The sequence below is a fragment of the Oncorhynchus clarkii genome, chromosome 30 (genome assembly GCF_045791955.1).
Source record: "Oncorhynchus clarkii lewisi isolate Uvic-CL-2024 chromosome 30, UVic_Ocla_1.0, whole genome shotgun sequence".
Lineage (NCBI taxonomy): Eukaryota > Metazoa > Chordata > Actinopteri > Salmoniformes > Salmonidae > Oncorhynchus > Oncorhynchus clarkii.
The window spans coordinates 14,885,804-15,460,919 of NC_092176.1; the positions used below are offsets into that span (position 1 = coordinate 14,885,804).

Sequence of the window (575,116 nt, forward strand, 5' to 3'; positions counted from 1 at the left end):
TCCAGATTGTGTAGCCCAGCTGATTTGAAGGGGTCCAGGTTTTGCAGCTCTTTCAGAACATCTGCTATCCGGATTTCGGTGAAGGAGAAGCTGGGGAGGCTTGGGCAAGTAGCTGTGGGGGGTGCGGATCTGTTGGCCAGGTTTGGGGTAGCAAGGAGGAAAGCATGGCCAGCCGTAGAGAAATGCTTATTGAAATTCTCAATTATCGTGTGAGTATTCTATAGAATACTTTAATGATATTATGAATAGAAACAGAAGTTATGTCACATATTCAGTTATCGATAATATATGGGAATATCTTCTCAATTCAAACTTAGAACCAACCGATTGCAGCACTACCACAAAAATGGAGGAGGCAAGTGGAAAAGGGAGAAGGTAGGGAACTTGTTTGACTGCCATATATTAAAGATATAAATTGGCTGAAAGGTACTGGCGTAAATAGAAAAATATACCAGTTTCATCTGAGGACAAAATGTTGACAGCTGTGCCATACAGGTTGCAAAATAAATGGGAGGAGATTTTCGATATACCAATTCCATAGCATATGGTTTATGAACTGGTACAAAAAACTACACTTGATTCAACACTTAGAGTTTTTCAATATAAAATATTAAATAAAGATTTTGCCACCAAAAGAATGCTATATATATGGGTCATAAAACAATATCAGCTCTGCAGATTTTGCTGCGAAGAGACAGAATCAACAGATCATTTATTCTGGTATTGCCCCTGTGTAGCTTGTTTCTGGTCATAGCTTCAGGAATGGTTAAAAATCATAACATGCACTTAAAATGAACCTACAAATAGCAGTGTTGGGAGATTTGGAAAGCCATAGTCAGTCAATAAATAATATAATAATACTTGCAGGAAAGGTTTTCATCTTTAGATCACAATCTGAGGATAATATACGATTAGATAGATTCAAAAATGTTGTTAAAAATCACAGCACAATTGAAAAATATATGGCACATGGAAACCAAACGAGGGTGGTCTGTGGTGATAAGTGGGATGTGCTGAGTGTGGCTGAGGGGTGGGATTAAAGAGTCTGCTTGGTAATGTATTATTGTTATGTGACTGCTTTATATAAAAATACCAAAATATATATGTAAAATGCATGTATATGTAGCAAAAAAGCTGTAAAAAAAAACAAGATATTTGTCCTCCAAAGAGGGGGGTGGTGGAGGGGTTAATAATAAAAAAAATATATAGAGTTGAAGTCAGAAGTTTACATACACTTAGGTTGGAGTCATTAAAACTCGTTTTTCAACCACTCCACACATTTTTTGTTAACAAACTATAGTTTTGGCAAGTCGGTTAGGACATCTACTTTGTGCATGACACAAGTCATTTTTCCAACAATTGTTTACAGACAGATTATTTCATTTCTAATTCACTGTATTACTATTCCAGTGGGTTAGAAGTGTACATACACTAAGTTGACTGTGCCTTTAAACAGCTTGCAAAATTCCAGAAAATTATGTCATGGCTTTAGAAGCTTCTGATATTCTAATTTACATCATTTCAGTCAATTGGAGGTGTATCTGTGGATGTATTTCAAGTCCTACCTTCAAACTCAGTGCCTCTTTGCTTGACATCATGGGAAAATCAAAAGAAATCAGCCAAGACCGCAGAAAAAAAATTGTAGACCTCCACAAGTCTGTTTCATCCTTGGGAGCAATTTCCGAACACCTGAAGGAACCATGTTAATCTGTACAAACAATAGTACGCAAGTATAAACACTATGGGACCATGCAGCCGCCATACCGCTCAGGAAGGAGAAGCGTTCTGTCTCCTAGAGATGAACGTACTTTGGTGCGAAAAGTGCAAATCATTCACAGAACAACAGCAAAGGACCTTGTAAAGATGCTGGACGAAACCGGTACAAAAGTATCTATATCTACAGTTAAACAAGTCCTATATCGATATAACCTGAAAGACCGTTTAGCAAGGAAGAAGTCACTGCTCGAAAACCGCCATAAAAATGCCAGACTATGGTTTGCAACTGCACATGGGGACAAAGATCGTACTTTTTGGAGAAATGTCCTCTGGTCTGATGAAACAAAATAATGAACTGTTTGGCCATAATGACCATCGTTATGTTTGCAGAATAAAGGGGGATGCTTGCAAGCCGAAGAACACCATCCCAACCGTGAAGCACGGGGTTGGCGGCATCGTGTTGTGGGGGTGCTTTGCTGCAGGAGGGACTGGTGCGCATCACAAAATAAATGGCATAATGAGGAAGAATAATTCAAATCAAATCAAATGTATTTATAAAGCCCTTCTTACATCAGCTGATATCTCAAAGTGCTGTACAGAAACCCAGCCTAAAACCCCAAACAGAAAGCAATGCAGGTGTAGAAGCATGGTGGCTAGGAAAAACTCCCTAGAAAGGCCAAAACCTAGGAAGAAACCTAACCTTATAACAGAACATGGCCAAGATGTTCAAATGTTCATAAATAATAGAGGAAGAGAGCGAGAACGAGAATGAGAAAGAGAGATATTCCACAGCAGCAGACAAGTGCAGTGATAAAATGGGAACAATTATACTGTCACAAAAGTACAGATAATGGATGAACTGTTCCAACAGTCCAACCTCATGAAATAATCAACATATTATCAGATCAGATCGACCCCTCCCACTCAAAGGATCGATCCACAGTACAGGCACAGCAGGTAGATTCAGGACCATGGTCAGTGTATCGGCCGGACACCAGCTTGGCACTGGATTGCAATATGCACAAACAAACAGCTTATTGCAATACTGCACAAAGAAGCAAGGAAGAATAGAAAGCCCTGAAAGTGTTTTCATTATGAAGACAGCCACATACAATACAATGGAAACACTTTAGGCCTATATCTTGAACTGTATGAAATGAATAGCTTACTTTGAATAAGTAAACACTACTGTATAGGCATTCAGGCATGAAAACATGAAATCATTATACATAATAGCTCACTTGAATCATAAACCTGGCCTACCAAGCAGGCATGAAAAGAGGAAATCCTCATGCATAACCTAATAAAACGGTGGGTAGCTCACTTTGAATCGAACACAATAGGCCTGGCCTACCAAGGCAGGCATGAAATCATGAATAAACAGTATTCAGGCTTACTTGGCTTACTTTCTTGTGTGTTTCATGTTTTACAGCACAAAGCGTAGATGCCTAGGTTTAGTGTCTAAAATGGAGCTTATTTCATAGTCCAAGAGTCACCGAGTTCCCTTTCAAAGGACAACAGAGCTAAATTGTTGAGACTTGCAGTCAACATGCAAGATCTGACAGATGTTTTGAAACGAACTGTTGTGGAGAAGAGTTTCTCAACAGTCCATGAAGTAATAGGAAGGTTGATGATGACCCTAGTAGTCTATTGATGTTTGGGAAATGTCAGGGCTGCAGCTGTCCAAAACTTTAATAAGGGATGGGAATTGTTGGTTGTGTGGGTGGTTCATCAATTGCAGAGTCCGTAGGTGGACTCGTGATGAGATGCTCACCATGACAAGGCGGGGCTGGGCGATGGTGAGCTAGCTGGGCTGTGGAAGTCGAAGCAGTAGCCATGCGAACCTCCTCATGGAGAAATTTAGATTTTTTTTTCTTCAACATTATTTTGCTTTGTTCAACACTTTTTTGGCTACTACATGATTCCATTTGTGTTATTTCATAGTTTTCAATGTCTTCACTATTATTCTACAACGTAGAAAATAGTAAAAATAAAGAAACACCTTTGAATGAGTAGGTGTTCTAAAACCTTGGAGTGTTCTAGTAAGTGTTCTAAAACCAGTAGTGTATATATATAAACTGAAGTTTGAGAAACAGGTAATATAATGTATTTTTCTATAACTCTAATCCCCTTGGAACGAGCTCAACCAAAACAATACTCAAAATGGCAAAACGGAAGTCCAAACTTTAAAAATAATTTCACCAGGGCCTTAACAATACTGGAAGCAGTGATTTTCCTCAGTGGAATGGCCTCAGGAAAACGACTGGCAGCATACATTATGGTTAAGAGAAACTGGTTTCCACACTTGGCTTTGGGCAAAGAACCACCACAGTCCACCAGAAGCCTGCTGAAAGGTACAACCAATACAGCTTTGTTTGGTTTACCCAACCTCTGCCAAACGCGACAGGATTTACAGTAGGCCAAAATATCCTGTTTCAGACCAGGCCAGACAAAGTTACGCAAGATACGGTTATATGTCTTGTTGACCCCAAGATGGCCTGCCATACTATCATCATGAGCCAACCTCAGTATCTCTTGTCGAAGAGTAACTGGAACGACAATTTGAGATACACTGGGCCAATCGTCTTGCCTAGAAGTGGCGAGAGAATGCCATTTCCTCATTGGAACACCATTTCTTTCAAAGTAACCCACATGAACTTCAAACTCCTTCACTGGACGTATCTCATAAAAAAGGAAAGAAGGAAACATCTTTACTCTGTTCCACAATCAGCTGTTTCCTAGACATCGAAGTGTCAAGTGTAGGGACCCTCTCTTCCTTCAGCGGTCCTACAAACTCGCTCACCTTCGGGGTTTTCAAAGGAGAGATCAACTTAGGTTTAGCGAAATCAGGATCACCCATAACCATCTTGGACAGATCGACCATGGTGGGATCACTGACATTCTCCTCAACACTAGACTTTCTTAGACACAGCACATTTAATGGCACACACTGGGAACACTCCAGGCTACTTTTCTGATAGCCCATCAGGTTCCTTTACTCTGGGTTCCTTACAAACGACAGGATTTGGCACAACCTTCCCTCTAGCCAAATCTTTACCCAAAATGAATGAGACACCCTTCACCGGTATGCTAGGCATTACTCCAACGACAGAACCAGAAATAAGATCAGACTCGAGTTACACATTATACAAAGGAACTTCCATGCAACCCATCTTTACGCTTTGTAAAGACTAACAAGACTAACAAACTGTAACCAGTTGCTGAAGTGTCAGACAAAGGCAAAATACCCTCCAAAATGAAGGACTGGGCTGCCCTAGTGTTTCGCAGTGTCTTCACTGGCTCTTTAACATCATTGCCACTCTGCAGATGGCAGACCCATCTGAAACAAAGGGTACATACACATCTGATCCAAAATCTTGTTTAGGAGATTCACCAGTCCCAACCAGAGACTTAATGGGCTGGAGTGCTCCCACAAGAAATCAAATCGAATTTCAAATCAAATCAAATTTATATCTTACATCAGCTGATATCTCAAAGTGCTATACAGAAACCCAGCCTAAAACCCCAAACAGCAAGCAATGCAGGTGTAGAAGCACGGTGGCTAGGAAAAACTCCCTAGAAAGGCCAAAACCTAGGAAGAAACCTAGAGAGGAATCAGGCTATGAGGGGTGGCCAGTCCTCTTCTGGTTGTGCCGGGTGCAGATTATAACAGAACATGGCCAAGATGTTAAAATGTTCATAAATGACCAGCATGGTCAAATAATAATAATCACAGTGGTTGTCGAGGGTGCATCAAGTCAGCACCTCAAGAGTAAATGTCAGCTGGCTTTTCATAGCCGATCATTGAGAGTATCTCTACCGCTCCTGCTGTCTCTAGAGAGTTGAAAGCAGTAGGTCTGGGGACAGGTAGCACGTCCGGTGAACAGGTCAGGGTTCCATAGCTGCAGGCAGAACAGTTGAAACTGGAGCAGCAGCACGGCCAGGTGGACTGGGGACAGCAAGGAGTCATCATGCCAGGTAGTCCTGAGGCATGGTCCTAGGGCTCAGGTCCTCCTCCTCCGAGAGAGAGAAAGAAAGAAAGAAAGAAAGAAAGAAAGAAAGAAAGAATTAGAGAGAGCATACTTAAATTCACACAGGACAGGAGAAATACTCCAGATATAACAGACTGACTCTAGCCCCCCGACACATAAACAACTGCAACATAAATACTGGAGGTTGAGACAGGAGGGGTCAGGAGACACTGTGGCCCCATCCGATGATACCCCCGGACAGGGCCAAACAGGCAGGATATAACCCCACCCACTTTGCCAAAGCACAGCCCCCACACCACTAGAGGGATATCTCTAGTGAAGAAAGGGCTTTTTCTCTCTCCCATTTTTCTGTTTCAACTTAGGACACTGAGAGACAATGTGTCCTTTCTCATGGCAGTAATGCTAAACTGGCGGATACGAAAACCCAGTTTTCTGCCGATCTTTTGGCACTGTAGAAATGGACTGAAACCGCGCAGTAGGAGGTGATTCCTGTGGATTGCTTTTTTTGTGTAAGGATAACTACTGGGTGCTTTGTTTGTAAAGGTAGTTTTATGTGTAAACACAAACTAATCTGCAAGAACAGCAGCTTTCTCAAGAGTGAGATCCTTGTGCTCAATGTAGGTCGCAACCCTTTCGTGAAGGCAATCCTTGAACTGCTCGAGAAGTATGAGTGCCTTTAAATCCTCAAGGTCCTTGACCTCTTGAGAACCACACCACTGATCAAAAAGACATGCTTGTTTCCTTGCGAACTCAACATGGCTTTGTGATTCTGTCTATCGTCATTGACGGAACTGTTGTCTGTATGCCTCTGGGACCAACTCATAAGCCTGGATAACAGCTTTAACAGTGTCATAATTTGAGCTCTGGTCAAGAGATAAAGTAGCGTACTCTTTCTGAGCTTTTCCCACCAGAACACTTTGTAGGAGCAGTGACCCAATGTCTCGCGTTTTAGGGATGTGGCAATCCGCTCAAACAGAGTGGACATTCCTGCAGTCAGCATGCCAATTGCACGCTCCCTTACAACTTGAGACATCTGTGGCATTGTGTTGTGTGACAAAACTGCACATTTTAGACTGGCCTTTTATTGTCCCTGGCACAAGGTGCACCTCTAATGATTATGCTGTTTAATCAGCTTCTTGATTTGCCACACCAGTCAGATGTATGGATTATCTTGGCAAATGAGAAATGCTCAGTGACAGGGATGTAAACAAATTTGTGTTAAATTTAAGAGAAATAAGCTTTTTGTATGTATGGAGAATTTCAGCTCATGAAAACATGGGACCAACACTTTACATGTTGCGTTTATATTTTTGTTACGTACAGATCCCGGACAAGCCCCCATTTTGTTACGTTCCCCAGCAAGAAAACCAGACATGTCGCTCAAACAGAAGGAACTAATAAAGAGTCACTGACCAACAACCAAAACGAAACAGGTGGGGTTTTAGGAGCGGTTCTGAAAGACACTCATTGGGGTGTCAACTGAAAGTTGACTAGCAACAACAACTGGAACCTGAAAAATACCCACCATGAGCGCCCACTAAATTTGCCCAAGAAGAGGCAAACAAAATAAAAACTCACATCAAACTTAAAGATAGGAAGCAAACCAAAAAGGTGGAGCAAAACGAAATCAGGGAAATCCAATAAAAAATGGTTTGTCTAGAAATCAAACGAGGTGACACCAATCGGTGCGGCCTATGTGCTAACGAGCTTATCGTGCTTACCTCAAAAAGTCTAACCTCAAAACATAAACGGAAAAACCAAATCCTGTAACATCACCAATGTAAACATGGTCCCATGACTGTAAGGTTGCATATCTCTCTAACCCTGCTATACCCTACAGTGTTGAGACAATCTGACAGTACAATCTAGAACAGTATTACACAATTTTTTTTAATGGAATGTTCAACAGTAATTATTGGTCTCTCTCTCTCTGCCATCCTCACGTCACTCACTCAGATCGGTACGGCCTATGTGCAGGCTGGTTGATGACACCTACAGGCCTGTTTGAGGGACAACTGGACAGAACATATCATAATTATTGGACCTCAGCTGAGACCCTTGTCTCCTTCTTTTCAAGGAAAGCCCTTCTTTACACTTCCTGTTAAGCATGATGCTCTCAAGGTGTGTCTCCTTCTCGTGTTGTGTAGTATTAGATGCCCCCGAACAAGGCAGTTAACCCACTATTCCTAGACCGTCATTGAAAATAAGAATTTGTTCTTATCTGACTTGCCTTGCCTAAAGGTATAAATAAAATAATAAATTAGGGGAAGTTACTTTGCTGTTGGCACCAATCCCACGCTGCCAGACAACATTAATGACTTTATCCCCCTCATCCTAAACTTTGCTCAACTGCTCTTTTGATCAAATCGGTTTCATTAAATGTTTAAAATAGCTTCAAGTGTTTTTTAACTGAAAGTTGACAGATTACACTTTTATAGAGTTCGACATTTCAAAAGGTAACGAAGAATAAAGCTCCTTTTCCAATTGGTTTTGGCTCAGTAAAACCTACCAATCTGTAGTCACCTTCACCCCAATCCCTTTTCCAATTGGTTTTGGCTCAGTAAAACCTACCAATCTGTAGCCACCTTCACCCCAATCCCTTTTCCAATTGGTTTTGGCTCAGTAAAACCTAACAATCTCTGTCGTAATTTCAACAATGTGTACCAATATAGTATTTTTTTGTAGTAAATTTTGCTCCTTAGTCTGGAAACGCATTCATATTTTTTGTCATAACTTCAGTATCCAACATGTTTTTTCTGCTCCCATAGATATAGTAATTACAAAAGTGTACAACGTTGAAAGTAGGGCTTAGGTATAAAAGCTCTTGTATGGTGTTTGTCATTAGAATTTTGGTGGGCACTATGCTGGCCCAAAGGTTCCATGGCCACAATAAAGCTAGATTATGAATCAGAATGTCACGTAAATATTCTACCAGAATTAATTTGACCAGGATAACAGAGGTCCTACTGCCTGATGCATCTGTTTAAAGGTACAGTCAACTTAGTGTATGTAAACTTCTGACCCACTGGAATTGTGATACAGTGAATTATAAGTAAAATAATCTGTCTGTAAACAATTGTTGGAAAAATTACTTGTATCATGCACAAAGTAGATGTCCTAACCGACTTGCCAAAACTATAGTTTGTTAACAAGAAATTTGTGGTGTGGTTGAAAAACTAGTTTTAATGACTGCAACCTAAGTGTATGTAAACTTCCGACTTCAACTGTATATTGATAAGTCATTTATTAATCATTACCTCATATCAGTCTTGTAATTCTGAAAGTCGCATACTCCTTGTATCTGTACAAACCCCAGCTTTACTGATCCTTCCGTACCACACAAATTGATTCAATTGTTTATTTACTATCTAACTAAATGATGACAGAGGACATACATGGTATAGGTTATTAATTAGAATCTTAATACGATGGAAACAGGTCCGGCAACATGACTGCTTGTTTATCAAAAGAGGGAGGAGTAGAGAGGAAAAGGGTTCCATTGGGCCTTCTCCCTAGCTCAAGTGTAAAGCTCTGATTGCCCACAAGAGGTCACAATGTCTTTCTTCTTAGTTGTCCGTGGCTTCAATGCCTTGTCCTTTAGTCTTAGGCAGAACTAACAGGATCCTTCTCCCATTCTGGAAGAGTGGTCCTCTGAAGACAGCTAATCAGTCGTGTCGATGATCCCCAGTGGGGTGATGAGAGCAATGTAGTTAACAATGTTTTGAAGATAGCAACAGGATGGTCCTAATTAAATTCATTTTCTGAGACACAGTACTTAGAACAGCTACTCAGCCATAACATTGATTGTTAGAGAGGCTACTTTGTAATCTTCACCTCATGTTGATTTTCCCGGTCATAACCAATGGAGACCTGAGCTGCAGCTTGAGTTCTTCTGGTCTGATATGTTAATTCTCAACTCATCCTTTATACACTCTGTGTCACGCCCTGGCCTTAGTTATCTTTGTTTTCTTTATTATTTTGCTTAGGTCAGGGTGTGACATGGGGGATTTATGTGTTTTGTCTGGTCTAGGGGTTTTGTATGTTTATGGGGTGTGTCCTTTCTAGGTGTTTATGTAAGTCTATGGTTGCCTAGATTGGTTCTCAATTAGAGGCAGGTGCTTATCGTTGCCTCTGATTGGGAACCATATTTAGGCAGCCATGTTCTTTGGGTATTTTGTGTGTGATTGTCTTCTGTCTTTGTGTCATTGCACCAGATAGGACTGTTTCGGTTTTCACATTTGTTGTTTTGTATTTTGTAGTGTTCTCGGTTATCGTCTATATTAAACATGTTGAACACTAACCACGCTGCATTTTGGTCCTCCTCTTCTTCAACGGAAGAAAACCGTTACACTCTGGTAAAAAGGGGGCGTTTCCGTCATCCTAACCCTAACCCTTGGGCATGGTTACTTACTGGGCAAAGTATCATCAAAACTATAATCCCGTTAGAAAGCTAAAATCACCTTCCTATCTTAACAGAAATGTTCACTTCATCCCTGGTTTTTCCTACACAACGCAAAGGATGAAAACCTGACATACACAATGTGAAAACTCTTCAAGTTACAATATTTTTGTTTAACATTTTTAGAGCATTTTTAAAGACATCACAAAACAGACATTAATTTCCCATATTCCATCGCTCATCATTCCACACATTCGGATGTTAAAAATATTGTCCCAATGTTCACTGTTGGGCAGAAAACTGTCTCTGTAACTAAGAGCTTGATATCACCACTGCTGAAGACCTAAAAGAGTCCCATCAGAGGAGAGTCACGACACAGCCTTATTCTAAAATTAATTCAATTGTTTTTTCTACACATAATACCCCATAATGAAAAAGCGAAAAATGATTTTTAGATTTTTATTTTAATTTATAATTGAAAAAAAACTGAAATATTACATTTACATAAGTATTCAGACCCTTTACTCAGTACTTTGTTGAAGCATCTTTGGCAGCAATTACAGCCTCGAGTCTTCTTGGAATTTGGGGATTTTCTCCCATTCTTGTCTGCAGATCTCCAAAAGCTCTGCCAGGTTGGATGGGGAGCGTCGCTGCACAGTGATTTCAGGTCTCTCCAGAGATGTTAGATCAGATTTAAGTCCGGGCTCTGGCTGGGCCACTCAAGGACATTCAGAGACCTGTCCCCACAGATCTGTGCCTCGACACACTGGATTAATTTTTTAGAAAAATGTTAAGGTAGGAGATTGTTCATCACTGCTAGGGCTTCCCCCAGACCGACCACCCACTGAGTTACTGGTGGACCCTCGCCTGTGGGGAGAGTCCTGGGGCCAGGTTCTTTGCTTCTCATCAGGGTGTTGTAGGAGGAAGTAGGGTAGGCCCAAGCTTCTGGACTGTGTGACTGACTGGACTGTGTGAATGGTCCTGTGTGAGAGAGAGTGTGGGGGAAATCAGTAATCAAGTAATATCAAACATTCTCTTTATCATTGATCATCAGCTCCTCTGAAAGGTAGTAAACATACATTAAGAAAAGTTTTATTTTACAGTTATTTACTTATGTACAAAAGTAATTGTATTGGAATTCACGTGATGGAAATTGAGAGAACCTGCTCAAGAGCAGATTTGGAAGGAGGGATCTTGTGATTCGTGCTCACATGTCAAAGCTCCTGAATCTCACTCCTGTGAAAAAATCCTCCGACATAAATGCATTGAGGCAGCTATATGATAAATGTGAAATTCAGTTTAGGAGCTTGAAATTACGGGAAACCTACTGAAGCTTACTATACACAATCTTACTGCAGATTATTCTATAGGGCATAGCTCAACTATAGTTGTCAGAGGGGAGTAGAATGAATTGAAAGTGTCTACAGAAGGAGGTTCAGAGCAGGGAGAGAGCACTACAAATGACAAGACCATGCAACCAACAGAAAGAGAGCAAACCATTGAACAAGTCATGATCCTCCAAAGGAATGAAAACAAAAAAAAGACCCAAAATGCCATCTGCTGCGGCACTGCACACAGCCAGCGAGAAGGAACAAAACAGTCTATTCTGTGACAGTGCAGACCACAAATCAGGAAACTGCCCAGACCACAATGTCGCTGCACGCAAAGAGAAACTAAAGAAGGTGCGAATATGCTTTGTATATTTAGGACAGAAACACATAGCAAAATTCTGTAAAGTCAAATACGTGTTATGTACAACATGTGGAAGCAGACATCACATTGCTGTGTGTACCGGTAAGAGGAGTAAGGTGCAACCCGCTACTGTTTCGGCAGATGCTGTTGTTTCCTCAGTTATTCTCCATTCAGTGAAGATGAAACCAGACGGACAGAACACTGAGTTGCTACAAACGGCAAAGGCAAGGGTAGAAGGCCCATCGGGCAGGAAGATAGCTCGTTGCTTATTAGATGGAGGCAGTCAGAGAAGCTTCCTACATGAAAACCTTGTGAAGGTCCTCAAGCTAGTCACTTACTCTTCACACATTTTTCTCCTCTGCTCCAGCAACGTCCCAACGCAACACAGTGAAAGTCATCTTAGAGAATGTCTGGGACAAACAACAGATAATTGAAATAGAGGCAATTGAAACCCCACAAGTATGCACAACTGTGATGATTCAGATTCAACATGAGCTCAATAGAAAGGGACTGCAGCTTGCATACTTTCCAGGAGATGACAACGATCTGAACTCTCTGCCCTGATAGGTACAGACTATTACTGGCAGATAGTATCAGGCCGAGTGGAGCGACTGACAGACGCTGGCTGCTTTAGAGAGCACCTTTGGATGGTCAGTGCAGGGACCAGTGTCCATGTCAAGTGTCGAAGAGACAGCATTCATGCTCATCCCACTTGATGAAGACACATTAGTCTCCAAGCAACTGCATGCATTTTGTGAGCTTGAGTCTCTGGGTATCACAAGTGGGAAAACACAGAACCCAGAGGAAGAGGGGGCTCTACATAAGTTTGCGAAAACAACCACCTTAAAAAGATGGACGATACCACGTGGCATTGCCATGTAAACAAGAAATGCCAGAATTCCACGACATCTATAGAATCTGAAAGAAACGGTTTGAAGGTCTAAAGAAAATAATGAAGAAGGATGTGACGTTGTATAGCAGATACAATGAAAAAGTGGAGGACTACTTACAACAGAATATGGCAGAGGACATGTCCAAGGACAACGCATCAAGAGCAGACAATGTGAAATACTTACCTCACCATGCAGTACTCCGAGAGGACAAGGTGACGACAAAACTGAGTGGCGTTTGATGCCTCATCCAATGAAGATGTCTGTCCTTCCCTCAATGGCTGTGTACTCACAGGACCAAACCTGAATCCGGATCTGCTCAGCATTCTGATAAAGTTCTGACTACATGAGATCGCATTCATGGCAGACATCAAGAAGGCTTTCCTGCAGATATACCTAGCAGAGAGAGACCGAGACGACATGAGATTCCTGTGGCTCACAGGCTCACAGAGCTTCCCAAAGTCTATTCTTGTTCGCAGCTACAATCAGGAAGCACCTGAAACAATATGAAACAGAACAACCAGAAGTTGTAAAGAGTCACTCTACATAGATGACTTCATTGCAAGTTCATGCGATGTTGAAGAGGCTTACTTTGTGACAACAACTGCAAAGCAAATTCTATCGACTGCAGGCAGGGACATCTGCAAGTGGATGACACACTCTCCTGAACGGAAAAAAAATTGGGAGGAGAGTACGACATCTGACCACACGTTGGCGCTAGAAACACAAGGAGTAGTGCTGAAAGCCTTCTAAAGCAAAAGGAAAACAAAGAGAATTGTTCTGCAGTCATCAGCACGCATCTTCGACCCTGTTGACTTCCTAGGGAAGAGTTGCCATTCTCATGTCAGATCAGGTGGTAACAGTGGTGCTCAGAACTACCCCAGCTACACCAGCTCGCCATACCAAGGTGGTACAGAACAGACATGCAGCCACAGAACAGCCACACACTGAAACTACACATGTTCTGTGATGCAAGTGAAAGTGCTTACAGTGCACTAGCTTACCTGCAAAGTGAAACACAAGACGGGAAACAACGACAAGTCTAGACTCCTCCAAGTCCAGGGTAGCTCCACTCAAGAACATTATGCTGCCACACCTGTGATTGGAGCGAGACTAGCAAACAACCTGATGATCACACTGAAAATGGAAAAAAATATATCAGAATGTGGACAGACCCGATTATCGTGCTGCATTGGATTTGCAACTCAGCACAGAAATGGAATCAGTTTGTCGCAAACAGAGTGACAGAGATACAGTCCTTGACCAATCCAGAGCCACGGTCACATATTGAAGGGAAAACAAATCCAGCCGACATCTCTACAAGAGAACAAATTGTTTGAAATTTGACAAAAAGCCTGCTATGGTAGAACGGACCCAGCATTCTGACATCACACAATCAGGTGGAGGAGACTGATGATGACAAGGTTCAAGAAGAAGTGAAATACAGAACTTAAGTCCAGTCGCCAGGTCACTGTACAGCTCACAGCAAACAGCACAGACATTACTGAACCTGTGTTGGAGCTTGAAAGGTACAGCAAACTGAAAAGAGTGTTCAGAGTGACCACCTGTATAAAGAGCTTCATAGCCTTTGCTTGTACAAACACAAAGATGCAGGATGAAATGACTGCTGACAAACTTTCAGTCAGGAGATCAAACTACTGAAGGCAGGAAAAAGCGTAAACAATGACTGAAAATCAGATAACTGAAAACATTCCTGGATGAACACGAACTACTCAGTGTAGAAGGAAGTCCAACTTCACATTCAGAGAGCAGCACCCATGGGTTCACAGATACTCAAATGTTGATACAGTTCCATCATGAGAAGGTGATGCATTTGGGAGGAAGAGACATTAGTACAAATTAGAGAGAAATCCTGGATCTTGCATGCTAGGCAGCTAGAGCACAGTAGCAGGATGTATAGTCTGCAAGAGATTCAAGGCAAGGGCCGGACAGAATAACTGAATCCCCACCACGACAACATAAATGAATCCCCACCATTCAAAGTCACAGGTGTGGATTTTGCAGGACCTCTCTACGTGAAAGAAAATGGTTCTGTGATGAAGTCACACTGTTCACTCGTGCTGTAACCAGAGCAGTGCATTTGGAACTGGTTTCAGATCAGTCAACAGAGATATTCCTGAAGAGATTCATCTGAAGAAGAGGATTATGCAAAGTAATGTATTTGGACAATGCAAAAACATTAAAGAGAGCTGATCAGGAAGGAAGGCAATCAAAGAACCCCAACTCTTGGCATTCTTCTCAGAAAGGGGCATCACCTGCAGGTTCATCCCCAAGCGAGCAGCCTGGTAGGTCAGATTCTGGGAAAGACTTGTCAGGTCAGTGAAAACATTCCTGAGAAAGCTCTCCCAAGAACCTTTGCTCAACTTTTAAGAGATGTGCACAGTCCTGACAGAGGTTGAAGCTATCCTACATTCTAGGCCTCTGACTTTCGTGCACAATGAAGTGGATGAACCACAACCGCTGACACCAGCACACTTCCTGGTGGGTAAAAGACTAACCTCTTTGCCGCCAAAGCCATTTCTGTCTGACACTCAGCACCCAACGCTTAACAAGGAGGAAATGACAAGCAGATGGAAGTACAGGCAAAGACGTGTGACAAGCTTCTGGAACAGCTGGGGAAGAGACTACTTGCTGGATCTAAAGTCAGCACACCACTGTGACACACCACAGCCCAACCCACTTAAAGTGGGTGACGTTGAACTCATCAGAGAAGATAACACACCCAGACGAACCTGGCAACTAGGGAAGATGGAGGAACTGTTTCCAGGCCAAGATGACCTAGTTAGTTGGTACAGCCTCTCTCAGCCTATTGACAGTCTGAGCACTGATGGAGGGATTGTGCATTCCTGGTGTAAATCGGGCAGTTGTTGTTGCCATCCGGTACTTGTCCCGCAGGTGTGATGTTCGGATGTACCGATCCTGTGTGCAGGTGTTGTTACACGTGGTCTGCCACTGCGAGGACAACCAGCTCTCCGTCCTGTCTCCCTGTAGCTCTGCCTTAGGCGTCTTACAGTACGGACATTGCAATTTATTGCCCTGGCCACATCTGAAGTCCTCATGCCTCCTTGCAGCATGCCTAAGGCACATTCACACAGATTAGCAGGACCCTGGGCATATTTCTTTTGGTGTTTTTCAGAGTCAGTAGAAAGGCCTCTTTAGTGTCCTTAAATTGTGTCTTAACGACCGTTCCACAGGTGCATGTTCATTAATTGTTTATGGTTCATTGAACAAGCATGGGAAACAGTGTTTAAACCCTCTACAATGAAGATCTGTGAAGTTATTTGGATTTATCTTTGAAAGACAGGGTCCTGAAAAAGGGACGTTTGTTTTTTTGCTGAGTTTATTTGTTTTATTGGTTAGTATTGGATTACACTACTGACTGCAAGTACCAGAATGCCTTGTGACAGGAAGTAAGAAAAAACTAACGAGAAAGCTCCAGTCTTGTGATTATCCTGGCTTTCGCTTTAAACTTTATTTTATTGTTTTGCAGAATCTAAAGTGATAAAATGTAACGAACCAATATTATTACTAAAAAGATGCTTTCATCTTATAACCGATGTTCCGAGTCATTACTTTGAAGATAGTTATTCTATATTCAGTAAGCAGTAATGATGGCTTGTGAATTATACCCACAACAATAAAAATGCTGATTTTAACTTACAGTATTAGCTGATTTAACTGGATGAAGTTCTGCCATTATGTGTCCTCCTGCGGGCACATTCTGAACCCCCCCACCCACACACACACACTATATCAACATTGACTGTAGTTATTGTTGTATTTAATGTGTAAGAAATAGCAATGCAAAGGGACAGACCGGTAACCAGTTTGCACTAACTGGACTTCATTATTAGCCTACTCAGTCAATAAACACAAGCCAGAAGGAAGATCTAGTTAAATTAGCTACAGAAAGTACAGTAGAAAACTCACATTTCCGCAGCAGGTACCTCTTGCCGGGCCACTTAATTTTATAACAGGTTGAGGGACTAACGTTAACTTACTTCCGCTAGCTACTACTAGCTAGCATGAGGGACTAACTTACTTCCAGTAGCTAGCATGACTGTAGTCAGGTAGGGCTCGCTAGCAAGCAGTAACGTTAGCTGGCTAATGCTAACTAGCCAGGTAGTGCAAGCCAAGTTTGTTTGGTTGTTGTTGAATTCTTTCTGTTGACATGCTAACTTCGTGATAAATTAAAGTATTGTCACACAAATCGACCTGGCCCGGGTATCCTGGAAGGATATTGACCTCATCCCGTCAGTAGAGGATGCCTGGTTGTTCTTTAAAAGTGCTTTCCTCACCATTCTAAATAAGCATGCCCCTTTCAAAAAACTGCATTGAGACTAGGAAACACTGTCACCACTGACATATCCATGATAATCGAGAATTTCAATAAGAGAATTCTCTACGGCTGGCCATGCTTCCACCTGGCTACCCAAACCCCGGCAAACAGCTCTGCACCACCCGCAATAACTGGCCCAAGCCCTCCCGCTTCTCCTTCACCCAAATCCAGACAGCTGATGTTCTGAAAGAGCTGCAAAATCTGGATCCCTACTAATCAGCTGGGCTAGACAATCTGGACCCTCTCTTCCAAGGCTTTCGACAGTATTCTTATCTGCAGACTCAACTGCCTTACCTGGTTCACTAACTACTTCTCAGATAGAGTTCAGTGTGTCAAATCGGAGGGCCTGTTGTCCGGACATCTGGCAGTCTCTATGGGGGTGCCACAGGGTTAAATTCTAGGCCGACTCTTTTCTCTGTATATATCAATGATGTTACTCTTGCTGCGGGTCATTATTTGATCCACCTCTACGCAGACGACACCATTCTGTATACATCTGGCCCTTCTTTAGACAATGTGTTAACAAACCTCCAAACGAGCTTCAACGCCATAGAACACTCCTTCAGTTGCCTCCAACTGCTCTTAAATGCTAGTAAAACTAAATGCATGCTCTTCAACCAATCGCTGCTCGCACCCGCCTGCCCGACTAGCATCACTATTCTGGATAGATCTGACTTAGAATATGTGGACAACTATAAATACCTAGGTGTCTGGCTAGACTGTTAACTCTCCTTCCAGACTCACTTTAAACATCTCCAATCCAAAGTTAAATCTAGAATCGGCTTCCTATTTCGCAACAAAGCCTTCTTCACTCATGCTGCCAAACATACCCTCGTAAAACTGACTATCCTACCGATCCTTGACTTTGACGATGTAATTTACAAAATAGCCTCCAACACTCTACTCAGCAAATTGGATGCAGTCTATCACCATCTGTTTTGTCACCAAAGCCCCATATGCTACCCTCCACTGCAACCTGTATGCTCTCGTTGGCTGGTCGTCGCTACATATTCGTCGCCAAACCATCTATAAGTCTTTGCTAGGTAAAGCTCTGCCTTATCTCAGGTCACTGGACACCATAGCAACACCCACCCGTAGCACGCTCCCCAGTAGGTATTTTTCACTGGTCATCCCCAAAGCCAACACCTGCTTTGACCGCCTTTCCTTCCAGTTCTCTGCTGCCAATGACTGGAACGAATTGCAAAAATCACTGAAGTTGAAGACTTATATCTCCCTCACTAACTTTAAGCGTCAGCTGTCAGAGCAGCTTACCGATCTCTCCAGTGTAAATTGCTAAATTGTAATTACTTCGCAATTTACTGCAGCTTAACCCAGACTGTAAACACACCCTCTATGCATCATGGATATTATATTAGGGGGAGTGTACTTCCAGGTACTATATTAACAAACATACAATTGGATACATTTTGTAATACTTTTTTTCTGTTACTCAAGGCCAAAATTGTGAAACCATAATTGAGAAAACGAGTTGATATGCAATTTTCTTTTTGACTTTCAACTAGAAAAATTATATAACGATTAATTTCCTCTTGTTTGGCCTTGGTGATATGAATTAATTTACGAATTATCCATAAGCACAAGGACCCTTTTCCATACTATGTGTGGTTTGACTATAAAAATTCAAATGATCAATCAAATTCGATAAATCAATCGCTATTTTGTTTCCCTTTGTGTTTTCGTTGGGTTAGACCTGTCAATCAAACACTGTGGGCGGGGTTTTGGTAACGTGAGGAGGAAGAGGTTACCTGTGCTTGCTGGTCGCATTTCATATAAATAAGGATAGTTTTAGGAGTATTCAGATACAAGACAAAGAGATAAAATGTTCACAATTGGCTGACAACACCAACGTTTTTGGGGAAAGATCATAATGAAGTCAGGAAAGCTATTAGGTGTATTAATGCCTTCTCACATGTATCTGGTTTATCTCTGAATATTAGGAAATGTGAATAATTTGCATTGAAAAGATGTGACTTAAACTCAGTATGTAATATCCCTGTAAAAGATGTGATCACAAATCTTGGTATTAAAGTTAGCAAAGATCAGAACGAAAGGGCCAAATTAAATGTCTCTCCTATTGTAGAGAAAATTGGAAAGAGATTTAACTCCTGGTTATTAAATCTTGGTATTAAAGTTAGCAAAGATCAGAACGAAAGGGCCAAATTAAATGTCTCTCCTATTGGAGAGAAAATTGGAAAGAGATTTAACTCCTGGTTATTAAGAGATCTTTCATTAACTGGACGTGTACTTTCATCAAAATCCGAAGGTCTGTCCAGATTAGTTTATACCTCTGAAACGGCGGACCAAAATGCAGGGTGGTTAGAGTTCATGTTATTTTAATAAGGTAACTCAACATGAACAGAATACAAAACAATAAACGTGGCAAAACCGAAACAGTCCTAACTGGTGCAGAAAACACAAAGACAGGAAACAATCACCCACAAATCCCAACACAAAACAGGCTACCTAAATATGGTTCCCAATCAGAGACAAGAGCCCCTCAGTCCACACCTGCCTCTGATTGAGAACCATATCAGGCCAAACATAGAAATAGACAAACCAGACACACAACATAGAATGCCCACCCAGCTCACGTCCTGACCAACCCTAAAACAAGGAAAACACACAAGAACTATGGTCAGAACGTGACAACCTCCCTTACCTTGGATGTTCCTCTGTCAGTAACTAAAATGGTTGATGCTAAATTATTTAACTTCATACGGAGGAATAAACCTAATTATTTAAGAAAAAGGGGTAATATGTAGCACCCAAAGTGAGGGAGGGTTGAATGCTCTGGATTTTAAAACATCTAATATAATATTTAAGATCAAATGGATACAGAACTATTTAAGAAATAAGGATTGCATTTGGAATATAATCCCTAATTTAATATTCCAACAGATTGGTGGTCTAGAATGATTACTCAAATGCAACTTTGATATGGGTAAAATCCCTATTAAGCTTGCTAACTTTCATAAACAAGTACCTCTAACTTGGAACCTCATGTACAGACAATAGAAAAACAAGTCTTTATTTTTCCAGAACTGGTTTGACAACAACATTATTTGGGTTAAACATGTATTGAGTAATGATGGCCAACTATATGATTATCAAGAATTTATGAAAACACACAATGTAACATTGTGGTGGTTAATTTCTTTAATATCAAATGAGGACAGACAAACTTATCACACAAGTCAGAGTTATAATGAAACTAAATCTTTAACAATAAAAGCTTTGCAATAGCAATGACTTGTCAATGATTCACCATTTTCTAATGATCCGTTGAGAGTGATAAAACAAAAGTACAAAGGTATTTTATAGCCAAGATACACCCCTTTCAACCTACATGACAAACAACAGATACATAGAATGGTCACAAGGTTACGACTCCAAACTAGAACCATCTCTCCCTGGTACGGTTATAGCGCAGAAACATTAACTCTTATTCTCTGGAATGCTCTTTAGGTTTTATCCCTCAAAGGCATTGTAAATCTCCTCTGTCGGTGTTATCTCATAGAGGCCCATCCTCAGTAGACACACAATAGTTAACAGAATACTCTATTCTGTCGAATAAAACAACCATTATAATGCAATACAAGCATTATAACATAATCTTGCAATTTCTCTGACAACATTCACTCCTGTCCTGAGGAGTATCAAATTGTTGTTAGAGCTGTCCCTAAAAGGTGCTATTCTTCTTTTAGGAGAATATAACAATACTCCAAGTGCAACTGTTGAGGATTTTGTAGCCTCAATACAATTAGAAGGAATTTACATTTTAAACTATAAATGTAATAACATGTCTATAAGGAAACTATGTCAATATGTTACTATTCCCTCTGCTAAAATGTACTGGAATGCAGCCATAGGACAAGTGAACTGGAACAAAGTTTTGTTGTTGTTTGGCAAATTTTGTATATCTAATAAGATGAAAGAAGTGTCATACGAACTCATTCATAGAATCAACCCTGTAAAGACCTTTATTATACACAGATTTAAAATAGCTATTGATAACAAATGTGTATTTTGTGGTTGTGACCCAGAAACTCTTGACCATTTATTGTGGGACTGTTCTTATGTCAGAAGATTTTGGAGTGAGTTAGATTTTATTTTAAAAGAAATTACTATTAATGTTAATCTGAGAGACTCTGATATTATGTTTTATTTTGAACCGAATTATATGGACCCTGATTTAACTTTCATTGTTAATTTGTTAATCTTTCATGGAAGATTCTTTATCCATAAAATGAAGTGGGCAGAGAACAAACCCCTCTTCACATTATTTAAGATAAAATTTAAATATTATTTTGAAACCTGGGTTTGCTGGCTTTGCTCAGACAGAAATACAGGTAACTTAATTTCTGGATCAGAGAAAAAGATGCAAAACTGCTACATACTGATTAACTTTGATAGATAATCTTCAATATGCTGGCTAGGACAGCCGGTGAGCAAGGATTCGCGGGAGACAGAACGGTCATAGTGTTTGCTGCAAGCTACTAGCAATGATCGCTATAGCACACTTGAAAATGTCAAAGATGTGTATAAACCAAGATAGACCACAGCCTGTCGTTTCCATGGGAAACATAGTCATAGGCAGATAAAGGAGGTGGGCAGAGCCAAGCACGAGCTAGCGATATCCTATTGGCGTGTTCTAGCATCCTCTGCATATTTCCGTTAGGGAACGCCTCCTATGAAGTGCGCGTGTGCAATAAATAAATTCTCCTTTCCAATCCTAAACAACGCGATTAAAAAAAAAGTATACAAAGGATACAGTCTAGAAAACTTAGTCCCCTATGTTCATAACAGATTATAGTTTTGGGAACAGAAAACTGTATTGGGATCAAATCTTTAATCAATAAGAAAATGTGCAGAATGTCGGCTCAAACCCATATTGTTATTGTCTTCTCCCAACGCCGGACAGTGGGCTTCCAGATTGGTAGTGAGTGGAAACGCCGAACGGTCGCTTCATATTTATACATCCGGTGACATATCTGTCTCATGGTTCTATCAGTTTTACTGTTCTTCTGTGGGATTTCATACTGTCTTTTAACAAATATTTTTATTAACAAATATCAACAAACAAAAGAGGCATGGTCACGTGCAAACAAGCATTCAAACAAACTATTTACATTGCCAGGAATCCTAAACAAACAAATCATATTCATTAATAATAAAACAAGTTTTAATTGCCTTTTTGTTTTTCATTTTAGTTAAAGTGGTGCCATATTGTTTAAGCTCATTTATAAAATGAAAAAAGTTAGGTTTTGAATTAGACCATTTGCATTTGTGAATATGAAATTGACCTAGTATTATTAGCAGTTGAATTAAATATACTACATCTTTATCTATGTCAGAATTTCTGAAATAAATCATTATATCAAAACCATTAAATAGTACAACCGGTCCTATTTCTTTTGAAACAAAATTCTGTATGTCAATCCAAAACATTCTACTATAAATACAGGCAAAAACAAAAGCAAAATTGTCTCCATCTCCATTCCTCAGAAATCAGATATATTTAATATTCAGCTTGAATCTTTCCAAAAACATGTTTCACAGGATAAATCTACGTAACATTTTAAATGAAACTTACTTTACTTTGTTACTGATACAATATTTGTTAGCAATTTTCCATGCTTTCCCCCATTTTATATCACCATAGATATTTGACCAAAAGAATCTTGCTGAGGGAATTGTAGTATCACAAACAATATTCCCAATCTGTTTATTTCTATATTTATCTTTGATGTTAATATTGCCAATGAATATATTTTCATGTAAATCTATGTTACTTACATCAACCAGAGAGGAATTTAAAAGATATTACAACCATCCTTGGAATCGCATCAAAAACAATTGCATATTCTTTCGGGGTATTGGAATTCTACACTTACAGTGGGGCAAAAAAGTATTTAGTCAGTTGTGCAAGTTCTCGCACTTAAAACGATGAGAGGCCTGTAATTTTCATCATAGGTACACTTCAACTATGACAGACAAAATGAGAAAAAAAATCCAGAAAATCACATTGTAGGATTTTTTATGAATTTATTTTCAAATTATGGTGGAAAATAAGTATACAAATGGTATATCTTTGTTGTTCCATAAAAAGTATCTGTGAGGGCGAAAATTGTGTTTATACAGTGCCTTGCGAAAGTATTCGGCCCCCTTGAACTTTGCGACCTTTTGCCACATTTCAGGCTTCAAACATAAAGATATAAAACTGTATTTTTTTGTGAAGAATCAACAACAAGTGGGACACAATCATGAAGTGGAACGACATTTATTGGATATTTCAAACTTTTTTAACAAATCAAAAACTGAAAAATTGGGCGTGCAAAATTATTCAGCCCCCTTAAGTTAATACTTTGTAGCGCCACCTTTTGCTGCGATTACAGCTGTAAGTCGCTTGGGGTATGTCTCTATCAGTTTTGCACATCGAGAGACTGAAATTTTTTCCCATTCCTCCTTGCAAAACAGCTTGAGCTCAGTGAGGTTGGATGGAGAGCATTTGTGAACAGCAGTTTTCAGTTCTTTCCACAGATTCTCGATTGGATTCAGGTCTGGACTTTGACTTGGCCATTGTAACACCTGGATATGTTTATTTTTGAACCATTCCATTGTAGATTTTGCTTTATGTTTTGGATCATTGTCTTGTTGGAAGACAAATCTCCGTCCCAGTCTCAGGTCTTTTGCAGACTCCATCAGGTTTTCTTCCAGAATGGTCCTGTATTTGGCTCCATCCATCTTCCCATCAATTTTAACCATCTTCCCTGTCCCTGCTGAAGAAAAGCAGGCCCAAACCATGATGCTGCCACCACCATGTTTGACAGTGGGGATGGTGTGTTCAGTGTGATGAGCTGTGTTGCTTTTACGCCAAACATAACGTTTTGCATTGTTGCCAAAAAGTTCAATTTTGGTTTCATCTGACCAGAGCACCTTCTTCCACATGTTTGGTGTGTCTCCCAGGTGGCTTGTGGCAAACTTTAAACAACACTTTTTATGGATATCTTTAAGAAATGGCTTTCTTCTTGCCACTCTTCCATAAAGGCCAGATTTGTGCAATATACGACTGATTGTTGTCCTATGGACAGAGTCTCCCACCTCAGCTGTAGATATCTGCAGTTCATCCAGAGTGATCATGGGCTTCTTGGCTGCATCTCTGATCAGTCTTCTCCTTGTATGAGCTGAAAGTTTAGAGGGACGGCCAGGTCTTGGTAGATTTGCAGTGGTCTGATACTCCTTCCATTTCAATATTATCGCTTGCACAGTGCTCCTTGGGATGTTTAAAGCTTGGGAAATCTTTTTGTATCCAAATCCGGCTTTAAACTTCTTCACAACAGTATCTCGGACCTGCCTGGTGTGTTCCTTGTTCTTCATGATGCTCTCTGTGCTTTTAACGGACCTCTGAGACTATCACAGTGCAGGTGCATTTATACGGAGACTTGATTACACACAGGTGGATTGTATTTATCATCATTAGTCATTTAGGTCAACATTGGATCATTCAGAGATCCTCACTGAACTTCTGGAGAGAGTTTGCTGCACTGAAAGTAAAGGGGCTGAATAATTTTGCACGCCCAATTTTTCAGTTTTTGATTTGTTAAAAAAGTTTGAAATATCCAATAAATGTCGTTCCACTTCATGATTGTGTCCCACTTGTTGTTGATTCTTCACAAAAAAATACAGTTTTATATCTTTATGTTTGAAGCCTGAAATGTGGCAAAAGGTCGCAAAGTTCAAGGGGGCCGAATACTTTCGCAAGGCACTGTACACTAACATCCAAGCTAAAATTGCCTGCTTATGGATTTTGGCCAACTTTATTGGGATTTTATCAATATCAAAATTACATTGAAGCAAAAAAATTCTTAACCACCAACAGAGTCAAATAAATACTTAGGGAAGACATTCCAAATACTGTTCCCCATACTTCAGAATCCAGTTTATTTTAAAAGTATTATTTAGAGTATTGAAATCTAAAACCTCAAGACCTCCTTGTTCTTGGGTATTAGTGAGAGTATATTTTCGTAGATAGTGAGGCTTGTTCCTCTAAATAAAATCATAAAGAATCTTATCTAAGTCCTTTACAATTTTAGGGGGTCAAGTGATAACAAGACATAAACCGATCTGGATAACCCTTCAGCTTTGGATAATAAAACACAACCGTATAACGAAATATCTCTCATCAACCAGAGGTTCAATTTCTTCTTTGTTTTCTCAATAATGGGGTTAAAGTTCAATTCACTCCTTTGTTTTTCATCCTTGCATATAACAATTCCAAGATAAGTAACCTTATCTTTAATTGGGATACCATATACTTCCTGTAAAACACAATCCTTGAGTGGAAATAAGACTGACATTGATATTAATTTTCAAACCTGAAACTAAGGAAAAGTCTTCAATACAGGATACTGCTTTAGAAACCTCATTCCTGTCTCTTAAAAATATGGTGGTATCATCAGCCAGTTGACATAGTTTAAATTCCGTGCCAAGTGCTGAAACACCTTGAAAATTCCCTTTCTTGATATGAAGAGCCATAATTTGAGTAACCAATAAAAATAAAAACGGATTAATTGGGCAGCCCTGCCTAATGCCACGGCCAATTTCAAATCTTTGGGATGTCCCATGAGCTAGTTTTACAGAGCTAGTACAACCACTATATAAAGTTTGGACTGCTTTAAAAAAAAAAGTCACCAAACCCCAAAAAACGTATTGCTTTGAACATACACTCATGTTCTACAGTGTCAAAAGCTTTATAAAAATCAACAAACATAAGAAAACCATCATCAAGGATGAGGTCATTATAGTCAATCATATCTAAGATCAACCTGATGTTATTACTAATGTGTCGACCATGCATAAAACCACATTGTTCTTCATCAATTGTATGATGCAAGCTTTGTTTCAACCTCTTAGCAAATACAAAGTCAAATCATTTCCCATCATTATTCAACAGGCTAATGGGTCCCCAGTGGTCTATATAAAGATTATCCTTATTAGGTTTGGGAATCAAAGTAATTACACCTTGCTTTAAGGAAGCCGGTAACTCCCCTTTTTCTATTGATTCTTGAAACATGGCAAGAATGAAAGGAATCAATTTATCATGCTTTATAAAACTCGCTTATTAAACCATGATTTCCAGGGGACCTATTGTCCGTAAGGCTTTTAATACAGTCTTTTATCTCAATTTCAGATAACTCATCATCACAAAAATCATTATCTATCTTCTTAGCAATGTTTGCTACATTGTCTAAGAAAAGATCCATATTGGAAGTTGGCTGGGCTGATGTATACAGCAACATGCTGAGAGATTTATTTTAGATTTTCATTGGGAGTATTATTAATCATTAATTTACATATGGAAGTCTTTTCGCCTACCCTTTTTTCTTAATTAAAGAAATATGTTGTATTTCTCTCCCTCATCCATCCATTTTCGTCTTGATCTTACAAACGCTCCCCGGGCCTTTTCCTCGTAGATACAGTCTAACTGCATTTGCAATGACGATAGCTCCAGTAATTCCTGATTAGTTAGTTCAGTTTTTTTAATATAATCCATTATTCCCTTTATGATGTCATATTCTTTTCTCTCTTGGCACGAGCAATTTCTTTCCCCATTGAAATAGCCAAAAGCCTTATATCAAATTTCATTAGCTCCCAGTAACTTCCAAACGTATTCATAACACAGGCACAATTCCAGTATTTATAAATAATTCCTGCTACTTCCTTCGTCAATACTTCATTCTCTAGTAATGTCTTGTTCATTTTCCAGTAACCTTTACTATGTTTTTGTTGTTGACAAACCATGCATGTGTATCTTTATTCAGATCCCTTTGTGGTCTGTTAAAATCAATGGTTCAATCGAGACTGTATCAACCCTGTCAGCCATATCTTCAGATATCATGAAAATAAGAATTTGTTCTTAACTGACTTGCCTAGTTAAATAAAGATTAAAAAAATATATATATAACAAATCATCCAGAAATCAATATGGGATTGTATAGATAAATCGTTGGTACTCCATGTAAACATAATCTTATCTGGGTTCTTATGTCTACAAATATCTAGAACACCTAACCTTAAACATATATTCCTTATCTCACAAACATAACTGCTATCCTTAGGAGGCCATCTACCTAGATTATCATGTAATACTGTATTAAAATCTCCATCCCATATTACTTTGGCCAATGGAAATGTAGACATAATTTTACTTATTTTCCTCTCAATGTCTCTAAATAAAATACAGTTACTTGACGTGTTATTGGAATCCTAAGTATTTACAACAATGAATTGAACGTAGTTGACATCTACCAATAGTATAATCCATCTCCCTGTATTATCTGCTTCATGACTCAATATATGACCCTTAAAGTTGCCATTTAAAATAGCGACACCTGCTGACCGATTAGTACCAAATGAAAACCAAATATCATTCCCCCATTGACACTTGCCTAAACGCAGTATCTGTGGAACAAGCATGAGTTTCTTGAATAAATTAAAAGTCGGCACTCTTACCCTTACAATACAAAAATAAAGATTTCCTTTTCAAAATATTACGGATTCCCCTGGCATTAATAGAAAAAAAAAGAAATGGACATTTACTATCAGTGACTATATGAAGAATATTAAACTTGTATACGTTCACATGAATCGGGTTCTCACAAAAAGAAAAGTTCTTGCTAGTTGCAAATAAAAACAGTCCTTTGTATTGTATAAAAACAATATATATATATATATATATATATATATATATATATATATATATATATATATATTGTTTTTATACAATTGCAAATAACATTGTACCATATATTGGCAAAAACGAATAGCCATCAAGCTAACATTAAGTGTCAGTGCGAATTTCCCTGCCATAATATATATATATTTATATTTATATATATATATATAGAGAGAGAGAGAGAGAGAGAGAGAGTTTGGCTCACACAAACAATGCTCATTCCTCAATAAATATAACGTTTTATCAGATGCAAATAAAACCCAGTCCTGCACAACTCACTTGATAAGTCCAGCAGTCAACAAGCTAGGCGTCAGCGTGAATTTCCCTTCGATTATCAAAAGCCTTGACTCCCGCAAAGTATGCACTTTTCCCTACCTTCCTTGCTCTCTAAATCATCGACCACAGACGATTCCGAGCTTATTTGTCAAATGCTGTCAGATCATCCTTGAACTTCAGGTTGTTCTTCTTTTAAATAGTAATTTTTCTTTGCACTTTTCCATGTCATATCCCTCGCTGTCCTGGAGATGAATCTCGTGATCACTGGTCGTTTTCCCCATCTCTCAGCCTACCCAGGCGGTGCACTACATCTAGAGAACCTGCAACATTATTGCCCTGCAAATGTCCTTCACTCTTGCTTTCAATGTTCTTGTCAGATTTTTCTGCTATTCCATAAATTCAAAGATTCAATCTTCGACTATCCGGTCATTCTCCTTTACCTTTGACTCCATTTCAGTGAGCTTCTCCTGCTTTTCAACCTGAATTTCCAATGTTGCGTTCTGCTGCTTCCGAGTTTTTACTTCCTCAGCATTGAAATCAATCGAAAAGTGTTATTTTTCACCAAATTCATGTCACCTGCGCTCTCTTTGATTTTACGCTTCGAACACACCGACTGCGTCAGGGGCATCACTGCTGCATAACATTTTGCGCAGCTAGGCAACTATACTGATGCAGGTACCTTTTGCAAATGGTCGCATGCGGTTGGACACATGGAGGAGATCGCAGTATCCTCAAAACCGTGTCCTTTTGACACAACTGATGACAGCTACAGGGACATAAACACAAAAAATGCTGCTTGGAGACAAGTGTCCACGATAGTAGGATTGCCAGGTCAATTTAGTAGTGAGCTTGTGCTAGATGTGGCTAGTTAGCGTTAGCTAGCTAGCTAACCTAGCCAATGAGGTGTGTGTGAAAGAAATAGTCAAATAAATTATGCTAGTTACTACCCCTGATAACGTTACCAAATAATAATGTTTGAAAGAGTGGGAGTGTGTATGCTATATAAATAGTAATAGAAATGGTAGATACTACTGTACCCCTGATAATTTGGTCAGATAACCGTGTGTGTGTGTCTATGTGTACAGTAGGTGACATGTCCATGATAGCTATCTAATAACTATAGTTATGCTAGGTAATGGTTTGGCTTATCATGTTCATGTCTATGTAGAATAAGAATGTATGAGGAAGTGGAGAGGACTCAGGGACAGGTATCAGAGAGAGGGAAGGCCAGAGAAAAAGAAGAAGAGGTCTGGGTCAGCAGCTTCAGGCCAGCAGGAACTCAGCAGCGATGGCCCTCCAGTCTTCCTCCTTTGGGACAGGCATGTTTTCACCAACCAGACAGTCCCAAATGGCTTGTGCCACAGAGGGGACAATGCCTGCCACCGTGGACCATCCAACTCGGAAGCTGAATCCTATGGTCCTGTAGGAGTCCCCTGTCGCCAAGAATCTAAAATATAATTCAAAATAATGATCAATATAGTGTATAACTTGAATTCCACCCGCATATTATATCTACTCATATAGCTACCTCATTACTGTTTATTATGCTTTACTAATTATATTGTAATACTCATCAACCATCATTAACAATGCCTTGAAACAGTACAATTCAGTCTATGACTATATCAATAAACTGTAGTCCAGGCCAACTCTACTCTTAGAAAGAATGGTACTATCTACTTAAAAGGGTTATCTGGCTGTCCCCATAGGAGATCCCTTTTAGGTTCCAGGTAGTACCCCTTTAGGTTCCAAGTAGAACCCTATTGGGTTCCATGTATTAAGTATTATACCTGGAACCAAAAATGGTTATCCTATGGGGAAAGCAGAAGGACACTTTTGGAACCTTTATCTCTAAGAGTGTATGTGAGTCCAATAAGAATGTAATGAATGACTGTAACTGTCTTGAACAACAATGGGTCCTGGAGAAGACTAGCCTACCTTCATCAGGGCAGAAGGCACATTTCTTTTCATTTGGTAACATAATTTTTAAAAATTATTATAAACCAATTTTGGGAAAAGTTATAGTCCCAATTAACTTTATGTAAAAGTACATCTGATGTCAAATAGGGATTATTAACTAGAGCCCTTTAGCTAGCTAGTTTGCACATAAAAACAATGTATCAAATATCAATCAATTATGGTATCAAAGGCTTTAAAACTGTACTAGAATGTAGCTTACCAGAGACAAATCGCCAGGCGTTCAACTGGGCTGATCGACTCCCGGTAGTTGTTATTCATCCGGGTGATCCTGGCTCCAACCATCTGGAGCAGGTGATCGAACTGGCTTCGGTCCAGATGAAAGTAATTTCGCAATTCCTCTCCAAACAGTCGAAGCTCTTGAATTAGACGGTGGAACTCCCCTGCCTGCTTTCGGGACTTTAACCACCTGGGGACCCACACAGACCTGCGCTTTCGGCGGGGCTGGTCCCGGCCCAACAGTGCGATCAAGACCACCTTCCTCAACGTTGGTCTCATTGTTGAAAGAGCCTACTCTGCTATCTTGACTATTTATTATTGCATTTCGCTCCAAAACTGCATTTTGGAGGCAAATTAAATTATAGGCTCTCACAATTAATTTGTGGATGTCATCGAATAAATAATATACTTGGCAAATAAATTAATACAAAATGTGAAGAAATGATGCAATCAAACTTTTTATGTAATCGCACATTTTTACTGAATATGTGTGCAAAAAAATCTACATGTATATTTTGCTACTTTCTGTCAAGTCTACGCATACAATTTTTCATACTGTCTGTTGTTGCCCGGACAGCTAAAACACGCCACATCCATGCAGCTTCTACCGAAAGAGTCTGCTGCCTGCAGGTCTTATTATTCCCCTTCCGCCTCATGTTACCTAACAGGTCTAACACGTCGAAAACGCAAGGGTGCAATGAGGAAACGAAATAGCAAAATGGAGCATCGTGATAGATTTATTGAATTTGATTGATCATTTGAAAGTTGACAGTTTTAAACCACACACAGTAATTGCCGATTATTTTTTCTTTCTTTCACAATTATTGCTATTACAACAAGTTAATCATTAGCATTTTATATATATATATTTTTACCGTCATTTAACTAGGCAAGTCAGTTAAGAACAAATTCTTATTTACAATGACAGTTTACCGGGGAACAGTTGCTTAACTGCCTTGTTCAGGGGCAGAACAACATATTTTTACTTTGTCAGCTCAGGGATTCAATCCAGCAACCTTTCAGTTACTGGCCCAAAACTCTAACCACTAGGCTACCTGCCACCCCAAATGTAACAAGGCTACCTGCAACCCCAGAAATGTAATAAGCTTTTATATTTAAATGTGTCAGTGTTGTACTGGATAGTAGCATGGAAATTAATGGATCATACTCAATCATGAAAATGCAATATATTTTTTTGCATTTCAATTTGAATTTTGTCACAAAGGAATTGCAAACATATTGATTTAACATTTGCATTACCAATTGAGTTTCAGCAGCTAAATGCTTCCATAGGCTATAAAGTATGTTCTTAACTAAATTGGCCACAGATTTTACTTTTCCAAACCAATGTTTTTATTAACAATTAAAGTGAATAGACTCAGCCATTGATATTACAGTTAAAACATATTTGGAGTCATATAAAAAAAAGAATACAGTAAAAATATGAATATTCCATGCTGTTGATTTTCAGAAATAATATTCAGTTACATAAAAAAATGACCTACAGTCATTTTAGTTTCTTCATAAGAACATCCCAATCCATTCCCACACCCTGCATATATTGTACTTATACTATAGTTTAACTGTTGTTCCACTGTTGGAGATCGAGACAGTATCATATTTGTCATCTTATTAATAATCATCTTCTTCTTCTTCGTCTTCATCTTCTTCATCTTCTTCATATACATCATCTACATCATCTACATCATCTACATCATCTTCAGGGTCTGCACATTCATCGTATTCCTCCTCAAATTCATCAATGTCCTCATCGAACATATCATAATCATTGTGGGTGTTCACTGTTAAGCCTCTGACACTTGTGTCCTGTAAGAAGGTCTCATTGGGCTTTTCCACTGTCACACAGGCCTTCACTGGTAAAATCCTCACAGGGTGGAGTTTACAGCCATTAAGGCAAAAAGGAAAGACTTTCTCAGTGAAAGTGTGTGTGAATGTGTGTAGAACTGTCTTATTATCAGGGTCAGAGAATGACAGCTTACCTCCATCCCAGTCCAGCTGCACTCTGATCCTCAGGGGTTTCTGTCTCACAGTAAGGAGAGTGTCTGACCCTGATGGAGAATGTGTATCATATTTACCACCAGTGAATCGGATTTGCCAGTATCCATTCTTTACTTCTCCCTTCCGCTGGACAGATTCTGTAATCACACCCAGTGACCAGTGAGTATTGTCCCCAACCTCAATGTCCCAGTTGTGTGTCCCTGAATTAAAGCCTTCGGAGCCTAGGACCATTCTAAAGGTATCAAACCTCTCTGGGTTGTCAGGAAGCTGCCGTGTTTCATCACTGTCATTGATACTGTCTTCATCACGGTGTCTCACACTGGTCAGATCATCAGACAGGATGAGATGTGGTTGGGAAGTATTGGGGTTCAGAATCACAGGAGTGTATTTCACAATCTCATGCATCTTCTCCCAGACTCTAAATTGCAGGTTGCCCAAGTATTTAGCCACGTCTATCAGCACTCCTGAGATAAGCATTGGATCTGGCAGTTTGCATTGGGCTCTTTCCTTTGTGGACTCATAGTTCTGCAAAAATGAGAGGTCTTCAGCTTTCAGCTCCTCCTCTAAGAATCTGATTGTGTTTGCAAGTGATGATATCTCTCTGCTAATTTCTTCAATATTTTCTTTCATCACTCGATTCTTGTGCTCTTCTTCCTCTTTTAGTTCAGCTATCCTGGCTGCCTCTTCCTCTCGTAGAAACTGGTGAAGCTTCTCAAACTGCCCCTTAATTTGACCCTCTGTGTGCTGGGCCTGGCTCAAGATGTGTTCAGCACAGGTTTGGCTAATTTTACTAAAGGCCGCAAGCTTCTCCTTTAAGGAATTCAGTGCTGTCTGGAGTTCTTCCTTCTGATCCTGTGCAGCTTCATCTATGGGGCTACAGTTATGGTTTTTGTGGTTTTTTGAAGTCTGACATACCACACAGATTGGCTTTTTATCCTCCAGGCAGAAGAGTTTGAATTTCTCACTGTGCAAACTGCAGAGCACCTCAGACCTTGCTGTATCCATTAAGATCCTCTTCTTGCACACAGGGCATTGCCGAGAATCTTTCTGGTTCCAGCATTCATGTAGACAGACTGTGCAGACTTTGTGGTGGCATGACAGTATAACAGTATCCCTGAGGATGTCGTGGCACACAGGACAGGATATTTGGCTGTCTCTCTGTAGTTTCTCAGCGAGATTGTTGTGGTTCATCTTCCTCAGGATCTCTAGTGACACCTTCACAGCTCCCTCATAGCTTGAGGTCTTGATCATCTTATCCACAGTGGTTAGCCTGTCCGTGTTCTCCAGCTTGCTCTTAGGGAAGGGAGGAAAATCGCTGAGCACAACCTGAGTCAGGTACCACTGGAATGTTTTAAGGTCTTCAGTGATTAGCTCATTTAAAATGGCTAACAGCAGCTCAGGAACAGGAATGGGTGTTTGCATCATCGATCTGCAGATACAGGACTACAGAATGATTTACTTGCCTTTTTAATAACCTTCCCTTCTAACAGTCCGTTATTGGCGTTTCCAATTTTCTATCTGTTTCTACTAAAAATGTAAATCCCAGTCTTGTGTTGTGTGTCAGAAAGAGTGAGAGAGTGAACAACCGCAACGAAACCTGACGCCTGTGAGAGACGAGCTTGTCTTCCTGTATTCGGATAACAAGTCAAGGGGTGGAGCTTAGAGAAACTAGGTCACATAAAAATGGTGTACAGTTTTCTTCCCCATTCTGAATGACAGATAAATAAGAGGTGGGACATTGGCATGCCAAGGCTGTAATCAGCATGGCACACATTGGTGAATGTTGACATAAATATATTGTGTATAACAGACTGGAACTGTATATACATACAGTTGAAGTCGTAAGTTTACATACACTTAGGTTGGAGTCATTAAAACTTGTTTTTCAACCACAAATTTCTTGTTAACAAACTATAGTTTTGGCAAGTCGGTTAGGACATCTACTTTGTGAATGACACAAGTCATTTTTCCAACAATTGTTTACAGGCAGATTATTTCACTTTTAATTCACTGTATCACAATTCCAGTGGGTCAGAAGTTTACATACACTAAGTTGACTGTGCCTTTAAACAGCTTGGACAATTCCAGAAAATGATGTCATGGCTTTAGAAGCTTCTGGTAGGCTAATTGACATAATTTAAGTCAATTGGAGGTGTACCTGTGGATGTATTTTAAGGCTTACCTTCAAACTAAATCAGCCAAGACCTCAGAAATAAATTGTAGACCTCCACAAGTCTGGTTCATCCTTGGGAGAAAAAATTCCAAATGCCTAAAGATACCACGTTCATCTGTACAAACAATATTCCGCAAGTTTAAACACTGTGGGACCAAGCAGCCGTCATACCGCTCAGGAAGGAGACGCATTCTCCTAGTCTCCTAGAGATGAACGTACTTTGGTGCGAAAAGTGCAACTTAATCCCAGAACAACAGCAAAGGCATGAAGATGCTGGAGGAAACAGGTACAAAAGTATCTATATCCACAGGAAAACGAGTCCTATATCGACATAACCTGAAAGGCCGCTCAGCCATAAAAAAAAGACAGAGTAAGGTTTGCATCTGCACATGGGGACAAAGATTGTACTTTTTGGAAAAATGTCCTCTGGTTTGATGAAGCAAAAATAGAACTGTTTGGCCATAATGACCATCATTATGTTTGGAGGAAAAAGGGGGAGGGTTGCAAGCCGAAGAACAACATCCCAACCTTGAAGCATGGGGGTGGCAGCATCATGTTGTGGGGGTGCTTTGCTGCAAGAGGGACTGGAACACTTCAGAAAATAGATGGCATCATGAGTGAAGAAAATTACGTCAATATATTGAAGCAACATCTCAAGACATCAGTCAGGAAGTTAAAGCTTGGTCGCAAATGGATCTTCCAAATGGACAATGACCCCAAGCATTCTTCCAAAGTTGTGGCAAAATGGCTTAAGGACAACAAAGTCAAGGTATTGGAGTGGTCATCACAAAGCCCTGACCTCAATCCCATAGACAATTTGTGGGCAGAACTGAAAAAGTGTGTGCGAGCAAGGAGGCCTACAAACCTGACTCGGTTGCACCAGCTATGTCAGGAGGAATGGGCCAAAATTCACCCAACTTATTGTGGGAAGCTTGTGGAAGGCTATCCGGATTGAATTGTTTGACCCAAGATAAACAATTTAAAGGCAATGCTACCAAATCCTATTGAGTGTATGTAAGCTTCTGACCTGCTGGGAATGTGATGAAAGAAATAAAAGCTGAAGTAAATCATTCTCTCAACTACAGTATTATTCTGACATTTCACATTCTTAAAATATAGTGGTGATCCTAACTGACCTAAGACAGGGAATTTTTACTTGGATTAAATGTCAGGAATTGAGAAACTGGGTTTAAATGTATTTGGCTAAGGTGTATGTAATCTTCTGACTTCAACACCTGTTCAATACACATATTGATTGGTACATTAAATGTGTCTCATTTCACAGTGGTTTCAGAGTCCCGCAATATGAGCTACAAGGCTAATATTTGTGTAATCTCTTAGCAGTTGTGTTCTGTGGGTGTCCCTGAGTACCCCATTTCATTGATCCACAATCCATAGGTAAGGCTATATATTGCAATATGAATGTCAAAACACACAATAGGCTGACTGGGGAGGTGATTTCCAACAGTCAAAGTCACGCAATAAGAGCTATGATGCTAATATGTGTGTAAACTCTTCACACTGTTCTGTAGGTGTCATGAAGAAGACTGATACCCCATGTCATTGATCCACAATTCATAGGTAAGGCTGTACAGTGAAATAAGTTAGCCCCCAATTCAATTCTAAAGTGTGATACATTTTTGTCAAATTAACAACTTATTGTCTTTTGTTTAATTTATATAACAGCATTCCAAATTTGTTTAGCATTATATATTCCATTATGTCACTATTTGTATTACTTTGCATAACTTTCAATGAGGAACATTTACTTTGAAGGTGAACCACAAATACCACTTGCTAGCTAACTTTTTTTCTGACCAGCGCTGTCCCAGAGCTCATGCGGCAGCTGCAGGTGCGCTAAACAAAACTTTACCAGCATCAGCATACTTATGGGTGAATCACTGTGACATATGAAATACGAGTGATAGTGTAATCAATGTGTAAAAACTACGTAAAAAAGTAATGAACGTGTTCAATTATTATGTGGCATGCAGTCATATCCTGGTCCTGATTAGTCAACAAGCTTATTTGACGCTTATAATAGTGTTATTTTACATGTATCCTTTTTGTCATGCAAAGATCAAAATGGCATTCCATACATAAGGAAATGTACATGAACACAGCATACAATAAGTGTACTGGACAATTTCTTGGTGCCTCTGCATTATCAGTATAAATGACAATATGTTCAGAATTGTATGTATTGATCATTTACAACAGGCCAGCATAGCTGAAATATGGATCAACATGAACACTCATGTGAAATAAAGAGAATAAATAATGGTGTTCTTTGGTAATATTTATCATATATTCATATTATATACAAGAGTCAAGAGTTTAGAACACCTACTCATTCAAGGGTTTGCCAACCGTTTTGAAGGAGTACCGACATATGCTGAGCACTTGTTGGCTGCTTTTCCTTCACTCTGCGGTCCGAATCATCCCAAACATCTAAATTTGGTTGAGGTCGGGGGAGTGTGGAGGCTAGGTCATCTGATGCAGCCCCCCATCACTCTCCTTCTTGGTAAAATAGCCCTTACACAGCCTGTAGGTGTGTTGGGTCATTGTCCTGTTGAAAAACAAATGATAGTCACACTAAACCAAAACCAGATGGAATGGCGTATCCGTGCAGAATGCGGTGGTAGTCATGCTGGTTAAGTGTGCCTTGAATTCTAAATAAATCACTGACAGTGTCACCAGCAAAGCACCCACACTCCATCACACCACCTCCTCCATGCTTCACTGTGGAAACTACACATGAAAGATAATCCATTCACCTACTCTGCATCTCACAAAGACAAGGCGCTTGGAACCAAAAATCTCAAATTTGGACTCATCAGACCAAAGGACAGATTTACACCAGTTTAATGTCCATTGCTCATGTTTCTTGCCCCAAGCAAGTCTCTTCTTCTTATTGGTGTCCTTTAGTAGTGGTTTCTTTGCAGCAATTCGACCATGAAGGCCTGATTCACGCAGTCTCCTCTGAACAGTTGATGTTGAGATGTGTCTGTTACCTGAAATCTGTGAAGCATTCATTTGGGCTGCAATTTTTGAGGCCGGTAACTCTAATGAACTTATCCTCTGCAGCAGAAGTAACTCTGGGTCTTCCTTTCCTGTGCAGGTCCACATGAGAGTCAGTTTCATCATAGCACTCAATGGTTTTGCGACTGCACTGACATTTTCTGGATTGACTAACCTTCATGTCTTAAAGTAATGATGGACTGTCATTTCCCTTTGCTTATTTGACCTGTTCTTGGTCTTTTACCAAATAGGGCTATCTTCTGTATACCACTCTTACCTTGTCACAACACAACTTATTGGCTCAAACGCTTTAAGAAGGAAATAAATTCCACAAATGAACTTTTAACAAGGCACACCTGTTAATTGAAATGCATTCCTCATGAAGCTGGTTGAAAGAATGCCAAGAGTGTGCAAAAGCTGTCATGAAGGCAAAGGGTGGCTACTTTGAAGAATCTCAAATATATTTTAATTTGCTTAACACTTTTTTGGTTACTACATGATTCCATATGTGCTTTTCATAGTTTTGACGTGTTCACTATTATTCTAAAACGTAGAAGATAGTAAACAAAGAAAAACCCTGGAATGAGTAGATGTGTCCAAACTTTTGACTGGTACTTTATATATACACATCTGGAGTTGGGTAGGTTACTTTCTAAATGTAATCTGTTACAGTTACAAGTTACCTGTCCAAAATGGTAATTTGTTACGTAATTTTTGGATTACCCAAATTGAGCCGCATACTGGTAAATCAACTTTGCTTTCAAACTTTGTAATCATCTGTAAAGTTGTTTTTCATGCAAACTAGATAACGTAAACTCACGCAAACTCGTCCATCGCCTTGGTCCGTACAATTGCCCGTATTACAATTGTGCCCCAAAAACGTAATACTTCCAGATCAACTGTAATGTCAATACCATTGTAAAGCACAATTTCTCCCCTTTCCAACAGAATCAATTACATGACCTCCACGCTGCCCGTTTCTGCATAATTCAAGCAGGCAATGAGCCCCGTCGGGTCTTTTTTTTAAATGGCGGGTGGGGAAGCGAAACTAATGCGTGATAGTGAAAAGGAGAGATCCAACTTATCACCTTATCGCCTCTAAAATGTAAATAAAACACTATAAAGAGTTTATATAATGTGTCATTACATACCTATTTGAAGGTTTGTATCGAATTTGAATCGGGTTTTTAAGGGCGGTTGTGCTGCCATCCTGTTAGAAGGTAACAAATTATTTTATTACAATGGTTAAAATGTATTTTCATTGTGTTCCGTGGTGTTATTCGCCTCCTAGTGGAGCTTTCTGGTACTTAGAAAGACTACGCAAACAGGAAGTAGAGAATTTGTTCTGCACGCATAGAAGCAGCTAAAAACAACGCTACGGTGCAGGTATTTCAGTGTAGTTATTTCTTGTCACGCTTCAGCCTAGGAAAATATTTGTTTTAAGTTCGATTCAAGCATTTAGCCAATGATGATAATCTTGTTATTGATAGAGTTGCCTACATATCAATGTTGGTTGCATTTACTCACACAAATTCTAATGCCTTTCATGTGTGTCGTTAGCTGTATTACTTTGCTCGTGCGTCATGCAAACGAATTGTAAAATATACAATAGTGTAGTTTTGTTACTGTTTCTATTGTAATATGCTTTGTTATTCTACATAGATGGTTGTACATTATTAGAGTAATGAAAGGCGTTAACCAATTACCATATGAGTAACAATTAGCTATATGGTTTGGCATCATGCCAGATGCATGGTACCTTAGCACGTGCTTTGTATTTATGCAACTTCAAATGTATAATGTACAGCTACAGTATGTCGGTGTGAATTGAATAAATACTAAAGTATATTATTTTCTGTATTTTGCAGTTTTCAATATATTCATTCAAGAAAAGTCACGCCTTGGGAGTTTTATTGAAGACTTAGTTGTTAGCTATCTGTCTTGATGACATACCTGTACTTCTTTGACAGAAGCCCTCCACAGTGGGACCCCAAAGTATCACCTACAGAATGGGAACATCTCTTCCCTAAAATTGACACCCTTCCAAATGGAAGCCCAGTCCGGCCTGAGGAGGGAGCCTCAGGGGAAGAAAGAGGAGGAGAGGCCTCATAAGGAACAGAAGGAGAGACCCCACAAAGAGGAGGAAAAGTCCAGCAAGCTGAAGAAAATGGGGATTTCCCCACAATTGACTTTTCAGCTCTAGAATGGTCTCCTTAACAGACACTTGAAGTTAGAACCACAGAAGATCAATGACATTGACATAACAGAAGTAATAGTGAACGCTAGTATAGCAACAACAGACTCACGCACAATCAAGATGTAGGGTGGAAACAGGAAGAGAAGAGAGGAACCAGCCAAACAATCTAAAAAGACTGACAAGGTTAGAATCTCTGTTCCACCTCAACACATAACTGAAACAGGAGAACAGAAAACAATCTCAATCAAAAGGATCAAGCCTCTACCTGAGATTGCATTCTGTGGATGGACACTTCATCACACAAAGGGAGAAGTAATTTGAGACCCAAAAGGATGTGACCTGACGTTAACCAAAGAAGTAGACGAGTGGGTGCTCACCATGAATCAGATTGAACCAGTTGAAGGTGAAGAATTAATAGTTGAAATAACGAGAACAAGATTGACCGAAGGGAGTAGCACCTCACTCATTAGAATTGGTCCTACGCCAATACCTAAACAGGAAGAGCTAGAACGACAAAGAGAAACTAAAGCATCAGAACCAGGAGGGTTCTTTACTGACATTTGGAACTTTTTGACAAACTCTAATGATATACCTCAAGACAAAAACATTGTAAAAGCGACATATACAGTGGGGCAAAAAAGTATTTAGTCATCCACCAATCCAATTGTGCAAGTTCTCCCACTTGAAAAGATGAGAGAGGCCTGTAATTTTCATCATAGGTACACTTCAACTATGACAGACAAAATGAGGAAAAAAAATCCAGAAAATCACATTGTAGGATTTTGAATGAATTTATTTGCAAATGATGGTGGAAAATAAGTATTTGGTCACCTACAAACAAGCAAGATTTCTGGCTCTCACAGACCTGTAACTTCTTCTTTAAGAGGCTCCTCTGTCCTCCACTCGTTACCTGTATTAATGGCACCTGTTTAAACTTGTTATCAGTATAAAAGACACCTGTCCACAACCTCAAACAGTCACACTCCAAACTCCACTATGGCCAAGACCAAAGAGCTGTCAAAGGACACCAGAAACAAAATTGTAGACCTGCACCAGGCTGGGAAGACTGAATCTGCAATAGGTAAGCAGCTTGGTTTGAATAAATCAAATGTGGGAGCAAGTATTAGGAAATGGAAGACATACAAGACCACTGATAATCTCCCTCGATCTGGGGCTCCACGCAAGATCTCACCCCGTGGGGTCAAAATGATCACAAGAACGGTGAGCAAAAATCCCAGAACCACACGGGGGGACCTAGTGAATGACGTGAATGACCTGCAGAGAGCTGGGACCAAAGTAACAAAGCCTACCATCAGTAACACACTACACCGCCAGGGACTCAAATCCTGCAGTGCCAGACGTGTCCCCCTGCTTAAGCCAGTACATGTCCAGGCCCGTCTGAAGTTTGCTAGAGAGCATTTGGATGATCCAGAAGAAGATTGGGAGAATGTCATATGGTCAGATGAAACCAAAATATAACTTTTTGGTAAAAACTCAACTCGTTGTGTTTGGAGGACAAAGAATACTGAGTTGCATCCAAAGAACACCATACCTACTGTGAAGCATGAGGGTGGAAACATCATGCTTTGGGGCTGTTTTTCTGCGAAGGGACCAGGACGACTGATCCGTGTAAAGGAAATAATGAATGGGGCCATGTATCGTGAGATTTTGAGTGAAAACCTCCTTCCATCAGCAAGGGCATTGAATATGAAACGTGGCTGGGTCTTTCAGCATGACAATGATCCCAAACACACCGCCCGGGCAACGAAGGAGTGGCTTCGTAAGAAGCATTTCAAGGTCCTGGAGTGGCCTAGCCAGTCTCCAGATCTCAACCCCATAGAAAATCTTTGGAAGGAGTTGAAAGTCCGTGTTGCCCAGCAACAGCCCCAAAACATCACTGCTCTAGAGGAGATCTGCATGGAGGAATGGGCCAAAATACCAGCAACAGTGTGTGAAAACCTGTGAAGACTTACAGAAAACGTTTGACCTCTGTCATTGCCAACAACGGGTATATAACAAAGTATTGAGATAAACTTTTGTTATTGACCAAATACTTATTTTCCACCAAAATTTGCAAATAAATTCATTAAAAATCCTACAATGTGATTTTCTGGATTTTTTTTCTCATTTTGTCTGTCATAGTTGAAGTGTACCTATGATGAAAATTACAGGCCTCTCTCATCTTTTTAAGTGGGAGAACTTGCACAATTGGTGGCTGACTAAATACTTTTTTGCCCCACTGTATCTCAGAATCAGAACCACTCAAGGACGCCACACGAGAAGAAGTAGTGAAGAATGAGTGGTATGAATGGGCTAAGTATACATCAAAAACAAACATAGGATGGACAATTGTATTTTGTGTAGAAATTCACCTTTGTCTGATCTTTTGATAGTACCTGAACTTGCATCATTTGAAGAATGTGTTAAATGTAAAATGTTCAATGTATTCAGAGAAAATATTACATTCCTTTGTGTAACATAGAATGCAGTTTGGCACTAGGTAACACTAAAGGCAGAAGTGAATTAAATAAAAATATATTGGGAGAACATGAATGTGCAACATAAGAACTGAATTGAATGATCCTCATAATGATGGGTTTACTATTGTAAAAAGGAAAGAAAAGTGAAAAAAATGAATGTTTCTACAACTATGGAGATAATGGGATGGATGTGGGAAACACTATAGTTAATTGAATAAACTATTTGGGTAATAGAAACTGCAGGAGTTAGTCAATTTGATAAAGTAATGATTGTAAAAAACAAAGGTAAAATGTGGTAATATAACTCAAGTAACATTATATCTTGAAATGTTAAAGAATCAGGATTAAGGAATAGCTGATTGTTTCTGGATGTGTGGGCATACTACATGCTCATTGCTTCTTCACAATATAATGATTGATTAAGTGTTTTATTCTTTACAGACTAGATCTTTTACTTCTATCTATGTTATTTTTTGGAGATGTTTGGTCTAGTTGGGTTTTGTAAGTGTTTTATGTTTCAAATAGGATCTGGAGATGTTTGGTCCAGGTGATTTGTAAGCTTTATTTTTGTTAATGTTTTTGTCAACTGTTGGTATTGGCCTCCACCCTATATGTCCTTTTAGTGTAGTTTTTGGTGCTAAATAAGCACCAGAGGAGGGTTTTGTGGGAGCGAGATGTACATATAGGGAGAAACATAATACTGTACCACAAGAGAAAGACACACTTGAGGTGCATTTGCCATTCTGGTAAAATGCATTGTCTATTGTATAGGACAGGAAGCCAAAATAAGGCCATGAGAGCATAGAACAGCTGGGCAGAGGGGTCAGAGGGGCAAGGTCAGAGGGACATACAAAGGAGGGGGTCAGCCAAATGATCAACTGATGGACTATAGACATAGGGCATATATTTTTAGGACATGAAGAGAAGAGACACATAGTCTACTAGTCCTAATAAGGACAGACATACCAAAGACCACACCAAGCTGAACATAAGATGGGCATGTATTATTTTTGGGACATGAAGAGGTCCTGTCATCATTATAACTTGACTGAAAGCAGATATGGGCCATTATAACTTGTCTGAAAGCAGATATGGGCGTTATTGGGCGTGATCAAGCAGGAAGCACAGATTGAAAGATAACGGTGGCAGATGGACTGAGGGAAGTAACTTCATTTGCATGTGGGATGGACTCATATGTTGTATGTGTATAAATCAGAGCCAGTGCTCTGGAAAAGGGTGTGTTCCGCGGACCATATGTTTGTATTAAAAGCCTATATTGAATTCACAAGTTCTTGTAAGTGTTACATTCGGTTACGATTCTCCATGACAACTTTTCCAAACCAATGTTTTTATTAACAATTAAAGTGAAAAGACTCAGCCATTGATTTTACAGTTAAAACATATTTGGAGTCATATAAAAAAAGAATATAGTCAAAATATGATTTTTCCATTCTGCTGATTTTCAGAAATAATATTCAGTTACATAAAAAAATTACCTACAGTCATTTTAGTTTCTTCATAAGAACATCCAAATCCATTCCCACACCCTGCATATATTGTACTTATACTATAGTTTAACTGTTGTTCCACTGTTGGAGATCGAGACAGTATCATATTTGTCATCTTATTAATAATCATCTTCTTCTTCTTCGTCTTCATCTTCTTCATATACATCATCTACATCATCTACATCATCTTCATCTTCAGGGTCTGCACATTCATCGTATTCCTCCTCAAATTCATCAATGTCCTCATCGAACATATCATAATCATTGTGGGTGTTCACTGTTAAGCCTCTGACACTTGTGTCCTGTAAGAAGGTCTCATTGGGCTTTTCCACTGTCACACAGGCCTTCACTGGTAAAATCCTCACAGGGTGGAGTTTACAGCCATTAAGGCAAAAAGGAAAGACTTTCTCAGTGAAAGTGTGTGTGAATGTGTGTAGAACTGTCTTATTATCAGGGTCAGAGAATGACAGCTTACCTCCATCCCAGTCCAGCTGCACTCTGATCCTCAGGGGTTTCTGTCTCACAGTAAGGAGAGTGTCTGACCCTGATGGAGAATGTGTATCATATTTACCACCAGTGAATCGGATTTGCCAGTATCCATTCTTTACTTCTTCCTTCCTCTGGAAAGATTCTGTAATCACACCCAGTGACCAGTGAGTATTGTCCCCAACCTCAATGTCCCAGTTGTGTGTCCCTGAATTAAAGCCTTCGGAGCCTAGGACCATTCTAAAGGTATCAAACCTCTCTGGGTTGTCAGGAAGCTGCCGTGTTTCATCACTGTCATTGATGCTGTCTTCATCACGGTGTCTCACACTGGTCAGATCATCAGACAGGATGAGATGTGGTTGGGAAGTATTGGGGTTCAGAATCACAGGAGTGTATTTCACAATCTCATGCATCTTCTCCCAGACTCTAAATTGCAGGTTGCCCAAGTATTTAGCCACATCTATCAGCACTCCTGAGACCAGCATTGGATCTGGCAGTTTGCATTGGGCTCTTTCCTTTGTGGACTCATAGTTCTGCAGAAATGAGAGGTCTTCAGCTTTCAGCTCCTCCTCTAAGAATCTGATTGTGTTTGCAAGTGATGATATCTCTCTGCTCATTTCTTCAATATTTTCTTTCATCACTCGATTCTTGTGCTCTTCTTCCTCTTTTAGTTCAGCTATCCTGGCTGCCTCTTCCTCTCGTAGAAACTGGTGAAGCTTCTCAAACTGCCCCTTAATTTGACCCTCTGTGTGCTGGGCCTGGCTCAAGATGTGTTCAGCACAGGTTTGGCTAATTTTACTAAAGACCGCAAGCTTCTCCTTTAAGGAATTCAGTGCTGTCTGGAGTTCTTCCTTCTGATCCTGTGCAGCTTCATCTATGGGGCTACAGTTATGGTTTTTGTGGTTTTTTGAAGTCTGACATACCACACAGATTGGCTTTTTATCCTCCAGGCAGAAGAGTTTGAATTTCTCACTGTGCAAACTGCAGAGCACCTCAGACCTTGCTGTATCCATTAAGATCCTCTTCTTGCACACAGGGCATTGCCGAGAATCTTTCTGGTTCCAGAATTCATGTAGACAGACTGTGCAGACTTTGTGGTGGCATGACAGTATAACAGGATCCCTGAGGATGTCGTGGCACACAGGACAGGATATTTGGCTGTCTCTCTGTAGTTTCTCAGCGAGATTGTTGTGGTTCATCTTCCTCAGGATCTCTAGTGACACCTTCACAGCTCCCTCATAGCTTGAGGTCTTGATCATCTTATCCACAGTGGTTAGCCTGTCCGTGTTCTCCAGCTTGCTCTTAGGGAAGGGAGGAAAATCGCCGAGCACAACCTGAGTCAGGTACCACTGGAATGTTTTAAGGTCTTCAGTGATTAGCTCATTTAAAATGGCTAACAGCAGTTCAGGAACAGGAATGGGTGTTTCCATCATCGATCTGCAGATACAGGACTACAGAATGATTTACTTGCCTTTTTAATAACCTTCCCTTCTAACTGTCCGTTATTGGCGTTTCCAATTTTCTATCTGTTTCTACTAAAAATGTAAATCCCAGTCTTGTGTTGTGTGTCAGAAAGAGTGAGAGAGTGAACAACCGCAACGAAACCTGATGCCTGTGAGAGGCGAGCTTGTCTTCCTGTATTCGGATAACAAGTCAAGGGGTGGAGCTTAGAGAAACTAGGTCACATAAAAATGGTGTACAGTTTTCTTCCCCATTCTGAATGACAGATAAATAGGAGGTGGGACATTGGCATGCCAAGGCTGTAATCAGCATGGCACACATTGGTGAATGTTGACATAAATATATTGTGTATAACAGACTGGAACTGTATATACATACAGTTGAAGTCGTAAGTTTACATACACTTAGGTTGGAGTCATTAAAACTTGTTTTTCAACCACAAATTTCTTGTTAACAAACTATAGTTTTGGCAAGTCGGTTAGGACATCTACTTTGTGAATGACACAAGTCATTTTTCCAACAATTGTTTACAGGCAGATTATTTCACTTTTAATTCACTGTATCACAATTCCAGTGGGTCAGAAGTTTACATACACTAAGTTGACTGTGCCTTTAAACAGCTTGGACAATTCCAGAAAATGATGTCATGGCTTTAGAAGCTTCTGGTAGGCTAATTGACATAATTTGAGTCAATTGGAGGTGTACCTGTGGATGTATTTTAAGGCTTACCTTCAAACTAAATCAGCCAAGACCTCAGAAATAAATTGTAGACCTCCACAAGTCTGGTTCATCCTTGGGAAAAAAAATCAAAATGCCTAAAGGTACCACGTTCATCTGTACAAACAATATTCCGCAAGTTTAAACACTGTGGGACCAAGCAGCCGTCATACCGCTCAGGAAGGAGACGCATTCTGTCTCCTAGAGATGAACGTACTTTGGTGCGAAAAGTGCAACTTAATCCCAGAACAACAGCAAAGAACCCTGTGAAGATGCTGGAGGAAACAGGTACAAAAGTATCTATATCCACAGGAAAACGAGTCCTATATCGACATAACCTGAAAGGCCGCTCAGCCATAAAAAAAGGACAGAGTACGGTTTGCATCTGCACATGGGGACAAAGATTGTACTTTTTGGAAAAATGTCCTCTGGTTTGATGAAGCAAAAATAGAACTGTTTGGCCATAATGACCATCGTTATGTTTAGAGGAAAAAGGGGGAGGGTTGCAAGCCGAAGAACAACATCCCAACCTTGAAGCATGGGGGTGGCAGCATCATGTTGTGGGGGTGCTTTGCTGCAAGAGGGACTGGAACACTTCAGAAAATAGATGGCATCATGAGTGAGGAAAATTACGTGAATATATTGAAGCAACATCTCAAGACATCAGGTTAAAGCTTGGTCGCAAATTGGTCTTCCAAATGGGCAATGACCCCAAGTATACTTCCAATGTTGCAAAATGGCTTAAGGACATCAAAGTCAAGGTATTGGAGTGGCCATCACAAAGCTCTGACCTCATTCCTGTAGAACATTTGTGGGCAGAACTGAAAAAGCGTGTGCGAGTAACCTGTCAGGAGGAATGGGCCAAAATTTACCCAACTTATTGTGGGAAGCTTGTGGAAGGCTACCTGAAATGTTTGACCCAAGTTAAACAATTTAAAGGCAATGCTACCAAATACTAATTGAGTGTATGTAAACTTCTGACCCACTGGGAATGTGATGAAAGAAATATAAGCTGAAATAAATCATTCTCTCAACTATTATTCTGACATTTCACCTTCTTAAAATAAAGTGGTTATCCTAACTGACCTAAGGCAGGGAGGCATTTTTTACTAGGATTAAATGTCAGGAATTGTGAAAAACTGAGTTTAAATGTATTTGGTTAAGGTGTATGTCAACTTCAGACTTTAACTGTACATATGATATGAGCAATGTAAGATATGTAAACATTATTAAAGTGGCATTATTTAAAGTGGCATTGTTTAAAGTGACAAGTGATCCATTTATTGAAGTGGACAGTGATTGGGTCTCAATGTAGGCAGCAGCCTCTCTGAGTTAGTGATTGCCGTTTAGCAGTCTGATGGCCTGGAGATAGAAGCTGTTTTTCAGTCTCTCGGTCCCTGCTTTGATGCACCTGTACTGACCTCGCCTTCTGGATGGTAGCGGTGTGAGCAGGCAGTGGCTCGGGTGGTTGTCCTTGATGATCTTTTTGGCCTTCCTGTGACATCGGATGCTGTATGTGTCATGGAGGGCAGGTAGCTTGCCCCCGGTGATGCGTTGGGAAGACTACATCACCCTCTGGAGAGCCTTGCGGTTAAGGGCGGTGCAGTTGCCATACCAGGCTGTGATACAGCCCGACAGGATGCTCTCGATTGTGCATCTGTAAAAGTTTGTCAGGATTTTGGGTGACAAGACAAATTTCTTCAGCCTCCTGAGGTTAAAGATGCACTGTTGCGCCTTCTTCACCACACCGTCTGTGTGGGTGGACCATTTCAGTTTGTCTGTGATGTGTACACCCAGGAACTTAAAACTTTCCACATTCTCCACTGCTGTCCCTTCGATGTGGATAGGGGGGTGCTACCTCTGCTGTTTCCTGAAGTCCATGATCATCTCCTTTTGTTTCGTTAACGTTGAGTGAGAGGTTGTTTTCCTGACACCACCTCCCTTTAGGCTGTCTCGTTGTTGTTGGTAATCAAGCCCACTACTGTTGTCGTCTGCAAACTTGATGACTGAGTTGGAGGCGTGCATGGCTACGCAGTTGTGGGTGAACAGGGAGTACAGGAGAGGGCTGAGCACGTACTCTTGTGGGGCCCCAGTGTTGAGGGTCAGCGAAGTGGAGATGTTGTTTCCTACCTTCACCACCTGGGGGCGACCCGTCAAAGTCCAGGACCCAATTGCACAGGGCGGGGTTGAGACCCAGGGCCTCCAGCTTGATGATGAGCTTGGAGGGTACTATGGTGTTGAATGCTGAGCTGTAGTCAATGAAAAGCATTCTTACATAGGTATTCCTCTTGTCCAAATGGGATAGGGCAGTGTGCAGTGTGACGGCGAATGCATCTGTGGAACTGTTGGGGGGTATGCAAACTGAAGTGGGTCTAGGGTGGCCGGTAAGGTGGAGGTGATATGATTGGCACTCGGAGCAGTTGTTGTTGAACAGCATTCTTACATAGGTATTCCTCTTGTCCAGATGGGATAGAGCAGGGTGCAGTGAGATGGTAATTGCCTCATCCATGGATCTGTTGGGGCGGTATGCAAATTGTAATGGGTCAAGGGAGTTTTGTGCGGTGGAGGTGATATGATCCTTAACTAGCCTCTCAAAGCACTTCATGATGATTGAAGTGAGTGCTACTGGGCGGTAGTCATTTGGTTCAGTTAATTTTGCCTTCTTGGGTACGGGAACAATGGTGGCCATCTTGAAGCATGTGGGGACAGCAGACTGTGATAGGGAGCGATTGAATATGTCAGTAAACACACCAGTCAGCTGGTCTGCGCATGCTCTGAGGACGCGGCTGGGGATGCCGTCTGGGCCAGCAGCCTTGCAAGAGTTAACACGTTTAAATGTTTTAATCACATCGGCCACAGAGAAGGAAAGGTGTATTATCCTCAAAGCGGTCAAAGAATGTGTTTAGTTTGTCTGCAAGCGTGACATCGGTGTCTGTGATGTGGCTGGTTATCTTTTTGTAGTCCTTGATTTCCTGTAGACCCTGCCACATACGTCTTGTGTCTGAGCCGTTGAATTGCGATTCCACTTTGTCCCTGTACCAGAATTTCACTTGTTTGATTGCCTTGCTGAGGGATTAACTTCACTGTTTATATTCAGCCATTCCCAGACCTCTTTCCATGGTTAATTGCGGTGGTTCACGCTTTCAGTTTTGCGAGAATGCCGCCATCCATCCACGGTTTCTGGTGACGGTAGGTTTTAATAGTCACAGTGGGTACAACATCTCCAATACACTTCCTTATAAACTCACTCACCGAGTCAGCTTATAGATTGATGTTGTTCTCTGAGGCTGACCGGAACATACCCCAGTCCGCATGATCAAAACAATCTTGAAGCGTTGATCCGTTTGGTCAGACCAGCGTTGAATGTTTCTATTCACTGGTACATCTTGTTTGAGTTTCTGCCTATAAGACAGTATGAGCAAGATGGCGTCATGGTCGGATTTGCCGAAGGGAGGTCGGAGGAGGGCTTTGTATGCATCACGGAAGTTAGAGTAGCAGTGATCGAGTGTATTACCCCCGCACTTCGTGCAATCAATATGCTGATAGAATTTAGGTCACCTTGTTCTCAAATTTGCTTTGTTAAAATCCCCAGCTACAATAAATGCAGCCTCAGGATATATGGTTTCCAGTTTACATAGAGTCCAGTGAAGTTCCTTGAGGGCCATCTTGGTGTCTGTTTGAGGAAGAATGTACACATCTGTCACGATAACTGCCGAGAATTCTCTTGAGAGGTACTATGGCAGGCATTTTCTTGTAAGGAATTCTGGGTTGAGCAGAGTTGAATAAAATACTGCATAGTTTCCTAAGGACTCGAAGCGAGGCGACCATCTCTGTCGGCTCCATCTTGCAGAATAATACATAATAGAGTCACCAATAGTCACTGTATTAGAGGTCGACCGATTAATCGGAATGGCTGATTCATTAGGGCTGATTTCAAGTTTTCATAACAATCGGAAATCGGTATTTTTGGACACCAATTTGTCAGATTATTATTTATTTTTTATACACCTTTATTTAATATTTATTTAACTAGGCAAGTCAGTTAAGAACACATTCTTATTTTCAATGACGGCCTAGGAACGGTGGGTTAACTGCCTTGTTCAGGGGCAGAACGACAGATATTTACCTTGTCAGCTCGGGGATTCAATCTTACAACCTTACAGTTAACTAGTCCAACGCTCTAATCACCTGCCTCTCATTGCACTCCACGAGGAGCCTGCCTGTTACGCGAATGCAGTAAGCCAAGGTAAGTTGCTAGCTAGCATTAAACTTATCTTATAAAAAAACAAACAATCAATCAATCATAATCACTAGTTAACTACACATGGTTTATCTATCTATTACTAGTTTATCTAGCGTCTCCTGCGTTGCATATAATCAATGCGGTGCGTATTCGCGAAAAAGGACTGTCCTTGCTCCAATGTGTACCTAACCATGAACAGCAATGCCTTTCTTAAAATCAATACACAGAAGTATATATTTTTAAACCTGAATATTTAGCTAAAAGAAATCCAGTTTAGCAGGCAATATTAACCAGGTGAAATTGTCACTTCTCTTGCGTTCATTGCACGCAGAGTCAGTGTATATGCAACAGTTTGAGTCGCCTAATTTGTCCGAATTTTACGTAATTATGACATAACTTTGAAGGTTGTGCAATGTAACAGGAATATTTAGACTTATGGATGCCACCCGTTAAATGAAATACGGAATGGTTCCGTATTTCACTTAAAAAATTAAACGTCTCGTTTTCGAGATGATAGTTTCCGGATTCGACCATATTAATGACCTAATGCTTGTATTTCTGTGTGTTATTACGTTATAATTAAGTCTATGATTTGATAGAGCAGTCTGACTGAGCGATGGTAGGCAGCAGCAGGCTCGTAAGCATTTATTCAAACAGCACTTTTGTGCGTTTTGCCAGCAGCTCTTCGTTGTGCTTCAGGCATTGGGCTGTTTATGACTTCAAGCCCATCAACTCCCGAGATTAGGCTGGTGTAACCGATGTGAAATGGCTAGCTAGTTAGTGGGGTGCATGCTAATAGCGTTTCAAACATCACTCGCTCTGAGACTTGGAGTAGTTATTCCCCTTGCTCTGCATGGGTAACGCTGCTTCGAGGGTGGCTGTTGTCGATGTGTTCCTGGTTCGAGCCCAGTTAGGGGCGAGGAGAGGGATGGAAGCTATACTCGTACACTGGCAATAATAAAGTGCCTATAAGAACATCCAATTGTCAAAGGTATATGAAATACAAATAGTATAGAGAGAAATAGTCCTATAATTCCTATAATAGCTACAACCTAAAACTTCTTACCTGGGAATATTGAAGACTCATGTTAAAAGGAACCACCAGCTTTCATATGTTCTCATGTTCTGAGCAAGGAACTTAAACGTTAGCTTTCTTACATGGCACATATTACACTTTTACTTTCTTCTCCAACACTTTGTTTTTGCATTATTTAAACGAAATTGAACATGTTTCATTATTTATTTGAGGCTAAATTGATTTTATTGATGTATTATACAGTATTAAGTTAAAATAAGTGTTCATTCAGTATTGTTGTAATTGTCATTATTACAAATAAATAATAAAATTGGCTGATTAAATGTTATCTGCTTTTTTTGGTCCTCCAATAATCGGTATCGGCTTTGAAAAATCATATTCGGTCGACCTCTAGACTGTATTGTGATTGTTTAGTGTTTTATTTACTCAACAAGTAGTGCCCCAAGGAGGGATCGAACCCTGTCTCAAAAGCAGCAGAAAAAGTCAAAGCAGGTTCCCAACATTTCCGATACAGCTATACACGACTGGCCCCTACCGACTCCTCTTTTAAATCTGCGCATTCCTTCAAAGCTCAGTAGTCCTGAGTCTACACAACTCTGCCAGGACCTAGGATCAAGAGAGACACTCACATGTTTTAGTACTATATCTCTTGACACAATGATGAAAATAATCATGGCCTCTAAACCTTCAAGCTGCATACTGGACCCTATTCAAACTAAACTCCTGAAAGAGCTGCTTCCTGTGCTTGGCCCTCCTATGTTGAACATAATAAACGGCTCTCTATCCACCGGATGTGTACCAAACTCACTAAAAGTGGCGGTAATAAAGCCTCTCTTGAAAAAGCCAAACCTTCAACCAGAAAATATAAAAAACTATCGGCCTATATCGAATCTTCCATTCCTCTCAATTTCTTTTGAAAAGGCTGTTGCGCAGCAACTCACTGCCTTCCTGAAGACGAACAATGTATACGAAATGCTTCAGTCTGGTTTTAGACCCCATCATAGCACTGAGACTGCACTTGTGAAGGTTGTAAATGACCTTTTAATGGCATCAGACCGAGGCTCTGCGTCTGTCCTCTCCTAGACCCTAGTGCTGCTTTTGATACCATCGATCACCACATTCTTTTTGAGAGATTAGAAACCCAAATTGGTCTACATGGACAAGTTCTGGCCTGGTTTAGATCTTATCTGTCGGAAAGATATCAGTTTGTCTCTGTGAATGGTTTGTCCTCTGACAAATCAACTGTAAATTTCGATGATCCTCAAGCTTCCGTTTTAGGACCACTATTGTTTTCACTATATATTTTACCTCTTGGGGATGTCATTCGAAAACATAATGTTAACTTTCACTGCTATGCGGATGACGCACAGCTGTACATTTCAATGAAACATGGTGAAGCCCCAGAATTGCCCTCGCTAGAAGCCTGTGTTTCAGACATAAGGAAGTGGATGGCTGCAAACATTCTACTTTTAAACTCTGACAAAACAGAGATGCTTGTTGTAGGTCCCAAGAAACAAAGAGATCTTCTGTTGAATCTGACAATTAATCTTAATGGTTGTACAGTCGTCTCAAATAAAACTGTGAAGGACCTCGGCGTTACTCTGGACCCTGATCAATCTTTTGACAAACATATCAAGACTGTTTCAAGGACAGCTTTTTTCCATCTACGTAACATTGCAAAAATCAGAAACTTTCTGTCCAAAAATGATGCAGAAAAATTAATCCATGCTTTTGTTACTTCTAGGTTAGACTACTGCAATGCTCTACTTTCCGGCTACCCGGATAAAGCACTAAATAAACTTCAGTTAGTGCTAAATACGGCTGCTAGAATCCTGACTAGAACCAAAAAAATAGATCATATTACTCCAGTGCTAGCCTCCCTACACTGGCTTCCTGACAAGGCAAGGGCTGATTTCAAGGTTTTACTGCTAACCTACAAAGCATTACATGGGCTTGCTCCTACCTATCTCTCTGATTTGGTCCTGCCGTACATACCTACACATACGCTACGGTCACAAGACGCCGGCCTCCTAATTGTCCCTAGAATTTCTAAGCAAACAGCTGGAGGCAGGGCTTTCTCCTATAGAGCTCCATTTTTATGGAATGGTCTGCCTACCCATGTGAGAGACGCAAACTCGGTCTCAACCTTTAAGTCTTTACTGAAGACTCATCTCTTCGGTGGGTCATATGATTGAGTGTAGTCTGGCCCAGGAGTGTGAAGGTGAACAGAAAGGAAGGCTCTGGAGAAACGAACCGCCCTTGCTGTCTCTGCGTGGCCGGTTCCCCTCTTTCCACAGGGATTCTCTGCCTCTAACCTTATTACAGGGGCTGAGTCACTGGCTTACTGGTGCTCTTTCATGCCGTCCCTAGGAGGGGTGCGTCACTTGAGTGGGTTGAGTCACTGATGTGATCTTCCTGTCTGGGTTGGCGCCCCCCTTTGGGTTGTGCCGTGGCGGAGATCTTTGTGGGCTATACTCGGCCTTGTCTCAGGATGGTAAGTTGGTGGTTGAAGATATCCCTCTAGTGGTGTGGGGGCTGTGCTTTGGCAAAGTGGGTGGGGTTATATCCTTCCTGTTTGGCCCTGTCCGGGGGTATCATCGGATGGGGCCCACAGTGTCTCCTGACACGCTCAGCCTCCAGTATTTATGCTGCAGTTGTTTGTGTCGGGGGCTTGGGTCAGTTTGATATATCTGGAATACTTCTGTCCTATCCGGTGTCCTGTGTGAATTTAAGTATGCTCTCTCTAATTCTCTCTTTCTCTCTTTCTTTCTCTCTCTCGGAGGACCTGAGCCCTAGGACCATGTCTCAGGACTACCTGGCATGATGACTCCTTGCTGTCCCCAGTCCACCTGGCCGTGCTGCTGCTCCAGTTTCAACTGTTCTGCCTGTGATTATTATTATTTGACCATGCTGGTCATTTATGAACATTTGAACATCTTGGGCATGTTCTGTTATAATATCTACCCGGCACAGCCAGAAGAGGACTGGCCACCCCACATAGCCTGGTTCCTCTCTAGGTTTCTTCCTAGGTTTTGGCCTTTCTAGGGAGTTTTTCCTAGCCACCGTGCCACTGCTATCGGGTGTCTTCTCTTCGGAAAATAAAATATACACTATGGTATCCGGTCATAACAGTGTGCTTTCTCCTGCATGCAGATAAGTTGCTTGCTAGCTAACAGTCACACCACAGACCTAAGATTACTAGTAGCCTATCTTTGGTTGTACATATGTTCTGCTTGAGCTGGCTAGTTTACGGTTCGTAAACAAAGCCAAAGAAGGCATAGGTGCATATTGTTGAATGGCACCAAAGGATCATGGTGAAAGGGGCCGTAACTAGCAAAAGATTATTGTTGATGTAGTCGTTTTCATCCTGTCTCAGACAGTCAAATCAAATATACTTATAAAGCCTGTTTTACATCAGCAGTGCTTATACAAACCCAGTGGTTATACAGAACCCCAGCCTAAAACACCAAACAGCAAGCAATGCAGATGTAGAAGCACAGTGGTTAGGACAAACTACCTAGAGAAGCAGGAACCTATGAAGAAACCTAGAGAGGAACCAGGCTCTGAGGAGTCCGTCCTCTTCTGGCTATACCAGGTGGAGATTAGAAGAGTAACGTAAACTCACTCACTTTTGTACATCGCCTTGGTCCGTACAATTGACCTTATTTTTGAGACCTAAAAAACGTAATACTTCCAGATCAACTGTAATATCAATACCAATGTAAAGCACAATTTCTCCCCTTTCCAACAAAATTAATGACGAGACCTTCATGATGCCCATCTCTGCATAATTCAACAAGGCAATGTGCTCCATCGGATCTTTTTAAAAATGGCGGGAAAGCTACAAAGTGAAGTTTTTTTCACCCGATTTGTCCAACTGATCAACTTTAAAATGTAAATTAAACATAAAGAGTTTATGTAATGTCTCATCACATACCTTTTTGAAGGTTTGTGGCGAATTTGAAGAGGGGTTTAGGGCTGTGCTAACGTTAGCCTGACAAGTGAACTGCAGCTGTTCCGGCTTTTGAGTGTCATGATGGCTCGCAGTAATGACGCGCAAAAAAATGTAATTGGCACCCTAGTCATGAAATATTAGTTTAATATTAACAATAATTATATTAATTTAGACAACTTAATTATTCATGATTTTTTTTCTTACAGTGTATATGGTTAAGCATGATTTTAATCTCAGAGAGAAGGGCTACCCCTGGTGGAAAGATGCTGTACTGCACAAAATGAGTTGCAAATGCGCGCTGTACGTCACGTAGTGTGACACGTCACGATGTAACATACAGCGTCGGAGGGGTCCGTTTTTTTCATATTTTCTCAAATACTGTTCATTAGTCCATTACCAAGTCAATCAACGCTGAATCGAAACGTAGTTCACACCCCGGATTTTGATGCCAACACAGTCCCATTCGTTTTCATTGCAGCCTCGTTTGAATGTCACGGTTATGCACATTTGTACGGAATGGGGCGAGTTTACGTTACATGGCCATTAAGGCCAGATAAAAAATACAAAAATTAACTAGATGTAGTCTAGTTGTAATGAGTGTAAGAGATGTTGACAAATGAGTAGATTTGGTTGTAAATGAACATTTAAGAACACAATACTATGCTTTCTTAAATATATTCACAGATGGATCTAAGGACCCTAAAACAGGGAGGGCAGGTGCAGCTTTTAGTTTAAGGGGGCAGTGATTAAAAGAGCAACAGATGATTTGTTGGACATACTGCTGCAGAGTGGGTTGGACATACGGCTGCAGAGTGGGTGGAGGTGGTGAGGCCAGACAGTAGTAATCTGCTCTGACTCCTGTGCAGCACTGGTGAGCATAAATTAACGTGTGTCTCAGAGCAGAAAATATGTATTGTATGATATTTTGCAGTGCTTGTATCAGGTGAAATAGATGGGGGTATTTGTGCTGTTCCTCTGGGTACCAGCTCATTTGGGAGTATACGGGAATGAGGTGGTGAATGTTATCACCAAGCAGGCTCTTAAACATCCTAATGTTGAAATTGGATTTTCAATCAGTAAAGCAGACGCCAAGGGGTTAATAAGAACAATGGTTAAAAACAAATGGCAATAGTTGTGGAGCAGGGAGAGAAAGGGTAGACACCTGAATAAGATCCAGGAAAAGGTGGAGGCAGGGAGGTCCTCAGGCCGAGAGAGAAGGGAGGAAACTGTAATCACAAGGCTGAGACTGGGACACACCAGGCTCAATAGTACAATGAAATTGGTGGGGAAACATCCAACTAGGTGTGATCATTGTCAGGAGGAGATGGAGACAGTGGAACATATTATCTTTCAGTGCCAGAAATATGTGAGGGAAATGCAGCAATTGTTATTAGATTTGAGGAGTAATGGGGTTGAAGAGCCAGGATTAAGTGAACTTCTGGGGAAATCTTCAGGGGATGTAGTATTTAATTATGTATTTCGTTTCCTTAGGGAGACGAGATTTTTCGGTAGGATTTAGACCTTCACTGCCTCTGGTCCACACTCCAATCCAGTTGGTGGCGGTAATGCACCTTAACGTTGGTTGCCAACCACCATATAAAATCCAAAGAAGGACAGGGCTGAATTCCAAACACTTAAAAGACACACCCTCTCCCCTCAGATTAAGTGGACACTTCTGAGAATGTTTGACGAGTTTAAATTTGCAGGGCAAGGGAGGAATTAATTCATTTTAAAATGGACCACCCTTTTCCGGAAATTCGTCACTCATTAGGTCGGAGCTCGGGGCGGCAGGTAGCCTAGTGGTTAAAGCGTTGGGCCAGTAATGGAAAGGTTGCTGGATCGAATACCCAAACTGCTTTTAACTGACTTGCCTGGTTAAATAAAAATAAAAAACAAAATAATTTGGCCCACGGGTGTGTTTTCATGTGCCACAGTCAATTATGATTGCATTTCTAATTAAATTAACTATATCAATATTAATATATATACACTTACTGTATGACAGCTAACTAATGAATGGAACTAGATGGAACTTTGAATAAATACGTTTTATTTCTACAATTTCCAAAAGCTAACCAAACAAACACATCATTACTTTGACGAGATGTTTGTGCATTTGTAGCACAATTTCTAATTTATGTACATTCGTTTTTACTTGTATGTTGACTTTTTTTGTGGATGTACAATCATCGCGAATTGAATTATGGGGCGTTTCAGGCGCCGAGTGAACAGAATTGTACACTGCAAACTCTATCAATAACGAGGGCTGAGGGGTTTACGTTGCGAAGTTCCCTTGTTTGGTTAATAATTTCAACCAACGGCAACGTCATAAACCCAAAGTCATAAAGCGAGGGTAAGTGGAGCCCAGATCAACCCTAATGGCCTCATAGACTGCGGGTCCGTGATTGGTCTGTGTCAGCACGTAGTCTTGTGTGACGACAAACTTAGTCCGAATGGATCACTATTTAATAAAATATCTCGATTTGTAGCGAACTTTAAAAAAATTCACCATGAAGATCGAACTTGATCATAGTAAACACATTTTAGAGCCCAAAACAGGCGTCAATTTTTTTTTGCAGGGGGAGGGGGGGGGGGTAATTTACATAGGCTTTCTATGGCAGATATGGCTTTTGGTACGGCTATTGTAGGGTAGCTAAGCAGTTGCCAACCAGCAGAGCTCGTGACTTCACGCTACAGACCGGACACTGGGGCTTGAGTCAAACATAATACCTGTACGCCCCCGAGCACACTGTTGAGTTCATCCTCAGTTTGAAACTCTTGCGAAAGTGTTAGAAGGGGAATATGAACATTTACTGTTGTTGATACAAATGTTTAAATTCCATGCATTATGGCAACGACATTTTCTTACTCTTGACAACTTTTCATTCTAATGATATGAGAACCCTTTTCACAATGAGGTACAGACACTGATAATTTATTATTTAACTTGCTGCAAGAAATATATGGATGTTAAAAGACTCCAAATCCACCAACATACACTAGAGTTCTTATAATTCCTTATCTTTAGCCACCAGGGGGCACTAGAATTCCACCCCTTTAACTTTAACAGTAGGTGTTCATAACAACAAGGGTTCAGCCTCATTTACCTAATGCTAATTTATAGTTGCGCCAATCACAGATGGAGAGCATCATATCCACCATGCCCATCATATTATTTTTGCTGTCACTTACAAAATCATGCACCTTTGATATCCCGCTCATGAGTATCCCTGTATTCATGAATAAACAGAATATTCAACATTTAAATTAATATGGGTTAATAGGAATAGTAACTGAAATGTGGACACTGACTGTAGGCCTATCACTTCTGACATGTAGCGTAATTTAATATTAACTCCTGCAGAATTATGCGTTTCTTGCAGTGAAATTATACAACAAATGTCAATTTTTTTTCGGGAACAGGAGTGGAGAGATATGATTTCTTTCTTTCAGCATCTCTTGTCAAAATGCAATGCTTGTGTTATGTGTTATCTTTTACACTTTTATGCAAGCAGACAGTATTTCAACCACACAAAATATGCACCCAAGACGAATTGAAGTGTTATCATAAACATGTTTTCTCAGCTTTTAATTTCCTTAAAATCGGTCAAACTGATGACATTTAGATATTTTGCACTGGACCAAACATAATCACACAACACCCATGATATGCGAAACTGAGCTTGCACAGACTGTAAATAAGATAAGATATTTACATGTATCCTGTCTTAGATCACCATAACCCAGGCATCTGATCTGGGTTTATTATATCCGGGACACAAGCTTTTTCGTGTTATTGTAAACTGGATATGATGTTTATATGTGTCAACTCAAACAGAATAATTGCGTATCTAGAATAATAACGGGATATTGGTGTTCATGTCAATGTGGTCATTGGTGGCATAATGGGTGCGAGTGTACCCATAGAGCAAAGTAAAAGCAGGAAGAGTAACCATCAATATGTGCTGTGATTTGATTAAACTCAACTGACATTACAAAAAATACATTCCATTGCATGAGCCACAATAACTGGAGAAAAGTTACATTCGTGAGCATATTTAAATTAACGAGTACACTACCCTAAACACTTTTAAAATGCCCCATGTACATTGTGAGAGCCTCAAATAAATTACGTATGTTCTGGAATAACACAAACTATAGCCAACTAATCACTATAATTAGCAGCATGTACAGTAGTGGCTGTTTGTTTACACCATCCTCTTATCATCTCTTTCTTACGCTGGATTTAGAATCGCATGAAATCGTGATGGTCTCCTGCTTAATTTACTGGACGAGACGTGCTCTGGCCGGATTGAGTTGTGACAGATGATTACTTTAGTGCCCCAAGGGGTTACGCACAAGGCAGTCGGTGATCTGTGAACACACATGGAACATTTCAGTTCAGTCAGTCCCAACGATGGTCAAAGTTGGGTAAATGTCTGAGAGCTGATGCAAGGACTTCAAAATGAATCAGATGGAGTTGCTGTATCAAATAATCGTATTCGGTATGGCGGTATAAGGAATAAAAGAAAAAAGAAAAGCACATCGAAACTTGGCTGATTGTTATCTGATTAACGGGACGGGACGTCTCCAAGTTCGTTAAGCAAAACCTTTCCACCATCGAGACAGTTTCTGATAGCTCAATGTATAGTTTATGTGACGCACGGAGTGCACAAGACAAGGCTGTATTCGTACAGGTGCGATGTTGTAGCCTACACTAGTCAAGCTACTCTTCTTGGGTTGTTGAAACTCACGAAACTCTGAGACTGGAAGTTACATGGAATAAAGTGACAGCCAAAATGAGCATTTACTCTCATATCTGGAGGTTTTTACAGATATTCCTAGCGACGATTGTCACAGTTGTCACCCAAGGTATGTGCCTTTTATTGTAAGTGAAAACTAGCCTGAGTGATTGTCTGCATATACCTATATTAATTTAGATTCTATTTTGCTCTATTCCATGGATGTTTTTAATTATATACTCTTTATGGTGTTGTTCGAGTAGTCTAGACGTGTATTCTAGTTTATTTCCTATAAAATTATATCAAACTAGTAGCCTCTTAAATGTTTGTGTTGTCTCTTTATAATATAATTATGGTCGAGATGTTGATGACACAACATAGACCAGCGTTTCCCAAACTCGGTCCTGGGGACCCCAAGGAGTTCACGTTTTGGTTTTTGCCACAGCACTACACAGCTGATTCAAATAATCAAAGCTTGATGATGAGTTGATTATTTGAATCAGCTGTGTAGTAGTGCTGTGGCAAAAACCAAAACGTGCACCCTTTTGGGTCCCCTGGACCGAGTTTGTGAAACGTTGAAATAACCACTGTTACCCTTGTGGTTCAAAATGTATTTAACTTATAGTTTCCTTAAATTATATACCGTACTTTTATGACTACAATTGACATGCATACTGACCAAGCCATCAGTCAAGTGGCCTACCAAGTTACAGTAGGTCCACTTTAGCCTAATTAGCCTACTCCAAAGAGCATGGTAAACAAAGTTTTTTATTTTATTTGGGGTTGATCTTATTGATTTGTGCTGATGTAACATTGCTGATGTGAATTTTGTTTTTTGCAAACCTCAATTTCTGTCTGGCGTTATGGCAGCGCCAAATGCATGCTCTGGCAATTTCGTCTTGTAAAAGCCAGCACTCTGCTATTTTCCAATGGTGGCGCCAGGGTCGGTAATTTGCCTGTTTAATATAAACTCAATTGCGCTAGGTTGGAAAGGTGTGTCCTTAAAAACATGCGCCAATGTGCCAATTTCAAGCAGCGCTACTGGTGATATTTAAACTGGTCTTAGCAGTAATGCAATTAGTTATGACATCGATTTTGCCAGCAGAGGAGCACAATAGCCTAATCAGTAGCATATAACCAATGTTTTATTCAAATATAATTAGCAGCAAAACAGTCAACAGACATTCCTGTGTTTTCTTTATGCTGAACGTAATTATTTGTCCATGCAGCTTCTGTGCAAAGTATGGACTCATTAGGCCTATCTGTGATGCACATTGAATGAAAGGTGTCAGTGACTGTAGGAAGGCTTTTTAGGAACATAAACTTATAACAATAGACTGCTTATTGTTTGTCCTTTTATCATTTACAAAAAATGCATTTTCTGCGTTCATCTGTTGCACCCAACTGTAAAATCGCGGGAATTCCGATCCCTGGCCTTGGTGCTGAATCCTCTTGTAGTTTAGGCTATTTGCCTGTTCATTTGTTTATCTTTCACGTGGCAAAGTCCAAAGTCAGATAATAGATAGATAATAGATAATAGATAGATAATAAGCAGTAGCAGCACATGTGATAAGTCAAACGAGTTAGTGCAAGGGAGTGGCAATGCAGATAGTCCATGTAACTATTTGATTAACTATTTAGCAAGTTCCACTCATGAAACGGACACACATTAAACATTTAAATTGCTTTCATTCCCTAAGTGTAGTGACAGTGTCCAGCAGAGCTAGTCCAGAACTCATCATTGTGCTCATTCACATCACCTCAGTAAGGAAATGGACAAGACCCTGTGGACTTTAATTACAAACCCAGCAATATTCCACATCACAAAGGCATTTGCTAAAAAGCTTTTAACTGCCTCAAAGACTGCTATTTCCAGGCGATGTGGCCCTCCTGAATTATAATAAACAGACTGGATAAAGAGATAATAAAAAGGGAGAAATCCTGATAAAACAGATTTTTAAAAGCAGCTTTAAGAGTCTCATTGGATATAGCAATCTCTACCAATCCCCACACAGGCCTAAGCATCTCCCTCCCTCCCTCCCCTCCCTTTCTGTACAAATCTGATCAGTGCTCTATCTCGTTTGTATGTTTATGTAGCAGTTGCAGGGACATAGGGTCTTTTCAAGAGTAAACCACCATTTCTATTAGGAGAGCTTTGTCCCTGAAATGCTTAGGTCATGCCTGACCTTTGCCCTGGGGAGAGGACACTGCCATTATGGAAGTAAACAACATCTTGACCTAAACACAGGCTCTCTTCACCACTTGGAATAAGTGAGATATCTGTGTCATGGCTCCGTCAAGTCATTGGAAATCAGATCACTTACAGGCTGTTCTGCATATATGGAAATGGCAGGTAGCCTAGCGGTTAAGAGTGTTGGACCAGTAACCGAAAGGTTGCTGGTTCAAATCCCCAAACTGACTAGATTAAAAACCTGTTTGTGCTCTTGAGCATGGCACTTAACAATAATTGCTACTGTAAGTTACTTTGGATAAGAGTGTCTGCTAAATTACTGAATTGTATTTTAGCACATTAGAATGCATGGGGGTTGCACACACAATGTACTTAGTGATGGAGGAACAGACACTTATCTGCATACAAACATGATGTTATTGCAGAAGAAAAGGAACAGGCAAACTGTTACTGGTCATTCAAACACCATGCATCATAGGCCAGGTTTGTTTGGTGTGTGGTCAACCCAAATCAGTGGGTTTCATCAAGACAAACTCAAGTTGAATAGCTTGTCAGAGCGTGATTTGTAATTCTGTATTAAAAGAGACAATGTATTGTATGCTAGTTGGTCTCAATATAATGTTGACAATAGCATACAATGACAGCATGGGTAATGTTTTGTTTCCTAGTAACAACCAATAGCCTACTGTAATAGTACTGTAAGTACTGAGCAGTACTGTGCTGTCCAGAAATTGGTCAGCTGACAGCTTTACCTCTACTGAGAACAATGCCAAGACCTAAAGACACTTATAGCCATGTCATTAATTAGCTTTTGCCTTAGTCTCCTCACTTTTTTTGAATCAACCTTATATGTTTCATTGTGTCCAGTGATGCTAATGGTACTGTGGTACTGTTTTTACCCCCAACATTAGAACACAGGACCATATGTAGTCCTGTCGGGCTCCCTGTTCCTAGCGTTCTGATGCCCTTATTATTTGCTTTATCTAACAGGCTCACAAGTAGTGACTTATTCTGAGAAAAGAGACTCATTATGTTTAAAGGTTGCCTTAGTCTTATTTCATCAGTTCTGAAAATCTCTCTCTGCTTTTTCATATCTAATATATTATTATTAAATTGTTATTACTATTGCTTAATGAAAGTGCTTATTCCCTAAAGATAGACTCACACTGTACACATCTACCTATTCACAGATATTTTCATTTGGAATCACCTAGAGAATTTGGAAAATAGATTTGATTAACAGCATATCATTTTGCGCTCGGTATATGGATTCAGTTGTGCATTATTTTCCCTTTTGCATTTGAAGAGCAAAGCAGTTGATCCTTGTAAGAACGAAAACAACAATGTCAATGGAGACATTAGAGAAGTGCATTTCTGTAGGCCAGAATAGATATTGTTTAGGTGGACAGGGAAATAGAAAAGTGAAAGGTCTGTCTCCAAGTTGAGGGATTGGCGCAGCTCTGTGCTAAAACAGCTGGTGGAGGGATTTGGCATTGTGTTTATCAGCTGGATGCAATGCTTTCATCATGGGTAGTGAGGATGGATATACAGTATAGGCGCAGCATATACACTATATATACAGAAGTATGTGGACACCACTTCAAATTAGTGGATTCGTCTATTTCAGCCACACCCGTTGCTGACAGGTGTATACTGTAAAATCGAGCAAACAGCCATGCAATCTCCATAGACAAACATTGGCAGTAGAATGAAGTGCTCCGTGACTTTCAACATGCACCATCATAGGATGCCAGCTTTTAAATTTCTGCTCTGTTAGAGCTTCCCCGGTCAACTGTAAGTGCTGTTATTGTGAACTGGAAATGTCTAGGAGCAACAATGGCTCAGCCACGAAGTGTTAAGCCACACAAACTCACAGAATGGGATCGACTAGTGCAGAAGCGCGTAGCACATAAAAAACGTCTGTCCTCGGTTGCAACACTCACTACCGAGTTCCAAACTGCGTCTGGAAGCAACGTCAGCACAATAACTGTTTGTCTGGAGTGATGAATCACACTTCACCGTCTGGCAGTCTTACGGACGAATATGGGTTTGGCGGATACCAGGAGAATGCTACCTGCTAGAATGCAAACTGTAAAGTTTGGTGGAGGAGGAATAATGGTCTGGACTGTTTTTCATGGTTTGGGCCAGGCCCCTTAGTTCCAGTGAAGGGAAATCTTAATGCCACAGCATACAATGCCATTCTAGAAGATTCTGTGCTTCCAACTTTGTGGCAACAGTTTGGGGAAGGCTCTTTCATGTTTCAAATGTTTTATTTAACTAGGCAAGTCAGTTAAGAACAAATTCTTATTTACAATGACGGCCTACCCTGGCCAAACCCTCATGACGCTGGGCCAATTGTGCTCCGCCCTATGGGACTCCCAATTACGTCCGGTTGTGATACAGCCTGGAATCGAACCAGGGTCTGTAGTGACGCCTCTAGCACTGAGATGCAGTGCCTTAGAACACAGTGCCACTCGGGAGCTCTGGAGCATGACAATGCCCCAGTGCGCTAAGCGATGTTCATACATAAATGGTTTGTCGAGATCGGTGTGGAAGAGCAGTTGCAGCACATCTCCCTCCTGCAAAGATGCAGAAGCAGAAAAGGCCCTGTGAGTGTTTATTCACAGCGGTGGGAGATGTTGCCAGCTCTAGTATTAAACAGCACATCTGTCTGTCAGTGGCCACTGGTGGAGACAGCCCAAGCCCAGGCCCCAGACCCAGCCTTCTCCTACAGAAAATGATTGAGACACATGTCTGTGGGAGAGAAAAAAAAACTACATTTGTGTTTCTCTTTGAATTGTCGCTACGTAGACATGGCTCCGTTGTGTTTCCCTGACCTTGTAAAGCTTTCCAACGAGTCCACAGCCTCAGTACGATGGCTGCTCAGTGATAAAAGCAGGTGAAGGAGGGATGATGTCACACGCCACAGACCATGAGGGACAAGACTCAGTTAAGTTTACGAAAAGCTCAACAGAAGCGAAGGTACAGGACGGCAGGCAGGCTCAGGGTCAGGGGCAGGCAGAGTGGTCAGGCGGGTGGGTTCAGGGTCAGGACAGGCAAGGGTCAAAAACCAGGAGGGCGAGAAAAACAGAGGCTTGGAAAAGACAGGCGCTGACAGGACAAACGCTGGTAAACTTGACAAACAAGACGAACTGGTAACATACAAACGGAGAACACGGGTATAAATACACATGGGATAATGGGGAAGATGGGCGACACCTGGAGGGGGATGGAAACAATCAAAAAGACTGGTGAAACAGATCAGGGCGTGACACTCCTCCTCCTCAGGAAAAAAGTATTCAACAATCCAGTGACAGATGTGCCGTTCTCTCTGTCATCTTTTGTCATGATTTGACAAATGGAACTAAAACATATGTGTCTCTACAGATGCAGATAATTATGTCTGTAATCTTAGTCAACTCTGTGGTTAGCACAAGTTTATGACAGTTATGGGATCAAGAATAGTTGTCAAGAGGGACATTGTTGATGATATCTACAAATAGTTGACTTGTCACAGTGGTATGTGATGCATGCATTGTGTATTCTTAGTTTGTCATAGTTCATGATAAATAGAATCACATTACATTGCAGGGCTCATAGGCTAGTCTTTGGATGAGGTTGTCCTCTTGGCAGAACCGAATGTGCCCATTTTTCATGAACAAGCATCTGACTTTATTCTGCAATGCAAGCTATAGGCCTACCCTTAAGAGGATAATAGACTTGGTTTCATTATTTTTGAACAGACAGTTAATTATTAACTGACAGTTTGTGAGATAATTTCCGGTAATGAGCACATACCAGGCAGTTGGTGCTTTTCTCTCGCTCACTCTCTCACTCTCTCACTCACACACACACACCAAGTAGGCCAATTAGCCTCCCATTGACAGTGCAGCCTCAGGTCAGCTGCCATAATCTGTGTAATCTATCAAAATGGCCGCAAAATGAGAGTGGATGCTGGCCTGCGGACCTGTGCCCAGTTCACTTCCAGAGGGACAGACATGCCGCAACCCTCATGCTTTTAGGCCGGATCAAAGGGCTCTCATGCTGTTGTCTCTTTCGACATCCTCACGCTACTCCAAACACCCCAAATTACAATTCTGCCCTGTGTGGGAAACAAAGGCAATAACATACAGAAAACAAAGCAGTAACTGTACTGAACAAAAATAGAAACACAACATGTAAAGTGTTGGTCCCATGTTTCATGATCTGAAATACAATATTGCCAAATTTGTTTACATCCCTGTTAGTGAACATTTCACCTTTGCCATCCACCTGACAGGTGTGGCATATCAACAAGCTGATTAAACAGCATGATCATTACATAGGTGCACATTGTGCTGGGAACAATAAAAGGCCACTATAAAATGTGCAGTTTTGTTACACAACACAATGCCACAGTTGTCTCCAATGTCATTTTAGAGAATTTGGCAGTACATCCAACCAGCCTCACATCCGCAGATCACTTGTAACCACGCCAGCCCAGGAGCCCTACATCCCGCTTTTATACCTATGGGATTGTTTGAGACCAGCCACCTGGACAGCAGATGAAACTGAGGAGTATTTCTGTCTGTAATAAAACCCATTCTGATTGGCTGGGCTGGGCTCCCACGTGGGTGGGGCTATGCCTTCCCAGTCCCACCCATGGCTGCTCCCCTGCCCAGTCATGTGAAATACATAGATTTGGACTTTATTTATTTATTTAAATTGACTGATTTCCTTATATGAACTGTAACTCAGTAAAATCGTTGAAGTTGTTACATATTGCATTTGTATTTTTGTTCAGTATAATTTGTTCTGTTTTCACGTCCTCATATCATGTAGATGTTATCGCTTGCTACTTTGCCATTTTGTTTTACGTTAATGGTTTGAGCTGAAATCACATTGATAATGGGATTGACTTGATCTAGATGATGGATGATATGATGGCTATGGAGTCTGTTCTGATGCTGTCCCACCAGTGTGCCGGGCCACTGCATCACACTGTAATAACCTTAAGCTGCTCCTGCTATAATTTGTAATATAAAGGCCCTATTGTCTACTGTGTCATGGGAATTCGAAGATTAAGTAAAAGGTCAGTGCTAGCCCTTTCACTTTAATGACGAGGTCACATCCAGTTGATCAGCTTGCCTCAAGTCTAGTTCCTGGACTTTTCTGCATGGTTTCTTTTTAGTATTTCCTGTTGAACCACTATTTTTATAGGATATTTTTGTGTTCAGATTAATAATGATAAAGGCCATGAATTATTCCTGACCTCTTGATATAACCAAGAAACAATGGACCATGTTGTAGAACTCCTGACCCTGATCATGAAGGGGTGTTAGATAGAGTTTAGAGAAGCAGGAGAGTAGCCAGAAGGTTGTAAATTCCAAGGCGTAGGCTATTAGGAGAGGCTAAGGGTCTAGTGACTCACTAGTCCATCCAAAATGATAAACATTCATTTCCTCTACATGTCTTCAAAACAACAATGTCTGTTAACCTGGGGTAATGTTTTGTCTCTTGCTTTCCCACAGAGTTGGACAGTCAGGAGATGTCAGAAAACACCAAGAGCTCTCTGCCATTCCCTGTGTTCCTTCCAGTCAACTACCAGGTACGAGATGCAGACTGCTTCTTCCTGAAGGAGACCGGTCAGGACATCATGAGAAACTCCAGCCTGCAGACACAGACACAGCCATTTGTCATCCTGAGAGCCAGCCGGCCGCCTATTGTCAACGCCAGCTATGGGCCCCTGTCCAAAGAGCAGCCTGTCCCTCTAGACCTGATCCAGTCTATGCAGCTGTTCCGGGCCCCGGGGGTATTCACCTATAACTGGAAGGTCCAGTTCTTTGTGCTGACCCGCCGGGTCTACTCCTCCATGCCCAAGGTGCAGGTGTTGTTCTATGTGGCTGGGAGGGACTGGGACAGGGGAGCAGAGGGGTTAAATGATGAGTTGCCCTGTGTGATGTTGTTTGCCTTCTGGCAGACCCAGGAGGTAAGGGGCTCCTGTGCCCTTGGAGGTCAGAGGGGCACCTGCATGGCTGAGCTGGAGCCTGTAGCCAGCTGGTTTAGTCCCGCAGCTGAGAGCTCTAGCCGGGAGAGGCTGTACCTAACAGAGGGCAACACAGTAGAGCTGTACTACCAGGCCCGGCCCAGTGCCTACGGGAAGTGCAGGGAGTGGGATGGGGGCCGCTGGGGTAGCTCAGAGCAGCAGCAGCAGGCTGAGTACGTCCCTGTTACTCCAATGCAGAGAATCGGCAGTGTACGCCTCCTTCAGGTGCCCAAGGGAGCTGCATCTCTGTCTCAACTCAAGCTGGGAAAGGTCGTTGTCATTCAGACCTCCTCCAAACCCCTGAAGAAAGATATCGCCACTTTCAACATCCTCACGGCCAGCTCCTCCTCCCAGGAGAACTTCACTCTGCGGTGAGTCTCATATGACATGATTGATGTTTTCACTCATACTTAACCTACTTTACTTTTTATTATGTCAAGTTACGTATTCTAAAACAATAAGTTATCTTAAAAATGCATATTTACAAATGCCACAATTTCCCTATGACATATAGGAAACAACTATAGTGAAGTGCTTTATCAGACCAATAACTGTCCTGTAGCACTGTCCTGTGGTTATAATTGGTTAACAACTAACCCTATGTTCTGATGTATTGCACAGTAGCCCAACTTATCTTCTACATTTAGCGTTCCCAAACTGTCCATTAGAAATAAGGGAATATTGGAGGAAATTAGATTTGATGTGGATTAAAGCATTTCTCAGAAAATATCATAGATGTTAGCAGTCTTACTGGGAATTGAGGCAGATTATTAATGTTAAATTGAAAAATACATGTCTTTGCTAGTGGAGAGTAATGATATTCAGAGCTATTTCAACTTTCCTTGCAGTCATCAAGTGACTATTGCTTTTGCATTAACCTACTATATTCCAGTATTTTCATCATTCAGTTAATCATAACTAAGGTGAGTTTTCCTCTCTCTGCGATTTTTCTAGGCCCAATGGCTATTTCCTCTTCTCCTCACTCACTCGGGCTATTTTCAGGTTCGGGCTTAACTTCTGTAATGTCGTACCAGGCCACTCTTTCCCTTGATGACAGCTTTGCACACTCTTGGCATTCTCTCAACCAGCTTCATGAGGTAGTCACCTGGAATGAATTTAAAATAACAGATGTGTTAATTAAAAGTGTTAGTTAAAAGTTAATTTGTGGAATTTCTTTCCTCCTCAAGGCAATCAGGAAGGGTGGTATACAGAAGCTAGCCCTATTTGGTAAAAGACCAAGTCCATATGTGAAAATTTGATATTGTGTTTTTTTTACATTGGATAAAAGCAGAGACAGATTGACAAAATGGTATATCACACACTGCATTTGAGGAACAATTGGAAAGTAATTCTGCTTTGAAAGTTGATAAACTTGTAACTTCACTTTTGAGAAAATGGCCTTTGAATGTTTTAGTACAGTACCTACCGAAGAGCTCTTCTTTGTCTACACCCATTCAGCATCGTTCACACCCTCTTATGCTTTAGTCCCACCCATTTCTTCAAGGGTTGATCTGAGCGTTCTGTCCTAACAACAACAGTCAAGCACTCAAGCTAACTGCCTAACGTGAGAGAACAGTTCACTGACCATTTTACTCGCCCTAGCAGAGCTGGTTAGGTTGTTAATATGTTATCCAGAGCGTTGGTGACTGCAACTGTGCTGCTGGCAACAATTTAAGCTTTTTTGGCAATGTTTACCGACACTGGCCATATTCAACAGGTGTTGAGTGTTTGTAAATTTGCCATTTATTCTGCACTCTGGCACACTCAAGACGACTACTCTGAAATCAGAGTAAACAAATCCAATTCTATTAGTCACATTATTCGTCACATGAGCCGAATACAACAGGTGTACCAACAGGTTCACCTTACAGTGAAATGCTTACTTACGAGCCCCTAATCAACAATGCAGTAAAAAAAAAAATACAGATAAGAAGTAAAAGTAACAAGTAATTAAAGAGCAGCAGTAAAATAACAATAGCAAGACTATATACAGGGGGGTAGCGGTACAGAGTCAATGTGCGGGGGCACCGGTTAGTTAATATGCACATGTCGGTAGAGTTATTAAAGGAACTATGCATAGATGATAACAACAGAGAGTAGCAATGCAAATAGTCTGGGTAGCCATTTGATTAGGTGTTCAGGAGTCTTATGCCTTGTGGGAAGAAGCTGTTTAGAAACCTCTTCGACTTAGACTTGGCGCTCCGTTGGTGTTCCTTTTGTCCCGGTGGGAAAGGCCAGTGTGGAGTGCAATAGAGATTGCATCATCTGTGGATCTGTTGGTGCGGTATGCAAATTGGAGTGGGTCTAGGGTTTCTGGGATAATGCTGTTGATGTGAGCCATGACCAACCTTTCAAAGCATTTCATGGCTACAGACATGACCAGCCTTTCAAAGCATTTCATGGCTAGAGACGTGAGTGCTACAGGTCATTTAGGCAGGTTACATTCGTTTTCTAGGGCACAGGGATTATGATGGTCTGCTTAAAACATGTTGGTATTACAGACTCAGACAGGGACAGGTTGATAATATCAGTGAAGACACTTGCCAGTTGGTCAGTGCATGCTCGGAGTACACGTCCTGGTAATCCGTCTGGCCCAGCAGCCTTGTGAATATTGACCTGTTTAAAGGTCTTACTCACATCGGCTGAGGAGAGTGTGATCACACAGTCGTCCGGAGCAGCTGGCGCTCTCATGCATGTTTCAGTGTTCTTTGCCTCTGAGCGTCAGAGCTGGTGTAGTACGATTCGATCTTAGTCCTGTATTGACGCTTGCCTGTTTGATGGTTCGTCTGAGGGCATAGCGGGATTTCTTATAAGCTTCCGGGTTAGAGTTCCGCTCCTTGAAAGTGTCATCTCTAGCCTTTAGCTCAGTGCGTATGTTGCCTGTTATCCATGGCTTCTGGTTGGGGTATGTACATACAGTCACTGTGGGGACGACGTCATCGATGCACTTATTGACGAAGCCAAAGACTGATGTGGAGTAGTCCTCAATGCCATCGGAGGAATCCCGGAACATATCCCAGTCTGTGCTAGCAAAACAGTCCTGTAGTTTAGCATCTGCTTCATCTGACCACTTTTTTATCGACCCAGTCATTGGTGCTTCCTGCTTTAATTTTTGATGTAAGCAGGAATCTGGAGGATAGAGTTATGGTCAGATTTGCCAAATGGAGGGCGAGGGAGAGCTTTGTATGAGTCTTTGTGTATGGAGTAAAGGTGGTCGAGAATTATTTTCCCTCTTGTTGCACATTTAACATGCTGATAGAAATTTGGTAGATCTGATTTCAGTTTCCCTGCATTAAAGACATCTGCCGCTAGCGTTTTCCTGTTTGCTTATGGCGTAATACAGCTCATTGAGTGTGGTTTTAGTGCCAACCTCGCTCTGTGTTGGTATGTAGACCACTACAAAAATTACAGATGAAAACTCTCTTGGTAGATAATGTGGTCTACAGCTTATCATGAGACGCTCTTCGTCAGGTTAGCAAAACGTTGAGACTTCCTTAGATATTGTGCACCAGCTGTTGTTTACATAAATGCATAGGCCCCAGCCCCGTGTCTTACCAGAGGCTGCTGTTCTGTCTTGCAGATAGAGTGTATAACCCGCCAGCTGTACTGTATGTTCTTAATGTCGTCGTTCAGCCACGACTCAGTGAAATATAACGTATTACAGTTTTTAATGTCCCGTTGGTAGAATATATGTGCTTTCAGTTTGCCCCATTTATTTTCCAACGATTGAATGTTAGCTAGCAGAACGGAGGGTAAGGGCAGATTAGCCACTCGTCGCCTGATTTTGCCTCAATCTATTTTTCCTTCTCCAGCGAATCATGGGGATTGGGCCTGGTCGGGTGTCTGCAGTATATCCATCGAGTCTGACTCATTGAAGAGCAACTCCTCATCCAATTTGAGGTGAATAATCCCAGTTCTGATGTCCAGAAGCTCTTTTCGGTCATAAGAGACGGTAGCAGCAACATTATGTACAAAACAAGTTACGAACAACGCAAAAAAAGTAGCATGGTTGGTTGAGAGCCAATAAGATGGTAGCCCTACCCTCCAGCCCTACCCTCACTCAATTTACGGTTAAAGTTAAGGTTATGACTTAGGTTCAAGGGTTAATGTTAGGGTTATGGGAAGGGTTAGCTAACATGCTAAGTAGTTGCAAAGTAGCTAAAAAGTAGTAAGTAGTTTCAAAGTTCCTGCAATGCTAAAGTTGTCTTTGATGAGATTTGAACACACAACCTTTGGGTACTAGACGTTCATGTTATATACCTATCCATTCACCCCAACCAACCACCCTCCTTTCATGTTTGCCTTAAGTAACCTTCTATCTTATGTAACAATACCAAACGTAACATATCATACTAATTTGAGAGTCGTAGATTTATGTTTACTGTGTTATGTCTAGTCTATGAGATCAGTCTATTATACCAGATCTGACTTATTTGTTTGTGTTCAAAATCTATTTTTGACCAATCCACAAACCAAACCAAAGATAGATAAACTAAGATATCCAATCATATCAAACCAGAAAACATCCTCTTGGAAGGGGGTCACATCAATGTGTGATGGCCTTAGGGGGTTGGCTGGGTAGGACAATTAGTTGGCTGGGTGTCATCAGAGTTCACTCTGAACAACTACAAGTAACCACAGAGTTCATATATCCATATAGATAGCGTCGGAGTTCTATTCAGAGGACAAGTTTTATTCTATCACACATTTAACAGTCAGTCCTCTGCAAACTGTAGAGAGATAGATACATGTTGACCCCTTGATGGGGGAAGGGCTGACTGGTCCTTGGGTATATTCTTGGGCCATTTGTCATGCTGCCGGAGGTGACACATCAAGAGCACATCAATTAGGGCTGAACCAACAGGAGTATAGGGAGGTTAAAGGGTGTGCGTGTGCGTGTGCGTGTGTGTGTGTGTGTGTGTGTGTGTGTCAGTCACCAGATCTCAACCTAATTTAACACTTATAGGAGATTCTAGAGCGGCGCCTGAAACCGCTTTTTCCACCTCCATCAACAAAACACCAAATTATGGAATTTCTTGTGTAAGAATAGTGTCACATTCCTCCAATAGAGATCCAGACACTTTTATAATCCATGCCAAGGAGCATTGAAGCAGTTCTTGCAGCTCGTCATGGCCCAATGCCCTATTAAGAAACTTTATGTTGGTGTTTCCTTTGCCTTCAACATAGACAGGTGGAGATTTATGTTGTCTTGCTTAGAGATAATACTTGTTCTACTGCTACTATATTTCCTCCAAACTACTGTATGTGGTGAATGATTGTCCTGTCTGGGGTTCCAGAATCAATTTTCTCTATATGCCGCAATTATTTATTTGGCTTGCATGTATTCTGTTATCCATTTGATGGTATCAGGAAGAAATGTATATCAAATTGCCTATCGTTTTTATGACATACTGTACATCTCTTACCTAGAGATCTTATTCCCCCTGAAGTTGAAAGGTAAACTCTGCAAACACAGGTGCCACAGTCACAGGGGCTTTGTCTATTCTGTAGGTGGGCTTCAATAGGCTAAAAAGGGGATGACCCAAAAAGCAGGACAGCCGGAATGCATTATTCAGCATGTCCTTTGTTCAGCCATTCGTATACCCAGTATACCCAAATGAGAATGGTACCTGGAGGAGACCAATATTAAGTCAGTCAGTGGTGAGCGTTGCATGGATGCACCTCACCTCCTTTTTTGAGAATATCAAATTAAGTGAAGATGGAAGGTCTAGCTGAAGGAGCTGGTCTCTCCCTCAACCTCAATAGGTCCATCTGCGCTTACAGTGCTGCTATTCCCAGAGCACACTGGCAGGCACATGCACTGTTCTGATTTAATGCTTTAGCTGGGATTTCTCACCGTCAACAGGCTATACAGTAGCTTCTCATCCCACAGTGTTTGCTGTGTGTCTTAGTAATGTAAATGTTTTCATGTTTTCAATAAAATTTCGATAAAGTACAAGAATATGTAGCAACTTATTTGAATGAGATTGATTTAAATCAAGTTGGCAGCCTTCTCTCTTCATGTTCCACTCCCCTGTGTTGGAATCTATGTTTACTTAAGCAGTGGGGCTGAAAATAAGCCTTTCCCCTTGGCTCTCTTCATCTGTCACCCCAGTGCCCATGTATCTTAATCGCTGTTGCTTTAAATCCATTTGAAATTGCCTCTCACTCACAGTCTCTCCTCAGTCGCTCTGCCTCATGGGGTCAATGGCCACATAACAACAGCAAGGAGAGCAAAGGAAGAGGATTGATGGCAGGATCTCCTCTCCTCAAGAAGTTATTACCTTGCCTCTCATAAACAGAGGAGTACATCTGTGTGTATGTTCAGTATCTGTGTACTGTTCACCTCCCTGCCCACAAACACAGCCGGTGTTCTAGCCCTCCTCTTCCCCACCATGCGGCCAGTTAATTAAGGGGTCCTGTGTGTCTCTTCTGGTCTGGGCCTCAGCAGCTGTCTGGCTGTTTTATCACTGTTCAAGTGTACCATTAAGTTAGGCTTAACGCTTAGTCGTCAACATAATGAGCCAAGTGGTGGTGATCGCTAGTGACCAGGGGACCAGGGATCCAGTCAGAGTGTGATAACATGGTCAAACCACACCTGATAGTTTCATTAGCTTTCCATTAGATTGTTTTTGCAGGTTTCATTCTCTAATACAGATGTATTACTGCTCATATTGACAATGTAGTGCCATCACCTCCGTATGCTGCATGGTAAATTACATGAAGGGGAATCAGATTGCTGTAGAAAATGTGTTTAGTCTGTGCACCATTAGCTGGCTAGTGTTACAGATTGAGTTAGCAAAACCCCAGATCACAGCCTCAGTTTTTAAGCAACCATTAAATTATTAAATCGTGATGATATCTGATCAAACACCATTTGTAGTTAATTCAATTCTCTCTGATAACATTTGTTTTAATCACAGACAGTATCATGAATAAAACCAATAAGCTTTGCTATATGCCGGATACTGTGTCAGTGGGCTACTGCCAAGAAGTCATTCATCCATGTGACAAGCACAACTTTTTCATCCCATTTGATGTGTTTTTAGTCCTGTTCTGCAAACAATGAGTTGTAAGGATGTCCCCGGAACGTCGCGAAATGGTCACCTGTAGTCATCAGGACGTTGTGGAAGTTTTGTCTAGTTCCTGGTAGGTCCCGAGGATGTCCCTGGGGACGTTTTTAGGACGTTCTTGGGGCGTTATGTCATGGTCCCCTGGAGGTTTTGTCTAGTTCCCGGGGATGTCCCCAAGGACGTTTTTAGGACTTTCTTGAGATGTTGTGTTATGCTGCACTGGAGGTATTTGTCTAATTCTGGTTTGTCACAGGGACGTCACCTGATGGTCGCAAAAAAAGGGATGTGCACCCTAGTTTCATTACACATCATCCCTTTTTACTGTTGCTAAGTCCATCAAGGCACTGATAGGTGAACCACTGATCCAATCACAGCTCTTTGTGTTTTGGTAATGCTAGGGACATCCACACACACAAACAGTGCTTTCAACTTAAATAAAACAGTTTGTTCTAGCAAAACAGTCCTGTAGTCAGTTGTACTTCCTGCTTTAATTTTTGCTTGTAAGCCGGAATCAGTAGGATGGAATTATGGACAGATTTGCCAAATGGACGGCGAGGTAGAGCTTTGTATGAGTTTTTGTGTGTGGAGTAAAGGTGGTCTAGAGTTTTTATTTTCCTCTGGTTGCACATGCTGGTAGAAATTAGGTAAAACATATTTAAGTTTGCCAGCATTAAAGTCCCCGGTGCCGCTTCTGGATGAGCATTTCTTGTTTGCTTATGACCTTATACAGCTTGTTGAGTTCGGTCTCAGTGGTAAATAGACGGCTATGAAAAATATAGATAAACTCTCTTGGTAGATAGTGTGGTCTACAGCTTATCATGAGGTACTCCACCTCGGGTGAGCAGTTCCTCAAGAATTCCTTAGTATTAGACATCGCGCACCAGCTGTTATTGACAAATAGACACATACCACCACCCCTCGTCTTACCGGACGTAGCTGTTCTGTCCTACCGATGCACGGATAACCCAGCCAACTTTATATTATCTGTGTCATCGTTCAGCCACGACTCTGTGAAACATAAGATATTACAGTTTTTAATGTCTCAGTGGTTGGATAGTCTCAAACGGAGCTCATCCAGTTTATTCTCCAGGGATTGCATGTTGGTCAATAGAACAGATGGTACGAATTCTCGCAAGGCACCCGGATCTCCGCTGTATCTTCATCTATTCTTCATGCCAATGATGGGGATTTGGGCCTGGTCCGCGAGAAACAGTATATCCTTCACGTCAGTCTCATTAAAGAAAAAATCTTCATACAGTTCGAGGTGAGTAATCGCTGTTCTGCTATCCAGAAGCTATTTTCGGTCATTAGAGACAGTAGCAGCAACATTATGTACAAAATAAGTTACAAACAATAGACAATTGGTTAGGAGCCCGTAAAACAGCAGCCATCCCATCCGGCACCATTATTTCAATACAAGGCATGTATCAAATCCTCGCTTATACCGAAACTCCCAAAGTCATATCCAATCGCTATACTAATTTAAAGCAATAGTTGTGTGTGGTCACCTAGATGATCATTTCAGCACAGTTTTGATTGGGACAGCTCCATTGTGCTACTTTGAGACAAGCGTGGGGGACTCGTCTATCAATGTCAGATATTTGTTTTCACTGAATCTCCATTTGGATATTTGGCAAAAATTAGTCTGGGGAAATGTTAGCTAAGTTGAGGTGAGTGCTAATGACCATTTTTATTTTAGTTTGCTTATACATTAGCTGATAAGAACATTTTGCTAGTATGTTATACAAGTGGAATTTTCTCTTCAGCCTGTCCTACTTCCGACCAAAAACCTTTGACTTGGCTGATAATCAATCAATGTGATTTTGTTTCACTGAATCTCTGTCTGTATATTTGTTTAATTGATCTCTAGCTGGACAAGTGGAAGTGGTAGCTCATTTATTCATTCGCTCGTCTATCACTGATCAGAAACATTTAGCGTGCAATAATTGAGCCTAAATCAAGTGTATTCTTTGTTCTATTGACTCATGTAGTAGCTTTATATAGAGCCTAGGCTATTTTCATAATGTCCCAATCCCACTGAAACTCCAAATCCTGACTCACGAAAATTCCTAACTTTATTATGTAATCTATTGGTAGCATTATCAAAGACCCAGATACAGACCACGTCAAATAAACAATAGTTTAATATCTCAACAGGGGCAGGCAATAGACAGTTCCAAGCAGGCAGGGGTCAGCAAACCAGGTGGGCCAATGGTACTGGACGGCAGGCAGGCTCAGTGTCAGTGTAAGGCAGAGGTCGGTAATCCAGAGAGGGGGCAAAGATACAGGTCGGCAGGCAGGCAAGCTCAGGGGCAGGTAGGTGGGCTCGGAGTCAGGACTGGCAAAGGTCAAAATCAGGAGGGAGAGAGACTGGAAAAAGCAGGAGCTGAGACACAAAACACTGGTTGACTCGAACAAACAAGATGAACTGGCAACAGACAAACAGAGAACCCAGGTATAAATACACAGGGGATATTAGGGAAGAGGGGCAACACCTGGAGGGGGGTGGAGACCATCACAAAGACAGGTGAAACAGATCTGGGTGTGACGTCAACAAACGATATGAGAGTAGATATATGGACATTGTTTTTTTATACAGGGTTGGCCCAGTTAAGATACCTTGATATTTAAACAATTTCCTCTCTTCAACTCCCCATTATTCATGAGCTGATCTGCTATCTGTATAATCAGTCACTCAACTTTGCCAAATAGGATATTCGGCAAGTATTTAGACCCCTAGACTTTTTCCACATTTTCATACGTCACAGTCTTATTCTAAAATGGATTAAATTATATTTTCCTCATCAATCTCTACATGCAATACCACATAATGACAAAGCGGAAACAGAAATACCTTATTTACATAAGTATTCAGACCCTTCACTATGAGACTCAAAATTGAGCTCAGGTGCCTCCTGTTTCCATTGACCATCCTTGATGTTTCTACAACTAGACTGGAGTCCAACTGTGGTAAATTCAATTAATTGGAAATGATTTGGAAAGGCATACACCTGTCTATATAAGGTCCCACGGTTGCCAGTACATGTCAGAGCAAAAACCAAGCCATGGGGTCAAAGGAAATATCCGTAGAGCTCCGAGACAGGATTGTGATCGAGGCACAGATCGAGGCACAGATCTGGAGAAGGGTACCAAAAAATGTCTGCAGCATTGAAGGTCCTCCATCATTCTTAAATGAAAGAAATTTGGAACCCCCAAGACTCTTCCTAGAGCTGGCCGCCCAGCCAAATGGAGCAATCTGCGGAGAAGGGCCTTGGTCAGGGAGGTGACCAAGAACCAGATGATCACTATGACCGAGCTCCAGAGTTCCTCAGTGGAGATGGAAGAACCTTCCAGAAGAACAACATTCTCTGCAGCACTTTTATGGTAGAGTGGCCAGACGGAAGCCACCCCTCAGTAAAAGGCTCATGACAGCCCACTTGGAGTTTGCCAAAAGGAAAAAGGCACCTAAAGGATTCTCAGACCATGAAAAACAAGATAGATTCTCTGGTCTGATGAAGCAAAGATTGTACTCTTTGGCCTGAATGCCAAGCGTCATGTCTGGAGGAAACCAGGCACCATCTCTCTGATGAAGCGTGGTGGTGGCAGTATCATGCTGTGGGGATGTTTTTCAGTGATCAGGATCTAGGGAAAGATGAACGGAGCAAAGTACTGAGAGATCCTTGATGAAAGCTGCTTAAATTCACACAGGACAAAGCCTCACATTTCAACGGGACAACGACCCTAAGCACACAGCCAAGACAACACAGAACTTGTATACAGGTCTTGGAATGTCCTTGAGTGGCCCAACCAGTGCCCGGACTTGAAACCGATCTCTGGGGAGACCTGAAAATAGCTGTGTAGCAAAGAAGACTGAAGGATTTAATCGCTGCCAAAGGTGCTTAAACAAAGTGCTGAGTAAAGTGTCTGAATACTTGTGAAAGCAATTTTAGCAATTTTAGAATAAGGCTGTAACGTAACAAAATGTGGAAAAAAGTCAAGCGGTCTGAATACTTACCAGTAAAAGTGACGGTTTTAGCCAGCCGGCTACTTTTCAACCGCAGTCCTGGGGCAGGCTATTAAAAACAATTGCAATACAGATAATTAATGAGCAGGGAGTGTAACCGATGTGAAATATCTAACTAGTCAGCGGTGGTGCGCGCTAATAGCATTTCAATCAGTGACATCACTTGCTCTGAGACCTTGAAGTAGTGGTTCCCCTTGCTCTGCAAGGGCCGCGGCTTTTGTGGAGCGATGGGTAACGATGCTTCGTGGGTGACTGTTGTCTGTAACAAAGCATCGTTACCCACTTTCCAAAAAGCCACAGCCCCCACACCACTAGAGGGATATCTTCAACCACCAACTGACGTCCCTGATTGAAATGCTATTAGCGCGCACCACCGCTGACTAGTTAGACATTTCACATCGGTTACATGAGCACACGCAGAGCAACATAGGACAAGCAAGACATAGCATTCAGACAGAGCAACATATAGCACAAAAAGCAACAAGACAAAATCCATAAAAGCAACAAAGTGTTTCCACACCTCACAAGCTACAAATCAAATCAAATGTATTTATATAGCCCTTCGTACATCAGCTGATATCTCAAAGTGCTGTACAGAAACCCAGCCTAAAACCCAAAACAGCAAGCAATGCAGGTGTAGAAGCACGGTGGCTAGGAAAAACTCCCTAGAAAGGCCAAAACCTAGGAAGAAACCTAGAGAGGAACCAGGCTATGTGGGGTGGCCAGTCCTCTTCTGGCTGTGCCGGGTGGAGATTATAACAGAACATGGCCAACCCAGACAGGAAGATCACATCAGTGACTCAACCCACTCAAGTGACGCACCCCTCCCAGGGACGGTATGAAAGAGCCCCAGTAAGCCAGTGACTCAGCCCCTGTAATAGGGTTAGAGGCAGAGAATCCCAGTAGAAAGAGGGGAACAGGCAGGTCAGGCAGAGACAGCAAGGGCGGTTCGTTGCTCCAGAGCCTTTCCGTTCACCCTCCCACTCCTGGGCCAGACTACACTCAATCATATGACCCACTGAAGAGATGAGTCTTCAGAAAGACTTAAAGGTTGAGACCGAGTTTGCGTCTCTTACATGGGTAGGCAGACCATTCCATAAAAATGGAGGTCTATAGGAGAAAGCCCTGCCTCCAGCTGTTTGCTTAGAAATTCTAGGGACAATTAGGAGGCCGGCGTCTTGTGACCGTAGCGTACGTGTAGGTATGTATGGCAGGACCAAATCAGAGAGATAGGTAGGAGCAAGCCCATGTAATGCTTTGTAGGTTAGCAGTAAAACCTTGAAATCAGCCCTTGCCTTGTCAGGAAGCCAGTGTAGGGAGGCTAGCACTGGAGTAATATGATCACATTTTTTTGGTTCTAGTCAGGATTCTAGCAGCCGTATTTAGCACTAACTGAAGTTATTTAGTGCTTTATCCAGGTAGCCGGAAAGTAGAGCATTGCAGTAGTCTAACCTAGAAGTGACAAAAGCATGGATTAATTTTTCTGCATCATTTTTGGACAGAAAGTTTCTGATTTTTGCAATGTTATGTAGATGGATAAAAGCTGTCCTTGAAATGGTCTTGATATGTTATTCAAAAGAGAGATCAGGGTCCAGAGTAATGCAGAGGTCCTTCACAGTTTTATTTGAGACGACTGTACAACCATTAAGATTAATTGTCAGATTCAACAGAAGATCTCTTTGTTTTTTGGGACCTAGACCAAGTATCTCTGTTTTGTCCGAGTTTAAAAGTAGAACGTTTGCAGCCATCCACTTCCTTATGTCTGAAACACATGCTTCTAGCGAGGGCAATTTTGGGGCTTCACCATGTTTCATTGAAATGTACAGCTGTGTGTCATCCGCATAGCAGTGAAAGTTAACATTATGTTTTCGAATGACATCCCCAAGAGGTAAAATATATAGTGAAAACAATAGTAGTCCTAAAACGGAACCTTGAGGAACACCGACATTTACAGTTGATTTGTCAGAGGACAAACCATTCACAGAGACAAACTGATATCTTTCCGACAGATAAGATCTAAACCAAGCCAGAACTTGTCTGTGTAGACCAATTTGGGTTTCCAATCTTTCCAAAAGAATGTGGTGATCGATGGTATCAAAAGCAGCACTAAGGCACTAAGGTCTAGGAGCACGAGGACAGATGCAGAGCCTCGGTCTGATGCCATTAAAAGGTAATTTACCACCTTCACAAGTGCAGTCTCAGTGCTATGATGGGGTCTAAAACCAGACTGAAGCATTTCGTAAACATTGTTTGTCTTCAGGAAGGCAGTGAATTGCTGCGCAACAGCCTTTTCTAAAAATGTTGAGAGGAATGGAAGATTCGATATAGGCCGATTTAGTTTTTTATATTTTCTGTGTCAAGGTTTGGCTTTTTCAAGAGAGGCTTTATTACTGCCACTTTTAGTGAGTTTGGTACACATCCGGTGGATAGAGAGCCATTTATTATGTTCAACATAGGAGGGCCAAGCACAGGAAGCAGCTCTTTCAGTAGTTTAGTTGGAATAGGGTCCAGTATGCAGCTTGAAGGTTTAGAGGCCATGATTATTTTCATCATTGTGTCAAGAGATATAGTACTAAAACACTTGAGCGTCTCTCTTGATCCTAGGTCCTGGCAGAGTTGTGCAGACTCAGGACAACTGAGCTTTGAAGGAATACGCAGATTTAAAGAGGAGTCCGTAATTTGCTTTCTAATAATCATGATCTTTTCCTCAAAGAAGTTCATGAATTTATCACTGCTGAAGTGAAAGACCTCCTCTCTTGGGGAATGCTGCTTTTTAGTTAGCTTTGCGACAGTATCAAAAATGAATTTCGGATTGTTCTTATTTTCCTCAATTAAGTTAGAAAAATAGGATGAACGAGCAGCAGTAAGGGCTCTTCGGTACTGCACGGTACTGTCTATCCAAGCTAGTCGGAAGACTTCCAGTTTGGTGTGGCGCCATTTCCGTTCCACTTTTCTGGAAGCTTGCTTCAGAGCTCGGGTATTTTCTGTGTACCAGGGAGCTAGTTTCTTATGAGAAATGTTTTTAGCTTTTCCTACAGACAACAGACAACATTGGAAAGCAGCAATACACAGCTAGGGATTATGTTCACAAATCTGATTGACCTTTAGCCATGTGTTCATGTGAAAGTGTGATAGGTGGTGCAGTTATGTGTGTCTGATGTCAGTGTTTTCCACACATGGGAAGCTCTCACAGATAAAGCAGATTGACTAAAGGTGTTTTTCCTTATAGGAACTATACAGCCACCTCTCATGGCAGACCTTGTGGATCTGCTGCCATATGTTTGGGTTTTCTGTTTAACAAAAGTACTGAGCGGAGGGGTAGCCAGGCCATTTAGGATCTTGAATACAAGACATGCATCAGTGTATTGCACAAGATTTTCCAAACTCAGGAGCTCATGCTTTCTGAGGATGTAACAGTGATGATGGCTATTGGTCTTCCTATCAAGCACTTTAAGAGCCTGTTTGTAAGACAGACTGAATAGGTTTTAATGTTGTACAGCAAGCTTGGGCCCAACTAGTCAAGCAGTATGTTAAGTGGGGGAGTATCATAGATTTGAAGTATAGTTTTGCTACCTCTGTAGTCAAACAATTTCGTATAAATTGGAAATTAGCTAGGTTGAATTTGGTTATTTGAATTACCCTTTTCACCTGCTTTTTAAAAGAGAGGTTGGAATCAAGTATGATACCAAGTACCAAGGTACTTAAAATCAGATACCACCTGGAGCTTCTCCCCTGACACATAGACATCTGGCTCAGTAGCATCTGACACGCAGACAGTTTTTTTCACATTGAGATGCAAGGACGAGTCACTGAGCCACTTTGTAACTATGGACCATTACAGTAGTGAGTTCTAGTGCAGCTTGTTGTTTGCTCTTGCATTCACATACTGTATATCACTGTGTCATCCCCATACATTTGAACTTCAGACCCAGTACAGACAGAAGGCAGATCATTAATGTTCAGGCTGAACAGGAGGGGCCCCAGTATTGACCCTTGGGACACGCCCACATCATAGCTAAGAGTAGGTGACAGCTCATTGCTCACTCTGACACACTGAGTTCTGCCTTCAAGATATGATTTCATCCATCTCAAGGCATCGGGGGAAAAGTTGAACTTGGGCAATTTTGTGCTGATAACCTCATGGTTACCAGTATCAAAAGCCTTCCTTAGGTCCAGAAACACAGCCCCAACAACGCCCCTCCTGTCATTACTAAATATCAGTTTCACATGCTGTGAAATCTTTACATAGTAGCACAGACAAACAGGCAATGTGGGGCAGCGTCAATCTTATTTTGGGAGAACCCTGGCATAGTGACCTTGGTTTTAAACGCTTTAAATGGGCACTTCCGAATTTTGTATTTCCCGGGACTCTCTGGATAATTCTGAATCATTCCCACTATGGAAACTTGGTAGATTTTCTGGAAAATATGAATCTCTACCTGACATGGTCCTCAGTGGCATCCTGGGAATGTACAGGGAACAAGACAAAGGTCCCCTAGAGAACGTTCCCTTGGGACAATCACGCAGCCTTCTTAGAATGTTCTCAGAAATTCAGTGGGATAACGTTGCGCAAAAACCCTTAAGAGACCTAATGGGAACGTCACTGAATGTCCTCATGATATCTCCTGTTTGCTGGGCGGACATCTGGCGTTAACATTGCCCTAAAGAACTCCCTAAACTGACACATAAGTATGACAAGCATGTCATTGATGAATGGCGGAACATCAGACTGGCTGAACGATGGTTATTAGCTTACATAATGAAAGATTGCATCTGTTTGAGATTGCATTTATGGTATTACAGTTTTCAGTATTTGTGCCATGTCTCTGCAGTGATTCGTCTGTACGGAGCCAGAGATGTGAAGTAAAAGTGGATCAGGGGCCTGATTGTAACCCCTGAACAGGTGGGCCTGCCTGTGGAGTGGGTCTTACTGGGAATAGGGCACTGGGTTGCCCTCAAAACCAGGTCAAATTAGGATGGGGAGCCTCATGACAATGCCGACGGCTGTATTATCAAATCAAATACAATTTTATTTGTCGCGTACACATAGCTTGCAGATGTTATCGCGAGTGTAGCGAAAATCTTATCTTCCTTGCTCCAACAGTGCAGTAATACCTAACAATTCACGCAAATCCGCCAAATAAAAAGAATACAGTTACACTTTACTTGACACCTGGTCATAACCATGTCATAATATGTTGTAACAGCTGACATAACTTGTCCTAACCTGTCATAATATTGTCATAACACTGTCATGATCTATATACTTACACCTGTTGTAACATATATTGCTCTAATTTATGGCTGGTTATGACATCTACATAAGAGTGTCAAAACCCACATTTATTCAAAATTGCCAAGAAATGTCCTTTTGTTTGAAAGTTTGTCTCTTAAATCCTTTGTATTTTCAGCATATTTTAAATAACTCGTAGAAAATACTCTTTATGACACTGTCATGAAGCATTATGACCATCCTGTGTCACTTTACTTGGACTAAGAAAATACACTTTATGACACTGTCAATAAGCATTATGACCACCATAATCATATAAGCCAGATAGGCCTATCACGTAATGCACTTATATCAGTCATCAGTCACAAAGAGGGTGTCTTGTCCCGCTCCTAAAATCTGCTCCCAGTCATCAGCAACAGAGCATTGGGGTAGGACAATGTCTGACATCAATGTGTGCACAATTACAATGATGCTTTAACATGGTCAATAAAATAATCTATTTCATAAACGTACTGTTGACACATAGACTATGGTATAATGGAATGTTTAGCCTTGTGTAATAGGTTTTGTGTGTTTTGACACTCTGGTGTCATAACCAGCCATAAAATAACACAGTATACTATGTCACAACATGTCTCAACAAATGTGTCATGACAGTGTTATGACCATAAATTATTAACACTTATTTGAACTCTTATGACATGGTATGATGCTGGGTGTCAAGTAAAGTGTTACTGTCGATACTATATGTATGTGTGTGTGTGTGTGTGTATATATATATATATATATATATATATATATTAGAGGTCGACCGATTATGATTTTTTAACGCCGATACCGATACCAATTATTGGAGGACCAAAAAAGCCGATGCCGATTAATCGGCCGATTTAAAAAATAAATAATAATAATATAAAACATTTAAAAAATTGTAATAATGACAATTACAACAATACTGAATTAACACTTTAACTTAATATAAAACTTAATATAAAACATCAATAAAATCAATTTAGCCTCAAATAAATAATGAAACATGTTCAATTTGGTTTCAATAATGCAAAAACAAAGTGTTGGAGAAGAATGTAAAAGAGTTTTCTTACATGGCACATATTGCAAACGTTTAAGTTCCTTGCTCAGAACATGAGAGCATATGAAAGCTGGTGGTTCCTTTTAACACAAGTCTTCAATATTCCCAGGTAAGAAGTTGTAGGTTGTAGTTATTATATACAAATACAATTTGTATTTCATATATAGTGGGGCAAAAAAGTATTTAGTCGGCCACCAATTGTGCAAGTTCTCCCACTTAAAAAGATGAGAGAGGCCTGTCATTTTCATCATAGGTACACTATGACAGACAAAATGAGGAAAAAAATCCAGAAAATCACATTGTAGGATTTTTTCTGAATTTATTTGCAAATTATGGTGGAAAATAGGTATTTGGTCAATAACAAAAGTTTATCTCAATACTTTGTTATATACCCTCTGTTGGAAATGACAGAGGTCAAACGTTTTCTGTAAGTCTTCACAAGGTTTTCACACACTGTTGCTGGTATTTTGGCCCATTCCTCCATGCAGATCCCCTCTAGAGCAGTGATGTTTTGGAAGATTTTCTATGGGGTTGAGATCTGGAGACTGGCTAGGCCACTCCAGGACCTTGAAATGCTTCTTACGAAGCCACTCCTTCATTGCCCGGGTGGTGTGTTTGGGATCATTGTCATGCTGAAAGACCCAGCCACGTTTAATCTTCAATGCCCTTGCTGATGGAAGGAAGTTTTCACTCAAAATCTCACGATACATGGCCCCATTCATTCTTTCCTTTACACAGATTAGTCGTCCTGGTCCCTTTGCAGAAAAACAGCCCCAAAGCATGATGTTTCCACCCCCATGCTTCACAGTAGGTATGGTGTTCTTTGGATGCAACTCAGCATTCTCTGTCCTCCAAACACGACGAGTTGAGTTTTTACCAAAAAGTTATATTTTGGTTTCATTTGACCATATGACATTCTCTCAATCTTCTTCTGGATCATCCAAATGCTCTCTAGCAAACTTCAGACGGGCCTGGACATGTACTGGCTTAAGCAGGGGGACACGTCTGGCACTGCAGGATTTGAGTCCCTGGCGGCGTAGTGTGTTACTGATGGTAGGCTTTGTTACTTTGGTCCCAGCTCTCTGCAGGTCATTCATTAGGTCCCCCCGTGTGGTTCTGGGTTTTTTTTTTTCTTGTGATAATTTTGACCCCCTGGGGTGAGATCTTGCGTGGAGCCCCAGATCGAGGGAGATTATCAGTGGTCTTGTATGTCTTCCATTTCCTAATAATTGCTCCCACAGTTGATTTCTTCAAACCAAGCTGCTTACCTTTTGCAGATTCCGTCTTCCCAGCCTGGTCCAGGTCTACAATTTTGTTTCTGGTGTCCTTTGACAGCTCTTTGGTCTTGGCCATAGTGGAGTTTGGAGTGTGACTGTTTGAGGTTGTGGACAGGTGTCTTTTATACTGATAACAAGTTCAAACAGGTGCCATTAATACAGGTGAGTGGAGGAGTGGAGGACAGAGGAGCCTCTTAAAGAAGAAGTTACAGGTCTGTGAGAGCCAGAAATGTTGCTTGTTTACTTATTTTCCACCATAATTTGCAAATAAATTCATTAAAAATCCTACAATGTGATTTTCTGGATTTTCATAGTTGAAGTGTACCTATGATGAAAATTACAGGCCTCTCTCATCTTTTTAAGTGGGAGAACTTGCACAATTGGTGGCTGACTAAATACTTTTTTGCCCCACTGTACCTTTGACTATTGGATGTTCTTATAGGCACATTAGTATTGCCAGTGTAACAGTATAGCTTCCGTCCCTCTCCTCGCTCCTACCTGGGCTCGAACCAGGAACATATTGACAACAGCCACCCTGGAAGCATCGTTACCCATCGCTCCACAAAAGCCGCGGCTTTTCTGCAAGGGGAACAACTACTCCAAGTCTCAGAGCGAGTGACGTCACCGATTGAAACGCTATTAGCGTGCACCCCGCTAACTAGCTAGCCATTTCACATCGTGATAGTCTTGAAGTCATAAACAGCTCAATACTTGAAGCATTGCGAAGAGCTGCTGGCAAAACGCACGAATGGTAACGAGCCTGCTGCTGCCTACATTGCTCAGTCAGACTGCTCTATCAAATATGGTCGAATCCGGAAACGTATCATTTCGAAAACAAAACGTTTATTCTTTCAGTGAAATGCGGAATCGTTCTGTATTTTATCTAACGGGTGGTATCCCTAAGTCTAAATATTGCTGTTACATTATACAACCTTAAGTGTTATGTCATAATTATGTACAATTCTGGCAAATTAATTACGGTCTTTGTTAGGAATAAATGGACTTCAGACAGTTCGCAACGAGCCAGACGGCCCAAACTGCTGCATATACCCCGATTGCTTGCACGGAACTCAAGAGAAGTGACACAATTTCCCCAATTCTAAGAAATTCATGTTAGCAGGCAATATTAACTAAATTATCAGGTTTAAAAAATATGTACTTGTGTATTGGTTTTAAAGAAAGGCATTGATGTTTATGGTTAGGTTTGGTGCAACGACAGTGCTAAATCATCACCCATTTGGCGAAGTAGGCTGTGATTCGATGAGAAATTAACGGGCACCGCATCGATTATATGCAACGCAGGACACGCTAGATAAACTAGTAATATCATCAACCATGTGTAGTTAACTAGTGATCATGTGAAGATTGCTTGTTTTTTATAAGTTTAATGCTAGCTAGCAACTTACCTTGGCTTCTTGCTGCCCTCGCGTAACAGGTAGTCAGCCTGCCACGCAGGCTCCTCGTGGAGTGCAATGTAAGGCAGGTGGTTAGTGTGTTGGACTAGTAACCGTAAGGTTGCAAAAACGAATCCCCGAGCTGACAAGGTAAAAATATGTCGTTCTGGTCCTGAACAAGGCAATTAACCCACCGTTCCTAGGCCGTCATTGAAAATAAGAATGTGTTCTTAACTGACTTGCCTAGTTAAATAAAGGTGAAAAAAAATGGCCAAATTGGTGTCCAAAAATACCGATTTCAGATTGTTATGAAAACTTGAAATCGGCCCTAATTAATCGACCATTACGATTAATCGGTCGATCTCTACTCTAAGGACACGGTTAGGGATGCCATCTGGGCCAGCAGCCTTGTGAGGGTTAACACACTTAAATGTCTTACTCATGTCGGCCCGGGAGAATGAGAGGTCAGTTCTCGTGAGCTGCGGTGGCCCGCGTCGGCGGCGCTATGTTTTCTTCGAAGTGGACGAAGAAGGTGTTTAGCTTGTCCGGGAGCAAGGTGTTGGTGTCCTCGATGTGGCTGGTTTTCACTTTATAATCTGGGTCCATGACATGGCTGGTTTTTCCTTTATTATCCGTGTAATTATGTTTAATCTTCATACAATCATCGATACAATCATTCACTTTACATTGGATGATTTTTTAAATGTATTTTAACAACCATAGTGGTACTTGTCCACAAATAGTATTTTATTATCACAGAAAATGCACTAATATGGTGAATTAAAGGCAGGCTAATCTACATTTAACACTGTTTACTTGATTTTTAGGGTCTGCCATTATTCACTCACTCAGTTATGACTGAAAAAATAAGGCTTAGAGAGAAGATCAAACAAGCACAGGGGAGGGGGTTGCTGACTGGAGCGGGCCAGGGGGCAAGGGCTGCCATGAGTGTGTGTGACAAAAGTAAGAGAGGCCATGGCTTCCTGTGGCAGTGTGGGGTGGAGGTGGTCAGGTGGTGGGGCATTGGTATGCAAAATACACGTTAGTTCGACACTCAAACCTTGCCTGGAGAGAAGTGAGATGGATGGCAGGTGCAGCACCTGAGAGCTGCTTTTCTCACACACTGTCAGCTCCAGTCTCTGGGCCAATCCATCTTCCCTGCCCTGGTGCCTCGATACCTCCTCCTCCTGCCTCCCCAGCCAGCACTGCCTAAGCACAGTCACTGACCGCTATGGTTCTTGCTCTGAACCACTGTTAAGAAAAATCCCTCCTCCTTCTCATCACCGTGGGGTTTCCCCTTAGATCCCAGAGGGCCTGGGGAGAAAAGGCAGATAGGTACTCTTGTAACAGTTAGTTTTGATTAGGTAAACCCCACACCACCAGGCTCAACACTAGCATGAGTGGGTATATTTAGAATGCCATTACCAGATGAACTGTTCTCAGATATTTTCTCATTACTTATTACAAGAAGCGTGTCATCAGGGTTACACCTTTTTTCATTATAGATGCCAATTCATTGATGGCAAATAATAGCATTGTTCTGTTTACCACTATGACCCCAGCAAATCCTTATGAGTCAGAATAAGGATTATGCTGTGACCTGCCCCTATAGTAACTGCTAAACTAATGGAAGTTCATGTGAAGACAGGATGTTATAGTTTTTATAACATCTCCTGGTACTGTTGGTATATTACTATACCTTTATCCCAGAGGTTGTAGAGGCCTCAAGGTTACCTGACATCCTGGCTCTAGGAGTGTTGTTGTGGTCAGGAGAGATGGGTGGTGACAGGCATGTCCCCTTCTACTCAGTCACCTTCACCCCCACTCACAGTCCCTGTCCCCCTGTTAATCTGTGGCTGCTGCTCCACTCCCGCTCTCCGACCCTGTCAGTCCTGCTCCCCTCAGAGCCTGTCCGTCTCCTGTGCATTTGCTCCTGCTTTCCCCCTGGGAACCTGCTGGTTGTTGCTAACAATATAGTGAGGGCCCCTCCCTGTCCCCTCTGTGCCACTTACTCTAATGGATGAACAGTACAGAGAGAGGCAGGTCACCTTCACACAAACACACACACACACACACACACACACACACACACACACACACACACACACACACACACACACACACACACACACACACACACACACACACACACACACACACACACACACACACACACACACACAAACACACACACACACACAACAGGTGTTAGTTACTCCACTATCAGCCTGTACTACTGTACTGCCCGGAATTGACATTTCTACTGCTTGCAACTCTTTTTAGATTATCCCAAGATATTTCATGATTTACATCCATCCAGCCCCTTTGGGGATGTGTAATTCTCCTGTGATCGCCAAACTTTCCTTTGCCAGTCTAGTAAGTACTGTTAGCACTTTTGTCGGATAGAGATTGTAGCAGTAACATGGCAGGATCAGTGAAATCTTACTGAAATGTCTGAGTCCCTGTCTCACACGTGACACAAGTATGTCCCCTCATGTTGACAGAGAGGAGGGAGAGGAGACAGAGGGAGAGGAGGGAGAAGGAGAGGAGGGAGAGGGAGAGGAGGGAGAGGGAGAGGAGACAGAGGGAGAGCCGAAGGCATTGGGTAATTTCTGTGCGCCATGTGGCAGCATCACAGGACGATTTCAGCAACCTCCATGCCAAGATTAGTGCTCCCTTGAGCCTTCAAACCAGTACTCCTGATTACATCTTGGAAGAGCTGTATGTGCAGATGTTCAAGCACACATATACAAACACACACCACACATGCACACTTACAAAACACCCACAACTACACACATAGGCAAATAACATTAACTAAAATAAATGTGTTTTTAAACGGGATGAGTACATACGCATGGCAGTAGCATGAGTATAGCATCTGTCCATATGACCTTGAATGTCCCACAGGAGGGGGAGTAGAGAGGATCAGATGGATGCTCATATCATAGATTACCTCTCCCCAGAGACACATAATGTGCTCACTGTTGTTTTACTGCCAGAATGTATGTCTGAAAGAGTCAAGGATAAACCCATGAAGCAGCATTAGGCTACACATGACATGCATGCACATGATAATACTACACGGACGATGTTACGCACTATTAGGAATATTTTTATGAAGAAACAACTTGGTGGTGCTCCGTTTATATAGATCATTAAGCTGGAAGAATTGAATTTGAAAAATACTTTGAGTGGCTCTAAAGAAAGACCAGATCAACGAGTGCAGTGTTGTTATCCTGTACATTGGTAGAGGATGGAAAGTAGGATGCCTCTCCGGTACAACACTATGGATGTTATCATGTATATATCTGACCTCTTCCACTCATACGCTACGCTAACTTCCGGTAGGACATTTTACACTAGCCATTAATACCAGGGTAATATTTTCAATTAGCATTAGGCTCTCTGTTGTTGTACTCTGTGTTCAGCTGCATTAGATAATGCTTATCATTTACAAATGAGAGGCCAGCAGGCCAACAAGCCATTAGTACACTACGAATAATTTGTGTGCAAGACAGGACCAAAGATGCCCATAGTATATGAGGAATACTAAACACTCAAAATGCATATTTCCTCTGGCTATTGAAACCTATCCTATGGGGTTTGCTCAAGCCTCTTAAATGATAGGGATTTGCTACGAGCAAAGTGGTCTTTGATTGACCGAAGGGCTTAGGAATGAATCATTTCATGGCCCCAAGCTATGGGAGGCCAACGTCATACTAGCTAGGTCCAGTGGAGATGGACTTACTGCTAGGTGTACAATTTAGAGTTGTCGGTATTTGTCTTAAAACATTTTCTTGTCTTCATTCACAGAGCGATTGTAAAGAAGGGAGTGTCGTTTCGCACAGCAACACCTAGTAACTCGTTGCTGTGGGACATCACTCTGGACGCTGGAGCAGATGGCACCATCGCTGTTGTTTGTCAGAGGAAATCTGCCATACCGGGAAAAAGGCAAGTCTGCTGAAAATACACAACAATCCCCCAATTTACTATCAGTGAACTCCATTAAACTCACCGTGTTCAACCACTGGATCATGGATGGACCATTCACGTCTGGGTTTGGCTGCTCATAGACAACTTTAAACACACTTCTGAATGTTAAGAAGTGATATTATGTCATGGGTTGTTAGATAATGTGTCATAATAGATAGATAATGTGTTGTTAGATAATATGTCATGGGTTGTTAGATAATGTATTGTAATAATAGTGTACATGCTACTGGGACTGATTTCAATTTTGCCTGAGGGAGTGAAAAATATTCTGCAAAGTAGTATGAGTAGGATAATGCCTCAGAATAAATACCACCCACACACGATGCCATTTTGACCGAGGCTTAGCCTATCTGACCTGACAAGACACCGTATGCTATCCAAGCACAACACTGCTGCTGGGAAAAGCTTAAGTAAATCTGCTTTTAAAAATGCCACTGTCCTCACACCTTATTAAGTAGAGCTACCTCTTAACCTTTTATGCAGTAGGCTAAATCAGGGTCACGCAGAGTGTTTCTTGGTAGTCTTAAACAAATCTACTTTGAAACAAAAGTATACACCTCACACACATGGTTATGGGCTTAGAAAAAAGAAGACACCTGTACCATGTCAGATACAGAGTTGAAGTGTATTCCATTTTGAGTTTGCATCTCAATATGAGACTTTATATAAATCACAGAAGACTGAAATATAACAAAACCATTTGACATAGGAACACCGTTGTTAAAAAAAAATGTATCATGTTTATTAATTATGAAATTATGAAAAATATTAACATTCCACCAATGAGGCCACCAGAGGGCAATTTGGTAATTTGACTGCAGGAAAGGGCTACGTCAATCTCTGGAAATTTCTAATTGCTTATCTATAGTTCACATGAAATCATTGAAAAGTATTTCTGTCCCCTATTTAGAATATTAAAGTTTTTTTTGTATCCCTTACATTATGTTAGTGCTTTTGGAAAACAATTAAACAATGATTAACATTAAACATTAGCTAGCCCCAGTCAATGTGAAGATGTGGCTTTGTTGATAATACCCCTTTCGTTCCTAGAAGCTAAACTTGTATGTCCTTTTAAGTCTGTGGGATATTATTCTGGTACCATTGCTGCTGTCACAAATATATCTAGAGTCATGGTCCTCTTCCTGAAGTGTAACCTTTTCCTTGCTTGAGGACAATACCCCAGATGTAGGAACCTGTCCATGCTGGAACAGGACCTTCAATTGACATTCCATGTAACTGGCCAACTCTGTGGCTAGGATGACCTTTAGATGATCTGGTGTGGCTCCAGGTATTTATAGTCTATGAGAAGTTCCCATGAAATCAAATGTGGCACTTCATTTGTCGTTTGTAATTTTAATTGAAGCATTTTGGTGTCCATGATTGAATTGAGCTGGGTTGACCTCATTTTCTTGTTTTCCCTATGTGATGGTATTAGTTCATTGTTTATCAAACCCGTTTTGGGGAACATATTTGTGGATGCAAAATCGTTTGTTAGGGCTAATCCATCTTAAAATGTCATAATTTACTAGACCCCCTGTAGGGGCTGTCTAATGTCACACCACTTTGGGGATTTCATGGACTTTGTCTCTCAGTTTCCTATAGTGGCAGTAAGTACCGTGAGTGTTTATGCAGCTATCTGGATATTAAGACATTTTTTGCCTCTGTTTGACAATAGACTGCAATGGATCTTCCGACTTAAAACAGCTGCTTAGTGAGAGTGCTGTCCCTTTAATAATCTGCGGGCTGGAGTACTTCACTGCTTCACCCACAAGAATGGCAGAAGGCTACAATGGTGTCCCCCATTTCAATGTAATGCCAGATTAAACCGGCAAAATCTGTTTTAATGTGGGATAGAGACCCTCTTTTAATCGGGCACATCTTGTTTTGATACTTGACTAAAACATTTATGGTTTGTTTGTGTTTCAGTGTTTTTGTGCAATATACTAAGATTATTTAATTTAAAGTAAATATCTCTTTTTTTGTGCTTTTACATATGGTGTGCAGAATTAAAGAAGATCTCAAAGAATAAATGAGAACTCATCAGATTAGCTTTGTGTTTGCATTTGACCTTGTGTGCTTAGTCCCCTCCTGTACTCCCTGTTTACCCACAACTGCGTGGCTACGCACGACTACAACACCATCTTGAAGTTTGCTGACAACACGACGGTGGTAGGCCGGATCACCGATGCCGATGACTCAGCCTACAGGGAGGAGGTCAGAGACTTAGCAGTGTGGTGCCAGGACAATAACCTCTCCCTCAACGTCAGTAAGACCCAAGGAGCTGATCATGGACTATAGGAGAAAGAGGGGAGAGCACACCCCCATCCACAACGATAGGGTTGTCGTGGAGCGGGTCGAGACCTTCAAGTTCCTCAGGAGGCTGTAAAGATTTGACATGGGCCCTCGGATCCTCAAAAAGTTCTGCAGCTACATTGTCAAGAGCATCTTGACTGGCTACAGCACCGCTTGGTATGGCAAATGCACCACTCTTGACCGCAAAGCGTTACAGGGGGTTGTGCGGACAGCCCAGTACATCACACAGGCCGAGCTCCCTGCTATCCAGGATCTCTATATCAAGCAGTATCAGAGGAAGGCCCGAAAAATAGCCAAAGACTCCACCCACCCAAGCCATAGACTGTTCACTCTGCTATACTCTGGCAAACCCCTAAAATGGGTTCCACCTGAAACAAAAAAAGGTTATCTATGGAGACAGCTGAAGATCCCTTTTTTCAAAGAGTCTATCAAACTATCTGCACTGACCCTACGCACACTCACTAGACCAACTTTTTATAGTCCCATACCCCTTCAAACATTTAACCTCCAGCTGCGTACCCCCTCTAGCACCAGGGTCAGCACACTCTCAAATGTTACTTTTTGTCATCATTGGAAGCCTGCACACACTATACAATACATATATTAAACATAGGAATGAGTGTGAGTTTTTGTCACGACCCGGCTCGTGGGAAGTGACAAAGAGCTCTTATAGGACCAGTGCACAAATAATAATAGAATAATAATCAATAATAATCAATAATTTTGCTCTTTATTTAACCATCTTACATATAAAATGCTATTTGAAAAATGAATATCTCACCACAGGTTAATGAGATGGGTGTGCTTGAAAGGATGCACATACCTCTATTGGAGAAAGTCTCGGTCTTAAATAATTTTCCACAAACGGTCTGTGCCTGTATTTAGTTTTCATGCTAGTGAGGGCCGTGAATCCACTCTCACATAGGTACGTGGTTGCAAAGGGCATCAGTGTCTTAACAGCGCGATTTGCCCAAGCAGGATACTCTGAGCGCAGCACAATCCAGAAATCTGGCAGTGGCTTCTGATTAAATTCAATTTTCCCAGAACCGCTTGTTGCGATTTCGATGAGGCTCTCTTGTTCAGATATCGGTAAGTGGACTGGAGGAAGGACATGAAAGGGATAAGAATCCAGTTGTTTGTGTCGTCCGTTTCGGGAAAGTACCTACGTAATTGCGCACCCAACTCACTCAGGTGCTTCGCTATATCACATTTGACATTGTCCGTAAGCTTGAGTTAATTTGCACACAAAAAAAATCATACAATGATGGAAAGACCTGTTTGTTGTCCAACTTCTTAATCATAGCCTCAATTTTGTCCCGCACATTGTATATTGTTGCGGAGAGTTACTGTAATCCTAGATTCAGATCATTCAAGCGAGAAAAAACATCACCCAGATAGGCCAGTCAGGTGAGAAACTCGTCATTATGCAAGCGGTCAGACAAGTGAAAATGATGGTCAGTAAAGAACGTTAAGCTCGTATCTCAATTTTTTTTTAAACGTGTCAATACTTTGCCCGTTGATAACCAACTCCCTTATGTATGTTGTAAAAGCGTTACATGGTCACTGCCCATATCATTGCATAGTGCAGAAAATACACAAGAGATCAGGGGCTTGCTTTTAACAAAGTTAACCATTTTCACTGTAGTGTCCAAAACGCCTTTCATGCTGTCAGGCATTCCCTTGGTAGCAAAAGCCTCTTAGTGGATGCTGCAGTGTACCCAAGTGGCGTCGGGAGCAACTGCTTGCACGCGCGTTACCATCCCACTATGTCTCCCTGTCATGGCTTTTGCGCCATCAGTACAGATACCAACATCAGCAGCAGCTACGTTTGGCTACATAAACTTTTGTTATTGACCAAATACTTATTTTCCACCATAATTTGCAAATAAATTCATTAAAAATCCTACAATGTGATTTTTTTCTAATTTTGTCTGTCATAGTTGAAGTGTACCTATGATGAAACTTACAGGCCTCTCTCATCTTTTTAAGTGGGAGAACTTGCACAATTGGTGGCTGACTAAATACTTTTTATTCCACCTGTTTTTGTGTTACATCCTGAATTAAAAACACTTTAAAAATATTTTTGTGTAAAATGTAGAAAAATTATTGAAAATGAAATACAGAAATATCTAATTTGCATAAATATTCACACCCATGTTAGAATCACCTTTGGCAGCGCTTACAGCTGTGAGTCTTTCTGGGTAAGTCTCTAAGAGCTCTGCACACCTGGATTGCACATTATTATTTTTATAATTCTTTAAGCTCTGTCAAGTTGGTTGTTGAACATGGCTAGACAGCTGTTTTCAAGTCTTGCCATAGATTTTAAAGCCGATTTAAGCCAAAACTGTAACTAGGCCACTCAGGAACATTCAATGTTATCTTGGTAAGCAACTCCTGTGTATGCTGGGAATTGTGTTTTAGGTTCTTGCCATGCTGAAAGGTGAATTTGTCTCCCAGTGTCTGTTAGAAAGCAGACTAAAGGACGTTTCCCTCTAGGATTTTGCTCGTGCTTAGCTCTATTCAGTTTCTTTTTATCCTAAAAGACTCCCTAGTCCTTGCCAATGAAAAGCATACCAATAACATGATGCATCCTACAGCCTGCTTAGAAATATGAAGAGTGGTACTCAGTGATGTATTAGATTTGGCCCAAACATAACACTTTGTATTCAGGGCATAAAGTACATTTCTTTGCCACATTTTTTGAAGTTTTACTAAAGTGGCTTATTGCAAATCGGGTGCATGTTTTAGAACATTTTATTCTGTACAGGCTTCCTTCTTTTCACTCTGTCATTGAGGTTAGTATTGTGGAGTATTTGTATTTATTAAGGATCCCCATTAAATGCTGCCAGGGCAGCAGCTACTCTTCCTGGGGTCCAGCAACATTAAGGCAGAATTAAAAATATTACATGACATTACATTTCATATTACTTTTCACAACACATGAATTTGTGTCCTCAGGCCACTACTCTGCTACCACATATCTACAATACAAAATCCATGTGTACATGTGTGTAGAGTGCATGTCTTATCATGTGTCTGTGCCTGTGTGTGTTTCTTCACAGTCCCCGTTGTTCCATAAGGTGTCTTTTTTTTCTTCTGATTTTACTGCTTGCATCAGTTTCCTGATGTGGAATAGAGTTCCATGTAGCCATGGCGCTATATAGTACTTTACGCCTCCCATAGTCTGTTCTATACTTTGGGATTGTGAAGAGACCTCTGGTGGCATGTCTTATGGGATATGTATGGGTGTCCGAGCTGTGTTAGTAGTTTAAAGACAACTCGGTGCATTCAGCATGCCAATACCTCTTACAAAAAAAGTACTGAGACAGTTCGGGCCAGCCGTGCTGCCCTGTTCTGAGGTAATTGGGAATTTTCCTAAGTCCCTCTTTGTGGCACCTGACCACACAAAAGGACAGTAGTCCAAGTGCAACCAAACTAGGGCCTGTAGGACCTGCCTTGTTGATAGTGTTGTTAAAAAGGCAGAGTAGCGCTTTATTATGGACAGACCTCTCCCCATCTTAGCAACTGTGGTTTTCATGTTTTGACCATGACAGTTTACAATCCAGGGTTACTCCAAGCAGTTTAGTCTCCTCAACTTGCTCAAATTCCACATGATTCATTACAAGATTTAGTTGAGGTTTAGGGTTTAGTGAATAGTGTGTCCCAAATACACTGCTTTTAGTTTTAGAAATACTTACTTCTTGCCACTCATTCTGAAACTGACTGCAGCACATTGTTAAGTGTTGCAGTGATTTCACTCACTGTAGTAGCTGACATGTATAGTGTTGAGTCATCCGCATACAAGTAAGGGGCCTAGACAGCTGCCCTGGGGATTTCCTGATTTTAGCTGGATTATGTTGGAGAGGCTTCCATTAAAGAATACCCTCTGTGTTCTGTTAGACAGGTAACTCTTTAGCCAAAATATAGCATGGGGTGTAAAGCCATAACACATACATTTTTCCAGCAGCAGACTGTGATCGATAATGTTAAAAGCCTAACAAAACAGCTCCCATAATATTTTTATCATCAATTTTTCTGTAATTTGTGTAAGTGCCGTGGGTATGTTGAATGTCCGTCCCTATAAGCGTGCTGAAAGTCTGTTACAATTCAATTTTACAGTAAACAAATTGATATCTGGCTTATTAAGGGTTAATAAGCTGGTTGGTCGGCTATTTGAGCGAGTAAAGGGGGGTTTACTATTCTTGGTTAGCGGAATTACTTTGCTTCCCTCCAGGTCTGAGAGCACAAACTTTCTTGTAGGCTTAGATTGAAGATATGGCAAATAAGAGTGGCAATAACGTCTGCTATTATCCTCAGTAGTTTTCTATCCAAGTTGTCAGACCCAGGTGGCTTGTCATTGTTGATAGACAACAATAATGTTTTCACCTCTTCCACACTCACATTTCGGAAATCCAAATTACAATGCTTGTCTTTCAGAATTTGGTCAGTTATACTTGGATGTGTAGTGTCGGCATTTGTTGCTGGCATGTCATGCCTAAGTTTGCTAGTCTTGCCCAAGTTTGCTAGTCTTGCTCATGAAAAAATCATTAAATTAGTTGCCAATATCAGTGGGATTTGGAATGAATGAGCCATATGATTCACGGAATGATGGAGCTGAGTTTGTCTTTTTCCCCAAAGGTGCTCAAAAGCTTTTTACTATCATTCTTTATATCATTTATCTTTGTTTCATAGTATAGTTTCTTATTTTTATTCAGTTTAGTCACATGATTTCTCAGTTTGCAGTACGTTTGCCAATCAGTCATGCAGCCAGACTTATTTGCCATTCCTTTAGGCCTCATCCTTCTCAACCATACCATTGTTTATTTCCTCATCAATCCTCGGGGATTTAACAGTTTTTACAGTAATTTTCTTAATTAATTTAATTCATAAATGTGTCAAGTGCAGTGTCTGGCTGCTTATTTTATTTTCAAATGCTCCTCAATACACACCACCGCCTAGCAAATTTTCTTTATATCATCAACTTAGGAATCACTACAAAACATATTGTATGACCTCTTCTACACTATATTAGGCCCAGCCTTTGGAACTTTGGTTATCCTGTAAATGGCTACTATATTGTGATCACTACATTCGATGGATTTGGATACAGCTTTAAAGAAGATTTCGACACGGTCGCAAGTTATACGTTGTTTCCTCCGACACATTGGTGCGGCTGGCTTCCGGGTTAAGCCAGCAGTGTGTCAAGAAGCAATGTGGCTTGACAATAGAGATCGACCGATTATGATTTTTCAACGCCGATACCGATTATTGGAGGACAAAAAAAGCCGATACCGATTAATCGGCCGATTTTTAACATGTGTATATATATACACACATTTTTGTAATAATGACAATTGCAACAATACTGAATGAACAATGAACATTTTTATTTTAACTTAATATAATACATATGGGCTTTTGGATGGGTGTTCTTAAGGTGATTCCACAGGTTGGTGGTATTTTTTGATTTAGCCGTTGCTGACCCCATGCTTACATCTTTATCACAAATAAGACGCCTTGCTTTCCCTGGTGCCAATTCCATGTAATATTCCCACACTGGTGCTCTGCTTTTCTCTGCCATCTGTAAAACACACACACCGCTCTGAAGTAACAATGATACCGAGGGGTCTGCTTAGGAGACAAATACTCTCAACTGTTTGAATAAAAATAGAGTTAAAGTTACCTGTGATGAATGTTGAAAACAAAAACTGTAATTTCTATATGCAGGAATATCCTATTTTAATAATGGACATGGTAAGAATTGACTACCAAAGTGCCAGTCATAATTCCCATGACACCTTCTAGCAAAATCTGAAAAGCGGTTCCTTCATTCATTTATTCCATAGGATATTTTTAGATTCACTTAAAATAAGGTCTGTGTTTCGTGTAGGCTTACACCACCTTGCCAATTTTATAACTGTGTTAGATATCCATAGGACAAGGTAACTCTGATCAATATTGGCTAAATATAAGCGAAGATCATTTTTTTTGTAGAGTGGATTTATGAAAATATTTTGACAAACGTTACCTTATCCTAGTGACATTTACACGGGTATCAAAACGCTGAGGCGGTTTAAGCACGAAACACAGACCTTATTTGAAGTAGATCAAGACATTCTCTATGGAAGACATGAACAGAGGTGGTTTAAGCCTGTACGAAACACAGACCTTATTTGAAGTAGATCAAGACATTCTGAATGGAAGACATGAACGGTAAAATAACGAAGGAACCCCTTTCAAGTTCAGCCGCAAGCTATTACAGGAATTATAACGCGTCGACTATTTCTCTCTAAACCATATACCTTTGACTATTACGAGCCTGCCACCCCTCAGTCAGACTGCTCTATCAAATATCAAATCATAGACGTAACTATAATAAACACACAGAAATACGAGCCTTAGGTCAAATCCGGAAACTATCACCTCGAAAACAAAACGTTTATTCCGTTCCGTATTTTATCTAACGGGTGGCATCCATGAGTCTAAATATTCATGTTACATTGCACAACCTTCAATGTTATGTCATAATTACGTAGAATTCTGGCAAATTAGTTCGCAAAGAGCAAGGCGGTCAAAACTGTTGCATATACCCTGACTGTGCGTGCAATGAACGCAAGAGAAGTGACACAATTTCACCTGGTTAATATTGCCTGCTAATCTGGATTTCTTTTAGCTAAATATGCAGGTTTAAAAATATATACTTGTGTATTGATTTTAAGAAAGGCATTGATGTTTATGGTTAAGTACACATTGGTGCAACGACAGTCGTTGATTGATTGTTTTTATAAGATAAGTTTAATGCTAGCTAGCAACTTACCTTGGCTTACCGCATTCGCGTAACAGGCGGGCTCCTCATGAGGCAGGTGGTTAGAGCGTTGGACTAGTTAACTGTAAGGTTGCAAGATTGGATCCCCCAAGCTGAGTTCTGCCTCGTTCCTAGGCCGTCATTGAAAATAAGAATGTGTTCTTAACTGACTTGCCTAGTTAAATAAAGATTAAATAAAGGTGTAAAAAAAAATCTGCGCCCAAAAATACCAATTTCCGATTGTTATGAAAACTTGAAATTGGCCCTAATTAATCGGCCATTCCGATTAATCGGTCGACCTCGACTTGACAGGGTCGTGTTTCGGAGGACACATGGCTCTCGACCTTCCCGTCTCCCGAGTCCATACGGGAGTTGCAGCGATGGGACAAGACTGTAACTACCAATTGGATATCATGAAATTGGGGAGGAAAAAGGGGTACATTTTTTAAAATAATAATAAATAATATTTCTGCAGCATTAGTAAAGATGTGATCAATACATGCTGATGATTTCATTCCTGTGCAGTTTGTAAATACCCCGCTAGGTTGACTGATAACCTGACCCAGGTTGCAGGCACTGGTTACAGTTTCAAGCTTTTTCTTGAGTGGGCAGCTTGATGAAAGCCAGTCAATATTAAGGTCACCCAGAAAATATACCGTTCTGTTAATATCACATACAGTGCCTTTGGAAAGTATTCAGAACGCTTGACTTTTTCTACATTTTGTTACGTTACAGTCTTCTAAAAATGGATTTGAAAAAATCTACACATAATACCCCATACGTTTTTGCAAAAACAGAAAACCTAATTTACCTAAGTATTCAGACCCTTTGCTATGAGACTCAAAATTGAGCTCAGGTGCATCCTGTTTCCCCTGATCATCCTTGTTATGTTTCTGCAAACCCCTCGAGGACCGAAGGGCAGTGGGGTTCAATGGATCCAAGCTAGCTGTAGTATCCATCATGGATGATGAATGGGCCAGAGTCTTAGATAGCCTTATGGTCCAATGAGGGGGAGTTCTGAGGATCTGAACCCAAGGTAGGAACCATCGGAGAGGGAGACGGAACAGAAGACGACGGTGCAGATACATCCAGGGAAGAAGTCGCCGGAACCTCTGGATCCAGGGCGACAAAGTTGTTTCTAGTCTGAGTCTTGTCTTACCTTCGCCAAGGAGGCCCCCGTTGCCAGAGGTTGCTCTTTTTGACTTCCATGGCGAGTGACATATCTCCATGGCTGGTTGGTTAGGTTGAGATCAAGAACATCCACCAAGTCATCCAGGAGCATCCTCATAACTCCATTATCCGGGGAAGGGGGTAACACCTTCGGGAAGGGATCCCTGCAGAGTACCGGCCAGTCGGCTGTGGAGAGCCAACACGGCTGAACACTTCTACCAGGCCAGAGCGATGTCCGGCTACAGTGGTTGAAGAGGAAGAAAAAGTAGGTGGGCATGGATTCCCCAGTAGCTTATGTAAGTTCACTACTTGTTTGCTAAGAGTAGTCACTTAGCTCCTGTAGTCCTCTGCAAGCAAACATTGATTGTCTGGGTGGTCCACATTGTCCGGGAATAAAGCAAAAATAAACACAGCTCTTGCAGCATTAAAAAAGTTTGTTAGTGTCCTCCATTTTATTTTAGTCCTCCTTTAAACTCTGTTGTTGGGAAGGGCTCATAAGAAAGCATTTCACGGTAAACTCTACACCAGTTGTATTTGGCGCATGTATCAAATACTATTGGTATGATTTAAATTCACCTTTCAGAAAAACAATAACATAAAACACAAAGCCAAATATACACTGAGTATACATAACATTAGGAACACTTGCTCTTTCCATGACGTAGAATGACCGACCAGATTAATCCAGGTGAAAGCTATGATCCCTTATTGATGTCACCTAATGTGCGTTACACTCATTTGCTTACCAAGATGACATTGAATGTTCCTGAGTGGCCTAGTTACAGTTTTTACTTAATTTGGCAAAACTTGAAAATGGCTGTCTAGTAATGATAAACAACTTGACAGAGCTTGAAGAATTAAAATAATAATAATGCAAATATTGTACAATCCAGGTGTGCAAAGATCTTAAAGACTTACCCAGAATGACTCACAGCTGTAATTGCAGCCAAAGATGATTTTAACATGTATTGATAGAGGGGGTTATATACTTACAGTATCTAATCAAGATTCACTGCATTTGGAAAGTATTCAGACCCCTTTACTTGTTCCACATTTTGTTACGTTATAGCCTTATTCTAAACTTGATTTAAATATGACTTTTTCCTCAACAATCTTCACACAATACCCCATAATGACAAAGCAATAACTGGTTTGTAGGATCTCTCTGTACTTTGCTCAGTTCATCTTTCCCTCGATCCTGACTAGTCTCCCAGCCCCTGCCACTTAAAAATATCCTCACAGCATGATGCTGCCACCAGGAGTGGCTTCCGTCTGGTCACTCTACCATAAAGGCCTGATTGGTGGAGTGCTGCAGAGATGGTTGTCCTTCTGGAAGGTTCTCCCATCTCCACAGAGGAACTGGAGCTCTGTCAGAGTGACCATTGGGTTCTTGGTCACCTCCCTGACCAAGGCCCTTCTCTCCCAATTGCTCCGTTTGGCCAGGCGGCCAGCTCTCTTAATTTTAGTCCCACTTTGTCACACAACAAAATGTGGAAAAAGTCAAGGGGTGTGAATACTTTCTGAAGGTCCTGTGAGTGCTTGATGTGTGAAAGGGAGGGTGTGTGCCAGATAAAGATGTCAGATCTTAATTTGACCCCTTTCATAGCAGCAGGAAAATAATCCTAGAACAGGAGGATTTTAAGAATATTGAACAGTTAGAATCACTGTCAGGGGGCAACTGGAAGCGGTGTTTGTAGGCTATAATTACAGGTCCTTTGGTTGTCAGTTCAAATAGGCTATGGAGGCTACATGCAAGCTATGGCACGTCTCATGTGAATTCTTATATTTGTATGCATTAGATATTTTTTGTTAGGGAAAATCAGTGTTTTTGATATATTGTTGCATTATATGTTCAAGTCAGGGAATAGGTCGATTTAAATCTCAGTGCTTGTGTGGTTCAGTGGTTACAGCTGCTGACCCCGAAAGACATATGCCAGACACTGCCCTTTGAATTTTTGGAGGAACTAGTACTTTTTTAGTTACTCTCCGTGGGCTGTACTTGTATGCATACTGACACCGTAGCCAAACCGGTCACGCGCCATCGTGCACAAATTAATTTTGTCCCCCCACACCAAATGCGATCAAATGATTAAAATATCAAAACAAACTCTGAACCAATTAGATTAATTTGGGGACAGGTCGAAAAGCATTAACCATTTATGGCAATTTAGCTAGCTAGCTTGCAGTTGCTAGCTAATTTGGCCTATTTAGCTAGCTTGCAGTTGCTAGCTAATTTGGCCTATTTAGATAGCTTGCTGTTGCTAGCTAATTTGTTCTGGGATTTAAACGTTGAGTTGTTATTTTACCTGAAATGCACAAGGTCCTCTACTCTGACAATTAGTCCACACACAAAACGGTCAACCGAATCGTTTCTTGTCATCTCTCCTCCTTCCAGGCATTTTCTTCTTTGGACTTTATATGGCGATTGGCATCTAACTTTCATAGTTACCACGACGACTGAATGAACTCAGTTTATCTTTCAATCACTCATGTGGGTATAACCAATGGGGAGATGGCACGTGGGTATCTGCTTCTATGAACCAATGAGGAGCTGGGAGAGGCAGGACTTGCACCGCGTTCAGCGTCACAAGTAGAACTGACTTCTATTTTAGTGCTTGGCAACGCAGACGCTCATTGGCGCGCGCGAGGAGTTTATTTTGCAACGCTCACGGCACGAGCAGTTTGGTCAGCAAGTTACTCAAGTAATTTCTGAAGGAACTGACTTACATTTTACCAATCACTTCAGTTACATAAATTTATATCATATCATCGCTGTTGGATTATTTCATTTTTGAACATGGATCGATATTATTGGTTCCCCTTCACGTCTCTATAAATGTTTCATGACCCCTTGACCAATGAAATGTGTTCGAACCCTGTATCTCCACCACCGCTCTTGAAGTGAAGCGCACGTCTTCACTCCTGACAATAATTTTGTTTGGTGTTCGTAGTCAGATGCGATCAGAGGTAAGTTACACTTTAATGGCTGTCTGCCTTTGTAATAGTATATACAGTTGAAGTCTGAAGTTTACATAAACAGTTTACATATACACACATAATTTTTCCAACAATTGTTTACAGACAGAGTATTTCACTTTTATAATTCACTGAATCACAATTCCAGTGGGTCAGAAGATTACATACACTAAGTTGACTCTGCCTTTAAACAGCTTGGAACATTTCAGAAAATGATGTCATGGCTTTAGAAGCTTCTGATGGGCTAATTGACATCATTTGAGTCAATTGGAGGTGTACCTGTGGATGTAATTCAAGGCCTACCTTCAAACTCAGTGCCTCTTTGCTTGACATCATAGGAAAATCAAAAGAAATCAGCCAAGATCTCAGAAAAAAATTGTAGACCTCCACAAGTCTGGTTCATCCTTGGGAGCAATTTTGAAATGCCTGAAGGTACCACATTCATCTGTACAAACAATAGTACGCAAGTATAAACACTATGGGACCACGCAGCCGTCATACCGCTCAGAGATGAACGTACTTTGGTACGAAAAGTGGAAATCAAGCCTAGAACAACAGGAAACAGGTACAAAAGTATCTATATCCACAGTAAAACGAGTCCTATATTGACATAACCTGAAAGGCCGCTCAGCAAGGAAGATGCCACTGCTCCAAAACCACCATTAAAAAATCCAGACTATGGTTTGCAACTGCACATGGGGACAAAGATCGTACTTTTGAAGAAATGTCCTCTTCTCTGATGAAACAAAAATAGAACTGTTTGGCCATAATGACCGTTATGTTTGGAGGAAAAAGAGGGAGGCTTGCAAGCCGAAGAACACCATCCCAACCGTGAAACACGGGGGTGGCAGCATCATGCTGTGGGGGTGCTTTGCTGCAGGAGGGACTGATGCACTTCACAAAATAGATGGCATCATGAGGCAGGAAAATTATGTGGATATATTGAAGCAACATCTCAAGACATCAGTCAGGAAGTTAAAGCTTGGTCGCAAATGGGTCTTCCAAATGGACAATGACCCCAAGCATACTTCCAAAGTTGTGGCAAAATGGCTTAAAGACAACAAAGTCAAGCTATTGGAGTGGCCATCACAAAGCCCTGACCTCAATCCCATAGAACATTTGTGGGCAGAACTGAAAAGCATGTGCGAGCAAGGAGGCCTACAAATCTGACTCCGTTACACCAGCTCTGTCAGAAGGAATGCGCCAAAATTCACACAACTTATTGTGGGGAGCTTGTGGAAGGCTACCCGAAACGTTTGACCCAAGTTCAACAATTTAAAGGCAATGCTACCAAATACTAATTGAGTATGTAAACTTCTGACCCACTGGGAATGTGATGAAAGAAATAAAAGCTGAAATAAATAATTATCTCTACTATTATTCTGACATTTCACATTCTTAAATGTAAATCTAGGCCTAGCTTTTGAGAGAGCGAGAGAGAACATTATTTTGATATCAGGCCTGATCCCAATGTCTTGACTGCCCCCGCATTGAGAGAAAGAGAACTGCTCATTCGTGAGACTCATTTGAATTTTCTGATGCAACAGGAAAATTCTCTGTGACAAGAGTGATCAAGTTAAGATCCAACATCTCTACTGGACTGCCTTACTTGAAAGTAAGTGGGCCTGTTCCTATTCAGTAGTGTGTTTCACAGGGAGTTGCAATGACAAAGAATAAAATTGAGACTTTGTATTGTCGAAGTTCCAGCAGCACAATATTCCAGCTGGGCAATATTATGAGTTTAGGGAGATCTCATGAGTTCATGACAGCTCGCTGGACTCTTGAGTTCAAAGTCCATAGTTAAAAGCTATCTTAACACCATCACTGCACTTACCCATTCTTGTCAATCCCTGTTAATGATAATAATCTAACATACTTTCAGTTAAAACAGGCCTAACACAGATGTTTCACTTTAGAGACTTTGGACAGATTCATCAGATTAGAGGGGATCCTATCCTAGTCCTATTCAAGGCATTCTAGTGTACATTGAGAGGATCAGGCTATCAGAAAAATGTTCTGCTATGAGCTGTCCTATTTAGCCCATGCGTACATCCACCTTTAGCCTTGCGCCTGCAGTGGCACGTGTGTCTGTTTAGAGTTAATAGGTTTCAGTGGAGGGAGATTGCTCATCTCATTAATCTGTTGTCTCACACAATCAAATCCCCGATGCTCAATTGCCATGCTCGACTGGTCATACCTTACATGTGCACAAACAAAGTGATTACTTTAGAGTAGCAGGACATTTATGTTAGAGCATTAATTGACACCCTTGGTGTGGATAATCTTGTTTCATGCTACCAATGGCTTTGGAAGGAAAATCCCATCTTTTGTTGTTATTTGGATGAAGGACAAAAGACCAAGGAATTAAGTCATTATTATTATTGCATGACGAACGAGACAACAATTAAATTAGTGTTTTCTTATCCATATTGTTAAGGAATATGTAGTTTAGACAGCACACTACAGCTCACAACCACTTCCACACTTCATTCCCCCAGGGGGCAGCTCCAACCTTGTCCAGGTGGTGAGCCTGGTTGATAAGCACATCAGGTGCTGCCAAATAGGTGATCGTCAGTCAGTGTCCCAGCTTACAAGCCGTGAGCCTGCTAGGGCTGTTGCGGTGACGGTATTACCACCACATTGGCGGTCATGAGTCATGAAGGCACTCAAATTCCATGTGACCGTTTAGTCACTGTAATTAGGCATCTCCAAGCTTTGATGCTGCTGATGGTCATTAGTAGCCTACCAAACTTGATAACTGCCTGGTACTCAGCACTCTATTGTCCCTCTTATCACTATGACATCAATGAAAATGTATTTGAAAATCTAATCAAACACTTCATGAGAACCCATGAGCTCATGTTGTGCTACATTTCTATAGGCTATGCTATTGCAGGAGAAAACAGTGATGGCCTCTACTAAAAAGAGAAGGATCAGCTTTCTATAGGCTAGGTCTACTATATTTATTTCTCAACTTTCCTAATATTAATCACATTGCTTGTCTTTACAACAGGAGTATAGCCTACCTGGCTGGCAGGAAAATAAACCACGGGAAAAGCGTACTCTATTAGCTATTTAAGTGCAGAAATGACACGCATGTTTCGATACAGGTGCATGTTAATGGTCCATTCTAAATCAAACAAATTTTAAACATATATTATTTAGTATATGTAAAGACAAGATTAAATCAAGAATAGTCTGATGGGTGAAAATATTAGCCTATCACTTCTGAATGATATATTATCACTTGTGAATGATGCCCGTCATAAGAAACAATGCCTTTTTTTGTGCAACTTTTTCGAATCATAGTCACACACCTCATGTAGCCTAGCCCATAGGCCCATATGTTTTAATAAGGTTTGTATCACAACTAAAAGTGGCCAAATAACTTCTTAAAAATAAGCACATTAATCGGCTTTAGAAGGGGTGTTGAGCCTAACTGGCATACATAAGCAGCGTGTGAGGTTCAAGTTTAGGAAGATAATTTTCACTGTAAAAATGCACCTTTATATTGGAAGCATTACATGCATAATTGCATTTGCTTTCACTTTTGATAATGGTGTTTTCTGCTAATGAAACAATCACGCTTATAGCCTACTACTTACTATGTGTTCATTGCTGCCCTTATAATGTGAAGAAATAACTGAATAGTTTATCAACATTTGAATCTAAACGTTCTGATCTGTTGCCTCAGCCACATTGCATAAAAAAGTTTTTTTGATGTTAGTGGTTGTATTCATTTGGGATCCATCGCATCCCACAGCCTCAGGCTGCTCGTTTGTTTGTTTTTTAGTTTGTGCATGCTTTTGATATTTTTCATTTTTGTACATACAGTATTTATGTTTTGTCACCAGCTGAACAAATAATAATCAGCTTGGACTGACCGACCAAGAGATCAACAGAGACAGGGCTGGCCCTGGACCAATGTAAGGTTGCTGTTTCCCTGGGAACATGTACATTGAACACCTAGACACATACGCTGATTTCCCCCATAGCTGCACATCTTAAATCAGGTTACAGAGCAGTTAAATAGGACAAAGACCTCTAGACTTTGCGAGTGCAACCATATGAACAGGATAGTTAATGGTTTCTTAACAATATGTATGAAAACATTTTGACAATGCTGATCTTTTTTCTGTAATTGGTACAATTATTGTAATGTGTACAATTCAATGTAATCCATTTTAATGTATACTTTAGAGGGGGGGGGGGGGGGGTAAAGTGCTTTCAGAAAGTATTCATACCTATTGACTTATTCCACATTTTGTGTTACAGCCCTAATTCAAAATTGATTAAACACAATCCTCCATGGTGACAGAGTGAAAATATGTTTTTAGGAATTGTAGCAAATGTATTGAAAATGAAATAAAGAAATATCTCATTTACATAAAGTATTCACATTAAAATAATGTTGTAGTTTGTGTCTCTATTTTTGTTTAATTTGCTAAGATTATTTAATTACAGTAAATCTATTTTTTTTTATGTCTTTACATATGGTGTGTAGAATTTTTTAAAAGCTCTTAGAGAACTCATTAGAAGGTGCTTTGTGCTTGCATTCGACTTTGAAGGCAACACGCACGGTACATTTGAAAATATTTGTCAGTTGGTTGTGTGCAAATGTAAGGGCTTGAGGTGGGGAAGAAGGGGGTGTGCTGGATACAGGACTGCCTTGAGAGTGAGTGGAGCAGGTTCTATTCAGTAGTGTGTTTTCATAGGGAGTTGCAAAGGAATAGAAATTATACTTTGTATTGTCAAAGTTCCAGCTGCGCAATATTATGAGTCAAGTGGGATCTCATGAGTTCATGACACCTTACTTGACTGTGTTCAAAGTCCATAGTTAAAAGCTGTTTAAACCCATTCACTGCACTCACCCATTACTGTCAATCCCCATGTTAATGATGATGATCTAACATACTTTCAGTTAAAACAGGCCTAACACTCTCTCTGTAATGCTTTACAGATGTTTCACTTTAGAGACTTTGGACAGATTCATCAGATTAGAGGGGATCCTATCCTAGTCCTATTCAAGGCATTCTAGTGTACATTGCGAGCATCAGGCTATCAGAGAACTTTACAGGTATGAGCTGAGTATCTATCCTATTTAGCTCATGCGTCCATCCTCCCTCTGCCTGGCGCCTGCAGTGGCACATGTGTCTTTTTAGAGGTAATAGGTTTCAGGGGAGGAGGATTGTTCATCTCATTAATCTGGTGTCTCACACACAATCAAATCCCTGATGCTCATTTGTCATGCTCCGCTGGTCATGCCCTACAGGAAATGAATGTGGGAAAGAACATTAAATGACCCCCTTGTGTGGATAATCTTGTTTTATGCTTCTGACGACTTTGGAAGGAAGATACGTTTTTGTTGTTATTTTGATGAAGGGCAAAATACCAAGGAATTAAATCATTATTATTGCATGATGAAACAGACATTAATCAAATGAGTATTTCCTTATTTCTCTTGAGTGTAAACAATGCTATCCATACACTAATGATAACAGCCTCCTAGTGTCCCAGGGCATATTTGATTGAGGAACCCAGATCCTCCCACCCTCTATCAATTCTTTATTGCTTTTCTTGTCTCTGTTTACACTGTGGCTGCTGTGTCAGGATCACTGCTGTGTCATCTTGATTACTTTAGGCTTTGCTGTCCTACCTTGACTGTTTATGGTAGCACCATTCTTCTCCTTTCTTTTAAAAATGTTTACTTCCCGGCCATGAATAATGTTTATCTCCGCTTACCGAAACAACCACATATAATAGCTTGAGTTAAGACGCGCTGAATGAGTTCCTCTGGCAGTGACAGTCCCAGTCTGATCCTGTTTCTTCTATATTCTCTCAGGCTGGACAGCAGTCTACTGGAGGTCCTACAGATGGACTTTGAGGTGGAGGAGCAGAGCAGCCAATCAGACAGCCAGGTCATCACATGGCGCCTGGAGTTGCCCGCAGACACCAGGGATGGGGGGAAGGAGGGTTCCATGGAGATCTACACCACCCAGAGAGACTTTGTGGGCCTGGCCACACTCGTCATGGTGAGCACCGACTGACAACTCATCTCTAGCATCTACAGTCAGGCCAAAAAATTATTGACACCATTGATAAAGATTTGCAAAAAAGACTGTATAAAATAAATTATTCAAATAGTAAGGTATAATGTGTGCAAAACAATTGAAGAAATTATATTATTTAATACTAATACAATTGCTCAGAGAAATATATTTTGTTTAACAAGTAACACAAATCTAAAAAAGATAGGGTTCCGAATTATTGGCACCCCTGTTCTCAATACGCTATTGAGACTTTTTTCTAAAAGGTTTTATGAGATTGGAGAACACATTGGGAGGGACATTAAACCATTCCTTCATACATCTTTCCAGATCCTTGATATCCTTCATCTGTGCTTATGGACTGCCCTTTCAAAGGTTTTCAAAGTCCGGAGACTGAAAAGGACATTGCAAAACATTTTGCTTTGACCATCTCAGTCTCTGGACTTAAACCCCATTGAAAACCTGTGGTTTCATTTGAAGAGGGTAGTCTGTAAGTGCAGACGAAAGATATGTATGATTCTGTATGAAGGAATGGTCTAAGATCCCTCCCAATTAGCCTGGGCAGACTCGAGTGGGCTTCATGGATCTCAACTATCGTCTGGGCTTGATTTGGCCAGCCAATAATACACTTGTTAGCCCCGGCGACCAGTTCGTACTTAAAATAATCTCCATTCAGGCTGCAAAGGCTTTGATATCCTCCTTAACTTTATTTAATTTTATTTTTGTATTTTTTTATTTCACCTTTATTTAACCAGGTAGGCTAGTTGAGAACAAGTTGTCATTTGCAACTGCGACCTGGCCAAGATAAAGCATAGCAGTGTGAACAGACAACAACACAGAGTTACACATGGAGTAAACAATTAACAATAAACAAGTCAATAACATAGTAGAAAAAAAAGAATCTATATACATTGTGTGCAAAAGGCATGAGGAGGTAGGCAATAAATAGGCCATAGGAGTGAATAATTACAATTTAGCAGATTAACACTGGAGTGATAAATGATCAGATGAACATGTGCAGGTAGAGATACTGGTGTGCAAAAGAGCAGAAAAGTAAATAAAATAAAAACAGTATGGGGATGAGGTAGGTAAATTGGGTGGGCTATATACCGATGGACTATGTACAACTGCAGCGAGAAGACAGAAAAGAAGACAAGACAAGGCGAGAAGAAAATATGCATACCTTTTTTATGAAACACCATTTTCCACCACCATGCTAGAGTGGCTAAATGCTAATCCTTGATGTATTTAGCGTTTAGCCACTCTAGCATGGTGGTAGAAAATGGTGTTTCATAAAAAAGGTGCAGATATTTTCCACTTTCTCACCATTAAATAGGGTTAAGGAGAAACTCAAAGCCTTAGCGTACAATAAAGCTCAGTATTTGTATAATTTTATACTGTTTTTTTTCTTCTCATCTTTATCAAGCATGCCAATGATTTTACACCTGATTTGAATATGCATGTATTATTTTCACCTGTGAAATGTGCTATTGTAAATTATGTTTGCCTTGAATGAGGCCACCAACAACAATTGTATCTATGAGATCTATTGTTGGTAACGGGACCTAATTCACTGTGCACTCATGACATTGATGCCTCTGTGTCATAATGATGTACAAGGAGGTTGCCAGTCTCTGACCGATGCTTCACTATTGTTGTTTTTTGTGTGTGTTTTCTTTCTCTTAATATAGGATCTCTGCAATTAATACATCATATAATCTCTATACCGTAACTAAATAAGTAATGTTATGAGCAGTTGTCATTACAATACTCTATCTGCTCTTAGCCCTTTGTGCTACTGCAATCAAGAGGCCCTGCTGACCTCTTAAACCACTATTGTTTGTTGTCATGGGAGATTTAGCATTTCTGTGTAGTAATACTTTTTTCAAAACCATATCTTCCAAAAAAAAAATCTTATTTTGTGATACATCTTTTGGCCATTTTGTTCATAAATGTATTTAATGGCTTCATGTAAATTAATGTTTGTGAACAGGAAAAACCCTGATTGTCTTTCAATAAATCTTGTCGTATCATACAATAAACAGTATCTGAAAATATAATACAGATAAAAGGCACTGAAATATGAAGGCACTGGTACTGTGATTTTTTTTCAGGACTTTGACTTCCTTCATTTCAATCACGGATTAGATGGTGACCTCAGGCTGAGAGCCTAACATGAGGATAATAGATGTTTGGCAAGAGGGCCATTAGGTCTGTACTGATCTAGCACTCAGCACTATGAGCTGCTGAAAATGGTTAAATATTGGTTGGAGCTACAATTATATTGCCAATAAAATAATAATTATATATGTTTACAGTACCAGTCAAAAGTTTGGACACACCTACTCATTCAAGGGGTTTTCCCTTTATTTGTACTATTTTATACATTGTAGAATAATAGTGAAGACATCACAACTATGAAATAATACATATGGAATCATGTAGTAACCAAAAACGTGTTAAAACAAATCAAAATATATTTTATATTTGAGATTCTTAAAAGTAGCAACCCTTTGCCTTGATGACAGCTTTGCACACCTTATTCTCTCAACCAGCATCATGAGGTAGTCACCTGTGTTATTTCATAGTTTTGATGTCTTCACTATTATTCTACAATGTAGAAAATAGTAATAATAAAGAAAAACCCTTGAATGAGTAGGTGTGTCCAAACTTTTGACTGGTACTGTACATATCTACCTAAATTACCTCGTACCCCTGCACATTACCCGGTACTTGTACCTCATGTATATAGCCAAGTTATCATTACTCACTGTGTATTGATTATTGCTTCTATTATTTCTCTATTTTCTTTCTCTCCGCATTGTTGGGAAATGCATTTCACTGTTAATCCACACCTGTTGTTTACGAAGCATGTGACTAATAGCATTTAATTTGACAGTTTAATAAATCAAATATGTATTTGTACTAGCGATGGGAATTTCTCCCCTGCTCCCCCTGCCTACAACAAGTTTATATCTTAACCATGAGTGGTTACATCTTATTAAACCTATTTCCAGACTGATGATGTCTTCCCTTTAGGACACAGAGATCCTGAACACGGCGGTGCTGACTGGGAAGAAGGTGGTGTTGCCTGTCAGGACTGTGGCTGTGGAGGAGGACGGGTCAGTCACTGACGTCTCAGACTTCACCAACTGCAGCTCCACTGATGAGGACATCCTGAAGGTACTGCTGGCCGCCTGCCGGTTGATGCCACATTGTCCCCTGGAATTTATCCTTGGGTAAAGGGTGTATGTGTGCTAAAACCATGGCTTAGTGTGGAGGTACTTAGGACTTTAACACAGAAATAAGGTGAGTGTGTTTCTCTAAGGTGTTGCTATGAAGCTGTCAGACTCAGTTGCTAAACACAGAGCAACACCGAGATTATGGGGCTACTCTAACATTCACCTTCACTTCTTTTACTGAAAGCTTCCTTACTTTACACAGGTGTCACTGCCAGGATACTTTGCAGATCTGTGGTGTGAATAAACATGTCCAACAACCAAGGAGAAGATTTCTAGTCATGTGGTTACCAGCCTGTTTTGACTGTGGTTAGAGTGCCGTGTGTGTCCTGTCTAGCTGCCCCAAGACTATGAGACAGGAGGAGGGCAATTTAGTGTGGGTGTAAGAGGGGGGGGGGGGGGGGGGGGGGGGGGGTGATTGCTAAAGGCAAAGAAGTTGTACCAAAGTCACCTCTGCACATGCTCTCTTCCACATCACAAAACAAACAGTGAGTGACGTCCTCCATCATGCCCATCAGCTGCTGAACTGAAATGAACACAACAGGACATGACAGGGAAACAAAGGAAGAACAAACACTTCACAGTGCGTGTTGTTGTCGTTGCACAATATCCCTTTATTACAGCCATTAATCTACATTCGGTCAATGTAAGTGTAATTATGCACCTTGCTCTGTGTACTAACATAAGTTAACATAAACAACGGCTTATCCACCCATTTGTCTGTTGTTTTGTATTTGAAGAAATCCATTAGTACATGACCACAGGAAATAAGTGATGTCTGTTTTGTAAAGTAATGGAATAGATATGAGATCATTGGGATTATGATAGTGACAACAAAATGTAAATCACTATTCATGCATTTAAAAGATGAATGACCCTTTATAGTTGGCCCAAGCTTAGACTTAAAGCTTATAGTGTTTGTTTGCTGATCAGATGTATAAGTAAGCTTTAGTAGCAAAAATTCTCCCTAAGCTTCTTAGTTTAGCAGCTCCACTCAGATATCTTTGCTCTTATGACGCATGTGAAAAGAGTATGAAATCTGCCGATGATAAATGGCAAGGCTTTATTCCGTTTTATTTTCTCTGGTCTGAAATGCTAAAACAAAGTCAAATCTGCCATGATGAAAAGGCTTTTCAGAGGTATAGAAACATTTGCTTTGTCAGTTGTGAGTAATGGACACTTGAGTACTTGTGTGAAATGCCTTGAGATTAAGATGAATCTGGCACGTCAAATATTTAAAAAACAGTTATCTTTAAAATGGGTATTAATAGAAGTATATTCTCTGTCAATTTGTAGCTTCTTGTGTAATGAATACAGTATACTCACTGCAACCTTAGATTTTTGGGGGTGGAGATCACTTATCCATGCAGTTGGTATTCACTCTGTCAGCACAGTTACTGATAAATGTTTGTGAGTCAAGAGAAAGATGCAAATGAAATGAATCTTGTTGACCTGAAAGAGAGATTTTCTCACTCTGCCTTGATACTGCATGAAGTGATGAAAGACAAATGGCATAGATCAAATGAAACGTACATTTCAGACATGGTTTCATGGTAGAACACTGAGTGATATTATGTGCTCCATGCTGAGATTATGTCTTGGGAGACTTGCAAGAGACTTGGATCAGCACTTCAAAACACCTTTTGAAGTAAATATCTTTGGAAAATGATTTGGTAATGTTGCCATGTAAACATGGAAGAGCTTGAGGCTGTCAGTGAGATTGAACTAATATGGAGTAGCTTGGAGATGGGAGGAAGAGAGCTCTTACCTAAGAAAGTAACTGGGCTCTTAGATTAGGGATGATTGTCTGACCTTGTCTACTGTCTCTGGATGAAAACTATTCATGAAAACTCTTCATGACCTCATTGGAAAAAGATCAGTGCATACTGGCACGGGCAATTAAGTGATAATGCCTGGAAAGACGGTGTCTGGAGTATATATCAGCACAGGTGTTGTTACGCCCAAAACTAAGTGACCATCATATTCAAATAATGATTGACATATTTTCATACAAAATGTTATTTTGATGAATTTATTTCATCCTTCCACAAGATATAGTCCCGACACAAATCTAAGAATGCTACCCAAGCTGGCTGGTCGTTCGTTCTATCGGTTCGGTTGCCAGAAATGCGACCTGTCGTTCAGTCTTTTTGTTCGGTATCTATGGACACAAACCAGTCGTTCAGTCTTTTTGTTCTGTATCTATGGACACAAATCAGTCGTTCAGTTTTTTGTTCTGTATCTATGTACGCAAACCAGTCGTTCAGTCTTTTTGTTCTGTATCTATGGACGCAAACCAGTCGTTCAGTCTTTTTGTTTTGTATCTATGGACGTGACCCAGTCATTCGTTCTAAATGTTCGATTGCCATACTGGCTGGCAACGTTCCTATCCCTTGCTTGCTAGCTAGCCAACAATGGCTAACTTACTGTCACATCAAACAGTGCTGCCAGAATAACAACAGTAGCTGCCTTTGTATTTGTTGAAGCTGTTTTCTAGAGACATTTATTTGGATACATCCATAACAATGAGCTAATGAGGCGCGATTTTGCCTGGCATAGAAAATGTGCTCTCTCGTCAGGACACTGTTGTTCAGAAGAGCTAGCCAACAACACATAATTACTTCAAACTGAAGATGGAAAGACTGCAAACTAGCTGCACTTTGTTTCGTTTGACCCTTTTTCAATTGACATTTCTTTGTATATATATCCTTAAAAATTATGGCAATTGATTGATGATGATTTCGACTGGCCGAGAAACGCTGTCTGTCTCGTCCCGACACGTTCATTACTATGTGACAGCTGGAGATCGAATTTGAATATTGAAACAATGTTGCTAATGTCAGAGAGACAGACAGCAAGGTTTATGCAAATCTACACTGTTGAAAACTAAATGCTAGTCTTAAAGAAATGTGAGATTATGTCTAGATGCTTTTTATAGTGGAGATCAAGTTGATAAATTGCTTGGCTGGGCTGATGAGACAGTGGATTGCTCCGTCAGATGGAACAGAGTAAATAGACATTTTAACATCATAGATTTAGCCGGTGGTAACTTGTGTAATAGACACCTGCTGGATTATGGTTTTAACCAATCAGCATTCAGGATTAGAACCACCCGTTGTACAATTGTTCATACATTTGCTTGGATGAGAAACTGCAGCAACACACTTTTACTCCCCTTCCAACTCAATTTGCCATGTGGAACATTCGATAGTCTTTTAACCAAAACAGAGTTTTAGTTAGTGTGCAAGGTAATTTTTGTCAGCTACTTGCTGACTATAAAATATCACAGGATCCCCCACAACAAACAGGACATTACTCTGACGATGCATCTTCTAACTGCTGAGTGCATGGATAGGTAGAGTAGGAATCTCTTCTATTTGCATTCCTCCCTTGAGTCTGTCAAAGTCAAGGCCATTTTTCTTTACCCCCCTGAGCACTTACGGGAGGGAGCCAATGATAACGGAATTTCAATGCTCCATAAAGGATCCAATTCCTTTAAGCAAGGAACTTTGATAGAACCGGGCTGAACCTGCAGTATGTTTTCCATGGTTTAAAAAAATGCATGAAATTTCTCAATGGGCTGACAGAAACTGCTAACCAAGGTTACATAAGAAATTAAAATGTAATGACTGTGTTCTTGGATAAGGTTGTGAAGGATTTCTGTCCAATATAGCACAGTGTGTTATTGGATTAACATACATTTCAATGTTATATCTTATTATGGCCTTCGCCTTGTGTTCAGTGTAGCAGTTTCTTACAGCTGTTTGACTGTATTACCATAGTGGGGCATGCACTGCTAAGATACGGCAGAACCATTTGTTGAGTTCATTAAAGCTCTGGGAACTATTTGTCCTCGGTTAAGGATAACTTAATGTCTGGTTTCATTATCTCTCCTTTTCATTGGTGTAATTTAGCATCATATAAGATCTCTCTATCATTTAAAGACCAAGAGAGTTCCACTTTCACACCACTGATTTACAAATAAATGCTATATTTAATGTTTAATAGAACAAATCTGTACATACAGTAGTTTAATTTAGAAGCTGGTAACATGCTTAATCTGAATATATAGTATAACATATTCACCCATAAATAGCATAAATGACAGGGAATGTATGTTTTGGTAAGGCCTGTTTTGATGTTTAACTATTGCTGTTATTTGTGCTCGTCCCCTGTCCAGGTGTCAGACAGGTGTGACTACGTGTTTGTGAATGGGAAGGAGATGAAGGGCAAGGTGAGGATGATGGTGAACTTCACCTACAGCTACCTGAGTGCCCAGCTGGAGATGAATGTGTGGATCCCACGGCTGCCCCTCCAGATCGAGGTGTCTGACACAGAGCTCAGCCAAATCAAGGGATGGAGGGTGCCCATCATGACCAGCAAGAGGTACAGTAGAGCCCACCCACCAGCCACCCCCATTCCTGGCACACAGTGAAGTCTAGTGGCTTAAAAGGAAGCCCTAACTCTAAAATTAGTGTATGTTTTTATCACAAATAATATTTCTCAACGAGATCAGGCTTGTGTTTTAATACCATTACATAATGTATTAAAATAACTCAATGTGATCCAATCTACAGAGTGAGAGAATTAAAATGGGAAACAGTGATTAGGGACAGGGCACAGGATATGTGTGTGCATGCTTGCGTGTGTGTTTTGTGACAGGTGTGACGTGTGCTGTAGCCTAATTCAGAGTGTTTCTATTAATTCCCTAGGCTCAGCTGGAACAGTGATGAGGAGGAGGATAAGAAGGGTAAAGGCTGCATGTTGCAGTTCCAGCATGCCCTTGTGCGTGTGATCACACACTTCATAGCCGAGCAGTCGGACCCCCGGGAGCCCCAGGTCTACTTTCTGGGCTCAGACTGGCAGGTGGACGTCACCAGGCTTGTGCGCCATTTCCTCAAGGTGGAGGACCCTCGTATCGCCAGACTGCAGGCAGGCAGGGTGCTGTCAGGACAAGACATGGGGACCACCTCCATCCAGGTAACCATCAGGCCTGGTGGGAAGCCTGACTGACTGCATGTTTAAATGGGCCTTTAACTATAGAGGCGACATTTTTTATTTTTTTTATTTTACCTTTATTTAACCAGGCAAGTCAGTTAAGAACAAATTCTTATTTTCAATGACGGCCTGGGAACAGTGGGTTAACTGCCTGTTCACAGAACGACAGATTTGTACCTTGTCAGCTCGGGGGTTTGAACTTTAAGTTCGCTCTAACCACTAGGCTACCCTGCCGCCCCATATTATCATGACGTGATATTTACATTGTGATATTTAATTCACTCTGTTTTTTGTGCCCGCGAAGGTGTTCTCCCCCCTCTCAGACTCCATCTTGGCAGAGAAGACCGTGACAGTAGGGAATGACAAAGTGACCATCACAGAGCTGGGGGTGCAACTGGTCACCGGCCTGGCTCTGTCCCTGCAGCTCAGCCCAGGAAGCAACAGGGCCATCCTCGCCACGGCAACCATACAGGAAGTGCTGCAGAGCCCCAAACAGGTGCTGTTTATGATCTTCTTGAATGACAATCAGATCAGACACAGGTATACTTTTTGAGTTTAATGATATTAAATATTGTTTGTTATTATACAGAAGGCTGTGGTTAGTTCCTGGGTCCAGTTCAGCGATGGCTCCCTGACCCCTTTGGACATTTATGACCCGGCCTACTACCGCGTGACACTGACCTCTCTGGACCAGGGCGTGGTGTCGGTGCAGGGCTCCCCGCCTGCAGTGGTGGCAGAGGGCGAGGGACAGGGTGTGCTGGTCAGGGTGGAGATGGCCATCTGTGAGGCTTGCCAGAAGTCCAAACGGAAGAGCTCGCTGGCCGTGGGCAGCGGCAGCCTCAAGGTCAAGTTCCAGGTCAACAGCCGGCGCTTTTCCAGCAATAGTAGCAGCAACAGTAGCAGCAGTAGTGGAGGTGGGGTTGGCAGTGGCAGTAGTAAGGACAGCAGCAGTGACTATGGGAATGATGGGGAGGAGGTGGACAGTGAGAGGAAGCAACAGCAGCCACAGCAGCCCCTGCCCAGCAGCTCAGCCTCAGAGCGGGAGGAGAGCGCCATGCGCAAGGTCACCACAACAGCCAAATCCAGTGAGCCAGACGCCACTCCGGGGAGCATGTCCAGCGGTGGCAGCAGCCACGGCGGAATGGGGAGGGCGAGTGAATCAGGAAGTTTCTTAAATGCTGCAACCATCAACAGTCCTGCCAGCCCCATCAATGACAGTGATGTTAGCAGCCCTAGTGACTATGGCACAGCTGAGGGGACAGACAATGGGCTAATTGGAGGTATAGGTAGTGTTGCAGTCAGTAGCACTGTGAAGACACTTGGTAACCTGATCAACTACAATAACTTCCCCTCTCAGGTGGAGGTGCCTGACCAGGAGCGAGTCGAGGTGGACATGGGCAATGAGGACATGCTGTCTAACCGGCCTCTCTCAGACTTGGAGATCGGCATGTACGCTCTGCTGGGGGTCTTCTGCCTGGCCATCCTGGTCTTCTTGGTGAACTGCATCTCTTACGTAGTAAAGTTCAGGCACAAACATCCCTCCTCTCATGGCCAGGAGCCCACAGGGCACAGGCACGACTGGGTGTGGCTGGGCACTGATGCAGAGCTGGTGATGAATGTGCCTGGCACTCCCCTCCAGCAAGATGACCACAGCACCACAACAGTCATAGACATTGGGCCTGATAAGACTGCCTCTCTGCCCAGGCAGCCCAGCTGCCTAGCCTCCTCTAGACCCTCCTCTCCTTTGGTCTGTGGGGGCTCCCTCGGGGCCAAGCCCATGAACCGCACTGAGTCCCTCCACTCCCCCACCACCAAGAGGAAGAGGGTCCAGTTCACCACCTTTGCCTCTCTGGATCGTGAGCACTCCCCACACCTCCCCAGAGAGAACGGCCATGGCATCCACTGGGTGGGGAAGGAGGAGAACTATGTTGAACCCCAAGTGCCCATCACAGAACCTGTGGACCATTTATAATACATAAAGGGACCGTTTCACCCCAACTGTGGGTGTGTATGTGGCTTTGATTGCCTCAATGCCTTTATTTATGGATAAAAGCAGACAACATAAGGAGCATCACCGCAAGTGGTTATACTTATTCATTATTTGTGGTTAGTTTTAAATATCTGTCAAGGCGTCTTACATGTCAAGGCGTCTTACATGTAAATATCTTAAATGCTTTGTGAGAGACATTTTTTGTATTAGATATTAGAGAAAACACTGTGAATACGTGTGAGGATGCTTCTCATCAACCGACTAATGGCACTTTGTGTGGTGGAGAGGATAAAACGTTACTCAGGCCAGTTGAAATATCTTTTTTTTTTTACAAAAAAACAGAGGGTCTTGTTGCATGTGAAAAATGTAATTACAGTGCCTTGCGAAAGTATTCGGCCCCCTTGAACTTTGCGACCTTTTGCCACATTTCAGGCTTCAAACATAAAGATATAAAACTGTATTTTTTTGTGAAGAATCAACAACAAGTGGGACACAATCATGAAGTGGAACAACATTTATTGGATATTTCAAACTTTTTTAACAAATCAAAAACGGAAAAATTGGGCGTGCAAAATTATTCAGCCCCCTTAAGTTAATACTTTGTAGCGCCACCTTTTGCTGCGATTACAGCTGTAAGTCGCTTGGGGTATGTCTCTATCAGTTTTGCACATCGAGAGACTGAAATGTTTTCCCATTCCTCCTTGCAAAACAGCTCGAGCTCAGTGAGGTTGGATGGAGAGCATTTGTGAACAGCAGTTTTCAGTTCTTTCCACAGATTCTCGATTGGATTCAGGTCTGGACTTTGACTTGGCCATTCTAACACCTGGATATGTTTATTTTTGAACCATTCCATTGTAGATTTTGCTTTATGTTTTGGATCATTGTCTTGTTGGAAGACAAATCTCCGTCCCAGTCTCAGGTCTTTTGCAGACTCCATCAGGTTTTCTTCCAGAATGGTCCTGTATTTGGCTCCATCCATCTTCCCATCAATTTTAACCATCTTCCCTGTCCCTGCTGAAGAAAAGCAGGCCCAAACCATGATGCTGCCACCACCATGTTTGACAGTGGGGATGGTGTGTTCAGCTGTGTTGCTTTTACGCCAAACATAACGTTTTGCATTGTTGCCAAAAAGTTCAATTTTGGTTTCATCTGACCAGAGCACCTTCTTCCACATGTTTGGTGTGTCTCCCAGGTGGCTTGTGGCAAACTTTAAACAACACTTTTTATGGATATCTTTAAGAAATGGCTTTCTTCTTGCCACTCTTCCATAAAGGCCAGATTTGTGCAATATACGACTGATTGTTGTCCTATGGACAGAGTCTCCCACCTCAGCTGTAGATCTCTGCAGTTCATCCAGAGTGATCATGGACCTCTTGGCTGCATCTCTGATCAGTCTTCTCCATGTATGAGCTGAAAGTTTAGAGGGACGGCCAGGTCTTGGTAGATTTGCAGTGGTCTGATACTCCTTCCATTTCAATATTATCGCTTGCACAGTGCTCCTTGGGATGTTTAAAGCTTGGGAAATCTTTTTGTATCCAAATCCGGCTTTAAACTTCTTCACAACAGTATCTCGGACCTGCCTGGTGTGTTCCTTGTTCTTCATGATGCTCTCTGCGCTTTTGACAGACCTCTGAGACTATCACAGTGCAGGTGCATTTATACGGAGACTTGATTACACACAGGTGGATTGTATTTATCATCATTAGTCATTTAGGTCAACATTGGATCATTCAGAGATCCTCACTGAACTTCTGGAGAGAGTTGGCTGCACTGAAAGTAAAGGGGCTGAATAATTTTGCACGCCCAATTTTTCAGTTTTTGATTTGTTAAAAAAGTTTCAAATATCCAATAAATGTCGTTCCACTTCATGATTGTGTCCCACTTGTTGTTGATTCTTCACAAAAAAATACAGTTTTATATCTTTATGTTTGAAGCCTGAAATGTGGCAAAAGGTCACAAAGTTCAAGGGGGCCAAATACTTTCGCAAGGCACTGTATCTTACCTTTTACATTCACATGGTGGTACCCCCTAAAGCAGGGATCTTCAACTAGATTCAGCCACCGGCCAATTATTTTCTTTGTAGAATGCAAATTGACTTCAAGAAGCCGAAACAGATATAATTTTTGACTATAGCATAATCATTTCAAACCTTGCTTACATTTGTACACAATCACATAAACTACATGACCACTCGTTGAACATCTCATTCTAAAATCATGGGAATTAATATGGAGTTGGTCCCCTTTTGCTGCTATAACAACCTCCACTCTTCTGGGAAGGCTTTCCACTTGATGTTGGAACATTGCTGTGGGGTCTTGCTTCCATTCAGCCACAACAACATTAGTGAGGTCAGGCACTGATGTTGGGCAATTACGCATGGCTCGCAGTCTGCGTTCCAATTCATTATCATGCTGAAACAGGAAAGGGCCTTCCCCAAACTGTTGCCACAAAATTGGAAGAAGCACAGAATCGTCTATAACGTATGCTGTAGTGTTAAGATTTACCTTCATTGGAACCAAGGGGCCTAGCCCAAATCATGAAAAACAGCCCCAGACCACCTCTATCAAACGTTATAGTTGGCACTATGCATTGGGGCTGGTAGCGTTCTCCTGGCATCCGCCAAACCCAGATTCGTCCATCAGACTGCAAGATGGTGAAGCGTGATTCATCACTCCAAAGAACGTGTTTTCACTGCTCCAGAGTCCAATGGCGGCGAGCTTTACACCACTCCAGCTTGGCATTGTACATGGTGATCTTAGGCTTGTGTGCAGCTGCTCGGTCATGGAAACCCATTTCATGAAGATCCCAACAAACAGTTTGTGTGCTGACGTTGCTTCCAGAGGCAGTTTGGAACTTGGTAGTGAGTGTTTCAACTGAGGACAGACCATTTTTATTCGCTTCAGCAATCGGTGGGCCCGTTCTGTTAGCTTGTGTGGCCTACCACTTCGCAGCTGAGTCATTCCTGCTCCTAGACGTTTCCACTTCACAATAACTGCACTTACCGTTGACCGCGGCAGCTCTAGCAGGGCAGAAAAAAGACGAACTGACTTGTTGGAAAGGTGGCATCCTATGACGGTGCCACTTTGAAATTCACTGAGCTCTTCAGTAAGGCCATTCTACTGCCAATGTTAATCTATGGAGATTGCATGGCTGTGTGCTCAATTTTATGCACTTGTCAGCAATGGGTGTGGCTGAAATAGCCAAATCCACTCATTTTAAGGGGTGTCCACATACCTTTGTGTATATATATAGTGTCAATCTATAATGCGTGGGAGTACTTTGGAAGTAAAAATCAGCTGCGGGCCGCCAGTAAACAAACATAACAGCGCTGTCTGATGAAAACCTCATAACTCAATTTGACATGTATTGAAAGCAGTACTCCCTTCAATGTATTCTGAAAATACTCTAGGAACAATAAAATGTATTCAAAACAGCCTCTATCATTTCATAACTGTATGTTTGTTAATGGGACAATATTACTTTTTTCAATTTCCTGAAACATTTCTGTTGGATATGAGAGAGATTCATCTGACAGCGAAGCAACCCAACAAGGAATTTTTGTATATGCACTGTTGTCTTTATATTGTGTACATTTGTTTGATTTGATTTTTGATAATGTCGGATATGATTTTTCATTAAACATACAGTACCAGGACTCATTCAAGGGTTTTTCTTATTTATTTAATACTATTTTCTACATTGTAGAATAATAGTGAAGACATCAAAACTATGAAATAACACATGGAGTCATGCAGTAACCGAAAAGGGTTAAACAAATAAATATATTTTATATTTGAGATTCTTCAAAGAAGCCACACTTCACCTTGATGACAGCTTTGCACACTCTGCATTCTCTCAACCAGCTTCATAAGGAATGCTTTTCCAACAGTTGAAGGAGTCTCCACATATGCTGAGAACTTGTTGGCTACTTTCCCTTCACCCATCAGTCCAACTCATCCCAAACCATCTCAATTGGATTGAGATCGGGTGATTGTGGAGGCCAGGTCATCTGATGCAGCACTCCACTCTCCTTCTTGGTAAAATAGCACTTACACAGCCTGGAGGTGTGTTGGGTCATTGTACTGTTGAAAAACAAATGATAATCCCACTAAGCGAAAACCAGATGGGATGTCATATCGCTGCAGAATGCTGTGGTAGCCATGCTGGTTAAGTGTGCCTTGAATTCTAAATAGATTACTGACAGTGTCACCAGCAAAGCACCACCACACCATTTTTTTTATTTAACAAGGCAAGTCAGTTAACAAATTCTTATTTACAATGACGGCCTACCAAAAGGCCTCCTGCAGGGACGGGGGATTAAAAGTAAAAATAAATCAAATATAGGACAAAACACACATCACGACAAGAGAGAACACAACACGACATGAAGAGAGACCTAAGACAACAACATAGCATGGCAGCAACACATGACAACACAGCATGGTAGCAACACAACATGACAACACAGCATGGTAGCAACACAACATGACAACAACATGGTAGGAACATTACATGGCAGCAGCACAACATAGTAGCAGCACAAAACAGGGTACAAACATTTTTGGGCACAGACAACAGCACAAAGGGCAAGAACATAGAGACAACAATACATCACGCAAAGCAGCCACAACTGTCAGTAAGAGTGTCCATGGTTGAGTCTTTGAATGAAGAGATTGAGATAAAACTGTCCAGTTTCAGTGTTTTTTGCTGCTAGTTCCAGTCGCTAGCTGCAATTGAACTGAAAAGACGAACGACCCAGGGATGTATGTGCTTTGGGGACCTTTAACAGAATGTGACTGGCAGAACGGTGTTGTATATGGAGGATGAGGGCTGCAGTAGATATCTCAGATAGGGGGGAGTGAGGCCTAAGAGGGGTTGAATAAATAAGCATCAACCACACCTCCTCCTCCATGCTTCAATTTGGGAACCATACATTCAGAGATCATCTGTTCACCTACTCTGCGTCTCACAAAGACACAGCGGTTGGAACCAAGAATCTAAAATTGACAGATTTCCATCGGTCTAATGTCCATTGCTCGTGTTCCTTGGCCCAAGCAAGTATCTTCTTCTTATTGGTGTCCTTTAGTAGTGGTTTCTTTACATAAATTCGACCATGAAGGCCTGGCTTCAGTTGATGGTGAGATGTGTCTGTTACTTGAACTCTGTGGAGCATTTATTTGGGCTGCAATCGGAGGTGCAGTTAACTCTAATGAACTTACCCTCTGCAGCAGAGGTAACTCTGGGTCTTCCTTTCCTGTGGCGGTCCTCTTGAGATCCAGTTTCATCATAGCGCTTGATGGTTTTTGCAACTGCATTTAAAGAAACTTTCAAAGTTCTAGCAATGTTTTGTTGTGACTGACCTTCATGTCTTAAAGTAATGATGGACTCTCGTTTCCGTTTGCTTATTTGAGTTGTTGCAATAATATGGACTTGGTCTTTTACCAAATAGGGCTATCTTCTGTTTACCACCCCTATCTTGTCACCATACAACTGATTGGCTCAAATGCATTAAGAAGGAAAGAAATTCCCCAAAATAATTTAAATGCATCCCAGGTGGCTACCTCATGAAGCTGGTTGAGAGAATGCCAAGAGTGTGCAAAGCTGTCATCAAGGGAAAGGGTGTGTCATGACGTTGCACTCTTTGGGTACAGAAAGCCCCACCCCCCTCTCCCTGTCTCCTACACCCAGGCTGCTGTGGTCAGAGAAAGGTCATACATTCCTGGAGGAGATTATCTCCTCATGGCCACAGTATAGAGAGAGAGTCAAGTTTTCATAGAAGAGAACAAAGGAATGTATTCCACCTCACAGAACTTGAGGTCCTAACAACATTTATGTTCTGGAGAAGGTATAAAAGATCGGTGAAGAATCCAACTACGAACTGGTCCGTTTGGTAAAATTTTGTGAAACTCATGGGAGACAATACGGCCACATTACCATAACGCTGTTTATGTAGCCTCAGATATGAGATTTACATCTAATTGTTGTATAACATGAATGAGTGAAGATGATACTGTTTGTAAAATTGTGTAATGTGATTTTGGACTGTTTAATGAAGGAAACTCCAATTCCCTTTGAGTTTAACTAAATCAGAGGACCACCCATGGGCACAGTTAGGACCTGGCATCATGAGACAGCCTTTTTCTGCTCTCCAGAATAAAAACCCCACTTTGAGAATTTCTCAACAGACCATGTTGCTCTCAATTACGAGAGGACAAAGGTTGCAGACCAGCTTACCTCGATAACGAGAGGGCCAAGGTTTGAGACCAGACTGCTGATTCTTCTAACCATGCCATGTGGTTAAACTCTTAGACTATCGATACCGACAGAATAAGAACAAGTCTTTGATATTAATTACTAATCTGCAGCTAGGAATTCGGTATCATTGAACGCGAAGACCGACAACCGCCGAAACATCTATTCTATAACGACATGAATGAATGTCACTCTGAAGGATCCATTCTAACCACGACATGGAGAGAAACAAACTTTTCAGATCCCGAAGACACACAGAGCATAAATATATATATTGCTTGCAATTGTTTCCGAATGAGTGAGCGTTCATGTGCAAAGGATTAGCATTTCAATTGTTATAATTATCAACTCTGTAGTGACTTCTCAGCTGACCCCCACTCCCCTTTTGTCTAACAAGCCGCCATGCCGGTTTAGCCCACTAGGGCACATTCCCCTATCATTTCTTGTAACCACATTTACTTTGTTTGTTTGTGTGTGCACTTCTGTGATTAGTTAGTTAGTAAATCAATTATTTAAGACAATTGATGTATGGATGACTCATAGTGAAGACTGGATTCGTGCAGATAACCAACAATTTACGATGTTTGGAATGAGACTAATGTGAGGTAAAGAATAATTCATTAATCAGAAGACTATTGATCAGATATAAAAATATCTGAAAAATTATATTAGGAACATTTTGAAAATTGAGGAAAATGTGTAATCTGAATATTTTCCTTGGTGCCCCGACTTCCTAGTTAATTACAGTTACGTGATTAATCAGTTTAATCGCGTAATAATAATTAGAGTTATTTTATAAAGATTCATCTTCAGTTTAATGATGCCAAAGACACGACAGATGGCTACATTAAAGAATCTCAAATATAAAATATATTTTGATTTGTTCAACACTTTTTTTGGTTACTACATGATTCCATATGTGTTAGATGTCTTCACTTTTATTCTACAATGTAGAAAATAGTAAAAATAAAGAAAAACCTTTGAATAAGTAGGGGTGTCCAAACTTTTGACTGGTACTGTCATCTGAATGATATTTGTATTCAATAGTTCCACTGTTGCATATGTAGTTATATGGTACTGATCATGTGAAATGTTTGATTCTAGACTAGACATTTTGACTAATCTGTTATAGAGCTCTGCTACGCAACCGGAGACGACAGGCCCCAAACTTATACATCGGGTGAGGGATGGGTAGGGCCTATTTTTTAAATTAATAACTGTAAGGGCAGGGCTCTGTTATTGCTAACTTGATTTACATTTTGAAGCTGAGCCTGTGTTCTGCTGCGCAGTTCAGTCATATCTGACTAAGATCATAACATGGTGTCAGAAGTGTTCCTTAAGTTTTGTTTGAGTTTACAGTTATATAGTTAGCTAACTACTCTCATGTCTCTTCATTGAGCCGAGTAGCCCAAGTGGAGCCGTTGCTATGGATACTCAGACTCAGAGCGCCATGAGCAGAGCGCATGCAGAGCTCTTTTTTCAGAGCTGATCTATTTGGTCAAAACACCAAAAAAAAGTCAGAATTGGGGAGCCTAGGGGGCCTCCCGGGTGGCGCAGTGGCTAAGGACGCTGTACTGCAGCGCCAGCTGTAACACCAGAGACTCTGGATTCGCGCCCAGGCTCTGTCGTAACCGGCCCTGACCGATAGGTCCGTGGGGCGACACACAATTGGCCTAGCGTAGTCCAGGTTAGGGAGGGTTTGGCCGGTAGGGATATCCTTGTCTCATTGCGCACCAGCGACTCCTGTGGCGGGCAGGGCACCATGTGCACCAACCAAGGTCGCCAGGTGCACGATTGGCTTCCGGGTTGGATGCGCGCTGTGTTAAGAAGCAGTGCGGCTTGTATACTTTCTGTTTGATGATTCATTTTGAAGGAAACCTTAACAGAAGCAAAACACCATTTAACCATATTTTATTGAAAATGATACATAAGTAAACAGCATTGATCAACTTTCATTACAAAAATGTAATTAATCAATTTCAAAAAGGTTTTCTGTAGGCTGTTTGGAAATAATAAATAATAAGTAGAGTAAACATGACGGAGTCACAGCACTTCTTTTATTGGACACCAATTCACCATTCATTCAATTAGACTACATATGTGCTTTAAATTAAAGTAACCTCCACCTCTAGCACTTAAAAGTACATTTCGCTAATCAAGTTCAATTGTGCTGCGTAGATTGGTCCGCATAGAATTAAAGGTAGACTCAGCGATATGACATACACGCCGAAAGTAAACAGCATAGTGGGTCAATTTCCTCAACAACTAAGAGCGTCGAAGCGCGAGGCTCAACTTCTCCGCTGTTTTGGAGCCCTGGCTACCAAGGTGCAACAGCGTGAAGCGCACCCATGCAGATACTGTGTCGCACTGGGCACAGACGTCAATTCAACATATATTCCACGTTTGTATAACGTAATTTAATTTAAATTAAGTGGAAACAACGTTGATTCAACCAGTGTGTGCCCAGTGGGGTGTGACTGTGTGAGAGCGAGGTCTTGCATCGCTCATCTCAATATCTGCGGTGTTTTCGTGGCAACATAATTTCGCTGAGTCTGCCTTTAAAGCTTGAGAGCTTGAAAAGACTTGTAAAAAATTCAGAAATGATACCTGATCATTAAAGCTAGTTATCCCTTTATGGATGCAAGCACCTCTTTAGGCCTTTCCCACTGGGCACAAACTGGTTGCATCAATGATGTTTCAAGGTAATGTGTATTGTGACATGGAATCTATGTGGAAAATACATAGATTTGAAAAAAGTCATATGTAAACAGTTGTTTTGAGGGTGGAATTTCAACCACAGGATTATGTCATCATTGTGACCAATTTTCAATATCCAAAAACCATGTATAAAATATGTTGAATTTGTAACTTTTGAAACAACGTCAGATCTTCAACATTATATCAACTATCAGAAAAATAACTATAGGCTGGGCAGCACCTCTTACTGGAGAGTTGATCTATCTATAGCTATTCATTTGGTCTCCAATCCAGGGTTTTAACCAAGCTCAGCCCTGCTTAGCTTTGATATATCACTGACTACTACCAATATGCTATCGTGAGAATGATTGTTGAGATCTCTTAATAATTAAATATATCCACTGTTGTTATCAAAGTCCTTCCAAAGGGTAGGTTTAACAGAGTACATTAAATGCATCAATGATACTATTTGGGCCAATACGTACAGCAGTCATCAACAGATATTGTTTCAATTCAACCAGAAATAGACAAAACATAAAGGCCTAGAGTTTCAAGCTTTGGTTGATTTCAAATGTAATCTTCAAGTTAATCATTGACATTTTGGATTCACGCCTCCATCTCAACCAAAAATACTAAAAAGTTTTAATGTTTTCCTTTTTAACATTTTTAAAGTAGCACTTATTTTGCTGATAGCTACTTTATTGAGCAAAAATCGACTTACTATGACTGAGAAATATGGTTGTCCCACCTAGCTATCTTACGATGAATGCACGAACTAAGTCACTCTGGATTAAGAGCATCTGCTAAATGACTGAAATGTAAAGGACTAAATCAAATCAAACTTAGTTTAAAGTGCATTTCAAGTTTGATTAGATTTAATAGTATTCTTTAAACATAGATTTTTTTGTTGATGTCTAGACGTGAAGCCAACATATCAATTATTAATTTGTAGACAAACTGGATGGTCTTTGCTATCCGGGATCTTTGGAACATCCCAACCCCATTGAAGTTGAAATGTAAAATGGTTAAAGAGCGACTGCCTTTAAAAAGCAACAAATCCCTTTAAAAACATGGCATTGATATGAGTCAGAAACAGTTATTCTAGTGTCAAAATCAAATAAAAAAAATATTGGATCATTTTGGCCATTAAGTCAGTCTTGTCTAAAACAAAGTCTGGAATATCCGCGCGTCAAAACGGTTGGAGGTTGGGTTTTGATTTGACGATGCCCATTTTTCCATTAATACGGGGTGAACAGCTGCGGTGATCGCTCTCTATCCAATGGCATAGATAGTGAGGCAGACCTGCCCAGCGGCTCCGACTTTGTTTGCATGAGACAACACAGTACCCATTTTATTTTTGATTTAAGACTGCACCAAACACCTTAGTTAAATGTAAAATTGCACAACTAAAACTTCCTCTGCAAAAACATCAAAATGAATGAAAGATTTATAGAGTTATCTTAGATTCATTCTGGGGATTTTGAGGAACTGTCTCATGAGGGACGAGGATCATTATCCAAACTGGTTAAATCGGTCAGAAAACATACCTCCAAGACTGAAATCTTGTTTTTCTAATGAGCAACAGAAAAACATGTGCCAATCAGCGTGTTCAGTGGCTCTTTAAGGTAAGGGTTAAGGTTAGGGTAAATGTTATGGCTAGGTAACGGTTAAAGTTAGGGTAGGTACAGTGGGGCAAAAAAGTATTTAGTCAGCCACCAATTGTGCAAGTTCTCCCACTTAAAAATATGAGAGAAGCCTGTAATTTTCATCATAGGTACACTTCAACTATGACAGACAAAATGAGGGAAAAAAATCCAGAAAATCACATTGTAGGATGTTTAATGAATTTATTTGCAAGTTATGGTCGAAAATAAGTATTTGGTCAATAACAAAAGTTTATCTCAATACTTTGTTATATACCCTTTGTTGGCAATGACAAAGGTCAAATGTTTTCTGTCTTCACAAGGTTTTCACACACTGTTGCTGGTATTTTGGCCCATTCCTCCATGCAGATCTCCTCTACAGCAATTATGTTTTGGGGCTGTTGCTGTGCAACATGGACTTTCAACTCCCTCCAAAGATTTTCTATGGGGTTGAGATCTGGAGACTGGCTAGGCCACTCCAGGACCTAGAAATGCTTCTTACGAAGCCACTCCTTCGTTGCCCGGGCAGTGTGTTTGGGATCATTGTCATGCTGAAAGACCCAGACACGTTTCATCTTCAATGCCCTTGCTGATGGAAGGAGGTTTTCCCTCAAAATCTCACGATACATGGCCCCATTCATTCTTTACGCGGATCAGTCGTCCTGGTCCCTTTGCAGAAAAACAGCCCCAAAGCATGATGTTTCCACCCCCATGCTTCACAGTAGGTATGGTGTTCTTTGGATGCAACTCAGCATTCTTTGTCCTCCAAACACGACAAGTTGAGTTTTTACCAAAAAGTTATATTTTGGTTTCATCTGACAATATGACATTCTCTCAATCTTCTTCTGGATCATCCAAATGCTCTCTAGTAAACTTCAGACGTGCCTGGACATGTACTGGCTTAAGCAGGGGGACACGTCTGGCACTGCAGGATTTGAGTCCCTGGCGGTGTAGTGTGTTACTGATGGTAGGCTTTGTTACTTTGGTCCCTGCTCTCTGCAGGTCATTCACTAGGTCCACCCGTGTGGTTCTGGGATTTTTGCTCACTGTTCTTGTGATCATTTTTACCCCACGGGTTGAGATCTTGCGTGGAGCCCCAGATCGAGGGAGATTATCAGTGGTCTTGTATGTCTTCCATTTCCTAATAATTGCTCCCACAGTTGATTTCTTCAAACCAAGCTGCTTACCTTTTGCAGATTCCGTCTTCCCAGCCTGGTCCAGGTCTACAATTTTGTTTCTGGTGTCCTTTGACAGCTCTTTGGTCTTGGCCATAGTGGAGTTTGGAGTGTGACTCTTTGAGGTTGTGGACAGGTGTCTTTTATACTGATAACAAGTTCAAACAGGTGCCATTAATACAGGTAACGAGTGGAGGACAGAGGAGCCTCTTAAATAAGAAGTTACAGGTCTGTGAGAGCCAGAAATCTTGCTTGTTTGTAGGTGACCAAATACTTATTTTTCACCATAATTTGCAAATAAATTCATTCAAAATCCTACAATGTGATTTTCTGGATTTTTTTTCCTCCTTTTGTCTGTCATAGTTGAAGTGTACCTATGATGAAAATTACAGGCCTCTCTCATCTTTTTAAGTGGGAGAACTTGCACAATTGGTGGCTGACTAAATACTTTTTTGCCCCACTGTATGTCCCAAGGAGCCAGGATAGCACTAACCCAAACTGGATATGGATTTGTATCTTCTGCTTGTGTAGTTCCGCCTGTGTCACTAACTTAGGGCTCTATTCAATCTGTATCGATGAATCGTATACAGATTGAATAGAGCCCTTGGAGTTGTTCCTGAGAGAAAGTAAGGTTGAGACAGAGGACCTGGTTATTCTGTGCAGCCTTAGTGTAGCGTGTCCACCAGCCTCTGGTAGGCCTCCCTCTCATGGTCCAGGCTGTGGTGCTTCTCAACGTAGCGCTTCCCGTTCGCCACCACACGCTCCCGCAGCTCTCCGTCTACCAGCAGCCTCTGAGATACACGCACAAATTCCTGGAAGAGGTGGGGCAAGGACAATCAATGCTTCAGAAGTTACTGAATGAAGCATACATCTGTACTAGTATTTTACCCCAAAAGAACAATACTACTTGTTAACATTTTTTTATACATTTAACAAGCCTCTAAGAACCCATTAAAGCAGTGAGTTAATGAGGTGTAACCAACCACAGCAGTGAATGACATGAGGGAGTGTTGCTATTCTGACTTGTAAACACTCATTGAATGTGCTCTGCCTTGCTAATTGATGGAGACATCTGTGACCGGTTTCAAATAGGCAGGTGCAATGGCCCTTTCCAACCTACTCTGATGGCTGCTGCTTCCTATTTGCTTATGAAGGGAGTGGAACACAAACAGTGTCTGTCTGCTGCTATTTAATGGCCCTGCCACACCAGCTGTCAGGATGAGATGGGGAGAAATATATCAAGCAATTACAAAATGAGTAATGACATTCTCCCTGAGCGCCGGTGGAAATGTTTGGAGCCCATAAGGTCCTTCTTGAATTCTGGCAGTTTTTTTAGTGGCCTGGGAGGCTGTGACCAAGGGCTGTAATAACACAGAATCACACAGCCTTTCAGTGAGGGCTCCATCATAGCATCCAAGATCTCCTGGAGCAGAGCCTTGTGGGTAAACAGAGCTGCAGCCAATGCCAGAGCATCAGGCCGTTTCACTTCACTCAAGTGATGTGACCATGTTTGGAGTGCCTCTTAATTTGAGATTAAGCCATATGAGAGAGCCATGAAGTCCCAGCAAAACCACTAAAAGTCAAGTTATTCTATAATCAATGGACTCCATAAAAAATATACTACAGTCGTTCTGAAAATGCCATACTGTTTATAGTGCTACAGGCATTCAAGTGCTTGATCTTTTGACAGCCTTTGCATTACATTTTCAATACTCTTGAGGAGTTATGTACAGTATCAAATGAACAAGTCACCACCACAAACAGATCAATGGCCAATAACACATTATCATCCCTGGGAAAGGCTTGTGCAACATGTACATTATCATGTGTGAAAAAGTTGTGTCAGCCAGAGAGAGTTTCAGTTGAAACAGCTGAAGCTGTTAGCTAGAAGCCATGGTTTAGCTAACCCTCGTCTCTTCAGCCTACTGTGTGAGGTTCCCCCTTGGAGGGATTTTTCCACGGCTCAGCTGAGCACACGTGACACGACCTCCCCTGGAGAGAAAAGGACTGACTTATCTCTTGGCATCATAGCAGCATTATGCTAATGTCACCCTCCTGCCTGCCACGTACCATGCCGAGGACGTACCCCCTGCCGGCAAACACCTACCGCTGCTCTCACATAAAACCTCTCTGAGCAGTTAGTTAAAGTGACCCTCCAAGGACCTCTCGCTTTCTCCACATGCCTGGTTGCTGCCGTGTACCATTATACAGTTCACTGGATACTGTTGTATCTTGACTCCTTCCCCTGAGGTCTACATTCTCACTAAAGTATAGGCCCCTAGGACATGTTGAATCCCTTTTACCGACTTACGCACCTCCAAACTATTATGTCATTCTCAGTTGTTATTTTAAGCCTTACAAAAAAACAATAGCATAAAGAGTGTGTCTAGCACAGTAGGTTAATACTCAGAAACAGCAGACTGTGTCAGGGGAAAGACAGTCATATTCCGTGGTCCTTTGTATCTCAGTTGGTAGAGTATGGTGCTTCAATGGCGCCTTCAGTGCCAGGGTAGTGGGTTTGATCCCCGGGACCACCCATACGTAAAATGTATGCACGCACGACTAAGTTGCTTTAGATAAAAGTGTCTGCTAAATGGCATATTATTATATTATTTTAAGTGGGTCTAATACACCTCAGTTGTAGGCTCAGTTATATTGCTACTGCTGGTGGCTGTCTTCCCTCTGCATCAGCCTCTTACACAGTGGATATGAAAGCCATTTTACAGCTTAACCACAGGAAGGGTTCTTACCTGAGGGGACGAGTAGAGCAGACCAGTGACCTCATGTTGCACCACCGCTGTGTTGCCTGGGATGTCACGAGCCACCACCGGTACCTCCAGGTCCATTGCCTGAACACAATACATGACACAGAAATAGCTACATCAAACTCCACACACACATGTGACTAGCTGGCATCTTCTAGCCCTTAATTTACTTTACTTGTTGGTATCCCCTTGGGACTTTATTGTCATTCATTCAGGTAATACGTTATCAGCAGGTTGTGGAAGTGAAACATGCTAATCAGTGTTTAAGCCTTCTGTGGATTGTTTTAATCTGCAGTGTTTAAAACAGATTAACAGGATTACACCCAATTCTGGAAAGATAGTATGACAAGCTAGTCATTCTCATAATTGCTCTAGTACAAATAATAAAAAGGTTCATAGGGTGGAATATTGGTGCCTTGAAAGAGCTGCATGTGACACCAACATACTATATTCTGAGCTGAATTAAAAATGTACATTGTGATATATTTTGTGGGCAGGGCATGCCAGTGGAATTAATGACAATGATGACTGTAATGATCAAAAGATGATTGCGGACTTTGCCCAGATTTAGTGATCCCTCACCCCTCACCTCTAAAATGGCAGCGGACATCCCCTCGGAGACTGAACTGTTCACCAGGGCAGCTGACCTCCTCATAGCAGCATGGAGCTCCTCTTGGCTTCTCTCCTGGGCCAGGTAAACCCCTGCTGACCTTGAGAAACACAGCAGTAGCAGCACTCTGCGTGACACAGGGCTCACCACAAGGCGCACACAGCTGTGAATGACGGGCAGGAGTGACAGGTGCAGGGCATGATGCACAGACCGCTGGCGCCACGATGCAGTATGATTGACATGCCATGCTCTGAAAGTACATGAAGTCTTAACCAGAGAGAGTCAGGGCTGTTTCCTGACTGTCTGAAAACACATTGACCAGGAGGTGAATCCCTTTGGTTATTATCTCTCAGATCTGAGCCATGCCTCTATCTGGGGGTGGAAAGATAACACGCTAGACTACATATTTTTTATTTACATTCTGCTAACTCTACTGAAGATATAAGCACAGTTGGTTTACATGCTCTCTTGGGCCACATGGGATAAAGCGTTAGATAAGCTGGGTGTCTTTTGAATTTCTCACAAGAGCGACAGGGTCCAGATCAGCTTGACAGAGCTTTAATTAGCAATAACGCAGGGTCCAGATCTGTTTGGCAGATCTTTAGTCAGCGATAACTCAGGGTCCAGATCAGTTTGGCAGATCTTTAGTCAGCAATAACGCAGGGTCCAGATCAGTTTGGCAGATCTTTAGTCAGCGATAACGCAGGGTCCAGATCAGTTTGGCAGATCTTTAGTCAGAGATAACGCAGGGTCCAGATCAGTTTGGCAGATCTTTAGACAGCGATAACGCAGGGTCCAGATCAAGATCGCAGGCAGGGTCCAGATCAGTTTGGCAGATCTTTAGACAGCGATAACGCAGGGTCCAGATCAGTTTGGTAGATCTGTAGTCAGCGATAATGTTCTACTAAACTGATAACCATGAAAGAAAAGTTTGAAGGGTTTTACCTTTTACTGATTGCTTCTACTTCTTCAGTAAACACAGGATCAATCTAAGAGAAAAATCAGTGAAAACAACTACTTTAAAATATACACATACAGTTGAAGTCAGAAGTTTACATACACCTTAGCCAAATACATTTAAACTCAGTTTTTCACAATTCCTGACATTTAATCCAAGTAAATATTCCCTGTTTTAGATCAGTTAGGATCACCACTTTATTTTAATAATGTGAAATGCTAGAATAATAGTAGAATAAATGATTTATTTCAGTTTTTATTACTTTCATCACATTCCCAGTGGGTCAGAAGTTTACAAACACTCAATTAGTATTTGGTAGCATTGCCTTTAAATTGTTTAACTTGGGTCAAACGTTTCAGGTAGCTTTCCACAAGCTTCCCACAATAAGTTGGGTGAATTTTGTCCCATTCCTCCAGACAGAGCTGGTGTAACTGAGTCAGGTTTGTAGGCAACCTTGCTCGCACACGCTTTTTCAGTTCTGCCCACACATTTTTTTTATAGGGTCAGGGCGTTGTGATGGCCACTTCAATACCTTGACTTTGTTGTCCTTAAGCCATTTTGCCACAACTTTGGAAGTATGCTTTGGGTCATTGTCCATTTGGAAGACCTATTTGCATCCAAGCTTTAACTTCCTGACTGATGTCTTGAGATGTAGCTTCAATATATCCAATTGCTTTTCCTGCCTCATGATGCCATCTATTTTGTGAAGTGCACCAGTCCCTCCTGCAGCAAACCACCCCCATAACATGATGCTGCCACCCCCGTGCTTCACGGTTGGGATGGTGTTCTTCGGCTTGCAAGCATCCCCCGTTTTCCTCCAAACATAACGATGGTCATTATGGCCAAACAGTTCTATTTTTGTTTCATCAGACAAGAGGACATTTCTCCAAAAAGTACGATCTTTGTCCCTAAAAACCGTAGTCTGGCTTTTTAATGGCGGTTTTGGAGCAGTGGCTTCTTCCTTGCTGAGCGGCCTTTCAGGTTATGTTGATTTAGGACTCATTTTACTGTGGATAAATACTTTTGTGGCTGTTTCCTCCAGCCTCTTCACAAGGTCCTTTGCTGTTTTCTGGGATTGAGTTGCACTTAATGCACCAAAGTACGTTCATCTCTAGGAGACAGAAAGCGTCTCCTTCCTGAGCGGTATGACGGCTGCGTGGTCCCATGGTGTTTATACTTGCGTACTATTGTTTGTACAGATTAACGTGGTACCTTCAGGTGTTTGGAAATTGCTCCCAAGGATGAACCAGACTTGTGGAGGTCTACAATTTTTTTTCTGAGGTCTTGGCTGATTTATTTTGATTTTCCCATTATATCAAGCCACAAGGCACTGAGTTTGAAGGTAGGCCTTGAAATACATCCACAGATACACCTCCAATTGACTCAAATTATGTCAGTTAGCCTATTAGAAGCTTCTAAAGCCATGACAAAATTTTCTGGAATTTTTCAAGCTGTTTAAAGGCACAGTCAACTTAGCGTATGTAAACTTCTGACCCACTGGAATTGTGATATAGTAAATTATAAGTGAAATAATCTGTCTGTAAACAACTTTTGGAAAAATTACTTTTGTCATGCACAAAGTAGATGTCCTAACCGATTTGCCAAAACTATAGTTTATCAGGAAATTTGTGGAGTGGTTGAAAAACGAGTTTTAATGACTCCAACCTAAGTGTATGTAACTTTCCGAGTTCAACTGTATACATATATAATATCAATATATACACAAATATATATACATATATAAAATATATACATCTGTTGATAAAAACTGTATGTTCAACTCAAAGCACATTAGACTTTATGCTGTTTAACTACACTGAACAAAAATATGAACGCAACATGCAACAATTTCAAAGATTTTACTGAGTTCATAAGGTCAATTGAAGAAGAAGAAAAATAGAGGTGTGGATCAGAACCAGTCAGCATTTGGTGTGACCACCATTTGTCTCATGCAGCACGACATCTCCTTCGCATAGAGTTGACCAGGCTGTTGATTGTGGCCTATGGAAGGGTGTCCCACTCCTCTTCAATGGCTGTGCGAAGTTGTTGGATATTGGTGAGAACTGGAACAATGTCGTACACGTCGATCCAGAGAATCCCAAACATGCTCAATGGGTGACATGTCTGGTGAGTTTACAGGCCATTAAAGAACTGGGAAATGTTCAGCTTCCAGAAATTGTGTACAGATCCTTGCGGCATAGGGCCGTGTATTGTGGGCCGTGTATTTGCAAACTACCTGCCCTCCAGGACCCCTACACCACCTGATGTCACAGGAAGGCCATAAAGATCATCAAGGACAACAACCACCCGAGCCACTGCCTGTTCACCCCACTATCATCCAGAAGGCGAGGTCAGTACAGGTGCATCAAAGCAGGGACCGAGAGACTGAAAAACAGCTTCTATCTCAAGGCCATCAGACTGTTAAACAGCCACCACTAACATTGACTGGCTGCTGCCAACACACTGACTCAACTCCAGCCACTTTAATAATGGGAATTGATGGAAATTGATGTAAAATATATCACTAGCCACTTTAAACAATGCTACTTAATATGTTTACATACCCTACATTATTCATCTCATATGTATACGTATATACTGTACTCTATATCATCTACTGCATCTTTATGTAATACATGTATCACTAGCCACTTTAAACTATGCCACTTTGTTTACATACCCTACATTACTCATCTCATATGTATATACTGTACTCGATACCATCTACTGCATCTTGCCTATGCTGTTCTGTACCATCACTCATTCATATATCTTTAAGTACATATTCTTTATCCCTTTACACTTGTGTGTATAAGGTAGTAGTTTTGGAATTGTTAGGTTAGATTACTCGTTGGTTATTACTGCATTGTCGGAACTAGAAGCACAAGCATTTCGCTACACTCACATTAACATCTGCTAACCATGTGCATGTGACAAATAAATTTGATTTGATTATCATCCTGAAGCATGAGGTGATGGCAGAGGATGAATGGCACGACAATGGGCCTCAGGATCTCATCACGGTATCTCTTGCTATCGATAAAATGCAATTGCGTTCATTGTCCATAGCTTATGCCTGTCCATACCATAACCCTACCGCCACCATTGGGCACTCTGTTCACAATGTTGACATCAGCAAACCGCTCACCCACACGACACCATAGACGCTGTCTTCCATCTGCCCGGTACAGTTTAAACCGGGATTCATCTGTTATGAGCACACTTCTCCAACGTGCCAGTGGCCATTGAAGGTGAGCATTTAACCATTGAAGTTGGTGATGATGCTGAACTGCAGTTAGGTCAAGACCCTGGTACGACGAACATGGAGATGGGCTTCCCTGAGACGGTTCTTCGATTGTGCAAACCCACAGCTTCATCAGCAGTCCGGGTGGCTGGTCTCAGCTGATCCAGCAGGTGAAGAAGCCGGGTGTAGAGGTCCTGTACTGGCATGGTTACACGTGGTCTGCGGTTGTGAGACCGGTTGGACATACTGCCAAATTCCTGCAGTCAGCATGTCAATTGCACGCTCCCTCTGTGGCTTTGTTTTGTGTGACAAAACGTCACATTTTAGAGTGGCCTTTTATTGTCCCCAGCTCAAGGTGCACCTGTTTAATGATCATGCTTCTTGATATGCCACAACTTTCAGGTGGATGGATTATCTTGGCAAAGGAGAAATGCTCACTAACGGGGATGTAAGGAAATTGGTGCACAACATTTTAGAGAAATAAGCTTTTTGTGCATATGGACAATTTCTGTGATCTTTTATTTCAGCTCATGAAACATGGGACCAACACTTTACATGTTGCGTTTATATTTTTGTTCAGTATATTTAATGAGCTTGAGCATTCGTTTCTATTTCAAGAATGTATTGAAATATACAATGCCTTCAGAAAGTATTCACACCCCTTGACTTTTTCCAGATTGTGTTGTGTTACAGCCTGAATTGGCCAACACACGATACTCCATAATGTCAAAGTAGAAATGTTACAAATGAATAAATAATGAAAAGCTGAAATAAGTATTCAACCCATTTGTCACTGCAAGCCTAAATATGTCCAGGATTAAAAAGGTGTTTAACAAGTCACATAAGTTGCATGGACTCACTCTGAGTGCAATAGTAGTGTTTAACATGATTTTGAATGACTACCTCATCTCTTTACCCCACACATACAATTATCTGTAAGGTCACTCAGTCGAGCAGTACATTTCAACCACAAAGACCAGGGAGGTTTTGGCTCGGTTACTGGATCGAATCCCAAAGCTGACAAGGTAAAAATCTGTCGTTCTGCACCTGAGCAAGACAGTTAACCCACGGGTCCCGAAGACATGGCTGTCGATTAAGGCAGCACCCCCCACCTCTCTGATTCAGAGGGGTTGGGTTAAATGTGGAATATACATTTCAGTTGAAGGCATTCAGTTGTACAACTGACTAGGTATCCCCTTTCCCTTTTCGAATGCCTCACAAAGAAGGGTACCTACTGGGAGATGGGTAAAAACAAATAAAGCAGACACTGAATATCCCTTTGAGCATGGTGAAGTTATTAATTACACTATAGATGGTGTATCAATACACCCAGTCACTACAAAGATAGTCACCTTCCTAACTCAGTTGCCGGAGAGGAAGGAAACTGCCCTGGGATTTCACCATGAGGCCAATGGTGATTTTAAAACAGTACCTGAGTTTGATGGCTGTGATAGATCTGAAGATGGATCAACAACATTGTACTGTAGTTACTCCACAATACTAACTTAACTGACAAACTGAAAATAAGAAAGCATGTACAGAATAAAAATATTCCAAAACATGCATCCTGTTTGCAACAAGGCAATAAAATAATACTGCAAAAAAAAATCTGAATATGAAAGGGTTATGTTAAGGGCATTACTGAGTACCACTTTTCATATATTCAAGCAGAGTTGTGGCTGCACCATGTTATGGGTATGCTTGTAATTGATATGGTCTGGGGAATTTCAGGGTAAAAATAAACAGAATGGTGCTAAGAACAAGCAAAATCCTAGAGGGAAAACATGGTTCAGTCTGCTTCACCTTCACCTTTCAGCAGGACAATGACCCAAAACACAAGACCAAATTAACCACTGGAGTTGTTCCCAAGTGGCCAAGTTACAGTTTACTTAAATATGTTTGAAAATCTATAGCAATGATTAACAACCAATTCGACAGAGCTTGAATAATTATTTAAAGAATAAAATGGGCAAATATTGTACAATATAGGTGTGCAAAGCTCTTGGATACTTACCCAGAAAGACTCATAGACTCACTACCAAAGGTGTTTGTAACATGTCATGACATGGTTTTTATTCTGTACATGATTGTAAAATGTATTGACTCCTGAATTTATTTGAGCTTGCCATAACAAAGGGGTTGAACACTCATTGACTCTTGATTTTTTTTTACAAATTTGTAAACATTTCTGAAAACATTATTCCACTTTGACATTAAGTGGTATTGTGTGTAGGCCAGTGACTAAATATTTTAAATATTCAGGCTGTAAGGGAGTGAACATTATTTACAATAAGGGTTACATGAAGTAGGCAGTCATTGTAAATTCTTAACTGATTTCAGACCTTTCTGAAATGAAAATATATTGGACCTAAACCTCCCCTGAACACCCCCCCCCCCCTTCAAAAAAGTGACCCTCCCCTATACCCAAAATAATCATTAAAACAAAATGGATAGCAGAGAACATGTCTACCGTTTACCCTCAATTATTGGACAGACCAGAGCTTTAGATATGCAGTTCTAGAAACTGTTTTTCATCCTGTAAGCATTACATGGCAACGCAGGAAGGGCTGCGGGCCAGGTTGTGGGTTCGCAGACCATTGTGGACAAGAGTAGGGGTGGAAAGATCTCCTTCATAGTAAACACAATGCATGAACCTATCATCATATTTGGAAGTCCGAGAAAATAAAATAATTTAAAACATTTCATGCAATTCTACACATTAGCAGAATATTTTTTTATACCACACAAATGACCGAAATGACAAGCTAGGAATGGACAGAGAGATAGGCCTGTGTTAATCTTATATTGTTCCAATGCCTAATACGCTTCTTGTTTGCAACAACACTGTCCCTGTTTGCAAATACTTAGGAATTTGAGCATGGTATTTTCAAAAGTTGGACCTATCTTCCACCACCCCCAGACATAGTAGGCCTACAGATGCAGAAAAATGTCAGCTTTAACTGCTGGCTACTCTTCTTCTGTTGCTTAACCCAAGTGTTTCCCTAAAAGCTGTCTGGGTTTAAACATATTCTATTGTGCCAAAAGTGAACAGCTTATTCAATTGATAGAATTTATTTACTTCCCAGGCAAAGTATCCTCAGCTATAGAAGGTTGTAGCTTCTGAATGTCAAAGAAGAAAAACAAGGATCTCCTCATATGCATTGGAGTCACATTTTCCTGGGTATTTTCCAGCTTGTTTCTAGCATCGCTGACCAAAGCGCTGGTATACTGTAGATCACTTTATACAATTGGATCCATTTAATTTTCTTTCAAATCTTAAGGTAACAAGGGGCAGACCTGTGCTTTTTGCAATTTTCTTCAATAAAAAGGTAGGCCTATGGCATACCCTCTCATACTCCCTCAATTTGAGCCTTGGTTTTTAACTTAACAGACATTCACTGAAAAGATGCATTGTGGGTGCATTGCTGCTGCTTCAAGTTTCAGCATGACATTTTAAGTTACTCGAATCTGGCTTATTGTCAATAACTCTGATATATATACACATCCTGGGCAAGAAACATTGTTTGTAATCAAATCAATTATAGTAATAGCAAGCTATCCAAGTTGACCTCCGGTCCTCCTTTTCATCTGCGCTCTCCTTCTCAAACTGAACAGAACATAGGCTATAGGCTCGTCCGCGTGCAAGATAGTGAATTTTTGGGACTAAGCCTAATCAAAATACAATTCGGAAGAAGCATTTGACTCTCCTTCTGAAAATGCCACTGTAGGCCTACACAGCATTGGTTAGGCAACAAACGTTTTTGATCAGCAAGAGCAGAGCAGGCTGGGCTCAGTATTCGAATATCCATTGCAGTGTTTAATGCAATCTAATTTTATTTACACCATCCCAGCAGCCATCTTAAAAATATAACTTTACTGTGTGCTTCTCCGAGCATAGCATATAGTCTATAGTGCATTTGATTGAGACCACACTACAGAGGCAAGAAATGTGAACCCTTTGGAATTACCTTGTTTTCTGCATAAACTGGTCATACAATTTGATCTTATCTTCATCTAAGTCATAACAATAGACAAACACAGTCTGCTTAAACTAATAACACAAACAATTATACGTTTTCATGTCTTTATTGAACACACCGTGTAAACATTCACAGTGTAGGGTGTTAAAAGTATGTGAACCCTTGGATTTAATAACTCATTGACCCTCCTTTGGCATCAATAACTTCAACCAAATGTTTTCTGTAGTTTGGATCAGACCTGCACAACGGTCAGCAGGAATTTTGGACCAGCAGTGGCTTCTTCCGTGGTGTCCTCCCATGAACAACATTCTTGTTTAGTGTTTTACGTATCGTAGACTCGTCAACAGAGATGTTAGCATGTTCCAGAGATTTCTGTAAGTCTTTAGCTGATACTCTAGGATTCTTCTTAACCTCATTGAGCATTCTGCGCTGTGCTCTTGCAGTCATTGTTGCAGGACAGTCACTCCTAGGGAGAGTAGCAACAGTGCTGAACTTTCTCCATTTATAGACAAGTTGGATAACCGTGGCCTGATGAACACTAAGGCTTTTAGAGATACTTTTGTAACCCTTTCCAGCTTTAGGCAAGTCAACAATTCTTAATCTTAAGTCTTCTGAGATCTCTTGCTCAAGGCATGGTTCACATCAGGCAATGCTTCTTGTGAATAGCAAACTCAAATTTGGTGAGTGTTTTTTATGGGGCAAGGCAGCTCTAACCAACATCTCCAATCTCGTCTCATTGATTGGACTCCAGATTAGCTGACTCCTGACTCCAATTAGCATTTGGAGAAGTAGTCTAGGGGTTCATTAGCCTAGGGGTTCACATACTTTTTCCAACCTACACTGTGAATATGTAAATGATGTATTCAATATAGACAAGAAAAATACAATAATTTGTGTGTTATTAGTTTAACCACACTATGTTTGTTTATTGTTGTGACTTAGATGCAGATCAGATCAAATTTGATGACCAATTTATGCAGACATCCAGGTAATTCCAAAGGGTTCACATACTTTTGCTTGCCACGGTGCACTTGATATTGCACCCCCAGCAGAGCATCAGAGATGAGGGGTGGCATCGGGCACACATCGATATATAGCCTAAAACAGAGAAATATAGACATATCATCAATTACAAATTACATGACCTTCCACTGAACTAGATTTAAAATAAATAAATAAATACTAAACCCTCCACTTGACTGAAATTGAAAAAGCATGACCCTCCCCCATTTCCCTCCAGGTAACCATTCTGTACATTTCGATCCATCCCTAACAACAAAATGTGGAAAAAGTCAAGGGTTGTGAACACTTTCTGAAGGCACTGTCTGTATGTTAATGAGATATTTATGTATTTCAATATCTTTGTCAAAATGTCTAAAAACACGTTTTCACTTTGTCATTATAGTGTGTGTGTAGATGGGTGAGAGAGAACATATATTTAATCCATTTTGAATTCAGGCTGTAACACAACAAAATGTGGGATAATTCTCAAGTGGTGTGAACATTTTCTGACGGCTCTGTACCTCTACCCTCCATGACACACGGCAGCCATACCTTAATCATGACCATAAGAGATACAACAATGTCACAGCTTATCATTTCTAACATGCCCAAATCATTATCTGAAAATCCTGTATTTTCAGAGATTGGGGTCAGGGTGGGGTGGGTGCCCAATCTGATTAATTGCGCTGTGGGATTTGCGTGCATTAGCTGGCCCACCGCAAAGTCCTAGCATCATAGCAATTTAGGTCAAAGATGCTGCACGCAAGTTGCGGTTTCATTTTTGGGGGTTTTATTGTCATGCTTATCGCTTTTCAGAATTTAAATGTGATATTTAATGCGCATTTGTGTTTCACATGCAAATAATCTTACTTGAGAATACTCAACATCCAGAAACAAAGCTAGGATTTACAAAGATAAAAAAAAGGGTCAGGGAGACAATATAAGTATGACATCAGTGATTGCTAGTCCTTGATATAGTACTTATACAGAGATCAATATATGAATGGATTACTGGTAATATATTCCATTTAACAACCTAGACAGAATAACAGAACCTGTGTGAATTTGTTTGGAGAGAGACATCATACCTTCCCCGATCGACCTTAAACAACTACATTATCTTGCATTTAATAATTAGCAATACATCATCATTTAACATAGGAAGGATGGATATTTTGTTGCCTTCATATCTTAGCGAACACAAATACATTTGAGCACAGGCACCACTGTTTCCTTTGATGTCGTCTACATTAAAATCACTAAAAAGGCTCTGCTTTCACTGAATCTTCTTATCAAACAACACAAACCATAGCAGAGCAGGAAGTACATGTAAAACATCAGCCGAGACAGTATGCCCCTGGCCAATTCTACTCAAAAACACAACATACCTTTTTATGATACTGCTGTTTGAGAGACAGTTAATCATTTAAAAAAAAACATTTGAGTAGGAGAAAAAAATATATAAAAAATATATTATTTGATGGCGTGATTAAAGCGGTCTGTGGGAGGAGGCCCACACAGAATCAATAGGAAAATGCCAATGGCAGAGAACACACAGGAAAAGAGAGCAGGAGTAAAAGCAACAAGGTGGCCATTGACAGCTAAGATACAGCCTTTCTTTGGCAGCCCTTCTCAGAAGATCAATACTCATCCACGGAAAGTAGACTGCAATCAAATCAGTGGAAAATGTTTGTGTTTTAGTGCTAGAGGTGACACCTCCTGCTACTATGCAGTAATGGTGATGTCATCGGGCATTCTGGCACTACTCTTTTTGACCAGGTTTTTATCAACTATCATGTCAATGCAACACAGAGACTTGAAAAATAGCAATGAAAGAATCACGACAGTGAAAGTGCATTTTGAAATCAATGCTATTTCATAAGCTGGTCATAATAATTGTAAATAAAATATAGAAATTAATAATTGTTTTGAAATCAAGCTAACCACTGCCCTCTGCTAACACACAATATGTGACAGAGAGAGAGACATCAGTAGCCTGATCCCATGCTGCCCTCCATGACACCGGGGCCCAGTGGAGTGTGACCGTACACCTGGCAGGGTGGAAACCCCTGGGTGGCCCAGACTAGCCCAGCAGATGTCTTGGTGCTGGGGCTCGTCCAGCGTCTGCACTGCAGCAGCACAGTGGGCTGGCTGCTCTGAGAGAACAGGAAGGCAGAGAGTCAGGCGGGTGGGGCCAGCTCAGCACTGAAACTGTAACTCCCCCTGGCTCCTAAGGCTGTGGCTCGCGAGCCGCTCGTTATTCCAGCTTATGCCAGCTAATGCTGTTATCTCTGCTACATCCAATTAGAGGAACCTTTGACCTACCTCAAGAGGCAGGTTGCGGGCCATGCACTGATCTGCTTTAACAGACCAACACAGACAGTAAAGGAGGTAAAGAAGGCTTGACCTCTCAGCTGTACAATCACCCTGATCCTATTATGGTCACTCACCTTAGGCCCGATGATGATGAGCACTACCAGGGGATTCTCAGTGTGCCACTCTGAAAGACATAAAACCAGAAACAGTGACTGACAGTCAACCAGCATTTAATTTACTTTCCAAGTGCTTCTGTGTGGCAATACAAATGTAAAATTAGCTCAAATACAAGATCAGAGCATGTAATTGTAGCAGGGCTTGTGTCCAGTGAAAGTGATGGCAGAGGATGTAATCCCTGTACCTGAGAATGCCTCCAGCAGATAGAGAGGATCCTTCACTCTCCTCAGGCCACAGACTAGTAGGAACACATGCAGGTCCTCCACATCCTCCCCACTCACACCTGGGAACAGACAGATAGGTAGCTAGAGCAGTGCATCACAACCCATTATACTGAACAGGGAAACTACCACAGCAGATAATGACAGCCATTCATCAGCCAATGGGAATGAGGAAGAGACAGCAGTGACTAATGCTCTAACAAATCTTTCACATCACAGCAGAAACATTGACGGAGAACAGAAGCGGTGGTTTATTGAAAAGCATTGGGAAGTTGTCATACAGACAGATCAGTTTCATAGAAATGTGCTATACAGCAGCTGGGAGTCACATGGGTGCATTCCTAAATTGAAATTGACTGACTCAATATCAGACTAACCACATCGGTGCTTTTATACTGTAGAAGCAACATTAATTGAGAGACAGACAAACTAAATATGTTATTTTCTCAGATCATCCACCTTCCATGCCCCCCCCTCCCCCAGATCAGTGAGGAACTGGCTGGCTGCAGTGGGCCTGGACCTCATTGCCAGCAACAACTACACCTGCCCTGCCAAGCAGATCAAAACACATTCTCCCCAGCTAACCCTGCCCCTAATAACACACTTTGGCCTACTAGGCACAGCAGTGTGACTCACTGTCAACAGTATGACACTCCTAGTAGCATCAACCACCTGTCACTCAACGTAATAAAAGGGACCAGCAGAGGTGGAAATACTGCTACAGTAAGTATGATCTGCAGGATAGTGGAAGGTTGCAGGGGTGTAGTTAGGGAGTTACAGCTCTGTCAAGGTGCAAGTAGGGAGTTATAGCTCTGTCAAGGTGTAAGTAGGGAGTTACAGCTCTGTCAAGGTGTAAGTAGGGAGTTACAGCTCTGTCAAGGTGTAAGTAGGGAGTTACAGCTCTGTCAAGGTGTAAGTAGGGAGTTACAGCTCTGTCAAGGTGTAAGTAGGGAGTTACAGCTCTGTCAATGTGTAAGTAGGGAGTTACAGCTCTGTCAAGGTGTAAGTAGGGAGTTACAGCTCTGTCAAGGTGTAAGTAGGGAGTTACAGCTCTGTCAAGGTGTAAGTAGGGAGTTACAGCGGTGTCAAGGTGGATTACAGCTGTGTCAAGGTGGATTACAGCTGTGTCAAGGTGTAAGTAGGGAGTTACAGCTGTGTCAAGGTGGATTACAGCTGTGTCAAGGTGTAGGTAGGGAGTTACAGCTGTGTCAAGGTGGATTACAGCTGTGTCAAGGTGTAAGTAGGGAGTTACAGCTGTGTCAAGGTGTAAGTAGGGAGTTACAGCTGTGTCAAGGTGGGTTACAGCTGTGTGTAGGTAGGGGGTTACAGCTGTGTCAAGGTGTAAGTAGGGGGTTACAGCTGTGTCAAGGTGTAAGTAGGGAGTTACAGCTGTGTCAAGGTGGATTACAGCTGTGTCAAGGTGTAGGTAGGGAGTTACAGCTGTGTCAAGGTGTAAGTATGGAGTTACAGCTGTGTCAAGGTGGGTTACAGCTGTGTGTAGGTAGGGGGTTACAGCTGTGTCAAGGTGTAGGTAGGGAGTTACAGCTGTGTCAAGGTGGGTTACATCTGTGTGTAGGTAGGGGGTTACAGCTGTGTCAAGGTGTAGGTAGGGGGTTACAGCTGTGTCAAGGTGTAGGTAGGGGGTTACAGCTGTGTCAAGGTGTAGGTAGGGAGTTACAGCTGTGTCAAGGTGGGTTACAGCTGTGTCAAGGTGTAGGTAGGGGGTTACAGCTGTGTCAAGGAGTGGGTAGGGGGTTATAGCTGTGTGTAGGTAGGGGGTTACAGCTGTGTCAAGGTGTAGGTAGGGAGTTACAGCTCTGTCAAGGTGGGTTACATCTGTGTGTAGGTAGGGGGTTACAGCTGTGTCAAGGTGTAGGTAGGGGGTTACAGCTGTGTCAAGGTGTAGGTAGGGGGTTACAGCTGTGTCAAGGTGTAGGTAGGGAGTTACAGCTGTGTCAAGGTGGGTTACAGCTCTGTCAAGGTGGGTTACATCTGTGTGTAGGTAGGGGGTTACAGCTGTGTCAAGGTGTAGGTAGGGGGTTACAGCTGTGTCAAGGTGTAGGTAGGGGGTTACAGCTGTGTCAAGGTGTAGGTAGGGAGTTACAGCTGTGTCAAGGTGGGTTACAGCTGTGTCAAGGTGTAGGTAGGGGGTTACAGCTGTGTCAAGGAGTGGGTAGGGGGTTATAGCTGTGTGTAGGTAGGGGGTTACAGCTGTGTCAAGGTGTAGGTAGGGAGTTACAGCTCTGTCAAGGTGTAAGTAAGGAGTTACAGCAGTGTCAAGGTGGGTTACAGCTGTGTCAAGGTGTAGGTAGGGGGTTACAGCTGTGTCAAGGTGTAGGTTGGGGGTTACAGCTGTGTCAAGGTGTAGGTTGGGGGTTACAACTGTGTCAAGGTGTAGGTAGGGAGTTACAGCTCTGTCAAGGTGTAAGTAAGGAGTTACAGCAGTGTCAAGGTGGGTTACAGCTGTGTCAAGGTGTAGGTTGGGGGTTACAGCTGTGTCAAGGTGTAGGTTGGGGGTTACAACTGTGTCAAGGTGTAGGTAGGGAGTTACAGCTCTGTCAAGGTGTAAGTAAGGAGTTACAGCTGTGTCAAGGTGTAGGTTGGGGGTTACAACTGTGTCAAGGTGTAGGTTGGGGGTTACAACTGTGTCAAGGTGTGAACGAATATGGAGGCATGTGGAAAGATTATACCACTATCTATTGTTGCAGGCACTCAGGATACGACTGAGAGTGCCTTTACCGGAGACAACACATAGAAATTCACAGAATTCCATGTCTGTGTCAAAGTATTCTCAAATTCTTGAACTCCTTCCAACCTCTAAGAAGAATAGGAGGCTTAATAATGACCCTTACCTTAGCTGATGGTTCATGTGCTGTGCACCATAGATTTAAACTCATCCTATGATGGCTGCTTAATATAAGAGCTCAAGTAAACAATAACATATACAGACAGCTTTTGGAATGAAACAGGGGTGACACAATTACTTTAAAAAGGCCTACAATTATGAGATGTGTTAGCAATCTGGCCAACCAGCAATTAAATGACATACTTTCGTAAACTGACAACTACAGCAACTAAAAAGGGCTGACCATAGGGAAGAAATACGACAGGTTGTCAACAAACCAGGACTATGTTAGACCAACATGCAGCTGATGCATTAAAGTAACCAGAGCCTTCTCACATTAGGTCGGCCAGCAATTCTAACTTAAGCGTCTGTAAATCCACATTAGTCTCTGACATTGTGAAATTGTCATTGACCTAACAGGTATGGTCAGCACACCCAGAAGAATCAGACCGACAGCCATTACACACTGGAGGATAATATTATGTACTATTATTACCTATGTCTAATTGTCTACAATTGCATGATTGGCATGGTCAGTAAATAAGACTTCAAATCATGTATACTTGTCTATATTTTGTCATTTAGAAAATAATAATAATATGGATATTAGATAATAATAGCTACCAATCAATTCGGAACAAATCTCTACCTCAATTACACATACTATACATACCCACCCCTGACGTGGACTCACTAGAAAATATAATCCCACTCACAAGCAAATAAAATTGCTTGCACACACACAGAGCCTGTAAACATGTGACTGTGCTACAGTGACAGACAGTGAAATCCCTTCCTGCCAGATAAGGCCAGCTCAGGAGGATAAGGCAGCCCTTTAATACTATTACAGAGCATCTTAAAATGACAGCGCACAGAGTGTGTGACAGTCAGGCCACTGACCCTAGGTCTGCTGGAGTGTAGGGAGGAAGCAAGCACTGTTGAATCCCAGCCTAAACCAATACAAAATAAAATACAAAAACACTGCACTGTTCACAAAGGGATGATTAAAGACATAAGCAGCACCAGGTGGGGTAGGGAACAGGGCCCTACTGTATCACAGCTTCTATTAATATAAAACAAACCAGTAAAAAAGATGTGGAGCCCTTTGGGGTATTGGTTACTTTTGTGAGATCAGCTAAATCTCCCATCCACCCCATACAGTCTATGCAGCATAAGACTCTGCAGCGCGGACTTGGAAACCTGATACTTCAGCATTCCCTGATTTCCCCTTCCGTCCTCTCTTTACCAAGAGCCCAATGGGACCTGGAGGAACACCCCAACTAGGAACCTGTTTTTGTGACTTCCTTACCTTTCTTGTGAAATGTCCGCATGTCTATGATGTAATAGAGAAATAATACAATTATGTTTAATTTAAACTGAATTTCCTCGCACCAATTCAGGGGCGGACAAAGGGTGTCAGTTAGGACACAACCTCACGACTTCAGATCTAAATGGAGACAGAATGGAGGAGTGCTGGAAAAATTGTTCACAGGCCTGTCAAAGTGGGCAAAAGAATCCAATACAAATAGAGAAAATAAAACCCTCTGGAGACTTAGAAACAATTCATCTTTCTTGAGGGGAGAAACTGAATTGGACAAATTGTCTGTTTTGCCAGCAGCATTTGTTTTTTGCCTGTCTCCTGTCCCTTATATTGCAGAAACACTTTTTTGTTCTTCTGCCTTTGATGTTGAGGGGCACATTGCATAGCTCCCTGTCATTGTTGTGTGTGTGTGTTCCGTGGCTCCTGTCAGTACGTCTGGAGACTGCCACAGTGTAAAACATACTGAACACAGAGGCTAAATAAGAGCTTCTGAAACACTGCAGCTTTCTAACTTAATTTAAACGGAATTTAGGGAAAACCATAGGGAGTTAGACTTGGGACTGCCATTGCCACTAAGAATATTCCTAACGACTGCATTGAAATCTACTATTCCTACACACTTTGGCAGCACTAGAGAAAATAAACACAATATTGTTTATAATTGTGGCCTCTTTCAGCTTAACTAATGCCGCACACCCCATGCCGTTCTAGAAGAGACGGTGTAGTTTAGTTATGCCTCTAGAGGAGGTTGGTGCCAGCGTATTCCCCCTGGACAGACTCAGAAACCCCCTTCCCTACAGTGTAAAACCTGCCCTACCTCAGAAGACCCCAGCCTTTACCCGGCCCCCACCCCCCCTCTGTGATCCCCCAGGACTGTCTGTCACTCACCAGCCTGCTGTCATTTGCCCTGCACCTGCCTACACCCTCAACCCCACAGCGCACACAGCAGTGGGGCAACACTCTACTGATACTCTGCCTTTGATGGAGCTGCAGCCTCAGGATCTTCCTAACACTACACTCTCTGCCCTTGGCTGTTTCACCACAACCAAAGGGTTATACAGAGAGAGAAGCAACTTCAATCAGGCAGCTGGGTTTCCTGGGCCTCATGTTCTACTGAGGAGGTACACTACATGACCAAAAGTCATGCTCGGCGAACATCTCATTCTAATATCATGGGCATTAATATGGAGTTGGTCCCCCCTTTGCTGCTATAACAGGCTCCACTCTTCTGGAAATGCTTTCCACTAGATGTTGGAACATTGCTGTGGGGACTTGCTTCCATTCAGCCACAAAAGCATTAGTGATGTTGGGCGATTAGGCCTGGCTCACAGTCGGTGTTCCAATTCATCCCAAAGGTGTTCGATGGAGTTGAGGTCAGGGCTCTGTGCAGACCAGTCAAGTTCTTCCACACCTATCTCGATAAACCATTTCTGTATGGACCATGCTTTGGGCACGGGGGCATTGTCATGCTGAAACAGGAAAGGGCCTTCCCCAAACTGTTGGTGGAAGCACAGGATGGTCTAGAATGTCATTGTATGCTGTAGCGTTAAGATTTCCGTAGCCCGAACCATGAAAAACAGCTCCAGACCAATATTCCTCCTCCACCAAAATGTACAATTGGCAGTATGCATTGGGGCAGGTAGCGTTCTCCTGGCATCCCCCAAATCCAGATAAGTCCGTCAGGCTGCCAGATGTAGAAAAGTGATTAATCACTCCAGAGAACGAGTTTTCAACGGTGATGAGCTTTACACCACTCCAGCCGATACTTGGCATGGCATTGCGCATGGTGATCTTAGGCTTGTGTGCGGCTGCTCAGTCAACAAAACATTTTGTGAAGCTTCCAACGAACAGTTCTTGTACGGACATTTCTTCCAGAGGCAGTTTAGAACTCGGTAGTGAGTGTTGCAACCGAGGACAAACGATTTTTACATGCTACACACTTCAGCATTCGGCGGGCCCGTTCTGTGAGTTTGTGTGGCCTACCACTTTGTGGCTGAGCTATTGTTGCGCCTAGACATTTCCATTTCACAACAACAGCACTTACAGTTGACCGGGGAAGCTCTAGCAGGGCAGACATTTCACGAACTGACTTGCTGGAAAGGTGGCATCCTTTGACGGTGCCACGTTGAAAGTCAGAGCTCCTCAGTAAGGCCATTCTTCTGCCAATGTTTGTCTATGGAGATTGCATGGCTGTGTGCTCGATTTTATACACTGGTCAACAACGGATGTCGCTGAAATAGCCAAATCCACTAATTTGAAGGGGTGTCCACATACACTATATATACAAAAGTATCTTGGAGTGCACTCGCTGGGCCATGACTCTCCCTTCGATTAACATTCTACCCTCAAAGCCCCACACACACATTTTGAGCTGAAAATGGCCTACTCTAACCTACATACAAGAGGAGAGTTTTAGTTATCTGCCATTCTCACTGTGTGTCATGGTGTAATTGCATGGGAGGGCACAACAAGCCTTGTTTGGCAGAACAAACATGTTCTGATTTACTTTGAGACAAAACAAAAGGAAAGAAAAAAAGTGTGATATTGAAAAGGAAAACAGGCAGATGAGAAAGAGTCCCCCACTGTGCCGGAGTGTGTGTGAAGACATGGAGGGGACAAGTGTTGACAGGAAAGGCTAAAGGATTGATCTCTTTCTGACGCTGGAGGCGTTGATTCTGCCAGCGCGTTTTGTTGTGTCTGAGAAGAGCCGAGAATTAAAGTTATGAAGATTGAATAATTATTATTCTGGGAGTAGAAATAGGGCCTGTGTCAAAGTACAAAAGAGGGAATATAACAACTAATCTGGTAAACAACATGGAAACAAAGGCATCCAACAAGAATCTATTAACCGTAAGACTGCATGAAAATGATTACATTATTTTTCTAAAATGCTAAAAAAGGAGCCTACAATTTGTAACTGTTAATTAATTCTGGTTTCCATGTTACAAGTTAGTTGAAGTTGTACTAGATGGATGTACAGGATACACATAGTATACACCGTCCAACATCCAGATAGCCAGGCTATTGTATGCTTTCTCACACCCAGACATGCAGAGAAAAACAGCACAGGCAGTCTTTATATTAGAAAGTAGTAAACTACAAAGAATCATACAGAAGCTATATTACATAGAAAACACAACAGCTGAGCAGTCACTCTTATCTCATGTATACTGAATGGGGAAGTGAATGTTGGCAATCAGTATTACTGGCACCAGTGTAGAAACATGGTTAGGAATGGCCCTGTATGGGAGAGCTATTAATCATAGGGTTGCATCCCTGAACTGCCCTGAGCTCTGATGTACCTGGGATGGAAATCGCCCTACAATGTTCCATTTCAAGTCAGGGCTTTGTGTGGGGAAGCTACTTTGAGTAATGACATACATTTAATATGGAGGTGGTGGGATAGGGACAGAGGAGTAGATCAAGCAAGCGAGGAGAGAGGGAAGAGGGTGAGAGCAAGAGAGAGAAAAGGGCTAATGTGCATGTCCTCCAGGTCTTCTTCAGTTTGTTGCTTAAAAACCTGTCATCTCTGGTTTATTTCCTTTATTTCTTTCCATGTTAACTTTTGTGAAAAAAAGTACCTGAGCGCCTTAGAAATTCACTCCAGCAGAAACCCTGAGCCGCCTCAGTCTTGATCCCTTCAGAGCCAAAGAAAATAAACAGTGTGTCTGTGAGATCGGTCATTGTATTTTCCAAGAAAGAGTTGAGTCATATTAATGGTCCAATGCAGCCATTTTTATCTCAATATCAAATCATTTCTGGGTAACAATTAAGTACCTTACTGTGAGTATTTTGAATGTAAGCAGAGGGCTAAACTCACTTTTTTACACCATTTCACAGTAAGGTCTACACCTGTTTTATTTGGTGCATGTGACAAATACAATTTGATTTGATCACAGTTCAAAATCCCCACCCAGCAAAACAAGATGAAATCTCACACAATTATTTCAAACAGCTCAGAAACTAAAAGTACATTATAATCATTTTCACAATTTCACAGTATTATTCCAACCTCATGGTGTAGAAACATAAAACAGAAAAATCATATTTTTTGACTGCACTGCACTGAATACGTACATACAGTAAGTCATCTGTAGGAGGTAAGGGCGGGGGTCATAGGATTAATGATCATTTACTGACAACCCTGACTTTCTTAAAGGTCATATCTATAATTAAGCTGGCCTCCTCCATATGAACACGCTAATGTGCTCTGCATCTCCGTGCAACTTATCACACATACTCCACATTGGGTGATGTCAATGAGCCACTACTGTGTAACATATGAGGTAAGATTACACATCTGGGAATGCTACATGTTGACATGTTACATCTTTCACATGCATCATTACTGTACTTCTCCAGGGGGGGTTTTGTCACCGACATGTTTAGTGGGTAATACAGTTGGTTAGCACATCTCTCTGTAACCAGGCTTTGCTGAGGACACTGGCAGCAGTCTGGTCTGTTTTGCTGGGGCTGGGCACTATTGGCTCAGCAGACATGCGGCTTGGAGACCTACAGTACACCTCTCTGTGCTGCTTTGTGCTGACCCATGTGGTGTGACAGATAGCCAATGGCAAGAGCGACTCAAAATACTCTACTGCAGCATGTTGTGGTGGGAGAACTGCCAAAGCTGCTTATTGCAACAGAAAATACTGCCACAGACACACAGGGAAGCACAACTACGGGCAGTGAATATTTCATCCTACAGAGCTTACCTTGAGGCTGGACGTAGATTTTGCTGCTTTGGGACAGCTGGGGGAATGAAAACAGAGAATATGATATTGGAAAAAATCCAGAAAGTTTAATGCAGCAGTTTAAACATACAAAATTATTTGCATGGTAAGACACACCCCATTAAGGAGAACTAACAAGTATGGTGACAGGCAGTTTCATAACAGAATATTTTTTCTCCCACAGATAACTGTAAGCAATAATGTGTTAACATAAAGTGTACGTTATCTTTATTTTTATTTTTTTGCGGTCAATTTGCAGTGTACAAATTATGTGCTGTATGTTCTGGTCAGGTGGCCGGAATATACAGCAGTTATTAATAATTTATACACTGAAAATTGAACGCAATAATCACAAACAGATATAGTATTTGACAAAAACAGAATAATTTCAAACCTTGATTATATTAGGATACGATCACACATACCTCTCTATGCGTGGGAATATTTGGGAACAGATTTCCTAAATTGTTGTTGATCATTGCTGGGCAGCCTTTTAACTCTTGCCATAGATTTTCAAGCCGATTTAAGTCAAAACTGTAACTAGGCCACTCAGGAACATTCAATGAATGTTATCTTGGTAAGCAACTCCAGTGTATATTTGTCCTTTTTTATGTTATTGTGCTGCTGAAAGGTGAATTTCTACTCAGTGATGTTTTTGTTGTTTTCAATTTGCCCCAAACATAATGCTTTGTATTCAGGACATAAAGTTAATTTATTTGCCACATTTTTTGCAGGTTTACTTTAGTGACCTATTGCAAACAGGATGCATGATTTTGAATATCTTTATTCTGTACAGACTTCCTTCTTTTCACTCTGTCAATTAGGTTAGTATTGTGGAGTAACTACAATGTTATTGATCCATCCTCAGGTTTCTCCTATCACAGTCTTCAAACTGTAACTGTTTTAAAGTCACCATTGGCCTCATGGTGAAATCCCTGAGCGGTTTCTTTCCTCTCCGGAAACTGAGTTAGTCAGGACGCGTTTATCTTTGTAGTGACTGGGTGTATTGATACACCATCCAAAAGTGTAATGAATAACTTCAACATGCTCAAAGGGATATTCAATGTCTGCTTTATTTTTAATTTTTTTACCCATCTACCAACATGTGCCCTGACTTGTTAAGCAAATGTTTACTCCTGTACTTAGGCTTGCCATAAAAAAGGGGTTGAATACTTATTGACTCAAGATACTGAAGCTTTTCATTTGTAATTAATTAGTAAACATGTCTAAACATTGACATTATGGGGTATTAAAAGGCCAGTGACACAAAATATCAATTTAATAAATGTTAAAATCAGGTTGTAACACAAAATATGGAATAAGTCAAGAGGTGTGAAAACTTTCTGAAGGCACTGTGCATTACCACCGCAAAATAAGCATAAACAGTCATCACCAAGTGAAAGGGGTGAGCCCAAGCCAATAATTCACAGTTGATGGAAAGGTAATTGACTGGATGCTATCACACAGTTAGACTTGATCTATCCCCCATGTGTGTTTTCTGTCTCAATAAAAAGCGTAGCACAGTCTCACTGCGCCTGCCCTGATTGCATGCTGTCACTGATAGATGACAGCGATAAAGCGTGCCATTCCGCTTAATCTGGAAATAAAACATGGTGATATTGTTATATTGCCACACTATTATGGGACGGGCCAGGATATTGTGTTTTGGTTAGTAAAACCATTCTGTTTTATTTACTGTGGCTGTCAGGTGCCTGCTGTCTCTTGATGTGCTGTAAATTGGAAGTGAAAAATATTTCACTCGCTTCTACAATGACCTCTGAGATGGCTTGCCCCTTTAGACTGCCATCATTACACATATCACACTTATCATTTGGCACAATATTAGCAGAAATGTCCTTTACGACTGCCATGTTCTCAATACGGATTCATATGAACATTTAATTGAACCAGTTACTATATAACTTAGAGACATACTATAATTAAACACTATGGTAGACATAAAACACACCTGGCCATGTACTTGAATGAGGCATCTTTGAACCCCCACTTTACAGTAAGTGTGCTTGCTCGGTTTAAAATGGTCATATGTGAGCACTACTACAAGCAGAGTTAAAACTGATGAATGAATCATAGCTACCAGAAATACTTCAGCCTCTGCTTTCAGTTTGTCAGTAAATGCAACAGCAAATCTGTAAAAAAAAAAAAAGATAAAAGAAAACCCATTACTTCAGTTAATGGTCATGGACAGTATGATAACACAATAGTCTTTCAGGGTTAGCATCTGTCACTCCTTTCCAAACAATAACAGTTGAGAAAATATCAGAGCAGAAATCAAAGGCATATGACAGGAACTCCTAACTGACACAAACCTCCTAACTGAGGATGCGTAGGTAAGGGTGGAGAAGTTGCTGCTGCTGGTTTGAGGAAGGATTTGTGCGTGAATCAACATGTTCTTTTGGGTGGGTCTGATAACAATTCAAATTTTTGGGGCAGACAAACCTAACTGATACCGATATATCTGCCGATATACTGTTTTACAGCAGGGACATGAAAAAGTGACATTTACCACACAGCATTTCAAAGGAGCAATTGTCCAATATGAGAATGGCCACAAGTGTTCAGAGAAGCATGACATTCCCTTTTCTCACCCTACTTAATGTATGTTGTGGAATAGGATTTTAAAAAGGCCAATATCGGCTGATAACATCGGTGAAACAATATATCGGTCGGGCCCTACTAAGAATACAAAGGAAATGTTGAACAAAAAGGCAGTGATGTGCTATATTTCGTAAGGATTGTGAAATGGGCCAACAGGCCGAGTTATGGGTGACATTAATTTCATGATCAAGATTTGTGAGGAGAGGCGGTAACAGCAGGAGGTGCCATGACTGAGACGTTTGAAGTCATGTGACCCAGATTACACCAGTGTTCCCCAGAAGCAATTATCCCTTAGACTCATACTAGATGGGTGTCTTACGGGCTGTAAAATCAAAACAACACCCTTGAAAATAAAGACACAAAGTTCTCTGTGAAATAAGACGTATAGCCTAGGCTCAGATACTGAGCCAATGCACCACTAGCCAGCAGCATTAGAGGCAGGGCAGGATCCCACGAAGATAGAACACATAACCAGCCCAGCTGGGGTTAGCTTCACTGGTAAGACAGTTCAACCTCACTGTTTCATGCCAGTAATACAGACCCAGAAGTTCTCCTAGTGGTAGCTCATAGTAATCCTGTCTTTATTTTCCCACACATTCTCACTGAACTTCAGCCAAACCTCTATGGTGCACTATCCACTACTGAGACAATATAAATAAACATAGTGCAGTCAAGGCAGCAATTATACAATTGTTATGCGTGGTCTTAAAATGTGATACTGTAAATTATAACGTATTCATTCAATAGCAAGTTTATTGGAATTATATTTTTCAGATCAACTGCATGGGCTTTTTGGTAATGTGTTCAGGGGTAGACATTTAAAATGGCAAAAAAGCAAGGGAACTGTCCAGAGTACAGTAGTTGAAAATTGTTAGCATGTATTCTGTATGCATGGTCAAGTCCTGGCCTGGTTTAGATCTTATCTGTCGGAAAGATATCAGTTTGTCTCTGTGGATGGTTTGTCCTCTGACAAATCAACTGTAAATTGCAGTGTTCCTCAAGGTTCCGTTTTAGGACCACTATTGTTTTCACTATATATTTTACCTCTTGGTGATGTCATTCGGAAACATAATGTTAAGTTTCACTGCTATTCGGATGACACACAGCTGTACATTTCGATGAAACTTGGTGAAGCCCCAAAATTGCCCTCCCTGGAAGCCTGTGTTTCAGACATAAGGAAGTGGATGGCTGCACATGTTCTACTTTTAAACTCGGACAAAACAGAGATGCTTGTTCTAGGTCCCAAGAAACAAAAGAGATCTTCTGTTGAATCTGACAATTAATCTAGATGGTTGTACAGTCGTCTCAAAGAAAACTATGAAGGACCTTGGCGTTACTCTGGACCCTGATCTCTCTTTTGACAAACATATCAAGACTGTTTCAAGGACAGCTTTTTTTCCATCTACGTAACATTGCAAAAATCAGAAACTTTCCGTCTAAAAATTATGCAGAAAAATTAATCCACGCTTTTGTCACTTCTAGGTTAGATTACTGCAATGCTCTACTTTCCGGCTACCCGGATAAAGCACTAATTAAACTTCAGTTAGTGCTAAACACAGCTGCTAGAATCTTGACTAGAACCAAAAGATTTGATCATATTACTCCAGTGCTAGTCTCTCTACACTGGCTTCCTGCTAAGGCAAGGGCTGATTTCAAGGTTTTACTGCTAACCTACAAAGCATTACATGGGCTTGCTCCTACCTACCTTTCCGATTTGGTCCTGCCATACATATCTACACGTACGCTACGGTCACAAGACACAGGCCTACTTACTGTCCCAAACAGCTGGAGGCAGGGCTTTCTCCTATAGAGCTTCATTTTTATGGAATGGTCTGCCTACCCATGTGAGAGATGCAGACTCGGTCTCAGCCTTTAAGTCTTTATTGAAGACTCATCTCTTCAGTATGTCCTATGATTGAGTGTAGTCTGGCCCAGGAGTGTATTGGTGAACGGAATTGCACTGGAGCAACGAACCGCCCTTGCTGTCTCTGCCTGGCTGGTTCCCCTCTCTCCACTAGGATTCTCTGCCTCTAACCCTATTACAGGGGCTGAGTCACTGGCTTACTGGTGCTCTTCCATGCCGTCCCTAGGAGGGGTGCATCACTTGAGTGGGTTGAGTCACTGACGTGATCTTCCTGTCCGGGTTCGCGGCCCCCCTTGGGTTGTGCCGTGGCGGAGATCTTTGTGGGCTATACTCGGCCTTGTCTCTTGTTGGTGGTTGAAGATATCCCTCTAGTGGTGTGGGGGCTGTGCTTTGGCAAAGTGGGTGGGGTTATATCCTTCCTGTTTGTCCCTGTCCGGAGGTATCGTCAGATGGGGTCACAGTGTCTCCTGACCCCTGTCTCAGCCTCCCGTGTTTATGCTGCAGTAGTTTGTGTCAGGGGGCTAGGGTCAGTCTGTTATATCTGAAGTATTTATCCTGTCTTATCCGGTGTCCAGTGTGAATTTAAGTATGCTCTCTCTAATTCTATCTTTCTCTTTTTTTCTCTGAGGACCTTAGCCCTAGGACCATGTCTCAGGACTACCTGGCATGATGACTCCTTGCTGTCCCCAGTCCACCTGGCCGTGCTGCTGCTCCAGTTTCAACTGTTCTGCCTGCGGCTATGGAACCCTGACCTGTTCACCAGACGTGCTACCTGTCCCAGACCTGCTGTTTTCAACTCTCTAGAGACAACAGGAGCGGTAGAGATACTCTGAATGATCGGCTATGAAAAGCAAACTGACATTTACCCCTGAGGTGCTGACCTGCTGCACCCTCGACAACCACTGTGATTATTATTATTTGACCCTGCTGGTCCTCTATGAACACTTGAAAATCTTGGCCATGTTCTGTTATAATCTCCACCCGGCACAGCCAGAAGGGGACTGGCCACCCCTCATAGCCTGGTTCCTCCCTAGGTTTCTTCCTAGGTTCTGGCCTTTCTAGTGAGTTTTTCCTCTCCACTGTGCTTCTACACCTGCATTGCTTTCCGTTTGGGGTTTTAGGCTGGGTTTCTGTACAGCACTTTGTGACATCAGCTGATGTAAGAAGGGCTTTATAAATACATTTGATTTGATTGGAGTCTGTGGTTCAACTGGACATTAATGGTTTCCAAATCTAGAGTCTGAGAGGCTTGACTTCACCTGGCTTTCAGCAACACCTGCTCCATAACTGCACGCTTCTGCTCCACTTTCACATCTTCATTAATGTCTGTTCCTCCGAAGACTACTCCAAAGGGCACTTGAGTATCTGGTATAAAGAGCAGAAAAGGGGGATGTTGATAAAGTTGGAACCTTTATCCTTCTATTTTTAGCTAGTTAAGCTACTATCAATGACATTATCAGTACAATTCACCTCAAAGAAAGGGTGAATCAATTAGGGAATTAGAAAAGGTGATAAGATGCAAATATACAGTGGCTTCAGAAGGAATTCATTACGGACATATTCCACATTTTGTAGTTAAAGACAGAATTCAACATTCAACACACACAATACCCCATAATGACAGTTATTTTTGTTTACATTTTTGCAAATGTATTTCAAATGAAATACATAAATCTCATTTACATTCAAACCCGAGTCTATACTTTGTAGAAGCAACTTTGGCGGCGATTAGAGCTTTGAGCCAAATTGACTATGTCTGTATCAGCCTTGCATGTCTGGATTTGGAATTTTCTCCCATTTTTCCTTGCAGATTTTCTCAAGCTCTGTTAAGTTAGATGGGGAGCGGTGGTGAACAGCGATCTTCAAGTCTTTCCAAATATTTTCAATGGAATTCAAGTCCAGGCTTTGACTTGGCCACTCAAGGACTTTCCCATTCTTGTTCTGAAGCCATTCCAGCATTGCTTTGGCTGTATGCTTGGGGTCAATGTACTGATGGAACATACATTTTCGCCGAGTCTAAGGTTGTTTGCACTCAGAAGTAGGTTCTCATCAAGGATTTGCCTGTATTTGGCTTAATTCATTGTTCCCCTAACCTTACCAGTCTCCCAGACCCTGCTGCTGAGAAGCATCCACATAGACTACCGACCCGTAGCACTCACGTCTGTAGCCATGACATGCTTTGAAAGGCTGGTCATGGTTCACATCAACACCATTATCCCAGAAACCCTAGACCCACTCCAATTTGCATACCGCACCAACAGATCCACAGATGATGCAATCTCTATTGCACTCCACACTGCCCTTTCCCACCTGGACAAAAGCAACACCTACAGTGCGGAGAACAAGTATTTGATACACTGCCGATTTTGCAGGTTTTCCTACTTACAAAGCATGTAGAGGTCTGTAATTTTTATCATAGGTACACTTCAACTGTGAGAGACGGAATCTAAAACAAAAATCCAGAAAATCACATTGTATGATTTTTAAGTAATTCATTAGCATTTTATTGCATGACATAAGTATTTGATCACCTACCAACCAGTAAGAATTCCGGCTCTCACAGACCTGTTAGTTTTTCTTTAAGAAGCCCTCCTGTTCTCCACTCATTACCTGTATCAACTGCACCTGTTTGAACTTGTTACCTGTATAAAAGACACCTGTCCACACACTCAATCAAACAGACTCCAACCTCTCCACAATGGCCAAGACCAGAGAGCTGTGTAAGGACATCAGGGATAAAATTGTCGACCTGCACAAGGCGGGGATGGGCTACAGAACAATAGGCAAGCAGCTTGGTGAGAAGGCAACAACTGTTGGCGCAATTATTAGAAAATGGAAAAAGTTCAAGATGACGGTCAATCACCCTCGGTCTGGGGCTCCATGCAAGATCTCACCTCGTGGGGCATCAATGATCATGAGGAAGGTGAGGGATCAGCCCAGAACTACACGGCAGGACCTGATCAATGACCTGAAGAGAGCTGGGACCACAGTCTCAAAGAAAACCATTAGTAACACACTACGCCGTCATGGATTAAAATCCTGCAGCGCATGCAAGGTCCCCCTGCTCAAGCCAGCGCATGTCCAGGCCTGTCTGAAGTTTGCCAATGACCTTCTGGATTATCCAGAGGAGAAATGGGAGAAAGTCATGTGGTCTTATGAGACAAAAATAGAGCTTTTTGGTCTAAACTCCACTCACCGTGTTTGGAGGAAGAAGAACGATGAGTACAACCCCAAGAACACCATCCCAACCTTGAAGCATGGAGGTGGAAACATCATTCTTGGGGGGATGCTTTTCTGCAAAGGGGACAGGATGACTGCACCGTATTGAGGGGAGGATGGATGAGGCCATGTATCGCGAGATCTTGACCAACAACCTCCTTCCCTCAGTAAGAGCATTGAAAATGGGTCGTGGCTGGGTCTTCCAGCATGACAACGACCCGAAACACACAGCCAGGGCAACTAAGGAGTGGCTCCGTAAGAAGCATCTCAAGATCCTGGAGTGGCCTAGCCAGTCTCCAGACCTGAACCCAATAGAAAATCTTTGGAGGGAGCTGAAAGTCCGTAATGCCCAGCGACAGCCCCGAATCCTGAAGAATCTGGAGAAGGTCTGTATGGAGGAGTGGGCCAAAATCCCTGCTGCAGTGTGTGCAAACCTGGTCAAGAACTACAGGAAACGTATGATCTCTGTAATTGCAAACAAAGGTTTCTGTACCAAATATTAAGTTCTGCTTTTCTGATGAATCAAATACTTGTCATGCAATAAAATGCAAATGAATTACTTAAAAATCATAAAATGTGATTTTCTGACGTTTGAAGTGTACCTATGATAAAGATTACAGACCTCTACATGCTTTGTAAGTAGGAAAACCTGCAAAATCGGCAGTGTATCAAATACTTGTTCTCCCCACTGTATGTGAGAAAGCTATTAATTGACTACAGCTCAGCTCAACACCATAGTACCCTCAAAGCTCATCAATAAGCTAAGGACCCTGGGACTAGACACCTCTCTCTGCATCTGGACAACACATCCACCATGCTGATCCTCAACACGGGGTCCCCTCAGGGGTGCGTGCTCAGTCCCCTCCTGTACTCCATGTTCACTCATGACTGCACGGCCAGGCACGACTCCAACCCCATCATTAAATTTGCTGATGACACAACAGTGGTTGGCTTGATTACTGACAACTACAAGACAGCCTATAGGGAGGTCAGAGACCTGACCGTGTGGTGCAAGAACAACAACCTCTCCCTCAATGTGATCAAGACAAAGGAGATAATTGTGGACTACAGAAAAAGGAGGACCGAGGATGGCCCCATTCTCATTGAGGGAGGCTTTAGTGGAGCAGGTTGAGAGCTTCAAGTTCCTTGGTGTGCACATCACCAACAAACTAACATGGTCCAAGCACACCAAGACTGTCGTGAAGAGGGCACAACAAAACCTATTCCCCCTCAGGAGACTGAAAATATTTGTCATTAGTTCTAAAACGGTTTTATAGCTGCACCATCAAGAACATCCTGATGGGTTGCATCACAGCCTGGTATGGCAACTGCTCGGCATCCGACCGCAAGGCACTACAGAGGGTAGTGCGTACGGCCCAGTACATCACCGGGGCTAAGCTTCCTGCCATCCAGAACCTCTATACCAGGCGGTGTCAGAGGAAGGCCCTAAAAAAATAGTCCAAGACTCCAGCTACCCTAGTTCTCTCTGTTACAGCATGGCAAGCGGTACCGGAGCACCAAGTCTAGGTCCAAGAGGCTTTTAAACAGTTTCTACCCCCAAGCCATAAGACTCCTGAACAGCTAATCAAATGGCTACCCCGACTATTTACATTGCTGGTTCTCCAGAAATAGTGCTTTGCATTCAGGACAAATAGTTCAATGTATGGCTCGTCAGACCACGTAATCTTTTGCCTTATGCTCTCAGAGTCTTTCTGCAAAGTCCAGGTGTGCCGTCATGTGCCTTTTTCTCAGGAATGGCTTCCGTCTGGTAACTCTCCCATAAAATCCAGATTGGTGAAGTGCTGTAGAGACTGTTATGTGTTATGTTAGGTGCTTCTACACCTGCATTGCTTGCTGTTTGGGGTTTTAGGCTGGGTTTCTGTACAGCACTTTGAGATATCAGCTGATGTACGAAGGGCTATATAAATAAATGATTTGATTTGTTATCCTTCTGGCAGGTACTACCATCTCAGCCAAGGAACTCTGTATTTGTCATTGGGTTCTCTGACCAAGGTCCTTATTGACTAGTTGGCCAGCTTTAGGCAGAGTCTGTGTAGTTCCATATTTTTTTAATTTCCCAATGATGGAGACCACTGTGCTCTTGGAAACTTTCAACACTCTAGAAATGGTTTTATACCCTTCATCACAATTCTGTCTCGATGATTTATGGAGATATAGTTTGGTTTAGTTTCGGCTCTGTCAACTGTCGGACCTTATATAGACAGGTGTGTTTCTTTCTAAATCATATCCAAACAATTGAATTGATCACAGATAGGGTTGCAAAGGGTCAGAAACTTTCCTGGAAATGGCCGTAAATTTTCCATGGGAAGTTACGGCTGGAATCCCGTTATCGGGATCGATATGACAACAGCCAGTAAAAGTGCAGGGCGCTAAATTCAAACAACAGAAATCTCATAATTAAAATTCCTCAAACATGCAAGTATTATACACCATTTTAAAGATAAACTTGTTAATCCCACCACAGTGTCCGATTTCAAAAAGGCTTTACGACGAAAGCATACCATGCGATTATGTTAGGTCAGCACCTAGTCACAGAAAAACATTTTTCCAGCCAAAGTGAGGAGTCACAAAAAGCAGAAAGAGACAAAATGAATCACTAATCTTTGATGATCTTCATCAGATGACACTCATAGGACTTCATGTTACACAAGACATGTATGTTTTGTTCGACACAGTTCATATTTATATCCAAAAATCTCAGTTTACATTGGTGCGTTATGTTCAGTAATGTTTTGATTCCAAAACATCCTGTGATTTTGCAGAGAGCCACATCAATTTACAGAAATACTCAAAATAAACATTGATAAAAGATACAAGTGTTATGCATGGAATTTTAGATAAACTTCTCCTTAATGCAACCGCTGTGTCAGATTTCAAAAAAGCTTTACGGAAAAAGCACACCATGCAATAATCTGAGTACAGCGCTTCAGGAACCAGAACAAGCCATACAGATACCCACCATGTTGTGGAGTCAACAGAAGTCAGAAATAGCATTATAAATATTCACTTACCTTTGATGATATTCATCAGAATGCACTCCCAGGAATCACAGTTCCATAATAAATGTTTGTTTTGTTCGATAAAGTCCATCATGTCCAAATACCTCCTTTTTGTTTGCACGTTTAGTTCACATATCCAAATTCATGAGGCGCGAGTACTAGGTCCACACAAAAAGTAAAAAAGTTCCGTTAGAGTTCGTAGAAACATGTAAAACGATGTATAGAATCAATCTTTAGGATGTTTTTAACATAAATCTTCAATAATGTTCCAACTGCACAATTCCTTTGTCTTTAGAAATGCAATGGAACGCAGGTCGCTCTCACGGCCACGCGCGTGACCAGCTCATGGCCTTCTGCCAGACACCTGATTGAAACAGCTCTCATTCTCTCCCCTTTCACAGTAGAAGCCTGTGGTTCTAAAGCCTGTGGTTCTAAACAAGGTTCTAAAGACTGTTGACATCTAATGGAAGCCTTAGGAAGTGCAATCGGACCAAATTTACACTGCATCTTGGATAGGCAAAGAGTGGAAAAACTACAAACCTCAGATTTCCCACTTCCTGGTTGGATTTTATCTCAGGTTTTTGCCTGCCATATGAGTTATGTTATACTCACAGATATCATTCAAACAGTTTTAGAAACTTCAGAGTGTTTTCTATCCAAATATACTAAAAATCTACTAATTGTCCTTAAATTCATCAAAAAAGTTAGCTTATAACAATGAACCTTTTTCGTGGGATACACATAAAGCAATTCTAGGTCTTGTGGCATATTTTGATGAAACTATCCCCAATTCAATGGAATTGCAACCCTCTGCATGCACAGTGTATTTTTCCATCACATGTGGTGTGCACTCTTCCATCACATGTACAGCTGATTCTCAAGATCTTGCACACTAGTGAGATGCTATTGAGCCCACACTACTACACTGTCTGAGCCAAGGACTACATGCTTTCTGGTAAGTTTTGAATAGAATACTGGGTGGGGTGAATATATTTTAAATGACATACATTATTTTTTTGTTAACTAGTAAATAGTAGCCTACAGTGTAGTGTGTGTGTTTAAATCATTTCTAACTTGTTAACAATTTAGTTTTTGCTACCATGTGGATTTTAGTTTGCTTGAGCCTGCTAACTGAGAAGTGTTAATTCACCTGTTTCCATACATGTTTCATTTTAAAACATTTATCTTACAAATGAGTTGTTTAATCTAACCACTTAACTATTTATCTGTACATGGAATTGTAGTTTTTTTAAACATTTTTTTCCTAATCTTTACAGGAAAATGCAACGGCCACTATCTGATGTGTGGAGACATTTCACTGCATCTAATGTAGAATGAAAAGCTGTGTACATTTGCAAATACAGTGCCAAATCATATGTGAAGAATGCAACAAAGATGCAGAATCATCTGGCAAAATGCATAAAGTTCCCTCAGCGCTCACAACAAGCAACCTCTGGACAAAAGTCCCTCTACTTCTATTTGAGGTGAAACTGATGAATCATACACCTTATCGATAGCAACAGCTCATGGTCCTCCTGGAATCAGAAGCTTTTTTGACTCAATGGAGGAACGTAGTCAGAGAAATGCTGATGAATGTCTTGCTCGAACTGTGTATGCAACTGGTTCACCTCTGATGTTCACAGGAAATGTGTATTGAAAGAGATTTCTGAATGTTCTTCGCCCAACATACACCCTTCCAACCAGACATGCTTTATCTACTCATTTGCTGGATGCAGAGTTCAAGTGAAGGTCGGGAAAATCATAGAGAAAGCAGACTATTGCAATCATCTCTGATGGGTGGTCGAATGTTCGTGGGCAAGGAAAAAATAACTACATCATCTCCACCCCTCAACCAGTATTCTACAATAGCAAAGACAAAAGGGACAACAGACACACCGGTCTCCATTGCAGATGAGCTGAAGGCAATTATCAATGACCTTGGACCACAGAAGGTATTTGCACTGGTGACAGACAATGCTGCAAAAATGAAGGCTGCTTGGACTAAAGTGGAGGAGTCCTACCCTCACATCACACCCATTGGCTGTGCTGCTCATGCATTGAATCTGCTCCTCAAGGACATCATGGCACTGAAAACAATGGATATACTCTACAAGATAGCCAAGGAAATGGTTAGGTATGTGAAGGGTCATCAAGTTATAGCAGCAATTTACCTCACCAAGCAAAGTGATAAGAATAAGAGCACCACATTGAAGCTGCCCAGCAACACCCATTGGGGTGGTGTTGTCATGTTTGACAGTCTCCTGGAGGGGAAGGAGTCGCTCCAAGAAATGGCCATATCACAGTCTGCCGATATGGACAGCTCCATCAAGAAGATCCTTCTGGATTATTGATTTTGGGAGAGAGTGGTAAGCAGCCTGAAAAACCCCTGAAACCTATAGCAGTAGCCATTGCACGGATTGAGGGAGACAATGCCATCCTGTCTGATATTCAGACTCTGCTTGCAGATGTAAGAAAATAAATCCGTACTGCCCTGCCCACTTCACTGTTGCTCCAAGCAGAGGAAACTGCAGTTCTGAAATACATAGAAAAGTGTGAAGACTTCTGCCTGAAACCCATACATGCCGCAGCGTACGTGTTGGACCACAAGCACGCTGGCAAGAGCATCCTGTCTGGTGCAGAGATCAACAAAGCCTATGGTGTCATCACCTTCGCCTGGAGGTGTCATCACCTCCGCCAGGCTTTGGGATGGAGATGCAATATGGCAGTCGTGCCAACATATCTCGTCAGCCATCTGGTGGAAGGGACTTTGTGGATCTGAGGCTCTTTCCCCTGTTGCCTCCATCATCCTCCAAATCCCTCCAACATCAGCCGCCTCAGAGTGCAAATAGTCCTTGCATAGTCCTTACACACCAAAGCATGCAACAGGTTGACCAATACAAGGGTTGAAAAATTGGTGGCCAGCTGGGCAAATGAGGCATTTGGAGCCTGACAACAAGCCATCCTCAACAAGGTTGGAAAGTGACAGTGAAGATGAGGCCTCAGAGTCTGATGTTCAAGAGGTGGACATTGAGGAGGTCAAGGGAGAAGACATGGAAGCCTGAGAGGAAGACAACCAAAGCTTTAGTTTCTAGACTATAATTTTACAGATGTATGTTGAAAACGTTTTTGGGAGATGCGATGGATCATTGGGGATCATTCAATATTCCCTTTCTTTTGTTGTTCAGTGAAACCATCCCATGTAATGAGTCAAATCATTTAATTAAAGTTCAATTCGTAACTAAATAGTTATTTGCAATTATGTCTACTTATGATAAGGTAAAAGGTTTATGTTTCTGTCTCCATATGATATGGTAAATACAGTTGAAGTCGGAAGTTTACATACACTTAGGTTGGAGTCATTAAAACTCGCTTTTCAACCACTTCACACATTTCTTGTTAACAAACTATAGTTTTGACATCTACTTTGTGCATGACACAAGTAATTTTTCCAACAATTGTTTACAGATGATTTCACTTAGAATTCACTGAAATCACAAATCCAGAAGGTCAGAAGTTTACATACACTAACTTGAATGTGCCTTTAAATAGCTTGGAAAATTCAAGAAAATTATGTCATGGCTTTAGACGCTTTTGATAGGCTAATTGACATAATTTGAGTCAATTGGAGGTGTACCTGTGGATGTATTTCTAGGCCTACCTTCAAACTCAGTGCCTCTTGGCTTGACATCATAAGAAAATCAAAAGAAATCAGTCAAGGCATCAACAAAAAAAATGATAGTCCTCCACAAGTCTGGTTCATCCTTGGGAGCAATTTCCAAATGCCAGAAGGTACCATGTTCATCTGTACAAACAATAGTACGCAAGTATAAACACCATGGAACCACGCAGCCGTCATACCGCTCAGGAAGGAGACACGTCCTGTCTCCTAGAGATTAACATACTTAGGTGCGAAAAGTGCAAATCATTCCTAGAACAACAGCAAAGGACCCTGTGAAGATGCTGGAGGAAACGGGCACAAAAGTATCTACAGTGCCTTGCGAAAGTATTCGGCCCCCTTGAACTTTGCGACCTTTTGCCACATTTCAGGCTTCAAACATAAAGATATAAAACTGTATTTTTTTGTGAAGAATCAACAACAAGTGGGACACAATCATGAAGTGGAACGACATTTATTGGATATTTGAAACTTTTTTAACAAATCAAAAACTGAAAAATTGGGCGTGCAAAATTATTCAGCCCCTTTACTTTCAGTGCAGCCAACTCTATCCAGAAGTTCAGTGAGGATCTCTGAATGATCCAATGTTGACCTAAATGACTAATGATGATAAATACAATCCACCTGTGTGTAATCAAGTCTCCGTATAAATGCACCTGCACTGTGATAGTCTCAGAGGTCCGTCAAAAGCGCAGAGAGCATCATGAAGAACAAGGAACACACCAGGCAGGTCCGAGATACTGTTGTGAAGAAGTTTAAAGCCGGATTTGGATACAAAAAGATTTCCCAAGCTTTAAACATCCCAAGGAGCACTGTGCAAGCGATAATATTGAAATGGAAGGAGTATCAGACCACTGCAAATCTACCAAGACCTGGCCGTCCCTCTAAACTTTCAGCTCATACATGGAGAAGACTGATCAGAGATGCAGCCAAGAGGCCCATGATCACTCTGGATGAACTGCAGAGATCTACAGCTGAGGTGGGAGACTCTGTCCATAGGACAACAATCAGTCGTATATTGCACAAATCTGGCCTTTATGGAAGAGTGGCAAGAAGAAAGACATTTCTTAAAGATATCCACAAAAAGTGTTGTTTAAAGTTTGCCACAAGCCACCTGGGAGACACACCAAACATGTGGAAGAAGGTGCTCTGGTCAGATGAAACCAAAATTGAACTTTTTGGCAACAATGCAAAACGTTATGTTTGGCGTAAACGCAACACAGCTGAACACACCATCCCCACTGTCAAACATGGTGGTGGCAGCATCATGGTTTGGGCCTGCTTTTCTTCAGCAGGGACAGGGAAGATGGTTAAAATTGATGGGAAGATGGATGGAGCCAAATACAGGACCATTCTGGAAGAAAACCTGATGGAGTCTGCAAAAGACCTGAGACTGGGATGGAGATTTGTCTTCCAACAAGACAATGATCCAAAACATAAAGCAAAATCTACAATGGAATGGTTCAAAAATAAACATTCCCAGGTGTTAGAATGGCCAAGTCAAAGTCCAGACCTGAATCCAATCGAGAATCTGTGGAAAGAACTGAAAACTGCTGTTCACAAATGCTCTCCATCCAACCTCACTGAGCTCGAGCTGTTTTGCAAGGAGGAATGGGAAAAAATGTCAGTCTTTCGATGTGCAAAACTGATAGAGACATACCCCAAGCGACTTACAGCTGTAATCGCAGCAAAAGGTGGCGCTACAAAGTATTAACTTAAGGGGCTGAATAATTTTGCACGCCCAATTTTTCAGTTTTTGCTTTGTTAAAAAAGTTTGAAATATCCAATAAATGTCGCTCCACTTCATGATTGTGTCCCACTTGTTGTTGATTCTTCACAAAAAAATACAGTTTTATATCTTTATGTTTGAAGCCTGAAATGTGGCAAAAGGTCGCAAAGTTCAAGGGGGCTGAATACTTTTGCAAGGCACTGTATATCCACAGTAAAACGAGTCCTATATCGACATAACCTGAAAGGCTGCTCAGTAAGGAAGATGCCACTGCTCCAAAACCGCCATTAAAAAGTCAGACTACAGTTTGCAACTGCACATGGGGACAAAGATCATACTTTTTGGAGAAATGTCCTCTGGTCTGATGAAACAAAAATAGAACTGTTTGGCCATAAAGACCATTGTAATGTTTGAATGAAAAAGGAGGAGGCTTGCAAGCCGAAGTACACCATACCAACCGTGAAGCACGGAGGTGGCAGCATCATGTTCTGGGGATGCTTTGCTGCAGGAGGGACTGGTGCACTTCACAAAATAGATGGCGTCATGAGGAAGGAAAATTGTGTGGATATATTGAAGCAACATCTCAAGACATCAGTCAGGAAGTTAAAGCTTGGTCGCAAATGGGTCTTCCAAATGAACAACAACAACAACCCCAAGCATACTTCCAAAGTTGTGGCAACATGGCTTAAGGACAACAAAGTCAAGGTATTGGAGTGGCCATCACAAAGCCCTGACCTCAATCCTATAGAACATTTGTGGGCAGAACTGAAAAAGCGTGTGCAAGCAAGGAGGCCTACAACCTGTTTCAGTTACACCAGCTCTGTCAGGAGGAATAGGCCAAAATTCACCCAACTTATTGTGGGAACCTTGTGGAAAGCTACCCGAAACATTTGACCCAAGTTAAACAATTTAAAGGCAATGCTACCAAATACTAATTCAGTGTATGTAAACTTCTGACCCACTGGGAATGTGATGAAAGAAATAAAAGCTGAAATAAATCATTTATTCTACTTTATTCTGACATTTCACATTCTTAAAATAAAGTGGTGATCCTAACTGACCCAAGAAAGGGATTTTTTTACTTGGATTAAATGTCAGGAATTGTGAAAAACTGAGTTTAAATGTATTTGGCTAAGGTGTATGTAAACTTCTGACTTCAACTGTGTATCCAATGCAAAAAAAACATCTACATTTAAAATGGTATTAACATTAATTTGCATGCATTTCCATTAATTCACATATATTCCCACGGAAAGTTTCAACCTCTAAATATTCCCCAAAATGTGCATCCCTAGTAACAGGTGGACTCCCATCAAATTGTAGTGATATCTCAAGGATGATCAAAGGAAATGGGATGCATCTGAGCTCAATTTGAAGTGTCATAGCAAAGGGGTTTGAATACTGATGTAAATAAGGTTCTGTATTTCATTTTCAATAAATAAGCAAACATTTCTAAAAACATGCTGTCACTTTGTTATTATGGGGTATTGTGTGTAAAAAAAATAGATTTAATCCATTTTGAATTCAGGCTGTAACACAACAAAATGTGGAATAAGTTAACGGGAATGAATACTTTCTGAAGGTACTGTAGCTTCACCTAGAAGGAGCCTGCCTCCTTTGAACAGGTGAATGGCAATAGCACCCTCGAAGGGTGGCTTCTGTTCTATCAAACTGGCCACCTCTGCCGATGACTTGAAATCCGCAGCATCTCGAAGCTCACAGGTGTGACCCGCTGATTCAATGTGTGCCCTGAAATGAAAAGATTGTAGCTTACAGTTAGCTAGCACTATAGCTATATCTCGATGTGTAGGTTAACTGGATAGCTAGCTAGGTGGGAGCACTTCTTCTTCTATGGTATATTGGCAACCATTTAGATGTGCATTCCACCACCTACTGTGCGGGATGGAAACAGAATTCCCACCCAAAAAACGGAAATACTAGCAAAAAAATTACTTAAAATAAATAAAACAACTTCACTGTTATAAAAATAATCTGTTCCCTAGAGGCTCAAGGGGAGCCTGGAAGGGCGGGCGGGCCGTATTCTGGCGCCAGTACCCCTTGCTAGTCTTCAGATGTCAAATTCTTAAGTCCTAAAAACATTTTCGCCACAGCCACAATAATGTCCAGTTTCTTAGACTTCTTTGAGACTTGAGCCATACAGTTTATAACTGTGGCAATGAATGCCACAAAAATCTTCCTTTTTAACACAGGGTATCTTTTGACTGACAGCAAACATTTACAACAGGCTGTGGTGGATCCATTACCTAGGATTACTTCACTAGGATGACTTGTTTTCTCAAATCTTTTAATCGCCTCCGCATAGGAGATTCGATTGGTCGCTCTAACTTTTGCCACCTCAAACTCCTTCACCCCAGGAACTCGGGATCATGATCCCCACCACAATTGCAACTCGTCCTTCTGCACAACGTTTTCAGTATACTCCATCCGTCTACACACACTTGAAACATTGCCAAAACCTTTACAGTTCTTACACTGCAGTAGTTTGGGAACAAAAGCTCTTACAACGCATCTTACATAACCAAGCTTCACATGCATAGGTAGATGCTCTTTATCAAAAAACATAAGGACCGACAGAGACTTTCTTCTTTTTCTCCAGTCACCCAGCAGGTCAGACACCGGGCAACAACCACACCAGGAATTCTCTTCAGGTATTCAACCTGAACATCTGTGGTCACCCCTGAGATGACTCCTTTGACAGGTGCTCTACTCCGAAGTTCAAAGCACAAAACTTCTGTTGTTGGGATAATTTTGAGACTCACTGCAATCTTCCTCTGTTCTTCAGAAATACAATAAATTAAAATAAGACCACTCCTGGTCACTCTGACAGTCACTCTGACACTTTTCCCAGCGTATACTTCACCATTTGACACCTCAAACGGCTTTCCCACATACGCATCCTTACTCAACAAACTCATCCAAAGAAGATGTGAATCATTATCATTCATAAGACGTATCCTCCACTCTCATTTTAGAGAGAATTTCCTTTTAGATCCAGTTTTCAAAACTACGGTTGTCCATTCAGGACATTCATCTTCACCAACTTTACTCGACTCGCTGTTTGATTTGAACTCTGCATCCACTTCCGCCATTTTACTCCACCTCCAATCTCCTATTAACAAAATACTTTAATTCCTGTATTCTGTTATGTTCGCTTCATCGGCAGTTCGGCACTGACATTTCTCCGGAAACAAACCCCCCCTCTACCTCCTCATGTTAACGTCAGTCTCTACGCGTTAATGTTTTTTGATTGACCACGACTGATTCCCCGATGGGAGCGTTGATCCAGCTGATGCCAATATATTTGACAACCAATGACAGGTGAGGTGGGTACTAACCAGAGTCGTGCATTTCGATAGATACATGGCTCTGGCACTGACCATTGAATGGGAATCATTGGCCAATACTGGGCATGTATTGCAGATCCAACATACTTATTGTATGCTAGGTAAATTGAGCTCCGGTCTCCAATATTTAATGATCCACATTTTCCTGACAGTGAGCTAGCTAGCACGTTAACGTTACTTCCTTATTTTCAAGACAACCCAAAAACTAGCTCGCTAACGTTACCTTATTCTCTCGGCTGTGGTGCAGTTTCCCGTTTTTGGACTGAGGCATGCAAGAAATAGCAATTTCATAGCTACACCCAGAGCTGTCTCTGTATTTACAATTTGAATAGAGGTTCGATGTAAAAATAATGTTCAATTAGTGTAGAGTTGCCTGAGTTACAGGCTGTTTATAGCTCATCCTGTTGACACCATGACGCACGTCATCGTTGGCACACGTGGGACTGTTTACAAATGACAGTCCGTCTTTCGTAATGTTCCCCTGGAAACGAGGAACGCTCTCTCTGGCCCCTCCAGAAAAAGCCTAGCGACCTTTTAAAAAAAAACCAATATAGCTATATAATTATTTATATGGCTATATTTATTAATTCGTTTCCTTCCATTTTGAATACTATGATCTTCACTCATGACACTCTCTACTCAAAAGAAAGAGGAACTGCAAGCACTGCAGGAAGTGTTAGCATTGAATGGCTTCCTTTTCGACCAATAGATTATAAGCATGTTACCATTGTGGCCAATGGAGCTAGGCTAAAATACGACAGTGGGAGGAATTAAGATGACTCAACTATGTGCATCGAAACAGCGCAACAACTGCACGAATCACAAATTTGTAAAATGTAGGGATTGACTGCCTCAGTCGCTCAAACTGTCAGTAGTGTTATGTGAAGTCGTTTAATCTGTTTATGTTATTCGGGAAAAAGCACAATTTAGACTGCTGAAGGAGCTTACAGTCACGCGCCAGTGCTGTGACAGGCAGTGAGTGTCAGTTTCATTACAGTTACGCGAGTAGCTAGTTTGCTAGATATTCTCTTTTCTGAACACATTGATTTAGTGTCAGGTCGAGCAAGAAAACTGTTAGGATAGGAGGCTAAATGGCAGACGTTGGAACGTGTGTCATTCATTAAAGGTACTGTATGCTACTTCTCAGTGTTATGATGCGAATCATCTTTCTAAAGCTAGCATGCCGATGTCATGAACCACACCAAACTTTGTAAGCTAGCTAATATTCCATGCCCTACTTAGCTATCTAAGAAAACAAGTATCTCTTAAACTGAACTGGACCACCCCGTTGTAGTCTCTCCAACATCTTAATGACATCATAACACCTAGTATTGTTGTATTTTTATCATCCCCTGTTCATTTTGTTTAGGTTTGACGTTTTTCCAGTGAACATTTCAAGTCAACAAGTCAGCTGAAGATGGCCAGCAGGAATGCCAGTGAGAGCACCCCTCTTTTGGACAGCAGCTCTTTGACTGTGAACAGGCCTGTGTCAGTGTTCCAGGGCAGAAGACTGGCATGTGCGACTATTCTGTTGGCAGAGTCATTGGAACGAGTGGCATTCTATGGCATCACTTCCAACCTGGTCCTTTTCCTCAACAGTAGCCCATTTTATTGGGAGGGAACTCAGGCCAGCCAGGCACCACTGATGTTCATGGGGGTTACATACCTGATCTCACCATTTGGTGGCTGGCTGGCTGATGCATATCTGGGAAAGTTCTGGACAATTGCTGGCAGTTTGATCCTGTACTTTCTTGGCATACTGTTTTTCCCATTTATCGCAAGTACAGACTCCCAGAATACCCTGTGTGGTGATGAAATGGCATTTCCAGTGCAACCGGCTGAGTGTTTGAGCACAAACGGTACCCTTCCAAGCAATGTGGCCTGCCCCACACGGGCACCTTACTGCGGGCCAGTGATCTACACTGCCCTTGTTCTCATTGCCCTTGGTGTGGGAACAGTGAAATCCAACATCACTCCATTTGGGGCAGACCAGGTACAGTATATCTTATGACTGAACAAAGCAATCTCTCTAAGATCTGTTATGGAAACTTAATGAATGCTCAATGTATTATGCTTAACACTGTTGCTAATGCGATCCTGTCTAACACAGACTAATTTATAACACCTGAAAGGTTCTAACATGATCTTACTTTGGTCAGCCTTGTATATGGACAGGAAGGGTAATCGTGGAATAGGAAAAATGTTGATGTACTATGCCTGTCATCTCTCTAGGTTTACCACGATCACTCAATCCGCAAGACCCCTGCTAGTTGTAGCCATTGGCAATTTGCATCATGAGGTTTACATTTGGGTAATGCCAACACATCAGTCCTCTAAGGCTGAGAAGAATGCTAGATGAGTAATTTTACATCAACATAGGAAGCGAAACTCACATGTGTCTCATTCTTTTTCTCATCGAAATTAAGTATTAGGGCTACCTATAAGACCCGCCATGAAGGAGGAAATCCCATTTCAGTAGGAAATCTCTGAAAGGGGTCATTGTTATTCAAATCTAGCTAAACCAGGCTGGCCAAAATAGTTTTCAAAGAGGTGGTGACTTTGATTAGCACAGATTTCAATTCCATCGTCATATGATTTTCAATTGTTTTTGCTTGCCACATTTTTAGTGGGTGATTGATTTAGACACTTTCATTTTGATTGCTAAATGTTTCATGTGGGATACAAAAGTAATACTGGGGTAAAATGGTCATGCCATTGAGTAGAATTAGTTGTTCATCTTCAAAACATTATTAGATTAACCTATTCATGAGTTAGTGGACAGTCTTATTGTTTTTCACAAGGTTACTTCCCCTCTTTTGAAGCATGGAATAGAAGGAATATATTAGCACTGTAGGCTGCATCACATGGTAGTTATACACTCTTATTTTATTTTACCTATATTTAACTAGGCAAGTCAGTTAAGAACAAATTCTTATTTAATGCCATTGAATGATGAGATTTACAACAACATGTTTCCTATGATTAGGCCTACTGTTTTGTAGATGGCCATGCATGCCCATTTTGGGTCTAGCCTATTGAGTTTGATTATAATATTACAATTCAGTTTTCTTTCTAAAGTATGCTGATGGATTGCAGAGGTTGAATGATGATATTGGTTGCCATGACAAGCCCTTTTGCCTCACAGGTAAAAGATCGTGGCCCAGAGGCCACTCGCAGGTTCTTCAACTGGTTCTACTGGTGCATCAACCTAGGGGCCATCTTGTCCCTAGGTGGCGTGGCTTACATCCAGCAGAACATCAACTTCCAGTTGGGGTACATCATCCCAGCCGTGTGCCTGGGTGTCTCCTTCCTGGTGTTCCTGCTGGGGCGTACAGTCTTCATCAACAAGCCAGCTGACGGTAGTGCCTTCACTGATATGTTCAAGATCCTGGGTTACGCCTTCTGCACTGCACAGCCCAAAGAGCCCAACCTGCTACGGTAAGAGGGGCCAGCCAGATCACCATTGTGTTGCTCTTACTTAGTAGTACTATATCAGTAGCTGGATGTGGGCTAGATCAAGGGTGTGAATGAGGCTGGGCTCTCTCTGATCTCGATGGACACCCAATACTCTTAACTTTATAGCAAACATCTTCAAATCTTCTTTAGGATAAAAAAATTAAAAAAGGCTATGTGCTCCTGTTTGGCTCAGTTAGTAGAGTATTGTGCTTGCAACGCCAGGATTGTGGGTTCGATTCCCAGCAGCCCCCAAATGTAAAATGACTAAGTCGTTTTGGATAAAAGCATGTGTGTCTGTGTATGGTATCTTCTCTGGTCCAAGATCTCACCACTAGGTTTTGCTGGTAGCCCTTTATGTTAAACTTTTCTTTGATCCCCAGCCTGTACTGTAGAAGTTTCTTTTTTTTCCCTGGCATTCATCATCATTCGTTGTGGAGGAAAGTTATTCCAAAGTTCTGTTGCTTGACTTTGAACCTAAGTAGCACTATCAGTCCAAAAACTTGACATTGAATATTTTAAGTTGGTCAATCCTGCAGCCTTTCAAGAATTCCTTGTTAAGGCTTTTTATCCAGAGATGGGGATTATAGGCTTTAGTATATCATTTCTGCCCTTTCACTAGAAGTGCTGTTATTTTAAAGGAGAGACATTCACAAAAAAGTCCTAATTAAGTCTCTTAACTCCAGAATTTAGTTGAATTGTAGCTGAGTTTATGGGATATTTATTAAATTGTACGGCCCTTATCAAAACATGGACTAACAACTTTGTATGTCTTTAAAGTTGTTAAAATGTGTTGTATTTCATCTCTTGTAAAGGGCTAAACCGACTATGCTGGACGGTGCCAAGGTGACATATGGAGGGAGATTCCCTGAGGAGAAGGTGGAGGAGGTGAAAGCAATGCTTAAAGTTCTCCCGGTGTTCTTTGCTCTTATCCCATACTGGACTGTATACTTTCAGGTGAGACATTTATCTATTCCCCTCCTTTTGTTTTCATAGAACTAAGCAACGTGAATTACATCAGGATCAAGTACAGCAGGTTTTTTTCAGTGTTTTTGCAGGGAAAATGGCATCAGTTAAGAAATAGGAATTTTCTTTTCACTGTTCTGTAGATGCAGACAACATATTTCCTCCAGAGCCTACATCTAAGAATTCCTGACACCAGCACAGGCACCAACAGCAGTGACGGCACCCTCCAGGTAAACTCAAATTGAACCCCAGCTGATTTGCCTGCATGTGTGCTATGATTATTCCCACTAGGCAGAGATTTAATTTCAATATCTAGTTTTGATTTACACTTGGTTGAATTGTCAACTAATGTGAAATCATCCAAAACATTCACCATGTCATTGGATCTAGGTTAAAACTTAGGTGAAAAAAAATACTTTTTGCAAATCCAATCATTTTCCCACGTTGATTCAACGGCATCACATTTAATTGTTTTGTTGAAATGACGTGGAAACAACATTGATTCAACCAGTCTTTGCCCAGTGGGTAGTCAATGTTGCTCTGACCAAATGCTAGAAAGCATAGTCTGTCACATTTTGGGCATTACTCAAACTTGAAGGTTAAATATCACGTTTTGTGTGTTGGCAGACAGCCCCACAGGTCCAGTTGGCTGTCTCTGTCTAACCTGATTTAGAATGGGAAGGATTAGTTTCCCTGTAGAGTAGAGATGAGTCAGTAGGCCAGTGAAAAAGCATCAGAGACAACAGCTGGAAGCAGTCAAGGTTGCTAAACCCCTGAGGATTAAATCAAAAGTTTGACCCACTCCCTAATCACAGATAAACACCCTGGTTTTCTGTTGTCTCTCGTGCTTCGGTCAGACATTTTTTTCCCCTGGGTGATGCCTCTGACTAGACTAGGCCATATATCTTCTGTTGTAGTGTGTGTCCCATTATCTCCCAGGGAGTAGCTTATGTGAAGTGTTTGGTTAATCCACGTCACATACTTTGACTACAAATGGTTAAGAGACTAGCACCTGTTTGCGTTTGTTTCTACTTTTAGATTCAAAGTCTGTCAGGCATTTGAACATACACATGCATAGGGTGGTAAGGGAAGTATGTAGAGTAAAATGTGAACTGAAACACTTTCTCGTTAACCACACATTCGATGGTGTTAAAACATCCACCATCTTAAAGGGGGAAATCCCCAGTTGAAACAATAACAAAACCTGTCCCTGCCACTGTTTCGATAAAAAGTTGAGGGATGGGGCTTGAGAAATGTAACCACTCTCAAATTCATAGACAGAGCTATGGATGCAAGGAATGACCATGCATGATAAACACTATAGTTTTAACCATGTTTTGAGGCAATAGTGTTTGTTTACTTTTACTTTGTATACAAACATTGGAGACAAATAGTCCTATATTTTGTGTTCTGATGGGGTACGACTGTTGAACTAAGCTCATGAGGCATTTACAAGTTTAATTCTTCAAGATTCACTGGGTACGTATTCATTTTTATGTCTAAAAATGTATTTAGCAACTGCAGGTTTCACCCTTTTTTACAGATCTAAAAAGAGCAAACACATGCCACTTATTCTGTTTTTCATTTGTATTTCAATACTATCTGTCAAAACAGCTTTCAGGTGACATGGCCATTTCTCAGCAAGTGATTTTATGAAATGGTCTTTACATTCAAGTATCATTTAAACAGGAAATGTTATTGTTTATTTTCATTCTCAGCATTCCACAGTGATGCTGTGCGCCTTTAATTCTGGAGATACATTTGAGCTGTAATTTGCAGAGAATATATTTGTTTCATGAAATCATATCCTACTCTGATGATAGCTGAGAGCAGGTAGCCAGGGTAAGCTTGGCAAAGCAAAGGCAAGCAGTGAAGACATCAAAGTGGAAATGGAAGATTTTATATTACTGGCCAGAATAATAAATAAATAATTTAGTTTTATAGTATTTTTCCCCTCCCAGTTAGTTTTAATGTGTAAGTGTTGAGGCAAGGCCAAATGTGTATAGTAGAGAGGCAGTTATGTGTGTTCTTTCTGGTTCAATTACTTTCTTGACAATTGCACATTGTAAGGTAATGGGCAGAAATGTCCAAAAGTGTAATAAGTAATTATTTAATTAATGCTAGTCTTCCAAAGTGCAGAGACTTCTTGAGTAAAAACCAACACTCTCAAAAGTTTGGTCCACCTGTGTTTTTAGGGTCACTTCTCTGCATACTCAGTCCAAGGGAAGAGTAGCTGCAGGATGAAGAGCCATTCCACTGCCTGGGCAGTTTTTCTGCTTAATTAATACTTACCGATGTTAATGTGCTCCCCCTATGGTCGCTACTGGGGCACCTCTGCCAATCAAACTAGACTCACCCGGGTGAAAATACTTAGCACACTGTCATGTTTTGGATATGATAATGAGGGGGGTGGGGGGCGCACAATGTATAAATTACCAGCGGTTAGTCTAAGAAATGTAAATTCAATCAGGGAATAAACAGGACAATCAAATGTTTAAAACTAGATGGTTTGAGTTCAGGAGGCACTTAACATTTGAATTGCAAAATAAATAAGGACTACGCCTTGCAGTTTCCTGTAGCATTTTCTTTCAATTGTAGGCTACGTTTCAAATAAAACATTTAAAAAAACATGTTTTCCATGTTGATTCATTTGTTATCCAGTGTATTCATATGTATAATTTCATAGAATGTTTTGATGATGATGATAATAATTTCTCCATCTCTGGTCTTTTGCTAACACTAATTGCTACTGCAACAGTCTTGTTTATCATTTCACCAAAACATATTTGCTGCTGGGACAATATGTTACCCACGTAACTCTGAATTATTCTAATAAATTATTAATTGTTCTTTAGATGGTATTACCAGATTTAGTTTGTGTGCAATAGATTTTGTGAGATGTAAACTATACTTTCATTTTTATTTGAATATATTTATTTAACTTGAGTTTTGGTTCAGTTTTAGTTCTGTCCAGCTGAGGGCGCCAACACGGTGTCAAGGCCATCAGCACATCACTCCCTCACCCCTGAGGAACTGGACAGGAGTGCACTGACATTCTCTGTATTGTTTTCCATGCCTTGTGAACTTCTTGTAAATAGTTTCTCATGTTTGTCTTCTTCTGGATTCCTGACAGATCACATTCCGCTTCCCTGCCGCCTGGCTGACAATGTTCGACGCAGTGCTTATTCTCATGCTGATCCCTCTTAAGGACAAAGTGGTGGACCCCATCCTCAAACGCAGAGGCCTGCTGCCCTCCTCCCTCAAGAGGATCGCAGTGGGGATGTTCTTTGTCATGTGGTCAGCTGTGGCGGCTGGTGAGTGGAGTGCAACAGCTAATCCTTACTGTGTCTGGCATGTCTTGAGAGCCTGTCATGGTAGATCATGCAAGTAAATCTTCCATTTAAACCACCCCACATCCTCTTCAACCCACAGTTTCACAATGTCACAGTCATACTGTTCACCATAATAAATGTTACACATTTCAAATGTCACATGTTAGGGAAAAACCCATCTCCTTGATCTCATCTCTCAATGAGATGTGTTGCTGTTCCTTATTCTGTCGCTGAGAAGATGTCAGGGTCAGGAGTCATGACTCACGAGGCAAACAGGACAAGCAAGCCAATGTTGCTTTGCTTTGCTTAAGCAGTATGTCGCGCATGTTTAACATGTTCAATGACTTTTGAGAAGGGAAAGGATAGCAAGACAGGGATCATTTGTAAAAATTCAACATTTGTACAACTTTATTTTTTTAAATGTAATTTGAGTGAAAGGGAAGTGGGATACCTAGTCAGTTGTACAACTGAATGCATTCAACCCAACCCCTCAATCAGAGTGGTGCGCGGAGCTGCCTTAATCGACCTCCATGTCATCAGTGCCCAGGGAGCAGTTGTTGGGGGTTAATTAACTGCCTTGCTCAGGGGCAGAACAACAGATTTTTATCTTGTCGGCTCGTGGATTCGATCCTTCAAGAACGATTCACACCCCTTGACTTTTTCCACATTTTGTTGTTGTAGCCTGAATTTAAAATTGATTAAATTTAGATTGTGTCACTGATCTACACACAATACCCCATAATGTAGATTATTATTATTAATTTTTTTTACAAATTATTTAACAATTTAAAGCTGAAATGTCTTGAGTCAAGTATTCAACCTCTTTATTATGGCAAGCCTAAATAAGTTGCATGGACTCACTGTGTGCAATAGTGATTAACATGATTTTTGAATGACTACCCCATCTCTATACCCCACACATACAGATAATTGTAAGGTCCCTCAATCATGAAGTGAATTTCAAACACAGATTAAACCACAAAGACCAGGGAGGTTTTGCAATGCCTCCCAGACTGGATTTGACCTTTTGGTAGATTTTTTTTTTTAAGCTGAAAGGACACTGAATGTCCCTCTGATCATGGTGAAGTTGTCAATTATGCTTTGGATGATGTATCAATACTCTGTTGCCGGAGAGGAAGGAAACCGCTCAGAGATTTCACCATGAGGCCAATGGTGACTTTAAAACAGAGTTGAATGGCTGTGATAGGGGAACTGAGGATGGATTAACAACATTGTAGTTACTCCACATTACTAATCTAACTGACAGAGGAAAAAAAGAATAAAAGAACAGAATAAAAATAATCTAAAACGTGCATCTTGTTTGCAATAAGCCACTAAACTAATACTGCAAAAATGTGGCAAAATATATATTTTTGTCCTGAATACAACACATCACTGAGTACCACTCTTCGTATTCCTATATTGCTCCCGGGTGGCGCAGCATCTCAGTGCAAGAGGTGTCACTACAGTCCCTGGTTCGAATCCAGGCTATATCACAGCCGGCCGTGATTGTGCGTGGCCCAATTTGCCCAGCGTCATCCGGGTTTGGCCCGGGGTAGACCGTCATTGTAAATAAGAATTTGTTCTTAACTGACTCAAAGGTTAAATGTAATTTAAAAAAAAGGCAGCGTGGGATGTTCCCCAATTCCGGAAGGGGGACCGGAGTGAAAATGTTTGGGGTTTAGGATTAAAAAAAATGAAATAGAATAGAGCTAAGCACAGGCAAAATCCTTGAGGGGAAACTGGGAGATATTTACCATTTAGCAGGAATATATCGTAAAGCACAAGGCCAAATTTACACTGGAGTTTACTAAGACATTGTTCCTGAGTGGCCTAGTTAAAGTTTACTTAAATAGTCTTAAATCTATGGGAATACTTAAATGGCTGTCTAGCAATGATCAACAACCATCTTGACAGAGCTTGAAGAATTTTAAAAATAATAATGGGCAAATGTACAATTCAGGTATACAAAGCTCGTACATGGAACCCAAACCGGCTGCGCGCGTGCGCTATCGTGCATGCACTTATTTTGTCCCCCTACACCAAACGCGATCACGACACGCAGGTTAAAATATCAAAACAACTCTGAACCAATGACATTCATTTGGGGACAGGTCGAACAGCATTAAACATGTATGGCAATTTAGCTAGTTAGCTTGCACTTGCTAGCTAATTTGTCCTATTTAGCTAGCTTGCTGTTGCTAGCTAATTTGTCCTGGGATATAAACATTGAGTTGTTATTTTACCTGAAATTCACAAGGTCCTCTACTCCGACAGTTAATCCACACATAAAACGGTCAACCGAATAATTTCTAGTCATCTCTCCTCCTTCCAGGCTTTTTCATCTTTGAACTTACAGTATATGGTGATTGGCATCTACACTTTGTCTTTCAATCACCCACGTGGGTATAACCAATGAGGAGATGGCGCATGGGTACCTGCTTCTATAAACCAATGAGGAGATGGAAGAGGCAGGACTTGCAACGCGATCTGCGTCAGAAATAGGAATTACTTCTATTTTAGCCCTTGGCAACGCAGACGATCGTTGGCACAATAATTGAATAACATGGATTTCTACATTTATTTTGCAACACTCGCGCACGCGATGTGTCCAGTCTGGTCAGAATGTTAGACTTACCCAAAAACACTCACGGCTGTAATTGCTGCAAAAGGTGATTAACACATATTGACTCTGTGTTTTAATACTTATCTAATCAAGATTTGAGTGTTTATTTTTCATTAATAAATATTTTTCTTTCACTTTGAGAGTTGTGTATAGATTGTTGACAATAGGACAAATCCATTTTAATCCCACTTTGTAACATAACAAAATGTTTAAAGTGTTGAGGGGTGTGAATACTTTTTGAAGATATTGTATATTTGACCAGCACCACTGCCCTCTACAAAGAGGACCTGACCTTCACAGGGCTGTTTGTTCTTCATGTCGCAGCAGGTAGTCTGTCAAAGGTATTCATATTCTTTGCCTCAAAACACAGCTCTGGTAAAATGGTATCATACAGACTTGGGAAAAAAACAAAAGGTGTACTTTGTTTTCTCATCCTTATATAGCATAGGGAGTAGATGGGATGCCATGCATCTTCTGCTCTGGTCCTGTTTGTCTGCACCCATAGAGCACTGCTCAGTCCAGTTACAGCCTGTGGATTATCTTTGAAATAGACCTAGCCTAGTCTGTCACTGGCTGCTGCATTGATGTATTCAGGCTAAAATATTTTGATTAAGACATTCCTTTTCTCAAATCAGTGGCACACTTGAGAACCAATGCACGTATTAATGTCACAAATGTTATTTGTCACATGTGCAGAGTACAGGTGTAGAACTTTACAGTGAAATGCTTACTTATACAAGCCCTTAACCAACAATGCAGTTAAAGAAAAAAAGTTAACTATTTACTAAAATAACAGTAATAAAATACAAAATAAGTAGTAGCAATAAAATAGTGGTAGCGAGGCTATATACAGGGGCTACCAGTACAGAGTCAATGTGCGGGGACACTGGTTAGATGAGGTAATATGTACATGTAGGTAGAGCGAAAGTGACTATGCGTGGATAATAAACAGTAGCACCAGTGTAAAACTGGGGGGTGGGGACAAATAGTCTGGGTAGCCATTTGATTAGCTGTTCAGTAGCCGTATGGCTTGGGGGTAGAAACTGTTAAGAAGCCTTTTGGACCTAGACTTGGCGCTCCGGTAACGCTTGCCATGCGGTAGCAGAGAGAACAATCTATGACTAGGGTAGCTGGAGCCTGACAATTTTTAAGGCCTTCCTCTGACACCACTTGGTATAGAGGTCCTGGATGGCAGGAAGCTTGGCCCCAGTGATGTATTGGGCCGTACGCACTACCCTCTGTTCTGCCATGCGGCCGGAGGCTGAGCAGTTGCCACACCAGGCGGTGAAGCAACCAGGCTCTCGATGGTACAGCTGCCAAATCTTTTTGTCTCCTGAGGGGGAATAGGCGTTGTCGTGGCCTCTTCACGACTGTCTTTGTGTGTTTGGACCGTTAGTTTGTTGGTGATGTGGACACCAAGGAACTTGGAGCTCTCAACCTGCTCCACAACAGCCCTGTCAATGAGAATGGTGGTGTGCTCGTTCCTCCTTTTTCTGTATTCCACAATCATCTTCTTTGTCTTGATCACGTTGAGGGAGAGGTTGTTATCCTGGCACCACACTACCAGGTCTCTGACCTCCGCCCTATAGGCTGTCTCACCGTTGTTGGTGATCAGACCTACCACTTGTGTCACCGGCAATCTTAATGATGGTGTTGGAGTCGTGCAATCATGAGTGAACAGGGAGTACAGGAGGGGACTGAGCACACACCCCTGAGGGGCCCTCGTGTTGAGGATCAGCATGGTGGATGTGTTGTCACCTACCCTTACCACCTGGGGGCGGCCCGTCAGGAAGTCTAGGATCCAGTTGCAGAGGGAGGTGTTTAGTTCCAAGGTCCTTAGCTTAGTAATGAGCTTTAATGGCACTATGGTGTTGAACGCTGAGCGGTAGTCAATGAATAGCATTCTCACATAGGTGTTCCTTTTGTCCAGGTGGGAAAGGGCAGTGTGAAGTGCAATAGAGATTGCATCATCTGTGGATCTGTTGGGGCGGTATGCAAATTGGAGTGGGTCTAGGGTTTCTGGGATAATGGTGTTGATGTGAGCCATGAACAGCCTTTCAAAGCACTTCTTGGCTACCGATGTGAGTGCTACAGGATGGTACCTTTGCTTTCTTGGGCACAGGGACCATGGTGGTCTGCTTGAAACATGTTGGTTTTACAGACTCAGAGAGGTTGAAAATGTCAGTGAAGACACTTACCAGTTGGTCAGCGCATGCTTGGAGTACACGTCCTGGTAATCTGTCTGGCCTTGCGGCCTTGTGAATGTTGACCTGTTTTAAGGTCTTACTCACATCGGCTATGGAGAGCATGATCACAGTTGTCTGGAACAGCTGAACTCGTCTGGTAGGCGTGTGTCAATGGGCAGCTTGCGGCTGTGCTTCCCTCTGTAGTCCGTAATAGTTTGCCACATCCAACAAGCATCGTACTACACCGGCTCCATCTTCCTCCTGTATTGACGCTTTGCCTGTGATGGTTCATCGGAGGGCATTGCAGGACTTCTTATAAGCGTCCGGGTTAGAGTCCCGCTCCTTGAAAGCGGCATCTCTACCCTTTAGCTCAGTCCAGATGTTGCCTGTAATCCATATCTTTTGGTTGTGGTATGCATGTATGTATGTATGTATGTATGTTTGTTTGTGGGATGATGTCATAGATACACTTATTGATGAAGCCAGTGACTGATGTGGTGTACTCTTCAACATGTTCCAGTCTGTGCTAGCAAAACAGTCATGTAGCTTAGCATCTGTGTCATCTGGCACTTCCTTATTGAGTGAGTCACTGGTACTTCCTGCTTTAGTTTTTGCTTGTAAGCAGGAATCAGGAGGATTGAGGATTGAGTTAGTCAGATTTGCCAAATGGAGGGTGAGGGAGAGCCTTCTACGCTAAGCATCTCTGTGTGGAGTAAAGATGGTCTAGAGTTTTATTTAAATGTTTTTTTTCTGGTTGCACATTAACTTCTTATGGTATAGGGGACGCTTGTGTCTCACTTGGCCGAAAGCCAGGGAAAATGCAGTGTGGGAAATTCAAAAATAAGGATAAAATCAAACTTTCATTAAATCACACATGTAAGATACTAAATTAAAGTTACACTCGTTGTGAATCCAGCCAACATGTCAGATTTTAAAAAGGCTTTTCGGCGAAAGCATAAGAAGCTATTATCTGATGATGGCACAACAGTAAACAAAGTAGCATATTTCAACCCGGCAGGCGCTACACAAAACATAGAAATAAAATATAAAACATGTCTTACCTTTGACGAGCTTCTTTTGTTGGCACTCCAATATGTCCCATAAACATCACAATTGGTCCTTTTGTTCGATTAATTCCATCCATATATATCCAAAATGTCAATTTATTTGGCGCGTTTGATCCAGAAAAAAACAGCTTTCAAATTGCGCAAAGTCACTACAAAATATTTCAAAAGTTACCTGTAAACTTTGCCAAAACATTTCAAACTGCTTTTGTAATACAACTTTAGGTATTTTTAAACGTTAATAATCGATCAAATTGAAGACTGGTCTATCTGTTTTCAATAGAGGACGAGCAGAAACTAACGCTACTTTTCAAGTCTTGCGCAACTCTCAACAGTGTTACCCATTTCCTAGTTGGCACTACTTCTTCATTGCACAAAGGAATAACCTCAACCAAATTCCAAAGACTGGTGACATCCAGTGGAACCGGTACGAACTGAAAACAAGTGCCTAAGAAATGTCGTTTCCCAAGGAGAACTCACTGAACAGACAGACCTAAAAAAAAAAAAAAAATCTGAACAGTTAGTCCTCGGGGTTTTGCCTGCTACATAAGTTCTGTTATACTCAGACATGATTCAAACAGTTTTAGAAACGTGTGCTTTCTATCCAAATCTACTAATAATATGCATATCTTATATTCTTGGCATGAGTAGCAGGAAGTTGAAATTGGGCACACTATTTATCCAAAAGTGCTGCCCCCTATACCTTAAGAAGTTAATATGGTGGTAGAAATGAGGCAAAATGTATAAGTTTCCGGGCATTGAAGTCCCCGGCCACTAGGAGCGCCACCTTTGGATGAGCATTTTCTTCTTTGCTTATGGGGTTATACAGCTTGTTGAGTGTCGTCTTAGTGCCGGCATCGGTTTGTGGTGGGAAATGGATAAACTCTCTTGGTAAATAGTGTGGTCTACAGCTTATCATGAGATACATTCCTCAGGCGGGCCAAACCTCGAGACAGCCTGAATATTAGATTTCGTGCACCAGCTGTTATTTACAAATAGACACAGACCGCCACCCCTCGTCTTACCGGAGGCAGCTGTTCTATCTTGCCGATGCACTGAAAACCCTGCCAGCTGTATGTTATCCATGTTGTCGTTCAGCCGCGACTTGGTGAAACATAACATTAGTTTTTAATGTCCTGTTGGTAGGATAGTCTTGATCAGAGCTCATCCATTTTGTTATCCAATGATTGCACATTGGCTAATAGCAGTGGTGTAAAGTACTTAAGTAAAAAATACTTTAAAGTACTACGTAAGTAATTTTGGTTAGCTGTACTTTACTATTTATATTTGACTACTTGTACTTCTACATACCTTAAGAAAATATTGTACTTTTTACTCCATACATTTTCTTTGAATGCTTAGCAGGACATGAAAATAGTCAAATTCACAGACTTATCAGCTGAACATCCCTGGTTAGCCCTACTACCTCAGATCTGGCGGACTCACTTAACATACATGCTGTTGGAGTGTGCCCCTGGCTTTCCGTAAATTTAAAAACCAATAAAATGGTGCCATCTTGTTTGCTTAATATGTGACCGACCGGCTCAAATTGGTCTTATGTAGCAACATTTTATAAATTGTTTTTTACATTGGATAAATGTGGTGACTCTTCGCTACAAAATTGTATATCATACACTACAGTTGAGGAACAATGGGAAAGTTATTTTGCTTTGAAAGTTGATAAACTTGTAAACTCACTTTTGAGGAAATGGCCTTTGAATGTTTTGGTACTATTGGAGAGCTGTTTGTCTACATCCATTCAGCATCGTTCACACCCTCTTAAGCTTTAGCCCCACCCATCTCTTTAATGGTTGATCCAAACTCTCAAAAAAACAGCAGCAATCAAATCAAATCAAATTTTATTTGTCACATACACATGGTTAGCAGATGTTAATGCGAGTGTAGCGAAATGCTTGTGCTTCTAGTTCCGACAATGCAGTCATAACCAGCAAGTAATCTAGCAAACAATTCCAAAACTACTACCTTAGACACAAGTGTAAGGGGATAAAGAATATGTACATAAAGATATATGAATGAGTGATGGTACAGAGCGGCATAGGCAAGATACAGTAGATGGTATTGAGTACAGTATATACATATGAGATGAGTATGTAAACAAAGTGGCATAGTTAAAGTGGCTAGTGATACATGTATTACATAAAGATGCAGTAGATGATAGAGTACAGTATATACGTATACATATGAGATGAATAATGTAGGGTATGAAAACATTATTATATTAGGTAGCATTGTTTAAAGTGGCTAGTGATATATATTTTACATAATTTCCCATCAATTCCCATTATTAAAGTGGCTGGAGTTGAGTCAGTGTGTTGGCAGCAGCCACTCAATGTTAGTGGTGGCTGTTTAACAGTCTGATGGTCTTGAGATAGAAGCTGTTTTTCAGTCTCTCGGTCCCAGCTTTGAAGCACCTGTACTGACCTCGCCTTCTGGATGATAGCGGGGTGAACAGGCAGTGGCTCGGGTGGTTGTTGTCCTTGATGATCTTTATGGCCTTCCTGTGACATCGGGTGGTGTAGGTGTCCTGGAGGGCAGGTAGTTTGCCCCCGGTGATGCGTTGTGCAGACCTCACTACCCTCTGGAGAGCCTTACGGTTGTGGGCGGCCCGACAGGATGCTCTCGATTGTGCATCTGTAGAAGTTTGTGAGTGCTTTTGGTGACAAGCCGAATTTCTTCAGCCGCCTGAGGTTGAAGAGGCGCTGCTGCGCCTTCTTCACGATGCTGTCTGTGTGGGTGGACCAATTCAGTTTGTCTGTGATGTGTACGCCGAGGAACTTAACTTACTACCCTCTCCACTACTGTTCCATCGATGTGGATAGGGGGGTGTTCCCTCTGCTGTTTCCTGAAGTCCACAATCATCTCCTTAGTTTTGTTGACGTTGAGTGTGAGGTTATTTTCCTGACACCACACTCCGAGGGCCCTCACCTCCTCCCTGTAGGCTGTCTCGTCGTTGTTGGTAATTAAGCCTACCACTGTTTTGTCGTCCGCAAACTTGATGATTGAGTTAGCCACACAGTCGTGGGTGAACAGGGAGTACAGGAGAGGGCTCAGAACGCACCCTTGTGGGGCCCCAGTGTTGAGGATCAGCGGGGTGGAGATGTTGTTGCCTACCCTCACCACCTGGGGGCGGCCCGTCAGGAAGTCCAGTACCCAGTTGCACAGGGCGGGGTCGAGACCCAGGGTCTCGAGCTTGATGACGAGCTTGGAGGGCACTATGGTGTTAAATGCCGAGCTGTAGTCGATGAACAGCATTCTCACATAGGTATTCCTCTTGTCCAGATGGGTTAGGGCAGTGTGCAGTGTGGTTGAGATTGCATCGTCTGTGGACCTATTTGGGCGATAAGCAAATTGGAGTGGGTCTAGGGTGTCAGGTAGGGTGGAGGTGATATGGTCCTTGACTAGTCTCTCAAAGCACTTCATGATGACGGAAGTGAGTGCTACGGGGCGGTAGTCGTTTAGCTCAGTTACCTTAGCTTTCTTGGGAACAGGAACAATGGTGGCCCTCTTGAAGCATGTGGGAACAACAGACTGGGATAGGGATTGATTAAATATGTCCGTAAACACACCAGCCAGCTGGTCTGCGCATGCTCTGAGGGCGCGGCTGTGGATGCTGTCTGGGCCTGCAGCCCTGCGAGGGTTAACACGTTTAAATGTTTTCCTCACGTCGGCTGCAGTGAAGGAAAGTCCGCATGTTTTGGTTGCAGGCCGTGTCAGTGGCACTGTATTGTCCTCAAAGCGGGCAAAAAAGTGATTTAGTCTGCCTGGGAGCAAGACATCCTGGTCCGTGACGGGGCTAGTTTTCTTTTTGTAATCCGTGATTGACTGTAGACCCTGCCACAAACCTCTTGTGTCTGAGCCGTTGAATTGAGATTCTACTTTGTCTCTATACTGACGCTTTGATTGGCTTGCGGAGGGAATAGCTACACTGTTTGTATTCGGTCATGTTTCCGGTCACCTTGCCCTGATTTAAAAGCAGTGGTTCGCGCTTTCAGTTTCACGCAAATGCTGCCATCAATCCACGGTTTCTGGTTTGGGAATGTTTTAATTGTTGCTATGGGAACCACTCAAGCACCCAAGCTAACTTGCTAGCTACTTCCAGACATCTAAGTGAGAGAGAGAACAGCTCACTGAACATTACTCGCCCAAGCAGAGCTGGTTAGGCTGTTATGTTATCCAGAGCGTTGGTGACTGCAACTGTGCTGTCAGATTGTCCATTCGTAAATTCAGAGCGTTTCGCGTTTACTGACACTGGCCATATTCAATCGGTGTTGAGTGTAAATGCATAGGTTATTCTGCGCTCTCTGGCACACTCGGACGAGAGTGCTCTGTAATCGGAGTTGATGGCCAGACTGAATTTACGAATGCACCCGAAATGGTTGCTTGCATAGTGGAGCTAGCTAGGTAAACAATGAACGATAATCACAACTCATGGCGTTACTACCCTGCATGAATCTGCAGGTAGCTAACATCCAGGTAAATTTAAACTATCATACTCGAATTCCACTGAGAGCAACACTTATGCAGTTTTAATACACAATATATGTGGGGTTTTTTACACGTTAGACAGGATTACCTAGACATACTGACCAGCTCAAATAGACAGAAGTGTGCAAAATGGTAGACCAATCCAAACTCATCTCTCGGCATCTCAGCCAATCATGGCAAGTGGGAAGGTTGCTCCATTTTTCTTTGGCTAACCAACTAGGCTCGTAATTGAACAATTGTATTCGTATTTACAGACGGCATACAAGTTTGTTTTTAAAGGCACATGAAAGTTCACATGTTCAAGAAGGCATTTCTGCCAAAAGACACATTTTGATTAAAAAAATGTAAACGTTTGTTCTAATGGCTCTCCTGTGAAGTAGTGACCCGCGACATACGCCTAGTTTCCTGAAGCGTATCACATAAGGATTTTTTTTTTTACACTTGATACTTGTATACTTTTACTGGAGTCATTTTCTATTAAGGTATCTTTATTTTTACTCAAGTATGACAGTTTGGTTCCACTGGCTAATAGGGCCGATGGTAGAGGGGGATTACTCACTCGCCGTCGGGATCTTACAAGACACCCCAACTTACGTCCCCAATATCTCTTCTTCCTGCGAATTACAGGGATTTGGGCCTTGTCAGGTGTCTGAAGTAAATCCTCTGACTCCGACTCGTTAAAGAAAAAATCTTTGCCTGGCATGATGTGAGTAATCACTGTCCTGATTTCCAGAAGCTGTTTTCGGTCATAAGAGACAATGGCAGAAACATTATGTATAAAATAAGTTAGAAATATCGCAAGAAAACACAATAGCACAATTGGTTAGGAGTCCATAAAATGGCAGCCATCTCTTCCGGCGCAATCATAATAATCCATGTGATTTGAAAACTTTTACTACAACCAGGATGTCTTTCCTCCATACATTTTCACTCCGCATATGAGCACATTAAATGTGCTGGTGTCCGCTATGACCTTGGATGGTGGGACAATGGCTTTTTAATTCCCAGCTGAACACCGTTAACAGCCTTTTTGTAGAGGATAATTCGTATCTAGTGTGGCGTAAATATTGTTTACAGTTGCTTTAAACATGCCCACACACACAGTCCAAGTAGTCATTGCTTTATTCTTAGTGCATTCTGAAATATTCAGACCCCTTACATTTTTACACATTTTGTTACGTTACAGCCTTATTCTAAAATGTATAATTGTTTTTTTCCTCATCGATCTACACACAGTACCCCATAATGACAAAGCAAAAACAGGTTCAGACATTTTTGCAAATGTGTATATACCATTTTTTTTTAATGCATTTACATAAGTATTCAGACTCTTTACTCACTACTTGAAACATATCTACTGTAAATGTTTTCAATTAAAATATTCAAAAAGAAAGAAATAGCTTCTAAGCAAAGAGCAATTTCTCAAGCAAGAAATTTGTTTGGACTCTCTGGAAGTGGTATGACTGTGGAGGGGGAAACTGAAAATTAGCTGCTGTTGGCAAAGAGGTTTGGAACTCTTATTGCTTTATTAACCAATTTACAGCCTGTTGATGTCATAAGGTAGGCCAAAACTCCATCCCACCAAACAGGCTGAAATTGCAGGCGTTCTTTTGAAACAGATCTTACACTAAAAGGGCATTATCATTTTCACAGTATTATTCCAACCTCTTGTGTGGAAATGTGTATAATTGTGTGTAGATTAATGAGGATTTAAAAATTTTATTTAATCAATTTTAGGATAAGGCTGTAACGTAACAAAATGTGGAATAAGTGAAGGGGTCTGAGTACTTTATGAATGCAGTGTATAGATATTGCATTACATTCTGCTGTATGAGGCGTATGACTGTGTGATAGAGGGATAGTGATCCAGAGGCTCTAGCTAGCTGGTGCCCCGTGTGGGGATGTCATCAGAGCCTAATGAAGACCCCAGAGACACAGCCCTCCCTCCCATGGACAGACCAGCTCGACTGGATCCCGCTCACTACTGCAGCACTGTCATTAATAAACCACAGCCAACCACAGGCACCCTGCAGAAGGAATTACTTACCAACTTACTGTCTAAACATGGGTGTGTGTGTGCATTTGTGTGCATCTATACTAGGTACTGTAGGTAGGTGGAGATGTGTGTTTGTGTGAGAAAGGCTAAATGAAAAATCTGTCTGATACAGAACCTATATACACTAGATGTTTTGCTATTGTATCGTTATATTAACCACCTCTAATGATGCTATTCTTTGGACACAAACAGTGCTGTCTAGATGCTCACCGTGCCACTACTATTGCAAAAAGGAAATGTATTTAGTGTAGGTTTGTTTCATATGGTCAAAGACTTTTCTTGACATTTATTTACCATAAGTAAATTGCAGCACTTGAAAGTAGGGAGAAGTAAAAGGTTGAATAATTTTTTTAAAGCAATTTGAATTCACAGTAATGAAGATAAAGGGTTTATGGCAGTACAGCAGCCTCTACTGTGGCCATTGGTCACATAGAGGACAGGTAGGTGGTGAATGCTGCATAACTCCTTTACTCTACTCTTGCATGTCCCCACCTCTTCACACACTGATTTAGTTGTGAAATGCTATCTTTAACGTGTAAGGCAGCAAATCACATAGATATTATAGTATAATAATTCGTTTTGGAAACACTGTTTTATGTCCTATACATTTCAGTGTATGTAATGTGCTATGGGCTACTTTGGAGAGTGCCTTTATAGTTAATTGATGGTCTGTACTCTGTTACTCCTGCTAACTACTATATTAAAGAGGCCTTAATCCTCTGCTGCGCAGTAACTGATCTATTGGTGTATAGGGAACACACACCGTAGGACACAGATTGGCAGCTGTGCATCTGCCATAGTGTTGCCTCGGGCACAGCTAGCATCAACACTGTCTTGCACGCCTGCTATCCTCAGTTCACAGGGTTGACATCTATGGCTATGCGGACCTGCCCTTGTTGAGTGGTGGAGCACAAAGCTGGCCCTCACCACATGGTGTGGGAAACATGGCAAAGCTGCGTTGACATTGCCTTTGAAGGCCATTGACGTTGCCTTTTATCAGTTTTGACAATCTGTTAAACTGAATTCTAATCTGCTTTAGCTAGTGCTGAATGTGTTATATAATAGATATGCAAAAGTAGCTCTAGCTGTATTTCTTTTTTTTTAAGCACCCAGGGCTAGAGCTTAAATGCCTGATATGATGTTGTAAAAGCAGTATATGTGTGTTTTATGGCGAGTGTAAGAAGTTGCTCTGGGCAGGGCAGCGACCACCTTGCCTGGGATGGACAAGAGGTATTATAGGATAGCTGGATTAGAAGGCCCCATCCCCTCTCAAATACAGCATTAAGTGTGGGGCGATGATAGGAGGCTGTCTCTGGGTGTTATCTGGAAATAGCTGCTGGTTCCATGATAATGGTTATCGATTTAAAGCTTTTAGGAAGCGGCAGCAGCTGCTGATGACAAATGCTGGGGGTGTTATTGTTGAGTTGTCGGCTCTCTCCTCCATTACTAACTGCTGTAATGTCTGAGTGTGAGCATGCAGATGTGATCTTAATTAAACGCTGGCTTTGACTTGACACTTAAGCCCTAATGGACTTTTACAAGTATTCTGTTTTTATGACTGTTGTATATTGAGGGAAAAAGTGTTGCATCTCGGCATAGAAAGTTCAAAAGTTGAAAGTCCTCATCTTTTAGATGGTGCCAATCAATAATAACAATGGGTGATAGCCATTGCTTTATCTTGTAGTGTTTACAGACAAAATGAACCATTTACGTATTTTCATAATCCATAAAAACAAGAGTTGTTCCCATTGGTGTTCATGCACTGACATAATTCAAGCATCTAGGCTTAATAACATTATATACACATTTTGTGCCTCCTTCCCTACAGGTATACTGGAGACAAAACGACTTGAGATCATCAAATCTAATGGCACCATCGACCAGGTCTTTGGCGACGTCATCTACTACGCAGCAGATCTGCCCATATGGTGGCAGGTGCCCCAGTATGTGCTCATCGGAATCAGCGAAATCTTTGCCAGCATCGCAGGTGAGTGGAATGATGTTCTGTTGCCCAGATTATATAGAAATGTCTAAAGGAAGCGTATATAGCATTTATAAAGAGATGCAGAGATCTGATAATGACAATGATTGTCTAACAGATTTGGTTACAAGTGATAATTTGGTCTTGGCCATACAGTCAGTACTAATAGATGTTGATTTAATTGTTACAATGTATCTTGATTGCACCACCACTATTATCCAGTAGCCAATTATATAATGTGTTGTTAAAGGGGAAGTTGAAGGGCAGTAGTCTATGTAATGGTAAAGTAACCTTTTAGTATGCGTTGTGATTAATAGTCCTCTCCTCTAGCCTTTGAACAACCTGACATTGTTTTCCTCTTCATTCTTATGCCCTAATGACTCGTCCAATCAATGGTTTGCTGTTCTAAAACACAAAACCCTTCCTGCATCCTTACATATGTATAGCAACTGTTGCCTGTGCTATTGTTGAAATAGCTGGGTAAGGAATCCAGGGAGGGATACATTTAGTAGGGATAGAGTTTGCGCCAAAGAGATACTTTATCGCAGGTTTTAAAGTCAGATTTAGCATTGGACTTTGCTGAGCAGCATGATATGCAGCCTCTACAGTATGTCAACAGACAATGGACAACCACATAATATAGTTTGATTGTTCTCTGTAACCACCACCAGTGCTGGCATGCTACATTAGTTCTACCTCTAGTACCTATACAGATACTAAGGGTAAGATTACATTCTATAACATTGACCTTGTCCATGAAATGCCATCTGAGTGAATGGCAAAAATACATTGTGCATTTGGTTCAAGTATTTTGAACACAGCATGTAGGCTAATAGAGCTCTTCTCAGAAGTTCACCCACACTAGTTGACACCCTCACACAGTGAATTGGACCTGCAGTGAATGGTGCTGTCTGAGTAAATGGCAAAAATACATGCATGAATTGCTCTCTGAGTGAATGGAATACGTTGTGTAGTAAACAAGGATTTTGCTATTTTGAACACAGCATGTAGGCTGCAATCATAGAATTAGGAGGATCTCTTCTCTATGTCTGCAAGAGCTCTCCTCAGAAGGTCATCCATCGGTGGTTCATACCCTCACACAGTGAATTGGACCTGCAGTGAATTATCCTTTCCTTACCCTTCCCAAGGACATTATTAACCTGTTGCGACGAGCAATCCCGTATCCGGGAGCGTAATTATAGCCTCAAGCTCATTACCATAACGCAACGTTAACTATTCATGAAAATCGCAAATGAAATGAAATAAATATATTGGCTCACAAGCTTAGCCTTTTGTTAACAACACTGTCATCTCAGATTTTCAAAAAATGCTTTTCAACCATAGCTACACAAGCATTTGTGTAAGAGTATTGATAGCTAGCATAGCATTAAGCCTAGCATTCAGCAGGCAACATTTTCACAAAAACAAGAAAAGCATTCAAATAAAATCATTTACCTTTGAAGAACTTCGGATGTTTTCAATGAGGAGACTCTCAGATAGCAAATGTTCAGTTTTTCCAAAAATATTATTTGTGTAGGAGAAATCGCTCCGTTTTGTTCATCACGTTTGGCTGAGAAAACCCCCCGAAAATTCAGTCATTTACAACGCAAACTTTTTTCCAAATTAACTCCATAATATCGACAGAAACATGGCAAACGTTGTTTAGAATCAATCCTCAAGGTGTTTTTCACATATCTATTCAATGATAAGTCACTCGTGGCAGTTTGGTTTCTCCTCTGTTCAAAATGGAAAAATGCGCGCACCTGGAGATTACGCAATAGTTTCGACGGAGGACACCGAGCGGACACCTGGTAAATGTAGTCTCTTATGGTCAATTTTCCAATGATATGCCTACAAATACGTCACAATGCTGCAAACACCTTGGGGAAACGACAAAGTGTAGGCTCTCTCCTTGCGCGTTCACAGCCATGTAAGGAGACATTGGAACACAGCGCCTCAAAAATCTGTCTCACTTCCTGTATGAAATGTAATCTTGGTTTCGCCTGTAGCATTAGTTCTGTGGCACTCACAGACAATATCTTTGCAATTTTGGAAACATCAGAGTGTTTTCTTTCCAAAGCTGTCAATTATATGCATAGTCGAGCATCTTTTCGTGACAAAATATCTTGTTTAAAACGGGAACGTTTTTCATCCAAAAATGAAATACTGCCCCCAGAGGTTCAAGAGGTTAAGTTATAGTTTTAGCTTGTTGTGGTATGCTGTCCAAATTGTATTTCCCAGTTTTTTTGTTTGTTTTTTTCCCTGAGAGAAAATAGAACCCTATGATTTCTGTTAGCATTTTCATCATGATGGTTGATAGTAAGCGGGTAAGTGTCACTCAATTTCTAGCATAAAGTCTTTACTCTCCCTCAGTGATTTGCAGAGAGCCATTATATGGTTGATGACAAAAAAGTCAAAGCAGTAACTTAATAGTATGAGACAAATACATGGGCTTTGTCCATGGGCATGGCAAAGCTAAAATAAGAGCTAACAATATGGATATATAGATAACTATTATGCCAACAATCATATATTTGTTGTTTGGAAATTAAACCAATTCACGCTGATCCACTCATCGAAAGTAAAGGGAAATTATGCTTTGAATTGTGGATATGAATTGTCAGTTGTGCAGAAAGCATTTGTACACTTAATGTATAAAACATTAATATTAAAATTTTATATTTTTTTAAAAGATCGCACCATGTCGAATGAAAATATCTTCTTTTGGATTTTATAAAATTATAGCTGTCATTTTTAAAAAATATATACGATATGACTTTACCTGCATAAAATCTGCGGATGGAAACGTGGTTAGTAAGGTACGTAATCGCTACTCGGAAATTATTTGATATTGCGATAACATCGGCATTGGACCTTGGTGGTGAAATGCCAACTTTGAACTTCAATTTACACAACTATATTAGATGTACAGTGGTTCTTCTTTTTAAAAGTTGTGTCATACTGCAGCACAGCTTGCGGGGTGCTGCAGAATTATATGGCATGGGGCCTCCCGAGTGGCGCAGTGGTCTAAGGCACTGCATCGCAGTTGCTAGCTTTGTCACTAGAGATCCTGGTTCGTGTCCAGGCTCTGTCGCAGCAGACCGGGTGACCCATGGGGTGGTGCACAATTGGCCCAGCATTGTCCGGTTTAGGGAAGGGTTCAAAATAAATAATTATATGGCATGTTATTTGTCAGCCATTGTTGCCGTTAATACTAGTTTGACCACCAGAGGGCATCTTTGAGAAGTTAAGTTATTGAAATGACGTGGATCTGTAGATCTACAGTAAGAGTCCTGTTTAACTTACTTATTGGCATACAGGCCTACTTCAATTTACAGAAAATCAATCATTCATTTGTGCACGTCAGCATACAAGTCGTACATGTCTTCTAAATACATTCAATCATTTTAGTTATAAAATTAAATAACAAAGGGAGCCTTGACTATTTAAACAATGAATAAATGTCAACATGTCGGATAAAGAGATTGAATTCAGGAATGCATTTGACTGTTTTTAATATTAGGAAAATATGGCGCTGTACAACATGACTGGTCGGGAGTAGGCCTAGGACACTAAGTGACTGCAAGTGAAGAGCAAAATAATCCACACCCTAATTGTAGGCTAACCAATCGAGATTCAGTGAAAATAAAAATCTCATTGATTTATGAAGACCAGTCCCCCTTCTGTGCCTGGTGAGCAGTTTGTCAAGTTCTAATGTCAGAAGAGGAATGGAAATGTCAAGGTGAACCGACGACCTGACGAACCTGCCACGTATGTTGACTCTGCCTGTCGGAGGTGGAATTCCAGACTGGCCTGGCATGGATTGTGACTCCATCTCGTTCCTCGCCCTCTTCAACTCGTCATTCTCCACCTGGCTCTCTGCCAATGCCACCTGGCTCTCTGCCAATGCCGCCTGGCTCTGTACCAATGCATCAGCTGTCGCCTGTATCTCTGCCCCCAGAGAATGTTTTTCTTTCTGCTGGTCTGCCTTCAATGACTCTATCTCGGTCTTCAAAGTTTGACTCTGATCCATGTGCACCTTCATCAGATGATCAGAATGGTACTGTCCTGAGCCCCCATCGATTACAGTGGCCTATGATAGAAACGGTAGATCAATTAAGAATTAAGTGAATCCAACACATGCTGCGTACAGAAACACGTATTTTTAAGAATCCGCTTTCTTGGGGACCATGCATTTTTGTCCAGCCCGTTGTCCAGCCATTTGTCCACTGATCTCCACGGATAGTTGTCGACACATTCATAGGCTATACCATAAATAAATAAAAATGCACTGAAACCAAAATACCTTTTTAGTTTTGGTGATCCTCTCAGCTCCGGCTCAGTTTCAAGTCCTCTGGTGGTTAGTCCTAACTTTGGAATGGGTAGCACCATAGTTTTCATTGAGCCAGCTTCTTTCTATGTTCATTTCGTCTGTTCTCTTTGGACACTATTTTTTAAAATTTGTATTATTATTTTTTTAATAGATTAACAGCTTGTTTTTTTAATGGTAAGGGTAGAGTTTGGGGCGCTGTGAGGAGTAGTGGAAAGGTGTTACAATAGGCCATAAGTATACAGCAGTTTGCTGATTGTCCTCACTCTGATTATGCTGTAACAACATACTGTATGTAGAAGCACCATGACCAGTATTAGCAAATCATGTCTAGCATATAATCTCTCCTCCCTCACATCTTTGAAGGTTAAGCTGTTGTGAGATATTACATAAGCTGTTCATCTTGGCTCTATGAGCAGAGCACAATTTGAAATCAATAGAATCCTACCTCATTATTATTATTATTATTATTATTATTATTATTTATTATTATTATTATTATTTTATTTCTTTCTCCTGCAGTCATGATCATTACCATGCTAAGGCTTCTGTTTTGGAAAGATTTCAATTACCTGGATGACTGGGGTTGTTGAGACCTCGGTCCATGATTGAGCCATCCTCCCGTCTGTCTATTTGGCCCGCTGTCACTTCCTCACTATATTTTACATTGCATACAAATTGCATTGCATTACATTGCAACCATGACAAACCCTAACCAGGGAAAAATACACTGTACAGTAGCTGTTGTGTGGCTGAGGGCAGATCATTTATTCATGTGAAGTAATGTACTCACAATTATTTTTTTAGATCCACATTATCAGTTAAATTGAACATAATAGAGTTATGTTTGGAACAGCGGACACACTGGTTTGCCCAGGTGTCTATATTAAAAACAACTGGCTGTCATACTTTATTACTGTACTAGTACACCCATGAAATTCAAATACAGACAGAATAAAGCTGTGGGGAGCCCTTAAATAAACTTCCCCTCCACTTTTTCCACACTACCCCACTGGGGATATCTTCAATGAAAATTAGTTGACAGAATTGTGACATATGTCTGGAAAAAACAGTTTTCCCCTGGTCTTATTCTATTTGAATACATCCTTTTTAATACGTCTAGGGCCCACCTTCTACCACATTACAATTCCTTTATCCTTGGAGGGACTATGGTAATTCTTTCCTTATGCACCACCTGCAGTTTGCCTGCTTTTGGGCATTAAGGATATGCAAAATGATCCCCTTTGGGATTGATCTTTTGAAATTTTTTAAAGCTAATGTTATTTTTAAAGAAAAAAAAAATCTGCCCCTCCAACACAGCCCTCGAGAGAAGGCAAAATAAAATATTTTAACTTTGTTTGTTTTGCGTGTGGTTGGGAAGCGGACATTATTATTATAATTAAATCTCAACTCATTCTATCTACCTCCACATAGACAAGTAAGGGATTGAAAATTAGGGATGTGACAAATGTAAAATGTTTATTTTGAAACTTTAAGAAAAAAATTGTATAAGGACATGTGAATTCACACTTCAGATTTGGTCCTGCGTATGACCACTAGGGGGCAATGCAGTTCAATCTACTGCAGTCATAGCTACCAGACAGCGCTGACCTTACTGCTGTCCCCACCCACTCAGCAATGATGGTAGTTAATGCCGTTTTTAGGTTCTCTGTGTGCCTGTTCTCAGTTGTCAGTACATGGGACTTCATGTCCCACTTCTCATCAATGTGATGTCGCGTTGCAGTGATGTATGACTGTGTTCTTTGACATCCAACAATCAGTTGTTAAAGCTACGTATGGTGTTTGAGAGCTTGCACTTTATACTTTGAGCGATCATTGTACATTTTCTTCATCCAGGCTGTCATGGTTTTTCGACATGGCATCCTGTAGTCTGCTTCTATATATGCCATCAGGGCAGCAAGCCAACATCCTCTACCATTGACAATGGCTGCATATCAACTGCAATCATTTTTGTAGTCAGCTCTGTGATTTTCTCACTCCGTCCCTTACTGCACTGCTGCCAGCAACGGGTTGGGGATCTCCGTGCCTCCCTTTCAGATGGTTAAGCATTGCACCTGTACTGCCACTGTAGCTCAATTCCACCTCGCAAAGTTTGCATTTCACCACCTTCTCTTTTAACCTCAAAGTATTAGCAGACTGGACTTTGCTGCTGTCACTTCCCTGTCTCACCTTCCGCCATTTTCCCAACTGTTAATGAAGATGACGTGCGGAGCACTTTATATCCATGGCAAATCATTTAAAAAGAGGATATCTTCTAACGTTATGGAATTGTTGCGTTAGGTATTTGTAGAATTTTTTTCATTTCTTTTTTTTCTTGATGATAATCTGGACCTGTTAGTGGTAGTTTTGTTATAACTGTACTGTGATGTACACTACCATTCAAAAGTTTGGGGTCACTTAGAAATGTCCTTGTTTTTGAAAGAAAAGCAAAGAAAATGTGTCCCTATTTAAAATAATAGCAGATTGATCAGAAATACAGTGTAGACAATGTAAATGACTATTGTAGCTGGAAATGGCTGATTTTTTTTAATGGAATATCTACATAGGCGTACAGACACCTATTATCAGCAACCATCACTCCTGTGTTCCAATGGCACGTTGTGTTAGCTAATCCAAGTTGATCGTTTTAAAAGGCTAATTGATCATTAGAAAACCATTTTGTAATTATGTTAGCACAGCTGAAAACAGAAGCAATAAAACTGTGCGCCTTTTAGACTAGTTCAGTATCTGGAGCATCAGCATTTGTGGGTTCGATTGCAGGCTCAAAATGGCCAGAAACAAATAACTTTCTCCTGAAACTCGTCAGTCTATTCTTGTTCTGAGAAATGAAGGCTATTCCATGCGAGAAATTGCCAAGAAACTGAAGATCTCGTACAACGCTGTGTACTACTCCCTTCACAGAACAGCGCAAACTGGCTCTAACCAGAATAGAAAGTGGAGTGAGCATCCCCGGTGCACAACTGAGCAAGAGGACAAGTACATTCGAGGTTCTAGTTTGACAGACGCCTCACAAGTCCTCAACTGGCAGCTTAATTAAATGGTACCCGCAAAACACCAGTCTCAACGTCAACAGTGAAGAGGCGACTCCAGGATGCAAAAAAAAAGCCATATCTTAGACTGGCCAATGAGAAGAAAAGATTAAGATGGGCTAAAGAACACAGACACTGGACAGAGGAACTCTGCTTCGAAGGCCAGCATCCCGGAGTCACCTCTTCACTGTTGACGTTGAGACTGGTGTTTTGCGGATACTATTTAATGAAACAAGAACATTTCTAAGTAACCACAAACTTTTGAACGGTATTGTACATTTTGTAAAAAACATACATTGGTTAGGGATTTTTTTCTAAACCATCCCAATTGTGTTTAAACGTTCACACCCCTATTGAAAATAGTCCTGCAAATTCCTCTTCACGACATGTCCCATTGTACTGCTGTGCAGGGCTTTTTTAATTTGCTGTCAAAAGGTTACCTGACGATATTACTAAATGTTTTCAGGTGGAAACAAATGGAAAGATCAGGTGTGTTGTGGCAGAGCGTTTGACACAGTGTAATAAAGTTTCCACGGCAGATAATTTTTTTCTATTAGGAAAGTGTTTTGTATCATAACAAGCTACATTAGTCTCAGACCAGGTAGCTGTACGAGGAGTTGTGTGTCACATGGATTTCTTGTAATGTTCCCCTCGGAGGAATGCCTAAAAAGGCATCCGTACTTAAGAGGCTCCTTTATCTCTCCTGACAGCTGCAGCTATAGGGCCTTATTTGAAAAATCACAAGTTTGAGGCACCATGAAATTATCAATGTCAGCTAGCAGGCAGCTCTTATGGCAAAAGAAAAATGATTTTATATATTTTTTTTTCTCTCGTTCTCCTTCCCCCTCAACCCCATCCTCTCTCATGACACATAAAATATTGAGAGACCTTTTCCAGAAACAATTGCAGCTGAATAGGTACTTGAGATGGTCCCCTGCTGCTGTAAGGTAGCCTGCGGGTGTAGGAGGAGAGAACAGCCCTATGTTTCACTGATATTTAGCAGTCAAACAGTGCAGCGGCAGGCCAAGTCTCTCATGTATATAAATTGATCACATTGTTGTTATGGATGAAAGGCCTGTTATTCTGATGCAAATCTAATCTCCTGTAAGTGGAGTTCTACAGTGATGCATGAGAGGTGTTTCCATAGTGATCGCCCCTGGCTACTTTATCTGGGTGGGACCCATGGGTAATAAGTCATCCTCACTGTAACACACACTGTCTGCTGCTGACCACTGCACTACGTACTAGGCTTGGACGGTATACCGTATATACCGGGGTATTTGGAAAAAGCCACGGGATGTTTTTTCAATACCGTTGAAGCTTTTTGTTTGACGTTTTTAAATCAATTTGTATGTTTGTAGATACAAATAGTTACCTGCAGTTAACTTGTGCAAATCATTAGGAAATAAAGAACAATTGCTTTCTTCATTTCACCTGGTAGTCCCTCGTCACGCGGTCTTTGTTTAAAAGCACACAACGAACCCGTTAGCCTTGTGAGTCACTCACTGTTGTGTAGCATACGCCAGGTGATCTAATTACAGTATGGAACTGTTTGCCAGCTAGATATCTTAGTTAACTGTCCAAAATGTGCTAAATGCTCTGCAGTTGTGCATTTGGTTTGTTAATTTAGTAGCCAATTAGCTATCTAGCAGTGGTTAGCTTCTTCCAAAATCAAGCATTTGCTTGGTAACAGCAGCGTATCTTCTCCTGGTTCAAGAGCCTTGCTGGCTAATATGTGTTTTGTGCGTACAGCAAACTGGGAGTAGCATTTTTTAGTTACTTGTATAGTTTAGGTCAAACTGTATAAAATGTTTGCAATGCGCTCCTTAGCATTTAGTTAGCATTCTCATGGGATTTTACATGTACTTGTTAGCATTGCTAACCTTCGGATTTCAGATTATCATTGGGTTTGAAAACAGCACCCTTTGTTCAGTGCCGTTATTATCGAATACCCCGGTATAGCACAAGGTCGGTATGACAATCTGGATAACTCCCAAGCCTACTACATATCCACACACCACACAGCCAATGGACTGTCCTCTGCCAAAGGCATCTAAAAACACTTTGAACTGTTCCTCACCCCAGGCCGGTTGTGCCATGGTTGGAACATGGACATTGTTTGCCCAGAGTCTAGAAATGTGTTTGGATCGGTGTTAGCATCTGTCAATGTTTACTCTGTATGACAGGATGTACTGCATGATTGTGTTTGTTTACTTGTTAGTATTTCTTGTTTATTCCTTGTTTATTCTATGGATCTCTGAGTTCCGTGTCTGTCTCCTCTCCAAGGTCTGGAATTTGCCTACTCAGCCGCCCCCAGGTCCATGCAGAGTGCCATCATGGGACTGTTCTTCTTCTTCTCTGGGATTGGTTCCTTCGTGGGCTCCGGCCTACTGGCCATCGTCTCCCTCAAGGGGATTGGCTGGATGTCCTCCCACAAGGACTTTGGTAAGAGCGAGAAAACACTCATCCAATACAAGTTCTTAAAGTAGGTTCTTCTTTTGAGACAATGTTCATTACTCATATAATAGGAGTTGGACAGGCTCTTCAGGGAGAAAAAATGTGAGTGAGAATGACGGTGCATTGTATTGCCTCAGCCTGCATAATGATCTGTATACGGACTCTAGGGAGGCCTGCCATCACAATCAGCCTTAAACATGGCCTCTGAAAACTACCTTCAACTCCCTGGCCATTGATCTGTATGAACACAGTTTTCCAGGGATGAGGAATAGTATAATGTTCTGGCTCCACTCATGCACACTGTCTAGAGTTTTTATAGATGTTACCGTAAAATTGGTGTGACAAAAACATCAGCAGTGTGTCATAGCTTACTGTTGTCCTCGAAAAGAAGAACACAGTATTGACATTTCGATTCCCTCTGCAGTATTTACTTTCACATCAACAGAAATGTATTTCCTGGGGGGACGCGTCACAAGAATTGTCATGTCGTCCTGATTTAAAATCCACTTAAGAAGTTTGCAAATTGGTTGCACCAAAGAAGGAAAAAATTATCCTGGTGCAATTGTCTTATTTTAAGTGTTTCCTGTAATAAATAGAGATGTCAGACTAACGACAAAAGGTTTGTGTAAATCTGTCGTAGTGCTAGAATAAATAGTGTGGCGGTGGCAGCAGATGGATGTGTTCCTTGGTGAAAGGAGCCCCCCGGCCCAGATGCACTTTCCAGGGAGCATGCGGAAAATACGCCGCACTGTAAATTGTTTAACCACAAACACCTAATAGCTCATTAATACAGTGTGCCGACAGGTTGGGAGGTATTTTTGATGACATTAGCACTTGGAGATGCTTGGCACGGCTTCATAAATCCATCCTGCGACTTGCCTAGCCTCGCCCGAGGAGCCGTTTGTTTAGTAAGCATAATTTGATTGTTAAACGAGAGCCTCGTTTGCCTGCAAGCTTTCTTTCTCTCACTCTATCTCGTGCTGCTTTTTGCAAAAGTAATTTTAAAGAAAAACCGCACAGAGTAGGGGTGGGCGAACAAACAGAATAAAACATCCAGGTGGCCAAAGCTTTGGCCTCAAAGCCTGTCAGTTTGTTGTGCAGTTGCTTGTTGTCTTTCCTTCACATACTTTGCTGGGCTTTACCTGTCTCTACATTGCTTCTTTACCTGTCCCCCCCACCCCCCTTGGCTCAGCGCTCTGCAGGAGCGATGGAAGCGGATCCTCCTCATTTCCATGGCTGAGGGCTGTGTGGTGCGGAGGCAGAGCGAAGCGTGGAGTAAACAGGAGGTTTGGTGAGCAGAGTGGTGCAGACCTGGGGATAGACACCCAGTATTAATGACAAGCTGGGGGCCTGATTACACAGCCCTCTCCTCTTAAGTAAAGCTGCCCCTGGAGTGCGCACCATATAGCTGCCACAGCCAGCCAGCTAGCTAGCTACCTTGGCAGCTGGAGGCTACTACTCACCTCTCTGTCTCACTACACCACCTTCTCTCTTCACGTCTTGTCCTCACAAACTAGCAGCAGGCATGCGCAGGTAGAGAAGCAATGTAGCATGCAACGATACAGTCCGTCTGTCCAAATGTAAAAGCATATGCCTTTGGTAACTGTAGTACAGTCGCAACCAAAATTATTGGCACCCTTGATAAAGATGAGAAAATAAAATAGTACAATAAGTAATACCAATACTATTGTATGCTCAAAACAATGATGAACTTTACCCAGTACCTGGACTTTTTTTTGCCAAAAACCTGGTTGCCTCTACCAGGAAGCTGTAACTTGGCTGTGGATCTTCCAGCAAGACAATGACCCCAAACACATATCAAAATCCATAAAGAAATGGTTAATTGACCAAGAAATCAACACTTTGCAATGGCCATCTGTCTCCGGACTTGAAACTCATTGAAAACCTGTGGTTTGATTTGAAGAGGGTAGTCCTTAAACGCAAACGAAGGATATCAACGATCTGGGAAGATTCTGTGTCGAGGAATGGTCTAACATCCCTCCCAATGTGTTCTCCAATCTCATAAAATGTTTTAGAAAATGGGTCTGTGACATTTTCCTCGCAAGGGGTGCTGGAGTATTAAACTGGTGCCAATAATTTTGACCCCCAATTTGTATTTTTTTTATTTTTTTAAGTATTACTTGTTAAACAACATTTTTTTCTGGGCAATTGCATCAGTATAAAATATATATATATTTTTTTTTGCATATAATATAGCTCAGTATTTGTATTATCTTACTGTATACAGTATTTTTTTTGTTAATCTTTGTCAAGGGTGTCAGTTATTCTGGTCGTGACTGTATATTTTCGACTTGGTGACTCTTAACTCTCCTGCTGTGTTCCAGTCAAATTGGACTGAGTTTTCTCTCTGATAAATGTAGTTCCTTTAATCAGATTGTCATAAGGTTCCATGACTTTGTCCACACAGGGCATTTGAACACACAAAATACATTTTGATGATTTTCATTACATTTTGGGGGTTTTATTTAACTTTTGTACACCTGTGGTGTTCCCTGTCAAAAATGACCAGTCATTACAAATGAATGGGTGAGACTATAATTTAGTGTAATAAAATTGAGTTCAGGCACATGCCCATTCATCAGATGGGCACACCTCTCCCAGACACCCACATGCATGTGTGTTTGAGCACACATACGCCTCACTCCCCTTCTTGGCTTCCATGGCAATCCCCACGGGAACCATACCCCTATAGAATCTTTCCCTCACGGGAACCACACCTTTTGGCATTCTCACAAAAAATCGCAACATTGTTTCAATAATGTATACAACTTTTCTTGCAGCTCTGGTATATAAAGCTTTTTGAGGCCTTGCACATCATTAATTATGTGGCAGCACAATGACCAAATAATATACTGTATGTGAGGCTCTTGATCATATCTTTGATCATGACACTGGTGAGGAGGAGAGAGTCCTTGTTAAACTTTGACACAAAGTAGTCTGTGATGAATAGCACAATGTTTCATCTGAGTATTTGTTAAAGTCTAAATAATCCATACATTATGCTTTTACTCAAAAATAAGTTGTATGAGCTCAGGTCAATAAGGCCTATAAGTAGCAAATAGAAGTTCAAAACTTGTAATGTCCACAATAACTTAAGTTGATAAAAAAAGATCTAACACAACATTAGGTGACCCACATGTATTATTATGGATTTATAATCCGCTATAATGGGGCGGTCATTTTGGACCGGGAACACAGAATTATTTAACATGAAACGAACACAACAGGAGGGTTAAAATCCCAATGGGCTTTTTCCACAGTCAGGCTGACATCACATCTGACTGGTCATTCATCACAATCCTTTTATTTGGTCCTAGAAAAGGCAGCCATCTCAACTCCGCTTTGACAGAGACTGCATTGTGCTGAGTTAACCCCACAGTTAGTCAATGAAAGGTCAACCTTCTTTCCTTCTGCCTCATGAGTTGGCTTGTATACATAAAGATGTTTTGTTCTGCTGAAACCTGTGCTCCTTTGAATTGTTGCCCAATGTATTCATCCACCATTGACTTTAAGGAACACAATGCTTGAGCTCTGAGTAGGTAGCTGCAGTCACAGACCAGGAAATTGCCTTTTTATTTTAATTGTACCAGGTTCAAGTCCTGACTGGTCCAGGATCAGATGTTGGGATATTTTAGACATTCACAGTTTGGGTTGAGACCCACATATCCTGCTCAACACTCATTTGATGATGAAAATGAAATGAAAATTGAGGGCAACGGTGCCAAAGCAGGAAAAATGGTCACATGAGCTCTTCTTGAGATTGGTGCTCAAGTCTTCCTGCTTAATATAATACATGTACTATATAAGGGAAGGTATTTCTTTAAGTGAAAGAATAATCAATGTGAGATATATATTTTAAATACTGTAAACGGCAGCTTTTCGGCTGACAATGATATTTCCAGCCTATCTAGCTAACAGCAGATGCTTGTTCTTTCCTTTTAATTGTGTCAGAGTTCAGGGTTGTGATTTCTCCATTGATAAGTTAATAATGGTATTGATAGATACAGTTATCAATGTATTTACAATTACCTGTACTCATTATTGATCAACTGCTTCCATTTTGTCTCTAGTCCATCCAGAAGTGTTACAGTACAAGAAAGAGAAGTCAGACAAAGTATGTTAATGTCCACAGCTGGGGCTGAAGATCATTGGAGGTCTGTGTGTTTCAGAATTGTTGTTGTAATTATTGCAGCAGCTCTCTGCCTAAATGAATGCATCATGGTGACTAATATTATTCAGTTTGAGGCAAACAGACATAGAAGTTCCCTTCAGTGTCCCACCTCTGGATAGCGCTGCATTCCTCCGTATCGATCGCGTTCCCTAAATACCTGTCAAATATGTATGGGGTTCGTTAATCGTTTGTACAACAAGTCCTTGTTTAGTTTTTGCTGCTGTAATTACCAGCCAAGTGGGCCCTGGGGAGGCATGAGTGGGAAGGAGGTAGGCAGAGACATAATGAAATTAAGAAATTACAAAAATGTCAACCCTGCACATTTTTTCAAACCTACCCCATAAACTGAGATGTAAAGACTTGTTTTGATTTGATTTCATCAGTCGTCCCCTGATAATTCTCAGGATCCAGTTATATTACTTATTCTCTGGTGATGTTTATTGAATCTATAAAACACTACACAATTAAGGTCAATGAACGGTGGCTCTTTCCCCTCAACATGCATTTATTCAGCATGCAGTTCTGTCATGCCCTCTCTCCTCTCCCATTCTCCTTAAGGCCAACTCCCCTGTGTTAATTAAGGCTGTGCTTGCAGACTGAGTGTCGGTTAAAGCGAATTATCGATTTGAAACGCAAGCAGCAGACTCTGCCGGCATTAACCCCCCCCCCCCCCCCCCCCCGTGAACATTATCCTGCCGGTCTTCTCCTTTTCCAATTATCCATAAAGAGCACAGACCGAGGCAGTGAGACACATCTCTGGGTTTGGATATGATATGGATTCCGATGTGCTAGTGACAGGATATACAGTACTGCACCACTCATAAAGGTGAAAACAATCGTATGATGAACTGCAAAGGACACTATTTAGACGGCCTGCAGAGTGAGTCCTCCGTTACGTTTTGGAGGTTCTTTATGGTTAAAATATCCCAACTTGCATATCTTCTGCCTCCCCTGGTGAAGTGCTGCTAGCAGCGATCCGTTGAGTTGTAGGCGTGATTTATTTTCAGTTTAGGCTTTGATTGAGTATAGTTTATAGGTTTTGTGTTTTGGAAATGAATGAGAGATCAGGGGTCTTGGCACTGCGTTTAAATCATGTCTCCTTTTTACTGCTCTGGTCAGATGGTAGACTATACAGAGTCTTCCCTACCAGGGAGGAACAACTTTTTATAGATTGGTTTGCGTATTTGGCCGTATTGTCACCAATAAGTTCATTGTTAGTGAAAATTATGCACACACAAATATATGCAATCCAACGGTATATGTATTAGTGTTGTATTTTGGTCATGCCTCGTGACTCAGATTGTCAAAATGATTTCAGCCAATTCCAAAGCATGTCCAGTCAAAAGTTCAAGCACTTGGTTAATTGGGGTCATGTTGATGACCGCACCAGTATCATGTGTGAGTTTGACCTCTTCCCCCTGTCGTGTACATGGTGGCTGTGTGAGTCCTTGTGTTCCCCCCCAGCTCTGGATGGACCGGTATAATTGGACGGTCTCTGAACCCCAGGGTCCGGAGGGCCGTCAGACCACTCTCCCTGTTCACTCTCTCCCAGCCCGCCCGCGCCGCCCACCCTCACCATGGGAAATGACAAGACTTCTGTGGGATTACCCCCTTCTCCAATTAAAATCAAGCCTGGTCCTCCTCTAGGTCGTTATTCACTGTGACAGTCCAACGTGGAGAACTTAATAGGTGCATTCTTTTGACAGCACACTGTCCTGGAGCTTTGGACTTCCTCATTTGAAGATACAGAATGTAAGCTAGCTAGCTGAGCTCTGTCCGTTCTCCCATGTATCCTTCCGGGCTAAGAAACCGTGCCATGCTGTGTGCCTATTGTATAAACTCAAACCCTTTTTTAATAAACATGAGAGAAACCCTATGCTGGGTACTCTAATTGGGAATTCAAAAGAATAGCTGTGATTTGCGTCAGATGGGCTGCTGGTTAAACATTACGGCCAGTAAACCACTGCTTAACATGGCCAGGGGTGGAAGGCTTCTCTAACGCCAACACAATTGTCAGACAAAGCACTGTTTTAGCTTGCAAAATCATTGATTTAGTGCAGCTGTCGGCTTTTCCCTTGATGCGAAACTGTAGCGGGGGGGGGGCCAGATTTTGTTTAGAATTGCCCTCCAGTGTTTGTTTGAACAGGGACAACCACTCCAATCAGCAGTGCCAGCAATAGACGGCAATAGCTTGGTGCAAGCATAAACCTCGGAAAGAGGCTTGTTCGTAACAATGCACTGCGGAGACTGGTGATGTTAGCTGAGAAAGGAGGGTGACAATTTTATATCTCATGAAGACAGAAAGGGTAATCATGGACAGTTTGAATAGATTTTTTTCACAGTACAGTATTATAGATTATAAAGTGGTGATATGACTTAAGGTTACGGAGTTGTTCTAATGCGGGTCTTTGTTAAGGAGATGATGCTTGTACTGTACACAGTCAAATAGCTTTTCTATGACATACGATGCCTGTATCTCCAATCCATATCAAGCGTGAGACACACAAACTCATTATTTCAATCCCACTAAGCCAGAATGAAGGCAAACAATTAAGTGCGCATCATTGCGTTTTTACGCCTTGTTATTGAATCCGTTCCCCCAAGGAAACAAACAATCCTTTCATAGTATTGAGACTCCTTGCCTGTCCTCACAGCTGAGGGTCCAGAATGTTCTGTTATTTTCTCATGCTTCAATCCCAAATAATCAATAATGCCATTCATATGATCATTGAAGTGTGGGGTCAAACTGCGTTAAGCATCTCATAGTAATAAGACAAGAAGTGGCTTCCAGTTGCACTGACAGAGCTGTCTTTTTTTCTCAAGCATAAGCTTGTCTTCAGACAGATTTCATTTATCTTAAAAGAACGAGCTAAACATGGAGACAAAGCAACTGTCGTTGCCATGTGACACTGCCATGTTATGCGAATGAACAGTTGTATGTATCCCTTTAATGTGGAATGCTGCTTTGTGATGTTGTTGTCATGCTCCCATCCCCCTCTACCTATTTTTCTCTTTCTGCAGGATGCATCAACCACTGCTGTTTGTCTTCTTCTTTTTTTACCCTTCCTTTCTAAAAATGTCTATATGCCTCTTTATTTTGACCTATCTCTTCCTCCCTACAGCTTCTTGTGGTGTCTCTTTCTGAGGTGTTGCACTTGAATTATGTCATAACAATGGCACTGTTCCTACCACCTCCCTCTCTCCATCCCTCTTTCCAGGTAACATCAATGACTCCCAACTCAACTACTACTTCTTCCTGCTAGCGGGGATCCAGTGTGTCACCCTGCTAGTCTTCCTCATCGTGTCGGTCAAATACGACAAACAGAAGAGTAGTAGAGCAGGAAGCCAAAGGCTGGGCATCACTCCCTCTTGACCCCAGGACTGACCCATGTCCATCTGACTTCACCCTACCTGCCTTAGTGCATAGTGGTTCGTGCCAAAACACCTCTGTGATTTGATATGGGATAGAGTTTTTATTTTATTTTTCCTCAATGAGTTTGTAAGACTATTACATTTTAAGGCAAAAAAAATACGTTTGGACACACCTACTCATTCAAGGGTTTTTCTTTATTTTTTACTATTTTCAACATTGTAGAATAACAGTGAGGACATCCAAACTATAAAGAAATAACACATATGAAATAATTTCATTGAGTAACCAAACAAGTGTTTAAAGATTTTTTTTTAGATTCTTCAAAGTAGCCACCCTTCGCCTTGATGACAGCTTTGCATACACTTGGCATTCTCTCAACCAGCTTCACCTGGAATGCTTTTCCAACAGTCTTGAAGGAGTTCCCACATTTGCTGAGCACCTGTTGGCTGATTTTCCTTCACTCTGCGGTCCAACTCATCCCAAACCATCTCAATTGGGTTGAGGTCGGGTGATTGTGGAGACCAGGTCATCTGATGCAGCACTCAATCACTCTCCTTCTTGGTCAAATAGCATTTACACAGCCTGGAGGTGTGTTGGTTAATTGTCCTGTTGTAGAACAAATGATAGTCTCACTAAGTGCAAACCAGATGGGATGGCGTATCGCTGCAGAATGCAGTGGTAGCCATGCTGGTTAAGTGAGCCTTGAATTCTAAATAAATCACAGACAGTGTCACCAGCAAAGCACCCCCAGACCATCACACCACCTCCTCCATGCTTCATGGTGGGAACCACACATGCGGAGAGCATCCGTTCACCTACTCTGCGTCACACAAAGACACTGGTTGGAATCAAGAATCTCAAATTTGGACTCCTCAGACCAAAGGACCGATTTCCACTGGTATAATGCCCATTGCCCACAAGGCACACCTGTTAATTGAAATGCATTCCAGGTGACTACCTCTTGAAGCTGGTTGAGAGAATGCCAGAGTGCGCAAACCAGTCATCAAGGCAATGTTTGGCTACTTTGAAGAATCTGTTATAACATTTATTTGGTTTGTTTAACACTTTTTTGGGGGGTTACTGCATGATTATATGTGTTATTTCTTTATAGTTTGAATGTCTTCACTATAATTGTACAATGTAAAACAGGAAGAAAAACCCTTGAATGAGTGGACACACCTAAACTTTTGACTGGTACTGTACATTTACTGTACACTCACACATCCTCACATGAGATCAAGTTCATCTTAATGTTTATTTATTGTACAGTAACCTTTATTTAAGTGATCATTACTGTGTCTGAACCTGTTCTATCTGCAGAGGTCAGGTTGCCCTTGAATACGAATGGTGTAATTTATAGTCACTTAAAACAATTATTTCATGTAAGCTGCTCAAATAACTCACTCCTGTTGTCAGATAAGTATGGCATTATACAACTGAGTGGCCTTTTCACTCTGATCATAGATCAATGAACAATTTAAAACAAACTCCCCCAGACACACCACTTTCAAAAACCTTAGAGGCTTCATCGACTTGTTATTGACTGATCCGGTTTGTACTTGTTTGTTTGCTCTTAAAGCCTTTCTTCTTGTAGAGGAATTGTGCCATGTTCAGACTGTATTGAACATTACTCAAAATTGTGATTAGGGCCTTGGTGTTTGACAATTGCGATATAGCTTTTTTTTTTTTACCTTGTGGTTATGATTGACATGTATGGGTTAAATAGAACGGGCTTTTACTAACCATGGTACTATGTTCAAAATTATGAGACTGAATACAATGTCATGCTGCTCATATATACATACTTTGTTTTCAGATTTAGAGTTGCTTAAATATTTAAGGTATTTATTGAATTACATTTGTCTGCTAAATCCATAAATAAGGCTTAGACTTACTTTTCACTATGCAATGATTTTAAATCACTATTTTAATCTGATTACAGAAAAAAAGCAATTACATATTAAATGGATATAGTCCCAGCTATTTCAACTTGTATACCATTTTGGTGTATTTACCATCATTTACTCCTAGACTAACCACCCCTAGCCTGCAAAAGCACAACATGGTGTTCCTGAAACGGGATGTTCTGGGTCGTTCCACCAATTTGGTGCCTTTTGGTGTCGTTCCCAGAACACATTTATTACATTACCTGGAAACCTAATAAGAACCTTAGGGGAATGTTCTGTGGTGGTCGTTACAGATGTTGTGCCCAAGAGTTTAAGGAATGTTTGGAGGACATTTCATTTCAAACGTTTTCTGAAAAACATTATTTGAATGTTTTTGGGATGTTATCCTAATGTTCGATAAACCGCTTAAACTTAATGGGAATGTTCGCTAATGTCCTGGGAATGTTCCAGGTTTTCTGAGTGTTTTGTTAAACAGCAAGATCCACAATGTATTTTTGTTTGACCCAACAAGTGATTTGTTGGGGGGGGGGGGGGGGGGATATGCATTTTTTGCTTTATCTAGACAGTGCAAGAAGTGAAAGCTGAAAGTAAGGTATTTTATAAACCAAAATCTACTCCGGGCTCAAGGGATGTGGAATAATTGATTATTAAAGACTACCAATACAATTGTTCAGAAGAGTTGGCATACTACTTTTGAGATTCTATGACATGGCTGTTTACAGATTTATCAGGTATGTGGCTTGAGTTTACCTTTAGCTATCACATTGGAACCACTTACTAACTCAATGACAGTGGCTGAAAACAACCATTTTGGTCATTATTATAGTGTTTGTTGGTTGAATGGTGTTTTTTTGTGGTTGTTTGCCAATAAAAATCTATTACAATCCTTTAAATTGGTAATTTTCTACATTTAAAAATCTAAATTAAACACTTTTTATCCTTTAGGACTTGACATGCAATGATTGACATCCATTCTTACACTTGCACGACTTTTAAACCTGGGCAAAAGCCAAACTTTAAGCATTTTAGTCATATTGATGCCATAAGTTACCGTAGTTATAAAACATATGTTTGCTTATATCTGCCATAATTCAGGTTATGTTATGTAGCTATTACGACAAGCCACTTCTAGTCCAGTCTGGACCTATTATTCCTCGTAGAAAAGGGAGACCCCTTGGCAGCTTGTCATATAATAGTTTACATAACACAGTGGCATGAGACCTTATTGTGACTCATGAGTCAAGTTTAGCATTTCCAGTGGAAAGGAGGCATATTTTTTCATAGTTTCGTCAGACTGGGATTGAAATCGCCACATCACAAATCATGCGGTAATGCTGAGGCCTTACAGCCGAGGCAACAGCGTCGGGCCGTTTCCTATATAGTACAGTTGATAGAGGCTGGTGGTTGGATTCAAACCACACAAGTGTGACGGAACAGGCGGCTCGGAGTTTGAACTTAACACAAAGCCTCCAAGTTATACTGTACAGTAGCTGTGTGGCCGCTTGTTTCTCATATTTAGATGCATTTTTGGCAGATATGAGTGGTTATTGAGGAAGTCTTGAAGGGTAATAACATTGAAAAATACAGAATAATTGAATATTGCTTTTACGGTTCAGAGTTTAGGTCAGATTTATTAACCAGGCTTTGCAAAGCAGCTGGAGAAATGTTTGCTATTTATGACAAATGTTTCTTATGTGTATTTCTATTAATTATCTAGACTAATAGATGTACAGCAGGGTGTGAAGTAAGTCATTTGGATAGTAGTTTAAAAGCAGGTCATTGAACAAGATTAATCAAGCTAAACATCAGTATTGACTATCATAAACTTATCAAACAGCCTCACTAATGATAATTGAGTCAAACCGTTATAATACAGGCTTATTTAAATAATTACATCTCATTTCCTCACAATATTCATTAAAACTATATATTTGATGAAACATTGAATTTGGCCTTACTACTATTAGCCAATAGAAACACACTGAATAACAGATTCATACATGGAAAAACAGATTAGTAAAAAACAATCTAATGGAAGTTTGTTTTAAAGTGTCTGTCCTATCTGAGAGATATAAGGAAGATCAGGAAACTATGTACATTTTTTGACACATATTTCACCCCTTTTTTTTAAAGAACTAAACTACTTCCATATATACTTTAAATAAAAACATTTAACCATTACTGGGCTATCTTCAGACGAATGTGTGACCCTTGTGGGGGTCCTAGAGCAAAACGGAGAACACCAACAGAGTCTTTCCATAGAGATGAGGCCAAACCGTTCAGAAGCTACAGATGTTTTTGTGAGAAGACCAATTTTTCGGGATGTCTCATGGTCTGACAAACACAGATTGTAGTTTGGCCACTTCCACCACAGATGTGGAAGGCTGCCATTGGCGGATGCGGTTGATTGAGACCCAGCCCATGCAACAAAAAAACATTACTCTGGATTAAACAGACGGGGATTTTTGTATTATGCTAATTAAATCTAGGGGGTTGTTTAAGGTAAGCTATTGGATCCATTAAAACATGTTAATTGTTTTTGCCTTAAAAGGTACCCAGATCATTCATAAAAGAGTAATCAGTAGTGTTTTTACATATGCATATGGAAACTATTCAGACCCCTTCCCTTCTTCCACATTAAGGTGCAGCCTTATTCTAAAATGTGTGTATTGTTTAAAGGCCCACATCAATCTACACACAATACCCCATAATGACAAAGTGGAAACAGTTTTTCTGAGATTTTTGCAAATTTATTTAAACAAAAAAACGGATAACTTATTTACATACGTATTTTACATAAGTACAGACCCTTTGCTATGAGACTCAAATTTGAACTCAGTTGCATCCTGTTTCCATTGATCATCCTTGATGTTTCTACAACTTGATTGAAGTCCACCAATTGATTGGACATGATTTTGAAAGGCACACACCTCTCTATATAAGGTCCTACAGTTGACTGCATGTAAGAGCAAAAACCAAGCCATCAGGTCGAAGGAATTTGCTGGTCTGATGAAACCAATATTGAACTCTTTGGCCTGAATGCCAGGTATCACGTCTGGAGGGAACCTCGCACCATCCCTACATTGACAGTTGACAGTGCATGTAAGAGCAAAAACCAAGCCATCAGGTCGAAGGAATTCGCTGGTCTGATGAAACCAATATTGAATTCTTTGGCCTGAATGCCAGATATCACGTCTGGAAGGAACCACGCACCATCCCTACATTGAAGCATGGTGGGGGCAGCATCATGCTGTGGGGATGTTTTTCAGCGGCAGGGACTGGGAGACTAGTCAGGATCGAAGGAAAGATGAATGGAGCAAAGTACAGAGAGATCCTTGATGAAAACCTGCTCCTGTAGACCACACTGTAGACTGCCAAAATTCAGCATTTTGACATGTTCCTCCGTCAACCATGGGTGTGTTCATAAAGTCCATCTGGAGTGCTCAGTATGCTCTGGGTATTCGTAAATTCAGAGCGTTTAGAGCGTTGGCTAGCTACTTCCAGACAGAAATGAGAGAACACCTCACTCTGATAACTTTACTCGCCCTAGCAGAGCTGGTTAGGCTGTTTTCATGTTATCCAGAGCGTTGGTGACAGTAACTGTGCTGCTGGCAACAATTTAATTACTCTTCTTTGCCGACGTTTACTGACACTGGCCATATTCAACAGGTGTTGAGCTTTCGTAAATTCATCAGTTATTCTGCATTCCGGCACACTCAGATGAGAGTGCTCTGAAAACGTAGAGAGCCAGAGTGAATTTCCAAACGCACCCCACGTGTCAGTTCCAGGAAGATTTTAACCCACTAATTCCAAAATGTCTCCCAAGTTGTTGTAGTTATTTTGTTGCTTTGACAAACACATTTCTGAAGATTATTTATTTAATGTGATTAGTGATTCATTCATGTCTGTCCCTCAATTTAAGGTCAATCTTGTTACATGAACTGAACTCTCGTTTTAATATGGTGAACCTATTCCTTTAAAACAAACATTGGACATCTAATAGTCAAATCATAGAGTTAAAGGAGGTGAGCTGGTTCTACTCTTGTTGGCCATTTCCTGGTGTTTTGTGGTGGAAAACTGAGCGGGTCAATAGACAGGCTAGAAAGGTTTTAACAATACATTTGTTTTGGTGGAAGCTTGGATTCAATTGCCCCTCCCTGTTGCACACAACAAGCTTCCATTACCCCTGTCACAAGGAGATTTATGGCTAATTTAAGAAGAAATCGGCAACCCTGTTATGGTCAACGCTGGTACTTTATTTTGAACTTTAAGGCACTTACTATAGTAATTGTTTTATTTAAGCTTTTGAGATGGGAAGACATGTTTTTTATGAAGTTGAAAGTGTGCTCATTATGACGATGTTAAAATTAGGTGATAAAGTTTTATTTTTTACCAAGCTACACTTTTCAAAAGGCGCCGAATTGGTGAAACGACCCAGGTGTATACAGGTAACTGGCAAATAAAGGAAACACCCAACATGAAGTGTCTAAATAGGGTGTTGGGCCACCACGAGCCAGAACAGCTTCAATGCACCTTGGCATAGATTCTATAAGAGTGGAACTCGATCGGAGAAATGCGACTCCATTCTTCCAGGAGAAATTGTTAATGGTGGTGGGAAACGCTTTCTTAGACGCTGTTCCCAAATCTCCCATAAGTGTTCAGTTGGGTTGAGATCTGGTGACAGAGACAGCCATGGCATGTGGTTTACATCATTTTCATGCTGATCAAACCATTCAGTGACCACTCGTGCCCTGTGGATGGGGGCATTGTCATCCTATGGAGGCATAGCCATGGTAGCCAAAATAATGGCCTGCCCAGCATTTTATACATGACCCTAAGCATGATGGGATGTTAATTGCTTAATTAACTCAGGAACCACACCTGTGTGGAAGCACCTGCTTTCAATATACTTTGTATCCCTCATTTACTCAAGTGTTTTCATTAATTTTGCAGTTACCTGTATCTCTCTGGCCCTGTGACCTTCACTTGTTTTCAAACAGGCATAAAAATGCCTCACCCTGTCTTGGAGTGGTGTCTGATACGCTGCTCTGCCACATTTTCCCACAAGCCTCACTGTATATCTATATGACATGGTTGGGTGCACCCCTCATGTTGCAGCTGGAGGCTTTTTGCCAGCCAGTCTTTCATTGCCTTTGGGTGTTTGAGTCATTACTGCTATTTTCTGCAATGGATCCAGGGGGTGGGGAAGAGAGGGGAATGTTGTTTGTTTGTTTCCCGCTGAGGTGCACAGGTCAGGCGGGAGACTTTGTTTACAAGGCGTAGCTACTTGGCTCGGGCACCAGAGTTGTGTTTATGAACAATGTAGTCTGCAGTTCCCTGCGGCTCCATCTGTAAAAAAATATAAAAAATGTTAGAGCGGAATGTCAAGCTGACCTCGACAGCTACTCCTCTAACTCAAATGATATGCAGTGTGTGTGTGTTAACTGTGTTTGGAGTGAGTTTGTTAGTATAAGGCGGTGCATGTTTTTTTTTTACAAAGCATATGAAAATATTTTCCAGATTAGATATAAAACAATAAACTACATAAATCAATCAGTGAATTGAGAGAGAGAAAATACAGGCCCTGCGTCACTACCACAGGGAGAACAGAACAGCTAATCATTTACTGTGAGTGTACTGCTGGTCTCACATGATCAACTCAATTAAGTCTACCCAAGTGGAGTCCTTGGGAATTTTATTTCCGTTTTGCCTGGAATACAAAGCAAATAAAAACAAGCCTCACATCCCTCATTCCAAAGACTAGAAAACCCTGAGTACACTCAATATATCTTCAATGTCATGTAGGTATTCCTGTTTCTAAACACAAGGCCGAAGCCACCACTGGGCAGTGTGCACAGAAAAGAAAGTCACAGTGGTGTGTTAATTACAGAGGGCCCTCTATCAATCATGCCCCTTGTGGCTGACAATTAAATTCCTACTAGGCCTGGCTGGCTTTCTGCGCCCTTCACAGTCCGCAGGCTGTGCACAGCGTTCACAGTCCCAGCGCACTGCATTGCACACAACCCCCACATCAATCCCCCTCCGCTCCACAGCACAGGCATAAATCACATGGGCGAAGAAAAAAGGAAGAATCATTCATCAGGACAGTGGAGAAACAGAGACAAAGAGGGAGATGAGAGAGAAACAGATAGAGGGAGGAAGGGAGAGAAATAGAGATGGTAAGGTAAGGCCTTTTATTTAATCTGGTGTTTTCATTCAACATAAAGCGTAAGATCAATAGGAGAACCGCAGGAGCTGCAGGGAATCAAGTAGGCAAGCTACTTGAACTAAATGAATAAAGGAATGAGGAGAGTCCCTATCAGGAACAACACAGGAGGCTGCTGAAGGAAGGACAGCTCATAATAATGGGCCGGAACGGAGCGAATGGAATGACATCAAACACATGGAAACCATGTGTCTGGTATATTTGATACCGTTCCAGTTATTCTGCTACAGCCATTATCACAAGCCGGTCCTCCCCAATTAAGGTGCCACCAACCTCCTGTGGTGCACAGGAGCTTTCAGGAAAGCACTATTCAATGGGCCTTGTAGACACTGACACAACTAGCAGCGCTTTTAATGAAGCAGTATAAAGGATATTTCTGTAATTTGCTGGCTCATCTGTCTGTTTTAGAGGAGTGTTTGCTCATTGTCTGACTAGCGTCTACTCCCCAGCAAAGGATATTGCAACATGATCTCACAAACTAGCATTGATTATTGACCTCAAGTTGATATTATGACTGTTCTGGTTAGCTAGCGGACTCATATATGAAGTAACTCCCAACATAAATGTTTTTTCTGAACCTCTTTCTTCCCACCACTTTCGTAGGCTTTTTATTCATTTATTAGGGTTCATGATGGGATTTTTCCATTTCAGAAGAGCGAGTGGAAATCCCATTCCACTTTGTCCTAGCCGAGCATTTCTGCAGGCTCCAAGACAAGGGTTAATTTAATTTGAGTTGTCGTCCAATCATTAATCAAAGTAATCACCATCAGTGTTAATTGGATTCATTCTGACATTCTTGATTTCTTGTTTCTATTTTTTGTGTGCTTGTTTGACATTTTACTGCACTGTTAGGAGCTAGTAACACAAGCATTTCACTGCACCTGCTATAACATCTGCTAAACTGTTTACACGACCAGTAAACTTTGATTTGAGAAACAATAATAGTTGCTGGCAGAATAATTGGTGACAGCCTTATCCTTTATCCAAATCTAGCGGTTGTGCTACCAAGTTTAATGAATTGGTCAAATATACTGTTGAGTTCACTCTAATTGAAGTGTGTTTGGCTAAATTCTGAAAATAGAAGAACAGCAGATGACTTCCAGTGGCTTCATTTGTCTTCACCATGGAAATGTAAAATTTGTGATATGATTCCATTATAACTCCTACACCATATTAGAGTACGACCAGGTTTGTGCTGTGTGGCTTATATGAAGACATAACCTGGAAAAGCACTCATCTCCATTCAGTCATTGAAGATAGTGGGTAGCAAAAAGGAATTCATGTTGGCATGTGTAATGTATTCCCATGTGGTTGGTGGATTGAAGTGGACACGTACCTCTACACTGTTGTATGTTCTTTAAATGACAGTTATGAAAATACAATATACAGAGCAACAATACAATGCCTTGTAGGAGGACTGTTCAGTATATACATAGCCGTTTCTCTGTGCCTTCTGGTAAAGATGAACCTAAAATGTGTGCCTTTATTTCAAACCACATGCAGGACGTTCTGTAGGCTCTGGTCTATCCTTTGGGCCCAGACATTTATCAAAAAACAAAAAAACGACAGGATGTGGAATAGGAAATCAATATTCAAAATGCTACAAAACTTCCAAAACCTTTCAATGAGTACTTTATATACATCTTGAATATTTGTTGATTTACATTCTTAAATCTACATGTCATCATCTGCGTAACATTTTGTTTTTTTGTCAGTAATGCAGAGCTAGTCTGGGAACATGGCTTGAGTCTACCTACAAAAGAACCATCACGAAATAATGATTAAACGGTAGGAAGATATTCAGAGATAAACAAATTATAAAAAAATGATATGTTTCTTTTCAAGTTAACGATTTGCCATTAGTCCTGTGTGGTATCATTACAATTTTTGTCCTCTTGAATTATTTTCCCTTTGGCAGTCCCATGTGATTCACAAAAATGTTGCTTCCAGATTTCAACCTCTTCTAGGTTCAGCATTAGGTGCTGTCCAGGCCCAGCTCACTGTGAAAGGCATAAGGGTGAGTTATAAGTGCACTGAGCACACAGATTATGCCACCTCTTGTAAAGCACTGTCATTTAACCTCTCCATGTAGTTCCGAAGCTCCTTGGAGTCCCCCTGCTCTACATCTTGGCACACCCACTTAATGTCCTGGCTGTGGCTCATGCTCAGTGTGCTGACAGTGGGGCAGCCATTGTCTGGCGGGATGGTGGTGAACGTGGTGAACTTCACACGCTTCCTCTTTGTGGTAGGCGAGTCTCCTTTGCTGTCCTTGGCTGTGCAGCTCGCCCTGTCTGCTGCCCGGTGCACCTGGCCCTGCACGTTCTTCTGGGAAGAGGGACCGTTGAGCAGGTGGCTGCCCTCTTCCAGCCCGGCACTGCAGTCCACCATGGAGGTGAGCTCGTCCTGCTGTGGGGACAGGCTCATGTGGCTCTCCAGCAGCTCTGCCTCGTTCCCCAGCCACACCCAGTCGTGGGCGTGGTTCATGCTCTCCTGGCCCTCGATGGACAGCTCCTTGTGGCGGTACTTGAGGGTGTAGGAGATGCAGTTGATGAGGAAGACCAGGATGGCCAGGCAGAAGACCCCCAGCAGGGCGTACATGCCAATCTCCAGGTCAGTGAGGCCCCGGGCTGTCTGGATCAGATCATCCTCCATGTTGTGGCTGCGAGGGAGGTCCACCTGGGCAGGGAAGTCTGGCATGTTCTGGACCTGGTTCCCGTCGTCTGACAGCTTGTCTCCATTGGGCCTCCTGATGATGGTACTCTTAGTTGTGGTGGTGACCTTCCTCATGACACCGTCCTCCATGTCAGAGATGGAGCTGCCGTAGTAGTGGGCTTCTAATCCAGTCCTGTCCTGGGAGGGGGACTGCTGCCTGCGGTCACTGGCCCTGTTCTCCAGCTCCTCGCCCTCTGGCCCGTAGTCACTGTTTCTGGAGGTGCCACTATCGCTCTGGCCAAACTTCACCTTGACGTTGCAGTTCCCTGCAGCCAAAACGCTGCGCCGCTTGAACTTCTGGCAGAGCTCACAGACGGTCATCTCCACCCTGACCAGCAGGCCCTGGCCCTCAGCCTCAGTCACGATCACAGGCCACTTCCAGGAGGGGTCCTGCTGCACCGTCACCACCTCCTCATCCAGAGACGTGGCCGTCAGGACAAAGTAGTCTGAGTTGTACAGGTCCAGAGGAGCCATGGAGCCATCACTGAAGTGTAGCCACGCGCTAATCAGGGCCTCCTGGACAAACACACACACACAAACAAGAGCAAAGAAAATAACAAATAAAGAAAAACAATCTCATGTAACACTGACAGTGACCTCAAGCAGGGTCACATTACCACATTTCGTAGAGCAGCAACCTCACCATTAGTAAAGAATAATGAAGGGTTGAAAAATACCTATTTATTTATTAGATCTAAGAATGTAGAAATAAGACAGAGCCTATTTCAGAAATGTTCCTGTGCTGTTATTTCATTAGGCAAGCTTATCGTATACATCACTGTACATAGTAATTGGTAACTGCCAAAATGAAAGAAATCAAACTATTTCCATGAGGGAAACATTTCTATCACAGGAACAAGAAAACAAACAAGACTTCAAATGTACAAGGTTCAAAGGATCAGAATGTAAAATTACAACAACAGTACTTTTATACTCTTTTTTGCATTTTTAGAAATGTAGGGCTACAGCACTGTGGGTCATAAAAGCCATGTACAAAAGTATGTGGACACCCCTTAAAATTAGTGGATTCAGATATTTTAGCCACACCTGTAGCTGACAGGTGGACCGCTGTCAGCACAATAACTGTTTCTTGGGAGCTTCATGAAATGGGTTTACATGGCCGAGCAGCCGCACACAAGCCTAAGATCACCATGCGCAATGCCAAGCATCGGCTTGAGTGGTGTAAAGCTGCCTTCATTTGAATCTGGAGCAGTGGAAACGCGTTCTCTGGAGTGAAGAATCACGCTTCACCATTTGGCAGTCTGGGTTTGGCAGATGCCAGGAGAACGCTACCTGCCCCAATGCATAGTGCACACAGTAAAGTTTGGTGAAGGAGAAATAATGGTCTGGGGCTGCTTTTCATGGTTAGGTCTAGGCCACTTAGTTCCAGTGAAGGGAAATTTTAACGCTACAGCATACAATGACATTCTAGACAATTCTGTGCTTCCAACTTTCTGGCAACAGTTTGGGCAAGGCCCTTTCCTGTACAAAGCGAGGTCCATACAGAAATGGTTTGTCGAGATCAGTGTGGAAGAACTTGACTGGCCTGCATAGAGCCCTGACCTTAACTCCATCGAACACCTTTGGTATGAATTGGAACCCCAACTGCGAGCAAGGCCTTAAACCTTCCCAGAAGAGTGGAGGCTGTTATAGCAGCAAAGGGGGGACCAACTCCATATTAATGCCCATGATTTTGGAATGAGATGTTCGGCGAGCAGGTGTCCACATACTTTTGGTCATGTAGTGGGAATCATAAGGTAGAGGATAGCTCACTAAAGTGCCACTGTTTTGTTAACTCAGCTGCTGTGCTCAGCAGTGGGGCTGCTGAGGGGAAGACAGCTCATGATAATGGATAGAATGGAGCGAATGGAATGGCATCAAACACATGAAAACCATGTGTTTGATGTTTATTTGATACCATTCCACTGATTCCGCCCCAGCTATTACCACAAGCCGTCCTCCACCAATTAAGATACCATCCACCTCCTCCTGTGGTGCTCAGACAGCTGAAGGGATTAAAAGATAGGGAAAATACAGTATCAGACAGTCACATTAAAGACAGCAAATGGGGATTTGCCACAGACAAGCATCTGAAGTCCCTTTCTTGCTGTGATGTTGCTTTTTAATATGGACACAGGACAAATCACCAGGAGCAGGGAAGGAGATCCATCAGTGGGCTGCAATTGCTCTCTAATTACAGATCCTCTAGGGGAATTCCTGCACGCTTATCCCCACACTGACATTATCCCTACAGAGATAGGACTGATAAAACTAGCCTGTCCTCCATTCTATCCTTCACTAGAAAGAGAAAGGGATCAAAGCGTTCATGAGAGAAGGAGAGCAAGGGAGAAACGAAGGCGAAAGACGATAGGACAGCTAGAGTTTGGCCTGTAAATTGTGTTTTTTAACAGAAACTTGCAGTGTTGTTTTTACACGCTCTGAGATTAAGCTTCCCTTTCTATTAGATGCCCAAGGAAACACATTCTGTCACACTCTGCTTTTCAAGAGTTGGTGTTAAGAGGGTTAGGAATGCAGTGGAACAAACAAACAAGCGCAGGCATTCACGCATTCACACACTCAACACACACACACACACACACACACATGTTCACAGTACTTACTGAATGTTCACATTAAAGGACTGCAATTGTGTGAAAAGGGATCCAAACAGACAAGGCTTACATTAAATAAACTACTATAAACTGTTTCTTAAATCCTCATTTTAATCAAAGGGGCTGCTAACTGATCGTTTTCAAAGATCTGCAGTATGTTGAACAGACCTGTTTTGGGCTCTGCAGCACTTCCTGTGTGGTTGCCGTGGCGAGGATTGCCCTGTTGCTCCCTGGGCTGAGCTGCAGGTTCAGAGCCAGGCCGGTGACCAGCTGCACCCCCAGCTCTGTGATGGTTACTTTGTTATTCACTACTGTCACCGTCTTCTCTGCCAGGATGGAGTCAGACAGGGGGGACAGGACCTGGGCCAACACAAGGGAGATGGAGGAGAGAGAGAGAGAGAAGCCCTTGGGATTAATCCAGATTAAGGACGGGACATGAAAAGCATTACTCTTTGAAATAAACAATTATTACATTATTCTAGGATGCTCTGTAAATCCTGCAGTGATTCTCAGCTCTGACCTTGATGCCTTCCAACATTATGCTGGCTTCCATTTAATTTGATGAGTACATAGATTGAGTTATTTGATGGTAAATGGAGTGACCTGAACAAGCCCTTCCACTATTCATTGTCAGGTGTTTATCCAGGAAACATTAATCAAATGATGATGTGGAGAGAAAACCACCAGCAATACACACTGGAGTAGGCAAGGACCGATCAAGGACACATTTCTGCTGTTAATGGACCTTTCCTAGTAATCCAATTAGTGCAAACCTAATTTCATTAATCTCATTTTGAAAATCAAAGAGATCTTTCCATGCGTGCCCAATCATTGAGACCCCTCTATAGCTGTATTGCAGGATAGAACAGCGGCGTCTGGTAAGACAAGGGGCGGCAGACTTTGTATTTTTGTAAATAACAGCTGGTGCAGAATATCTAAAGAAGTCTGAAGGTTTTTACTCGCCTGAGGTAGAGTATCTCATGATAAACTGTAAACCACACTATCTACCTAGATAGTTTTCATCTGTATTTTTCATAGCTGTCTACATACCACCACCGACTGAGGCTGGCACTATGACCACACTCAATGAACTGTATTCCACCATATGCAAACAGGAAAACGCTCATCCAAAGGCGGCTCTCTTTATGGTCGGGGACTTTAATGCAGGGAAACTTGAATCGGTCTTACCAAATTTATATCAGCATGTTAAATGTGCAACCAGAGGGAAAAAAAACTCTGGACCACCTTTACACACACAGAGAGGCATACAAAGCTCTCCCTCACCCTCCGTTTGGCAAATCTGACCATAATTCCATCCTCCTGATTCCTGCTTACAAGAAAAAATTTAAGCAGGAAGCATCAGTGACTCGATCAATAAAAAAGTGGTAAGATGAAGCAGATGCTAAGTTACATGACTGTTTTGCTAGCACAGACTGGGATATGTTCCAGGATTCCTCCGATGGGATTGAGGACTACACCACATCAATCTTTGGCTTCATTAATAAGTGCATAGATGACGTCGTCCCCACAGTGACCATACGTACATACCCCAACCAGAAGCCATGGATTACATGCAACATCCGCACTGAGCTAAAGGCTAGAGCTGCCGCTTTCAAGGAGCGGGACTCTAACCCGGAAGCTTATAAGAAATCCTGCTATACCCTCCGACGAACAATCAAACAGGCAGAGCGTCAATACAGGACTAAGATCGAATAGTACTACTCCAGCTCTGACGCTGGTCGGATGTGGCAGGGCTTGCAAACAATTACAGACTACAAAGGGAAGCACACCCAAGAGCTGCCCAGTGACACGAGCCTACCAGACGAGCTAAACTACTTCTATGCTAATAGCACTGAAACATGCATGAGAGCACCAGCTGTTCTGGAAGACTGTGTGATCACGCTCTCCGCAGCCGATGTGAGTAAGACCGTTAAACAGGTCAACATTCACAAGGCTGCAGGGCCAGACGGATTACCAGGATGTGTACTGGGAGCTTGCGCTGGCCAACTGGCAAGTGTCTTCACTGACATTTTCAACCTCTCCCTGTCCGAGTCTGTAATACCAACATGTTTGAAGCAGTCCCTGTGCCCAAGAACACTAAGGTAACCTGCCTAAATGACTACTGACCCGTAGCACTCACATCTGTAGCCATGAAGTGCTTTGAAAGGCTGATCTTGGCTCACATCAACACCATTATCCTAGAAACCCTAGACCCCCTCCAGTTTGCATACTGCCCTAACAGATCCACAGATGATGCAATCTCTATTGCACTCCACACTGCCCCTTCCCACCTGGACAAAAGGAACACCTATCTGAGAATGCTATTCATTGACTACAGCTCAGCGTTCAACACCATAGTGCCCTCAAAGTTTATCAAAAAGTCTGGGACAACACCTCCCTCTGCAACTGGATCCTGGACTTCCTGACGGACCGCCGCCAGGTGGTAAGGGACGGTATCAACACATTTGCCACGCTGATCCTCAACACAGGGGCCCCTCAGGGGTAAGTGCTCAGTCCCCTCCTGTACTCCCTGTTCACTCATGACTGCACAGCCAGACAAGACTCCAATAGCATCATTGAGATTGCCAATGACACAAACGTGGTAGGCCTGATCACCGACAACGACGAGACAGCCTATAGGGAGAAGGTCAGAGACCTGTCCGTGTGGTGCCAGGACAACAACCTCTCCTTCAACGTGATCAAGACAAAGGAGATGATTGTGGACAACAGGAAAAAGAGGACCGAGCATGCCCCCATTCTCATCGACGGGGCTTTAGTGGAGCAGGTTAAGAGCTTCAAGTTCCTTGGTGTCACCAACAAACTAACATGGTCCAAGTCGACCAAGACAGTTGTGACGAGGGCACGACAAAACCTATTCCCCCTCAGGAGACTGAAAAGATTTGGCATGGGTCCTCAGATCCTCAAAAGGTTCTACAGGTGCACCATCGAGAGCATCCTGACTGGTTGTGTCACTGCCTGGTATGGCAACTGCTCGGCCTCCGACGCCAAGGCACTACAGAGGCTAGTGTGTACGGCCCAGTACATCACTGGGGCAACGTTTCCTGCTATCCTGGACAGTGACACACACATACATATATATATATATATATACATACAGTGGGGCAAAAAATTATTTAGTCAGCTACCAATTGTGCAAGTTCTCCCACTTAAAAAGATGAGAGAGGCCTGTAATTTTCATCATAGGTGCACTTCAACTATGACAGACAAAATGAGGGGGAAAAAAACAGAAAATCACATTGTAGGATTTTTATGAATTTATTTGCAAATTATGGTGGAAAATAAGCATTTGGTCACCTACAAACAAGCAAGACTTCTGGCTCTCACAGACCTGTAACTTCTTCTTTAAGAGGCTCCTCTGTTCTACACTTGTTACCTGTATTAAATGGCACCTGTTTGAACTTGTTATCAGTATAAAAAGACAACTGTCCACAACCTCAAACAGTCACACTCCAAACTCCACTATGGCCAAGACCAAAGAGCTGTCAAAGGACACCAGAAACTAAATTGTAGACCTGCACCAGGCTGGTAAGACTGAATCTGCAATAGGTAAGCAGCTTGGTTTGAAGAAATCAACTGTGGGAGTAATTATAGGAAATGGAAGACATACAAGACCACTGATAATCTCCCTCGATCTGGGGCTCCACGCAAGATCTCACCCCGTGGGGTCAAAATGATCACAAGGACGGTGAGCAAAAATCATAGAACCACACGGGGGGACCTAGTGAATGACCTGCAGAGAGCTGGGACCAAAGTAACAAAGCCTACCATCAGTAACACACTACGCCGCCAGGGACTCAAATCCTGCAGTGCCAGACGTGTCCCCCTGCTTAAGCCAGTACATGTCCAGGCCCGTCTGAAGTTTGCTAGAGAGCATTTGGATGATCCAGAAGAAGATAGGGAGAATGTCATATGGTCAGATGAAACCAAAATATAACTTTTTGGTAAAAACTCAACTCGTCGTGTTTGGAGGACAAAGAATGCTGAGTTGCATCCAAAGAACACCATACCTACTGTGAAGCATGGGGGTGGAAACATCATGCTTTGGGGCTGTTTTTCTGCAAAGGGACCAGGACAACTGATCCGTGTAAAGGAAAGAATGAATGGGGCAATGTATCTTGAGATTTTGAGTGAAAATCTCCTTCCATCAGCAAGGGCATTGAAGATGAAACGTGGCTGGGTCTTTCAGCATGACAATGATCCCAAACACACCGCCCGGGCAACGAAGGAGTGGCTTCGTAAGAAGCAATTCAAGGTCCTGGAGTGGCCTAGCCAGTCTCCAGAGCTCAACCCCATAGAAAATCTTTGGAGGGAGTTGAAAGTCTGTGTTGCCCAGCAACAGCCCCAAAACATCACTGCTCTAGAGGAGATCTGCATGGAGGAATGGGCCAAAATACCAGCAACAGTGTGTGAAAACCTTGTGAAGACTTACAGAAAACGTTTGACCTCTGTCATTGCCAACAAAGGGTATATAACAAAGTATTGAGATAAACTTTTGTTATTGACCAAATACTTATTTTCCACCATAATTTGCAAATAAATTCATTAAAAATCCTACAATGTGATTTTCTGGATTTATTTTTCTCATTTTGTCTGTCATAGATGAAGTGTACCTATGATGAAAATTACAGGCCTCTCTCATCTTTTTAAGTGGGAGAACTTGCACAATTGGTGGCTGACTAAATACTTTTTTGCCCCACTGTATATATCCACACTACCGTTCAAAAGTTTGGGGTCACTAAGAAATGTCCTTGTTTTTGAAAGAAGAGCAATTTTTTTGTCCATTAAAATAACATCAAATCGATCATAAATACAGTGTAGACATTGTTAATGTATTATATGACTGAAGAGGTGACTCTGGGATGCTGGCCTTCTAGGCAGAGTTGCAAAGAAAACGCCATATCTCAGTCTGGCCAATAAAAACAAAAGATTAAGATGGGCAAATGAACACAGACACTGGACAGAGGAATTCTGCCTAGAAGGCCAGCATCCCAGAGTCGCCTCTTCACTGTTGACATTGAGACTGTTTTTTTGCGGGTACCATTTAATGAAGCTGCCAGTTGAGGACTTGTGAGGCGCCTGTTTCTCAAACTAAACACTCTAATGTACTTATCCTCTTGCTCAGTTGTGCACTGGGGCCTCCCACCCCCTTTCTATTCTGGTTAGAGCCAGTTTGAGCTGTTCTGTGACAGGAGTAGTACACAGCGTTGTACGAGATCTTCAGTTTCTTGGCAATTTCTCGCATGGAATAACCTTCACGTCTCAGAACAAGAATAGACTGATGAGTTTCAGGAGAAAGTTATTTGTTTCTGGCCATTTTGAGCCTGTAATCGAACCCACAAATGCTGATGCTCTTGTCTAAAGAAGGCCAGTTTTATTACTTCTTTAATCAGCACCACAGTTTTCAGCTGTGCTAACATAATTGCAAAAGGGTTTTCTATTGATCAATTAGCCTTTTAAAATTATCAACTTGGATTAGCTAACACAACGTGCAATTGGGACACAGGAGTTATGTTTTCTGATAATGGGCGTCTACGCCTATGTAGATATTCCATTAAAAATCAGCCGTTTCCATCTACAATAGTCATTTACAACATTAACAATGTCTACACTCAATTCAATGTTATTTTAATGGACAAAAAATGTGCTTTTCTTTCAAAAACAAGGACATTTCTAAGTGACCCCAAACTTTTGAACTGTAGTGTATATTTTTATTTTTTAAAACCTCATTGTTGTTTAGCGGCTTGTATTTAAGCATTTCGCTGTTGTTTTCGGCGCGTGTGACTAATACAATTTGATTTTAGCTCTTTGTGAGGGAAGAGGTGTGACAGACCGGTAGTTTGGCCTGTCTCATCTTGGGGAGTATTTTCCTCTGTGCCCAGCCTAACGGGAGGTAGGAGCCAGAGGACGGGTAGTGATGAGTGTGGAGGTGAGGGTACATCTGCCTGCAAGACAGATGGATGAGTCCACACTGTCAAGATGCTGATCGGTTTCACACAGATATCATTAACTGACTGCTATTTATCCAGTTAGCCTGTTTAGACTGACAAATGAAAGGACGCTGCTAGAGATGGCATGCTTACAATATGCACCAGGGTGAGGCCCCATTTACTGTAACCACAGCCCAGACCTGGAGACATGGGACCATTGATAACCACCTGTCTGGCTGACTGAATCCACAAATATCTCCTCCACTCGACATTTGCAAATCCCATTGTTATGACTGACTTAAGATGACTGTTTTAAGGTATTTTCAGCCCAAATATATTAAAACAGACAGCGATGTTTTACTGTTCTATTTTCCAACTCCTTTCACCTCCCCTTACTCCTCTCTCTATTCACACTTGTTCTGTTTATTTTTTCTCGTCCTTTGTACTGAAACACCTTATTATAACACACATACTGCACTGTACACGCATGCAGACACATACAGCGTACCTGGATGGTGGTCATCCCCATGTCCAGTCCCACGAGTATGCACCCGTCTTGTAGCTGAGCTATCTGGGGGTCCTCCACCTTCAGGAAGTCCCACACCAGCCCAGTGATGTCCATCTGCCAATCACTGCCCAGCATGAAGGTCAGCTGACCACGGGGGTCGGCAGCTTCGGCCACGAAGTGTGTCAACACTCGAACCATGGCATTCTGGTACTGTAACGTGCAGCTCCTTCCTCTCCGGTCTTCATCATCCTCATCATCACTGTCCAGTGCAGACCTGCCATTACAAACAAAGCCAGTCATTTAACATGAGAAACTAAACCCAACACTGGACAAGTCTAACATGAACATCTCTACACCCACCCACTGATAGCAAATTCTGTTCAGAACGCTATAGGCAACCAATCATCTTCTCAAAGAAGGAAGTGTGTCTCAATGAGAATATTTATTGCAGTGTGAAAACAAGGCTTACAAGGTTACACTGTTGCTACACTGTTGCTACACTGTTGTAAAGTTGCTTTTAAACAAATAACTATGTCATACATACACAGCACACTTTTAGTAAGATAAATATCAGTGTTTGCTTTGTAGAAGTAAATCTGCCACAGCAGCACTTGTGTCAAGCAGTGGGACAGGACAGGCGTGCCTCTGATAAACACCAGTGCTTTGTCAACAGTGTGCTAATCACAGCACTGCAAATAGTTCCATCTAAGCAAGCCTAAATATCTTATATTGAGTGATATTTAAAAAAAAAAATCTTACCAAAATAAGCTAATAATTTTGCTTATTTTAATCTTAAATGGAAACTCCAACAATTTTAAACCTAATTTTCTTGATCTCCAGCACAATACCAGTGTCTACATTTGTGAAAACAGCATATTTCTACGTTTTGTAAAACAAATAAAAAGTTGCAAAGTTCTACCCGATCTTCAAAAGTTAAAACAGTGATTTTCAAACACCGAGATTCGCTGTGACGTAGGGAACAAAAAACAATATTCTCCCTCTGGCTAGAAACTCATTACAGGTTTTTCAAAATCACAGTTTTTCTTACTTTTAATCCTACCCTGTGAGCATTTTGTAGGACCTTATCTTTCTAACCACAGATCATAGGAATGTGCCGTTTCCATATACAGTGCTGTGAAAAAGTATTTTCCCCCTTTCAAATTTTCTCTACTTTTGCATATTTTTTATATTGAACATTATCAGAGCTTCAACCAAAACCTAATATTAGATAAAGGGAACCTGAGTGCACAAATAACAGAACAATGACATACTTATATCATTTATTTCATAATCAAAGTTATGCAATACCCAATGCCCCTGTGTGAAAAGTAATTGCCCCCTTACACTCAATAACTGGTTATGCCACCTTTAGCAGCAATAACTCCAAACAAATCACTTAGACTTGAAGTCACTTAGACTTGATTGTACAGAGCAGAACTCATGGTTCCTTCTATTTAGTTGTCCAGTTCCTGAGAAAGCAAAGCATCCCCAAACCATCACACAACCACCACCACAGGTTCTTACTGTGGAATGCAGTGTTTGGTTTTCGCCAGGCATAATGGGACCCATGTCATCCAAAAAGAATGTCAGGCCATCCATCTGTGAGCTGAAGATGAAGCTCAGCTGGGTCATGCAGCAAAACAATGATCCAAAACACACAATCAAGTCCACATGAAAATGGTTAAAAAGCCATTTTTAAAAGATATTTTACCTTAAATTGTCTTTAAAAAAAATGTAAGTGAATTATCACTTATGTAAGTTTTGGTTTAGATTACATAAGATATTAAGGCTTTCTTTGATTTCATTTTTTGCAGTGAGGGCTTCACCTCACGTCTGGCAATAAACACATACACCTACAAGGTTTGATATCATAATGGGAGAGAAAAGAGTGAAAGTTAATCTCTGGAAATGTAATTCTGGTGATTATCCTCTCTGATTGTATTTTTTCCTGTCCGACACCGTTAATATGTATCCCTCGATGTGTGGCAGAATGGGGTCTGGCAATGAAGAGTGAAGACGCTAGCTAAGCTGGTTAGAGATCAGCCTTAAGGCTCAGCATTTCCACTGACAAGATAAGAAGGGTTATTTTGACAAGTACTCACAGCAATGAATTAGTCTTCAGTAAAACATAATACAACAAGTAAAGTGAATAAAGAATTGCAAATGCCTGTCTGCGTTTATTACACTGCGGTGGGACATTTCCAACTTAACTTAACTGTAATATGGAATATGCCTCGAGGTGCCGATTCAGCAGATACCAGATTACATTTGGACCTGGCAAAATGTGGAAGCTATACCATCCGCTAGGGGCAACATGAGTGCCTATTACCATCTAGTAGGTTTGCCATCTAGTAGGTTTTGCTAGGGTGTTGTGGATGGGGATAGTGGATGGGCGTTTAAGCCACTGACTGGTTCCGAGGGTCACGTGCTAGGCACTCATTTTAGTTTTTTGGTTTAAAGCCTTTCCCAAAACCTTAACCCTTAACCACTCAGAATTAATGCCTAAACTTAAGTTTAACCCCATCACTAACCTTAACCCTAAACTTAACCATTCAAAATTAATGCCTAAACGTAAGTTTTTGTTTAACTTTTGCTGAGTTTGGCTGACAGCTAAGATATGCCACTAAGGCGTAATTAGAACGTCAAGCCATGGCATAATTCTATGACAACTAATATACAGCACCACATGGCGTAATTCTGTTGCTGCAGTTACGCCACGGGTTGGCGTTTTATTTGGAGATTGGGTTGGGGTTTAGCTGATCTAGTTTACAAATACTGTAGTGAGGGTCTTCCCTTGACATGTCCTTTCCAGCAGAGCTTCCAGCTCCTATAGGCCAGGGTATGGATAGTGGACAGGTACAGTCCAGGGGGATTATTCCAAGTATGGGTAGAGGGAGAGGATGTGATTGGGGCAGAGTGAGAGAATGTGATTGGGAAAGAGTGAGAGTATGTAATTGGAAACCGAGTGAGAGCATGTGATTGGGTCAGAGTGAGAGAATGTGAAAGGGCAGAGTGAGCGCATGTGATTGGGGCAGAGTGAGAGAATGTGAAATGGCAGAGTGAGCGCATGTGATTGGGGCAGAGAGAGCAAATGTGTTTGGGACAGAATGAGCAGAGGTCCTGTGTGCATTATGTGTGCATTATCAGTTGATGGCTCCCAATCCCTATTGCTAGTATTTTACTCCTGACATAAATCTAATCTGCAGGAAGGCACGGTGCAGCGGTCTCCAATCTAATCTAAGATTAAAGGCCCAGTGCAGTCAAAAACGTGATTTCCTGTGTTTTATATACATTTCCACACTATGTGGTTGTAATGATACTGTGAAATTGTGAAATTTATGATAATGCCCTTTTAGTGTAAGAGCTGGTTGAGAAGACATACATTTCACCCTGTTTTTGTGGGATGGAGTTTTGGCATTCCATGGGGACATCACCATGCGGTAAATTAATCTAATAGACCAATAAGAAGAGTCCAAACCTCTCTGCCAATAACCGCAAATATTCAGTTTTCCCCTCCCCACTCAGACCACTCCCAGACAGTCCTAGCAAAAATCTTGCTTGATAAATTGCCCATTGCTGAAAAGCTATTTTGTTTATTTTTGACCATTTTAATTGAAAACAATCACTATAACCAGGTCTCCATCCAACCTTGTTATGCCAGTAAAGTACATGTTGGATAAAAAATGTCACGGCAGGCCTGATGGAAACAGCACATTTTTTGGTAAACTTTTGAAACGTCGAACAAATAAACTACACGAGACAAGGTGGGATATTTCTGTGTTGGTAAAATTCATTATGGGAGAAATGGTGGTATATTGGCAAATGTATAAAAAAAACAGAAATATCACATTTATATAAGTATTCAGACCCTTTACTCAGTACTTTATTAAAGCACCTTTGGCAGCGATTACAGCCTCGAGTCTTCTTCGGTATGATGCGACAAGCTTGGAACATCTGTATTTGGGGAGTTTCTCACATTCTTCTCTGCAGATCCTCTCAAGCTCTGTCAGGTTGGATGGGGAGCTTCGCTGCACAGCTATTTTCAGGTCTCTCCAGAGATGTTCAATCGGGTTCACGTCCGGGCTCTGGCTTGGCCACTCAAGGATATTTGAAGACTTGTCCCGAAGCCACTCCTGCATTGTCTTGGCTGTGTGCTTAGGGTTGCTGTCCTATTGGAAGGTGAACCTTTGTCCCAGTCCGAGGTCCTGAGCACTCTGGAGCAGGTTTTCATCAAGGATCTCTCTGTACCAGTGTTTCCTCTGTGTTAATTTAAGTGTGGCGCTACACCACGACAGAATCATTCCCACCACACCAAAAGAAACATAGTTTCAATAAAGTTCTGTGAAGCACATTTACCTTTCTTGGTAAATAGATAATCTCAAGAAAGTGACCAGTGTTCGATACAGACGCTCTGCGGCACGAAACACAATCCACTTGAATCACTTCAGAATGCACCTGCGCGAGAAACGGTACACCAGGAACCGGTGCCTGAGTGACCAGTGGGTAATACATAAGCTCTACGGTGCAAAACACAATTCACGTGAATCACCTCAGAATGCTCCTGTGTGAGAAACTGCAAGAAAGGTATGTTAGCTTGTTTGTTTGACTAACGTTAGCTAGCCAACTAGTCGAAGATACTTGGACCTTTTATCTATATTTTCAGTGGAAAAACTCCCCCATAAAGAAAATTACAATTAAAAACAGGTTCAGCCCCTGGTTTGACCGTGATCTGGCAGAGTTACTTCACCTCAAGAATTTAATTTGGCGAAACGCTCGGCACACACACTCAGGCTGACTGGCTCTCGTTCAGGCAAATGAGAAATAAGTGCACTCAGGCTATCCGGAAGGCCAAAGTTAGATACTTTAAGGAGCATTTCTCTCTCTATGGGTCAAACCCCAAGACGTTATGGAAAACGATTAAAAACCTAGAGAATAAACCCTCCTCCTCACAGCTGCCCATGTCCCTTAAAGTTGATGATGTGGTTGTTACTGAAAAGAAGCACATGGCTGAGCTTTTTAAATCACCACTTCATTAAGTCGGGATTCCTATTTGACTCAGCCATGCCTTCTTGCCCGTCCATCATTTCCTCATCTCCCACCCCTTCTAATGCGACTAGCCCCGATGCTCCTCCCTCTTTTTCCCCTGCCCCGCTACAAAGTTTCTCCCTGCAGGCAGTCACTGAGTCCGAGGTGCTAAAGGAGCTCCTTAAACTTGACCCCCAAAAAACATCTGGGTCAGATGGTTTGGACCCTTTCTTCTTTAAGGTTGCAGCCCCTATCATCACCAAGCCTATCTCTGACCTCTTTAACCTCTCTCCTCTCTGGGAAGGTTCCCATTGCTTGGAAGGCCCATTGCTTCTGCCACCCGTTCTGCCATTCACAAAGGTCCCCAAAGCACACACATACCTGGGTCGCTCGTCTTTTCAGTTCGCTGCAGCTAGTGACTGGAACGAGCTCCAAAAAAACACTCAAACTGGACAGTTTTATCTCCATCTCTTCATTCAAAGACTCAATCATGGACACTCTTACTGACAGTTGTGGCTGCTTTGCGTGATGTATTGTTGTCTCTACCTTCTTGCCCTTTCTGAGTGCCCAATAATGTTTGTACCATGTTTTGTGCTGCTACCATTTGTGCTGCTGCCATGTTGTGTTGCTACCATGTTGTTGTCATGTTGTGTTGCTACCATGCTGTGTTGTCATGTGTTTCTGCTATGCTATGTTGTTGTTTAAGGTCTCTCTTTATGTAGTGTTGTGGTGTCCTATATATATATATATATTTTTTTTTATCCCAACCCCCGTCCCCACAGGAGGCCTTTTACCTTTTGGTAAATAAAGGTTAAATAAATCAATAAATTAAATAAATAAGTTAACTACATAAGCTAGCTATAACCTAAAAACTCTACTACCATAATTTATATCTATAATATTGCTGCCACAATTGTAACGGCAATTAGCTATCCAATATCCTCAAGTATGTTGATGATAGGAACATGGTTAACTAGCGTTACTAGTCTAGCAAGTTAGCTAGTTAGTTCGTTTGGAACTGTATCAAGTGCAAGCAAGATAGCTCCATTTATCTGTCTTTGATTATTTATTTTTTCTCAGAATAGTTTATTGAAATATTTCCAGCCACAGCAGCGAACAAGAAAGGGAGAGCAGTGACAAGAGTGTCAGGTAATGTTAACTTAGCTAGCTAGCGTCAAATCAGCCTGAATGAAATGAAACTTTATTTTGTTAGTTAACTCTTTAAAAGCTTAAGCTATTGGTTTTATAACAAGTGTGATCGATGCTTGGCTGCTGTTTGACAAGCAAAAATAATCTTGCTCTTTTGTCCATAATAATCTTATCATGTAGGCTATACCCGCACTGTATATGCAAGCTGTTAGCTAGAGCACATGTGCCAATACCAGAGTGGGCACTTACGCTATATAACGCAAACATTTTTGTGACAAAACCATCAGTAGAATTAATTTGCACATTGGAATTTAACAGCAAAAGTTATTTTTATGTGCACTATGTCATCATGCACAGCCTTTTATCCACAAGTTAATTTGATGGAAAAACATCTCTGGTGGAAAAAATGTGCATATTGTTTTTTTTTTTACAAATTTTGGAATATTCGCAATTGGTCGCCAATTGGGTGGAAACCTAGCTAATAACGTACTTACTTGTTTCCCAGAATGATTTGATATTGAGATAAAAAACGGCTGCATTGGACCTTTAATCTAATAGGTAAATCCAACTCGGGGAACAACCTACATCTGAAAGAAATTTCTCTCTCTCCTTTATTCACTCTCATTCCCAGATTGAGCTTCGGAAGAAATGTTTGTATCATGCTGATTTTCCACTGCCCCGTGGACTCTGTTAGGTAATTGTTTTGGCATATTGCTGCATGTTGTTTTTCTATTACAGAGACCTAACGAAGGTCATTTGAGGAGAAATGGACAGAACTGCAGCTGCATTTTCTCTTCCAAGAAAATCTATAGCTTTTATGGTCTACATTTCTGAACAGCATTCAAGTGCGGGTGCACAATGTAATGTCAAAGGAGGCCAGTTAGTGTCATTGTTTTGGCAAGATCAGCACTTTTTTTCCCACACAAGCGCTTACAGTGGGAAGATAACGTATGAGGCAGCAAAGCAGCCCCAGACCATGATGCTCCCTCCACCATAGTTTACAGTTGGGATGAGGTTTTGATGTTGGGTGTGCTGTGCCTTTTTTTCTCCACACATAGTGTTGTGTGTTCCTTCCAAACAACACAACTTTAGTTTCATCTGTCCTCAGAATATTTTGCCAGTAGCTCTGTGGAACATCCAGGTGCTCTTTTGCGTCTTCAGATGTGCAGCATTGTTTTTTTTTGGACAGCAGTGGCTTCTTCCGTGGTGTCCTCCCATAAACACCATTCTTGTTTAGTGTTTTACGTATTGTAGACCCGTCAACAGAGATGTTAGCATCTTCCGGAGATTTAGCTGACACTCTAGGATTCTTCTTAACCTCATTGAGCATTCTGCGCTGTGCTCTTGCAGTCATCTTTAGTGGACAGCCACTCCTAGGGAGAGTAGCAAAAGCGCTGAAATTTCTGCATTTATAGACAATTTGTCTTACCGTGGACTGACTTTTAGAGATCATTTTGTAACCCTTACCAGCTTTATGCAAGGCAACAATTCTTAATCTTAGGTCTTCTGAGATCTCTTTTGTTTGAGGCATAGTACACATCAGGCAATGCTTCTTGTGAATAGCAAACTCAAATTTTGTGACTGTTTTCTATGGGGCAGGGCAGCTCTAACCAAAATCTCCAGTCTCGTCTTATTGATTCAACTCCAGGTTAGTTGACTCCTGACTTCAATTAGCTTTTGGAGAAGTCATTAGCCTAGGGGTTCACATACTTTTTCCAACCTACACTGTGAATATTTAAATTATGTATTTAATATAGACAAGAAAAATAAAATAATTTGTGTGTTATTAGTTTAAGCACACTGAGTTTGTCTATTGTTGTGACTTATATGAAGATCAGATCAAATTTATGCAGAAATCCAGGTAATTCCAAAGGGTTCACATACTTTTTCTTGCCACTGTATATTATTAGAAACATGCAGATGTTCTAAAAACAGAACATAAGAAGCACTTCCCAAATGCAACCTGTAACAAAGGAAACATAGCCATGATAAGAAAAGCATCATGACATGTTGCACATCCCTCACAGAGAGCACACTTGTATCCCTGAGCGAGGGGAATTAATTAATGAGCCTGCTTGTAAACGGTTTTCTTGGAGGGGGCTGGTAGGGGGGGAGCAAACCTTGCAAATTAAACACTGAACCTACCGTTCTGGCAAGCACCCCACTCCCAAGGCCTGGACACTGTCGCCAGGGCCGGCTCCAGGCATAAGCGACATATGCGGTTACTTAGGGCCCCCGGGTCTCAACTTACTATTGAGAGTTAGAATAGTAAAATACACCAGGTGCAATTTCAATATTTGGTTGTACATCAGCAGTTTTTCTCTTGTTATGTCAGTCACTCAATTAGTTGACAATTAGCCATGTACATTTTTTGATTGGTAGTTAGTCTAGCCAGCTATTTAAACTTCTAGTAATCATGGCCGAATACTGACCAGGCACGCAGGGTGCATGCACAGGGGCCTTGACTTCCAGGGGGCTGACATTGATTTTGTTAGTCAGTCTCACTCAGATATCATATTAACATGGCATAATTTGTAGAATTGTAGGAATTTAGCTTTAAAGGCCCCCAACAGAGGGCAATTCCACCCTTATTTCAATGTAATGCCTGTCCTATAGCGTTAAGTCTTGTTTAGGTTCCACCTTCGAAGAATAATGCAGGCTTCTAATACATATTCAGGAATTGGGGGTGGGAACGTTGTGGTGATTTCCACATGTAGCAGAGAAATAACAACAAGTAGGGCTGTCAGTGCAGCTAGCTAGCATTATCGAGCTAGCAATCTGTTACACCGTATTCCAAAGATTAGCCAGCTGGCTAAGCTATGGCCGGTTCTGGAGATGGATTTGTCACAGGTATTTAGGGAAAACTTTGCCACAGATGAATAGGAAAAAACTTGGACTTTGCCATCTATTGTTATCTCCAAGGTTTTGGCATGTTCCATTCGGCCGCAAATCCGCCATTGATATAGAAAGAATAAGATGAAGCTCTGGTAATATGGATAGCCTAACTATTGAAAGGTTTGGACTAGAGATGCGCCATGTTCATTACATTACATTCTAATGAACACTGTGAAAACTTTGGTAAGCTACTGGCAGGCTATTCGGCTAAATTAAATTTAAAACTAAAACATTCCTCTCCACCGTCAAGAAAAGAGGCCACTAAAATGTTTTGCCACTAAGTGGCGGGCCCCCCAACTAGAAGCTAGAGCCGGCCCTGACTGTCATTCCCCCTCCCTCTCTCTTTCTCTCTCTTTGTCTCTCCTCTCTCTTTCTTTCTCTCTCTCCCCCGTGTCTGTGTGGAACACTTGGCAGCCTATCAGACGGAGGCAGGTCCCTTCTCTTGGTATTGTGGCTCTGAGTGGCCCCCTTGCTCTGTGGACGGGTGCTGGTGCCCGCTCTTGTCACCAGTCACGCTGCTACTTTGCAAGGTCACGCCTGTTATTCCCTGATAAACAAAGACGGTCTGTCTCTCAGAGGTCTGTCGGCAGCCAAGCCAGAATGGACACACTCTCATCAACAACAACAGAAATGGGCTGTCCCAACACACATTTGGAAAACAACATCGCACATAACACAACAAGCCCCCACAAATCCAAACTACAGTGAGCTCCAAAAGTATTGGGACAGTGACACATGTTGTTGTTTTGGCTCTGTACTCCAGCACTTTGGATTTGAAATGATACAATGGCTACGAGGTTCAAGTGCAGACTGTCAGCTTTAATGTGAGGGTATTTTTATCCATATCGGGTGAAACATTTAGAAATTACACCACTATTTGTGCATAGTCCCCCCATGTTAGGTGATCAAAGGTATTGGGACAAATTCACTTATAAACTCAGCAAAAAAAGAAGCGTCCTCTCACTGTCAACTGTGTTTATTTTCAGCAAACTTAACGTGTAAATATTTGTATGAACATAACAAGATTCAACAACTGAGACATAAACTGAACAAGTTCCACAGACATGTGACTAACAGAAATGGAATAATGTGTCCCTGAACAAAGGGGGGGTCAAAATCTCCTTCTCATGGACTGCACCAGATTTGCCAGTTCTTGCTGTGACATGTTACCCCACTCTTCCACCAAGGCAAGTTCTCTGACATTTCTGGGGGGAATGGCCCTAGCCCTCACCCTTCGATCCAACAGGTCCCAGACGTGCTCAATGGGATTGAGATCTGGGCTCTTCGCTGGCCATGGCAGAACACTGACATTCCTGTCTTGCAGGAAATCATGCACAGAATGAGCAGTATGGCTGGTGGCATTGTCATGCTGGAGGGTCATGTCAGCATGAGCCTGCAGGAAGGGTACCACATGAGGGAGGAGGATGTCTTCCCTGTAACGCACAGCGTTGAGATTGCCTGCAATGACAACAAGCTCAGTCCGATGATGCTGTGACACACCGCCCCAGACCATGACGGACCCTTCACCTCCAAATCAATCCTGCTCCAGAGTACAGGCCTCGGTGTAACGCTCATTCCTTCAACGATAAACGCAAATCCAACCATCAACCCTGGTGAGACAAAACACAACTTTTTGCCAGTCTGGTCCAGCAAAGGTGGGTTTGTACCGTCTGTAAGCTGTTCGTGTCTTAACGACCGGTGCATGTTCATTAATTGTTTATGGTTCATTGAACAAGCATGGGAAACAGTGTTTGAACCCTTTACAATGAAGATCTGTGAAGTTATTTGGATTTGTACAAATTATCTTTGAAAGACAGGGTCCTGAAAAAAGGGGCGTTTCTTTTTTTGCTGAGTTTATGTCTATTAAAGTAGTCAAAAGTGTATTATTTTGCCCCATATTCCTAGCACTCAATGATTACATCAAACTTGTGATGCAGTGTTGGATGCATTTGCTGTTTGTTTTGGTTGTGTTTCAGATTACTTTGTGCCGAATAGAAATGAACGGTAAATAATGTATTGTGTCATTTTGGAGTCACCTTTATTGTAAATAATAATAGAATATGTTTCTAAACACTTCTACAATAATTTGGATGGTACCATGATTACGGATAGACGTGAATGAATCATGAATAATGATGAGTGAGAAAGTTATAGACGCACAAATATCATACCCCCAAGACATGCTAACCTCTCACCATTACAATAACATGGGAGGTTAACTTTTTTCGGGGGGTATGATATTTGTGCGTCTAACTTTCTCACTCATCATTATTCACGATTCATTCAAGTCTACCCGTAATCATGGTAGCATCCAAAACATGTTTAGAAGCAAATTCTATTCTTATTCACAGTAAAAGTGACTGCAAAATGACACAATTCAATATTTACCATTCATTTATTTGGATTTACCATTCATACCCTCAAATGAATGCTGTCAGTCTGCACTTTAACCTCATAGTCATTATATCCTTTCAAATCCAAAGTGCTGGAGTACAGAACCAAAACAACACAAAATGTGTCACTGTCCCAATACTTTTGGAGCTCACTGTATATGCCTCTTTGTAAGTCAGTGAAAAAGTTTAATGAGCCAGAGGCCTTTATTTCCAGGCTGGCAGGCGAGGGAAGGGACACTTTCCAGATACAATAGTGAATATGTCCAGTACTAATTCCAGTAGGTAGACCTGAGTTCTGCTCCCACCATTGGAGTGTGAGTCCAGCAGAAGAAGGTGTTGGTGGATAAGGTGTTAGAGGAGACGAGATCTCGGGCCTGGGGGGAGATGTGTGACCTTCACACAAAGGTTCATACAAAGGGCAGAACAATATCATATGTTGAAAATAAGAGCTTTTGTGCATGCTCTTTCGATCATCTCCATTTTCTGTCCACTTACCTGGCATGGACTGCATGGGTGAAGAGTTTGTCTATGTGATTCTATGGAGGGACATATACCTTTGGCTGCTGGTCATGATGGGCACCCTCCATCCCTTGATCTGGCTGAGCTCTGTGTCAGACACCTCGATCTGGAGGGGCAGCCGTGGGATCCACACATTCATCTCCAGTTGGGCACTCAGGTAGCTGTAGGTGAAGTTCACCATTATCCTCACCTTGCCCTTCATCTCCTTCCCATTCACAAACACGTAGTCACACCTGTCTGACACCTGGACAGGAATAGGAGAGGGGAGAGAAGCATGTGTGAGTGTCACCTAAAGAGATCCCCAACCAAGCAGCACCATCAGAACCAGACAAATCCAACTCAATGGACAAGGCTGGACACAAGCATGCACGTGGACACACACAGCTTTATTTTCATGACATTTCTGGACTTTTTGGGGAGTAAAAATGTTTCAACATTAAAAATCCTATTTTCCCTAACCCTTAACCTAACTTTAACCCTATCCTTAACCCCCAAAACCCTAACCTTAAGTCTTACCCTAACCTTAACCTCGAAACCTAACCCTTAAGCTTAAAATAGCATTTGAACAAATTTAGGACATGGAAAAAGTCCTGACTTTTTTAGTTCTTGTTTTCCTACCTTGTCAGGATATTGGGGTCATGATAAGGTAGGAGAACAAGTACACACACACACTTTTCAAACTGCAATGTACTGTACTGTACTGTAGGTTGTCTATCATTTTCACCCTAAAATGGACCAATATGAGATGCACTACAGTGTTGTGTGTCCCTCTGATACATTTTATCTAGCGTTTGTCCTTTGAAAAATAAGATGAAAGCTTCACTGTTCATCCATACTCTTTATTCCCAACTACAAAAGGAGAAAGGAGGAGGGCTGGGGCACATCTTAAATGTGTGGAGGGAGGGTTGCAATACAGGCCCTTAGATTACCAACAGATCTGGCCATGGCTACGTAGTACCAACAGAATGTAGAACCAACAGATGGCAGCAAGAGAAAGGAAGGCAGGTCTCCACTGATAACATGAAAACTCAAAACCATCTGTTTTGCAAATGGCCTTTCAGAGGAAATCACTGGGCCGATTGCATGACATTGAAAGATGCAGGGCTTCACAGCTCGTCATCGCTTCAGCTGGCTGACTCGCCCCTTCACTAGCAACTACTCCTTGATCCACACCCAGCCTCTATTTCTCAAAGCCTTATGATGAAGCCAGTTTAGCACCACAAATACAAAACACACACACAACCAAACACAACCACAAAGGTCATTCAGAGGTGTGGCCGGCAGCTGCAGGAGTGCATCAAACACAAAAACCCATGCACACAAACACAAAGATTCTAAAAGCATATGGAGTAGACAAACTATTTTTAAAGCAGATATTATGAGCAAACTCCCATTAGCAGTTTACTACTTCAATGAGACGAATTGAGATTAATTCATAAAATATGTTTTTCAATTTCAAAGTTGCTTCTTTACTGTCAGATATAAAAGACATGAATAAGCATTCATCATTTGCAGAACAGAGAGTGTATCCTCAAGCAAAAGGGCTTGTGTGACAGATAGCCAGCTCCTCCGGAGCTCTCCTCTCCCTGCATCACTGCTTGTCTGATGCAGCTTAAGAACCAGTGGCGTAGCTTCAGCCTGTGCGGTCACACCAGGGCCCGCGACGTACATGGGCCCGGTGACAGGCCCGGATCTGCGAGCCGCGGGCCCCGTATGTAATATGAATACCATCCCACCATCCTCAAGTATTAATTGTTGACGCGGGTCCATCACATCTACGATTTGACGAGAACATCTTTCTTTAACGTAGGCTATATGATAAATTATCTCATTGATGGTTTCACCGGAAAAATTATATTAATTTGCTAAATAAATCATATTATTCAATAGTTTCAATTACATGTTAAGATAATGAAATGCATTCTGGGATTCATTGTGCAAATACTCTCCAAAGCGTTGTTCTTATTATTATAATTTTTTTTAAAGAAAACAACAATGCAAAAAAAAAAAAAGGACAACTAAAATCATAACAGCAAGGCCAACTGTATATGTTTGAGTGCATGTCTGGCACTATTTACATACAGTGCCTTGCGAAAGTATTCGGCCCCCTTGAACTTTGCGACCTTTTGCCACATTTCAGGCTTCAAACATAAAGATATAAAACTGTATTTTTTTTGTGAAGAATCAACAACAAGTGGGACACAATCATGAAGTGGAACGACATTTATTGGATATTTCAAACTTTTTTAACAAATCAAAAACGGAAAAATTGGGCGTGCAAAATTATTCAGCCCCTTTACTTTCAGTGCAGCAAACTCTCTCCAGACGTTCAGTGAGGATCTCTGAATGATCCAATGTTGACCTAAATGACTAATGATGATAAATACAATCCACCTGTGTGTAATCAAGTCTCCGTATAAATGCACCTGCACTGTGATAGTCTCAGAGGTCCGTTAAAAGCGCAGAGAGCATCATGAAGAACAAGGAACACACCAGGCAGGTCCGAGATACTGTTGTGAAGAAGTTTAAAGCCGGATTTGGATACAAAAAGATTTCCCAAGCTTTAAACATCCCAAGGAGCACTGTGCAAGCGATAATATTGAAATGGAAGGAGTATCAGACCACTGCAAATCTACCAAGACCTGGCCGTCCCTCTAAACTTTCAGCTCATACAAGGAGAAGACTGATCAGAGATGCAGCCAAGAGGCCCATGATCACTCTGGATGAACTGCAGAGATCTACAGCTGAGGTGGGAGACTCTGTCCATAGGACAACAATCAGTCGAATATTGCACAAATCTGGCCTTTATGGAAGAGTGGCAAGAAGAAAGCCATTTCTTAAAGATATCCATAAAAAGTGTTGTTTAAAGTTTGCCACAAGCCACCTGGGAGACACACCAAACATATGGAAGAAGGTGCTCTGGTCAGATGAAACCAAAATTGAACTTTTTGGCAACAATGCAAAACGTTATGTTTGGCGTAAAAGCAACACAGCTGAACACACCATCCCCACTGTCAAACATGGTGGTGGCAGCATCATGGTTTGGGCCTGCTTTTCTTCAGCAGGGACAGGGAAGATGGTTAAAATTGATGGGAAGATGGGTGGAGCCAAATACTGGACCATGCTGGAAGAAAACCTGATGGAGTCTGCAAAAGACCTGAGACTGGGACGGAGATTTGTCTTCCAACAAGACAATGATCCAAAACATAAAGCAAAATCTACAATGGAATGGTTAAAAAATAAACATATCCAGGTGATAGAATGGCCAAGTCAAAGTCCAGACCTGAATCCAATCGAGAATCTGTGGAAAGAACTGAAAACTGCTGTTCACAAATGCTCTCCATCCAACCTCAATGAGCTCGAGCTGTTTTGCAAGGAGGAATGGGAAAAAATGTCAGTCTCTCGATGTGCAAAACTGATAGAGACATACCCCAAGCGACTTACAGCTGTAATCGCAGCAAAAGGTGGCGCTACAAAGTATTAACTTAAGGGGGCTGAATAATTTTTCACGCCCAATTTTTCAGTTTTTGATTTGTTAAAAAAGTTTGAAATATCCAATAAATGTCGTTCCACTTCATGATTGTGTCCCACTTGTTGTTGATTCTTCACAAAAAAATACAGTTTTATATCTTTATGTTTGAAGCCTGAAATGTGGCAAAAGGTCGCAAAGTTCAAGGGGGCCGAATACTTTCGCAAGGCACTGTATGTGTGTGTCCATGTATGTGTGCATTTGAATGACAGTATGTGTATATGCATGTGTACAAACACCTGCACGGCATCAGCCTCAGGCAAGCTGACATTAGCTGTAAAAACATTGCCCCTCTGTCATTCAAACTTACTTTTGATTATTTTTGATTTAGATTTTTTATACTTTATCTTTGAACATCATTCTCTCTCGCGCCCAGCAACTCCACTCCCAATTCCACATCCCAACCCTCAGCTTCCCTCAATCCATCCCACTTATCTCTGCTGGCCATCCTCTTCGGATTTCTAAGCAACATAAACTCAGCAAACAATTATTTAATCCATCTAAACTTAGCAAAAAAAGAAGCGTCCCTTTTTCAAGTCCCCATCTTTCAAAGATAATTCGTAAAAATCCAAATAACTTCACAGCTCTTCATTGTAAAGGGTTTAAACACTGTTTCCCAATCTTGTTCAATGAACCATAAACAATTCATGAACATGCACCTCTGGAACGGTCATTAAGACACTAACAGCTTACAGATGGTAGGCAATTAAGGTCACAGTTATGAAAACGTAGGACACTAAAGAGGCCCTTCTACTGACTCTGAAAAACACAAAAAGAAAGATGCCCATGGTCCCAACTCATCTGTGTGAACGTGCCTTAGGCATGCTGCAAGGAGGCAGAGGACTGCAGATGTGGCCAGGGCAAGAAATTGCAATGTCCGTACTGGTGGACAGCGCTACCGGGAGACAGGACAGACAACTGATGGTCCTCACAGTGGCAGACCACGTGTAACAAAACCTGCACAGGATCGGTACATCCGAACATCACACCTGCGGGACAGGTACAGGATGGCAACAACCACTGCCAGATTTACACCAGGAATGCACAATCCCTCCATACAGACTGTCCGGAATAGGCTGATAGAGGTTGGACCAAAGGCTTGTAGGCCTGTTGTAAGGTAGGTCCTCACTAGACATCACCGGCAGCAACATCGCCTATGGGCGCAAACCCACTGTCGCTGGACCAGACAGGACTGGCAAAAAGTGCTCTTCACTGATGAGTTGCGGTTTTGTCTCATCAGGGGTGATGGTCTGATTCGCGTTTATCGTCGAAGGAATGAGAGTTACACCGACGCCTGTACTCTGGAGCGGGATCGATTTGGAGGTGGAGGGTCCGTCATGGTCTGGCGCAGTGTGTCATAGGATTATCGGACTGAGCTTGTTGACATTGCAGGCAATCTCAACGCTGTGCGTTACAGGGAAGACATCCTCCTCCCTCATGTGGTACCCTTCCTGCAGGCTCATCCTGAGATGATCCTCCAGCATGACAATGCCACCAGCCATACTGCTCATTCTATGTATGATTTCCTGCAAGACAGGAATGTCAGTGTTCTGATATGGCCAGGGAAGAGCCCAGATCTCAATCTCATTGAGCATGTCTGGGACCTGTTGGATCGAAGGGTGAGGGCTAGGGCCATTCCCCCCAGAATTGTCCAGGAACTTGCAGGTGCCTTGGTAGAAGAGTGGGGTAACATGTCACAGCAAGAACTGGCAAATCTGGTGCAGTCCATGAGGAGGAGATGCACTGCAGTACTTAATGCAGCTGGTGGCCACACCAGATACTGACTGTTACTTTTGATTTTGATCCCCCTTTGTTCAGGGATACATTATCCATTTCTGTTTGTCACATGTCTGTGGAACTTGTTCAGTTTATGTCTCAGTTGTTGCATCTTATGTTCATACAAATATTTACAGGTTTTAAGTTTGCTGAATATAGATGCAGTTGACAGTGAGAGGACTTTTCTTTTTTTGCTGAGATTATATCTTTCAACTATGCTGTGAGGTTTAACGTACATTTTCAATCTATCTAATCGAATAGAATCCACAGATTGTTAAAGATAAATATTTTTACTGTGAGTATTAGTATATTAGTAATTGACTGTCCCGGTCTCTCCAGATCTCCTAACAGTACTATTTCTAGGGTCAATTTTAGATCAATGTTATGCATTTTCAGCCTTTCCTGAACCTGAGACCAGAAACAGGCTACCTGAGGGCAATACTAAAATAAATGGCCTATTGATTCTGTATCCTCACAACAAAATCTTCATAGCTTTGATATTCAACATTTTGTTGGTGGAATTCTATATAATCATTTTAGCTGAAAAGCACAAAGTCTTCAATCTTGCGTCGTATAATACACTGCTCCAAAACAATAAAGGGAACACTTAAACAACACAATGTAACTCCAAGTCAATCACACTTCTGTGAAATCAAACTGTCCACTTAGGAGGCAACACTGATTGACAATAAATTTCACATGCTGTTGTACAAATGGAATAGACAACAGGTGGAAATTATAGGCAATTAGCAAGACACCCCCAATAAAGGAGTGGTTCTGCAGGTGGGGACCACAGACCACTTCTCAGTTCCTATGCTTCCTGGCTGATGTTTTGGTCACTTTTGAAGGCTGGCGGTGCTTTCACTCTAGTGGTAGCATGAGACGGAGTCTACAACCCACACAAGTGGCTCAGGTAGTGCAGCTCATCCAGGATGGCACATCAATGCGAGCTGTGGCAAGAAGGTTTGCTGTGTCTGTCAGCGTAGTGTCCAGAGCATGGAGGCGCTACCAGGAGACAGGCCGGTACATCAGGAGACGTGGAGGAGGCAACAACCCAGCAGCAGGATCGCTACCTCCGCCTTTGTGCAAGGAGGAGCACTGCCAGAGCCCTGCAAAAAGACCTCCAGCAGGCCACAAATGTGCATGTGTCTGCTCAAATGGTCAGAAACAGACTCCATGGTATGAGGGCCCGACGTCCACAGGTGGGGGTTGTGCTTACAGCCCAACACCGTGCAGGACGTTTGGCATTTGCCAGAGAAAACCAAGATTGGCAAATTCGCCACTGGCGCCCTGTGCTCTTCACAGATGAAAGCAGGTTCACACTGAGCACATGTGACAGACGTGACAGAGTCTGGAGACGCCGTGGAGAACGTTCTGCTGCCTGCAACATCCTCCAGCATGACCAGTTTGGCCGTGGGTCAGTCATGGTGTGGGGTGGCATTTCTTTGAGGGGCCACAGACCCCTTGTGAGACCATATGCTGGTGTGGTTGGCCCGGGGTTCCTCCTAATGCAAGACAATGCTAGACCTCATGTGGCTGGAGTGTGTCAGCAGTTCCTGCAAAAGGAAGGCGTTGATGCTATGGACTGGCCCGCCCGTTCCCCAGACCTGAATCCAATTGAGCACATCTGGGACATCATGTCCAGGAGTTGGCGGATGCCTTAGTCCATGTCTGGGAGGAGATCCCTCAGGAGACCATCCGCCACCTCATCAGGAGCATGCCCAGGCATTGTAGGGAGGTCATACAGGCACGTGGAAGCCACACACACTACTGAGCCTCATTTTGACTTGTTTTAAGGACATTACATCAAAGATGGATCAGCCTGTAGTGTGGTTTTCCACTTTAATTTTGAGTGTGACTCCAAATCCAGACCTCCATGGGTTGATACATTTTATTTCCATTGATAGTTTTTGTGTGATTTTGTTGTCAGCACATTCAACTATGTAAAGAAAAAAGTATTTAATAAGAATATTTCATTCATTCAGAACTAGGATGTGTTATTTTAGTGTTCCCTTTATTTTTTGAGCAGTGTATATCAACTCATACACCCTGTACTATGGAATCGGTACATTCAAAATCTCTTCCCAACTATTTTGCAATCTGTATGGCACAGTTGTCAACATACTGGTCCTCAAATGAAACTGGTATACTTTCCTATTTATGCTATTTTTATTCCTCCGCCAGTTTTAATCCTTTATATTGTGCAGACAGACCAGTTCCCTACCTCCTCCCTCTGCCACCTGCCTCCTCAATTTTTGGGTTAATACTGTAATCAATTCTGATAACTCCACGAAATATATACATTATATTGTAAATTGGAATGGTAGAGTTAAGAACAAAATACCCTTTTCAAAAAAAAAAATCCCCTAAATACTGGTATTTTATCAACCAACACATTTGAGTTCAGCCATAATATTTGTTGTAATATTTGTTCTATATTTTCAGGGGTATGAACCTGAAATTGTAGCCAGCTCTGCGATGCTTGTTTGAAAAAGAGAGATACTTTGAAAAAGTATCACTTTCAATTAATCGAAAATGAGACATGGCAATCTGCACAAAGGCAAGAAGGCCATTTTTAAACAATGGATGAGCTATTCTTCGTAATCTACTTGAGAACCATTTAGGGTTCAAGTAAAACGTTTAAGTAAGTGAAGCTTTTAGATAGAGGATTAGTGCTTTTATATTTAATAATCTCAACCCACCTAATTCATATTCATTATATAGATCGGCAAACTATATTTTATCTGGTTGAGAGTCCCAGATAAAGCTAAATATTTTTTGCTCATATGATTTGAAAAATGAATCATCCAGAGTAGGCAGCACCATAAGTGAGTAAACTGAGATATGACTAAGGAGTTAATCAGGGCAATTTTTCCATAAATAGACAGGTATTTACCTCTCTCCTCTCCTCTTCATTTTATATTGAAATTCATTGTGGAGAGATTATTTATATATTTTGTGATATGAATACCAAGTATGTCTACTTCACTGTAAGCCCATTTTATAGGTAAACTGCATGGTAATGCAAAAGTTGTATTTTTTTAAAGAATCAATAACTAATATTGTACACTTATCATATTTAGGTTTTAGTCCAGAGTCCAGAAAAGTTATCTAGATCTTCAATGAGACGTTGCAGGGATCTAGCTTGCAGACTTAATATAAAACTTTAGTCATCAGCATACATGGACACCTTTGTTTTTAAGCCTTGGATTTCTAATCCTCTAATGTTGTTATTGGATCTGATTTTAATAGCTAGCATTTCGATGGCCATAACGAATAGATATGGTGACAGCGGACACCCTTGTTTAACTCCTCTTCACAATTCAAAACTCTGAGAAGTAGCCATTATTTACTATTTTACACCTGGGGTTGCTATAACATTACTTTTACACATTTTTTAAGAGAATCACCGAAATTGATAAAAAATCCAGGCATTTATAAATAAAATCCAGTCTTACTTATTCAAATGCCTTTTCAAAATCTGCTTTAAATACCAGGCTTGGCTTCTTAGATGTTTCATGATGTTCTATTATTTCTAGAAGTTATCGTATATTATCTCCAATGTATCGTTCATGTAAAAAACCTGTCTGATCAGGATGAACAATACCTGGTAAAACCCTTTTAATTAGGACTGCTATGCATTTCGCTAGTAATTTTGCATCACAACATTGAAGTGTAAGGGGCCTCCAGTTTTTTTAGACTGGATCTTTATGTTTGCCATCTGGGTTTGTTTTAATAATAGTAAAATCAGACCTTCCTGCTGAGTACCTGACAGACTACCATTTCTATAGGAGTAGTTAAAACAATCAAACAATGGAGCTTTGGGTATATCAAAAAAGGCTGGATACACTTCTACCAGTATTCCATCAAGCCCTGGGGTTTTTCCAGACTGAAAGGATTTAATAACCTCAAAAAGTTATTCCTCTGTAATTTGGCCTTCGCACTGATCATTCTGTACATTTGTTAATTTTCAAATTTTTGTATTATTTGGAAATAATTCCTTACCGTAATCTTCATTCAGTGGGAGAGGAAGAGACGGAAAAGAGAACATATGCTTAAAATATTTAGCTTCCTCTTTTAAAATATCATTCAGAGAAACTCGTCTTCAGTAACGAGTTTCTGCAAATTCTTTTTGTTAGCGTTCCCGTGTTGGAGATTCAGGAAGAATTTTGTGCATTTTCTTCATATTCCAATCAGTTTGCTTTATTTTTGTAATATTAGATGGTTCTTGAATTTTTTCCTCTAAACGTTTTTCCTCTAAATGACTTTGTATCTCTGCATTATCATTTTTATTACCTATCTATCTATACTATTAGTTCATGTGTTTCCCTAGTTAGTCTTGTCTCTTTAGCCAGAAACTGCTTTTTTATTATTGATGAATATTGAATCTGAAGGTACATTTAAAGGTATCCCAAAAAATAAGTGGATTTGCTGTTCCTATACTATACTGGAAATAAATTATAAATTATTTTGTCTTAGTTAAAAATGCATTGTCCTCCAGTAAACTTTGATTAAATGTCCATTATCCCCGTTCACGTGGAAAGTTATGTGAAGGCCAATTACAGTGCCTGGCAAAAGTATTTATCCCCCTTGGCATTTTTCCTATTTTGTTGCATTACAATCTGTAATTTAAATAGATTTTTATTTTGGATTTCATGTAATGGACAAACACAAAATAGCCCAAATTGGTTAAGTGAAATAAAAAAACAACTTTAAAAAATTTAAAAAATTTAAAACGGAAAAGTGGTGTGTGCCTATGTATTCACCCCATTTGCTATGAAGCCCCTAAATAAGATCTGGTGCAACCAATTACCTTCAGAAGTCACACAATTAGTTAAATAAAGTCCACCTGTGTGTAATCTACGAGTCACATGATCTGTCACATGATCTCAGTATATATACACCTGTTCTGAAGGCCCCAAAGTCTGCAACACCAGTAAGCAAGGGGCACCACCAAGCAAGCAGCTTGTTGTGGAGAAGTACAGATCAGGGTTGGGCTATAAAAAAATATCTGAAACTTTGAACATCCCACGGAGCACCATTAAATCCATTATTAAAAAATGGAAAGAATATGGCACCACAACAAACCTGCCAAGAGAGGGCCGCCCACCAAAACTCACAGACCAGGCAAGGAGGGCATTAATCAGAGAGGCAACAAAGAGACCAAAGATAACCCTGAAGGAGCTGCAAAGCTCCACAGCGGAGGTTGGAGTATCTGTCCATAGGACCCATTTAAACCATACACTCCACAGAGCTGGGCTTTACGGAAGAGTGGCCAGAAAAAAGACATTGCTTCAAGAAACAAATAAGCAAACACGTTTGGTGGTCACCAAAAGGCATGTGGGAGACTCCCCAAACATATGGAAGAAGGTACTCTAGTCAGATGAGACAAAAATGTAGCTTTTTGGCCATCAAGGAAAATGCTAATCTGGCGCAAACCCAACATCCTCATCACCCCGAGAACACCATCCCCACAGTGAAGGATGGTAGTGGCAGCATCATGCTCTGGGGATGTTTTTCATCGGCAGGGACTGGGAAACTGGTCAGAATTGAGGAATTATATATGGTGCAAAATAGAGGGACATTTTTGAGGGAAACCTGTTTCAGTCTTCCAGAAATTTGAGACTGGGATGGAGGTTCACCTTCCAGCAGGACAATGACCCTAATCATACTGCTAAAGCAACACTCGAGTGGTTTAAGGGAAAACGTTTAAATGTCTTTGAATGGCCTAGTCAAAGGCTAGACCTCAATCCAATTGAGAATCCGTGGTATGACTTAAAGATTGTTATACACCAACGGAACCCATCCAACTTGAAGGAGCTGGATCAGTTTTGCCTTGAAGAATGGGAAACAATCCCAGTGGCTAGATGTGCCAAGCTTATAGAGACATACTCAAAGAGACTTGAAGCTGTATTTGCTGTAAAAAGTGGCTCTACAAAGTATTGATTTTGGAGGTTGAATAGTAATGCATGCTCAAGTTTGATGTTTTTTTGTCTTATTTCTTGTTTGTTTCACAATAAAACATATTTTGCATCTTCCAAGTGTTAGGCATGTTGTGTAAATCAAATGATACAACCCCCCAAAAAATACATTTTAATTCCAGGTTGTAAGGCAACAAAATAGGAAAAATGCAGAGGGGGGTGAATACTTTTGCAAGCCACTGTAGATGATGATCTGATCGCATTCTGTCTCCTATTAAAACTTTTTAAAGCTTTGATGAAAGAGAGAAAGAGAGAAGAAAGTTGTCATGACGACTAGCTTGATTAAGTCTCCTCTATGTATATCTCACTAGATCTGGGTTTTTTAGTCTCCAAATATTCACTATTTCTAATGTATCCATAATATTTGTTATTTCCTTAAGGGCACAGTGATGATAGTTTGTAGAGTGATTTCCTTTACGGTCCATTGAGGTACTTAACACTGTGTTATAGTCTCCTACCATAATGATTTGATCATTTGTTGTCTGTAAGTTCAATAAATTGGTATAAATAGTTTCGAAGAAGTATGGATCATCCTGATATGGACCATATAGATTAATGAGCCAAATCTCTTTTTCGTCCCCTTTCATATAAAAAAAAGATCCACCTTCCTTGCGAATCATTCCTAACTATATGCACATTCAGATCGACATTTTTGTTAATTAATATCATCACACCTTTTGAGTTCCTTTGTCCATGACAGAAAATTATTTCACCACCCCATTCCTTTTTCCACGCAACTTCATGTAAAGAATGTAAAGTGCATTTCCTGTAAACAGTACATGTTATATTCCTTTTCTTTTAGCCACGTAAAGACTGATCTTCTTTTATTATAATCTGCTAAACCATTACAATTATAACTGGCTCTACTTATTTCACCCCTTACCAAAACTAGATACTATTCCAGTCTAAATTGACCATAATTAGTGCTTTTAAAGTTACTGCCATCAGAGGTATGACAGTCAAAATTAGAGCTTTCAAATGACTGATATTTAGAATTCAAGATATAGGTTCTAGCAATATATGTTTTATTCCCTTGCCTGTTTGCCTGTGAGCCAATGCCACAGATGTTAGAAAATTGAGATAAGATATTATGTGTGTGGTAAATCTGAGTAAGTTGATGTGTATGATATTGGATGTGATTTAGTGATAGTGTGTGCGATGTCTGTATAAGAGTAAGACTATAATGTGTGATGTCCAAATAAATAATAACCCTGCCAATTCGCATGGTTAAGTGTCTATGTGTGTAACATGTAGTGCGTAAAGCCTTAATATTCATGATGATAATTGTAATCCATATCGTATCACTATCGTAGTTGCATCATAATTACCTTTAACATCATTGAAAAACACATCCCAGCATTTCCATAGCAATTGACGTTTCACATGATCATGAGACAACATCACTACAGTACAAATGTATCCCGTACAATATGTTATTATTCCCCAATGTCCCTATTCTGATATCTTCCACTTGCTTGTTGTAAACATATATAAACATGAAGACAAAGACATAGAAAAGATAGACAAACAAGAAACATGAAATTATAGAACAGTTCTCGACAATAGAGAGAGGTGAGAGAGGGAGAGAAGAGAGAGAAAGAGGGAGTGAGAGAAGAGAGTGAGATCAAGTGTGTATGTGTATGTACAGTGGGGCAAAAAAGTATTTAGTCAACCACCAATTGTGCAAGTTCTCTCACTTAAAAAGATGAGAGAGGCCTGTAATTTTCATCATAGGTACACTTCAACTATGACAGACAAAATGAGAAAAAAAATCCAGAAAACCACATTGTAGGATTTTGAATGAATTTATTGGCAAATGATGGTGGAAAATAAGTCTTACCTCTCTCCCTTTGTTGCCTCTGTACAGGATTTCAGTCTCTTGCGACGTTCGTTTATCTCCCATGGAAATTGGTCATTGAGACCGAATTTAGTACCTTTAAGCTCCCTTCCCCTGCTTTTGTTGGTAGTGTTCAAATTTTGCAATGATCAGTTGGGGACCCTTGGCCCTCCGAGCTCCAAGTCTGTGAACACGGTGGAAAGCCACCTTGTTTGCAGTCTCTAGAGGAAATTTCAAGGCGGATTGCATAAATTCTCTGATTGCGCCCTCTGGATTATTGGATGCGTCCTCAGGAATCCCAGAAAATATTAGATTTTCACGCATGCTACAACTTTGTATGTCTAGCTGCGACTCCTTCATCACCCTGTTTTCCCTGAATAGACAATCCATGTTGGAATTGTGGATTTTTACCTTGGATGTGAGTGCCTTGTTCTCTCCTTGGAGCGTGAGAATTTCACTCTTGCTAAACTCCAAACTCCCCCTCAGCCCTGCTACCTCCTCACAAAACTTTCCAGTATTGCATGAATTCCAGTCAGAGCACTAGCCTCTACTTCAACAGTAAGTAAATCGTCTGTGTCTGTAGATGAATCTGTTTTTCTTTTTTTTGTCGGGTTAGAGTTCTTTTGTGAGGTAGTCGGATCTTTCCATGATGGAGCATGTTGTTCCTTCATAGTGTAAAGCTGTTGGTACTCATTGATTTCCCTCAGGATCTCCTTAATATCCAGGTTGGCTCTTTACTGCAACCAGTTGTTTTTCAAGAGTTTTTAACAATGCGTCTTTCCCATGACGACGACCGGTGTCTGCAGTACAGCCACTAGCACTGTTGTTTGGTTAGCGGTGTTTCTTAATTGTTAAAAGCTAAACGTGTTACGGAATCCATGCAAAAATAAGGTTGGTATTCTTATTTAACAGCCATTTTGTTTTAATCAAAAATAACAAACGGGCTGTTTTCCAGCATACAGTGTTCAGCTGCACATTCTAATGACATGCTGCACAACAGTGAGTGACTCAGCCAGAGAAAGTTGTTTTTGAGATGTTTGTTTTAAGCCTATCTAGGGCTGCCCCGGGCAGCTATCAAAAGACAATGGCCAAGAAAAATAAAATAAAGAGAGAAAGTTGAGAATAGAAAATTATGGATTGTAAAATCAGCAATGTATCATCACTAAAGTGGAGCCCAAAAGAGGAAGGCCAAAAATGAGAAAGCAAAGGAGGTATCAAAATTAGTTAAATTAGATTCCTTTTTCAAATGCAGTTCAAGTGCAGCCATTGCTAGCACAAGCAATGTAGCGGGACCAGAAGAGGATGTAGGTTTATCATCGCCAGCAGCTTTTAGCAGGTCAAGTGAGCCAAGGCAAGCTGTTCCATTGTGCCAGAAGAAGCAACTTTGAACAGAGGATACAGATTGTCAGGTATCGGCGGATACGACCCTGAGCACAAGCCTGGCCATACTACCACGGACAAGCTATCCTCGGGCCGGGCAGGGAGGAAGAGGAGCAGGGCGAGGCTAGAATCGTGGCAGCTGAGGAAACAGGTGGAAGTGGGACAGACAGCCTTTTTACCTATCCAACTGACGGGGAATTATGCAACAAATGTGGATGCAAAAGATAAATGGCACATTATTGCATTAGGCTCGTGTAAGCCTAATGGCCCATTTCCAAGTGTTGACGAAAGGCGGTGTTTTTCAGAGTCGTATTACATCACTACAACCAAGGCTGGAATCAAATTACCACTTACATGGCTATGTTATTTGGCCAAGCTAGATGGCGCGTTTTGTGAGCCTTGCTGGCTGTTCGGAGATTGGAGTGCCCCTTTCTTCTCTGATGCGTGGGTCAATGGGGTGAGAGATTGGCGCCATCTAATGTAACTTTCACACGTGGTCATGTAATTTGGCATTCAGAGGGCACTGTGAAAGGCTGGGGCAGGCCAAAAGTGGGAATTTTCTCAGTATAATTGATCTGCTGTCATTGTATGACCCAGTTCTGAAATAACTTTTAGAACGTCCCGCAGGATCCGTTAACTATCTCAGTCCTCAAAATGAGCTGATTTATATCTTAGCCAGCGAGTGAAGTGTGACATTCAGGGAGCCCCATTTTTTTCTAGTATTATGGACACCACACTGGATGTATCCAAAGTAGACCAGTTAAGCCAAGTTTATTGCTATGTGAGAGTGATAAGGGTTGCAAATAATGTCGCCACAGATCTGACCATCACAGAGTCGTTTTTTGGATTTCTGGAGACTGCTGACACATCAGCAGCTGAGCTTCAACATAAAATCCTGTGCAGCATAGAAGATAATGGGCTGGATATTTCAAAATGTAGTGGGCAGGGGTATGATGGAGCTCCTAACATGAACGGGGTCTATTCGGGTGTGCAGGCCAGAATATCCGGAAAAGAGACACTTCCTGTTTATGTGCATTGCGCAGCGCACAATGTTAACCTGGCTCTATACGACTCTGTCAAAAATGTGCCAGAGATTAAACAGTTTTATGATACTGTTGAACTGTTATACACCTTCTTCGGGCATAGCATAAAGAGATGGTCAATGTTGAGTGGTATATTTGATTTTGCATCAGAAAAGAAAATGTGACTAAAACGACTGTGTCCCACCCGCTGGTCATCTAGATATGAGTCGCCTGCCGCCCTGAGATACAGGTATGGGGACGTAATAAAGGACCTCACCAAGATTGTGTTTTCAAGTGACAAGAAGGACGAGAGGAATGATGCAGCACTGAAAAAGAAAATGGAAAAATGTATTCACATTTTTTCGTCGTTCTGCAGACTAAGGTTTTAGAAAATATGAACGTTGTCTCCAAAATGCTACAGGCCAAAGACGCAGACCTGCACAGGGCAGTCAGTCTACTCAAGGACATGATAGAGGTCCTGTCCGGATTCCGACAGGATTTTGAGAAGGCCAAAGTCACTGCAGAGACCCTTGCTGACAAATGGGGAGCTCAGAAGGCATTTGAAGACACCCGGAAAAGGAAGGCGGGGTGTCATTTTGATGAGCTATGCGAGGACGAGCGACTGTCTGATGGGGAGAGTAGTTTTAGAGTCAACATCTTTAATACACACCTTGACATCGTTATCCACCAGCTGTCAAACAAATTTAAAAGTCTGCGGGCAACATAGAGTCTGTTTGACTCCATCCATCCCACTACCCTGGCCAACGCAGATGGTGATGCGAGACTATGAGACCACCAGCCGGCTGGCTGAACATTACATCAAAGGTATATCGGCAAGCTTCCCTAGCCAATTACTCTCTTTCAGGGCCTGTTTTAAGAAGGAAATAGCAAAGCACACTACATGGCCAAGATGCTCATTGTGGATTAAAATTCCACAATGGCCATTCTGTTCATTGAAAACACCAGGGCCAGGACCATGGATTTGAATGCCATAGTCAACGACTTCGCAGAGCGCAAGGCCCGTCAAATGCCAATCAAATGAGTGAGTAAGCTTATATTTTTACAGGAAAGGCTACGCAGACAGCCTATATAAATCAAGATTTATTGAGATTAATTTACATTGCTTGTCAATCTACGACTATGCTCGATCTGTCTTTGGAAACCATGTTCTGGTGCACGGTCGCTGAGCCATTTCATTGTCATCATAGCCTATACGTTTAACTAGGCTATAACATAATAGTAAGCACATACGCATCATATACTGTTAAAAGGCATGCTGCCATTTAAGCAATCTGTTTGAATGCTCCACTTGATTGATTTGCTGGTGTTTTTGATAGAGCCTCTGTGGGAGGCAGGTCATCTGAAATACTGGTATGTCAGTTTTGCCGCTGTGCATAACTTCGGCGAGCATAGCTGTAGCTGGTCATTAGCTGTGTTTCGGTGTTTTTGTCAAGATATTGATCTATATATTTACGTTTTATAATATAGGCTATTGCCTATTATTTGCACATAAAGTAGGGTTTTTTTTGACCGCTTTGTGCTTTCCGTGGTGCTGATCGACTTATATGGGTTCATTTCTGACCGCCGTCCATGGTGCTGAATGTATTGGCTACATTGCGGCTTCTCTGGTAACAGCTTCAAATGTGCCCTTAGATTTGATTCTGCTTAGTAATATTAACACACAGCCTTACCAACAAAAGTATTTACATTCTAAGGGAAATATGGGTGGTGATAGGGCCCTTGGGCCCGTCATGAATAAGCTATGCTACTGTTAAGAACTCCAGACTCCCAGCTGCTCAAGTGGAACTTTCCATCTTTCCTGTTGTTGCTCATGTCCTGTTGTTGCTCATGTCCCTCACTTTCACCAAACAAAATAACAAGGCTTTCTGGTTTCTTGGCCCTTATTACTTATTTTCTCTCTCCCTGACATGAGTCTCTATAAGAAGGTCTGGAGTACACTGTGTAGGGTAGCCCAAGGGCTACAGTCAAGCATCAGAGCTCTCTTCATCGTCTGATATCAATGACTGCTTTAGACTTCAATTCCCAAATGGATTTCTTTCCACTGGTTCTCTTTCAAATACTTGTTTCGATGTCTCACACTGGGATTCACTGATAGGCGGATTCACTATTATAAGAACCAATCACACAACGTCTGTTGGAGACAGACAAGTTGAGTGGCGAATGAGGTGAGCCCCTCCCTTTTAATAAGGCGCATCTCATCCTGCCCTCTGGTTATTCTTTCTCTCTTCCTTGCGAAGATCACTACATTCCTAAAGCTCTCCTCAGCACGACTTGATCCCTGTCTTCCTGATCAACTGTTCTCAGGTGAACCACAAGGTTAACGCTGCCGACCGTAGAACCTCAGCGCTTGTCTTTTTGTGTTGAACAACTAACGAACGGAACGTTTTTGTGTAGAATTAGCTCTTCTGCTATTTCTACTCCCTAATTCTCCTGTAGCAGCTAGCATCACATGGCTAGCTGCGGAGACCTGGCTAGCTAACTCGGCCAGCTCGCTGAAAGGCCAGCTATACCACCAAATTTGCTTTTATACCTGGCCAAAAGGTAGAATTGCTAACACTCCTCCTTTAGTGCAACCCACATCTCCTTGGGTCGTGTTGACTAGACTGACTGTCCTATCGTCACAGTTCGAAGGTCGAGAGAAACACTTTGTTCGTCGAGAGACTAAGAAAGCACACATTTTCTCTGGCTAGCACTGTGCTAAATAGCTACCACGTGGCGAAAGCTAGCTAGCTTTACCCGAGGCCCTTCTCTCATTTAGGACAACCTACATTCACTCATTTGTAACTGACCGGTTTAGCCTCTCTGCTTTACAGTCGTATGAGATATTTTATCCGAAGATCAGTACCCATGTGGTTCCCTTCAGCTAGCACTGTGCCCGCTTTAGCATGCCTTTAGCCCACAAGCTGGTTGCTAGCTAGCTAACAACTATACTAGCTCGATGATGCTATACCCGGCTCGATGATGCTGGGAAGCCAGCTGCTACTGGCTCTTCCACCTACGATGGAAATGCCAGCTTGCTCTTTCGTTTAGTACATCTAACATTCACTTGTTTCGTTTGCTAAACAGACCAGTTATACCTCATTGTTCTATGATCAATAGAGACTCTCAGGACCGAAGAAGTAATGCTATTCATGCGGTTCTCTTTAGCTAACACTGTGCTAGCTTTAGCATGCCTTTAGCCCACAAGCTAGTTGCTTGCTAGCTAACAACTACATTAGCTCCACGTTATAGTGTTTATACACAGTGCTCACTTCATTAGTGGCGAGGCATCTATTAAGCTAGCTCACGCCTGTCAAGTCTAATTCGCAGCAGGCACTACTGGGTTAGCGGGCAATTTTCCAGGTCAGACATGCGCTATACACTCAAACCCCCTCGCTCTTGAGCTGTTGGCTCAATGATGCTCTTCCACCTACAATGGAATTTCCAGCATGCCATGGTCAATAGAGACTCTCAGGACCAAAGAAGCAATGCTATTCCCACATTTTCTTTGGCTTAGCTCACTGCGTGAACACTAGCTAGCTAACATAAAAGTCTCATAGCTATGCGTTGACTAGCACATGCATAAACTAGTTAGAAATACTTTTTTCCAATAGCTATTATGGGCCCTCGTAACAAACACGTTCAGGCAGCCCTCAAATGAATCCTGCAAGTTTTGTAAGGTTTAACCATGTAGCATGTTTTAACCACTCCTATGTTAATGGTAGATTATCAGACACTCAACAAGAAGGTCTGATTTAATTATTACTGAAACAGGATACAAGTGGGAAATATAAAGATCCAGTCCATTTAAAAAAATTGGACGCCCACTTCAGTGTTGTGATGCAAAAATTCTAGCAAAATGTATAGCACAGCACATAGAATTAAAAAGGTATTGTCGGATATTGTTCATTCTAATCGGACAAGCATGGACGATACATTGGAGATAATATAAAGTAAGTACTGGAAACAATAGAACACTATGAAAATCTGGGAAACCAGGTCTGCTATTCATACCGGACTTTGAAAAGGCTTTTGGGGCCACCCGAGTGGTGCAGTGGTCTGTGCCACTAGAGATTCTGGGTTCGAGTCTAGGCTCTGTCGCAGCTGGCCGCGACCGGGAGACCCATAGGGCGGCGCACAATTGGCCCAGTGTCGTCCGGGTTAGGGGAGGGTCCTTGTCCCCCCCGCGCTAGCGACTCATGTGGCGGGCCGGGCGCAGTGCACGCTGACACGGTTGTCAGGTGTATGATGTTTCCTCCGACACATTGGTGCACCTGGCTTCCGGGTTAAGTGGGCATTGTGTCAAGAAGCAGTGCGGCTTGGCTAAGTTGTGTTTCGGAGGACGCACGGCTCTCGGCCTTCGCCTCTCCCGAGTCCATACGGGAGTTGCAGCAATGAGACAAGACTGTAACTACCAATTGGATACCACGAAATTGGGGAGAAAAAAATTGCAAAAAAGAACTTAAATCATATTAAAAATATTAATTAAAAACTTATTTCGATAAAGTACCACTTGGGTTTAAATATAAATACCTGGAACATTTAAATTTTGGACAATCTCTTATAAAATGGGTTTAAATCTTGTATAGTAACCCTAGGTGTAAAATAATAAATAATATGCTACTAATATAATATGCTACTTCTCACTGTCAAGAGGAGTAAAACAAGGTTGTCCACTATCGGCATACAGTGCCTTGCGAAAGTATTCGGCCCCCTTGAACTTTGCGACCTTTTGCCACATTTCAGGCTTCAAACATAAAGATATAAAACTGTATTTTTTTGTGAAGAATCAACAACAAGTGGGACACAATCATGAAGTGGAACGACATTTATTGGATTATTCAGCCCCTTTACTTTCAGTGCAGCAAACTCTCTCCAGAAGTTCAGTGAGGATCTCTGAATGATCCAATGTTGCCCTAAATGACTAATGATGATAAATACAATCCACCTGTGTGTAATCAAGTCTCCGTATAAATGCACCTGCACTGTGATAGTCTCAGAGGTCCGTTAAAAGCGCAGAGAGCATCATGAAGAACAAGGAACACATCAGGCAGGTCCGAGATACTGTTGTGAAGAAGTTTAAAGCGGGATTTGGATACAAAAAGATTTCCCAAGCTTTAAACATCCCAAGGAGCACTGTGCAAGCAATAATATTGAAATGGAAGGAGTATCAGACCACTGCAAATCTACCAAGACCTGGCCGTCCCTCTAAACTTTCAGCTCATACAAGGAGAAGACTGATCAGAGATGCAGCCAAGAGGCCCGTGATCACTCTGGATGAACTGCAGAGATCTACAGCTGAGGTGGGAGACTCTGTCCATAGGACAACAATCAGTCGTATATTGCACAAATCTGGCCTTTATGGAAGAGTGGCAAGAAAGCCATTTCTTAAAGATATCCATAAAAAGTGTTGTTTAAAGTTTGCCACAAGCCACCTGGGAGACACACCAAACATGTGGAAGAAGGTGCTCTGGTCAGATGAAACCAAAATGGAACTTTTTGGCAACAATGCAAAACGTTATGTTTGGCGTAAAAGCAACACAGCTGAACACACCATCCCCACTGTCAAACATGGTGGTGGCAGCATCATGGTTTGGGCCTGCTTTTCTTCAGCAGGGACAGGGAAGATGGTTAAAATTGATGGGAAGATGGATGGAGCCAAATACAGGACCATTCTGGAAGAAAACCTGATGGAGTCTGCAAAAGACCTGAGACTGGGACGGAGATTTGTCTTCCATCAAGACAATGATCCAAAACATAAAGCAAAATCTACAATGGAATGGTTCAAAAATAAACATATCCAGGTGTTAGAATGGCCCAGTCAAAGTCCAGACCTGAACCCAATCGACAATCTGTGGAAAGAACTGAAAACTGATGTTCACAAATGCTCTCCATCCAACCTCACTGAGCTCGAGCTGTTTTGCAAGGAGAAATGGGAAAAAATGTCAGTCTCTCGATGTGCACAACTGATAGAGACATACCCCAAGCGACTTACAGCTGTACTCACACAGACAGCATCGTGAAGAAGGCGCAGCAGCGCCTCTTCAAGGAGGCTGGCGCACTACAAACGTCTACAGATGCACAATCGAGAGCATCCTGGCGGGCTGTATCACCGCCTGGTATGGCAACTGCACCGCCCTCAAAAACGCATCACCGGGGGCAAACTACCTTTACACCACCCGATGTCACAGGAAGGCCATAAAGATCATCAAGGACATCAACCACCCGAGCCACTGCCTGTTCACCCCGGCTCAACTCCAGCCACTTTAATAATGGGAATTGATGGGAAATGATGTAAATATATCACTAGCCACTTTAAACAATGCTACAATACGTATATAGTGTACTCTATATCATCGACGGTATCCTTATGTAATACATGTATCACTAGCCATTTATACTATACTATGCCACTTTGTTTACATACTCATCTCATTTGTACATACTGTACCCGATTCTACTGTATCTTGCCTATGCTGCTCTGTACCATCACTCATTCATATATCCTTATGTACATATTCTTTATCCCCTTACACTGTGTACAAGACAGTAGTTTTGGAATTGTTAGTTAGATTACTTGTTATTACTGCATTGTCGCTAGAAGCACAAGCATTTCGCTACACTTTAACATCTGCTAACCATGTGTATGTGACAAATAAAATTTGATTTGATTTGAGACCAATTTGTCTTCCAACAAGACAATGATTAAAGCAAAATCTACAATGGATTTGTTACAAAAAGTTTGAAATATCCAATAAATGTCGTTCCACTTCATGATTGTGTCCCACTTGTTGTTGATTCTTCACAAAAAAAATACAGTTTTATATCTTCATGTTTGAAGCCTGAAATGTGGCAAAAGGTCGCAAAGTTCAAGGGGGCCGAATACTTTCGCAAGGCACTGTATCTATTTATGGCCATCGAAATGTTAGCTATGAAAATCAGATCCAACAATAACATCAAGGGATTAGAAATACAGGGCTTAAAAACAAAGGTGTCATTGTACGCTGATGATTCACGTTTTCTTTTAAATCCACAACTTGGATCCCTCCACAGCCTCATAGTGGATCTAGATAATTTTTCTAACCTCTCTGGATTACGTATTGGACCATTAAAAAAATACTACTTTTACTTTACCAATAAAATGGTCTGATGGTGATGGTGGATATACTCGGTATACACGGAAAGGTAAATACCTTTCTATTTGTGGAAAAATCACCCTGTTTAACTCTTTAGTCATATCCCAGTTTACCTATTTGCTTATGGTCTTGCCTACCCCTGGAGATAATGAAATCTGTGAAGTTATTGGGATTTTTACAAATGATCTTAGTTTGAACAATTACTTGTGTCATGCACAAAGTAGATGTCCTAACCGACTTGTCAAAACTATAGTTTGTTAACAAGACATCTGTGGAGTGGTTGAAAAACGAGTTTTAATGACTCCAACCTAAGTGTATGTAAACGTCTGACTTCAACTGTACATAAGTATTTAGAACCTTTTCTAGGAGACTCAAAATTAAACTCAAGTGCATCCTGTTTCCATTTATCATCCTTGAGATGTTTCTAGAACTTGAAGTCCACCAGTTGTAATTTCAATTGATTGGACATGATTTGGAAAGGCACACACCTGTATATATAAGGTTTCAGTCACGCCCTGACCTTAGTGAGCCTTTTTATGTCTCTATTTTGGTTTGGTCAGGGTGTGATTTGGGTGGACATTCTATGTTCTTTTATTTCAAGGTTTTGTATTTCTTTGTTTCTGGTTGAGTGTGGTTCCCAATCAGAGGCAGCTGTCTTTCGTTGTCTCTGATTGGGGATCATACTTAGGCAGCCCTTTCCCTCCTTCTGTGTGGGATCTTGTTCTTTGTTTGTGTGCAGGTAGTTTGCACATCGAAGCTGTTTGGTCGTTGTATTCTTTATTGTTTTGTCCTTTCAAAGTTTCACTTTGTTATTAAATTATGTGGAACTCAAAGAAAGCTGCGCCTTGGTCTCTTCCTTCCGGCGACACCCGTTACAGAAGTTTCTTGGAGGAGTGGACATGGGAGGAGATAATGGAAGGCAAGGGACCCTGGGCACAGGCGGGAGAATATCGCCGTCCTAAGGAGGAGCTGGAGGCAGCTAAGGCGGAACTGCGATGCTACGAGGAGTTGGCTCAACGAGGCGTGCACGAGAGGCAGCCCCAGACATTTTTTGGGGGGGACACACGGGGAGATTGGCGGAGTCAGGTTATAGACCTGAGCCAACTCCCGTGCTTGCCGTGGGGAGAGAGTGACCGGGCATGTTATGCGGTAAAGCGCACAGTGTCCCCAGTGCACACTCATAGCCCACTGCGTTATATACCAGCTCCCCGCATCGGCCGGGCTAGAGTGGGCATCCAGCCAGGACGGATGGTGCCGGCTCAGCGCATCTGGCCTCCAGTGCGTCTCTTTGGTCCAGGATATCCTGAGCAGGCTCTATGCACAGTGTCTCCGGTGTGCTCTCACAGCCCAGTGCGTCCTGTGCCAGCACCCCACAGTTGCCGGGCTAGGGTGAGCATCCAGCCAGGAAAGGTTGTGCCAGCTCTGCTCTCCAGACCTCCAGTGTGTCTCCACGGCCCAGTAATGATCCATTACATGAAACCTCCAGTGATGATTCATGGCACGAAGCCTCCAGTGATGATTCATGGCACGAAACCTCCAGTGATGATTCATGGCACAAAGCCTCCAGCGATGATCTATGGCACGACACCTCCAGTGATGATCCATGTCACGAAGCCTCCAGCGATGAGTCATGGCACGGAGGCTCCAGCGACGGCCTCCAATCCGGAGCCTCCAGCGACAGTCCCTAGCCTGGGGCCCGCAACGAGGGTCCCCAGTCCGGGGCCCGCAACAAGGGTCCCCAGTCCGGGGCTCGCAACGAGGGTCCCCAGTCCGGGGTCGGCGACGAGGGTCCCCGCACCAGAGGCGCCACCAAAGTGGGGTGAGCCAGAGGTGGAGCGGGGTCTGCGTCCCGCACCAGAGCCGCCACCGCGGATAGATGCCCACCCAGACCCTCCCCTATAGGTTCAGGTTTTGCGGCCGGAGTCCGCACCTTTGGGGGGGGGGTACTGTCACGCCCTGACCTTAATGAGCCTTTTTATGTCTCCATTTTGGTTTGGTCAGGGTGTGATTTGGGTGGGCATTCTATGTTCTTTATTTTTAGGTTTTGTATTTCTTTGTTTCTGGCTGAGTGTGGTTCCCAATCAGAGGCAGCTGTCTATCGTTGTCTCTGATTGAGGATCATACTTAGGCAGCCCTTTTCCCTCCTTCTGTGTGGGATCTTGTTCTTTGTTTGTGTGCAGGTAGTTTGCACATCGAAGCTGTTCGGTCGTTGTATTGGCCTCTTCCGGCGACGACACCCATTACAGTTTCACAGTTGACAGTGCATGTCAGAGCAAAACCCAAGCCGTGAGGTTGAAGGAATTGTCCGTAGAGCTCCTAGACATAATTGTGTTGAGATACAGATCTGGGGAGGGGTACCAAAACATGTCTGCAGCATTGAAGGTCCCCAATAACACAATGGTCTCCATCATTATTAAATGGAAGAATTTGGAACCACCAATACTCTTCCTAGAGCTGGCCTCCCGGCCAAACTGAGGACTCTGGGGAGAAGGGCCTTGGTCAGGGAGGTGACCAAGAACCCGATGGTCACTCTGACAGAGCTCTAGAGATCCTCTGTGGAGATGGGAGAACCTTCCAGAAGGACAATCATCTCTGCAGCACTCCACCAATCAGGCCTTTATGGAAGAGTGGCCAGACGGAAGCCACTCCTCAGTAAAAGGAACATGACAGCCCACTTGAAGTTGGCCGAAAGGCACTTAAAGATTCTGACCATGAGAAACAAGATTCTCTGGTCTGATGAAAACAAGATTGAACTCTTTGGCCTAAGTGCCAAGCATCACGTCTGGATGAAACCTAGGACCATCCCCATAGTGAAGCATGGTGGTGGCAGCATCATGCTGTGTGGATGTTTTTCAGTGGCAGGGACTGCTAGACTAGTTTGAGGGAAAGATGAACGGAGCAAAGTACAGAGAGATCCTTGATGAAAAACAGCTCCAGAGCGCTCAGGACCACAGACTGGGGTGAAGGTTCACCTTCCAACAGGACAACGTCCCTAAGGACACAGCCAAGACAACGCAGGAGTGGCTTCGGGACAAGTCTCTGAATGTCCTTGAGAGGCCCAGCAAGAGTCCAGACTTGAACCCGATCGAACATCTCTGGAGAGACCAGAAAATAGTTGTGCATCAATGGTCCCCATCCAATCTGACAGAGCTTGAAAGGATCTGCATAGAAAAATGGGAGAAACTCCCAAGAAGTGTCATACCCAAGAAGACTCGATGCTTGGTGCTTTGCTTCAACAAAGTACTGAGTAAAGCATCTGGATGCTTCTGTAAATGTGATATTTCCATTTAAAGAAATGTATAAACTAGCAATTATGAGGTATTGAGTGTAGATTGATTAAGAAAAAAAACAATTCAATCAAGTTTAGAATAAGGCTGTAACATAACAAAATGTGGGAAAAGTCAAGGGGTCTGAATACTGTAGTTTCCATAACTAAAAATATAGTTGTTTCAGCTGTTTGAAGTTGGTGTACAAAACCAAAAGTAAAAGACACAAAAACAAAATGTCAGAACAGGAAGCATAGAAATAGTGCACATGCACTTGCTTTCAAGTAGAATGATTTATAACTCACATTTCTATGTGAATTTGGTAGAGTCCCCAAAAAGTTACATATTGCCACTTTAAAAAGACAGATTTTTATATTACACTAAATATATTTCAGCGGGGCCACGGAAATGTATTCAAGGGTTAACATTTATGTTTTAGTAGACGCTCTTATCCAGAGCGACTTACAGGAGTAATTAAGGTTAAGTGCCTTGCTCAAGAGCACATCAACAGATTTTTCACCTAGTAGGCTCAGGATTTGATCCAGTAACCTTTTGTTTACTGGCCCAGGTGTCACGTCCTGACCATAGAAAGCCTTTATTTTCTATGGTGTAGTAGGTCAGGGCGTGACTGGGGGGTGTTCTAGTTTATTAGTTCTATGTGTAGTCTAGTTTTTATATTTCTATGTTGGCCTGGTATGGTTCCCAATCAGAGACAGCTGTCTATCGTTGTCTCTGATTGGGGATCATATTTAGGTAGCCTTTTCCCACCTGTTGTTTGTGGGATCTTGTTTTTGTATTGTTGCTTTTGAGCCCTACAATGCTGTACGTTCATTTGTTTGTTTCTCTTTATTATTTTGGTTGCTGGTTCTCATTCTAATAAATGTATGATGAACTCAAATCACGCTGCGCCTTGGTCTACCCATTTTGACGAGCGTTACACCAGGGCTCTTAGCCGCTAGGCTAGCTGCCAGTGTGATATCAGGCTCTATTGTTTGCTCCCTCGTCTCTCTTTCTGTCTATAGAGTTAACAGAATCTTCAGTAACAGAAAACTTATGGCAATCTATTGTAACTTTGGCAATTTATACTTGAATAACTTTTAAAAAATGTATTCATATACAGTATTCATTTATTATATCTGTGTCAATATTGTCCATGAGTTTTAATAGATAGACCATATGGTTCAAGAGAAAATAGCCTCGTTAATTAAAAAAAGCATCTAATCAACAATGTCATTATTTTCAATTAACTCTGCAACTCTTCCAACTATTAACTTTTTTTCACAACTGCCACCAGTTTGACGGCAAAACATAGTAAATAAATAAATAAATACAAGTTTTTAAAAATGTATAAAGGATATTTCATGCTGAAACCCACATACAGTATTACACATCAATGGTATTAACTAAGTTGATGTTTTATATTCAGGATAATGTTTTAAAGGGTCACTAGACGTCTTGTGATAGACTACTTAAAATCCTACTTAAAAAGTTTCAGTATATACCCCCCTTTGCAACCCTATCTTTGACAGAAAAATGTAAAAGCCACTTTTCCTAGAGTTTGAACTACAACAGGTCGGCACAGCCCATCACATTCAGATTGGAAATACCCAAAATGACTTAACAGTGATCATTGATGATATATGGTAGTGACATTACTGGTAAACAAAATGGAACTCAGCAACATCTCTTCAAGTACCATCTATCCATGTTTTTCACCAAACATGGTCACAGCTCCAAAGCGCTCAGGTGTGGCCACCACCACAATGCAACACTGTTTTTGATTCACAGTGCTGTGGCCGCGAAGATAATCACTGTCGAAGATATTATATTATACCTACATCTGTCAGGACTGAGTGTGGAGGAAAGCAACATGGTCTGACAGCATGTCTGAGTGCTTGGGTTGATTAACATACAACACTATGGCACCTGACAGCCAAATGAACTGCCTGCTGGCACTTCTCTAATCCACTCACAATAATCTGAGCAGAAACAATTATGGAGGACATGGCAGATGAAGTTCAGCCATCCTAACACATTACACTGATGGGCTAACACTGGCCCCCAGTGGCACATTATCGGCCAGCTTAACTCACAATCAATACTTTAACATACACACTCACCTTCCTCCTCAGTAGCCTGACTGGGGTAGGCTGGTATTGTATAGAGGACTGGAGTGGAGCGACCACATCACTGTGAGTTATACAGTCTCTGTCAAACTCATCCCTCAAGGTATCATAAACGTCCAGGAGGATCAAGAGGCACATTAATCAGACACATTAGGCAGCTAACGGGAGAATACTTACAGAGGACATTAAGGCTGTCTCGAGATCAAGCCCAGGAAATTAACGACTCGCCCAACAGATACAATCAGTGGCAGATATGAGGGATGGGATTTGAGAGCATGAAGGTGTGCAGGCCTAGGTGATGAATATAGAGTTGGCTTGACAGAACCAATTAAGCAACCCACGGCACACGGCTCACATCAGCCCAGCCTGGTCTCAGAGCAAAACACATAATGTACTAAAATCCGTGAAACTCCATTTAGTATGATATGTTACTTTACGTCAGGTAACATTACATTGGCCTACGTAAATACAGGATACTCAAATGAGTAAAATATGTTACGTTTGGTATGACAGTAGGTCACTTAAGGCAGAAACGAAAGGAGGGTGGTTGTCATACAAAAGCAGTCGAACGTAATATATCATACTAAACGGGTCAAAGCAAACTGGTGCGATTAAGATGTGGGATACTATACGTCCTACTCATATTGTATTGTACGGCCCTATTACATTGGTATACCAATGTAATGCATCCTAAGGTAAAGGAAAATATCATACTAAATGGAGTGGCACAGACTTTAGTAAAATATAACGTGATTTGCTCTGAGACCAGGTTGGTCAGACATGCCACTTACTTGTACATCAGCACCGTACTGATGCCTAGGGGGAAAAACTTGAATTCTCACAGGTTGACGTCTATTGGGTTGAATCTTGTCCCGGGTGCAGAGCTGAGCAATTTCTAGTGCTAGTGCTAGTATTACCACCACACCTGCGGTCACGAGTCATGAAGTCAGTCAAACTCCACGTGACCGCTTAGTCACAGTAATTAGGCTTCTCCAAGCTCTGATGCTGCTGACAGTCATTAGTAGCCTACCAAACTTGCTAAATGCCTGGAACTCAGCACTCTATTGTTGCTCTAATCAATCTGACATCAATGCAAATATGTTCAAAAATCAAATCAAACACTTCATGAAAGCCCATGAGCTCATGTTACGCAACATTTCTATAGTCTATGCAATTGCGCGAGAAAACAGTGATGGCCTCTACTAAAAAGTGGAGGATCCCATCAGCCTTCTATAGGCTAGGCATACTATATTTATTTCTCAACTTTCCTAATATTAAGCACATTATTTATCTTTACAACATGAGTATGGTCTAACTGGCTGGAATGAAAATGAACCATAGGGAAAGTGTCCTCCATTCTCTATTTAAGTGCATAGATGACATTTTTCCCGCTGGCCCTGTTTTGAGACAAGTGCATGATAATGGTCCATTCTAAATCAAAATAAATTTCACAAATATATTATTTAGTATGTAAAGACAAGATTAAATCAAGAAAAGTCTGATGGGTGACAATATTAGCCTATCACTTGTGAATTATATATTATCACTTGTCAATGATGCCCAGCATAAGAAACTGCCTTTTTAGCGACTTTTTCGATTCATAGTCGCACACCTCATGTAGCCTAGCCCACAATATGTTTGGATAGGGTTTGTATAACAACTAAAGTGACCAAATAACTTCTTAAAATTAAGCACATTAATCTGCTTTACAAGGGGTTTAAACCTATCTGGCATACATTAGCAGCGAGTGAGCTTCAAATTTGGGGAAGATAATTTATGATAACTTTATAATAAAAGCATTACATGCATAATTGCATTTGCGGTCACTTATAATATGTATTTCTCACACAATATAGAATAGGTTGATTTTTGTACTATGGGGAAAGTAGATTAACATAGGCTAGTGCTTTTGATGTTCATTAGGCCTACTCATCTTGTTGGCTAGCGAAAAGTAAATGTGGACTGTTCTTCCAATATCTTCAATTTGCACATCAGAATTGGATAAGGACGTGCGCAGTTGCATCCCCAATGTGTCTGTCTTCACTTGTAGCTTGTGAGGAAGACCTGATCACGTGATGGAGAGTCATTTGAGTGCGAGGTGCTTAGGAGCGTGCAGCACTCGGGGAGAAGGGCACAACGCAGCACTCCGTGTCATGCCCTGGCCATAGAGAGGTTTTTATTCTCTATTTTGGTTAGGCCATGGTGTGACTAGGGTGGGCATTCTATGTTCATTTTCTATGTTTTATATTTCTTTGTTGTTTGGCCGGGTGTGGTTCTCAATCAGAGGCAGCTGTCTATCGTTGTCTCTGATTGAGAACCATACTTACTGTAGGTAGCCTTTTCCCACTGGGTTTTTGTGGGTAGTTAATTTCTGTTTAGTGTTTTTCACCTTGCAGGACTGTTTCGGGTTTTTTCCCTTTGTTGTTTTTGTTAATTCAGTGTTCAGTGCTATAAAGAAATATGAACACTTACCACGCTGCGCTTTGGTCCGACAACTCTTCCTCATCCGACGACGAAAGCCGTTACACTCCAGGCCAAGGGCACAATGGCCACTCGCTTCAAAAGGCATGTCTTTTTTTAGGGTACATCATGGCCACAAAGGGGATGCCGCCGTGAAATTTGAGGCATTATCAAGTGCTTTAAAAAAAATCATCATTAGAGTCGCATCATGCAGCCTTAAAATGTATTAAAATCAAAACATATAACCCAACGATTGTAGAACAACTAAAGTTACATGAATAACTTTAAATTAAACATATAGGAGTTCCTATATCTTTGTTAACTGCTCAACACAGAATAGCCGCATGTGCGCACTCCCTCAAATCGTTTGAGAAAATATTTGTATTTTATTCAGCTTGTTCAATTGTATTATTCATACTATAAAACAATGTAAAACAATGCCATGGAATTCCAAGCAAATCTTGTCTGCTAAATGAACTAGTCTAGCCACAGCAATTTAGCATTGCCAGATCAGGACCTAACATAAGGACAAGAGTATGGTATTCTGTTCTTCTGAAATAGACTACATTTTCTTAATATCATGCTTCTTTAGACCTGTCTTAAATAAATAATAGATTTATTTTGAAGGTGTAAGCTATATTACATGGATTTATTAGACTTTTTAGAACGTAGATGTTCCAAAAGGTCTGTATCAGTGGCTTGTAGGCTATGTGTGGAAGCCAGGAGATTCTAAATGTGTTTCTGTTAATTAACAGTCAATTACCGTGAGACCGACACTTATTTGCTTGACAATCACTGTTGTGACCGCCACAGCCCTACGCGTGGGACTGCCTAACCTCTCCTGGAGAGGGTGACTCACCTACCGACTTCAGGGGCTAATAACCTCAGCGAACTGACAAACACAACACAGAGTGGGATATCAGACTAATCTGGGACCAGGGGAAAGTATGGGCATCTCACATATCGCACTACACATCCTGGCACATTTGCTGCATTTGGTATCATCTGTCCTATTTCACCTACAAAAATTGACTATATACTATATTTGCACTATATATGCATGCAAAAAAAAAACTATGACAGTACCTGCCTGTACCTGTCAACACAGATTTGTTTAAGTAGCATTATTCTCTAGTGTGGGGTTAAGGGAGAAGCATGTCAGATGAGATATCTTTTTAAAAACATGCAGTGCAATCATAAATATACTTAAAACTGCCTTCAATTCCCCAGGGCCAAATGACATGAATTAGTCATGTTTACACTGATGAGCCACGGCTACGTATGATTAGAAATAAACTGATACAATCTAGGTCTTCTTCACCAAACTGATTTATGCAAGAATAAACATAGTTATTTCTACTCAAGGCACTAACATCCTCTGTCAGCAACCTCTTTATCTGAGGTTGCTCCCTTTCCTCTGAGACTCATTCTGGCGTGGAGGGACATCAGTTCTCAATATACAAGTATAACATAATGCTAATGTGGTAGAGTAGGCTACAGAAAAAGTGTCCTCCTAAACACACTTTAAGAAAATCATCTTTAAGATGTTGAGCGCAAAAACGAGGCCAAAGTTCCTTCCTCACTATAGCTCATTAGTGTAGACAGAGTAGCTACCTGTAATTAGGATGGCCCAGGTTTTTGTCTCCTTGGCTGAATTCATCGTCATGACATGTTCAAAGAGAGTGAAACAGACATCAATTGGCGGAGTCTTTGGCACATAATGGGCCTGTCTATAGATAGCTCAGCCAGTTAGGATGGGAAACAGACTGTGCAGAGATTGAAGTCTCTGTACTCCAGTTGGAGAGTTAGCCAATCCATGGATAATTTACCAGTCATTGTCACGAGTCAGAGGGGGGATTTCTCCGAGAACAGAAGTGAGCCATTGATGTGGAGGCTCTGCCTGAATCCCACTGTACTGTTTGGGGTTTGGTGTTGTGTTTTGTGCGGTGTAGCCTCGGTTTGAGAAGGGCACGGAAAAGAAAAGAAAACTCAAGCGACCTGTCATTGATGTTTCCATTTCAAATGCCTTCTTTCGCTGAGTGTTTGTTTATCCTGTCTTTGGGCTTAAATCTGAAAATATATACTCTAAAAATAGAATCTTCTTATCTGTTCCGGATTTGTTTATTGATTTAACACAAGTGGTTATGTAGAATGTACAAATGCCTGTATATTGTCAATCAACACAGATGTACTCTCATTCAAACCTATTTGGTTCAAATAAATGATTCCCAGTGTCTTAGTCGTTTCATAATCAGGCACACCTACAGGATATGCCTTATTGTTCTCTTTTTACTGCTGTGCAAATTAGACAATTATGTGTGCCTGCTACCGGCATTTGTCACCTGTCAGTGACTAATCTGAGTGGCAGTGCTCGACTTGGGCTGGAGCTCACCGGAGCTCACGACCGGCACCTCAAATGTTCTACTGCTTGAGCTCCTGTTCCTCTTATGGAATATCAGCGGCGCTCCTGCACCTAAATGTAAACATTACCGGCACCCAAAATGAGTACCGGAACCTATTTCAGTCCAAGTCAAGCTTTGATCCCAAGGCACAATACAGCCTGTATATAGCCATTGAGATTATAATTAAACTATAGATGAACACTGGCAGGACACGTAGACAAAAAGACACCACAGAAGTCAATATCCAAAGTATTTTCATCACCAGAAGATTGAAAAGAATTCTGACAAAATTCAACACAAATCAATGTTTCAAAATGTACTTGAGTTTTATCCCTTTTTGCAACTGGCAATGAGTCAGGCTTGGACTGTGCCAGCAGTCAATACAACAATAAATGGCCATGCAACTGAGTGCACTTGGCCATTCTTCATTACGCTCCACCTTCCATGAAATGGCTTAAACCCATCTCACTGGAAACTCCATCTCAATCAGTCACCATCCAACCACTAAACACGGGTCACTGGACAATGGTCACTGGAATTCAATTAAGACATCTGCACACTCAAATAATACCAACATGTAAATAAACAGCAATTGCATGAGCCTCGTGCAAACACATTTTTTCCGACCATATGAAAACCATATGTAAACCTACAATATCTTTTTCATTGGATTTTAAACATTTATTTTTATTTTTTTTGTCTACAAATCTAATAATTTATTTCTGATTAGCCTCTAATGACTGACCTTGACCACATCTTCATCTGTGGAATGACAGTCCACTGCCTCTGAGATGTCAGTGACCATGCCGTCCGCTCCGATGGTAACCACCTTAACTGGGACAGCCACAGTCTTCCCTGTCAGCACTGCCGTATTCAGGATCTCCGTGTCCTGAGAGAAAGAGAGAGAGGACCAGCAACAGTCATACACAGGGTAATATTAGTACATTACACACCATGGAGAAAAACAGCTCTATAATCAGAACTATTACTGAGTGGACGGCTCCAGAATCAGCACCATTACTGAGTGGACAGTTCTAGAATAAGCACCATTACTGAGTGGACAGTTCTAGAATAAGCACCATTACTGAGTGGACAGTGCTCGAATCAGCATTATTACTGAGTGGACAGCTCTAGAATCAGCACTGCTACTGGGTGGACAACTCTAGAATCAGCACTATTACTGAGTGGACAGCTCTAGAATCAGCACCATTACTGGGTGGACAGCTTTATAGTGAACATCTCTAGAATCAGCACTGCTACTGGGTGGACAACTCTAGAATCAGCACTATTACTGAGTGGACAGCTCTAGAATCAGCTCCATTACTGGGTGGACAGCTTTATAGTGAACATCTCTAGAATCAGTACTATTACTGAGTGGACAGCTCTAGAATCAGCTCCATTACTGGGTGGACAGCTTTATAGTGAACATCTCTAGAATCAGTACTATTACTGAGTGGACAGCTCTAGAATCAGCTCCATTACTGAGTGGATAGATCTGTTACTGTTAGTGAGTTCACAGCTCTGGGTAGAGAAACAAGTTCTATTAGTGAGTGGGCAGCTGTGTCTGACCTCAGTATTTTTATTAAATGGAAACCCTGGTGGAGAAAGAGGATCAGCAGGGGTTCATTACTCCCAATAAAGCCCCTAACCTTTCATTACACAGCCATCGCACTGTCAGAGGAGATAATTGGGCCAATTAAGACAGGCCTGGGAAAGGCTTTACTGTCTTAGCCAGACATGAACATGAAATTGTCTGTTATAGCCATTCACTTCATTACAGTTTGATTTCAATTAGACAGCTAAGCAAGCTGAACCAGCAAAAGAAAGGCCTTGGAGCCAAGGTACACAGCCTTTAGATCATTGAGGACTGTCTGCTCTTTGCTTTGAGGACCCCACATGACATTTAATCCTATAGAGTGAAAAATGTCATTCCAAGCAAGGTCTTCTCATTTACAGTGCCTTGCGAAAGTATTCGGCCCCCTTGAACTTTGCGACCTTTTGCCACATTTCAGGCTTCAAACATAAAGATATAAAACTTTATTTTTTTTGTGAAGAATCAACAACAAGTGGGACACAATCATGAAGTGGAACGACATTTATTGGATATTTCAAACTTTTTTAACAAATCAAAAACTGAAAAATTGGGCGTGCAAAATTATTCAGCCCCTTTACTTTCAGTGCAGCAAACTCTCTCCAGAAGTTCAGTGAGGATCTCTGAATGATCCAATGTTGACCTAAATGACTAATGATGATAAATACAATCCACCTGTGTGTAATCAAGTCTCCGTATAAATGCACCTGCACTGTGATAGTCTCAGAGGTCCGTTAAAAGCGCAGAGAGCATCATGAAGAACAAGGAACACACCAGGCAGGTCCGAGATACTGTTGTGAAGAAGTTTAAAGCCGGATTTGGATACAAAAAGATTTCCCAAGCTTTAAACATCCCAAGGAGCACTGTGCAAGCGATAATATTGAAATGGAAGGAGTATCAGACCACTGCAAATCTACCAAGACCTGGCCGTCCCTCTAAACTTTCAGCTCATACAAGGAGAAGACTGATCAGAGATGCAGCCAAGAGGCCCATGATCACTCTGGATGAACTGCAGAGATCTACAGCTGAGGTGGGAGACTCTGTCCATAGGACAACAATCAGTCACAATCAGTCAGGTATATTGTCAGGTATATTGCACAAATCTGGCCTTTATGGAAGAGTGGCAAGAAGAAAGCCATTTCTTAAAGATATCCATAAAAAGTGTTGTTTAAAGTTTGCCACAAGCCACCTGGGAGACACACCAAACATGTGGAAGAAGGTGCTCTGGTCAGATTAAACCAAAATGGAACTTTTTGGCAACAATGCAAAACGTTATGTTTGGCGTAAAAGCAGCACAGCTGAACACACCATCCCCACTGTCAAACATGGTGGTGGCAGCATCATGGTTTGGGCCTGCTTTTCTTCAGCAGGGACAGGGAAGATGGTTAAAATCGATGGGAAGATGGATGGAGCCAAATACAGGACCATTCTGGAAGAAAACCTGATGGAGTCTGCAAAAGACCTGAGACTGGGACGGAGATTTGTCTTCCAACAAGACAATGATCCAAAACATAAAGCAAAATCTACAATGGAATGGTTCAAAAATAAACATATCCAGGTGTTAGAATGGCCAAGTCAAAGTCCAGACCTGAATCCAATCGAGAATCTGTGGAAAGAACTGAAAACTGCTGTTCACAAATGCTCTCCATCCAACCTCACTGAGCTCGAGCTGTTTTGCAAGGAGGAATGGGAAAGAATTTCAGTCTCTCGATGTGCAAAACTGATAGAGACATACCCCAAGCGACTTACAGCTGTAATCGCAGCAAAAGGTGGCGCTACAAAGTATTAACTTAAGGGGGCTGAATAATTTTGCACGCCCAATTTTTCAGTTTTTGATTTGTTAAAAAAGTTTGAAATATCCAATAAATGTCGTTCCACTTCATGATTGTGTCCCACTTGTTGTTGATTCTTCACAAAAAAATACAGCTTTATATCTTTATGTTTGAAGCCTGAAATGTGGCAAAAGTTCGCAAAGTTCAAGGGGGCCGAATACTTTCGCAAGGCACTGTAATTGCTACTACAAAACCTTGGTTAAAGCTGTGTCTATACTGAAGACTTGGCTTTCAAATGCTTCTGAGATGGCATGACATTGTGCAGAATTAAGGTATGGTTATTAACCTAATTCCAAAATGATGTCTATAGAAGACATTGACATATTTTCATATCACTAATACTGACACCTTGTAACAGGCTCTATCTGCTGTGTGTATGACTTCCTGTCAACATGTTCCTTTCTCTGCATGAGGGAAGAACACATGAATTTGTATACTGCTCCGTATACTGCCAGCACGGGTCCTTAATACTTTTACTTATGACTGTGTGCTTGTGAAAAAAAAGAGAGAAAAGGGGGATTAAGTTCCGTTAAAAGGAGCCTGGACTTTTGTAAGCGTCAATTACCCAGTCCATTCAGGCTTTGGAGTGAAATGATTATTAGCTGTGCCAAAAGATAGCAAGGAATCACAAAAACACTTAATGTGGCACCATCTTCAAATAGCTTTTCATTACATTTTTATTGACTGTGACAGTGTTACATAGCATATAAACCCCTCTCTCTCACTCTGGTGCTGACTTTGCTTCAATTCCCCTTAAAATAGGGGCTGCAGGAAATTAATTCTTTGTCTGCTGGGATTCCTCCATTTCCAGAGGGTATTTTATAATAGATGGGGTAAATGGTTGAGACCTGCTGAAACACAGGGCAGTGTTGCATTAGTTACAGTATGTTGGAAGTGACCCAGCAGGCTGGGACCAGCAGAAGTGAGAGAGCAGGCCCGGTCAGTAATAAGATGCTTCAATGGCCCACATAGCCAGCCACACACACACAGAAAGCGCAATTATTGGCAAAATGGAGAGATGTGGTGCACAACAGAAGAGTTACTTACAGCTGACTCTGAATGAGACAGAGGTCATAGTGAAATATGAGCCAGATTCCTGTAGTACAGGAATCATTACTCTAACTTGTAGACTGTTAAAATAGACCGACCATGAAACTTACTAGGGCTATAGTGCCACTAACAAAGTCAACTACCCACAAATGCGAAAGGAAAAAAGGCTGCCTAAGTATGATTCCCAATCAGAGACAAAGATAGACAGCTGCCTCTGATTGAGAACCACACCCGGCCAAACCCAAAGAAATAGAAAACATAGAAATACAGAAACTAGAATGCCCACCCTAGTCACACCCTGGCCTACCCAAAATAGAGAATAAAAGCCTCTCTATGGCCAGGGTGTGACACCCAATGCAAGTGTTATGATACATTGAATGTTTTTTTTTAAACAGAATGGAGCGTTAAACACTTTTTGGATTTTCGGTGCATGTAAAAGGCATCATCAAAACACAAAAAAATATTTTTGGGCAGACTGTGTCTCTCGTATAATCAAATATTTTTCAATTTCAAATTATTTATTGCATAAATATTGATTGATTATAAATATTGATTGAATTTCCTGTCAATATTTTGGTAAACATTTTAAAGAAGACACTGGGAATGTAATAATTTTCCTAGGGTAGACTTTGGCACTAATTATAGCTACAGTTGACCAGGCATTTACAAATAAATGTTACAATCAAAACGTTTAGGGCTTTGCAAGTTATAGCAGAGGTAACATGTATAAAGTGGGCCTTCATCACTGATATTCTAATTGCAGGTGAACCCAGGACTCCTACTTGTCAAAACACTGCCTTGGGATACTCAGCCATTCTTCAGGACAAAACTGTTTTACACAATCCAAGAAAGTATGTCAATTAAAACGTGAGTACAAAATGTTATCACATTGAAAAAGGAAACAGAAAAATAATGAACTCAATAAAACATTTGTTTTGTGTAGGACGTTGGCCTTTAATGCTAACAGTCTGAGTAAAACATTTTGATTAATTGATCAGTGTTCTTGCTACTGGAGTTAATTGACACCTCATTGTTTGCACCCTTCGTGCTAATTTATGCAAATTTAGGCCTGCTTTTTAGTTAATACTGCTGGCTTGTTTGCCTACTAGCTTGATGAGTTTTATTTACTGTTTGATGTATACCCAACATACTATATGCTAAACAAAATAGCCACTGCCATTTTTGCCTGCTACAGCTTTGGCCTAACTTAAATTTTTGTTATCTTGATGCTATCTCTATTTGCAAAGCTTAATCACGTATATGCTTTCTGCATATTGGTATTGATATGTTTAATTGTATTCATATTGCAATTTAATATTATATTATTTTATAACGTAATTATACTTTCATGTACTGTCTTTATTGCTTGTTATTATTATTATTTTTTTCTCTGTCTCCCTGCAGAAAAACATACGTACATACAATGTTACCCACAGGCTGGCCAGTCCTAAACACAACCAATCAAGACCTGGATCACAGACTACTGCCAACTGTCAATCATATTGTCTATCTCAACTGTATTGTGATTCAATTAATCTGAACAACCTTCCATGCCATGTATCATGATCTGAAAATAAAGACTCAGGTCAGGACATTCACATAATGGATGACCGGTGGATCACAATGAGCCCTGGGCTGAAGTTTTGTATGACTGCTACTTCTAACGTTAGCAGTCATTGCCTGTATTTCTTTCCATGAATGTGAAATATGCCACATTTCTATTGATTTTGAAGAATATTATACATATCTTTATCAATATAAAAATGTGAATGTTACGATGTGCGCTGAGAGTCGGGAAGCAAATTCTGGGAGAGAGTGATTTAATCAATAAACGAAAACATAATACAAAACAGGAAACACGAACACCGCACAGACATGAAACAGAAACAATGGCGCCTGGGGAAGGAACCAAAGGGAGTGACATATAAAGGACAGGTAATCAAGGAGGTGATGGAGTCCAGGTGAGTGTCATTATGCGCAGAAACGCGTAACGATGGTGACAGGTGTGCGCCATAACAAGCAGCCTGGTGTCCTAGAGGCCAGCGAGGGACAACACATGACAGTGAAAGACCTGTTAATGTTTTGTAATTTAATAATTTGCAAATAACAGAAAGCATTTGAAGCTTCAATCATGTATTGGAAAAGTAATGTTGTAGTCATTAGTTATTATCCTGGACAAACCATTTATTTTCACAAAACAATATTTTCTGGTGAGCATAGTACTGTACTTTTGAGCTTTTGGAATTACCGATGAGCAGTTAATCAACACCATATCAGAGCAGGGAATATACAATAAGAGGGACTCCCATTTTCAGTATTGGGAGACTCTAGAAGAATGGATCTAATTCTGCACTAGACAGGATTCAAAACACCTTCATAGTGTTTAGGAGCTTTAGAGGGAACAACACCGAAAGAGAATGGATCTAATTCTGCACTAGACAGGATTCAAAACACCTTCATAGTGTTTAGGAGCTTTAGAGGGAACAACACCGAAAGAGAAGGGATCTAATTCTGCACTGGACATGCCTTTTCGGGTTAGTGCTCCCAGTCTCTGTCAAGGTGGTGCACAACTCTTGATTATGTGGTGTTAGAACAAACCATGTCAGGTTTCAGAACACCTCAGGATGAATGTTTCAGTACACTACCCTCACAACCATGTGTTTCAATATTCCAGCAAATATAAGGTTTTGTCTCCTTTAAGGTGATGCCAGCTGAGTTGCCACTAGTTTTAGTGTTACAAAGCACTTCGTTTTAACAGTGTAATGCTACCACCTGGATGGGAGACTTAGACTTTTTAGGAATGTGATACATTTTTGTCACCCTTATACCTGAGAAACCATATACCTAAAACTCACTTCTATTGAGTGACTCCTTAACACTATTACCTTGCATGGCCTTGATGCGGGTTGTTCTGTGACCCAGGAGCAAATAGCTACCAGTTCTGGAGACCCTATTTGATAGCCAATCAGCCCTGTCTCAGCCACACAGATTGATTGTTTTTCGGCCTTTGCCTTATAACATCTGGGAGAAGTGGCTGCCCAGTCTATCATGGGCCTCTGTTAGCATTCAGCACAGTGCGGTCGCTGCTTGGAGATGTGGTCTGGGCCATAATTTCTGCCCGCATCTGGCCTGTATCTGAAAATAAGTGAGACTTATAGTGTCAGCCAGAGTGACACAGCCAGCATGAGAAGCAGCCATCCAAGCTCCCTGTGTTGTCCCAGGCTATAGGCTAGTGATCCCGCTCGCCACATCTGCCTCTGCCCAAAAACATTCACATTCTAACCCAGCCACCTTGACCACTGCTCCCACTAGAGCAGGTCAAGCACAACATTGAGCCAGGGATTTGAAAGGCTTGTATTATTCATAAAGCACTGGTGAGAGCGAGAGAGAAAGCAGTAAAAATACATCTGGTGTGGAGAGGGAGAGAGACCCATCTGTGCTTATACCTATGTCAAAACCACTGGGGCAGTTTGAAACCCAGCTTAATGTGCCTTGCTCACGTAGCCTACCGTACGAATAAGTAGGAGCACATCATTGACCAATGCAGTCTTATCTACTCAATAATATTTTACTTGATTGTTGTGTGCATAACCTATTATAATACTGGGTGTGCTGGCCCACTCATATTTTTTTCTCTCAATTTGAGCAGGTGATGAATTAATATGACGGATGCACATATAAAATGTGATAGCCCTTAAACAGTCAAGCAATTTAAGTTCATTATTTATAAAAATAAAAAAAGCTTAGATAACCCACTACTCTGAGATAAACAAACGTTTTCTACCTTTCACATTATTTGTGTACAGGGAGACAATAAAAAGGGCATAAGAAGATGACAAATATGTTTCAGAAAATAAATGACAATCCATCTGTGTCATGAAGCTATTAAAGTGGAACTGCCAACGTTTTTAGCAACATTAAATCTTGTTAAAATCTGTTCATATACACCCCCAGGGAGAATAACACATTTTAAAAGAAAAAATTGACAAGTGAGCACTTATAGTGCATTCGGAAAGTATTCAGATCCCTTGACTTTTTCCACATTTTGTTACATTACAGCCTTTTTCTAAAATTGATTAAATTTGCCCCTTAGCCACTCCTGCGTTTTCTTGGCTGTGTGCTCGCGTCTGGCTTGTATTGTTGCTCTGTTGGAAGGTGCACCTTCTCCCCATTCTGAGGTCCTGAGTACACTGGAGCATGTTTTCATCAAGGATCTCTCTGTACTTTGCTCCGTTCATCTTTCCTTCGATCCTGACTAATCTCCCAGTCCCTGCCGCTGAAAAACATCCCCACAGCATGATGCTGGCACCACCATTCTTCACTGTAGCAATGGTGCCAGGTTTCCTCCAGACGTGACGCTTGGTATTCAGGCCAAAGAGTTCAATGTTGGTTTCATCAGACCAGAGAATCTTGTTTCTCATGGTCTGAGAGTCTTTAGGTGCCTTTTGGCAAACTCCAAGTGGGCTTCAAGTGTGCCTTTTACTGAGGAGTGGCTTCCGTCTGGCCACTCTACCATAAAGACCTGATTGGTGGAATGCTGCAGAGATTGTTGTCCTTCTGGAAGGTTTTCCCATCTCCATAGAGGGAACTCTGGAGCTCTGTCAGAGTGACCATCGGGTTCTTGCTCACCTCCCTGACCAAGGCCCTTTTCCCCCAATTACTCAGTTTGGCTGGGAGGCCAGCTCTTGGTGGTTCCAAACTTCTTCCATTTAAGAAGGACAGAGGCCACTGTGTTTTGGGGGACCTTCAATGATGATGCAGACAATTTTTGGTACACTTCACAAGATCCGTGCCTCGACACAATCCTGTCTTTGAGCTCTACGGACAATTCCTTCGACCTCATGGCTTGGTTTTTGCTCTGACATGCACTGTCAACTGTGGGACCTTCCAATTTTGTCCAATCAATTGAATTTACCACTGGTGGACTCCAATCAAGTTGTAAAAACATCTCAAGGATGATCAATGGAAACAGGATGCACCTGAGCTCAATTTTGAGTCTCATAGCAAAGGGTCTGAATACTTATGTAAAAAATTTAAAAAAGTTTGTTTTTGCTTTGTCATTATGGGGTATTGTGTGTAGATGTAATACATTTTAGAATAAAGACAAAAAAGTCAAAGGGTCTGAATACTTTCCGAATGCACCGTAGAAATTGTCACTTTAATGTTTTCTTAAATTCATAGAATGTTTGGGAATGACGTAGAGTAAGGCATTTGTGAAAATTCTATAGCAGTATAGAGTCGGGAAGCGGCCGTGCGGTTGTACAATTATTAGACACTGCAGTAAATAAAACCTAGTAAAAATGTGTCAGTCTTGTCCAGGACCGGACAATACAAAGACTGGTCCGCCATAGCCAATCAGAACACTACATTAGGCCTTTATGCAAATAAGCCATTTACCACACCGGCCTGACATCATTCACTTTAAACTGGACTGTGTGTTTACAGGCAGTAGCAACAGCATGACATTAGATCAGTGGAACACATTCGCCAAAAGCTACAAAATACTGAATGGATTTCTGCAAATATGTGACTCGTTTCAGGAAACTAGGCGTATGGCCAGAAATTAAATTATGAGCCTACTGTAGTTGGTTTAGCCATGAAAAATGACAGGAACCTTCCCGGTAGCCATGATTGGCTGACATAATGGATGGGCTGGACATGCCGAGACATAAGTTCGGATTGGTCTGCCATGTAGCACGCTTCTGTCTATAACATAAGCTGTGTAGGTAATCCTTTCTAATGCAGCTTTTTTTTAACACCATCACATAGTAGAACTGCAAAACTTTTGCTCTCCAAAATTCTGGCATTTGATTGCAAATATGCAGAGGGAGTCAAAAAGAGAACACACAGAAGGCTGTTGTATAAAACACCTGTCTCCGGAATAAATCTTCAAACTAAGGGCAGAGTGGAGAAACCATCCATATTTCTGGGTAAGAGAGTCTAGCTAGCTACATTTTCAGATATTATACGTTTCAAATGTTGTTTTCATTGCAAGTTAAAGCGTACTGTTAGCTAGGTATCTAATGTTAGCTGGCTGGCTCGCTAGCTAATGTTGCGTGTATGATCTGTGTAGTAATATTATTTGTATCTTAGAGTCAATTTAATTGCTAGTTATTGCCTAATGTTAGCTAGCTAGCTGATATTGAACCCGGTTGGTTAGATACCTGCAGATTCCTGCAGGGTAGTAATGTTGAGTTGGGATTATGGTTCATTGTTTAGCTAGCAAGCTACACGTCTAAACAAAAGACTCCACTATGCAAGTAACCATCTCACTGTACCGTTAGATTTTATTTGATATAGTATGTGTTTACCAGAGATGGTAATGTGAAGAACAACATGACCTGCAACAAAGTCAAATTGATATATAACGTTAGGCCAACCAGACAGTATCCAAGTAAAACAATTCTCAGGTAGAAACCCCTGCTTTTATTTTGTCATACTCACAACCGTAAGCTATATTCTGTAATTGGCTTGCCATGGATGATGGCACCGACAGAGATGGTCGCCTCACTTCAGGTCCTTAGAAAACTATGCAGTTATTTGTTTTTTAATGTACTATTGCTTACATTGTTAGCCCAGAAAGTCTAAAGTGTTATTACATACAGCCGGAAAGAACTACAGTGCCTTGCGAAAGAATTCGGCCCCCTTGAACTTTGCGACCTTTTGCCACATTTCAGGCTTCAAACATAAAGATATAAAACTGTATTTTTTTGTGAAGAATCAATAACAAGTGGGACACAATCATGAAGTGGAACGACATTTATTGGATATTTCAAACTTTTTTAACAAATCAAAAACTGAAAAATTGGGCGTGCAAAATTATTCAGCCCCCTTAAGTTAATACTTTGTAGCGTCGCTTGGGGTATGTCTCTATCAGTTTTGCACATCGAGAGACTGAAATTTTTTCCCATTCCTCCTTGCAAAACAGCTCGAGCTCAGTGAGGTTGGATGGAGAGCATTTGTGAACAGCAGTTTTCAGTTCTTTCCACAGATTCTCGATTGGATTCAGGTCTGGACTTTGACTTGGCCATTCTAACACCTGGATATGTTTATTTTTGAACCATTCCATTGTAGATTTTGCTTTATGTTTTGGATCATTGTCTTGTTGGAAGACAAATCTCCGTCCCAGTCTCAGGTCTTTTGCAGACTTCATCAGGTTTTCTTCCAGAATGGTCCTGTATTTGGCTCCATCCATCTTCCCATCAATTTTAACCGTCTTCCCTGTCCCTGCTGAAGAAAAGCAGGCCCAAACCATGATGCTGCCACCACCATGTTTGACAGTGGGGATGGTGTGTTCAGGGTGTTGCTTTTACGCCAAACATAACGTTTTGCATTGTTGCCAAAAAGTTCAATTTTGGTTAATCTGACCAGAGCACCTTCTTCCACATGTTTGGTGTGTCTCCCAGGTGGCTTGTGGCAAACTTTAAACAACACTTTATATGGATATCTTTAAGAAATGGCTTTCTTCTTGCCACTCTTCCATAAAGGCCAGATTTGTGCAATATTCGACTGATTGTTGTCCTATGGACAGAGTCTCCCACCTCAGCTGTAGATCTCTGCAGTTCATCCAGAGTGATCATGGGCCTCTTGGCTGCATCTCTGATCAGTCTTCTCCTTGTATGAGCTGAAAGTTTAGAGGGACGGCCAGGTCTTGGTAGATTTGCAGTGGTCTGATACTCCTTCCATTTCAATATTATCGCTTGCACAGTGCTCCTTGGGATGTTTAAAGCTTGGGAAATCTTTTTGTATCCAAATCCGGCTAAACTTCTTCACAACAGTATCTCGGACCTGCCTGGTGCGTTCCTTGTTTTTCATGATGCTCTCTGCGCTTTTAACGGACCTCTGAGACTGTCACAGTGCAGGTGCATTTATACGGAGACTTGAATACACACAGGTGGATTGTATTTATCATCATTAGTCATTTAGGTCAACATTGGATCATTCAGAGATCCTCACTGAACTTCTGGAGAGAGTTTGCTGCACTGAAAGTAAAGGGGCCGAATAATTTTGCACGCCCAATTTTTCAGTTTTTGATTTGTTAAAAAAGTTTCAAATATCCAATAAATGTCGTTCCACTTCATGATTGTGTCCCACTTGTTGTTGATTCTTCACAAAAAAATACAGTTTTATATCTTTATGTTTGAAGCCTGAAATGTGGCAAAAGGTCGCAAAGTTCAAGGGGGCGAATACTTTCGCAAGGCACTGTATCTGATATAAAAGCGATGTCAACTTACCATCATTACGACCAGAATACGTCTTTCCCGAAGCGGATCCTTTTTTCGGACCTCCACCCTGGACTTCCGATCTTATCCCAGAGGCCGACCCAAAACAACACGGTCGCCGCAGGAGAGGCAGATGGAGCAGCCTACTTGTCAGACTCAGAAGGCGAGCACACCATCCACCGCTTCTGAGCATATTACTTGCCAATGTCCAATCTCCAGATAACAAGGCGGACAAAATTATGGCACGAGTTGCCTTCCATAGAGACATCAGAGATTGCAACATTCTCTGTTTCACGGAAACATGGCTCACTCAGGATACATTGTCAGAGTCGGTACAGCCACCCGATTTCTTCACGCATCGTGCAGACAGAAACAAACATCTCTCTGGTAAGAAGAAGGGCGGGGGTGTATGCCTTATAATTAACAACTCATGGTGTAATCACAACAGCATACAGGAACTCAAGTCCTGTTGTTCACCTGACCTAGAATTCCTTACAATCAAATGCAGACCGCATTATCTTCCAAGAGAACTCTCTTCGATTATAGTCACAGCCGTGTATATCCCCCCAAGCAGATACCTCGTCGGCCATGAAAGAACTTCACTGGACTCTATGTAAACCATATATCCCGAGGCTGCATTTATTGTAGCTGGAGATTTTAACAAAGCTAACCTAAGATTAATACCCCCTAAATTCTATCAGCATATCGAATGCTCAAAACGAGCTGGCAGAATTCTGGATCATTGCCCTCCTGCGCCCTGTCTTTGGCAAATCTGACCATGAATCCATTTTGTTGCTTCCAGCCTATAGACATAAGCTCAAACAGGAAATGCCCGTGCTCAGGTCAATACAAAACTGGTCTGACCAATTGGATTCCACGCTTCAAGATTGCTTCGATCACATGGACTGGGATATGCTGCGGATAGCCGCAGACAGCAACATTCATATATACGCTGACTCAGGGAGCGAGTTTATTAGCAAGTGCATCGATGTCATACCTGCTGTGACTATTAAAACCTTGCCTAACCAGAAACTGTGGATTAAGGGCAGCTTTCGCGTAAAACTGAAAGCGTGAACCACCACTTTTAATCATGGCAAGGCGACAGGATAGGGGGCAGTATTTTCACTTTGGATGAATTCCGTGCCCATAGTGAACTGCATCAAACTCTGTCCTACATTGCTAATATATGCATACTATACTATTGGATAGAAAACCCTCTGAAGTTTCTAAAACTGTTTGAATTATGTCTGTGAGTATAACAGAACTCATAGGGCAGGCAATCTTCCAAACAAGTTTTGAAATTCTGAAAGTTGGGGCAACTTTGACGTCATCGCCCCCTCCTTTCCCAATAATATATGGATCTGGAAACACTTCCTATGCCTTCCACTAGATGTCCTCATTCAGTAGAAAGTGTAATGGAGCATTAGCTGTGAACGTTGACCTAATGGGAGGGAAAAGAGTCGGTGTCGCAACAGAATGCCATTTTGCTGTGGCGCATTTCTCTGTGAGTGCTACAGCTGTTCCAATCAGCCCCAGATGAAAACGAATGATCCGGTTGGAACGTTATTGCATATATATGATTATAACATCCTAAAGATTGATTCTGTACTTAGTTTGACCAGTTTATTCGACCTGGAATATATCTTTTGGAAGTTTTCATGCAAGTTATCTTGGACCAGCAGTCCGTTTTTGGGCACGTGAGCTGAAAGTGATAGCATATGCAGCTACTTGGACACTAGTATTGGACATTATGGAACAAAACAACAATTTATTGTGGAACTAGGACTCCTTGCACTACATTCTGATGAAAGATCATCAAAGTTAAGGGAATATTTATGTTGTAATTTCGTATTTCTGTTGACTCCAACATGGCGGAGAAATATTGTTACGTCTGAGCGCCGTCTCAGATTATTGCAATGTTAGGCTTTTTCCGTAACGTTTAAAAAAATCTGACACAGCGGTTGCATTAAGAACCAGTGTATCTTTAATTATATGTAGAACATGTATCTTTAGTCAAAGTTTATGATGAGTATTTCTGTTATCTGGCGTAGCTTTCTATAATTCCTCCGGATATTTTGGAGGAATTTCTGAACATGGCGTCAATGTAAACCAAGATTTGTGGATATAAAAATGCATATTATCGAACAAAACATAAATGTACTGTGTAACATGTCATATGACTGTCATCTGATGAAGATTTTCAGAGGTTAGTGATTGATTTTATTTCTAATCCTGCTTTTGTGATTTTATCTTTGGCTGGAAAAAAATGTTTTTTCTTTGGTTTGGTGGTGGTCTAACATAAATACATGTTGTGTTTTCGCTGTAAAACATTTAATTCCCTGCGCCACCTTTTCAGCTGAACGGGGGGTGGAGTTCCCTGAGGGGAACGCCTTGCCCCAACAGGTGTTAAACAGCCATCACTAACATAGAGAGGCTGCTGCCAACATACAGACTCAAATCTCTGGCCACTTAAATAAATGGACTCAATAAAAGGTATCACTAGTCACTTTAAATAACGCCACTTTAATAATGTTTACATATCCTACATTACTCATCTCATATGTATATGTACTGTGTTCTATACCATCTACTGCATCTTACCTATGCTTCACGCCATCGCTCATCCATATATTAATATGTACATCATTTGTTCATCCCTTTACATTTGTGTATATGTGTATAAGGTAGTTGTTGTGAATGTTAGATTACTGTTAATTAATAACCTCTTGGATCTCTAGGGGCGCTATTTCATTTTTGGATAAAAAACGTTCCCGTTTTAAGCGCGATATTTTGTCACGAAAAGATGCTCGACTATGCATATTCTTGACAGTTTTTGAAAGAAAACACTCTGAAGTTTCAGAATCTGCAAAGATATTGTCTGTAAGTGCCCCAGAACTCCTTCTACAGGCGAAACCAAGATGATGCGTCAAGCAGGAAATTAGCAGAATCTCTGAAGCTCTGTTTTCCATTGTCTCCTTATATGGCTGTGATTGCGCAAGGAATGAGCCTACACTTTCTGTCATTCCCCCAAGGTGTTATCAGCATTGTGACGTATTTGTAGGCATATCATTGGAAGATTGACCATAAGAGACTACATTTTCCAAGTGTCCGCCTGGTGTCCTGCGTGGAATTCGGTGCGCAAACGCCAGCTGCTTGTACTTTTCCATTTGATTGAGGGGAGAAACCATGCTTCCACGAACGATATATCATTGAAGAGATATGTGAAAAACACCTTGAGGATTGATTCTAAACAACATTTGCCATGTTTTCAGTCGATATTATGGAGTTAATTTGGAAAAAAGTTCGCGTTTTGAGGACTGAATTTTCGTTTTTTTTTTGGTAGCCAAATGTGATGCAGAAAACGAAGCTATTTCGAATTCACAAAGAATCTTTTTTGGAAAAACTGAGCATCTGCTATCTAACTGAGAGTCTCCTCATTGAAAACATCCGAAGTTCTTCAAAGGTAAATTATTTTATTTGAAGGCTTTTACGTTTTTGTTGAAATCTTGCGTGCTGGATGCTAACGCTAATTCTAACGCTAAATGCTACGCTAGCTAGCCACTTTTACACAAATTATTGTTTTCCTATGGTTGAGAAGCATATTTTGAAAATCTGAGTTGACAGTGTTGTTTACAAAAGGCTAAGCTTGAGAGATGGCATATTTATTTCATTTCATTTGCGATTTTCATGAATAGTTAACGTTGCGTTATGGTAATGAGCTTAGGTCTATAAATAGAAACCCGAATCCGGGTTTGGTAGACGCAACAGGTTAAATATTATTGCAGTCAGAACTAGAAGCACAAGCATTTCACTACGCTCGCATTAACTTCTTGCTCCTACTTGAGACGCAGATGTCTCAAGTAGACACCTGGAAATGCAAATGCGCTACGCTAAATGCTAAATGTACTCGTTAAAACTCAAACGTTCATTAAAATTCACATGCAGGGTATTGAATTAAAGCTACACTCGTTGTGAACCTAGCCAACAAGTCAGATTTTTAAAATGCTTTTCGGCGAAAGCATGAGAAGCTATTATCTGATAGGATGCAACACCCCAAAATGCCTGAATGCGACGTAAACAAAGATTTAGCTTAGCCGGCGCTACACAAAACGCAGAAATAAAATATAAAACATTCATTACCTTTGACGAGCTTCTTTCTTGGCACTCCTATATGCCCTATAAACATCACTATTGGGTCTTTTTTTTGTTTAAATCGGTCCATATATACCCAAAATAGCTTTCTATGGAAGCTGTGTGATTCAGAAAAAAACATTGTTTTAAAACGCTGCGTCATTTTTTTAAATTAAAAAAGTCAACGATAAACTTTCACAAAAAAATTCGAAATACTTTTGTAATCCAACTTTAGGTATTAGTAAACGTTTATAATCTATCTAAATGATTACAGGGCGATGTGTATTCAATAGCTCCTCGTCTTCAAATCAATGGCTGCCAATGTGCACATTCAAAACATCCTGGTGGAGACCGGAAGAAATTGAATCCAGTTAGTTGGATTTACCAAGAAAAAAGTCCCTGGAAAATGACGACAATGGCGACATCGTGTGGAATCTGTAGGAATTACATAGAGGTCCATAATTAATTTTGTGCCCTTTTAACAACCCATGAAAGTGACGCATGGAAATAATTTTTAGCTTTCAGAGAGCAGTTTTTCTTGCGCTTTTCGATGAAACACACGATCTGTTATAGTCACAGCCGTGATTTAACCAGTTTTAGAAACTTCAGAGTGTTTTCTATCCACACATACTAATCATATGCATATACTATATTCCTGGCATGAGTAGCAGGACGCTGAAAAGTTGCGCGATTTTTAACAGAATGTTCGAAAAAGGAGGGGGTAGACTTAAGAGGTTTTAATTAACCATGTGTCTGTGACCAATAAAATTGATTTGATTTACTTGTAAATAATGATCTGCTTTAGAGTTTTTTTCCTGAAATAATGAATACAAATGAGCTGAAGTGAAGACGTTGTTAGCTTTATGACATGGTCACCATTTTAACTGGCTAGCCAGCTAAGGTAACATTAACTAGCTAGCTAGAAACGAACCAAAACATTGTTTAGGAAGTAGCTTTCAGTTGCCTGGTTTGCTAAATTGACATATCCTAAATTCATTTTTAAACAGGTGGGTTTATTGGTGTTAAAATACACCAACCTTTAGTCTTGAAATCTTTGGTTGTTTAGTACATGGCCTCATGTGGATCCTTAAAGAGATGGGTGGAGCTAAGGCTTAAGAGGGTGGGAATAATGCTGAATGGGTGTAGACAAAGAAGAGCTCTCCAGTAGGTATACCAAAAATCATTCAAGGGCCATTTTCTCAAAAGTGGGGTTACAAGTTTAGCAACTTTCAGAATTGCAGAATTACTTTCCCGATATACCATTTTCTAGTCTCTACTTTTATCCAATGTTTAAAAAAAAATGCCATTTCAAATGTTGCTACATAAGACCGAATCGAGCCGGTCGGTCACATTGGTAAATACCGCAGGAGTCCTCTTACATTTGGGAACTTTACAGTCCTATTGATCAAACAACCATGAAAGGTAGGTGCTTTCTCCCTCAGTTATGCACATCAACAAGAACAATATCAACAACTAGCCAGAGCAAGATGAGCTAAAATCGAACGAGGGGATATTAGCTAAACCATCTCAAACCTTTTCTGTTTGTTTCTTTTCTGTCTGATTGTTTCATATCTGCAAAGTAGTTAAAACGCTGTCAGTTCCACTTTAAGCAGGCTAAGAGACTTTCAAAGCAGAATTACTTTCCTATGTCCTTTCATCCACTCCACTCTCCTCTCTGTGTAGTGCCCAGTGTGCTCTCTCTTTCTCAGTCCAATGGGCATTTAATTGGGAGGAAGTGAACATGGTGGAGGAGAAGAGAATGAAGGCCTGGTTTGCACCACGCAGAACAATTTATCACTGCATGACAACTCATTGAAGTGTTGGGGACGTTTGTGAAATGAACGCTCCCTTTTAATGAGGGTCTCTCCATTTCACTCTTTTTCTCCACCTGAGACCAAGCCACCTCTCTCTCTATGTTTATTTTCTCTCTCCCTTCTTTCCCCTCAAAGAGGTTGTAACAGGGGGGACTGCTGCGTGTGTGTGTGTGTGTCACCGGGAACAGGTCATACAGTCTCTCCACCAGGCAGTCATCCCTCACTGCCTCCTAAAACAACACTAACCACTTTCCAATAGTGTCAGCTGGACCTCCAGAGCCCGCTCATCTCAGAGCTTATCTTCTTATTAGAACAGGCCAGTGCAGGGGAGGAAGGGAGAGAAGTGCTGCTGGATTCAATGGCTACTTTGATAGTGGAGATCTCCACTGAGTGCCAGCTTGGGTACAGAGGTCTAATGAGAGAGCCAGCTGGGAATCCCATGGCCAGGGTCTGTTGGTGTTGGAAATAACACAACTATCACGACGGAGGCCTCAGGGCCATTATATAGAGATTTGGTTGTTTTCTGGATAGCACTGAACTCACTGTTCATTCACTCATTAACTAACTGCAAAGCCCTAAAGAAAGGAGGAATGGGATTGAAGAGAAGATCCAGGATCATTTTTAGGAGAGATAACCTGTCTAGGGCAACTCTGTTCCGATAGCGGAACCCCTCGCCAACAGCCAATGAAATTGCAGTGCGCCAAATACAAATCAACAGAAATCTCATAAATCAACTTTCTCAAACATACAAGTATTAGGCACCATTTTAAAGATTAAATTCTCGGTAATCCAGCCGCAGTGTCTGTTTTCAAAAATGCTTTACAGTGAAAGCTCCACAAACGATTCTGTACCCATGTTCATTTTTCCAGCCAAAGAGAGGAGTCACAAAAAGCACAAATAGAGATACAATTAATCACTAACCTTTGATGATCTTCATCAGATTACACTCATAGGACTTCATGTTACACAACACATGTTTTGTTCAGTAAAGTTCATATATATATCCAAAAATCTTATTTTACATTGGCGTGTTATGTTCAGTAGTTCCAAAACACGCAGTGATGTTGCAGAGAGCCACATGAATTCACAGAAATACTCATTATAAATGTTGTTGAAAATGTTATGAATGGCTCTTTAGATACACTTCTCCTTAATGTAACCGCTGTTTCAAAATTCAAAATAACTTTACGGAAAAAGCATAATCTGAGAACGGTGCTCAGAGCCCAAACCAGCTAAAATAAATATCCGCCATGTTGCGCAGTCAACATTAGTCATAAATAGCATTATAAATATTCACTTAACTTTGATGATCTTCATCAGAATGCACTCCCAGGAATCGTAGTTCCACAATAAATGTTTGTTTTGTTTGATAATGTCCATCATTTACAGTGCCTTGCGAAAGTATTCGGCCCCCTTGAACTTTGCGACCTTTTGCCACATTTCAGGCTTCAAACATAAAGATTATAAAACTGTATTTTTTTGTGAAGAATCAACAACAAGTGGGACACAATCATGAAGTGGAACGACATTTATTGGATATTTCAAACTTTTTTAACAAATCAAAAACTGAAAGATTGGGCGTGCAAAATTATTCAGCCCCTTTACTTTCAGTGCAGCAAACTCTCTCCAGAAGTTCAGTAAGGATCTCTGAATGATCCAATGTTGACCGAAATGACTAATGATGATAAATACAATCCACCTGTGTGTAATCAAGTCTCCGTATAAATGCACCTGCACTGTGATAGTCTCAGAGGTCCGTTAAAAGCGCAGAGAGCATCATGAAGAACAAGGAACACACCAGGCAGGTCCGAGATACTGTTGTGAAGAAGTTTAAAGCCGGATTTGGATACAAAAATATTTCCCAAGCTTTAAACATCCCAAGGAGCACTGTGCAAGCGATAATATTGAAATGGAAGGAGTATCAGACCACTGCAAATCTACCAAGACCTGGCCGTCCCTCTAAACTTTCAGCTCATACAAGGAGAAGACTGATCAGAGATGCAGCCAAGAGGCCCATGATCACTCTGGATGAACTGCAGAGATCTACAGCTGAGGTGGGAGACTCTGTCCATGGGACAACAATCAGTTGTATATTGCACAAATCTGGCCATTATGGAAGAGTGGCAAGAAGAAAGCCATTTCTTAAAGATATCCATAAAAAGTGTTGTTTAAAGTTTGCCACAAGCCACCTGGGAGACACACCAAACATGTGGAAGAAGGTGCTCTGGTCAGATGAAACCAAAATTGAACTTTTTGGCAACAATGAAAAACGTTATGTTTGGCGTAAAAGCAACACAGCTCATCACCCTGAACACACCATCCCCACTGTCAAACATGGTGGTGGCAGCATCATGGTTTGGGCCTGCTTTTCTTCAGCAGGGACAGGGAAGATGGTTAAAATTGATGGGAAGATGGATGGAGCCAAATACAGGACCATTCTGGAAGAAAATCTGATGGAGTCTGCAAAAGACCTGAGACTGGGACGGAGATTTGTCTTCCAACAAGACAATGATCCAAAACATAAAGCAAAATCTACAATGGAATGGTTCAAAAATAAACATATCCAGGTGTTAGAATGGCCAAGTCAAAGTCCAGACCTGAATCCAATCGAGAATCTGTGGAAAGAACTGAAAACTGCTGTTCACAAATGCTCTCCATCCAACCTCACTGAGCTCGAGCTGTTTTGCAAGGAGGAATGGGAAAAAATGTCAGTCTTTCGATGTGCAAAACTGATAGAGACATACCCCAAGCGACTTACAGCTGTAATCGCAGCAAAAGGTGGCGCTACAAAGTATTAACTTAAGGGGGCTGAATAATTTTGCACGCCCAATTTTTCAGTTTTTGATTTGTTAAAAAAGTTTGAAATATCCAATAAATGTCGTTCCACTTCATGATTGTGTCCCACTTGTTGTTGATTCTTCACAAAAAAATACAGTTTTATATCTTTATGTTTGAAGCCTGAAATGTGGCAAAAGGTCGCAAAGTTCAAGGGGGCCGAATACTTTCGCAAGGCACTGTATGTCCATTTATGTCCAAATAGCTTATTTTATTAGGGCGTTTGGTAAACAAATCCAAAAGCTCGTTCAGGTCCAGTATGACGGAAAGTTCCAAAAGTTGTATTACAGGTCAAAGAAACTTGTCAAACTAAGTATAGAATCAATCTTTAGGATGTTTTTATCATAAATGTTCAATAATGTTCCAACCGGAGAATTCCATTGTCTGTAGAAAAGCAATGGAACGAGAGATACCTCTCATGTGAAATGCGCGTGACTGAGAACGAGTCTGTTGGCAGACCCGTTAGTCAAACAGCTCCCATCCGGCCCCCCTTCACAGGAGAAGCCTGAAACAACGTTCTAAAGACGGTTGACATCTAGTGGAAGCCTTAGGAAGTGCAACATAACCCATATTCCACTGTGAATTCGACAGGGGCTGAGTTCAAAAACGACAAACCTCAGATTTACCACTTTCTGTTCCTGGTTCCTATATTCATAGATGACCCTATACTGTAAGGAAAATGACATGCTGCTCTGACAGACAATACATACATTCTGTCTGTCATGGATGTGTATAAGGGGGTTGCTGGGGCATGGGAATACATATGACAGCTCATGGATAGTATTGACCCTTTGGTCTCGTTGAATTGCTCTAGTTCTACATTATTTATGAGTTCCTACACCAACTGAAGTTTCTCAACGACACACTGGTGACTGGAAAAATCCTTCCCTAAAATATTAATTACATTATGGAGTTTACAATAAAAAAACAAAATACCTTGATGTGAGTTGAGAGGTGGAAAATACAAGGTGGAAAAATCACAAAACTACAGAAGCACTTTGAAGCTGCATAAACAACAGCATCAAACATGGATTAAAAATATTTGTTTAGTTTGTTGTGATGTTTTTGTGATTATGTTTCTCAAAAGCTTTCTGGTGATTTCTTGCTCTCTCCACAGTCTTAAAAAATGTATTTGTCTGCGAGCTCTTCAAACTTCTGGTTGATTTCTTCAAGGAAATCACTTTCAAATCTTAGGACATAAAACCTTTTAAATTACAATACTATTCTATCTTTAATGTGTACCCATGTTCAACTTATTCACTAGCATGCTCTCTCATTAGACTGCCTCCTTCCCACATGTAATGTAGGTTTACAAATTAGTGTTCTTCACGGGTAAACACAAGGACTCTGAGTTAATACAAATGAACTTCCTTTTGGAAGGTAGTTTTGAGTAGTTACTGAATATTGGCTCTTACAGTGAACAGACAGGAAGTAAACCCCCTTCTGGAGCACAGTGGCCAGGAATTTCTTCTTCTCATGCGGGGCTAGGAAGCTGGTGAATAAAACATGTCTAGAAGTAGAACCACTATATTTGAACTTTATAGGACAAATTGCCTGCAAGGCTCATGAATACCACACCTGCAATATCTACATCAATTGATCAGGTGGGTGGGAGGAGCCTGTATCCCTGATGAATACAAATGACAGCGAGTTTCAGCACTCCAGGAGAGGAGACACCAAGGTCAGGCACCAGGGACACAATGGGCTCTCTGCCTGCCCCAAAACACAGGCAGGGTTTGTGCAGGGATGAGGGCAGCAGCAGGGGGGCTAATGCATTTGGATGGGCTGGTGATGGTATAGCGATGCCCTGCTGATATTCTGCTTCTGCCTGCTCATTCGTGGAGTCTGGGCTGGCCCTCAGGGCTATAGCAATGCAGCCAGGGATGCAGCTCTGTCAGTATCAGCCTGCTCTATGTCAGCCTCAAATCTATCACTTTCAGCCGATCGATAGAGAGCTCTTCCCCTACTCGGGTACAGGCCTGGTAGGGATGACCTGATCTCTCAGACTGATTTTCTCACCCGGCTCTGATCAAGATCCATATAGCCAGCTTAGCTTGGCTTAGCTGCCCTCTGGACAGAAACCTCCCTATTCAGGCTCAAAGGTCAACTCCACTGCTAAATGCATTACCACCACCAAAATCCTCCCACCCGGTTCTCTCTCAAGCCTCACAGGGTCACGTTTGCTTTCAGATAGAAGACCAAAACAAACCATCTGTGAAAATACTGCCTTAGTGATATGTCACGAAATTCATCTTTTTGACAATCCTCTCTATCCAATGTTTTAGAGATTTGATCTATTAGTTTTACATAGGGGAAGAAAACAACACATTTTGTATCAATGGGGCATCTACATTTTGGCCAGATATGAAGAGCAAAACTTGGTATACACCAATAAAATAACAAACTTTGAAGGAAGCCACAATTACATCACCTTTTTAAGCCTTTCAATTATGTAGATATTTTAAGACAGTCTGTATTTTACATCTGACACCAAAATAATACACCATTAAAATAAGCACTTCCACTCTTTTGAAAATGGAAAACTCGCAAACTTAGTTCCGCACAAGTGCAGTTCCCACCCACACTAGGCTTGCCGCTTTATCAAAAACAAGTGGGAATTGTCTCTCTCTTACAGTCTATTGTAGAAAAGGCTTTGTAGAGAAGGAACAAGGATGGATAGAACAGATCCTTCTCATTTAGAAAGCAATTTAAATAGGTATTTAAACAGAGCGTCCTGTGTCAAGGAGAGAGTGGCTCCGGATCAGAGGACATTTCATTACATGTGTTGTACTCATTAACATTACATGTATTATGACACATGTGAACACCGCAGTAGACTCAATTAGCTAGCACTATTTCTCATCAGCCCCCCAGCTCTACTATACCAGCTTCTAATGGATTGCCACTTCAGGATTCATACATCAGCCTCAACTGTAGACTCTATGAGTCATGCTATGCAAAGAAATGCAATGCTTTGCCCTGGCAAGGCAATCAGCTAGAGTAGTGCATGAGTGCCATTCAATAATGGGAGGAAAATACAGGTCCCTGTAGTGTAGTGTAGTGTAATGCAGGGGTTCCCAACTGTTTTTCCACAGGGCCCCCTTTTTCACAGTTGAAATGTTTTATTGTTTATTGACAGCCTACAGTATATTAAATACAACACTAGCTTGATTTTGTATAATTTGAGGGACCTTTTTTAAAGCTAATTTCCTGCAATTCTATGTAGTTTAATAAGACTCTTGGAATCTTTTAGGTAGGCTATTTAAATATAATAATAATATTTTTTTTAGACCTAATTTCCCCAAATGTTATTATATTACCAAATATTTATTAACCTTTATTTAAACAGGGGAAACAAACTGAAACAGAGTCTCTTTTACAGTTGTGCCCTTTATTGTGATACAATAAAAACAACACAGCAATTAATAAAAATGTAAAAACAAACTAAATTAAAACATATACAAAGTACAAGATGGAGATTAAAAATATTAAAATAAATACATTTCTATAAGAAAAACACACATTACATTAACTTTAAACTGTGATTGCATTTTGTAATGTGCATTTAAACTATCTTACAGGCAGCAACACATCTAACTGGAATTCTCTCTGCAATCATTCCATGAGGGTGGAGCATGATATTCAAATGCTGTTTTGCCTAACTCGGAGTGAATCTGGGGTATCTCTAGCATGTCCTGTGACAGAGTCAGATAAATACTATCTGACCACTGGAATTTTGAGTTAAGATAATTAGGATTAAGATAAGTTTCTGTAAAACAGCTTTATAGACAAATATCAACCAGTGTCTGGCCCTTCTAAAAGTCAGGGAGTCCCAGCCAACTGAAGTGTACAAAAGGCAATGACACGTGCAAAAGTTTGCACCAGTAACAAAGCGCAATGTTGCATGATACATTGCTTCCAATGTCTTCGGTACTGATGCTGATCCATGCATATATAAAACATCACCATAATCAAGCACTGACATGAAAGTGGCCTGTACAATTTCCTTTCTGTCCTGTGATGACAGACAAGATTTTTTGTTCAGATTTTACAATTGTATACTTTTGGATTGCGAAAATACCATATACTTAGTTTTACTTGAATTAAGCACCAGCCTAAGATCTACAAGTTAATCTTGAAGCAATTGAAAGTCAAACTGCAGGAATGTAAATGCTTGAGGGAGTGATGGGGCTGTGTCATCAGCATAGAAATTAAAGTTGTATTTTTTCACTGAGTTACAGATATAATTTATGTACAGTGCCTTGCGAAAGTATTCGGCCCCCTTGAACTTTGCGACCTTTTGCCACATTTCAGGCTTCAAACATAAAGATATAAAACTGTATTTTTTTGTGAAGAATCAACAACAAGTGGGACACAATCTTGAAGTGGAACGACATTTATTGGATATTTCAAACTTTTTTAACAAATCAAAAACTGAAAAATTGGGAGTGCAAAATTATTCAGCCCCCTTAAGTCAATACTTTGTAGCGCCACCTTTTTCTGCGATTACAGCTGTAAGTCGCTTGGGGTATGTCTCTATCAGTTTTGCACATCGAGAGACTGAAATTTTTTCCCATTCCTCCTTGCAAAACAGCTCGAGCTCAGTGAGGTTGGATGGAGAGCATTTGTGAACAGCAGTTTTCAGTTCTTTCCACAGATTCTCGATTGGATTCAGGTCTGGACTTTGACTTGGCCATTCTAACACCTGGATATGTTTATTTTTGAAGCATTCCATTGTAGATTTTGCTTTATGTTTTGGATCATTGTCTTGTTGGAAGACAAATCTCTGTCCCAGTCTCAGGTCTTTTGCAGACTCCATCAGGTTTTCTTCCAGAATGGTCCTGTATTTGGCTCCATCCATCTTCCCATCAATTTTAACCATCTTCCCTGTCCCTGCTGAAGAAAAGCAGGCCCAAACCATGATGCTGCCACCACCATGTTTGACAGTGGGGATGGTGTGTTCAGCTGTGTTGCTTTTACGCCAAACATAACGTTTTGCATTGTTGCCAAAAAGTTACATTTTGGTTTAATCTGACCAGAGCACCTTCTTCCACATGTTTGGTGTGTCTCCCAGGTGGCTTGTGGCAAACTTTAAACAACACTTTTTATGGATATCTTTAAGAAATGGCTTTCTTCTTGCCACTCTTCCATAAAGGCCAGATTTGTGCAATATACGACTAATTGTTGTCCTATGGACAGAGTCTCCCACCTCAGCTGTAGATCTCTGCAGTTCATCCAGAGTGATCATGGGCCTCTTGGCTGCATCTCTGATCAGTCTTCTCCTTGTATGAGCTGAAAGTTTAGAGGGACGGCCAGGTCTTGGTAGATTTGCAGTGGTCTGATACTCCTTCCATTTCAATATTATCGCTTGCACAGTGCTCCTTGGGATGTTTAAAGCTTGGGAAATCTTTTTGTATCCAAATCCGGCTTTAAACTTCTTCACAACAGTATCTCGGACCTGCCTGGTGTGTTCCTTGTTCTTCATGATGCTCTTTGCGCTTTTAACGGACCTCTGAGACTATCACAGTGCAGGTGCATTTATACGGAGACTTGATTACACACAGGTGGATTGTATTTATCATCATTAGTCATTTAGGTCAACATTGGATCATTCAGAGATCCTCACTGAACTTCTGGAGAGAGTTTGCTGCACTGAAAGTAAAGGGGCTGAATAATCTTGCACACCCAATTTTTCAGTTTTTGATTTGTTAAAAAAGTTTGAAATATCCAATAAATGTCGTTCCACTTCATGATTGTGTCCCACTTGTTGTTAATTCTTCACAAAAAAAATACAATTTTATATCTTTATGTTTGAAGCCTGAAATGTGGCAAAAGGTCGCAAAGTTCAAGGGGGCCGAATACTTTCGCAAGGCACTGTATATAGTGAATAATAAAGGACCTAAAATCGAACCTTGTGGGACTCCTTTGTGAACAGTGACAAAACCTGATTTTACTCCATCTGCAATAATAGCCTGAGATCTACCACTGAGATAATTCTGAAACCACACACATGTATCGGAGGCCAACCCCAATGAGGTCAGTCTATTCAGTGGAAGAGAATGATCAACTGTATTGAAAGCCTTCAACAGGTCAACAAACAAAGCAACACAGTTCAACTTCTCATCCAAAGCTCTTACAATACAATTTACAACCAGTGTGGTGGCTGTGATAGTACTGTGCCCCGGGCGGTCTAAAACCGGACTGAAATGTATTCAGTATGCAGTTGTCAGACAAGACAGAGTGCAGCTGTACATTTACCAATGACTAACATTTCTGCAAGACAAGACAGCTCTGAGATTGGTCGATAATTATCAAGGTCACCAGTATCCCCATCTTTGTGCAGAGCCAGCACATAGGCAGTCTTCCAAATCTTAGGTATGACCCCAGAGGTCAACGTGAGGTTAAAAATATGAGTGAGAACACCAGAGATAAGTGGTGCAGCTCTAGCCAGCAACCCTGGGTCAAGTTTGTCAGCCCGTTGCTTTCTTAGTGTCGATGGTTAGCAAGGCATCAATAATTTTATCCTCTGGGAAGAGGCTTAGTGAGAAACTCTGACCATCAGCATCAGCATACTCATGCATAATCCCTTCATATTTATCTTTTCTTCCTTCATTTGTGGTCGACATTTTCTCCAAAAGATTGCCTGCTGCAATGAAATGATTGTTGAAGGAATTATCAATGGCATTCTTATCAGTAATGAGTCCAGTATCCAACCCTATCTGATTTGGGAGTGTAGAGTGCATATTGTTATTTCATGTTTTAAGTACTTTCCAGAATTTGGCTGGATTCCCGAAACAGTCATTTAAACTGGTCACAGAGTAATCCAATTTTGTTCTTCTAACAAGTCTGATGCACAGTTTTCTCAGGTGCCTAAAAGTTAGCCAGTCAGAACTAGAATAAGTTTCTCTTGCCTTAGCCCATGCTACATCTCTTTTACCAATAGTATCAGAAATGTCTGAACTAAACCATGGGTTTGATCTATTCTTTGCTCTACCCTTAGTGTATGGAGCGTGTTTATCGGCAATGGAAATAAAAACACGAGTACATTTTTCGAACGCCAACTCGGCTCCATTTATATTACAAATAGATTCAAGATTACTATGGGAAAGATCCTGTCAGGAAGCTTGTTCACTAAAGTTTCTATAATTTCTTTTTGTGATAATATAAGGTTTGGCCCTATGCATTTTGACATCTCTAGTACATGCAATGGGGCAATGATCACTGACACCTAGTGGAAATACTCCCCTAGCTCTATATTTCTCAGGTGCATTTGTTAGTATATAATCAAGCAATGGGGACTTTGTAGGCACCTTAAGAGTGGGTTTTGTTGGCTCAGTGATTAATTGTGTGAGATTTACCTCAGTAAATCTGTCTGAGTCCTGTGTTTTCCAATCAAAGTTCAAATCTCCCAGGAAAATGACTTCAGTTGATATAAAAGTGGCTAATAAGTCTGTTAAATGGCTACGCATATTCTTACTAGAAGGTGGGCAATATACTCCAACAACTGTAACTTTACAGTTGTTACCTAATGTGAGACTTAGAGCTAACACTTCAAACTGATTTGGAATGGAGACAGATTTAATTAGTGCAATGGAGAGCTCATTATTAGCATAGGTAGCCACTCCTCCCCCTCTACTCATCCTGTCAGCTCTAAAAAACATTGTACCCTCTTAATAAAATAAAAAATTGACAATATACTATGTATATTCAAATGTAAAAACCCAAGTCCCTTACAGTTTTAATATGTTTAATTATGATAATTTAAATTAAGCCTCAATTTAATTCTACATATTCTGTTTTACAGAAAGTGATTTGATCAATTGATAGCGACAGAGTCACACATTGTATAAGATTACTTCCTAAGCAAAGTCCAATTTCTTTGACTCCTCGACTTTAGAAGGTCGTAGCTCAGCTTCTCACTGTTACAGAGATAAACCAAAGATATTCCCATGTGCATCAAATTTTACCGCTTGTTTCTAGCCTAAAGCATTGGGGATTTATGTGTCGCTTTAGATCTGTATAAACAATCGCGAATTGTTAATACAAAAAAAGACAACTTTGCCCTCAAAACCCTTGGTGTAGTGTATTGTCATTGTCATGTCGTGTGCTGCTCAGACACTGATTGAGACCAGAGTATTCTGACATCCCTACCTTCAGGTATACCTTAATACATAGAATAATATACAACTGAATATTCTATCTGCACCCAGCCCGATATTAAAACAATGCACAAACTTCAAACTTCACTGTGATGTATTTGTGCTCATGTCTGACAGGGTACTGGATACATGCTCTGCTCACATACCTGTGTGTCTGACGATGTGTTTGATAAATCACTTTCCTGCTATTTCACCTGCCTGGCACTAAGGTGCAAGGAATTAAATGAATGTGGGAAAATAACACATCAATAAGGAAACATTATGAATGCATGCATTAGGAAATCTACAGTAAAGGGTTACGAAACATCCAACTGAGTATCATTGATGGATTACTGTATCATTTGGGAGAGGAAGTGGCCGGAGAAGGCCAGGGTGATGATGTATTGTTTAACAATACCATTCAGAAAGCACATGAATACAAACCCCTTCTTTAATTTCTCCTCATCTCCATGCTGTTTGAATGAGCTGTGTTTAAGTGAGCACAGTTTGCTGCCGATGCTGGAGCAGGAAGACATATGAGTGGTGATATGATGCATGCCTAGTCTTCTCACTCTCTTTTCATCCCTGGAGTAGAGCAGCGTGGGTAATGATCATGAGGCTGGGCAGGAGCGTATTACTTCAGAATAGTAAAGGATAATGGGCCAGCCTCCTGCTGCGTTGCTGAGGAATCAGCTCAGCCACCAATTACTGCCATTAAGATCCATCCACTCATGACCTAAAAAACACACAACTACTTACCACTATAGGGGCAGAAGGGAGGAGGTGAGGAGAGATACTACTGTATATTAAGGTATGTTTGTCTGTATTAAACAAAAGAAGGGAGGGAAGAAGAGAGGGGGAGAAGGAGGGAGGAGCGAAAATGGTGTGGGAGGGAAAACTCTTCTGAAAGTGAGAAAAGGACAGCTGTAGACAAGAGGAGAGAGAAAAGTGTTTAAGGTGTTTCTCTGCTCTTTCTTCTCCGATACTTCTGAATTCCCTTTTTTTTTAAAGGCTTTTAAAATAATTGCAGCATTTGCAGAAATCCTGCTTCAAGATTTGAAATGGGTGACAAACCATTGAACAGTGCTGGGAGCTGGCAGTGTGCAGGTGTCCCTGCTACAGGAGGAGGCTGCTTCAAAGAGGAAAGAAAGAGAGCTCATCTTTCAAAAAATCCTCTCTCTCAGAGGTGTCACCTACAGTAGAGCCCTATCACTTGACTCCGGAAGTGCAATAAAAGGCCTTTTTTTTTGTTATAATCAATTAGAACAAGGTCACAGTCATTTAGAGCATGCCGTAAATGGGTTGAGGAGCAACTGAGGTAATAAGCCATGAATGTTATCCAACCCTGAATAAGCTTGCCATTATTAATAATCATTAGCTTTATTACATTATAACCTTTAAGGCATGGTCACTTATGGATTCCCCCTTTCTGTTTAAGGGATTATTTCTGGCCTAAACTCAATTAGCTTCTCTGTCATGGCAAAAGACAATCTAGCCTATTAGCCTAATTAGTCCTAATTACAGATGAAAGCCTCTTCTTAACCAAAGCGACAGCGCTGTTGTGTCAACAGATGCCTTCAGTATGCTCTCTGAAGTCTCCCCACTCAACTCGATTAAAGAGATTTGAGCAGCCCACTTTCTTTCTTTCTTTCTCTTTCTTTCTTTCTCTCTTTCTTTCTCTCTGATTCTCTGTCACCCATCACTGATAATAATGCTGTTCTATTCTCCCTGGCCTGACGTAAAGAGCTGCATGCTCTTCTCTCTGAACCCTCTACATCCCCAAACATAAGGGATGAACAGCTGGAAGACATCATTGTTGTGTCACAGATACAGGTCTTTGTCCAGTCTCCTGTCCTGTCCTACCACAGAGACACAATGTAACACTGTCTTTGTCTCAGAAAAACAGTTATGTTCTTGTTTTCCCACTGGCAGTGGGGAAGTGGGGCTGATCAATAGGGTGAGGAGGGGAGGATGAGAGGAGAGGAAGTAATCTATGGGCTTTTCATGCCAGAGTGATCCCAAGTAATCTAATTCAGCCTTCCTCGCTGGTTTGCCTTCTCTTGCAATGACGCATGCAGATTCCACAAACACATTTACAGACACATTTTCAAGTCTCTCTCTGTGTGTGTGTGTGTGTGTGTGTGCGTGTGTGTGAGTGAGTGATTGAGGGTACTGTATGTGCTCTGGGACAATGTCTGAGGTTGTGTGTGTGAGTTGTGTACACAATGTGAGTCTATTGTGTGTTTTTTGTTTCTCTTGGGGTTTAGTGATGAAGAAGGTGGGAAGACTCAGGGTGTCATGTCCTTAAAATACATTCCACAAAGGAGAGGCAGCGATGGAAAACCAGTATACTGACCAAGGAAATGGTCTGACACGAGTCTGCACATTACAGGCCAGGGTATATCCCTCTCAAACTATTGATTATAAGACTGGAGTAAGGCTGGACACCAACAGCCCTATATCCTGTCAACCTTATTGGTTGCTCATGTCAAAATGTCAATATCAGCAATGGAAACGTCAATCGTGCATTGACCAGGTGTAGTCCTGAGATATGCATTGAAATGTTAAGTCCCTCCATTACATGTAGTGTTATGACCATAGAAATATAATTACTAGAATGGAAATCTATATCTACTAGAAAGGGCATCTATTGCTAAGGTCATCACTGGCTTAACGGAAGGCTTCCTGAATAGAATACTGAATCAGGACAGGATAACTAAACACAATAGGTTACATAGCACATCCATACAGTACACATCTGTAATCTGTTCTAATGTATTTGAATACACCATTCATCTTCTCATATGAACCTCGCACCATAATGTTTATGCATTAATTGATTTAGCCAAGATGATCAAATTATTCTAATAGCAGGTTAAATATGTTGGCTCTTTGTCGCTATAGAAAAGCCTTTATTAATCAGCCTTGAACCATAAATCCTTATTCCACTCAAAATGTATAATGATTTCATCATAATACCAGGCACTATTAGTGATGGATTAGTACATGGGCGTAGAAGTGCGCAGTGCTTTCACAAAGACCCCAAGTCAGTCTATAAATCTGGCAGCCACAAAAACACCTTAAAATGCATTTCCTCATTTATCATTTTGCAAAAACTGTATACCAAAATATGAGCAAATGTATCTGCAAATGATCAGAGAAATGACTGAGCCTTAAACGGATATCGTGCTCATTCTCGTACCTACATAAAGCTCCCTCAGAGACAGTATGGAATACAGATGTTAAAAAGAGAAATGCTATTTATATCTTTGTGTCAATGCAAAGCGTGGGTGCAAATATCCCTTTTTATATGGCAGAAACATTATTGACACGTCAGAAGAATGAAAGGAATATCAAAAGGGAACTATGGGTATTATTCTACCTCTGTAAAAAAAAAAGAAGATGAAAAAAAGCATTAATTATTTGGAAAATAGATCTGTGGGGTACAAGAGTTAGAGTAGCTGCATTCCTCTCAGCACAGCAACACAGGCAAATGCAGCCACCCACAGGCACCTATTATGTAGCTATAGGCGCTGCTAATATGGAATTATTTATACTCGACAGTGCACTCACAACATTCATTATGCATACCACAAACATAGAAATAAAGCTCTTACAGAAAATCACATATCTCAACACTGGCAAGCAACATGTCACGCTTGTAAGTGGGTGTAATTGATCTCTCTGGTATCTTTCTGTTGCTTTTCTGGATCTAACTCTGTTTAGAAAGCCAAGGCAAATGAGGTGAAAGATGTTCTGTGAAGTTCAATGGAGTAGCTTTGGTGAATCCATCCAATAGAGAGGCTAATCTGTATAGCAGCCTAAAGAGAGAAAAACACCTGCAGGCCTACCCTCAGGCCACAGAGAGCCTCCAGGCCCCACACAGGGCCTGCTGAGGGCCACATGCACCCACTCCTCCTCCATGCCAAAACACACACTCCACAGGCAAAACACTGAAGCTAAAGGTCTGCGATTTCAGTGTAGTTACATCAGGAATCAAAGATCTAAGATTTCTTAGATGTGTAATGTACAAGACCTTTAAACATATTGCCCCACAATAATAATATACAGTAAGTGATTATACAAAATATGCAATAGATGTACAAAAGTCAAAGTTGTGAATAGGAAAACAATTATGTGAAGCATCGTCACTGCTGTGAACAGCAGGATGCACAGTGTGTAACCTACAAAACTTTGAGTGAACTTTGTGCTCTTCAGATCTCTGCAGTGGTGGGCCGTCAGGGCCAGCAAGGCCTTCTCTGCTGGCCTAAACATCATCAGAATATAATTTAAATATATATATATTTTCCCACAAATATGTATTAAATAATTCCCCGGAGTAAGAGTTATACTCTTCATTTCGTAGCTCTCCTCTTGGTTGCACTGCTTCCAGCCCCAGGTTGAGATTTGGAGGGCTGGTCTTTATGTTAGATCTTTTATCCAATCATATTCAGCCATCATGAGTTGCCAGGGGTCTAAAATCTGCCCTCAGGCCTTCAGAATCAACAGTGTGGGCGCTTGTAGCTTGAAGTGAATGGAAATGAAAATTTAGTGTCAACCAATCAGCTTTAGAGTTGGCTATTGTACGCCTGCTGGCTGGCTCCAGTGTTACACAGGAGCCAGCTAGCAGGCGTAGTGAGTGCACGTCTTTTGATTGGATTACCAATATTGAGAGACAGGTCCTATGGGCAGGTCTATGCAGAACTTCAGAACTAGGAAACTGAATTTGATAAACAAATTAATTTGCGTACTACTAAGCTGTTTTTTCAACCCACAATGGCGGAAGGAGGAGAAGATATCGATTTGGTCGAGGATATAATTATAACGCCATTCTCAAGACAAACTTTTCAAGAAAAGTTAGACATTGTCAGGAGAGGTCGCCCGACGCCGACGCTACAAAGCCTGTCACAGGTGGGAAAGGGGTTCGTTCGCCACTTTCAAAGTTCCAACTACGAGCGCTATCAATGGCTCACAGGCTCCGAGAAGCACTGTAAATTGTACTGCTGGGAATGCCTATTATTTGCAAGTGATGGATTTGGTGTTTGGAGCCACACTGGCTTTGCAAACTTGAGTTGTCTAACCAAGGCAGTAACGAGACACCAAAGTACGACTGGGCAAGTGCAAGCAAGCAAGCAATGGTGCTTTTGAAAACTTTTGGGGACACCCGAGTGGATCTACAGCTCAACGAACAAGCGCTCAGGGCAACGGAGCCGCACAATGAAAAGGTGAAGAAAAATAGGGAAATATATAAGACTCATTGATTGTGTCATGTTTTTGGGTGACGCCTGGTTATACTGCGTTTCTGTCTAAATGTATAGTGTCTAGAGCCATGGCATCATAATGATGGTAATAAGAGGTGGATTAATTCGGGTGGGACTGTGTAGGACCTCACTGAAGGCCCAGGCATCAGGCCCACGGCACGCCACTGGATCTCTGGCACAGTCCATTTGCTCTGTGTGCTGTAGTGATTGTGACTGGCTGACTGACTGGCTGACTGGCACCACTCACCATGGCCAGGGGCACAATGCCCCCCAGGTCCTTCTGGGCCAGTCGGATCTCCGTCTCTGCCTCCTGCGTGGTGGCATGGCTGCCCGGGTACTCCACCTGCCACGTGATCCAGCGGCTGCCCAGTGGACCCAGGAAGCTGTCCACTTCCAGGTCCACCTGTAGGACCCTCTGCACACCCTCCTCAGACCTGCAGCACAGACCAGAGAGAAAGAGATGGGAGAGGATCAGTATTTTATTAGAAAGTAACAGTGTGTCCGTCCATGGGCTCTACCAACACACAGTCCTAATCGAATTATTAAAAATAGTGGAGTCTGATGACTAAATCAATGTCCCTGACATTTTAGACTGTGCTTCTACAAAACGTCAACTCTGGTCCATGGTATGATATGCACTGTTAATAGCTATTTCTCACAGCTCTATATTGACATTCTTCATACTGCCCATACGGCTACAGTTGCTCTGTACAGTACTGTAATACATACTAATCTTTATCTCAGAAGGAGGCTACAAGTAACTGTCATCCCCTGCTCTGGACATGAAGGCTTGGGTGTTAACCACTGCCCTCATTTGCAGCAGCAGCACAGTATGAATATATAGCATTACAGTATATGCAATGCAGGGAGAATATATGGCAGGGCTGCATTAAGGCAGACAAATGGAGAGCGTTGATAATATCATTTCCCGGTGACACCATAAGTCTCTGGTGCTCAGAGTTTAAATAAATAGCCAGGAGGCAGCAAAGGTCAGCTTTACACAGAAGCAGGAAATGGAAATGGCACAAGATCTGTTAGCCTTGTCTGGCGTGTCAAATGGCAGGGCTCAGGGCCAATACATTTCACGCACTGTCTCCAAGGCCCAACGGCACTAAACAGCATCTCCTTCATTTGAGGCTGACCAGAAAGAAAGAACGAGCGAGAAAGAAAGAGAAAAATATGCACCCTCTCCCAATCTCTTCTGCCGCTGCTTGGCCTCAGGACAACGACGGCAGTTTGTCTACTGTACCTATGGCACATGGCAGATACAGTATGGCACCCTACAGTACAGATCAACACATCTAATTACTTTACCAGCTTCATTCCAAGACCGCAAATCAATTTGCCCATTTTTTTATTGTTGTGGTGAACAAAGAACATGTGTAGTACTTCGAGAAAAGACATCTGAGCAAATATATAATGTTCTCAATTATGAATGTGACTCAGAAAGCAGGAAAACTATGAATAATAGACCAGGCGTTTTATTTGCTGAACCCTGGGTTTTTGTAAGGCACATACTCACTTCCCATTCTCTTATTTATTTTCAATCAGAGAGAATGAGTGATTTGTTGTGTCCTAGCACACAACAACCCAATTTCTACAAGAAACGGAAGTGAGTATAAATATTTAAAATGACAACCAACCAAATAACTTGTGCCGCATTCCATAACAGAGTAGCAATCAGTGTGGAGAGAGCTGGGTTGTGCTGGGCTGTCAGAGCAGTGGCATGGTAGAAAACGGCCTTACATAACTGCTACATCCACAGTCCCTCTGACAAAACAGATGCCAATTTGGGTTGGAGCCGTGAGGTCATCAACCAAACAACGATGACAGCTGATGAACAGATTGACTAGAGTTTATAACCTTTGAACAGTATGTACAGTCACATGACTGCACTTTGGGCTGTGTTACTGGTAATCTGAAAAATGCCCTAGTTTTCTCACCCACTCAGATTTCAGTGCAAACATGATCCTCTGGTAACATCAAATTCAGAATACAATAGAATGTACAAACTACAGAGTCAAACTAATGAAGGTGTCTAAAGAGAAGCAGGATTCAGCTGTGCATGGTATGACGTGAACTCAAACACTGAAATTATTTCACCATTTGTCTCTTCTCTGAGCAAATCCATTCAGTTTTTTGATTTAGAGATGTCAATTATTGCCCTCCCTACGGCATCATAGGTGCTGCCGTGAAAATGAAGGACTTTATGAGGTTTCATCTGAATATAGAACACCAGCTCCAGAGATGTCAGGGAGATACAATTGCAGATGACAATTTTCTTTGTTCTATGAGCGTAACCTTAACACAGACATTCTGCAATTTTGAAAACTGAAAAATCTGACTGCAATAAAATGTTTGAATAATGAAGACAGTAGAAAATGAGATAGGAGGTGAGAGGGGAGGATATGGGAGGAGATTGTGAAGAATGAGGAAATATCTAGGAGAAGAGGAATTCACACAGCTACATGTGCGTATTATTTTGGCCCTTTGACTTTGATGACATCACCTTGTTCATGAGAGCAGTAGCTTGTGTTAGATAAGTCCTGGTGAGCAGGCACAGTAATGCATAGGAGAATTTAGCAATTTCACTTGTTTTTGCTAAATTTACCCCAACCAGCAATTCACTTCCTCATTGTTGTTGTGCAGTACGGGGGGCTCTGAAAGAACATGAACGAAGGCTCCAAAAACACTCAAATATGTCCTTTTAGAAATGGAAACATTCAGTGTAGTGATGCATGTCTTTAAATGTTGTACATTAAATTGTTTCATTCCGAACTTTATCCTCAACGTTATATTCCATTTTGTTGCAACTTAGAGATTTGGTTGTAAAAAAGCAAACTTCTCCTTTAACACTTGATGGACTGGTGTGGGAGTTCTACCATGCAGGTAGCGATAGACAAGCCTGGAAAAAGCATTATTCTACAGCATAGTAACACTCACTGTGAGTCACTGAATAGGAACGGGTGCTATAGGTAAAATACAGCGTGAACGTGTGAGTGTCTTAGTGCTTCTATTCAACAGACCTTGTAAGCTGTCAGCATGTGATGCATTTAATTAAATGAAGATGTCACGCCCTAATCTGTTTCACCTGTCTTTGTGCTTGTCTCCACCCCCCTCCAGGTGCCGCCCATCTTCCCCGTTAGCCCCTGTGTATTTATACCTATGTCTCTCTGTTTGTCTGTTGCCAGTTCGTTTTGTTCGTAGAACCTACCGGCATTTTTACCTTTGCCGCACTATTCTGGATTAACCGACCTCTGCCTGACCTGACCTGACCTGACCCTGCCTGCCATCCTGTACCTTGGCCCCTGTTGTTGTAATAAACATTGTTACTTCGACACAGTCTGCATCTGGGTCTTACCTTGAAATGTGATAGTACGAACTGGCCATTACTGACCCAGCAGACTTGGACTAGCTCCGCTACGCCATCTCCTCCCAAGGAGCCACCATTGATAGGCACGAGGAGTTGCTTCGCGGTCCGATGGAAGGGTTCCAGACTGTGGCCAAACGTCACGACCAAGCAATGGACACATTGCGGGAGCAATTCCATTGGTTGCCTACTCGGCAGCCTATCACGATGGTAACCTCCCGCCCCTCAGTAACCCGGCTGGTAGCAGCGCCATCACCCCGGTTTCCCGGGAACCCCATTTACCTCCCCGGAGCGCTTCGATGGAGAGTCGGGTGTTCCCTCGTATGGAGCTGCAGCCATCCTCCATCCCCTCGGACCTCTCTAAGATAGCATACCTCATCACGCTGATGTCCGGGAGGGCCCTTGCCTGGGCTACGGCCGTTTGGGAACAACAGTCGGCCGTATGCTTCAGTCTGGAGGAATTCGTGGCGGAGGTGGAAAACGTTTGAGGCTCCGGTGACCGGGAGATAGGCTGTTTGGAAGTTACTCCAGCTACGACAGGACTCCCTCAGTGTGGCAGGCTATGTGGTGGATTTGCGCACGCAAGTAGTGGAGTGTGCCTGGAACCCGGAAGCACTGTTCGACACGTTCCTGCACTGATTATCTGAGGAAGTAAAGGACGAGCTTACAGCCCAGGAACTACCGACGGATCTTGACTCGCTCATTGCTTTATCCATCCGGCTCGATGGTCGGCTATGGGAATGTAGGAGGGAGAAGAGGTCTGATTGCTGTCCCAATCGCTCACCCAAGGATCCCAGCTTTCATCTGATTAACTCCGGAAGTTCCCGGTGTCTACGTCCCCGAGAAGATCTGTGCTGACCCGAGTTCCTCCAAGAGCCTCTGAAGACTGCCGATTCACCTCTTTCTGAGCCGAGGCAGCTCGGCAGGGCTAGGCTGTCTCCAGCCAAATGCGTACTCAGAATTGACAACCAAAGTTGTCTGTATTGCAGTACTGTCGGTCATTTTGTGTCTACCTGTCCCTTCAAGAGACCTGGCTCATTTGTTGGAGTGAGTACTCTGGTGGGGATTAAAGAAACATTTTCTCCCCTTACTCGTCCCCCTCTCCACACCATTCTGCTGTGGGGCAACCAGTCCATGTCTCTTCAGGTACTCATCGACTCGGGGGCCGATGTAAGTCTTTTGGACGTTACCCTGGTGTCCGAGCTGAGCATTCCCACTCAACCCCTCTCCATTCCCATGAATGTTAGAGTGCTGGACGGGCGCTCTATAGGCCGGGTCACCAACCATACCACCCCCATCAACCGACGAGTGTCAGGGAACCACAGCGAGATGATCCAATTCCTGCTAGTTGAGTCCCCGCAGGTTCCCGTGGTATTGGGATTCTTTTTGCTCTTGGCCACTTCACTTCCGCAGCACCAACCGGTATCCAAGAAGGTCAAGCCAGATGCGCTGGCACACCGCTATAGTCCCACAGCTACACAGAAGCCCCTCTGCTGTTCTTCCTCTGTTGCCCTGTACCCTCCGTATATTTACCTTTGCCCCACTACTCTGGATTACCGACCTCTGCCTGACCTGACCCTGAGCCTGTCTGCCATCCTGTACCTTTGCCCATGTTGTAATAAACATTGTTACTTCGACATAGTCTGCATCTGGGTCTTACCTTGAAACGTGATAGAAGTAGACTTAAGGTGGTGTTGAGACAACTGTTGCTATGGAGTTTGTCTGACCTTTTGGGTGATCAAATTAAGCTAATCAACGTCTGAAGCTGCTAATGTTACTGGTAGATAAGAAACTTTACTTAATTTAGCCAATAAACTACTAGAAAGGCTGAAAAGACTGTCTTCTATTTTTTCAAAACACTGGTCTCATCACAGGAGAAGCAGGCCTGTCCCTCCAGCCCCTGGGACTGACAATCTCTCAGACTTCCAGCATGGACTCTAATTCAATTACACCAAAGGCCTCTGGATGTGTTCTATGCGGCTGGGCTGATAATCACCTGTAAACTGTCTGTGTTGTTCTACTGAGGCAGGGATGGGGGCCAGGTCTCACAGACAGACAGCTAAGCCAACAGCACCACAGAGAGAAGTTGGGGTAGAGCTAGATAAAGACTGTGGAGGAGTGTGGAAAGAGCATCTGGCAGGCTGGCTGAGATGGGAGGCTGGAGAGGGACCTGACAATACTGAGAGTCCTGACTCTGGCATGGAGAGGAGAATGAGCAGACAGGCTACACACAGGAGAGGCCATCTCAAACCTCTCAATCGCCACAACACAGCATTACCAGCAGGGGTGAAATAAACACATTGATAAGACCCATCGATCAAATAATAAAACATAATTCTGACATTTGCAATGAGAGAGGTACTCATTTAATAATAAGTCCTTTACATACAGCAGGATGTGGTTCATGTTGTATTGTTTTAGTATTTCTGATACGGTCTGAAACTCACATTTGAGATACCTGAGCTATTTCAGTCACACAAAGCTAACAAAAGCCCACCTTGGTAAGATCAGGCTAGCTATTACGTTTTAAGCCCCAAGGAGTCTAAAGAAATAAAGATTTCAATGTCACAGAGAATAAACTGACAGAAAAAATAAAACAGACCTTCCTGAGGTAATTCCTTTCTTGCAGTCCTCTCTAGAGGAAGACTATAATTGAAACTGGCTCTATTGTCCTATTATCAGAGCCAATGTTTCACTGTGACACTGTCATTTAATCTCTGGGAGATGTGATAGGGGCTTCTGTGTCCTCTCCTTTACACCGCTGGGGCTTACACTGCGACACAACCATCAGTGGTGTGTGTGTGTGTGTCTTTGGAGGAGGTAGGTTGACATTTGGAGTGTCAATATCTCTATTTCCAGATCTTGAAGACAGAGCACTTCCATCCCTCTCTTGTTTTTTTGATATTAGGGAAAGAGATAGACTTTCCCTACGTCTGACACAATCATCTTGAACATGTGTAAAACATACATAGCAAATTGGACATGGAGAAGCCAGGATGCAGACACACACAGCACCACACAGTCTGTAAAGACGAGGAAATAAGTTGGGGCCAGTGTGAGATGTGGGGATGGACATATCCTGCACACAGCCAGTAGAATAAATGCACTACATTATACTACACCACACTACAAGGAGGCTTTGCAGGGAGGGTGCAAACTCCCCCAAAAATAATCAAATTTAGGGCTCCAGTGGTGCTTGAAAACTGTACCCTGAATGTCTGCTGTTCCCATGCTCCTCGGGGTAGAACAGTGATATACCAGCCCTATGCATATCTCTCTCTCTCTCACACACACACACACACACACACACACACACACACACACACACACACACACACACACACACACACACGGTAACTTATTTACTCTGAGAGGAGGGCTCCTCGCGCATGCAAGATAACCAGTCATATTATATCAAGAATCATTAGTTCACCAACATCAAATTGCTTTACTGAAGTTCTATACATCCCAAATGTAATACATCAATAGATTAAATAAAGACTTGGGAATGATATTATGTATATAACTAATAGGGAGACTATAGAACATGCTCAAAATTATGTAGACCCCGTTTTTTGAAATTCCTGGATGCAGTGTAAAGTATAACCTGTGGCTAAGAAGGTCATTTTATTGCACATAAATTATGCAATACACTAACTGCCAAATTCCCACTACTGCCATTCACCTGTTTGCTGACGGATTTTGTGTTTTAGTATCATCTGGCTTGTCTCTAAGCAAAGCTACCGGCAGTCATAAATATACAAACAACCCTAGCACACCCATAATATTTTTTCTCCTTACATCCCTCGGCAAATTAAATCCATGGAAGTCACACATGAAAAGAACCAGTGCAGTATACGCTTGTCTGTGCTGGGAAGAAGATTTGTGCTGTGCTGAAAAGCTTTGCCCACTCTTTTCAAATGTGGCTGCAATTTGGTTAGCCGTGACAATAACAATATATCAAAGGGATAGAATCAATTGACCTTACAAAGCCCTTTAAGTCAAACCACAACTACAAGGGACCAGGAGGGTGAGGAGGGAACAGGGTGAGAGGGGTGGGGGAAGGAAATAGAACGAGCAGGAGCTTCAGAGGTAATAGCCAGCAAAGCCCAGCTGAAATTTCACTAAGCTGTGGGGGAATTTCATTTCACAGCCATGGGGGAGCCCGTCAGAAGTATATTACCCCAGGCCGCTCTCGCCACGCACACCCAACCCCGAGGTGAGAGTCTGTTGTCAGGTCTGCATTGTGAGAACGGACCCCAATAGTCAGAGCATGAAACCCAATCTAGGAGCTGATATGGGAGCACTGTACGGACAGGAGGTTGTGCATTCCGAGTGTATATACACCCCCACCTAACAATCTCCTAACCTACCCCTTCACCAGATCCCTCAATGCTTGGCTACTGCCAGAGAAATACCGTGCAATACAAAAGCCAAGAGATAGAGCCAAGAGTAAAACATTATGTTGAAAAAGACAAAAATATGAAAAAGAAAAAAAATGGAAAGCTGTGTTACAACCATGACAAGATTTAAGATGTGCACATGGCAACCTGAGGTGTATTGTTGCCATGGATACATCATTGTCAGTACATTTGGTTGGGTATTTGACATGGCCTCTCAAGTGTATTCACTACTGACAGTAGGCAAAGAAGGTGTCGGGAAAAAATATCTGGAAATATGAGGAGAAAAAAATATACAAATGTCTAATAGGGCTGTGGGTTTGATTCCTGTGACCACCCATATGTAAAATGGAATATACTATTATATATAGGGTTTCCAGTTGTCTTACTATTCAGTGGAAACAATTTAGCGATACTAGCTAGGTTTCCATCCAATTGGCGACAGATTTTCATGTGAATATTTGAAAATCCACAAAATAAAATATGCCCATTTTCCCAGCAGTGGTGTGTACTTTTTCGCTTTCATGTAACAAATAAAAATCTAAAGTTCAATGCTTCTCCACTGCATTTTCAACTCTATGGTTGTGTTCAATAGAAAACGTGCCACCACTCTTCTTGGCACGTGTGCTCTAGCCAACAGCTAACAGATACAGTGTGGGTAGGCTAGTGTACGTGATGAGATTATTATGAAGAGCAAGAATATTTGTATTTATCAAACGGCAGTCAAGCATCGATCATAATGTTACCAGAATAAGACCCTGAATATTTATTGGAATGGAGCATCAAGATCACCTTGCACTTTCACAATCCTGTGAAGTTCATCACATTTGATTTAATCTGTAGTTTAATAAACTGCATGGTTTCCCGAGTCGTAGTGAGAGAACCCCACACCATGTCATTGTGTGACTCCAAGTTTACTTCGATATGATGGTTGTTATATCAATATTTGCACATAAAGGTGTTTTCACCGCCATTTCTTGTCTTATTAATTTTACCGACACAAAAAGATCCCACCATGTCAAATGAACAAATCATCTGTCAGCACTTGTAAAATTGGACCGAAACTTTTCCATCACAGCTGTCGTGATTTTTTAAAATATGGTATGACTTTAATCACATAAAATCTGTGGATGGAAATGTTGTTAGAGAGAGAAAAACTGACGGAGAGAGAGAGGATGGAGAAGAGAAAGAGCGAGAGAATGAGAAAGAGACAAGAACAAGAAAGAGAGAGAGCGAGATGAGGAGCAAGCCGAGTCCCCTGTGAGACCTATACCCAACAGAGCTCTTCAATTCAGCCTGTCCAGAAAAGAACAGAGATGGCGACAGGAGGAGAAAAGACAAACTCCCACTAAAACACTGTCAAATTTAATGAAAGACAAGAATAAGAATAATAGAGATAAATGTCAGGGAGATGTTGCTTGGCGTTTGTTCTGGGATATGCATGGTTATGTAGTGACATGTATGGGTTACTGAAGTGGCCACTGGAGAGATGAAGCTAGCCTGGCTAAAGAAAAGGCTGAGGAGCAAATAGACGCATTGGATCGTCATGTTTTAGAAAACAACAGTAATCAAGCCAAACACACACATAATATTTGTATTCAGCATGTAGTCTTTTGCATAATGTTGTTCAGGAGTGGTTGTGCAAGAGGGTGTTTTATAGTATGTTACATGGTGAAAGCAGAGAGGTTGAGTACTGTTGAGTGGTGAAGGTTACCAGACTTTTATCTTCCCATCTTTCTGAACTGAGAGATGTTGAGCATAGGCTATCTGCGGTCACAGGGTCACAATTCCCCACTAAGTGCTTCTTGACTGCAGTTCATGAGTAGCAGGACCTAACATTCACTCTATAAAGCTGTTGCTATTCTCTAATGGCATGAAAGTCAAGCAGCCTTTGAATTCACAAGTGCCACTGCCAGCAAAATTCTGGCTGAAACATTAATACAGACCCAGCTAAGAAAAGAAGGCAAATTGTCCATGTGATTAAGCAGTGGGAAGGAATGAGAATTGCTATTGCAATATGGCATGTGTGTGTGTGAGACAGAGAGAGAGAGAGATGAAATGTGCAAAAAATATTTGGCAGTTGGATTTGGAATAATTTACTGTTCTTTTAATGAATTAAATAACTGTTTTAATATGCATCAGATTATTTTAAATGAATCATTTATTCTTCAACCTTTTCTACTGCGGCACACAGAGAAAAGGCTGAGCGGTATTAATTATACCATTATAATGAACCATGGGCACAAACCAAAGGCTTCTCGCTAGTGTGTATCAAACCCAGGGAGGGGATCACATTCCTATTAGCCTAACAGCATTCTGCAGCATTCATTAGCTAACAAACCCCAGCTCACACACTCCCTATCTCGCGCACACACACACACACACACACACACACACACACACACACACACACACAAAAGAAGACTGCCCTTTATATTCATTGTCATGTTCTCTGCTAAGAATGATGTCTATGTAGGTGGCCATGCACTTGGGAAGAAGGACACACAAGCAGAGGTAGTCTCTTTACTTAGGAGGCATGCTAGGTATTTACTTTGAGCCTCACAGGGCCATGTATTCAGTTAGCAGTTATGTTGTCATAGGTTGCTATATAAACAGTATAATTCAGTGCTCTATTGAGGAAGCACGAATACCAACTAATTATTCAAAGTGCTGCCAGTTGATATCTTCCTCTCCCCCACATCTTCCTGGAAAAAAATCCAAATGCATTTAAGGCAAAACTATTTGATTCCAAAATCATCTATATTCATAAGGAGAACATATTTAGCAAGTGAGCTACTGTACCACTTTGTACAAAGCAGACAGGCAGTTTAAAGTGAAACTCTGAGATGCTGCAGACAGAAAGAAGTAGTGGATATTATTCAGTGCAGAGCAGAAGTACAACGGTGCAGTAATACCTAGCAATACACACATTATCCAAAAAGTCAAAAGAAGGAAATTAAGATATGTCGGAATGAATCCAATTAACAACCCAAATAGCACTGTAACAGTAATCCAAATGCAATCTATATGTATCTACACCAGATTAATTTATACAAGATACAGTATACTAGGAATGATATGTACAGCAGTAGATACAGTATAAAGCAGGTAAAACAGTATGCAAACATTATTTATGTGACCAGTGTTCAATGACTATGTAACATAGGGCAACAGTCTCTAAGGTGCATGGTAGAGTACCGGGTGGTAGCTGACTAGTAACAGTGTCTGAGGTTTAGGGCAGGGTACTGGGCAGAGGCCGGCTAGTTGTGACTGTTTAACAGTCTGATGGCCTGGAGATAAACAGCTTCTATCAGTCTCTCGTTCCCATTTTTCATTAACCTGTACTGTCTCCGCCTTCTAGATGGTAGCGGGGTGAACAGGCCATTGCTTGGGTGGCTGAGGTCCTTGATTATTTTCTTGGCCTTTCTGTAACACCGAGTGCTGTAGAGTTCCTGGAGGGAAGGCAGTGTGCCCCTGATGATGCGTTAGGCTGACCGCACCAACCTCTGGAGAGCCCCGCAGTTGTGGACGGTGCAATTGCCATACCAGTTGGTGATACAGCCCGACAGGATGCTCTCAATGGTGCATCAGTAGATGTTTGTCCCGTAAGGGAGAGTAGCAATGGTCAAGAATGCTTTCGCCCCGAATAGCAACATTTCAGGGGTGTTTTCTATAGATTTCCTTTATGAACGCCCCCAGCTACAATAAATCCAGTTTGCACAGTGTAGTTCCTTGAGAGCCGTCGTGGTGTCAGCTTATGTGGAATTGTACACGGAAGTGACTATAACCAAAGCAAATTACCTCGAGAGGTAATGCGGTCATTAAGAGGAGAAGAAAATGCCCTGTGCCACCAGGTGTCCAATCCGAAATACATTTCTACAGAAGAACATCATTAGCACCATTAGTGGAAGCAACCCTGCTGTTTTAATGTACCCAAAATGACTATGCTAATCATCAACAGCCACCCCTTAACCTCAGTTTTATAGTTATGGTTTTGTGCTATTAGTGTTCTTGTTTTTTTAAGGCTACCGTTCCAAAGGTATTGTTGCTCTTCTCCAAATCATTCCATTCCAACTCTCTCACTTCAAACCCCACAAATTCCTTTCACCCAAAGAGATAAGATCATTACATCTCAACCCCGCCCTTTCACATTCTGCAACAAACTGTAGCTTGAGTTGACCACAGCTGACCACTGGAGTTGTGGTTGGGCAGTAGGCATAGCACTCATCCACACACTAGGGGGCAGTAGATACAAACCCCAGCTGTCTGCAGCAATGATGCCTGTGCCGATAAGCTGATATCCTTTTCCTTGCTCTCTTGGGGTGTTTAGTAAGTGACATGATGTGATGGCCATCTGCAGCTCAGAGACTGGGAGAGCCTGTCCTCCTCTACAGCCTAATGAGACTGGACCTTGGAAGTCCACCATTGTTGGCACGGCAACCGCACCCAGGGCACACACACAAGGTCCATTGACTAGGGGCCCAGAGTGTCCGATCAATGGCACTCCATCACAAAACCACTCTTTAGTTGAGGCAAAATGCAAAAGGAAAATGTTAACAACCTCCCTGTTAGTTAAGGCTCCCTAAGTTGGAGAGTGGAGAGGATACGGTGGGAATCAGTTTTAGTTCAACAAGGATGTGTTCATCAATTAGGTCAGTGGTAAACAAGGCAAATGCACCCATCCATGTAATTTGCCTTAACAGGGAAACAGAAATGCTCCAACATCTTATGAATAGTGGTATCAAGAACTAAATGGAGCCTATTAAGACACAACAGTACCATATAGATTTAAGATGCTATTTTATATATATATATTTTTTTACATACACTGTTTATCAATGTGTTGTTTTACAAGGCCAGCCATAGTAGTATGGCATCCCTGGAGCAAATTAGACTTAAGTGCCTTGCTCAGGAGGACATTGACAGATTTTTCACCATGCCGGCTCGGGTATTCAAACCAACGACCTTTCGGTTCCTGGCCCGACGTTTTAACCGCTAGGCTACCTGCCTCCCTTACCTGTACAGTTCTTGTTAAGGCAGACAATAACAGTGATTCACACAACGATGTGAATGCACACACTGCACCAAATACCCTAGTTTCAGACTTCTAATTATCCTTGCACCTTTGAAGACTCTAGCCACTTCCATGGGTGCTAATTCTGTCACCAAAGCAAGGAAAGGCCATGCTTTTATTCGTTAAAAAAAAAACGTGTTCAAAAGTTTAAATGATAAAATAGGTCTAATGACAATAAAAAAATCTAAAAGTGTACAAGATAAGTCAAGTAAAGAAAAAAAGAGAATGCCAAGAGTGTGCAAAGCTGTCATCAGGCAAAGTGTAACTACTTTGAAGAATCTCAAATATAAAATATATTTTGATTTGTTTGACACTTTTTTGGTTACTACTGTACATGATTTCATAGTTTTGATGTCTTCACTATTACTCTACAATGTAGAAAATAGTAAAAAATAAAGATAAACCCTGGAATGAGTAGGTGTTTCACTGGTTCTGTCTATAAAAATAAGTGTACAACACATTTGCATATTTTTTTTACAAAAGAGACATTTATAAAAATAAATGTATGAAGGGTAGTAAAAAGAATAGGGTAATGTTCTGTGTGTGTGTGTAACGGTGGGTGAGTGAGTGGGAGTCGTTTTTAGAAGTACAGTTGAAGTCGGAAGTTTACATACACTTAGGTTGGAGTCATTAAAACTCATTTTTCAACCACTCCACAAATTTCAAACTATAGTTTTGGCAAGTCGGTTAGGACATCTACTTTGTGCATGACACAAGTCATTTTTCCAAAAATTGTTTTTAGACAGATTATTTCTCTGTATCACAATTCCAGGGGGTCAGAAGTTTACATACACTAAGTCGACTGTGCCTTGAAACAGCTTGGAAAATTCCACAAAATGTCATGGCATTAGAAGCTTCTGATAGGCTAATTGACATCATTTGAGTCAATTGGAGGTGTACCTGTGGATGCATTTCAAGGCCTACCTTCAAACTCAGTGCCTCTTTGCTTGACATCATGGGGAAATCAAAAGAAATCAGCCAAGACCTCCAAAAGTCTGGTTCATCCCTGGGAGCAATTTCCAAATGCCTGAAGATACCACGTTCATCTGTACAAACAATAGTACTCAAGTATAAACACCATGGGACCACGCAGCCATCACACCGCTCAGGAAGGAGACGAGTTCTGTCTCCTAGAGATGTTTGGTGCAAAAAGTGCAAATCAATCCCAAACAACAGCAAAGGACCCTGTAAAGATGCTGGAGGAAACAGGTACAAAAGTATCTATATCCAAAGTAAAATGAGACCTATATCGACAAAACCTAAAAGGCCGCTCAGCAAGGAAGAAGCCACTGCTCAAAAACCGCCATAAAAAAAGCCAGGCTACGGTTTGCAATTGCACATAGGGACAAAGATCGTACCTTTGGAGAAATGTCCTCTGGTCTGATGAAACAAAAATAGAACCGTCTGGCCATAATGACCATCGTTATGTTTGGAGGAAAAAGGGGAGGCTTGCAAGCCGAAGAACACCATCCCAACTGTGAAACACGGGGGTGGCAGCATCATGTTGTGGGGGTGCATTGCTGCAGGAGGGACTGGTGCACTTCACAAAATAGATGGCATCACGAGGAAGGAAAATTATGTGGATATATTGAAGCAACATCTCAAGACATCCGTCAGGAAGTTAAAGCTTGGTTACAAATGGGTCTTCCAAATGGACAATGACCCCAAGCATACTTCCAAAGTTGTGGCAAAATGGCTTAAGGACAACAAAATGGCTTAAGGACACAAATGTCCTATAGAACATTTGTGGGCAGAACTGAAAAAGCGTGTGCAAGCAAGGAGGCCTACAAACATGACTCAAAATTCACCCAATTTATTGTGGGAAGCTTGTAGAAGGCTACCTGGAACGTTTGACCCATGTTAAACAATTTAAACGTAATGCTACTAAATACTAATTGAGCGTATGTAAACGTCTGACCCACTGGGAATGTGATGAAAAAAATAAAAGCTGAAATAAATCATTCTCTCTACTATCATTCTGACATTTCACATTCTTAAAATAAAGTGGTGATCCTAACTGACCTAAGACAGGGAATCTTTACTAGGATTAAATGTCAGGAATTGTGAAAAACAGAGTTTAAATGTAGTTGGCTAAGGTGCATGTAAACTTCCGACTTCAACTGTAGGTGTAAAGAGTTTGTGTCACGGCTCTCGTCGGAATGAGGATCAGACCAAAGCGCAGCGTGGTAAGTGTTCATGATATTTTATTTTCTCAGAAAACACTCAAACAAAATAGCAGAGTGAAACAGTTCTGTCAGGTGTAGACACTAAACAGAAATGAACACAAAACACAGGTGGGAAAAAGGCTGCCTAAGTATTATTCCCAATCAGAGACAACGATAGACAGCTGCCTCTGATTGGGAACCACACTCGGCCAAAAACAAAGAAATAGAAAACAAAGATATAAAGAACCTAGAATGCCCACCCTAGTCACACCCTGGCCTAACCAAAATAGAGAATAAAAGCCTCTCTATGGCCAGGGCGTGACAGTTTGTGAAAAGTCTCTGATCAAGTAACATCTTTTGTATTTGTCACATGCTTCGTAAACCGGTGTAGAGTAACAGTGCTTACTTACATGTCCTTTTCCAACAGAGTTAAATATAAATATATTTGATTATAGAAATAGTGATATGAGGAACAAATACACAGTGAATAATGAATAACAATAAACAAGTAAAAATAACATGGCTATGTATAGGGAGTACCAGTAGCTAGTCAATGTGCAGGGGTATGACATAATTGAGGTAGAAATGTACATATAATATAGTAGAGGTTAACAGGATAGATAATAGACAGTGGTGAGTGGAAGTGTGTGTGTGTGTGTAAGTGGTGTCAGTATGCATTAACTTTTTATGCGAGTATGGGCATATGTAGTGTGTGTGTGTGTGTGTGTGTGTGTGTGTGTGTGTGTGTGTGTGTGTGTGTGTGTGTGTGTGTGTGTGTGTGTACAGTATGTGTTTAGAGTCAGTGCAAGAGAGTTGTGGCTTGGATGGCAGGGAGCTCAGCCCCAGTGATGTACTGGGCCGTACTCACCACCCTCTGTAGCGCCTTGCAGTCGTGTGCCTTGCAGTTGCAGTACCAAGCGGTGATGCAGCCAGTCAAGATGCTCTCAATGGTGCAGGTGTAGAACTTTGAGGATCTGAGAGCCCATGCTAAAATCTTTTACGCCTCCTGTAAGCCTCCTGAGGGGGAAGAGGTGCTGCCGTGCCCTCTTCACAACTGTGTGGGTGTGTGTGGACCATGTTCATTCCTAAGTGATGTAGACACAGAGTCACTTTGCAGTTGATTGTGCAATAGACCACAGACAATCAGATGTTCTGGTAGTGTTGCGTATGCGTATGTGTGGACTATTGCTCCAGTTTTTGTTCTGACTGAGCCTTGTCTCCCCATAAGCACTCTTGGCCCTTTTCCAGTCTGTTGACTCAGATCCTCAAAAACTCAGGGAAGCGCCAGGGTGGGGAGGTTATTAAAAATGAATCGGGGTCCTCCCTTAAAGGAAAGGTTCACCCATTTTGAATGCTATATTGTTTATGTGCATCTCTGAGTGATGTTCTATCGATTCCCTGAGACATTTCATGTCATGAAGTGCAACTGAGTTATTGGCGTTCAAGCAGGCAGAAATCCGTCCAGTATGACGTTGCATTGCATGATGCCATTGCCAGAGATATTGTAGAAAGGAGGAAGGAATCCTATGAACACCCCCCCCCCCCCCCCACCAGCAGAATGTCAACCAATCGCGTTCACGTTGTCATGCTGCGTCACATGGTTGCTAAGCTAATCATCAGGAAATCCCTTCTCAAAGTCAGTGTATATGTCGAGAAACATGCCTAATAGCCTCGAAAGTACATAATGTCACTATTCCAAAGATAATCAATACTACAGATGGCAGGTTCACATATCGGAAAAGATTTGTAATGTTGTACCTCTGGTTGACGAAATCTGTGCTCATGTTTCTTTTTTAACTAGTGCCCAATAGTCTCCCATTCACTCCTTGAAAGAGAGCACTCCTTGTCCCAGAATCACCTAGAATGCACCACACGGGCCCATTAACGTAGCATGGGAAACGTTTCCCATCTCCTCCAGAGTATATCTGCCATTGCAAATGTCAGGCACATCTGCAGGTTGAAAATGGTTAGATTGTAGACTCCTAAATTGATAATGCAGTTTGTTTCGGAAATTTTACAGCTAACTAGCTACATTACATGCTAATATTGTTTTTGGTATTATTGTGTGTATCTACCTAGCTAGCTGGCAAACGTAGCTACACACAATAATAGCTAGCTTGCCAGCCAGCCAGCCCATAAAGAAAGCATTGCATTGTGGATTTTGTAGTTGATTTGAACTGCAACAGATTTCCACAACGATTTTCCATGTTGCTACCAACCTTATTATAATGCCAAAATGAAACATTTGTTTACAAAAAACATTGTTCTCACATAATATATTAGTGTTATTTAACACTGTAAATTAAAGGAATGAGTGGTTTTGGGTGTCTTTTCCTTTAAGTAGACCAGAATTGTTAGAAAAAAATGTAATAGTAATTTGCCTGAGTAAGACATCTTAATTTATCCACCATCTTTGTCAAGCAGCCTTTTTAGCTTGGCCTTTAATCAATGAGACCTTTGTGTTTTATGTTCTTTGATCTATTTTATTGCAGTGTTTATTTTTTCATTTTATTGTTTTAAGTGTGTTGCTATTTTAAATTCACTTAAAATAAAATTATAATTTAAATTTGATTTGATATTGGATCTTTCGTTGATGATTGTATAAATATAGACTTCATTAACTTTATAGTCTAACGTTCTTATTTTTTTATTATTATTAATTAGATTATAGGTCTACTAAATAAATATTTGGAGTAGATTACATGCTGAACTGGTGTTGGTGGAGGAGGGGGGGGGGGGGGGGGGGACAATAGACAAGGTGTTAGAGGCTATTAGCATGTGTAAGAATCCATGTCCTTCCAGAGCTGACTAATCAAGACTGGTCAAGCTCTGTTTGTATTATGACTATTGAGCTTCTACTTTTGATCATTAAAGATATTCTGACTTACATGTACACACTCGGAAACAGGCCATTTTACTCAGTGACACACACACACACACACACACACACACACACACACACACACACACACCCTTTGGGTTATGGATAATGGCAATGGCAGTGAGGGGCTGCTGTACTGCTGAGGCTGAGGGGAGACTCCAGTCCCATGCTGGCTCTGGTGCCTCACACCCCACAGGCTCACTGCAGTCAGTCAGGGTTCAGAGGACAGAGAATCACCAGCCCTGCCCCGCTCGCAGACCCTTATCCCTTTCCCCCCTCTCAGACAAGAGCATTATACACACACACAGTCACGCGTGCACATACAGTACAGGCAGATAAACAAACACATGAATGCACACTGACAAACACACATACATGCACGCACATGCACGCTCACACACAGGCTCAGATTCTCTTTCGATTGCAGTGTGAGCCCTGAGATGGGATGTTAACACACACACAGAGAGGACATGTTCAATAACAATACAAGTGTACTCAGTGTTCTAGGCTCCATGTACTGTGCAGAGGTCATTGGGAGACATTGTACCTGTACATGTTACAGGTGAACAACAGCAGACTGATTACTACAACAACTATGATTACCTATCATGGCATCACCTTTAGACATTAATAGTAATATAGCCTATCCGTATACTCCTTCCTATACATCATCCATCCATGCACATTAATGGCAGTGGTTTACAGCACTACAGTATTTTATAGCACTACAGTGGTCCATGTGTGTGAGCACAACCCACATCACAGCTGAATCTCTCTCCCACAGTGTGTCAGGAGTATGCTTAAGTATTTAGCAGAATTTAGCCCACTCTGTGGTACACCAGTTAATGAGCTGAGTGCTAAATTACAGCCAGAGCAATTAAACACATGCATGTCACACTCGCACACACACATCATACAAACCTACTCATACAAAAACAACCTCATTTGCATGCACACATACAGTTTTGCAGGAGCCTGTGCAACTTTCCATTGATCAGATAATCGGTCTGGTGTGAGCTGAGCACTCTTCTCAGCAGAGGAGAAATTATGAAGCATTTCATAACTGCTTAACTACCTCCACTCACTCAGGGGTCCATCTGCAGAAATGAGCCATTGATCCCTAATTGGAAGCAGTCAGTCATGAAATCTGAAAACGAATTAAAGAAAGTGAACTTAATGGCAAATATTTACATATCCACACTGTTTTAAAATTGGTTATATTGCCAGAGAGCTATGAGAGAAAGGGTAAGTCATGGAAAGGAGGGGCAAACTGGGTATACTGACCATATAATGGTATTGATGATGAATTTAGGCACATTTTAAATTATATACATTTTTGCAGCACTATAGTAATAAACTTGGATATAGTGTCTTGTGTCTTGGGTATACTGTACATGTACTGCTAATTCAGAGGCTTTCCTCAATTGGCCTAGACCAGGCTGTGTGCAACTGGTTTAAAAATAACTTCAAAACAAATCAAATAACTTTTTATTTGTCACATGCGCAGAATACAACAGGTGTAGACATTAGCGTGAAATGCTTACTTACAAGCCATTAACCAACAATGCAGTTCATGAAATAGAGTTAAGAACATCTGTACCAAATAAACTAAAGTAAAAAATGTAATGAAAAGAAACCTATTAAAATAACAATAACGAGGCTATATACAGGGGGTATCCAGTCAATGTGCGGGGGTACAGGCTAGTCGAGGTAATTTGTACATGTAGGTAGGGGTAAAGTGACTATACATAAATAATAAACAGCAAGTAGCGGCAGTGTAAAAACAATGTAAACAGTCCGGGTGGCCGTTTGATTAATTGTTCAGCAGTCTTATGGCTTGGGGGTAGAAGCTGTTAAGGAGCCTTTTGGATCTAGACTTGACGCTCCAGTACCGTTTGCTGTGAAGTAGAAGAGAGAACAGCCTATAACTTGGGTGACTCGAGGGTGGATATTAAAATTCAGTCTGTTAGCATTGTTAATAAATATATATTTAGTCCCTATTTTGTTTTGTATTCAGTGGATTTCATTTAGAAAAAGACAAAGGTTTTCACTCATAATCCTGCAGCCACTAGTTAGCTTGTCAATTAATGTTTGATGTTAGCACCGTTCTGCCGCGGAGCAGCGTCACAGAGTTCTATTGAGCAGTGACCACGTCCTGGTAATCCGTCTGGCCTTGTGAATGTTGACCTGTTTAAATGTCTTGCTCACATCGGGCTACGGAGAGCGTGATCAGACAGTCGTCCTGAACAGCTGGTGCTCTCATGCATGATTCAGTGTTGCTTGCTTCGAAGCGAGCATCAAAGGCATTTAGCCCATCTGGTAGGCTCGCGTCTCTTTTCAGCCAGCGGCTGGGTTTCCCTTTGTAGTCCGTAATAGTTTGCAAGCCCTGCCACATCCGACAAGCTTCAGAGCTATCTTAGTCCTGTATTGACGCTTTGCCTGTTTGATGGTTCGTCAGAGGGCATAGCAGGATTTCTTATAAGCGTCCGAATTAGTGTCCTGCTCCTTGAAAGCGTCAGCTCTAGCCTTTAGCTCGGTGATATCTCACTGATCATCCCCAAAGCCAACACCTCATTTGGCCGCCTTTCCTTCCAGTTCTCTGCTGCCAGTGACTGGAACAAATTGCAAAAATCGCTGAAGTTGGAGACTTTTATTTCCCTCACCAAATTTAAACATCAGCTATCTGAGCAGCTAACCGATCGCTGCAGCTGTACATAGTCCATCTGTAATTAGCCCACCCAATCTACCTACCTCATCCCCATTCTGTTTTTATTTTATTTACTTTTCTGCTCTTTTGCACACCAGTATCTCTACTTGCACATCATCATCTGCTCATCTATCACTCCAGTGTTAATCTGCTAAATTGTAATTATTCGCTCCCGTGGCCTATTTATTGCCTACCTCATGCCTTTACTGTATATAGACTTTCATTTTTTTCTACTGTGTCATTGACTTGTTTATTGTGTAATTGGCTTGTTTATTGTTTACTCCATGTGTAACTCTGTGATGTTGTCTGTGTCACACTGCTTTGCTTTATCTTGGCCAGGTCGTAGTTGTAAATGAGAACTTGTTCTCAACTAGCCTACCTGGTTAAATAAAGGTGAAATACAATTTTTTTTTTAAAGAACATAGTATATGGGACTGCTTTTAAGACATTTTGTTTAATTAATTAGATTAATATTATAATGTTTCTATTCCAAGAAAAACGAAAAACCCTCTGGGTTGGAACAGAAAATATGGTGCTGTACAACATGACGGTTGGGAGTAGGCTACAGTACTGGGCTATTTAGTTAAAGAATCCCTGTGTCGTGAGGGCACATGGGAGCCCTGGGTTCAATTCCCCGATGTGGAGGAAGGAGTAGGCTGTCCTTATAAATAAGAATTTGTTCTTAACTGACTTGCCTAGTTAAAGAAAGGTTACACTAAGAGCATAACATTTCTACGCCCTAATTGTATAATTGTAGTCTAACCAATACTCAAACAGGGATTCAGTGAAAACAAAAATCTCATTGATTTATCAAGACCAGTCCCCATGCTTGTCTCAGAGCAGTGCAAAACAGTGCTAAAATTATTGTTGGTTATTGCTTCAAATCCTATTGCTTCTAACTTCAATATGCTCTTTAAATAAATAAGACCTACACAACTTTTAACAACACATTACTCAACACTAGTGAGACTCATGTTGCCTACGGTAGACCTACAGTATATAAAAAAAAATATGGCGTGACTCTCCACCAATAATTACATATAGAGGATTGGAGGATTCTAAATGAAAACCAAAAGCCCCCTCATGGGTCTCCCGGTGGCGGCCGGTACAGGTATCGAACCTGCATCTGTAGCAACGCATTTTGCACTGCGGGAGCCCCCATCCACTTGGGAGCCCCCATCCACAAAGTATCAAAATACAGACAGGTGTTGGTAAAGGTATATTGTCCTGCTAATAGACCATAATAGGCTGTTATAATACTGAACATGGTGTCCAGGTCAGGATAACCAAAAGACTATAAGAAAGAATGTTGGTACTTATTTATTATGATCCAAAGCCATGAATGAGTGAGTCACTCAGCTTTATGTAGGTGCCATCAACTTGACTGTGCCATCAACTTGATATTATATAACAATATTTTGGAAGTTATTTCATTTTCCAAAAAATGAAAGTGAGCGATTGTAATCTGAATAAAGGCCAAAATAATATTTGTAAATGCCAGAACATTTATTTCTGTTTTTAGCGGGAGAGAAACGCTTGGCCAATTGTGCGCTGCCCACAAAGCCCAAAATATAGCCCTACTTATAGCCATAATGGTGCCGTACAACGTGACCGTGTGTGTTTGAAAGAGTATTTTCCAGTAAGCAACAATTTGTTTACCTTCATTTCAAACAGAAATTTGCATCCTGTAGCTCTAACTCCAAAAAGTTTGGGAACACTGTAAAGTCCATGGAGAATAAGAGCTCCTCCTCCCAGCCGCCCACTGCACTGAGGCTAGGTAACAGTGTCACCACCGATAAATCCACGATAATCGAGAACTTCAAGAAGCATTTCTCTATGGCTGGCCATGCTTTCCTCCTAGTTACCCCAACCCCGGCCAACAGCACTGCACCCCCTGCAGCTACTTGCCCAAGCCTCCCCAGCTTCGCCTTCACCAAAATCCAGATAGCAGATGTTCTGAAAGAGCTGCAAAACCTGGACCCGTACAAATTGAAAATGAAATAATCTCCAAAATATTGTTATTTTTTATACAAAGCGAATATTATTAATTTAGAATGATATAAAAGCCCCTTGGATATTCTCACAGATACAGTGGGGCAAAAAAGTATTTAGTCAGCCACCAATTGTGCAAGTTCTCCCAAAAAGATGAGAGAGGCCTGTAATTTTCATCATAGGTACAACTTCAACTATGACAGACAAAATGAGAGAAAAAAAATCCAGAAAATCACATTGTAGGATTTTTAATGAATTTATTTGCATATTATGGTGGAAAATAAGTATTTGGTCAATAACACTGACTGTGTGTATTGGTTCCTGACTACCCTGAACAGTTGCATATCGCGGTGATTATTCGATGCTATTGTAGTCCGCTACAGGATGTTTTTGTGCTGGTCAAGGGCAGTCAGGTCTGGAGTGAACCAAGGGCTATATCTGTTCTTAGTTCTACAATTTTTGAAAGGGGCTTGCTTATTTAAGATGGTGAGGAAATTACTTTTAAAGATGGACCAGGCATCCTCGACTGACGGGATGAGGTCAATATCCTTCCAGGATATCTGGGCCAGGTCGATTAGAAACGCCTGTTTGCAGAAGTGTTTTAGGGAGCGTTTGACAGTGATGAGGGGTGGTCGTTTGACCCCGGACCCATTGCGGATGCAGGCAATGAGGCAGTGATCGCTGAGATCCTGATTGAAAACAGAGAGGTGTATTTGGAGGGCATGTTGGTCAGGATAATATCTATGAGGGTGCCCATGTTTACGGATTTAGGGTTGTACCTGGTGGTTTCCTTGATAATTTGTGTGAGATTGAGGGCATCTAGCTTAGATTGTAGGACTGCTGGGGTGTTAAGCATATCCCAGTTTAGTTCACCTAACAGAATGAACTCTGAAGATAGATGGGGGGGATTCAATTCACGTATGGTGTCCAGGGCATCGCTGGGAGCTGAGGGGGGTCTATAACAGGCGGCAACAGTGAGAGACTTATTTCTGGAGAGATTCTTTTTTTAAATTAGAAGCTCAAACTGTTTGGGCATATACCTGGAAAGTATGACAGAACTTTGCAAGCTATCTATGCAGTAGATTGCAACTCCTCCCCCTTTGGCAGTTCTATCTTGACAGAAAATGTTGTAGTTGGGTATGGAAATCTCAGCATTTTTGGTGGCCTTCCTAAGCCAGGATTCAGACACGGCAAGGACATCAGGGTTGGCTCAGTGTGCTAAAGCAGTGAGTAAAACAAACGTATGGAGGAGGCTTCTGATGTTAACATGCATGAAACCAAGGATTTTTCGATTACAGAAGTCAACAAATGAGAGTGCTTGGGGACACGCAGGGCCTGGCTTAGCCTCCACATCCCCCGAGAAACAGAGGAGGAGTTGGATGAGGGTACGGCTAAAGGCTAGCAAAACTGGTCGTCTAGTGCGATGGGGAGAGAGAATAAAAGGAGCAGATTTCTGGGCGTGGTAGAATAGATTCAGGGCATAATGTGCACACAGGGGTATGGTATGCTGGTTATACTGGGTGAGGTCAACGCATGTGTGGGAGGTGGGACAAAGAAGGTATCTAAGGCAAGTACAGTGGGACTAGGAGCTCCGCAGTAAACAAAAAACTGATCATTATCGTAAACAACAGTATACAAGGCATATTGACATTTGAGAGAGACATAAAGTGAGGCATAAAGCAATCACAGGTGTTGATCGGGAGAGGAAGCTAAGTCAACAACGGGTAAGAGAACAACAGTTAATCAGCTAAGTCAACAACAACAGGTTAACTACACACAGGGCCTGAGTAGGGCCGACGGCTAGGGCCGACAGATAAACAAAGTTAAACAAAGTGGAGTACCATGATAAATGAACAGTCCAGCAGGCATCAGCTATGTAGCCAAGTGATCATAGGGTCCAGTGTACAGCAATATATGAAACAGGGAAGCTGCTAGGTAGTCGTTACTACGCTATCATGCGGGAGACACAGCGTTTAAAGTTAGCAGTCCGGGGTAAGTAGAAGCGTCTCTTCCGTCGTCCGGCAAAGGCCGGTTGAAAGCACAGCTGATGGAATTACGTCTGTGGACCAGTCGTTGTGGTACGGAGTGGCTCCGTGTCGACAAAGGGACCGGGCCAGATGGCGAAAGAGGTAATGTTGTTGTGGTAATTTTGTTAGTTAGCTGGGAGATGCGCCTGGCTCAGGTCTAGCTTCGGGGCTGGGCATCTCAGTGGCAGCTAGCTAGCTGTGATGATCAATGGTCCAGGGTTTACGGCAGGAATCTGGCATTGCAGTGGAGAAAAACAGTCAGAGGCTGGCAGGTATTATCCAGGATAAAAAATGTCTGGTGCCTAGCAGTGGCTAACAATGACTAAATAGCTAGTAACTTGGCTAATTAGCTGGCTACCTTCTGATGAATGTTTTGGCTATAGGGTCTAAAAAAATAGCGGATCCGTGTCACATTGAGTGAGGCGGGTTACCTGAAGGTCAATTTAATAAAAAAATGGAAAAAGAGATTGAAAAATAAATAGGAATATTTACAAAAAAAGACTAAAAATACAAAAAGTAAACGAGAGGACAACAAACCACGTCTGCACTGCTATGCCATCTTGGATTCATGGTAGCATTCACGCAAAATGGAAAGTGCGAACCACTGCTTTTAATCAGGGCAAGGTGACAGGAAACATGACCGAATACAAACAGTGTAGCTATTCCCTCCGCAAGGCAATCAAACAAGCTAAGCGTCAGTATAGAGACAAAGAGAAGGTATAGAGACGCAATTCAACGGCTCAGACACGAGAGGTATGTGGCAGGGTCTACAGTCAATCACGGACTACAAAAGGAAAACCAGCCCCGTCGCGGACCAGGATGTCTTGCTCCCAGACAAACTAAACAACTTCTTTGCTCGCTTTGAGGACAATACAGTTCCACTGACATGGCCCGCTACCAATACCTGCAGGCTCTCCTTCACTGCAGCCAACGTGAGTAAAACATTTAAACGTGTTAACCTTCACAAGGCTGCTCGGCCCAGACGGCATCCCCAGCCGTGTCCTCAGAGCATGCGCAAACCAGCTGGCTGGTGTGTTTACGGACATATTCAATCAATTCGTATCCCAGTCTGCTGTTCCCACATGCTTCAAGAGGGCCACCATTGTTCCTGTTCCCAAGAAAGCTAAGGTAACTGAACTAAATGACTATCGCCCCACTGCACTCACTTCTGTCATCATGAAGTGCTTTGAGACACTTGAGTCAAGGATCATATTACCTCCAACCTACCTGATACCCTAGACCCACTCCAATTTGCTTACCGCACCAATAGGTCCACAGACGATGCAATCACATTCACACTGCACACTGCCATAACCCATCTGGACAAGAGGAATACAAGAGGAATGTAAGAACGCTGTTCATCCACTACAGCTCAGCATTTAACACCATAGTACCCTCCAAACTCATCATTAAGCTCGAAACCCTGGGTCTCGACCCCGCGCAGCAGCGTCTCTTCAACCTCAGAAGGCTGAAGAAATTCGGTCACCAAAAACACTCACAAACTTTTACAGATGCACAATCGAGAGCATCCTGTCCGTCTGTATTACTGCCTGGTACGGCAACTGCTCCGCCCACAACCGTAAGGCTCTCCAGAGGGTAGTGAGGTCTGCACAACTCATCACCGGGGGCAAACTACCTGCCCTCTCGGACTCCCTACACCACCGAATGTCACAGGAAGGCCAAAAAGATCATCAAGGACCACAACCACCCGAGCCACTGCCTGTTTACCCCACTATCATCCAGAAGGTGAGGTCAGTACAGGTGCATCAAAGCGGGGATCGAGAGACTGAAAAGCAGCTTTTTTCTCAAGGCCATCAGACTGTTAAACAGCCATCACTAACATTGAGTGGCTGCTGCCAACATACTGACTCCTCTCTAGCGACTTTAATATTGAAAAATTGATGTAATAAATGTATCACTAGCCACTTTAAACCATACCACTTTATATAATGTTTACATACCCTACATTACTCATCTCATATGTATATACTGTACTCTATACCATCTACTGCATCTTGCCTATGCCGTTCGGCCATCGCTCATTCATATTTTTTATGTACATATTCTTATTCATTCCTTTGCACTTGATAAGGTAGTTGTGAAATTGTTAGATTAGAATACTTGTTAGATATTACTGCATGGTCGGAACTAGAAGCACAAGCATTTTGCTACACTCGCATTAACACCTGCTAACCATGTGTATGACACATATAAAATTTGATTTGATTTAGAATTATGGTCAGATTTGGCAAGTGGATGGCGAGGGAGAACTTTTTATGCATTTCTATTTGTGGAGTAAAGGTGGTCGAGAGTTTTTTTTCCCTCTGGTTGCACATGTGACATGTTGGTAGAAATGAGGTAAAACGGATTTAGGTTTGCCTGCATTAAAGTCCTCGGCCACTAAGAGCGCCAATTCTGGATGAGCACTTTCTTGCTTGCTTAGGGCCTTATACAGCTCGTTGAGTGCTGATGAAAACTCTCTTGGTAGATAGTTTATCATATAGTTTATCATGAGGTACTCTACCTCAGGTGAGCAATACCACAAGACTACCTTAATATTAGACATCGCGCACCAGCTGTTATTGACAAATAGACCTTCCGGTCTTACCGGACATAGCTTTTCTGTCCTGCCGATACACGGAAAACCCTGCCGTTCAGCCACGACTCGGTGAAACATAAGATATTACAGTTTTTAATGTCCCATTGGTAGGATAGTCTCGAACGGAGCTCATCCAGTTTATTATCCAGTGATTGTATGTTGGCTAAGAGGACTGATGGTAAAGAAGTTACAAACAATGTGAAAAAACACAACATTGCACAGTTGGTTAGGAGCCCGTAAAATGGCAGCCATCCCCTCCGGCGTCATTGTCTTGACTGACAGATCTCAATGTTCATCCACTAATGGTGTTAAATCAGGTTTTCTGGACATAACGAAAGGTGTCCAGCGTGGGTCTATTCTGGGTCCAGCGCTTTTTACTGTATATATTAACAATATTGGATTGTATGTTAAAAATTGTATCCTGCCGTTGGCTCCATTGTTGACCAGGCGCTATCTGAGTTGGTCTGCTTACTTTGTTTTGCAGAAAAACCTTTACTGACCTCAAATTAGTTTTGAATGCAGGTAAAATTAAGTATCCAGAGTTCATAAAAATCATGCAAATGTTAAAGAATATGTACTCTGGATGGTGCCCATGTTAATTGTGTTCCTGCTTTCAAATATTTGGGCATCTGTATAGACGCTAAGCTGTCTTTCAAAAAGCATAATGATGAGTTAGTTAAGGATCTGAGGATAAACATAGGCTTCTACTTTAGAAATAGGTCATGCCTATCAGTAAATAGTAGAATACAGATCATTCAATCAACATTTATTCCTGTCCTAGACTATGGTGACATCATCTATTTCAGGGCTTTCCAACCATGTTCCTGGAGAGCTACTATACCATCCTGTAGGTTTTCGCTCCAACTCTAATCTAGTGCACTTGATTCTAATAATTAGCTTGTTGATTAGCTGAATAAGTTACAACTGGGGTTGGATTGATAAGAGGGTAGCCCTTCAGAAACAGGGTTGGAGAGCCCTGATCTATATGAATGCAGCTGCCACTTCATTAAAACCGTTAGATGCAGTCTACCACAGCGTACTTCGTTTCTTAACGGGCGACTGGTTTAGTACACATCGCTGCATTCTTTACCAAAAAGTAGGTTGGCTCTCTTTGATGTTGCATAGTTCGATACGTTGCTGTTTTCATTTATAAAGCCCTTCTACAAAAATTCACACTGTACCTAACATCATTACTAACCTTCAGACATATTATAGGTCATTCACTCACTACTCTAGAATGTAGAAAAAAACAGGCAATTCAAGCGCGAACTATGAAATTAATGTCAAAATGTAGTTTCCTTTCCCCTATATCATTCTAAATCACATATAATGAATCATTAGATAGTTCTAACCTTCATACACTGGTACTTGACAGTGTTGATGAAATAAGAACGTTCATTTGCTTTGACCATTGCTAGTTTAGACCGTGCCGCTCTTGGTTGTATCTCTTCCATATTTAGCGTTGCGAGGTGGTACCACCTGGAGGTGTTTCGGCGTGTTGGACCAATCAAAGTCAACTTGTCATTTTCATCTCCAGATCCTTGGCTTTCATTGGATATACAGTACCAGACAAAAGTTTGGACACACCTATTCATTCCAGGGTTTTTCTTTATATTTTTTAAAACTATTTTCTACATTATAGAATAGTAGTGAAGACATCAAACCTATGAAATAACACATATGGAGTTATGTAGTAACCAAAAAAGTTTTAAAGAAATCAAAATATATTTTATATTTGAGATTCTTCAAAGTAGCCACCCTTTGCTTTGATGACAGCTTTTCACACGCTTGGCATTCTCTCAAACAGCTTTGTGAGGTAGTGGTCAAGAGGCTAGCCCTAAACCTAACCCTAACGTAACCGTAGCAAGCAGTTGCTTATCAACAGAGAGTTTGTTAATAGTTTGACCATCTGTAGAGCATTTACTGATGGACAATCCACACTATCCAAATAAAGTGTGACCCTTTTATCATCAAGCACTTGCATTCTTGTGAGTTGCTTAATTAAAAGCCATACATTTTCCATTGATGACACCAGTGAAACACTAAGTTCTCCAAAAACAACACAGTATTCCTCAGGCAAACACCCTGCTACAGGAGACTTGTCTCTGAATGACACTGGCGTCTCCTTTTGGGGCAGCAGTTGACATGAACAGAGTATGGCATCTCATCTAGCTGTGGTGAATGTTGCTGGGGGGCCGAGGCCAGTGAGAAGCCCTGCTAATGACGGGGTCCGGGGCCTGGGTTGGACGTACTGATATCCCAGTGGCCAGAGACCCACAGCTGGGGAGCGCGTTGCGGCTGATTACATGTCAGCGCTGGTAAATGACTGCTAAAGGGGAGTCAGGCAGCAGCACAGACAAGGAGTGCTTAGTGTTTTAGTTGTTACTGCATTCCATCAAGCAGACACCTGTTTTACCTTTTAACCTTGGCTTGGTGCAGGAATGGGATAAGAGAGGAGGGGGACACAACTAGGGGGAGGCCATGAACCTGCTGCTCTCAGTTAGCACACACCATGGAAAAGACGCTCTCACAAAGAGCCTGGACTTGGCAATCCATTTATCACTTGGCAATCCATTTATCTTTTCTCCCTGTTTCATTCCCCTCTAGCTGATAGATTCTGTAAGCTTTTTGACTGAGAAGAGCTGCTCCCAGCTCTGTGTGACAAGGGCTCCAGCGGCCCAACACTCAGCGGGATAAAAAGGTCTCTTTCTCCTCTTCTTCACAATCTCAGTTCTTGTATTTTCTCAGCCCATACTATGTCCCTCATTCCACTCCTCCACCTTGCTGCAGAACTTAGGCCTTCATTTAATAGGGTCATTTGAATATCTCTCCTGCACAGGTTACAGAAATGAGACAGCCCTAGTGCCAGACAAGCAATCTTAAAGTCATATACTCTTGGAATATGCTTTATAAAAAACAATAATCTCAAAAGAGAGGGCGAGAGGAATTAATTGGAATAAACTGGAAGCCAGGGTTCTTTTGTAACATCGATAAAGTCATGAATTGACTATCCTGATTATTTATAAAACTTTAAGTTTTCATAGCACAACGTTATGTCGAAGTCTTGAGGAAAGCGGAAGAGGTGATTTTGCTGGACTGCATCACAATTTAATCTTCACCTTTAGGGAATGGATTATAAATGTACCAAGGCAAGGAAAGGTAAACCGGTCATACAATATACTCTAAATACAGAACAAATGTAAAAAGTAACAATTAGAATATGTTCATGTTAATAGTAATAGTATATGACTCATAATGGTGCATTAATAGTACATTTCCTTCTAGGAAATCCTTCCACAGTCAACTATAGACAGATGACTGTGTATGCAGAAGACCACTTTGTCTTTCAAGCTTAGTACCACATGTAGCTAACACAGCAAAGTACTCATTTTAGCAGACTCATTCTAAAACAACAAGATTGCCTCTCACCACAGGTCTAATTTAAAGAAAATTGTGTTTGGCTTTTCAGACAACACGAGGAACTGCCTGCAGGGGTATGTAGTCATAAATCTGGGCAAAATGGATGAGTAATACATCTATGCAGGCTTATGCAGACCATGCTGTGCTTATTTATGTCATTTTGTTTTGTACGGCAGTATTTGCAACAAAACCAAACCTCCTCTGTAGAGTGCTGAATCTAGGTCTATGCTGCAGTACTGTGGCAGGCAGGGAGGAGTTTGGATATCACAGTGTGTTGTTAGAGACAACACTGTACACCAATGTGGAGCAGCCACATTCAAATCCTTTGGGGATTAACCTCTAAGAGCAGGATATTCAGTCACATAAACTCATAAACCCTTACAAATCTGAAACACATGAACCCATGGGCCAGGGAGATCACATGCAAACTTCAATATGTCAATCTGTCCTCTGGCTCACAATGCAGCCTGGCCCACATTTACTGTTTAAGGCACAAATGAATTGCAACAACAATGTTCAGTGTCACACACAAGCTACTGAATCAATAATGAGCATGGGAGCTGAAATCAGAATGACTCATTGATATGGATTTGTGTAACCATGATGGGTGACAGACATCCTCCATGGTTCTCTGGTTTAATGGTAGGTATTACCTCCTGATTTCTGCAAACATTGTGTCACATTGTGTAAACATTGTGACACACCAGGATATGTTGTTCAATCTCCATATTGTTTACTTGGCTTTGCCAGGTAACAGAAGTGGAAAGAGCACTGTGCTACTCAGGTGTAATCTACAGTGATTCGTGTAATCACCAGCGTGTCAAAAGACATTGTAGACCCCATATCAGCTCTTTCTCAAGGAGGGATGATTCCCTGCATAACACACCATCTCTGCCTTGACAAAAACCCAGCAGTAAAGAGCTCTGAGGTGACTGGCTGCAGCAGAGAAGAACAGCATTGATCACATGTCATTCCAATTGTGAGAGAAGCATATAAATTGAGCAGCGGCGACTCAATTATACATTGGTGTAAAGGTCAATGAGCCTCCTCTGAGGCTGCATGAATGAAGGCCATGGGAAAAAGAGCAGCTTCATTATTAAGGGTGTTATCATTAGGACAGTCCTGTTAACAGCCAACTCTGGGCTTAATGTAATAGACCCATTTAATGTCTGCCTTGATTTATGCTACAATAAGCATATTGCATGCTGCTCATTCTCTGCTGTTGTTACAGTGCTATTGTAGAGGCCTTGATGGTCCCTTCCCTCTGGGATACAGTGTTGAGAGACCCACAGGAGAAATGGACTTTAGGGGTTATGGATATGGAATATATACATTTAAAGATGTGCCTTCCCTTTCACCACATGTTTCCAATTTAAACACACATAATCTGGAATCCAAGTCAATGCAATCATAATGTGTTAGAAAATGAGTGATGGGTGAGGGAAATGTAAAAGAAGACATGCTTGAGTCCTACACTCTACTCAATCATGTAAGTGTCAATCTCAGTCTGGGTGACAGTGTCTCTTCACTGAGGGATAGGAATGGGCTATAATGACTGAGCTAGTTCTGTAAAGAGCCTGTTACCGCTCTACATGAGGTCTCTCCCAATGGCCAGTCAGGCTGGGGGATTAATGAAGCTGGTTCCACCTGAGGGGATATCCATCTGGACTGAGACAGTCTTCATTAACTTGGGCCAGACATGGCACTTTTACTGAGAAGAGAAGCGTCCACTTAGACTGGGTTATGACATGCTGAGGAAGCAGGACTGCTGTTGTTTTAAATGTGTTGCTGGTCTTTAATGGCACTGGCGGTGAATATCCAATCTCCCAGAGTGCTCTTTTAGCTGATATCAGGTGCATGTAACGGTTCTGTGCGTTTCTATAGGAGCTTATTCTGGTATTTCTGTGACATGTACTGAATTAGACAAAAAATCTGCAACTGAAAAAGCCCACTCTATCAAATTATGTGTTTGATAATAAAATAAAATCGTATTTGTCACGTGCCGAATACAACAGGGTTAGACCTTAGAGTGAAATGCTTACTTACAAGCCCTTAACCAACAATGCAGTTTTAAGAAAATACCCCCTAAAAAGTAAGAAATAAAAGTAACAAATATTTCAAGAGCAGCAGTAAAATAACAATAGCGAGGCTATATGCTGGTGGTACAGATACAGAGTCAATTTGCGGGGGCACCGGTTAGTCGAGGTAATTTGTATATGTAAATGTAGGTAGAGTTGTTAAAGTGACTATGCATAGATAATAAGAGAGAATAGCAGCAGCGTAGAAGGGGGGGGGGAGAGGTTCAGGAGTCTTATGGCTTGGGGGTAGAAAATGTTTAGAAGCCTCTTGGACCTAGACTTGGCACTCCGGTACCACTTGCCGTGCGGTAGAAGAGAGAACAGTCTATGACTAGGGTGGTTGGAGTCTTCGACAATTTTTAGGGCCTTCCTCTTCCTCTGACACCGCATGGTATAGAGGCATGGTATAGAGGTCATGGATAGTAGGAAGCTTGGCCATGGTGATTTACTGGGCCGTACACACTACCCTCTGTAGTGCCTTGCGGTCAGAGGCCGAGCAGTTGCCATACCAGGCAGTGATGCAACCCGTCAGGATGCTCTCGATGGTGCAGCTGTAGAACCTGTTGAGGATCTGAGGACCCATGCCAAATCTTTTCAGTCTCCAAAATAGGTTTTGTTGTGCCATCTTCACGACTGTCTTGGTGTGCTTGGACCATGTTAGTTTATTGGTGATGTGGACACCAAGGGACTTGAAGTTCTCAACCTGCTCCACTACAGCCCCGTCGATGAGAATGGGGGCGTGCTCGGTCCTATTTTTGTGTCATCGGCAAACTTAAAGATGGTGCTGGAGTCGTCTTTGGCCGTGCAGTCATGAGTGAGCAGGGAGTACAGGAGGGGACTGAGGGGCTCGCGTGTTGAGGATCAGCGCGGCAGATGTGTTGTTGTTACCTACCCTTACCACCAAAGGTGGTAGAAGTTGGCACATTATTATGTTGAGTTAGCAGTTGTGTCTTGGCGAATGAAGTCCGATTCTGTTCATTAGAACAAATTAATGTACAGATATAGGATCTTAATTTGAGAAATTTAGTATTCAATCATTGACTCAATATAATAGTTTCAATCAATCTAAATGTACCTGAATTGAAATGAAATTGTCACCATTCCTGATTTTGTGACTCCTTTAACTCACATATAATATTCCCTTTAATACACCATAGAAAAGAGTCAACAACAACATGCCTGCTGCTGCTGGGCATAAAAATAGATCATAAACACAAGGTTAAAGGTGCTAGTAAACAGGTAATAACGTGGGTAATCAAATTCCCACTGGTAAAAGAACTGGAGATTGACCTGCAGTACTCACATCCACTCATTGTGGATGGAGGAAAAGAGAGAACAGGGGAGGGAGAAACGGAGAAGAAACATTACAGTCAGTGTGAGCCTGAGAAATTGGATGACAGCTCAAAAAATGAGATGGCTTTGTCTAATCCCTCCAAAGGGGCTCCAGTGAAAAGACTGGGAGTGGGCAGGGGGGTGGAGGGGTTGAGGGACAATACAGAAAAATGTATCATTGTTGTATGTTATAGCCACGGCTGGGCTTCTTAGGGCTTCTTTATGGGGTGACTTGGACAGCTGGGGGATTAGGGAGAAGGAGTCCACCCGACACAGCCCGACAGGATAGCCAGGGATTAGACAGAATATGCTCGCTCTTGTCTCTGACTCCCTCACTTAAATCAATAAAAACAGATTTAACTACGCACTCATGTGAGAGACACTCAGCCCATGGTGGTGTTGCTGAGACAGAGCGCTGAGAGTGTTCTCACTGCGCTGCGGGTTTTCGTTTTTTCCTTTCAATTAAGCCCTACACAACCAGGTGAGGGGAGTTCTTTACTAATTAGTGACCTAAATTCATCAATCAAGTACAAGGGAGGAGCAAAAACCCTCAGACACTCAGCCCTCCGTGGAATGAGATTGACATGTGTGTACACAACTTGCTAGTCAGTGTTGCTAGTCAGTGTTGTAGTACTTCTCAGGACCATGTAGGGAGGGGTAACTCTCAAGATGATTATACAACAGGCCTGAACATTCAAAGTCTCTAGACTCCTCGAGGTTGGAATAGCGATCCCTCTTCACCTCCTTTGAGCTCTCTCCATTGGACTAACCAAAGTAACCAAGGGTTACTGCCCTAATATAACATTTTTAGGATTTGTTTTATACAACACTTCAAAAAAGAACACTTCAAAATGAAACAGAATTACACAAGTACATTTAAAAGGCTAAACTCAAACAGCCTCAGGGCATACTTTGAATTGAATTTCACAAAGTCAAACTCTTAAGTCTTGTATTTTCTTTAAAAGTAAGTAGTCAGTGGAATGATGCTGATGGACTTAATACGCAGAGCTTTCCAACCTCCCAATCATTCTCTAATCCGTAAAATTACACCTGTCACTAGAAAGTTAGATTTATTAACCCAACTTCCTGATCCATGGAAGAAAACCATTAGGACACACAAAGGGCCTGGATCAGAACTTAATTAACACAAGCAGCAACCTTTTTCGCATCCCGGGAATCCGTTTCCTATTTACTAGATTAATTTAAGTACGTAATACAGATAGGAAATGACCAAAACAACTTGAAGGCTATTTCAGTTGGGGAAATGAATATGCTAATCAAAAGAGAGCTGGAGATGGGCTGTTAACCTCTTCCTTGCTGGAGGAACAACCCCAGAGATTATGCTTCACTCCAGCCAACACTGTGATATTTACAGTTTACAATTGGCTCATTCATCCCCCTCCTCTCCCCTGTAACTATTCCCCAGGTCGTTGCTGCAAATGAGAACGTGTTATCAGTCAACTTACCTGGTAAAATAAAGGATCAATTAAAAAATATATATATATATTGGAGTCAATAGTTATAAGGCAGCGGTCCTTCAGGGGAAGGTTGTAGATGGTTGTGGGAAGGTCGTAGATGGTTGTGCGTACAGTATACCAGTGATGTCCAATAGGACACAGTTTGGAGATCCAGTATTGCTAACTGACCTTTGTCCGTAGCTGGACTCTTTCCTGCGGCAATGGAGGGTGACCACCCTGTGCCCCTCGCTCCTCACATCCTGGCTCACCATCCACAGGGTGGGGTTGCTGGGCCGGGCACCCAGAAACGCCATGCCCTCTTTCAATTTGACCCTAGGGAAGTAGAAACAACACACACACATAGGCTCAGGACAAGAGAGTGATAGATAGCAGTGCAGCATGGGTTGGTTAAACATGTGGCTATATCAAACAGATCTTTCAGGTATTGAATCATTGAATGCATCCATCTGAACCTGCTTCAAACAGCTGAGGCCAAACAGACCATGACGTCTTCACTATAGAAATACACAAAACAGGATCAGATGGTTTCAAATTCCTTTTTCTCAATATGTGTCTCATCTATCTTATTTTATTCCTATAACAGGGTTTTTTCTTAATCAGAAAGGGGCTTAGGTTGTGGGCATGGCAGGGGGCGTTTTCATGGAGATGTGTTAAATGTTTGCAGTTTTAAAGCAAATTTCAAGTGATTTTACATATTCTGCCATGGAGATGAGAATATTTTGCAGTTTTTAAGCCAATATCGTACAATTCTATGCATTTTATCATGGCTAATCCTGTGTTATTTTGCTCAAACACAATAGCAAAATGTATACTAAATACATTTTCAATTCCCCCAGACTGTGTAGCTTTTATTTTGGTGATTGTTAGTTGTCAAAGATTATATTATAGAAAAATATATAGATCCATTATCTTTTCTACATATTTTATATCTGGTTTTAGTAATTTTTAAGTGTTTTTCCATCTCAAAAATATATATATACAGTACTAGTCAAAAGTTTGGAGTTCTCTTTATTTGTAGAATAATAGTAAAGACATCAAAATAATGAAATGAGACATATGCAATCATGTAGTAACTAAATCAAAATATAATTTATGTTTGAGATTCTTCAAATTAGCCACACTTCATGACAGCTGTGCACACTCTTGGCATTCTCTCAACCAGCTCCATGAGGTAGTCACCTGGAATGCATTTCAATTAACAGGTGTGCCTTGTTAAAAGTGAAATAGTGGAATTTATTTCCTTCTTAATGCATTTAAGTCAATCAGTTGTGTTGTGACAAGGTAGGGGTGGTATACAGAAGATATTTGGTAAAAGACCAATACGGACTTGATAAAAGACCAAGTCCATATTATGACAAGAACAGCTCAAATAAGCAAAGAGAAATGACAGTCCATCAGACTTTAAGACATGAAGGTCAGTCAATCCGGAAAATTTCAAGAACTTTCAAAGTTTCTTCAAGTGCAGTCGCAAAAACCATCAAGCTCTACGATGAACCTGGCTCTCATGAAGACCGCCACAGGAAAGGAAGACCCAGAGTTACCTCTACTGCAGAGGATATGTTCATTAGATTTACCAGCCTCAGAAATTGCAGCCCAAATAAATGCTTCACAGAGTTCAAGTAACAGACATCTCAACATCAACTGTTCAGAGGAGACTACGTGAATCAGTCCTTCATGGTCGAATTGCTGCAAAAAAAAAACACTACTAAAAGGACACCAATAAGAAGAGACTTGCTTGGGCCAAGAAACATGAGCAACGGATATTAGACCTGTGGAAATCTGTCCTTTGGTGTGATGTTTGGCTCCAACCACTGTCTTTGTAAGATGCAGAGTAGGTGAATGGATGCTCTCCGCATGTGCGGTTCCTACTGTGAAGCATGGAGGTGGTGTGATGGTGCTTTGTTGGTGACACTGATTTATTTAGAATAAGGCACACTTAACCAGCATGGCTACCACAGCATTCTGTAGCAATACGCCATCCCATCTGGGTTGCGCTTCTTGGGACTATAATTTGTTTTTCAACACCTCCAGGCTGTGTAAGGGCTATTTGCCATGAAGGAGACTGATGGAGTGCTGCATCAGATGACCTGGCCTCCAGAATCACCTGACCCTAACCCAATTGAGATGGTTTGGGATGAGTTGGACCGGAGAGTGAAGGAAAAGCAGCCCACAAGTGCTCTACATATGTGGGAACTCCTTCCAGACTGTTGGAAAAGCATTCCAGGTGAAGTCAGTTGAGAGAATGCCAAGAGGCTGCAAAGCTGTCATCAAGTCTAAGGGTGATTACTTTGAAGAATCTCAAATATAAAATATATTTTGATTTGTTTCACACTTTTTTGGTTACTACATGATTCCATATGTGCTATTTCATAGTTTTGATGTCTTCACTATTATACATTGTAGAAAATAGTAAAAATAAAGAAACAATGAATTGTCACACTGGTATAAAGGATTTGGAGACAGGTACAGGAATACACAATAGTTTTTTTTAATACACCCAAAACAAACACGTATACAAAAACACGCAGCCAACGCATAGGTACTCACACGACCACCACACATGGGAACAATAACCAACAAAGACAGAGGGAACAGAGGGCACATATATAACATAGTAATCAGGGGAAATAATGGGAACCAGGTGTGTGGCAACAGATCCTTTGGATATTCCTGCAGTCAGCATCACAACTGCACACTCCCTAAAAACTTGAGACATCTGTGGCATTGTGTTGTGTGACAAAACTGCACATTTTAGAGTGGCCTTTTATTGTCCCCAGCACATGGTACACCTGTGTAATGATCATGCTCTTTAATCAGCTTTTTGATATGCCACACCTGTCAGGTGGATGGTTTATATTGGCAAAGGAGAACTACTCACAAACAGGGATGTAAAGAAATGTGTGCACAAAATTTGAGAGAAATAAACTTTGGGTGCGTGTCGAAAATTTCTGAATCCATAAAGGCCAGAATGAAAGATGTTCAGTGACTGTAGCAAATTACAGTAGTCAATGTCCTTGGCACAAGAGAAACAGTGATTACGTTTAAAGGGAAAATCTGCAATTGAAAAGCTCTGTCTTTAGTGCATTCACTGCACATAGAGCAGTGTAGTTTAAAAGGGGAAAATGAGGGCAAGAAATTAAAAAGATTGCCTTTCTTTACATTATGAATAAGGCTGAGGCAGTGTAGTGCAGTCAGGAACAACCACCCACACCCTCCCAACACCACACACCTCCCCAACACCACACACCTCCCCAACACCAAAAACCTTCCAACACTACACACCTCCCCAACACCACACACCTCCCCAACACCACACACCTTCCCAACACCACACACCACACACCTCCCCAACACCACACACCTCCCCAACACCACACACCTCCCCAACAGCACACACCTTCCAACACCACACATCCTCCCAACACCACAAACCTTCCCAACACCACAAACATTCCCAATACTGCACACATTCCAACACCGTCCAACACCACACATCTTCCAACACCGTCTAACACCACACACCTTCGGAACACCACACACCTTCGCAACACCGCACACCTTCCAACACCACACACCTTCCAACACGTCCAACACCACACACCTTCTAACACCGTCCAACACCACACACCCTCCCAAAACCACAAACCTTACCAATACCACACACCCTCCCAACACCACAAACCTTCCCAACACCACAAACCTTCCCAACACCACAAACCTTCCCAACACCACAAACCTTCCCAACACCATACACCTTCCCAACACCACAAACCTTCCCAACACCACACACCTTCCAAACATCACACACCTTCCCAATACCGCACACATTCCAACACCGTCCAACACTTGATTGCTGACATGCAAAACAATTTAGGACTGTATCAACAGTGGACTAATGAAAAAAATATCAACATATTATTTTGTTAAATTTCCCTTTAAATAAGGCTGATTCGCCTCCCGAGTGGCACGGTGGTCTAAGGCACTGCATCACAGTACTAGAGGCGTCACTACAGATCCGGGTTCAATCCCAGGCTGTGTCGCAGCCAGCCGCGACCGGGAGACCCATGAGGCGGCACACAATTGGCCCAGCGCCGTCGGGGTTAGGGGAGGGTTTGGCCGACCGGGATGTCCTTGTCCCATCGCGCTCTAGTGACTCCTTGTGGCGGCCGGGTGCATGCACGCTGACTGTGGTCGCCAGCTGTACAGTGTTTACTCCGACACATTGGCTTCTGGGTTAAGCGAGTAGTGTGTCAAGAAGCAGTGTGGCTTTGTGGGGTTGTGTTTCGGAGGACGTATGGCTCTCGTCCTTTGCCTCTCCCGAGTCTGTACAGAAGTTGCAGCATTGGGCCAAGACTGTAACTACCAATTGGATATCACAAAATTGGGGAGAGAAAAAGGGATAAAATGTACAAAAATAAATAAATAAGGCTGATTCTCAAACAAGGGAGGGACCAGACCCAGCCCAAAGACCTGCAGAAGTGAGAGACTGTAGAGAAAGCAGCAAACAGGATATGTCTATAGGAGACTGATAATGTAGTGGCATTGGCGAGACTTTGTTGTCAGATTAAAGTGAGTTTTGACCATAATAACCCTATTTTACTGATCCTTTGTGCCTTGAGACCCTGTCTAGTATAGCAGCTGCCCACTACCACAACAGCAGTAAGAAACATATTATATCACCAGACACATATGCAATGACAAGACCCTCACTGGCCAGTCAAAAGGAATACTTTGATGTGAAATCTTATTAGCATGTGACAGGAACAATGATTGGAGCGGGGGATCCGTAATAAGACAGCAGCACAGATGCTATGGTGTGCTTCCACTCTCTACAGGATTGGGGATGCACTCCAGGGCTAATGCTCACTCAGAATGCATGGCTGCGTGTTACTTTCTAGAAATTTGAGGTCTCTTGACCAGCTGGTTTGTTCTCTTGGATGTTCGTGTGGGCATCAGGCTCCCTTTGGATGTAAAACAGTGAAGCCCACACAGATAAGCCTAATGTGACAGGACCATATGAAAAAGAGAGTCGAACATCATGTTATACTTGAAAGCTTAAGATGAAGCAAACCCACTGAATGCTGTACCCACTGAATGCTCAATTTGAATTAATTAAGCTAATATTTCAGGTAAACATGTTCATCTAATGTGGCATTCGCCTCACACACATTTTAGAGATGCTTAATACACTATAGAGGTACGTTCCAAGGTCTCTCTGTCTGTCTGTCTGTCTGTCTGTCTCTCTCTCTCTCTGTTTCTCTCTCTGTTTCTCCCAGAGGAGGCAGAGACTGGCCTTGCATCCAGTTACAGATATAGGATCTTAATTTGAACCAGTCTGTTACAACAGGAAAATAATCCTGCAGCAACAGGAAATGTGAATTACTCTGTGGATTATAATTAATGGACATTTTTTAGGGGTTGATACATTTTCGTACGGGAAAATCAAGTCAAAATTACAAACTTCAGAAGCCTTTCTTGAATACACTACAAGTTTTACATTTTCTGCATCTGTAGTGGAGGAACTTCCTGCAGCTCTGTAGGCCCATCAGAGTTCCTCTAATGTTGGTCATCTAACACCCCATGTGGATATACTGTTTCAAATACTGTAGCTTTTCAACTTTTCAAAACTTTTAAACGGGCATAATTGCATTTATAACACAATTATAGAAAACATGCGTTTCATGTATGTTTCAGCGAGGGAGGTAGTCCAGTTCACAGCTGAATACTCATAACATACACATAGACTATGAATACGAAAACAACTCCTGAGAGACTCATGAGGTGTTACACCTTAGCCTTACTGACAATGATGTACTATTACATTGTGAGGGAGAGAGTGCGATTGCCATGGTGCTGAAAGTCATTGCTAGTACAACTATTCTAAAGTTCTTATGAAACATGAAAAGTAAAAACAATTGTGGCCTTCGTGCCTCAACAATACACTCTGGACTCTTGAAAATGCTATACTTACATAATTGAAAGAAGCTCAGCTGATTCGCCAAAAAAACAGCATACAGACAGAGGGGACAGCTGTGAAAAGAAGTGTTTCATATGTCCTTTTAGAGATCTCCTTGTACATCTCCATCTCACAAAGGAACTCTAATGAATGCAGTATCACACACTGTACTATTGGGAATCAGCACCCGAATAGTGAGTGAAGTCAAGGGCCAATCTGAGACTCACAGAATAGAATGCAGCAACCGTGTGTTGCTCTCAACAAAGTAAAGCTGTGAGCTGAAACTTCACAGAAGTGAAAGGTGGAGGCGTATTATGTATATCCATACTTGTGGGCTCCAATCCATTGTAGAATAGATTTTCTATGAACTTATTGAGCTACGTGCCAGATTGAATGTCCTGAATATCAAATAATAAATGGTAACAAATTAATAAAGAAAATGCAATACCCACAACAACATGTACAGAGGAAACGTCATGTATATGTTTTTAAATGTTTAAAACTGACAATACTTCATGAACAATAAGTTGCTCTCTAATACTGCATGGTAGAGACAATATGCTACTTCACAAAGCTGTCAGCATCTATAATGAAAGTTGTAAGTTCCTCTTTATTGCCTAAGTCGGAAACAATATGGAGCTAACCATAGCAAAATGGACACTGCAATCAAAAAGCTGCTAGTGCAGTCCATTCTCAATTCTAACACCATTTCAGCTCATCATGATTCTTTCAATGGGTGCAGAGGAATAACATCAGGCCTCCCCCACCACCAGCCAACCCCCTCTCCTACCCCCTATCCCTCCTCACTGATTGCTTGCAGAAGCCACACTTGGACTCCTTAGCGTTTCCCTCAATAAATAATGATGAGATAACTAGAAATGGAGCACTGTCCCTCAGTGAGACAGTGAAGGAAACAAACATCTTCAGAGGAAATCCAATAAGTTAGACGCTGAGCGACAGTGGTAGTCCCCAGCCGGCAGTCCCCTGCATGCGCCTGGGCGTCTCTTGCTCCCCTCTCCCTCTGCTCGCCTCTCTCCGGTCTGCCTGGCTCCAGGATGCAGCATGGGCCGGTGGAGAGGACAGGGATAGCACTCTGTTTCCCTCCATTACCCTGCTGACACCCATCTGCATCGTCCAACACCAGGCTAGGCGCTGCATGCAAGAGGCCATGTTTCACTGTTCCCTTTGTCAAGCCCATCCAACACACACAATGTGGGGGGAATGAGGCAACTCAGAAGGGAGGGAGACAGAGTAAGGTCGGCATCACGGGACAGCAGAGTCAAATCACATTATATTTCCTGTAGCTTTGATTGAACTGATCAGGTTAACATCATACTTTCAAAATCTTAGCTAGCAAGCTAGCTAGCTAGATAAGCAGTCATGATCATGAACCACGTCGACAATCTATTGTCAAATCTTTTTCAAACCTTGTCATATGAAGAGAAATTAGAGATAAAACGTCTTGGTGCTCATCGGCCATTGGACATTAACATTACACAACAAGTCGTAAATCAGAACCTTGTGCCAATCACGGAAGACAGCAGTGGCTAACTGCGAGTCGCAAACCAATCACTATTTTGCTTCCCCTGTCTGCTATTCAATGGAGAGGGTGTGTGGTCCAAGTCTAGGTTTAAGGATGTAAAACATCTGTCTGAAAGGGTCTCAAAACATGACAATAGTGCATCACCTGTAGACAATGCTGTTACTGAGGGAAATTAAACATTGTGGCTCACCAGACACTGCACATACTGTAGACGAGCCATGACCTTCACAACCAACAAACGGAGGAGAATAGGTACGTGCTTGCCAGAATTATAGCATTCATTAAATTTTGTGGTAATTGTGAGACAGCACTGCAGGGCCGTGACGAGTCGGCCGAATCCTGCCCAGGCATTTTCAGATGTATTTTTGAGACCATGCGTGAAGGAGATTACAGGCTACAAAGGCATTATACTGGGGAAATCAAACATTGTAGCTCAACTAGACACCACATATACTGTAGATGAGCCATGACCTTCACAACCAACAAATGGAGGAGAATAGGTAAGTGCTTGCCAGAATTATAGCATATTGTGTGGCAATTGTGAGACAGCACTGCGAGGCCATGACGAGTTGGTCGACTCCTGCCCAGGCATTTTAAGGTGCGTTTTTGTGACCATGCGTGAAGGTGATTACAGACCACAACGGCATTATGACAACCAACGTCTTTAAGTGTACATCGAGCATAATCCAAAACAAACAGCCTTAAAAGGATTTAAAAAAACTTCACACACACAACACCATGGGCCAGAAAAGGTTGAATGCATTGGCCATTTCAATCCAGCATGAATTTATCCAGAGAATTCCAGACATTAATGAAAAAGAAATTGAGAGGTTTGCCCACAAGAAGGACCGCCGCGCCACCTTCCTGCACAACAACGGTGAGTCCAGAAATATGTCTTGCTGCTGCATATGTGATGTAATATGCCAGGGTGATACTGTAGCTAAGAAAGTAACACTAAGTGTAAGCTATGTTGTGTAGTACGTGTATGTTATGTAGTATGTGTATGTTGTGTAGTAAGTGTATGTTATGTAGTACGTGTATGTTATGTAGTATGTGTATGTTATGTAGTACGTGTATGTTGTGTAGTAAGTGTATGTTGTGTAGTACATGTATGTTGTGTAGTATGTGTATGTTGTGCAGTATGTGTATGTTATGTAGTAAGCTGTTAGTAGCCTATGTGTCTCACCCTAAGAATTTGGTCCCTCTTCCCCTTCCCCTACTGTTCTGACTTGGTGGTGTGCATGTAGCCTATAGCCTGTTTTAGAGAAACATCATCATCAAATATTGTAAGAGCTTTCATTGTCTGCTTACGTGTCACCGTTATTTATCCTACTGTTCTGACTTGACATACAGGGAGAACACTGTAAGAACGGCCCATGTTCTGAATTATGCCGCTGTCCATACCAAAAATGCTTAACGAATAGGCATGTAGGCTACGTCCTTCTCAGCTCGCTCATGTCTTAATCGAAATGACGGCTTGCCTCTTATCCCCTCGTCGTTCCGTTATGCCATAGTTAGTTTGTACATCTCCATTGTTATATTGCTTATATAGGTCTATCTCATTAGTATCTTATTCCTCATTTTAGGCAATGGTAGAATGATGTATTTCATTGTTTTGCTTACCTTGTGCATTATAATTAGTTAATGTGCTTTCTTTCAGAAGATGGGATACTATATAATGTTTTGGGGTCTGTAACCATGTTTGCCAGTGAATGTCTATTCCAATTTTTTGTTAAACAAAAAGTTCAGTAACAGACCCTTGTAATTCCAGTTCATATTGCAAGGGTTGTTTTGTTTGCACAATGCCCTGTTTGTGTGTCGGTATATTGTTTATAAAAGTGGATACTTGCTATTGTATTTTCCTTCCTTATTAGACCACATAATAAAATACTTCAAATGGTAGGCTGTCGAGTCCGCGTCTCTCTCTTTCTCTCTCTCTCTCTGTGACGCGACTTAAAGAAGAATAAAGTTAAGGTCTCAACATCTTGCTGAAATGATCTGAACTAACATTTATCTGAATTTCTGTCGCTGTCCTTTTCGGAAATGCTGAACAAATAGGCCTACTTCATCGCAGATCGGCTTGCTTGCACTTGCTTATACCTCGAGCTAAGTGGTAATGATATAAGAACAAACATGATGAATTTACTGAACATAAATGTAATAATGTTTGTGTGTGGTCCAGAAGTCAAAACTCATGTCGGCGTTCGTTATTACTGAAGGAGAATGCAGTTCTTATCAAGTTACACAAATCCACAATGAGTCAGTGGAAACCATATTTATTTAAACAAGTCAGCAATATCAGCTATGGTTTTTAAAAGGCAGAAAAGTAGGCTGAATGAACTGATTTGCTGCTAGATGAGGCTCCACTGGTAGCCATGTGTAGCGGTGGTAAGGATTCACTCCATGGTGCTGAACGGAAAGGTCTGTTGTCGGGAAAGCTTCATGTAGGCACTAACAGTTTGTGGGCACCGCTTGTCACCGTTATAGTGCATTAAATATATTATTTAGTTTTGTGTTGTGGTTTCGCTGGCATGCGTTTGCCCTACCAAGATTCACATGCTAAAATATCCACTGATTATCATCACTATTATTACCATAGAAGCAGACAAAAATGTAGGCTATCCTCTGCCTATTAGCTTCTTCGCAAATTCAAGCCTGTCTCAAAATACAATACTGCCCCTTTAAGGCTCTCCTGGGGGGGGGGGGGGGGTTGGCCATCCTTAGTAGCCTATAAAACATTGCAACATTACAATTACAACCAAATACTTTTTACGTCTTTATAAAATAATTCCGTCATTGAATGAATCATGGATCAGGTGGCTAAGGTAGGCTTCTTCAAAGCAAGATAACTAACAAAGACACGTTTCTCTTTAACCTTGTGAGGCTAAAATATTCAGGTTCCAGGGGAGATCTATAGACAGTATGTGAGTTATTTGTCAATTATTTTTTATGTTAACATTGGCCAATGTTGAATAAAGGGGATTCCCAGCTCTCCAACAGTGTCAAATCTATGCGAGCACTTGAGAGGTGGTTTACAACAAATAACGCACCCATTTATCAACTGCGGACATTTGCGGTAATGAGTGCAGGTGAAACGTCTTTTAGGACATCAGACGTGAAATTATGAAATGAATACATGCTAATAGCTGAAGAGTTAACTACTGAGATAGCTAGCCAGGCTATACAGAATATGTTTTGAATTGGCTATGTAGTTAGTCTGTTGTCTCTTATTAATTATAGGCTACCTATAGCGGTCTCTCCCTCCTCATTGCCCCCCCTCGCACTGGCACACACACAGGTGATTCATACACCATGACTTTTCCAGGATTTTCATGACCGTACGAACTCTGTTTGATGACCAAGAAATTGCTATAAATGGGCACCTAACCACAAACTAGCAAGGAATATCCACAAATGTGCACATGCCTTTCAATGCAATACAGTTATGTGATGTCAAAAAGCTGTCGAAGATGCAGCTGTAGAACTTTTGAGGATCTGAGGGCCCATGCCAAATTCTTTCAGCCTCCTAAGGGTGAAGAGGAGTTGTTGATAGATCCTTAGTGACGTGGAAACCGACGTACTTGAAGCTCTTGACCTGCGGCCCTGTCGATGTGAATGGGGGCATGCTTGGCCCTCTTTTTCCTGTAGTCCGTGATCAGCTCCTTTGTCTTACTGATGTTGAGGGAGAGGTTGTTGTCCTGGCATCACACTGCCAGGTCTCTGACCTCCTCGCTATTGGCTGTGTCATCGTCATCTGTGATTATGTGTCATCGTCATCTGTGATTATGCCTACTTCAGTCATATTACCAGTGCTAGCATCTCTTCACTGGCTTACTGTTAAGGCTAGGGGTGATTTCAAGGTTTTACTGCTAACCTTCAAAGCATTAGATGGACTACCTATCTCGCCGATGTTAGGATTTTGAAAGTCATGTAGTGTAAGACCGGCATAGGTGTTAGAACTCTGTCTTTGAGATATAAGAAAGCTAAGGAAAACATCAACATCATGTGTGGTTCACACATGCATAATCTATGAGCAGCATTACTGTCTTACCTCAATTATCCACGAAATCCTTAGTTTGAATGCAACTGTTATTCTGAAAGCTGTGCTGCACCATTTTCCCTACATTTTCTCTCACGCAGGCCAGCCCCCAAGCAATTTCAGTTCAACCAATGAGCTTCAACCCCCTCGCCATATGAGTGACAGCTAGTAACACACACACACACACACACACACACACACACACACACACACACACACACACACACACACACACACACACACACACACACACACACACACACCTTTATAAAAAATCTAACAAATCTTTATACTGCAATGCACAACAAGAAATTGGATGTTTTACCAACTCTACTATTTTGATACTAAACAGAACAAACACCAGGCACTAAGAGACCCACAAAGACAGATGCTTCGTTCAGCATTACATTGTTGTTAAGGGTTGTCTGAGACCAGTTGAGTCAATGTTAGTAAATCATATATTTGGTATTCAGAGCCTGTAGGTTTCTGGAATGCAACGATGTCTCATTCAACACACATATGTTACAGTAATGTGTGTTTACATATACTGTATCTGTGTGAGTTTACTACATGGGCATGCTAGCCGGTCAGTTCTCTTCGTTAGTTCTCTGTGGGCCACTGGGGTGTGACATAAACAGTATGGTCTGCCTTCTCCCATCTGACAACTCAATAAGTCACAGTGTGACTTGTGACACAATGTGTGTGTGTGTGTGTGTGTGTGTGTGTGTGTGTGTGTGTGTGTGTGTGTGTGTGTGTGTGTGAGTATTTGCAGTGCTGTGCACTCCGTTGCTAGTTAAATCAATCTGTTGTGCCACTCATCTCTTGCATTCAGCAGGGATGGGAAACAGCTGCTATACTATGAGAGACAACAGCAACTACCGGCTGGAAATGTTATTTCGTAAGCAGTTTTTAGTCATAATAAATGTTAATAGGATGACAAAAAAATCGAACATTCTGTCACAAATTGCATACTTCTATAATAATGATTAAACAGCTTAGCCTCAGAAAGGTGGAATATACTGTCAACAGCACATCACCCACAACTTAGGAAAGCAGCGTAAACAAAATATCTTCCAGGACAGTCATTTTATCAGAGCCACATCAGCCCCCACTTTTCATCTTACCATGAATTATTCATCTAGTGTCTATTTTAACCATCACAATGTCAACATGAATGATAAGAAAGCATTTGGAATTCCCCACCTGCGCCCATGTCAGTATTTGATTCCATTATACAGCCTCGTGTATTTGTGTCACTGACAGGGGCGTGGCAGGCTGGAACAGCAGACGACCTGAAGTGACTCAGTAAACAGAAAGGGCTGCAACCAATATGACTATGGCGCATAACAGTGAACATGTGGCTCCCTGGCATATGTAGCCTACTGCAACTGTATACCAAGAACTGCAAGTGTCTACAACATCGCCTCAGTGGTCGGCCATTCCGTTGCACAGAGGGGACATTTTTCATTGGCGTTTCGTTTCAGAATTACACAGCAGAGATTACGTTGGGACACTGTTCTCCTGAGTGCCTTTACAGGATAGGGGGAAATTGTTGTGTATGCATATATATGTGCCAATTACACCACCCTCTGTGTCAACACGCTATGTGCAAAAAGGAAGCATTACAAACCCATATTGAGAATTCATATGCCTGCTATCATGGTGTGCGGTTCTGTAGTTTCCTCACAAAATTGTCTCCTAATTGGATTTTGACAACAGTCGGTGAGAGAGAGAGAGAGAGAGAGAGAGAGAGAGAGAGAGAGAGGCGGGGTGCATAACTTCGATGGCTCTAACTCCTTGCCTCAACTACTCCAAAAGGAAGTCGTTGACTTGGATGGCAGTTAGGCCGTGATTTGTACAGTTACTAATTTACATAGAGGATTAGTTCAACTGCTCCTCTATCTTGTATATGGCAGTATCTTCCCAGGTCCCAGGACATAATAGTGTCACCCTATTTGAGAGGAGCTGATTTAGGGAGAAAGAGAGAGAGAGATAGATAGAGAGAGAACAGCTCAGTATAGGAAGAGAGAGGCTGCTGTGCTGCATGAGAGGACAGAAGTGTGGATTTCCACTGATTCCTACAGAAGGCGCAGGCTAATCTGCAGGCGAACGTGTGCGCAGGATAAACATGCCTATCATTTACAGCACAACACCCCCTCTCAGCCTCAACATACACACACACGGTCTCCACTGAGCTGTGACAGGGAGATAATGCCGGGGCGTCGCCTACGGCAGGAGACGGATTTACACTCATACTTGTTCTCCCCTTTTTCTTCCATTGCACTTTTTTTTTGTTCATTCTTATTTTTGAAAATAGGTGGAATAAATAGTTCTGTATCTGGAGGAAATTGATTGTAAATGGAAGGCATATTGAAAGCTCCAGATGTGCTCCCTGGAGAAAATGATGTTCCAGTTCCACAAGATGATCAGCTGCTGAGCAAAGAGGAAAGCTAATGAAGGATGGAGCGAGGTCCATCAATATTCACTTCCATGCCTATATATAGAACCAGTCAGAGCTCTGCCAAAGCCACTGCTACTAAGTCAACAGGTAGTAGGCTATGTGGGGAGGAAGAGCTGTGACACTTGGTATTGTTGGTGGCGTCCAGGCCATGTTCACAACCGTCACAGCCCAAGGTTATTTACACCAGTGCCTTCCTCTCCTCCTCCTAATACAGCCCCCTCCCAGGGCCAATGCCCCCTCCCCCTCCACACCCACGGGGGCAGGGCGTTTGTAAAAGTGAAGTATTGTGTGGCAGCAGAGCTACTGACTCTGCTCCAACAACATGAGGATTTAGCCTGAGAACAAATAACTAATGCCCTGCACGTGATGGGAATCTCAGATATACACACACCCACGTACGCACACGCACGAAAAGCAGGCACGGACATAAGCACATGCACAGGCGCGCACACACACACACACACACACACACACACACACACACTGTACGCACAAGCTCTCAGTAAGGTAATGAACAGCCTGCTGTGTTACAAGGCCCCCGGCATGGCTTACTCTAATGCTCACAAAATTGCTTTTAATTGGTGGATGAGAATAAATCAATGTAAACCCTGTTTTGAAACTCACATGGAGAAGGAGTGGGAGGAGAAGAAAAGAGATTGAGTGAAAGAAAGGAAGAGAGGAACAAAGTCTAGAGTGGGTGGATCGACTGCCGTGCTCCTCTGGAAATTCTGTCAGGTGACTGTTCTAAAAAAAACAAATGTTTCTGTGATGCTCACTAATTTTGGCTGCATCACCAATGGAATACTAAATACAGATGTACTGTGCAGAGACATTGGGCTGAGATGAAGAGAGAGGCTGACTGACGGCCAAATCTCCAGTGTGAATCAGTGGGGCTGCTAGTATTGAGGAGGAGTCCTCAGAGATAGAGTGAGATAGAGACACACGCACGCACGCACGCACACACACACACACACACACACACACACACACACACACACACAGAGAGAGAGAGAGGCCCCTGGGTGGTCCAGAACCCAACCCCCTCTCACATCAGCTTTGATGTAAATTACCCGGCCGTCCAGGATGCACCTGTGATCGACACATTTTTATCCCAGACACACTGACCTTTAAAAGAGCAGGAATAAAAGGGGGCCAGCCCCTCCTGGCAGACAGCAGAACCAATACCTCACCCAGGAGAAACAGAAGAGATGACAAAGCAAGAAGTTCAACATCCCTAAAAACACATTGTGGGAGAGTCGAGAGGAGAGGAGCGGAGAGGGCTTGGTGGAGCTTGGTGTGCACTGTGCAGCGTCTCTGTGGAGGAGTACATCAAATGTCATGGGGGAGATAAAAGACCAACTCCACAGGCAGGAAGGGAAGGAACACTAAGCCGAATCAAAACTCTAAAGTGGCCCAAGAAATAGATCAAAATCTCCTGTATGTCACTGACTTTCTTCCTCCCAAATGCTCGCGAAATGAAATGAAAACCACATTTTTTTTGCAATTACTTTGAACAGGTTAATATGCCTTGAAATATTTCAAATTTCAGGCCCACCAGGTCAAATCCATTAAAGTCACACATTCATGTCAATTGAATTAGGGATGCTCCTATTAGAGCCTACTTCCCCATTCTTTCAGCTGAGTGGCTCTGCTGGCACCCTGTATATATGTCTCTAACCACAGGCCAGCTGGGATTAGAAGGAACTGGGTTCACTAATGTGATCTCAGAACTTTCCAAATCATGTAAAACAACTGAGCCCTAAACGGGACATGAAAGTGTTTATGTGTCAATCAGTTGCCATCTACTCTTCAGAGGATGTGGAAAGGTGAGCAGGAGGGTAGGGAAGGAGCCCCAAAACAAAGTTTAATCTAATGGATGTTATTAATGGGCTAGTATTGGATGCCGGTGTTTAATCGTGAGTAAAGACACTGTTCTCCTCCACTCCCCGCCCACACTCCATTTCATGACAGGAAGATAAAAAAAGAAAAGGAGAACATCCCCAGTTTTCACCGAGCACATCCCATCATTTTACAATCACACGTTCTCTACTGGACAAAAACTGATCATAGGGTTGCAGCAAAGACACTTTGACTCATACTATAATGGTCTCCCACAGAGTAAATCATTCCTAGAATATCACTGGTCCCCATGTCCTTGAATGTGAACTGTAGAGCCCATTAAGCCCAGTGAGTGACAGGTGACAGTCCCAGTGACATGGGAGTGAGGTGAGCAGGTAAGGACAGCTGGGGAAGAACAGGACAGGCTTTTTGTGTCCATGTCCTGTTTGTGTGTCCAGGACTCAGCCTCAGCCCTGTTGATAGACAGATCTGTCAGACAACAGCCCAGGTTGTCCCCTGTGCCACCAGCTCAGCTTTTAAGGAGCACTCAAAGGGCCTTTTTATTTTCACCATAGTGGAAGTGTCATTCAGTCCCCATGTTCCCTCTCTCCCTAAAACATCACTGCTCTGAAACAATAGGTGTTTGTGCGAGGGCGCGCGTGTGTCTCGCTGTAGAAGACAGATTTGGTCTGTCATTGTGATCAAGTATTGAAACATTAGGCTACTGAGCGTTGAGTAATTCATCATGAATTTCTTATAGTCTTATAGAATGATGGCTAGACTTTTCATTACACAGACCTCATATGCAACACTAGGGAGGTTAATGTTACACAGACCTCATATGCAACACTAGGGAGGTTAATGTTACACAGACCTCATATGCAACACTAGGGAGGTTAATGTTACACAGACCTCATATGCAACACTAGGGAGGTTAATGTTACACAGACCTCATATGCAACACTAGGGAGGTTCATGTTACACAGACCTCATATGCAACACTAGGGAGGTTAATGTTACACAGACCTCATATGCAACACTAGGGAGGTTAATGTTACACAGACCTCATATGCAACACTAGGGAGGTTAATGCTTTACGAATAATACAACACCTCTACATTATCTAATTGATTGATGACCCAACAATAAAAGCAATGTCTATATGACACAGATATGATGGCAGAAGACAGAGATGAGGAGTGGCTACCTGCAGGTGGAGACTGAGCATCATGTCTTGTATAATGCATTAAACTGAACATCAACAGTATCCCACTGGGCACAGATGTCAGTTCAATGTCTAGTTTTGATTTGATTGAGTTGTCAACTAACATGAATTCAACATGAAATCAACCAAAAATCTCACCCTGTCATTGGATGTAGGTTAAAAGTTGGGTGAAAGAAGGACTTTTTGCAAATCCAATCAGTTTCCCATGTTGATTCAACATCATCACAGTGATTTTATTTGGAAACAACGTTGATTCCAATTTTTACCCAGTGGGATTAATGCTATCTGACATACTGGCATCACATTGGACGGGAATATGACCTTTATTACTATGCACACTAAAAAATGCAGTATGGGATAGCATAACAAATTCGTAACATATTGTACGAATTGGATTCGTAACATATCAACATTTTTATTAATATTAGGTTTTCTTTGCAGGATGTAACGTATCATACGAAATTGATGAGGTAGTACACAATTGGATGACATGGTACACAAAAAGAAACGGGGATACGTTTTGGCTCATGATCAGCACTTTCAAAACTACTGGCTGATATTATACACAAGTTCTGGAGCACCACTTTAATGTCTTTATAATAGATCTACCTGTACTTAATAGAGGTCGACCGATTAATCGGCACGGCCGATTAATTAGGGCCAATATCAAGTTTTCATAACAATCGGTAATAGACATTTTTGGACGCCGATTATGGCCAATTACTTTGCAATCCACGAGGAGACTGAGTACAGCAAGGAGCCAAAGTAAGTTGCTAGCTAGCATTAAACTTATAAAAAACAATACATTTTAACATAGTCACTACACATGGTTGATGATATTACTAGTTTAACTAGCTTGGCCAGCGTTGCTTATAATCAATGCAGTGCTTGTTAATTTATCATCGAATCACAGCCTACTTCGCCAAACGGGTGATGATTTAAAAAAAGCACATTCGTGAAAAACCAAGACCATTTCTTCCTAACAAAGACCGTAATTCATTTGCCAGAATTCTACATAATTATGACATAACATTGAACGTTGTGCAATGAAACAGCAATATTTAGACTTAGGGTTGCCACCCGTTCGATAAAATACGGAACGGTTCCGTATTTCACTGAAATAATAAATGTTTTGTTTTTTAAATTATCGTTTCTGGATTTGACCATATTAATGACCAAAAGCTCGTATTTCTGTGTGATTGTTATATTATAATTAAGTCAATATTTGATATTTTATAGAGCTGTTGACTGAGCGGTGGTAGGCAGTAACAGGCTCATAAGCATTCATTCAAACAGCACTTTCCTTCGTTTGCCAGCAGCTCTTCGCAATGCTTGAAGCACTGTTTATGACTTTAAGCCTGTTGTCGTGTCTTTACTATCATTAAATTGAAGACTTATAGTTTTTATCAAAGATTCTCTGTAATTAGTATTACGCGATCAACTGATTAATCATGTCTGTAATTAACTAGGAAGTCGGGGCACCAAGGAAAAATATTCAGATTACAAAGTTATCATTTCCTAAAATAACTTTTCAGATATTTTATCTGATCAATTAGTCTTCGAATTAATTAATTATTTACTTTACCTCACGTTAGTCTCATTCCAAACATCGTAAATTGTTGGTTATCTGCACGAACCCAGTCTTCACTATGAGTCATCCATACATCAATTGTCTTAAATCATTTATTTATTACTAACTAAGTAATTCACAGAAATGCATAAACATACAGTAAATATGGTTACAAGAAATGATAGGAGAATGTGCCCTAGTGGGCTCAACCGGCATGGCGGCTTGTTAGACAAAAGGGGAAGTGGGGGTCGACTAAGAAGTCACTACAGAGTGATAATTATAACAATTGAAATTAATCCTTTGCACATGAGCGCTCACTCATTTGGGAACAATTGTAATCAATATATATATTTACGTTCAGTGTGTCGTCTTGATCGCTGGTGAAAAGTTGTTTCTTTTATAGAATTGTCCGTCTCTCTCCCTCTCTCTCTCTGTCGTGGTTATAGTGAATAGTTCAGAGTGACATTCATTTGTTTCGTTATAGAGTGGATGTTTCGGCGGTTGTCGTTCTTCGCGTTCAATGATACCGAATTCCTAGCTGCAGACTAGTAATTAATATCAAAGACTTGTTCTTATTCTGTCGGTATCGATAGTCTAAGAGTTTAACCACGTGGTATGGTTAAAAGATTCAGCAATGGTCTACAGCCTTTGTCCTCTCCTAATGGGGAAAAACATGGTCTGGTGATAATTTCTCAAAGTTGGGTTTTATTCGAAATTGCAGAAAAGGGGCTGTCCCAGGATGCCTGACCCTAACTGGGCTCAGGGGCGGTCCTCTGATTTGGTAAACTCCAATTCCCTTTTTGTGTTTTCCTTTATTAAACAGTCCAAAATCACATTGGAAAATTGTGTAAACAGTATCATACTCACTCATTCATCTTATACAACAATTAGATCATATCTGAGGCCATTATAGAAACAGTGTTATGGTAATGTGGCCACACCGTCTCCCATGAGCTTCCCCAAGTTGTAACAAACGGACCAGTTCGTAGCTGGATTCTTCACTGATCTTTTATACCTTCTCCGGAACATGAAATTAGTTTGTACCTCAAGTTCTGTAAGGTGGAAGAAATTCCTTTGTGCTCAATGAAAATGTACTCTCTCTATACTGTGTGTCCATGAGGAGATCCTCAGGAATTTACAATATTTTTCTGACCACAGCAGCCTTGTTGAAGTAGGAAAGGGGGAGGCATTGAGAGGGGGATGGGGCTTGCTATACCCAAAGAGGGCAACGTGATGACACTATCAACTCCCGAGATTAGGCTGGCAATACTATAGTGCCTATAAGAACATCCAATTGTCAAAGGTATATGAAAGACAAATGGTATAGAGATAAATAGTCCTATAATTCCTATAATAACTACAACCTAAAACTTCTAAACTGGAAATATTGAAGGCTCATGTTCTCATGTTCTGAGCAAGGAACTTAAACCTTAGCCTTTTTACATGGCACATATTGCACTTTTACTTTCTTCTCCAAACACTGTGTTTTTCATTATTTAAACCAAATTGAACATGTTTCATTATTTATTTGAGACTAAATACATTTTATTTATGTATTATATTAAGTTAAAATAAAAGTGTTCATTCAGTATTGTTGTAATTGTTATTATTACAAATGTATATATATAAAAATTGGCCGATTAATTGGTATCGGCTTTTTTTGGTCCTCCAATAATCGGTATTGGCGTTGAAAAATCATAAAATCGGTCGACCTCTAGTACGAAATACTGGACACAAACTCACATTTCTAACACCAATTTCAACCAGTGTAGTCGGTTTATAGTCTCAAATCAAATCAAATCACATTATATTTGTCACATACACGTGTTTAGCAGTTATTGCGGGTGTAGCGAAATGCTTGTGTTTCTATCTCCAACAGTGCAGTAATATCTACTCTCACACAAATCTGCAGGAGATAAGTTCAGTTTGTGCCCATGCTGACAGTCAGCCAGGATTAGTAAGTAGATGCCATGTTAAACAGGGATTAAAGAGGCTCATTAAGTGATCTTTATTTCATGACTAGTTCCTCCATTAACAGATGCGTGTTAAAGAGTCATTCCAGAGGACCTCCCATTTTGGAGTCAATGTGTGGCTCATACATGCATAATAAACCTACAGCTCTCCCATAGTGGGGAAAGGCACAGAATCCTTTGATTTTTACCTGGCATCATTTGGTGCACGAGATACCCACTTGTTCAAGTCATGTAGCTTAGTGAGTAAATAAAAAAACAAACATAAAAATGAGCTGTTACTGGCGGTTTGGAACTCTCTTTGTTTTTGGTCTAACCAATTTACAGTTAAATTACACAGTTATTAAAGTGTAATTTCCTCCTACTAACGCTACAGCGTTGCTGCGTTAGGTATTTGTTCATTTTGTATTTTTCCCTTTATGATGATGATCGAGACATCTAAGTATTAGTTTTGCACTAGGATTGTAATTTAGTGATAAAAATGATGTACTACGCGATGACATAGTACACCATTTCCTGGGACCCTATTTTGCTGTTGGACGCTGCTTTCAGAAATACTGGCTAAAAATATACAAAGGTTATTCAGTCTCTTTAATAGAGTGCGATTCATGGCATGGCAAGGGCCCTTCCCTGAGGCTGTGATGACTCAATGTCATGACGGGGGATAGGGAAGGGAAGTGTTTTGTAATCCTGATGGAAACCAGTCACACACACACACAAATGCACGTAGGCACGCACACACACAGATTCATTAAAGCACACACGCACAGGCACACACACAAATGCACTCAAGCACACACACACACACACACACACACACACACACACACACACACACACACACACACACACACACACACACACACACACACACACACGTACATATAGGCAGGAACACACGTACGCCCACACACACAGACACACAAACACACATTATCCTTCTTCCCCGTGCCAAACGCACATTATTTGCAGTAAGCTTCATTTCATCTCAGCTAACGTTGTTTGCTCTGTTTACTCTCTCAGTCTCTGTGACAATTAATGCTGCATGTTTACAAATGGGCTGTGATGTTAGTCTAGCTAGTGAGAGCCCTACTGCTGAGAATCCCCAGCTCTCAGAGGCATAGAGTCTCCTACTCAGATACAGGCAAAGGGACTGGGAAGTGAGGGGGGAGGCAGGGAGGTAGGGGGGCTGGTAGAGAGGTAGTGTGGAGAATCCAGCTGTTGCAATCATCAGCAGTCCCATGCAGTGCCAGTCCTAGCGTTTGGGTGAGTTTGTGGTGACTGATGCTTCTCAGGAGATGGCACCAGCCCAGTGCTTAAACAGCAACAGACCTGCTGGAGCACAGAACACACTGCAGACCTGTCTCATGGTTCAGCATTACACTATTTAGGGGAAGGTATTTATGATAAACAATCTCACCATATGCCATAGGTTAAGAATGGAGTTCTATAACAAGCTACTGTAAGTAGATTGTTGCTTTGGCAGGTTATATTTGGTTGGAAATTGTGGGAAATCTCTGTACAGGTGGTAGGAAGACTAGAAGTTCGAGCATTGGGCCAGTAATGGAATGGTCACCAGTTAGAATCCCGAGCCGACAAGGTGAAATATCTGTTGATGTGCCATTGAGAAAGGCACTTAACCCTGATTACTCCAGAGTTGCCACTGATAATGGCTGACCCTGGCCGTGACCCCATTCTCTGAGGGTGTCTCAGGGGGAGTTGGGATATGCAAGAAACACATTTCCAATAAACACATGTACAGTGTCTTCATAAATTATTTACACCGATTGATTTTTTCCACATTTTGTTGTTATGGATAACATTTTGTTTTTGTCCTACACACAATACCACATAATGTCAAAGTGGAATGATGTTAATTTAAAAATGTTTATAAATTCATAAAAAATTTAAGCTGAAATGTCTTGAGTCCATAAGTATTCAAACCCTTTCTTATTGCAAGCCTAAATAAGTTAAAGAGTAAGAATGTGCTTAACAAGTCACACAATAAGTTGCATGGAGTGTTTTTTGAATGACTACCTCATCTCTGTACCCCACACATACAATTATCTGTAAGGTCCCTGAGTCGAGCAGTGAATTTCAAACACAGATTAAACCACAAAGACCAGGGAGGTTTTCCAATGCCTTACAAAGAAGAACACTTATTGGTCGATGGGTAAAAATGTAAAAAAGCAGACATTGAATAGCCCTTTGAGCATGGTGAAGTTATTAATTACACGTTGGAATGTGTATCAATACACCCAGACACTACAACGATACAGGTGTCCTACCTAACTGGAGAGGAAGGAAACTGCTCAGGGATTTCACCACGAGGCCAATTGAATTTTAAAACAGTTACTGAGTTTAATGGCTGTTATAGGATAAAACTGAGGATGGATCAACAACACTGAAGTTACTCCACAAAACTAACTTAACTGACCGTGTGAAAAGAAGGAAGCCTGTACAGAATACAAATAATTCAAAACATACATCCTGTTTGCAACAAGGCACTAACATAATATGTTATGTTTGGGGCAAATTCAATACAATACATTACTGAGTACCACCCTCCATATTTTCAAGCATAGTGTTGGCTGCGTCATGTTATGGATATGGTTTTAATCGTTAAGGACTGGGGAGTTTTTCAGGATAAAAAAATAAATGGAATGGAGCTAAGCACAGGCAAAATCCTAAAGGAAAAAGTGGTTCAGTCTGCTTTCCACCAGACACTGGGAGATGAATTCACCTTTCTGCAGGACTATGACCTTAAACCCAAGGCCAAATATACACTGGAGTTGCTTACCAAGAAGACAGTGAATGTTCCAGTGGCCGAGTTACAGTTCTGACTTAAATCTACTTGAACATCTATGGCAAGACCGGATTATGGCTGTCTAGCAATCATCAACAACCAATTTGACAGATCTTGAACAATGTTTTAAAGAATAATTGCCATTTGTTACACAATCCAGGTATGGAAAGCTTTAAAAGACTTAACCTGAAAGAATCACAGCTGTAATCACTGCCAAATGTGATTCTAACATGTATTGACTCATTGGGTTGAATATTTATGTAATCAAGATATTACATTTGTTTTATTTTTCAGAAATGTTTTACAAACGTTCAAATTTTTCTTAGACTTTGACATTATAGAATATTTTGTGAATATCATGGATTAAATAAAGACAATTTAATCATTTTTATCCCACTTTGTAACACTACAAAATTTAGAAAAAGGCAAAGGGTGTGAATCATTTCTGAAGGAAAAGGGAAAATGATATATTTGTCCATGTGTGAAAATGGACAAATATAAGCACCCACCAAATTATTATTTTTATGTAATATATTAAATCATTGTTTCAGGTGGTATCATTAAAAATCCAGAATAACTGAAAAAGTAGATCATCAATTAATGGGCGTCTAGCTGTCCCTGAAATTGCATCAGAGACATAGTGTGAAGTCTATTTTAATATTTCACCATAGTTCAGTGCAGTATAGCTTGAAATCATTTCCCAAACATTTTATTCAACATCTCTTTATCTATTGTACTGTATGTCTTGAGGAGGAGCACTTAAGTTTTCCCAGGGCTGCCATATGCTTAAAATACATATAAAAGGCATACAAATGCTGTCACGGCCTCATACATTAGAGAGTATACAGAACAGCCGGCTGCTTTAACCCTATTTGTCTCCGTGCTGAACAGAGAGATGCTTCAGCATTTTCTGAAAGATACTGTGGCATTCCACTAGGACTCAGGAGGAAGGCTTACTCTGAGAGTTTTGAAGTTTTGCCATGACAAGGACTCCTGGAGGGCAGGTGATCAAATAAATCCATAATCTATTTTCTTTACCCTCAAGGTGACATCTGTGTGTCTGTGTGTGTTTTAGAGTGAATTCACAAAGAAAGAGACAGACACAGTCGTGATGGTTCAGGAGCACTCCTTCTCCCCGTCTCACAGAGGGTGAGTAATGGTCCAAGACCTAATAATTTTCACATTCCTTCCTAAGCTCCTAAACTGCAAAGAAAAAACATCCTCACTGTTTAACAGAGACATCCAGACTGGCCACTGAGGCTGTAGCAGATCACATAAGACCATGCCACCATTTTAATTAAAAACAATCTAAAGTGACAAATATGGAGAGGAGGTTCAATCATCTTCCTCATATAAATGCTATTGATTTGTTTCTCTCACTTCAATAAGATCAGAATTTCCTAACAAAACACATAACAGAATACATAACATCATACGCCACATGTTGACATAGTGATTCGCTGGAAGTAGTTTTATTAAGTAGCATGACGCCACAGCTCTGAGAAAGCAGACCCTGCCTGGCCTTCGTGTACCCCAAGGTGTCTCCTTCACCCAAACTGACAACCCACTCTTTGCCTCAATATGTGAGACAGAAAGAATGATTTCAACACTGGCTGTTCCTAATGACATGAGGTATTGTCCCTATGCATCTGGCTGGCTGTTTGGCTGTTCAGTCCCTGGTCCCCCTTTGTGTAGGACAGCTATCTCCCAGTATCAGCTGGAAGTGTGATGGATGACAGGTGTAGGGAGAGTGAACAGGGCTCCTCAGAGCCCGTCAGGCCTGCTCCCCCAGCCCATTAGTCTTCCATTTACCCCGGCGCTGCTGGCCCAGCCACCCTGATCACACACACACTTTTATTTTCTGGTCAGTGATGAACCCTTAACCTCCATCCTTTAAGGGTTAGAAAAGGCCACGAGGCTAATCTCTGACAAACAATTTCTCTCTACTACTTTTTTTTCAGCCATAATGTTTCATTGCCTGCCTTGGGAAAGTATGTCATTTTCCCACTGTCTGAACTATGATAATCATTGGAAATGGACAGGATTTTCCTCTGAAGGAATGAAACATTAAAAAGCAGAAACAATTCAACAGCGGACTAGAAGAAGTTCACATTAGAGAAGTTCTTTATTCCTGACTCAAGGGTAAACGGTATGGGTACATTTTTAGTCATTCATTTGTGTGTTTAGCTACACCTATAGGCCACAGGGGCCTTGTAAATCATTGTCGAGCCTCTGTCCCTCTCTAAAGTGTCTGGCAGGTGCAATTGTAATTCAGCAGAGTTTAGTATCTGGGTGCAGCCCATCGATTAGGCCTGGGAGATGAAAGGGAGAGTGACAGATGGAAAAGATCACAGGGAGCTGGCTAAGAATCAAATCCTCCTGCTGATAAGCCAATTCGGAAGCTCTAACAGGGATCAGGCCGGTGAAACAGGCACTTGAAAAACTGACATTGAACACGGAAACATTGACACCGAAACCACCAAATGAACAAAGAAAAACCATGACCTTTGAAAATGCCACCCTATTAAATAACCCAACAAATTTGGGAAACACATGTAAAATGCAACAGTATTGTACAGCATTTATTCTCTGGTTAAATACAATGATACTGTGGTATGAAGAGAGGCTTAGACTAGCTGAACATGTTGCAGAATAACTCAAATCTACCACGCAAAAATGCAGTATCTTTTCTTGACGTATGCTGACATTATTAAACATATTTTTCAATAAGGTTGAGAGGAAGAACATAATCTTCATATGAAATCAGAGTTACTCAACCTGGAGGTTTCTGTAATGTAACACCACTATGGCTTCCTAGCATGAAACACAATCTTGTAAAGTATTTTCAAGTTTCATCAACATTGCCCTCTGCTGCTCCCTCCAACAGGGCGTGTTTCACTAGCCAGAGATCTCAACAGGTTAATTACAGATTGTAAAGGAGACGCTGGGAGTCGAGAAGCAGGTGGTAAGTTTAATATAACAAGGAACGATACAATTTAGGAGTAGCGTCTAGACGTGAACAACAAAAAACAATACTGCCTGGGGAAGGAATGTAAGGAAGTGACAGATAAAGGGGAGGTAATGAGTGAGGTAATGGAGTCCAGGTGTGCCTAATGATGAAGTGCAGGTGCGCGTAATCATGAATGCCAGGTTTGTGTGATGATGGTTCCCAGGACCGGTGGTTAGTAAACCGGCCACGAGGGGAGTGATATGCACACAGATACAATTTCTGTGGAATTACTTTGTTGTTGAGACAGAACTGCCCCCACGTCCACCTCTGAAGAGTTCACCTTCACCACAAATAATATTATGGGATCTGGGAATTTGAGCAATGGGGAGGAGATGAAACTAAACGTCCCTTGAGTAGACGGAAGGCCTCGTCGGCTGCTGGACTCCACACCAACCTAAAGGGACCACCCTTGAGGAGAGAGGAGAGAGGAGCGGCGATGGAGCTGAAGTTCCTGATGAAAAGTTGGCAAACCCCAAAAACTGTTGTAACCCCTTTATGGTGTTTGGGACTGGCCTTGACCTGACCACATCTATCTTCTTGACGTCCATCTTCACTTCCTGTGGGCTGATTTGGTAGCCTAGGAAGGAGACAGCCTCCTGATGAAACTGGCACTTCTCAGCCTAAACAAACATGTGGTTAGCCAGGAGGCGTTCTAGGACTACTCAGACGTGAGCGATGTGATCCTCTAAGGTAGCCGAGTAGACCAGGATGTCATTGATATACACAACCATCTGGCATCCAAACATGTCCCAGAATACCTTGTTGACGAATGCCTTGAACACAGACGGCGCATTGGGGAATCCAAAAGGCATCACCAAGTACTAGTAGTGACCAGACATCATGCTAAAAGTTGTCTTCCATTCATCCCTCTCCTGGATGCGGACAAGATTGTATGCACTCCGTAGGTCCAGTTTGGTAAAGAACCGGGCCTGCAGAGCTGTCAGCACCAACGGGAGAGAGTAGCGGTACTTGGTGGTGATTTCATTGAGTTCTCTGTAATCAATACATGGGCGTAACCCTCCATCCATCTTGGCCACGAAGAAGAAACCAGCTGACGCAGGAGAAGTGGACATGCGGATGAAACCTTGTTGGTACGCCTCATGGAAGTACTCTTCCATGGCCTGGGTTTCAGCCACTGACAGAGGGTAGATACGTCTGTGCAGGGGTAGAGAGCCTGCAAGCAGGTCGATGGGACAGTCTCAAGGGCAATGAGGAGGGAGACAGGTGCCCGCGAGTTTTGTAAAATACCTTCCGCATGTCCTGGTATATCTCTGGGATGTTGGGCTGAAGGGCAACCACGGGACTCTCAATTGATGTGGAACCACAGGGGATGTCGAAGCAGGTCCTCTGGCATTCAGGTGACAAATCTGGTATTTTCATTCTCGACGATGAGATGGTGGGGTTGTGGCGTTTTTAATTTTGATTGTTTATTTAACCTTTATTTAACTAGGCAAGTCAGTTATTTAACTAGGAAAGTCAGCTTTACCTTGTCAGCTCGGGGATTCGAACTAGCAACCTTTCAGTGACAGGCCAAACGCTTTAACCACTAGGGTCCCTGCCGAGAACGAACCCTTGTGGGGCCCCAGTGTTGAGGATCAGCGGGGTGGAGATGTTGTTTTCTACCTTCACCACCTGGGGGCAGCCCATCAGAAAGTCCAGGACCCAGTTGCACAGGGCAGTGTCGAGAACCAGTACTTAATCGATCCCACTCCAGAGTACAGGCCTCAGTGTAACTCTCATTCCTTCGACAATAAACGCGAATCTGACCATCAACCCCTGGTGAGACAAAACAGAAACTCGTCAGTGAAGAGCACTTTTTGCCAGTCCTGTCTGGTCCAGCAACGGTGGGTTTGTGCCCATAGGCGACGTTGTTGCCGGTGATGTCTGGTGAGGACCTGCCTTAAAACAGGCCTACAAGCCCTCAGTCCAGCCTCTTTCAGCCTATTGCGGACAGTCTGAGCACTGATGGAGGGATTGTGCATTCCTGGTGTAACTCTCGCAGTTGTTGTTGTCATCCTGTACCTGCCACAGGTGTGATGTTCGGATGTACAAATCCTGTGCAGGTGTTGTTACATGTGGTCTGCACTGCGAGGATGATCACCTGTCTGTCCTGTCTCCCTGTAGCGCTGTCTTAGACGTCTCACAGTACGGACATTGCAATTTCTTGCCCTGGCCACATCTGCAGTCCTCATGCCTCCTTGCAGCATGCCTAAGGCCCGTTCACGCAGATGAGCAGGGACCCTAGACATCTTTCGTTTGGTGTTTTTCAGAGTCAGTAGAAAGGCCTCTTTAGTGTCCTAAGTTTTCATAACTGTGACCTGAATTGCCTACCGTCACGTCAGTAAGCTGTTAGTGTCTTAACGACCGATCCACAGGTGCGTGTTCATTAATTGTTTATGGTTCATTGAACAAACATGGGAAACAGTGTTTAAACCCTTTACAATGAAGATGTGTGAACTTATTTAGATGTTTACTAATTATCTTTGAAAGACAGGGTCTTGAGAAAGGGACACTTCTATTTTTGCTGAATTTTTATACCAACACCTACCCCATAAGCATTCCTGTCTCTTCTATAGATGTTTTATCCTTTGTATTGCTACTGCTGTATCAAAGGAATGTGTCTCAGAAATGGATAATATATTAATGTTATCTGATGTTAGTAAGTTATTGATTTTTATTAACTTTATTTCTAAGGATACATATATTATTATGGGATAGTTTCAGCCCTTTCTTGGGTAGCTTCTCAGAGATATGGAAAAGCATAAACAAAGCAAGAGAAAAAAAACTAAAACATTCAGGAGTCCATTAATCAGTTGGTGTGTGTGTGTGTGTGTGTGTGTGTGTGTGTGTGTGTGTGTGTGTGTGTGTGTGTGTGTGTGTGTGTGTGTGCTTGCGCGCGCTGTGGGGTTGAAGCTTCGAACTCATAGGATTAGCTCTTTCAACTCTTCCAGGCTTTTGGGAGGGAGAGTGGACAATAAGCCTGTCATAGGCCATGTAAGCAATGTCCCCATGCGCTATGGCAGCTTTCATGGCCGGGATAAGTTATTTTCTCATCTGACACACAGCTTCAGGATAGTTCTCATTGAGGAAGATGTACATTCCTCTCAAGTTATTGTCTCTTCAGAATGGCTACAGTACTTTATCATTGAACCTCAGGAACTTGACCACTATCGGCCTGGGCCTGTCACCTGGACCAGTGGTAGGATTTCCAATCCTGTGGGCGTGCTCCAATTCAATCTTCCTGTGGTCCATCTTTAGTTTGTCCAAGATCATTTCTCTCACTTTGTCCTCAGATTCCGTCCAGGTCTCATGTGGAGATTCTGCAATTCCGTCCACAACAATGGAGAACACCATTGTGTTATTTAGATAGTGCTGTCATATTAGTTTGTAGGCCATTCGGAAGCTACAGACGTTTTCGTGAGAAGTCAGATTTTTCTCCTGGTCTGACAAACAGGGCTGTAGCTCTGACACTTTCCACCACAGATGTGGAAGTCCAACATAGGTGGACGCAGTGGAGACGCAGCCCATGCAAAAAAAACGGATCTTTATTTTTATAATCATCTACTTTTTCCCATATACGTTATTTGACTGGAGCATTTGTCCTCAAAATCCTTGCCCCGGGAGGGGATTCAAACTCACAGCCATCATATCTCACCAAATCTGGGTTTACTGCCTTAATAGATTATGCCAGTAATTAGTGATAGCAGTAAGGGGTAAATTACAGCTATTTGACATGACCTCAAGCGTCTTAAACTTTTTTTTACGATATATGAACAAAACATACATTTTTATATAATCCTCCTACATCTTTATGGCTGTGAAAGCGCATGCATGTGTAGGAAACAGCTAGGCAAAAATATTGGATTTTGTCATATGTGAAAATGTCCCTTCTGAATTGTTCTAATGTTAGTATTCTACACTACACTTTACAGACCTAGTGGAACAAAATGTAACCTTCAATTTGTAAGTTTAATTTGTAAGGCCAAGTTGACCTATTTAAAAAAATTATAGGTGGATATACATAATCACTGTCAGCTGGTGAGGTTAGCATAGGGCTAACTTGTGCCAGGTTACCTGATGGGACGAGCTACAATGTGGCATTCTATCACGCGCAACTACATCGACGATTGTAATTGGATGATGCACATTTTGAGATGGAGGTCCAGGATAAACTTAAAACTTTTTCAAATTTTCGCAAGTATGACCCCACTGAGTCTCTTCACCTGTGACTGAGTGAGGTGAGGTGGTGTCTATGGAAACAAAACACTGAGCAAATGATGTTAAAGAAACATCTTCTTGGTAAAATGAAAGTGTGAGCTTGAATACAGCAGAGACTATTTGGCAGGGAGATAGAATGCCACTACAAAATTTGAATTACACACACACCATTTTTCTTCCAAATTGCATTAGTTACTTTAAATGCAATGGAGAAGCTTATAGGGCATTTATTCACAAAACCATAATATTTAATGTAGGTCAGAGAGGAGAAGGAAAGGACTGGCAGTGGTGGTGACATGTGATGCACAGAGGGTTACTCTCCCAGCAGAGGAGAGAAGTGAGGAACATAGTCTATCTGGCCTGATCTCTGCCTGCAGCCAGACGGCTAAATGAAAGCCACACACATTCACTACGTATGCCATTTAGCAGATGCTTTATCCAAAGCAACTTACAGTAAAGTATACATATACGGTGCCTTCAGAAAGTATTCAGACCCCTTGACTTTTTCCACATTTTGTTAGGTTACAGCCTTATTCTAAAATTGATTCAATATCCCCCCCCCCCCCCCCTACCTCAATACCCCATACTGACAAAGCAAAAACAGTTTAGACATTTACATGTATTCAAGTATTCAGACCCTTTACTCAGTACTTTGTTGAAGCACCTTTGCTGCAATTACAGCCTTGAGTCTTCTTTGGAATGACACACCTGTATTTGGGGAGTTTCTCCCATTCTTCTCTTGCCGATCCTCTCAAGCTCTGTCAGGTTGGATGGGGAGCGTCGCGCTGCACAGCTATTTTCAGGTCTTTCCAGAGATGTTGGATCGGGTTCAAGTCCGGGCTCTGGCTGGGCCACTCAAGGACATTGATACTTGTCCCAAAGCAACTCTTGTGTTGTCTTGGCTGTGTGTTTAGGGTCATTGTCCTGTTGGAAGGTGAACCTTCACGCCATTCTGAGGTCCTGAGCAGGTTTTCATCAAGGATCTCTCTGTACTTCGCTCCGTTTATCTTTGCCTCGATCCTGACTAGTCTCCCTGCTGCTGAAAAACATCCCCACAGCATGATGCTGCCACCACCATAGGGATAGTGCCAGGCTTCCTCCAGAGTTGAATATTGGTTTCATCAGACCAGATAATCTTGTTTCTCATGGTCTGAGAGTCCTTAGGTGCCATTTCTGAAAACTACAAGCAGGCTGTCATGTGTCGTTTACTGAGGCGTGGCTTCCGTCTGGCCAATCTACCATAAAGGCTTGACTGGTGGAGTGTTGCAGAGTTGGTTGTCCTTCTGGAAGGTTCTCCCATCTCTGCAGAGGAACTCTAGAGCTCTGTCAGGATGACCATCGGGTTCTTGGTCACCTCCCTGACCAAGACCCTTCTCCCGCGATTGCTCAGTTTGGACGGGGGGCCAGCTCTAGGAAGAGTCTTGGTGGTTCCAAACTTCTTCCATTAAAGAATGATGGAGGCCACTGTGTTCTTGGGGACCTTCAATACTGCAGAAAGTTTTTGGTAACCTTCCCCAGATCTGTGCCTCAACACAATCCCGTCTCAGAGCTCTACGAACAATTCCTTGACTTCATGGCTTAATTATTGCTCTATTGTGTACTGTCAACTGTGGGACCTTATATAGACAGGTGTGTGCCTTTCCAAATCATATCCAGTCAATTGAATTTACAACAGGTGGACTCCAATTAAGTTGTAGAGACATCAAGGATGATCAATGGAAACAGGATGCACCTGAGCTCAATTTCGAGTCTCCTTGAACTAATCCATTGCAGACGCCCAGACTAACAGCCAATTCATGCTTGATCTGAAAATGTGGTCGGGGACTCCATGTTAAGGGGATAATGCAATTAAGGAGCTTCCAGAAGCATGCAGAGGCCAAATCGAGTTCTGTACCACATCGCCATGCGCCTCCCAAATTGTGTTACAATGCAGAGGGCTCGGTATAGCTCCGCATTGACATGATTGGTTGACGGTAGGTGGGGGCGGAACGTCCTTGCTCCACAATGCGCAAAAAGTATGAATGATCTGACTTCTGCTGAGGTTATATCAACCTAAATGCTGCATGGCCAATGCAGATGATGGATTGACCATGCGCCCAGATGCACAATGCAATCTGTCCCGAATGTGCTCTCTCCCGCAAATTTGTGCACATTAATTATTTCATAACTTCATTGTGTGAATTGTTTGCATTTGATTGTTAGTGTATATCAATTCCTCATTACATTTATCGTTAATTTCGATAATTTCTCATTTACAATGTTTATTACTTTGACTATGGTAATTTATTTTAATACAGTCAATGTTATTATTATAGTCTTCCCGTTCTCATTGTCGCAGTGGACACATTGTTTGCAGAGTGCACAACATATGCTACACTTGTGAGAAATACGTTTTGGTTTATTTCATTCCATTTACGAGTTTTGTCAATGTAGTCATTGTCTTTTGTTTGGAGCGCTCCTGTCAATGTTGAGTAAGGACGCGCACACATAGAAGTAGGCCTATAGGCTACCTGGCCGGCGCGCAAATGTAGGCATACAATGTGCTCATTTGGGGGATCTGATATAATTTCTGATTGACTTAACGCACCACCTCTAATTGACCTCTGGAGCTTATCAAAGTCATGTTCTCTTCACTTCAAACAGCAAGCAAACAAAGTCTGTTTTGACATCCATTGAGAAATAAAAAATTCCTCAATGTATTTGAAAAATCTTTCCAGCTCACTCCCTTTCGATAACCACTCGGGTGTGAAAAGGAAAAATGTCATGCTCTCATTCAGTGGAAACGTCATAAAATACGCCTCCCTGATTACTTCTTGGCAGTGCTTGACTTGGACTGAAATAGGTTCCAGTACTCATTGTGGGTGCTGGGACTGTATATATCTTGGTGCTGGAGTTCCACAATACTTTTAAGCTAATATTCTATAAGAAGAACAGGAGCTCAAGCAGTAGAAAATGTGAAGTGCTGGTACTCGGTTCTAGTGAGCTCCTGCTCAAGTCAAGTACTGCTTCTTTTCCCTTGCGCAAATAGCCTACAGCTGTGTCTGTCCCGAGTTCACTGGAGTGGAAACTCTGAGGGCCCATAATATTTTATATAATGTTGCAAGAAGCTTCGGGCTGGACCCAACTTAATAGTTGATACAATGTTTCAAGTTCGTCCCAGACACGCGATGTGTAGTCAATGCGATTTATAGGATATTTATTTTTATCAGGATATTTTCTACCTGCAGGCTTCAACGTATTTTTTGTTTATGTAGGCTATTTTTACAGAGTTGGCAATGGCAATACTTTTCATGTAGATTTCAATAGAATCTTGATTAACCACATGACAATAATTTTGAGATATGAAGACGTTATTATAAATGAAATGAAACAGTTTCTTGAAAATGTGCATATGATAAACATAACTGGCATGCAGATTTGTGGAATCAAATCAAATCAAATGTTATTGGTCACATATACCTGTTTAGCAAATGCTTGTGTTTCTAGCTCTGACAGTGCAGTAATATCTATCCATTTCACAACATATACCCAATACACACACACATCTAAGTAAAGGAATGGAATAAAGAATATATAACTATATGGACGAGAAATGTCAGAGCGGCAGAGACTAAGATAGAGTAGAATAGTGTTTATACATATGAGATTAAGAACAAATTCTTATTTACACTGACGGCCTACACCGGCCAAACCCGGACAACGCTGGGCCAATTGTGCGCTACACTATGGAACTCCCAATCACTGCCAGTTGTAATACAGCCTGGAATTGAACCAGGGTGTCTGTACTGACACCTCAAGCACTGAGATACAGTGCCTTAGACCGCTGCACCACTCAGGAACACTAGACATTAAAGTGATCATAATGCTGGTAGTGCTGGTGAGTTACCACCGCTCTGATATCCAATAGTTCTTCCCGGCAATATGTAATTTAACAAAAAAAATCTGGGCTAATAATGTGAGAAATAATATATAAAAAAAGAAAAATACATGGCAGCCCTCTCTGTCGGTGCCATTTTCACAACGGCAACCTTTTCACATGAAAAAGGTTACCGGCTCCTCATGTAGCCTATTACCGGCAACTTCAGGAGAGTAATTGCAGAATCTACGAAAGCCAGGAGGAGCGGGAGGAGAATAGTTGGATCAGGTTAAGATTAGGGGGGTTATCTAGATCTCTGGCGCTCACTTGAGGCATTTGTCTTATTTCATCAAACCGTATGCTTAAAGCATCAGACAAGTTCAATGCATATAGTTGATTTTATTAAAACACTTAAGGTGTGTCTATATATGGGAAAAATACACGTTTAAACATTTTGACCAATCGAACAGACGACTTTCGGTCGACCAAGATTTTTTGGGGTCGGGGACAGCCCTAATATTGTAGAACACCTGATGAAACTAACACTGTAAACACTGATCAGTGTTTTTTCCTTATTGTTGCTGGTTTAAATATACAATCTACACAGGACCTTATAATCAGCAGGTTTGCATGGGGGGTGTTCCGGCTTGCCAGGTGACATCACCGGGCGTCAAATTGATTAATATACCAATAACAAAGAGAGTTCCAAACCTTTTTGCCAAAAAAGGCTTGTTTTCAGTTTTCCCCTCCCCACTCAGACCACTCCCAGACAGTCCTTACACAATATGTTTATGTTTTCAGTTTCCCCTCCCCACTCAGACCACTCCCAGACAGTCCTTACACAATATGTTTATGTTTTCAGTTTTCCCCTCCCCACTCAGACCACTCCCAGACAGTCCTTACACAATATGTTTATGTTTTCAGTTTTCCCCTCCCCACTCAGACCACTCCCAGACAGTCCTTACACAATATGTTTATGTTTTCAGTTTTCCCCTCCCCACTCAGACCACTCCCAGACAGTCCTTACACAATATGTTTATGTTTTCAGTTTTCCCCTCCCCACTCAGACCACTCCCAGACAGTCCTTACACAATATGTTTATGTTTTCAGTTTTCCCCTCCCCACTCAGACCACTCCCAGACAGTCCTTACACAATATGTTTATGTTTTCAGTTTTCCCCTCCCCACTCAGACCACTCCCAGACAGTCCTTACACAATATGTTTATGTTTTCAGTTTTCCCCTCCCCACTCAGACCACTCCCAGACAGTCCTTACACAATATGTTTATGTTTTCAGTTTTCCCCTCCCCACTCAGACCACTCCCAGACAGTCCTTACACAATATGTTTATGTTTTCAGTTTTCCCCTCCCCACTCAGACCACTCCCAGACAGTCCTTACACAATATGTTTATGTTTTCAGTTTTCCCCTCCCCACTCAGACCACTCCCAGACAGTCCTTACACAATATGTTTATGTTTTCAGTTTTCCCCTCCCCACTCAGACCACTCCCAGACAGTCCTTACACAATATGTTTATGTTTTCAGTTTTCCCCTCCCCACTCAGACCACTCCCAGACAGTCCTTACACAATATGTTTATGTTTTCAGTTTTCCCCTCCCCACTCAGACCACTCCCAGACAGTCCTTACACAATATGTTTATGTTTTCAGTTTTCCCCTCCCCACTCAGACCACTCCCAGACAGTCCTTACACAATATGTTTATGTTTTCAGTTTTCCCCTCCCCACTCAGACCACTCCCAGACAGTCCTTACACAATATGTTTATGTTTTCAGTTTTCCCCTCCCCACTCAGACCACTCCCAGACAGTCCTTACACAATATGTTTATGTTTTCAGTTTTCCCCTCCCCACTCAGACCACTCCCAGACAGTCCTTACACAATATGTTTATGTTTTCAGTTTTCCCCTCCCCACTCAGACCACTCCCAGACAGTCCTTACACAATATGTTTATGTTTTCAGTTTTCCCCTCCCCACTCAGACCACTCCCAGACAGTCCTTACACAATATGTTTATGTTTTCAGTTTTCCCCTCCCCACTCAGACCACTCCCAGACAGTCCTTACACAATATGTTTATGTTTTCAGTTTTCCCCTCCCCACTCAGACCACTCCCAGACAGTCCTTACACAATATGTTTATGTTTTCAGTTTTCCCCTCCCCACTCAGACCACTCCCAGACAGTCCTTACACAATATGTTTATGTTTTCAGTTTTCCCCTCCCCACTCAGACCACTCCCAGACAGTCCTTACACAATATGTTTATGTTTTCAGTTTTCCCCTCCCCACTCAGACCACTCCCAGACAGTCCTTACACAATATGTTTATGTTTTCAGTTTTCCCCTCCCCACTCAGACCACTCCCAGACAGTCCTTACACAATATGTTTATGTTTTCAGTTTTCCCCTCCCCACTCAGACCACTCCCAGACAGTCCTTACACAATATGTTTATGTTTTCAGTTTCCCCTCCCCACTCAGACCACTCCCAGACAGTCCTTACACAATATGTTTATGTTTTCAGTTTTCCCCTCCCCACTCAGACCACTCCCAGACAGTCCTTACACAATATGTTTATGTTTTCAGTTTTCCCCTCCCCACTCAGACCACTCCCAGACAGTCCTTACACAATATGTTTATGTTTTCAGTTTTCCCCTCCCCACTCAGACCACTCCCAGACAGTCCTTACACAATATGTTTATGTTTTCAGTTTTCCCCTCCCCACTCAGACCACTCCTAGACAGTCCTTACACAATATGTTTATGTTTTCAGTTTTCCCCTCCCCACTCAGACCACTCCCAGACAGTCCTTACACAATATGTTTATGTTTTCAGTTTTCCCCTCCCCACTCAGACCACTCCCAGACAGTCCTTACACAATATGTTTATGTTTTCAGTTTTCCCCTCCCCACTCAGACCACTCCCAGACAGTCCTTACACAATATGTTTATGTTTTCAGTTTTCCCCTCCCCACTCAGACCACTCCCAGACAGTCCTTACACAATATGTTTATGTTTTCAGTTTTCCCCTCCCCACTCAGACCACTCCCAGACAGTCCTTACACAATATGTTTATGTTTTCAGTTTTCCCCTCCCCACTCAGACCACTCCCAGACAGTCCTTACACAATATGTTTATGTTTTCAGTTTTCCCCTCCCCACTCAGACCACTCCCAGACAGTCCTTACACAATATGTTTATGTTTTCAGTTTTCCCCTCCCCACTCAGACCACTCCCAGACAGTCCTTACACAATATGTTTATGTTTTCAGTTTTCCCCTCCCCACTCAGACCACTCCCAGACAGTCCTTACACAATATGTTTATGTTTTCAGTTTTCCCCTCCCCACTCAGACCACTCCCAGACAGTCCTTACACAATATGTTTATGTTTTCAGTTTTCCCCTCCCCACTCAGACCACTCCCAGACAGTCCTTACACAATATGTTTATGTTTTCAGTTTTCCCCTCCCCACTCAGACCACTCCCAGACAGTCCTTACACAATATGTTTTTTGCCCCCAATTTTTTTTCTTTTCTTTTTCATTTTAATGGAAAACTATTACAGTAGGGTAATACTTTTTTATCCAGAAATGATTTTATTGATAAAAAATGGCTGCACTGGACCTTTAAGTGGGGGGAGGGGGGGCTAATTAAATGGAATACACCTCCCTCTACCCATGGCTGAAGCTGCAGAACCATCCCTTTTAGAATCAATAGAAACATAGAGCAGACAGTGATTATGTGGGCTCCCGCAAAATATGTCCTTGGGCTTTTCACACATCACATTGCACACCATGATGACTCTTTCTTTTAAGATCCCAAACTGCAAATTATAGCATACAAATCTATTTTTCCATTTCTGTATGCTTTTCTGAATCTATTCACTGATATGCTACACAGTGGTGACAGAATGCACTTGACATTCAAAGGAAATGGAAAACAATGTTAGAATTCTCACATTTTTTCAAATGAGGTTAATTGGTAGTGAGAACTCATGAAATGCACTTTACTTAAAATCTACACGGATAACCTACTTGAGGTATATGTAGCCTGGAGACACACCGTACATTCTGGTAATCTAGTCCTAACATCAATGAAAGGAAATGTTATGGTACTTTCTGTGTCTCAATGTACAACATATATTTCCATGCATGGTGGTCTTTTTGAAAATATTTTAGGAAAATGAACAGAAGTATATTAGGATGAGCAACTCCTCCCACCACCCACCCCAGAGGAAGATAGTTGATTTTTCTACCCAATCTATTTAGCAGATTAATTCATTTAATGAGTCAGAAAACATTTATCTGTTAACTCTGAATTTAGATTCAGAAAAAGTCTAAATTGATGAATAAATGGCCATAAAAGTCCTTGTTTTACCAGATTTTGCAATTCCCTAATCAAAATGCTCTGCCATTAGTGCTAACGCTTAATTTTGTGATTCAACATGCTTTTCATGGACATCTAAGGTGATCTTGAATCAATTAACACAATCAGCAAAATAATGAAATTGGAGCTGAACAAAGGCCACATGACATTATTATGGATTAGAGATTGTAATTAATTATAAGAATATTGCTTTGATCAGAGACGAGGGGAAAAAACGGTCTGCAGCAGGGAAATACAACACTATGATGATTGAATAAGTTGACCCTTTAATTATTTCTCTCTACTGAATAGAATATATGATCATGATTTAATTCAGTCGTACTGCACATAATTAATTTACTCTAATGCATGAACATATGTGTTAAGATCCATTCCTTACACTCTTAGAAAAGAGGGCCATATTAAACAACAGCATTGCATTTTGCAAGTGTCTTTACAGGTGATAAGTGGCCCTATGAATCTGCATGCAGTGTGGTGGGTGAGTGACTGAACCAGGGGGCCAAGTGGGCAGGGCCCTGCTCAGCCCAGTGAATGAGTGGTACAGTACAGTATTTCTCTCCAGACAGACGGTGGAACTTTGGCAAGACTGTTTGTTAACAGGACATGTGTCACCTGCTGGCTGGGCCACAGGTGATCCAATCTTCCAGCTAATAAAAATGTAAGACCTTAATGGGCTAAGTTCCAATAGACAAGCTCAGCAGAAAAGGTGTTGGATTTTGTCAACTAGTAGAGCCTACCGTGCTGCCTTATTGAAAACGTGAGGAGAATTGCTATCAGTAAAACGATCTGCTGCATGCTCAAATGGGCTGTGTTTTTGTCCCTTTCTACTGAACACATTTATCATTGTGCTCATGAGCTCACACAAAGAAATTACACTGGCGCACTGGGCAATTGGGCAGCTGTAAAATCAGACACACAATAATCAAACTGATCCATGCCTCTGGTAATGGCTCTATTGGCTATTGTAGGGAGGAAAGATATTTAATTTATGCCAGCTGCAATTTGTGATTCATTTTGCATGTTGTGAACCTACAGACAAACACAACTGCCTTTTGGTAGATCTCACAACAAATCCCTCAGTATCTAAAGATCACCCTCAGTATCTAAAGATCAGCTTGTCACCCTATCGATCTAACCATCTCATGTACGGCCTTCAGTGCCATATGAATCCACCTCAGGTTTGGATATTTTATCTCATCTCAACCATCTGATCTCTGGGGTGCTTACATCTCAATTTCATATGAAAGAATAGTTTCATCAGAATGTGGCCAGCTATGAATAATACAGATGTTTTATTGTCACATACTCTTTATAGGTGCAGTGAAATGTGTTGTTTTCAAGGGTCAACCATAGTGTTACATCAAACCCTAGAACAAATTCCACCCAGTTTTTAAACTTGTCGGCTGAGGTATTCAAACCAGTGACCTTTCAGTTACTGGCCCAATGCTCGCTAGGCTACCTGCCACCATGGACATTATATGAAGCGGCATTCACTTGGGTTTTCATCACATAACTATCGTGCACTCCAACTAAATTAGCATCTGATTTCATAGCTGTTTATAGTAGATGATTATGGCGCTCAAATGTCATTACCCCATTATGGGCCTGGAGTAAGTTTCAGGCTTCTGGGACAGATCAGAATGATTTAACATTAGCTTTTGGATAGGAACTCACTCGCTTGGCCTTTTAACACCATAAGCAAGGTCGTGTATTCTCATACAGGCATTGGTTACTGTTGTCCATTATTCTACACAGGAGCACTTTACCATCTAATTCTGTACTTATCGTCCTAATGGAAATATTGTTCTGTTGTGTCCTCCCTCTAGTTACAAAGAGAGAGAGGGGGGATGAATAAAGTTACAGTACAGTCTGGTCTTTTGTGCAGTAAGCACACAAACTATAACAGAGAGAGACCTTCCTTCCTCTATAAACCTTGAGCAGACAGTAAATATGGGTCCAGTTTAAAGCAGTGCACCGTGTCAGGCTCAGGCCAAAGTAAAAGTCACTCACCTTTACCCTGGCCTTGGATGGCCATACTGATACTCATACTGAGCACACTGCTGTTGACCAGATACATCCAAGGGAGATCTAGAGTGTTGAGAATTGAGACAATGTCTCCTTTGGATCTCTGATCTGAGCTGCACCACTAAATAGTTGAGCTGCACAACCACCACCACAGAGTTCAGGAAACATAAACTCAGTAAAAAAAAAGAAACGTCCCTTTTTCAGGACCCTGTCTTTCAAAGATAATTCGTAAAAATCCAAATAACTTCACAGATCTTCATTGTAAAGGGTTTAAACACTGTTTCCCATGCTTGTTCGATGAACCATAAACATTTAATGAACATGCACCTGCGGAACGGTTGTTGAGACACTAACAGCTTACAGACAGTAGGCAATTAAGGTCACAGTTAAGAAAACCAGTAACTGGAAAGTCGCAATATTGAATCCCCGAGCCAACAAGGTAAAAAAAAATCTGTCAATGTCCCCTTGAGCAAGGCACTTAACCCTTATTGCTCCAGGGTCACTGTTGATAATGGCAGAGGGTCAGAGGGCAGAGGGTCAGAGGGTCTGTATACCAACTACTCTGAGAGAGGGGCTGTGACCCCTCTCTCAGAGTAGTTGGTATATGCAAAAAAAAAAAATGTAATTCACACGTGTATAATACATAGTTTTACATCTGTCAAATAGGACAAATATAAGCACCCACCAAATTATTATAATAAAAGTGACTAAGAAAAAACCTTACCTAAAGCCTGGAGCAGAGGAGAGGTTTAGAGAAATACCTAGGGTATGCCTTTGGAATAGTGTTTGGAATAGGAGGAGAGAGAATACAACCAACACAACTGTAGAGCAATGTTACTGAGGCATTCTGGGTCATGATGTTGTATAATCAGAGGTAAAAACCTGTCCAGGAAAACCTTTCGAAATCAAATTAAATCACTTAACAATTCATCATTTAACAACACTCCTCTCACAAGAGGTGAAACAAGTAATCTGTGCACCCTCCTGCCAAGCATTCTAACACACTCAACCCTGAAGCTTTAGTAAAGACCTGGCATCTCTGCAGGTCCCTTCTTCCACCCCCCATTCCCCTCCTCTGAGCAGCCTCTGAGTCATAGCATCCTGCACCTGCTGATTTGTCAGGCCACGCTGCAAACATTAGTTCACTGTTGTCCATCAGCACACATAATGAAGCGTAATAGCAGATAATATGCTCACTGATGCAATGCCTTTTAAAGATGAGGCAAATTGATTCCCCTAAGTAGTTCATGCTATTGGCATTCAGAGTGTGCACCCGCTCCCAAGTACACTCACACACACACACATACACACACACACACACGCACACACATACATGTACACACACTTCCCAATTTCTCTCACAGCTGACAGCTCCAAGTTTAATTTAAATCAGTTTTCAGGCCAATGTTTTGTAGACTGTTCTTGGTGGGAGGCAAATGATTCAAACAAATTACAAAGGGAGAAGCAAGATTATTTATCTGGCATTACAAGTATACACAGACACAAACAAATAAACATACTGTATACACCAACACTCGCAAACACACAGCTGTGCACTGCCACAGACACACAAATGCACACAGACACGCACGGACACAAACACGGCCTCAGTCTAGAAAAATCTGAGACCTTACATGAAGGAGGCATGAAATCAAAAGCTGTTATTCCATCTTTGTATTGATGCTAATATCGACTCACTGCCCTGTGTTCAATCTGCCCTTCTGAAGGCACTGCTGTCTCTGTTGTCAGAGGTCATGCTAAAGACCTCTAACGACAGCTTTCTGATCACACAGAGGTGGTTTCAAAAGAACTTCTAAGACCTGAGCCTCACTTCATAATGTCTCAGCGTATTGAGTGTCATCATGAAACACTGCATTGTGTTATTGAACTACCTTCAAGCTAATGCATCTCTGGCTGTTTTAAATATGGACTCTACCCTTGTTTGGATGAGGAGGCTATTTAGATCATTAGACAGGGACATAGTAACCATCAGATTTTAAGAGGCTTCCCTCCTCTAATAGCAAGTCGCTGTGTGACTCCAATCAATCTATGTCAAAATGCAAGCTATGTGGCGAATCCATTGACATTGATCAACAGTACATAGGCTACAAAGACAGTGTGGTCGGCGGTAAGCATGCTGTGTGATTGAATTGTTTGTAAGTAGGGCACGTTCCTTTAGTGAACTTGCCTTTCTTTATGATACTATATGTCCTGGGGAAAATATCATTTTAAGTCAGTACTCTAGCTTTTGTGGTAATCCGATTTGCATATAAACCATCTAATACTGAGGGATGATAAATTATGAATGCCTTATAACCACACTAATTATAGTCTTACAATGATTGCTGAAAACATATTGGGCTCTATTTTCGGCTGGCGTTAAGACAGCGCAATTGTCAAACGCATGTTCGTTTGAAATTTCGTCTGTTAAAGCCGGCGCTCTAATTTTTTCAAACCCTAGCGCCAGGATTGGTAATTTATCTGTTTTATATGAGCTTGCTTGGACTGAGGTGGGAGGGTTGGCAGTATCTGAGGTGTGTCCTTAAAAATGTGCAAAGTGCCAATTTCAGCATGTTCTGGTGGGGATATTTAACCTCTATGGGATCGGTGTTTCCCCCACTGGACCGTTGAGCTAACGTAGGCCTCAGGACTACCTGGCATGATGACTCCTTGCTGTCCCCAGTCCACCTGGCTGTGCTGCTGCTCCAGTTTCAACTGTTCTGCCTGCGTCTATGGAACCCTGACCTGTTCACTGGATGTGCTACCTGTCCCAGACCTGCTGTTTTCAACTCTCTAGAGACAGCAGGAGCGGTGGAGATACTCTCAATGATCGGCTATGAAAAGCCAACTGACATTTACTCCTGAGGTGCTGACTTGTTGCACCCTCGACAACCACTGTGATTATTCTTATTTGACCATGCTGGTGATTTATGAACATTTGAACATCATTGCCATGTTCTGTTATTATCTCCACCCGGCACAGCCAGAAGAGGACTGGCCACCCCTCATAGGGGTTCCTCTCTAGGTTTCTTCCTAGGTTTTGGCCTTTCTAGGGAGTTTTTCCTAGCCAACGTGCTTCTACACTTGAAATGCTTGCAGTTTGGGGATTTAGGCTGGGTTTCTGTACAACACTTTGAGATATCAGCTGATGTAAGAAGGGCTATGTAAATACATTTGATTTGATTTGATTCATGTGAATAGCATGAGGTTGTAGGTAACAACATTATATTTCCCCAGGTACAGGTAGTTAGATTTGGGTATGTCATTTTGGGCGAAAATTGAAAAAAAGGGTTGGATCCTTTTAAGACCAACCAAAAGCTGGTCTTAGTGTTAATTTAACCCTTGTGTGGTATTCATGTTTTTGTTATTCACACAATGTTCGCGAGTCTGATGGACCCACAACATTATTGGGTTTTTAAAACAATACAACCATAACAATTTCAGTAAAAATATTTAAAACTTAATACTTAGATGTTGTCTTATATCAATTACAAACAATATAGACAGCATACATGGTTAATATTGGTAAGGAAACATTTTACATCCAGCATTTTATGGAAATGATAATGAGCCCCATTGAACACACATTAAGGCCGGTCTACACACCACATGAGGAACAGAGTTGTACTGTGCGTGTGTTGCAAATGTATTTCTTGCACTTTCTGTCCTTCTTGAGTCCACACACATCACACTGCTTCTTCTTGTTGCTACCGGCTGCAATCTAGAATAATGAAAACACTTAGTTCAGGAATTTAACTAACATCTCACTCACTCACATATCTAGTTACAGCAGGCCAAGGTAGGAGAGTCAGACACACACACATGCATCGACATCACTCACACATACTTCTGTTATTGGAGTTGTTGGTTCTGTGGGTCGGGCAGATGGGGCACCAACTCCTTTTGTGGCATTGTAATCCATTATGATTCCTGGTTTTTGATGTTCCTGGCCACAGATTCTCCCATCCCTATGCAGCGTACTCATGAGTACCACATTTTTGCCTTTCTTTGTCACGTAGGACACTAGGGACGTGTCGGCCGTGAACACAAACTTAGAGGTATTGATAGGCCTGTTCCGTGTATTTGACAGCTAACGTGGGAGCTCTGGCTTGTTTTTCACACTGTTCCTACCATCATCAGCTTCCTCTTGAGGAGCTCCAGTCCCAGCTTGTGCGAAGTAAAGAAGTTATCGCATGTGATGTGGTGGCCACGGAGTCCCTGTGTCATGTCCAGGACAACCTGCATCCCTTTGTTCTTCTCAGGGGCTCCTCCATCTGGCTTGCCCGTATACACTTGCAAGTTCCACGCATGTGATGAAGCAGTATCACAGGCAGCCCAGATCTTGATTCCAGATTTTGCAGGTTTAGACTGTATGTACTGCCTGAAGGGGTAGAGGTCCCAAAATGGCATAAGCTACTCATAAACAGTAACGTTGGGCCCAGGGTTGTAAAACACACACTGACCTGATTGCAGCTAGCTTGTGTCTCTGCCGCTGAGATGGTCTGGTGTCTGGGTTATCGAAGCTGATATTCCTGGAAACAATGTGGAAGTTTTCCAGAGACATTGCTGCACTGAAAAGTTCTCTGCCAGTTTCTGCATCCCACAGGGATTCTGTGGATTCTTTGGATTCTGCATCCCACAGGGAGCCTGTGGATTCCTCACTGGATCTTAAAACACCAGCAAGCATAAGAACCCCAAAGTATGCATGTAAATGAGTTTGGCCCATCTACTTCCATCCCTCTCCAAAAACACACCTCCCTCCAAATGAATGCAGTCCAGAATAATGTTCTGTATGGTATATGTGATGAACAGTTCAAAAGAAGACTTTATGTCCCGCACATCAGTAACCAGCATCCGCGTCGGCCCTGGTTGCATCCTTATCACATTGGCAACCATGCGGGGTGGCTTAGTCCTTGAGCAAAAAGACCATTCATTTTCAAAAAAAATTTGACATCCATATTTCTCCTCCTGCAGGCTGCTGATGAGCTGGTTGCTGATGGGCTGGTCCAGGGGCTGGCTGCTGACGGGCTGGTACTGGGGCTGGATGAGGGTCAATCTCATCCTCTTCTTCCAACTGACTGTCAGACTCCCAATTAGATTAAATTCTTAATCTTCTAAAGTGGAAGACACTCCTTCCACACCAGCTTCTCTCTCTGCAAAATTCTATGGGCCTCTGAGCAGAAATTATTTTTTCCATACTGATTGATTGTGGTTAGGAGCCACACATACAAAGCTATTTATTTGTTGTGTCCATCCCCCAAATTTGCACCTGGCTGGGGTAGTTTGGGAAAATACAGATTGTTTTACAATGTATCGAAATAATGTATTGTAATAACATTGTGCAGGTTCCCGCAAGACATTGCGTAGTTTCACACACCACAAAGGGTATAGAGTGCGAGACAGGCAGACAGGCAGGGAGACAGACAGGTTCTTGATGCTATGTTGAAACAGCAGGCCCAGAGAGGAGGAAAAGACAGAGTAAAGGCACACAGCAAATCTTTTTGTTTCATTTTTACTTGTTTTCACCTACACACACACTTTTCCACACTTTTATTACCCTTGGGTCCAGTGGACCCGAACACCACATATGTAATATTAATGTGTAGGGGGGTGCACAGTGTGCACTCAATGAAAATGTGTTATTTTGCATGTTCTGCACAGTAATGAGCTAAGGCCAATGAGTCTCAGGTTGAAAAAATAATTAATTGACCCAAACACCACACAGGGGTTAAGGTTTTTTCCTGTAAACATTATTTGTTTTCCGTTTCGATTGATTACAAAACAAGCCCTTGGTAAGCTACCCTTACCCTACTATAACAAAAGCTGGTTCAACAGAAATGTGGCTGGTGTCTCTCTGATAATTATAATGGTCTAATCGTGGGGTCTACCCATCATGCTTTTTCATTATTCACAACTCACATAGGCCTACAGTACCTGCAGTGCATACTCCATTCGGCTCGTATCCATCCCCATTTCCAAAGAGCGCATCAGATTTACCATTGCGTTAGGTTTGTTAAAATAGAGCCCTGTAGGTTAATTAATGACTTCTTGTTATGTATTACTTGAACATTTCTGTTAATTGTCCTTCAAATCTTGGATACTAGGCCTATTCCTATCCTTTTTCTGTAATACTGTTCTTTTAAAAGGAGATGAATAGGCCGGGTTGCAGGAATCCAATACTCATAAACAAGATAAAATGGCATAATTGGACTTGATAGGGCAATCAGTTATGTATTGACATTCTGTTAGTACCCACTCATCAACTTAGCACAGCAGGAAAATATCAAAAGAGAATCAACACACCAGAACAAACAATAATCAGGCCTAATCCTGTGTAATCCTATTCAGTCCAGATGGATCATTATGGCGTACAGCAATGTTCTCTGATTCCAAAACTTGTTTGAACCCTGCTTAGATACCTTATAGTATTCGTCAATGGGAATTGCAAATCTCAACACTGACTCATGTTAGCAGCCTTGCATCAATAGTTACTAACACCGAGAGGAACATTCTCCTTTGTATATAAATAAGAGGGGAATTTCCAATCATACAAAAATATATCTATACTATGGTAACACATTCTTCCTCTTGAGAGACTGGAAACTGATGAGACTGGCTCTGTGTCACACTCTGCTAGTGAGGAGTTTGTCATTCAGTGCTTAGTGATGAGGCCCTTGTGATGAGTCTGGTGGAGGGGATTGTTCCATCTAACACATGTATCACATCATACTTGGACGTCAAGAAATTCCAGTAGAAAGTCAACAAACCAACGTAGACGGATGGACTTGGATGTTGCTTCCAAGGAATAGATTGTCTAGTTTGATGAATTCGAGGAAATCTTCACCAAAAAAAAAAAAAGGAAGAAAAGTGGACTTGGACGTTTCTTCAAAGGAATAAATTGTCTAGTTTTATCACTTTTCACTTCAGTAATTAAGTGAATGTCACAAAGTTTGTGCAATCACTTCACAATCCATATAAGAGTCTTTCAATCTGTTTGTTTATGTTTCCAGTCTTAATTAACTTGTAAGTATACAAATAAGAGTATACTTATAATCTTTCCCACTTCTGAGTTTTTAATCACCCAAGGAGCTTGGCCAGATCCGAACTTGCCTTCTCTTCCAATCACACTAGACATGTTGTCACAAGATGGAAACATCAAAGTGGGTCCAGAAGAAATGTGCCAATCAAACAACCCATTGGCTATGATTGGACATAACAAATTAGTTCTCATTACTGCTTTCTGTCGCAGCAAGTGTCTCTGAGTAAACATGGAGTTGAGGGAGGTGAAGACTGAGAGTGGGACTCACAGCCGAAGTTGTTTACAGTACCACTGACAGACTGTAATTATATTTAGCTTGACCTGTATACTGCTGAACTAAGTGGCTCAGAGTAGGTTACTGTTACTGTGAAGAGATGTTTAATCATGTTCTTATCATTCTGGCTACATAATATGGATTTATTCTTCTGCATTGGTAAGTGACAATAGGAAGAAGATGGATGTTGGCACAAACCTATAAATTATAATGTGTATCACAATTATAAAATATATTATATAACATATGACATATAATATATTATATGCCATCATTGAAGTTTGACAGAGTTTATTGGTTCCTATTAAGGCTGTCAAATAATTAAAATAATGAATTGAGTTTATGATATTAGTTAATAGCATTTCATCTCATTCATCTCATTCATCTATTTTCAATTTTGCTCAAATTTGGCCCTAAAAAAATCTATTAACAAAAGCAGTGCATTGAGTTATAGGCATACTATGTTTTGTTTATAAGGGAAAGAAACACAACATAATCTGTATCATAATGTTTTTAATGGCATTTTCACCATAAACAACACAAAAGTCACTGTAACATACAGCTATTAATGCTAACAATGTTTTTATTTTCTTATTTAACTAGGCAAGTCAGTTAAGAACCAATTCTTATTTACAATGACGGCTTACCCCAGCCAAACCCTAAAGACACTGGCCCATTGTGTGCCGGAAGCACACTCGGAGCCCTTAAGTCGACCTCTTATCAATGTTCTTGAAGTTTAACACTTGCCACACACACACACACACACCCACACTTAAGTACTGTTAAAGCTTCAGGCATTCTAAATGAGTGTTCTCCCAATTTCTGATTGGACTATAGGAAAAAATAAGTGGCTTTATGGATACAAAGACTAAAGAGCTTTTAAATCTGTCCAACAATGTTGGGGACGGGTAAAAATGTGCAGAATGGTTACCTGAAGGAAAATGGGGGAGGGTCATGCTTTTTACATTTCAGTCAAGGGGAGAGTTTAGAATTTTTTCAAATTTAGTCCAGGGTGTGGGTCATGTCATTTATAATTGATAACAATTCAATATTTCTCAGTGTTTTAGAATGAGTTGCTTATTATGCAAAATTGAGTATACAAAACATTAAGAACAAAACATTAAGAAGCTCTTTCCATGACATAGTCTGACCAGGTGAATCCAGGTGAAAGCTATAGTCCCTTATTGATGTGACTTGTTAAATACACTTCAATCAATGTAGATGAAACAGGGGGACAGGTCAAAGAAGGATTTCTAAGTCCTGAGACAATTGGAGGGGTGCAACTCAATATTAGGAAGGTGCTCCTAATGTTTGGTATACTCAGTGTATATCAATGTGTGCCCAGTGCCGCTCATCTTCTTTGATTCACTGCTGGGCGCGCAATATCAAGCACGCCTACAGACTATTTAGTGTGGTCTCAATCAAATTGACCAGAGGTCAACTTTGATAGCTTGCTACTACTATAATTGATTTTAATTAAAATAATGTGTTTCTTGCCCATGATGTATTTATCAGAGTTATTGACCTCACAATAAGACACATTGTGGTGAAGAAACTTGAAGCAGCAGTTGAGGCATAATCAATCAGAAATGGACAGCTCATGGGGCAGTCAGCAGGCAAATTCGAGTAGACATAATGAATTTAACCTGTCTTCATTTTAATTAGACTTTACTAAAAACAAGAGAGCCTTGTGTTGGAGCCTATTTAAGAAACAAGAGGGCCTACCACTTTTGACAGACAAAATTAGGCTCTAGGCTGCTATATCCATAGATGTGTCAGTCAATTCCTCCACCCACCATGCAATCTTTAAATACTCTTCCTCTGTATCAATGAAGGGCTGTTAAGTTAAAACCAAGACTCAAATTGAGGGGGTATGAGAGGGTATGCCATAGGTCTACCTTTTATTAAAGAAAATGGTCAAAAGCACACCCTTGTTAGTTTAAGATTTTGAAGGAAATAAAACGGACCAGATTATATAAAGATATCTATAACAGCGCTTCGGTCCGCAGTGCTTTATGCTACAAACAAACTGTAGGATGCATATGGGGATAGCATTGCCTTTGCTTGGGAGGTAATCTAATTCTATCACCATCAATTGAATAAGCTATTAATTATTTGTACAATAGAAGATGTTTAAATCCAGACAGCCTTCAGGGAAACACTTGTGACCTTCTCTTGTTGGCCACGGAAGAAGAGAAGCAAGCAGCTAAAGCTTGCATTTTTCTGCATCGGTAGGCCTACTCTGTCTGGGATGGAAATGTAGGCTTAACTTCTGAAAGTACCATGCTCAGATTCCCAATGAAGTCTCAAATTAAATGATTTGCAAACAGGGACAGTTTTGTTGCAAACAAGACATGCCGATTTGGCATTGGAGAAATATGATAAGATTAACAAATAGGCCTATCTCTTTGTCCATTCTTAGCCTGTCATTTTTGTAATTTGTGTGGTATTAAAAACATATTCTGCTAATATGTAAAATGATGTAGAACTGCATTAAATGTTTATAAGGCTACTTTTTCTCGGACCTGCAAATACGACAAGAGATTAATGCAATGTTTTTACTATATAGGAGATATTTCCATCCATACTCTTGTCCATGGTGGTCTGCAAAACCACAAAATTCCCACGTTGCCATGTAATATTACAGGACGAAGAACAGTTTCTAAAACTGCATATCTAAGTCTCTGGTCTGTCCAAAAAGTGAAGGTAAACGGGAGACATGTTCTTTGCTATCCACCTTGTCACTTGGTAAAATATATTTTGCTGTAAGGGTGGCCATCCATTTTCATTTCAGAGAGGTCCGATTTTCTCAATGTAAACCTTATTATAAATAAAGTTCACTTCCTTATGAATTCCACAGAAGACAATAACAACAGCGCCAATTTAAACTGAGGTTTTTGGACATAAAGAGGGACTTTATTGAACAAAACAAACATTTATTGTGTAACATGGAGTCCTGGGAGTGCCATGAGATGAAGATCATCAAATATCATAATTTCTGACTTGTGAGCCCTCTCCTTGGCTGGAAAATGTCTTATGGTTTTTTGTGACTAGGCGCTGTCTTAACATAATCGCATGGTGTGCTTTCGCCGTAAAGCCTTTTTGAAATCGGACACTGTGGTTGGATTAACAAGAAGTTTATCTTTAAAATTGTGTATAATACTGTTGTTTGAATTTGGAGCCCTGCAATTTCATTGGCTGTTGTCGAGGTGGGACGCTAATCCCAGAGAGGTTATCTAAAGAAACACCTGGGAATGTGTTTATGGTTGAACTTCCTGTAAGTTTAACATAACAATTATTGCTCAAAGATGCACGCATAGTGTACCACAATAGAGAATGACAGCGCTACAGAGACCAAGTGCATAACGACCCAGCTAGCAATGAGGAATCGGCCCAGAAGCGGCCCTTTTCCAGAGGTCATTAGGCGCAAGATTAGGCGCACGTGTTTCCCGCACGGACCATTTTCAGTGCAACACATCATACACTCTGAGCCGTGTGCAGTCCCCAGTTAGCACTGTGGATCTGGGCTGATTCCGTCTGAGAGTCGGGTCACTCGGCTGAGTGTCAGACTCGGCCGACATCATGTGGCCCGAGTCTGGGTCGCCTTTGGCAGTATGACTTATGGCTAGGATGCAGGGATTTAGCTCGGGCCAATTCTGATGTGAGTTATCTGGCCCAAACGTATTACTTGGGTCTCGGGCCGATTGCGGTGAGAGTTATCTGGCCCAAATGTATTACTTGGGCCTCGGGCCAATTGGGGCTACTCTCTGGCCGGGAGACCTATGAGGTGACGCACAATTGGCCCAGTGTCGTCCGAGTTAGGGAAGGGTTTGGCTGGCCGGGACGTCCTTGTTAAATTTGCATCTGGACGCTTCTGGGGGGATTCTGGTAAGATGCCGGCAAAGTCGGCTGAATTCCGGTAGATGGAAACGGCCCAATGTACTTGGGCCGATTCTGGGCAGTCATTATTTTTGATTCTGGGCTGAGTCCGACACATGATTCCGGGCCGATTCAATCAGTTCCGGCCCCCCAGAAAAGGGCCGCTTCTGGGCCGATTCCTCATTGCTAGCTGGGTCAGCATTCCCATTCACCTTAGCAGAAAACAATCGGATCAGCCAGTTGGTTTGTTTTCATTTACACAGGTTGACAAATCGCTTGACCCCTAGTCACAGCATCTCTTATGGTTTATGGTTTAAAATTGTTCTCAACCTGCGTGATTAAGATCAGGCTAACAGTGATTACGCTAATGGGAATGCATTTTAATTAATGACATCCTCATTTGCATTGTGTGTTAATTATCAAATTCACTTAGTCTCATCTGCACATTCTAATTAGTACCTACAGCTTCATTGAATTTCACTATTTATCTTAGATAAAGATACTCCACTCCCTGTTTTTGCTGAGTTATAGAAGCTTGGCTAAACTGAGTAAAGTAACTTTAATTTTGGAGAAGGCAAAAAACACTAAGATAACAAATAAATCAGGACTAACAGCCTAGCTGCCAAACATTACAAATGCCCTACAATCCTTGGCAAACAATCTGGGTTTACTAATTTAATTACAACTAGGGTGTACTGCAGAAAGTTAATTAAAAAATGTATTCACTCTGTAATACAGCATTGCAGAGACACTATTTATGAAGATATGCACTGGTCTAATGAGCAACCTTTAATATAGACTATGCTAACGTATTGGCTTACCTTAGGGTGAACATTTCCACAGGAGAGAAGGCCGAGGCAGTGATGAAGGCGGAGACAGTGTCCCTCTGCCTCATGGGCATGGTCGGCACCATGACCAGGAAGTTACTATCCAGCCTGTGTTCAGTCAAGGCCAGGGCGGCAGGGCTCTGGTACAGACGCACACTGCCAATCCTCTTCATTGGGGTGGAGGTGGACGAGCCAAACAGACCCTCCTGATCCGAGCGGATGGAATTGCCTTTCCGGGCCTCCTCCGAGTGGCACTCCCCTGCCTCTGTTGATTGTAACATGTAGTAGAGCTCCACTGTGGTCCCTTCGGCCAGCTCTATGGTCCTCTGGCGCCCAGGCACCACGCTGGGAGGGCTGAACCAGCCGGACAGGGGCTCCAGCTCAGCCACACACAGCCCCAGCTCCCCCTTCAGCTGGCATGTGCCACGCACCTCCTGGGTCTCGTGGAAGGCAAACATGCGTACGCAGGGCAGCTTGTCGATGGCGCTGTAGTCATCCCAGTCCCTGCCTGCCACGTAGAACAGCACCTGGACCCTGGGGTTGGACAGGTAGATCCTGTCCTGGATGATGAAAGTCTGCACCTTCCAGTTGAAGGTGAACATGGAGGAGGCCACGAAGGCCCAAGGGTTCTGGATGAGCTCCAGGGTGACAGGCTGCTCCACAGAGAGGGGGCCATAGCTGGCGTTTACTGAGGGCATGCTGCGGGCCTGGTAGATGAAGAAGGGCTCTGTCCGAGACAGCAGGCTGGAGTTCCTCATGAACTCCTGGTTGGCCTCTTTCAGGAAGAAAGCAGACTCTGCGTTGATCACTTGGTAGTTGACAGGCAAGTAGGTGGGGATGGATGAAAACCTCTGCAATCCCTCCAAGACTCGACAGTCTGCTACTGGAAGACAGAAAAGAAGAGCTGAGTCAGGACAAGCTCAGTCAGTGCTCACTTGTTGTACATCCTGTACATTTCCTCTAAAGCTTCCCTCCAGTAAAAGTAGAATGGCTGTACTGACAGCCATTTGGAGCGGAGCTTACTGTACCATAGAGAACTGATAAAACTACACACAGACAGCAGAGAAGACACTGAGTAATGTAGGCTGCGGTCATGCCTAAAATTAGGCCTACATTACAATACATTACATTATGTTGTAGATGTATTTAATGGTGTATGGTTATTGTGATGTTTTGATATTAAAAAAGGGTCAAGACCATTGCACATTACAGTACTATTTATTTTCTCATATATAAAAAGATATACAGTTGAAGTCAGAAGTTAACATACACCTTAGCCAAATACATTTAAACTCAGTTTTTCACAATTCCTGACATTAAATCCTAGTAAAAATTCCCTGTCTTAGGTCAGTTAGGATCACCACTTTATTTTAATAATATGAAATGTCAGAATAATAGTAGAGAGAATGATTTATTTAGGCCTTTTTTTTAAATCACATTCCCAGTGGGTCAGAAGTTTACCGACACTCAATTAGTATTTGGTAGCATTGCCTTTAAATTGTTTAACTTGGGTCAAATGTTTCAGGTAGCCTTCCACAAGATTCCCACAATAAGTTGGGTGAATTTTGGCCCATTCCTCCTGACAGAGCTGGTGTAACTGAGTCAGGTTTGTAGACCTCCTTGCTTTTTCAGTTCTGCCCACAAATGTTCTATAGGACTGAGGTCAGGGCTTTGTGATAGCCACCTTGACTTTGTTGTCCTTAAGACATTTTGCCACAACTTTGGAAGTATGTTTGTGGTCATTGTCCATTTGGGAGACCCATTTGCAACCAAGCTCTAACTTCCTGACTGATGTCTTGCTTTAATATAGCCACATAATTTTCCTCCCTCATGATGCCATCTATTTTATGAAGTGCTCCAGTCCCTCCTGCAGCAAAGCACCCGCACAACATGATGCTGCCATCCCTGTGCTTCACGGTTGGGATGGCGTTCGGCTTTCAAGCCTCCCCCTTTTTCCTCCAAACATAACAATGGTCATTATGGCCAAACAATTATATTTTTGTTTCATCAGACCAGAGGACATTTCTCCAAAAAGTACAATCTTTGTCCCCATGTGCAGTTGCAAAGCGTAGTCTGGCTTTTTATTTGCGGTTTTGGAGCAGTGGCTTCTTCCTTGCTCTGTGGCCTTTCGTTTATGCCGATATAGGACTCGTTTCACTTTTGTACCTATTTCCTCCAGCATCTTCACAAGGTCCATTGCTGTTGTTCTGGGATTGATTTGCACTTTTTGGACCAACGTATGTTAATCTCTAGGAGACAGAACGCGTATCCTTCCTGAGCGGTATGACGGCTGAGTGTTCCCATGGTGTTTATACTTGCGTACTATTGTTTATTCAGATGAAGGTGGTACCTTCAGGCGTTTGGAAATTGCTCCCAAGGATGAACTAGAATTGTGGAGGTCTACAATTTTATTTATGAGGTCTTGGCTGATTTATATGATTTTCCCATGATGTCAAGCAAAGAGGCACTGAGTTTGAAGGTAGGCTTTGGAATGCAGCCAGATGTACACCTCAAATGATGTCAATTAGCCTATCAGAAGCTTCTAAAGCCATGACATAATTTTCTGGCATTTCCCAAGCTGTTTAAAGGCTCAGTCAACTAAGTGTATGTACATTTCTGACCCACTGGAATTGTGATACAGTGAATTATACGTGAAATAATCTGTCTGTAAACAATTGTTGGAAATATTACTTGTGTCATGCACAAAGTAGATGTCCTAACCAACTTGCCAAAACTATAGTTTGCTAACAAGAAAGTGGTTGAAAAACGAGTGGTTGAAAAACAAGTTTTAATGACTCCAATCTAAGTGTATGTAAACAACACCTACTCATTCAAGTGTTTTTATTTATTTTTACAATTTTCTACATTGTTGAATAGTAGTGAAGACATCAAAACTATGAAATAATACATATGGAATCATGTAGTAACCGAAAAAAGTAGACACACTTGATGACAGCTTTGCCCACTCTTCGTATTCTCTGAACCAGTTTAACCTGGAATGCTTTTCCAACAGTCTTGAAGGAGTTCCCACATATGCTCAGCATATGCTTTTCCTTCACTCTGCCTTCCGACTTATCCCAAACCATCCCAATTTTGTTGAGGTTAGGGTTCTTGGAATGCAAGAATTAGAGTGATGGAGTGCTGCATCAGATGACCTGGCCTCAATATTCCCCCACAGAGTGAAGAAAAAGCAGCCAACAAGTGCTCAGCATATGTGGGAACTCCTTCAAGACTGTCGGGAAAGCACTCCCCATGAAACTGGTTGAGAGAATGCCAAGCTGTCATCAAGGCAAAAGGGTGGCTACTTTGAAGAATCTAAATTATAAAAAATATTTTGATTTGTTTCACACTTTTTTGCTTACTACATGATTCAATTTGTGTTATTACATAGTTATGATGTCTTCACTATTATTCTACAATATATACAATTCACAAAGAGCTCAGGTATCCTCATCATATTCCAACTAATATCAAAGATAACTAAAAGTGGCCTACAATCCAGCATTTGTTAAATACTACGTACATTAACATATGAGTGAATGTAATCACTGTATTAACACTTTAACACACACATTTAAATTATGTGAAGATTAATCACAAATACTCCGTTCTGATAAAGTGAGTTCATTTTCATGTGGAGTAATCTAGAGTTGTTTCTGGTGGGCCATTGCTAACAGGTCCCACTCCATGATGGCCTGTGTGATGAGTGAGAAAACAATACATGTACAAATAGGTGTTAATCACCCAAATAGTGGGCTATGACCTTCCTCTCAAGAGCAATCTGCTGTGTGATTGCTTGCTATTCCCTCCCTCCCTCCCTCCCTCCCTCCCTCCCTCCCTCCCTCCTTCCCTCCCTCCCTCCCTCCCTCCCTCCCTCCCTCCCTCCCTCCCTCCCTCCCTCCCTCCCTCCCTCCCTCCCTCCCTCCCTCCCTCCCTCCCTCCCTCCCTCCCTCCCTCCCTCCCTCCCTGCCTGCCTGCCTGCCTGCCTGCCTGCCTGCCTGCCTGCCTGCCTGCCTGCCTGCCTGCCTGCCTGCCTGCCTGCCTGCCTGCCTGCCTGCCTGCCTGCCTGCCTGCCTGCCTGCCTGCCTGCCTGCCTGCACACCACACTCCCATCTTAGACCCAGCCTTGTAAATCAATGTCCCGACAATTTACAAATCAGGCAGGGATTTGTGATTCATGGTGCCCACTTGACCTCGTCCCTGTCTGTCCCATGGAGGCAGCATGGACGCAGCCTGCTGCCTCCACATCTGAAGGGCAACACAAGCATTTCGTTACACCCGCAATAACATTTGCTAAACATGTGTGTGACAAATACAATTTGATTTGATTTGACAACACTCTCACTCTGCCCAGCCCAATCACCCCAGAGATCACTATGTATCACTAACATCTTCACTTAAGCATCACTTAGCTCCTTCAAAGTAAACACCAGCAATCATATGGGGCTTTTACAACAGAGGACAGAAACCATAGAAAAATACTATACCGCAGTGTAGTTTGTCATTTTCTGAACAAACTCAAGAAACAGATAGTACAACGACACTGACAAATTAAAAGCTTGATAGTCCAGCAAGAGCAATACAAGACAGAACAATCAGGAACAAAGTCTCATCCTCTGCAGTCCCATGGTGACAATGTTTTTACTCGCATCTCAGGGGCGGTCTCAATCCAGCATGCCTTCTAAAACAAAGCACTCACTCCAAAAGCCTTAGCATTTTTTTTTTATGTCTCGACTATAATGAGATTTATCGTCTGTGCTTTCCAGATGACATAACATTCTTGAGAAGGAATTACATGTCCATATGTGCCTCACATACAGTATATAGGCCAAAGGAAACCCTACAAAGTACAAGTATACACCTTTAAGAATGGGATCACTATTATCTTCTTAGTCAATCATGAAAGATTGTTTTTAAAGTCAGTCAAATGTATTCCCTTGTTACGAGCTGTCAAATGGCTATTTTCTAACAGTTAGGCCATTTTCTAACCATGAATGATACAGATACGATACACTGCACAGGCAACATTTTCGCATCTATGGAGTCAACAAATCTATTAATGGAAGGTTGGCTGATTCCGTTATAATTTCTGTGAGGCCCATTCTAGCCTTGTGAACATTTGATACGAAAGAAAGAAGAAGCAGGAAGAAATGAATGAACGATGTGTGCAATTACAATTACAAGGAAACTATTCACACCTCTTGACTTTTTCCACATGTTCTTGTGTTACAACCTGAATTTAAATAGATTCAATTTAGATTTGGTGTCATTGGCCTACACACAATACCCCATAATGTCAAAGTGGATTTATGTTTTAACACATTTTTACAAATGAAATAAAAAAACAAATAGCTGAAATGTCTTGAGTCAATAAGTATTTAACCCCTTTGTTATGGCAAGCCTAAATAAGTTCAGGAGTAGATATTTGCATAACAAGTCACATAATAAGTTGCATGAATCACTCTGCCTGCATTAATAGTGTTTAACATGCTTTTGAATGACTACCTCATCTCTGTAACCCACACAGTCTCTGTATGGTCCCTCAGTTGAGCAGGTTACTTCAAACAAAGATTCAACCACAAAGGCCAGGGAGATTTTCGGCTGGGTTTCTGTACAAGTACTTTGTGACATCTGCTGATGTAAAAAGGGCGTTTTAAATACATTTGACTGACTGATTGATTGGCAGGGGAGTTTTATTTTGAATAACAAGAAATGGAATAGAACGAATCACAGGCTAAATCATAGAGAAAACCTGGTTCAGTCTGCTTTCCAACAGACACTGGGAAACAAATGTACCTTTCAGCAGGACAATAACATAACAGACAAGGCCAAGTATACACTGGAGTTGCAAACCAAGACGGCATTGAATGTTCCTGAGTGGCCTAGTTACAGTTTTCACTTGCACTGAGCATACCAAACATTAGGAACACCTTCCTTATGGTGAGTTGCTTCCCACAGTTGTGTCAAGTTGGCTGGAGGTCCTTTTGGTGGTGGACCATTATTGATACATACAGGAAACTGTTGAGCATAAATACCCAGCAGCATTGGAGGTCTTGACACAAACCGGTGTGCTTGGCACCTACTACCATATCCCGTTCATTGGCACTTAAATATTGTGTCTTGCCCATTCACCCTCTAAATGGCAAACATACACAATTCATGTCTAAATTGTCTCAAGGCTTAAAAATGATTCTTTAACCTGTCTCCTCCCCTTCATCTATACTGAATGAAGTGGATTTAACAAGCAACATCAATAAGGGATTATAGTTTTCACCTATGTTTTTTTACGTTTCGGGGCATTTTTTGGGGTCCCACAAAAATCATAAAGCGTCTATGTAAGTCCCTCACTCTGTCACTCAGAAATGTATTCCAGTGTCTTCCTGCCTGCCGGAAATCTTTGCCAGTGTGTGTGCAGGCCACCTGCCCCTCCCCTCTGAAGCATAGGTTACTGTAGCCTTCTTCATTTTGTCTTGTTCGAAGTTTCACTTCAATAAATATGTGGAACCTAGATTACAGGCGTAATTCAGAAATTAGGGAGAAATGTTTAATTAGAGAAGAATGGATTGACTTTTTCAAGGATACTATAGTTATCACTTCTCACGTTGGATTTATTAACTAAAAAAGGTAAGACATATTTTTAATTGTAGTGCTGCTCTGCACACACAAGCTTGTTTCCTCTGGTCCGGTGTTAAACCAACTCAAAAAGACATGAAAAGTTCCTCCATAAAGCCGCTCCTCCATACAGTAGGTATAATTCTGTTGACCTAATTCAGATAATGCATGCCATAACTAGATGCACAGCGTTTCAACGGAAGCTTCCTCCATCTTCTCTCGCTCTCTCCTCAACCTCAAAATTTCAGATGCATCTCACGTCCTACACTGTGACAACACAGTGTGTGTGTGTGTGTGTTTGTCTTTCATTATGATTAAACCATGCTGCTACGGCAAAATACAATTTTCTCTTAACGACTTTCCTATACAGATTAAATTGCTTAACCGCTCCACAGCAAGCTTCTCTATCCACACTGATTGGTGAAGTAATTTAATGTCGAGCTTAATGTAAACAAAAAATATATTTCAGAAGTTTAAAAAGGAACAGAAGGAACGATATAAACCTGTGCTTTTTGGGGTTTTCAACAGGTTCAGAACTTGATTTTGCTGGTCGGAACAGTGGAACATATTGGAAAAAACAATGGTTCTGTTCAGAACTAAACAATGGAAAGTTATTTTGATTCCAACCCCTGGTGCAAATATTGTACATTCCAGGTGTGCAAACCTCTTACAGACTTAACCAGCCAGACACACAAATGTAATCGCTGCCAAAGGTGATTTTAACATTTTCAATACATTTGTAAAAATGTATAAAAACATGTTTTCACTTTGTCATTATGGGGTATTGTGTGCAACACAACAAAATGTAGAATAGGTCAAGGAGTATGAATACTTTCTGAAAGCACGGTAATATAAAATAACAAAAACATACAGATCTCATGTAGGTCAGGGCGTGACTAGGGGGGTATTCTAGTTTATTATTTCTATGTGGGGTTCTAGTTTATTTTTCTATGTTGGTGATTTGTATGATTCCCAATTAGAGGCAGCTGGTAATCGGTGTCTCTAATTGGGGATCATATTTAGGTAACCGTTTTCCACCTGTGTTTTGTGGGATATTGTATTTTGTGTTTTGTGCATGCGCACCACGTAGTCACGTTTCGTTGTTTCTTTATTGTTTTGTTGTGAGGTTCACTTACTTCAATAAAAAAGATGTGGATGTCACGCCCTGACCATAGAGAGACTTTTTTATTCTCTATTTTGGTTAGGTCGGGGTGTGAGGCGAGGGGGGGGGGGGGGGGGGGGGTGTTCCTATCTAGGTTATTTAGTTCTATGTTGGCCTGGTATGGTTCCCAATCAGAGGCAGCTGTTTATCGTTGTCTTTGATTGGGGGTCATATTTAGGCAGCCATTCCCACACTGTGTTTTGTGGGATCCTGTTTTGTGATGTTGCCATTTAGCACTTCATTGACATCACATTTTCGTTGTTTCTTTACCTTGTCTTGTTCTAAGTTTCACTTCAATAAATATGTGGAACCCAGATCACGCGGTGCTTTGGTCCGACTATGTTTCCAACGACGACCGTGACATCATATAATAACAACAAACACTTCAAAATGTTTATCTGTTTGTGACTGAATGTAGAACTATGATTTCTAAACTTAGAGGACATGCGTTTAAAGGGGGAAAAGGGAATGCTGTCTATAAATCATGGCAGCTTATTGAATTCCTTTCAAAGAACCAGCAACCGATGGAACCCATGTGCACATTAAACCTACGAATAAAGAATAGTTATGAACTTCCTTTGTAAGGTAGAGGAATTGACTTAAGTAATCAATGACGTTTGAATTGTGTGTTTACAACAAATACACAAGGCATTGAATTTGTTTTTACATCAGAAAAGAATGCTCAAACCTTTTACACTAATGCTTTATTCATTTGTATTTTTCAAAAAGCAGCTTGAAGCCACAAACCTTTAAGTAGGTATGTGGTAGAGTAACTGCAGCATAATCCAAGGTACAATATGCTTATACCTGCAAACAACTGTGAGATCCATTTCCCAGACTGTGGATATTTGTATGCAAATCTCTAATGCAATCAGTCTCTGGAATTGGCTCTGAATTTACAACCTTAAAATAAACTCCCATCAAGAGAACTTTAAACCCAAATCCACAGTAATAAAGAGTCAGCAGTGTTTGGAATTTAAATAAATAAGATATAAAGCATATAAATATCTTGAGGGTTACTGGAATCTTTATATGCTCCCAGTTGTGTCCTGAGGTGAAGGAAGTGGACTGGGGACCACCAAATTGTAATCTTTAGTCTATTTCAAACCTTTCAGTATCTCATTCGATGTTGTGCTCCTAAAAGGAAATAGTAACATGACATAACATGACATAACATAACATGGTTTGATGTTTTTTGTAGAAATCATTGTGCCCACTTCGCCTGCAGTAAAGATGGAACTGAGTGTTACTAATGTCCAGACAGACATGGGCCAGAAAGGCCAGCATGTCGGTCAGTGTCCCTCCTCCAAGTCACCAACCTGCCTGCTGTACCAGGATCATCTTGATTTTAATCTGAAATACGATACAGCATTATGCTGATTCATAGTTAAATAGGTTAATTTTCTTTATCGTAGACAACACATTCAGGCACTTATCAGTGAATGTGTGGCAGTTTCATGTGTATTTTCCTAACATATTTTCTAGTCAGTGTTATTAGCAAGAAATGGACTAATCATCACATAAAATTATCATAGTACAGTGTTCTAAAGGAGCGACCATAAAAAACAAAAGCATGCAAATCATGGTGAGTCTGCATGTTTCTGTTGGAGCGGGACCACTCCAAACCCTTTTGAGGCATTTCTTCTCTTCCGAGAAGAGCTGACCACTCATTCTACTGTCAGTATGGGGATGGGCGTGGGGAGAACTACACAATGTTTGAGCTGTTATGACAGATAGACTGGCAGGTGGACAGTGTGCAGCAGATCCCAGGAAGAAACCAGATAGTCAGAGCTCCTGACTAACCAAGCAGCACTCCTCATCCACACATGCTCAGCAGTGCTATCACACAGGCTCCAGACCAGTGTGTGTGTACAGCTGAAGCAGGACTGACAGAGCTGGCAGGGAAGAGCAGCAGCCTTCACACATGGATGAGGCTGGGTAAATGACTGGCCACTGGAGAGGACACCAGGACTGGAGACAATGTTTCTGCTGCCCTCTACCTTGTCTATTGATATGGGTGTCCACTGGAGGGCCACTGGAGAGATGGACAGCCCCTGCCTTCCTGCTCCTTGCAAACGTCAACAAGACAGTATGATTCGTATGCCTAATGCAGAGCCAAAAAGTGGGAGACAAAAGTTTAATAGCACAGAACAAAAACTTAGCAAAGAGAAAGAACTCCACAATATATAAACGTAAAGAGAAAAGTCAGGAAAAAAGTAAAAGGATCTGACAGAAACAAACAGAGGGGAGGAGATCTCTGTAATTAATAAGAACAGGGCTACAATGGTTGACTTTGACAGTTTCCCCCCCTCTCTTCTTCTCCTTTCCCTGGGCATGTACCTCTCTCTGACCCCTCTGACTCCCACAGTCACATGTATCTCTCTCTGACCCCTCTGACTCCCACAGGCCCCAGCCCTGACTTTACTTCTAATGGGACATTCCTTAAATATAAAGAATGACAGAAAGCTCTCTCTTCCCTATGCATTACCCACAGCGTATTTATCATCATATCTAATTAAGAAGGGTTATTGAATTTGTGTCCACGCGTCAAGAATAATAAATACAGTTGTTCTTTCAATTAGAATTTGAGGATGATTTACTGTGTTGTTGAGTCACCAAGAAATGTAAGAAAATGGCAAAGGCACTAGTGGATGAATCAATACACAATATATTATGATATTACTTTCTGCTTGTTTACAGTGCCTACAGAAAGTATTCATACCCCTTGACTTATTACACATTTTGTTGTGTTACAGCCTGAATTCGAAATGGATAAAAAATTGATCTTTACCCATCTACACACAATACCCCATAATGACAAAGTGAAAACATGTTTTTAGAAATGTTAGCAAATGTATTGAAAATGAAATACAGAAAGATCTCATTTACATAAGTATTCACACCCCTGAGTCTGCCAAAGGTGCTTGTAGAAGCACCTTTGGCATTGATTTCAGCTATCTATATGGATAAGTCTCTAAGAGCTTTCTACACCTGGATTGCGCAATATTTGCCCATCATTCTTTAAAAAAAATCTTCAATCTCTCTCGAATTGGTTGTTGATCAGTGCTAGACAACCATTTTTAGGTCTTGCCATATATTTTCAAGTACATTTAAGTCAAAACTGTAACTCGGCCACTCAGGAACATTCACTTTCTTCTTGGTAAGCAACTCCAGTGTAGATTTGGCCTTGTGTTTTAGGTTATTGTCCTGCTGAAAGGTGAATTCATCTCCCAGTGTCTGGTGGAAAGCAGACTGAATCAGGTTTTCTTCTAGGATTTTGCCTGTGCTTAGCTCCATTTTGTTTCTTTTTTTATCCTGACAAACTCCCCAGTGCATAACAAAGCATACCCATAACATGATGCAGCCACCACTATACTTGAACATATGGAGAGCGGTACTTAGTAATGTGTTGTATTGGATTTGCCCCAAACATAACACATTGTACTCAGGACGAAAAGTTAATTGCTTTGCCACATTTTTTTTGCAGAATTACATTAGTGCCTTGTTGCAAACAGGTGGCTTTATTCTGCACAGGCTTCCTTTTTGTCACTCTGTCAATTAGGTTAGTATTGTGGAGTAACTACAATGTTGTTGATCCATCCTCAGTTTTTCCCTATCACAGCCATTAAACTCTGTAACTGTTTTAAAGTCACCATTGGCCTCATGGTGAAATCCCTGAGCAGTTTATTCCTCTCTGGCAACTGAGTTAGGAAAGACACCTGTATCTTTGTAGTGACTGGTGTATCGACACATCCAAAGTGTAATTAATAACGTCACCATGCTCAAGGGATATTCAGTGTCTGCTATTTTACATTTTTTACCCGTCTACCAATAGGTGCCTTTCTTTGCGAGGCATTGGTAAACCTCCATGGTTGTTGTGGTGGTTGAATCTGTGAATTGACTCGAGACACTTCAGCTTTTCATTTGTAAAAAAACAATAAAAAATAAACATGATTCCGTTTTGACATTATGCTATTGTGTGTAGGCCAGTGACAAAAAAAGTATATTTAATCCATTTTAAATTCAGTCTGTAACACAACAAAATGTGGAAAAAGTCAAGGGGTCATTTTAAACCGACATTTTCCCTAGGTGCTTTTACCCCTCTCTATCCCTGAGATGAGCTAAATTAAATCTATAATAACTACTAATGAATAAGGGGCAATGCAAAATGCTGTGTGTAGAACAGTTTCCTCTTCGACGATAGTGGGGGACCTGCTGTAGCTGTTTGTTGACTGACATCCAATTGATGGTCACCACAGGCAGCTGGTTGCACCTTCATTGGGGAGGAAGGGCTCATAGTAATGTCTGGAACGGAATTAATGGAATGGTATCAAACACATGGTTTCCATTTTATTCACTCCATTCCAGACATTACTATGAGCCGTCCTCCCCTCAGCAGCCTCCAGTGATTATTGGCCACATTTAAGACAGTTAGAGGTAATAAAGACTAATGGGCCTGTGGCTTCACTAAGGGAAGAGCTACTTTCGAGTTCATGAGAGAAAGCATCATCTTGGGGATTAAAGAGTATCGACCAGGGAAGAGTAAACAACAGCAGCAGCAGTAGCAACACTACTTGGATGTGTTTGGTAAAGCTGTGGGGAGGAGGAGAGAAGAACCACGGCCACCACATTCTGGTCCCCATGTGGGCCTGCCTGCCTGGCTGAGAGAGACTGCAGCACCATTAGGGGCTAAAAAGGAACCTTTAGGTGGTGAGGCCTGTGTGTGCAACACAGTTATCACAGCAGGATATCAGTCAGTGAGTGGCCTGGCCTGGGCTGGGCTGCAGACATTACTGGTCTCCTGGGTGCAGAGAAGAATGGCTCCATTGTGCCAGAGCAGGCAGAGCACACGGCTGTAGGGGAGGACAGGCCAGGCCAGAGAGCTTTTGGCCTGGACAGGGAGGATGAGACAAGCATGGATTTGTGTGCCAATCAGTATTCTCAGGGCCGCTCCGGAGTTTTCTAAAACATAAACTGTCCGCCTAATGAATCTCTTCCCCTCACACTGCCCTTTATTGCAAAGCGATATCGTAAATCAGGACAAACACAGGGCCTCTTGCAGGGCAGAGTGAGTCGGCCTCTTTGTGTGCACTGAGGGACATTTAACAATGAGAGCAGAGCCCTGTCACGACCAAGAGAACAAGTGGACACAAACCCACCAAAGATCTATACGCTGCTGCTCGGCATTGCTTACTGCCCGGGGCAGCATACAACAGGTGTCAAAAAACAAGTACGTAACTAAATAGAAAGGTTCCAGTAAACATAAGAATAAGATACAGAAAATCAAAATTGTGTGAAAAATGGTGGATATACAGTTTTATTCTCCCCAGGTCTCACTACAGGAAACAGCGCATACAGAAATGTCTATTCTCATCACATCTGATTAAGCACGGGACAAAAAAAGGCTGAATACACTTTCATATCACCCCAAAGGATTACTCTCAGAACACAACTTGCTTCTCTGTGATATTCAGTCGAGAAGGCTTACGATGCAAAATATGAAAAAAAGATGATACTTGCTGTAACATAAGGAATTGTACTGACTGGCGTCATTGGGGCGTAACATGAGTTTTAAAAAAAAACAGTTAAGCTCTCTGCCGTTCAAAAGCTAAGGGATGGGGCTGAAGAAATGTAACCAGTCGCAAATTCATTGATAGAGCTATGGATGCCAGGACTGACCATCTATGATATCAAAAGTATAGTTTCAACCAGGACTTGAAGGTATACAGTGTTTGTTTGCATTTACTTTGTTTGCAAACATTGAAGTAAAACAAGCATATATAAGGGGTTCTGATGAGTTGAACTAAGCTCATGAGGCATTTGTAAATTATATTATTTAAGAATCAAAAGGGTACATATAATTAATTTATAAGCCCAAAAATTTATGTAGCAATTGCATATTTCTCCTTTAATTTTATTTTGAAGCAACAGTCATATCTGTCAAGGAGAGTCCTTGTCCGAGTCATATGGAGGGACTCTATATGACTCTGGTTCTTACCAGCTACAAGTGGCCCTGACAAACCCCTTGACTCTCTCTTCATTGGACAGTATAACAGCTACAGTACCAGTCGATCTCTTGTCCTCTTATCACCACAAATCAGGAAATGTACAGAACATTGAAAAACCATTACCACTGATTGCGTACAATGTCAACGATGACAAGTAATCAAAGCTACTTTTAATGATTTAGGAGTAAGAGGATCTGTGGAACAATGACTGCCTCATCCGCCTCGCCTGAGAGACCTGAGGACAATAGCTCCTTCTTCAGTCAGAGGTCAAGCCTCTAGCTTGGCTTTGAACACACACACCCAGGAAGTCTAAAAAAGGACATATTCAATAGGTGGCTGTGTCATCCGCCACACACCTTTTCAAACCCTCTCCGTAGTTATTTCCCTCAACATTCTCAAATCTGTCAAATAGATATGAAAAATGGGAAATATTCAACAGGATATTTCTACAGTGCTGGTCACTACATCTGACTATACCAAATACTGCAGTGTGGCAGTGGCAATAATTTGTTATGCATTGTGGTGAAGGGAAGTGTGCGGGCTTGAGGCCAGTAACTGACTGAGCTACAGGGTTCTTTAATGAATGTGAGAGATGGACGGGAGCTCACATTAGAGGATGGAGGATGTGGAGGCTGGATTCAGCCTCAGAATGTTCTTTGGCATCCCGCCACAGTTCAGACACCTCACTGAGATGAGATCCTCCTAGGCTGACAGGGAAGAGAAGCCTACTTTCTCACAACATCTCAAAACGTCCAACAACAGTCAAACATCTGGTACAGAACTACCAAGCTGAAGATGACCAGACATTCCTTTCATCATTTCTTTCATATGACTTGAGTTTGTTAATAACCCAGTGCTCTGTCTGTACTGTACCTGGCCAAGGAACACATGTATAATACCTCTAAAATAACATTAACCTTTACTGCAGTGGGATAAATCAGGGTCACACAGAGTGTTTCTTGGTAGTCTTAAACAAATGTACTTTGAAACAAAAGTATACACCTCACACACATGGTTATGGGCTTAACAGAAATAAGACACCTGTACCATGTCAGATACAGAGTTGAAATGTATTACATTTTGTGTGTGCATCACAATACTACACTTTATATGAATCACATAAGACTGAAATAGAACAAAACCGTTTGACATAGAAACACCGGAATTTCGGAATACAATAAATAATTATGTTAATTAACTATGAAATTAGGAAAAATATTAATAACATTCTACCCATGAGGCCACTAAAGGGCAATTTGGTAATTTCACTGCAGGAAATGGCTACATCAGGTTCCTCAGTTTGTGCTGAGAGAAGGTTTTCCTCAAATCTCTTTATAACAGCAAGATTTTTCAAGAGGGAGCAGGAGCTTGTGCAGTACGGTGGCTAAGTATTACTTTACACTCACACAGGCACTCCTACCCTCCCTAAATATATTGGTAAACTTCCACCAAGGTCAACCATATTACTGGATAATAAATTCCACTTCTACAACCTGACAACACTGCATTTCTATGAAGGGAACCAGACTGCAAAACCATGCATAGCTTTTTCAGCTAGACCTTTGTCCTGGCTTAATCTTTATTTTCTTAAATACTGTCGTTTCTACATTTACTGAAAACAGAAACTTACTAACCTAATTGTGTATCTATGGAAATATTGCAATGCTTTGAAGAAATCCACAGATATGTATTCAATGTGAAAGCCATTATGAAATACACAAATGGCTTTGAATTATTTATTTCATGACCCATTATTGAAAATGCGGTGGAATTGTCTATCTAAAGAGGAAGTGTGCATTCACCTCACTGTGGCCCTTTGCTTTTTTAAAGCCTTTGTTGCGGCTCCAGATGGACTGGCTCTAAATCTGTGGTTTAACCCAAAAGCTGTCAGAGTGAGAACTAACTCCATGGACAAGTAGCTCTATTTTTGTCCAAGAGAAGAAAGCCATTAAGGCAACAACAAGGGGAGAGGGAGTATTCTATTTCAGACTAGATCACAAAGAAAAGTGGTGTGCTGTCTTGCTTCTACAATGTCTCTTACTTAAAAATAAATATTTGTGGGAAGGGCAATGCTGAGCACATTTTGTTTTCAAAGCCATCCTGTTTGATTACCAAGATGGACGGCCAAGAAGGCTGGTCTTGAGGAATGCTACCGGGACAGGGCAGTTATTTTACTCCCCCATTCCAGAACCATGGTGATTTTCATGGTAAAGCTAAAGATAAAAACAGAAAACAATAAGAAAAAAATCAGTGTAAGATACTACTTCACCGCAAATCATTTCACTACCATGAAAAGCCTGAGATAGTATTTTTTTTAACATATTTTTCTCCCCAATTCTTGTGAAATCAAATTGGTAGTTCCAGTCGTGTCCCATCGCTACACTTCCCTTACGGACTTGGGAGAGGCGAAGGTCGAGAGCCATGCGTCCTCCGAAACACGACCCTGCCAAGCAGCACTGCTTCTTGACACACTGCTTGCTTAACCAGGAAGCCAGCCGCACCAATATGTCGGAGGAAACACCATACAACTTGTGAGCGTGTCAGCATGCATTTGCCCGGCTCGCCACAGGAGTCGCTAGAGCGCAATGGGACATCCTAGCTGGCCAAACCCTCCTCTAACCCGGACGACGCTGGGCCAATTGTGCGTCACCTCATGGGTCTCCCGGTCGCGGCCAGCTGTGACTCAGCCTGGTATTGAGACCTGGATCTGTAGTGACGCCTCAAGCACTGCAGTGCCTTAGACCGCTGCGCAACTCAGGAGGCCCGTACCTCACAGTTTTAAGTCATTTTTTTGTGCCATCAACATCTGAAAATACACACATTATGATACTGCCAATCAAATCCATGAGCTACACATAAACAGCAGAAATTGGTAAACTGTTAAAACATCTGTTTGTGATTTAAAAAGGGCTTTAAAATGACAGTTCCTTTTCATGTGTTCTTTCAAAAGACAACCCAACTCTTTTCATCTGCGCTCCTTTTATGCAGGGCCAGATAAGGTCTCTGTTCTTAACTCGGGGCCTTTGTATCAGTGGCTGCTGTGGGGCTGAGAGAGAGAGCGGGAACGACAGCGAGACCGAGTGAGCAAGAGTACAGTATCCAACTCTGCCTCGATATGGGTTAGTTACTGTCTCTCTCATCACCACAGCCTACTATAGCACTGTAGAGAGAGATCACTGGACTGTAGAAAGGTTAGTCGAGCCATAGCTACTGAAAATACCTGTACTGTAACCTTCTGTTACACTTTCTTCAACATAAAATAATAGCTGATATATACTTAGTCACTTTTCTTATTTTCAGGAGCTGATGAAGGCTAGCAATTCTGCATATGTTATCTAGTGATCAGTGTAATAGGGCAGCACAACGTATCATAGTTTCGTTCTTGGAGTATAGGAACTTATTTTTCTTGTACACAGCAGAGGATCTATGATTTTGTTCTTAGCGTCTCAGTGTTTTTCCCTGAGGTGTTCTCCTGGTGTTTACTGTGCAATACCAAAGTAGTGAGAGCAGGATATACCGTGGTATGACGCCACTTTCACTTGAGGAACCACTATCTCCATTCACAGGGGGCCACTGGCTGGCTGCAGAGTTAGACTGCACACTGCCGCCTCTCACTCCCTGTCATACCACGTTTTATTTCCAGCCAAAGGTCACCTCCTTGACATGCATGTCAAGGCCTGCATATCGCTCTGCTCTTAAGACACTGGGTCCCAACTCTGTGACGAGCAGATTATGTATACTTTTCTCATTCACAGAGCAACACCTGGCCGTTTCTGCACAGGACAATGCTTTATTCATCACATTAGAAGCTGCCAGATTAGAGTCTGTATTTTATAATTAAAGTTTCTTCTATCTACATCTTCTTTTCTTTTCAATTGTTTCTTCTCTTATGTGGAAAGAGTCATAAATACTGCATACTGTAGCTAGCTGCTGCAATGGATTGGTCGGCGCTCTGTCTGTCTATTGGGATTGAATGCGCTTGTGGTTTGTGAGTTTGAAAGTAATTCACACTTGAGTAACTTTAGAGGGAGAAGGTAAACTGGAGGGAGATGGATATCTGCAAAGGAGACAAGTGGTTCTCTACACACAGATAAGCTTGGAGACGCATCCTATGGAGCCCTCTGTATCAAACACAACTCACACTCAGGCCAGGCAAAATCAAACACACCATGCACATCCAGGATGGGCAGACCAAATCAAGCAGACCATGCACATCCAGGATGGGCAGACCAAACCAAGCACACCATACACATCCAGGATGGGCAGACCAAACCAAGCACACCATCCATTGCCAGGGATGAGCAGACCAAACCAAACACATCATGCACAGCCAGGGGAGGCTATATCTTGTAATTCAATTTGACTGATTCTTACTAATAATTGGAGACGAAGACACAGCTCTGACACCAATCTGAACATCAGTATAGGATTAGATAGGCTAATCCACTTTCACAAAATATCATTGCATTCACAAATCTAAATAGTTTTTTAGTTTGTTTTTATACAAATAGCCTAGACCTCTTTTACTTCAAATCTCTAATGCTCTTGGTTTGGTGTAAAATTAACATACACTTTAAACATCAACATCTATCATCATGGCAGAGCAGGGGACGTTGCTATTATTGTTTCAAGTGTTTACTTGTTTGTTTATTTGTTATTTGTCTGACATTGTAACTGAAGGATTAGTAACCATAGCAGCACAACACCACTCTGACCAAGGCCTCTGTCTCTGTCTGTGGATCCCTGCCACTGGTGAGTGATGATGGTAAACTTTTGTTTCTGAAGTGTTTTGAGAGAATTCCTGTAGAGCTTTTTGCTGGGTTGTGAGGATTTTAGGGCTGTAACGGTACACATATAGCAGCTGCTAACACCTCAAATATGTTGACACAATTACGCCGACATCACCTCAGTATACCGGAGCAAGACGGAAACGCAAAGAAACAACAACACGACCTCGTCTCCCCTCTGAATTCAAGCAGCACTTGGCAGTTGATTATGGCCGGATCAAAGAAATTACAAGAGCAATAGGCAGGCTATGTTTATATTTTTTTACAGTCTTTGGTTTATAGCCCCGGATATGTGCCTTTTCTCAGTGGTTGAGAATAAGGGGTTTCAGCACCTCATGAAAGTGCTCGAGCCACGTTACGAACTTCCATTTTGCACCCATTTCAGCAAAGAGGTGGTACCCGCTCTACATAAGCAAACCAAAGCACCCCGTGTTGCGCTTAACAGTGACAGCCCATCACAATTTCCACAGAGTGGAAGATGTACCGTGCTACAGACAAGCCCCCTTTATGAGAGTCACAAGTGCACATCTGGAATTGAAGGAGGCAGTGTCATGGTGCATTAGTAATAAAGTGGGAAGAGGGAATGTACCACATACAACTGAGAAAAGTTTGCCTGAAAGGCCCTCAAAATGGTAATTACTAGTGGGAAACTCGCCTATCATCCTGTGCACCCACATCTCACACATTGTGACCTCTGACGTCATCTACTTAGGAAGTGGCCTATATAACAGCATTTTCAGCAGTTAAATGCAACAACAAAATATGATTTATTAAAAGCAATCTATTAATGTGTTTTGTGTTTACAAGCATGATAGCTGTACTTTAAGTTTATGGTTGACAAAGCTTTTTGGCCATTAGCCAATCTGCATTTCTCAAATCACATGAATACATCCAACTAATATTTACAACTTCACAACTGGTAAATTCCCGCCTCCCACATGGTTACAAGCATAGCATCAGCGTGGAAACTTGAGCGGCCCAACATAACAATCCGGTCACATTGTACAATACAATGTACATTGTGAATGGCATTTCATTTCTCCCGCAGTACCGAAACCGAACCGTGACCCCAAAACCACAATATGTACCGAACTGTGGTTTTGGTGAACAGTTACACCACTAGAGGATTTGTGCACAAAAATAGAGTGAAAGAGAGACAGAGAGAGAGAGAATAGAGAGAGCGAAAGCGAGACAGAGAGAGAGAAATAGAGAAAGCGAAAGAGAGACAGAGAGAGAGAAATAGAGAGAGCGAAAGAGACAGAGAGAAATAGAGAGCGAAAGAGAGACAGAGAGAGAGAAATAGAGAGAGCGAAAGAGAGACAGAGAGAGAGAAATAGAGAGAGCGAAAGAGAGACAGAGAGAGAGAAATAGAGAGAGCGAAAGAGAGAGAGAGCGACAGAGAGATAGAGAGAGAGAGAGAGAGAGAGAGAGAGAGAGAGAGAGAGAGAGTTGACATCATAGGATTTCTATCCAGAAGTAAATCACCTTTCAGTGTCACAGATTATGCATTTTATATTCTAACAATGGATAGGTAGTTGAGCATGAAAATAAAATGAACTGTCTGGTGCACTTAAAATTGTGATAGACAGTGAAATTAGAGGCAGACAGATTGTAAAAGGAGCAGACACTGATGCACTAAATCATTCAGCGATACATTAACATCTTCATACATTTTGCATCCAATTTGAATCCAATTTTTATACGTTTCTCTGGCTAATCCTCTGTTATCCTCGGGTTCATTCATTCTCAGCATTCTGTAGAGGCCCCATCCAATTTGTGTTAAAGAGGGGGCCCTGGGGTGTGGAAAGGCTGCAGGAGCAGATAATGGAGCAGGGAAGGGAAGGTCATGCTCAGTGCCATTGCAGCCTCTTGTGCACAGAGCCTACAGAGCTGTGTTGAGCATTACACTAAGACTGCCAGGGGGTCTCTGACTCACTGATGCCACACGGCCATGGCAAGAGAGCCCAGGAGTCACAGGCCATTGGCACGCCAAGGACAGGGCAACTGCTGTGTAGGATCCAACAGGGGCATAGCAGCAAAGACAGGATGGGAGGGTAGCAGGATGGAGGTGGTTGCAACAAGTAATAGAGAAATGTATTTAGAGTTTGAGAGAATGATCTGGGTGTAGTACCTCCACCTAGGATTTAGTTGTCTAAAATATAGTTAACAGTAACATTGCACAGTTCACAGACACTGTTTCTGGCTGAGTGTGTCCTTGGGGTTTTGGTGTTCTTTATCTAAAATGAGTGTAGACGATGTGAACGTTCACTCAGTGGAGTTAATGAATATTAACCAATTCCTGCTTGAAAGGCAAGTGTACTGATTAGGCTCTGAGGATTCTGGGCACATTACTTGGCGACAAACAAACACTCTGGCTTTCCAATTACACTCACAACTAACTCATAGTTACAGTTCTCTTCCTCAGGCCATTTAAATGACTGATTGGTAGTGGACAAAACACAATCAGCCAGTTAAGGTATTTCTTCTGTATTGTTTCAACAGATGTACAACCAAATGTATTTCCAAATAAAGGCCGTTACCTTTAGAGTCCCTCAAAGAGCACGTAAAAAGCAGATCATTTGTTGACATTGACAGCACAGCCACCAGAGAAAGGATAGAGAATGTATGGTGCAGATAGATGACATAGAGGTGAGTCAATGGGTTCATATATCGCAGCCTAGTGAGTAAACACGTCCGCTACACCACTCTGATCCAACCCAAATAAACTAATAGGGAGATGGCAGAGACTGGAGGGGGGGCTGTTTTGGCAGAAGAGGAGAGAGATATGATTGAATGTCTTGTAAAATCGCCCACTAAAACAACCTTCAATGTCAGAGGTATTTGAGGGCCCATGTTTGGTTTGACATCTACACTTCAAGCAGAAGAAGAGATGATTTATTCAGCTCCTGTATAAGCCTGTGTATATTATGCAATAAAACATCCACGTCCATCCATTTTGCTGTTGTCTCCTTTACAGGGCCTGCCCGTTTCACATCAGCCAAATTCCCTTTTTGTCCATCACCACAGACCGACATTTTGACTGTTCTCTCTGCTAACGCAGTCTGGAACCAACAGGACCCTGAATAGCTTCTACCCCCAAGCCATAAACAAGACTGCTAAATAGCTAGTTAAATAGTTAACCAAATAGCTACCCAGTACTATCTACATTGACCCTTTTTGCACTAACTATTTTGACTCATCACATACGCTGCTGCTACTGTTTACTATCTGTCACTTTATTCCTAGTTATATGTACATACTGTATGTACCTCAGTGACCTCGTACCCCAGCACATCGACTCGGTACTGGTACCCCTTGTATATAGCCACGTTATTGTTACTCATTGTGTATCTATTATAAACTTTTATCATTACGTGTTTTACTTTTCTATTATTTCTCTATTTTCTTTCTCTCCGCATTGTTGGGAAGGGCCCATAAGTAAACATTTCACTGTTAGTCCACACCTGAGGTTTGCGAAGCACGTGAAATATATTTGATTTGATTTGAAGTCCAACAATAAATAGAAGGTGCATTCCATCACAGAAAATGACACCCCTTAGAAGGAGTTTTGAAGGCTAAATGCTGGCATTGGGCATTTATATTTGCTGATGACATCACAACAAATGAAGTGTGTGTCTCAAATATGTGATACAGATATCTAGCATCTACAGTACTTAGCAGATTTACCGCCTGAGAATGAGAACAACACTAGACGTTAATCAAACCAATACGGCTAACCCTTTAATTTCTAAATGCTCTCTGACTCACTCATCCCCAGCTCAGTAACAGCCTCGCTCTCGATCACAGAGAGGTGTCAAGACTCCTGACAGTCTATCCACCTCACCACAAAGAAGTCAATGGGCCTTGAAAATATGCACCTGTCACTTCATTGCCTCTTCTAATGCATTTAGCTCTGATTTCTCCAATAGATGCTGACAGTTACTCTCAGAGACTCCACTCTGATGCTCTGTGAACCTTTGTCCAGCCACCTGTGCATAATCTCTTCATTACGAAATGATGCAAAACAATGTGCATGCCAAAAAAATCTATCCAGCAGAGATGCACTTTTGGGGGTACAATTCAGATGTCAGCGTGCCTTGAAAATACAGTATCATCATCATAGTACGTAATAAAGCGGCAGAATATAATCATACTGAGTTAAATGTACTGGTTAACCTAAAATCCTCCAAGCACGACATATTGCATTAATATCTAATATAATGTTGTGCTGGCTTAGCATTTTCTCCGCGGGCTGGCTGCTACTGCAATAACATTTCTATTAATGCAGTAATGAAAACATAATACTTTTGCTGCTTCAAAGTAATATTTGGATAACTCATAATTAGATAAGTTTCTCATTTTGCTGAAAGTTGATTTTCTGTATGTTGGACCTAGACACCAACAGTAAGATATGTTCTCTGTACAGTAGGAAACCAGCCAAGCAAAACTTGCAATATCTGATATGAAAGTTTGTGAACTTCAATTTGAGTACAGAGCATTTTCTTATAAAGAAAATAAGTCCGTGATAATGTGATTTTCCCAATGCTGAGTGTCTGCCTTCTACAGCCTGTTATGAGTTGGGGGTCCCACCCACAGTTATGAGAGCACAGTTGTGAATGCTGCATGGTAAACCAGAGCTTTGAACCCAGACAGATTGATGATCCAGAGGTCCTCTGTTTTGACATCACAAGGCTGGAGAAGGGAGAAGGCACAAACACTGAATCAGCCTCAACATCAATTATTACAATGAATTGCCCTCGGTTAAACTCTCTGAACATGTTATTCAACACCATCAGTAACCATTACAGTACATTCCATTATCAAATGCAATGAAGGATCAAACTCAATGAAAGGAACTAGTTTAACAGCCGCAACCAAATGAATGGGCATATTGTTGTCAATTTAAGCTTTTTATTTAGTTTACTAGCTGCTTCCCAGAACATCCAGATAGATTTAAACATAAACCATGAGGGAATCAAAGACAACCCAGAGTGGAGCCCTTATTTTGGTATAAACTGCTATACAGTAAATCAGTGGGCAACCCATCAATATCCTCCTTTAGATATCCCATCTATTTACCAGAGGTTCTGGAGGGGTGGTGCTACTGAGATTACACACAGAGGGACTCATTACCTCCACACTACCAATGGAACCTCAGCTGAAACTCACAGAAAAACAAAGAGGATTTTACAATTGCCTTTTAATCTATTGGTTTTGGCCATGTTTCCCACCTTCCTCCAGGCAGCTTTTTTAAACCATTTGATCTTCTGTTTATATTTTGCTTCCCCTTTCTCATTGCAGGATCTGTGCCTGCTGAAAGTGTGCCAGTTGCAACTCTTATCACCACTGTCAGGGAACCAAGGTGAGTGGATCCCACACTCACTGCATATGAATATATAGCTCACACTATGACACATTCATTGTTAAGAATTATAAGACTGGGGTTAATTATGTGATTGTGTACACATTCTTACTGTCAGAAGAATCCTAGAAGCCTATGGTGATTCCTCGGCGGATATAGTTTATATGAAGGAGGAGACAGCATGGTTTGTGTGCTAAGTACTTATGAGGCCGATTGTAGACAATCCATGCTTGATCCTCTATTGGATCTTGATAAGCTGATGGATGAGAGGTAGGGATGGCATATGGGCTATTTTCCCCAGCCAGAAGTCGCATTGGGACACAATTCAGTTTCAATTAAAAGAGGGGTGAGTTTCAGAGGAGATATTACATTTTCAACTTTGGGAAGAAATTAGAAATACATTTTTATTTAATTAAGTTAAATAATGGATATTTTAGCTCCTGACAATGACTGTTTTATGAGGTACTGTAGCAATCTGCCTAGTCTGAATGTGATATCTCACAGTGCGATTCATTATGTTGAGTAAGTGTTTTTTTCTGTGTGTATGTGCTCTGTAATTAAAGTGCATAACATTCACCAGTCAGTGGCGTAGCACCGTTTCGGGAGCCCCCCTGCAAGGTCTGAGCATCATGTACCATAGAAGCAAAAATAACTTTCCGTACTGGGATCACACAAAAGTGCTAATTTATGTAATGTTTTTGAGGCAATTCGATGTTCTTTTACAGAGAAGAAGAATACAGACAAAAATAATTGTGACGGTTATCTCAACTGTCCCACTGGGCATAGACGTCAGTTTAACATTTAGTTTTGATTTACATTTGGTTGAGTTATCAAGTAACGGGAATTCAATGTGAAATCAACAAAAAAATGTTACCCTGTCATTGGATTTAGGTTCAAAGTTGGGTGAAAAAAATACAAAATTCCCTTATGTAGATAACTAAAGCGCGGGGGCCTCCCTCCTGTGGGCTGCAGGGGTGTATCCTATGCAACTGACACCAGCATAGAATATGTGTTCACATGCACGCACACACAGTATCTCGCTCGCTCTCTCGCACACTTTTTCTCTCCCTTTCCCTCTCTCTCTCTCTCTCTCTCTCTCTCTCCCTTTCCCTCTCTCTCTCTCTCTCTCTCTCTCTCTCTCTCTCTCTCCCTTTCCCTCTCTCTCTCTCTCTCTCTCTCTCTCTCTCTCTCTCTCTCTCTCTCTCTCTCTCTCTCTCTCTCTCTCTCTCTCTCACTCTCACTCTCACTCTCACTCCCTTACTGCTGATTTGCATCATTAATAGTGAAAATACAATCTCCTAAAAAAGTAAAATCAGTGAAAATGTAAATTCCAACTACAGTAATGACTTGCTTAAACAGATATAAAAGAAATATGTTGACCCCACAGATGATAAGCAAAGAGATAAAAACATTCAGACAAAATATGATATAAAATCTGTTCAGTCCATTAAAGATCAGTCTTCCGATGATTTATTTAATTTATGATTTCAAATGTATTCTTTGTGTTTCCTCTTAAACCCCTCCCTGCTCTCACAGACCGAAAGCACATTCCACAGATGGCATTGACATTAAATGGATATTTGAAAATCACATTTTACAAGCGCACAGAGGGTAGTTTCACACAGCCTTTGAAATGCATGTAAAATGTTCTTACATTACCTTATAGTCTACTGAGTGAATTGATCAGAGACTATTAACATTTAGGATTCCAAATCAGGAAGTATAACATCTAGCACAACTCATGGCAAGGGAGACAGGAGGTTTTTCTTGTGTCCTCATTGAACCAATATGGTAACCAACTATAATACCATTACTCTCTATAAGGTGTAGTTCACCTAGGAGATACCCCTCTGGGCAAAAACTGATTGAATCAGCATTGTTTACACATCATTTAAACAAAACAAATCTATGTGATGACGTTGAATCAATGTGGAAAACTGATTGGATATACAAAAAGTCCTCGTTACAAGGGAATTTAGTATTTTTTTCACCCAACTTTGAACTTAAATCCAATGACTGGGTGCCATTTTCTGTTGATTTGACATTAGTTGATAACTCAACCAAATGTTCATTAAAACTATATGTTGAACTGATGTCTTTACCCAGTGGGACAGTTATGATAGCCTTTACTAAGTGCTCTCCATGAACAATCTGTCAAAGGAATACTTTTTTTTCTCTGTACAGGAATTGCCTCAAAACGATTACATAAATGAGAACGTTTATGTAAGGAGAGTTATTTTTGCTGCTATGGTACATGATGTTATGTAGAGCTTGCATATTATGAGTTTCAACATTTTCTTATTTATGACAGGCTCAACCATAGGGAAAAATCTGAAGGCTAATTTAAAATGTAGAGGATAACCATCCTCCATCGTGTTTTGCCCAGCCACATATTGACAGAAAAACTGTTCTAATTCTCATAGTAGGCCTGTGATCAAAGAGATGATGACAGAGACAGATTTGTGGCTGAGTGACTAAAACAGGCATTTATGCTGCTGAGTTTGATGAAGACTTGAGGAGGTCCACCTGAATAAAACTCAGGTGAATCTCAGTCATAATACTGAGTAATGAACAACTTATAGCTAGCTACTTAGTAATTCACATCAGTATTATTAATTCACTCTGAGATCCAATCTGCTATCTAAAGTTCCAAAGCTATTACCTGTACATTTTCTGAATACACCCACTTCTGTGTTGTAATTGTAAAGATTTCAGGATTCTACAGAATAAAGAAGAGATGAACAACAAGCAGAGAGCGACAATGCAGAGAATGTTCGACATGCTCAAGAGAAAGAAATCTTCCAAGGAACAGTCCAATCAGTAGTGCTAATCCAGTGGAGAGGAAGGATTCTCAGTTTGCCATTGGGCTCATTTCCATTCCTCGTACAGATAAACACTGAGATTTTTCTGGGGCTCTGAACTGAACCACGCAAATATGCCATTTGCAGAGGGATTGGATTCTATATGTTTCCACTCTGTAGTGGGAGAAACTGATGAGCAGTGACGAAATACAATCTTCCACAATATGCACCTCTGTGACCAAATTTGTGACTCGTTTAAGGAAACTAGTTCCGTTGGAAAAAGTGATGGGCTACTTTCTGCACACGCCACGGTCAGTGTGAACCGAGTGACTTGACACAATGCTGGCCAAACAAGATGTAGCTATAAACAAAACAGGGTTAAATGGTTCCAGTCTGTCGTGAAATGTTCATCCATGTGTACGGGTAAAAGTCTAGCTACATTTTCAGATATAATTTTCTGATTTTGTCATAAAGTCGTTTTTATTGCGAGTTAGTTAGCTAGCAAATGTTGGTTTGCTGGCTCGCTAGCTAACGTTATGTGTAGGATCTGTGTAGTAATATTATTTGAATCAGAAAACCATTTGCATTGCTAGCTTTAGCCTAATGTTAGCTAGCTAGCTTCCTGCAGATTCTTACTACAGCTTTGACAATGTTTGTATTGGTAGTAGTACGAGTTGGGATTATTCCGGTTTATTGTTTGGCTAGCTAGCTACCTAGACTCCACTTTGGCTGGATTATTACATGACCCATCAAATTAGCCAGGTGTGTCTGGGGGTGATTACGACCATTTATTGTATTTCCTGAACATGTGTACATATCTAGACAATAGTGACCCATCCACTTAGCTAGATGTGGCTGTGGGGTGGTTATAGCATTTCCTTCACATGAACCATCAATTTAAACAAGTGTGTCAGGTAAGCGTCATCTAATAATAATAAAATAGTTATAAAATATTTTGATCTGGACTCTTTCTGTTTTTGATATTGCTACTATGCAAGTAACCACTTCACTGTTTACACCTTCTGTATCCTGTGCATGTGACAAATAGACTAATAGATCTGATTTGAATTAGCGTATGGTTACCAGATAGCTTCACATATGAATCCTTAAAGAGATGGGTGGGGCAAAGGCTTAAGAGGGTGTGAAAGATGCTGAATGGGTGTAGACAAAAGAAGAGCTCTGCAGTAGCTGCAGGGTTGGGGAGTAACAGATTACATGTAATCTATATATATATATATATATATATATATATATATATGCATGCCAGCAAAGCCACTACACAACATAACACTAAACAAACATTAATTGCACTATAACGGTGACAAACGGTGCCCACAAACTGTTAGGGCCTACATAATGTTGTCCCAACAGCTGTCCCAACACCTTACCACTGCTACACCTGGCTATCAGCGGAGCCTTGTCTGGAAGCGAAACAGTTCCTTCGGCCTCATTTACAGCCTTTTTAAAAAACATAGCCGATATGGAAACCACAAATGTGGTTTCTACTGACAATTGAGATATACAAACTATGGCATTAGGGAATGACAAGCGGATAAGAGGCAATCCATAATTTCGATTAAGACATTAATTAACGAGCTAGGACAGATGTTGTCAATGTAACTATTTGTTCAGCACTTTTGAAATGTACAGCGACAGAATTCATAACATGGGCCGTTCTTACAGTATTCTCCCTGTACACCAAGTCAGAACCGTAGGATAAATATCGGAGGCATATAAGTAGACAATGAAAGGTCTAACAATATTCAATGATTACATTTCTCTAAAACAGGCTATAGGCTACATGTGCACGTGCACCACCAAGTCAGAACAGTAGGCAAAATTAAAAGGGGAAAAGGGACTAAATTGTTAGCGTGAGGCACATGGGCTACTAACAGCTTACTAACGTTACACAACATATACTTAGTATTACTTTCTTAGCTACAGAATACATCTCTCCCTGGCATATTACATAATTTATGCAGAAGCATACAAGACATTTTTAGACTCACGTTGTTGTGCTGTGCTCACTTCCTTCCAAAACCACTCATTGTTGAATTTGTGATTTCCAACTTGTTGTGTAATGTTTATGTCCATTGGCCGATGAGCACTGGTACATTTTATCTATAATTTCTCTTCATTATTTATCTTGATATGGCAAGGATTGTAAAGGATTTGCCAGTAGATTGTCGACTTGATTCATGATGATGACTGCTAGGTAAGATTTTGAAAGTATGATGTTGACATGATCAGTCCAATCAAAGCTACTGTACATATAATGTGATTTGACGTCATTTTATATGTGGCCAATGACCTTGAGCCTTCCTGGATGGGCACTTCTAATGTAACTCTATGTCAGGACGCAAAGGGCTAGAATTTTTGAGGTCTCCCCTTAGACTTTGCGGTGATGTAGTTTCCCCATGAGTGACAGAAAACTGAGCCAATCACGGCGCAACACTCCATTTTTTTCTGCTGGCTTGCCCCACCACCACAGAAAGCACTGAGCTGAGCTGAATCACCTGCATTTTGGAGCTGCCTTACTCAAGAAAACAAAAAAGAGACCATGTTTGTATGCGTCTTTATTAACTCAATGATATATATTTGTTTTACATAGTTTGCAAACAATATGTGACACGTATTAATGCCAAAATAACATGCAAAACAGGCAAGCCCAAAAAACATTTTTGCAAAAAATGTGGGGCTCAAAACAGGTAAGACCCACCTACCCTGAATGATGGGTTGCTACTGCATGTAAGGGATTACAAAAAACAGTAACTGTAATCCGTTACGTTACCAGCTAAAATATTGTAATCAGATTACAGATACTTTGGAAAAACTGCATGATTACTTCAAGGATTACTTTGAAATTCAGAAAGGAGGTTTTTTGAAAAAAAATCTTTGACACTTCTCTGTTTTCTCAATGACATTCAAATCAGCATTGAAAAAGTTTAAGTTTGTTCCATCTAAGTGAGTCTGACCACAAGTCAGAGACCAATATGATGACACACCAAATGGGTTTGATGGATCATAGGAAAAGAGCAGGAATAGGCTTTCATAGGCTACAGTCTAAGATAAGTCTTCCAATGGTATGACTGCTGTCAGCAACCAAAGATCATCCAACTTGAATAAGGAGGTAAGGATGACAGCAGTGGTGTAGTCTATGGCTATACGGATATCACTTATTATTTTTATCTACATAGCACATTGATGTGAATTACACTGCTGCTCTCTCATTTAGCAATTTACGCCTTACGGATTGTGGTTGTTGTGGATGGCTGTTCACAAATCTAAATGTGTACTTGAACCCAATAATGGTTGGCTTCAAGAAGTTTAAGCTGCCTATCAATCATTGTTTTTGAAACCAGTGGACAGCCAGTGAAAAAACACATTCTTGCAGAAGCTGCACAGTGCGGATCCCAGCCTATGGAATAAAAGTGGGGCTTTTATTGCTCAATCTAATTCATGCTGGTATTCTTTTTGAATCCATAGGTCTAATGGACACATGTTCAAGCTTGCACACTTTTGATAAACTTAAAGGGGCAATCTGTAGTTGCTACATCCATTTTTGGACTTATAAATTATATATGCATTTATATATATATATATACTACCGGTCAAAAGTTTTAGAACATCCCCATTTTTCAAATTTGTATTGAAATTTAAGCAGTTCAGGTCCAGTGAATAACCTGAAATGGTAAAAAAAAGTAAGCGGTAAACTGCAAAAAACAACAACAACAAAAAAATTTGGTTACCAGAAACTGAAAAATAATGTACATTTCAAAGTTATAAAAAAATACATTTTCAGGGAACAAGTAATGGGTTAACAACATATAGTTGCTCTGCAGCAATGGAAGTAAATTAAGCCTTGAAAGTTGATGCAAACAATTCCTACAGGTGTCCCAATTTGTGTTGATTATTTACAAACCATCTGTCTGTATAAAAGCAGTTTTGGAACAGACTGTGTTACTTCACCCTCTTAAGCATATTTTGGACAATATTGTACTGCAGGAAGTAGTATATTGCTATCATAATGGCGAGAAAAAGGCAATTACCAAAGGAAGACAGACAGACCATTGTAACCCTTAAAAGTGTAGGTCTTTCCTTTAGAGAAATTGCAAAGAAAGCCAAGGTGTCAGTGAGTACAGTTTCCTACACAATCAAAAGGCATTTGGAAACTGGAGGGAAATCTAACCCAAAGCCACAAAAGAATCAGAAGACAAGTTTCTGAGAGTCAACAGCTTGTGTGATTGGTGGCTCACAGGACAATAGCTTCAAGTACAGAATAACACTGGTCGAAGTAAGCAAGTCTCAGTTTCAACTGTGAAGAGAAGACTTTGAGCTGCAGGTTTGACAGGTCGAGTGGCAGTATGACAGCCATTGCTAAGATAGCAAAATAAGAAAAAGAGGCTTGTCTGGGCCATGAAGCACCGCCAGTGGACTACTGAAGTTTGGAAGGTCTTACAGACCGATTAAATCTTTGGTTCATCGGGCAGGTTTTTGAATGCCGTTGAGTAGGCGAAAGGATGGTTCCTCAGTGTGTGACACCAACTGTCAAACATGGAGAAGGAAGCATGATGGTCTGGGGCTCTTTTGCTGGATCCAGAGTCGGCGACTTGCACAGAGTGAGTGGCACCCTGAACCAAAACGGCTACCACAGCATTTAGGCAGCGCCTTGCAATGCCCTCTGATGTACACCTAGTTGGTCAGAGGTACATCCTACAGCAAGATAATGACCCAAAACATACCTCTTGGCTATGTCAGAACTACATTAGAAGAAAAGAACAAGACGATAGGCTTCAAATCATGGAGACTTAAAACCCATCGAGCTGGTTTGGGATGAACTGGGCAGAAGGGTGAACGCAAAGCAACATACAAGTGCAACACATTTGTGGGAACTTCTGCTACAGTGATGGGAAGAACATACCAAACAATATTTGATTTCCATTGTATAAAGAATGCTATGAGTGTGTTTGGCTGTTATTTCTGCAAAACATGGCTACTTTGACGAGTCAACAATATAGATACAATTTTATTAAACAAAACGATTCCATGATTTATTTTTTGTCTCCAATTATTTATTTGTTCTATGCTTAAATTTCAGTGCACATAAAACTGTGTGAGTTTCAATAAAAACTGTAGGTATTCTAAAAGTGTATATATATTTACACCCACTCAAGGGATTTTCTTTATTTTTATTATTTTCTACATTGCAGAATAATAGTGACGACATCAAAACTATGAAATACCTTCAACCTCAGGAGACTAAAGAAATTCGGCTTAACACCAAAAACCCTCACAAACTTTTACAGATGCACAATCTTGTGGGGCTGTATCAACGCCTGGTTCAGCAACTGCACCGCCCACAACCGCATAGCTCTCCAGAGGGTGGTGCAGTCTGCCCAACGCATTTACCGGGGGCAAACTTCCCGCCCTCCTGGACACCTACAGCACCCGATGCCATAGGAAGGCCAAAAAGATCATCAAGGACATCAACCACCCGAGCCACTGCCTGTTCACCCCGCTATCATCCAGAAGGTGAGGTCAGTACTGGTGCATCAAAGCTGGGACCGAGAGACTGAAAAACAGCTTCTATCTCAAGGCCATTAGACTGTTAAACAGCCATCTCCAGCACATCAGAGGTGTCTGCCAATAGACATAGATTAGAAATCACTGGCCACTTTTAGAAATGGATCACTAGCCACTTTAATAATGTTTCCGTAACTAGCATAACTCATCTCATATGTATAATCTGCACTCCACACTATTCGATGGTATCTTAGTCACTTTAAAATTGTGTTTACATATTGCATCACCCATTTCATGTGTATATACTGTATTGTATTCTACACTACACCACTGACTGTTAAACCATCTCCAGCACCTCAGAGGCTCCTGCCTATAGACATAGATTAGGAATCACTGGCCACTTTAAGGAAATGAAACACTAGCCACATTAATAATGTCTCCGTATCTTGTATTACTCATCTCATATGTATAAACTGTACTCTATACTATTCTACGGTATCTTAGTCACTTTAGTTGTGTGTAAATATTGCATCATCCATCTCATATGTATATACTGTATTCTATAATATGCCACTGTATTTTAGTCCAATGCCGCTCTGACATATATGTATATACATGTATATTCTTAATCCATTCCTTACTTAGATTTACGTGTATTTTGGGTATATGTTGTGAAACTGTTAGATATTACTTGTTAGATATTACTGCACTGTCGGAGCTAGAAGCACAAGCATTTTGCTACACCCGCAATAACATCTGCTACACACGTTTATGTGACCAATAAATTTGATTTGATTTTATTTGGAAATAACACATGGAATCATGTAGTAACCAAAAAAAGTGTAAAAAAAAATCTAAATGTATCTTATATTTGAGATTCTTCAAAGTAGCCACCCTTCGCCTTGATGACAGCTTTGCACACTCTTCGCATTCACTCAACCAGCTTCATGAGGTAGTCACATGGAATGCATTTCAATTAACAGGTGTGCCATGTTAACTTAATTTGTGGAATTTCTTTCATTCTAACCTCAGAAATCGGCAGATTGCAGCCCAAAATAAATGCTTCACAGAGTTCAAGTAACAGACACATCTCAACATCAACTGTTCAGGGGAGACTGCGTGAATCAGGCCTTTATGGTTGAATTGCTGCAAAGAAACCACTACTAAAGGACACCAATAAGAAGAAGAGACTTGGGTCAAGAAAAACAAGCAATGGACATTAGACCGGTGGAAATCTGTCCTTTGGTGTGATGAGTCCAACGTTGAGAATATTGGTTCCAACCGGCATGTCTTTGTGAGACGCAGAGTAGGTAAACAGATTATATCTGCATGTGTGGTTCCCACCGTGAAGCATGGAGGAGGTGGTGTGATGGTGTGGGGGTGCTTTGCTCGTGACACTGTCTGTGATTTATTTCAAATTCAAGGCACACTTAACCAGCATGGCTACCACAGCATTCTGCAGCGATTCACCATTGCATATGGTTTGCGCTTAGTGGGACTGTCATTTGTTTTTTTTCCACAGGACAATGACCCAACACACTTCCAGGCTCTGTAAGGGCTATTTGACCAAGAAGGAGAGTGATGGAGTGCTGCATCAGATGACCTGGCCTCCACAATCACCCGACCTCAACCCAAATGAGATGGTTTGGGAAGGAGTGGACAGCAGAGTGAAGGAAAATCAGCCAACAAGTGTTCAGCATATGTAGGAACTCCTTCAAGACGTTTGGAAAAGCATTCCAGGTGAAGCTGGTTGAGAGAATGCCAAGAGTGTGCAAAGCTGTGATCATGGCAAGGGTGGCTATGTTGAAAATATAAAATATAAAATATATTTGGATTTGTTTAACAATTTTGGTTACTACATGACTCCATATGTGTTATTTCATAGTTTTGATGTCTTCACTATTATTCTACAATGTAGAAAATCGTTTTTTTAATAAAAAAAACCTGTTGAATGAGTAGGTGTCCAAACTTTTGACTGGTTTTGCATGTCCATTTATTCTTGAAGAATATCATTTATTTATATAGCCCTTTGTACATCAGCTGATATCTCAAAGTGCTGTACAGAAACACAGCCTACAACCCCAAACAGCAAGCAATGCAGGAGTAGAAGCATGGTGGCTAGGAACAACTCCATAGAAAGGCCAAAACCTAGGAAGAAACCTATATGTGCCTCATGAGTTTAGTTTAACTGTCACACAAAAGATATGCTTGATTTTCTCCAATGTTTGTAAACATTGTAAATGTAAACAAATACGGTAGACCCTCATAACATGGTTAAAACAATAATTTTGATATCATGGATGGTCAGTCCTTGCATCCATAGCTCTGTGTATTAATCTGAGAGTGGTTACATTTCTCCAGGCCCATCCATCATCTTTTTACCAAAACAGAGGCGGGGTGTCAATTTTGTTATTGTTTAATCTGTGGATTTGCCCTTTAAACAGCTGCATCAAGATATCAAAGTGTCACCAACAAAAAGTTAACCAACAGGCCTAATGCAAATGCTGCATGAGTCCAGCATTTATTTTTCAAATAGAATCAATGAGCCCAATCAGTCCTCCATGACAACAAAATCATAAACAACAGAGTGGAGCTGGCTAAAACGTCCTTAGTTTTGGGGTTAAGCTCAGGTAAAACAATTTGGCTAATCTATACTTCCATATTTCCAAGTCCTATTCTTGAAGATCAAGGGGTATAACATTTTGTAACATGTACGCTGGGAGTCGGGAAGCAAGTTCAGGAAGTGTATTTAATAAATAAATGAAGCTAGAACAAAACAAGAAACAAAACAAGAAACACGGCTAGTGTACAGACATGAACACTGGAACAGAAACAATAACGCCTAGGGAAAAAAACCAAAGGGACTGACATATACAGAGAGAGCAATCAGGCAGGGGATGGAGTCCAGGTGAGTCTGTTGCTCGTAACGATGGTGACAGGTGTGCGTAATAATGAGCAGCCTGGTGACCTCGAGTGCCAGAGAGGGAGTGTGACAAATGTATTGGAATGACTGGAATTCTGAAAGACTTAGCTTTTTAATGTAAAGACATCATTTCATCGTATTATTATATGTAGTAAGTAGAAAGCGATGGGTTAGAAGAAGCCTTGGCATGCTGAATGCAGGAATGTCCATCAGAGGCGTTGCCAGATAATGTAATACTCATTTCTCTACCATAAGCTGCCTCCATATATATATATTTTTTTTGCAGGACCTAACAATTCATACAAAATGGATGACGTAGTACATAATTGTGCAAAATTTCAGAGACCCGTTTTGGCTCATGAGAACCTCTTTCAAAACTGCTGGCTAAATTAATACAAAAGCTCTGGAGCATCACTTTAATTGCCCTCTATCTCTGCATCTTGACTATGGTATCAGCAGCTTGAGTCTCAGTAGGCCTATAGGTTAGGTTGACTCTCACAATAGGTGTGTTCATACCAGGACTAAGAACAATGCAGTGTGAAAAGGCCCAATGTGGTCACAGACTGCAACTTGAAAAATGTTTTAGACACAAATCGAGCAGACCACTTGCTTTGACTCCATTTGCCGAATGCAAACTTGATTCACTGAACAAACTCATATGAACCCTTGTTTGAGATAGATACTTCTGCAACATGTAGCTGGGTATTTGAATGTGCTGTAGATAACTGGTCTTAAAGGAATGACAATGCCATGCTGACATATTAAAATCAGCAGGTACTTTTGTTGGAAGCATTTAGCCTTGAGATGAAAGATTCCCATGAGGAAGCTATCTGAATAAGGTGTTAACATGGTGAGCAATAATTCACTACCTGAACAAGCAATACAACATATATTTATGATTTGAGAAAAATAAAATGGCACAACACCAACGCACAGTTTAAGAATCCCAGAATCAATAAATATTTAATTATTCAAATATCAAAACCATAGAGCTGAGCTGCAATGATAACAAATAAACAATTGTTTAAAATAATGTCACACTTACCCCCTAGAAGTACCATGATTGATTGTAGCGCACGGAGATGCAACATGTTTCTTTTCTCCTTTAATAAAAATATATTTAGACTTAGTGTTAATGGATCATTCAAAAAGGGAGGCGAATCATAGACTTGGATGCATCAAAACTGACTGCCAGATGTTTACTAATGTCCACTGACCATCCAAATGATAGCTTATTAAATTCCAAAAGTCATGCCGTTTCTCTCATCCAAAGTGAACAACCCTCAGCAAAATGTGCCCATTGCTGACTACCGAATGTTAATGAAAACGTAGCAATGTGTAGACTAATAAATATTCAGTCATAAAAAAGACTTGTTCAAATTTGAAAATGACATGCTCAGCGCTATCTAGCGCATAGTGACTTGAGCGCTTCGTTCCGCTTTGTCGACCAAGCTTATTAGGGAGAGTTTTCTTCTTGGGATCATGAATCACCATGGAAGCAGTTGTTTGAAAAATTTACATTTCTAATGCAGTTTGTGGTAGATTTTTAATCCCCTGTCTTCACCCGTTTTTCATCCCTGTCTCCTCTGCATCATTTGCCCAGCGATGTGACTCCCGATGCTGAAGTTTCTTGGCGCTTGCGTACGGGTTCTTATCGTCGAACCCCAATGATTTCACAGAGAGTCACTGATACTTTAGCTGCAGAAGACACAAGTTGTGATCGAATTGCACACGATATGTTTTCATATCTTCGGATGTCCTGTTTCACCCGTAGAAATAAAACGTTTAAAATCACGAATAACTCCAACACAGGTTGTTTACAGCGGAAACAAAAAGTACGAATCCCTTGTCGGATACAGAACAACGTAGTGGTTAGGTTAGTTATTGTTTTATATACGTTTTCATCAAACTTCGACACTCTATGTGGCTGCTGACTATGCAGCATGAAGTAATGATTTGCATTTGCCTCCGCTGCAGCAGATATAGCCAATTTATAAAGACATGCAATTCCGCTCTCTTAAATCCATCCTGGTACAGTGCACTGTCAACATCCTTTGTATAAAATTCTGAGGGAATTAAACCCACAAGTCACAATTTAGATGGCCAAATTCTGGTCTAGGGGGCGTGTAGTGTGAAGTAAAGGCGGAGGAACAGCTCAGCACCCCACGCACGCACTTTAAAGCGCATATGTGATGGGGTCCTAATGAAGATAACAGGTTTTGTGATTTATATTTTTTGACATGGTGCCATTTTTTGTTGAATTCCCGTGAGTTGACATCTCAACCAAAACTAGTTATTGAAATGACGTCTGTGCGCAGTGGGAACTCGTTGATGTCGCCAAGATCTAAACTGAACCCTTTATTTAACGAGGAAAGTCAGTTAATCTACAATCACGGACGACGCTGGGACAATTTTGCGCCGCCCTGTGGGAAGCCCAATCACAGCCAGTTCTGATAAAGCCTGGATTCGAACCAGGGGGTCTGTAGTGACGCCTCGAGCACTGAAATGCAGTGCCTTGGAGCGCTGCGCCACTCAGGGCGTCCACTAAAATTCAGATATCTAAGAAGAAGTGTATTGACATATTTAACCCATTCCTTACAAACTGATATTCAAAAGAAAAATGCCAATTGATGTTGCCAAATTATTCAGGAGTCTTAAATGGGACATATAGATTAGCGTTCTTCGCAATCCGTGTCTAGGGTTCAGTGTCCACTTCCCATATGATGCTGATTGACAAGCAACAGTGACACCTTGTGGATTACTATACGTAAATCTAATCTCACCTGCCCGGTTGATGACACACGGCACCGGACGCACGGACGATCTCCATAGTCACTGTAGTCAATGAAACGGCGACCAAATATGAGACCAGCCTTTAGGCTACCTCCGCACCTTCTTATGTAATGGTTATTTGATTCTTTACCTTCATGCAGTCACTGTTGTATCCGTTATTGGGCCCTACCAGTTCTAACCTTTTATCAGCTAGTACAGTTATTATGCTTAATTAACCCTCCTGTTGGGTTTCGGTCGATTTGGACCGATTTACACGTTTTCTCTCTGAAAAATATAGTTCATTTAATCTGATTTTCATAAGGCTCCATGACTTTGTCCACACAGGGCATCTAAACACACAAAATATATTTTTGATAATTTTCATTACATTTTGGGTGTTTTAATTAACTTTAGTACACCTGTGGTGTTCCCTGTCAAAAATGACCGGTCATTAGAAATGAATAGGTGAGACTACCATTAGTGGATAAAATTGAGTTCAGGCACATGCCCATTCATCAGATGGACACACTTCCTCTCCCAGACCCCCACATGCATGTGTGTTTGAGCACACACACACAGACACACAGACACACACACACACACACACACACACACACACACACACACACACACACACACACACACACACACACACACACACACACACACACACACACACACACACACACACACACACACGCACAGCTCACTCCCCTTCTTGGATTCCATGTCAACCCCCACGGGAACCTTTCCCTAATAGAATCTTCCCCCCACGGGAACCACACCTGTTGGCATTCTCACAAACAATTGCAACATTGTTTCAATAATATATAGGACTTTTCTCACAGCTCTGGTATATAAAGATTTGAGGCCTTGCTCACAATTCATTCTGTGGCAGCACAATGACCAAACAATATACTGTATTTGAGGCTCTTGATCATATCTTTGATCATGACACTGGTGAGGAGGAGAGAGGCCAGGAAACTGATAGTGAAGTAGTCTGTGATAAATAGCACAATATGTTTCATCTGAGTCTTTGTTATAGTCAAAATAATCCATACATTATGCTTTTTTTTACTCAAAAACTAGTTGTATGAGCTCAGGTCAATGAGGCCTACAGGCCATAAATAGCAAATAGAAGTTCAAAACGTGTTATGTTTACAAGAACTTAAGTTGATAAAAATATCTAACAACATTAGGTTATAATATATGTATTATTATGGATTTATAATCAGCAGTGATTTTGGACCGGGAACGCAGAATTAATTAACATGAAACGACCACAACAGGGGGGTTAAACAACCAAGTTAGGGACTGACTATGTATTTCTAATGAGGGATACCTGGAGAGAAATGGATCTCTGAAATAAAAATGGATTGCCCTCCCTTCAGTAAATACATTTTTTACCTGACCCTCCCTGAATGCTTGAAATAAAAACAAGTGACCGTCCCCTATACCCAAAATAACAATTACAAGTATAAAGTGGATATCAGAGAACATGTCTACCCTTTACCCCCACTCCTAGAACAGACCAGAGCCTTAGATATGCAGTTTTAGAAACTGTTCTTCGTTTTGTCAGCATTACATGGCAAAGTAGCCAGAAGATTGTCGATTTGTAGACCACCGCAGACAAGGGGGAAAATACTTACTGTACATTATAATAAAAGCACTGCATGAATCTATCATCTTATTTGTGGTCCGAGAAAACATTTCCTTTTATAAATGCATTTCATGCAATTCTACGACATTTTACATAACATGCAGCATCTTTTTTAATTCCACAGCCTTGAAATACTAATCATTAATTATTTTTCCTTCTTAGGCTACCTGGCTTGCTCTTGACTGACTTGGAGTTTGTATGTTGTTTGAGCAGGTGGGTATTCTCCACTTCTGAACAGCCAGAATGTGGACAAGCACATCTCATTGAAATGAGTGTGCTGGCCTTGGTCACAGCAGAGCTCCAGTATCATACACCAGTTATCCATATCTACATCATTCACATCAGCCCGAGTTAAGAATAGAGAGAACATATCGAAAATGACTATCTACTTGGTCTCTCCAGACACGTAGCTTTTTCTTGAAATCCGCTATTTTATCTTTTGCTTGGAAAAGGTCTCTTGCGTGTCCCTGCCTGGTTAGGTTGAGCAGCATTCTCTTGGGTTGGCCTACAGATCCCGATACAACGGTCCCATTGTAATCCATGTCCCATAATGTACTCTTTCAGAACACAGAATATTTCACCTGCAGTTGTATTCTGAGGCAAATCTTTGCAACAAATACATTCTTCATATACAGTATGTAGCGAATATATAGAAGAAGAGGGCATTTTAAATGTCAGTTGTCTCATCTAATTGGATTGCAAACCAATTTGATGTGCGGCTCTGTCTAAAACCTGCATGTGGTTTAATATCATCTGCCATATCCTGGATTCTATGCGTGACTGTGTCATTTGAAAGGGGGATTTCGCTGGTCTTTGTAGCAGCAATTGGGCCTAAAACCACTCGGCAAGCATCAATGACTGAGGGCATGACCAGCTTATCAACTATAGTGAAAGGATCCTGACACTTGGGAATGTTATGAGAGAGTAAGTACTGTTTGAATTCTTCAGTCAACTCTCAATTGTCTGTGACATTATTGTGCAGCATTTTTGTTTTGTTGACCATCTCTTTTTTGTTCAAATAAATTGTCTGTTTTTATCCTTGAGATGTGGATGCTTTGTTTAAACATTTTTGATGGCTTCATAGTATCATTGCTGTGGCAAGTCTGACATATCACACAGACAGGTTTTGGTGGTCAGCTGTTATTTTAAACAAACCAGGGAGAGACAGAGACCGTGCAGGCTGCACAACAGGGCTAGCTTGTGTGTGTGTGTGTGTGTGTGTGTGTGTGTGTGTGTGTGTGTGTGTGTGTGTGTGTGTGTGTGTGTTTAGTGTAGCTATACTTAGTCATGGCAACACAATTAGTTTACTGCAGCATGCATAGTTCAGCGCATTGCACAGGTAGGGGAGAGCGAGGTGAGTTGTCAAACAGGTAAATTGTCAAACTGTTCATACCTCCAACACTAGAGGCGCTATCTCAAAAATCAAATAGCTACTTTGTTTGACTACATGTTCTATGATCAACTTCCTGTTCACGTGTAAGGTCACTCCAATCTGAGGTGAGCACAAGTTTCTTAGTTTCCCCTTCAAAAGTAAAAAATTGGCACTTTACATTTTATGCAATAAAACTTTGTTAGGTATGAATGTTCAAAGTTATAATTTTGCACTGAGTAGAGGAGACAATAACATGTCTTTTGATACTTTAGCTGCAGTCCTATGTTGAGCTAACCTTGAGATTTAGCCAACATTAGCACACAGGTCAGTTTGGGGCAAGTTGTCTCAATTGCCTTGGGGTAAATCTTCACACGTGACAACTTGACCCAGTATACATAGACACATAGGACATGCTCAAAAATATTGTGATATTGTGTAATCAGCTCTGATAATTGTTTTAAATGTTATTGTAAATGATTATTATATATACGCATAGTTCAGAGCAGCAGACATATCCCTGGGCTACAGAAGACAGGCTCTGCATGTGTGTGTGTGTGTGTGTGTGTGTGTGTGTGTGTGTGTGTGTGTGTGTGTGTGTGTGTGTGTGTACTAACACTACATGCCTACTGTATGAGACGGTATATCCACACACACACAAACTGCTTTATACAGTGTCATGGATTTAGTGTGGTGTTATGAATTGCATTGTGGCAACAAGGATAGTAGACATGGAGGTGGGAGTAATAAGCTTGTAATGAATATGTAATTGCAGTGAGGAAATTTGTTTTTGAAGGAAAGAAGAAAGGAAGGAAGGAAAGAAAGAAATAGGGGAAGGGAAGAAAGATGGTTAGAAATTATAAAAGGAAAACAGAGAATGGCAGCACACCACCTGCCATAATGTTAAAGGCAGTGAGGCAGGTGAAGTTGCAGAACAAATCAATCAGGATTACAGTGAAGGATTTTTACATAGATTACTGTACTCTGACTCCGTATTGTCAAAACGCTACCAGAGAAGAAGTTGAAAGTCAGACAGCCACGCCAACAAGTGGTTGTCTATTCAAAGCCACGGCAGGTTTTTTTCACCTGATTTGGACATACAGCTTTTTCAGTGCATTACTAGGTCAGCTGACATTTATTTTGGTCTGTCGCCAAGTGAGGTCAGAAGACTTGCCTGCAAGTTTGCTGTGGCACACTAGTTGAAGTTTGCGCCAATGTGGACAGAAAAAGAAAAGTCCAGCTCGGAGTGGAAGCCCTGTTTACTCTCTTTGGATAACCACGAGTCTCATCTGTCCATTGATGGACTCAATTATGCCAAAGAAAATGGCATAATTATGCTGTTACAACATTCCTGGGATTGTGGCAATCGCCTATCCTCTGGCTGCAACCCCCTTGAACATTCAGACTGGCTTTAGGGTGGTTGGGTACAACCTTACAACAGGGATGTATTTCTGGAAACCGAGTTTGCGCCATCCTACGTTACAGATCGACCCATTCAGAACCCAACCCTACCAGGCCCCAGCACCAACTCTGCCCTGCCATGCCCAAGCACCAACCTGCCAGGCTCCAGCACAATTTCAGCCCTGCCAGGCCCCAGCACCAACCTGCCAGGCCCCAGCACCATTCCAACCCTGCCTAGCACGAGCTCAGACACAGACTTGCCCCAGTTCTTATGCTAGCACCAGCTCACCCTCGCCCAGCAATCCCATAGCTGACAGCAGACTACCAACTCCAGAGGACATCCGGCCAAATCCAAAAGCTGGCCCCAAAAACCAGCTTGCAAAGGAAGAAAACGGCGCAAAACTGCAATTATAACTGATACACCAGTGAACCAGGCACTAGAAATGGAAAAGAATAAGGCACAATCTAGCAAAAGGCTGTTTCCGAAGAAAGGGAAGCAAGGGGGAGGAGTCAAAATCTGGAACTGCAAAGAACAAGGCGGCAGCTAAAAAAAGAAAAATGGTAGAAGAGTCATCATCAGATGAAGAGGATTGCTTCTGCCTCATCTGTGTGAAGCCATTTTCAAACAGCCTTCCAAAGGAGACTTGGGTGAAGTGTGTGAGATGCAACAAATGGGCCCGTGATGCTTGCACCTCAGGCCAGGCAATTGATGTGTGCCAGCACTGTGACTCTGAAGATGAGTCTGATTAGTCTGATACGGATGTGTATCGTATAGGCTGTTACAAAACTGTGCATTAGTGCACTAGTGTGTTTAAACGCCACGTCTGTTATGTTAAGACTTTAAACATTTAAGCAAGTTATCTGCAGCATTACATTCAATTCCGATTCCAACAATTACTGTGTATCTATGTGCACGACAGAGAACGTTCCATTTCAAAGTTCAAAGTAAAGTGGCTGTACCACTTAATTAATGTGTGCTCTGCCAACATTATTGTTTTGATTGAAATACATGATTTGCCAGATTCTCTAGGCATGATTGTTTTTATTTTGATAATAACAATTCATTAGTTGTGTTCTTATTTGTTGATAATCCAATGTGACAATTTACCCGATGTAGTGTGACAATTTACCCGCTGATGGGGAAAATTATCGTAAGTGCACACTCTCTATTTAACGGTCTACAACTCCGGACTGAAATAAGATATGAAGATGTAATGAATACAAAATATGTGCCCAAGACTTCCATCTTTCATTTATTCCATTGTGATGTATTGTGCGCAGTAAATGTTAGACAGCGTGAAAAGTGTGACAATATACCTCGTTCTCCCCTACTGTAGGCTCTCCTCTACTGTATTTTATTTTATTGAGACCACACTAGGTGCACTTTATATTGCGTGGCTGCAGAGAATCAGGAATCAGGGGCATCATTGGGCACACATCATATACTATAATAAGCAACTAATTCCAGAGCAATGTGACATTTCATCGATTACAAATTACATGACCCTCCGATGGACTAAATGAGATAAATACCCATTTCCCCCGGGTAACTATTGTGTGCATTTTGACCTCTCCCTTAGCCTACAATAATTAATATAGCCTATTCTGCACATCACTGGGCAAGCCGAAGCATCTCTGATGATATGCCATTGTAGAGCAGCTTGGATAGGCTAAAGGTCCAATGCAGCCGTTTTTATCTTAATATCAAATCATTTCTGAGTAACAATTAAGTACCATACTGTAATTGTTTTCAATTAAAATTGTCAAAAAGAAACAAAGGAACTTCTTAGCAAAGAGCAATTTCTCAAGTAATAATTTAGCTAAGATTTTCTGGTAGTGGTCTGAGTGGAGCAAAATAGCTGTTATTGGCAGATAGGTATGGAACTCTCTTTCTTATTGGTCTATTAACTCATTTACAGCCTGGTGATGTAACCAAGCAGTCCAAAACTCCCTCCCAACTAAAACAGGCTGAAATGTCTGGCGGTATTTTCAAACAGCTCTTACACTAAAAGGGCATTATCATCATTTTCACAATTTCAAAGTAATATTCCCAGTGGTGTAAATTACTTCAGTGAAAATCATTTAAAGCACTACTTAAGTCATTTTATGGGTATCTGTACTTTACTTCACTATTTCTATTTTTGACAACTTTTACTTTTACTTCACTACATTCCCAAAGAAAATAATGTTATTTTTACTCCACACATTTTCCCTGACACCTAAAAGTACTCGTTACATTTGAGCGGGACAGGAAAATGGTCCAATTCATGCTCTTATTAAGTGAACATTCCTGGCCACCTGCCTCTGTTCTGACGGACTCAATAAACACACATGCTTTGTTTGTAAATTACAGTATGTCTGACTGTAGGAGCATGCCCCTAGCTACCCATAAATATATTTAAAAAACAAGAAAATAGTGCAGTCTGGTTTACTAAATATCAGGAATTTTAAATTATTTATACTTTTACTTTTGAAACTTAAGAATATTTTAGAAATTCAATTTACTTTTGATACTTAAGTATATTTAAAACCAAAAACTTTTAGACTTTTACTCAAGTAGAATTTTACTGGGTGGCTTTCACTTTAATAGAGTAATTTTCTATTAAGGTATCTTCACTTTTACTGCACTGGGCCTTTAAACCATGGGTCTGTGTACATTGAAATTAAGGAGGTGTTCAACAATGGAAGTGTTAATTTACCTGCAAGAAAGCAGAGAACCATTCACACAGACCCGCTGTGGGGTAAAGTCCTTAAGTAAAAATACTTTGAAGTACTACTTTGGGTATCTGTAATTTACTTAACTATTTATAATTTTGGACAACTTTTACTTTTACTCCGCTACATTCCTAAAGAAAATATGTACTTTTTTACTCCCATACATTTTCCCTGAAACCTTAAAGTACTTGCAACATTTGGAATTCTCAGGCAGGACACCAATATAAGCCAATTCGCGCACCTATCAATATAACGCGTTGTCAGCACTACTGCCTCCGATCTGGCGGACTCAATAAACACAAATACTGTGTTGGTAAATTATTCTGTAAATTAAAGTGTTGGCTTGTGCCCTTGTCTGTCTGTATATTTAAAGTAAAGTTTAAAGTTTACATACACTTAGGTTGGACACATTTCTTGTTAACAAACTATAGTTTTGGCAAGTCGTTTAGGACATCTACTTTGTGCATGACACAAGTAATTTTTCCAACAATTGTTTACAGACAGATTATTTCACTTATAATTCACTGTATCACAATTCCAGTGGATCAGAAGTTTACATACACTAAGTTGCCTGTGCCTTTAAACAGCTTGGAGAATTACAGAAAATTATGTTATGGCTTTAGAAGCTACTGATAGGCTAATTGACATATTTTGAGACAATTGGAGGTGTACCTGTGGATGTATTTCAAGGCCGATCTTCAAACTCAGTGCTTCTTTGCTTGACATCATGGGAAAATCAAAAGAAATCAGCTAAGACCTCCTAAAGAAAAATTGTAGACCTCCACAAGCCTGGTTCATCATTGGGAGCAATTTCCAAACACCCGAAGGTACCACGTTCATCTGTACAAACAATAGTAAGCAAGAATAAACACCATGGGAACACGCAGCTGTCATACCGCTCAGGAAAGAGATGTGTCCTGTCTCCTAGAGATGAACATACTTTGGTGCGAAAAGTGCAAATCAATCCCAGAACAACAGCAAAGGACCTTGTGAAGATGCTGGAGAAAACAGGTACAAAAGTATCTATATCCACAGTAAACCGAGACCTATATCGACATGGAGGGGCTGGTGCACTTCACAAAATAGATGGCGTCATGAGGAAGGAAAATTATGTGGATATATTGAAGCAACATCTCAAGACATCAACTTGGTCGCAAATGGGTCTTCCAAATGGACAATGACCCCAAGAATACTTCCAAAGTTGTGGCAAAATGGCTTAAGGACAACAAAGTCAAGGTATTGGAGTGGCCATCACAAAGCCCTGACCTCAATCCTATAGAACATTTGTGGGCAGAACTGAAAAAGCTTGCGTGGGCAAGGAGGCCTACAAACCTGACTCAGTTACACCAGCTCTGTCAGGAGGAATGGGCCAGAATAATTTTTTCACATTCTTAAAATAAAGTGTTGATCCTAACTGACCTAGGACAGGACATTTTTACTAGGATTAAATATCAGGAATTGTGAAAAATTGAGTTTAAATGTATTTGGCTGAGGCGTATGTAAACTTCCGAATTCAACTGTATATTTTAAGATAGTCATTCGTGCTTGCCAAATTGTAAGCCTATTAAGCTTGATTGAATAATGGTTTATAAGAACGTAAAAGGGTCATAAGATAAACTATTTTCCATTATGTATCCTTGAAAAAGTTCACAGTTGAGGAACATTCCCACTTTTGTATTTTTTAGGGATCCCAATTAGCTGCTGCCTTCCTCCTGGGGTCCAAACACATTACTTCTTCGGGATTGGTGTCCCTTCCACAGGACGGTTGAGCTAACATAGGTTAATGCATTTAATATGAGGTTGTAAGTAACAAGAACATTTCCCAGGACATAGACATATCTGATATTGGCAGAAAGTTTAAATTCTTGTTAATCTAACTGCACTGTTCAATTTACAGTAGCTATTAGAGTGAAAGAATACCATGCTTTTGTTTGAGGAGAGTGCATAATTTTGAACATGAAAAATTATTAAGGCTCTTACATGACACATAAAAACCAAAGATAAAACAGTACATCATATAAAATTATTACACCACTACATATCTACAATACAAAATGTATAATACCACCATATAACAATACTACAATGTACGTGTGTAGTGTGTGTGCTAGCGTTTGTGTGCATATGCGTGTGTCTGTACCAGTATGTGTGTCTCTTCACAGTATCTGCTGTTTCATAAGGTGTTTTGTTATCTGTTTTTTAAATCTGATTCTACTGCTTGCATCAGTTATCTGATGTGGAATAGAGTTCCATGTAGTCAAGGCTCTATCTAGTACTGTGCGCCTCCCATAGTCTGTTCTGGACTTTGAAGAGACCTCTGGTGACATGTCTTGTGGGGTGTCCGAACATTGGTGTCTGAACTGTGTGCTAGTAGTATAAACAGACAGCTCGGTGTAATCAGCTTGTCAACCCTTCTTACAGAAGCAAGTAGTGATGAAGTCAATCTCTCCTCCACTTTGAGCCATGAAAGATTGACATGCATATTATTAATGCTGTGTACATTCAAGGGCCATCCGTGCTGCCCTGTTCTGAGCCAATTGCAATTTTCCAAAGTCCCTCTTTGTGGCACCTGACCACAGAACTGAACAGAAGTTTTCGTTGATATGGCTAGTATATTGTGATCACTACATCAGATGGATTTGGATACTGCTTTAAAGCTAATTTCTTCAGCATTCATAAAGATGTGATTGATACATGTTGATGATTTCATTCCTGTGCTTTTTGTAAATACCCTGGTGGGTTGACTGCTAACCTGAACCTGGTTGCAGGCACTGGTTACAGTTTGAAGCTTTGTCTTGAGTGGGCAGCTAAATAAAAGCCAATTTTGAAAATCACAGAGGAAATATACCTGTCTGCTGATATGCCATACATTATCAAGCATTTCACACTTATTATCCAGATACTGACTGTTAGCACTTGGTGGTCTATAGCAGCTTCTAACAAGAATGGGCTTTAGGTGATGCAGGTGAACCTGTAGTCATATTACTTCAACAGTATGGCAATATTCAACCATGTGGCTCTGTATATAGGCCGCAACCCTGCCAACATTGGCATTTCTGTCTTTTCTGCAGATGTTATAGCCATGTATTGCTAATGCGTTTCAGAGATAGTCAGAATTTGAATGTCATCTATTACTAGCAAGTTATTGATTTCATTAACATTGTTTCTTAGGCTTCATATGTTAATGTGGTCTATTTTTTAGCACTTTTCTGGGATGCTTGATTGTTTTTATTGCTTTACTGGGAAGCTTATCAGAAGTAGACATAAGATGCATTGGTGCAATTATTTATTTCATAGCAAGATCTGGCCATCTCACAACATGCTCAAAACAACAACGACCTCGAACATGCCCACATGCGTTGACACTGACGTCATGTGACTTTGTACAAATAACAGATAGAGAAGAAGATCAGTGTGCCAAATCCAGGCATAAAAGATTGCAGGGAAATAAACAAAGTGTTGTTGTCAGACAGGTGGAGGACAAGATGGATGGCGGTTCCAAAATGGCAGCGTCCATGGAAATGTTGCTTGAATCTGAATGTGCAGCAAGTGAAGTGTGTGACAAAATTGTGAAATCAAAGTGAACGAAATGAGCAAAAGTTGTAGTGGAAGTCAAGGATCGGTCCAATAATGTTTTTTGACCTAGCTACAGCACTTCTTCTTGAACTGCGTTTTTGCATGGAAAGTCAAGAAGAAGTGCTGTAGCTAGGTCAAAAAACATTATTGGACCGATCCTTGACTTCCACTACAACTTTTGCTCATTTCGTTCAATTGGGAGAGCATTTGAGTCCAAACCACTACCGTGTGGGAACTGCAAAAGATATGGCCACATGTAAAATGTTTGCAGAAGGGAGAAGTATGTTAATGAATAATCTGTGAATGGAAAATGTTGCAACTGTGGTGGGTTTCATACTCCGGACGTCCTTGGGTGCCCTATTAGGGTGAAAGAGGTCGAGGTGTCAAGGATCAGGGCTGTACAGCAGATCTCCTATGTTGATGTGGTGAAGACAGTCGAAGGTGTAGGTAGGTGGCGGTAGGTGGCGGAATGCACATATAATTGTTGCGAACACCATTATACCAGAGAAGAAGAAGAAACAAGAAGAAGTCCTGTAGCTAGGTCAAAAAACGTCAACACAATTACATTTGTTTATCTTTTTTTGATACATAAATTCTGCTGGACGATTTAGCATAGGTAGTTGTTGTTGGGCCTTCCAACTAAGCTAGATAGCTAGTTATGATCTACATAATAGACTTTCAATGCAATCTGTTGAGTTTATTTTGGATGAACTAGCACGCTAACTAGCTAATTAGTTTTCTAACCTTGATTTGCCGGCTATGGTCACTACTCACTAGCTAACAATAGCTTGGCTCGATGGTCTTATCTTCCCTGAACCTTGTTCTCAGGGTATCCGTATCCCAACGGTATTACGTGAGACACACCCAGCATGTTAACGTTATCTAGGTAGCTCGCTAGCTACCTGTGTCAACACACTATGAGTAATGTTAGTAGCCTTTTCAATGTAGCTAAACACTAGCAAATGTATTAGTGTTAGCAGGCACTATTATTGCTAGCTGGATAACACAACAACTAGCAAGGAGGCTAGCTAGGCCTAGCTATATACCTAAAATATAGAAATCATGATGATGACAACTAGGGGTAATGCAGAATTTCTATGCTAAATTGTCCCATACAATCTTCTTCTCTACCACAGATTCCCACAAGGTCTCAGAATCCAGGAAGGGAAATGCTTACAAGAAAGAAACAGAATGAAGACAGAGACAGAGTTGTTGATTTCCATTGTTACTTGTAATGTTAACAAGGGAAGAAAAAGACAATCACATTTTTCTAAATTAGCTTTCTAGGCTACTCACCATACTATAGCCTAAAGATTTGAGTCACCACTAGAATCATTATTTTCATGTTGTTGAGTAGGTCTATATCTTTGTTAAATCTAATGAATCAAATTATTAATCTAACAATATTAAAATCCACTTCACTACACTTCAATTCAAATAGCTAAATCCTGTGTAACAACTAGCAACAACCTTGTACTTATGCAGATATTACAGATGTGTACTTTGTGGTGTATTGGTGTGTTTATTTCTCACTTGGATGGAGCTTTCAGAAGCTGACAATGAAATTGTCAGGATTGATAATGTACTTTGTAGGTACACAATAATTACAAGTAAGTACCCCTCAAGATATGCTTAATTTTAACTAGCTAAATACTATGTAACACCTAGTAATTACATTGCACGCATGCAGATATTACATGTGGTGTGCTTGTGGGTTTATCCACCCACTTGGATGGTGCTTCCGGAAGCCTTAAAATGAGGGTCAGGTTGTCAGGATGGGTGATGTACTATATAAGTACACATTAATTACAAGCAAATACCATTCAAGATACACTTCATTTTATCTTGCTAAATTGTGTGTAGCTCTTAGTAACTACATTGTACTTATGCAGATATTGCATGTACTCGGTAGTGTACTTGTGGGTTTATCCTCTCACTTGGATGGCAAGGAGGTACAGGTTGTCATAATTGGTAACGTTCACATTAATATATTTTTTTATTATAGTCTGGGATGGCACCTGTATGGTAGACCTGATCTGTTTTTGCAAACTCAATCAAGTTAACCCGTATGTTACACTTTTTGGGGGGCAAGTGCTAGCAACAACATTGAGTGGAGTTTTTGAAAAGTACACATACACAGATAGGTAATTAGAGTCTATTGAGCCTCCAGCCGTTGTAATCTGGGACACCCATCACATCTGTCCACAAGAGATTACAACCTTGTGACATTTAATACTGAATTGGATGCAGCTGAGAATAAACTAAACACTAAATTGGTGAATTTATTGGAAACAAGCACGATAACAAGCATTTGGTGTTATAACAGCGCTATAGTTACAGACTGCAATAACCACCAGTTAGTTGCATGTTGTTATTACAGTGTAACTACGAGTCATTACAATTGACTACAATACTGGTTTGTGTAATTACATTGTATTAAGGACCCCTTAAAAAGTGCTACCTTGGTTGGGTTGTGTATTGGAGGACGCATGACTTTCACCCTTCGTCTCTCCCGAGCCCGTACGGGAGTTGTAGCGATGAGACAAGATAGTAGCTACTAAACAATTGGATACCACGAAATTGGGGAGAAAACGGGGTAAAAATTTAAATGAATAAAAAAAAGTGCTACTGAATACAAACACTAAATGCAATCAAAATCCACCGACTCATCTACAGCATAATTATTATTTTCATTTAGGTATTTTGATGCTCCATTTGTTTCTGAATGCTTTGATGTCTTTTTTCAAGCCCAACACGAGGTGAGGATGACATCCACAGGGCATCCTGAATCTATTCTGTCCCCGTAGGTAGGAAATATACATGAAACAGAACCAAATTAGAAAAGTTTTGATCATGTATAGATCAATCGGCAGTCTATTCAGATGTAAGTCAGAATAGTAGAGTAAACTAAAGCAGAGCGTATCCTGGCATCCTCAGTACTTTGTGATGATGTTCACACATCTAGGATCCAGTATGAAATTACATTGGCCAGCATTGATTTACAGTTAGCACCACCACTGAATTTCAATCATCTGTAGGCTACTCATTCTACATTCCATCCCTCCCATGTGGAACCTGTGTTTTGGTTACCTCTGAATGTATGAAAGGTGATCTCTGGGAGAAAACATTACACTGTCTGTGGCTGCAAGTAGTTTTAAAAGACAATAATACACCCCACACCTGCTAAGTACGTTAGTACTGGTTAACGGAATGTTTTTGTACATGTGGTTAGGTTTTTAACACAGACATTGGCAGCAGCCAATACAGTGCACTGCATCAACTTACTTCAGATGTGATGTGAGGAAACATGATATTAAGACAGATGGAAAGGTTTGAAGACAAATGGACCTAAGGGAGAGATTTGTAGATAAAGACGTTAATGAACATTCTATTAGTGACTCTTAGGGACAAATCTAAGTGACTGAGAAGTTGACAGAACAAAAGTAAACTTTTGTTCCCCCTCTGACTTTAAGTTCAAAGTTGCAGTATGTTCCCCTCTATATGCGTAATGTGGTGAGTAGGTCCCTTGGGGCCAACCTGAGGTGGCATCCTTTATCCATGACCTTAGCCAGGCTCCCCTTCCTACCGGCCCTGACAGCTCCACACAAGTAGACAAGAGCCCCAAATTCCTAATCACACTTCATTCTCCTCCTCTATCTGATCTATGATAGCACTAATAATAACCTGGCACTGCAGATTGTACCCAGTCTCCTTTGGTGCCCTGTACACCTTGAGCCTGTGCAGATTACAACCACCCATTCAGAGGCCATTAAAATGTTATTTACTTATCATCTTCACTTTGTGTGCCAGGCAGATGCCCACAGGGGAAGAATAAAGTGACCTTCCTATAGCCCTCAGTAAGTTACAGGAGGGTACACTATACCATTGCTCCTCTCCTGGTGATTTGTTCTTGTTGCCTAACCTTTAAAATAAATATGACTCACAGAGACAGCACAAAATAACCTCATCTGTTTCATCTAACATACACAGACCTGAAGTGGACCGACTTTGTCTAGGGTAATTGTTGTAAACATTTCCCAGCCAGAAGTACATGAAAATATCTCCTTCTGAGAGAGAGTTGTGATCAGACCAGGTGACTGTGTCATTTTGAGTGACAGTTCAGCCATTTCAGTAGCACAAATTATCTTTTTTCCCTCATTCTGCCTTACATGGGCAGTTTTTTCTTATCAAGGAGGAAGAGGCATGACCTGCTTAGGACATGCTTAACTTTCCCTAACCTTTCATACAGCTGATAATTTCCACTCAAGATTCTTCTCTCTTCAATATGCTGCCAGCACAAGAGGATATTATGCAAAGACCCACTGGACTGATAAATCCAGCGCTCAGAGTGACAAGCAATGGGGAGACCTTCCCAAATCTTCCCCTCACTTGATGACCGTTTCAGTCTGCCTAACCATCATCTTGCCAAGGGGACTCTATTACCTTGCAACTGTAGTCTGTGGCTATGTATGAGCAAAGAGTTTAATATGTGAATACATGTAAAACATTTTACTCATATTTAATTCAATACATTTTAATAATATATTATTCATTCAAGTTTATTCTCTACTCCAGAGGCAAATTACACCCAGCTTTACATAACTTTGTCACATAACCTTAAAAGAATGTTTCCAAATTTCCTGGGAATGCTCTCGGTTAGCCGGGTACGGCATTAGTCTTGTCTCTGGTCTCCCTGGTAGCACCATTTGATGAAAGAGAGAATGGGAAAAGGGCCCCAGCAGCACTAAATGATTGTCTAATGGATTCCTGCTTTACTGCTGGTAATCTGGTAATCAGAGGTTCAGAAGGAGCACATCTATCACTGAGGGAAAAAAATAAAAGTCTTAATATGTCCCGCTTCCTCTCACCCAAGGAGTAAATGTGGACCAGAGAAAAAAAACGGCCTTGTTTGAGGAGAGACTGCATCTATTGCCAACGATTTGTGGCAAACTAAGTAATTTCGATACCAGTCCATGTCCAGAGAGATGGAGCCTAAATTTAATAAGGAGCCAATTTACTGGCAAGTGGTATAGAAATGGAATTGCAGTTATCTTCTCTCCTTTTCTGCTCCGTTCTTCTCACAATCCAACTGAAAATCAGATGGGAGAAAAGAAACAAACACTACCAAAATAAGGCTATTTATTGATGTCAGACACATTGCTGCCACCTTTGAGCTGCTATCTTTTGGAAGGTGAACACAACATGTCCCCTCTATTTGGTTTAGGTCTGTTTTTCTATGAAACCACAAAGAGGGTAAGCTGTGAATGCATACTGAATATAGCTAAGGTCAATTTTCAAATGCAGGATCCATTTTGGAAAACTAAACACTCTTACTGAAAAAAACTGGCTGCTGGCAAACAGTTGTGGCAAACCTTTTGCCAATTTGCCGCACATTTGAGGCAAGCTCAAATTTTCACATGCAAATTAGTTTTGTGGAAAACTTGCGGCAAATCCACAATTTTGGGAAACTTGAGGCAAACACTCTACTGTTTGCTGCAAACTCAGTATGAATATGCTAATATTTCTTTTGGGGGGGGGGGGTTACTGTGTGTTAACATTGAAATGTTGTATCTACATAAACCAAATCACATGTGACTTCAAATGAACATGCTTCTCACAGAGAAAACTAAACATACTAAATGTACTAAACAACATATATTCAATGTTTTAACAGAAAAATAAATCCAATACAACTTGAAATCATTAGCATGCTAATGAAGAAATTAGAAAAGACTGAATATTTCCCAAATAAAATGTTTATTTCATATTTTTATGTAGCCATAAGATTTACATTTGAGAAATGTGAACACTATGGGGATGCTGACCTTAGGGTGTTTAAAAGGGGCAACTACAGAATGTACATGAGCCAAGTGAAAACTGACCATTAGCTTTCGATCAATGGGAGTTTCAAAAAATGATTCAAACAACAAAAATCAAAACAAACCGAGTACACAACTATTGCATTTTTGAGTGAACTTTGGAGATGGCGGCCCTGTGGAAATCCTTTGTCTGAAACTTGTTGAAATCATGCACTGAAACAATCAGAAAACATAAAACCAAAATAAATTAGGATACTGAAAACATCTATTTTGGCATGTTAAAAGGTGTAGTCAGTGGCTAATGTAAGGATTTGGCTTTGGATAAACGTGGTCATCTGTTACAAAGTTGACTTGGTGTTGCTATGCTGCTCACTGAAACTGGCAGTCTATATATTTTTCAGCAAGGAAACAATGTTTCTGTTTGTATAAATGCTATGTAAACAAATGATGTAGCTAGCATAGCTGGGACTTAGGCCTACTAAATCTACCTTTAAATGTGTGGCCAACCGTTCCTAGAGAGTCACAGAATACAATATTTTTCTCCAGCCAAGCCTCAACACAATTGATTCCAACTAATCAACTGCTGTAATTATGATATTGAATATAGTCTGGGGATCATTAAGAGACAGCCATCTACTGGTTCTCTTCTTCCTGACTCAGGTGTATAAGGCTTGGGTGGAAGAAAAGCAACATAAAATTCACTTACATCTAATATGGAAATTCAAATTATTTTTTCAAAATGAATTATTGTTAACTTACATCTCAAAGCCATGCACACAAGAAGATTTGACCTGCTACACACATATTTCTGTCCTCAGTTTGACTGAAGGCCTCAATCTGTATTTTTTGGCTTGTAACGGATTGCTTCTAGAAAGAGAGAAGGAAACAACACACGATCAAAATGAGCTAGCTACAAGCTTAAAGCAAATAAATATCTAATTGTTACAAAGAATGAATGTATGAGCTACATTTATGAGAATAATACATGCATTTGCTTACTTTATCAAGCTTAAAGACGATACATTAATTTATCGCTCAAAAAAAATGAGTGAGTGCATTACAAACACCTTTCCAGGGTGTTAATAATGCCTCCTCCCCATACAGCCTCTTCCAACACCACAGGTAGGAGAAGGGTATCCATTTTGCCAAAGTTAAGTTTTGCTTTGATGTCATATTGTTGCTACCTTAGGTGTTGTGCTAGCCAACATGCTACTGAACAGTTACACTATCATATTGGCCTGCATATTGGTATTAAAGACAGCAACTGTCATGCCCTGATCTGTTTCACCTGTCCTTGTGATTGTCTCCACCCCCTTCCAGGTGTTGCCCATCTTCCCCTGTGTTTTCTGTCTCTGTTGCCAGTTCGTCAAGTTTACCAGCGTTCGTCCTGTCAGTGCCTGTCTTTTCCCAGCCTCTTTTTTTTCTTCTCATCCTCCTGTTTTTTTGTTGTTGCCCTTGCCAGTCCCGACCCTGTACCCGCCCGGCCGGCCTCTCTGCCCGTCCATGACCCTGAGCATGCCTGCCGTCTTGTACCCTTGCTCCACTTCTGGATTACTGAACACTGCCGTCCTGTACCTTTGCTCCTACTCTGGATTATCGTCCCCTGTGGTTACATTAAACATGGTTACTTTACTTTGGTTACTTTACTTTACAGACTGCACTTGGGTCTTACCTTGTTTCCTGATAGCAACGTATTCAAGTGTTTAGGCAACTTATTACATAGCCAGCTAGCACATTTAATGTGCAAAAATATGATAGCTAAGCTTAGCAAGCTAAATGCTAGCCAGCTAGCTAAATGCTAGACAGTCAGTGACGCTGAAAGATTGAAACTGGTATCAGCAAAATGTGTTTCACTCTCACATAAAACTAGGCATCAATTAGCTTACAACATTTGAAAGTTTATTAGAAAGTTAACACTTACCGGACAACTTTGCTAGATTGCTTGGTTTACATTTTCCAACATATTTTTCTAATCCCAATGATTCGTGGTCAACGGTTACTGTTTTTGGAACTCGTGTTCACCTGAAATGGCTTTTGTAAAACTGTTTGCCAATAGTGACAAATATTGTTCCCAAAAGTTTGTCAGATTCAAATACAATCTTGAGGGAATTGTTTGCCAGAAAAAAACTCTGAACTATTTGCCACTAGTGGCAAATGTTATTTTTGCCACAGATTCCCCACTAATGGAAAACTTCTGGCAACATTTTGTGGCACACCATTTAGTTAGCAGCAAATTTGCCACAAACTTGTGGAAGTTTGCTGCAACCACATTTTGTGGTTATCCTTGGACTATTCCTCTAGACTGGAGTGTCTTAAAGGTCCAATGCTGCCATTATCTCAATATCAACTCATTTCTGGTTAACATATTTGATTAACAATTAATCACATTGGCCAAAGATGGGAGAGGAAATTGATCATTCATGACCACATGGTATAAAAATGGGGAGTGGTGGAAAATGGCATCTGACTGCAGCCACATCAGAGTGATTTCGAGTAGCCTGCCATGCCTGCAGTGAACAATGCTTTATTGAATGCCTGGGTGGGATGTGATTATAATAATACTAGGCCTAAAAGTAATGAAATTAGAATTATTAATCAGCCATTGATTGAACTGCTGTGTTTTGCCTTCCACTTCAGGGAAAGAGCTTGCAGACCTCCACTGGGCATTTGTGATGGATGAATACACATTAAAACGTAGAACACATTGGGGGAAAGTGCTTATGTGCATTTGTTTGTGTGTCTTCATGTCTGCATTATGCATAGCTCATAAGGCGTTCTAAATGGGCTCATGATGCATTATGAAGAGGGTTTTCATAGGGAATTTGACCAAATATACTATTGTGAATGTCTAATGAATATTCAATCATGGCAAGAAATAATCATGAACACATGGAGATAGAGTTCAACTCTGCACATGGAATGGTGAGATTATTCTGTCCATTGAGCATTATTGCTTTTGGGGGGGGTTAATTTATTATTCCCAGTTGACTTGTAATATAGGCATATGATCCAATGACTGCTATCTGCTATCTTAATGCATTATAGCTCATTAATCTATGATACTGTAGCTTTATCTGTAGATTACAGAAGTATTGGATTTCAAGACTAATACTGTCACCTAAAGTTTTTTATTTATTTTTTATCTTCCTCAATATGCACGGGGATGCATGGGTCCTTTGAATGAACCTCATTAGCTAGGTTTGGATCCAGTTTGCAAATATTCTAAAATCTGCATAAAACAATATCTGCATTTTCTCACCAGAGATGTTTCAATCAAACTGACCTTTTTGCTAATAAGACTGTGCGTGATGAAGTAGTGCATAAAAATACAAATCTGTTGAATTCTCATGTACCCCATATACAGTGCGGGTAGCCTTACCAACAATTCCTACAGGAATCCTGCATGAAAAAATCAGCAGGAAACATGCAGAATATATATCCTGCAGGAGTAGGAAGTCCTACAGGATATCCCACAGGTTTTTCAGGGCCACTTTCATGTAGGGCAAGTTGTTCAGGAAAACAATCTGGCAGGAATCCATCAGAATATATATCTTGCAGGAATAGGAATTCCTGCAGGATCCTGTAGGAAACTTGCAGGTTATTCTTCAGGAAAACAATCCTGCAGGAATCCTGCAGAATATACAGTTTTAGTCAGAAGTTTACATACACCTTAGCCAAATACATTTAAACTCAGTTTTTCACAATTCCTGACATTTAATCCTAGTAAAAATTCCCTGTATTAGGTCAGTTAGGATCACCACTTTATTTTAAGAATGTGAAATGTCAGAATAATAGTAGAGAGAATGATTTATTTCATCTTTTATTTCTTTCATCACATTCCCAGTGGCTCAGAAGTTTACATACACTCAATTAGTATTTGGTAGCATTGCCTTTAAATTGTTGAACTTGGGTAAAACGTTTCAGGTAGCCTTCCACAAGCTTCCCACAATAAGTTGGGTGAATTTTGGCCCATTGCTCCTGACAGAGCTGGTGTAGCTGAGTCAGGTTTGTAGGCCTCCTTGCTCGCACACGCTTTTTCAGTTCTGCCCGCACATTTTCTATGGGATTGAGGTCAGGGCTTTGTGATGGCCACTCCAATACCTTGACTTTGTTGTCCTTAAGCCATTTTGCCACAACTTTGGAAGTATGCTTGGGGTCATTGTCCATTTGGAAGACCCATTTGCGACCAAGCTTTAACTTCCTGACTGATGTCTTGAGATGTTGCTTCAATATGTCCACATAATCCTTCCTATTCGCGTCTTCTTCCTGAGCAGTATGATGGCTGCATGGTCCCATGGTGTTTATACTTATGTACTATTGTTTGTACAGATGAACGTGGTACCTTCAGGTATTTGGAAATTGCTCCCAAGGATGAACCAGACTTGTGACGGTCTACAATTCTTTTTTATGAGGTCTTGGCTGATTTCTTTTGATTTTCCCATGATGTCAAACAAAGAGGCACTGAGTTTGAAGGTAGGTTTTGAAATACATCCACAGGTACACCTCCAATTGACTCAAATGATGTCAATTAGCCTATCAGAAGCTTCTAAAGCCATGACATACTTTTCTGAAATTTTCCAAGCTGTATAAAGGCACAGTCAACTTAGTGTATGTAAACTTCTGACCCACTGGAATTGTGATATAGTGAATTATAAGTGAAATAATCTGTCTGTAGACAATTGTTGGAAAAATGACAAATTAGATGTCCTAACCGACTTGCCAAAACTATAGTTTGTTAACAAGACATTTGTGGAGAAACACTTAGGTTGGAGTCATTAAAACTAGTTTATGTAAACATAAACTTCAACTGTAAATCCTGCAGGATTAGGAAGTACTGCAGAATATCCCACAGGATTTCTAGGGCCACTTTCATGCAATAGAATTCCTGCAGGATTCATTATGAATCATGCAGATAGTCCTTCAGCAAAACAATCCTGCAGGAATCCTGCAGATGGTCCTCAAATTAATCCTGCATGATTGTTTCCTGAAGGACTACCTGCAGGAATTGTCCTATACCAAAATGGTCCTAAAATCCTGTGGGATATCCTGTAGGTAAATCCACATGATTTCCATGGCCATTTTCAGGTAGGACAACCTGCAGGATTCCTTCTTCATCTTTTAGAGAATTTCATGTAGGACAATCCACGTTCTTTCAAAAGAACAGACAGATTGTACAAGATATATGGTTGCATGGCAATTGTATTATCCAATGAAGCAACAGCCAACGTGTTTGTTTGTCCATTTCACAAGCACTGCATAAAATAATATTCATAGGAGAAAGAAAATACAAGATTTTGAATAAATATGGTAAAAGCACATTTTGTAACAAGAGTGAGAGTCATGGTGACATCACATGAACGTCTTATGTGTATTGGTGTGACGGGAAATAGATGTCTGAAATGGTAAACTTGGTGATAGTTGGTTTTAATATGGCTGGTACACCAACAACAGCTGTGAGTACGTACAGTGCATTCGGAAAGTATTCAGACCCTTTCACTTTTTCCACATTATATTATGTTGCAGCCATATTCTAAAATGGCTCAATCTACACACAATATCCCATAATGACAAAGCAAAACAGGTTTTTAGACAATTTTGTTAATTTATTACAAATAAAAACACTGAAATATCACATTTACATAAGTATTCAGACCCTTTACTCAGTACTTTGCTGAAGCACCTTTGGCAGCGATTACAGCCTCGAGTCTTCTTAGGTATGACTCTTCAAGCTTGGTACACCTGTATAAGGGGAGTTTCTCTCATTGTTCTCTGCAGATCCCCCCAAGTTCAGATTGGATGGCGAGCGTTACTGCATTTTTAGGTCTCGCCAGAGATGTTCAATCAGGTTCAAGTCTTGGCTCTGGCTGGGCCACTCAAGGACATTCAGAGACTTGTCCAAAGCCACTCCTGTGTTGTCTTGGATGTATGCTTAGGGTTGTTGTCCTGTTGGAAGGTGAACCTTCGCCCGAGTCTGAGGGCCTGAGCACTCTGGAGGAGGTTGTCATCAAGGATCTCTCTGTACTTTGCACCATTCATCTTTCCCTCGATCTTGAGTAGTCTCCCAGTCCCTGCCGCTGAAAAGAATCCCCACAGCATGATTTTACCACCACCAAGCTTCACCATAGGAATGGCGCCAGGTTTCCTCCAGACGTGATGCTTGGTATTCAGGCCAAAGAGTTCAATCTTGGTTTCATCAGACTAGAAAATCTTGTTTCTCATGGTCTGAGAGTCCTTTAGATGCCTTTTGGCAAACTACAAGCAGCTGTCATGTGCCTTTTACCGAGGAGTCTTCCATCTGGCCACTCTACCACTCTACCATAAAGGCCTGTTTGGTGGAGTGCTGCAGAGATGGTTGTCCTTCTGGAAGGTTCTCCCATCTCCACAGATGAGCTCTAGAGCTCTGTCAGAGTGACAATCTGGTTCTTAGCCACCTCCCTGACCAAGGCCCTTGATCCGTTTTTATTTTTAATACATTTGCAAACATTTCTTAAACCTGTTTTTGCTTCGTCATTATGGGGTGTGTGTAGATTAAAGAAGAACATTTTTATTTAATCCATTTTAGAATATGTCTGTAACGTAACAAAATGTGGAAAAGGTGAGGGGGGGGGGGGGGGGGGGGGGGGGTCTGAAGACTTTCCAAATGCACTGTATGTGTGTTAGGCTCCGTTATAAAGAGAGATATGAGAGGCTGAAACTGTGTGTGGTGTTACCTTCGCCTGCATGGCTGTCCAGTTGTGCCTTCTGTGGTAGTCAGTCTCACTGTTGTTTAACAGGCTCTCTATCTCAACTGGGGAGCACAGGAGACAGATGAGAGGGCAGAGTTCAGAATATAACTGCAGAACATCTGTGTGTTACATAAATGACAGCGACAAAATAATGCAAATTATACGTATATTGTAGTAGTAAAAGACAAGCTACTCACATTTAACTCGTAGACTACTGGATTAATGGAGCTCCAAATGAGACAAAGAATCAGAAACAGTATAAGTAAATGTATTGTCTTCTAATGCACTTACCAACTCTAATGTGGTGTGGTGGCCTTCTTCTAAACTGTTAGAAATACAAGGTAAAGAATTACAGTGAAATACTAGGTGTGTGTGTGTTTTCTGTGCTCCCTGTAGTCTAAGCTCTAAGGGAAAAGAAGATAACTCACATGGTGGTGGTGGTGAAACTGTTCAGGTGAAACTGTTCAACCAAGCTAAAAGTAAAACAGAGAGAAAGTAATGTAAAAATTATCAATTTCTATTTAAATTAAACTATTGGTATATTCAATATTTTTCAGTGAAAATAATCTTATATTTCATAGATAAATTGCATACTTGTGTTCTGTCTAGAGCGTATAGCGAGTACGGAAGTCCACTGTCATTTTTCAAGTGCGATTCCAAACCCAGAATGTGAAACGACAAGTATGTACTAGGTTTGCCGGAAGTTCTATAAGCGTTATTGGGAGGTCTGGAGAACAAATCACGCATGGGAGCATACATTTAGAAAATCGTGTAGCAAATTGTTTTTTTCCATTTGTTTTCAGGGACAGATGACAACTGATGCATTCATTTCCCTCCATGGCATTGGCTTGGCAGGACAAAAGTGGAAGACTGGTTTGGAGGCAAGACATTTTAACAACATCTGATTAAAAACATAGGAAATATAGATAGCTGTGTTCTGTTCAATCTACAGTTGCTAGCCAGCCAATTATTTCTACATTCTTGTATACAAAGGGTTGTTTTTTTAAATAATGTAATTATCAAATAAAAGTAAATCAGTGACAACTTGATCAAGCCCAGTTAAAAAGATAAAAACATATTTTTTTTATATGAATATGCAGAACTGTTTACAAAGCCATTGCACATTATCAAAGATACAGTAGTTGTGGTTCTCAGCAACTTGAACCAGCACTGACATTTGAGCAGTGAGGTTAATTTATCCTCCCTTGGCCTTATGTTTCTGCTCTGTTCTCCTCAGGTTCAAGCACATCCCACCCCATCACCCAGACAGATTACCTTTTGAAGACAGATCATTTGTTCATTTAACATGGTGGGATTGTGCCAGTAAAATTGTGCCTGTTCCCAAGAGCTCCAAGGTAACCTGCCTAAATGACTATCGCCCTGTTGCACTCACATCTGTAATTAGGAAGTGCTTTGAAAGGTTGGTCATGACACACATCAACACCATCATCCCAGACACTCTAGACCAACTCTAATTCGCACACCGCCCTAACAGATCCACAGATGATGCAATCTCAATTGCACTTCACACTGCCCTCTCCCACCTGGACAAGAGGGGAAATAACTATGTGAGAGTGCTGTTCATAGACCACAGCTCTGCATTCAACACAATAGTCCCCTCATCACCAAGATAGGGACCCTGGGACTGAACCCCTCCCTCTGCAAATGGATCCTGGACAGGTCGTTCCCAGATGGTGAGGGTAGGCAACAACGGGGGCCCCTCAGGGGTGTGTTCTTAGTCCCCTCCAGTACTCCCTGTTCACCCACGACTGATTGGCTGTGCACAACTCCAACACCATCATCATGTTTGCTGATGACACAACGGTGGTAGGCCTGATCACTGACGGCGATGAGTCAGCCTACAGGGAGAAGGTCAGAGACTTAGCAGTGTGGTTCCAGAACAACGTCAGTAAGAACAAATATCTGATCATGGACTATAGGAGAAATGGGAGAGCACACCCCCATCCACATTGACAGGGCTGTTGTGGAGCGGGTCGAGAGCTTTAAGTTCCTTGTCATCCACATCACTAAGGACTTGAAGAGGGCACGACAGCGCCTCTTCCCCCTCAGGTGGCTGAAAAGATTTGGCATGGGTCCTCAAATCCTCAAAAAGTTCTACAGCTGCACCATCAAGAGCATATTGACTGGCTGCATCGCCGCTTGGTATGGCAAATGCACTACCCTCGATCACAAAGCGCTACAGAGGGTGATGTGGACAGCCCAGTACATCACTGGAGCAGAGCTCCCTGCCATCCAGGACCTCTATATCAGGTAAATAACTACAAATATAAATAAATTTAACCTAATTGTACTGGTACACAAATTCTGTAGATGGTATTGCAGGTGTAGCAATGCTTGTACCCCCAAGCCATAAGACTGCTAAATAGCCAGATTGCTAAATAGTCAATTAATGGTACCTAAACTATCTGCACTGACTCTACACATACTCACTAGACTTTATATACACAATATACACACACTCACTACACTTTATATACACAATATACACACACTCACTAGACTTTATATACACACACTCACTAGACTTTATATGCACCATATACACACACTCACTAGAATTTAAATGCACACTCACTAGACTTTACATACACACTCACTAGACTTTATACACACACACACACAAACACACACACTCACACACTACACTGCCACTCCCACACAAATCCCTCACAGATTGAAACACTACACACACACACACACACACACACACACACACACACACACACACACACACACACGACACACACGCAACACAAACATACTGTACATACACACGTACACACACTTTTACACTCATTATTTACAGGCTGCTACTCTGTTCTTTATTTTACTCTTATTATTATCTATCCAGATGCCTAATCACTTTACCCTGCCTTCATGTACATAGTATCTACCTCAAGTACCTCGTACCTCTGCACATTGATATGGTACTGATACTCCCTGTTTATGGCTCCATTCTTGAGTATTTTATAATTATTCCCTGTTCGTTACTATTTTATTTATTATGATAATTTTTCAACTGCATTGTTGGGGAAGGTTCATAAGCAAGCATTTCACTGTAAAGTCTACACCAGTTGTATTTGGAGCATGTGATAAATACAATTTGATATGAATCCTCTAACGACAAAACATTGGCACAATGGTCTGAACAAAAACTGCACAAGGTGGGGTGGGAGGTAGCCTAGCGGTCAAGAGCATTGAGCCAGTATCTGAAAGGTTGCTGGCTGATATCAACGAGTCGACTAGGTAAAAAATATGTTGATGCGCTTTTGAGTAAGGCACTTAACCACTAATTGCTTATGTAAGTTGCTCTGGATAAGAGTGTCTGCAAAATTACAAAAGATGTAATGAAAATTGAAGTTTCTAAACTGATTAGAATACCATCTTTTTTCTGACAACCTTTTCATGTGAATAATACATTGCAGTCATGTCCTCCTCTTTGGTGGGTCAAGACAAATCTTAAATCTCAAATCTTAAAAGACAAGATTGTTTGTTTGTTTTATTTTAGCGGAGGTTCTTATAGATTATGTTTATGATTGAGTGTTTTCCCATGCAGGATCATCTGAAGATGGATTGGACTATGAGGCAACTCTCACATCAATGCACAGTGATTAAAGGAATTGACAATAAACCTGTCAAGGTAGCTGAGCAATTAACTGAATGATACTGTAACAAACTGATATGAAAACCACCGTTTTGTTCACATTTTTCACTTTATCACAGTGTTGAAACATGCAATACTATAGCTACCTACTACACCTTTATACCAATTTCCATTAAAAAAAGTTATTTACAGTGCCTTGCGAAAGTATTCGGCCCCCTTGAACTTTGCGACCTTTTTCCACATTTCAGGCTTCAAACATAAAGATATAAAACTGTATTTTTTTTGTGAAGAATCAACAACAAGTGGGACACAATCATGAAGTGGAACGACATTTATTGGATATTTCAAACTTTTTTAACAAATCAAAAACTGAAAAATTGGGCGTGCAAAATTATTCAGCCCCCTTAAGTTAATACTTTGTAGCGCCACCTTTTGCTGCGATTACAGCTGTAAGTCGCTTGGGGTATGTCTCTATCAGTTTTGCACATCGAGAGACTGAAATTTTTTCCCATTCCTCCTTGCAAAACAGCTCGAGCTCAGTGAGGTTGGATGGAGAGCATTTGTGAACAGCAGTTTTCAGTTCTTTCCACAGATTCTCGATTGGATTCAGGTCTGGACTTTGACTTGGCCATTCTAACACCTGGATATATTTATTTTTGAACCATTCCATTGTAGATTTTGCTTTATGTTTTGGATCATTGCCTTGTTGGAAGACACATCTCCGTCCCAGTCTCAGGTCTTTTGCAGACTCCATCAGGTTTTCTTCCAGAATGGTCCTGTATTTGGCTCCATCCATCTTCCCATCAATTTTAACCATATTCCCTGTCCCTGCTGAAGAAAAGCAGGCCCAAACCATGATGCTGCCACCACCATGTTTGACAGTGGGGATGGTGTGTTCAGCTGTGTTGCTTTTACGCCAAACATAACGTTTTGCATTGTTGCCAAAAAGTTCAATTTTGGTTTCATCTGACCAGAGCACCTTCTTCCACATGTTTGGTGTGTCTCCCAGGTGGCTTGTGGCAAACTTTAAACAACACTTTTTATGGATATCTTTAAGAAATGGCTTTCTTCTTGCCACTCTTCCATAAAGGCCAGATTTGTGCAATATACAATATATATATTGTTGTCCTATGGACAGAGTCTCCCACCTCAGCTGTAGATCTCTGCAGTTCATCCAGAGTGATCATGGGCCTCTTGGCTGCATCTCTGATCAGTCTTCTCCTTGTATGAGCTGAAAGTTTAGAGGGACGGCCAGGTCTTGATAAATTTGCAGTGGTCTGATACTCCTTCCATTTCAATATTATCGCTTGCACAGTGCTCCTTGGGATGTTTAAAGCTTGGGAAATCTTTTTGTATCCAAATCCGGCTTTAAACTTCTTCACAACAGTATCTCGGACCTGCCTGGTGTGTTCCTTGTTCTTCATGATGCTCTCTGCGCTTTTAACGGACCTCTGAGACTATCACAGTGCAGGTGCATTTATACGGAGACTTGATTACACACAGGTGGATTGTATTTATCATCATTAGTCATTTAGGTCAACATTGGATCATTCAGATATCCTCACTGAACTTCTGGAGAGAGTTTGCGGCACTGAAAGTAAAGGGGCTGAATAATTTTGCACGCCCACTTTTTCAGTTTTTGATTTGTTAAAAAAGTTTGAAATATCCAATAAATGTCGTTCCACTTCATGATTGTGTCCCACTTGTTGTTGATTCTTCACAAAAGAATACAGTTTTAAATATTTATGTTTGAAGCCTGAAATGTGGCAAAAGGTCGCAAAGTTCAAGGGGGCCGAATACTTTCGCAAGGCACTGTATATTTGAACGTATTACTGTAATGCAATTATGTATTCACACATTATGTTGAAAGAAACATAAATATGGTTAAGGTTAACACATTGACATATTTACAGTCACCTCATACAAGTACTTGGATGTATGGCTAGACAGTTCACTGTCCTTCTCTCAGCACATATCAAAGCTGCAGGTTAAAGTTAAATCTAGACTTGGTTTCCTCTATCAAAATGTATAGATCGGCAGGTAAGGGTGCTCTCGAGCGGCTGTATGTTCTTTACCATTCGGCCATCAGATTTGCCACCAATGCTCCTTATAAGACACATCACTGCACTCTATACTCCTCTATAAACTGGTCATCTCTGTATACCCGTCGCAAGGCCCACTGGTTTATGCTTATTTATAAAACCCTCTTAGGCCTCACTCCCCCCTATCTGAGATATCTACTGCAGTTCTCATCCTCCACATACATCACCCATTCTGCCAGTCACATTCTGTTAAAGGTCCCCAAAGCACACACATCCCTGGGTCGCTCGTCTTTTCAGTTCGCTGCAGCTAGTGACTGGAACGAGCTGCATCAAAACACTTCAACTGGACAGTTTTATCTCAATCTCGTCATTCATAGACTCAATCATGGGCACTCTTACTAACAGTTGTGGCTGCTTTGTGTGATGTATTGTTGTCTCTACCTTCTTGCCCTTTGTGCGGTTGTCTGTGCCAAATAATGTTTGTACCATGTTTTGTGCTGCTACCATGTTGTGTTGCTACCATGTTGTTGTCATGTTGTGTTGCTACCATGCTGTGTTGTCATGTGTTGCTGTCTTGCTATGTTGTTGTCTTTAGGTCTCTCTTTGTGTAGTGTTGTCTCTCTTGTCGTGATGTGTGTTTTGTCCTGTATTTATATGTTTTTTTTTATTTTTTTAAATCCCAGCCCCCGTCCCTGCAGAAGGTCTTTTGCCTTTTGGTAGGCTGTCATTGTAAATAAGAATTTGTTCTTAACTGACTTGCCTAGTTAAGTAAAGGTTAAATAAAAAATAAAATAAAAATGTTTTGGCGTACATTCAAGTCACCAAAACATTAGTCAAATTGAATTCAAGTGGTAGGAAAAAGAATGGGCTTGCCAGTGACAAAACCAAAACACAGCCCCGTGTTTCTAACCAGATGCAGCTGTGGCCATGTGTAGAGTTAATGTCACAGAGGATCAGCCAGTTACTGTTTCAGGCTGATGTAGACAATGTGTTACTGTGACTGTCTGAACACAGCCATTCAGACAGTTGTAGAACCATGTGCAAAGCTTCCTGTTGCAAATTGTCATCTAGTTCCTCAGTATGCAAATATTTCAGATGGCCACTGTGTCATGGCCATTGGTTTCCGGCTTCCATATCCCATATACTACCTACCACCGTTGTGCCCGTGAGCAAGGCACTTTACCCCTCAGTGCTCCAGGGTCACTGCTCAGCAGCAGCCCCTGTGCGTCTCCCAGCCTGTGATGTGTGTTGTGTGTCAGGTTGGGTACTGTGACAGCAAAAATGAAATAATATCCATGCAATTTGACCAATTAAGCTAGTATTGTATTGTATAAAACAACTCTACTTCAAATCAGGGAGAGTAGCCTATACATGGATAAACTGAGTGTGTTAACTTTGCTGTTAGGTCTCAATACAGGAGATATGTGTTATCTTCCCCTGGCTGGTGGAGAGCGTTGTTGGCAGCCTGGATGGCAGCACTGTTGGTTGGAGTCTTTCCTCCCTACAAGCCAACAGCAGTGACTACAACAATATACTGGAGTTCCTACAACTAAAGGTGGACCTGTCAGTGATTTGAGACATTCCACATCTTGCCATTGATAATATTACTAATGTGTATTGCACCTACAGTATACTAATAAACATGGTAGTTTTTACCAACATGCAATATTTTGCAGTGGCCCAATGCTGGAAATTGTTTATAAACTTCAAGCTGAAGAATATAAGTTTGACATCCAAGTCACACGTTGACCTGTATGAGTTCAACATAAATGCTAATTGCACAGTGTTATTACAGCATTACTTCACAATGTCATCACGTTAATTAAAATATCTGTAGTTAAACTCCTATTGGTCTACCTTCCTGTATGAATGCTACGTTTTTTAATTTCATTTTAACAGGATCGTGTGAGAATTTCCATCCAAGAGAGGGTAATTTCAAACAGACGGATATTTCAGAATCAGAGATTGCAAAAAGGATACTGAGTGACAATCTTTGACACAATGATAACTATTACTATGTACAGTATTATTGTATACTCTTTATCCACTTTAGTGTTGTTCTTAACTGTCACTAGATGCCTTTGAATAGTTAATGTTTTACTTTGACACAAGTGTCATTACACAGAGGGTAGAACTAAGTGCTATTCCATTTAATTAGTTTCAAATAAAGTCATTAATATAGTCAATCCACTGCCAATAGTATCATTTTGTAACCTGACTGTTTTCTGTTTTTTAATTGATGACTTAGGATCACCCATCAGGGCAGCAAACCTACATCTCTAACAATCTACTTTGCCTTCGTGGATGGATATCTAAAACACTTTCTCCCTACAGAAGACCCCTTGACCTCACACGTTCCAAGGTACAGCCAGCCTATGCCTTTCACAATGCAATAAGACCAACACGTCATTTATTAATGTAAGACAAAAATTAAATATAATATATGCTTGTTTTGATGGTTCCCCAGGTCCTCTAGGTATGGTGAAACGAGCAAATGCCTGTTGAAATGCCAGTGCCCTGTTAACACTGGGACAACCAATCAGGGGATCTGAAGATCAGAGACTATGCTACAGTTGAGTGAGATATATCTGGGTTGGACGGAGACCCTTTTAATACAGCAATCTTGGGTTGTCTCACAACTTTTGTGCAGTTGCTGATTCATTGTCTGACGTTGTTTATTGTCTCTGCTTTAGATATTTCTGGAGATATGGCTGTCACATTTCCCCTTGGAGACACACCAGAAGCTCAATGAAGTCTTTCCTACCTTCCTTCGATGACTCATTCTTCATGACTAACATGCACTTCTATTCACATTTGTATTCTAACGGTTTAGGGAAAAAATAAGAAACCTGCACACTGCTCTTGCTTGTATCACTGCTCTTTAATAAGCTTTAGGCCTCAAGGCCTTCCTCAGAGTTTTTGTGAGTGTTTAATTAGCACCTTTATGTAGACACAGCTCCACCCACATTCGTTCAATGCATCGAATGGGGTTGGAGTCGAAAGGAAAATGAGTAAGTGTTACCAAATATTAGTATAAAGTGTGTACATAAAATGTGTTAAACACGTCTGTAAAACCCCAATGAGCACATCGACCCACCAAGCAAGCCTTCATAAATCACTGGACACAGCGCAAGAAAAACGTCAAGATTAATCTGAAGTGGTGGCATTAATTAATGTTCACATTTACAACATAACATACATAGACATTTCATCATTAAAGACCTTGAGGAAATAATGTACGGAGGGTGAAAATCTCAAAAGTTCTATTTTACTCAGAGTAGTATCTACAGTATATCACCTCCCCTGTCTGATATCTTAACTTTCTCTATGCCACAGAATCTAAAGGTAGAAATGTCCTGTTTTTGGTCATTAAAATGTACCGTGACTGGATAATCTCTGTCGTTTCTCCTGATTGAACTTTTGTGTTCATTAATTCTGTGTAACGATTTTCATTGATGGAAGGAGAGGAGGACAAAAGTGCAGCATGGTAGGTATCCATAATACTTTTAATTAAGAATGAATACACGAACAAAAACAACAAAACGATAAACGAACAGTTCTGACAGGTGCAACAAACACTAACCAGAAAATAATCACCCACACCACAAAATGGGAAAACAGGCTACCTAAGTATGGCTCTCAATCAGAGACAACGATAGACAGCTGCCTCCGAGAACCATACCAGGCCAAACACATAGAAAAGAAAACCTAGACCTACAACATAGAATACACACCCACATCACACCCTGACCAAACTAAAAATAGAAACATATAAAGCAATCTACGGTCAGGGAATGACAGTACCCCCCCCCCCCCCCCCCCCCCCAAAGGTGCGGATTCCGGCCGCAAAACCTAAACCCATGGGGTAGGGTCTGGGTGGGCATCTGTCCGCGGTGGCAGTGGCGGCTCTGGCGCGGGATGTGGACCCCACTCCAGCATAGTCTTGGCCCACTTAAGTGGCGCCTTTGGAGCGGCGACCCTTGACGCCGATCTCGGACTGGGAACCCTTGCAGCGGGCCCCGAATCGACGGGAGACACCGTCAGCGCCGGAAAGGCGGGCGGCTCCGGCAGCTCCTGACTGACGGGCGGCTCCGGCAGCGCCGGAGTGAAGGGCAACTCCGGCAGCTCCTGACTGACGGGCGGCTCCGGCAGCTCTTGACTGACAGGCAGCTCCGGCAGCGCCGGAGTGAAGTGCGACTCCGGCTGCTCTGGACAGCTCCGGCAGCTCCTGACTGACGGGTGGCTCCGGCAGCTCCTGACTGACGGGCGGCTCCGGCAGCTCCTGACTGACGGGCGGCTCCGGCAGCTCCTGACTGACGGGAGAACCTGGAGTGAGGAGACGGAGAGACTGGGAAGACCTACAGGAGGCCTGGTGCGTGGAGGAGGCACCGGATGGACCGGGCTGTGGGGGAGCACTGGAGCTCTGGTGCGTAGCCTTGGCACCTCTCCTCCAGGCTGGATGACCACTTTAGCCCGGACCCTCCAGAGTGCAGGCACAGGTTGAACCGGGCTGTGGGTGAGCACTGGAGATCTGGTGCATACCACTCGCACCTCTCCCTTAGGCTCAATGCCCACATTCACCCGGCACGGGCGGAGCACAGGCATAGGGCAAACTGCACCCTCCCTGCGCCCTGGAGACACAGCACGCAGCGCCGGGGCAGGATACCCTGGGCCGAAACTGCTTACCGGAGACGAAACACGTTGAGCTGGCACAACACGCCCTGGCTGGATGCCCACTCTCGCATGGCACTTGCGGGGGGCTGGCCTATAGCGCACCGGGCTATGAGCGTGTATTGGCGACACCGTGCGCTTGACGGTGCCTGACCAATACTGCGCTTCTTCTGGTAAGCACGGGGAGTTGGCTCAGGTCTATCGCCTGACTCCGGCAATGCCCCCCCCAAAAAATGTTGGGGGCTGCCTCTCGTGCCTGTTGCACTGCCTTACCTCATATCGCCGCCGCTCAGCTTTCGCTGCCTCCAGCTTTTCCTTGGGGCGGCGATATACCCAGCCTGTGCCCAGGGTCCATTGCTGTCCAATATCTCCTCCCAAGTCCAGGAGTCCAGAACCCTCTGCTACTGGTTACCACGCTGCTTGGTCCTTTTTTGGTGGGTAGTTCTGTAACGGTTTTCTTCCTCTTCTGACGAGGAGTAGGATAGATCGGACCAATATGCAACGTGGTACGTGTCCATGTTAATATTTATTTAAACTGAACACTAAAACAAAATAACAAGAGAACGAACGAAAACAAAACAGTTCTGTCTGGTGCAGACAGCCCATAGTGGGAAAACAGGCTGCCTAAGTATGGTTCTCAATCAGAGACAACGATTGACAGCTGCCTCTGATTGAGAACCATACCAGGCCAAAACCAGAAATACAAAACATAGAATGCCCACCCCAAATCACGCCCTGACGAAACTAAAACATAAACATAAAAAAGGAACTAAGGTCAGGACGTGACATCCTGTTTGTGAGAATGACAGGTTTTACCTACATAACACAGCCCACATGGACATTTAGTCATGTAGATAACATGGGTGGTGGAGCACGAAATAATGCCATTTATTTGGAACCGTTTTCCTGCATGTGGGTGGCAGAAAGATTCACACTTCTTCATATTGTTGCACTGTGTGCAACCTCTGCATTTATAGCTACTATTTGGTAGAGGGCGTAAAAGAGCCTGGCTCATTATCTTTTGTAGCTGGCAGTTGGCATGGACCAATTTATCACATAAATTGCAACCTCTCCTATATACAATAAGTAAATAAATTCAACTGGCAAAGCTGGGTCCGATTATAAAACATGTCAGTGGTGAGCATTACAGAGCTTTCTTTAGCTCTACTGGGTCTGTTTTGAAGCAGTTCATCTCGTGTTTTCAGAGGTTCATCAATATGCTGTGGAGAGTAGAATCTTAGAATCCTACTGCGCATCTCTGCTGCTTTTTCAAGATAGTCTTCTGTGGAGGGGCATATATGGAAAAGAGAAACATTCTCCAATTAAAACAAAAATGTATTATTCATTTGGTTTACAGGAGAAAACTTGCTATTGCATCAGGGTCCCCTAATCCCATCCACTCTGATGGCATTTCAGGTGTAGCCCACTGAGAAAGGTACCCTGCCCCCTGCCCAAGACATGCATAATAAGGAACTATAGATGTTTTGGGATAGAAATGCGAGCTCAGGTAGGTCCAACAAGAACAAGCAAATGACAGGAAAAACCATTTGACTGAGGATACTGCAATCTACCAAATATAGAGAGTGATCACAAATGCTTTCCTATATTCTGAACATTGTACTGTAGGTGCTGAAAATGGTCCAAAGACTAATGCAGGTCCAACAGACTGCAAAAACAATGCTGGATCAGCCAGCCAATACATCAGTTGGTCAGTTCCTGGATCAGGTCGATTCTTAAAACCAACTCAGAAAGTGGGGCAGTGACATATGACATGAAGACAGTGTGACATGAAGACAGTGGAGCTACAAAAAAAGCTGTGGTTTACCTCAATGAGATTTTCAAAGTCAGAAGATGAATGTATGACATTGATCACTATCAAGAAGTGGTAACCAATGTTAAAGTTGTAAATCTCACATCAGTTTTGGTGTTGTCAGTGGTGTAAATTAAGTAAGAATATTTTAAAGTACTACTTTCTGTACTCTACTTTACTATTCATATTTTTGCCTACTTTTACTTACTTTTTGCTCCATACATTTTCCCTGACACCCAAAAGTACCCGTTACATTTTGAGTGCTTAGCAGGACAGAAAAATGGTCCAATTCACACACTTATCAAGAGAACATCCCTGATCATCCTTACTGCCTATGATCTGGCACACTCACTAAACACAAATGCTTAGTTTGTAAATTATGTCTGAGTGCTAGAGTGTGCCCCTGGCTCTCAGTAAATAAAAACGTTCAAGCCATTTGGTTTGCTTAATATAAGGAATTTGATACTTAAATATATTTAAAAAAAATATATGTTTACTTTCAATAATTATGTACAGTGCCTTGCGAAAGTATTCGGCCCCCTTGAACTTTGCAACCTTTTGCCACATTTCAGGCTTCAAACATAAAGATATAAAACTGTATTTTTTTGTGAAGAATCAACAACAAGTGGGACACAATCATGAAGTGGAACGACATTTATTGGATATTTCAAACTTTTTTAACAAATCAAAAACTGAAAAATTGGGCGTGCAAAATTATTCAGCCCCCTTAAGTTAATACTTTGTAGCGCCACCTTTTGCTGCGATTACAGCTGTAAGTCGCTTGGGGTATGTCTCTATCATTTTTGCACATCGAGAGACTGACATTTTTTCCCATTCCTCCTTGCAAAACAGCTCGAGCTCAGTGAGGTTGGATGGAGAGCATTTGTGAACAGCAGTTTTCAGTTCTTTCCACAGATTCTCGATTGGATTCAGGTCTGGACTTTGACTTGGCCATTCTAACACCTGGATATGTTTATTTTTGAACCATTCCATTGTAGATTTTGCTTTATGTTTTGGATCATTGTCTTGTTGGAAGACAAATCTCCGTCCCAGTCTCAGGTCTTTTGCAGACTCCATCAGGTTTTCTTCCAGAATGGTCCTGTATTTGGCTCCATCCATCTTCCCATCAATTTTAACCATCTTCCCTGTCCCTGCTGAAGAAAAGCAGGCCCAAACCATGATGCTGCCACCACCATGTTTGACAGTGGGGATGGTGTGTTCAGCTGTGTTGCTTTTACGCCAAACATAACGTTTTGCCCTTTTGCCAAAAAGTTCAATTTTGGTTTCATCTGACCAGAGCACCTTCTTCCACATGTTTGGTGTGTCTCCCAGGTGGCTTGTGGCAAACTTTAAACGACACTTTTTATGGATATCTTTAAGAAATGGCTTTCTACTTGCCACTCTTCCATAAAGGCCAGATTTGTGCAATATACGACTGATTGTTGTCCTATGGACAGAGTCTCCCACCTCAGCTGTAGATCTCTGCAGTTCATCCAGAGTGATCATGGGCCTCTTGGCTGCATCTCTGATCAGTCTTCTCCTTGTATGAGCTGAAAGTTTAGAGGGACGGCCAGGTCTTGGTAGATTTGCAGTGGTCTGATACTCCTTCCATTTCAATATTATCGCTTGCACAGTGCTCCTTGGGATGTTTAAAGCTTGGGAAATCTTTTTGTATCCAAATCCGGCTTTAAACTTCTTCACAACAGTATCTCGGACCTGCCTGGTGTGTTCCTTGTTCTTCATGATGCTCTCTGCGCTTTTAACGGACCTCTAAAACTATCACAGTGCAGGTGCATTTATACGGAGACTTGATTACACACAGATGGATTGTATTTATCATCATTTATCATTAGTCATTTAGGTCAACATTGGATCATTCAGAGATCCTCACTGAACTTCTGGAGAGAGTTTGCTGCACTGAAAGTAAAGGGGCTGAATAATTTTGCACGCCCAATTTTTCAGTCTTTGATTTGTTAAAAAAGTTTGAAATATCCAATAAATGTCGTTCCACTTCATGATTGTGTCCCACTTGTTGTTGATTCTTCACAAAAAAATACAGTTTTATATCTTTATGTTTGAAGCCTGAAATGTGGCAAAAGGTCGCGAAGTTCAAGGGGGCCGAATACTTTCGCAAGGCACTGTATATTTTAAAGTAAATACTTATACTTAAATACTTTTACTCAAGTGGTATTTTACTGGGAGACTTTCCCTTTTACTGGAATCATTTCTATTAAGGTCACTTTACTTTTACTAAAGTATGACAATTGGGTAGTTTTTCCACTACTAGGAGTAGCTCTATAGATTATCTGTCTCAGAGGATGATGAACATGAGGTCAGTGGAGGAATCCAAACAGCTCCCTGACTGTATTTAGAGTGAGAACGGGCTGATCCTGACAGACCTTGCCAGAATGCAGGTGAGAATAACTACTGTAATAAAAAATTCATAGAGTGCAATACGTAATCGTAAACTGTAAGTGCTATTGCAGCTTACCAATGGCCTTTGCAGATCTGATATCGATTATCAAGTGGACCCACAGCTGCAGCCTGTGAGAAGCTATGAAAATGCAGTCTTGGTGCAAGTTATGTTTTAGATCGCCACACGAATCGATAACAGAGTAAGTGGGGGGTCTTAGATATGCAATTTTATGTTTCTATAATGATTAATTTATATGCTGGGACAACACTACCTTATCACCTCTACTGTAAAGGGTACCGTGGCAGACCAAAGCCAGGACTACCACATGCGGCAACGCCTTACCCTGGCACATTTGCCAGTTATCGCACATTACTCATTCCCCTCTTGTAGGTGCCAAATATTGTATATTTGTATTTCTCCAATTGATGCATTTCTGTTGTATGTGTGTTTGCCACTAATCCCCTGTCAAGTGTATGTACCCCCTCTACAGGCCAATGAAGAAAACAGTTAAAAGGCATACATGCTCCAAGGCCTACTGGGAGTAACTGGAATAGCAGCACACAGTCTTTTGACCATACCAGACCATGTTTACCATGCTGTTTGTTTCTTTAGCTTTAATGATCAGAATTCGTTTTGGTAGAATTTTCTTTACATTTTTATATCCAGAAGAGCGACAAATAAATGTATTATTATTTCTCAACTTGCATCAAACTCTGGACATTGGATTTGTATGCGTCAAGACTAAGGATTATAATGAAAATTATATTGGACAATTTAGCCACTACACCTCTTATTCAACCTTTTGTATGGACTGTGCATGACTGTGGGAAAGTAAAACACGTTCCTCTGCGTAAATGTGTGCGTGTTATACCAAATAAAAGTATCTTTAACACACCAACTTCAACTGACTGACAACTACACACTGGGCACAGAGGTCAGTTCAATGTCAAATTGTGATTTACATTTGGTTGAGTTGTCAACTAACTTGAATTCAAGGTAAAATCCTCAAAAAAATGTCACCCTGTCATTGGATTTAAAAAGTGAAATGAAATGAAATTCCATTATGTTGCCCAGTGGGTAGTCTGTATTTTTCATGAGAGCGGAATCATTTTCAGTTGGTTGGGCCCTACTGTGACAAGCCCGACTGTGACAAGGATGACTAGGCAGTGCTCAACTTGGGCAGGAGTTCCCGGTTGTCACGCCCTGACCATATTTTAATTTTCAGTGTCACAAGAAAGGCACAATTGTCATAGGTCTACATAATCTTCAGCTCCAGGAGCTCCATAGGACTGCCCTACAAGACAGACAGTAATATCAGATTTCTCAAACATATATCACTAGGTTTATACTTTACTAGCTAGGTTTCCATCCAATTGGAGACAGATTTTCAAGCAAATATTCTAAAATGCACATGAAGAAAATATACGCCTTTCCCCTCCAGTGGTGTGTTTCACAAAACGGACTTGTTGCGGATACAAATCTGTGAGTGATGACTTAGTGCACACAAAATATACTTTTTCATGTACCTAAAGTTCAATGTGTTTCCATTGCATTTTTATCACTACCGATAGTTGTCACAAAAACGGTTCTGTTAAATAGCAAATGTGCCTACTCTGGTCTTTACACCTGCGCACTAGCCAACAGCTTGCAGATACAGTGCGGGCAGGCTAGTCTAAATTACATTATAATGGATAAGAGCAAGAACATGTTGATTTGTCAAATGGCAGTCAAGCGTCGATCATCATGTCACGAGAATAAGACCATCAATATTTATTGAAAAGGAGCGTCAAGCTCACTGCACTTTCACCACCCTGTGAAGTTCATCATAATTGATTTCATCTGTAGCCTAACAGTGTTGTGTTCGAGACCACCTAAAGCGAGATTCAAGACCAAGACCGGAGCAAATCAAGTCCAAATCAAGACCAATAAAGAGGTGGGATGAGACAGAGTAAAGACCGAGAAAGGGAGGGGGGGACAGGGTTTGAGACCGAGTCAAGACCGAGACCAGAAAATGCAAGTTCAATTCAAGAGCATGACTGTAATTTTGTCAAATCACCGCCATAATAAGAGTTATAAATGTCCAGTATTTCTGTGTTCATATTTCAGAATATCATATGGATTCTTTAGACATTCAGAATGGTGGAAATATGCTGAGGGAAAATGAAGCCATTCTACAAATGAATCCAAACATAGTGGGGAACAATGGGCCTTCTACGCCTTCAAAAAAGGGCTAAGGATTGATAAAATAGTGACGATAATAATAATGACCGCAGTGGAGAAGATGGAAAGCTTCAAGTTCCTCTGCGTACACATCACCGACAATCTGAAATGAGTGCCTCCCGAGTGGCGCAGTGGTCTAAGGCGCAGTGGTCTAAGGCACTGCATCGCTAGCTGTGCCACCAGAGATTCTGGGTTTGAGTCCAGGCTCTGTCGCAGCTGGCTGCGACCGGGAGGTACATGGGGCGACGCACAATTGGCCCAGCATTGTCAGGGTTAGGGAGGGTTTGGCCGGCAGGGATATCCTTGTCTCATTGTGCACTAGCGACTCCTGTGGCGGGCCGGGCGTAGTGCACGCTGACCAGGTCGCCAGGTGTACGGTGTTTCCTACGACACATTGGTGCGCCTGGCTTCTGGGTTGGATGTGCATTGTGTCAAGACAGCATGTCTTGAATGACACGTGTAGTGGAGACGGTTCGGATTTCAGTGTGTTCATGTTGAGAGCAAGATGAAAATAAGGTGCTGGGTGGAGCTAGTAGCTGGGGCAGAACGACACATTTTAGCAAAGTGATTGTATTTTGAACAGTTCTTGCATATTTTTCCATGGGCTGGGCAGTTTGAAGCCCTTGAATTGTGAGAGCTAGCCCCACAGTTGCCACAGCTACTTGTGTTTGTTTGTCTGTGTCCATGAAGCTATCGACGTGGGAGGACGTGCACAGCGCGTGATCATTGTAGTGCGCCTGCTCCGACTGAAGCTGCTGTGTGAGAATGGCTGGGGGCGGAGTATATGATGATGCGGAGTTGTCTGTTAGCATAGAAGAGCATTTCAAAGTCGCTTCAACCTGGAGTGCTAGTTTAATAGCTCCATCAAGTGGTAAATTATCCAATTCCAAAAGCAGTTTCTCCCTTGTCTATTCACATAACGTTCCCTCTATCAGCTGATCCCTGATTATCTAGTCCTGAAGTGTCCCGTAATTACAAGAGCTAGCCAAATCCCTCAGATTACCCAGGTAGCTTTGAATAGACTCACCCGGGCATTGGTGTCTTTTCCGTAACCGGTAGCGTCGGAGGAGCACTCGCTCTTTCCCGGTGAAGTGGTTCTGTAGGAGGCTGACTGCAGCGATACATTTAGGAGCAGATCCAAGCGCTCTGAAATCCCTCTGTACCGAGGCAGTGACGGAGCAGTGCTGTCCTCTGCTTGTCAGAGATTGTAGAAAAGTCCATAACTTCGAGATAAGTGTTAAAACTTTCAAGCCAGGTATTCCACTGGACTGGTGGTTCGCCAGGCACGGTGAGGAATGGTGCTGGTAAGCTGAATTCAGCCATCTTCGTCACCAATGTTATATCTAGTTTAGCTGTCAAAGAACGCACATCTGCACAGTTTCATATTGCACATCACTCTCTCGTTTAATGACATGTGCCACACATTCTGACAACCCATTCATCTGTAAAACAGCACACTGTCGTAAACCATAACATACAGTACAACAAACAGCACGTCGTACCATACATAACACTGAGCTGTGAAAATATAACACTGTGCAGACATGCATGCAACATTCTGCATACAGTGGAATTCACTATTTGATGCAAGTGTAAGGAATGAAGCTGCAGAAGAGAAGCAGGTACGGGGAGTTGACATTTTAATTAGGAACAGACAGGAACAGGTTCAGAACTGGGAAACACAAAGACAGACGACAATCAGCTGGGAACAGAGCTGGGGGAACTTGGCAAATATAGAGGAGTTAATAAACAGGTGATTAAGTCCAGGTGAGTCCAATATCACGGATGCGCATGACGAGGGAAGGCAGGTGTGCGGAACTTTCTGCTGCACTTGGAATAAATGCCTGCCCATAGTATCTCTATTCCACTGCTCCTGCCATCTCTGCACCATCACTGTCCATATCAGGCTTTTTGCCTCTGCCTTGCTCATTGAAACTACAACAGCCTCACTACTAAGTGCTTGTGTAGCCAGTACATCAACTGCCTCATTCCCCTCCACATGGGCTGGGACCCAAGTAAATATTGTCTGTATATCCATCTGTCTAACACTGCCATGGGTTTGTAGTATGTCATAATGCTACATGAGCTAAAGGACTGCACTCATCAACACTGTACATGAATCAGAGCAAATAACTCCTGTCTGGCTTGACATCCTCCATCCACTGCAATGCAAACAGTATGGCCATCAGCTCTGCCGTATATACAGCCAGATGATCTGTAATACGTTTCCTGAATTCCACCCCAGATTCCTGCACTACAAATGCTGACGGAGTACATCCTGTCCTTGGATCTTTTGAACCATCTGTGTAAATGGCCACAAAATCCTGAACACAGTATCCAGACATCTGTAGATGGATCAACACCCTCCCTATCTTTCTGTAGTCTCTCCAACACTTCTAGATCAACTACTGGAGGCGGGAGTAGCCATGGTGGGTTCACAAGATTAGCTACCCTTGGACTAAACTCCTTTCCATTTAGACCTAGCTCCCTCACCCAGGTATTACCCACCCACCCAAAGCTCATGTTCTGTCCACACCCATGTTCCCAGCATGCCTGCAGAATCCATTTCTCAGAATGAGACACCTCATCTCCCTGTAGGTTGACCCCAATAATCACCAGCTGCTGTTTTCTAATCTGCAATGGCATATTCCCCCATCTCCACCTGTAGTGCCTCCCTTAAATGACACTAACAGGAAGGCTTTTTATACAAACGGCCACACCCTTAATTAACAATCACATACAACTGGCAGACCAACAAGGGTGCGTTAACAATGGGTCACGTGTCAAAATCCTTCCACAGAGGGCCGAGTGTCTGCGGGTTTTTGCTCCACCCTTATACTTGATTGATGAATTAAGATTACTAATTAGTAAGGAACTCCCCTCACCTGGTTTTCTAAGTCTTAGTTGTAAGAAAAAAAAATTAAACCAGCAGACACTAGGCCCACCATGGAATGAGTTCTAGTCCGAGGATCTTACATGTTTTGTTTAAATGGTGAATTGGCTCTAGTAGCAAAACAGACAAATACTCCATCTAAACATGATTTGATTCTCAGTTGTGGTACAGTTCTAGAAGCATAAATCCATGAACTTTCATACCACATAAAAACAATTGAATAAATGCAAAATACACACATACTGTACATTAAACTGTTTTAACCAGTTTTAACACAGTTGCAGCCGACAGTATTTTTAAGTGACAACACGTTTGTGGCATCTGTCTTCCGTTTACACACAGATGTTCGGAGAGGAAGATAGGTAATTAGCAGAGATAGTCCACTCTGTCTTCCGTCTGTTTTCCGTAAACAACAGCTGTAACATGGAAATATGGTACCAATTTAACCTTTTTGTTTTTTGAAAACTATGACTCTTATGTGTAATGTAATGGAACTGAGATTCATAATCAAGGGCTAACTCCCACCATGAAAACAGCTATATATTTTTTTACAATCAGTGCCAAGTCTTAATGCAATGTGTGTGTTTTTGTAGGTATTTGTCAGTAAATTAATTCAATAGTAACACGTAATTGTTTAAATATATATTTCACACAAAAATTGTACTAGTGCTTGGACACTATATATGTGGGGGAGACGTGTGTTTCATAGTATTACTTACCCGCCAGTGTTGTGATTGGCTGTGATATTCGCATATTGATTTCTCCCACCCAGCATCATCTGTTGTCAAAATGGGAAAGCTGACTTTGTGGTTGTGTTATTTAGTGCATATTGCTCTGTCATTTCCTGGTTGCTAAAATTCTACACTATTTCCTCAATTTCAGTATATGTGAGAAAAAAACAGAATCATTGTACCATCTAAATCGCTGTGAAAAATCTTTTCAATAACAAAAAATATACAGCGATTTTGGTCCACCAGCTTCAAACAGCTGTAAAAAAATATTTTGTTATTGAATTGATATTTCACCACGATTTAGATGGTACAATGATTCCCAACACTGTTCTGTAACGATCGTCTTCGGGAGAAAGAGAGGAGGACCAAAGCTCTGGTGCGGGACGTGGACCCCACTTCACCACAGTTTTGTCCGCCTCCTCAACCGCCCCAGTGGCCTCTTACGAGCGGCGACCCTCGCCGCCGACCTCCGACTGGGGACCCTAGCCATGGGTCCCGAATGGACGGGAGATTCCGGCAGCGCAGGACAGGCGGGAGACTCCGGCGGCACCGGACACGCGGGAGACTCCTGGCTGACTGGCGGCTCTGGCGGCTCCTGGCTGACTGGCGGCTCCTGGCTGACTGGCGGCTCCTGGCTGACTGGCGGCTCCTGGCTGACTGGCGGCTCCTGGCTGACTGGCGGCTCCTGGCTGACTGGCGGCTCTGGCGGCTCCTGGCTGACTGGCGGCTCTGGCGGCTCCTGGCTGACTGGCGGCTCCGGCGGCCCAGGACAGACTGGCGGCTCCGGCGGCTCAGGACAGACGGGAGACTTTGGCGGCTCAGGACAGGCAGGAGCACCTGTAGAGAGAAGACGGAGAGACAGCCTGGTGTGGGGGGCTGCCACCGGAGGGCTGGTGCGTGGAGGTGGCCAACGGATAGACCGGACCGTGCAGGCGCACTGGAGCTCTTGAGCACCGAGCCTGCCCAACTTTACCTGGTTGAATGCTCCCCGTAGCCAGGCCAGTGCGGCGAGGTGGAATAGCCCGCACTGGGCTGTGCTGGCGAACCAGGGACACCATGCGTAAAGCTGGTGCCATGTACGCCGGCCCGAGGAGACGCACTGGAGACCAGATGCGTAGAGCCGGCTTCATGGCACCTGGCTTGATGCCCACTCTAGTCCGGGCCGATACGAGGAGCTGGAATGTACCGCACCGGGCTATACACACGCAACGGGGACACCGTGCGCTCCACCGCATAACACGGTGCCTGCCAAGTCCCTCTCGCTCTCCGGTAAGCACGAGGAGTTGGCGCAGGTCTCCTACCTGCCTTAGCCACACTCCCCGTGTGCCCTCTCCCAAAAAAATTTTGGGGCTGCCTCTCGGGCTTCATGCCAGCCGTGTTCCCTCGTATCGCTGGCTCCTTTCTCCGGCTGCCTCTGCTCTCCTAGCTGCCTCCACCTGTTCCCATGGGAGGCGATCCCTTCCAGCCAGGATCTCCTCCCAAGTGTAGCAACCCTTGCCGTCCAAAACGTCCTCCCATGTCCAGGAGTCCTGACTCTGCAAAATTTTATTTGGTATTTTTTTATTTCACCTTTATTTAACCAGGTAGGCTAGTTGAGAACAAGTTCTCATTTGCAACTGCGACCTGGCCAAGATAAAGCATAGCAGTGTGAACAGACAACACAGAGTTACACATGGAGTAAACAATTAACAAGTCAATAACACAGTAGAAAAAAAGGAGAGTCTATATACATTGTGTGCAAAAGGCATGAGGTGGTAGGCGAATAATTACAATTTTGCAGATTAACACTGGAGTGATAAATGATCAGATGGTCATGTACAGGTAGCATATTGGTGTGCAAAAGAGCAGAAAAGTAAATAAATAAAAACAGTATGGGGATGAGGTAGGTAAAAATGAGTGGGCTATTTACCGATAGACTATGTACAGCTGCAGCGATCGGTTAGCTGCTCAGATAGCAGATGTTTGAAGTTGGTGAGGGAGATAAAAGTCTCCAACTTCAGCGATTTTTGCAATTTTTGCAAAATGACCTCCAGCAGGCCACAAATGTGCATGTGTCTGCTCAAACGGTCAGAAACAGACTCCATGAGGGTGGTATGAGGGCCCGACGTCCACAGCTGGGGGTTGTGCTTACAGCCCAACACCGTGCAGGACGTTTGGCATTTGCCAGAGAACACCAAGATTGGCAAATTCGCCACTGGCGCCCTGTGCTCTTCACAGATGAAAGCAGGTTCACACTGAGCACATGTGACAGACGTGACAGAGTCTTGAGATGCCGTGGATAACTTTCTGCTGCCTGCAACATCCTCCAGCATGACCGGTTTGGTGGTGGGTCAGTCATGGTGTGGGGTGGCATTTCTTTGGGGGGCCGCACAGCCCTCTATGTGCTCGCCAGATGTAGCCTGACGGCCATTAGGTACTGAGATGAGATCCTCAGACCCCTTGTGAGACCATATGCTGGTGCGGTGGTCCTGGGTTCCTCCTAATGCAAGACAATGCTAGACCTTGTGTGGCTGGAGTGTGTCAGCAGTTCCTGAAAGAGGAAGGCATTGATGCTATGGACTGGCCCGCCCGTTCCCCAGACCTGAATCCAATTGAGCACATCTGGGACATCATGTCTCGCTCCATCCACCAACGCCACGTTGCACCACAGACTGTCCAGGAGTTGGCGGATGCTTTAGTCCAGGTCTGGGAGGAGATCCCTCAGGAGACCTTCCGCCACCTCATCAGAAGCATGCCCAGGCGTTGTAGGGAGGTCATACAGGCACGTGGAGGCCACACACACTACTGAGCCTCATTTTGACTTGTTTTAAGGACATTACATCAAAGTTGGATCAGCCTGTAGTGTGGTTTTCCACTTTAATTTTGAGTGTGACTCCAAATCCAGACCTCCATGGGTTGATAAATTTGATTTCCATTGATAATTTTTGTGTGAGCACATTCAACTATGTAAAGAAAAAAGTATTTAATAAGAATATTTTATTCATTCAGATCTAGGATGTGTTACTTTAGTGTTCCCTTAATTCTTTTGAGCAGTGTATTATGGACATTTTCTGAAATTACAATGCGAAAATTAAATTTAAAAAATCCTATGTTTAGCGCCTTTAAACGATCATAACTTTTGATAGGATTCAGTTACAAACATAATGAAGTGTACTCCAAAAAAAACGTTGTTATTGTATATATAGCATTAAGTGACAGAATTTGTCAAAAATTATGTAGATGCCTGAAGTAGGACTAAATAGATTTAAATAGTATGGTAATTTTGTATTTTTATTTTTAGTGAGTGTGGTGTTAGATGATAGAGTATTATTTTGTTTTAATTGTCAAGCAAAGTATACTCCAGTCTATTAGGTGGCAGTAATGCAACATTTATTGGATGCCAACTGCTGTTAAACCTCATTGAAGAAGAAGCTTTTGAAAATATACCAAACGTGGAGCTATGAACTGTTTAGCAGCACCAACATTTTACTGGGGAGGGAAAAGATGAAGAACCATTGTTGAAGGTAAACTAGCATAGCTAAGCAGCTTGAAAAGCTCGGAGTTGGGTGAAGTTAAATAGTACAGAAAGGGAGAATGAGTGGTTTACAGTGGCGAAGAAAAAGGGAAACGAGAGAAGTAAAGCTGTGGTGGAAAATAGTAAACCACTATACTCGTTTTTAGTCACAGTGAGGGTTTTGGATCAATGCTACTTGGGAAATCCGTTTAACGTCTCGATGAAAATTTGTAATGTGTTGGAGGAAAGTGTGGAGCTGGTGAGAGTCATAAGAAGTGGTCTAATTTAAAAAAAAAATGTGTCTGCAGAGCAGAAGAAGCGTGTTTTAAGACTCAAAAAGATATCGGTGTAGAATGTTTCCTGTATCGATTTTCGTAGTAAGGCGCCTATAATTTATTGAAATGGTCATAAACTGTACAGCACAAGCGAAGAAGAAGTCAAAAAAATTGGAATCATTATGAATGCCTCTAAACGTTTTTGGGGTCTTTGTGATTTCACAGCCGAGGCGGTGTAAGAAATCCTGTCGTGAATGTTTTGCCATCACATGCCCCTGTGCATGTGTAGGAATGTATTTTGGAGTGGACTGGGATTGAAGAAGTGGGATTTTTTTTCTTTGTTGACATGTTTTATTATGTATGAGGTTTTTATGTGTCACTATAGTGCATCACTCCAATATATTAGTATCACTTCGCGGCGGAGGGATATATCCGAGGTGAGGATTTAAAGATTTACTCCTGTGTACATCTGTGTACATCTGTGTCACGGCTGGGGTCAGCCCCTATATATAGACCCCATGGCCGCGACACACGTTCTCTTTCATTTTCTCAACGGACATCCGTATGGTTTGAGGTACAAACTTTCTGAAGTTCCCTTGGTAAGTCACTGGTAAGTGTAATATTTTGCATGGAAGTATACTCACTGGCTGTTTGAAGCCTGGAGCGCCCTACTGGATGCCTGTTTTGTGTGGTGTTCTCAGAATGATTGCGCCTGGTGCGATTGGAGGCCTGGCACGAGTGGGTCGGCCAGGCTCAGGCTCAGTCTGGAGTTGAGCTCCCTCCCTCAGGAGTGGTGCGCCAGCGAGCCGTTAGTCCCTCTACTGGGCCCGGTACCCCTGCCAGGAAGCGTAGCCAGAGCCACCGGAGGCAGAGCCCAGCTGCTGCCAGTTCTGGACGGGGACAGGAGCTGGGACCACCTTGAACAGAAGGTGGAGGTTGATAGCTTCGATGGTGAGGACAGCTGTTCCCTATTGGCCAGTGATAGGCTGTTCCTGGGGGACGATGCCAGCACTGTTCACCACCGTGAGCGGGGCTACCAGGCTGACAGGCCATCAGAAGCCGGCAGCGGGGCTACCAGGCTGACAGGCCATCAGAAGCTGGCAGCGGGGCTTCATTGCCCCCAGTAGCTCAGGAGTCTATGAGGAGCCTACTCACTCGGGTAGCCACTGCACTGGACATTAAACTGGTGGATGGTGATGATTCTCCATCTGTCCCCATCTCTGCTGATTTCCGCAAGGTCCTGCACTTTCGGCAGGGGCGGGTGGTATCCGCCCTGACCTGCCCATGCCTGTTGGGCTTTTCTCGTTGCTGATTCCCCTGGGCCTGCTCCATCTCCGGCCTCTTCAACGGTGGGTCAACTCCCACCCGAAGTGCCACCATCACTGCCAGCTATGGGTGACTGCACAGTGCCTCAGGGCATTGAGGTGGCGCTGTCACTCCTTTCTCTCAGGTGGGATGGAGATGCTGAGGATGTGCCGCCGGGAGCTGGTCAGCATAGACGGGGGGGGTGACCAAGGGCAGGTCGGCCAGTGGCTGTTGGCTACCCCCTTGGAGCGGCAGACACATCAATACACTAGAGCTCTGAGCAGTACTGCTGGCCCTGCGGTCTTTCCTTCCACATCTGAAGGGAAGACATGTCCTGGTGAGAACGGAAAACACCACAATGGTGGCTTACATCAACCAAATCAAATCAAATTTTATTTGTCACATACACATGGTTAGCAGATGTTAATGCGAGTGCAGCGAAATGCTTGTACTTCTAATTCCGCCAATGCAGTAATAACCAACGAGTAGTCTAACCTAACAATTTCACAACAGCTACCTTATACACACAAGTGTAAAGGGATGAAGAATATGTACATGAAGATATATGAATGAGTGATGGTACAGAACGGCATAGGCAAGATGCAGTAGATGGTATAGAGTACAGTATATACATATGAGATGAGTAATGTAGAGTATGTAAACATTATATTAAGTGGCATTGTTTAAAGTGGCTAGTGATACATGTATTACATAAAGATGGCAAGATGCAGTAGGTGGTATAGAGTACAGTATATGAGATGAGTAATGTAGGGTATGTAAACATTATATTAAGTGGCATTGTTTAAAGTGGCTAGTGATACATTTTTTACATGTATGGCAGCAGACACTCAATGTTAGTGGTGGCTGTTTAACAGTCTGATGGCCTTGAGATAGAAGCTGTTTTTCAGTCTCTCGGTGATGCACCTGTATTGACCTCGCCTTCTGGATGATAGAGGGGTGAACGGGCAGTGGCTCGGGTGGTTATTGTCCTTGATGATCTTTGTGGCCTTCCTGTGACATCGGGTGGTGTAGGTGTCCTGGAGGGCAGGTAGTTTGCCCCCGGTGATAAGTTGTGCATACCTCACTACCCTCTGGAGAGCCTTACGGTTGTGGAAGGAGAAGTTGCCGTAGCAGATGGTGATGTTGTTACCTACCCTCACCACCTGGGGGCGGCCCGTCAGGAAGTCCAGTACCCAGTTGCATAGGGCGGGGTCGAGACCCAGCGTCTCGAGCTTGATTACGAGTTTGGAGGGTACTATGGTGTTAAATGCTGAGCTGTAGTCGATGAACAGCATTCTCACATAGGTATTCCTCTTGTCCAGATGGGTTAGGGCAGTGTGGAGTGTGGTTGCGATTGCGTCGTCTGTGGACCCATTGGGGCGGTAAGCAAATTGGAGTGGGTCTAGGTTGTCAGGTAGGGTGGAGGTGATATGGTCTTTCACTTGTCTCTCAAAGCACTTCATGATGACGGAAGTGAGTGCTACGGGGCGGTAGTCGTTAAGCTCAGTTACCATAGCTTTCTTGGGAACAGGAACAATGGTGGCCTTCTTGAAGCATGTGGGAACAGCAGACTAGGATAAGGATTGATTGAATATGTCCGTAAACAGACCAGCCAGCTGGTCTGCGCATGCTCTGAGGACGAGGCTGGGGATGCCGTCTGGGCCTGCAGCCTTGCGAGGGTTAACACGTTTAAATGTTTTATTCACGTCAGCTGCAGTGAAGGAGAGTCCGCAGGTTTTGGTAGCGGGCCGTGTCAGTGGCACTGTACTGTCCTCAAAGCAAGCAAAGAATTTGTTTAGTCTGTCTGGGAGCAAGACATCCTGGTCTGCGATGGGGCTGGTTTTCTTTTTGTAATCCGTGATTGACTGTAGACCCTGCAACATACCTCTTGTGTCTCTGAGCCCTTGAATTGCGACTCTACTTTGTCTCTATACTGACTCTTAGCTTGTTTGATTGCCTTGCGGAGGGAATAGCTACACTGTTTTGTATTCGGTCATGTTTCCGGTCACCTTGCCCTGGTTAAAAGCAGTGGTTCGCGCTTTCAGTTTTGCGCGAATGCTGCCATCAATCCACGGTTTCTGGTTGGGGAATGTTTTACTAGTTGCTGTGGGTACGACATCGCCAATGCACTTGCTAATGAACTCGCTCACCGAATCAGCGTATTCGTCACATTTGACACAATGCGGAACATATCCCAATCCACGTGATCGAAGCAACCTTGAAGCGTGGAATCAGATTGGTCGGACCAGCGTTGAACAGACCGGAGAGCTGGAGCTTCCTGTTTTAGTTTCTGTCTATAGGCTGGAAGCAACAAATTGGAGTCATGGTCAGCTTTTCCGAAAGGAGGGCCGGGGCGGAAGTTATAATAACAATGATCCAGGGTTTTACCAGCCCTGGTAGTACAATCGATATGCTGATAGAATTTAGGGAGTCTTGTTTTCAGATTAGCCTTGTTAAAATCCCCAGCTACAATGAATGCAGCCTCAGGATATGTGGTTTCCAGTTTACATAGAGTCAAATAAAGTTCGTTCAGGGCCATCGATGTGTCTGCTTGGGGGGGAATATATGCAGCTGTGTTTATAATCGGAGAGAATTCTCTTGGTAGATAATGCGGTCGACATTTCATTGTGAGGAATTCTAAGTCAGGTGAACAGAAGGACTTGAGTTCCTGTATGTTGTTATGATCACACCACGTCTCGTTAATCATAAGGCATACTCCACCGCCCCTCTTCTTACCAGAAAGATGTTTGTTACTATCGGCGCGATGTGTGAAGAAACTAGCTGGCTGTACCGACTCCGATAGCGTGTCTCGAGTGAGCCATGTTTCCGTGAAGCAAATAACGTTACAGTCTCTGATGTCTCTCTGGAATGCTACACTTGCTCGGATTTCATCAACCTTGTGTCAAGAGACTGGACATGGGTGAGTAGTATGCTCGGGAACGGTGCGCGATGTGCCCGTCTCCAGAGCCTGACCAGAAGACCGCTTCGTCTGCCCCTTTTACGGCATCATTGTATTAGTTCGCCGGCTGGGATCCGATCCATTGTCCCGGGTTGTGGGCAAAACACAGGATCCGCTTCGGGAAAGTCGTATTCCTGGTCGTAATGATGGTGAGTTGACGTTGATCACGACTGTATGTAATAAAACCTAAGATTAACTAGTGTACCAATGTAATAAATAACACGTAAAAAAACAAAATACTGCATAGTTTCCTAGAAATGCGAAGCAGCCATTTCTGTCGGCGCCGGAAGTAGTGGCCTGAGGTACCACTGTCTCCCTCTTATGGCACAGGGGCTCCTTATCTGGTCTCAGGGACATCCAGTGTCTCTACGCACAGCGCACATACCTGGCATCATGAATGTGGCAGTGGATATGCTCTCGAGGGAGGGCCCGCCACCTTGGGACTGGAGCCTGCATCCCCAGGTGGTGCAGCACCTATGGGACAAGTTTGGGAGGGCGCAGGTGGACCCGTTTGCCTCCCTGGACAATCAACACGGTACTCCATGTCGGTGCACCAGTGCCTCTGGACTTGGATGCTCTGGCTCACAATTGGCCAGTAAATCTGTAAATCCTCACCTCAGATCTATCCCTCCGCTGCGGAATGATACCAATATATTGGAGTGAACCATATAGCTCACATAACCGTGGTTACATATGTAACCTGTGTTTTCCCCCTTTCCCACAGTTTTTTTTTTCTTATTCAGTACCCTGTCCAGCTGGTGGCGGTAATGCACCATTAACATTGTATGCCAACCACTGTTAAACCCCATCAAAGAAGAAGAAGAAGCAGCAGCAGCAGCAACAACAGCTTGAAGGCAGATATCTAATGTTAGGGAGCAAAGGGCTTGGATGGGATTGGGAGGAAGATGGTGGAAGTGGATGCTGAGTTAGAATTAAGCAGCGTGTTGAGTAAATTTAGTGAAGACGAATGTTCTGAATGTAAAACATTAATATTGAAAACTGGAACAAAAAGGAAATTGTCTAAAATTGGAGTGGAGGATACGTGTGTAATGGATAATGAATTGCTTCTTGTTGGGATGCGTTTGTTGAGTAAGGATGCGTATATGGGAACCCCGTTTGAGGTCTCTAAAATTGTGAAGTATCTTTTTTGAAAAGTGGAGTCTGTCAGAGTGGCCAGGAGTGGTGTTATTTTGATTAATTGTATTTCTTAACCTCTAGCGTCAAGCAATCCCGTATCCGGGAGCGTAATCATAGCCTCAAGCTCATTACCATAATCGCAAATGAAATGAAATAAATATATTGAAACACAAGCTTAGCCTTTTGTTAACAACACCGTCATCTCAGATTTTCAAAATATGCTTTAACCAAAGCTACACAAGCATTTGTGTAAGAGTATTGATAGCCTAGCATAGCATTAAGCCTAGCATTCAGCAGGCAATATTTTCACAAAAACAAGAAAAGCATTCAAATAAAATAATTTACCTTTGAAGAACTTCGGATGTTTTCAATGACGAGACTCTCAGTTAGATAGCAAATGTTCATTTTTTCCAAAAAGATTATTTGTGTAAGAGAAATAGCTCCGTTTTGTTCATCACGTTTGGCTAAGAAAAAAAAACGAAAATGCAGTCAACACAACGCCGAACTTTTTGCCAAATTAGCTCCATAATATCGACAGAAACATGGCAAACGTTGTTTAGAATCAATCCTCAAGGTGTTTTTCACAATTCTATTCGATGAAAAATCATTCCTGGCAGTCGGTTTCTCATCAAAGGCAAACGGAAAAATACTGCAGCTGGAGATTACGCAATAATTGCGACGGAGGACACCAAGCGACCACCTGGTAGATGTAGTCTCTTATGGTCAATCTTCCAATGATATGCCTACAAATACGTCACAATGCTGCAGACACCTTGGGGAAAACGTGGAAAACGTAAGCTGACTCCTAGCTCCTCCACAGCCATATAAGGAGTCATTGGAATGAGGCGGTTTAAAAAAATGCGGCACTTCCTGATTGGATTTTTATCTGGGTTTCGTCTGTAACATCAGTTCTGTGGCACTCACAGACAATATCTTTGCAGTTTTGGAAACGTCAGAGTGTTTTCTTTCCAAAGCTGTCAATTATATGCATAGTCGAGCATCTTTTCGTGACAAAATATCTTGTTTAAAACGGGAACGTTTTTCATCCAAAAATTAAAAGAGCGCCCCCTATATCGAAGAAGTTAAGAGCAGAGGAAGATTGCAGTGGGCCTCAAGAGAACCCGGAGAAAATACGTTTTGTGTTTTGAACTTTGGAGTAGAGCACCTGTCAAAGGACTCATCTCAGGGGTGACAACAGATGTTCAGGTTGAATACCTGAAGAGAATTCCTAGTGTGGTTGGTGCCCGGCATCTGACCTGCTGGGTGAATGGAGAAAAATAAGAGTCTGTCGGTCCTGTTGTTTTTTTGTTAAAGAGCAAATACCTACGCATGTGAATCTTGGTTATGTAACATATGCCGTAGGAGTTTTCATCCCCAAACCACTGCAGTGTAAGAATTATAAAGGATTTGGCCATGTTTCAAGTTTGTGCAGATGAACAGAGTATACTGAAGAAAGGTGTGTAGAAGGATGACAGTGTTGCAATTGTGGTGGGGATCGTGATCCTGAGTTTCTGGAGTGCCATCTATGGATGGGAATTGAGGTGGCAAAAGTTAGAACGTTCAATCGAATCTCCTATGCGGAGGCGATATAAAAGAATTGAGAAAATAAGTGATGCTAGTAAAGATATGGAGTTGATACACCACAGCCTGTAGTAAATGTTTGCTGCCAGACAAAGATACCCTGTGTATTAAAAAGGTGGATTTTATTTTTATTTAACTAGGCAAGTCAGTTAAGAACAAATTCTTATTTTCAATGACGGCCTAGGAACAGTGGGTTAACTGCCTGTTCAGGAGCAGAACGACAGATTGGTACCTTGTCAGCTTGGGGGTTTGAACTTGCAACCTTCCGGTTACTAGTCCAATGCTTTTACATTGAAAGACTTGCAAGGGGTACTGGTCCGGAAGACCCACCCTCCCAGGTTCCTCTTGTGCCTGTGTGAAAAGCTGAGTTTAAATTTATTTGGCTAAGGTGTATGTGAACTTCCGACTTCAACTGTATGTATTCTTGTTAGCTAGCGTGTAAGTTTTGCCTTCATGTCAAATCTTGTTATGTCCAGGTAACACCAATTATGAACTAACTTGAGCAGTGTCTAGCTAACTTGCTAGTAACATTAGTGCTGAATTCAAATGTGATGCTCACAGCTGACTTTGGCTGGCCAAAACGTATTTAGCTGTCATTGTTGGCTAGCTAGTTATAAAGGCTATAGTTAACTAGCTACATACTTACCAAAGATTAGTGGGTATATTAGCTAGCTAACATGTGGCAGTAATTGTTAAGTTTGCACTCACAACTTGCAGAATAAAGCTAACATTAGCTAACTACACATTATTTTGTTTTGGCCGTAAATCTACTGATGGACTCCATTCTATGTGTTGTTGGGCTGGAGGAAGGGAGAGAAATGAGGCTGCTTTTTTGTGACGCTATGAGTCTGGTTTAGTGATAAATTACCTCCCTGCAGTGGTAGAAAAACTACCCAATTGTCAAACTTGAGTAAAAGTAGTAAAGATACCTTGATAGAAAATGACTAAATTAACAGTTAAAGTCACCCAGTGAAATCCTACTTGAGTAAAAGTCTAAAAGTATCAAAAGTAAATGTTGTTGCTAAAATATACTCAAGTATCAAAAGAAAAGTATAAAAAATGTCAAATTCCTTATATTAAGCAAACCAGACGGCACCATTTTCTTGTTTTTTATTTATTTATGGAAAGCCAGAGGTACCCTCCCACACTTAGGCATAATTTACAAACAAAGCATATGTTTAGTGAGTCTGCCAGATCAGAGGCAGTAGGCATGATCAGGGATGTTCTCTTGATTAGTGTGTGAATTAGACCATTTTCCTGTCCTGCTAAGCATTCAAAATGTAACGAGTACTTTTAGTTGTCAGGGAAAATGTATGGAGAAAAAGTACATAATGTATCTCACTAGTGAAGAAGCACCACTTCTGGATGAGCATTTTCTTGTTCGCTTATGGCCTTATACAGCTCGTTGAGTGCGATCCTAGTGCCTGCATCGGTTTGTCGTGGTAAATAGACGGCTACGAATAATATAGATGAGAAGCATCTATAGCTTCTTTGTCCTGCCAGCTCTATATTATCTGTGTCGTTGTTCAGCCATGACTCGGTGAAACATAAGATATTACAGTTTTTAATGTCCCGTGGGTAGGATAATCTTGATCATAAATCATCCGTTTTATTTTCCAATGACTGCACGTTGGCCAATAGAATGGATGGCAGTGGGGGTTTACTTACTCCTACAAATTCTCAGTAGGCAGCCCGACCTCTGCCCCGTTTTCTCCATCTTTTCTTCACACAAATGACAGGGATTTGGGCCCGTTCCCAAGAAAGCAGTATATCCTTCACGTCGGACTTGTTAAAGAAAAAATCTTCTTCCAGTTCGAGGTGAGTAATCGCTGTTCTGATGTCCAGAAGTTATTTTCATTCATAAGAGACGGTAGCAGGAACTTTATGTGCAAAATAAGTTTTAAAAAATATGTTACAAACAACGTGTAAAAACCATCTACTATAATATATAGTAGATATGATATAATATTTTATCAGTGGTGGGAAAAGTACCCAATTGTCATACTTGAGTAAAAGTAAAGAAATACGTTAATAGAAAAGGACTCAAGTAAAAGTGAAAGTCACCCAGTAAAATACTACTTGAGTAAAAGTATTTGGTTATAATGATACTTAAGTATTAAATGTAATTGATCAAATGTACTTAAGTATCAAAAGTAAAAGTATAAATCATTTCAAATTCCTTATATTAAGCAAACCAGACGGCACCATTTATTTTTTTCTTATTTGATTTACATTTCTTTAGGAATGTAGTGAAGTAAAAGCAAAAGTTGTCAATTAAAAATAATAAAATAAAGTACAGATACCAAGTACGTTACACCACTGTTTTTTATAGCAATGGCACATATTACATTAAATCGTACAACATTACTGACAATTAACATACAGGTAGATGTACATCAAGGCAGTGTATGGTAACGATGGTAGTCAGGAGGACTTGGTGTTGCTAGAGAGTCAGAAGGCTGAGCTGAACGGCAACTTTATTCTACTGAGAGCTACAGGACAGGTGTGCGTCTGTTTGGCGGAGAGCAAGAAAGAAGAGAGCGAGTATTTAAGAGATTTCCGTGTACTAGTGTGTGTCTGTGTGCTTCAGGTTGCTAAATAGCAGCGCTTGGTGTATCTGCTGTGTTAATTTACCCTAAAGACTATGACTTCCAAAGTACTACTGAACAATTATCTACATGTCAGTACACACACCTACTTTACCATTTTCTCTAAGCACATGCATTGAAGAGGGATTGCTACTAAGTGTACTGTGACCAAGAAGCCAGATGATGGCAGTGTTATACAATGGGGAGAGAGACAAGTGGTTGATTTGGTTCCAATGACTACAGCTACAAATTTCATGTTATCCACTGCCTTTTTAGAGATGGAATCCTTCACACTCGCTTTCTTTTCAACCGTTTTGCATGTCCTACGTTCTACACACAACACATTTTGCCCATTACAATTTCTTTCCAATTCATGCTTTGTTGCAGATTTTTATTGAAATGATTGTGTCAGGTTTGAGAATACAGATGTGCAATATTCAACATGCACATGCATTGCAGTTTTACAAACAGCTGCTGGATGGTAGTGTAAATTTAGAAGTCTTATTTGAGTAGTGGGTTTCCGTGGGATACAATGGAGCTGTGATGACTGCCTGCTGTTGTGGAAAGGTTTATGGTGAAGCAAATCTGGCGTGATTCACACACAGACTCAGCCTTTCTCTGTAAGGTTCATGCAACATTCCTAAGCCAAAGCAGTTACACTGCTACCACTGTTGAAGCTGTGCAGAAACCGACCCTACTAAGTCATTTTTGAATGCAGCTTGAGTAGTGTGTATAAATGTGGGTGTGAGAGAGAGAGAGAGACTAGCAAACTAAGTAGGAACGGTGTGTTACACAACCAGAGTTTTTTTTTATCAAAAAGGGGCTTTGGTGGTGGGCGTGGTCGGCTCGTCGGCGCGGCTGAATATTAGAGAAATGTTTAGTGGCCCCCATCTTGGCGGTGTAGAGTAATTTTAGCAATTTTCCTGCAATTCTACCAATTTCTCCATGGAGCCTAGAGAAATGTTTGTTCTCTCAGCTCCATGCCTGAAGATGTAGATGTGCAGGAAATTATTGTTTAAACTACAAACATTTCTCTTAGCTCCATGGAGAAATTTGTAGAATTGCAGGAAATTGGCTTAAAATTGCTAAAATTACTCTACAGTGCCAAGATGGGGGGCCTCTAAACTCAGGCATGGAGCTGAGAGAACTTTTAGCTGTTTTAATGCGAATTTCTTCCAATTCTATGCATTTTGCCATGGCTAATGCTGTGTTCTTTTGCTCAAACATAATAACAAAAATGGGCGTCAATACTGCGAAATTCATTGGTTTTTGAGGAATTTTGAATTCTCCTTGGCTCTCTAGCTTTAATTTAGTGATTGTTAGTTCTCTAAGATTATATTATAAAATTATCTTTTCTACATTACCTTATATTTGGTTTTAGTCATTTAAGTTTACTCAAAGTGTTTTTCCATCCCGAAAATACATACAAAATGTAATAAATAAATACAAATATTTTTTACAGTGTATAAGTAAAGGCCACCAGGGAGAGTTGGCAAGGCATACCTTGTGATGAACCCATGCTGCTGGAAAAATGTGATAGAACCAAGAGAGAGGAGCCAAGCATCTGTCTAGCATTTATTGGAAAACAGTGTTGCTGAATCTCGTCACTGAAATTGGTTATTGATCTATTCGCTTCCCCAAGCTCAGGCTCTGTAAAACCCCATCTGCTCATTTTCTCACTCATTCTCCCTTATTCCTTATTTCACTTTACCTTCTTGTTTCTTCCCCTGACAGCGCATCAGCTTTTATTTTATGCCTCTTTTTAAAGTTCCCCACAAATTGTTCATGTGACATCCTTCTCTGTACAATATGTTTCATTATTGCCACTTTTTCAGTTATTTTTCTTTGCTCTCAACCACACATATGAATGTTACCTGTTTCTCTGCATCTGCTTATTCTCCCATCGATCTTTTCCTCTCATCCTTTGAGCCTCAGCTGCTGTAGCCATGTCCCAGGGAGGTTGTAAAGATGGAGGAGAGGCTTCTGGGTAGGCCTGAATCTGAGCCCTAATAGTTATTTTTATGTTCTGAGAGAAAACTGTTTACAAGCCCATTTCCACACATACCTCAAACTGTCAGCTCCATTACCACTGAACACACTGAGAAGATGACAGGGTAAGCCATTGGGGTATTTAAAGCTATAATAATAAGATGGTTTATTCTCAAAGCTGCAATTCCAAAGAGCAAAGTGCTTAGATATTAGTTAGTGTTATGATCTGTGGTAGCCCTACCTATCAATGTAATGTAATAGTAAATTACTGCAGGTTACTCGGTGGACAGCGAACCAGACCAGAATACAATCAATTGTCTCAGTCACATCCTGTGCACTTTGGATTGCACACAAATTCTCAAGAAAGAAAGATATTTAGTAGTTGGGATTCTGGTTGAACAATGTAAGAAGGGGAATTAGAAAATGGAAAAACCTGGCCACTAAAATAAACCCTTCTGCTGTGCCTGTTTGAGAATGGAATAGAAACGTTGTGTTAATACACTCAGTACAAAAGACTGTCAAGTTGTGCTCTAACATGACAATGTTCTCCCTCCTCTCTTTTTCCTCCTCAATGCCTCTACCATGGTCTTTCTTCAGCTGTGAAATCAAGACTCCTGACATCAGAAATTGAAACTGGAGCTTGTTGAGAATTGTGGGACACGCAAAAGTACTCGTTACAAAGCGATTAGCTTTGCATAGAGCCCATTCTATTATAATAGTAAAGTTTACATTGTTTTGCTGTATACAAGATTGGAGGGTCCATGTTTCTGCAGTTGCCTTTCAGATGTTCAAGCATACAATATGCAGACAGAAAGAAAAACAACAATATTAAAAGAATGATGAAACAATGTAGGGTAAATAGGACAGAAAGTAAGTGATTTATAATAATAGACTCAATACTATAGAGCATATCCATGATGATGTCATTTGAATTGATGGATACATTAGTTCTAGATGCGCCTCGTGTCTCTGTTGTCTGTGTGACGTGGACAACATAACATTGTCACCACAAACACACAGACAAGCTGTTGTTGAGTGTCAAGGGCAGTTGATGACACCATACAGAGACAGACTTGTCATGTGTCATGGTTGACATTGACACAATTGTAAGACTAAGATTTAGTACAGTCCCTTGCACAAACACTGCCTCTATGTGTGTGTATGTCTTCAACCCAGCAATGTCTAGACGCAAGGTAATTACAGACACCACTGAACACTCAGCTGCTCCCACAGCCATGAAAGAGTCAGGACTCAGAGAGAAAGATGATTAGGAAGAGAGATGTGGAGAAACCGAGAACGTTGAATAGCGGTTAAGAGCGAATAATAATACAAAAACACACTAGTGTTAAGCATTTGGTAGACCAATTACTTATGGTCGTCTGTGTGGTGCAGCAGGTTTTGTGCAGACAGTACTGAGCTCCTGTTACCACAGATTTGGTGATCTCATCTGAGAAGAATGTAGACCTACTCCTTCCTATTACTACAGTGGAGTTGATAGAATACTTCCAAATTATTAATAGATGCAGGTCATAGCTATAGAATGATAGGAATGAATGTGCACTTTTTCACCCCATATATTATCAGGTTGCAAGGCAGTCCCCCGCACCTCCCTGATTCAGAAGGGTTGGGTTAAATGGGGAAGACCAGGTATCCCCCTTTCCTTTCCTATGGTGAAGCGGCAGCACTGCTGACTTACAGATATGCATACATGATTTTTACGGAATATTGTGGCTTTAGACAGAGACCAATGTAAAGCTTTGACTGGGGGATGGCTGGTCTGTGTGTACTTCAAACCTGGACAATGGAAGATAGTAGGTCAGTGAGTTCACCCTCCTATGCCATGTGACTAAGCTCAGTGGGGGGCAGGCTGAGCTCTGTCTACCCAGGTCTCTGTCTCACAGTGTACTGGGAGGGGGCTCGTGCTAAAAGCATGGTCAACCATAGCACTGTTTTATATGGTTCATTAGCTGGCCATTCAAATACTGGAGGGCGGGTTTGCTTTAGCCTGCAAGATCTGAATTGAACATGTGCTGTCCTGCACATTTTTGCATGTACTGTAGACTACATTGCATTTAGTTGCATTGCATTGCGCCGCATATAATTTAGGGTGACTTTTGCAACTCAATGACACCTTCCATTAGGGTGTATATGAGTATTTCCTTATGCTGTGGATGACTTGGTTTATAATAAAATCATGTCCGGCAAGTTCCAGACAACCGCCACCTGTCTTTATCTTCAAGAAAAATTGAAGAATTTAAAAGAAAAAGTGAAATGAAAAATCAAGTTTGCCAATTTGTTGACCCTTGACATGATTGTAGGCCCAATGTTAGTAATAGCTGTGGGCCGTATGTTGCCCACCCATGGAATACAGGCCAGCCTAACATATTCACAACCAGAAAAACAGAGTTGAATTTCCGTTCTACTTTTGCATATTTATTTTCCTTTACCTCCCTGTCTGCCCTTCCATACTTAGGGTGGCAGGTAGCCTAGCGGTTAGAGCATTGGGCCAATATCTGAAAGGTTGCTTGTTTGAATATCTGAGCCAGCAAGGTGAAAAATCTGTTGCTGTGCCCTTGAGCAAGGCACTTAACCCTAATTGCTCCAGTGTCGCTGTTGATAATGGTTGATCCTGGCCGTGACTCCACTCTCCGAATGTGTCTCAGGGGGGATATGCAAAAAAACACATTTACAATTCACACTTATACATGTGTGAAATATGACATATATTATTATACTTAACCACAGAAAATGTTGAATATACTGAAAACGGAGCTACTTTTCCAGTGCTCTGTTCGTAATCAACCTCTTTGTTGTGGTCTATGCATGCCTGTTCTTGTCACATGACTGTGTTTCTATGGCAACTAGGGTTTGAGTAATCATTTGCTTTATGACCTCTATTCCCTTGAGGAAAGGGAAGGGGGAGGTTTGGATGAGAACAGAGCCTAGAGAAGGAGGAGGACAAATAGCAAGAGAAATCTAGAGAGGAGGAGATGGAAGAAGCTGTATGTGTATCTTCCTCTGCACACTGTCCTACACTTTAATTATCACATTCTTAAATAGCATCTGATTAGGATTAAAAAGGTGTATCCAAGCTAGAGCAAGTCAACCGCTGAATGGCGTGCAACATTGATTAGAACTAATGCATGCCACCATGCCACTACCTTTGGTGTTCCGCCTCGCTGGCTCCAGCACCTCTAGAGTAATTGACCATAATTGGGAAGAGCGGAGGGAGACAGTTGGCATGTATGTTTAATAAGGTTCTGTCTACACCTCTCCCTCACTCACTCTTCTCTTGGCTCTTTGAGGGAATGCTGTGGTGCGGTGCCACAACTGCAGGTCTCAACAGAAACCAGTTCTATTTTATTCTGTTTCTTTCTCGCTTTGCCACGTTGTCATGGTTACTGTCTGTGCTACAGTCCACCAAGGTATGCATCTCTTCTGTCATCAACCATCAACCAAACATTACGGGCCAAGCGGATAAATGGTCTCTGACTGTACACTCCCCTCCATATGTATTTGGTTAGTGAAACTAAACTTTCCAATTGGCTCTGCACTCCAGCATTTTAGATTTGAGATAAAATGTTTCATGTGAGGCGACAGTACATCATTTCACCTTTAATTTGAGGGTATTTTTAATGCATATCTGTTTAACCGTTTAGAAATGAAAGCACTTGATGTAGGTTGTTGTACTGTAGTCATTGAGTGCAAGGAATATGCACAAATAGTAAACTTTTGACTACTTTAATACACTATAAGTGAATTTCAAAAAGAGGGATTAGATGCATATAGTGCTTTCATTTCTAAAAGGTAAAACAGATATGTATGAAAATACACTCAAAAGGTGAAATTATAAACTGTCACATCATGTGAAACATTTAAATCTCAAATTCCAAATGCTGGAGTACATTTTAGCTTCACTGTCCAAATACTTACGGAAGAGAGTGTATGTGTAGCAACAGTCATCAAAACTGTTACAAAGTTTTGAAAACAATTTTAATAAATGCAGTTGAACAATGGATGAAGATACACCAGACGTTTAGAAATGTTTTAATCCATTAGGTATTGAATGCCGTTTTTACTGGCACGTACAACTAATGAATTGGGTTCAGGGATGACATTTATTGTCAAATTCCCCTGTTTTCTTTCTTAGAATGCACTCCATATATACTGTACATGTTCTATATTTCTTTAATATATAGATGATAGCCCTATTTGGTAAAAGACCAAGTCCATATTATGCCAAGAACAGCTCAAATAAGCAAAGAGAAACAACAGCCCATCATTACTTTAAGACATGAAGGTCAGTCAAAACAGAACATTTCAAGAACTTTGAAAGTTTCTTCAAGTGCAGTCGCAAAAACCATCAAGCTCTATGAGGAAACTGGCTCTCGTGAGGACCAACACAGGAAATTAAGACCCAGAGTTACCTCTGCTGCAGAGGATAAGGTCATTAGTTACCAGCTTTATAAATTACAGGCCAAATAAATGCTACAGAGTTCAAGTAACAGACACATCTCAAAATGAACTGTTCAGAGGAGACTGTTTGAATCAGGCCTTCATGGTCGAATTGCTGCAAAGAAACCACTATTTAAGGACACCAATAAGAAGAAGAGACTTGCTTGGGCCAAGAAACAAGAGCAATTGACATTAGACCGGTGGAAATTTGTCCTTTGGTCGAGTCCAAATTTGAGATTTTTGGTTCCAAACGCTGTGTCTTTGTGAGACGGGTTTTGGGGCAACAGATGATCTCTGCATGTGTATTTCCCACCGTAAAGCCCACCGTGCTTTGCTGGTGACACAATTCAAGGCACACTTAACCAGCATGGCTACCACCGCATTCTGCAGGGATACAGTTGAAGTCAGAAGTTTACATAGACCTTAGTCAAATACATTTAAACTCCGTCCGCAGACACTTTTTTAGTTCTGCCCACACATTTTCTATAGGGTTGAGGTCAGGACTTTGTGATGGCAACTCCAATACCTTGACTTTGTTGTCCTTAAGCCATTTTGCCACAACTTTGGAAGTATGCTTGGGGTCATTGTTCATTTGGAAGACCAATTTGCGACCAAGCTTTAGCTTCCTGACAGATGTTTTGAGATGTTGCTTCAATATATCCACATAATTTTCCTCCCTCATGATGCCATCTATTTTGTGATGTGCACCAGTCCCTCCTGCAGCAAAGCACCCACACAACATGATGCTGCCACCCCCGTGCTTCACGGTTGGGATGGTGTTCTTCGGCTTGCAAGCATCCCCTTTTTCCTCCAAACATAATGATGGTCATTATGGCCAAACAGTTCTATTTTATTTTAATCAGACCAAAGGGCATTTCTCCAAAAAGTAGGAACATTGTCCTCATGTGCAGTTGCAAACCGTAATCTGTTTTTTTTATGGCAGTTTTGGAGCAGTGGCTTCTTCCTTGCTGAGCGGCCTTTCAGGTTATGTAGATATAGGGCTCATTTTACTGTGGATATAGATAATTTTGTACCTGTTTCCTCCAGCATCTTCACAAGGTCCTTTGCTGTTGTTCTGGGATTGATTTGAACTTTTCGCATCAAAGTACGTTCATCTCTAGGAGACAGAACGCGTCTCCTTCCTGAGCGATATGACAGCTGCGTGGTCCAATGGTGTTTATACTTGCGTACTATTATTTGTACAGATGAACGTGGTACCTTCAGGCGTTTGGAAATTACTCCCAAGAATGAACCAGATTTGTGGAGGTCTGCAATTTATTTTCTGAGGTATTGGCTGATTTCTTTTGATTTTTCCATGATGTCAAGCAAAGAGGCACTGAGTCTGAAGGTAGGCCTTGAAATACATCCACAGGTACACCTCAAATTGACTCAAATTATGTCAGTTAGCCTATCAGAAGCTTCTAAAGCCATGACATCATTTTATGGAATTTACCAAGCTGTTTAAAGGCACAGTCAACTTAGTGTATGTGAACTTCTGACCCACTGGAATTGTCATAAAGTGAAATATATAAGTGAAATAATCTGTCTGTAAACAATTGTTGGAAAAATGACTTGTGTCATGCACAAAGTATATGTCCTAACCAACTTGCCAAAACTATAGTTTGTTAACAATACATTTGTGGAGTGGTTGAAAATATGGTTTTAATGACTCCAATGTAAGTGTATGTAAACATCCGACTTCAACTGTACGAAATCCCATCTGGTTTGCGCTTAGTATCATTTGTTTTCAACAGGACAATGACCCAACACACTTCCAGGCTGTGTAAGGGCTATTTTACCAAGAAGCAGAGTGATGGAGTGCTGCTTCAGATGACCTGGCCTCCACAATCACCCGACCTCAACCCAACTGAAATGGTTTGGGATGAGTTGGACCGCAGAGTGAAGAAAAAGCAGCCAACAGGTGCTCAGCATCTGTGGGAACTCCTTCGAGACTGTTGTAAAAGTATTCCAGGTGAAGCTGGTTGAGAGTGCTTCCAATAGTGCCAAAGCTGTAATCAAGGCAAAGGGTGGCTACTTTGAAGAACCTCAAATATAAAGTATATTTTGATTTGTTTAGCACTTTTTTGGTTACTACAGGATTCCACATGTGTTTTCATAGTTTTGAGGTCTTCACTATTATTCTACAATGTAGAAAATAGTAAAAATAAACAAAAACCCTTGAATGAGTAGGTGTTTGAAAACTTTCGACCGGTAGTGTACAGGCACAAGCAAGAGTATGAAAGAGTTACAGAGTAAAATGAAAGCAATTAATCCAGTGAGATTTAAGTGACAAGTGGATTTCGCACCCCTCAAACACAGGAAATACTGTTAATTCGGAAAGTATTCAGACCCCTTGACTTTTTCCACATTTTGTTACGTTACAGCCTTATTTGAAAATTATGAGGAAAAACAAATTTAATCCAATATACACACAATAACCCATGACAAAGATAAAAATTATAAAACATTTAAACGATCACATTTACATAAGTATTCAGACCCTTTTCTCAGTACTTTGTTGAAGCACCTTTGGCAGTGCTTACAGCCTTGAGTCTTCTTGGGTATGACGCTACAAGCTTGGCACACCTGTATGTGGAGAGTTTCTCTCATTCTTCTCTGCAGATCGTCTCAAGCTCTGTCAGGTTGGATGTGGAGCGTCGCTGCACACTTATTTTCAGGTCTATTTTCAGACCACACAAGGACATTCAGAGACTTGTCCCGAAACCACTCCTGTGTGGTATGGGGGTCTTTAGGTGCCTTTTGGCGAACTCCAAGCGGGCTGTCGTGCCTTTTACTGAGGATTGGCTTCCGTCTGGCCACTCAACCATAAAGGCCTGATTGATGGAGTGCTGCAGAGATGGTTGTCCTTCTGGAAGGTTCTCCCATCTTCACAGAGGAACTCTGGAGCTCTGTCAGAGTGACCATCAGATTATTGGTCACATTCCTGACCAAGGCCCTTCTCTCCTGATTGCCCAATTTGGCCAGGCAGCCAGCTCTTGGAAGAGTCTTGGTAGTTACACAATTCTTCCATTTAATGATGATGAAGGCCACTATGTTCTTGGGGACCTTCAACGCTGCAGAAATGTTTTGGTACCCTTCTCCAGATCTGTGCCTTGACACAATCCTGTCTCGGAGCTCTGAGGACATCTCCTTCAATCTCAGCGCTTGGTTTTTGCTTTTACATGTGCTGTCACATGTACATGTGCTGTCACATGTACATGTGCTGTCACATTCCAAATCATGTCCAATTAATTAATTAAATTTACTACAGGTGGACTCCAATAAAGTGGTAGAAACATCTCAAGGATGATCAGTGGAAACAGGATACACCTGAGCTCAATTTCGAGTCTCATAGCAAAGGGTCTGAAAACCTGTTTACGCTTTGTCATTGTGGGGTATTGTGTGAAGATTGATGAGGAAATGTTTTTATTTAATACTTTTTAGAATAAGACTAACATAACAAAATGTGGAAAAAGTCAAGGGGTCTGAATACTTTCTGAATGCACTGCAGATGGCTGAAAAAGACATGCACATTGCAAATGTGTTTATTGTGGAAAAGTAGATTTAAAATTCAACATTTACCTTTTTAATTAGACACAGGAGACCATGATTACATCCTTACTGGAACCCAGTGTAAGTGTGTAAATGTGTGTGTGTCTTAGAGGTGTCTGACTGTATCTAGATCATAGTCCTTCATTTGGATCTATACTCCTGCTTGACAGCTTGTTGGATAAGGAACACAAAAGGCTCATCAAGTTGCTAGGGTGGTGAGCTGTCTTTTAAGCAGGAGAGGGGGTGTCCAGGCTGCAATGACAGAAGGAGGATCTGGTGATGGATACAATGGGGGTGCTGAGGATGAAGGTGGTGGCTGGTGAGAGGTGCCTGTGATGGGATGAATATGGATGAGAGGCCTACATTCTCCCTAGATGGTGAGATCTTGCCTGAGTGCTCTGGAGGCAGGTGGAAGGAAGCACAAAGAACGCCACAAGCTCTGCTGACAGGTGCTGACCATCACTCTTATTAACACTTTCACTCATGCAATGCTAAACAGAGGAGTGCAGGTGAGAGAGATGTGGTGGTGTCTGACTCATAAAAAGGCCTTAACGAGACACATTATGCTTTATTTATGAGGTGTGTGTGTGTGTGCATGAACACGTATGCGTGTACTTTGGTTTTAATGATCTTTGGATCATTGTGATTTTTTCTGCTTACCCATTGCTTCTCAACTCTACACATCACTCTTTTCTCCATTCCCTTGTGCTGTCAGTGAAAGATGGAAGCTGTGAAATCCATGGAAATGTTGCCGTGGCAATGCCTGCCACTCAGATATGATACAACAACTATTACGATGAAGATCCATAAAGGCTCCTTCCATCATTATCTGTCTCACCTCTTACCCAATTCAAGATATTCAAATACTATGAATGCAGTAAGGAAGCATACACAGTACCTTGAAAAAGTATTTGACACCTTTATAATTTTCTCTACTTTTACATTTGTTTTTCTCTACCTTTACATATGTTTTTATACTGAATGTTATCAGATCTTCAACCAAAATCTTAGATAAAGGGAACCTGAGTAAACAAATAACACAACAATGACATACTTTAAAAAAAACTTTTACACAAAGTTATGCAACACCCAATGCCCCTGTCGTGTCTTTGGAATCATTAAACTGTGTGATAAGGTGCGTCTAGGTGGTAGCTGTAGGAGTCAGGCGCAGGAGAGCAGGGATGTCTGAGAAGAGTGTTTTAATAAGACCGTCCAACAACACAGGAATGGCACAATCGAAAAGGATTGTTAACAGAGAACCCGTGTAAAACGCACGGAGGAACAAACAAAGTTCTGACACTCATACATTTTACGTAACCGTGAAAACAAATAACAGTAAATCCAACCGAGCACATCACAATAAAAGACTAATCCTGCACAAATTTAGGCAGGCAACAGGTTACAATTATACACACAGAAATTAACGCAAATGAAACCAGGTGTGAAAAAGAACCAAAGACAAAACAAACAGAAAAGGAAAAAGGGATCGGTGATGGCTAGTAGACCGCCGCCCGAACAGGGGGAGGAGCCACCTTCAGTAGAAGTCGTGACAGTATCCCCCCCCCCCCCCCCCCCCCCCCCCCCGCGGCTCTCGCAGCGCGCCAACGCCGGCCTCGAGGACGACTCGGAGGACGAGGCGCAGGGAGATCCGGATGGAGGCGGTGAAGCTCCCTCAGCATAGGTGGGTCCAATACGTCCTCCACCGGCACCCAGCATCTCTCCTCTGGACCGTACCCCTCTCAATCCACGAGGTACTGAAGGCCCCCCACCCGACGTCTCGAGTCCAGTATGGACCGAACTGCATACGCCGGCGACCCCTCGATGTCCAGGGGGGGCGGGGGGACCTCCAGCACCTCAGCTTCTTGAAGCAGACCAGCCACCACCAGCCTGAGGAGAGACACATGAAACGAGGGGTTAAAGGGGGAGCTGTAACCTATAACACACCTCGTTTATTCTCCTCAGGACTTTAAAGGGCCCCACAAACCGCGGACCCAGCTTCCGGCAGGGCAGGCGGAGGGGCAGGTTTTGGGTCGAGAGCCACACCCAGTCCCCCGGTGCGAACACCAGGGCCTCACTGCGGTGGCGGTCATCACTTGCATTCTGCCGCCCCTCTGCCCATTTAAGGTACCCGTGGGCAGCCTCTCAGGTCTCCCTTGAGCGCCTCACCCAATCGTCCACCACAGGAGCCTCGGTCTGGCTCTGATGCCATGGTGCCAGAACCGGCTGATAGCCCAACACACTGGAAGGGCGATAGGTTCGTAGAGGAGTGGCGGAGTGAGTTCTGGGCCATCTCTGCCCAGGGGATATACTTCGCCCACTCCCCTGGCCGGTCCTGGCAATACGACCACAGAAACCTACCCACATCCTTGTTCACTCTCTCCACCTGGCCATTACTCTCAGGGTGAAAACCCGAGGTAAGGCTGACCGAGACCCCGAAACGTTCCATGAACGCCTTCCACACCCTGGACGTGAACTGGGGACCCCGATCAGAAACAATGTCCTCAGGCACCCCGTAGTGCCGGAAGACGTGAGTAAACAGGGCCTCCGCAGTCTGTAGGGCCGTAGGGAGAACGGGCAAAGGGAGGAGACGACAGGACTTAGAAAACCGATCCACAATGACCAGGATTGTGGTGTTGCCCTGTGACGGAGGCAGATCGGTCAGGAATCAACGGACAGGTGTGACCAAGGCCGCTGTGGAACTGGAAGGGGTTGTAACTTCCCTCTGGGCAGGTGCCTAGGAGCCTTGCACTGAGCGCACACCGAGCAGGAGGACACATAAACCCTCACGTCCTTGGCTAAAGTGGACCACCAGTACTTCCCACTAAGACATCGCACTGTCCTACCGATCCCTGGATGACCAGAGGAGGGGGACGTGTGAGACCACCAAATCAGCCTGTCTCGAACCTCCAGCAGAACGTACACCCATCCAGCTGGACACTGTGGTGGAGTTGGCTCTACACGCAATGCTCGCTTGATGTCTGCGTCCACCTCCCACCTCACCGGTGCCACCAGACAAGAGGCGGGAGGATGGGAGTAGGATCGATGGCCCGCTCCTCCGTATCATATAGTCGGGACAGTGTGTCTGCCTTGTGTTCTGGGAGCCTGGTCTATAGGAGATGGTGAACCTAAAACGTGTGAAAAACATGGCCCACCTTGCCTGACGAGGGTTAAGTCTCCTCGCTGCCCGAATGTACTCTAGATTATGGTGGTCAGTCCAGATGAGAAAAGGGTGTTGAGCCCCCTCAAGCCAATGTCTCCACACCTTCAGGGCCCTGACAACAGCCAGCATCTCCCGATCCCCCACGTCATAATTTCGCTCTGCCGGGCTGAGCTTCTGCGAAAAGAAAGCACAGGGGCGGAGCTTCGGTGGCACACTTGAGCGCTGTGAGAGCACGGCTCCAATCCCAGCCTCGGACGCGTCCACCTCCACTATGAATGCCAAAGAGGGATTCAGATGCGCTAGCACGGGAGCCGAGGTGAAAAGAGCCTTCAGGCGACCAAAAGCCCTGTCCGCCTCAGCCGACCACCCCAGACGCACCGCCCCCCTTCAGCAGTGACGTAATGGGAGCAGCTAGCTGCCCAAAACCCGGATAATTATCCGGTAGTAATTGGCAAACCCTAAGAACCGCTGCACCTCCTTTACCGTGGTTGGAGTCGGCCAATTACGCACGGCTGCAATGCGGTCACACTCCATCACCAACCCTGATGGAAATGCGATAAGGAAGGAGACGGCCTCTTGACGTACAGGTCATGCTCCAACAGTCGCCCAAGTACCTTGCGCACCAGAGACACATGCGCGGGTAGCGGAATAGACCAGAATATCATTGATGTAAACCACCACACCCTGAGAATCTCGTCTACAAAAGATTGGAAGACTGCTGGAGCATTCTTCAACCCATACGGCATGACGAGGTACTCATAATGGCCGGATGTGTTACTAAACTCTGTCTTCCACTCATCTCCCTCCAGCAAGTTATATGCGATTCTGAGATCCAGTTTTGTGAAAAAGCATGCTCCGTGAAATGACTCAATCGCCATGGCAATGAGAGGTAGCGGGTAACTGTACCCCACCATGATGGAATTTAGACCTCTATAACCGTTAACCGTTATAATTTTCCTAATAAGTTCCTAACTTTTCAGATATTTTCCTATCTGTTCAATAGTCTTCTGATTAATGATTTCTTCTTTACCTCACGTTAGTCTCATTCCAAACGTCGTAAATTGTTGGTTATCTGCACAAACCCAGTCTTCACTGAGTCATTCATACATCAATTGTCTTAAATAATTTATTTACTAACTAAGTAATTCACAGAAATGCATAAACAAACAGTAGAAATGATAACGGAGTTTCCCTAGTGGGATAAACCGGCATCATGGCTTGGTGAACAAAAGGGAAGTGGGGGTCGACTGAGATAAGACAAGACACAGGTGATAATTATAACAATTGAAATGCTAATCCTTTGCACATGAACGCTCACTCAATCGGGAATAATTGCAATCAATATACAGTGCCTTGCGAAAGTATTCGGCCCCCTTGAACTTTGCGACCTTTTGCCACATTTCAGGCTTCAAACATAAAGATATAAAACTGTATTTTTTTGTGAAGAATCAACAACAAGTGGGACACAATCATGAAGTGGAACGACATTTATTGGATATTTCAAACTTTTTTAACAAATCAAAAACTGAAAAATTGGGCGTGCAAAATTATTCAGCCCCTTTACTTTCAGTGCAGCAAACTCTCTCCAGAAGTTCAGTGAGGATCTCTGAATGATCCAATGTTGACCTAAATGACTAATGAGGATAAATACAATCCACCTGTGTGTAATCAAGTCTCCGTATAAATGCACCTGCACTGTGATAGTCTCAGAGGTCCGTTAAAAGCGCAGAGAGCATCATGAAGAACAAGGAACACACCAGGCAGGACCGAGATACTGTTGTGAAGAAGTTTAAAGCCGGATTTGGATACAAAAGATTTCCCAAGCTTTAAACATCCCAAGGAGCACTGTGCAAGCGATAATATTGAAACGAAAGGAGTATCAGACCACTGCAAATCTACCAAGATCTGGCCGTCCCTCTAAACTTTCAGCTCATACAAGGAGAAGACTGATCAGATATGCAGCCAAGAGGCCCATGATCACTCTGGATGAACTGCAGAGATCTACATCTGAGGTGGGAGACTCTGTCCATAGGACAACAATCAGTCATATATTGCACAAATCTGGCCTTTATGGAAGAATGGCAAGAAGAAAGCCATTTCTTAAAGATATCCATAAAAAGTGTCGTTTAAAGTTTGCCACAAGCCACCTGGGAGACACACCAAACATGTGGAAGAAGGTGCTCTGGTCAGATGAAACCAAAATTGAACTTTTTGGCAACAATGCAAAACGTTATGTTTGGCATAAAAGCAACACAGCTGAACACACCATCCCCACTGTCAAACATGGTGGTGGCAGCATCATGGTTTGGGCCTGCTTTTCTTCAGCAGGGACAGGGAAGATGGTTAATTGATGGGAAGATGGATGGAGCCAAATACAGGACCATTCTGGAAGAAAACCTGATGGAGTCTGCAAAAGACCTGAGACTGGGACGGAGATTTGTCTTCCAACAAGACAATGATCCAAAACATAAAGCAAAATCTACAATGGAATGGTTCAAAAATAAACATATCCAGGTGTTAGAATGGCCAAGTCAAAGTCCAGACCTGAATCCAATCGAGAATCTGTGGAAAGAACTGAAAACTGCTGTTCACAAATGCTCTCCATCCAACCTCACTGAGCTCGAGCTGTTTTGCAAGGAGGAATGGGAAAAAATGTCAGTCTCTCGATGTGCAAAACTGATAGAGACATACCCCAAGCGACTTACAGCTGTAATCGCAGCAAAAGGTGGCGCTACAAAGTATTAACTTAAGGGGGCTGAATCATTTTGCACGCCCAATTTTTCAGTTTTTGAATTGTTAAAAAAGTTTGAAATATCCAATAAATGTCGTTCCACTTCATGATTTTGTCCCACTTGTTGTTGATTCTTCACAAAAAAATACAGTTTTATATCTTTATGTTTGAAGCCAGAAATGTGACAAAAGGTCGCAAAGTTCAAGGGGGCCGAATACTTTCGCAAGGCACTGTATATATTTACGCTCAGTGTGTCGTCGGGGTCTCTGTTGAAAAGTGTGTTTCTGTTGGAGAGTTTGTCCACCCTCTCTTTCGTGGTTAGAATGGATAGTTCAGAGTGACATTCATTCATGTCGTTATGGATAGATGTTTCGGCGGTTGTCGGTCTTCGCGTTCAATGATACCGAATTCCTAGCTGCAGACTAGTAATTAATATCAAAGCCTTGTTCTTATTCTGTCAGTATCGATAGTCTAAGATTTTAACCATGTGGAATGGTCAAAAGATTCAGCCATCTACTCAAACCTTGGCCCTCTCGTTATTGAGGTAAGCTGGTCTGCAACCTTTGTCCTCTCGTAAATGAGAGCAACATGGTCTGTTGAGAAATTCTCAAAGTGGGGTTTTTATTCGGGAGAGCGGAAAAAGGCTGTCTCATAACGCCAGGTCCGAACTGGGCTCATGGGTGGTCCTCTGATTTAATTAAACTCAAAAGGGAATTGGAGTTTCCTTCATTAAACAGTCCAAAATCACATTAAACAATTTTACAAACAGTATCATCTTCACTCATTCATCTTATTCAACAATTAGATGTAAACCTCATATCTGAGGATATTGTATAAACAGCGTATTGTCTCCCATGAGTTTCACAAAATTGTACCAAACGGACCAGTTCGTAGCTGGATTCTTCACCGATCTTTTATACCTTCTCCAGAACATAAATGTTGTTAGGTTCTCCAGTTCTGTGAAGTGGAAGAAATTCCATTGTTCTCTACGAAAATTCACTCTGTCTCTATACTGTAGCCATAAGGAGATAATCTCCTCCAGGAATTTACGACCACAGCAGCCTGGGTGTAGGAGACAGGTAGAGGGGGATGGGGCTTGCTGTACCCAAAGAGGGCAACGTCATGACACCCCTGTGTGAAAAAGTAATTTCCCCCTTACCCTCAATAACTGGTTGTGCCACCTTTAGCTGCAATGACACCAACCAAATGCTTCCTGTAGTTGTTGATCAGTCTCTCACATCGCTGTGGAGGATTTTTTTGCCCACTCTTCCATGCAGAACTCCTTTAACTCAGCAACATTTGGGGGTTTTCAAGCATGAACTGCTCGTTTCAATTCCTGCCCCAACATCTCAATTGGGATTAGGTCTGGGCTTTGACTAGGCCATTCCAAAACTTCACATTTGTTGCTTTTTAGCCATTTTCATGTAGACTTGATTGTGTGTTTTGGATCATTGTCTTTCTGCATTACCCAGTTGATCTGCAGCTTCAGCTCAGACTGACATTATCCTGTAGATATCTCTGATACAGAGCAAGTTGTCCAGGTCCCGAAGCAAAGCATCCCCAAACCATCACACTACCACCAACCCTTTTTGGACAACAAAAACCAAACACTGCGTTCCACAGTAAAAACCTCATACCAATGGTCAAGCATGGTTGTAGTAGTGTGATGGTTTGGGGAATCTTTACTGCCTCAGGACCTGGACCACTTGGCTTAATAGAGGCATACACAGTTGACGGTGCATGTCATGGCAAAAACCAAGCCACGAGGTCAAATAAATTGTCTGCAGAGCTCCGAGACAGGATTGTACCGAGGCACAGATCTGGGGAAGAGTACCAAAACATTTCTGCAGCATTGAAGGTCCCCAAGAACACAGTGGCCTCCATCATTCTTAAATGGAAGAAGTTTGGAACCACCAAGACTTCCTAGAGCTGGCCACCCAGCCAAACTGAGCAATCGGGGGAGAAGCGTCTTGGTGTGGGAGGTAACCCAAAGGACTCTCAGACCATGAGAAACAAGATTCTCGGGTCTGATGAAACCAAGATTGAACTCTTTGGCCTGAATGCCAAGCGTCACGTCTGGATGAAACCTGGCACTATCCCCACGGTGAAGCATGGTGGTGGCAGCATCATGCTGTGGGAATCAAGTGCAGAGAAATCTTTAATAAAAACCTGCTCCAGAGTGCCTAGGACCTCAGACCGGGACAATGACCCTAAGCACACAGCCAAGACAATGCAGGAGTGGCTTCGGGACAAGTCTCTGAATGTCCTTGAGTAGCCAAGCCAGAGTCCGGACTTGAACCCGATCGAACATCTCTGGAGAGACCTGAAAATAGCTGTGCAGCAACACTCCCAATCCAACCTGACAGAGCTTGAGAGGATCTGCAGTCTGAAGAATGGGAGAAACTGCCCAAATACAGGTGTGACAGGCTGTATTCGCTTCCAAAGGTGCTTCAGCAAAGTACTGAATAAATGGTGTGAATACTTTGTTTTAAATTCTTTATACATTTGCAAAAACAAAAAAAAACAGTTTTTGCTTTCTAATTATGGGGTATTGTGTGTAGATTGATGGGGGAGAAAAACAATTTAATCCATTTTAGAATAAGGCTGTAACATTTCAAAATGTGGATAAAGTCAAGGGGGCTGAATACTTTCCAAATGCACTGTGTATGTATTAGTTTTTCAATGCTATTTTTATTGTAACATCAGTGTATGATTATTACTTTGCTTTCTAACATTAGTTTGATCTAACAAATACAAAATATAAGAGAGAGCTTATTAAAGTGTTACCTGACAGAAAACATTCATTCCTGATTCAAATGGCTTGCTGAGTAAGCACATGAATCTTTGGGAAATGATCTGGGTTGAACACGTTCATCCAGTGCTAACAGGACATGATTGATTCTTGCCTTCTGGTGAAGTGGGCGTCTGATGAGATGGGTTAGGGTACATCTTTGACAGATGACCTGACCTTGTCTCGTCAAGTCCACCTCTCGCAGAGTGATCTTCATCCCCTGGGGTCCCAGGCAGCAGTCCAATAATATGTGCTTTAAATCCACACCAATCACTGAAGGACCACATTCTTGCCAAAAGATGAGGTTAGGGTAACAGGAACAGTGACATGGCGGATCAGCACAATTTCCCTCCTTGGTTTATTTAATCCATCTATGTGTTTTCTGGGATTTTTGTTCTCAACGAACTATGCTAAAATATCACAATCGAGTATCCATTCTTTAAGGTCTGTCAAGGAGCCTGTATATGGGTTCCATATGCCATGCACACAGGATCTTATCTGGCTGTCTTAGATTTAGACAGCTTGTAATAAGTAAGCAACAGAGGACTGATATATCATAGGACTATTTTTATGGTTGTATGAGAGCATTATGTTTTGACACACTTGACATCTGAGAGGAAATATGTCAAATGATGAATGTGTTCATTTCTGTATGTTTCTGACATGAAGGGAGTTGATAAACCACATCACTGTCAATGACAGAGGTCTTAAATCTAAAACATGAAGGGCAATACAGGAGAATAGCCCACTGACTGACGGACACATCTGGGCCCAGTTTAGACAAAGTGTTTGAAGCAGTCAAACATCTTCCTGGTGTGTCTCCTGCTCTGTTCAATTGAGTTCTACCCTACTGAGCACACCACCTCATTTTAACATGGGGAATATTTGGTTGAGATGTTGATCAATGATATTTCAACCTTTATTCACAGTCAAAAAGACAGCCAGAAGTTTGTTAAATTACAATGTGTTATCACTATGCTTTCAACCATCTACAATAAAAGCACAACCAAATTCCAATGGAAAAACAATGTCAGATTTTTGGTTTAGTTGTCACCCAAATGTCTATTACTATCAGGTATGAAGGTAAGGTAAGAAGCAGACCACGTCGAATAAGCAATAGGTTAATATTCCAACAGGGGCAGGCAATAGACAGGTCAAGGCAGGCAGGGGTCAGTAAACCAGAAGTGGGGCAACGGTACCGGGTGCCAGGCAGGGTCAGGTTAAGGCAGAGGTCTGTAATCCAGAGGGGGTCAAAGGTACAGGTCGGCAGGCAGGCTCAGGCAGAGTGGTCAGGCAGGCGGGCTCGGAGTCAGGACAGGCAAGGGTCAAAACCAGGAGGGCAAGAAAAGAGAGACTGGAAAAAGCAGGCGCTGAGAAACAAAACGCTGGTTGACTTGAAGAAACAAAACGAACTGTCAACAGACAAACAGAGAACACAGGTAGAAGTACACAGGATAAGGGGGGAAATGGGTGACACCTGGAGGGGGGTGGAGACAAGCACAAAGAGAGGTGAAACAGATCAGGGCGTGACAATTACTGCGCTTTCAACCATTTAAAACTTCAGCAAAGTTCTAATGAGAATACAATGTCAGATATTTTGTTTATTTATACAACAGATGTGTTATCACTGTGCTTCAAAATCTAATTGTATTTGTCATGTGCACCGAATACAATGGGTGTGGACTTAACCATGAAATGCTTGCTTACGAGGCCTTCCCAACGATGCAGAGTTTAAAAAAATAGTAATATAAAGAAAAATAGTAACACGAGGAAATACACAAGAATGGAGCAAAATACAGGGAGTGCCAGATCAATGTGCAGTATTTGAGGTAGATATGTACTTGAAGGCACGGTAAAGTGACTAGGCATCAGGATAGATAATAAGAGTAAAATAAAGAATAGAGTAGCAGCAGCAAATGATGAGTGTAAAAATGTACGTGTGTGTTTGTGTTGTGTCAGTATGCTGTAAACTGAAATAACAAACATTTGTTATTTCAGTTTAACAAACTACATGAAAATGTATATTTCACTGCAAAACTAAATAAATACAATAAAAAGCATCAAATTATGTTGGTTTTTTTTTTTACTTTTTGGGGGGCAAAGATCAAATGTGGTTTTCAAGTTTAATTTTCTAATTGAGTTCTGGCAGGTAAATGCTGCCAGTAGATGGCAATGTTTCAAAGAGCCCTAGCTTGTGCATCACTATCACTAGGTATCAGTAGCTAACAGGGAAGAAATCCAAACGCGGAGCATGAGCGTGAACCATAGGCGTGAACAGCACACCCAACACCAGCAGTGGTCAGTCACAAAAGGCAAAGCCCCGTAGGGATTGTTCTGAATACATTGCTGGAAAGGACAAAAGCAAATGTATTGTAGTGTCAGCTGGCAGCGTGTGGAACAGAGACCACAAAGAAGACCACAAAGAATTTCAAGATAAAGACAAAGTGAGACAGCTACACTGAACAAAAATATAAACGCAACATGTAAAGGATTGGTCCCATGAGCTGAAATAAAAGATCCCCAAAATGTTCCATACACATAAGTGTATTTCTCTCAAATGTTGTGCACAAATTTGTTTGCATCCCTGTTTTTGAGCATTTCTCATTTGCTAAAATAATCCATCCACCTGACAGGTGTGGCATATCAATAAGCTGATTAAGCAGCATGGTCATTACAAAGGTGCACCTTGTGTTGGGGACAATCAAAGGCCACTTTGATATCAACGTTGTGAACAGAGTGCCCCATGGTGGCGGTGGAATTATGGTATGGGCAGGCATAAGCGGCAGCAATTAATACAATTGCATTTTATCGATGGCAATGTGAATGTACAGAGATACCGTGACGAAATCCTGAAGCCCGTTGTCGTGCCATTCATCTGCCACCGTTACCTCATGTTTCAGCATGATAATGCACAGCCCCATGTCTCAAGGATCTGTACACAATTCCTGGAAGCTGAAAATGTCCCAGTTATTCCATGGCCTGCATACTCACCAGACATGTCACCCATTAAGCGTGTTTAGGATGCTCTGGATCGACCTGTATGATCAAATCAAATCAAATTTATTTATATAGCCCTTCGTACATCAGCTGATATCTCAAAGTGCTGTACAGAAACCCAGCCTAAAACCCCAAACAGCAAGCAATGCAGGTGTAGAAGCACAGTGGCTAGGAAAAACTCCCTAGAAAGGCCAGAACCTAGGAAGAAACTTAGAGTGGTAACCAGGCTATGAGGGGTGGCCAGTCCTCTTCTGGCTGTGCCGTGTGGAGATTATAACAGAACATGGCCAAGATGTTCAAATGTTCATAGATGACCAGCAGGGTCAAATAATAATAATCACAGTGGTTGTCGAGGGTGCAACAAGTCCTCCGAGAGAGAGAAAGAAAGAAAGAGATCTAGAGAGAGAATACTTAAATTCACACAGGACACCGGATAAGAAAGGAGAAAAACTCCAGATATAACAGACTGACCCTAGCCCCCCAACACAAACTACTGCAGCATAAATACTGGAGGCTGAGACAGGAGGGGTCGGGAGACACTGTGGCCCCATCCGACAATACCCTCGGACAGGGCCAAACAGGCAGGATATAATCCCACCCACTTTGCCAAAGCACAGCCCCCACACCACTAGAGGGATATCTTCAACCACCAACTTACCATCCTGAGACAAGGCCGAGTATAGCCCACAAAGATCTCAGCCACGGCACAACCCAAAGGGGGCGCCGACCAAGACAGGAAGATCACGTCAGTGACTCAACCCACTCAAGTGACGCACCCCTCCTAGGGACGGCATGGAAGAGCACCAGTAAGCCAGTGACTGTAATATGGTTAGAGGGGAATTGGCCACGCAGAGACAGCAAGGGCGGTTCATTGCTCCAGTGCCTTTCTGTTCACCTTCACACTCCTGTGTCAGACTACACTCAATCATAGGACCTACTTAAGAGATGAATCTTCAACACAGACTTAAAGGTTGAGAGCGAGTCTGCGTATCTCACATTTGTCGGTAGACCATTCCATAAAAATTGAGCTCTTTTCCCTGCCTCCAGATGTTTGCTTAGAAATTATATCTATGCTATTGATCATGCACGCATTATATGATTACATAATACATGTATATCCTGAACAAAAAATAAAAATGCTAAATGAGTTACAGTTCAACCCGTCTCACCCAATGTGGTACGGATCTAATATTTTTATTCCTTATAACTGGAACTTCCATCAGGAGCTAGCCAGCTAACTAGCTACTAGTCTTTGTTAGCCACGGATAGCGGTCTTTACCTTTTTCTCGGTCACCAGCCAGCCTTAGCTCGAACAACTCTTGTCTATCTGCTCAGCGCGATATCAACCCAGAGCATTTGGGACTCCTTCTCTCTACCAATCACCAGATTCATGCCACTCTGGATCATTACACCGGATCATCACAGCTAGCTAGCTGCAAACAAGTGGCTACTGTTAGCTAACACCTCTGTCCCAAAGCAAGCACCAGCTAGCCTTGAGCTAGGCCCATATACCAGCTAATTCTAGGGCAACAACACCTCCTTTGCCAATTGGCCTGGACCCTTTTTGTCGACACGGAGCCCCGCCGATCCATCACGACTGAACTGCCGATGTGGTCTCAACAAGCTATTCTGTTACGATGTCGCCAAAGAACCATCTACTAGCCCTGTCCCGCTAGCTTTTCTGAACACTGTGTCCCCTGCTCACCTAGCGTAGTAGTGACTACCAAACAGCACCCTGACTGCTGCTCTTTTGACCTTGTGATCACCCAGCTGATGCCCCCTGGACTGTTTCAATAACACGGTACCTCATTTTGTTTACCTGTCGGCCCCAGCCTCAAGCTCAGGTCCTGCATGTACTTAACTGACCCGCTCTGCCCAATCATCGCCATCTACCCATTGTTGTCTTAGCTCTCCTGATCAACACCTGTGTTTGCTTTATGCCTCTCTCTAATGCCTTGTCTACTGCTGTCTTAGCTAGTTTTTATTGTTTTATTTCACTGTAAAGCCCTCAGTCCCTCTCAAAATGCCTTAGATGGCTCTTTTATTTCACCACACACACATGCGGAGACCTCACCTGGCTTACGAAACATCTCTCATCATCAATCAACGCCTAGGTTTACCTCCACTGTACTCACATCCTACCATACCATTGTCTGTACCATTGTCTCACATCCTACCATACCACTGCCCTGAATGTATTCTACCACGCCCAGAAATCTGCTACTTTTATTCTTTGTCCCCAATGCACTAGACAACCAGTTCTTATAGTCTTTAGCTGTACCTTTATCCTACTCCTCCTCTGTTCCTCTGGTGATGTAGAGGTTAACCCAGGCCCTGCAGCCCCCAGTTCCACTCCTATTCCCCAGGCACTATAATTTTTTTACTTCTGTAACCGTAAAAGCCTTTCTTTCATGCATGTTAACATCAGAAGCCTCCTCCCTAAGTTTGTTTTATTCACTGCTTTAGCACACTCCACCAACCATGATGTCCTAGCCATGTCTGAATCATGGCTTAGGAAGGCCAAACATTCTGACATTTCCATCCCCAACTACAACATTTTCTACCAACATAGAACTGCCAAAGGGGGAGGAGTTTCTATCTACTGCAGAGATAGCCTACAGAGTTCTGTCTTACTATCCAGGTCTGTGCCCAAACAGTTCGAGCTTCTACTTTTAAAAATCCACCTTTCTAGAAATAAGTCTCTCACTGTTGCCGCTTGTTATAAACCACCTTCTGCCCCAGCTGTGCCCTGGACACCATATGTGAATTAATTGCCCCCCATTTATCTAAAGTGGGATATACTTAAAACCGCGGCAAATTCAAAAAAATTATATAAAAATCTAACTTTCATTAAATCACACATGTAAGATACTCAATTAAAGCTACACCTGTTGTGTATCCAGCCAACATGTCAGATTTTTAAAAGGCTTTTTGGCGAAAGCATAAGAAGCTATTATCTGATGATAGCACAATAGTAAACAAAGAGGGTAGCATATTTCAACCCTGCAGGCGCTACACAAAACGCAGAAATAAAATATAAAACATGCATTACCTTTGACAAGCTTCTTTTGTTGGCACTCCAATATGTCCCATAAACATCACAATTGTTCCTTTTGTTCGATTAATTCCGTCCATATATATCCAAATGTCCATTTATTTGACGCATTTGATCCAGAAAAAAACAGCTTCCAAAAACTGCAACGTCACTACAAAATATTTCAAAAACCTATAAACTTTGCCAAAATATTTCAATCTACTTTTGTAATACAACTTATTTGATTAAACGTTAATAATCAATCAAATTGTAGACAGGTCTATCTGTGTTCAATACAGGAAGACAACAAACCATGCTACTTTTCACGTCTTGCGCACACTCAACAGTGTTACCCAGTTCCTAGATGGCCTACTTCTTCATTGCACAAATTAATAACCTCAACCAAATTCCGAAAACTGGTGACATCCACTGGAAGCGGTAGGAACTGAAAACAGGTTCCTAAGAAATATAATTTGCCAATGAGAACTCAGTGAACAGACAGAGACTAACAAAACAAAAAATCTGAACGGTTAGTCCTCTGGGTTTTGCCTGCTACATAAGTTATGTTATACTCACAGACATGATTCAAACAGTTTTAGAAACTTCAGAGTGTTTTCTATCCAAATCTACTAATAATAGCAGGAAGTTGAAATTGGGCACGCTATTTATCCAAAAGTGAAAATGCTGCCCCCTATACCTTAAGAAGTTTTAACACCCCGGCTATCATACAATCTAAGCTAGATGCCAATCTCACACAAATTATCAAGCAACCTACCAGGTATAACCCTAAAACCAACCTGCCCTTTAAATACACCTCTGCTGTTTTCAACCAAGATCTCAGCGATCACTGCCTCATTGCCTGCATCCATAATGGGTCCGCGGTTAAACAACCACCCCTCATCACTGACAAACGCTCCCTAAAACACTTCAGCGAGCAGGCCTTTCTAATCAAATTTGTTATTTTTTATATAGCCCTTCGTACATCAGCTGATATCTCAAAGTGCTGTACAGAAACCCAGCCTAAAACCCCAAACAGCAAGCAATGCAGGTGTAGAAGCACGTCGACCTGGCCTGGGTATCCTGAAAGGATATTGACCTCATTACGTCAGTAGAGGATGCCTGGTTATTCTTTAAAAGTGCTTTCCTCACCATCTTAAATAAGCATGCCCCATTCAAAAAATGTAGAACTAAGAACAGATATAGCCCTTGATACACTCCAGACTTGACTGCCCTTGACCAGCACAAAAACATCCTGTGGCGTACAGCATTAGCATCGAATAACCCCCGCGATATGCAACTTTTCAGGGAAGTTAGGAACCAATATACACAGGCAGTTAAGAAAGCAATGGCTAGCTTTCTCAAACAGAAATTTGCATCCTGTAGCACAAACTCCAAAAAGTTCTGGGACACTGTAAATTCCATGGAGAATAAGAGCACCTCCTCCCAGCTGCCCACTGCAATGAGGCTAGGAAACACTGTCACCACTGATAAATCTACGATAATCGAGAATTTCAATAAGCATTTTTCTACAGCTGGCCATGCTTTCCACCTGGCTACCCCTAGCTGATGTTCTGAAAGAGCTGCAAAATCTGGACCACTAAATCTGGACACTCTAGACCCAAACTGTTACAGACCTATATCTATCCTACCCTGCATTTCTAAGGTCTTTGAAAGCCAAGTTAACAAACAGATCACTGACCACTTCAAATCCCACTATACCTTCTCCGCAATGCAATCTGGTTTCTGAGTGGGTCATGGGTGCACCTCAGCCATGCTCAAGGTCCTAAACGATATCATTACCGCCTTTGGTAAAAAAGACAATACTGTACAGGCGTCTTCATTGACCTGGCCAAGGCTTTCGACTCTGTCAATCACCACATTCTTATCAATAGACTCAACAGCCTTTGTTTCTCAAATGACTGTCTCGCCTGGTTCACCAACTACTTCTCAGATAGAGTTCAAATCGGAGGGCCTGTTGTCCGTACCTCTGGCAGTCTCTATGGGGGTGCCACAGGGTTCAATTCTCAGGCCGACTAGTTTTCTCTGTATATATCAATGATGTCGCTCTTGCTGCTGGCGAATCTCTGATCCACCTCCACATAGACGATACCATTCTGTATACTTCTGACCATTCTGTATACTTCTGGCCCTTCTTTGGACACTGTGCTAAAAACCTCCAGACAAGTTTCAATGCGATACAACACTCCTTCCGTGGCCTCCAACTGCTCTTAAATGCAAGTAAAACTAAAAACATGCCCCTCAACCGATCGCTGCCCGCACCCGCCCGCCGGTCTAGCATCACTACTCTGGACGCTTCTGACTTAGAATATGTGGACAACTAAAAATACCTAGGTGTCTGGTTAGACTGTAAACTCTCCTTCCAGGCTCACATTAAGCTTCTCCAATCCAAAATTAAATCTAGAATCGGATTCCTATTTCGCAACAAAGCATCCCTCACTCCTGCTGCCAAACATACCCTCGTAAAACTGACTATCCCACCGATCCTTGACTTCGGCGATGTCATTTACAAAATAGCCTCCAGCACTCTACTCAGCAAATTGGATGTAGTCTATCACAGTGCCATCCGTTTTTTCACTAAAGCCCCATATACTACCCAGCACTGCGAACTGTATGCTCTCGTTGGCTGGCCCTCGCTTCATATTCGTCATATTCGTCATATTCCTCCAGGTAACCTATCAGTCTTTGCTAGGTAAAGTCCCACCTTATCTCAGCTCACTGGTCACCATCTCAGCACCCACCCGTAGCACACGCTCCAGCAGGTATATTTCACTGGTCATCCCCAAAGCCAACTCCTCCTTTGGCTGCCTTTCCTTCCAGTTCTCTGCTACATTGCTACATTGCTTGGATATTTTATTTCAGCTCATGAAACATGGGACCAACACTTTACATGTTGCGTTTATATTTTTGTTCAGTATAATTCCAATATTTTATAGGCAGGTGGGTCCACCCCAAAGTGCTGCATGTCATGACAGACACCTGTCTCGATCGTTGAGAGAAGACTTGAAGTAGATAAGATGGCGGCTTACACATTGTTGGAGTTCTTCATGGAGCAAAACCATTATTTATTTTAATAACAGAGAATTTTCTAAATTCAAATGGGGGGCAACTGGACAGATACATTTTATGAGACTATTGTTTCCATGAATCGAGGACGAAGATAGTATCGCCAATACCAGCAATGGTTGAAAAAGTAACCATTGTCATACTAAGTTAAACAAGCTAAACATACCTTAATATAAAATTACTCAAGTAAAAGTGAAAGTTACCCAGTCTAATACTACTTGAGTAAAAGTCTCAAATATTTTGTTTTAAATATACTTAAGTATCAAAAGTAAATGTAATTGCTAAAATATACTTAAGTGTCAAAAGTAAAAGTATAAATAATTTCAAATTCCATATATTAAGCAAACCAGACAGCACCATTTTCATGTTTTTTAATTTATTTACGGATAGCCAGGGGCAAACACTCAGACATAATTTACAAACAAATACTTTGTGTTTAGTGAGTCTGCCAGCTCAGAGGCAGTAGAGATGACCATGGATGTTCTCTTGATAAATTTCCTGTCCTGCTAAGAATTCAAAATGTAACAAGTACTTTCATGTGTCAGGGAATATATATGGAGTAAAAAGTACATTATTTTCTTTAGAAATATAATGAAGTAAAAGTAAAAGTTGTTCAAAATATGAATAGTAAATTACAGATACCTCCCAAAAAACGACTTAAGTAGTACTTGAAAGTATTTTTCCTTAAGTACTTTGCACCACTGAATACAAGGTTAGTTGAAAAATATCTGGCAACATTTTGTGTTGGCAAACCTGTTACAGCCAGTATAATAGATACCAATTGTTTTGGGTTAAATGACATTATCTGGTGTTACAATCTGTAGCTATCCCAAGGACAGGTCAAGGCAAGTGTTCACGGCTACTGGTAATGTTTCTTGACTTTTTTGCCAACATATGGCTCACTTTTGCTTAACCAGTTAAACAGCTGATTTTAGCGAAAATGTCTTTGGAGTTACCTTTTTCTAGCTATTAAGCTTTGTTAGTTTAAACTTTCTCTTCCAATTAAAATGCGGGGAGTTCAAAATAATGAAAAACGATCACTAAATCTATTCATTTTAAAATGTTGATTACTTCTCATTGCCATTATCATTCACCTGATAATAAGAAAATATAGGAAAAAATATATATAATTGTTTCACATAATATGATGTGGGTTCCTGGGTCACCAGTTTGCCTCGGCGGGGGTCCCTGGGGAAGAAAAGGTTGAAGACCCCTGATCTACAGGTCATGTGCTGATACAGTGAGTAACTGTTTCACAAAGGCCGGTATCAAAGTAGAAAGAATAGTACAGTGGCAATAGTGCATTGGCATACACAAGATTTCCTCTATCGTTTGTTACTAGCATAATTCCACAGAGAGGCAGTAAGAGTGCACTCTGGCTGCACTACAGAGCCTCTGCCAGTCACAGTCCCTCGCATTAAGCTGGTAGAGACTGATGCAGTCTCATGAATACAAAATCCTTTCCCCACACCTACCGCCTGACTGACTGACTACAGGAGGCCACACAATCAACGCATGGAGCACAAACCATTTGCATACATATTAAAGTGACGCTTCCAAAAAATGGAGAGAGGAAGAGCGGGAAAGGGGGAGAGGAAGATGTAGCGAAAGAGAGGGTATATGCAAACAAGGCTTTCGTCAAATATGCAGGAGCTAGCTAGCATCACTCAGGCATAAATCTGCATGCTTCCACAATCGAGCGAGCAAGCCCCAGTTGTACAGTGAAGTGACTGACTGTCTGAGATGCACATGGTCAAGGGGACACCCTACAGGGCACCATGTTATTGATCATCGTGTCATATCAGAACACGTTAGATGAAGTCCCTTAGAACAGGGAACCATAGTGATAACTGCTAATTAATTGGGCTAAGCCAGTGTGACTGATTGTAGGTAATGGACATGCTGACAAAACAGCATGTCCTGGCTGTATGGAATATCTGAGAAATATGGCTGTACCTCATTCAACATTGGAGTTAACATTTCTGGCAGTGTTCATGCTCGGAAGCTCGATAAAACACCATTTACTGGTCTGAGAATTGGGAGTACTGCCATGCTGGGATTCACATGACTGTGTGTGTGAATAGTAGCCAACATGTTGGACAGCCTTGAACCCTTTCCTGTTTTCCAGTCTAAGCATGAGGCAGGGAACCAGTGCATTCTGTACAGGTGATCCTTCACACAGGAAATGGAAAACTGTGGGAGGAAATTAGTAACAGGATATGTTGGAAATAACATAAAGGACATAGAGAGTAAGTGTCATATGATCTGAAACACAAGGTTGATTCATGTAGCCTGAATTATTTTCATTATTTTGCTCTCAGTGTGCCGTGCACATACACAACACATGGAAACATTATGACTTTATGACTTAGGCTACATTTTCAGATGTTTTTACTCATTTCTTTTTTCATAGCACTTGTGTTAAATTCAACATATGTTTTCATGTGTGAATGGATTGAATTTCATACATCTGTTTGCCACATTTAACAGCAAAGACCTTCAGTAGTAAATGCTCTGCTATTTGTTCATATATTTACATATTGTGGTTATAAAAGCTAAATCTGACCTGTTCCTTAAGTTTTGTTTTTGTTTTCAGGAGTACAGAACCTATGAATGTGCCCCTTGCAATATAACTTTCATGGTACAAATAATCAGCTACAGTGGCTGATGTTGTTCATATTAAACACTGCAGTGTGTATTATGGTTCAAAGATGGGTTCTATAGCTCCAAAAATGAACCCACAGGTTTACTAAACCAATGTTATTGTACATTTGTGTGGTGCTCTTAATGTAGGACCTTCGCTGTCTTTGTTAGAGCTTTCAGTCGTTCTGAAATGGGAGTGGCATTGGCAGAGAAATTGTGTCAATATATATATAATCTTTACAACTTTCTATTCAATTTGCATTAAATATTATATATCTGACTTTTCCTTGGAGGTTGCAGGTTTAGTCTCTTCTGCTCTTCTTCAGAAGAGTTTTCTGAAGGATGCTTCCCTGAGTGGTTAAATATTAATACAACACCATATCCTGCTCTTCCCCATCCATCCATCTAGCCAGCCATCCAGCCAGCCAGCCAGCCATCCATCCATCTAGCCAGCCATCCAGCCAGCCAGCCAGCCAGCCAGCCAGCCAGCCAGCCAGCCAGCCAGCCAGCCATCTCTCTCTCTCTCTCTCTCCCTCTCTCCTTATTGTTCCACCCTCACAGTAACCTTGCGTATGCATATGTAAATTTAGCACACTTGCTCGATGGAGGCAATTGTATGCATCTTTACAAGCCAACAGCCTCAATCTTTTTTTCTTTCATCACCTTCCCTCTTCCCTGTTACACAGAAATCAGTCTGCATTGCAGGGATTAGAAATTATTAGTTTGCATTTTAGAAGTTTATATACAGTAGGTAGTTGACTGAGATCATTTCATAAATGTATACAATTCAAAGAGCTAACCCTGATCAGAGATCTAGTCTTAGAACTATACTCTTCCCATCCTCTTTTCACTGCTTTGGAGAGTAAACTTTTTTTTCCAATTGTATATATATATATATATATATATATATATATATTTGATCATGCTTATACATCAATAACCCGTGTGATGCACAAGGTGTCACCGAAACCACATGCTACTACTCTCTGAGACAGTAATCGCTTTATTTTCTCTACAGGTCAAAACAGATCGTAGCACTGTACTGTTACTAGCTGCAGTTTTGGGAATGGGTCCACTCTAGAGACAACTGTAACAGAATTGATTATGATATTCAGAGAATCCGTAGGGTTGTTTTCTGTAACAGTATGCAGATCAAGTCGTTGGCACAATTATTTTCTGTGTAGATTCTTTCCTCTTGATATCTTTACCTTAAGGCCTTCAATAGCCATCTCCCTCTTGCCTATCACTAGTTAAGGCCATTATTTCTCTCTGAGTCGATTGAGGCTATTACTGTACCACTTGTCTACTTCCTTGCATTGTTTCTCCTTGGTCTGTCCATCTAGCAGTGTTGAACAAATCAAATCAAATCAAATCAAGTAAGGGAGCTATTGTCAATTGTGCTCAGGGTGAGTATAGGTTCTTATCCAACACATTAACATGTTATAATATGGACATTTTTATACTGCTGCTTAGTGTCTACTTTAAATGACAATCATTTAATTTAATTTAGAGTTAGACACGGATGGCACATAAACAGGTGTATCGCTGCAGGTCACTGCATTTAGCGCCCTTGACTTGGCTGTCTCTCTGTCTGTCAAAGAGGGTGACATGGTGTTAAACATTTGACCTGCACCCTGATAGTGCTTGGTGCTGTAACTATGCCCCACTTTGACAGAGATGTTAACTGTGTTTGTGCGACTGTCGTGTATGTGCCCTGACTTGACATTTGTGATGGCAGTGTCAAGAAACGAAGGGGAAAAAAATGGATGTGGATGAATTTGAGTTTTTTTTTAAATCAAACACTGGTGAATTCAGGTTTCTTTTTTACTCTAGTATATGTTGGAATTGTAGTTCCCATCCTTTATTACAGTTAAAAACTCAAACAACACCGGCTTGAGTGTAATGGTAGTCGGCTGCATTGTTGTTACTGCATGCCTCCATCTCTGCCAATGCGTTGCATTTGAAAGACTGAGGCTATAGCAAACCAAATGATCACCTTGTGGGTGGGGGAAATCCCTTGTATCAAGGTTCAAAGACAGTCAAAAGGAGTCACACTCATTTGATTCCCTGATTCTGGACATTCTGAAAATATACACTTAAGCACTGCTATACACTGACAGACTTACTATCACACACTGCTAACTTGACCTGCAGTTTTATCAGGGCATAATAGCCTTAATTCTGTTATTTTTTTCACCTAAGTGGTCAATTCTACAGTAACCTACAGTATTTGGCAGACTATGAAAGATTTGTGTGTATTGGGTATATGTTGTGAAATTGTTAGACATTACTTGTTAGATATTACTGCACTGTTGGAGCTAGAAACACAAGCGTTTCGCTACACCCACAATAACCTCTGCTAAACACCTGTATGTGACCAATTAAATGTTATTTTATTTCAGGTGACCAATATGATGTCATCCATCTGTCTTCTATCAGCAGATGTGCAACTCGGTGTGTGTGTTTGTGTGTGTGTGTGTGTGTGTGTGTGTGTGTGTGTGTGTGTGTGTGTGTGTGTGTGTGTGTGTGTGTGTTTGTGTGTTTGTGTGTGTGTGTGTGTGTGTGTTTGTGTGTTTGTGTGTGTGTGTGTGTGTGTGTTTGTGTGTTTGTGTGTTTGTGTGTTTGTGTGTGTGTGTGTGTGTTTGTGTGTGTGTGTGTTTGTGTGTTTGTGTGTTTGTGTGTGTGTGTGTGTGTGTGTGTGTGTGTGTGTGTGTGTGTGTGTTTGTGTGTTTGTGTGTGTGTGCGTGCAGCAGATTCAGTCATTCATTATTCAATTCATTTCTGCACATCTCATTCAACATAACTATATGTTGGATGAGTTGAAATAGTCATTTGATTAAATGTCATTTGATTAAATGGTATGTTTGATGATAAACGTAACATATTGCAATAACAGCAATACCATGGGTTTCCATAAATTACCGTTGGGGAGATGAAAGTGTAGCCTACTAATGCATTAGTAGGCTGTGCGCTTTTGGCACACATATTTGAACAGTAGAATAACAGCTTCTCTCTCATTGGTTAGTACCTACTACAAGGCGTGGCAAGCAAGCCATTCTTTAACGACGCCGCGGTTTTGTTGGTGGAAACAGCAATGGGGAGTAACCTAGGCGAAATAGCTTTAAATCTCTCACAGCAATGAGGGACATCATGCCCATTTCCAGAAATTATGGGAAAGCATGTTCAGATGTTCTTCACGAATTGATTAAACTCTAGGCAGATTATTGCTATTTTTACGCACAGATTCGTTTATTTTTTCACTAGTATCAGATAAAAACAGTTGGACATTTTTAATGATGGAGGAATGTGCCATTGACGCACAGAATATTATCTCCATTTCTTTGCAGAAAATCCATAACTCCAGGACGCAGAGAGGAGGTATCAAGCTCCACAAGAACCTGCTAGTTACCTACGTCCTGGCGAACGCTAGAGACTTTTACATGAGCGTGGAGTTCGCAGGAATGTACAGCATACAGCAGAACGGGGAGATGAGGACAGTCTCTGATGAAAAGCAGGACACATTTGAATTGACCGGGAACTGCGACGATATAGCTGGTGAGTTTTGCTGCAACTACAGCGGGGATTCGTTGGACACTTACCACTGCGCAGCACCACAGTCGGCTGGTTACCCAGCAATGGTGCCCGAAGCGCACACCCAAACGGTACCTGCCTGTCCCATGGCTCCTGTGCGTCATTGTGACTTTAACCCAGCAATGGTGCCCGAAGCGTACACCCAGACGGTAATTGCCTGTCCCATGGCTCCTGTGTGTCATTGTGACTCTAACCTTTTGGACTCGGAAATCAACTGGGACTATTATTCCGAACCTTACACATTCAAACGGGACATTCTTATTTCAAACACACCCAACAATCAAAAGACTGTATTGGACTTGGACACACATGTAGTGACTACTGTCGATTATGGATATCTCCACGCAGACTACTGCTTGTCTTTTAAACAAAATGGTCAGTGCCTGCAAGGTTCACCTAAGAAACGAAAAATTGACTCAAGTTATGTTTCTGATTCCGATTATCTGTCTGACTTTTTGCCCATGTCATGCAAACAGATTAGGTCTGAGGACGTTTATTGTTGTAATTCCGAACATCTGGACACAAATAACATCTCCAATCTCATGTCAGTGTTAGACTCGGGGTTTAATGAGCTGTTGAACTGGCAAACGGACTTGGAACAAGTAGGCCTAGTTAATGGACAAACAAACTGTTGCAAACAAGCATTTGCGTGCAGCGGTGCATGGACGAGAGCAATTGAAGCTTTTTGATCGACACACTTTTACTGCTGGTCTCAAATAAAATATGTATTTTACACACTTAACACTCTTCTCCTCTCATTTTAAAAGCTGTTGAACTCAATTTCACTTTTGCAGAGAGGGCCCTTTCTTGATCCTGCACCAGCATGTTGCCTTCATGTGATCGGCACGAATGTGTGACGCAGAACGAGCTCCACCATGCGATAATAGAACATAATTACACCTATTTTGCACAAGAAATGTATAGATATCACTGCCGTGAAATTATAAGAAAATGACCAGGTGTATTGTGCATTTTATAGGGCAATATAGGCTGTTTTAATTCGGTCTTTTGTAAACCAAGTTAATTTTGTTTAAATATGTCTTACATAATTTCTGTGGCATGCCATCATACTTAATGATGTCCCTCCACACAACAAGGTAGTATAATTTTGGTAACTAAATAATACATGTTATTTAAAAAGCATTCAACTGCATGAATGTATGTATCAAGACAGTATGATTGAATATGGGCAACAGTGTATCCAGCTGTAGACATAGGCTATATAGTTTCCCATCATGTCCGGAGGGGGGCGTAGAGATGTCCGACATTACTAAGTAACTTCTCAACTGGTAAAACTTTAGGTGTGGGCTATGTCCTTGACATGACAGCTCGAGGTGTTTCTTTACACAAACAACAACGAAAGCCTCGCGGGGTCATTTTTATGCAATTATGTTGGGTCTTCTTTTGAGAGTCGTGGTGAGTCAAACGTTTTTATAATTCATAAATGCGCAGTTGTGCACCCATAACTGAGAGCAGCGCGTTCACTATTACTGCTGTAAATGTATGTGTTTGTGTGTGTGGGGGGGGGGGGGGGGGGTTGCATACTGTAACCTATTTACCCCATATATTAGGCTACAACATGGATACCGTTTCAAAGTTCATGTCTATATCAGATCAATACTGGTAACAATTAATTGAGGGACAGTGGGTTAAACTATTATGCAATATTTTAATATAGACTACAGCTTGCTTTTTATTTGTGTTTGCAGTGGTGGAAAAAGTACTGTCATGCCTTGAGTAAAAGTAAAGATACTTCAGTCATTTTCTATTAAGGTAAAAGTGAGTCACCCAGTATTAAATAAAAGTCTAAAAGTGTCTGGTTTTAAATGTAGTTAAGTACAGTGGTGGAAAGTAGTCATACTTGAGTTGTCATACTTGAGTAAAAGTAAATGCCATGAATCAAATTCCTTATAATAAGCAAACCAGATGCACGATTTTCTTTCTTTTTTTATTTATTTTATTTACTGACAGCCAGGGGCACACTAAACACTCAGACATAATTTACAAATGTAGTACTTGTGTTTAGTGAGTCTGCCAGATCAGAGGCAGTAGCGATGACAACGGGTTATATACATAGGCTAAGTACTCAATTGGACCATATTGCTGACCTGCCTGAGCATTCGAAATGTAAACGTAAATGAGTACTTCTGTGTGTCAGGGAAAATGTATGTGATTAAAGAATTCATATTTTCTTTAGGAAATGTAGTGGAGTAAAACATTTCTAAAATGTTGACTCAATTGCAACCCACAGTTGTGTCAAGTTGGCTAGATGTCCCTTGGGTGGTGGGCCATTCTTGATACACACGGAAAACTGTTGAGGGTGAAAAACCCAGCAGCGTTGCAGTTCTTGACACACTCAAACTGGTGCGCCTGGACCTACTACCATACCCCCATTCAAAGGCACTTACATATTTTGACTTGTCCATTCACCCTCTAAATGGCACACATACACAACCCATGTCTCAATTGACTCAAGGCTTAAAAACCTGTCTCCTCACCTTTATCTACACTGATTTGAAGTCATTTAAACAGGTGACCTCAATAAGGGATCATAACTTTCACCTGGTCAGTTTTGTACGCTCAGTATATATTCTAACCTGAAGAAGCTGTCAGGAAACTTGACAGCCAAGCACAGTACAAACAAATAGTGTAACAACATACTAAACTTGACAGAGTTGCTTTGGTCTCAAGTTTCTTAATCATAAAATTTGCTCCTACATTGCTCTAACAATCTATTGTTTGCTTTGGTTTTTGGATTCAGACAGAATTATACTGATCACACGTGTTTAAATTGAAACTAACGTAAATGCATGTTAATCACTTTGTGTAACCTTAAAATGGTGTCTGTTTTATTATGTTCTGGTTTCCGTTGCAATGGCCCAGACCCTTTGGGCTCTATTTTCAGCTGGCGTTAAGCCAGCGCAATTGCATTTGCCAGACGGCATCCCAAGTCGCGTCCTAAGAGCATGCACAGGCCAGCTGACTGGAGTGTTTACGGACATAATCAATCTTTCACTATCCCAGTCTGTTGTCCCCACTTGCTTCAAAATGTCCACCATTATTCCTGTACCCAAGAAAGCGAAGGTAACTGAACTAAATGACTATCGCCCCGTAGCAATCACTTCTGTTATCATGAAGTGCTTTGAGAGGCTAGTTAAGAACCATATCACCTCCAACTTACCCGACACCCTAGACCCACTACAATTTGCATACGGCTCCAACAGATCCACTGACGACGCAATTGTCATTGCACTGCACACTTCCCTATCCCACCTGGACAAGAGAAGGACTACTAACTGAGCATGCCCCCATCCACATTGACGGGGCTTTAGTGGAGCGGGTCGGGGGCTGCAAGTTCCTCGGTGTCCACATCACTAAGAAATGATCATGGTCCACACACACCAACACAGTTGTGAAGAAGGCACGACAATGCCCCTTCCCCCTCAGGAAACTGAAAAGATAACCAAAATTGTATTGACTGGCTGCGTCACCGCTTGGTATGGGATCCGACCTCCATGCGCTACAGAGGGTGCATACAGCTCAGTACATCACCTGGGTGGGGCCGAGCTTCCTTGGCATCCAGGACCTCTATACCAAGCGATTTCAGAGGAACATACTATTTATATATGTTCTGCTGTACTACATTTTTTATTATTTTAGAATTTTTGTTTATTGTGTGCTTGTTTGACATTTACTGCTGTTTATTGATAGGAACTTGGAACATAAGCATCTCGCTGCACCCGCCATAACACCTGCTAAATGTGTACGCAACCAATAAGATTTTATTTGATAAAAAATGTTGATCCGTTTAAGCTCTTCTATTTTCAAACCCTAGCGCCAGGATTTGTAATTTATCAGTCTTATGTGAGCTTGCTCGCTCTGAGGTGGGAGGGGTGGCAATATCGAAGTTGTGCCCTTAAAAACGTGCGCCAAAGTGCCAATTTCAGTATGCACTGGTGGGGATATTTAAGACCAACCAAAAGCTGGCCTTAGCGGTAACCCAGTTGGCTGTGGCATGGATTTTGACATCGGAAGCGTAGCCTACCCAGCCATGACACACAGTACCCATATGCACATGGAATTAGAGATGCACTACATGACCATAAATATGTGCACACCTGCTCTTTGAACATCTCATTTCAAAATCATGGGCATTAATATGGATTTGGTCCCCCCCCCCCCCCCCCATTTGCTGCTATAACAGCCTACACTCTTCTGGGAAGGCTTTTCACTAGATGTTACAACATTGCTGCTGGGACTTGCTTCCATTCAGCCACAAGCGCATTAGTGAGATCAGGCACTAATGTTGGGCAATAAGACCTGGCTCACAGTCGGCGTTACAATTCATCCCAAAAGTATTCGATGGGGTTGAGATCAGGGCTCCGTGCAGACCAGTCAAGTTCTTCCACACCAATCTCTACAAATCATTTCTGTATGGACCTCGCTTTGTGCATGGGGGCATTGTCATGCTGAAGCAGGTAAAGGCCTTCCCCAAACTGTTTCCACAAAGTTGGTTGCACAGAATCATCTAGAATGTAATTGTATGCTGTAGCATTAAGATTTCCCTTCACTGGAACTAAGGGTCCTAGCCCGAACCATGAAAAACAGCCCCAGACCATTATTCCTCCTCCACCCAACTTTACAGTTGGTACTATGCATTGGTGCAGGTAGCATTCTCCTGTCATCCGCCAAACTCAGATTAGTCCGCGGGACTTCCAGATGGTGAAGTGTGATTCGTCACTCCAGAGAACTTGTTTCCACTGCTCCAGAGTCCACCATTCCATCACTGCGCATGGTAAACTTAGGCTTGTGTGCAGCTTCTCTGCAATGGAAATCAATTTCATGAAGCTCCCGACGAACAGGTCTTGTACGGATGTTGCTTCCAGAAGGTGTTTATAACTCGGTAGTGAGTGTTGTAACAGAAGACAGACGATTTTCAGCACTCAGCGGTCTCGTTCTGTGAGCTTGTGTGGCCTACCACTTCGTGGCTGAGCAGTTGTTGCTCCTAGACGTTTCCACTTCACAATAACAGCACTTACAGCTGACCGGGGTAGCATTAGCAAGGCAAAAATTTTACGAACTGACTTGTTGGAAAGGTATGTTGAAAGTCACTGAGCTCTTCAGTACGGCCATTCTACTGCCAATGTTGATCTATGGAGATTTCATGGCTGTGTGCACTAACTGTCAGCAATGGGAGTGGCTGAAATAGCCAAATCCACTATTTTGAAGGGGTGTCCACATGCACTATATACAAGTATGTGTTTTTTGTGCCCGTCAACCTTGTATTAAAAACAAAGCATAGCCTCCTCTCCTCTTATTGAAGGCAGTTTGTTTGTCATGCCCAAAGCATTTGCCAAGTAGCCAAGACTATTGATAAAGGGTTTGGCCTGTGAGGCCGCTTTGAAATATATCTTATTCACCAAAGCTTTATTAAAAGATCAAGTTTGGCAGCAGCGAACAGTGAAAGGACATCCCGGCTATGATATTATTTTTGCCAGCTCCTGATATTATTTTGGATGTGCATAAAAGCCTCTCCATGTAGGCTATATGCCCATCATTGAATGAGAGATGAGATAATCCAGTGACAGTCCTATTTCGAAACATGTACCTTATTTTTCTGAAACAATTGCTTGTTTTCCTTTTGGTTTGATTAACAAACAAGCCCTTAGTGGGCTACCCTTACCCTACTGTAACGAAATCTACAGCAATGGCTCTGGTGTCTTTCTTATGCTGGTCATGCGGTAGTCTACAAGTAGCCTATCCATAAAGGGTTTCTAAATCGTCTACTCGTGAAGCTTTTGCCGACATGCTTTTGCATTATTCACAATTCACATTGCTGTGTGCATACTCCATTCGGCTTGTATCCATCCCCATTTCCAAAGAGCGCTTCTTGTCCAGTTACCAAAGATGCGCTCCTCCAAACAGGCCTAGGCTATATCTTGCTTATTTAGAACGTACATCACACATACAGTACAATTTACGGGAACCTTGTCCTTTTTATTTGAGGAGAAGTGCGATTCGTAAAGCCCTATCTATACTCGTTGAAGCCAATTACAACAATGTTGACTGTCAGCACTCTAAACATACTGAGCAAACCAAGGTTATTATAACCATTTATGTGTTGTAGGCCTGTTGTTTGTTTTTTGGCAATAGTGATACAGTAATACATAAATTGATGGGCCAGAACCATAGACTTGGATAGACATAGCATCTCTGTATCTGTATTATTAAGATGGTGTCGGTGAGAGCATGGGCAGTACCATTGAGGCCATCATCTTGAGATAGTCAATGTTCTTCTTCTCAAGTAAAAATCATTGTCTGATCCCTTCTGATGACACAGTTGTCACGACTCCAACCGGGTCATTAGGTCATGCCAACCAGGTCATCAAAAAGGATCAGTCAAGGAAGTTCGGAAGTCCCACGCAGTTGACTAAATCATAACGGCAAAAGTCCTGAATGGAGCTTTTGGCCACTACAGGACTCCCTACAACTTTATGGCCAGGACATAAATAATAAATCAATCGATTTAAAGAATAAGCACCTAGACTGGTACAATAAATATGGTGGAAGGAAACTCTCTTGCCCATGGTTACACCAATCCAAAGCTTTGTTCTAACATCTACTTAATTAAAAATCAAGTACCTTCACTTTTATATGACAGAAAGAGAGAGGGAAAAAACAACAAATTAAGTCATGGCCCATTTGATATGTTACATTTATGTAATATTAAACATGTATCAGTGACTAACCCCTATAAAAAGGGTTCATAAAAACAGCTGCAACATCAGCAAAAAACATAAGCAAAACAATATTTCTTCACAAATCTATCAGTTCACAGACTGCCAGCCAGCTTGTGTGTGTGTGTTTCTCTTCAACCAAACAACATTTTCTGGCTTATCTTCAAGAAGACTGCATTCCAGAGAGGTGGTCATTTGGTTTCTCGAGCCTGATGACAGTTGTCCACAGACAGAGAATATTCTCTCCACAAACACTTAGGATGCAGTGGCAGAAACCAGGTCCAGTGCCACATGGCACAGTTTGCCTGGCAGAACTTGAGAGGTGACTCTGTAAACATGCCCCCCTTTACGTTTTCCAGGTATTTCCGCAGCTTACATGGGACACTTATTGCCCTGCCAGGTTGACCCTCCGGCTGGACAGTGACCTCAGACACAATCTTCGATGCAAGGAAGCTATATTTCTGAAGCACAGTGGTCGAGATTCTTGCTGGAATAATCATGCTGGCATCTTCCTGGGGTCCTGCTCCACGGCTGTACTCACACATTTTCTGAAGTACAAAAGATTCTGCTTCCCTAATCAGGGGCTCCATCTCTGTCGAGCGAAGTGCCAGAGACACACTTGGGTCCATCAGGCAATCTGCCGCAGGGGTTGGATCAAAGTTGGCTGTTAGTGGATTCAATATGCATGCGAAGCGCTCACACAGTGACTTCAGGAGGACCTGTGCCAACTGTTTTGCAACAGTAGTTGACAGCAAGTGTGCCTCAAGGTTGAGAAGGCACACCACCACATCAGACAGTGACTGGCTGTCAGTTTGAAGTTGGTCAGTGTGGATTGAGAACGGCTCCAGCAACTTCACAAGCTGCTCTAGCTTGGCCCAGTCACTGGTCAGCAAGTTGGTCGATGTGGATCGCGAATGGCTCCAGTAACTTCACAAGCTGCTCTAGCTTGGCCCAGTCACGCTCCATGCTCGCCCTCGGATTTCTTCCATGATAGCTAGTGATAATAATGCACAAGCAAGGCCTATTTGAAACATTGGTATCTACTGGCAGCATTTATCCACCAGATTCAGAAGCTTGAAAACCCCATTAGAAAATAAGCTTAAAAACCTAATTAAATTTCTGTGCAAAGTAAAAAAGGTATGATAGTTTTTATTTTAGTTCGTTTTGCAGTCAAATATAAGTTTTAGCTTTTCAAATGATTTAATTTAACATTTTTATTTAAGTTTACTAAGTTGTTTTTCCAATGTTTTCATTTTAGTTTCGGTATTCACTTACTATAATAACCTTGGAGCAAAAACAGGATTATTATTATTTTTTCTCCTGTTGCTGTCACAACCCCGGACCTATAGCACTACCCCCAGCGCTTAGATGTATCACTGCATTAGAGGGCTCTATTTTAACAAACCTAGATTTTGTATCATGGTGTTGACAGTTGCTGGCCAGTAGGCCTACCAATCAGCTCTGTGGTGTTCACCCAACATTGCTGATATATTTTATATGCTAATGGGAATATCAACTTAATATTTCAGAAACTTAAATTAAATATCAACCTAGATACTATACAGTATGTGTGGTATTTCAGTGTCATATTGATTGCAAAACAAATTCTTTATTATAGATGCAATGACACAGAAAACATTTTTTCAGTTAAGGCCAGGCTTGGTGAAGCCATGTCGCCTGGTCAAGCCGATGTCAGTGACCATCCTCCCAGAGAGGTCCTCGCATCACCAGGACAATTTGCCCAAGCTGCCCGTGCCTCCACTAAGGCAAACATTTGAGCGCTACCTGTTGATGCTGGAGCCCCTGCTCAGTGAGGAGGAGATGGATCACACACGCAAGCTAGTCAAGGAGTTCCTCATTCCTGAGGGAGTGGGAGACAGGCTGCAGAGGAGCCTGGAGCGCAGAGCTAGCAACAAAGAAAACTGGGTAGGTACTGCCATAGAACAGAACTGGTCACATAGAGCAGAGATGGGTACTTATTAGGGCAGAGCACTAATTAGGGTTGGGTTGATTGGCAGGAACAGATACCTGTATTATATCCTTTATGCACCTACAGTATACAGTATGTCATGTTGATGGTCTATAGCATTATCATGGCTGTTTGTGGATGTTTATGCAGCTGACAGAGTGGTGGATGCAGTCAGCCTATCTGGATTCCCGGATGCCTGTGGCAGTCTATTCCAGCCCCGGGGTGGTCCTGCCCCGCATGACCTTCCAAGATCGCCAAGGACAAATGAGGTGAGCAACAAGGAACCATGCGTGTCTGAGACCATTGTACCAGCCCTTGCTACGAGATTATACAGTAGATGCCCACCCTCCCCCAGCACTAAAACATTTTAGGTCTGTCTATACCGATCAGTGAAAAGGACATTTTATAGGCTTACTGCTTAGTAGAAAAGTTAGTAGGAAGTGATTGACTTCAGTGTTGTAATCCGCCATAGCTCTGTTGAACTTGAGAATAAGCTTGAGTTTCAGATGACCTTTAGACAGACTCCCCTTTCATGCTGGCTATTTTAAGCACATTGGCTGCTCATAGAATTGCTCAGCTTTTTTGAACCACGGAGACACACGTACGCATTCAACATTGCGGACAGTGCCAAACACATGCAATAGAAGATGACACTAGAGCAGACTTCCATGCTCATATGAAAAGTAAATGATTCAACAATATACTGTACTGTAATGTACACCATCTTATCCGCTAGACTAGAGTGACAGACAGCTCAATAAATGCAGAAATATAGTATCAAAATAGACAGATATCATGGTTCTGAGTTGGACATGCTAAGCAAGTCTGGTTGGAGATATGAGGACATGGAAAACAATACTGCACTAAAGTGTATTGGAGTTGATTATGTGAATGGAACATGAGATGCTGGAGGGGTAAAAGGCTGAATCTCAGTTGGATGAGGAAATACCATATATCATACTTGATTACTCAATAGGGTGGCAGGTAGCCTAGTGGTTAAGAGCATTGGGCCAGTAAGCGAAAAGTTGCTGGTTTGAATGCCTGAGCCGACTAGTTGACAAATCTGACGATGTGCCCTTGAGCAAGGCATGCAACCCTAATTGCTCCTGTAAATCACTCTGGATAAGCGTGTCTACTAAAATGTAAATCAATGTTTTCTGCTCAGGTTTGCTTCTAAATTGATTTCAGGAGTTTTGGACTTCAAACAAATGATTGACAAGTGAGTAATATTGATATAGAAAATATTTTCTATAACTTAATGATATACATCTAATATATATTTGTCAGACCAGTTGACTCTAACTCTGTGTCACAGTGAGACCCTACCTATTGAGTATTTGGGTGGGAAGCCTCTGTGTATGGACCAGTACTATCAGATCCTGTCCTCCTGTCGTATCCCTGGACCAAAGAGAGACACTGTGGTCAACCATGCTATCGGGAAAGTGGCCCCTACTCACATCACTGTGGTCCATAACTTCCAGGTACACTAGGGTGTGCTATTGCTTTGCTTTTCTCTCTTTGATGCTACTTTATGTTGCTACAACACAAGAGAGGAAATCAATAACATTGTTGCATTGTTAGTTTATTGTCTCTAACCCACTTAACCAGAACCTGAAATGCTGATTGACCTTCTCCCTCTGTCCTTAGTTCTTTGTCCTGGATGTGTATAACAGCGATGGCTCCCCACTGACGGTGGATCAGATTTACATGCAAATGGAGAAAATCTGGAACTCATCCCTGCAGAGCAACAAGGAGCCTATCGGCATCCTGACTTCCCAGCACCGCAACACCTGGGGCAAAGCCTATAACAACCTCATTAAGGGTGAGGCCAGGGAGAGCCTTGAATGCTATAGAAGGGTCTTTGGAGCGCATGGAGTGACCCACCAAATAAACAAAACCCTAGTCATAACCCAGTCTTGAGCCATAACGTAAGAGTGACTGGATGCATCCTATCACTTTGCACACACTGTTTTAGACATATTGGTCGATGATTTCCTCGAGGTCCTTGTAGGTCGCTCATTGTATCGTTTTCTTCCTTAGACAAGACAAATAAGGAGTCTGTCCGTGCTATCCAGAAGAGCATATTCACAGTGTGTCTAGACGCCCCCATGCCACAGATGTCTGAGCAGCGCTACCAGAGCCGCGTCGCTGCCCAGATGCTGCATGGTGGAGGGAGTCGCTGGAACAGTGGCAACCGCTGGTTTGATAAGACATTACAGGTGAGCTCTGAGACTGAAGCTGTAGAACAAAGGTTGCATCCTCCCTGATATATGTTCATATTTTTATTCAAAGAGTCTCTTGCATTATTCTACTGTATTCATAAATGTATTTTAAATCTTATTATTATAACGTGTATTATTTAATCCCCAGTTTATTGTGGGTGAAGATGGTACCTGTGGTCTGGTGTATGAGCATGCCCCAGCTGAAGGACCACCCATTGTGTTCCTGGTGGACTATTTGGTTGAGTACATGTAAGGCATAACAAAATATGTTTATTTCATTCATTGATTAATGGTACACAGCACTACCAAGGTCATTGTGTACTACAGATAAAAGGTAGGCGCTGGTTGCTATGGTTGCAATGGCTATTTTTCCAACCAGAGCAGGTGCATTATGCCTGAGTGTAGCAAGCACTTTGAAGATTCACTATTTGTCAAGTTTAGATAGTGACTGATCCATTTGAAAATGATTTTTACAACCATTTGAAGCCCACTGATCATGGCCAAGCTGGAATCATGACCCTGGCCTGCTACTGAATGTGCCTCTGCCTCTCTTGAAGTATAATGCTTTGTGTTGTTTAAACAGGGGAAGGATGGAGGTAGTACGCTCTCCCATGATCCCTCTGCCCATGCCTCCCAAACTGCGTTTCAATATCACACCTGAGGTCAAGAAGGATATTGAGTCGGCCAAACAGAATATGAACATGCAAGTAGAGTCTGTTTGTGTTCCTAGCAGTTTCCATTCAAACATATCTTTGAAGTGTTTCTCACTCTTTGGCTACTCTTTCATTCACCAGAATGTCACACGACCTGGATGTGAACGTGGTCAACTTTGCTGACTATGGGAGAAATGTTCCAAAGGCTCACAACATGAGTCCAGATGCCTTTATACAAATGGCTCTACAGCTTGCCTACTTCAGGTGGGGTTCATGAACAAAACAGTCAACATCTGAAACAGCAGTCGGGTTACCTTAACCTATCACTTTGAGACATATTGATGAGACATATTGATCTTTCATGTTTCAGAATGTATAAGATGTGCTGTTCCACCTATGAGAGTGCGTCCCTGCGTATGTTTGCACTTGGGCGAACAGACACAATCCGCTCCTGCTCCAATGAGTCTCTCAAATTTGTCCAGGCAATGGAGGACCTAGCTAAACCGGTAGGTCAACTCTGAAACCTGAACATTGACACTAAATAAACAATCAACCCTGACTGTCACTCTACTGTAATGATGTCTGTTTATCCCATATGTTGACAGAACACAGAGAAGGTTTCTCTATTGGACAAGGCATGCCAAGCCCACGTAGAATACACACGCATGGTGAGGACTTGATGGAAATGGACATTTACTGTATTAATCCATGCTTGTCCCCACTCACTGCAATGTATATTTATTTTGTGTATGTCAAAATGAGCAGGCAATTCATGGCCAGGCCATAGACAGACATCTCCTTGGCTTGAAGTTGCAGGCGATTGAAGAACTGACGTCCATGCCAGAGATATTCATGGACACAGCCTATGCTGTGGCTGAGCATCCCAATCTCTCCACCAGCCAGGTATGAAGGCTGTTTATGTGAGGTATTTAGCATCCCAAAATACAACATATAACAGGACAAATTGTAGACAGTGGTTTGGTAATGATTTGTTTATTAGGTTTGGCCCACATTTGTACAGCTAAAGGTAATGTTTCACTGTCTCTCTTCTCCAGGCTGGTGCCAAGACAGACTGTGTGATGTGCTTCGGTCCACTGGTGCCAGATGGCTACGGAGTGTGTTACAACCCCATGGCAGACCACATCAACATTGCCATTACAGCCTTCAACAGCTGTGAAGAGACACATGCTGCCAACTTTGGCCGGGCTATGAAGAAGGCTCTGAGAGACATGAGGTCTCTGCTGGAGGAGACAGCTAAGGCCAAGCAATGAGTCCCCACAGGGGACATGGCTCCTCTTTATGGCTGTGTGGAACTGAACTTGTGCTGGAGGTAGTAGGGGAAACTGAAGCCACCCGGGTATATCTAGTGCTGTAACATGGAGAGAGGAGAAGCACTTTGCAATGCGTTAGGTGGGCCTTGGGAAGATTTTGGGCCCTTCAGGTAGACGTGATGTGAGTGTTGGAGGGAAAATCCTGTAGGAGAGACAGTCTTGAAATAATATCAAGACTGTAAAGCGAGTATGACTGATGGAAAGTTATACATTTCATGTTGACTGAAATGGGTGTATCCTTTTCCAAATAGAAAGCGCCATAATGTCAAAGAACGATCCACACCAGATCATGGCAGAGACTAGACTCTATTTCAGGTGTACGATCTTAATTTGACCAGTTTCTCACAGCAGGACAATAATCCTGCAGCAACAGTAAACGTGAATTATTATGTGCGTTATTTAATGGACATTTTTTGTAGGGGTTGATAAATGATTTTGTTAGGATAAATCAAGTCTGACATTTTTAAAGTGGAAATTGAAAACTTTAGAAAGCTCTGCGACAACAGAGTGATCGAATTAAGAGATTACATCTGTCTGTTTTAAGTTATATTTAAAAGTCATACAGTATGTTGGCGCTGTCTTAACATTTATTTTTGTGGGATTCTATAGATGTGTTTATTCAGTTTGTTGACTTACATATTTGTTATTTCATATATATAAAATAAGTTCAAACAGTTCTAAGTTATTTAAGTTCTGAAAATGTGTGCCATACTATACCAAATGTGCCATAATAATGAGTTGCTGAGTGGTTTTGCTGTGATTTACTTTGGTAAATGTTTTCTATACAACAAAAAAAATAACAAACAAAATAAGACGGACTGCTGTCATTTATTTTAATGTTACAAAATTCTGACAATACTGATTAAACTAAGGACAAATTGTTCTCCAGTAACAGCCTAAATTCCTGTCTCGTTAAATACTGTATAATAGAAATGCGAGCCACGGATCAAGGCTCCACGAATGAGTATTCAGCTCGGAAGCTCCCATTGCTATGCAGGTACTCGCCATGAAACTCTATCTCTGCCATGTTTCCAGCTGATCGCCATTCAAAAAGCCGTTGGCCCTTGAACACGTTGGTCTTCAAGACGTCTACATCTCGTATCTAATGGAGATGGTATTAGAGGCATAATGTTATCTACAATGGCATACATGTCAACATTCAAGATTCATGGTTTAATGTATACTCAACTAGTTTGCATTGATGAATATACTGAAAAGCAAGAGAGAACAGTCTCCCTCCTCCCTGACCATAATGAAGGTGGACTGGGCTCCTGTGCTGTTGACCACAGGGCCCATGCTCAGAGCCCGGATCCTAATCTTCACTGAGGGAGGGGCGTTGATGAGGACTCGACAGGTGTGACTGCCCAACTCTGAGGTCATCGCTGGATTCTCAATGACCCCGCTGGGCGCAAACAGCTGGACATCACAGTCTGTAGGAGCAACAGTAAGAAGCATGTGGTTATGTATTAAATTGACCAAATAATATGTCCTTCTAAAAATCTATTGTTCCAGCTCTGTAACAACATGCCACTCTGCCTTCTGTTCCAGCCAATACAGTAGCAGCTCAGTGTTACCCTGGTGGTGACTCTTCTTGTTGTTCTTCTGACTGCTGTAAGTCAGCAGCACTCCGTTTCCGGGGGACAAGAGATGCTGGCGCACCAGCAGGACGTTGGTCCTGGAGGTCAGTTCAGTGTCCTCAAGCTGGTCACACTTTCTGACCAGTACCAGCCTGTCATAGAACGCCACATACTCCCCTAAGCGCACACACACACACAGGGTTATTGTTGTCCATTTCGGTTGCCATAGATAGACCTTACAAAGAGTATTATAGCATTTCTCACTTTTCTTGCAGCTTAGGGAGCTGGACTCTACTTTCATGTGGATGACCTCATCCAGGGGCCGGCCTATTGACAGGATGCAGCGACCTGTCTCATGTCTCAAGTCCACTGTGCCTGACTCCTCCAGCAGAAGCTGCCCACACAGACCTAGATAGCGACACACAGTAGATAACTATTACATTAGCTGATGGAGCTCTCTCAATGCTTGGTCTATGCCTTTTCTGATGAGTGCTAAAAAAGCAGAGAGTTCTGCCACCTTACTGGTTTTAGGTGTCACAGTGGGCATGGCTGTGGTGGTCTGTGGGGTGGTCGGTTCTGTTGCAGTCGGGGGTGTCTGGGTCAGGCTGAGAGTAGGAGACAGGAGTGGCTCCTCATCCATGGAAGTGACTTCCATGCCCTGGGGACTGGGTAACTGGTCCCTGGTCTCTAGTGAGGGGGTGTTGGTGGTGTGTGTGTGGGTGAGGGCACTAGTCTTCTCTAAGACCCTGCAGTCGTCCATCTGGCAGCCCCGGATGGTGATGGGCTTGGGCATGTGCATGCAGAGCAGTGGGCTGAGGGGCTCAGGCTTAGTGGGTCCCATGCAGGACACTGCTCTAGACTGGATCCCATACCCACACGGCACTGAACACTGAGAGACAACAGAAATGTTAGTCAACAGTACATCTACATAATTTATAAATCACTCATGTATGAAAACACCACTGGCCACTATACCTACCTGGTTCCAGTCTTTCACGTCCCATCTGAAGGTGCACACCTGCACCAGACAGGGTACCGTGGTAGCAGGTTTAACGGCTGCATGGCATCTCTCCTCAGACACCTCACTGTCCTCCCCATGGATATACTCAACACAGGAGACATGCCTCCTGGCTAACCCCAGATCACAAGACGTAGTACAGGCCCCCGTCCTCAGCACTCTCCACCTGGACAGTATTACCTAAGTTCAAGTTTATTTACACCCAGCAATACATACAGAAATCTCTATATGGCACTGTCTGTTGACACTCACATAGCATTCAAGACAAACTGAAATCCATGGGTGGTGAATTCCACATTTAGATTCTCTTTTTTACCTTGGTCTTCCAACCAGTGTTCAGTGTCTGTGTTTACCGTTTACCTGTCTGGGCAGGTGTTGGAGATGCATGGTTTACCTGGCCGGGCAGCTGTTGGAGTTGCATGGTTTACCTGGCTGGACAGCTGTTGGAGTTGCATGTGACCACTGCTATGGGTTTGGTCATGTTACTGCACTCTGTATTGTTCACAACCACCTCCTCATCTCCCTCGGTCTCCTGGGAGCAGTATAGCACCCTATGGGCCACGCCTCCTCCACACGACACACTGCACACTCCCTGCTTGTAGCGCCACCTGCATGGGAAACACACTGCTGTTACCCTGCTATGACAGAGCTGTCATTCTTGTACTTGAAATGATCAACTCACATGGGAGGGCAAGGGGAAGGGTTGCAGGACTCTGTGTGAGGCTCTGGTTTGCTGGAGGCATCACAGTAGACCTCAGGCACCGCTAGCCTGGTCTGGTGGTCCAGACATGAAAACCACACCTGCAGGGTACCTACACATGTATAAGGCTTGTGTTGATCAAGGTACCACACTTTGTAAAAATGGAAGGGATTACCTGGTCTAACTTACCATTTCCGCAGGTCTTTGAGCATTGGCCTATCACAGGGCTCCAAACATACACTGTTAGGTACCTGGAGCGGTACCTTAAACCAGGGGATTTGTTAAGTATAGGTTGATCCTGGTAAAGACAAATGAACGAATGTCAAAGTTCCACCTTCTCCAGTATGATGTCTTAGAATTCAGTGTGCACATTTATGAGATATATTATAGATCTCTGCTGTACCTGTCCCTTAGACTCCCAGCCAATAGGGCAGACATCGATCACACAAGACACTAAGACAGGTGGTTTGAAGAGACCTGAACACAAGCTATGGTCCACCTCAACATCATGACCACCTTCGGACCGCACACATGTCACAACGCGTTTGGCCGCTCCGGGCCCACACACCGCTGAACACTCCCCGGCTTCTGACGCATTCCACCTGTCACACACAGCCCCCACCCCCCCAGAATTCTATATCAACACTGTACTGGGCCATTAACCTACATGGTGCAACTTGGACCTTGTTTGCTTCATGCACATGTTGTATTTGATTATAAAAAATATGTATACCTTGCAGGGCAGGGTTGAAAGTTGCATGTATCCACTGATTGTGTGGCTGAGTGTTGTGGACATTCAGAAACGGCCACCTGTAGGACATCTGCTCCTTGCCTTTGAACACATCTCACAGGGCGCACTTTCTCTCCACCACCACACAAGGCACTGCAGGGCCCAAACTCCCCCATCTCCCAGCTGGAGAACACAACACAGGACATTGATCAATCAGTTTGATGAAAGTTCAAGCGTTCTAGGTGTGACAATGTGCAGTGAATGTAGAGTGGACCTGGGGGGACAGGCTGGGAGGTGACAGGTTGTCTGCTGAAGCAGGAGAAGGGGAGCTGAATTACAGTAGACCTCCTCCAGATGCTCCTTGGTGTCTTCATCCATACAGACATACATAGATTTCTGTATGCCTACAAGAAAAAGAGAGAACAGTGGATCTATAAGAACAGTGACATTTGGAAAGCCCTAAAGTACACCCACAACAAACAAACTAAATATATTTATCCAATAATAATTCAAAGTGATTCTTACCAGATCCACAGGTGACAGAGCAGGATGTTGTGACAACAGTCCACTTGCCCCTGGGTATCTCTTTTATAAAAGCATTATTACTCATGGGAGTATAAAAGTGGTAGGTGATGTTTGGACTGGTTTGTTCGCCATATTCTTTTCCATATTTCCGATAGACCTGTAGGAGCCAAAAACAAATGTCATATTCCTTTCTATTTTGAGGAGTCAGTAAAGTTCTATATGTGTGTGTACATAGTGACTGGAGATACTGTTCCTCTTCTATATGTGTCTCTCACAGTTATCCCCTCTGATATTTGGAGTGTCTGTTGCCATGTCTGGGAATATGTCTCTCCCTGCTGACCTGTACGTGTGTCTCCTCTGTAACAGTTCCAGGCAGCAGCAGCTCCTCCATGAGAGGCAGGAGGTCAGGGGTCAGGTACAGACGATAAACCAGACGACCGTCCTCCAGAGGAGAGGGGTGAGTGATGTTTAACGCAATACTGCCACTCCCAGACACAACATACTGATTCCCAATCAACACCGCTATGGGTAAAAACACCAGACACCTTGCTTATTGTCCTTTATATGATTTGGGGTTTCTTTTCAAACCACCCAAGGTCACCCCAGATACTCACCCAGGTGAGTGAAGACGGGTGCCCTGTTGACAATGTGAACCTGAGTGGCGTTTACTGGCAGGGTCAGGAATGTGACGTACTCTGAGAATCAATTAAGCAGGGAAAATCTAGTTTAATTACTGGAATGAGATGGAGGTAGAAATGATCACTCTCCAGACTGAAGAATGGGGATATTTGAGCTGTTACCTCTGGCCTGACCACCACTGTAAGACTGAGAGGTGAGACTGCAAGAGGAGCCATCCCCTCCACATACCCCACACACATCCTCCACCTTCCCAGACTTCAACACTCCATCACAGCCAAACAGCTAATGGAAGAAATTATTTCCTGTTAGCTTATGAGGACATGTCAGGTCTAATAATTTCTCAAAGCGTCTCTAGAACTCTCTAAGGTGGAGAAACCGAAGCAGGCCTTTACCTGGCACGTCCCTCCTAGACAAGCTGTCGTGGCACCAAGGGGAGCTGGACTGTCTGGTTCACAACGAGTCCCATCCACAAACTGAGACCCACGGCTCACAATGAAGTTCTCTCCCTTACACTGGCACATGTACCTGCACTGTTCATCCCCTGGTCATGGGGGTAAATCAGAGGAATACAGTGGAGGGAGTCAGTAATGTAGTAGTTTGCCCTCCATCCCAATGACCCAACCATTCCCCATTGACAAGATGTCTTGGCCCACCTGTGACAAAGCCTACAGCGGGGATCCAGGTGTAGAGGGAGGCCGTGTTGGGGGACAGGTACAGGGGCTGTAGATCTGTCTGGGCGCACTGCTCTGCCATGAAGGCCAGCTGGGTCCTTTCACACTGCTACTCAGACAGCATATTGTGAGGGGAAGAATGCCTGAACATTGCTTGTGCTCACACCCTATGTTTCAGTTAACATCCTTTTGACGACCAATTGAACTTTCGATCATAATAATCTTTTGAAGAGAAGCAACATTTCTATTTCCAATTCAACTTCCCTCATTCCACTCGAAGCATGTGTATGGAGTTATTTCAGTGCTAACAGAAATTGTATTTGAATTACATCATTTAGGATATAGATTTTTTTTAAATGTCATATTTTTTTATCGGTAATGCACTAATTTGATCATATTATTCATCATTTGAATAGAATATTGCATTCAGTTTTAATTTCATATTTATATATTCATCTTCAATAGGGTAGATATTGCATTCATTGTCTGTGTATCAAGTTTCCAAACTTTTATTTAAAGTTGATCAAAGTTTCATATATTCAACTTGTCGGATGCATTCAGATTCAGTTTTCAAATTCAGATCTCTAAATTCAAATTCAAAACCTGAGAGAGCCTCCTGGCAAGCCAGGAAAGGTAGAGGAGAAAATACATAATCAAATGCTCTCTGTGGTAAACAGAACTGCCACGCAGAAAAAATATCAGCCCATGGAGAGAAGCACGAGATTAAATTTTACTCAACTTTCTAGAGCAGTTGTCAGCAACCGGTCAATCGCGATCGACTGGTCAATCTCCAAGTCGATCGCCAAACATTTCTGTAAAAAAATATTTGTATTTTTATTTTTTATTCATCTCGGGCTGTTGGCGGTATGTGCACCTGATTCAGCTGCCTTGTGTGCTGTGTAGATGAACTGTTGCCTTTTTTAACCATTTCATGTGTCTGGAGGTACAAACTCTGCCTTCCCGTTTGGCCGGAGAGCAAATCAAGTGCACTTAGGTCTAACGCTGGCCAAACGGATGGCTCAGATTACCGTGTCCGCAGTAACAGGCATAAAAGAAAGCTACAGCAAAGTTGATACTGTGAGATTTCAAAGCGTTTAAAAGCTGCTGTTTTTATGAGTGAGTGTTTATGTTCTTATTCTTCGAACACACTGACAGCGTCATTACATTTTGGTACACCAGAATTACATTCATTTCCAATGAAACACTGCATTTGCCTTGCAGCATTGCGTTGCAGAGGCAGTTGCAGTGCGCACGGTGTGGTGCATACGTTGGATTTATCGTAGACGGCTTGACGGAAATGGGAGCAGAAGGTGAATGTTGAACTTTTGTTGCATACATATTCAGCTGGTGCTGCATACTATTTTGTGCAATGACGCTGTCAGTGTGTTTGAAGCGTTGCGCTTCGATCACACCGGCAGCGTCATTGACCACTGTTCTAGAGTTTTCCCTGTTAACATTATCAACGTTTCCCTTTACTGTGGCAACTGTGATCGAATCAACGCAATATTATTCACTTTCAATGCAACATACCGAAACAAAATGAACTATGCAAGAGATTTTGTTGAAGGCAGAATGCATTGGCGTAGGACTCAGCCCATACTCTACACAGATTGGTGCGGCATAACCAATCAGAGCTGCAGTAGGCCTATATGCAAATAGACCATTGCCATATATGGATCTGTGCCATTTATTTTGAACTGGACTGTGTTTACAGCATGAGCGGTCGTGAGTAGATGCGTTTGTTTTGAGATTAAAGCGAGAGCTGCATGTAGCCACGTGTGCACATGTTGTTCATATCCTTTGCTTTAGGGAGTTATTAGCTCAGCTATAGATCATTTGTAGTCAGCAATAGGGGAGTGATTACTTCCTACAAGAGCACAAAACATGTACATTTCTAGACATCTTTGAAAAGCAAGTCAGGTAAAGAGCTTTTTTTGTCTTAAAGGGGCAGTGTTGTATTTTGAGACAGGCTTGAATAAGCTAATTAGTCAATGGGTAGAGGGTAGCATAATTTGTCTGATTCTCTATAATGGTATGGGAATATTATTTTGTAAAGTAGTTTCTTGCATCAGAAAAGGACAAGTGGATAAACAGGTTAATGTCAAGCCCTGCATGTTTTTTTTCAAAAGTATCATGGAATGTAGGCCTACATTGAACTGGCTGTTACTGTAGGCTGAATGATAGAACAGCTATTTCCATGTTAAAATGAGTAGCATTTTTCTCCATTTTGATCAAATAGTCACAGTAGCCTACTTGACCACTGTTAAAACTGTAACTTAAAGCAGGTACTGCCTCAGTGTTCACAGTAAAAGCAATCTGGAAGTTGGACAGAATTTTCACAACGTTCAAGTTTGCACTCAGCAGACCTGAAATTTGCTTAGTGACAACATTTTTTAGAGGGAATATTGGAAGGGAGTGTCACAAAAACCACAGTTCGGTCCCGATAAGAATATAGTGGAATAGCCCTGTTATAGCCCTTCTAAGGATAGCCTTTCCACTCCTTATTTAATCTAACTCTGACTGGGTTCCAACCAGGTCTCCTGTATGTCACAAGACTGTGTTAGCCCACTTAGCTAAAGCCCATAGGAATGAGTTCAGGAACCTAACTCAAGTCTCCAGCAAGCTTTGTCATCAAAAGAGCGTGGTTCATCGAACCATCTTGGTTACATTTTACCCCCCTTTGACCTCATACTAAGAGATCACGGCACCAATATAACTAACTGGTTTCGAAATCAGGCCTACTGCACAACAAAAACACTTTCTGTGGAAAAAAAGAAGCAGGCAGATCTGTGCACCCCATTTAATGAGAGTGCAACAAAGGTGGTTTGGTGATCCATGAATATGATGAGCAACCTTGCCTGAGACATGAAGACGTGTTAGTTTGACTGATGGGGTTCTAACCCAGGTCTCCTGTGCGCCAAATTCATAGGGATAAAATACATTCAACCATCAGTTTACCACAGAGAGTGTTTGATTATATCTGTGCTCCTTTACCTTTCCTGGCTGGCAAAGTACCAGGACAAGTTTTGAATCTGAATTTTAACATGTGAATGTTAGTTTGTAAACTTGATACACAGAAAATGAATGCAATATCTACCATATTGAAACGGAATATATACATTTTGAATTTTAATATTCATTGTTTTTGAATATTAAATAGAAATTTAATTGAAAAACTGTATGCTATATACTACATTCAATTCATGAATTACAAGTTCAATTTATGAATTCAATGAATCAATTTGTGCATTACAAATAAAACAATATTACATTCAAATTCAATATCCTAATACAAATTTTAAAAAATACAATTTTTAGCACTGAAATCGCTCCATACATGTGCATACATACACTTACAGTACGCACGGCACAGAATAAATGGTGCAACAATTTACCTTGTAAAAATGACCTGCGGAGGCCCACTGTAAACATAAACATGACCTGTGGAGTTTTACCTGCTGGTGACAAAGTTCCGCCTCTGTATCCCTGCCCTTGCAATCATTCCCACCAAATGCAGGTCTGGAAATGAAAACATTTTTAAATGAAAATTATGAAGACATCCATCAAGAATAATATACGGTTTCGCTACTCTCATTTGCCAGAAATGTACCACTTGCACTTGAGAGGAGTCATGAGAATTAGCGTTGACTTTTGTTTCTTGTTACCGTGGGTTATTGCATTGCCTGGTCCGGGAAGTGACGCCCCCGCCACATATCCGTGAGCATGGGGAGAACTGGGACCAGCTGGACCAGGACCCGTGCACCACCACAGAGGAAGAGGAGCTGAGCTGGTCTGGGGACACACAGCGGCCCTTCAGGCACCACTAGAGGACATGCAGGGTTAGAGGTCAGGGCTGCTTTCATTTCACAACCCAAATGTTGCATACTTTGACCAAACATAGTCATAATGATGGAATGTGACTAGTGATAACATAAGGCTGTACCTGGTTGGGTGCACACTCTGTCCCATCCAACAGAGGCACCAGCAGACGTTTACATGAGCTGTTGTCATCAGGTTTGATGTGGCAGGAGAGAACACGGCACACAGGCTGACAGGAGGAAAGAATTAACACTGGGAAAGCCTTACCCAGACAGAGCTATAGATACTGTCAACATACTGTATAACCAGTCTTATTACTACAGTATAACCATGATAGTATATTCACAGAAGTGGCTGCCATTAATGTCATAATGTGTCCCTTACCAGGTCAGTGTTGGTGAAGGAGCAGGCCCTGGCGGTGCTACCAAACGCTATCCGGCACTGGTCGTCCACACCATAGTAAAGGCCTGGCTTCCAGTCTTGCAGAGAGCCAACCAGGACAGGCAAGTCTTTCACACAGTCAGCCTTGCCTTCACTAGAATAGCAATACAAACACATATCTTACTCTCATCACCAGCCTTCTACAATACTCACTGTGTTGTGTACAGTACCACTGACCATTATTACATTTCTGCAGAGTAATCTACTTATGATGAACAGTTCATTATTAAGAATCCATGTGAGAAACAGCTGGCATGCTTACCTGAAGAATGTGTACAGCTGCTGTCTGCTGCACTGGGACCAGGTGAGATCCACACTGTTGTAGCCTCCATCAGAGGCCATCATAAAGCCACTGCTGCTGCATGTGTTACCAATCCCATCATGGTTTATACCAAAGCTGGGGGAAAGAAGTGAAGATTACTAACTGTAGCTCATCCCATGCTATTGACAATGTCTTACCTGTGGCCTATCTCATGCCACTATGTCTTACCTGTGGCCTAAGCTTTTGATAGTTGCTTAAATAAAATAATCTGTTTTTTAATGGTTTTTAATGGTGAGCGAGCATTGTGCCTTTTCCTTTTCAAATTACCTGTGGCCTATCTCATGAGCGATGGTGATGCCCAGATCAAAGCCTGTGTCCTCTGTGATTACACAACTCCATTGGCTAGAACATGCCCCGCCTAGCTGGGTCACGCCCCTCACCTGCTTGTTCCCATTGGGCAGCTCCAGATCAAATCTGGTTGAGGACAAACAAATTACAGTAAAGTAAAACCACAAGATTTACAATTATATAAATGTTCTAACTTCAGACAGACTACAATTCAATTTGAAAAAATAGCACAGGATAAAGTACAATGACCTACCTTGTGATGTATAACACAAGGTCAGCATGCAGGGGGTCAGTGTCATTAGAGGGGATGACCCTTCTGGCCCACTCACACACACTCGTCAGAGACGAGGAGATGTTGGTGGAGATGTTAATCTCTGGCTGAAAGTGAGAACATAGCACTCAGAGAGGGAAGCATTCTTCTGGCTCCTCAGCCAGGCCTCCATGGCCGACTGGCCCACCCAGGTGTGTGTGTGGTGTGCGGTGGACAGACATTGTCAGACACTGACCTCTGGTTCTGAGAGGATGATCATGCGGACCAGATGCACTCTCATGTTGGCTCCCAGTGTCATGTCCCTCAGCAGCTCTGAGGCCTGTGGGAAGATAACAGGATACACCAACACTGGATGACCACTTTCAATAATAATTCAGATGCCTGACACAAACAATAACAAACAGACAAAGACAGGCAGGTAGGCAAACAGGCAGGCAGGCAGGCAGACAGACAAACTCACAATGTTGAGGTTGGTAAGTATGTATCTCTCTGTGTCCTGCCTGTGGACCAGCTGCACGTCAGGCGCCACCACCACTAGCAGCTCCAGGTGGGTCACCTCAGGCATTATGGCTGACCTTCGGCGACGCAGCCTCTTCACTGTCAGGATGAAGACAAAAAGAGCCGTATGCTAATAGAATGTGCGAGGATGAAGTATGAAACATTAAATACAATGCTATAATGCTTGAACACTGACTGTGAGAGTGTCTGGGGGGGCCTCTGGCAGTAAATGGCTGGTGGAACACCAGATGAGGTGTTCCTGGACTGGAACAGTTTCTGGCTTCAGTCAGATGAATGTGTTTTTGAAGCACTGGCTGAATGTATAGTCTCTCCTTCTCTTTACCTGCAACAACCAGGCCTTGCTGTTGGAAATGGAGAAATATTTGCAATCCAAATTAATTTAAGAGAATTATGAATGAATAACAGAATAACAGTATAAATAAATGAGTGAACTGTAGAATTGTTTGTGTTAACTTGGAAAACGTACCATTTTCCTGGCACAGATGGTGAGAAATCCTTTAGTTGAAGGGGGATGTAGAACTTTGGCCTGCTGACAACACATGGCATGACTTTTCCTTATGGTGTTGAGAGTGGTGTTCCGCGCTGTCTCTAATGTGGACTGACAGGAGAAGGACTGCTTCCTCTCCCCGAGCCCCAGCACAAAGCGCTTCCCTTCGGTCTCGAAGGAGCATCGCCAGGGGCCAGTGTGCAGCTCCGTAGAGGCACAGTCTGTCCAGATGAGCTGAAACTCCGGCACTGGGGTGAGAAAGGTTACAATACTGTACAGTGGGAAGAAAAAGTATGAACCCTTTAGAATTATCTGGATTTCTACATAAATTGGTCATAAAATGTTATCTGATCATTATCTAAGTAAGTAAGTCCCAACAAAAGACAAACACAGTCTGCTTAAACTAATAACACAAACAATCATAGTTGTTCATGTCTTTATTGAACACACCGTGTAAACATTCACAGTGCAGGTTGGAAAAAGTATGTGAACCCTTGGATTTAATAACAGGTTGACCCTCCTTTGGCAGCAATAACCTCAACCAAATGTTTTCTGTAGTTGCGGATGAGACCTGCACAAAAGTCAGGAGGAATTTTTTGACCATTCCTCTTTACAAAACTGTTTAATTTCCACAATATTATTGGGATGTCTGGTGTGAACCACTCTTGAGGTCATGCCACAGCATATCAATCGGGTTGAGGTCAGGACTGACTGGGCCACTCCAGAAGGCGTATTTTCTTCTGTTCAAGCCATTCTGTTGTTGATTTACTTCTGTCTTTTGGGTTGTTGTCCTGTTGCATCACCTAACTTCTGTTGAGCTTTAATTGGCAGACAAATAGCCTAACATTCTCCTGCTAAATGTCTTGATGAACTTGGGAATTCATTTTTCCGTCGATGATAGCAAGCTGTCCAGGCCCTGAGGCAGCAAAGCAGCCCCAAACCATGATGCTCCCTCCACCATAGTTTAGAGTTGGGAGGAGGTTTTGATGTTGGTGTGTTGTGTGTTCCTTCCAAACAACACAACTTTAGTTTCATCTGTCCACAGAATGTTTTGCCAGTAGCTCTGTGGAACATCCAGGTGCTCTTTTGTGAACTTCAGATGTGCAGCAATGTTTTTGGGGGATAGCAGTGTCTTCTTCCATGGTGTCTTCCGATGAACACCATTCTTGTTTAGTGTTTTACGTATTGTAGACTCGTCAACAGAGATGTTAGCATCTCCAGAGATTTCTGTAAGTCTTTAGCTGACACTCTAGGATTCCTCTTAACCTCATTGAGCATTCTGCGCTGTGCTCTTGTAGTCATCTTTGCAGGACAGCCACTCCTAGTGAGAGTAGCAACAGTGCTGAAATTTCTCCATTTATAGACAATTTGTCTTACCGTGGACTGACTTTTAGAGATCATTTTGTAACCCTTACCAGCTTTATGAAGGGCAACAATTCTTAATCTTATTGTAGGTCTTCTGAGATCTCTTTTGTTCGAGGCATGGTCAGCATAAAGCAATGCTTCTTGTGAATAGGAAACTCAAATTTTGTGAGTGTTTTTTTATGGGGCAGGGCAGCTCTAATCAAAAATCTCCAATCTCGTCTCATGGGGCGGCAGGGTAGCCTAGTGGTTAGAGTGTTGGGCTAGTAACCGAAAGGTTGCAAGTTCAAATCCCCAAGCTGACAAGGTACAAATCTGTCATTCTGCCCCTGAACAGGCAGTTAACCCACTGTTCCTAGGCTGTCATTGAAAATAAGAATGTGTTCTTAACCTAGTTCTTGCCTAGTTAAATAAAGGTAAATAAAAATTGATTGGACTCCAGGTTAGCTGACTCCAATTAGCTTTTGGAGAAGTCTAGCGGTTCACATGCTTTTTCCAACCTACACTGTGAATGTTACAATTATGTATTTAATATAGACAAGAAAAATACAATAATTTGTGTGTTATTAGTTTAAGCACACTGTGTTTGTCTATTGTTGTGACTTAGATGAAGATCAGATCAATTTTTTTATGTCAAATTTATGCAGAAATCCAGGGAATTCCAAAGGGTTCACATGCTTTTTCTTGCCACTGTATGTGAATGATTGTATCCACCATAATGGTTCAGTAGCTCACTGTAAGCCTATGGAAACTGTGTCATTATTCAGTCATACCTGAAGTAGCAGAGTCCGTACCAAAATAAAACACCATGTCCTTTTGATCCAGGGAGTGCAGAAATAGCTGGAGAGGGGATACACATTACATGTTGGGGTCATTTTGTGAGCAGCAACATGAGGATTAGATTCACTAATCCATTCCTGGTTTGTATACAGTGTGACAGATTACAGCAGGCCTATGTCCATGAGGAGCACAATCAACTGAACAACAATAATATCTCTACAGAACCCCTGAAAAATGTAACTTTTAAGTGTATCATACAACTGAGATCCTGTGAAACCTGTGATCTGCCTCTCTGTAGGTAGAGATTTCCGCAGGACGATAAACAGCGCAAGTTGTGGAGGTCAATGTACTTTGCAGATGTCACAAACAGAAGAATCACCAACCACATCCGTGTGTTTTCCACTTACCTCCTCCAGTGGAGATCTCATTAGTATTGCTGTGGAGCCTGGCAGCACTGACAGCAGACAGAGCAGCGCCAAGGCTGCCATGTTTCCCCTCTCCTCTCCCTGTGGGACCACACCACACACTACCTGGCCTTGCTATATATCTATCAGAGTAAGAGGACCAAGATCTTCCTTCCAGCCGAGTCTGATAAGACCCAGCCAAATGGGGAAGTGGCAAACAAGTTTACTAAAACATCAGGGGCAGTAGTTGATAAGTGACAGACTTCATTTGTTGATTTTCACTGTGGGAGTAGGTGAAAAGAGCAATGCCAGCTGATTGGCTGGTTGGTGAACACTGTTGTTTATTCTATTGGTCACTGGATGTCACTGGCGGGTGTCACAGTGCAGAACAGTACATTTGTCCACAAACTCACCCCTTGCTTGTTTCATGTACAGTATTTTGTTAGTGACGTAGTACTGTAAGACAAAAAAATCCATGAGAGTTAGCACATGGAAATGACATTATACTACATACATTATATTATACGGCTTGTTGATATAACAATTTCCAGCAATGACTTTCTAACTAAGTGTGCAAATCAAAGAAAAAAACAGGATGTTCATTTGGCCTTATCATTTTCACAGAAGCGCTAAACTGAATATACACAAGTTCACAAATGCTGCAGGCCATACATTTTTGTAAGTGTAATATAGTACCACCAGAGGGCAGACAAGGCCCATTGTAACATTACAGATGTACTTTAGGACTGAATGCTCCTTAGATTTTATTTAACTAGGCAAGTCAGTTTAGAACAAATTCTTATTTACAATGACAGCCTACCAGGAACAGTGGGTTAACTGCCTTTTTCAGGGGCAGAATTACATATTTTTACCTTGTCAGCTCAGGGATTTGATGCAGCAACCTTTCAGTTACTGGCCCAACGCTCTAACCACTAGGCTACATAGTGACCCCTGTAGATGTGATGTCTACCAGCCTGGTCTCATAGACTAGATAATACCTAACAAAGTAAATTAAAATGAGTATGATCTGTTTGGTATGGTTACATAAGACAGAAGGTTACTTAAGGCAAAATCAAAAGGAGGGTGGTGTATAACGTGAATGTCTAGCAACCCGAAGGTTGCGTGTTCATATCTCGTCGCAGACAACTTTAGCTAATTAGCAGCTTTGCAACTACTTAGCATGTTAGCTAATCCTAGCCTTAACCCAACTCCTGACCTTAACCCCTAGCTAACGTTAGCCACAACATATTGGAATTTGTAACGTATCATAAGTACTGCAAATTCTTAACATATGTTACAATTTACAATTTGTACAATATCATACCAATGATGGACATCTACTAATGAATACATACCAAACGTAACATATCATACTAATTTGAGTGCATCTCTCTCTCTGCCCCCCCTCTCCACAGTGGGCATAGTTTATCTCTATAAAGCTGGGATTCCAGTCCCATCTGCCATTAGTCGGCTAGATATCTGCCTGTTGTCAGTCTGAATTAACAGCTGGGTATCAGGCAGTATACCAACAGAGCTGCTATATTGAAACCTGCTTCCCCCCTGGAATAGTTGCCACCTGCTGAGAGATTATCCCGCTGGTTTGGAAAATGGTGCTGTAGGACAGGGGTTTTCAAACCTCAACTGTTCCATGTATTTGAACTATTCCACTTTTAACTATTCCACAGCTAGCACATCTGATTCCACCTGTCAACTATTCATCAAGCCCTTGAATAGGTGAATCATGTGAGCTAGTTCAGGAAAAATCTGAACAAGTTAAACCTTTGGGGATCCCAGAAAAGAGATTTGAAAACCACACAGGCTACCTGTGAACCAGACAATGAAAAATGATAGAAACAGGTTGAGAACTTTAAGATAACTGTGCTGAAGGAGTATCCCCCAGTATGTATGGTTTCCCTCTCAGATTGGATCTCCAACATTATGCAGAGTGGATATGGCCTGTATACAATACCACCATGAGATACTTGTTTATTGGTTGTCCTTATTCACTCACTTGAAATCTGTGGCATCCAGCAAGTGCCTACTAATGTTTCTACCTCGTAGTACATTAGCTTCATTATGTGCCCTTACTGTACACTTAACATATACACCGTGGCTCACCACTATTCTAATCTAAAACATCCTTTCCTAGTCAACTCTTTATGTATTGCCCTTTGAAATGACCAAATGTTCATGATAATTAATGAACTTTGTCCTGCTAAAGTAAATTGGCCTGGAGTCATGAATTTCAATCTAACATACACGATTGTCATTATTTGTCTTTCTCCTGGTGTTTTTAATTTCAGTATTTGCTGGTCTTTATTGATCCGCAGGCATTGCTGTGCTGATAGAGTAAGTCTGTCACTTGTGATTAATCAAATCTGCATTCATTTGGAAAGTTTTCTCCTTGACTATTTATGAAAGGGCCATAATGATTGATCTGATGCTTAGAAAATGGTTGAGCAGCACTTAAAAACATCAGCATTAATAGCCTCAAAACATCCTTTTTGGATGTTTCCTTTAATTGTTTTTGGGGCTTAGTTTTTTGCAGGAGGGTTGCTGTCTTTTCACAGTTCTAATGTAATAAAGCATCTGTCAAATCTGGCTTCACAGAGGGATTCTGTGCACTATTTCCCTCTATTGAAGGATCTTTTATTGCATCCCCAATGCTGTGCCAGGCATGGAAATTCAAGTCAGTCAGTTACCATTAGACAGGTTTAGCCATATACTGCTTCAATAGAACATCCAACGGATTGGCTGGAATATTATTACATTATTATTGTTGGGTTAAGTTATTCACTATAATATACTATATGGACATGAAGAGTGTTGATAGCGGTGGATATGATAACAAAAATACTCTATATTAGTTGCCTTGCATAAAGTCTAGAGATTGGAGCACAGCTCGGATCTTGTGTGCTACACAACATGTCTCTCAGTATTAACATGGAATAATTATTTCAAATTGCAACGTCAGTCATTATTTCAAATGATTCATGACCATATCAGTCATAAAACAAAGATGCTGTGAGTTTCAATGCAATGAGAAAGAACCAAAAGTGGCAAATACTACAATATAATGTAAAAAATGGTACTTCTACTACTATTATCTTCAAAGTTTACCAATACATTGGCCTAAAGGTGCAGAAATGCATTAGGAAAGTGAGTGCGAAAGGAGCCTCAAATGATTGGTGACGGTGATGGCTCATGAGGATACAGGGTAGGAAGGGAGACCTTGGCAAGTGCTGAGAGACAGGCTGCACTGGCCTGGTTAAACACTCCCAACACACAGACTGGCAAAGTTATATGTTTGCCAAGTATTGGGCACAGTCAGGAACAAGACGCACACATTCGCCCATCTGTTACCAAACACCTCATAGCATACTGCCCAGTGCACAGGCAGTTTATTATACTCAATCTATTCCTCTGAGAGTATACCTGCTATTTGTGCAATGTAAGAGCAGGACTGCTCTTGTGAATACTAAAAGGCTGTCCCGAGCCCCTGTCAGATACAATGGGTTTCTCTCTGTTGTGAATATTAAGAGGATATGTACTGACTGCATCCAGCTTTCAGCCTTTAGTCAACCCAGTCCCAGTTCACTTAAACCCAAACAATTCATTTCAAATAAACATTTTGCCTGTAGCCCGCTGACAGATATGGAAATTGAAACTGATGGGGAGGTCTGCCCTGTATATGTGTTTAGGGATTTTATCTGACATGGGGTACATTTCTGTGGCCATAGAAAAATAATTGTACATTACTTTTTCATAAAATACTGAAAACAACAACAAACCCAACTGCCAGAAAGACATCTCTCCTCTAACTGTCCTTATTTTCTTACAATTCCCAATCAGGGGCGTCATGCACCAATTATTTTAGAGGGAGCACAAAGTACACACAACTCAACCAGGGCCGAATGGGAACAGCCAATTAAGTTGCAGCAGTTTTTTCACCCGTAACCTAACGCAGCGCTCTAGCCCATTAGTGGAAACCAAGACTGTTCTCAGGGCGGGTCTGACTAGCAGAAGTTACTTTTTGTAGCAGGTTAGGAGAATTTAAACGGGCAGGTTAGGATAATTCATGTGGCAGGTTAGGAGAATTAAGTTACGGTTAGGAAAAGGGTTAGTGTTAGCTAAAATTGTCCCCAACCTGACTTGAACATATTGTAAACTGTCGTGGTCAAAACATATATATTCAATAGTTGTAAAGATGGGGAGTGGTCTGTCCATAAGAAAGAGATGCTCTGCTTTTCTGACACTCCACTCCAAAAAGCAAGTCCTGCAGGCTCTAGTTTTGTCTTATCTTGATTATTGTCCAGTCATGTGGTCGAGTGCTCCAAGGAAAGACCTAGTTAAGCTGCAGCTGGCCCAGAACAGAATGGCATGTCTTGCTCTTCCTTGTAATCAGAGGGCTAATATAAATACTATGCATGGCAGTCTCTCTTGGTTAAGAGTTGAGGAAAGACTGACTGCATCACTTCTTTTCATAAGAAACATTAATGCCTTAAAAATTACAAATTGTTTGCATAGTCAACTTACACACAGCTCTGACACACACACACTTACCCCACCAGACATGCCACGTGGGGTCTTTTCACAGTACCCCAATCCAAAACAAATTCTAGAAAGCGTGCAGTATTAAATAGAGCCATTATTGCATGGAACTCCCATCTCATATTGCTCAAATGAACAGCAAACATGGTTTAAAAAAACGAATAAAGCAACACCTCACGGCACAACGCCTCTCCCTTATTTGACCTAGATAGTTTGTGTGTATGTATTAATATGTAGGCTACGTGTGCCTTTTTAAATTGTTATTGATGTAGTTCTGTCCTTGAACTGTTCTTGTCTAATGAAATTCTGTATTATGTTTCATGTTTTGTGTGGACCCCAGGAAGAGTAGCTGCTGCTTTCGCAACAGCTAATGGGGATCCTAATAAAATACCAAAATACATATCTAGCTACAACTAGGTATGCCCTGAGAACAGTCTTGGTTTTCACTGATGTGATGTTGCTAATGCAGCAGACGTAAAACAAACTAATCCCCTGGTCTGATAGTTTCAAACTGATTGGCTGAACAAATGTATTGCCGGCTGCATCTCCCAATCTGAAATACCTCACCATCAAATGCCGACCACATTACCTACCGAGAGAATTGTCTTCGGTCATTATCACTGCCGTGTATATTCCCCCCAAGCCGACACCGTGACAGCTCTCAATGAACTACACTGGACTATGTGCAAACTGGAAACCGCATATCCTGAGGCCGCATTTATTGTAGCTGGGGACTTTAATAAAGGAAATCTGACGAAAAAGGCTGCCAAGATTCTATCAACACATCTCCTGTGCTACACCCACATCACATACCTTGGATAATCAGATCATGCCTCCATTCTTCTCCTCCCCACCTATAGGCAGAAACTTAAACAGAAAGCATCTGTGGTAAGGACTGTTCAACATTGGTCTGACCAATCAGAATCTATGCTTAAAGATTGTTTTGATCACACGGACTGGGAAATGTACCAGGTCGCCTTTGAGAATACCATCAACGTATACACTGATGCTGTGATTGGGTTCATCAGGAAGTGCATAAAGGATGTTATTCCCGCAGTGACAATTTGAATTTATCCAAACCAAAGATGTAGGACGGATGGCAGCATTGGCACAGTACTGAAAGCGGGAACCACTGCATTTACCATGGCAAAGTGGCTGGGAACATAGACGTGTACAAACTGAACAGTTATGACCTCCGAAAAGGCAATCATAGAGGCAAAACGACAGTACGGGGACAAAGTGGATTCGCAATTCAACGGCTCAGACAATCATGGATTATAAAGAGAAATCCAGCCATTTAAAGGACACCGACACCTCACTCCAGATAAGCTAAACACCTAGCTGCCAACACAGGCCTTCTTCGCTCCCTAGGACCGTGTGCTCTTGTTGTCCATGGTCAACGTGAGTAAGTCATTAAAGTGTGTTAATCCTCGCAAGGCTGGCAGCCCGGATGGCATCCTAAGCCGCATCCTCAGAGCATGTGCAGAGCAGCTGGCTGGTGTGTTTCCGGACATATTCAATCTCTCCATATACCAGTCTGTTGTCCCCACTTGCTTCAAGATGTACACCATTGTTCCTGAACCCAAGAAGCAAGATAGCACTCACTTCTGTGATCATGAAGTGCTTTGAGAGGCTAGTTTAAAGACCATATCACCTCCACCTTAACCTAGACCCACTACAATTTTCATACTGCCCCAACAGATCCACCAATGACACATCGCCATTGCACTGCACACTGCCTTATCCCACCTGGACAAGAGAAATACCTATGTAAGAATGCTGTTCATTGAATACAGCTCAGCCTGAACCCCTCCCTGTATCACTGGATCCTGGACATCCTGACGGGCTAATCCCAAGGGATGTAGGTAGACAGCAACACCTCTTCCACAATGCTGGGGCCCCACAGGGGTGTGTGCTCCGCTCTGTACTGTACTCCCTGCTAATCCATGACTGCAGGGCCCCATACAACTCCAACTCAATCATCAAGTTTGCTGTCATCACAACAGTGGTAAGCCTGATTACAAACAATGACGAGACAGCCCACAGGAAGGAGGTGAGAGCCCGGTCGGAGTGGTGCCAGGAAAAAACCTCTCCCTCAACGTCAACGAAACCTTATCGAACTCAGGAGGTTGAAGAAATCAAGCTTGGCCCCTAAGACGCTCACAAACTTCTACAGATGCACCATTGAGAGCATCCTGCTGTATCACTGCCTGGTACAGCAATTTGCACTGTCCGCAACCGCAAGGCTCTCCAGAGGGTGGTGTGGTCAACCCAAAGCGTCATTGGGGGCACACTGCCTGCCCTCCAGGACATCTACAGCACCCGGTGTCACAGGAGGACCAAGAAGATCATCAAGGACCTCAGCCACCCGAGCCACCGCCTGTTCACCCAGCTAGCATCTAGAAGGAGGAGACAGTACAGGTGCATCAAGTCTGGGACCGAGAGGCTTCTATCTCCAGGTCATCAGACTTTTAAACTGTCACCACTAGCCGGCCTCCACCCCATACCCTGCCCTGAACCTTAGTCACTGTTACTAGCTGGCTACCACTAGCCGGTACTCTACCCTGCACTACTTTGCCCTGTGTACATACAGTCATTGAACACTGGACACTTTAATGTGTACATGCTGTTTTACCCACTTTACATGTATATACTGTATCCTAGTCATGGCTCATCCTATAAAACTACTGCTGTACACACCTTTGCTATTCATATAGTGTCCATACTCTCAATACACACCAAACGCATTGTATCAAATCAAGTCAAAGTTTATTTGTCACGTAAACAGATTGCCAGATGTTATCGCAAATGCTTGTGTTTCTAGCTCAATAATACCTAGAAAACAATACCCAAATAATCAAAGGGATGCTGGCCCATGTTGACTCCAATGCTTCCCACAGCTGTGTCAAGTTGGATGGATGTCCTTTGGGTAGTGGACCGTTGTTGATACACACGGGATACTGTTGAGCATAAAAAACCCAGCGGAGTTGCAGTTCTTGACACACAAGGGTGCACCTAACACCTACTACCATGCCCATTCAAAGGCACTTAAATATTTGTTCTTGCCCATTCACCCTCTGAATGGCACACATATACACAATCCATATCTCATTTGTCTCAAGGCTTAGCAATTCTTCTTTAACCTGTCTCCTCCCCTTCATCTACACTGACTGAAGTGGATTGAACAAGTGATATCAATAAGGAAGCATCGCTTTCATCTGGACTCAAATCAAATCAAATTGTATTTGTCACATGCGCCAAATACAAGTGAAATGCACACTTACAAGCCCTTAAACAACAATGCAGTTTTAAGAAAATACCAACAAAAAATTTAAGAGATAAGAATAACAAATAATTAAAGAGCAGCAGTAAATAGCAACAGTGGGGCTATATACAGGGGGTACCGGTATAGAGTCAATGTGCGGGGGAACCGGTGTCAAGGTGATTGAGGTAATATGTACATGTAGGTAGAGATATTAAAGTGACTATGCATACATAATAACAGAGAGTAGCAGCAGCGAAGAAAAGGGGGGGGGGGGCAATGAAAATAGTTATATTTGCCATTTTTGATTAGCTGTTCAGGAGTCTTATGGCTTGGGGGTAAAAGCTGTTTAGAAGCCTCTTGGACCTAGACTTGGCGCTCCGATAACGCTTGCCATGCGGTAGTAGAGAGAACATTCAATGACTAAAAAATTGACAATTTTAGGGCCTTCTGACACCGCCTAGTATAGAGGGCCTGGATGGCAGGAAGCTTGGCCCCAGTGGTGTACTGAGCAGTTGCCATACCAGGCATTGATGCAACCCGTCACTTGATGCAGCTGTAAAACCTTTTGAGGACCCATGCCAAATCTTTTCAGTCTCCTGAGGGGGAATAGGTTTTGGCATGCCCTCCTCACGACTGTCTTGGTGTGCTTGGACCATGCTAGTTTGTTGGTGATGTGGACAGCAAGAAATTTGAAGCTCTCAACCTGCTCCACTACAGCCCCGTCAATGATAACAGGGGTGTGCTCGGTCCTCCTTTTCCTGTAATCCACAATCATCTCATTTGTCTTGATCACATTGAGGGAAAGGTTGTTTTGTCTTAAGGTTGTTTTATCTATGTGGAAAAGGGCAGTGTGGAGCGCAATAGAGATTGCATCATCTGTGGATCTGTTAGGACAGTATGCAAATTGGAGTGGGTCTAGGGTTTCTGGGATGATGGTGTTGATGTGAGCCATGACCAGCCTTTCAAAGCATTTCATAGCTACAGACGTGAGTGCAATGGGTCGGTAGTCATTCAGGCAGGTTACCTTAGTGTTCTTGGGTACAGGGACTGCTTGAAACATGCTGATATTACAGACTCGGACAGGGAGAGGTTGAAAATGTCAGTGAAGACACTTGCCAGTTGGTCAGCACATGCTCGGAGTACACGTCCTTGTAATCCGTCTGGCCCTGCGGCCTTGTGAATGTTGACCTGTTTAAAGGTCTTACTCATGTAACCGATGTGAAATGGCTAGCTAGTTAGTGGGGTGCGTGCTAATAGCGTTTCAATCGGTGACGTCACTTGCTCTGAGACCTTGAAGCAGTTGTTCCCCTTGCTCTGCAAGGGCCGTGGCTTTTGTGGAGGGATGGGTAATGATGCTTCGAGGGTGGCAGCTGTTGATGTGTGCAGAGGGTCCCTGGTTCGAGCCCAGGTAGGGGCGAGGAGAAGGAGGGAATCTACACTGTTACACTCACATCGGCTGAGGAGAGCATGATCACACAGTTGTCCGAAACAGCCAATTCCCTCATGCATGTTTCAGTGTTACTTGCCTGGAGGCGAGCATAGAAATTATTTAGCTTGTTTGGTAGGCTCGTGTCACTGGGCAGCTCTCGGCTGTGCTTCCCTTTGTAGTCTGTAATAGTTCACAAGCTGTGCCACATCAGACGAGTGTCGGAGCCAGTGTAGTATGATTTGATCTTCGTCCTGTATTGACACTTTGAATGTTTGATGGTTTGTCGGAGGGCATAGAGTGATTTCTTATAAGCTTCCAGGTTAGAGTCCCACTCCTTGAAAGCGGCAGCTCTATCCTTTAGCTCAGTGTGAATGTTGCCTGTAATTTATGGCATGTACGTACATTCACTGTGGGGACGATGTCCTCGATGCACTTATTGACATAGCCAGTGACTGATGTGGTGTACCTTATGCAGGTGTGTAACGGGCTTTGCAGACGTGGGTCCCTGGGCTGAATACATTTTATTCAACTGCTGTAAACCCTCCCACTTGCTAGTCAACAGATTTTCTCGTGGAGTTTTCATTCAATTGAGTTTTCACTCACGAGAGAATATGCCGATTTGGCTCTCACCTTCTGTGAGAAGAAGGCAACTCAATTACCACCCCATCGACGGGGGGATTGTGCGATAAATCTCCTGGTAGACGCAGCACTTCCCAGGAGTCACGTGTATCCTCTGTCACAGGAGGAGAAGGCGGCTATGGAAACATATGTCTACGAATCCCTGGGGCAGGGATACCTTCGGCCATCCACTTCACCTGCCTCCTCAAGTAATTTTTTTGTGAAGAAGAAGGATGGAGGTCTGCGCCCGTGTATTGACTATCGAGGTATCAATCAGATCACTGTGAGGTACAGCTACCCGCTGCCTCTCATCGCCAGTGCGATCGAGTCAATGCACGGGGCGCGCTTCTTCACAAAATTGGATCTCAGGAGCGCTTACAACCTGGTGTGTATCCGGGAGGGGGACGAGTGGAAGACGGCATTTAGTACCACCTCAGGGCACTATGAGTACCTCGTCATGCCGCACGGGTTTTTATTTGATTTATTTCACCTTTATTTAACCAGATAGGGTAGTTGAGAACAAGTTCTCATTTACAACTGCGGCCTGGCCAAGATAAAGCATAGCAGTGTGAACAGACAGCAACACAGAGTTACGCATGGAGTAAACAATAAATAAGTCAATAACACAGTAGGAAAAAAAAGAGTCTATATCCATTGTGTGCAAAAGGCATGAGGAGGAAGGCGAATAATTACAATTTAGCAGATTAACACTGGAGTGATAAATGATCAGATGGTCATATGCAGTTAGAGATACTGGTGTGCAAAAGAGCAGAAAAGTAAATAAATAAAAACAGTATGGGGATGAGGTAGGTAAATTGGGTGGGCTATTTACCGATGTACTATGTACAGCTGCAGCGATCGGTTAGCTGCTCAGATAGCAGATGTTTAAAGTTGGTGAGGGAGATAAAAGTCTCCAACTTCAACGATTTTTGCAATTCAGTCACAGGCAGCAGAGAACTGGAAGGAAAGGCGGCCAAACGAGGTGTTGGCTTTAGGGATGATCAGTGAGATACACCTGCTGGAGCGCGTGCTACGGGTGGGTGTTGCCATCGTGACCAGTGAACTGAGATAAGGCGGAGCTTTACCTAGCATGGACTTGTAGATGACCTGGAGCCAGTGGGTCTGGCGACGAATATGTAGCGAGGGCCTAGAGCATACAGGTCGCAGTGGTGGGTGGTATAAGGTGCTTTAGTAACAAAGCAGATGGCACTGTGATAAACTGCATCCAGTTTGCTGAGTAGAGTATTGGAAGCCATTTTGTAGATGACATCGCCAAAGTCGAGGATCGGTAGGATAGTCAGTTTTACTAGGGTAAGTTTGGCGGCGTGAGTGAAGGAGGCTTTGTTGCGAAATAGAAAGCCGATTCTAGATTTGATTTTGGATTGGAGATGTTTGATATGAGTCTGGAAGGAGAGTTTACAGTCTAGCCAGACACCTAGGTACTTATAGATGTCCACATACAGTGCCTTGCGAAAGTATTCGGCCCCCTTGAGCTTTGCGACCTTTTGCCACATTTCAGGCTTCAAACATAAAGATATAAAACTGTATTTTTTTGTGAAGAATCAACAACAAGTGGGACACAATCACGAAGTGGAACGACATTTATTGGATATTTCAAACTTTTTTAACAAATCAAAAACTGAAAAATTGGGCGTGCAAAATTATTCAGCCCCTTTACTTTCAGTGCAGCAAACTCTCTCCAGAAGTTCAGTGAGGATCTCTGAATGATCCAATGTTGACCTAAATGACTAATGATGATAAATACAATCCACCTGTGTGTAATCAAGTCTCCGTATAAATGCACCTGCACTGTGATAGTCTCAGAGGTCCGTTAAAAGCGCAGAGAGCATCACGAAGAACAAGGAACACACCAGGCAGGTCCGAGATACTGTTGTGAAGAAGTTTAAAGCCGGATTTGGATACAAAAAGATTTCCCAAGCTTTAAACATCCCAAGGAGCACTGTGCAAGCGATAATATTGAAATGGAAGGAGTATCAGACCACTGCAAATCTACCAAGACCTGGCCGTCCCTCTAAACTTTCAGCTCATACAAGGAGAAGACTGATCAGAGATGCAGCCAAGAGGCCCATGATCACTCTGGATGAACTGCAGAGATCTACAGCTGAGGTGGGAGACTCTGTCCATAGGACAACAATCAGTCGTATATTGCACAAATCTGGCCTTTATGGAAGAGTGGCAAGAAGAAAGCCATTTCTTAAAGATATCCATAAAAAGTGTTGTTTAAAGTTTGCCACAAGCCACCTGGGAGACACACCAAACATGTGGAAGAAGGTGCTCTGGTCAGATGAATCCAAAATTGAACTTTTTGGCAACAATGCAATGGCGTAAAAGCAACACAGCTCATCACACTGAACACACCATCCCCACTGTCAAACATGGTGGTGGCAGCATCATGGTTTGGGCCTGCTTTTCTTCAGCAGGGACAGGGAAGATGGTTAAAATTGATGGGAAGATGGATGGAGCCAAATACAGGACCATTCTGGAAGAAAACCTGATGGAGTCTGCAAAAGACCTGAGACTGGGACGGAGATTTGTCTTCCAACAAGACAATGATCCAAAACATAAAGCAAAATCTACAATGGAATGGTTCAAAAATAAACATATCCAGGTGTTAGAATGGCCAAGTCAAAGTCCAGACCTGAATCCAATCGAGAATCTGTGGAAAGAACTGAAAACTGCTGTTCACAAATGCTCTCCATCCAACCTCACTGAGCTCGAGCTGTTTTGCAAGGAGGAATGGGAAAAAAATTCAGTCTCTCGATGTGCAAAACTGATAGAGACATACCCCAAGCGACTTACAGCTGTAATCGCAGCAAAAGGTGGCGCTACAAAGTATTAACTTAAGGGGGCTGAATAATTTTGCACGGCCAATTTTACAGTTTTTGATTTGTTAAAAAAGTTTGAAATATCCAATAAATGTCGTTCCACTTCATGATTGTGTCCCACTTGTTGTTGATTCTTCACAAAAAATACAGTTTTATATCTTTATGTTTGAAGCCTGAAATGTGGCAAAAGGTCGCAAAGTTCAAGGGGGCCGAATACTTTCGCAAGGCACTGTATTCTAGGTCGGAACCATCCAGGGTGGTGATGCTAGTCGGGCGTGCGGGTGCAGGCAGCGAACGGTTGAATAGCATGCATTTGGTTTTACTAGCGTTTAAGAGCAGTTGGAGGCCACGGTAGGAGTGTTGTATGGCATTGAAGCTTGTTTGGAGGTTAGATAGCACAGTGTCCAAGGAAGGGCCAGAAGTATACAGAATGATGTCGTCTGCGTAGAGGTGGATCAGGGAGAGCAGCATCATCGATATATACAGAGAAAAGAGTCGGCCCGAGAATTGAACCCTGTGGCACCCCCATAGAGACTGCCAGAGGACCGGACAACATGCCCTCCGATTTGACACACTGAACTCTGTCTGAAAAGTAGTTGGAGAACCAGGCAAGGCAGTCATTAGAAAAACCGAGGCTACTGAGTCTGCCGATGAGAATAT

At 41.8% G+C, this 575,116-nt stretch overlaps 9 protein-coding genes across 11 annotated transcripts; 4 read left to right on the forward strand and 5 right to left on the reverse strand.

Annotated features, from left to right (window-relative positions):
• Positions 1 to 30,805: 30,805 nt before the first annotated feature.
• Positions 30,806 to 33,925, reverse strand: LOC139389929 (E3 ubiquitin-protein ligase TRIM35-like). Its single transcript, XM_071136964.1, has one exon. The coding sequence runs from the start codon at positions 33,719 to 33,721 to the stop codon at positions 31,910 to 31,912; it is 1,812 nt and encodes a 603-aa protein (XP_070993065.1). The 5' UTR covers positions 33,722 to 33,925; the 3' UTR covers positions 30,806 to 31,909.
• Positions 33,926 to 43,504: 9,579 nt separating this feature from the next.
• Positions 43,505 to 45,778, reverse strand: LOC139389443 (E3 ubiquitin-protein ligase TRIM35-like). The gene has a single exon (XM_071136205.1). The coding sequence runs from the start codon at positions 45,592 to 45,594 to the stop codon at positions 43,795 to 43,797; it is 1,800 nt and encodes a 599-aa protein (XP_070992306.1). The 5' UTR covers positions 45,595 to 45,778; the 3' UTR covers positions 43,505 to 43,794.
• A 14,168-nt stretch (positions 45,779 to 59,946) lies between these two features.
• LOC139389822 (transmembrane protein 132D-like) lies at positions 59,947 to 122,523 on the forward strand. 2 transcript variants are annotated; one of them, XM_071136787.1, is made up of 9 exons: positions 59,947 to 60,445; positions 68,017 to 68,902; positions 92,439 to 92,576; positions 111,734 to 111,914; positions 114,969 to 115,112; positions 119,349 to 119,554; positions 119,881 to 120,148; positions 120,471 to 120,662; positions 120,756 to 122,523. In XM_071136787.1, the coding sequence occupies exons 1-9, from the start codon at positions 60,373 to 60,375 to the stop codon at positions 122,136 to 122,138; spliced, it is 3,471 nt and encodes a 1,156-aa protein (XP_070992888.1). In that variant the 5' UTR covers positions 59,947 to 60,372; the 3' UTR covers positions 122,139 to 122,523. The 2 variants fall into 2 exon arrangements, with proteins under 2 accessions (XP_070992888.1, XP_070992889.1); XM_071136788.1 differs by lacking the exon at positions 92,439 to 92,576.
• A 7,928-nt stretch (positions 122,524 to 130,451) lies between these two features.
• Positions 130,452 to 178,228, reverse strand: LOC139389250 (glycosyltransferase 1 domain containing 1). 2 transcript variants are annotated; one of them, XM_071135782.1, is made up of 12 exons: positions 177,811 to 178,228; positions 175,796 to 175,971; positions 163,838 to 163,943; positions 160,194 to 160,245; positions 158,078 to 158,114; positions 156,944 to 157,000; positions 149,160 to 149,258; positions 148,933 to 148,982; positions 138,244 to 138,287; positions 137,278 to 137,398; positions 136,674 to 136,772; positions 130,452 to 134,735 (listed from the first exon to the last, which is right to left on the reverse strand). In XM_071135782.1, the coding sequence occupies exons 1-12, from the start codon at positions 177,876 to 177,878 to the stop codon at positions 134,589 to 134,591; spliced, it is 1,056 nt and encodes a 351-aa protein (XP_070991883.1). In that variant the 5' UTR covers positions 177,879 to 178,228; the 3' UTR covers positions 130,452 to 134,588. The 2 variants fall into 2 exon arrangements, with proteins under 2 accessions (XP_070991883.1, XP_070991884.1); XM_071135783.1 differs by having other exon boundaries at positions 175,820 to 175,971; positions 177,811 to 178,031.
• A 118-nt stretch (positions 178,229 to 178,346) lies between these two features.
• Positions 178,347 to 219,959, forward strand: LOC139389252 (solute carrier family 15 member 4). Its single transcript, XM_071135784.1, has 9 exons — positions 178,347 to 178,713; positions 178,957 to 179,580; positions 180,733 to 181,025; positions 181,856 to 181,997; positions 182,150 to 182,236; positions 185,140 to 185,320; positions 199,605 to 199,763; positions 209,424 to 209,582; positions 217,005 to 219,959. The coding sequence occupies exons 2-9, from the start codon at positions 179,005 to 179,007 to the stop codon at positions 217,157 to 217,159; spliced, it is 1,752 nt and encodes a 583-aa protein (XP_070991885.1). The 5' UTR covers positions 178,347 to 178,713; positions 178,957 to 179,004; the 3' UTR covers positions 217,160 to 219,959.
• Positions 219,960 to 226,638: 6,679 nt separating this feature from the next.
• Positions 226,639 to 442,540, reverse strand: LOC139389260 (transmembrane protein 132C). The gene is made up of 9 exons (XM_071135811.1): positions 441,518 to 442,540; positions 405,289 to 406,177; positions 352,534 to 352,677; positions 317,090 to 317,276; positions 282,714 to 282,857; positions 249,089 to 249,297; positions 237,073 to 237,346; positions 230,785 to 230,976; positions 226,639 to 228,520 (listed from the first exon to the last, which is right to left on the reverse strand). The coding sequence occupies exons 1-9, from the start codon at positions 441,561 to 441,563 to the stop codon at positions 227,339 to 227,341; spliced, it is 3,267 nt and encodes a 1,088-aa protein (XP_070991912.1). The 5' UTR covers positions 441,564 to 442,540; the 3' UTR covers positions 226,639 to 227,338.
• A 91,444-nt stretch (positions 442,541 to 533,984) lies between these two features.
• Positions 533,985 to 534,971, forward strand: LOC139390065 (immediate early response gene 5-like protein). Its single transcript, XM_071137184.1, has one exon. It carries the CDS (start codon positions 533,985 to 533,987, stop codon positions 534,969 to 534,971), a length of 987 nt encoding a protein of 328 aa, XP_070993285.1.
• Positions 534,972 to 535,517: 546 nt separating this feature from the next.
• LOC139389334 (carnitine O-acetyltransferase-like) lies at positions 535,518 to 548,095 on the forward strand. The gene is made up of 14 exons (XM_071136004.1): positions 535,518 to 535,698; positions 542,667 to 542,945; positions 543,139 to 543,257; positions 544,154 to 544,207; positions 544,304 to 544,469; positions 544,636 to 544,810; positions 545,029 to 545,207; positions 545,359 to 545,459; positions 545,794 to 545,913; positions 546,005 to 546,127; positions 546,234 to 546,369; positions 546,469 to 546,531; positions 546,629 to 546,766; positions 546,919 to 548,095. The coding sequence occupies exons 1-14, from the start codon at positions 535,672 to 535,674 to the stop codon at positions 547,132 to 547,134; spliced, it is 1,896 nt and encodes a 631-aa protein (XP_070992105.1). The 5' UTR covers positions 535,518 to 535,671; the 3' UTR covers positions 547,135 to 548,095.
• Positions 548,007 to 562,038, reverse strand: LOC139389333 (ADAM metallopeptidase with thrombospondin type 1 motif, 13). The gene is made up of 31 exons (XM_071136003.1): positions 561,751 to 562,038; positions 561,337 to 561,403; positions 559,181 to 559,449; positions 558,890 to 559,055; positions 558,656 to 558,792; positions 558,431 to 558,514; positions 558,178 to 558,302; positions 557,904 to 558,050; positions 557,577 to 557,711; positions 557,258 to 557,408; positions 556,998 to 557,102; positions 556,720 to 556,877; positions 556,510 to 556,573; positions 553,037 to 553,163; positions 552,776 to 552,924; positions 552,545 to 552,665; positions 552,359 to 552,439; positions 552,085 to 552,266; positions 551,745 to 551,901; positions 551,494 to 551,623; positions 551,223 to 551,402; positions 550,893 to 551,091; positions 550,679 to 550,787; positions 550,472 to 550,601; positions 550,218 to 550,397; positions 549,751 to 549,955; positions 549,294 to 549,660; positions 549,036 to 549,179; positions 548,769 to 548,948; positions 548,443 to 548,624; positions 548,007 to 548,296 (listed from the first exon to the last, which is right to left on the reverse strand). Exons 1-31 carry the CDS (start codon positions 561,829 to 561,831, stop codon positions 548,141 to 548,143), a joined length of 4,668 nt encoding a protein of 1,555 aa, XP_070992104.1. The 5' UTR covers positions 561,832 to 562,038; the 3' UTR covers positions 548,007 to 548,140.
• Between the last annotated feature and the right edge of the window lie 13,078 nt (positions 562,039 to 575,116).

Excerpts from the sequence above, each read along its gene's own strand:
- LOC139389929 (XM_071136964.1), bottom strand. The coding sequence starts at position 33,721 with ATGATGCAAACACCCATTCCTGTTCCTGAGCTGCTGTTAGCCATTTTA.
- LOC139389252 (XM_071135784.1), top strand. The coding sequence starts at position 179,005 with ATGGCCAGCAGGAATGCCAGTGAGAGCACCCCTCTTTTGGACAGCAGC. Across the intron at positions 179,581-180,732 it reads CTCCATTTGGGGCAGACCAG|GTAAAAGATCGTGGCCCAGA; the intron begins GTACAGTATATC and ends TTTGCCTCACAG. Across the intron at positions 209,583-217,004 it reads GTCCTCCCACAAGGACTTTG|GTAACATCAATGACTCCCAA; the intron begins GTAAGAGCGAGA and ends CCCTCTTTCCAG.
- LOC139389443 (XM_071136205.1), bottom strand. The coding sequence starts at position 45,594 with ATGATGGAAACACCCATTCCTGTTCCTGAACTGCTGTTAGCCATTTTA.
- LOC139389260 (XM_071135811.1), bottom strand. The coding sequence starts at position 441,563 with ATGTTGCATCTCCGTGCGCTACAATCAATCATGGTACTTCTAGGGG. Across the intron at positions 352,678-405,288 it reads GTGGAAATGTTCACCCTAAG|GGTCAAATTGAAAGAGGGCA; the intron begins GTAAGCCAATAC and ends CTACTTCCCTAG. Across the intron at positions 230,977-237,072 it reads TGGGGATGACCACCATCCAG|GTCCTGTCCCCCCTGTCTGA; the intron begins GTACGCTGTATG and ends GTGTTGGCCCAG.
- LOC139389822 (XM_071136787.1), top strand. The coding sequence starts at position 60,373 with ATGAGCATTTACTCTCATATCTGGAGGTTTTTACAGATATTCCTAGCG. Across the intron at positions 60,446-68,016 it reads TGTCACAGTTGTCACCCAAG|AGTTGGACAGTCAGGAGATG; the intron begins GTATGTGCCTTT and ends GCTTTCCCACAG. Across the intron at positions 115,113-119,348 it reads CTGATGAGGACATCCTGAAG|GTGTCAGACAGGTGTGACTA; the intron begins GTACTGCTGGCC and ends TCCCCTGTCCAG.
- LOC139389334 (XM_071136004.1), top strand. The coding sequence starts at position 535,672 with ATGTTGGGTCTTCTTTTGAGAGTCGTG. Across the intron at positions 545,208-545,358 it reads GGTTTGATAAGACATTACAG|TTTATTGTGGGTGAAGATGG; the intron begins GTGAGCTCTGAG and ends TTTAATCCCCAG. Across the intron at positions 546,370-546,468 it reads TGGAGGACCTAGCTAAACCG|AACACAGAGAAGGTTTCTCT; the intron begins GTAGGTCAACTC and ends ATATGTTGACAG.
- LOC139390065 (XM_071137184.1), top strand. The coding sequence starts at position 533,985 with ATGATGGAGGAATGTGCCATTGACGCACAGAATATTATCTCCATTTCT.
- LOC139389250 (XM_071135782.1), bottom strand. The coding sequence starts at position 177,878 with ATGAAATTGCTATTTCTTGCATGCCTCAGTCCAAAAACGGGAAACTGC. Across the intron at positions 157,001-158,077 it reads AATCTACGTCCAGCCTCAAG|GGATCAAGACTGAGGCGGCT; the intron begins GTAAGCTCTGTA and ends TTGGCTCTGAAG. Across the intron at positions 137,399-138,243 it reads GTAGAAGCAATCAGTAAAAG|GTCAGCAGGGGTTTACCTGG; the intron begins GTAAAACCCTTC and ends GTGTTTCTCAAG.
- LOC139389333 (XM_071136003.1), bottom strand. The coding sequence starts at position 561,831 with ATGGCAGCCTTGGCGCTGCTCTGTCTGCTGTCAGTGCTGCCAGGCTCC. Across the intron at positions 552,925-553,036 it reads CGCTGTAGGCTTTGTCACAG|GGGATGAACAGTGCAGGTAC; the intron begins GTGGGCCAAGAC and ends CCCCATGACCAG. Across the intron at positions 549,661-549,750 it reads ACGTGAAAGACTGGAACCAG|TGTTCAGTGCCGTGTGGGTA; the intron begins GTAGGTATAGTG and ends GTTGTCTCTCAG.